This window comes from Moschus berezovskii, chromosome 6 (assembly GCF_049115385.1).
Source record: "Moschus berezovskii isolate FMDL1 chromosome 6, NW_MosBer_1.0, whole genome shotgun sequence".
NCBI lineage: Eukaryota > Metazoa > Chordata > Mammalia > Artiodactyla > Moschidae > Moschus > Moschus berezovskii.
In genome coordinates this window covers 86,612,183-87,188,898 of record NC_142465.1, presented here as the reverse complement: position 1 = coordinate 87,188,898, position 576,716 = coordinate 86,612,183, and the positions used below count along the sequence as shown (strand labels likewise).

The 576,716-nt window shown below is 40.7% G+C and overlaps 7 protein-coding genes, 1 non-coding gene and 3 pseudogenes across 18 annotated transcripts; 6 read left to right on the top strand and 5 right to left on the bottom strand.

Moving 5' to 3' along the window:
• The first annotated feature begins 5,966 nt into the window (after nt 1-5,966).
• LOC129536649 (ribosomal protein eL22-like pseudogene) lies at nt 5,967-6,501 on the top strand (annotated as a pseudogene).
• Nucleotides 6,502-60,087: 53,586 nt separating this feature from the next.
• SMCO2 (single-pass membrane protein with coiled-coil domains 2) lies at nt 60,088-95,712 on the top strand. 3 transcript variants are annotated; one of them, XM_088836727.1, is made up of 9 exons: nt 60,088-60,215; nt 63,137-63,251; nt 72,140-72,276; nt 72,994-73,143; nt 80,343-80,433; nt 85,717-85,773; nt 87,895-87,951; nt 88,901-89,070; nt 95,514-95,712. In XM_088836727.1, exons 1-9 carry the CDS (start codon nt 60,088-60,090, stop codon nt 95,710-95,712), a joined length of 1,104 nt encoding a protein of 367 aa, XP_088692853.1. The 3 variants fall into 3 exon arrangements, with proteins under 3 accessions (XP_088692853.1, XP_088692854.1, XP_088692855.1); XM_088836728.1 differs by lacking the exon at nt 85,717-85,773 and having other exon boundaries at nt 72,146-72,276; nt 80,343-80,437; nt 87,899-87,951; XM_088836729.1 differs by lacking the exon at nt 60,088-60,215 and having other exon boundaries at nt 63,159-63,251; nt 85,666-85,773.
• Nucleotides 66,580-66,683, bottom strand: LOC129537370 (U6 spliceosomal RNA). Its single transcript, XR_008682022.1, has one exon. It is a non-coding gene; the product is annotated as a U6 spliceosomal RNA (small nuclear RNA).
• Nucleotides 95,713-126,596: 30,884 nt separating the features above from the next.
• On the top strand, nt 126,597-339,880 carry PPFIBP1 (PPFIB scaffold protein 1). Of its 8 annotated transcripts, XM_055396392.2 has the most exons (32): nt 126,597-126,766; nt 132,601-132,664; nt 191,743-191,849; nt 265,618-265,716; nt 272,230-272,435; nt 287,864-287,950; nt 290,048-290,161; nt 292,002-292,133; nt 297,938-298,030; nt 299,080-299,172; nt 300,541-300,655; nt 302,973-303,005; nt 304,648-304,709; nt 308,126-308,210; nt 310,744-310,898; nt 318,165-318,280; nt 318,852-318,899; nt 320,144-320,204; nt 320,532-320,561; nt 323,082-323,253; nt 323,736-323,768; nt 325,899-326,049; nt 326,310-326,438; nt 328,520-328,670; nt 329,595-329,706; nt 329,839-329,927; nt 333,500-333,622; nt 334,696-334,821; nt 335,415-335,603; nt 336,935-337,114; nt 337,831-337,896; nt 338,023-339,880. In XM_055396392.2, exons 4-32 carry the CDS (start codon nt 265,653-265,655, stop codon nt 338,107-338,109), a joined length of 3,102 nt encoding a protein of 1,033 aa, XP_055252367.1. In that variant the 5' UTR covers nt 126,597-126,766; nt 132,601-132,664; nt 191,743-191,849; nt 265,618-265,652; the 3' UTR covers nt 338,110-339,880. The 8 variants fall into 8 exon arrangements, with proteins under 8 accessions (XP_055252367.1, XP_055252366.1, XP_055252368.1 ...); XM_055396391.2 differs by lacking the exon at nt 132,601-132,664; XM_055396393.2 differs by lacking the exons at nt 132,601-132,664; nt 323,736-323,768.
• C6H12orf71 (chromosome 6 C12orf71 homolog) lies at nt 211,019-212,448 on the bottom strand. The gene is made up of 2 exons (XM_088837258.1): nt 211,831-212,448; nt 211,019-211,321 (listed from the first exon to the last, which is right to left on the bottom strand). The coding sequence occupies exons 1-2, from the start codon at nt 212,446-212,448 to the stop codon at nt 211,019-211,021; spliced, it is 921 nt and encodes a 306-aa protein (XP_088693384.1).
• Nucleotides 339,881-340,465: 585 nt separating the features above from the next.
• Nucleotides 340,466-342,167, top strand: REP15 (RAB15 effector protein). The gene has a single exon (XM_055396400.2). The coding sequence runs from the start codon at nt 341,277-341,279 to the stop codon at nt 341,973-341,975; it is 699 nt and encodes a 232-aa protein (XP_055252375.2). The 5' UTR covers nt 340,466-341,276; the 3' UTR covers nt 341,976-342,167.
• A 7,882-nt stretch (nt 342,168-350,049) lies between these two features.
• On the top strand, nt 350,050-396,432 carry MRPS35 (mitochondrial ribosomal protein S35). Of its 2 annotated transcripts, XM_055395656.2 has the most exons (8): nt 350,050-350,205; nt 354,922-354,968; nt 357,456-357,623; nt 359,701-359,761; nt 368,472-368,611; nt 376,166-376,275; nt 376,999-377,068; nt 393,312-396,430. In XM_055395656.2, exons 1-8 carry the CDS (start codon nt 350,094-350,096, stop codon nt 393,579-393,581), a joined length of 978 nt encoding a protein of 325 aa, XP_055251631.2. In that variant the 5' UTR covers nt 350,050-350,093; the 3' UTR covers nt 393,582-396,430. The 2 variants fall into 2 exon arrangements, with proteins under 2 accessions (XP_055251631.2, XP_055251632.2); XM_055395657.2 differs by lacking the exon at nt 354,922-354,968 and having other exon boundaries at nt 350,067-350,205; nt 393,312-396,432.
• LOC129536632 (proteasome maturation protein pseudogene) lies at nt 367,539-367,966 on the bottom strand (annotated as a pseudogene).
• A 1,883-nt stretch (nt 396,433-398,315) lies between the features above and the next one.
• On the bottom strand, nt 398,316-407,375 carry MANSC4 (MANSC domain containing 4). The gene is made up of 4 exons (XM_055396387.2): nt 407,283-407,375; nt 405,328-405,875; nt 402,359-402,493; nt 398,316-398,995 (listed from the first exon to the last, which is right to left on the bottom strand). Exons 2-4 carry the CDS (start codon nt 405,554-405,556, stop codon nt 398,316-398,318), a joined length of 1,044 nt encoding a protein of 347 aa, XP_055252362.2. The 5' UTR covers nt 405,557-405,875; nt 407,283-407,375.
• Nucleotides 407,376-414,196: 6,821 nt separating this feature from the next.
• On the bottom strand, nt 414,197-414,897 carry LOC148777677 (uncharacterized; annotated as a pseudogene).
• On the top strand, nt 414,759-436,050 carry KLHL42 (kelch like family member 42). The gene is made up of 3 exons (XM_055395510.2): nt 414,759-415,770; nt 425,327-425,520; nt 430,621-436,050. Exons 1-3 carry the CDS (start codon nt 414,896-414,898, stop codon nt 431,070-431,072), a joined length of 1,521 nt encoding a protein of 506 aa, XP_055251485.1. The 5' UTR covers nt 414,759-414,895; the 3' UTR covers nt 431,073-436,050.
• Nucleotides 436,051-576,716: the final 140,666 nt, after the last annotated feature.

The following is a 576,716-nucleotide window of genomic DNA, read 5'->3' as shown; positions in this document are numbered from 1 at the left end:
TCTACATACAGAACAGTTCTCACAGAATGCCAACTGATCACTGGGAGAAAGCCTCTGAACAGATAAGACACCTGAACAGGTAAGAGAGATCTCCATGGAACTGAGTAGGATGAAAGAGAAAAAAAGGAAATGGAATGGGTTGCCATTCCCTCCTCCAGGGGATCTTCCCAACCCAGGGGTTGCACCTAGGTCTCCTGCATTGCAGGCAGATTCTTTACCATCTGAGATGCCAGAGAAGCCCTCATTCCTAATTGGAACACAAAGGAGGCAGGAACCACCACCACAGCCTCTTTCCCCATGTACCTGCTGCCACCTCTGAAGGATCCTGTGCCAGCCACCACCTTGGTGGCTCTAGGAACAGGTACCAGTGGGTTGACCACACACAGAAATCATAGCTAAGCCCCAGAGGCTGCATGACTTAGTGCACAGGGCTGAAATGTCTCCCTGTAGCTGCACAAACCATAGATTTATGGCCTCTGCTGCGAGCTTTGTAAACTCAGAGCCTGTGGAACATCTAAGTGGATATGGGTGCTTCTGCAGCTTGGATAGGTCTGGCCTTAGCAACTGTGAACTTTGTGGGCACATACACTGGGGGCTGGGCTGGGTCAAGGTCTGCACTTCCTCCTTAGCTCTCATGGGTGTCTAGATGCATGACCATGGCAATCCTGGGACCTGACTTCAGTGGATCAGTTCTGGTGGAAACAATGCCTGAGGGATACCAAAACTGATTGTCATCATTCTCACAATTGAGGTGGGGCCAAGGGCAGTGCCCACAGAGTACTTTGTGAGCCTACACAGTGGGTGGCAGGTGCCACAACAGAGCACACTCACTAGCGGCAGAGGAATACTCAGTGGCTCCTCTCCTGCTGGGAGTGCTCCAATCCCACTTACATGGGACCTCAGCTCAGAAGCACAGCTCAGAAATGGATTTGGAGTCTTCAACTCCAACAGCTATGGGGCAGACCCTACCTGTGACAGGGCTGTGACACCACTGAGCAAAAAGGAGGACCAGTTGGCTGCTGGTTACCCAACACCAGTCACTCCCTCTTATTAGGGGATAATGTCCAGGACACACTGAGGAAAGAGATGGCAGGCATGCATACTAAAATAGCCCTCATATCAAAAATATTAAACCCATGCAGGGTAAAATTGGATCCTCCCACATAAAAATAGCCCTCCAAGACTATAGTAAATAATTATTTCTCCTTAACTCACGGAGCAAGAAAAATATGAGTAAAATGAAGAAGCATAGGAACTACTTCCAGTTGAAAGATCAAGAGAACTCTCCTGAAAGGACAAACAATGAAACAGAATTCTTTAATCTGACAGACTCTGAGTTCAAAAAGGAGATAATAAAAATATTGAAGGAATTAAGAAAGACTATCAATAGAAATGTATCTTATTGTAAAAAGGTACTAGAAGCTATAAAGATGAGCCAAGAAAAATCAGAAAACTCATTTGCTGAGACAAAAAGTGAGCTACAGGCAATGAATAGCAGATTGATTAATGTGGAAGAATGAATATGTGATCTGGAAGACAGAATAATATAAATCACCCAATTAGAACAGCAGACAAAAATCCAAATTAAAAAAATTAAAGCAATAAAAGAGACATATGGGATACCATAAAGCATGCCAGATGTTCAAGCTGGTTTTAGAAAAGGCAGATGAACCAGAGATCAAATTGCCAACATCTGCTGGATCATGGAGAAAGCAAGAGAGTTCCAGAAAAACATCTATTTCTGCTTCATTGACTATGCCAAAGCCTTTGACTGTGTGGATCACAATAAAATGTGGAAAATTCTTCAAGAGATGGGAATACCAGACCACCTGACCTGCCTCTTGAGAAACCTACATGCAGGTCAGGAAGCAACAGTTAGAACTGGACATGGAATAACAGACTGGTTCCAAATAGGAAAAGGAGTACATCAAGGCTGTACATTGTCACCCTGCTTATTTAACTTATATGCAGAGTACATCATGAGGAACGCTGGGCTGGAAGAAGCACAAGCTGGAATCAAGATTGCCGGGAGAAATATCAATAACCTCAGATATCCAGATGACACCACCCTTATGGCAGAAAGTGAAGAGGAACTAAAAAGTCTCTTGCTGAAAGTGAAAGAGGAGAGTGAAAAGGTTGACTTAAAGCTCAACATTCAGAAAACTAAGATCATGGCATCTGGTCCCACCACTTCATGGGAAATAGATGGGGAAACAGTGGAAACAGTGTCAGACTTTATTCTTTTGGGCTCCAAAATCACTGCAGATGGTTATTGCAGCCATGAAATTAAAAGACATTTACTCCTTGGAAGGAAAGTTATGACCAACATAGATAGTATATTAAAAAGCAGAGACATTACTTTGCCAACAAAGGTCCATCTAGTCAAGGCCATGGTTTTTCCAGTGGTCATGTATGGATGTGAGATTTGGACTGTGAAGAAAGCTGAGTGTCGAAGGATTGATGCTTTTGAACTGTGGTGTTGGAGAAGACTCCTGAGAGTCCCTTGGACTGCAAGGAGATCCAACCAGTACATCCTAAAGGAGATCAGTCCTGGGTGTTCATTGGAAGGACTGATGCTAAAGCTGAAACTCCAATACTTTGGCCACCTCATGTGAAGAGTTGACTCATTGAAAAAGACTCTGATGCTGGGAGGGATTGGGGGCAGGAGGAGAAGGGGATGACAGAGGATGAAATGGCTGGATGGCATCACCGACTCGATGGACATGAGATTGAGTGAACTCCGGGAGTTGGTGATGGACAGGGAGGCCTGGCGTGTTGTGATTCATGGGGTCACAAAGAGTCGGACACGACTGAGTGACTGAACTGAACTGAACTGAAAGCATGCCAACCTATGCATAATAGGAATTCCAGAAGAAGAAGAAAGAGAAAAGGAGACCAAAAATTTATCTGAAGAAATTATAGCTGAAAATGTCCTACTCCTAAAGAAGGAAATATAACCATATACAGGAAGCACAGAGGGTCCCAAATAAGATGAGCCCAAACTGAACTACACCAAAACATATAATTGAAATGGCAAAAGTTAAAGAGAGGATTATCAGACATCCCTGGTGGTCCAGTGGTTAAGAATCTGCTTGCCAATGCGGGGGGAGGGGGGGGGACATAGATTCGATTCCTGGTTTGGGAGGATTCCATGGGGCAACGAAGCCTGTGCCACAACTGCTGAGCCTGTGGTCTCGAGCCCATGAGCTACAACCACTGAGCCCACGTGAGGCCCTCGAGCCTATGCTCCATAACAGGAGAAGCCACTGCACTGAGAAACCTGCACACTCAAACTAGAGAGTAGCCCCCGTTTGCCACAACTAGAGAAAGCTTGTATGCAGCAATGAAGACTCAGCACAGACAAAAATAAATAGTTTTTTAAAAAAGAAAAACACAAAAAAGAGGAATCTTAGGGTGGCAAGAGAAAAACAAAGACTTAATTACAAGTGTATCCCCATAAGGGTATCACTGATTTCTCTACAGAAATATTGTAGCCCAGAAGGGAATGTAAAGCCATATTCAAAGTCTTGAAAGGGAAAAATCTGCAACCTAGCTTACTCCACTCAGCAAGATTACAATTTAGAATAGAAGGAGAGATAAAGAGTTTCTCAGACAGGCAAAATCTGAAAGAATACAGCAATACTAAACATGTCCTAAAAGAAATATTGAAAGGTCTTCTTTAAGTGAAGAGAAACAAGAAACTATACAAAAGAGAAAATCACAGTTAGGAAGTGAATCACTTAGTAAGTCATTATACATATTTTTAAAAATCCAAAAATGTTTTTTGAGACAATGGTAACCACAACAAACAGCAAAAGGATAAACATTAAGATGTAAAAGAGGACATCAAAAATCATAAAATGTGGAGGAGGAGAGTAAAAAAATGTAGATTTTTTTCTTCTATAATGTGTTTGAACATATATGAATTTCAGTCCATAGCAAATAGATATAGGAAGGAGTTAACAATACTTGAAAAGTGAAAATCAAAAACATACAACAGATTACAAAAAATAAAAAGAACACAAGCATAATAGAAAAAGAAATCATTAAACCACAAAACGAAAAACAGAAAGGAACAAAGAAGAAAGATATAATCAACTGGAAAACAGGTTTAAACTGGTAATAAATACATATCTATCAAAAATTACCTTAAGTGTCAATGGACTAAATGTACCAATCAAAGGACAAAGTGTAAGATTGGGTAAAAAAAAGAGCCTGCAAATATGCTGCCTACAAGAGGTTCACTTTAGGGCAAAAGACATACATAGATTGAAAATGAGGGGATGGCAAAAGATATTTCACACAAACAGAAATGGCAAGAAAGTGGGGGTCACTCACAGTATCAGGCAAAATAGACTTTAAAACAAAGTCCACAAAGAAAGGTAAAGGACACTATATAGTGATAAAAAGATCAATACAAGAAGAGGATATTACACTTGTCAACATTTATGCACCCAATATAGATGCACTCAAATACATAAAATGAAGACTAACAGACATAAAGAGAGAACGTGGTGGGAATACAATAATAGCAGGAGAATTTAACATCAATGAACAGATCTTCTAGACATAATCAGTAAGGCAAAAGAGATCCTAAGTGATAAAATAGAACAATTAAATTTAATTGATATTTTCAGGACATTACACACAAAAAAACAAATATACGCATTCTTTTCAAGTGCATATGAATCATTCTCTAGGACTGATCACATACTAGAGCATAAAACAAGCCTCAACAATTTTAAGAGCATAGAAATTATTTCAAGTACATTTCAGATCATAATGGCATAAAACTGGAAATCAATCACGGAAAAATGAGGGAAAAAATGATTACATGGAAAATGAACAGCATCTTACTAAAAAACTGATGGGTTGATGAAGTCAAAGAGGAAATTAAAAAATACCTTGAGACAAATGACAATAAAAACACAACCATACAAAATCTATAGGAGGCAGCAAAAGCAGTTCTTAGAGGAAAGCTCATAATGATATAGGCCTTCCTCAAAAACCAAGAAAAATTTCAAATGAACAACCTAACCTACCATCTAAAAGAATTAGAGATGGAATAAACAAAACTGAAAGTCAGAAAAAGGAAGGGAATAATAACAATCAGAGAGGAAATAAATAAAATAGAGATTAAAAAGTAGAAAAAAATCAATTAAACCAAAAGCTGGTTCTTTGAAAGGGTAAACAAAATTGACAAATCTCTGGCCAGACTAACTAAGAAGAAAAGAGAGGGGACCTAAATAAACAATATAAAAAGTGAAAAAGAAATAACAACTGATGCCACAGAAATTTTAGAAACCATAAGAGAATACTCGGAGAAGGCAATGGCAAGCCACTCCAGTACTCTTGCCTGGAGAATCCCATGGATGGAGGAGCCTGGTAGGCTGCAGTCCATGGGGTCGCTAAGGGTCGGACATGACTGAGCGACTTCGCTTTCACTTTTTACTTTCCACTTTCACACATTGGAGAAGGAAATGGCAACCCACTCCAGTGTTCTTGCCTGGAGAATCCCAGGGACAGGGGAGCCTGGTGGGCTTCCGTCTATGGGGTCACAGAGAGTCGGACACGACTGAAGTGACTTAGCAGCAGCAGCAAGAGAATACTATGAAGAATTATTATGCCAAAAAACTCAACAATCTATGAGAAATAGTCAAGTTCCTAGAAATATACCACCCACCAAAACTGAATCAAGAAGAAATAGATAATCTGAACAGACCAAACACTAGATGTAAAACAAAACCTGTAGTTCTAAAACTCCCTACAAACAAAAGTCCAGGACCAGATGGCTTCACAACTAAGTTCTACCAAACATACAAAGAACTTTTACTGATCCTTATCAAACTCTTCCAAAAGATTGAAAAGGAGGGAACATTCCCAAAGGCATTCTATGAAGCCACCATCACCCCGATACCAAAACCAGGCAAAGACATTACCAAAAAAGAAAATTACACTCTCACTGCACGGCAAGCCTTCAAGATGGTGCCGAAAAAAGACACGAAGCCTAAGAAGTCAACCTGGAAGTTTAATTTGGATCTTACTCATCCAGTAGAAGATGGAATTTTTGATTCTGGAAATTTTGAACAGTTTCTGCGGGAGAAGGTTAAAGTGAATGGAAAAACTGGAAATCTTGGGAATGTCGTTCACATTGAACGCTTCAAGAATAAAATCATAGTCGTTTCTGAGAAACAGTTCTCTAAAAGGTATTTGAAGTACCTTACCAAGAAATACCTTAAAAAGAACAATCTTCGTGATTGGCTTCGTGTGGTTGCATCTGACAAGGAGACTTATGAGCTTCGTTACTTCCAGATTAGTCAAGATGAAGATGAATTTGAGTCTGAGGACTAGATGATGCCATCCTTCATAGGGCTTTGCTTGCTAATAAAACAAATTAAGCATACAAAAGAAAGAAACATTTTGAAATGGACCTTTAGCTTATCAGTGAATAAAAAACATTACTCTGTAAAACATTCATCTTTTATTTAAGTGTATGCTGTTTATATGGTGTTGGCTTTCCTTTAATACTTTTTTATATTTTTTTAGAGTGTAGTTGATTTACAATGTTGTGTTAGTTTCAGGTATATAGCAAAGTGAATGAGTTATACATATATATCCACTCGTTCTTTTGTCATATAGACCATTACAGAGTATTGAGTAGAGTTCCCTGTGCTATACAGCAGTTTTTTGGTTATATGTTTTATGTATGCTAAGCCGCTTCAGTTTTGTCCAACTCTTTGCAAACCCATGGACTGTAACCCACCAGTCTCTGTCCATGGGATTTTCCAAGCAAGAATACTGGAGTGGGCTGCCATTTCCTGCTCTCATCTGTTTTATGTATAGCAGTGTGTGTATGCCAGTATCAGACTCCCAGTGTATCCTTCTCCCCCGTATCCCCTGGTAATCGTAAGTTTTCTGCATCTGACTTCCGTTTTGTAAATAAGCTTTTGTCCACCCCCCCCCATACTTTGTATAAGCAATATTTAAATAGCTTACAGGTAGTGGAATTTCAGGATTTCTCTAATGTATTGGTTTTACAGATGTCCTCAAGTTAAAAGTATATAGCAAAAACAATTTTGGGTGTAACTATATAATAAAGTATTTAGATTTGAAAAAAAAAAAGAAAATTACAGGCCAATATCTTTCATGAATATGGATATGAAAGTTCTTAACTAAATATTAGCAAACTGAATAAAAAAATATGTAAAAAATCATATACCATGACCAAGCTGAATTCACTTCAGGGTCACAAGGATGGTTCAACATACACAGATCAATGTGATACACCACATCAACAACAGAAAAGACCAAAACTACATGATGATCTTAAAAGATGCAGAAAGAGTATTTGACAAAATTCAACATCCATTCATGCTAAAAACTCTTACCAAAGTGGTTATAGAGGGAACATATCTCAACATAATAAAAGTTACTTATGACAAACCCACAGCCAATATAAAACTCAACAGTTAAAAGCTGAAAGGCTTCTTACTAAAATCTGGAACAAGACAAAGATGCCCACTTTCATCACTTCTATTCAACATAGTACTGGAAGTCCTGCCCACAGCAATCAGACTAGAAAAAGAAATAAAATGTATCCAAATTGGAAGGGAAGCGGTTAAATTTTTATTAACACAGATGACATAATCCTGTATATAGAAAATCCTAAAGACTCCACACAAAAGCTACTAGAACTGATAAATTAGTTCAGCAAAACAGCAGGATATAAGATTAATATACAGAAACCAGTTTCATTTATTTACACTAACAATGAAATATCAAAAAGGGAAGGTAAAAAATAATTCCTTTTAAAATCACATATTAAAAAACTTTTAGTTGAACAAGGAGGTAAAAGACTTGTATGCTGAAAACTTTAAATGGTAATAAAGGAAATTGAAGATGATTCAAAGAAATGGAAAGATAACAATGCTCTTGGATTAGAAGAATTAATATTGTTAAAATGGCAGTATTACCCAAAGCAACCTGAAGATTTAATGTGATTCCTATCAAATTATCCATAACATTTTTAATGGAACTAGATCAAATAGTCCCCAAATTTATATACTTTATAAATATATAAAAATATTGAAGACCCAGAATTGCTAAAGCAATCCTGAAAAAAAGGAACAAAGCAGGAGGCCTAACCTTCCAAGACTTCAGACAACACTACAAAGCTACAGTATTCAAAAAGGTGTAGTACTGGCACGAAGACAGACATGTGGCTCAATGGAACTGAATAAAGAGCTGAGATATAAACGCCACACACCTATGGTCAATTAATCTTCAACAGAACACAGGAATATACAGTGGAGGAAAGATAGTCTCTTGAGCAAGTGGTGTTGGGAAAGCTGGACAGCTTGCATGCAAATCAATGAAGTTAGAACACACCCTTACACTGCACAGATAAACAAGCTCAAAATGGCTTAAAGACCCATGACATCCTAAAATTCCTAGAAAAGAACACAGGCAAGTCAATCTCTTACAATGAGAATGTTAAATAAATCATACCAATGTTTTCTTAGATCAGTCTCCCAAGACAATTGAAATAAAACCAAAAATGAACAAATGGGACCTAGTCAAACTTATAAGCTTTTGCATAGCAAGGAAACCATACACAAAATGAAAAGACACCTACAGAACGGGAGAAATTACTTGCAAATGATGCAAACAGCAAGGGCTTAATTTCCAAAATCATAAAATCATATCCAATAAAATAAAATAAAATACTTAGGAATAAACCTGAGCAAGGAAGTAAAAGACTTACATGATGAGAACTTCAAAATGGTAATAAATATCCAAATATTTACTTAATATCATTAAATAAATGATTATTAATATTAATTCTATTAATATCAATTGTTTATAATTCTTTATGCTGCTGCTGCTAAGTCACTTTAGTTGTGTGACCCCATAGACGGAAGCCCACCAGGCTCCCCCATCCCTGGGATTCTCCAGGCAAGAACACTGGAGTGGGTTGCCATTTTCTTCTCCAATAATTCTTTATAGTACTTAATATATTGCTTTTTAATGTTAATAAATACTTCTAATAATGATAATGTAAATAAATATTATTATTATTATTTAATATTCCAATTATTCATCAAAAATATACAAAAAGCTCATACAATGCAACAGGAACAACAGCAAAAACAACCTAATCAAAAAATGGGTAGGAGACCTAAATAGACATTTCTCCAAAGAAAACATTTAAACACATGAAGATGGCCAACAGACACATGAAAAGATGCTTAATGTCACTAATTATTACAGAAAGCAAATCAAAACTACAGTGAGTTGCCACCTCACACCAGTCAAAATGGCCACTATTATCATAAGTGAAACGAATCTCCAGTCCAGGTTCGATGCATGATACAGGTTGCTTGGGGCTGGTGCACTGGGATGAACCAGAGGGTTGGGATGGGGATGGAGGTGGGAGGGGGGTTCAGGATGGGGAACACATGTACACCCGGGGCAGATTCATATCAATGTATGGCAAAACAAATACAATAGTGTAAAGTAATTAGCCTCCAATTAAAATAAATAAATTAAAAAAATTTTTTTTAATTTACAAATAACAAATACTGGAGAGATTGTGGAGAAAAGGGACCCTCTTACACTGTTGGTGGGAATGTAAGTTGGTGTAGCCACTATGGAAGAGCATAGAGGTTCCTCAGAAAAATTAAAAATAGAGTTGCCATATGATCCAGCAATCTCACTCTTGGGCATGTGTGTTGTGTGTGTTAGTCGCTCAGTCGTGTCTGACTCTTTACGACCCCATGGACTGTAGCCCGCCAGGCTTCTCTGTCCATGAAATTCTCCATGCAAGAATATTGGAGTGGATTGCCAGTTCCTGCTCCATTCTTGGGCATATATCCAGACAAAACTATAACTCAAAAGAGACACATGCACCCTTATGTTCATAACAGCACTATTCACAACAGCCAAGACAAACAGAAACAACCTAAATGTCCATTGACAGATGAGTGGATAGAGAAAATGTAATACATGCATACAATGAAATACTACTCAGCCATAAAAATAATGAAATAATGCCATTTGCAGCTACATGGATGGACCTAGAGATTATCATACTAGGTGACAAAGTCAGACAGAGAAAGACAAATGAAATTACTTGTATGTAGAATCTAAAATATGACATAAATGAACTCAACTATGAAACAGAAATAGACCCACAGATGTAGAGAACAGATTCATGGTTGCCAAGAAGGTTTGGAGATGGGGAAAGAAAGCATTAGGAGTTTGGGATTAGCAGATGCAAACTATTATATACAGACTGTATAAACAACATGGTCCTGCTCTATAGTACAGGGAACTGTATTTGATGTCATGTGATAAACCATAATGGAAAATAAAATGTAAAAGAATGTATATATAACTGAATCACTTTCCTTTACAGCAGAAACTTTGTAAATTAACTGTACTTCAGTTTAAAAATGTGTAATAGTGAAAATGAAGAAAAAAGAAATACAGAGACGTGCTAAGAAAAAAAATCACCTATAATTTGCATGTGCGTGCATGCTAAGTCACTTCAGTTGTGTCCAACTCTTTACAACCCCATGGACTGTAGCCTGCCAGGCTCCTCTGTCCACAGGATTCTCCAGGCAAGAATACTGGAGAGGGTTGCCATGCCCTCCTCCAGGGATCTTCCCAACCCAGGAATCGAACCCATATCTCTTAACTCTCCTGCATTGGCAGGTGGGTTCTCTACCACTAGTGCCACCTTGGAAGCCTCTTATAATTTACTACCTAGTGAAAACCACATCTGACACTTGAATATTTCTTTTTTAGGCCTTTATATTCTGATGATTTTTTAAAATTAGAATCCTGCTGTTTAGGTAATTTTATTAGTCTTAATTTTTTTGTAGGAAAGTGAGAGATGGACATGGAACAACAGACTGGGTCCAAATAGGAAAGGGAGTACGTCAAGGCTGTATACTGTCACCCTGCTTATTTAACTTATATGCAGAGTACATCATGAGAAATGCTGGGTTGGATGAAGCACAAGCTGGAATCAAGATTGCCAGGAGAAATATCAATAACCTCAGATATGCAGATGACACCAACCTTATGACACTTTCACCCTTATGGCAGAAGGTGAAGAAGAACTAAAGAGCCTCTTGATGAAAGTGAAAGAGGAGAGTGAAAAAGTTGGCTTAAAGCTCAACATTCAGAAAACTAAGATCATGGCATCTTGTCCCATCACTTCATGGCAAATAGATGGGGAAACAGTGGCTGACTATTTTGGGGGGCTCCAAAATCACTGCAGATGGTGATTGCAGCCATGAAATTACTTGCAAGGAAAGTTATGACCATCCTAGACAGCATATTAAAAAGCAGAGACATTACTTTGTCAACAAAGGTCTGTCTAGTCAAGGCTATGGTTTTTCCAGTAGTCATATATGGATGTGAGAGGTGGACTATAAAGAAAGCTGATCGCTGAAGAATTGGTGCTTTTGAACTGTGGAGAAGACTCTTGAGAGTCCCTTGGACTGCAAGGAGATCCAACCAGTCCATTCTAAAAGAGATCAGTCCTGGGTGTTCATTGGAAGGACTGATGTTGAAGCTGAAACTCCAATATTTTGGCCACCTGATGTGAAGAGCTGACTCATTTGAAAAGCCCCTAATGCTGGGAAAGATTGGGGGCAGGAGGAGAAGGGGACAAGAGAGGATGAGATGGCTGGATGGCATCACCGAATCAATGGACATGAGTTTGGGTAAACTCCAGGAGTTGGTGATGGACAGGGAAGCCTGGAGTGCTGCGGTTCATGGGGTTGCAAAGAGTTGGACATGGCTGAGTGACTGAATTGAACTGAGGAGATGTATATCAGTTAAAAGTCAGTATTTGAAAGGCATAAAATTACCAAAAAAAAAAAAAAAGCTTGCTTATTGCTAATTCTCATTCTCCAGAACAATCACTTAAACTTTTTTTCATTGATTATGTTATTTATAGTTATATATCTAAATGTAGCTTTATTGCTACTTCTTGATTTGTCCAGGATGGGTATAGAACAGGGAACCAACAATTTATTTAAAATATTCCCCTATTATGGAACATTTAGGATGTTTGGCAAATTTTACTATTATGGGTAATAAATGTCAGTTAACATCCTTCTACACAAATACATTTATTATTTTGTTTAGAATGAATTTTTTGAAATTTAATTACAGATCAAAATTGCCCAGTTTCCATTTCCATTATGTGTGTATACAGTGTTCTTTTCAAAGTTAATTTTTACCCAGACTAAATACATTGATTTTTTTAAAAAATTTTGTTTTCTCAGAAAGAAAACTTTTGCTGTATGATACAGGGAATCCAAAGCCAGGGCTTTGTGACAACCTAGAGGGGTGGGATGGGAAGGAGGTTCAGGAGGGAGGGGGCATATGTATTACCTATGGCTGATTCATGTTGATGTATGGTAGAAACCATCACAATATTGTAACGTATTTATCTTCTAATTAAAAATAAAGAAAGAAAACTTTCCTTCCAAGATCATATAAGCACCCCTTCCAGGTGTCAGGTGCTTTCATAATTTCACTGTGAAATCTTCAATCTAGCTGAAATTTATTTTAGTTGATAATCATACAGAAGTTTATGTATTCTTTCCAAAATATTACCCACTTGCTCCATAATCATTCAGTGACTAGTCCCTTTCCCTACTGTTTTGAAATGTTACCTTTACCATCTTTTAAGTTCTCATACTGTATACTATTCGGGAACCTTCTTGGAAAAGAGGTGGTGGTGGAGGTGGTGGGGAGAAGGGAAGAGAGAGACTTCCATACTACTGAGTTAATATGTCTATTCTTTTGGCAGTACCAAACTGTTCAATTAAATGTAATAGAGTTTGATACTGATAGTGTATCACCCACTTTTCTTCCGAAAGGTCAGAACACTACTTTCCAAAACATGCTGCTTTGGCAGATTATTTTAAGTTGGAGGCACTTGAGAAATAGCAGATACAGGAAGGGCTCTGTGACTGTCTGATTCTACCTAAAAGCAGGACACGAAATTTCCCCCAAAGAAAGGTGCCATCCCTTTAAAAGGGAGAGAAGAACATTCTTATCACCAGAGACTGGAAATTGATGCTGAAATGTACCTGTCCAAACAGACCATCTAAAATAATCCCAGGGACTTCTCTGGTGGTCCAGTGGTTAAGAATCTGCCTGCCAATGAAGGAGACATGAGTTCAGTCCCTGGCCTGGGGAGATTCCACATGCGGCGGTGCAAGTAAGCCAGAACGCCGTTAACCACTGAGCCTGTACTCTAGAGCCCGTTCTTCTTAACAAGAGAAGTCTTCACAATGAGAAGCTCACACAGACCACAGGGAAGACCAAGGGCAGCCAAACAAGAAAAAAGAATCTGCCTTACAGTGTAGGGGATACAGGTTCCAGATGAGAACCCTGGTCAGGGAGCTAAGATTCCCACATGCCACAGGGCAACTAAACCCCTGCTGGGACCACAGAGCCCACACACTCTGGAGCCTGCCCGCCATAACTAGAGAGAAGCCTGTGGGCCACAGTTAAGACCAGAGGCAGCCCAAAAAACAGGTCCAGTTCCAGTTGGCAGGCAAAACATAGGTTAAGCTTAAAGTGCTACATATAAAGAGAAAAGAAATTTTAAAACATTACCCCAATCTTTCATTAGCTCCCTCCATTTAGTTCCTAGTCACTATCCCATGATATACCACCCCCAGCCCAAGCTCCTGTGTCTTGTCACGTCCCCACCATTTATCCTTCTTTGTGTAAAAATGGATATAAGCTTTTGGGCCTAAGAGCGTCTTTGGGTCTTCATTTTCCATCTGAAGACTCTCATGTACACACACAAAATTAAGTAAATTTGAATGCTTTTCTTCTGTTAATCTGTCTTTTGTCAATTGAATCCTCGGGCCCATCACAGAACCTAACAGAGTAGAAGGAAGTTTTTCCTCCCTCAACACTTCTTCATTCCTTTTTTCTGAAAAGTTTTAAAAGTTAATGTCTATTTCTATGTGTTTATAAATGTACAAAATCATGTCAATAGTAGTCTTTTCTGATCTCAACATTTCTTCCTTAATAAACCTTTAAATTTATCAGACTACAAATAGATCACTTGAGTTAATTACACTTATGTTACAACTGAGTCTTTCAGGAATGGTTTTGATATGTTTAGCATTCTTCCACACTTTTTTTATATATAGAAGACACTTATTCTTGGAACAACCATCTGTCCAGTGCTACAGCTTGCCTTCCCTTAAATTGTTGACAATCTGAAAGAAAAAGAATAAAATCTAAACTTTATTAAATTCTTACAATGGCAGGCACATTTCCTAATCCTTTTATGTGTGTGAATTTAAGCTGCCTAACAACCCTGAAGATAAATGCTGATATTGCCCCATTTTATTGAGGAAACTGAGTCTCAGAGTTAAATAACTCAACAATGTTGCTCTGCTCATAAGCTGTGGAGTTGGATCTAGACCTGATCTGCCCAGACTGGTGCATTTTGGTAAACCCTTTGATTTGCTGTAGGACTCTCAGGGTGTTTCTACCTTCTCCCAACCCCCTCCTTAATGCACCACTATTTTTCTTTTCCTTTTTCAAAAAATATCTTTTAAATTACAAAACATACAGCAAAATGTATTGTCTTAACCATTTTTAAGTGTACAGTTCAACAGGATTAACTATATTCATGTAGTTATCCAATAGACCTCTAGAACTTCTTCACTATGCAAGACTGAAACTCTATACCCATTAATCAGTTCCTTACTTCCTCCTGCTCTCAGCCTCTGATAACCACTAGTCTACTCTCTGTTTCTGTAAGTTTGACTGCTTTAAATGTCTCATATAAGTGGTGTGTGTATTCAGTCGCTCAGTAGTGTTTGACTCTTTTGGGACCCCATGGACTATAGCCCACCACACTCCTCTGCCCATGGAATTTTCCAGACAAGAATACTAGAGTGAGTTGCCATTTCCTTCTCCAGGGGATCTTCCCAACTCAGGGATCACACACACGTCTCTTGTGTCTCCTACTTTGGCAGGAGGATTCTTTACCATTTGACAGAGGAGTCTGGTGGGCAGCAGTCCATGGGGTCACAAAGAGTCAGATGAGTGACTAACACTTTCACTTTTAGCACCACCTGGAATATCTCATGTAAGTGAAGTCATACAGTATTTATTTTTTGACTGGCTTATTTCACTCAGCTTATTGTCTCCAAGTTTCATCTATGTTGTAGCATATGCCAGAATTTTATTTAAGGCTGATGGCAATGGCAAGCCACTCCAGTACTCTTGCCGAGAAAATCGCATGGACAGAGGAGCCTGGTGGGCTGCAATCCATGGGGTCGCTACTAGTTGGACACGACTGAGCGACTTCACTTTCACTTTTCACTTTCATACATTGGAGAAGGAAATGGCAACCCACTCCAATGTTCTTGCCTGGAGAATCCCAGGGACGGCAGAGCCTGGTCGGCTGCCGTCTATGGGGTCGCACAGAGTCGGACACGACTGAAGCGACTTAGCAGCAGCAGCAATATTCCATTATATGTATTTACCATGCTTTTCTTTGTTCATCCATCAATAAATATTTGTTTCTATCTCTTGCCTGGAGAATCCCAGGGACGGGGGAGCCTGGTGAGCTGCCGTCTATGGGGTTGCACAGGATTGGACACAACTGAAGCGACTTAGCAGCAACAGCTTAGCTATCATGAACAATGCTTTTATGAACATGGGTGTACAAATATCTCTTCTAGATCCCGATTTTAATTCTTTTGGTTATATACTCAGAAGTGGGATAGCTGGATCATGTTTAGTTTTTTGAAGAAATGCTGTGCTGTTTTCCGTAGCGGCTGTACTACTTTACATCCCTACCAGCAATACAGAATTCTGATTTCTCCACATCCAAATAACACTCATTATTTTGTTTTGTTTTTCTTGTAGTACTCATCCTAATGGGTGTGAGATGATAGCTCCTTGGGTTTTTAACTTTTAGAATATAGTTGATTTATCACTGTGGTTTTGATTTGCATTTCTTTAATTATTTCTGATATTGTGCATCTTTTTATATGCTTGTTAGCCATTTGTACATCTGCTTTGAAGAAATGTCAAGTCCGTTGCTCACTTTTCAATGAGGATAATTTTTGCTGTTGAGAGTTGTAGGAATTCTTTATATTTTGGATACTAACCCTTTACCAGATATATGATTTGTAAGTATTTCCTCTCATTGTGTAGGTTGCCATGTCACTGTTAATTGTTTCTTTTGAGGCACTGAAGGTTTTAAGTTGATGCAGTTTCCTTTATCTATTTTAACTTTTGTTGTCTATGTTTCTGGTGCCTATTTACATCTAAGTTGCTGAAGGATATATCCAGTCTATTTGGGAAAGAAATATATTATAAATTTTAGAGACCATAGGGACAAGAACTTTGAAAACTTTAGGAAATTTCTTGAAATAGGTAGTAAGGAAATTATATTTACAAATCATTACCTAGCAAATATGAGGAGCTAACTTACACAATTATATAGGAAGAAATGGGACAAAGAAGAACCATAGAGTTGGTTTTGCCTTTTTTTTTTTTTTTTTTTTGAACAGAGGAAAATTTATGCGTCGAACCTGGACTGGTCACTTATGATAATATACATGCTACAATTCCATTCTCTCCAATCATTCCACCTTCACCCTCTCCCACAGAGTCCCAAAGACTGTTCTAAATGCCTATGTCTCTTTTGCAGTCTCTTATACAGGGTTCAGGTTACCATTTTTCTAAATTCCATATATATGCGTTAATATACGGTATTGATGTTCTTCTTTCTGGCTTACTTCACTCTGTATAATTGGCTCCAATTTCATCCACCTCATTAAAACTGATTCAAATGCATTCTTTTTGATGGCTGAGAAATACTCCATTGTGTATATGTACCAAAGCTTTCTTATCCATTCATCTGCAGATGGACATCTAGGTTGCTTCCATGTCCTGGCTATTATAAACAGTGCTGCAATGAACATTGGAGTACATGTGTCTCTTTCAATTCTGGTTTCCTCGGTGTGTATGCCCAGGAGTGCGATCGCTGGATCATATGGCAGTTCTATTTCCAGTTTTCTGAGGAATCTCCACACTGTTCTCCATAGTGGCTGTACTAGTTTGCATTCCCACCAACAGTGTAAGAGGGTTCCCTTCTCTCCACACCCTCTCCAGCACTTATTGCATGTAGACTTTTGGATAGCAGCCATTCTGACTGGTGTGAAATGGTATCTCATTGTGGTTTTGATTTGCATTTCTCTGATGATGAGGGATGTTGAGCATTTTTTCATGTGTTTATTAGCCATCTTTATGTCTTCTTTGGAGAAATGTCTGTTTAGTTCTTTGGCCCATTTTTTGATTGGGTCACTTAGTTTTCTGGAATTAAGCTGCAGGAGCTGCTTGTATAATTTGGAGATTAATCCTTTATCAGTTGCTTCATTTGCTATTATTGTCTCCCATTCTGAAGGCTGTCTTCTCACCTTGCTTAGAGTTTCCTTTGCTGTGCAGAAGCTTTTGATTTTAATTAGGTCCCATTTGTTTATTTTTGCTTTTATTTCCAATATTCTGGGAGGTGGGTCTTGGAGGATCCTGCTGTGATTTATGTCGGAGAGTGTTTTGCCTACGTTCTCCTCTAGGAGTTTTATAGTTTCTGGTCTTACATTTAGATCTTTAATCCATTTTGAGTTTATTTTGGTGTATGGTGTTAGGAAGTGTTCTAGTTTCATTCTTTTACAAGTGGCTGACCAGTTTTCCCAGCACCACTTGTTAAAGAGACTGTCTTTTCTCCATTTTATATTCTTGCCTCCTTTGTCGAAGATAAGGTGTCCATAGGAGCGTGGGTTTATCTCTGGGCTTTCTATTTTGTTCCATTGATCTATATTTCTGTCTTTATGCCAGTACCATACTGTCTTGATGACTGTGGCTTTGTAATAGAGCCTGAAGTCCGGCAGGTTAATTCCCCCAGTTCCATTCTTCTTCCTCAAGATTGCTTTGGCTATTCGAGGTTTTTTGTATTTCCATACAAATTGTGAGATTATTTGTTCTAGTTCTGTGAAAAATATTGTTGGTAGCTTGATAGGGATTGCATTGAATGTATAAATTACTTTGGGTAGTATACTCATTTTTACAATATTTATTCTTCCAATCCACGAACACGGTATATTTCTCCATCTGTTCATGTCCTCTTTGATTACTTTCACTAGTGTTTTATAGTTTTCTATGTACAAGTCTTTTGTTTCCTTAGGTAGATATATTCCTAAGTATTTAATTGTTTTCATTGCAACAGTGAATGGAATAGTTTCCTTAATTTCTCTTTCTATTTTCTCATTATTAGTGTATAGGAATGCAAGGGATTTCTGTGTGTTGATTTTATATCCTGCAACTTTGCTGTAATCATTGATTAGCTCTAGTAGTTTTCTGGTAGAGTCTTTAGGGTTTTCTGTGTAGAGGATCATGTCATCAGCGAACAGTGAAAGCTTTACTTCTTCTTTTCCAATTTGTATTCCTTTTATGTCTTTTTCTGCTCTGATTGCTGTGGCCAAAACTTCCAGAACTATGTTGAATAGTAGTGGTGAGAGTGGGCACCCTTGTCTTGTTCCTGACTTTAGGGGAAATGTTTTCAGTTTTTCACCATTGAGGATAATGTTTGCTGTGGGTTTGTCATATATAGCTTTTATTATGTTGAGGTATGTCCCTTCAATTCCCACTTTCTGGAGAGTTTTTATCAAAAATGGATGTTGAATTTTGTCGAAGGCTTTCTCTGCATCTATTGAGATAATCATATGATTTTTATTTTTCAGTTTGTTAATGTGGTGTATTACGTTGATTGATTTGCGTATATTGAAGAATCCTTGCATTCCTGGGATAAAGCCCACTTGGTCATGATGTATGATCTTCTTAATGTGTTGTTGGATTCTGATTGCTAGAATTTTGTTAAGGATTTTTGCATCTATGTTCATCAGTGATATTGGCCGATAGTTTTCTTTTTTTGTGGGGTCTTTACCAAGTTTTGGGATTAGGGTGATGGTGGCCTCATAGAATGAGTTTGGAAGTTTCCCTTCCTCAGCTATTTTCTGGAAGAGTTTGAGTAGAATAGGTGTTAGCTCTTCTCTAAATTTTTGGTAGAATTCAGCTGTGAAGCCGTCTGGACCTGGGCTTTTGTTTGCTGGGAGATTTTGGGTTACAGTTTCAATTTCCGTGCTTGTGATGGGTTTGTTCAGATTTTCTATTTCTTCCTGGTTCAGTTTTGGAAAGTTGTACTTTTCTAGGAATTTGTCCATTTCTTCCAGGTTATTCATTTTATTGCCATATAATTGCTGATAGTATTCTCTAATAATCCTTTGTATTTCTGTGTTGTCAGTTGTGATCTCTCCATTTTCATTTCTAATTTTATTGATTTGGTTCTTCTCCCTTTGTTTGTTGATGAGTCTGGCTAGTGGTTTGTCAATTTTATTCACCTTCTCAAAGAACCAGCTTTTGGCTTTGTTGATTTTTGCTATGGTCTCTTTTGTTTCTTTTGCATTTATCTCTGCCCTAATTTTTATGATTTCTTTCCTTCTACTGACCCTGGGGTTCTTCATTTCTTCCTTTTCTAGTTGCTTTAGATGTAGAGTTAGGTTATTTAGTTGACTTTTTTCTTGTTTCTTGAGGTATGCCTGTATTGTTATGAACTTCCCCCTTAGCACTGCTTTTACAGTGTCCCAGAGGTTTTGGGTTGTTGTGTTTTCATTTTCATTCATTTCTATGCATATTTTGATGTCTCTTTTGATTTCTTCTATGATTAGTTCATTATTCAGCAGCGTGTTGTTCAGTCTCCATATGTTGGCACTTTTAACAGTTATTCTCCTGTAATTGAGATCTAATCTTACTGCATTGTGGTCAGAAAAGATGCTTGGAATGATTTCAATTCAAAAAAATGGTTTTGCCTTTTTATTGAGTCACTCACTTTATGTCTTGATTGGAGCATTTAGTCCATTGACATTTAAAGCAATTATTGATAAATATGTACTTATTATCATTTGTTACTTTATATTTGTTCTATGGTTGGTTTTGTCATTTTCTGTTCTTTTTGTTTCTTTCTTGTGGCTTAATAATTTTCTTTAGTGATATCCTTTCTTTCTCATTTTTGGATTTGTGATACCATGGGCTTCACAGATATTGAACTATATTTACCTGTTTTAAACTGGTAGTCATTTTAGTTCAAATGTGTTCTAAAGGATCTACATTTTTCACTTCCCTCCCCTAAGTTTTGTGTTTCTGATGTTGTATTTTACATCTTCCTGTTTATCCATTCACTGTTTATTGTATTTATAGTTGATTTTACAATTTTTTTTCTTTTAATCTTTTTACTAGCTTATTTAAGTGGTGGACCCACAGTCTTTACTGCATGTTTGCCTTTACTACTAGGATTTCCCTTTCCTATAGAGTCTTACTTCTTGTTAAGTTTTTTCTTTTCCACTTACAGAAGATCCTTTATCATTCCTTTTAGGGTACATTTAGTATTGATGGACTCTTAGTTTTTGCTTATCTGAGTTTTTTTAATCTCTTCTTCAATTCTGAATGACAATCTTGACAGGTAGAGTATCCTAGGTTGTAGATTTCTCCTGTTTAGGTCTTTAAATATATCATACAACTCCCTTCTGGCCTGCAAAATTTCTGCTGAAAAGTAAGCTGATAGCCTTATGGGCGTTCCTTTGCATATAACTTTGTTTTTTCCCTTGCTGGTCTTAACTTTTACCATTTTAGTTATTATGGTCTTGGTGTAGATCTGCTTGTGTTCATATTATTTGGGATTCTTTGTGCTTTCTGTGCTTCCTATACCTGTATATCTGTTTCCTTTCGCAGGTTTAGAAGTTTTCACCCATAATTTCATCAAATACATTTTGACCCCTTTCTCTCTTCTTCTTCTGGGATGCCTACAATGTGAATGTTGATATCCTTGATGTTGTCACAGAGGTCCCTTAAAATGTTCTGCTTTTACGACCCAATCAAAAAAATGGGCCAAAGAACTAAACATACATTTCTCCAAAGAAGACATACAGATGGCTAACAAACACATGAAAAGATGCTCAACATCACTCACTATCAGAGAAATGCAAATCAAAACCACAACGAGATACCATCTCACACTGGTCAGAATGGCTGCTATCAAAAAGTCTACAAACAATAAATGCTGGACAGGGTGCGGAGAAGAAGGAACCCTCTTACACTGTTGGTGGAAATGCAAACTAGTACAGCCACTATGGAGAACAGTGTGGAGATTCCTTAAAAAACTGGAAATAGAACTGCCATACGACCCAGCAATCCCACTGCTGGGCATACACACCGAGGAAACCAGAATGGAAAGAGACACATGTACCCCAATGTTCATCGTAGCACTGTTTACAATAGCCAGGACATGGAAGCAACCTATAAATCCATCAGCAGATGAATGGATAAGAAAGCTATGGTACATATACACAATGGAATATTACTCAGTTATTAAAAAGAATGCATTTGAATCAGTTCTAATGAGGTGGATGAAACTGGAGCCTATTATATAGAGTGAAGTAAGTCAGAAAGAAAAACACCAATACAGTATATTAATGCATATATATGGAATTTAGAAAGATGGTAATGATGACCCTATATGTGAGATAGCAAAAGAGACACAGATGTAAAGAAAAGACTTTTGGACTCTGGGAGAAGGAGAGGGTGGGATAATTTGAGAGAATAGCATTGAAACATGTATATTATCATATGTGAAATAGATCGCCAGTCCAGGTTCAGTGCATGAGACAGGGTGTTCAGGGCTGGTGCACTGGGATGACCCTGAGGGATGGGATGGGGAGGGAGGTGGGAGGGGTGTTCAGGATGGGGAACACATGTATACCCATGGCTGATTCATGCCGATGTGTAACAAAAACCAGTATAATATTGTAAAGTAATTAGCCTCCAATTAAAATTAATTAATTAATTTAAAAAATAAAATAAAAATATAACTCAGCCAAAAAACAAATGAATAAAATTCTTCTATATCAAAAAATAAAATGTTTTGTTTTTAAAATTTATTTTTTTTTTTTTGCTGTTCCCATTGGGTGATATCCATTATTCTATCTTCCAGATCACTTGTATTCTTCTGTATCACCTAATCTGCTTTTAATTCCTTCTAGTGTGTTTTCCATTTCAGTTATTATATTCTTCAGGGTTTTTTTTTAATATTTTCTAGTTCCTCACTAAAATTCACTGTGCTCATCTCTTTTCCCTAGTTCAGTTAGCATTCTTATTACTAATGCTTTAAACTCTGAAATTATTTATATTTTTGATTAATTAATTTCAGTGTTTTCCTTGTTCTTTCATTTTACCAATTCCTCTGTCTTCTCATTTTGCTTAGCTTTCTCTTATTCTGTGAAATTAGGGAAAACAGTTACCTATCCTGGTCTTGAAGGGGTGTCTTTGTATGGGAGTGTCCCTATACAGTCTGTGGCAGCCCAGTAACTTTGGTGAAGAGCTGGATCTGAAGTGAGTATGAACCATGTCTTCCCCCATGGTGTGCTGGTAGCAATTACCTTGGAAGATGGTGGAGCTGGAGATGAAGGGGCCAGAGACAAAACCAGGCATGAGCCAGGGCTTCTTCTCTGATTAATGACCAATACCATCCCACTAAGGGCAAGATGGGTCCCAAGTTTCTGGAGAAGTCCTGAAGATCAAATCAGAGCTGGTTGTCTCCCCTCTGAGTGTGTAGTCTTTCCTCTCTCAGCACTGGCACCTTTGCCCTAGAGGGGAGCAGTGCTGGAGCAAGGGGGGCTGGAATGGGTACCCAGTGTGAACTGGGATCCGCACGAGAGTGGTTCTGGCACACCATTTCCAAATTGCTCCTAATCTGCTGCCTCCACCTGTACCAGGATTGATTGCCCTCACCTGGTTCAGATTCTGTGCCGGGCCTGAGCTAGCATCATCCTCCACAGCTGCGCACTCTGCTTCGGCCCAGCTGCCTTTACCCTAGTGTTGAGCAATGCCATGGAGCACAAGGGGGCCAGAATGGGTGCTTGGCTGGGGCTGGGGCAGGGGTTGGGTAGTCACAGGAAACTTCCAATCCGCTTCCTCTGCCTTGTTTTGGGAGTAAGCCAGAGTGTGTACTCTTCTTGAACGAACTCTAGGTTTCTTACAGCCTCACTGTCAGTTCTACTGGTTTTCAAACCACCTAAGGAGACGCATCCTCCTAGTGTTGGACCCCAGGGCTGAATGCCCAATAAAGTGGTTTGAACTGCTTACTCCCCAGGGAGGATCTCTAAACCTGTATGATCCTCCTATTCTTTTGTTCCCCCTCCTAAGGACACAAGTTCCTAATGTGATCACTTCTCTTACCTTCCTATTCCACTCCACGTGGATCTTTCTCACAGTCTTGGTTGTAAAAGGGTCCTTCTGCCAGTTTCCCATTTGTTTTCAGTGAGACTTGCTCCATATGTAGATGTATTTTTGAAGTGTTTGTGGGGGGAAGGTGAGCTCTGGTTCCTCCTACTCTGCCATCTTGATCTCCTTCTATTTAATTTTTAATGACCAAAAAACCAAGAATTTAAAAAAAAAAGAGTATCATATCTCAAACTAGGAATGAAAATTTCAAAAATGGGAGGGGGAAAAAGTTTTAAAATACTGTCCTACTTTTAGTGATTGTCATAAACCAAAATGATACAAGAGATTGAATAAATAAAAAGGTGATATCATTATTAATAAGATATCTACCTGATATTTTGTAACAAATGAGAAACATGGCCACTCAAGCCCCTCCCTAGAGTCTGACTCTCGTTTTAACTCTAGATCTTTATGTGTTCACATAGATAAAGTTCTGGTGATTTTATTAAATGTATTAAGTTGGACCTAATCAAGGATTATAGAAAACAAACTGGTCCTTAAAAATCATAGCAGCAGTTTCTGTGAAAATGCAGGTTTGCAAAACATCTTAAAGCTTAATGTTTTTTACTTTCAGATATGTGTATGCACAGGAATATCTGTTAAAAGAACTAAATCCAGCCTTTTTCTAACAGAGAAACATACTATATGGTACAAAACCTGATAAAGAACTGACTTTTAAAACGTAATTTAACATGGAAATAGAATTCATCAAAACAAATGTAAAACTCCAAAATGGTTCTAAATAGTATATTAAAAAGCAGAGACATTACTTTGCCAACCAAGGTCCATCTAGTCAAGGCTATGGTTTTTCCCGTGGTCATGTTTGGATGTGAGAGTTGGACTGTGAAGAAAGCTGATCACTAAAGAATTGATGCTTTTGAACTGTGGTGTTGGAGAAGACTCTTGAGAGTTCTTTGTACTGCAAGGAGATCCAACCAGTCCATTCTGAAGGAGATCAATCCTGGGTGTTCATTGGAAGGACTGATGCTAAAGCTGAAACTCCAATACTTTGGCCACCTCATGCGACGAGTTGACTCACTGGAAAAGACTCTGATGCTGGGAAAGGTTGGGGGCGGGAGGAGAAGGGGACGACAGAGAATGAGATGACTGGATGGCATCACCGACTCTGTGGACATGAGTTTGAGTGTACTCCGGGAGTTGGTGATGGACAGGGAGGCCTGGCGTGCTGTGATCCATGGGGTTGCGGAGAGTCGGACGCAACTGAGCAACTGAACTGAACTGAACTGAACATCAGCATCACCTGGGAGCTTATCAGAATGCAAACTCACGGGCCTGCCCCAGGCCTGCTAGTTTAGAAACTGATTTAGGAATGAGGCCAGTCAATCTGTGCTCTACCAGACTTTCCAGGTGATTCTGATACATACTAAGGGTCAAGAATTATTACTCTACGTCACATGTGCTATTAATTTGATCTCTCTTACCTAGACTCTTGGGTTTCCCAGGTGGCACCGTGGTAAAGAATCTGCCTGCCAATGCAGGAGACATGAATTCGATCCCTGGCTTGGAATATCCCCAGGAAAAGAAAATGGCAACCAACTCCAGTTATTCTTGTCTGGGAAATCCCACAGACAGAGTTTGGTGGTCTGCAGTCCATGGGCTCACAGAAGAGTCAGACACGACTGAGCAACTAAACAACAACCTAGAGTATTTGAGGCATCTCATTCTGTGTGATCTTGATAATCATGGAATTTCCCCACACTTGAGCAAAATACAGAGGCTGTTTTCCAAATATAACATCTAATGAGCAATCAGAAATGACCCACCCTCTGTAGCAAAAGAGAGTATAGAGGTTGTCTCTGTATTTTTAGAGCACAAAAAGATTTGCTAGCATTTTCAGGAAAACAAGCCAGCTATAAAAGATCCATTCTTTTATCCTTACATTTTGATGATTAGTTTATAAATAACAAATCAAAGGGGAAAATTACAGGATAAGAGTATAGTATAGCTATGAAATTGACTAATTATCTGAGCCAGCTTGAGAAGAAAATAGTGTAGCTATTCCCCAGCTATGAAAACAATCCAAACTTGTATAAATAGAAAGAGAACATTTTAAATAGCTGAGGCTGCCTCCAAGCCTTATAAATAAGAAGGCATCTTTGCTCTAGAGATTAAAGGGACATCCCACCCCTGGGGCAGACTCAGTGACTGAGCCTCTGTAGGAGGCTGTCTGCTTTATTGAACTTGCATCTAGTACCCAGGCCAGGGTAGCTTAAAGGCTCTAGTCACAGACACAACCTTCTGAGGGGTTTTTAAAATCTAACCCCCTTTCATAGACCTGTGCATTGACCCTCAAAGTAGTGCGAATGGGGCTGAAAAACTGAGTTCCCGAACCAGGCATTTAAAAAAAATCCTGGGTAGTGTTTCCATCTCGAGAGACACTTCATAGTTTGACATTCTCTCTAGGGTAGTTTCTGTATCTTATCACTACTGAAATTTTAGGGGGGTGCTATTTCTTGCTGTGGAAGGGTGTAGGGTGCTCGGTAGCACCTCTGGCCTATACCCACTAGATACCAATAGCAACCCCTATGAGTGAATTCTAAGTCAATTCAATCATGTCCAACTCTTTGTGACCCCATGGACTATAGCCTGCCAGACTCCTCTGTCCTTGGGGTTCTCCAGGTAAGAATACTGAAGTGGGTTGCCATTTCCTCCTCCAAGGGATCTTCCCAAGCCAGAGATCGAACCCAAGTCTCTTACATCTCCTGCATTGGCAGGCAGGTTCTTTGCCACTAGTGCCACCTGGGAAGCCCAGCAACCCCTACAGTGATAACCAAAAGATGTCTCTAGACGTTGCCAATTGTCCTTTGGAGGAAGGAGCACAAAATTCCTCCTCTTTCTCCAAGTTGAGGACCACTGCTCTAGAGAGATCATTTCCCCTTTTATGTTAAAAGTGGGTAGGAAAAAAAAATTACCCTTCCTGTTCTTTATCTTCATTAAAACCACCACTACTTTGATTCCTCTTGTTTTTTTTTTTTTTCTCTTCACCCCTCATGAATCCTCCTCTCATCCTCAAAACACACCAAGTCTTTACTTCCTTTCAAATCTGGACTAGTCCTCAACATTATCATTTCAGCTACTCTTAATCAGTGGTCAGTGCCCTCAACCGATGGTCCCCAGCTCTGGATTGATTCAGCTCTCTGTTGACCCCATGTCTATCCTAGGGCTAACAAATACCACTTAAGAAAATCGTTGGTCTGAGTAAATTCATGGTCTCCCACTCGTGAGCTCAGTGAGGTAGCCTAGGGTTCTTATTTCTCTTCACCCACCTCCATCTACCTCGTCTATCCTCACCTTGAGTGGGAAGTTCATACACACATTGGAAAGGTGTTCAACATGAACAACCACAAAAAGGTTGTTTGGGTTTGGTCTTATTAATACTACAGATTGAAGAATGGAACATGTTGAGGGGTGGTAGAGAGTGTTGTATTACTGTAAGGAATGACCCACTGAATGGAACCACACTCACCCAATACAATGAGCCAGGAACAGTCCTTTCCCAGCCCTGAGCCTGAGGGGCACATTCAGGATGGATCTAACAGGGGAAGAGAGGGATAGGGAAAAAATTAGGTGGGGCTAGAGAAAGAAGCCAGAGAGAGAATGAGCTACTGGATGAGCCTCAGGCTGACTCTGTATAAGTTTGTGAGCTGACAGGCCAAATAAAGTTTTACTCCATCTATTTCACAATGTATACCTAAATCAAAATATCACATTGTATTGGAGGGACTGATGCTAAAGCTGAAACTGCAATACTTTGGCCACCTCATGCAACGAGTTGACTCACTGGAAAAGACTCTGATGCTGGGAAAGGTTGGGGGCGGGAGGAGAAGGGGACGACAGAGAATGAGATGGCTGGATGGCATCGCCAACTCTGTGGACATGAGTTTGAGTGAACTCCGGGAGTTGGTGATGGACAGGGAGGCCTGGCGTGCTGTGATTCATGGGGTCGCGGAGAGTCGGACACGACTGAGCGACTGAATTGAACTGATACCTTAAATATATACAGTTTTCATCAATCATGTGTCAAGAAAACTAGAATTATTGTAAACACTAAGAAAAAAACAAATAGAAAATCATGTTTAGAATGCTACATGTATAACAAACATTTTGTTTTAATGTAAAAAGTGTGCTTCTATTTGTTAATATCCTGAGTCAGGATCAAGGAATTTTTGACAGGGTCCATTCCCGGAGTTCTGCGGAAACCATGCCTATGATTTACCATTTGTGTTGTCCAATTTGAATTTGTTTAGGTGAAGCATTCTGAGTGGAAAAATCCAACTAGTTGTTTTTGTCCAAATATTTAAAGTTTCCTTACCCACACCTACTTTAATTAAAAAAAAAATAGAAAAGAGAAACATATTTTAATATTTTTCCCAAAGCCTAGCATTCATAAAAAGAACCATTTTAATCTCCTTCTATCACTTCACTTCATCCAGTTCAGTGAGTACAACTGACATGAACAGGTCGCAGAGGGAAGACATCCTTTGGCAGACAGTCTGTGCACAGGGCTCCTGCCACACTCTACATCCTTCCATGGAGCCCACCTATTCACCCACATGCATGGCAGTCCCACCCTATCCAAACAGAGAAGGGCTTCTCCTCTTGGTCCAAAGAGCCCCTCTCCTGGACTCCACATCTAGTCTCCCAACACTTAGAAACCTCAGTCTGTCTCCTCTTTTGTTTTTAACATCCTCCTCTATTCTACCTCTTCCCTTGGGCATTTAAACCTACTCTATTGACTCTTGTTAACAAACAGTCATCCTTAGGCCTGTGTCATCCTCTGCCCAACTCTCCATGGCTTGCCTGGAGTCCATGTTACCTGCCTTCACTCGCTCACCTCCAAAGTACTTCCTGTCTCACACACCTCGCTGAATTTTTCATCAAGGTGAGCAGCGACCTCCTTGCTGACTCCAGCGTCCCTTTCTTTTGTAATATTTGTCACCAAAGACCCTTCCCTCTCCTTTTGGAATCTGCCTTCCTCAGCTTTTGTGACACCTTACTCCTGGTTTCCCTCTCAGCTCTCTGGCCATTCAATTGTTGGAATCCCTTCAAGCTACAGCCATGAAATTAAAAGACGCTTGCTCCTTGGAAGAAAAGCTATGAACCTAAGGAAGGTAGTCACCATCTGCAGTGATTTTGGAGCCCCTAAAAATAAAGTCTCTCACTGTTTCCATTGTTTCCCCATCTATTTGCCATGAAGTGATCGGACGAGATGCCATGATCTTAGTTTTCTTAAAGTTGAGTTTTAATCCAAATTTTTCACTCTCCTTTTTCGCTTTCATCAAGAGGCTCTTTAGTTCTTCACTTTCTGCCGTAAGGGTGGTATCATCTGCATATCTGAGGTTATTGATATTTCTCCTGGCAATCTTGATTCCAGCTTGTTCTTCCTCCAGCCCGGCATTTCACATGATGTATTCTGCATAGAAGTTAAATAACAGGGTGACAATATACAGCCTTGATGCAAAGAAGTAGAGGAAAACAATAGAATGGGGGAAGACTAGAGATCTCGTCAGGAAAATTAGAGATACCAAGGGAACATTTCATGGACAGATATGGTATGGACCTAACAGAAGCAGAAGATACTTAGAAGAGGTGGCAAGAATACACAGAAGAACTATACAAAAAAAGATCTTCATGACCCAGATAACTACAATGGTGTAATCAGTTACCTAGAGCCAGACATCCTGGAATGCGAAGTAAGTGGATGTTGGGAAGCATCACTATGAACAAAGCTAGCAGAGATGATGGAATTCCACTTGAGCTAGTTCAAATCCTAAAAGATGACGCTGTGAAAGTGCTGCACTCAATATGCCAGCAAATTTGGAAAATGCAGCAGTGGCCACAGGACTGTAAAAGGTCAGTTTTCATTCCAATCCCAAAGAAAGGCAATGTCAAAGAATGTTCAAACTACCACACAATTGTACTCATCTCACATGCCAGCAAAGTAATGCTCAAAATTATACAAGCCAGGCTTCAACAGAACGTGAACCATGACCTTCCAGATGTTCAAGCTGGATTTAGAAAGAACCAGAAACCAAATTCCAACATCCATTGGGTCATCAAAAAAGTGAGAAAGTTCCAGAAAAACATTTATTTCTGCTTTATTGACTATGCCAAAACCTTTGACTGTGTGGATCACAACAAACTGTGGAAAATTCTTCAAGAGATGGGAATACCAGACCACCTGACCTGCCTCCTGAGAAATCTGTATGCAGGTCAAGAAGCAACAGTTAGAACTGGACATGGAACAACAAACTGGTTCTGACACAGGAAAGAAGTACATCAAGGCTGTATATTGTCACCCGGTTATTTAACTTCTATGCAGAATACATCATGTGAAATGCCAGGCTGGAGGAAACACAAGCTGGAATCAAGATTGCCAGGAGAAATATCAATAACCTCAGATATGCAGATGATACCAGCCTTATGGCAGAAAGGAAAGAAGAACTAAGGAACCTCTTGATAAAAATGAATGAGCAGAGTGAAAAAGTTGGCTTAAAACTCAACATTCAGAAAACTAAAATCATGGCATCTCGTCCTATCACTTCATGGCAAATAGATGGGAAAACAATGGAAACAGTGTGAGACTTTATTTTTAGGGGCTCCAAAATCACTGCAGATGGTGACTGCAGCCATGAAATCAAAAGATGCTTGGAAGAAAAGCTATGACCAACCTAGACAGCATATTAAAAAGCAGAGACATTACTTTGCCAACAAAGGGCCATCTAGTCAAGGCTATGGTTTTTTCAGTAGTCATGTATGGATGTAACAGTTGTACTATAAAGAAAGCTGAGCACCAAAGAATTGATACTTTTGAACTGTGGTGTTGGAGAAGGCTGTTGAGAGTCCCTTTAATTGCAAGGATATTCAACCAGTCCATCCTAGAGGAAATCAGTCCTGAATATTCATTGGAAGGACTGATGCTGAAGCTGCAACTCCAATACTTTGACCACCTGATGTGAATAACTGACCCCTTGGAAAAGACCCTGATGCTGGGAAAGATTGAAGGCGGGAGGAGAAGAGGACAATACAGGATGAGGTGGTTGGATGGCATCATGGACTTGATGGACATGAGTTTGACCAAGTTCTGGGAGCTGGTAATGAACAAGGAAGCCTGGCATACTGCAGTCCATGGGGTTGCAAAAAGTCAGACAGGACTGAGAAGCTGAATTGAACTGATACATTCCAGAAAGATCTTATTAATGTCAACATGTGCAAAATGTAATTCATCCCTTTGCCCTTCCTCTTCAATCAGCTTTTCCTCCACTGCCCCTTATTTTCCTATAGGCACAAGACTTACCCAATTTCCAAACCAGACAGCTAGAAGGCATCATTGACTCATTGTGCCCCTCACTTGATACATCTGATCAACCACATCATCTATCTGATAAATATTCATCTATCTATATTAATTCTATATAGGTTAGAGTTTCCAGTTTAGCAAATAAAAATATAGGACATTAATTAAATTTTAATTTTAGACAAGCAATGAATAATATTTTACTATAACCCATATGCTGTTTTGGACATACTTATAGTAAAAAATTATTTGCTGTTTATCTGAATTTCAAATATAATTGAGCATCCTATATTAATTTTAGTTCAATTTCAATGACTCATACCACTACCTTATTTTAGAATAGTACAAAGTGAAACAGAAGCCACAATTGCAAAACTGATAACTTGCAATACAAGCTATCAAGGCTCAGTTTGTTACAGCAAAAACTTGTTCAGACCCACATGTTCAGGGAACAGAGCACAAAGTGTTTTAACAGCAACTCTACAAGAACTACAGTGTTTCAACAAGACTACTTACTGTTCCAAAGTGTCTTAGCACCAGCTGCCATAGCAAAATTCTCTAGACTAGGTGGCTTGAAAAACAGAAACTTGTTTAATTTACCATTCTGAAGGCTGGGAAATCCAAGGCAGAGGTGCCAACATGGTTAGTTTCTGGTGAGAGCTCCCTTCTGGCTTGTAGACAACTGCCATCTCACTATGTCCACATATGTAGTGGGAAAAGAGAAAGAGCACGTGAGCTCCCTGGCATCTTTTCTTCAGTTCAGTTCAGTTGCTCAGTCGTGTCTAACTCTTTGGGACCCCATGGACTGCAGCACGCCAGACTTCCCTGTCCATCACAAGCTCCTGGAGCCTACTCAAACTCATGTCCTTCAAGTCCGTGATGCCATCCAACCATCACATCCTCTGTCATCCCCTTCTCTTCCTGCCTTCAATCTTTCCCAGCATAGGGTCTTTTCCAAGGAGTCAGTTATTCACATAAGGTGGTCAAAGTATTGGAGTTTCAGCTTCAGCATCAGTCCTTCCAATGAATATTTAGGACTGATTTCCTTTAGGGTGGACTGGTTGGACCTCCTTGCAGTCCAAGGGACTCTCAAGAATCTTCTCCAACACCACAGTTCAAAAGCATTAATTCTTTGGTTCTCAGCTTTCTTTATAATCCAACTCTCACATCCATACATGACTACTGGAAAAACCATAGCCTTGACTAGATGGACCTTGGTTGGCAAAGTAATGTCTCTGCTTCCTAATATGTTTTTCTTACAAGTGTGCTAATACTATTATGAGGGCCCCACCCTCATGACCTCATCTGAACCGAATTACTTCCCAAAGCCCCATCTCCAAATACCATCACAATGGGAGTTGAGGGTTCAGCTTTTAGATTTGGGGGGACACAATTCAGTTCACAACACAGAAGCTTACCTAGTTTGTAACTTGGACAAATCTGCCCAAATGTCACTTACAAATATCCACCCAGTATCTCCCCCTGGCTAACCACCATCCTAACCTCCCTGCCTTAAGACCCTACTGGAACTCTGTCAAGATAATGCTCTCCATTGCTCAACAAGGTTAATAAAATTGATGTGGGGATCAACAGCACCATCAACTCTCTGATTCCTAATTGGAAAAGGGGATGCCTTCTGTCACCCTCCCTTTCCTGCTTTCTTTCCATACTTTTCTCTCTCTAAAATCTAATGGTTCTCAAACATTAGCTGCCTCAGAATCACCAGGGGCAACAGGCTTGTTTTAACTCAGACTGCTGGGTCCACCATCAGAGTTTCTGATTCTGTAAGTCTAGGATGGAGCCTGGGAATTTGCAGTTCTGACAGGGTCCTCGGTGCTGCTGTTGCTAGTCCAAGGACCACACTTTGAGAAGTTCGGCTTAGAGATGCTCTTTAATTGCCCAGTGTGAGGACTGAGCAATGGTAGTATCCAAAGCTCCCCAGGTGATTCTCATATGCAATTGGGTTGCTAATATTGTTTTTATTTTCGTTTTCTGAAAACACTGCTCTATTGCATCTTCCACATCACAGGCAGTATGCTTTTTGGAAAGCCCAAATCCAAAAAAGGAACTCATCAGTGAAAAACACTTAGTGGCATCTCACTGTCCTCAAAATTAGACATGGCTCTTTATGATCTTCCAGGGCCACACAATGTGCTTCCAGCTGACTCCTTTGCTGTCACCTCCAGCCTCATGGCAGTCTACTTCACACTTAATTCTCATGATCCAGGCTTACTGGATCAACAGCAGTTCCCTGCAGCTGATCTCATGCTTTTTCTCCCTGAGTCTTTGCATACTCTGCATCTTTACTGGGAGGGTTCTCACCTGGCGAACACTTACCTGCCTTTGAGAACCTTACTGCTAAGAAGTGGGGTCTATGGACTAGCCGCCTCAGACGCTCCTTGGTGCTACTTAAAAATGCAGACTCTCAGGCCTCACTCCAGTCCTGTTGAATCAGAATCTATACTTTAAGGAGAGACGCCAGCTGAGGCGGCGCAGACGCGAGAGACGCCGGTGCAACCGACCACGCGCAGAAGCCTGGCAGAGAGGAGCTACCCCACGACCAAGGTAAGGTACAGCGGCTGCGCTTTGCTGGAGCAGCTGTGAAGAGATGTTCCACGACCAAGGTAAGAGAAACCCAAATAAGATGGTAGGTATTGGGAGGGGGCATCAGAGGGCAGACACACTGAAATCATAATCACAGAAAACTAGTTGATCTGATCACATGGACCACAGCCCTATCTAACTCAGTGAAGCTAAGCCATGCGGTGTGGGGCCACCCAAGATGGCCAGGTCATGGTGGAGAGGTCTGACAGAATGTGGTCCACTGGAGAAGGGAATGACAAACCACTTCAGTATACTTGCCTTGAGAACCCCATGAACAGTATCAAAAGGCAAAATGATAGGATACTGAATGAGGAATTCCCCAGGTCGGTAGGTGCCCAGTATGCTACTGGAGATCAGTGGAGAAATAACTCCAGAAAGAATGAAGGGATGGAGTCAAAGTGAAACAAATACCCAGTTGTGGATGTGACTGATGATAGAAGCAAGGTCCGATGCTGTAAAGAGCAATATCGCATAGGAACCTGGAATGTTAAGTCCATGAATCAAGGCAAATTGGAAGTGGTCAAACAGGAGATGACAAGAGTGAACATAGACATTCTAGGAATCAGTGAACTAAAATGGACTGGAATGGGTGAATTTAGATGACCGTTATATCTACTACTGTGGGCAGGAATCCCTTAGAAGAAATGGAGTAGCCATCATGGTCAACAAAAGAGTCCGAAATGCAGTACTTGGATGCAATCTTAAAAATGACAGAATGATTTCTGTTCGTTTCCAAGGCAAACCATTCAATATTACAGTAATCCAAGCCTATGCCCCAACCAGTAATGCTGAAGAAGCCGAAGTTGAACGGTTCTACGAAGACCTACAAGACCTTTTAGAACTAACACCCAAAAAAGATGTCCTTTTCATTATAGGGGACTGGAATGCAAAAGTAGGAAGTCAAGAAACACCTGGAATAACAGGCAAATTTGGCCTTGGAGCATGAAATGAAGCAGGGCAAAGGCTAATAGAGTTTTTCCAAGAGAACACACTGGTCATAGCAAACACCCTCTTCCAACAACACAAGAGAAGACTCTACACATGGACATCACCAGATGGTCAACACAGAAATCAGGTTGATTATATTCTTTGCAGCCAAAGATGGAGAAGCTCTATACAGTTAGTAAAAACAAGACCAGGAGCTGACTATGGCTCAGATCATGAACACCTTATTGTCAAATTCAGACTTAAATTGAAGAAAGTAGGGAAAACCACTAGACCATTCAGATATGACCTAAATCAAATCCCTTATGATTATACAGTGGAAGTAAGAAATAGATTTAAGGGACTAGATCTGATAAATAGAGTGCCTGATGAACTATGGACAGAGGTTCGTGACATTGTACAGGAGACAGGGACCAAGACCATCCCCATGGAAAAGAAATGCAAAAAAGCAAAATGGCTGTCTGAGGAGGCCTTACAAATAGCTGTGAAAAGAAGAGAAGCGAAAAAAAAAAAAAAGAAGAGAAGCGAAAAGCAAAGGAGAAAAGGAAAGATATAAGCATCTGAATGCAGAGTTCCAAAGAATAGCAAAGAGAGATAAGATAGCGTTCCTCAGTGATCCATGCAAAGAAATAGAGGAAAACAACAGAATAGGAAAAACAAGAGATCTCTTCAAGAAAATTAGAGATATCAAGGGAACATTTCATGCAAAGATGGGCTCAATAAAGGACAGAAATGGTATGGACCTAACAGAAGCAGAAGATATTAAGAAGAGGTGGCAAGAATACACAGAAGAACTGTACAAAAATGATCTTCACAACCAAGATAATCACAATGGTGTGATCACTCACCTGGAGCCAGACATCTTGGAATGTGAAGTCAAGTGGGCCTTAGAGAGCATCACTACGAACAAAGCTAGTGGAGGTGATGGAATTCCAATTGAGTTATTTCAAATCCTGAAAGATGATGCTGTGAAAGTGCTGCACTCAATATGCCAGCAAATTTGGAAAACTCAGCAGTGGCTACAGGACTGGAAAAGGTCAGTCTTCATTCCAATCCCAAAGAAAGGCAATGCCAAAGAATGCTCAAACTACTGCACAATTGCACTCATCTCACACGCTAGTAAAGACATGCTCAAAATTCTCCAAGCCAGGCTTCAGCAATATGTGAACCATGAACTTCCAGATGTTCAAGCAGGTTTTAGAAAAGGCAGAGGCACCAGAGATCAAATTGTCAACATCTGCTGGATCATGGAAAAAGCAAGAGAGTTCCAGAAAAACATCTATTTCTGCTTCATTGACTATGCCAAAGCCTTTGACTGTGTGGATCACAATAAACTGTGGAAAATTCTTCAAGAGATGGGAATACCAGACCACCTGACCTGCCTCTTGAGAAACCTACATGCAGGTCAGGAAGCAACAGTTAGAACTGGACATGGAACAACAGACTGGTTCCAAACAGGAAAAGGAGTACGTCAAGGTTGTATATTTTCACCCTGCTTATTTAACTTATATGCAGAGTACATCCTGAGGAACACTGGGCTGGAAGAAGCACAAGCTGGAATCAAGATTGCCAGGAGAAATATCAATAACCTCAGATATGCAGATGATACCACCCTTATGGCAGAAAGTGAAGAGGAACTAAAAAGCCTCTTGATGAAAGTGAAAGAGGAAAGTAAAAAGGTTGACTTGAAGCTCAACATTCAGAAAACAAAGATCATGGCATCTGGTTCCATCACTTCATGGGAAATAGATGGGGAAACAGTGGAAACAATGTCAGACCTTATTTTTTGGGGCTCCAAAATCACTGCGGATGCTGATTAAATTTAATTTAATTGGCATGAAATTAAAAGATGCTTAGTCCTCGGAGGTAAGTTATGACCAATCTAGATAGCATATTAAAAAGCAGAGACATTACTTTGCCAACAAAGGTCCGTCTAGTCAAGGCCATGGTTTTTCCCGTGGCCATGTATGGATGTGAGAGTTGGACTGTGAAGAAAGCTGATGGCCAAAGAATTGATGCTTTTGAACTGTGGTACTGGAGAAGATTCTCGAGAGTCCCTTGGACTGCAAGGAGATCCAACCAGTCCATTCTAAAGGAGATCAGTCCTGGGTGTTCATTGGAAGGACTGATGCTAAAGCTGAAACTCCAATACTTTGGCCACCTCATGCGAAGAGTTGACTCACTGGAAAAGACTCTGATGCTGGGAGGAATTGGGGGTAGGAGGAGAAGGGGACGATGGAGAATGAGATGGCTGGATGGCATCACTGACTTGAATGAGGTGAGTTTAAGTGAACTCCGGGAGTTGGTGATGGACAGGGAGGCCTAGCGTGCTGTGATTCATGGGGTCGCAAAGAGTCGGACACGACCGAGCGACTGAACTAAATTGAACTGAGAATGATTTGTATTTACATTAAAATTCGAGAAGCACTTTTTAAAACTCCTGTAGATATATTTTCTCTGGATCGATGCTTCTGAGCCCTAAAGACAGGCAGGTGCCTCTCCTCTGTGGCCACATGGTCATCTTCACATAACACAGTGCAACTGTGAGCACTAGCTCCCAAGGCCTGTGAGCTCCGTGGGGGTAGGATTGTATGTTTATTCACTCTTATATTCTCCGTGGTACCTGGCACAGTACCTGGTACATGGCAGATGCTCAAGAAATAAACAGTTTTGGAAACAAGTGGGGAAAGCATTAGCTTCCAGTTTAAAAAGATTTAGGCTTAAATTCCTGCTTTGCCACACACTAGAATAGGACCTTTGGAGAAGGCAATGGCAAGCCGCTCCAGTACTCTTGCCTAGAAAATCCCATGGATAGAGGAGCCTGGTAGTCCATGGGATCGCTAAGGGTCGGACACGACTGAGCGACTTCACTTTCACTTTTCACTTTCCACTTTCACACATTGGAGAAGGAAATGGCAACCCACTCCAGTGTTCTTGCCTGGAGAATCCCAGGGACAAGGGAGCCTGGTGGGCTGCCGTCTATGGGGTCACACAGAGTCGGACACGACTGAAGTGACTTAGCAGCAGCAGCAGCAGCATAGTAGGACCTTGAGCAAGTCTTTCAGAACATGTTACTCACTGGTAAAATGACAATGACATCAGTTACCCTATAGAGTTGTCAGAATTAATGATTACATAGATAAAAATCAAGAACACAAGGCCCCCTGGGTCTGTTGCACAATAAGTTAAGTCTTCTCCCTTTGTTCTCCCAAGTTGGCAGACTCAGTTTAGTAGAATACTACTCCTTTGTATGGAAAGAAGGCCATACTGAACTTAATACCATTTTTCTTTCTGTTTTTCTCCCCATTGTATAAAAGCAAAAACAAATCAGTAAAAACAAGAATTGACGTGAAATCAATGTTTTTCTCTGCTTTGTGTCAGAATGACAAAACTCAAATGTGGGCCACAAGACAAGTTGGTTTTAAGGACCTAGGCAAGGGTTCTCAGCCAGGCTCTGGGACCCCTGTGATTAAATTGTTTTAATCCTCTCTCCTCATTTTTATTCCCCAAGTCCTAAATAAAGGTAAATAAGGGAACTGTTCATAATGTATTAATAATTCAAGGTGGGGTAGCGAAGAAATGATCTTTAAGCAGAATAATCTGGGAGTGAAAACTTGCACTGAAAAAGGTCTTTTTGATAATTCACCCTGAGGTCATGCTAACATCCTCCACCCTCCAACCACTGGATGCAAATCCTTTCAATCTTCTCCTCCATAGCTTCATCTAACAGTTGTGCTAATAAGGAGAGAAGAGTAAAGTTATCAACATCAGATTCAAAGGGTTAAAAGGCTAAGGGGATTTGAAAGAGGCGAGAGAAGGCAAGGTGGGGGGATTTTCTGTCTATTGCAGACTTGACTATATGTTGGCTGTAAGGCTATCCCAATCCCGGCCACTTATGGGTTTTGCATGGGTCAGAAAACTGTATTACTTGACCTAAAGCCACTTTCTCCTGAAGTCTATTCTGAGCTTAGATAACCTGAAGACCATTTTGTTACAGATCACATTACCTCCCCCCACCCTTCCATGATCAAGAGCAGAGTATAACGCTTGAGTTACTAGAAATACCACAAATGTCTTTTTTGAAAGACTTTTAATGTGGATCATTTTTTAAAGTCTTCATTGAATTTGTTACAATATTTCTTCTGTTTTATGCTTTGGTTTTTTGGCTGTGAAGCGTGTGGGATCTTAGCTCCCTGAACTGGGATAGAACCCACACCCTCTGCATTGGAAACCGTCCCTGGTGGCTCAGATGGTAAAGTGTCTTGTTGCAATGTGGGAGACCCAGGTTCGATCCCTGAGTTGAGAAGATCCCCTGGAGAAGGAAATGGCAACCCACTCCAGTACCCTTGCCTGGAAAATCCTATGGACAGAGGAGCCTGGTAGGCTATACAGTCCATGGGGTCACAAAGAATAGGACATGATTGAGTGACTTCACTTCTTCCTGCATTGGAAGGCAAAGTCTTAACCGCTGGACTGCCAGGGAAGTCCCACCACAAATGTCATAAAGATGTTTGTTTGAACTACTCTATATAAACCAAATACTTTGCTTTGATCTTTTGTATAAACAACATTTGGATACACAAACATTTTATGTTTTAGTTATCTCTGTATGAGGGACAAAACAGTTCATCATCTGGCATTTCTGAGAAAATAATGAACAGAACAAGCTGACAAATTTTCAATTACAAATAACTCTTCTACAAAAATGAGTTATTGAAATTAACTGTGAATAATACAGGTGTAGTGGGCAATTTTGTGTGTCATCTGGACTGGCCATGGGTGCCCAGGTTAAATATGTCTTGGTGTGTCTGGAAAGGCATTTCCAGCTGAGATTAGTATCTGAATTAGTGGATTTAATAAAGCAAGTTGTTGTTTTTTAGTCACTAAGTCGTGTCCAACTCTTACAGTCCCCAGGGACCAAAGTCCACTAGGCTCCTCTGTCCATGGGATTTCCCAAGCAAGAATAATGGAACAGGTTGCCATTTTCTTCTCCATGTGGTCTTTCTGACCCAGGGATTGAACCCATGTCTCCTGCATCAGCTGGTAGATTCTTTACCACTGAACCACCAGGGGAGCCCAATAAATTAGGTGGCCCTCCTCAGTGTAACTGAGCATCATCCAGTCCATTGAGGACGTGAACAGAGCAAAAGGCAAGAAGAGGCAGGAATTTGCCCCGCTCCCTTTTCCTGACTCATTGGATTTATTATCTCTTATCCTTGGACTTAGATTCAAACCATCGGTTCCCTTAGTTCTCAGGCCTTTGGACTCAGACTGAATTACACCACTGGTTTCCTGGGGCTCTAACTTGCAGCCCAAGATTCATTTTGAGGAATTTACCCTGCAATTGTGGATGATAAGAAGCCCCAAAAGCTGCCATTTGCAAGCTGGAGCCCCAAGAAAGCCAGTGGTATAACTTAGTACATACAGAATATACACATATATACACTGTTGCTTCTGTTTCTCTGAAAACCATGAAGACAACTGGAAACTACTTCCTGAGATTGGATTAAAAGCCCGACAAAAGGGAATAATGAGGTTCCTCTCCTTGCTTTGCCTTCCTGGACACTTTCTGCAGATTTGGTTTAAACATCTATTGTGCCTTTGATTGAGTTAAATATAACACCAGAGGATTTATACAGAATTAGTTCTCATCTGGTCCTCTGAAAAGGGGGGAAAGTTAAACCCCTGATATAAACTCACTGAGTAATCCACTGCTAACGCATATATGTCTCACTCCGCTCTTTGCACGTTGTAATTCCATTTCTCTGGCTACATATTTCTATCTGTTCTACAGTAGAACCACAGCCTCTCAAGTCTTATCCTCAAAGCAAAAGAAGGGAATGACCCAGTTGGCTTGAAGAATGCCTGGCTATCTGGGTCTCAATCTCTAGCCATTCCTATAGGAGTTTCCAGACCAGAGCCGTCAGCTCCACTTTCTGCCCTTCTGTCTCTCACGCTGTCTTTCTGTGTATCTGCCAGTTTTAGCTCCTGGCTCCGACTCCAGCCTTGTCAGTAATCTCATCGGCTTCAGCAGGAAGGAATTCCATGGACCACATGCAGGGACGCAGTGCTTCCAGGACTCAGCGCCATCCTTTCAGGAGAGAAACCATGGAGGTCATTTCCCCCCATAGCCTCAGCCAGTTCTGTCCTGAGGGTCACACCTGATCACCTAAGCATATTTCCCTCAAGGCTGCTGATCCTCTCTCCACTCCTGGTTCAGGCCTTCATATCCGTTCCTTGAGTGCAAGGCAAGCGCCTCATTCCTCAGCATCGGTCACCCCCCTGCATCCCTCCCCCAGCCCCCGATCCCTGCAGATGGGGCTGTGTGTCTGACAAGTGCTGCTTGACCAAACCTCTGTTTCTTCTGTTGCCCAGTTTTCACTGAACCACTTGTGTACTCATCATAAGCGGATGTTATCTGTTAGCTGAGGCTTCTTTTTCCCTTTAAGATAGGTTTGTTAGAATCTGACACTGCTAAGTCCAGGGCTGTCACTTTGTTATAAAGTGTGTGATGGATACGTGTGTCATTTTGCATTGATCCACCCCTCCCCAACCCAGGGGTCTCGTGGGAGTTCACACTTCAGGATTCCCAAGAATCCTGGTAAATTATTAATAGCATCTGGAGTCCTCATAGAGAGGATGGTACTTTAAATCTGTATCTAAAGGTGCAGCAGAGAATTCCTTAATTGCAGAAATGTTAGAAATAATGTTCATTAATGAGGGATCATTGCTATAGGTATTTAGAAATGGCATTCCAAGCAAACTAGCCTGTCTTATTAAATAATAATGAAAATTATAGGCAAATATTAAAGTAAAATGCTCTGAATCTTTCTAGGTAGAGTCTTCTCAACCTTTTTTTTACTGCTGGCTTGGCACAGTGAATACCACAAGGTTGTGTCAGTGAACGAGGTTATCCTCTCAAGGGAGAATTTCTGTACTGGGTGACTCCTTGCAGGAAGTGAAAGAAGAATTTTAGGATCCTTATGAGGCTCAGATGGTAAAGAATCCGCCTGTGGTACGGGAGACCTGGGTTCGATCCCTGGATTGGGAAGATCCCCTGGAGGAGGGCATGGCAACCCACTCCAGTATACTTGCCTGGGGAATCTCCATGGACAAAGGAGCCTCGTGGGCTACAATCCATGGGGTCAGAAAGAGTCAGACATGACTGAGCGACTAAGCACATGAGACATTGTATAATCCAAGGAATTCCAGGCTTTGATAAACTTTACAAACTGCCATACTGAGGCTCTCATTCCTTTTCCTCAAGAGAAAAATAAAGATATAAACATGTGTCATTTATTTTACTACTACAGACAGTTATTTATTAGATGACATTTTTTCTCCTTCCAGAATTTCAGATTCCAGGCAGTTCTTGTTATTTAGTGTAGTTACTTTCTGTGGAGTTGCTGTGAACACTCTGGGTTAGTAAATACTGAACGGCTGCTCCAAGAGCAAGTGCAGGGCTAGACTTCTTCGAGCCTCTGGTCACAAGTTTTCATCGACTGACAATAACAATACATAACCTCATTTTATGTGTGTTTCTGTTTAAAGACACCATATTTAATATATATTAAGACTCATTAATATTGAAATGCCGACCAATAGCACTGTAACTCATATCTGACTGAAGCTTATCTAATGTGTTTGTTTTTTTTTTTCCTGTAGGGTACATCACAGCCTTCTTATGCAAAGGAACACCAGACAATGCTCTAGTATTCAGCTTAGGGGCTGTTTTAAACAGTGAAATCAACAAAAAACACCAAAATGTGAAAACTATGGTTTCCCAAAGGATGTTTATGGTATCAGAGCTGAATCAGGAAGGCAGTGCATCACCTTGTCAGCTGGGAACGTGTGGTCAGGACTCAAAATTTGTATTGCTCTTTATGAGTTCACAGATGACTGCAAGTGCGCCAAGAGTGTTGATTTTTAAATTTACAAATAAACTTTAGCAAGTAGGTCAGTTTGCAAATATGGAATCTTGAATAATGAGGACTGACAGTACATATTCTTGGTCCCCCAGTCACCTCTCCCACAAGTACCCTCATTCATTCTTGGTCTTTTCTTCTAGAACCCCTCTGGACCTGCTTTCCTAAGGTAAAAATAAATTCCATTACATTTAAGAGGTCATAGTTGATATGATGTTTTCTCAGGTGGCCCTAGTGATAAAGAAACATCCTGCCAATGCAGAAGACATAAGAGATGGGAGTTTGATCCCTGTATCGGGAAGATCCCCTGGAGGAGGGCATGGCAACCCACTCCAATATTCTTGCCTGAAGAATCCCATGGACAGAGGAGCCTGTCCAGCTACAGTCCATGGGGTTGCAAGGAGTCGGACATGACTGAAGCGACTTAGCATGCATGCATGCAGTTGATATGATGTATTGATACCTGTTTCAGAGATATTTATACTGTTGTAAATTAAGTTCCTTTATTATATAGAATAAAACTTAAACAAAAGGATTACAGAGTGGGAGGATGGATACTAAAGGAAATGAGGATAAAGAAGGCACATTTCTGACATCATATCATGTAAGGGGCTATCTACTTTTGGAACTTTTGGAAGAGATTTTCTTCCTAGGCCTACGGTTGTAAAATATGTCTTAGGAAGTCCAGGGTCCTAGAGTTATGTTTTTTTTAAGGTGATTAAAAAAAAAATCACTTATTTATTTGGCTATGTCAAGTCTTAGTTGCAACATGTGGGCTTCTGTTTGGTTGTGCTGTCGTGGGCTCAGTAGTTGTGGCGTGCAAACTTAGTTGCCCCGCAGCAAGTTGGATCTTAGTTCCCCAAACAAGGATAGAACCCACGTCCCCCACATTCGAAGGTGGATTCTTAACCACTGGATCACCAGGGAAGTCCTTGGAGTTCTGTTTGATGCCAGCAATCTCAAGAGCATTAGAGCCTGCAGACCACTCTTCATGAAGTCTCCATGGGTATTTCAAACTTTCACCTCAACGTCCAAGGAGAGGTATACCTGTTGATTGGCCCCAAGTTTCCAATCAGATGGGATTCTGGAGTTGAGCATCCATCATACCATAGGAGATTGTTGGCCTTGGAGTACCTCCTACAACAGCTGGCTGGCTGAGAAAGCATGTGCCATGACAGCCTTTCAAATGTGGTCCAGATTCTTAAGGGTGATTTGGCTCTGCCATCTCTTGTTTAAAGGTTTGTCATTATGAAAAGACTATTCTAACCAGAGCCTCCTGGGATAAAAGTGGCTGCCCCATCCTGTGTTGGGGAATATGAGTGTTATTTCAGTGGCTGTGTACCCAACTCTGTAAATCTATACCTTGGATTAAAGCCCAGCTAGAGAGTGGAACATCTGCTTGTACGTATTCCCTGAAAAGCAGTCACATATGCTCAGACATGAAAGAATGCCCCTGCAGCTCCCTCACATTGCAGAATTTCAGAAATGCCTATGCTCACCAAAATGAGCTGCCAGAACAAAGAGAGGTAGGAAAAGTGAAAGGAGCCTGGATGTTTGCTGGTTTCTTACCCTCTCTGCCCCTCCCCCACCAGTTTCCCTCCTTACAGATGTTTTCGCTGAACTCCTGTCAGCCTTCTCGGCTTACTCTTTGGCTCAATCCCTAGGGAGCTGTTTTCCAGCAAGTATAGCGAATGTATGAATCAAGCAGAAAGATTACCTTTTCCAAGCTAAGTAACTTTAGTTTCAGTTTGCTTTTAAAATCCCTTTTTTTCCCTAATTCTGAAAGTGTTCAGGCTCATGGCAAAAGTGTTGAAAAATGCAGATAAGCAACAAACAAAATCACAAAAATCAAGTATAATCAAATCGTTTGGATATAATCATTGTTGACATTTTTTGTTTTCTTTTAGCCTTTTTCTGTGACTCAGTATGAATAAATATTGGATTGGTCAAGGAGTATGCTTAGGTTTTTCCATAAGATGTTACAGAAAGACTCGAATGAATGTTTTGGCCAACACAAAATGTTTCTAATGGGATTGTATTGGGTACACTGTATTGTTTTTCTTGGGCTCCAAAGTCACTGCAGACGGTGACTGCAGCCATGAAATTAAAAGACACTAGCTCCTTGGAAGAAAACCTATGACAAACCTAGGCAGCATATTTAAAGAAGAGATATCACTTTGCCAACAAAGGTCCACATAGTTAAACCTATGGTTTTTCCAATAGTTATGTACAGACTTGAGAACTGACCAGAAAGAAGACTGAGCCCCAAAGAATTGATGCTTTTGAACTGTGGTGTTGGAGAAGACTCCTGAAAGTCCCTTTGGCAGCAAGGAGATCAAACCAGTCAATCCCAAAGGAAATCAACCCTGAACATTCATCAGAAGGACTGATGGTAAAGCTGAAGCTCCAATACTTTGACCACTTGATGCGAAGAGCTGACTCATTGGAAAAGACCATGATGCTGGGAAAAATTAAGGGAAGGAGGAGTAGGGGGCGACAGAAGATGAGATGGTTGGATGGCATCTCTAACTCAATGAACAAGAGTTTGAGCAAACTCCAGGAGATAGTGAAGGACAGAGAAGCCTTCAGTTCAGTTCAGTTGCTCAGTCGTGTCCGACTCTCCGTGACCCCATGAATCACAGCATGCCAGGCCTCCCTGTCCATCACCAACTCCCAGAGTTCACTCAAACTCATGTCCATCGAGTTGGTGATGCCATCCAGCCATCTCATTCTCTGCCGTCCCTGTCTCCTCCCACCCCCAATCCCTCCTAGCATCAGAGTCTTTTCCAGTGAGTCAACTTGTCACTTGAGGTGGCCAAAGTATTGGAGTTTCAGCTTTAGCATAAGTCCCTCCAATGAACACCCAGGATTGATCTCCTCCAGAATGGACTGGTTGGATCTCCCTGCAGTCCAAGGGACTCTCAAGAGTCTTCTCCAACACCACAGTTCAAAAGCATCAATTCTTCGGTGATCAGCTTTCTTCACAGTCCAGCTCTCACATCCATACATGACCACGGGAAAAACCATAGCCTTGACTAGCCGAACTTTGGTTGGCAAAGTAATGTCTCTGCTATCTAGGTTGGTCATAACTTTCCTTCCAAGGAGTAAGTGTCTTTTAATTTCATGGCTGCAGTCAGCATCTGCAGTGATTTTGGAGCCCCAAAAAATAAAGTCTGACACTGTTTCCCCATCTATTTCCCATGAAGTAATGGGACCAGATGCCATAATCTTCGTTTTCTGAATGTTGAGCTTCAAGTCAAACTTTTCACTCTCCTCTTTCACTTTCATCAAGAGGCTTTTTGGTTCCTCTTCACTTTCTGCCATAAGGGTGGTGTCATCTGCATATCTGAGGTTATTGATATTTCTTCCAGCAATCTTGATTCCAGCCTGTGCTTCTTCTAGCATGTTGCAATCCATAGGGTCTCAAAGAGTCGGACACGACTTAGCAACTGAACAGCAACAACAATACTGTTTTGTATACTGCTTCTTTCCCCACTTGGTAGTATATTAAAAATATTTTACAATGGTATTGTGTATCTTCAGACTTTCATTTTTTAAAAATAGACTTTCTTTTTAGGGTCATAAAAATTAAGTGGAAGGTATAGAAATTTCCCATATACCCCTTGCCCCCACACATATGTATCTTGCCCCATTTTCAGCATCCCTTAAACCACCATAATCTGCCAGTATTATAATTCTCTTGACCAATCCCTATTGTTGAACTTTCACAGTATATCCAGGGGTTATATGCAATATACATAGAAAGCATTTCATAGCCAGCAGGCATGGACCAACCGATCAAAATGAGCAGCCAATTCTGGAGACTTCATATTGCCAGGCATGAACTTGAGTTTAGTGTTGAAATAGACGGGATCTTCGGAGAAGGCAGAAAATCCCATGGATGGAGGAGCCTGGTAGGCTGCAGTCCATGGGGTCGCTAAGGGTCGGACACGACTGAGCGACTTCACTTTCACTTTTCACTTTCACATATTGGAGAAGGAAATGGCAACCCACTCCAGTGTTCTTGCCTGGAGAATCCCAGGGACGGGGGAGCCTGGTAGGCTTCCGTCTATGGGGTCACACAGAGTCGGACACTACTAAAGTGACTTGGCAGCAGCAGTAGCAGCAGCAGCAACACATATGGTCATGTTGGGACTTCCCTGGTGGTTTGGATGATAATAAATCTGCCTGCAATGCAGGAGACCTAAGTTCAGTCCCTGAGTCGGGAAGATCTCCTGGAGAAGGGAATGGCTACTCACTCTAGTATCCTTGCCTGGAGAATTCCAGGGACAAGGAGGCTGGCAGGCAACAGTCCATGTAGTCGCAAAGAGTTGGATGTGACTGAGTGACCAACACTTTCCACTTTATGGTTATATTAAGGCTTCCTAGCTGGTGCTCAGAAAGGAAAAGATTCAGCGTCAATGTCAGTTGTCCAGTCATGTCCAACTCTTTGCGACCCCATGGTCTGTGCATGGAATTCTCCAGGCAAGAATACTGGAGTGTGTTGCCATTCCTTTCTTCAGGGGGTCTTCCTGACCCAGGGATCAAACCCTGGTCTCCTGCATTGCAGGCAGATTCTTTACCGTCTGAGCTACCAGGGAAATCCCAATATAACCATATGGGTGGCGCTAGTGGTAAGGAATCCACCTGCCAGTGCAGGAGACATAAGACACACAGGTTAGAACCCTGGGTCCAGTATTCTTGCCTGGAGAATCTCAAGGACAGAGGACCCTGGGGCTACAGTCCATAGGGTCTAAAAGAGTCAGACATGACTAAAGCAACTTAGCATGTATTCACATATACACACATGGTTATATTGGTGCCAGTTTCCTGGATATCAGAATATTTATCAATATTGCAACTAGAACAGCAATGACACCTTTATGGAGATATCTTTGCACAGATCTCTGATTATTCCCAGTTGCACATCTGCTGAGATAAAAGATATGATAGTCGTACAGCTTTTAGTATATATTCCACACTATTTTTTCCAAAGTTAACCCAATGTATACTTTTACCAAGCTTATTATCTCAACACATTTGCCATTAAAACCTGTGTGCCATGGGGTAAGTGTTTTTGCATCTTAGATCCGCTCAATCCAGCAAGTCCTCTTATAGATTACATATCCAAGAAAAAATACTCTTGTCTGTACAAAAAGAGGCATAGACATGGGCATTCATTGTAATGTTGTTTATTATGAAAACAACAATCTTCAAAATTGAAATTAAATTAAACATTAGGGAATAGGGGGATGGATGGTTTGCAAACTTCATGGTAACCCATGGTATAAAATATTAAACAAGATCAACTTTAAAAAATGAATATGATGTATAAGACTGACATGGAATGTTCTGAGGTGCTGAGGAATAAAAGCAAGTTATAGGACAGAATACAAAGTATCAGCACAGTAATGTTACATAAAAAGTATTTGAATATGTAATATATATGTAAGAATAGATAAGTATCTGGGAGGAACACAGATCAAAATATTGATATGCATCTCTGAGAAGAGAAATGGGATTATAAGGCAAGTGCAAGTTAATCTTCATATTTTGATAGTATTTTAATTTTTATAATGTTAAACTATTCTCATTGTGTGATTTTTAGCAATACTCTTTAAAGTATAAAGTAAAAGGATTGAATGCAGTTTTTCTTCTGTCTTTTGTTGTCACCGTTACTTTTCCTAGCAGAAAAATCCTTTCCCTTCCTAAATTTTAAGTGAAATTCCAATAAATGGGGAACCTAAAATTAGTGCTGGCTTAATTACAAACCAACTTCAAGGGCCTGAGGTCACTGTGTAACATCACCCACACTTGATTTAGTGTTCTCCTGTTGCTGTCTTGAAATTCTTAATAGTTTTTAATAAAAGGCCCCATATTTTCCCGTGGTCATGTATGGATGTGAGAGTTGGACTGTGAAGAAGGCTGATCGCCGAAGAATCGATGCTTTTGAACTGTGGTGTTGGAGAAGACTCTTGAGAGTCCCTTATACTGCAAGGAGATCCAACCAGTCCATTCTACAGGAGATCAATCCTGGATGTTCATTGGAGGGACTGATGCTAAAGCTGAAACTGCAATACTTTGGCCACCTCATGCGACGAGTTGACTCACTGGAAAAGACTCTGATGCTGGGAAAGGTTGGGGGCGGGAGGAGAAGGGGACGACGGAGAATGAGATGGCTGGATGGCATCACCGACTCTGTGGACATGAGTTTGAGTGTACTCCGGGAGTTGGTGATGGACAGGGAGGCCTGGCGTGCTGTGATTCATGGGGTTGCGGAGAGTCGGACACGACTGAGCGACTGAACTGAACTGAACTGACTGATTTTCACTTTCACTGGGCCCCATAAATTTCACAGTGGGTCATGACAGTAGATTAGACACTCTTTGAGTTCCAAAAGTCTTTGGTGTGCTTTCACAATATCAGTTTAGTTCAGTCGCTCAGTCATGTCTGACTCTTTGCGACCCCATGGACTGCAGCACGCCAGGCTTCCCTATCCATCACCAACTCCCGGACCTTGCTCAAACTCATGTCTATTGAGTCGGTGATGCCATCCAACCATCTCACCCTCTGTTGTCCCCTTCTCCCCCTGCCTTCACAGTATCAGAACCACTCAATGGCCAACCAATGGTAGGAAGTTGGGGAGTTAAGGGAGTGAAGGGGAGGATGGGTGTGGGTACAGGGGATGAAGCCTTGGAAGTCAGCCTCCTCAGTCAGAGTTCTGAGCCACCCTCAGCATCCAAGTCCTGAAATCATGGCTTTAAATGACTGGGGTTTCCAGGCAAAACAATATATGGACTCAAGTCTTGGCAGTTAAAAGCGTGTCACTGCCAAATATGTCTATACCACTTTCTTTCCAAATCCCTTCCTGATTTCTATAGAAATTCCCTGAAAGGATGAATCTGCATATGACCTCAGAAATGAAAACTTCTTAACCAGAACTTTTGGTTAAAATGAAATGTAATGTATTCTTGTTACCTCACCCTGGAGGAGGTAAGGTATCTGATGTTTCAGATAGAGGAAAAGTATGAGAAAACCTGTGTTCTGTCTCCTTTTTCTTTTGCATTTAGCAGAAAATCACATAGGTTTCCACAATGATTCCATTTTTTCTCATCTTATGTCAACTGTATTGTTAAGTACTTGAGAAAAGATTTTGGTGTGCAGGAAAGACTAATTACATCTCCATTCTACAAAAGGAAGTGAAATGAGCTTCACAGGGCTTGCCTTGGAAAGCCCATCCCAGTGCCCCAAAACCACTGCTTCCTTTTCTATCAGCCTGCTTAGAAGCCACATATTCCTTTCTAAAACCTTGTCTGAAATGGTTGTGTTCCTACAGCATGACTATTTCATGTCACATCCTTCCATGGGAATCCCCACTAATTCCCAATGCCAGCAGCCTTGTCTGCCTTCCTGCCTTTCTTCCTTTCCTTTATCTTTTCTGAAATCTGTACTGTACAGAAAAATCACAAAAATGTCTACCACTCCAAAATAGACTTTTTAAATTTTGGATGAACATCCTGCAAATTATCTATGTAAAGATATAGACATGTCCATAAATAAATATTGACATAAATGCCTTCATCATTGCCTTCTTTTCTATTTAATAGGTTAAAACAAACATTAAATTATAATTGAATAAAATACAATTAAGTTTATCAGAAAAATTACATCCTCATCAAATCCTATTTAAGTTCGAACTCTTTATGTTGGCATTAAAGACAGTTCCCATTCCCTGGAAGACTTCCTTCCCTATCATCATTTCCTTGAATTCAAGTCCTATTCACTGTGTGAAACTCTTTAAGAGTATTAGAACAGCTGCCCTACCCCCATGTAAACACCCATCCAATAATCCCTTTGCTTCACAATCCTGTATTTGCCGTTCAACATATTTATCTTTTTCCAAACTGAAGGTGAAGGCTGTCTTGCATATCCTTTTATCCCCTGCCTTATTTAGCACAGTGTCCTAGATTCAATAAGCAGATGATGAATATTTGATAAGACGGATGAGGATGCTGTTACCACCAAGAAGGGGACGTCACACAGATATTGAGTCCTAAATATCTGTGGATGTGTAGGCAGTACTTTCCCTAATCTTGCTCTTTCTACAGGCTCTTTAGCAGTTTCTTTAGTTTCAACTCTGTCATCACTTTTTAATTAATTAATTTATTTATTTTTGGCTGTTCTGGATCTTCACTGCTGCACACAGGCTTTCTCTAGTTGCAGAGAATAGAGGATTCTCTTGTGGCAGAACGTGAGCTTTTGGCCCTTGGGCTTAGTAGTCATGACTTGTGGGCTCAGTATTTGTGGCTCTCAGGCTCTAGAGAGCAGGCTCAGTAGTTGTGGTTGCCCCAAGACATGTGGGATCTTCCCAGATGAGGGATCGAACCCGTGTCCCTTGCATTGGTAGGTGGATTCTTAACCACTGGACCACCAGGGAAGTCCGGACATCACTCTTGTTTAGAGTCTAATGGGGGAGTTTTGGGCTTCGTGGGTGGCTCAGACTGTAAAGAATCTGGCTGCAATGCGGGAGACCCGGATTTGATCCCTGGGTCAGAAAGATGCCCTGAAGGAGGAAATAGCAACCCACTCCAGTATTCTTGCCTGGAGAATCCCACGGACAGAGAAGCCTAGCAGGCTACAGTCCATGGAGTCACAAAGAGTAGGTCACAACTGAAGGGACTTAGCATGCAAGCATTGGGGAGTTTTGGTTTCCAAGTTCTTTCCTTAACATCATAGGACATAACACAAATTTCTTCCCTCTCCCACTAACGTACTTTTCTCTTTCAGCGCAATATCCTTCAAAGAAACAGTGACTTTACCATTTTATTGAAGGGCTGGAAGCCAGGGCTTCCCAGACACAGAATGAATAATATTCTGCTATTCCAGTGGTCAAGACTGTCACTTGAGGTTTTATGTATTCAGTTCCTTCAGGCCATCACTTCTCTTTTCTTGTGTGCCCACTGTGTTCCAGGGTTGTACCAGGCACTTTATACACAGCATTTCATTTCCTACTCACAATAAGCCCGCAAGGTCAATGTTCCTCCATTTTGCTGATGAAAAAAGGGAAGCTCAGAGATTTGAGTAACTTGTAGATATCTCTCTGCCCTGGCAAAGTTTATAAAGAGGCACTTTCAAAGCAGACTCACTGAACTAACTACTGGCTTCACAAAAATTTTAGTAAACCAAATTATTGCAGAACCCTCCAAGGAAAGGTGCTCATTAAAAGTTCCTATTCCTTTGAGAACATACACATATTTACTCATTTCTAGATTTAATTCCTGAAATTTCTGGGCCCTCACTTTTGTCAGCATAGCCAGGCTTGGGGTTTTTACAGGATCCAAAGTCCTTCTTGATACTAAGGCCACCTCTCAGAACTTACTGGACTGGGGCAGGCCAGGTGACAGGCAGTGAGGACAAACTGGGACCCTCAACTCACTGGGTGGGACAGATACTGGGGTCAGAGCTCGCTGAGCATGCGAGAAAGCCTACTTCTGAGCACCTAGCCATTATGACAGTGGACGAGAAAAAGTCCTGCAGGAAAACTGCCAAGGTTGTGAATTCCAAGATGTGACAGTGAGGATGCCCTGGGATCGTGGTCTTTGCTGTTTACAAGAGCTTCTTGTGCATATGGAGCTTCATTTCCAGTATCTATCATCTTTAAAAAGGGATTCCCAAAGGGTGGTCCGTGAAACACATTGCTGCGAGCTTAGGTGAAACTCTGGTGGAGTCAAATGACTGAGAAACAAAGTGTACTATTTCCACCTCACCAAAGAAATTGGTTATTAAAGGCTCTATAAATAGAAAAATAAGCACCAAACAAACAAAAACCTTGTAATGAAGAAGCCATACTGAAAGCATTTAGAATAAGAATACGTACTGATTGGGGGTTTCCCTGGTGGCTCAATCCGTGAAGAATCCGTCTGCAAGGCAGGAAAGCCCTATTTGATCCCTGGGTCAGGAAGAGTCCCTGGAGAAGGAAATGACAACGCAGTCCAGCATTCTTGCCTGGAGAGTCCCATGGATAGTGGAGCCTGGTGGTCTACAGTCCATAGGATCTCAAGAGTTCGACATGACTTAGTGACTAAAGGCAACTGCCATCGTGACATGAGCAACACATAGTCTCTGAAATTTTGAGAAATGTTAAAAGAACAGAGAGAAAAAAGATGGTAGTTCAAATACACAGGGTGAAGGATATTTTTCTACAAGTAGAGAAATAGGACCTGATTTGCAAAGTGATAGTACAGAGGCAGAGCTTGAAGATGTGAGAAGTATACTTGCATGTCTGCTTCCTCTAAGAAAATGTGCACTCCTTCGTGGGAGGCCTGAAGTGAATCTGGTAAAGAGTTTTGGAAATTGCGAGAGAATTGACAACTGATGGTAGAGGATCCCACCCTCCCCCATCCCTGCCACCCACAGACAAACAAGGGTCTTCAAGGGAGCCTGAAGAAAGGAGAGTGGGAAGGCGCTTTCTCTGAGCTTAGAAGGGCAGAGGGAGAGGGTGAAGGATACGTGGCGTGTTCTGAATGGAGAAGGGCTACACAGAGGAGCTGTGTGGTGGGTGGTGGGAAGATTCACATCAGGTGGCCTCCATCTGTGCAGTAGTGCAGTGGCCGGGTCACTGCTCTCAGAGAGATCCAGTGCACAGAGTGGGAAAGGAACTGAGCAAGACAGGAAGCAGCTGCTAGGGCCCACATGTTTTGGGAGACAACAAGAGATGCATAAATCTGTGCTGAGGAACAATGAGAACCCAATGGGAAGAATTGTCCTATACAGGAGTTCTTAAGGACATGGTCCCGGGAGCCAGACTAGGCAGTTTTAGGTTTGAATCCCAGATCCCTCTGTATTTGGAAAGTAGTAAGAGTTAAATTAGATCATACATGTGACACTTAGAAGAATGCCTGTCACATTAATAAAAACATTCAGTAAGTGTAAGATACTATTATTGCTGGTGCTACTGTTGTTAAGGGCTTCCCAGGGGGCGCTAGTGGTAAAGAACCTGCCTGCCAATACAGGAGACATAAGAGATGCAGGTTTGATTCCTGGATTGGGAAGATCCCCTGGAGGAGAGCATGGCAACCCACTCCAGTATTCTTGCCTGGGAAATCCTATGGACAGAAGAGCCTGGCAGGTACAGTCCATGGGGTCACAAAGAACTGGACACGACTGAGTGACTTAGCCTGCCTGGCATGCATTGCTGTTAAATTGTGGTGGAACTACTCGTAACAGTCTTCTAAAGAAACATGAAGTCACCTAGGACAACCAAAGTGAAGAGCCTAGTCATAATATCAAGCAGGAACCCAAGGCTGAAGCTGGGCCTCCCAGGCACTGTGAGAGATCTCAACGTGAGGTAGCCTGGGTTCCCAGGTAGGAAGGGAGCTTAGGGAAGTCCAGGAGGGACGTGAGACGTCTTAGATTAAGCTTCTAGCTGAGGAAACACTCAGGGTGCTGACAAGACCTAAAATGTTGCCATAAAAACCATGGCCACCAAATATGCATTCACCCCATTTCTTTGACACAATTTTGCTGAGCACCTATTATGTACCAGACCCCTTCTAGTGCTGGGGATGCAGCAGTCAACACACACAAACATCCCGTCTTCAAGGAGCCCACATTTTAGTGGGAACACTAGCAATTGTCCTGCCCGACCCCAAACTCCTTCCTCACATTATTGCCTCCATCTTGCCAGCAAACCAATTAGGCAGGTAGTCTCAGGACCATTTTTCAGACAAAAGTTTAAATTTTGCTGCAAATCAAATAGCTAATAAATGGCAAGCCCGAGTCTCCATCAACAACCTAATTCTAATGTTCATGCTTATAAAGAAAAGTTCTGTGTTTGGTCTCAATGCTGCTGAATAATTTTGGCAGGTGAAGGGGAAATCCTTAAGAGTTGAGGGGCTGAGGACCTATAATGTCAGAATGTTACGTGCTGGATTCCCCAAGAATGATGGGAGAAGATGAGATTTGGGGGGAAATGTGAACTTGGCATCGAATTCCTAGAGGAAGTGAAAGTGGGTGGTGGAGGGCAGGAAGAGGAAATGTGGACCTCAAAGCAAATAGGTGACCGAGCCACAGAGTAGGAGCAGCCCTGGTTTGCAAGTTGTTAAACTGTTTCCTCATTCCTGCTGAAGTGGGGAAGGAATAGGTAAAGTTCTGTTCTCAATCGTAGAAGGTCTTGGATGCCTTGTTTAGGCAAGGAGATGAAAGGGCAGATGTGGGAGAAGTTGAGGTTGGAAGATCACCCCAGAGTCTCCTGTCAGACCCCAGTGGATGGATGGACAGAGGGTTGAGGCCAGGGCAGGATTTCATTTCCAAAGAGTTGGCAAGAGAAGCAAGGAAGCTTGGAGACAGGCTGGAGACACAGGTAAAAGAAAAGCAGGAGAGCACTATGTACCTGGAACCTTGTGAGAGGGGGTTGAAGGGTCACATGTGCTGCATTCTAAGCGGAATGTCAAAGAGGGCAAGTCCAACTGCAAACTCACCTGCCTAGGTGTGCACCCTCATCAATGGCCTCCTCTCTGCCTTTGTTGCTGGGGAAAGGAGGACCCAGCATCACTAGAACTCTCCAGGGAAGCTTGACTGTTTCTAGCCTATCCTGCTGAACTTAGAGGTATCTGTGATCACCAGATTGGAAGGAGCAAGGATATCACCAGGTATATACAATTTCACAGCCATACCTGCTCATTATAAGCATGCCAGGGCCAAGATGACACCAAACCCCCAATTCTTAATACCATGCTATAAAATTTTTGAGATCCCAAATTGACCAGCTAGCAGGTAGGTGGTCTGGCCTGGAGAAAATGTCCAAAAAATGTAAATTAGAGATTTCATCAGCTGTTTTTTGAAACAGTTGTTCTGTTCCTCTTGACTAACACTTCTCCAAATCTGCAACTTTAAAGGTTTTGATGAAGTGTAGAGGGGGAAGGAGGAGGGATTCACTCAGTTGTACCCCAAATTCCTAGAGGCCCACAGTGTAAACATATAGGAATGAAGAGCCAAGGTGGAGGAGGGAGAAGACAGATTCTAGCTGATGAGGCCTAGAGTACAGGCACTTCCAAACTTTAACAGGATTAGGAATCCCCTGGGATCTTGTGAAAATGCAGAAGCTGATTCAGTGAGTCTAGGGTGGGATCTGAGATTCAAGCTCCCATTTGATACTAATGCTGCTGATCTACAGACCATACTTTGAGTAGCAAGGACCCACACTACATAACTACTTACAAGGTGCTTCAAAAGATGGTTTTATTTTGAGGTAAGATGGGGTCGCAAAGAGTCGGACACGACTGAGCGACTGAACTGAACTGAACTGAAGGCTGCTAACTGACTCATGAAAACATTGTTTTGCTGTTTAGTCGCTAAGTCATGTTCAACTCTTTTGCAACCCCATGGACTGTAGCCCGCTAGACTCCTCTCTCCATGGGATTTTCCAGGTAAGGATATAGGAATGGGTTACCATTTCCTTCTCCAGGGGATCTTCCATACACAGGGATTAAACCCTGTCTCCTGCATTGCAGGTGAATTCTCTAGCATGAAAACATCAGTTCAGTTCAGTCGCTCAGTCGTGTCCGACTCTTTGTGACCCCATGAATCACAGCACGCCAGGCCTCCCTGTCCATCACCAACTCCCAGAGTTCACTCAAACTCACGTCCATCGAGTCGGTGATGCCATCCAGCCATCTCATTCTCTGTCGTCCCCTTCTCCTCCCGCCCCCAATCCCTCCCAGCATCAGAGTCTTTTCCAGTGAGTCAACTCTTCGCATGAGATGGCCAAAGTATTGGAGTTTCAGCTTTAGCATCAGTCCTTCCAATGAACACCCAGGACTGATCTCCTTTAGAATGGACTAGTTGGATCTCCTTGCAGTCCAAGGGACTCTCAAGAGTCTTCTCCAACACCACAGTTCAAAAGCATCAATTCTTTAGCGATCAGCTTTCTTCACAGTCCAACTATAGTGGGCATCAAATTTACATTTAATAGTAGGATGATTGCAAAACGTGTAGCCAGAATTTATAGGTTAAAATCCTGTTTCTACCATTTTCTAGCAAAATTTTGGATAGATCATGGATCATTTGTATCAGTTTCTACTTCTAAAAAAGTAATAACATCTGCCATGGTTGACTATTACATAGGTGGAGATGAGGATTAAAGAAATAACTTAGTGAAAGTGCCTTATAAACCAAAGGTGCTGAATGTGTGTAAGCATATTATTGTTGGCCAAAGGTACCTTACAATAGCTCCCATTTCTATTTTAATTATAAATAGATAGAAACCATCCCAAGTATTTGCATCTATCTGACACTGTGTTAAGCCCCATTCTACGGATGAGGAAAGTAAGACCTAGAACCTTAAGATTATGCCCAGCTGCTATGTATTGATGCTGTGATATGAACTCAGCCTGACTCTCTAAAATCCAAAACCTTTTATTTGTATTTATTTAATTAATTTATTTTATTTTTGGCTATGCTGAGTTTTGTTGCTGCACACAGGCTTTCTCTAGTTGTGGCAAGCAGGGGCTACTCTCTAGTTGCAATGTGTGGGCTTCTCATTGCAGTGACTTCACTTTTTGCAGAGCATGGGCTCTAGAACACAAGCTCAGTAGTTATGGCGCATGGGCTTAGTTGCTCTGAGGCATGTGGAATCTTCCTGGGCTAATGATCAGACCTGTCCCCTGCACTGGCAGGCGGATTCTTAACCACTGATCACCAGGGAAGTCGTGAAGTTGTTATTCACCGCAATCAGTTGATTCATTGTAGGAAACACCCACTATCATAGAAAAAGATGGTCTAGAACAGGGGTTGGCAATTTTTTTTTCCATAAAGGGCCAGAAAGTGAATATTTTAGGCTCTACATGCCAAATTTAGGTCCTTCTTGCAACCATTCCACTCTGTCATAGTAGCACCAAAGCACTCACAGACAATACATGAAGGAATGGGTGTGGCTGTGTTAAAAAAAAAAAAAATGTTATTTACAGAAACAGAAAGCAGGATGGATTTGGCCTGCAAATGATAGTTTGTGGATCCCTGGTCCAGAAGATTCTGAGTTGTCCAATATGGTAGCCCCTTGCTCCATATGACTATTTAAATTTAAGTGTATTTCAGTTAAATCAAAATTTAATTCCTCGGTTGCATTAGCCACATCTCAGTTGCTCATAGGTAGACATAGGTGGTTGGTACTATTGAACTGAACAGTGCAGAGAACATTTCCACTATAACAAAAAGTTTTATTGGAGAGCTTGGTCTAGATTATTTTTGGTGTGGGGGAGAAATCCCTTACGAGTGGCTGTGAGGACATGGACGTTCTGGGTCCTGGCTTTGCTGTACGATTCTAAATACATTACACCATCTCCTAGAGTCACAGAAAATAGGGATAATAACTTTTAATCTTCCTGCCAATGCAGGAGCTGAAGGAGACATGAGTTTGATACCTGGGTTGCGAAAGATCCCTTGGAGGATGAAATGGCAACCCACGCCAGTATTCTTGCCTGGGAAATCCCACAGACAGAGGCGCTCAGTGGGCTACAGTCCATGGGGTCACAGAAGAGTCGGACACAACTTAGCAACCAAGCAACAGCAACAAAACCTTCTTCACTGTGCTGTTGTGGGAACTGGATAAGAAGGGCTTCCCTGGAGGCTCAGATGGTAAAGAATCTGCCTGCAATGCAGGAGACCCAGGTTCAATCCCTGGGTCGGAAAGATCCCTTGGAGAAAGGAATGGCTACTCACTCCAGAATTCTTGCCTGGAGAATCCCATGAACAGAGGAGGTTGGTGGGCTACAGTCCATGGGATGACAAAGGGTTGAACACGACTAAGTGACTAAGCATTCACACAGATTAAGAAATGTGTGAGAGGTTCTTTGTAATTTATTAGGAGCTGCACAAACATAAACCATCATTAGGACTCTGACTGTTGTTGTTTGAAATGTGTGAAAATGTTTGGGGGCAGAATTTGTGAAGCTATTTGATTTTAGAGGAAGAGATTTTCCTTTAAATCAACCAATGGAAGACATTAGGATGCCAAAGAGTTACCAAAATAAGGAAATCTTATTATTTGTAGCATATTCTAATTTTTGGACTGGAAAGAGACACAAAACTCAGCAGAACTCAGTGATCATTCATCTGTCAGAGTTTGGGGTTGCCTTGGTAACGTTTACCATCTTTAGGACACAAAACAAACTGTCCAGATGGGACCTATATGAGATTGGGCAGGTCACAGTGTCCTTTATGAAAGAGATCAAAGATTTATTCTTGTCACACTCTAGGTTCTGGCATCTTCCTGTATCTTCTCCTTCACAGGAGTCCCCTTTGCCCCACATCCACTGTGGGTCCCCACATAGGTCAAAGATGAAGTTCAGGACTTCCCTGGTGGTCCAGTGGTTAAGAATTTGTCTGCCAATGCAGGGAACATGGGCTTGATCCCTGGTCCAGGAAGATCCCACATGCCACGGGGCAACTAGGCCCATGTACCACAACTACTGAAGCCTATGTGCCTAGGGCCTGTGCTCTGCAACAAGAAACCACTGCAATAAGAAGCCCACACACTGCAAGGAAGAGTAGCCCCTGTTTCCTGCAACTAGAGAAAATCTGTGTGCAGCAATGAAGACTCAGTACAACAAAAAAATTTTTTTAAAAGATAAAGCTCAGTTTTGACACAGACTGATTGGCCAGCCCTTGGTTGCCCAGATGATTCCAGTATCTCTGTGGTTCCCAGTGCTTTTCCCTCCATCTGTTCCTAATCATAGCCATAAATCACTCTTCTAGGAAGATGCTTGCCAATCACTTCCTGTTTTGTCAGTTTACAGTCCCCTCTGTCCCTTAGGAATTCTGTCTCTCAAGGTCCTGAGGTCCAGACCACCCTCTGTGACAATTTACTATGGTCACCCATTTGAGTGCCCAGAATAGAAGATTTCTTGCTGTTTAGGGCTGGATACAATCCTCTGATCTCTGCTTGTTCTGGTGGCTCAGATGGTAAAGAAAATGCCTGCAATGCAGGAGACCCAGCTTTGATCCCTGGGTTGGGAAGAAGAGAATAGCAGAAGAGAATGGCAACCCAACCCCACTGCAGAATTCTTGCCTAGAGAATCACCATGAACAGAGGAGGCTGGCGGGCTACAGTCCATGGGGTCACAAAGAGCCAGATACGACTGAGGGACTAACACACAACCCTCTGATCTCTGCTCACTACTACCAGTTACATTTCACTTAAATACTTTCTTGTGGCTTTTCATATGAGCTTTCCAGAATCTGTATCACCCTTTCTACCTTCTTTCCTATTTCCTTTCACTATGATTTTTCTCACTACTTACATACTCTTAACAATTCAGTTCTCTGCTCTCCAGCTAACACTTGTCTGTCAGGCGGGCAGGAAGTTTCTTGTTCTCATACACAGCTACCGGACATATACTGTACAGTGGTTGAAACTTTAAGAAAGAAATTTGGGAATATTTTTCTAAATCCTTAAAAAATCAGTATATCATATTACCAGGAGTTCCCCTTCTAAGGAAGTATTCTAAGTAAGAAATAGAGATGCACTGAAAATTCCCAAACAGGGATATTCATTACTATATTGATTGTGTGTTAGTTACTCAGTCGTATCCGACTCTTTGCAACCCCATGAACTGGAGCCTGCAAGGCTCCTCTGTCCATGGAATTTCCCAGGCAAATATACTGGAGTGGATTGCCATTTCCTTCTCCAAGGGATCTTTCCAACCCAGGGATTGAGCCTGGGTCTCCTGCATTGCAGGTAGATGCTTTACTGTCTGAGCCACCAGAAAAGCCCACTATATTGTTTATAGTAGTGAAAAATGAGAAATAACTTACTTGTCCACAATATGAAAAGAGTAAAGCAAACATCAGCTTTACAAATACAAAGAAATATACCATCACTCCTGCGGTGCTGAAGAGATGGCTCTCACGAAGCTCAGTGATGAGATGGCTCTGCAGATGAAGCCAGTTGGGAAGGAGCAAGAGTTGACAGAAAAAAACAATGGCTTTTTTCAAAACATCGATGGGACTGAAGGCACAGTGCAGAAGTCAGGGCTGAGCTCCCAGGGGTCCTTTGTGCGATATTGTCTGGAGACTTCCTCAGGATGGTAGGACTAAAGGATTAGATTTCCAGGTTCAGGGTTTGGGTTGACATCCTTCTCTACAATTCTTCTAGTTTTGACCTAATGAATATCTAGTGTGGTAGTTCCAATGAGACAGTAAGGGGACCTACGGTCAGAAACTAGGCAGATACCTGTCAATAGGAATGGTCAAGATTCTAGCCTCAGTTTGTGGAAAAAGGCAATGGCAAGCCACTCCAGTACTATTACCTAGAAAATCCCATGGATGGAGGAGCCTGGTAGGCTGTAGTCCATGGGGTCGCTAAGGGTCGGACACGACTGAGCGACTTCACTTTCCCTTCTCACTTTCACACATTGGAGAAGGAAATGGCAACCCACTCCAGTGTTCTTGCCTGGAGAATCCCAGGGATGGGGGAGCCTGGTGGGCTTCCGTCTATGGGGTCACACAGAGTCGGACACGACTGAAGTGACTTAGCAGTAGCAGCATTGTACTTTATTATCTTCACCTGCTAAAGATATCAACCATTTAAAATGGTTTCTAGAGTAGAGGAAGTACAAATATTCATATAAATACATACATGCATTTGTCAATATATGATAAAATTGTATACTATAAAAATGGTTTACAACCTTTTTAAATCAAAGGAAATTTATTAAAGGAAAAGATGTCTCAGAACTTCTCATATGTCAAAAAAGCTACTACATCAAAGATGTTTTAAAATTCATTTATAACTTATTAATAATAGTAGCATATACATTTGGAAACAGTATATGTTTATGTTATATTATGTTTATATGTCAGCAGTATTTTTTTAAATCTATAGAAGTGTATATTAATTTCAGGACCACTTTCTCTGGAGGATAGGTAGAGAGGGCCCCCCCACCTCAAGGTTCAAGACCCATAGGTAAGAAACTACTGCCATAGGCCTTTATCACTTGTATATTGTGATTCATTCAAAAATATATGTGAGTATGGGTGTGTGTGTTCACAGCTACGCATATATATGCAGTCCAGCAAAATAACAATAGTCCAATAGATAATGGGTAAGGGATTATCAACTTAATTACCACAGCAAAGGAAACACAAATGCATTTTATACACACAGGCAAAGATGTTCAAACTCTCATAAAAAGAGGTTAAAACTACAGTGATAAACCAGTTTAAATTTATCAGATTGACAAAGATCAAAAACGTATCTAATACATGATTTTAGAAAAGAATGGGAAAACAGGAACTCTCATCATTTTTTTCTGGAATTTTAAATGGATTTAGCCTCCTTAAAGCATAATTTGGTAAACTCTATCAAAATTTTGGGCTTCCCAGGTAGCATAGTAATAAAGAATCTACCTGCCAATGCAGGAGACACCAGAGATTCAGGTTTGATCCCTGGGTTGGGAAAAACCCCAAGAGGAGGAAATGGCAACCCACTCTAATATCCTTGCCTAGAAAATTCCCTAGACAGAGGAGCCTGGCAGATTGCAGTCCATGAGGCAGCAAAGAGTCAGACACGACTGAGCTACTGAGCGCGCGCGCGCGCACACACACACACACACACACACACACACACACAGAGTTTTAAAGTATATGTGTCTATTGACCCAGAAATTCTATTGTAGAGCTTATTCAATAGATATTCTTGCACATATACACATAGATGTGTAGGGATATTCATTGCAGCATTGTTTGTAGTGGTAATTGATTAGAAAGAATGCATATAAACATAAATAGAGAACTGATTAGCAAACTATGATATAGCCTCAGGAGGGAATACCATATAACGATGTTTAAAATGAGGCAGCTCTATAGGTACTAATATGAAATGGACTCCAAAAGAAGTCATTAAAAAAGAAACATAAAGCACAGCGTATGTGTATCAGTCACTCAGTCGTCCAACTCTGCCACTCCGTGGACTGTAGCCCTCCAGGCTCCTCTGTCCATAGAATTCTGCAGGCAAGAATATTGAAGTGGGTGACCATCTCCTTCTCCAGGGGATTATTCTGACCCAGGGATTGAACCCTGGTCTCCTGCATTGCAGGTGGGTGCTTTACTGTCTGAACTTCTACAGAAGCCCTATAAAGTACAGTAAGTGTATGTAATATCCTCTAATTTGTGATTGGAGAGAATGGAATTGTAGCATGTATATTATCATAAGTGACCAGTCCAGGTTCGACGCATAAATTTTCCTCTGTTCATTTCTTTGCATTTGTGCTTTTTTAATAAAATTCTTTTTTAGAAATAAAAAAAAAAAAAGAAAGCATATATATATTTACATAAACATAGCTGCTTATTTATGCATAGAATCTCTGTGGAAGAATAAATAAACTAGTGAATGTTGGGAGGAGGACATCTCGGGGTCTAGAGATCATGATGGTAGCACAGACTTACTCCTTTCCTATGAACCATAGGACACTCTTCTTTGGAGTGGGGAGTGTGCCATGCTGCATGGCTTGTGGGGTCTTAGTTCCCCAAGCAGGGGTCAAACCCAGGCCTTCAGCAGTGAAATCGTGGAGTCCTAACTACTGAACTACCAGGGTTTTATCATATGATACTTTTTAACTCTACTTTTAAAAGAAGAATATTTATTATTTGTTTATTTTATACATACATTTGCACACACACAGTATGTTTGTGCAGTGGCTTTAGAATTCAAAATCTCACTGTTAAATCATCTATTAAGTCACAACAAATATTTATCCAGCCTCTCTATTTCTATCTCGAGTAATACATGGCACTAGACATTATTCGCACAGAATAAAATCAGTACAAGAGTAGCAGGTGCTTTTTGGGGCCAGAAAGATCCAGGTGTTCTTCCTCTAGAAATGTTTGGGGCAGGCCTAAATTGTAGACTGAAGACGTAATAACAACCTCTCCATCGTGTGACTTACAGTTTGCTAAGGGAATTTACCAAAATGGACCACAACTTGGACAGAACAGATGATGAAGACGTTTTCTCTGAAAACCATCAAACCGACTTCCTTCAAGATTTGGAGACTAAAAAATGGGTAAGGGATAGACTTAAACATCACGGTGGGTGAAGAGAGAAACTTCACATTTCATATCCTAAAATGGTAAGGATATATCTCAAGGTTTCCCCCTAACAGGTACAAGATGTTCAGAACTTGAAAAAGAGGGAGGTACTCTTTCTTCTGAAGGCAGCTGTTATTACACAAGGGACTTACTAGTGTTCCCATACAGAGAATTGTGCATTACATTATTTTTGTTATTGGAATTTACAAAATAACTGTCACATTTTTCACCTCAGAGCAAATTACTCTACGTAGGTTTGTTCTTGAATTGCACATTGTCTCCCAATAGGATGCATTACAGAGATCCATTACTCATTTTTCAACAAAAGTATGGTAGATTTGTGGCTTCCCAGTAGTTCAGTAATGAAGAATCCGCCTGCCAACGCAGGAGCCACAAGAGACGCAGGTTTCATCACTGGGTCAGGAAGATTCCCGGGAGGAGGAAATGGCAACCCACTCCAGTGTTCTTGCCTGGAAAACCCCATGGACAAAGGAGCCTGGTGGGCTGCAGTCCATGGGGTGGCAATGAGTCAGACTTGACTGAGCATGCACACATGACGACACATGGTTTATTTAGAATACTTATTAGTTTCAGATGTACAGCATAGTGATTCAGTATTTTTATACATTATGCTCCGGTAAAAGTTATTGTAGGATAGTGACTAATTCCTTGTGCCATTATAATATATTCTTGTGCTTATCTATTTCTTAAAATATTTCTTGGAGTAATATTTATTGGATTTACAATGTTTTGATAGCTTCAGGTCTATAGCAAAGTGAATGAGTTAAATATATTCTTTTTCAGATTCTTTTCTATATAGGTTATTATAGAATATTGAGTTGAGTTCTCTGTGCTATGCAGTAGGCTCTTATTAGTTATCTATTTTGTATATCATAATGTGTATATGTTAATCTCAACTCCTAATTTATCACTTCCCCCCAAGTTTCCCCTTTGGTAACTGTAAGTGATTTTGAGACGTTAGTCTGTTTATGTTTTGTAAATAAGTTCATTTGTATAATTTTCAGTGTATATGTGTATTGTTGCTGTTCAGTTACTCAGTCGTGTCCGACTCTGCAAACTCATGAACTGCAGCACGTGAGGCTTCCCTGTCCTTCACCATCTCCCATAGTTTTCTCAGACTCATGTCCATTAAATCAGTGATGACAACCAACCATCTCATCCTTTGTCTTTCCCTTCTCCTCCTGCCTTCAATCTTTCCCAGCATCAGGGTCTTTTCCAATAAGCCATCTCTTTGCATCAGGTGGCCAAAGGATTGGAGCTTCAGCTTCAGCATCAGTCCTTCCAATGAATATTCAGGACTAATTTCCTTTAGGATTGACTGGTTTGATCTCCTTACAGTCCAAGGGACTCTCAAGGTCTTCTCCAGCACTACAGTTCGAAGGCATCTGTTCTTCAGTACTCAGTCTTTTTTATTGTCCAGCTCTCACATCCATACACGACTACTGGAAAAACCACAGCTTTGACTCTAAGGACCTTTGTAGGCAAAATAATATCTCTGCTTTTTAATACGCTATCTGGGTTTTTTATTGCTTTTCTTCCAAGGAGCAAGCGTCTTTTAATTTCATGGCTGCAGTCCCCATCCACAGTTATTTTGGAACACAAGAAAATAAATGTGTATTAGATTCCACATATAAAGTGATATCATCTGATATTTGTCTTTCTCTGCCTGACTTACTTCACTTAGAATGATAATCTCTAGGTCCATCCATATTGCTGCAAATGGCATTATTTCATTCTTCTTTGTTGATGAGTAATAGTCTACTGTCTATTCCTTTATCTAGATTCATCTGTCACTAGACATCTAGGCTGCTTCCTTGTTTTGGCTATTGTAAATAATGCTGCAATAAACATAACGGTGCATGTATCCTTCTGACTTACAATTTTCTCCAGATATTCTTTGGAACTCTGCATTCAGATGGCTATATCTTTCCTTTTCTCCTTTGCCTTTCATTTTTCTTCTTTTCTCAGCTATTTGTAAGACCTCCTCAGACAACCATTTTACCATTTTGTTATTTCTTTTTCTCGGGGATGGTTTTGATCACCACCTCCTGTACAATGTCACGAACCTCCGTCCATAGTTCTTCAGGCACTCTGTCTATCAGATCGAATCCCTTGAATGTATTTGTCACTTCCACAGTATAATTGCAAGGGATTTGATTTAGGTCATCGTAAAGGATTTGATTTCTCCAGGTATGTGCCCAGAAGTTGGGTTGCAGGCTCATATGGTAACTTCATTTTTAGTTTTTTAAGGAACATCCTTGGACTTTCCGGGTAGCTCAAACAATAAAGAATCTGCCTGCATTGCAGGAGACCTGGGTTTGATTCTGGTCAGGAAGATCCCCTGGAAAAGGGCATGGCCACCCATTCCAGTATTCTTACCTGGAGAATTCTATGGACAGAGGAGCCATGGGGTCTCAAACAATTTACAGTGCCACCAACACTGTAAGGAGTGTTTATTTTTCTCCACACCCTCTACTGGCAGACTTTTTGAGGATGGCCATTGATTGATGTGAGATGATACCACTTTTCTGTTTAATTATGTCCCATTTGTTTACTTTTGCTTTTATTTTATTTTTTGCCTTAGGCAGATCACCAAAAAAATATTGCTGCAATTTATGTCAAAGTGTGTTCTGCCTATGTTCTCTTCTAACAATTTACCATTTCGAGTTTATTTTTGTATATGGTGTAAGGAAACATTCTAGCCTTATTGTTTTACATGTGGCTGTCCAGATTTTCCAGCACCACTTATTGAAGGGACTGTCTTTTCTCCATTGTATATTCTTGTCTTCTTTGTTAAAGACTAATTAACCATAGATGAGTGGGTTTATTTCTGGGCTCTCTATTCTGTTCCATTGGTCTATGTGCTAGTACCATGCTGTTTCAATTATTGTAGTCTTGTTGTGTAGTCTAAAGTCTGGAAGGGTGATACTTTCAGTTTGTTCTTTTTTCTCAGGATTGTTCTGGTAATTTAGGGTCTTTTTTGTGGTTCCATATAAATTTTAGTATTATTTGTTTTAGTTCTATGAAAAATGTCCTGGGTATTTTAATAGAGATTGCATTAAATCTGTAGGCTCTTTTGGGTAGTATGATCATTTTAATAATATTAATTCTTCCAATCCAAGAGCACAGAATATCATTCCATTTCTTGTATCATCTTCAATTTCCTTCATTAATTTTTTTATACTTTTCAGAGTATAGATCTTTATTCTCTTTGGTTATTTATTCCTAAGTGTCTTATTCCTTTTGAAGCAATTTTAAATGAGTTTTTTTTTAACTTTCTCAAAAAATATGGAACACTTCATAAATTTGCATGTCATCCTTTTTCTGGGGCCATGTTAATCTCTGTGTCATTCAAATATTAGTATGTATGCTGTTGAAATGAGCACTAATTTACTCTTAATTCAGTCTGAACCTCTCTCAGTCTTTGAAATTCAGTCATCTAGCTGACATGAATGGAGAAACGTGACGCTGGAATTTGTCATGGAAAGAATTTATGCTTTAATTTAGTTCAAAGCAAATGCATGGCTAAGATTCCTTTTATTATTGTTGTGCAAATCTACCCCATAGATTCCCCAGGTTATTGGCTATAGAGGAAGGTGGTTTCCAATCTGTGGAGTGGGTATTTCCTATTCTGAGGCTTATTCAACCCTCAAAGGAAGTCCATCTTTTTGTCTACTTCTCTTTTGAATACATTTTGGGCTTGGGGATAGCCAGCCAACTCTACAATCATTAGAAGGAAGAGTCCTCAAAGAACATCCCAAGATGGACTTTATTTTCAAGGACTCTGCAGTAAGGGGGGGTAAAAAAGAAGCAAAAGAAATAGAAGTGGGACTTCCCTGGTGGTCCAGTGGCTAAGACTCTGAGCTCACAATGCAGGACGCTCAGGTTAGATCCCTGGTCAGGGAACTAGATCCCACATGCTACAACTAAGAGTCTGCATGCTGCAACTGAAAGGTATCACATGCTGCAACGACAGAAGATTCTGAGTACTTTAATTAAATCTAGTACAACCAAATAAATTAAAAAAAAATAAGTACAGAGAAAAAAGAAATAGAAGAGGATAGAAGGTTGAAGGGATAGAGTTAGATGTGTGGAGTATGGATAATAATGAGGTAGACAAAAAGTGGAAAGAGACAGGTACCCATTACAAAATAATAATAATAATAAAAACTAAATTAGAAGAGGAGTTTTAAAGTGGAGAAAGAAATACGGAAAATGAGATGTGGGAGCCATGAACTTAGTGAACACATAAACTGAAGGTAAAACTCTATAAATACTGTTATCTGTTTCTTTGTGGGGTCCTTGTCACTGGAGTCCAGGGAAATGTTCCTACCATTAGTCAGTGAACAATGATACTATCACTTGTTGGCCTAGGATAGAATAAGTCTAGCTAGATAATAAAATTATTCACTCTGTAAGATTTATCAAATAGTCTATTCTGGCAGGGTATATGAAGGGTATAATGCCTTCATTATTACAGACTATTTCTTACAAACCTCAAGTTGAGCATTAAGGTTTAAGAAAATATTTTTTAAAATTTATGATTGTATTTCTTTATGTTCATTTATTTATATGGCAAATCCTTTAATTACAGAAAAATAAATCACATGCAGTCACATAATAAATGATTAGTAAATTTAGCTTTCTGCTGAAAAAAGGACAAATAAATGACTTCTTAAGGAAGAAATATTGTCCTTTTATTCTCTGAAACCAAACCAGAAGGTCTCTAATTTGCATAATCTTACATTTGTCTTTTATAAGAGAATGATTTAAAGGGCAATTTCAGAAAATGGACAAAGAGTTAAGAGGAGCAAAAAAAAAGATCAATTGTTGGTTTAATTAACAAAATAGCCTTTCTAGCTAGACTGCCAAAACTGCCATGTCTAACCGTCAAAGCCCCCTAAAACACTAAGAAATGAAGATTTTGCTCTGGCTTCCCATTTTCAGTCCCTGGCACTGCTCTCAGTTCATTTCAGTTCAGTTCAGCTGCTCAGTTGTGTCCAGTTATTTGTGACCCCATGAACCGCAGCATGCCAGGCCTCCCTGTCCATCACCAACTCCTGGAGTTCACCCAAACCCATGTCCATTGAGTTGGTGATGCCATCCAACTATCTCATCCTCTGTCGTCCCCTTCTCCTCCTGCCCTCAATCTTTCCCAGCATCAGGGTCTTTTCAAATGAGTCAGCTCTTTGCATCAGGTGGCCAAAGGATTGGAGTTTCAGTATTTCTCAACATCAGTCCTACCAATGAACACCCAGGACTGATCTCCTTTAGAATGGACTGGTTGGATCTCCTTGCAGTCCAAGGGACTCTCAGGAGTCTTCTCCAACACCACAGTTCAAAAACATCAATTCTTCGGTGCTCAGCTTTCTTTATAGTCCAACTCTCACATCCATACATGACCACTGGAAAAACCATAGCCTTGACTAGACGGACCTTTGTTGACAAAGTAAATCTCTGCTTTTCAATATGCTGTCTAGGTTGGTTATAACTTTCCTTCCAAGGAGTAAGCGTCTTTTAATTTCATGGCTGCAGTCACCTTCTGCAGTGATTTTGGAGCCCAGAAAAATAAAGTCAGTCACTGTTTCCACTGTTTCCCCATCTATTTGCCATGAAGTGATGGGACCAGATGCCATGATCTTAGTTTTCTGAATGTTGAGCTTTAAGCCAACTTTTTCACTCTCCTCTGCTATATATAGTGCCAATTTCAGATGCCAGGTCAGTGAGCAGACTTTCCTATTTCCTACTTTTGTTTGCATCTCTCACAAACAGAATGTATTTATATAACCATTTATTGTGCATTCACTATGTGCTAGGAGAAGGGGACTGCAGAGGATGAGATGGTTGGATGGCATCATCCACTCAATGACATGAGTTTGAGAAAGCGCCAGGAGATGATGGACAGAGAAGCCTGGCGTCCTACAGTCCAGGGGCTAGCAAAGATAGAGGACTGAGCGACTGAACAACAACAAATGTGCTAGGATATATATATGTGTGTGTATATATATATAAATAAAAATATAATTCTTTCCCTTCAGTGAGCTCACACACTAGGAGGGACTCAGGCAAGAACAAGGGTATGTACGAAAAAATCTACCCTAGAAGTAGCAGATGTGCTAATGAAGTACGCAGAAGGGAGGGCTTAACACTGGGGATATGACAACTGAGTTATGAAGGATGATCTAGATAGAAGAAAAGCATTTCAGAAAGAAGGTGCAGCACATCCAAAGATAAAGGAATCAAAGAGAAACAGGGTTGTGAGAGAGGAAGGGTGCAGGAAAAGGCATGACAGGCAAGCAGGCAGGCAGGATGCTGAGGTCGGGATAGAGCAGGATGCAGGCAGGAAGCCAGGACACCAATAGGACTCAGGAACTGATGAGGACTTGAGATAGGGCCCCGACTGGGATGCCACAAACAGAGATGCAGGGAGGGTTGGGGAAAAGGACACTGACTGAAAAGGTGAGTATTAGTGGATTCTGTACTAAGTGGATATGAAATGGGTAACGAGGAGGGAAAAGAATGTCTCCCATGACAATTCAAGGACTTCTTCCAGTCTTCACACAGAGACATCTGGATGAATGGGGGGCCATATACAAGAGTGGGGAACTGGGCGAGCTGAAGGGAAATATGATGAGTTCCATTTTTTACTTTCTGAGAAATATGAGCTCTTCCAAAAGCTGCACATAAATGGAAAGTAATGCCTTTAGCGTCCCTTGTGGCTCAACTGGTAAAGAATCCGCCTGCAATGCAGGAGACCTGGGTTCGATCCCTGGGTTGGGAAGATCTCCTGGAGAAGGGAAAGGCTACCCACTCCACTATTCTGGCCTGGAGAATTCCATGGACTGTGTAGTCCTCGGGGTCACAAAGAGTCAAACACGACTGAGCAACTTTCACTTTCCATGCCCTTGGTTTAGTTGCTAAGTCGTGTCCGACTCTTGTGACCCCATGAACTGTAGCCCACCAGGTTCATCTCTCCATGGGATTTTCCAGGCAAGAATACTGGGGTGGATTGCCATTTTCTTCTCCAGGGGATCAAACCTGGGTTTCCTACATTGCAGGAAGATTCTTTACGGACTGAGCTATGAGGGAAGCCTTTAGACTGTGTATTTTATGCAACATTTAGTCTGTTATTATAAAAACACACACATTTCTTTATGTGTTTAGTCCTGTAGGTTTTATTTAGTCCTATAGATTTTATTTACTTATTTTAAAAGTCCTTATTGAATTTGTTACAATATTGCCCCTGTTTTATGCTTTGGGGTTTTTTTGACCATGAGGCCTGTGGGGTCCTAACTCCCTGACCAGGGATCGAACTCATACTCTCTGCATTAGAAGGGAAAGTCCTAACCACAGGACCATCATGGAAGTCCTAGTCCCATAGATTTTTTAAAAAAACTCTTCTTATTTCTATTTCTTGCCTTTTGACTCTTTTGTGATATATTAAACACTACAGTAAAATGACTGATGAGATATGAAATGTCATCAGAGATTATTGGATGTAGAACTCTAGAGATGGTCTGGCCCAGTTTTCTTACTAGGCCAGGAAGCTGAGTGACTTGTTCAACACTCACAGCAGTAGAACTGTAGACCTCTAAGTAGATTCTCTAAGTAGACTTAGACCTCCGATTCTCTGCTTCCCAATGTGGTTGCCTTTCTCTACATCACAGTGTTTCTGCTGCTTTTGAATATCTTGGCCAAAGATTCAGTGGAAAGAAATTGAAATTGTGGATGCCTTTTATTTGCAAAGAGTTAGATAAGAGTTAGTGGAGTCACATCATACTTTGAAAATCTAGCCTTGGTTTCTTCATCTGTAAATGTGGTAATAATCCTTCATCTCTGGTGAGGCTCCACTGGGTCATGAAAGCACCAGAGGTAGGAAATAGGTATTCCTTAATCTGAACCCAAGTCCTAGATACAATGAAAAGAGCCATGGTTTGGGAATCGGAAAACCTAGTTCAAGTTTTAGTCCATATACTTACTAGCTATGTGGGTTGGTTTCTTGTGGTAGCTATAACAAATTAGACTTGGTTGTTTAAAGCCACAAAAATATGTATTCTGTCATAGTTCTGGAGGCCAACAATCCAAAATCAAGGGGTCAGCGAGACCACACTTCCTCGGAAGGCTTTCGGGGAGAATTTTTCCATTCCTCTTCTAGGTTTTGGTGACTCCAGGCATTCCTTAGTTTGTGGCTGCACAAACTTCACTGTGCCTCCATCTCCACATGAGTTTCTCTATCTACATCTTCTCCTTTTCTGATTCTCATTAGGACACTCATCATGGGATTTAGGATCCACCCAGGTAATCCAAGGTAATCTCATCTCAAGATCATTATTAATTTCATTACATCTGCAAAGACCCTTTTTTCCAAACAAGGTCACATTCTCAGGGGGCTTAGTATTAGGACATAGACATATCTTTTGGGGGATCATCACTTAACTCACTGCACCATGTGACCTTGGCCAAATCACTAAATATGAATGAATGGCCTCGGGAATTTCAATATATTTGTCCATGTCAGGGCTGTCATTTAAAGGATGATGTGCTTGAAAGCAATTTGTAGAGGTAGGTGAATGCTGTTCCTATTGACTTGGCCAATGATCTGTACAGGTATATCAATAAGAGGCTGATCTGTTCTCCCTACTCTCTACATTCCTGCCCCAGCCTTCCTCTGTCACAGATCAGGAGGGATATTAGCCTACCTCACAAATACATCAGAGGACTCCAGCTTTGGAAAGGGTAACGTGCTTGCCCCCAGAGATGAGGGCATGGGTACCATAGAGGGGCCACCACCTCTTGTGATAACCCTTCTGTTCTGCTTTGCTCCCTTCATAATCTTTATCAGGATAAGTTGAAGCTGAAGGCTGGGTGTGGCCAGGACCTGCAGAGTGAACAGGATGAGCAAGAAAGAGATCACGTTCAACAAGAAGATCCCCAAGTAGCCACATCTTTGCAATTTTCAGACGAGAACATCCTTGAACAGTAAGCCTTGGCAAATGCAAGAGGGAGCACTGAGTAGTGTTTTGTGGAGGGGAGCATGAAACTTAGCAGAGAGCTTATGGAAAGCTTAGAAGATTTAAAATCAGTACATGTCTTGAGCCACAAAGCAATCACATGCACAAGTGTAACTACCTACCTCTTCCAGCAAGAAAGACGAAGAGGGACATAGGGAGACCATGGGGTTCTCTTTGCATGCTTTTCTTTGGACCCTGGACTTATTACACATCTCATCACTCTTAGATGATTTTATTGAAATGAAATAAGATGAAAAATATTGTAATTATTATTAAAAATATGGACCTTTCCCCCATGTATTAATATAACTTCTTCTCTTTCACCCAGATGTAACCACCATTCTGAAATCAACACCTAACATAACTTCTCCTTCACCAAGATGCCACCACCTTCCTGAAATCAACACTTAACATTCATTCCATGCAAGGAAATTAAAAATATATCTACATTGTTTACTGAATGTAAAACATACTTTATTTTCTCTAGCCTTAAAAAAGTCTGTTAAAATGGGTATTAAATAAATGTCCAAACGCCTTTCTTAAAGCCTAAGTGGTTACCTAGCCTATTTTGGTGACAGAAAATAAATAAGCAGACCTATTTGATACCTATAGAAAGAGGGTTTCAGGCTTTGTGATATGTTTCCCATTTTCTACCTTAAAACTGATCATAATCATATCTCTGTAGGAGTCAGGAGAACATGTTCTTCCAGCTTAACCACTGGAATACACGGATGGGTCTACAAGTGAAAGAACTTGGAGCTGATCACATAGGCTGGATGGAGAAAATTAAAAATATTATACAAAAAATAAGCCTAACAGAAAACACAATGAAGAGGTAATTGCAGGGTACTGGGGTGGGTCAGAAAATAATGAAAAGTTTCATAGCTTCAGAAATTTACAAAACTACAGGTTTAAGGGGTAACATCTTTAGGATAAGAAGTATATGTGCTAAGTCTCTTCAGTCGTGTCTGACTCTTTGAGACCCTACGAACTGTAGCCCACCAGGCTCCTCTGTCCACGGGGTTCTCCAGGCAAGAATTCTGGAGTGGGTTGTCATTTCCTTCTCCAGGGGATCTTCCCAACCCAGGGACTGAACCTGTGTCTCTTGTCTCCTGCATTGACAGGTGCAGTCTTTACCAGTAGCGCCATCTGGGAAGACCTGGGAAGCATAAGACCTTAGAATTAAAAGTCATGTCACAGAATCTTGAAGCCTACATCAAAGTTATCTGCATCTTTGCTCTCTCTTCTCTCAAGGGAAGGACTGCCCTCAGAGATCCTCTTCTTGAAGCCACATTAACAGTTATCAAAAGGACATACTGAGGTTTCTAGTGAACCTTGAGTTTTATCCAGTATTGTCCAAAGGGATCCAACCAGTATGACATTAAAAAACTGTTAAAGTGTGCTTGAAAATGCATATCTGAATTCAAGTTAAAAGTTTCAAGATGAAACAGAAATGACAAAGTTGTTATTTATGCAGTCACTGGTATAGAAACTGGGCTTTGGAGTCAGAGGGACCCAGGTTTGAATCTTGATATTGACCTTTCTTGGATAGGTTAATCAACCTTATTTTTAAGGCTTGACTTTCCTTATCTATAAAGAAGTAATGATAGCCACCTCATTGGTTTGTTGTGGGTATTAAACAAAATACCATATGTAAAGCATTTAATACAGTGCCTGATATATAATAGCAATTAATAAATGGAAGCTATTTTAAAAAATAAATTCCTCTGGCCTTCTGAATCTTCTTACCACATTCCAAACTCTTTCCTACTGCAGGGCTACTCTTCTAGATTTTTTTTTTGCCTTTCAGTCAAACATCTTCTTTATATTCAGTTAAACATCACCATACCTTTAGCTAAACATCTCTGTATCAGTTTTCTGACTATCCTATTCAAGGTATCCCCCCTTTTTCTTCCAGAGCATGAATAATATTTGGATTTTAAAAGATTCTGTGTTTTTATTAATTCAAACGTGGCACATTAAAGTTTCTTTCCATGGGAATTCCCTGCTGGTTCAGTGGTTAGGACTCCACGTTTTCACTGCAGAGGGCATGGGTTTGATCCCTAGTTAGAAAATGAAGATCTCACAAACTGTGTGGTATGGCCAAAAACTTTTTTCTCCATTTTTAAAACTAAGTTATAATTTACATACTGTAAAATTATATCTTTTATTGTACAGTTCTGCAAGTTTTAAAAACATGCATACTATTGTTTAGCCACCACAGTGAAGATAAAGAACACTTTCATCACTCCCCACATCCCTCATACTCTTTTATAGTTAACACCTCTCCCCAGGCTGCTCGTGACCACTCATCTGTTCTCTGTGCAGTTCTGTCTATTCTAGACTAGTGGAATTACACAGCATACAGCCTTTTGAGTCTACCATCTTTCCTCGGTATAAAGAATGTAATTTGAGATTCATCCATGTTGCACACATCAATAATTTGTTCCTTTTTGTTGCTGAACAGTATTCCCTTATATAAATATGCTACAATTTATTCTTTCACTAACTGAGGCATATTTAGAGTTTTTTTTTTTTTTTTGTAGCAATCATTAATAAAGACACTGTAAACATTCACTTGGGTCTACCCTGGTGGCTCAGTGGTGAAGAATCTGCCTGCCAGTGCAGGAGATGTGGTTTCAATCTCTGGGTAGAGAGATCCCCTTTAGAGGGAACTGGCAACCCATTCCAGAAGCTTGCCTGGGTAATCCCAGGGACAGAGGAGCCTGTCCTCTCGTGGGCTACAGTTCATGGGATCTCAAAATAGTTGGATGTGACTTAAAAACTAAACAGCAACAATGCCACACTACCATGATTACTATAGCTTTATATTAAGTCTTTAAATTAGGTGGTGAGTGTTATTCAGTTTTGTTCTAATTTTCTTCTAAGTCAAATACTAATTTTTATTATCTGATTTTATTCTTTTTCTTTTTTAAATTAGAAGAATTATTTTATATTGGAGTATAGTTGGTTAACAAATGTTGTGAGTTTCAGTTCAGCTCACTTCAGTCACTCAGTCATGTCCGACTCTATGACCACATGGACTGCAGCACGCCAAGCTTCCCTGTCCATCACCAACTCCCAGAGCTTGCTCAAACTCATGTCCATCGAGTCACTGTTGCCACCCGACAATCTTATCCTCTGTTGTCCCCTTCTCCTCCTGCCTTCAATCTTTCCCAACATCAGGGTCTTTACCAGGAGTCAGTTCTTCCCACCAGGTGGCCAAAGTATTGATATTCAGCTTCAGCTTCACTACTACCGATGACTATTAAGGACTGATTTCCTTTAGGATTGACTGGTTGAATCTCCTTGCAGTCCAAGGGACTCTCAAGAGTCTTCCGCAACACCATAGTTCAAAAGCATCAATTCTTCAGTGTTCAGCTTTACTTATAGTCCAACTCTCACATCCGTACATGACTACAGGAAAAATCATAGCTTTGATTAGACAGACCTTTGTTAACAAAGTAATGTCTCTGCTTTTTAATATGTTGTCTAGGTTGGTCGTAGCTCTTCTTCCAAGGAGCAAGCGTCTTTTAATTTCATGCCTATAGTCATCACCTGCAGTGATTTTGAGCCCAAGAAAATAAAGTCTCACTGTTTCCATTGTTTCCTCATGTATTTGCCAGGGAAATGACGGGACCAGATGCCATGATCTTCGTTTTTGGAATGTTGAGTTTTAAGCCAGTTTTTTCACTCTCCTCTTTCACCTTCATCAAGAAGCTCTTTAGTTCCTCTTTACTTTCTTCCTTAAGTGTGGTATCACCTGCATATCTGAGGTTGTTGATATTTCTCCCGGCAATCTTGATTCCAGTTTATGCTTCATCCAGCCTGGCATTTCGCATCATGTACTCTGCATTTAAGTTGAATAAGCAGGGTGACAATATACAGCCTTGACGTAGTCCTTTCCCGATTTGGAACCAGTTCACTGTTCTGGGTCTGGTTCTAACTGTTGCTTCTTGACCTGTATACAGACTTCTCAAGAGGCAGGTAAGGTGGTCTGGTTATCCCATCTCGTTGAGAATTTTCCACAGTTCGTTATGATCCACACAGTCAAAGGCTTTGGCATAGTCAATAAAACAGAAGTACATGTTTTTCTGGAACTCTCTTGCTTTTTTGATGATCCAAGGATGTTGGAAATTTGATCTCTGGTTGCTGTGCCTTTTCTAAATCCAGCTTGAACATCTGGAAGGTCATGGTTCATATACTGTTGAAGCCTAGCTTGGCAATTTTTGAGTATTACTTTGCTATCGTGTGACATGAGTATAATTGTGTGGTAGTTTGAACATTCTTTGACATTGCCTTTCTTTGGGATTTGAATGAAACCTGACCTTTTCCAGTCCTGTGGCCACTGCTGCGTTTTCCAAATTTGCTGGCATATTGAGTGCAGCACTTTCACAGCATCATCTTTTAGGACTTGAACTAGGTCAACTGGAATTCGTAGTGATGCTTCCTAAGGCCCACTTGACTTCACACTTCAGGATGTCTGGCTCTAGGTGAGTGATCACACCATTGTGGTTATCTGGGTTATGAGCTTTTTTGTATTGTTCTTCTGTGTATTTTTGCCACTTCTTAATATCTTCTGCTTCTGTTAGGTCTATACCATTTATTTTCTTTATTGTGTCCATCTTTGCATGAAATGTTCCTTTGGTATCTCTAGTTTTCTTGAAGAGATCTCTAGTCTTTCCCATTCTATTGTTTTCCTCTATTGTTTGCACTGATCACTGAGGAAGGCTTTCTTATCTCTCCTTGCCTTTATTTGGAAGTATGCATTCAGATGAGCATTAACTTTCCTTTTCTCCTTTGCCTTTTGCTTCTCTTCTTTCCTCAGCTATTTGGAAGGCCTCATCAGGCAACCATTTTTCCTTTTTGCATTTCCTTTTCTTGGGTATGGTCTTGATCAGTGTCTCCTGTACAATGTCACGAACCTCTATCCGTAGTTCTTCAGGTACTCTGTCTATCAGATCTAATTCCTTAAATCTAATTGTCACTTCCATTGTATAATCATCAGGAATTTGATTTAGAACATAACTGAATGGTGTAGTGGTTTTCCCTATTTTCTTCAATTTAAGTCTAAATATGGCAATAAGGATTTCAAGATCTGATCCACAGATCTTGTTTGCTGGCTATATAGAGCTTCTCCATCTTTGGCTGCAAAGAATATAATCAATCTGATTTCGGTATTGACCATCTGGTGATGTCCATGTGTAGAGTATTCTCTTGTGTTGTTGCTATGACCAGTTCATTTTCTTGGCAAAACTCTGTTAGCCTTTTCCTTGCTTCATTTTGGACTCCAAGGCCAAACTTGCCTGTTACTCCAAATATTTCTTGACTTCCTACATTTGCATTCCAGTCCCATATGATGAAAATAACATCTTTTTTGAGTGTTAGTTGTAGGTCTTGTAGGTCTTCATACAACTGTTCAGCTTCAGCTTCTTCGGCATTTGTGGTTGGGGCATAGACTTGGATTATTTTGATATTGAATGGCTTGCCTTGAAATCAAACAGAGATCATTCTGTCGTTTTTTAGATTGCACCCAAGTACTGCATTTTGGACTCTTGTTCACTATGAGGGATACTCCATTTTGTCTAAGGAAGTGGAGTATTAGTTAGTTATTAACTATTTGCTATTAGTTAATAACTAATTATTTGCTAGTTATTATTAGTTAGGAGTATTAGTGTGTGTTAGTTTCAGGTGTGTTGCAAAGTGGTTTAGTTATACATATACATAGGGGGCTACATCAGTGGCTCAGTGGTAAAGAATCCACCTGCAATGCGGGAGGCGTGGATTCGATCCCTGAGTCGGGAAGATCCCCTGGAGGAGGAAATGGCAACCCACTCCAGTGTTCTTGCCTGGAGAATCCCATGGACAGAGGAACCTGGCCAGCTACAGCCCATAGGGTCATAAAGAGTCGGACAGGACTGAAACGACTTAGCAGGCAGGCACACATACATGTATCTATTCTTTTTCAAATTCTTTTCCCATTTAGGTTATTATAGAATATTGAGCAGAGTTCTCTGTTACAGTAGGTCATTAATTTCTGTTCTAATTTTTCAAAATCATTTTAGCTATTCTACATTTTCTTGTCTGCTTTTCCACATAGATTTTACATCAACCTGTCAATCTTGCTGTGATTTTGATTGGAACTACCATTAATTCATAGATATATTTGTGAATAATTACTATTTTAGCAATATCAACCCTTCTGATTCATTAATATAGTATTTCTCTCTATTTAGGGTCTTTGATTTCTTCCATTAGGGTTGTGTAGTGTTCGGTGTACAGCTATTTCACATTTTTTTAGATTTATATCTATTTCATGTTTTTAAATGGTATTTTAAAATTTTCAGTTTCTTATTGTTAATAGCTAGTATATAGAAATACAGCTAATGTTTTGTATTTGACTTTCCATTGTGACCTTGCTAAACTCATTTATTAGTTTTAACAGTCTTTATAGATTATTTGCAATTTTTCACATAGATAATTATGTCAACAGCAAATAGAGACAGCTTTCTATCTTCCTTTCCAATCTGTATTCCTTTTACTTTCTTTTGTTGCCTTATTATATTGGCTAGAACTTCTAGTATGGTGTTGAATAGGAGGAGTGGCAGCAGATAGCAGACATACTTACTTAGTTCTCAGTCTTACAGGAAGAGCAAGAACATTCAGTGTGATATTATCTGGGCTTTTGTTTGTTTGTTTTTAAATTGCTCTTTCTCAGATTGAGAAGATTTCTTCTATTCCTAGTTTACTGAGTTGTTTTTAAAATCAGGAATGATACTGAATTTTTTCAGTAGCTTTTGCTACAGCTGTGAATGATCATGTTTTTTGTTCATTTATAAATCTCTAGATATGGTGAATTATGATTGATTTCTGAATGCTGAACCAGACTTGAGTTCACAGAATAAATACCACCTGGTCATATTATCCTTTTTATATGTTGTTGGATTCAGCTTACTAAAATGGATCTTTAACGTGTATGTTAATGAGAGATATTGACCTGTGTTTTGCTTTCTTGTAATGTCTAGTGTTAGTATCAGAATTATGTTTGGTATCAAAAAAACTTATATTTAGTATCAAAGAGAAAATTGGGATGTTTTTGCACAGTTCTCTATTTTCTGGATGAATTTGTGTAAACCTGTCATAATTTCTTTCTTAAGTGTGTTTAGTTGAACTCACCAGTGAAGCCATTTTGCCTGGAGATTTCACTATGGCAAGATTTTAACTACAAATTTAATTTTTTTTAATGATATAGTATAGGATCACAGGGCTGCACAGGCTACCTAGGTCTTGAGTATATTTCAGTAGTAGAATATATCTTTTAAGGAACTTGCCCTTTTCATCTAAATTATCTAATTTATTGGCTTAATTATTAGTAGTATTTTCTTATTATATTTTTTATTTTGAAATAATTGCAAATTCACAGGAATTTTCAAAGAAATATATAGGATAACCCCATGGACCCTTCCCTCAACCTTCCGAATGGTAACATCTTGTCCAACTCAAAACCAATGAGTTGGTACTTTACCAATGATACCAATGATATCATTAAAACCAAGAAATGGATATTTGTGTTAATATTAATGACAGAGCTCATTCAGACCTTCCCAGTTACACGTGCATTTTACATTTCTGCTTCTATATCCAGTTAGGACTATACTTCTTTACAATTATCTAGATAACTTAGAATGTTTTTTACTTTCTTGAACTGCATTTATGACTTCCCATTCCAACACAATTACCAACATCGACTGTAGCCTACCAGGCTCCTCCCTCCATGGGATTCTCCAGGCAAGAGTACTGGAGTGGGTTGCCGTTTCCTTCTGCAGGGGAGCTTCCCGACCCAGGGATTGAACCCGGGTCTCCCACATTCCAGGCAGACGCTTTAACCTCTAAGCCACCAGGGAAGCAGGCTTATATATGAAAAGTATTTCATTTTTGAAAGGTCAGAAACGATCTTTCAAGATCAAAAAAGATTATCCATTGGGGGTCTTTCTTAAGCCTCAGGACTAAGTCCCTCTCTTGGTCTGTTTGCAGCTTATTAAGTGAGGTTATATCCCTGGAGGGCCAAATTGAAAAGCTGGAATCACACCAGGACCTTGACTCTGATCAGGGGGTAAACATGGAGGTAAGCTGAAAGCTTGCGAAAAAATAGGGGAGGTTGTGGGGACTCTGTAATCTCTTCCTACCCCATCTGTTGCTTAACACGTCATGACAGAATTAAAGGGATTTTCCTGTCAGTCCAGTGGTTAAGACTCCAAGCCTCTACTGTAGAGGAAGCAGGTTTGATCCCTGGTATGCTGGATCTGGTGGTCAGTTCTGAGCACATTTTGCCTGGGTACCACCACTTCTTCTCTCTAAAAACACACGAAAAAGCTAGACTTTTCTGTTCTACCTAGAACTCAGTCAAATGTGGCAGGTTTTCATCTCAATGCCACTTAAAATAATGAAGAGTTCCTTAAGAGAAAAGTTCTCATCTTAATATCTGTATCCCAACACCTACCAGTACAAAAAAAAATATGCAGGAAATACGTATTTGTGAAGAACTACATCCCTAGAACATAAGAGATAGATTTGTGTTTGCCTTTGATGCCTTCATGAAGAGTTCTTATGTTGGTTTTCACAATATCCAAAGCTTTCTTGTTGTTTTTGTCTCCTTGCATTTCTTAGAGATTCTTTTCTGAGAAAGGTTTCAGTTCAGTTCCCTTTTTAAGAGTCATAGAATTTCAGAAAAGTAGTGACCAACTTTGGGTAATAATTAACTTTCAGAGCGCTAGCTGGTAGTTTTTCTTCTCTAATAAACTTCAGGCATTTGAAGAACAGTCTCTAAAAATGGAAAAAAATCTGTGTCTAACTACATTTTTTTTTACTGAAATTGCCAGCTTCTGCTTTAGTTCAAGCCAAATTTAAATTAAGTAGGATTTTGAAAGAAAGAGATAAATGCCTCTTTTATGCTATGCTATGCTATGCTAAGTCACTTCAGTCGTGTCCGACTCTGTGTGACCCCATAGACGGAAGCCCACCAGGCTCCCCCGTCCCTGGGATTCTCCAGGCAAGAACACTGGAGTGGGTTGCCATTTCCTTCTCCAATGTGTGAAAGTGAAAAGTGAAAGTGAAGTCGCTCAGTCATGTCAGACCCCTAGCAACCCCATGGACTGCAGCCTACCAGGCTCCTCCATCCATGGGATTTTCCAGGCAAGAGTACTGGAGTGGCTTGCCATTGCCTTCTCCGTGCCTCTTTTATAGTAGGAAGTAATATTTGTTGAGACCTCTCACATATTAAAAGCCATGTACAGATTTTTCACCGAGGGGAGGACAGAAATGGTATGGACCTAACAGAAGCAGAAGATATTAAGAAGAGGTGGCTAGAATACACAGAACTGTACAAAAAAGATCTTCACGACCAAGATAGTCACGATAATGTGATCACTGACCTAGAGCCAAACATCCTGGAATGTGAAGTCAAGTGGGCCTTAGAAAGCATCACTACGAACAAAGCTAGTAGAGGTGATGGAATTCCAGTTGAGCTATTTCAAATCCTGAAAGATGATGCTGTGAAAGTGCTGTAGTCAATATGCCAGCAAATTTGGAAAACTCAGCAGTGGCCACAGGACTGGAAAAGGTCAGTCTTCATTCCAATCCCAAAGAAAGGCAATGCCAAAGAATGCTCAAACAACCGCACAATTGCACTCATCTCACACGCTAGTAAAGTCATGCTCAAAATTCTCCAAGCCAGGCTTCAGCAATATGTGAACCATGAGCTCCCAGATGTTCAAGCAGGCTTCAGAAAAGGCAGAGGCACCAGAGATCAAATTGCCAACATCCGCTGGATCATGAGAAAGCAAGAGAGTTCCAGAAAAACATCTATTTCTGCTTCATTGACTATGCCAAAGCCTTTGATTGTGTGGATCATAATAAACTGTGGAAAATTCTTCAAGAGATGGGAGTACCAGACCACCTGACCTGCCTCTTGACCTGTATGCAGGTCAGGAAGCAACAGTCAGAACTGTACATGGAACAACCGACTGGTTCCAAATAGGAAAAGGAGTACGTCAAGGCTGTATATTGTCACCTTGCTTATTTAACTTTTATGCAGAGTACATCATGAGGAATGCTGGGCTGGAAGAAGCACAAGCTGGAATCAAGATTGCTGGGAGAAATATCAATAACCTCAAATATGCAGATGACACCACCCTTATGGCAGAAAGTGAAGAGGAACTCAAAAACCTCTTGATGAAAGTGAAAGAGGAGAGTGAAAAGGTTGGCTTGAAGCTCAACATTCAGAAAACAAAGATCATGGCATCTGGTCCCATCACTTCATGGGAAATAGATGGAAAAACAGTGGAAACAGTGTCAGACTTTATTTTTTGGGGCTCCAAAATCACTGCAGATGCTGATTGCAGCCAGGAAATTAAGACGCTTACTCCTTGGAAGGAAAGTTATGACCAACTTTGATAGTATATTTAAAAGCAGAGACATTACTTTGCCAACCAAGGTCCGTCTAGTCAAGGCTATGGTTTTTCCCGTGGTCATGTATGGATGTGAGAGTTCGACTGTGAAGAAAGCTGATCGCCGAAGAATTGATGCTTTTGAGTTGTGGTGTTGGAGAAGACTCTTGAGAGTCCCTTGTACTGCAAGGAGATCCAACCAGTCCATTCTAAAGGAGATCAATCCTGGGTGTTCATTGGAAGGACTGATGCTAAAGCTGAAACTGCAATACTTTGGCCACCTCATTCAACGAGTTGACTCACTGGAAAAGACTCTGATGCTGGGAAAGGTTGGGGGCGGGAGGAGAAGGGGACGACAGAGAATGAGATGGCTGGATGGCATCACCGACTCTGTGGACATGAGTTTGAGTGAACTCCGGGAGTTGGTGATGGACAGGGAGGCCTGGCGTGCTGTGATTCATGGGGTCGCGGAGAGTCGGACGCGACTGAGCGACTGAACTGAACTGAACTGAGTGCAACATTTTGACGTAGCAACTTCATTTTGTGCTAGTTGGAAAGTCAGCTTTTTTTTAGAGCTTTGGAAATTGAAAACTATGAGGAAAGAGAAGAGGACAAAGGCCAAGAAACATTTTTCCCCTTAAAAAAACTTCCTCCAAAAGTCAGGAAATACAGAAATGTGGGTTCACTGGAGGAAAGACAGGGAGGGATGGATATCAAAAGAATGAAGAGAGAAACAGAGCACAGAGACAAATGACAGTGAGGTTAAAAAAACAAATCGACATGGGCTTGGATAATATGAAAAGGGAAAAGAATCCAAAAAGGAACGGATATGTATATAACTGAATCATTTTGCTGTATACCTGAAACTAACACAACATTGTAAATCAACTATACTCTAGCAAAAAATTTTAAAAAATAACTAGAAATATAAATAAATAAATTAAACAGACATATTTTGCAAATGTAAAAAAAATATGAAAAAGGAAGGCATCACGAATATGTTAACAGGATTCTCTATCCTGGAAATATACAGCTTTGTATACACTCTAAAAAAATGGGCACAGACTTGAAGGCTAGAAACAGCCCAAATATGCACCAACTGGTGAGTGGATAAACTGTGGTATGTACTAAATGATGGAATGTTATTCAGAGATTAAAAAGAGATTTCTTAATCATCCAACAACATATCTAAATCTCAAGTGCATGATGCTAAGTGAAAGAAGCCAGACTTGGAAGATTACATACTTCATGATTCCATTTCTGCATCATTCTGAAAAAGGCAAAACCATAGGAATGAAAAATAGACTAGTGGTCACTGGCTGCGGTGGGGAAAGGCTGGAGAAAGGAACACAGAGAAATTTGGGGTGTGATGGAAATATTCATATCTTGCTGTAGTGGTGACTGCATACCAGTGACAGGATGCAAAAATGTATGTCAAAATTTGTAGCACGGGGTGCTTTTAAAAGACAAGTTTTACACTATGTAAATTATACCTCAATAAACGTGACTTTAAAAATTGACAACTCTGTCCTAAGACTAAAGACTGATGGAAAAGATTGTGTAAAAACAAATGCAGTACTGGAGTGGGTTGCCATTGCCTTCTCCAATATGATAAGTAAGGGACTTTAAATACAATTGTTACACAAGCAAAGTCTTAAGAATGGCTTTAGGTTTACTCTGGTGGACGAGAAACTGAAAGTGAAGTGCAAGTCGCTCGGTTGTGTCCAACTCTTTGGGACCTATGAGATCCTCCAGGCCAGAATCCTGGAATGGGTAGCCTTTCTATTCTCCAGGGGATCTGCCCAACCCAGTGATCAAACCCAGGTCTCCCACATTGAAGGCAAATTCTTTACCAGCTAAGCCACAAGGGAAGCCCAAGCATACTGGAGTGGGTAGCCTATCTCTTCTAAAGGGGATCTTCCCGACCCAGGAACTGGACTGGGGTCTCCTGCATTGCAGGCAGATTCTTTACCAAGTGCGCTGTTGTTAGAAATAACTATAGGAAAGCAATGTGTGGGAAAGTTCAAAGAGAAGTAAATTAATAAGTAATATCACATGTATTGAACTTCCCTGTTGTTCAAGTGGTAAAGAATCTGCCTGTGATGCAGGAAACCAAGGTTCAATCCCTGGGTTGGGAAGATCCTCTGGAGAAGGGAATGGCAATCCACTCCAGTATTCTTGCCTGGAGAATTCCATGGACAGAGAAACCTGGTGGGCTACAGTTCACAGGATCTCAAAGAGTCGGACACAACAGTGACTAACACACACACATCATACGTATTGGCTCATTTATTCTCATGAGTAAATGGAATGACTCAAAGCATCAAAGGGGGAGGAGGGGGAAATTGGTGAAAGTATTTAAACACACATACATCAGAAACAAATTTATGAGAACTTTAAGCTGAAGAAAGGACTTTGAAGTAGCCTGATATTGAGTCCACAAGGCTTTCTGAAATATCTGTATGAAAATAACTTTCATCCTGAGAATGACTCCTATCTCAGTTACCTTTGGTACAATTACCTTTGATAATTACTGTGTAAAGATATTTACTAAGGGCACTGGGTAAAATATGATTATTATCTCACAGCTCCTTTTTAAATAATTGAATCACACAACTCAGGGGCTGGTAATGAATGAACTTGGGGAAAAAAAAGAAGGTGTAGATTATACATTTTCTATAGGCAGTTTGAGGGTAAACACTCTTATTGCTTGTATCCAACAAGCACAATGCCTAACTCCTTGGCCACTTACATAGGATGTGGCCAATGACTTATTTTTGATTTGATTTAATGTTGATTTTACAGATCAGCATCCAGAACAGGATTCAAGAAAACCCAGCTTCTATTAAATCTCAGACTATTTGATCATGAATGAGCATTCTTCTAAAAAATTGTCATTTGTTCTTTTTCAGTTTCACACATCATTCATTACAACTTTTGTTCTATACTCTTTTGTTTTAAAGGAGAAGATCATGGAAATTAAAAAGCGAATAGGAGAAATGGATAACAATTTTGTCAAGGTAATGATAAAATATCTTTCAGGAAGAAAAATAGTTCTGCAAAGAAATCTCAAATTTTAGTGAATGGAATCCAAAATTCAACAAAAGAGACAGAATTTTAGACCTAGAAGGGAGCTTATTATTATTTATGCCCATATTTCCACATGAAAAGAGTCTTGTGCTTGCCGTCTAAAAAATATTATAGTACTGATGAACTTATTTTCAGGGCAGGAATAGAGACACAGCCATAGAGAACAATAGACTTTTGGACACAGCAGGGGAAGAAGGAGCGAAGAATTGAGAGAGTAGCACTGAAACATACACATTGCCATATGTGTAACAGATGCCAGTGGGAAGTTGCTGTGTAATAAGGGAGCTCAACTCCTCGGTGCTCTGTGACAGCCTATGGGGTGGGATGATGGGGTGGGAGGGAAGTTCAAGAGGGAGGGGATATATGTATACTTATGTCTGATTCACATTGCTGTACTACAGAAACCAATACAACATTGTAAAGTAATTATCCTCTAATTAAATGTAAGTCTAAGACAGAATATAAAAAATATTTTTTCTTCCAACAAAAGTAATGCATGCTTATTTTAATAATTAAAAAATTATAAAAATATTGCATATAAAAAGAAAAATAAAACCACTCTCAAAAATAAACACAGTGAACATTTTAGTATATTTATATTCTTCTAAATGTTTTAATACATTTATTATAATATTGTTTTAATAAGTTAATATATATATTGTTTTCAAATTTGCTTTTTCATTTAGCATTTTTCTTCAACAACTTTCTATACCACTATATGTCCTTTTACTTTTTCACTGTTTATATGAGGCAGGATTTGATTTTTGGATTTATTAAACTTATTTTGTTAGACATTTGTGGTTTTATAATAAATTATAAACTATACCTCAAAAATCCATATCTTTTCTTGCTTTTGCAAGTAATTTTTAAGGATTAATTTCCAGAAATTGCACATCCTTGAATCACAGGACACTCTTTTTTCTGTTAAGGCTCTGCTTTTCAATATATCCTGCAAGTCTATTATGGGATGATTAATTAAAAACCTTTCTAAGCAAAGGTCTGTCTAGTCAAGGCTATGGTTTTTCCAGTGGTCATGTATGGATGTGAGCGTTGGACTGTGAAGAAAGCTGATCGCCGAAGAATTGATGCTTTTGAACTGTGGTGTTGGAGAAGACTCTTGAGAGTCCCTTGGACTGCAAGGAGATCCAACCAGTCCATTCTAAAGGAGATCAGTCCTGGGTGTTCATTGGAAGGTCTGATGCTAAAGCTGAAACTGCAATACTTTGGCCACCTCATGTGAAGAGTTGACTCACTGGAAAAGACCCTGATGCTGGGAGGGATTGGGGGCGGGAGGAGACGGGGATGACAGAGAATGAGATGGCTGGATGGCATCACCGACTCAATGGACTTGAGTTTGAGTGAACTCCGGGAGTTGGCGATGGACAGGGAGGCCTGGCGTGCTGTGATTCATGGGGTTGCAGAGTCGGACACGACTGAGTGACCGAACTGAACTGAACTGAACTGAACTGAAGCATTATTTACTCAGGACATATGTGCAACTGGCATTTGCGTCTTAGAAGAGGATGATTTGCTTTCAGCCCGTGTCTTGATCTTACTGAGATACATGGGAAGAAAAGAGGGACAAGACACTTTTTGTGGACAGCACTTTTACTAAACTCTAAGGCCCAAAGATTCAAACATAATGAAGACTTACATTTATATATTGTAAATTTTAAAATATTTAGAAAAAATATAGTTTTATTTTTTTCTCAGAAACATACTCTGTTTCTCCAACTAGTATCCTGGTAAAAGTTTAAGAAGCAAGGAGAGAGTAGTGGATAGAGAAAAAAATTATTTGTAATATGCTGCTATTGTGCAAATTTATATCTTTGAAGTATTGAAAATAATTTATTGATCTTGTGGTGATACCTTCTCTAATTTATTGTGATTGCATGATGAATTTTTTCTAAGAGGAAGGGTTTTACTGAATAAAAGTAAGTTTCAGTGAAGCCTCCCTACAACTACAACCACACTCAGAATGAGTATGGTTTTATTGTATAAACCAGAAAATGTAACTTCTATTTTACCCAAAATTGTGGGTGTCTTTTCAGGAAGGTGCTTGTGATGAAGCTCATAAATTAAAGGAAAAACTCGTTGCAAGAATAGAGGTAAGATTTCATAGTTACACAAGTTCAAATAATGATCAAATGAAATTATTTAAATCTACACACATTCTTTCCCTGGAAGTTGAGTGTATACCACACACTGGTCTCTTTCTACCCCTTTCTCCCCTCCTGAACTTCTGCTTCGGGCTGACAGAACATCTCACAGGTGTGGTGTACTTCCAAGTTCTCATACCCTGGGGCTGCTCCTACAGCTCCTCCATCTGCAGCGTATCCTCCATGTCTACATATTATCCACTCTTCAAAGCTCAACTCATATGTCCTCTCATCTCCCATACCTCTCCTAATCTCCCCTAGCCAGAAAAATGACTCCATGTGAACTTCTCGCACAAGAGTTTATACATTGGGGTAAATGTGAATGCGTGAGTACAGCAGTGAATTAATGAACCTGTCACCCATTCAGAGGTGCTTAATCATCCCACCTTTCCTAGAGATGTCCCGAAACCAAGCCTCAGCTACTGTGTCCTCACATTTTTTACTTTCTCTTTAGCATGTATTTTAGCCTATAGTATCTAATGAATATATGCATTTAGTTGTTTATTGCTTACCACCCAACCCTTATAAACACACATAAAATTCTTTGTCCCTTTTGTTAAAAAACACATGCATAAGGGAATGCCCTTGTCTTGTCTATTTTGTTACCTGCCACATCCTAGAATAGTGCCTGGTGGAGTCAGTCAATAAATAAGTTTTACATAGATGAAAAAAATTGAATAGTTGAATTCAATAAAAGAATAATTATATTTCTATCTGAACACTCTGTGAATGTGTAAGTTTCTTTCCTTGGGTGAGTACACAGTGAGTACACACGACTCACATGTGATTTGCAACACCCTTTATGTGTTCTGGAGGAAAGATACTTAGCATCATTTCCAATGAGAAGGGCAGACAATGAGAATATTTTTTTTAAAATGATTGCTCTTTTTGTTCCCAGAACTTTTGCAAGGACATGGCTCTGCTGGTTACGAAGTTGGGGATGTACCAAATGCAAGGGAATCCAGACTCTCAGAGTCCCGAAGAAATGGGCACGGATGAAAGAGAGCCCCTGCTTCCTCAGGCTTCACCACCATCACTGGAGAGCTCCCCACCCCACATTACAATGTGGTGAGTTAGAGAAAGGGACCCATGGAGGCTGACAGAGTCCCCAAAATGAATGGACAATAGTAAGATTGAATTTCGTCAAAGAATTTATTTCATTTATTTTTATTAATTATTTATCATTGTTCTTTAGAACTTTAAGTTGTAATATTTTTCTTCTTAATATTTTTAAAAATTTCAATCAGTATTTTCTTTCATTTACTGGCCACGTTCCACGGCTGGTGGGATCTTAGTTCCCCTACCAGGGATTGAACCCAGGCTATAGTAGTAAAAGCACCAAATCCTAACCACTGGACCACCAGGGAATTCCCAAGACATATATCTATTGCAATAGATATAGATAAAGATATTTCTTTCTTAGCGTTTTAGATAACTACATACCTATATATATATATATATATATATATATATATATATATATTCTTGCTTAGTCACCTAGTCATGTCCGACTCTTGGCAACCAATGGAGTGTAGCGTGCCAGTCTCCTCTGTCCATGGAATTTTCCAGACAAGAATACTGGAGTGGGTTGCCATTTCCTTCTCCAGGGGATTTTTCCAATCCAGGGAATGAAACTGCATCTCAAGCATTGGCAGGTGGATTCTTTACCACCGAGAAACCTGGGAAGCCCCAGAAAACTACATATACATAAATTTTAAAGGATGGTGTCTGCAAGCTATGATGCAGCCACCTCTATTGAAAGAACATACCTGCTAGTTCAGTTCAGTTCAGTTCAGTAGCTCAGTCGTGTCCGACTCTCTGCGACCCCATGAATCACAGCACGCCAGGCCTCCCTGGCCATCACCAACTCCCGGAGTACACTCAAACCCATGTCCACAGAGTCGGTGATGCCATCCAGCCATCTCATTCTCGGTCATCCCCTTCTCCTCCCGCCCCCAACCTTTCCCAGCATCAGAGTCTTTTCCAGTGAGTCAACTCGTCGCATGAGGTGGCCAAAGTATTGCAGTTTCAGCTTTAGCATCAGTCCTTCCAATGAAAACCCAGGATCGATCTCCCTTAGAATGGACTGGTTGGATCTCCTTGTGGTACAAGGGACTCTCAAGAGTCTTCTCCAACACCACAGTTCAAAAGCATCAATTCTTCGGCGATCAGCTTTCTTCACAGTCCAGCTCTCACATCCATACATGACCACGGAAAAAACCATAGCCTTGACTAGATGGACCTTGGTTGGCAAAGTAATGTCTCTGCTTTTTAATGTATTATCAAGGTTGGTCATAACTTTCCTTCCAAGGAGTAAGCGACTTTTAATTTCCTGGCTGCAATCAGCATCTGCAGTGATTCTGGAGCCCAAGAAAATAAAGTCTGACACTGTTTCCACTGTTTTTCCATCTATTTCCCATGAAGTGATGGGCCCAGATGCCATGATCTTTGTTTTCTGAATGTTGAGCTTCAAGCCAACCTTTTCACTCTCCTCTTTCACTTTCATCAAGAGGCTTTTGAGTTCCTCTTCACTTTCTGCCATAAGGGTGGTGTCATCTGCATATCTGAGGTTATTGATATTTCTCCCAGCAATCTTGAGTCCAGCTTGTGCTTCTTCCAGCCCAGCGTTCCTCATGATGTACTCTGCATATAAGTTAAATAAGCAAGGTGACAATATACAGCCTTGACGCACTCCTTTTCCTATTTGGAACCAGTCGGTTGTTCCATGTACAGTTCTGACTGTTGCTTCCTGACCTGCATATAAGTTTCTCAAGAGGCAGGTCAGGTGGTCTGGTATTCCCATCTCTTGAAGAATTTACCACAGTTTATTATGATCCATACAGTGAAAACCTTTGTTTGCTAGACAGGGTGACTCCCCCTTGTATGATATTGAAGACACACATACTGGCAAATTCTGACTCTGGATCTCTTTTTCTGGAGATGCCATACCATCATATATGCGTTGAGTAGTATTTTCCTCCAAGAAAGCTATTTTCTAATCTTTTTATTTTGTTTTATTCTTTTGATAGAGAAAATGTGAAAATTAAGTAGACTCTGGCTATGTTTTCACACACAAACACATACGTGCACAAATACTGTTAACTCAATTTTATAAAAATATAATGAAAATGGTATAAAAACCATTTTATCTCTTTTGTTTAAGAAAGCTCTTTTGATTCTTTATCCCCAAGCACCAACCCAAGTAGAATCTTCAGCACTCTCTTTTGTGTGTGCACATTGTACTTAGCTCATAATCCTGACATAGTGCCCACAGCATACTATTGCAGTTAAATTATTTCCAATCTGTCTTATCTTAATAATCCATGGGCTACTTGAAGGCAGGAGTCGTGATCATTTGTGGATATTAAATATAAAATATGTTCATCATGTTCAACAAATATTTAACGTATTTATTAATTAAAGTAACAGGTGAAGAGTGATGTTGATGGTGTTTAAGGACCATCAGAGAAAACTTCCTCCTCCATAAAAATCAATGAGACAGCTGGAAGAAATTGTCAGGATCAACTTTTTCACAATTCTGTAAAGTAAATATTTAGTATTCAGAAAAGATAAAGAACTCTTGAAACTCAACAACAAAAGACAAACAGCCTAATTTTAATATAAGCAAAAAACTTGAATAGACATATCTTCAAAGAAGATATACAAATGGCCAAAAATCACTTGAAAATATTTTCAGTGAAAAAGCACAATGAAAGCATTATTGATCTTTGGGGAAATGCAAATCGAAATCATGAGATACTGGGAATTCCCTGGAGATCCAGTGATTAGGGCTTGGTGTTTTCATTGCCAGGGCCCAATTCTGATCCCTGGTCAGGGAACTAAGATCCCATAAGCCAAAATAAATAAGCAAATAAATAATGAGATATCACTTTACACCTCTAGATCAGTTCAGTTCAGTTCAGCTGCTCAGTCATGTCTGACTCTTTGCGACCCCATGAACTGTGGCATGCCAGGCCTCCCTGTCCACCACCAGCTCCCAGAGTTTACACCACTAAGATAATGATGATTAAAAAGACAGATGATGACAAGCATTGGAGAGGATGTGAGAAATTAGAATCCTCAGACAGTGTTAGTGGGATTGTAAAATGGTGCAAACACTTTGGAGAATAGTTTGACAGTTCCTGAAAATGCTAAGCTACCATATGATCCATTTCTAAGTATGCACCCAAAGAACTGAAAATATATGTCCACATAAAAACCTGTATATGAATATTCACGGTAGCTAAAAAGTGGAAACAATACAAATACTCAATGGATTAAATAAGTGAACAAAATGTGGTATATCCATACAATGGAATATTATTCAGCCACGAAAAACAATAAAGTACCTATACATGCCACAACATGAATGACCCTTGAAAACATTATGCTAAGTGAAAGAAGTCAGACCCAAAAGGCCACATATTATATCATTTTATTCATATAAAGTATTAAAAATAGGAAAATCCAGGTATGCAGAAACTAGATTAGTGGCTGCCAGGGATAGTGGAAAATAGGGAATGACTGTTTTGGGGGGAATTTTGATGAAAAATTTCTGGAATTAGTCGTGATGGTTGTACAGTCTTGTGAATAAAAGCCACTTAATTGTACACTTTAAAGAGTAAGTTCTATGGTATGTGAATTATATCTCAAAAACAGACAAATAAGTGAGTAAGTGAATGCCATTTGGTGATCACTTAATTGTGTTATGGGCTTTCCTGATAGTTCAGTTGGTAAAGAATCCTCCTGCAAAGCAGGAAACCCCAGTTTTATTCCTGGCTGGGAAGATCCCCTGGAGAATGGAAAGGCTACCCACTCCAGTATTCGGCCTAGAAAATTCTATGGACAGTCCATTGGGTGGCAAAGCGTCGGACATAACTGAGTGAATTTCACTTTCACTTAATTGTGTTATACAGGCAGATAATCCAGGTTAGTTGGTCATCTTTCATCACATAATTGGCTTCAGTGATGGCTCAAGTGGTAAAGAATCTGCCTGCCAATGCATGAGGCCCAGGAGACATGGATTCAATCCCTGGGTCAGAAAGATCCTCCGGAAGAGGAAATGGCAACCCATTCCAGTATTCTTGCCTGGAGAATCCGATAGACAGATTTGCCTGGTGGGTTACAGTCCGCAGGGTCACAAATCATCAGACATAACTGAGCACGCACACACATCACAGAATTACATCCTAGTTAAGATTGTCTAAGACTTTTACGAGTCTCCTGTCAGAGAACTGGAAACATTCTGATTCCATTTAAGCATATTTATACATTATCTCTTTTCAGGAGGTTTATCTTACAAAGTCAATTATTCTGTACCGATTTTGCTGTTTTTAGCTTCAGAGGGTAGCCTCTTTCTGGTATTATCTGCAATCCCTCAGTTCTCTTATAGTTTTCTTCTATTTATTGACCACATATAATGTGAACATTTGGAAAAGATTAAAGATTTTATGCAAAGAAAGTTCTTTTTTTTTTTTTTAATTGATGTTGGGGCTTCCTTGGTGGCTCAGACAGTGAAGATATCTGCCTGCAATGCAGGAGAAACTGGTTCAAACCCTGGGTCAGGAAGATCCCCTGGAGGAGAAAACCCACTCCAGTATTCTTGCCTAGAGAATTCCATGGACAGAGGAGCCTGGTGGTGATGTAAAGAGTCATACATGACTTAGAAACTAGGCAGCAATAACTGATTATATTAGTTATAGGATTATAGTTTTTAATTTCTGTTTTCCAAGTTATCTGTAATTTAGAAAAAAACTATTTTCTCTTCAAATATTAATGTTAAAATGTGGTGTTTTTGTGGAAAATGTCCCAGTTTAGTATTTCCAAATATGATTAATTCTGGAATTTAGGAAGATAGTGTTATTTACTAGGTATGTGTTGGTAGTGAGTCATTTTTCTTTGCATAAGAAGGAACAAATCTAGATTTAGTGCTCCTGGAGGACAGGACATTTCTGCTTCACCTTGCTAGTCATCAAAGCCTCTTTCAAATAGAGTATTTTAAGATCATTGGCTCTTTAATAAATGTGTGAAGTAGAAGCAATTATTTGTGTACCTGCCAAGAGATAGCCAGTGGCAATAATGCCAAGAAACTTGGCTTAGGTTCATAGAATCCGAAGAGTTGGGTCACAAAATATATGCATAACTAGCTTTAAGTCTATGCCCTCGACTTTCTCTTCTGAAAAATATTATAGAAAGTAATTATCTCCAGGTAACTGGATTATCTGTGACATTTCTTTTGTTCTTTCTGTCTTTCTGGATTTTCCAGATCTTCTACCCTAATCATGTATTGCGTTTATAATTAGATAATAATGCAAGAACTTCAAAGCAAATAAATACAATGCAAAAAGGGCATGTCTGGTGGTTGGATAAAACTGGTGATAAAGAGAGCTGAATTCACTCCTAACATGGTATTTTGTACCCTGAGGAAAAGCTAGCTAGTTGGCTGTGCCCTTATTTCTCCCCATAGACTTCCTGTACCCAACAAGTGAAGTAAGGGTATCAGTGACCACTAGAGTGTGAGACTAGCATTTCAAAGAAAAGAGCTGTACGGTATCCAGGGTTTCATTGTCTCGAGGCTGTAGAATCTTAGAATTCCAAGGCCAGCCCTAGGATGGACTTATGTCTATCTACTCCAGGTTCCTTCTCTTGCAGACGTCAGCAGCAGTTAAGAGAAGTTCAGTTACTTACTTGAAGATGTGGAGCTACACAGATGGAGGAACCAGGAGTCACATCAGTGTGATTTTCTTCAGAATGTTCTTTTGTTTATTTACGTATCTATCTATTGATTAATTGGTTGATGTATAGCTGATTTATAATATCATATTGGTTTCAGGTAAAGGGGCTTCCAAGGTGACTCAGTGGTAAAGAATCCTCCTGTGATTGCGGGAGACGCGGGTTCAATCCCTGGAGTTGGGAAGATTCTCTGGAGGAGGAAATGGCAACCCACTCCAGTATCCTTGCCTGGGAAAGCCCATGAACAGAGGTGCCTGGTGGACTGCAGTCTATGGGGTTGCAAAAGAGTCAGACACGCTTGAACACTCTTGGACAGACTTAAACAACATAGTGATTTAATATTTTTATAGATTATCCGTTCCGTTCCGTCGCTCAGTCGTGTCCGACTCTATGCGACCCCGTGGACTGTAGCCTACCAGGCTTCTCCGTCCATGGGATTCTCTAGGCAAGAATACTGGAGTGGGTTACCGTTTCCTTCTCCAGGGGATCTTCCCGACCCAGGGATCGAACCCGGGTCTCCCGCATTGGAGGCAGACGCTTTAACCTCTGAGCCACCAGGGAAGTACTGCATTTAAATTTATTATGAAATAATAGCTATACTTCCCTGTACTATACAATATATCCTTGTTGCTTACTCATTTTGTACGTAATAGCTTGTGTCTCTTAATTTCTAGCCCTATCGTGCCCCTCCCCTCTGCCCTCTCCGCACTGGTAACCACTTGTTTGTTCTCTCCATCCTTCAGATGTTCTTAACCACAAATGTGTTTCTTTCCTTCTAGGAAACGTGCACTGAGGATTTTCATCATGTTTTATGTCCTCACCTTGACTGGACTTTCATGTTACATACTGTTTTTTGATGCTACGTTTATCTTTGAAAAGGTGCTCCCTACAATTCTTGGGCGCCGAAGGATGTGGGAACTGAGGGAGATTCTTGTACCTTTCTTGAATTTGGAAGTGGAAGACTTGCTACCCTCTTAAAAATACAGAAGTTACTGTTACCCTACTGACTTACTTCCCAATAAAATTCTGGCTGTTCTTGTATTATGATGGCTAACTTATTTTTTTTAAAAAAACACTATAGAGTAGAATATTACTCAGCTATGAAAAAAGAATGCATTTGAGTTAGTTCTACTGAGGCCGATGAACCTAGAGCCTACTATACAAAGTGAAGTAAATCAGAAAGAGAAAGATATCATATACTGACACATATACATGGAATCTAGAAAGATGGTACTGATGATCTGTTTTCGAGGCAATTTCAAAGGAGATGCAGATGTAAGCAATGTAAGACTTACAGTGGAGGAGGGAGAAAGTAAGATGACTTGAGAGAGTAGTATTGAAACATATACATTACCATATGTAAAGTAGGTAGTGGGAATTTGCTGTTTAATGCAGGGAACCCAAAGTTGGTGCTATATGATTACCTAGAGGAGTTGGTCAGGGAAAAGATAGGATGGAGGTTTAAGAGAGAGGGGACATATGTATATCCATGACTGATTCATGCTGATGTATGGCAGAAACCATCACAATGTTGTAGAGTAATTATCTTCCAATTAAAAATAAAATTCAGAAACAAAACACTAGAGCGTGTTTTGTGAAGGACATTATCGTTATGCAGAAATTGGCTGATAAAAGATAGAAAAAAATGAAAGCAGTTATCTTTACCGTCATGACTCACAGTGAATCTTGGCACACATTTTTAAAAACATTTCTTTCAAACTACTAGCCTCTTTTCTCCCACAACCTTGTGGACATTGAGACTACTAAGTATTACTTCCATGGGTGGTTGTTCCCCCCATTTTGACCTCTGATATCTCAGAGAGGAAAGTACAGAATTCTCTCCATTTTTACTTCAGTTGAATTGGGGCCTTCCAATGGTCGTCTAGGGAGGCCTTATAAGTAGCTGAGAAAAGAATAAAAGCTAAAAGCAAAGGAGAAAAGGAACGATATAACCATTTGAATGAAGAATGCCAAAGAATAGTCAGGAGAGATAAGAAAGCCTTCCTCAGTGATCAATGCAAAGAAATAGAGGAAAACAATAGAACAGGAAAGGCTAAAGATGTCTTCAAGAAAATTAGAGATACCAAGGGAACATATCATGCAAAGATGGGCACAATAAAGGACAAATGGTATGGACCTAACAGAAGTAGAAGAGATTAAGAAGAGGTGACAAGAATACACAGAAGAACTGTACAAAAAATATCTTCATGACCCAGATAATCACAATGGTGTGATCACTCACCCAGAGCCAGATATCCTGGAATGCGAAGTCAAGTGGGCCTTAGGAAGCATCACTACAAACAAAGCTAGGGGAGGTGATAGAATTCCAGTTGAATTAGTTCAAATCCTAAAAGATGATGCTGTGAAAGTGCTGCACTTAATATGCCAGAAAATTTGGAAAATGCAGCAGTGGCCCCAGGACTGAAAAAGATCAGTTTCATTCCAATCCCAAATAAAGGCAATGCCAAAGAATGTTCAAAATACCACATAATTGTATTCATCTCACACGCTAGCAAAGTTATGCTCAAGTTTCCAAGCTAGGCTTCAATAGTACATGAACTGAGAACTTCCAGATATTCAAGCTAGATTTAGAAAAGGCAGAGGAACCAGAGATCCAATTGCCAACATCCGTTGGATCATTGAAAAAGCAAGAGAGTTCCAGAAAAACATCTACCTACTTCTGCTTTATTGACTATGTCAAAGCCTTTGACTGTGTGGATCATAACGAACTGTGGAAATTTCTTAAAGAAATGAGAATACCAGACCACCTTATCTGCCTCCTGAAAAATCTGTATTCAGATCAAGAAGCAGCAGTTAGAACAGACATGGAACAACGGACTGGTTCCAAATTGGGAAAGGAGTATATTGTCACCCTGCTTATCTAACTTCTTTGCAGAGTGAAAGTGAAAAGTGAATGTCACTCAGTCATGTCTGACTCTTTGCTACCCCATGGACTACAGTCCATGGAATTCTCCAGGCCAGAATACTGAAGTGGGTAGCCTTTTCCATTTCCAGGGGATTTTCCCAAACCAGGGATCGAACCCAGGTCTCCCACATTGCAGGCAGATTCTTTACCAACTGAGCCACAATCATGTGAAATGCCAGGCTGGATGAAGCACAAATTGAAATCAAGATAGCCAGTAGAAATACCAATAACCTCAGAAATGAAGATGACACCACCCTTATGGCAGAAAGCGAAGAACTAAAGAGTCTCTTGATGAAAGTGAAAAAGGAGATTGAAAAAGCTGGCTTAAAACTGAACACTTACAAAATGAAGATCAGGCATCTGGTCCCATCACTTCATGACAAATAGATGGGGAGAAGTAGAAGCAGTAAAATAAAAGCAGATTTTATTTTCTTGGGCTCCAAAATCACTGCAGATGGTGACTGCAGCCATGAAATTAAAAGACGGTTGCTCCTTAGAAGGAAAGCTATGACAAACCTAGGCAGTGTACTCAAAAACAGAGACAACACTTCACCAGCAAAGGTCTGTCTAGTCAAAGCTATGATTTTTCCATTAGTCATGTATGGGATGTGAAGTTGGACCATACAGAAGGCTGAGCACTGAAGAATTGATGTTTTTGAATTGTGGTGCTGGATAGGACTCTTGAGAGTCCCTTGGACTGCAATGATACAAACCAGTCAATCTTAAAGGAAATCAATTCTGAATATGCATTGGAAGGATTGATGCTGAAGCTGAAGCTCCAATATTTTGGTCACCTGATGTGAAGAGACGACTCACTGGAAAAGACCCTGATGCTGGGAAAGACTGAGGGTGAAAGGGGAAGTGGGCAGCAGAGGATGAGATGGTTGGATGGTATCACTGACTCAATGGACATAAATTTGATCAAACTCTGGGAGAGAGTGGAGGACAGAAAAGCCTGGCATGATGCAGTCCATGGGATTTCAAAGAATCAGACACAACTTAGTGACTGAACAGCAACAACAATTTGATAGAATAGTTTTGAAAGCCAGACTGGGACATTTTTTTCCCAAGTTTTGTAGGTATTGTTAAGTGAACATTATTTGCAATATGAAAAATAGCTGTAATGAATTGTGCAAGATTAATAGAACCATGAAGAATAAATTGGAGTATATGAGCAGATGGAGTGTGAGAGATTTGTTAAAAGGTCGTTCAGTGGTTCAGCTGAGCTAAAGAGATGAGAGTGGAGGTGAAAAGGAGATGATGGGTGTGGTAGATACATAAGGGTGGAGTCTATGATATTTGTTTAGGTAACAGACGTGGGTTGGAGGAGTGGTGACAGGCAGGTATGGAATGCAGCCCAGTTCTCTTCACATTTGAATTGGTCTTGAAAGATGGATACTATTTTCATGACAAAGACAAGGAAAAGATATTTCAGAGAAAAAAACATTATGAGTAAAATTAGAAGCCATAATTGGAAGGCAGAATCAAGAACAGACTTTGTATGCTTGCATGTTCTTTTTTTTCTTTAATTAAATAATTTTTTAAAATACAATTTTTGAAAGTATTTTCCATTTACAATTACTACAAAGTATTGGCTGCATTCCCTGTGTTGCCTAATACATCCTTGAGCCTGTCTTATACCCTATAGTTTGTGCCTCACATTTTCCTACCATATTATTCCCGTCTTGCCACTGGTAACTACTAGTTTGTTCTCTATATCTGTCAGTCTGCTTTTTTGTTGTATTTGTAAGATTCTACATATACATGATACCATGCAGTATATTGTGTTTCTCTGACTCACTTCACTTAGCATAAGGCCCTTGCAGTCCATCCATATTGTTGCAAATGTCAAATTTTCATTCTTTTTTATGGCTGAGTAGTATTCCACTCTGTGTGTTTGTGTGTGTGTGTGTATGTGTGTGGGTGTCACATCTTCTTCATCTTTTCATCTGTTCATGGACAGTTTAGGTTGCTTCCATATCTTATCCAGTGTAAATAATGCTTCTATGAACATTGTGATGAACATCGTGATCTTTTTGAATTAGTGTTTTTGGTTTTTTAGGTATATAATCAAGAGTGGCATTGCTGGGTCACATGGTAGATGTTTTTAGTTTTTTAAGAAATTTCCACTGTTTTCCACAGTAGCTGCACCAATTTATATTTCCCTCAACAGCATAGCTTGTACTTTACTTTAAAACAGATGCTCAACCTTGTTCATTTGGTGGTCATTCTGGTCCATCTATTGGATGCATCAGATTCACTTTACATAGTAGAGATTTCCACCCCCATCACCCCCATCTCCAGTTATTTAGATTCAGCAGAGCTAATATGGGGTCCCAGAACATGATTTTTAAAAATCTGCCCAGCTGTCTTCTCTGGCGGTCCAATGGTTAACACTCTGCTATACCAATGTAGTGGTCCGGGTTCAATTCCTGGTCAGGGATCCAGATTCCACATACTGCAATTAAGATCTGGCATAGCCAAATAAATAAATATTTTTTAAAAATCTCCCCAGGTGAATCTAATATAAATCCAAATTTGGGAACCATGCCTTAGCACACTTTAGGACGATGCTGTGCACAGAGTAGGTACTCAATAAATACATGCTGAAAAAAGTTAAATTAGGTGCTCTTATCTCTGTGGCTTTCCTATCACCTCATCAAGTGCTACCTTCAATATTTATTCACAAATTTTCTTCATAGCCATCTTCCCAGTGTCCCCATCTTTTCATGCCCTTGAAGTGATCTTCAATTCTTTTGCTATCTTTTTGTTTTAACATTCCAGAAATCACCAGGCCCTTTCCATTCTTCTACAGTAAATTTTCTCAAATCAGTCCCTGTTCTTTGCATTTATAATGTTTCCATTCTGATAGGTCTTATCAAACAAATGGATTAGCACTGAAAAGAGCCAGCCCATTGTTTCCACTTCATAAACTGCTGTTATTCACATAACCGTAGAAAAGAATAGACTTGAAATGTCAGTTTTATCCTGATAGCCTCTAGCCAGCAAGCCACATCAGTAGCTGGAAATGTGAAGTTCACTTGTGAGTGGTTCTCAAGCTGTGATGTTTAATAGGATTCTACAAAGAGACTTTTAATTGCACATTTGTCTGGGGCTTCCCAGGTAGCTCAGCTGGTAAAGAATCCTCCTGAAATGCAGGAGGCCCCCATTTGGTTCCTGGGTTGGGAAGATCCCCTGGAGAAGGGAAAAGCTACCCACTCCAGTATTCTTGGGCTTCCCTGGTTGCTGAGACAGTAAAGAATCTGCCTGCAATGTGGGAAACTTGGGTTTGATCCCTGGGTTGGGAAGATCCCCTGGAGGAGGGCATGGAAACCAACTCCAGTATTCTTGCCTGGATAATTCCATGGAAAGAGGAGCCTAGCGGGCTACAGTTGTGTCATGAAGCGTAGGACATGAATGAGCAACTAAGCACACACAGAGCATCACTTCCAGAAATTCTGAATCTTTAGGTCTAGTGTGAATCTCTAATATTTTCTATGTTAATCTTTTCCCCTAGTAATTCTTGGGGCTCAAAGTTTAAGAACTACCATGCTATGCTATGGGTAATAGCTACCTGGAATTTTAATTTGACTGAGATCTCATATGAGGTTAAACAAGAGGTGAGTAAATTCACGGGGCAGGCTGGGAGTCAGGGGGATAATGAGGGAATTTCCAGGACACACAGAAAGGGAAAGAGCTAAAAGCTCTGGGAACAATGAGTAATGTATTCAAAAGGTCTTGTGATAGTGAGAATATGCTGACAAAATAAAAAAACAGTCACAGATTTGTTTATAGATAAAAAGGCTGCCCAGACCAATTTGTAGACAGAACTTGGAGTGGGTTTTTTATAAGTTCCAGGTAAACTCTCACTGCCGGGAACAGTATCAGCTGATTTATTTGTGATACCAAAATAGAAGCATCAAGTTTAGCTCAAATAAAGCTATTTATTGCAATAAGTATATAACACGAATAAAGAATTAACATAGAGGAACTAGATTCTTTTAAAGAATAAATTAATATTTTACTAACTTCCAAGATTTGTTTTATTAGGATTTTCACTAAGATGGAATCATTTTCTCTATGGGATGAAGATCCTGAAAGTAGAAATGGTGCCATTTTACATCAATTTATTTCCCATTTGTCAGCATCTCAGGCTGGAAGGTTGGATATCACAGAGTTCTCTACTGAGACAGGGAAACATTTTGTGGAGCAATGTAATATTAAGGTGATATAAATGTCTACGTGTGGTAATTCAGTTTACTGCTTTGGTTGGTGTTTTATTTCAGATCTTTAGAATGCCATATTCAATTGAGTCAACTGCTATGCTCAAGATCACTTACAAAAAATGTTAGAATCACTTTACAAATATGGCCTTGGTTTTGGATTAGGAGAAAAGAAAATGAGTGGTCTCAGATTCTCTATTTGTCATTTTTTTTTTTTTGAGTGAACACAGCTATGCTGTAGCGAAAGGAGCTTTAAACTTGGATTCCAAGTTGAGTTCAAGTCATGATCTGCTGCCAACTGTATGCCAACCTCCACCTGTCCCCCACACCCACACCCTCACTCAAATAGAACCCAAGGGCTGTTCCCCAGCTGCTCAGAGTGTTGGCTGCTAAGAGTTCACAGCTAGCAAATTCCCTGGGATTTGCCTTTGGTCAGAGAGACCTGTTTCACACCTAAGTTTCCTCTACTTTTCTCATATCCAATGACAGATCCAGGCCAGAGTACATTTCTGAAGGGCCAATCCAGACTCAGAGTTCCCATGGGATCACTTAAGTTCTCTAATGCAAATGTATGGCAGTTCAACTTCTCCCTCTTTTCAGTCCTGTTCCCATCACTCTCTTTAAATGTGATGATCTTGAGAATATTGTCCTATAAACATAAACTGGGGCTTCCCTTGTGGTTCAGCTGGTAAAGAATCTGCCTGCAACGTGGGAAACCTGGGTTTGATCCCTGGGTTGGGAAGATCCCCTAGAGAAGGAAAAGGCTACCCATTCCAGTATTCTGGCCTGGAGAATTCCAAAAACTGTATAGTCCATGGGACCGCAAAGAGTCAGACACGACTGCCTTTCACTTGCATTTCCAAATCTAAACTGAGGCCTTCATTTCAAGCTCCACTTCAGGGAAATTTGATTCAAGACACCTGTGGAAAAGAATTCTAACCAAATGAGAGCAAACAAAGGCTTATTTATTTGGAGCTTGCTAAAGGAAGGGAGTCAATCACCATTACATGTGTTTCAGCAGAGACTCAAGAAGGCAGAAGAATGGGAAAGCTTTATAGGGGGAAAAGAGGAATACTTTGATCATGCCCTAATTGAAGAGTATTGGCCTGGGGAAGCAGAGAAGTCAATGGCAACCCACTCCAGTACTCTTGCCTGGAAAATCCCATGGACAGAGGAGCCTGGTAGGCTGCAATCCATGGGGTCGCTAAGAGTCGGACATGACTGAGTGACTTCACTTTCACTTTTCACTTTCATGCATTGGAGAAGGAAATGGCAACCCACTCCAGTGTTCTTGCCTGGAGAATCCCAGGGACGGGGGAGCCTGGTGGGCTGCCGTCTATGGGGTTGCACAGAGTCGGACACTACTGAAGCAACTTAGCAGTAGCAGCAGGCCTGGGGAAGATGTTGGTGGACTAACCAGAAGCAGGGCAACCTATGTAGTGGTTGGAGGGTGCATGTTTGACTTTTTCTGGTTGGTCTGAAGTTTAAAAGGGAAATAAAAATTAGGGAGGATGTTAACCACATCTTTGTTTACACATTAATTAATTGAGGAAAATAATATCTGCCTCATGAGATAGTTGGATTAAAGGATCTGATGTTTAACTGGTTGTAGGGTGTTATTGTAATTATCATGGACAATACTTTTAAACATGTTATATTATCTAATTAAGAATTTTGGGTCTAAACTAAAAGAGAAGAAATGATTTTGACATACTATTTTCTGCAGTAAAAATGAATGAACCGCAAATTTTGACTCTTGTTCTATATTTTGCTCACAGTCTGGCAGAAAATCTTGTTGATTGTGTCTTAAAGACATATGCAGAAGTGGCAAAGCCACTTCTTGCCACCTCCCTGATACCAGCTACCTTGCAAGCTGCCATTACTGCAAATATCCACCAATTCTCTCTTTGATCCTGCATGATTCCACCCTTGCCCACATATAATTTAGCAGTTAGAGTGATATGGTAGGTCAAATCACATCACCCATCTACTCCAAAAACCTTCAGTGGCTTCCCATTTCAGTTCAGGTCAATTGCTCAGTCGTGTCTGACTCTTTGTGACCCCATTGACTGCAGCAAACCAGGCTTCCCTGTCCATCACCAACTCCTGGAGCTTGCTCTAACTCATGTCCATTAAGTCGGTGGTGAAATCCAACCATCTCATCCTCTGTCGTCCCCTTCTCCTCCTGTGTTCAGTCTTTCCCAGCATCAGGTCTTTTTCAAACCACTTCATTATTCTTGCCTTGAGAACCCCATGAACAGTATGAAAAGGTTTCCCCTTTTTTTCAGAATAAAAGCCCAGATATCTACAATGGCCTTCAATGACCTATAACCCAAAAGAACTGAAAATTTACGTACACACAAAAACCTGTATGTGAATGTTCATAGCAGCATTTAAGAACAAATAAAAATCAGAAACAATTCAAGCATCCATCAACTGATGAACAGGTAAGCAAAATGTGATATTTAGCTTGGTGCAAAAGTAATTGCAGTTTTACATAGTTGAAATTTGACGTTTGATATTAGAATACATTCTTAAATAAATGTGGTTATATTATACATCATTTTTAAATGCACATTTATCACTTTATGTTTTTGCTAATGACTTATTACTTGCTCTTTATTTTATATTTATTTTAGACTAGGGAAATGATGTCAGACAAAAAGCAAATTCAAACAATTTTCTTATTCAAGTTCAAAATGGGTGGTAAAGCAGCAGAGACAACTCAAAACATCAACAACACATGTAGCCCAGAAACTGCTAACAAATGTACAATGCAGTGGTGGTTCAAGGAGTTTTGCAAAGGAGATGAGAGTCTCAAAGATGAGGTGCACGGTGACCGGCCACTGGACATTGACAATGACTAATTGAGAGCCATCATCAAAGCTGATTATATGAAAAGTTGCCCCAGAACTCAATGTTGACCATTCTATGGTTGTTCAGCATTTGAAGCAAATTGTAAAGGTGAAAAAGCTCAATAAGTGGGTGCCTCATGAGCTGACCAAAAATTGAAAAAATTGTCATTCTGAAGTGTCTTCTCTCATTCTACACAATAAACCATTTCTCAATCGGATTGTGAGGTGCGGCAAAAAGTGGATTGTATACGACAACCAGTGATAACCAGTTCAGAGGTTGGACCGAGAAGCTCTAAAGCACTTTCCAAAGCCAAACTTGCACCAAGTAATGGTCACTGCTTAGTGATCTGCTGCCAGTCTAATCCACTATAGTTTTCTGACTCCCAGTGAAACCATTACATCTGGGAAGTATGCTCAGCAAATTGATGAGATGCATCAAAAACTGCAGCCCCTTCAGCCGACATTGGTCAACAGAAGGGGCCAAAGTCTTCTCCACGACAACACCTGACCACATGCTGTATAATCAACGCTTCAAAAGTTGAATGAATTGGGCTACAAAGTTTTGCCTCATCTGCCAGAAATGCTTCCACAATCAGCAGAAAGCAGAAAATGCTTTCCAAGAGTTCACTGAATCCTGAAATATGGATTTATATGTTAAAGGAATAAACAAACTTATTTCTCACTGGCAAAAAATGTGTTGATTGTAATAGTTCTTATTCTGATTAATAAACATCTGTTTGAATGTAGTTATAATGATTTATTTTTTGGGGCTCCAAAATCACTGCAGATGCTGATTGCAGCCATGAAATTAAAAGATGCTTACTCCTTGGAAGGAAAGTTATGACCAACCTTGATAGTATATTAAAAAGCAGAGCCATTACTTTGCCAACAAAGGTCCGTCTAGTCAAGACTATGGTTTTTCCAGTGGTCATGTATGGATGTGAGAGTTGGACTGTGAAGAAAGCTGATCACCAAAGAATTGATGCTTTTGAACTGTGGTGCTGGAGAAGACTCTTGAGAGTCCCTTGGACTGCAAGGAGATCCAACCAGTCCATTCTGAAGGAGATCAATCCTGGGTGTTCGTTGGAAAGACTGATGCTAAAGCTGAAACTCCAATACTTTGGCCACCTCATGCGAAGAGTTGACTCACTGGAAAACACTCTGATGCTGGGAAGGATTGGGGGCGGGAGGAGAAGGGGACGACAGAGAATGAGATGGCTGGATGGCATCACCGACTCGATGGACATGAGTTTGAATGAACTCCGGGAGTTGGTGATGGACAGGGAGGCCTGGCGTGCTGTGATTCATGGGGTCGCAAAGAGTCGGTCATGACTGAGCGACTGAACTAACTAATTAACTAACTGTAATGATTTAAAATTTACAGTTTGAAACTGCAATTACTTTTTAACCAACTTTTACTGTATCTGTACAATGGAGTACTATTCAACTACAAAGATACTGAAGTAGTATTACACATTATAACATGGATGACTATTTAAAAATTATGCTAATCAGAAGAAGTCAGAGACAAAAGGTCACCTATTGTACAATTCCGTTGATGTTAAATGTCCAGAACAGGCAGATTTATAGAGACAAGGTAGATGAATGGCTGAGGTTGAGGAGTGACTGCTAATGAGCACAAGATTTCTTCTAGAGTAAAGAAATGCTTTGGAATTTGATAATGATGATAGTTGCACAATCTTGTGAATCTTTTAAATAATCACTGAATTTTACACTTTAACATGGTGGATTTTATGCTAATGAATTATATCTCATTTTTTAAAATGTCATTTTCTTAATGAGACCTCTTAGGACTGTCATGTTTAAAATTGCCATCCTCTCATCCCCTCCTTGTCCCTCCCAATTGTTCTCCTCTGTTTCATTTTTTGCCATGACTTCTAACATAATATATAATTTACTCTGTTATCAGGTTTATTGTTTATCTGTCTCTTCCCACAGAAATGTAACTTCCACAAAAGGAAGAATCTAAACTGGGTCTATATAGACACCACATTATCTATATGTATAATAACAGAAATTATTTGCCCATATGACCATGGCAATACTAGAAGCATAATCACTAAGAAATATTTCCTCAGAATGATTCAGTTCAGTTCAGTTCAGTTGCTCAGTCATGTTCAACTCTTTGCGACGCTATGGACTGCAGCACGCCAGGCTTCCCCATCTGTCAACTCCCAGAGCTTGCTCAAACTCATGTCCATTGAGTTGGTGATGCCATACAACCATCTCATCCTCTGTCATCCCCTTCTCCTCCTGCCTTCAATCTTTCCCAGCATCAGTGTCTTTTCATGAGTTGACTCTTTGCATCAGGTGGCCAGAGTGTTGGAGCTTCAGTTTCAGCATCAGTCCTTCCAGTGCATATTCAGGTCTGATTTCCTTTAGGATTGACTGGTTTGATCTCCTTGCAGTCCAATGGTCTTCTTCAGCACCACAGTTCAAAAGCATCAATTCTTCAGTTCTCAGCTTTCTTTATGGTCCAACTCTCACATCCATACATGACTACTGGAAAAACCACAGCTTTGACTAGATGGACCTTTGTTGGCAAAGTAATGTCTCTGTCTTTTAATATGCTGTCTAGGTGGATCAGAGCTTTTCTTCCAAGGAACAAGCATCTTTGAATTTCATGGGTGCAGTCATGATCTGCAGTTATTTTGGAGCCCAAGAAAATAAAGTCTGTCACTGTTTCCATTGTTTCCCCGTCTATTTGCCATGAAATGATGGGACCGGACGCCATGATCTTAGTTTTCTGAATGTTGAGCCAGCTTTTTCACTCTCCTCTTTTACTTTCATCAAGCAGCTCTTTGGTTCCTCTTTGCTTTTTGCCATAAAGTTGGTGTCATCTGAGTATCTGAGGTTATTGATATTTCTCCTGGCAATCTTGATTCTAGCTTGTGCTTCATCCAGCCCAACATTTTGCATGATGTACTCTGCATATAAGTTAAATAAGCAGGGTAACAATATACAGCCTTAAAGTACTCCTTTCCCAATTTGGAATCAGTCTGTTGTTCCATGTTTGGTTCTAACTGTTGCTTCAGAATATTTAAAAGCTTAAGGGTAATTAGCTATGGATATTTGTGTGAGAGATCTGTGCTGGAGAAGACTTTTGAGAGTTCCTTGGACAGCAAGGAGATCAAACCAGTCAATCATAAAGGAAATCAACCCTGAAAATTCACTGGAAGGACTGATACTGAAGCTCCAATACTTTGGCCATCTGATGTGAACAGCTGACTCATTGGAAATGAACCTGATACTGATACAGGCTGAGGGCAAGAAGGGGGTGACAGAGGAGGAGATGGTTGAGCATCACCGACTCAACAGACATGAGTTTAAGCAAGCTCCAGGAATTGATGAAGGACAGGAAAACCTGGCATGCTGCAGTCCATGGGATCGCAAAGAGTCGGACAGGACCAAGTAACTGAACAACAGAAACATCAACAAGGGCGAGATAGTCAAAGTTTAAAATAGAGGGTAGGGCATCATGAGGGAGGAAAAAGATCTGTGAGAGGTTTGCACCTGAATAAAAGATCAAAGGGAAAAGAGGAAAACGTGCTCTGTGTATGGCAGGTGAGTTTCCCAGTTATGCTAGCTAAAGTCATTTTTACAGACCCTGAAACCATCCTAGGCTAGAGAGGAGGGAACAGATTGAGCCAACAAATGTCATAAGATGTCCAGTTCTTATTGGGTCCCAAGGAAGCAAAATTAAATTAATTGGCCAGTGAAATTTTGCCTAACATTGTACTGCTCACCTTGGTTTAGGGCTGAATAAGACAGTATCTTTGAATCAAGTGTTCCCAGGTTTATGGCCAAGCAGAACTGGAGAAAATTAGAAATTGCCCACAGGACACTTAGTTTGAAATGGGGGATGGTGTGTGTGAGGATGGACCTGTTAGTTACCTAGGAGATTAGTTGCAATTTTCGTATAGCTTCATGAAGTGTAAATCAATTAAGTTTTTGGTCTTTATGTGTTTTCTTTTTTTAATTTCAGTTTTTGAATCTCTTTTTCTATCATTCATGGTTTTTAGGAGACTGGTTATTATTCAGTGTCACAGAATAGGTACTAACAAAGTGTTACATGGTTTTTGTCTCAATTTGACTGCTTATGATGATGGTTTTTTCTTTATTTCTTTTAATTTGTAACTGATATTTTATTATTTTACTTTTGGCCATGTCACACAGCTTGTGGGATCTTAGTTCCCTGAACAAGGACTGAACCCGGCCCTTGGCAGTGAGACCATGGAGTCCTAACTACTGGGCTGCCAAGGAATTCCTGACTGATTTTATTGATACAGACTAATTTCTGAGTGATGTTGCTTAACAAACAGGGCGAAGCACAAAACACTCTAGCAGAACCTCTCCAGTCACCATTTCCCACTTCCTCCTCTTATTGCTCAGGTATCTACCCTTGGTTGATGTGACTCTGGATTAGATCCTGATTGACCAAGGCAATCATAGTGGCCCATCCCCGTGCCAGTGATTGGTTTAGATGTAAACATGTGATTCAATTCTGACCAATGAGATTTGAAGACTTATTCACTGAGGGAAGGAATGTTTCTGAACAAAAGTTTTCTTTACCTTAGAAAAAGGTGCTAAGTCACTTCAGTCATGTCAGACTCTTTGTGACCCTATGAAATGTAGCCCACCAGGCTCCTCTGTCCATGGAATTCTCCAGGCAAGAATACTGGAGTGGGTTGCTGTGGCCTCCTCCAGGGTATCTTCCCTGGAGGGATGAACCCACTGTCTTACATCTCCTGCATTGGCGGGTAGGTGCTTTACAACTAGCACCACCTGTGAAGCCTGAAGGAAGAAAACTGTGGTTTCTTTTGTTGTTATTATTTTAGGTGTCACTGTGTGAAAGTGAAATTTGGGTCTAGGTAAGTAGCTCAGGCGGAGAAGGCAATGGCAAGCCACTCCAGTACTCTTGCCTAGAAAATCCCATGGATGGAGGAGCCTGGTAGGCTGCAGTCCGTGGGGTCGCTAAGGGTTGGACATGACTGAGCGACTTCACTTTCACTTTTCACTTTCACACATTGGAGAAGGAAATGGCAACCCACTCCAGTGTTCTTGCCTGGAGAATCCCAGGGACGGGGGAGCCTGGTGGGCTTCCGTCTATGGGGTCACACAGAGTCGGACACGACTGAAGTGACTTAGCAGCAGCAGCAGCAGCAGGTAGCTCAGACAGTAAAGCGTCTGCCTGCAATACAGGAGACACGGCTTCGATGCCTGGGTCGGGAAGATCCCCTGGAGAAGGAAGTGGCAACCCACTCCAGTATTCTTGCCTGGAAAATCCCATGGACTGAGGATCCTGGTAGGCTACAGCCCATGGGGTCGCAAAGAGTCGGACATGACTGAGCGACTTCACTTCAAAGGATGAAACTAAGGGTATTTGAGTTAAGGGAGTTCTTTTAGTGCTTTTCTTGTGGCTCAGCTGGTAAAGAATCTGCCTGCAATGCAGGAGACCTGGGTTTGATCCCTGGGTTGGGAAGATCCCCTGGAGAAGGGAAAGGCTATCTACTCCAGTATTCTGGCCTGGAGAATTCCACGGATTATACAGGTCATGGGGTCACAAAGAGTTGGACACGACTGTGTGACTTCCACTTTTAGTGATTGAACTACTGCTTTACCAAATGCCTGTGTTGGAGAGATTATGGCTTATTGGAGGGAGAATACTCATGTGACTTCTGAGACCTTCACAGCCTGTGACACTCAGGCTTTCAGGTGCTTATGTGAAAGGTGTTGAGGAAGAGAGCAATGAATGCTTTTTGACTCCAGCATAAGGAGCACATGAACCCAACCCAACCTCCTTTGGTGGTCTTGCTGAAATGGCTACCTTCTGTTTTAGGGTAGATTAATTTCAGAAAAATTCTATCCTCTGTAGTGGTGGTGGTGGTGGTGATGGTTTAGTTGCTAAGTTGTGTCCAGCTCTTTCAATCACATGGACTGTAGCCCACCAGGTTCCTATGTCCATGGGCTTTCCCAGGGAAGAATACTGGAGTGGGCTGCCATTTCCTTCTCCAAGGGATCTTCCCAACCCAGGGATCAAACTCATGTCTCCTGCAATGGCAGGCAGATTCTTTACCACTGAGCCACCAGGGAAGCACATACTCTTTAACACAAGAGCACAAATGTGAGTAATTATAATATGAATAACAACAGTAACAATTATTGCTATTAATTAATAATATAGCATGAGATGCTTAGACAGCATCACTGACTCCATAGTAAAGGACAGGGAAGCCTGATTTGCTGCAGTCCGTGGGGTCGCAGAGTCAGACACAACTTAGCAACTGAACAACAACAACAATAGTATAACAATACATTTTAAAAAATGACAGTAAGAACAAGAGTCATGTTGTTTAGGAAATGGTTCCTATGATCCATGTACTGTGTTAAACACTTCACATACATTTTATTATTTAATCCTTATAAGTATTTTGTGGCCAGGTATTGTTATCATCCTCATTTTTATACAGGAGGTAACTGGGGCACAGAGAGGATAAGTAGTGTGATCACAGTCCCAAGATAAATGGTAGAGTCAGGATTTGAATCTAGATCTGTCTGGCTACAATAATCCTTTTCATGTGACACACAGCCCCTCGAAACTAGATTGTAAGCTCTGTGAGAGCTTAAAGAATCAGTGAATTAACATTTGTTGTGTCAAGCACAGCTTCCACCAGTACTGAAACTTCCACATACCAACTACCGTGTTCCCCCTCTCTGGCATCATCTCCACCATTGGTCACTACTCCCAGGAGTCATGTCGATGCAAAGGTCATTGACATAGTCTTGGAATGGCCAGAGGTCCACTCTTCACCTAGCCTGTCTGTTGGCCACAGATACCGAGCCACTCCAGGGACTACAAACTTTTCTGCTTCCTTCGCTGTCTACTGCCCACACTGAATCTTCTTCAGGAAGCCAAAGCAAGTCCAGTGACTTTGTCTAGTACTTAGGGCCTCTCTGCACCAGAGAGTAAGATTGGACCTTCCTTTCTCACTTTCTGGGCATGAAGCCACACAGTTTCTGTCTTAAATCTGGAAGCTTGTATTCTATTTAGCTTCTAGCTGGTGAACTGGCCACATGCTCAAAATTCAGATTTGGTCCCATGACTTCTTTTCCTTTGGAAGAGCTTTTGCTACATGTGATTGATAGACGAACAAAGCAAATGGTTGACTGTCTTACTTAACAGTAGAGGTTTAACAGGTGGGAGGCAATAGTATACCTAGATAATATTGGCTTAAAGAATAAAGATTTTTAAAAAATAATTTTATTTATTGGCTGTGCAAGATCTTTGTTGTTGTGCAGGCTTTTCTTTAGTTGTGGTGGGAAGGCTTTTCATTTTGGTGGCTTCTCTTATTGTGTAGCACAGGCTCTGGGGCATTTGGGCTTCAGCAGCTGCAGTTCCTGGGCTCTAGAGCACAGGCTCAGTAGTTGTCGTACACTGGTTTAGTTGCTCTGCAGCATGTGGAATCTTCCTCGACCAGGGATTGAACCCATTTCTCCTGCACTGGCAGACAGATTCTTCACCACTGAGCCACTAGGGAAGCCCAATCAGGACATTTATTACCTCATGTGATGAATTATTTGCAGCTAGGTGATTAATTAAGCAGCTCAATAATATCAGTGTTTTGAATCACCTTATCTTACATTTTCTTGACTTTCCCCTTTTGGTCTCAAGGTGGCTACTTCAAACATGTCCCCATGATACAATGCGGAACGGAAGAAAACTACAGAGGGAAAAAACATCTTTCCCAGAAATTCCCAGCAGGCTTCCTCTTGGGAACCTTTGGCCAGACTAGATCACAGGCTCTAACAAACCAATTACTAGCCCTGATCTGCCACCCTCCACACTCCCCTGTACTTGTGAGCACAACAAATACTCATCCCAGCTGTCACCAATGAATTTCCTCCAAAGAAACTCCAAATATACAAAAGGTTAATATCTCCGGCTAGAGGGATTGCAAGTGATTTTCCTTCTTCAGAAAATTTTATACAGTGAACATGTATTATTTTTTAAAAAGATTTCATCTTAAAATAATTTCAAACTTATTGAAAATTTGCTAAATGAGTAATCCCACATATCATTTACCCAATTCACCAATATTTAACATTTTGCCACTATTTGCTTTATTAATTTCTTTCTCAATAAATTTTCTGAACCATTTGAAAGCCTGCCCATATCATTCTTTTTACTCTATAATATTTGAATATATATATCTTAAAAAAATACTCTGTTCCAGAGCAGCAGTATGGTTGTAAAATTTAGGAAATCTAACATCAATGCATTACTTTAATCTACTATCCATATTCTAATCCTGTCAGCTGTCCTTTATAGAAATTCTTCTCTGGCAGGATCCAGTTCAGGATCATGTATAACTTGTCTTATTTGTTCATCTGGACGGCTTTATTTGTTTTCTGTGCCATGGACACTTTTTAAGAGTAGGCAAATTATTTTGCATTACGTCCTCAGTTTAGGTTTGTTTAATGCTTCCTCATGATTAGATTCAGATTTATGCATTGGAGGCCAGGATATTACCTAAGTGATAATGTGTCCTCAGTGCATTTTATCTCTAAGCCTACCAAGTCCAATCGGTCCTCATTGGTGATGCTAATTTTAATCAGTTGGTTAAGATGTTGTCTGGTTTTCCTGTAGATGGGGATTTGGTAGCTCAGAAGGTAAAGCGTCTGCCTACAATGCGGGAGACCCGGGTTCGATCCCTGGGTTGGGAAGATCCCCTGGAGAAGGAAATGGCAACCCACTCCAGTACTCTTGCCTGGAAAATCCCATGGACTTAGGAGCCTGGTAGGCTACAGTCCATGGGGTCACAAAGAGATGGACACGACTGAGTGATTTCACTTTACCCATAGATATAAGAATTTCTTCATATTTTTATAATTTAATAAAAATAATATGTCATTCTCTTGGCTGTACAATCTTTCAACCAGGGTAACATTCAGTATACCCTATCAACGACTGCTGAATTTGGGAAGTAGAATGGGGCTTTAAAGCATCAAGTTTCAGGGAAGAGACTAAGGTGTGAAGAGGTAAAGTAACTTGTCCAATGTTAGTCTTAGAGACCAGAGTACACTCTTGTCTGAGGTCTGCCACCCTTCCCATCCCACTTTATCTGGAAGCAAAGCACAACAAAAGCTTTCCTGGCCCACCAGTCACCGAAGAACCTTTCCTTGGAAAGGAGAAATCTGGTGGCTCCCCTCCTTGCCATTCTGTACTATAATACTCCCAGGTCTTCCGCCTAGACTCCAGATCTGTTCACATTAAAACACTATCCATGTCCAAACTACAAATGGATTTCCTGTTCTATCATTTAAATGAGTTACCTTACTTACCGGTTATCTCAGCAAACTTCTCACTGCTTACTGCTTACAGCTTGGAGCTGGTAAAAGAATGAGATAAAGAGGCTACACTCTGGCATGCTGGTTGCACTCTACAGAGGTGCCTTTGTGTGAGTGGAAGAGTAATGATTTTTTTTTTCCTGGCTCAAATGAGGGTTAACTGTGCTATTTTGAAACCTACCAAAGGCAGAGACTGTCCAAGAACCTATAATTGTAGAGAGGGACTGTCTTTTCTGGCAGTGGCGTCTGAGTGTGCAGGTTGTAAAAGGCAGGAGGGGCCCAGCAGTAGATTTGGTGCCAGGAGAGCTGAGGTTTGGACCCAATGCTATCATTATACTAATATAGCTCCTGTATCGCCATGTTGTTCAGCCAGAGCAAGTAGTGACCTTTCAGTATCTCTGATTTTCCTTCTGGTGGTAAGAAGAATCAATCTTACAGATTTATACAGGTGTAAATATTTATATGGGGCCTTCACTGGTGGCTCAGGCAGTAAATAATCTGCCTTCAATGTAGGAGAACCTGGTTCAACCCCTGAACTGGAAGATCCCCTGGAGAAGGGCATGGCAATCCACTCCAGTATTATTGCCTGGAAAATCTCATGGACAGAAGAACCTGGTAGGTTACAGTCCATGAGGTCTCAAAGAGTCCGGTGTGGCTGAGCGACTGAGCGCGTGCATACACACACACACACACACGCACGCACTCACGTATTTATACAGGTATTTGTGAAGACAAGTAGAGCAGAGTGAATGAAACAAATTTTATACCCTTCTGCAATTCAGATGCACAAGTCCTAATCATACCTCAGAATATGAGGAAATTTGCAGATAGAATATTTAGAGATATAAGTTAAAATGAGGTCATTGTGTGTGTGTGTGTGTCTGTGTCACTCAGTTGTTTCCGACTCTTTGTGACTCCATGGACTGTAGTCCACCAGGCTCTTCTGTCCATGGGATACTCCAGGCAAAAATACTGGAGTGGCTTGTCATTCCCTTCTCCAGGGGATCTTCCCCACCCATGGACAGAACCTGAGTCTCCTGCACTGTAGAAAGATTCTTTACTATCTGAGCCACCAAGGAAGCCCAAAATGAGATCATTAGGGTGGGCCTTAATTCCAAGACCGAGTGATGCTACAGAAGGCAGCCATCTACTAAACAAAAAGAAACACTTCAGAACAAACCAGTCCCCTTGATACCTTGATCTTAGACTTCTAGCCTCCAGAATTGTGAGAATTCTAGGACTAAAGCTCTCATTGAACATGAACGGTGATCAAGAAAGGTGTTCAAAGTTTGACATTAAATGTCTTGCCTGAGATGAGCTCCAGGATCAAAAGAATAGTTTGTTTTCTTTATTTATGGCCAACGAACCATCAGTCGGGGGAGCAGAGAGTGTGTATGTGTGTGTTGGGGTGGGGACAGTGGGAGGGGAAAGGGAAAGGGATATCTCAGAGCTGAGAGACTCTGCTAGGGTAAACAGTGCAGACTCCCTGATAATTTGCTTATTTATGGTCTTAGGATCTCTGCTGCAGGGCATGAAATTTCTTTCTCCTCCCTTCTCTCTCTTCCTGCTCCTGAGGAAGTATGCTCCACTGAGAGTGGCATTTGGACCCCCGGAGCTACTGAACTGCTGCCTGACTTTCTGACAAAAGTGTTATTATTTCCACACATATGACTCTTTTACTCTATAAATAAATAAAGCTTTAGAAGGCAACTGAACACAACCCTGATGCCTAAAATAGGGCAAGACAAATAAAGCTGATCCTTATAAATTTAATCCTCATTAGGAGGTAAAGAAAGTCACGGGATTCTGAGTGGCACTTTGGAAAGGGGCAGATAATTTCTTTTACATATTTATTACCTTTTGAAAGCCAGCCGGTTTGAGTGGATTAGAATAAAATGCTCAACACTAATATTTTTTCAAGCAATAATATCATACAGAAATAATTTCTGGTGCAAGACATACAATTCTTAATCTTCTGAAGTATTTCAGTAGATTTCAATTTTTGGTAAAATAACCTTTCCTAAAGCAGGGTTGAATCTAGATTCCAACACTTCTTCTTCTTAACATGATGCTGGAATCACTGATCCATAATATGCATTGATTGCCCTTTTGGTAGCAAGGCTTAGACCCTTTCAGATGAATCCTACTAGAAAACTGAGTCTGTCCTTGGAGCAGTGGTCACTCTCACAAAGATACTCAATTAAAGCAAATTGGGGTTGATTGAGAGAAGGCTTTATTTTTAAGGAAACAAGAAGATGGTAGTAAGATAAATCCTGACTTTGTTCTCATTGTAATTAGATACATCTAAAACTCCTTTAAGGCCCTAAGTGAGCTAGCTGCCGCTATGAGAGGTGGTAGAAAGATAAAGCAATATTTAAGCTCCTTTTCCTTTGGCCTTCGTTCATCGCCCCTGTAATCACGGGCTCTTCATTCTAGTTGCTTAGAGAAGGAATGAGGTAGAACAGGGTCATGTAATTAATATAATCATATTTAATTAATATGTAATGATAATTACATGTTGAAAACAAATACGTTCTGAAATTCCCACAGCATGTGGCAAAATATACCTCCAAGACAGACAGAGGCTGGCCCACCACGGTGTCAAAAAGGAACAGGATTTAGAGACAAACTGTGATCAGTCTTGATCACTAGACCACTTCTTCAGAACTTTTATCTCATTTCAGAATAAAAACACTTCACTTGTCCCATTTATTTCAGGGAAGGTAAAATGCTCTCATTTAATATCTCATTTGAAGTCATGGTATTAGCTAGCCTCTTTCAAGTGGGAAGGTATTAGAGCATGTTCAGTTTACCTCGGGTGACAGAGATTTAGTGTGAGTTCCTGTGGAATGAAGCAAAAGCCAGGGAATCACTGGACCACCAAGCCTGCCCATGGTTAAGGATTCAACAGGATCTCTACGTGTTTATCATCCTTGTAACTTTGCTTCTCTCTCAGCATAGACTCTAATGCCAAACTGGGTTGAGTCATATTACTTCCCACTATGTGACCTTTGGTGTGCAAGCATGCTAGGTCACTTCAGTCATGTCCAACTCTTTGAGACCCTGTGGACTGTAGCCCGACAGGCTCCCCTGTCCATGGGATTATCCAGGCAAGAATAACAGAGTGCATTGCCATGCCCTCCTCCAGGGATTTTCCCAACCCAGGAGAATGAACCCGAGACTCCTGCATTGGCAGGCAGGTTCTTCCCCACCAATGCCACCTGGGAAGCCTGTGACCTTGGGGAAGCTATTTAAACTCTCTGGCTTAGTTTCCACACCTGTGAAATGGAAACAGACTTAACAGGGTTGAAGTTAATATATTTACAGCCTTAAAAATAGTACCAGGCACACAGTAATTGGAATTTCCTATTATCATTATCATTTTTATTATTGTTGTTATATTTTTTATTACTTTGCAACTAATGTCCACTGCCCTCATGATGTCTACCACTTCATGTTCTGATTACTACCTTTTCTGTGTGAGACTCTTTTTCCCACTTTTTTGTGTGACTCTCAGCATCCATCCCTTTCTGCTTTACGTTTTACTTGAGTGACTTTCTTCTGACCTCATTTTCTTTACATCATGTTTCTAGTTATTCATGCTTCTGTTTATTGCCTTCATTCTGTAGGCCCCTTTGCTCTTTTCTGGTCTACTCTATCATCTAGTTTTGTTTCCTTTTTTAAGATTTATTTGCTTATTTTATTTTTCTCAGCATTGGGTCTTTGTTGCTGCATGTGGGCTTTCTCTAGTTGCCAAGGTGAGTGGGAACTACTCTTTGTTGGGTGGAGTGGGCTTCTCATTGTGGTGGCTTCTCTTGTTGCGGAGCATGGGCTCTAGGGTGTGCTGGCTCAGTAGTTGTGGCACACAGCTTGGTTGCCCTGGAGCATGCGAGATCTTCCCAGAAGTGAAGTGAAGTGAAAGTCACTCAGTTGTCTCTGACTCTTTGTGACCCCATGGACTGTAGCCTGCCAGGCTCTTCAGTCCATGGAATTCTCCAGGCAAGAATATTGGAGTGGACTGACATTCCCTTGTTCAAACCCATGTCCCCTGCATTGGCAGGCAGATTCCTAACCACTGGACTACCAGGAAACCCCTATCATCTGGTTTTCTCTGTGTCTCACATGAAATGTCTTGAGAGAGGATTTGATAGGGTCCCCTAGGAAATATTCAGTACAGAGCTCTGCAGAAGAGTCCTATGCTTGTTTGTCCCAAGCTGCTGCCTGAGATATCTTCAAATGAGATAATAAATGAGAGTTTATACAGAAGTTTTTACTGGATTGTTTTGATTTGAGTGGGCGTCTATGGTCCAACCTGTATTGTTCAAGGTGGCGAGGGTCACAGGATATTAACTGAGAATCCCGTGTGTAGGGAAACATTTTAGACTCCTCCAGAAGAAGGGTAGTCTCATTCAGAGTGTCATGGCACCACCCTGAATGTACTTTTTCTTTAGAATTATTGCTGTCACATTTATAGACGAAAAACTGAAATTCAAAAATGTCAAGTGGTCCTAGGTCTTATAACTCAGAGTACACGAAGTGCTTTATTTAATTTGCCAAATAAGAGGTGCTATTTCTTACACTTCCTTTTATTCAAGAATGGGTGATGATCTTTTTCAGAGATGGCATCTTGTAATGTTAAAGGTAGTTTTTCTGTGGCTATTCTGTTATATCTAATTCAGAATTTAAACAATGTAGGGTCATATGGAGATTATATAAGGTAAAATAAGAGGGAAGAGATTTAAAGTATTTTAAAGACGCACGCAAAAGTGATAGCTGTCATACTTCCTTTTTGCTTCCTTCATACCTTAACTAGTTTAACAAACCACAGTGCTAATTATCTGGCAATTCAGATGTTACACAATCAGCATTCATCAGTGGAAAGGCTGTTCTGGAGATAGAATCTGGAAGAGCAAGGGAAAGTAGCAGAGAAACATATTTTTTTATAGGATTTGAGCGATAAGATGCTCCAGCCTGAAGATTAGTTTATCAGCAACTTGTTTCAGCTTGCAAGAAAGCTCCTTTAATGAAAACATTTGTCTAAACCAGTTGTCCCATCCTCATCTTATATCTGTTTTAGCTAAAACTCATTCCTCTTAGTCCTTGTAGACTGAGGCTTCTGGATTGAAGTCTGACATGTCATTTTAAAATATAAATTCTAGTTAAGTAGAAGAATTCGAGTTAAAGATTAGGAGAGACTGAATAAACCAACAGTAACTTAATGATTGTCCAGGTGAAAAGGTGAGTGAGGAGGAATTAATGGGTCAGTTGGAGGCCTGGGCTTCCCTTGTGGCTCAGCTAGTAAAAAATCCTCCTGCATTGCAGGAGACCTGGGTTCGATCCTTGGGTTGGGAAGAGGCCCTGGAGGAGGGAAAGGCTACCCACTCCAGTATTCTGGCCTAGAGAGTTCCACATACTGTATAGTCCCTGGGGACGCAAAGAGTCGGACACAACTGGGCAACTTTTACTTTCTCTTGGAGGCACCGTCCAGAGAATGGGACACACCACTGTGTCAAACTAGATACATTTTGATTAGTAGTGAGCTATGATATATTATTTGAAAAATGAGCCTTAGTTATATTGTAGCAGGTGAAAAATCTAGGTGGGAGTTACTGGTTATGAGTAATGCCCTATTGTTGATTGAGCATGTTCCCAGGACCTCTAAAGAGGTCTTGCATAGCGCATGTTGGTAGGAAGAAATGGAAGTGACCTGTCACCCCAGGAAAGACCTGACAACCTACAAAAACGTTTGACTTGCTTGGGAAGAATGCTATGCAGACCGTCTGCCTGGAATGGAAAATAAGAATTGCTATTATATACTGAACGGTCCAACTCTAAATCCTGTTGACCTCTCTTTGAGTAGAGGAATCAAACACACTTTTATGAAACTGAATTAACTGTATTTGTAAATGGGATGAATTGTTTAAAGGAGTTTTAATTTGTCCAACTGAACCATTAATTGAACATTAATCAAATACTATGAAAAGAAATAGTTTCTATTTTTAGTTTAAAATTTTCCTTTTATAAATAGAATAATACAATGGGGATGCTGAATGTATTTAGATATTTGGATTTCTCTGGTGGGTAGCCAAAGAAAAGCCACCACAACCTGGGTTGCAAGGAAACAGTGATTAAGATAAGACTGCTGGGACTTCCCTGGCCATCCAGTGGTTAAGACTTGGCCTTCCAATGCAGAGACTGTGGCTTCAATCTCTTGTGGGGTGAGCTAAGCTCCCACATGACTCATGGCCAAAAAGCAAACCATAAAATAGAAACAATATTGTAACAAACTCAATAAAGACTTAAAATGTTAAAATGTTTAAAATAAAATAAGACTGCTTGGAATGAGATGTTGGGCCTATTTCTAACCTGTCCTCCTTGGGCAGGCAGGGAATGGGGAGGAGAACTGGGTTCATAAATGATGCCAGTGGTGACAGCTGAGCAGTAACTCAGTATTCAGCTGAAGGATATTAAAATGGTATCTGGGTTATCACCAACACCGTGCATAGAATCAGACAGAATAAGCGGCAATTTCCTCTAAGAAGGAATTCTAAAGCTAAGCTTGTTTCATCTGAATTTGGGTTCATGATTTATACCATGTGTTCAACCCACTCTGTGTTTGGCAATGTGACTAGGATGAGAACAATTTGAGGTACCCAGGTCCTCTAGGATCATGCTTGTTGGGTGTTTTCTTGAACTTCTAAAGACACAGCCTACAGTAGGTTAAAAGTCTTAAGCAAAAGGCAGCTTCATTCATTCATTTGGTGAATTTTTATTTAATGTCCATAGGACAATGAATGGTTCTAAATTTTTCATAAAGATGAAGCAAATTGGCATTAAGAACTGTAAGGAACTTACAGTCAGTGAGAGCCATAAGCCATATATAAAAATAATAGCACAATTGTTTTCTGTCCTAAGATAAAGGAAGATGTTTACTAATGACTCATTATGTGTCAGGCAACGTGTTCTGCTATCTTGCGTATGACATCAGATCATCACAACCACCCTGGGAGGTGGACTTTAGTAGAAATGGGCAAGGATCTTTCTTAACTGAGGAAAGATTCTTAGAGAATATGGGTGCAAAGTCATTCCTTTGCAGAGTGTGTGAGTATGAAGCAGAGAGGACAATACATTCAGAAAGGTAGGTTGGTGGCCACGATGTAAGGATGTCTGGATGCCAAGGAGGGGTTTGGGCGATTTTCATGTGTTCTGAAAGTACCAAGAGTGGTCATGACTGTGTTTGGAGAGCCGAAGATGGAATCCTATAAAGACCAGTCAGCGAAGGACATAACCTTTATGAGTGGGGTGCGCCTCTACTGGTGACTGTTTCTAAATAAACTTTGGGCCTGCACAGGCTTGGGGGTGGGAGGAACAGAAAAAGCCAGGCTGCTCTCTGCTACTCCAGAGCACAGAGATGAAAGAGAGCAGATTGTGGACAATCAGTGCTTGGAGAGATAAAGAAAAGGTGGCTTGCAGTCAAGGAGACCTTGGTTTTCATCCCAGTTCTGGATGAGCTAGAGCAATTTACTTATGTAACCATGCTGAACCTTTGATTCCTTATGTTAAAATGGGGCTAATGATACTCACCTTACAGGATGGTTGTGAGGATTAAAAGAGACACAAGACAGGTCTTTGGGAAAATAGTCAGAAATGCAGCATATGGATTTCCAGGAGAAAGAATTTCAGTGGTGGAATGTTCTCTCAGCTTGTATGCCCCTTGTTGCCAGATAAATTCAGAAGGCCACTTGTCAGGACCACAGTAGAATGGGATCTGGCATCCAATAGGTGGTTATATCAGATGACCTTTAGGGTCCATTTCAAGTTCTAGTGTTGTTATTCTCTGCTGGTTTTTCCCCCTGCTCTCACAGTGTCCCCTTCCCAACCCCACAGTCATTATCTGACAAAACTCATAGGTACTATAGGTCAGGCTGATCACGGGAATAATTTGACAGGAAATACATATCTAGACCCTCCAAGTTAATTGGTGTTGAAACCACAGGAGCTGTAAATGGACTTTTCTACTAAATAAGTTAAGATCCAGGATAATGGGTAGACTCTGGGTACTTGCTCATCGGGCATCCTATTTTGCTCCCCTCAGTGTCCTGATTCTTTGTGTCTTTCCCAAGATACACAGAGGCCAGTGGTTTCAATCTATTTATTGAAGAGTTAGATGTCTTTGCAAAATGAAGCACTATAGTGAAGCCTAAATGAATGGATGGGCTTCCCAGGTGGCGCTAGTGGTAAAGAACCTTCCTGCCAATGCAGGCGACAGGAGACGCAGGCTCCACCCCTGGGTCAGGAAGATTCCCTGGAGGAGGGCATGGCAGTCCACTCCAGTATTCTTGCCTGGAGAATCCCATCCCACGGACAGAGGAGCCTGGTGGGTTACAATCCATATAGGGTCTCAAAGAGTCAGACAAGACTGCAGTGACTTTGCATGCTTGCAAATGTATTGATAGAATAGATAAGAACTGTAACTCTAATTAAGGGGGAGGGGAGGGAGAGGTGGGGAGAAGGAGGCTGAAATCTCACCCATTGGGTTCCTTTCTCACCCACTCTGGAACCTCTGGTCAGAACACTACTGCTCCAGCCCCGGCCTGTTTGCTGTTTTCCTCTTGAATCTTCTGTTTTCTGAACACAGATGACAGCTGTTATCACTCCAGCTGCAGAGGGGATGGGAGGCAACTTCCTGTTATTCTATCCTGCCATCCCTGTGGGGGTGGGACAGTCCTTCCCCCCATCTCCTGCTGCCGGCTGTAGAATGTGAGCCAGGCAGGCTTCGTATGACTGGGCCTGGAAGAATGACGGGTAGTCATCCAGCCGCTGTTGGAGAGCATCTGGGAGAGCAAGGCAGAGCAGGCTCCAGACAAGTGTATCCCTGACTGAGGGGCAAGGAGGAATGGGTGGCTAAGAGGCAGGTTAAGTGGTTGGTGCAGAAAATGCCTGAGGCCATGAAGGGTTGCTGTATGAATAGTGGGAGAGTTAGAGGGGATTGTCGCCAAGGCATTAAGATTGAGAGAGGGAGACGGAGAGAGATAGTTAAGGTAGCTCAGCTGGTAAAGAATCCACCTGGAATGCAGGAGAGTCCTGTTTGATTCCTGAGTCGGGAAGATCCCCTGGAGAAGAGATAGGCTACCCACTGCAGTATTCTTGGGCTTCCCTGGTGGCTCAGACGGTAAAGAATTGCCCTGAAATGCGGGAGACCTAGGTTCAGCCCCTGGGTTGGGAAGATTCCTTGCAGGAGGGCACGGCAATCCACTCCAATATTCTTTCCTGGAGAATCCCCATGGACAGAGGAGCCTGGCAGGCTACTGTCCATAGGGTTGCAAAGAGCTGGACATGACTAAGTACAGCACAGTTAAGTAGTTATGGTTTCTAGCTATGAGATTGTTTGGGGTTGGGTACATTTAAGGAAGGGAGCAGGGTTAGAGGTGATCTGCTAATCCATTTTTCATCCTATATTTTTATTGAATGTTTTTCTTGAATTGGGGGTAAGGAATACAGAGGTATTAGGCATGGGCAGCCTCCTCAGAGTCTGGGAAGATAGGAAATGAATATAACTAGACATAGATAACCATACGCTAACACATCTATGCAATTTCAGTAAGGATTGTAATAGCCTTTGACGTATTATTAGTCCCATTTTATAAAAGAGGTGATTAGGTTTCTGATGGATATTTTAATGACTTGGTCTTCCCAGGTGGCGCTAGTGTTAAAGAACTCACCTGCCTACGCAGGAGATGTGAAAGATGCAGTTTCCATTCCTGGGTCAGGAAGATCTCCTGGAGTAGGAAATAGCAACCCACTCCAATATTCTTGCCTGGAGAATCCCAAGGACAGAGGAACCTGGAGAGCTATAGTCCATGGGGTTGCAAAGAGTTGAACATGACTGAAGCAACCTAGCACAGCACAGCACAAAGTTACACAGCAAGCAAGTGCAGAACTAGACAATGGACCCCTTTTTCTGTCTACTGTAGGGCACAGCAAGGACAAGGACTTAAGGCTTTGAGAGAAGGGTAGGACTTAGCACACAGAAGGGGATCAAAAGGTAAAAATTTCTACTTACAAAATAAGTAAACCATAGGGATGTAATGTACAACATGGGGACTATAGTTAATAATACAGTATTACATCTTTGAAAGTTACTAACAGAATATATCTTAAAAACTCTCAAAAACAAAACAAAATACCCCACAAAGCTCTCCCAAACAGAAGAGTAGGGATTCCAGGTAGGCCAGTAGGTGAGATGCAATCAGGAATCTGGGAGTAGACCAGTTTGCAATGAAATGTTTCCCAGGAGCGAAGTGGGAGACAAGGTGGGAAAGGTACATAGAGCCCAGATCAGAGAGTTTTAACTGGCCAGCAAAGAATTGCACGGCAAGAGGGACCTGATTTAGAAGGGGGAGATGCTGACAGCAAAACCAAACAGTATTTTAGCAAACTCATGTGGAAGTAGTGCAGAGAAGGACTTAGAGCTAGGGGAAAATGGATTCAGTAAAGTTAGGAGCTTGGAACAGTGTAGGTTTGATAAACAGCATTCAGTTTAGTTCAGTTCAGTCACTCAGTTGTGTCTGACTCCTTGTGACCCCATGAATCATAGCACGCCAGGCCTCCCTGTCCATCACCAACTTCCGGAGTTCACTCAAACTCATGTCCATCGAGTTGGTGATGCCATCCAGCCATCTCATTCTCTGTCGTCCCTTTCTCCTCCCACCTCCAATCCCTCCCAGCATCAGAGTCTTTTCCAGTGAGTCAACTCTTCGCATGAGGTGGCCAAAGTATTGGAATTTCAGCTTTAGCATCAGTCCTTCCAATGAACACCCAGGATTGATCTCCTTTAGAATGGACTGGTTGGATTTCCTTGCAGTCCAAGGGACTCTCAAGAGTCTTCTCCAACACCACAGTTCAAAAGCATCAATTCTTTGGTGATCAGCTTTCTTCACAGTCCAACTCTCACATCCATACATGACCACTGGAAAAACCATAGTCTTGACTAGACGGACCTTTGTTGGCGAAGTGATGGCTCTGCTTTTTAATATACTATCTAGGTTGGTCATAACTTTCCTTCCAAGGGCATAATGTTGATAATATAGAAATTGGACTGTGAGAGCAGTTGCTGGGGTCGGTGGATTTTTTTGTTGTTGTTGCAATATGTGTGTAGATGGTGGGCAATCACTGCTCTAGAGAGAAGAAATAGCTTCAGAATCCAATAAACCTTGGTTTCAACTGCAGTTCTGGAGCAATTTGCTTATGTAACCTTGCTGAGCCTTTCATCCCTTTATGTTGAAACGGGGCTAATGACACTCACTTTACAGAATTAACTCAGACACACTGGTGGACTCTGTGCATCCCTTCTACAATTTGTGGCAGAATGGCAAAATAAACACGTTCTCATCCATCAGAAAACAAACAATAAAAATGAAGAGAAAGTCAGTAATCAATTCATTGTAATTCCAGAAGATGATGAATAATCTATCTTTATCTCATATAAAGAGGGCCATGTTTCACAATTTACTCCTGCCTTGGGGCAGTTATTAGGCAAACTGAAAAACCCATTTCCTGAGAATCTCTCTGTTCTGTTAGCCAGGGTATAGCCTGATAGCTGCCAGGGTAAACGTTAGTTAATTCTTAATTGATAGCTCAGCCACTGCAATTGATTCCATTCAACAATAATTATTCTCCTGTGGCTTGCTGAACTCAATTGTGAGATTTCCACCCCTTTTCAGTTGTGTATAAAAACAGCAGCTCTGAGGTCTTTAAAAAAAGGTAAACAGTAATTTTTCTTACTTCAGAGGTTCAATTTTATTTGCCTGGAAGCTCGCGTGCTGTGATTTTCGTCACTAAAAGCAAAAGCAAACCGCATGGTCGATAACGCCCCAGGGTTAACAATCTAGAGCTGGGACGCAGTTTCTAGGATTGTCCTCCCTATCTTCTCGAAGACCTTTTGAAGTTCTAAATTTCCCGTTCTAAGGAAACGCCCAGCAACCCCAAGATAAAAGGGGAGCTGAGCGAGCTGGCGGCTTCCTTTATTTGTCTGACTTCAAGCTAGCCATTTTCTGCTGCACGCGCCGCCGGACTCGGACTTGCCCGTGACACACAGGCGACTGTTTTTCCTTCAAAGGGGGGCTTGGATAGGTTAGTTTCGTTTCTGACCTGGGGGATTGGGAAATGCGCCAAGAAAAGTTTAAAACACCACCCGCAAGGATCTTCCTCGTACCATGATTCTCCTTCCCTTACAGATAGCAGGAAAGGCAGCATTTTTTTCCATCAACACCCACTTCCAGCCCAGCGCCGGGCTCAGAGAGGAATGTGTAAAATTAGTGGGCTCCTCTGAGTGACAGTCCGAGGGCCCAATCAGCGCGAACCGCGGCGCGCCGACTCCCCTCCCGCGCGCTCTCTTTGGCTCTTTCCCGCGGGGAGGGAGGTGGGAGGGCGCGAGGGAGGGGAGGTACCTGGGACTGGGAGTGATGTCAGCTCCCAGCTCGGTGCCTGCCCGGATTCCTGACATGGTGTAGGGCCGAGAGGGTGGGGAAGGCGGGAGCGGGGCACGAGAGGACTCGGGGCAGCCAGCCTGCGGCGAGGCCGGAGTGCCGGCGCTTTGAACTCCGGGCGAAGGTGAAGCACAACTTTTGCAACTCGTGCTGGCGGCTTTCCTCCCCCAGGTAAGGGCGTTTGGCTCCTCTCGGGGACCGGAGGGTAGTGGCACCGTTGTGTGGTTGCAGCTGCGCCTCCTTTTCACCGTTTGATTTCTTTTTCCAGCTCACTCCAGTTTCCCAGTGGGAGCGGGCACTTTTTGGTGGGTGGGGTAAGGCTAACTCCTGGGGCTCCCAACTAGCTTTTAGGTGAAAAATACCTCCAGGATTGGACGTGTGAGATCTTGTCTGTGTCCTTAAACAACGCCCCCTCCCCAGTCTCCTAATAATACTTGAGAACCCCAGAGAAGTGTGATGTCTCTCTGTGTGTGTGTGTGTGTGTGGGGGTGTTATTTTAAAATGTCACAAAAAGTTTATGAAATCTCGACTCAAAAATTATGATGAGAGAGAACAAAAGTTTTTGTGTTTTATTGGCTCCCCTGTGGTCTATTACATTTAAATTAAAGTCTGTCATTGTTATTCATATTTTTATATCATAATATAAGAAATCCTCTTTTATAGTTCCGTCAGAACGTGAGAAATTCACTTGGAGTGTATTAATTATGAGCTTCTGGGAAAACCGGTCTCTTGGGGGCATGCTTCAACGCCGATTCTTTTTCTCTCACATCTTAGCGGAGGATCCCTTTGGTTGCCAACGTTGTCACCTGGAAAGGTTAGAAAGGCTGTTGAGAACCTTCATATCTGTTTTCTGTGGCTGTTTGAGAGAAGGATGAGGGCTGGTAGTTGTTTTCATGGATCCTTTTTAGAGAAGGGAGTTTTAACTGGGAAATGTGGCTGAAGGCGTGGCAAACAAACTCTTAATTATAGGAACATGAATTTTTCAACATGTGGGGCCAAAACAAATCCTTCCTTTCAATAAGAATTGCAGGGAGCAATAGGAGAAGAACTTGATCTCATGTCACGGTTCGGTATGTAGGGAAAGGAACTGCCTGTTGGGAGCAAAAGGATATTTAGATAAGTAGAAGTACAGAATTCTGTTTTTTTGTTTATTTCCGGTTTCAAACCCTTTAACTCTTTCTTGCTTGGTGATTTTGTGTGCCCAGGTCACTAACTGGGTATGATTGACTTTCTGGGGAAAAAATTGACCCCATACACTGATTGAAAACCCTCACTTACCAGTGCTGAAGGCTCTTTCTTTTGGGGAAGCAAAGAAAGTATTTGGGCTGGGACTCCTGGGTCAAGTTTCCCTTTCCTTTCACCAGAGTGCCTCAGCAGTGAGGATCCTTCAGTTGCCAGGTCGGGAGGAAACGGGCGTGGACTTCTTTGTGAGTCAAAAGCTGCATCCCAGGTGCCTGTACGTCAGGGCATTTCCGGGAGAGGAGGAAAGAAAGAAGCCACAATATTGGATCTAATCAACCCATGTCGGGAAGTGTGGAGACACAGGACTTTGTTGATGGGGTTCTCCGTCTTAGCCAGATACCAGTTAGGTTGCAGGGCAAAAAAGAGGTATTTTGTTTTGCTGTTGTTCATAAAACACCTAAGGGCTTCCCTGGTGGTTCAGTGGTAAAGAACCCACCTTCAGTGCAGGAACCACAAGAGATATGGGTTCAATCCCTGGGTGGGGAAGATTCCCTTGAGAAAGAAATGGCAAACCGATCCAGTATTCTTGCCTGGGAAGTTCCATGGACAGAGGAGCCTGGCAGGTTATAGTCCAAAGGGTCGCAAAAGAGTTGGACACGACTGAAGTGATTGAGCACACCCTCGTGCACACATGCATAAGACACCTGGATCTGTATTGTTCTTAAAATTTTTAATTTGCACAGGATGGATTAAGAGTAGATTTTTTGCAAAGACGAGGTGTGCTTCACTGAAAAAGCCTATATATTTTAATTTTGGTCTGTGTTTTGGACTGAGAAACAGAAATTGGCTAATGTCACTGAAATAATGGTGACCGAGTCTTTGCTATTTATGTTCTGTGAAAGTGAAAAGAGTTATTTGTTCAGTCCAGTCTGACCCTTTGCAACCCCATGGACTGTAGCCCGCCAGACTCCTCTGTCCATGGGATTCTCCAGGCAAGAATACTGGAGTGGGTAGCCATTCTCTTCTCCAGGGGATCTTCTAACCCGGGGATCAAACCCAGGTCTCCTGCATTACAGACAGATTCTTTACCATCTGAGTAGAAGTACATAAAACATACTGTATTTTCCAATTTTTCCACACTTTTTCAGCAGGAAAGTCCAGGAGGTGAGGTGCAATTCCTGTGGGCTGGTGAGAGCTCTCTGAAGCCTTGACTGATGGAGTATTCAGACTGCTGTTTGTAATACCCAAAGAAAGCTGCAAAAACCAGTCAAGTAGTATCTTTAGGATGTTATCTTGTTTTCCAAATTCAGATTTATAATTCTTTCCAAGAAATGAGTCCTTGCTTAAGGACTTGAATATAACAAAGCTTTAAATTGCATTCGCAGTCTGAGTAGCAACCTTTAAGTTTACATACTTATTTTTAACCAACATTTCTCTTTCTACATCTGTGTGTAGGAGGCAGATGTGGTATACTAAAACACAGTATGTTCAAAGGACAAAACTTGAAAGATGTTTGAGTTATTGAGAAAGGTAGAATCAGGTTTTGGTTAAATTCTTTGACCAGCTATGATACCTCCTTTAAAAAATGGGATAATCTGGCCTTTGTGGACTGATGTTGACTTGAAATTCAGGCCACACTGTTGTTACATATCAATAGCGCCTAATTTCAAGGGCATTCTAGTCATTTTTTGGAAACAAGTTCAGTGAGAGAGAGTTCATTAACTGTTTATAGGCAGTCTTTTTGTCACTCACTGTGCTTGCAGGACATAAATCAGAACAAGGTCAATTCCCACCCCCCTCAGTTACTGACTAGCTGACTGCTTTTTAAAACCTTTCATATTCATGAACTATTTGTATGTTTGTAGTTAATTTAGATTATGTTGGTAATTTGTCACATTAAAAGTAACTTTTTGAGGTTCTCATCTCCCATTTTTAAAAATACCTATATCCTCAAAAGCACATCTTTCAAACTGTTAACTGTAAGACCTCATTCATCACTCTTGTCTTTTCAGAGATATTATTACGTGTTTCTGATCTGATTTGAATTACCTTTCAAAACAGTGAATGAATGTATGAATATCCATTTACATTTGGGTCTGTGTCTTGATTCTTTACTAAAAAATGTTCCTTCAAGGTACACACATAGGCAAGAGATAGTATTCAGTTCAGTTCAGTTCAGTCGCTCAGTCGTGTCCGACTCTTTGCGACCCCATGAATCACAGCACGCCAGGCCTCCCTGTCCATCACCAACTCCCGGAGTTCACTCAAACTCATATCCATCGAGTTGGTGATGCCCTCCAGCCATCTCATTCTCTGTCGACCCCTTCTCCTCCTGCATTAGGTTGGCCAAAAAGTTTGAGTTTTTCTCTAACATGGAAAAAACCTAAACAAACTGTTTGGCCAACCCGATACATAATTATGACTTTTTTTTATTCCCAAAGATTTCCTTAGAAAGTCATATTAGTTTTGAAAGTAAGAAAAAAAATCCCAGTTGAGCATCCGATTGTGAAATCTTTCAGGAAACCATGATTTTATTGTTTTTTTTTAACCATGGTGGAACAGATGGGTTTAAGTATGAGGTCCAAAGCTGTTAAGGTTACTGACACTGGGTGTTGTTTTAGGACAAAGGAAACAAAGTGTCTGTCCTCTGGCCAGCATTTCCCTTCAACTAAAAGTTGATAATTTCACAATTAAATCAGTCATCCAGCTGCCCCCATGTTGACACTATCCAATAACTGCTCTGGGCTTATGTAGTTCCTTGAATCTGTAGTGTATTATGTCATCACTTTCTCAAATTCATCGTTGTGCATGTCAGAATGATTTTCCTAGCCAAAAGCCTACAACTTTTGTCACATATATCACCACTATAAAGACTGATGCTTCATTAAATGGAGCTAATGAATTAAAAAAACAAAGCTGAACTAACCCACCCTAGAAAATACAAAGACTCTTCTATTTCTTTTACACTCTTTATTTAAACAGTAATTATTGATGCCAGTTTGGCATTGGTTGATGTTTCAAAAAGCCAAGTGTTGAGGGTTTCTTTTACATCAATTCTTTGCCCCATGTTTAAGGATCTAAGACACCAAACAACTGGATTTTAGATGAAAAAGTGTGCCCTTCCAGGAGTTTAAAGTTTACACACTCATTAGGCAGCTTTTGAAGAAGAGGAGGGTTTGAGTGAAACCTCTACCACTTCTCTTTGGAGAGCTTCTATTTCTGAAATGTGGGTTTGGACTCTGAGGGATCCAGGTGGGTGTGTTGTCTTAGTTTGTGACTAAACTTTGGTTGCATGTCTCCATGGAACTTGGTGTGACTCACAGTTTGACTGGCCCACATTCACATCCTTGTTTTTCTTGGCAAACGTAATGAGTTCAGAATAGAAACATCAGGTGGTGGTTTCCGTGTGGTGGTGCACCTAAAAATGCCCATGACTGAAGGAATTGTGCGAACTCAGATTGTACTGAATATCAGTCATTCTGGTAAAGACTCGTTTCACTGATATGGACCATGAAGGAAGAAGATCAAATACCATAACTTTAGGGACTGGCTGTAGATTTTGTGGACATCCTTTGAACTCCAGAGTAAGGCGAGGTCTTTTCACCTCTCCTTTAACTTAGAGAAATTAAGCATTTGACAGAAAAACAAATGCAAGTTCGAGAGCTGATAGGCTGATTCCTAGTGTTGCGTGTGGGGTAGCAAAGGAAAACTTAATTTTACCTGATGAGAGAGAAACTAAAGATGCTGTTTTCAGTGACAAGTCCATTCATAAGTAAGTGGGCAAAATACACACGAGGTAGTTCTTGGGAAAAAGTAGGTAGGACCGTTGGGAACTCTTTTACTGCTTCCTTTGCATGCATGTTACTCTGAACTGTATTATTGAATATAGTTTCATGTCATCTTATATTTCCTGTGAGCCTAGGATATAGCTCACAGAAGTCCTTTTGCTGGCTTTCTGTCACCCTTCTCTCTATATATATCTTTTCACAAATATAATCTTCTCATCACAGAATTGTATGAGGTTTTTATGAGAATTGTTTGAACTTTGAAAGAAAATGTAAACAGGCTAAAGCTCTATGGCCTACTTTCTTAATACAATAACGTGAGAGTGTGGCTGTGGTTGCATAAATAATATCCCTGGAACCATTATCTTTTTGTAAAGATAATGTTTCTGATAACAACACACGGTCGAGGATTTTATTTTGCTTGAACTGAAATTTGAACACACTCTACTTTTTCTTATGAATGATGGAAGAGTCAGAGGAGCCTGTAAGCTGTCCTCTAAAGTGACTGGACAGCGAGTGAGTGGGAGGAAGGAAACAGTGACGACTCACAGGAAACACTGATTGAACCTGTGAGTCGGCCAGGACAGTTTGTGTGAAGTCACCTGGGTCTCGGTGTTTTTCCTCTGGATCAGCTGCTTGGATGCGTCTGTAAAACTTTCACATTCTTCCGACCTCCACCCCATCAGTGGGTGACTTTGCCCAATCAAGAGGGCTTTTAAACATAGACTTAAAGTTCTTTTATTGCTTTCTTCTCAAGGTACCTTGATTCTCTAGGATGACTTGCACTCTATATTACATTACCCTGTGGAGCAGACACAGCTAAGTGCGCAATCGTTTCCATCCTTCCCACTTTTTACTGGTGGTCAGATAACACATACACACACACCAAAACTTGATTTCCCAGAATCCCTTGCAGCTGGGTGGTGTCTAAGCGACATCGTCCTGGCCAATAAGATTCAGGTAGCTGGGAGGGGCTCTCCCACAGACTCTCTTGCCTGTTAGGCTGTTGCTCTTTGTGTTTTCCCTTCTTTCTTCTAGGATAATGGATGCTGTTTTCTAACCACATAAGCCGTCTTGTGACCAAATTCAAGAAGTTTGAGGGGTAAGTGGTCTGGGAAGCTGATGGCCTTCTGGAACACTGTTCTGGACTTGGTCTGCCCACCTCTTGATTTATTTTGAGAAAAATAAATCTCCATGTGATTCAACCACAGAAGTTGGGTCTGTTACTTGAAGCCAGATGGGATCCTGAGTTTAAATTTTAAAGAAGTCATAGTTCTTTTCTCTCAGAATTAAAAGGCACCATCCTGCATGATAAAAAAAAAGTCGGACTTCGGAAACCTCCTTACCCTCTTGGCTTTGCTATTCATTACAGACTAATCTTGACAAGAAATTTAACGGTTTTGGGTCTTCGTTTACCTATCTGTAAAAGGTGGTACTGGTGTTTGTCTTATGGAATTTTTGTCAGTATTGAGGTGAAGTGAAGTCGCTCAGTCGTGTCTGACTCTGTGACCCCATGGACTATAGCCCAACAGGCTCCTCCGTTCATGGGGTTTTCCAGGCAAGAGTACTGAAGTGGGTTGCCATTTCCTTCTCCAGAGGATCTTCCTGACCCAGGGATCGAACCCGGGTCTCCTGCGTTGTAGGTAGACTTTTTACCGTCTGAGCCACCAGGGAAGTTTGTCGATATTAGAAAATGTTAATAGAAATAATAATGACACATTTGGTACATAGATTTTTAATAAATGATGGCAGCTATTACTAAAGAATACCATAGTGAGGAGCCTGAAGAAGGGGAGTTAAGTAATTTAACTTTTAGTAGGTTCTCAGTAAACATAGATTGAACAACTGAATGGTGGATTAGCTTTATGTATTCTGCCACTGGCCTCCATCTACTTACCATTCATTCCAAGGCCCATCTATTTATCTTCAGCCCCATCTGCCGACACTGGAATACCCGGAACTCTTCTGTTCTCCCAACTTTGGTTGAAAAAGCAAAAGATGTTCTTATGAGAGTTTTATTACCTATAAGCAAAGAGATGAAGCGGATGTGCCCCAGAGTCAGACAAATGTAAATTAGACTCTTCTGTCCTTAACTATGTGATTTTTGTCTTCTGTGAAATGGGAATAATTGGGTATGTTATGAGAATTACATATGATAATATATATGAAGCATTAACAGTGGTTTTCCTGGCAAACAGAGAACACTGGATTAATGACAGATATTATTACTATTTTGTTAAACAGTTCTTGACCTTGGTACAAGGTCCTCTTGGAGATATAAGGGCAAATAAAACATGGTCTTTACCCTTAAGGATATTTATATAGAGAAGATAGGGGAAGAAATGGAATGATCTTCCTTACACATAACCATAGTGAAAAACAGATTTAGAAAGCTACTTAGCTGTTAGAAAGTTGGGGGAAAATATACGGATTTAAACAAATGTTTAAGATATGTATTTTAAGGAGAAAAGTCACCAAGCATGCATATAAAAGTTATATTTGTCAGTGCAGGAAAAAGTTGTGAAATGGAGTGATTTGTGGGGGATAGGATGAAGATGATGGGAAAGATGAAGGGCCGTTAATTTTTTTATGTCTGTTTTACAGCCTTATGCATTACTCTTGAAATGTAAAGAGTATTAAAGTTTAAAGAATCAGTTTGTGGGGCTTCTTGGAGGTAAGTGATAGAAGATGGTGCCATGAAATAGTAAAGGATTGGGTTTAGAGGGGTCCTACTAGAGAAGGTGGGATTTGAATGGGATGAGTAGGAAATGTTGAGACATTCGGGGACATGAACATCCTTGGGTTTGGAACAAAACTTAGAATATAGTTTTAGAGAAAGGAAGATCAGTATTGTTAATAGAGGTAAGATACTCTAAAGCCAGATCTTAGAAGGATTTAAAAAGAGTGACAAGACTATGCTTTAAAATGAGTAGTGTTTTTTTTGTAAGGTAGGGAGGGATCTAAGAACTATTCTTATTTTATAAAAATGACTCTTGAAATAATATGTTGAATGTTAGGAGGGGTATATGTGGTGAACGGAGTGAGGACAGATAGAACAACTTTAATCAAGAAAGGCACACAGCAAAAGTTGAATTTAAATAGGAAATATGATGAATTAAGATTTAAACATCTGGAAAAGAAGATTTAAACATCTAGAGTTTGCAATTCATTGTGACCCATGATAACTTACCTTCATTTTCTCATTGTCTAAATGGGTTAAATCATAGAACCTGTCTCATTAGGTTTTTAGGAGAATAACAACAACAACAGTATTAATAATAGCTAATGCCTACTCGGTGTGTACTAAGCACTGTTCTGTCTGACATATTTCAACTTATATTTAATCCCTCCATCATCCCTAAGAAAAGGTACTGTTCTTATTCTTACAAATGACAAACCTGAGGCACAGAGAGGCTAAGTGAATTTCCCAAGGTCACACAGATGTGTGTTGGACAGGGATTTAAATGCAGGTGGATACAGTCTCCAGGGTCAGTAACCTCAACTACTTCATATTACTGCCTCTGGCTTAGTTCTGTACTTGACATGTTAAAAACTGCTAAGAATTGTTAGTTATTCACGCTATTCACATCATGGTGTTAAGCACAAATTTAGACATTTAGGTTGAGAGTGTAGGCAAAACCCTTGAGTGATAGACCATCTCTGTAGGGTTGCTACCTAAAGAGCAAGAGTAGGTGAACTTGCTGAAGAAGAGAATGTAGAATAAAAAGAGAAGAAAGGACACAGCCCACAGGGAACTCTTGACATGTAGACATGGTCAGGCCAAAGAAAAGAAGTTATTAAAGGTGATAGAGCAAGAATAACCAGGGAGGTTGGAAGGGAAGAGGTTGCTGGTGGCAAGGGAATGAAGCACGCCCAACACAAGTGGACCATCCCCACCATCCAGTGCTGCAGACATCTTACAGGACAAGTCTGAGAAATGGCCCCCAGTCCAGCTGCCAGGTCATCTGTGGGCTAGGAGAGCAGTTTCAGCACAGTAGCCATGGAATCCAGAGTACAGAAGATTGAGGAAGACACGGGAGGTGATGAACCCGAGGCTGTCCTGTTAGCCCAGCCTTTCAAGGAATTGAACAGGGAGAGATGTGCTCTGACAGTGTGGGTTTGATGATGGTCCAGGCAGAGAGGGTAATATGGAAGCAGCAAACAAGAAGGGGGAAGGAAAGGGATAGTTTGAAATTAGGTGGAGAATGCGGGTTAGCTTTGAAATCCGTAAGAATGCTTCTTCAGATAGAATGAAAGAAAGGATGCGGGAAATTGAGGAAAGAAATGTGATTGGAAGAGATAAGAGCTGAGTGAGTTCACCCCAGGCAGTCTGCCTTTTTTTTTCCCCCCAGTCTAATAGGAGGCAGTGAGAGGAAATTCATAGACAAGTAACTCAGGCTCCCCAGAGCTCTCGGGATTATTGAGACAGAGGAAACATTTGAAAGAATGACAGAAGTCTCTCATCTAAACAATGCAAGCTGACACATTTGCCAGGATGTATCTCCAGGCAGGAAATTTAATTTATTGAAGTGGAAAGTAGTGGTACAAAAAAAGAAGAGGGGAATGAAATGAGACAGAGGGATACCTGACTGTGTGTGAAGGAGGAATTTTTAGACACCAGACTGAATGGTTCGCAGAACAACTTCCCAGGGGAAATCTGAGAGCTCTGAGAGATGGGAAAGCAGCCTGGGTCTGGGACCACAGGCTGGGTTTGGTTAACACTGAACCACAGAGCACCAGGGAGTACTCTGAAAGAGGAAGGTGTCCAGCAGAGAGACCTCCACATCATTACATGCGCTGGTTTAACTGGCTCTGTGGATCTTTGATGGGGGAGAGAGGGGTCTGCCCAGCTCGCCCATCCTGGGACCCTTCCTTCCCCAGAGTGTTGAAGTTAGAGATGACGTAGGAAAGATGAGGATGCCAATATTGATTGCCTTTAGAATGTAACTGAAGTGTAAACCAAACACAAGAGGTTATGAGAGGAACTCAGAAAGATCTTTGGCTGAAGGACATTGGGTTGCAGTGTTTCAGCAGATTTGTTGTTGCAGTGACGTGAGTGGTATGAGAAAAGGACTGAAGCAATCTAATAGTTAAGAGTGTGGGACTAAAACATCACCACTCCCATCAGCCATAGGTGGGTCCTTTGGGGGTTGCTTTGACTGATGTCAGTATAAATGTATCCAAGTGTGGGCAGCATATTTAGATCTGGGCATAATGTTCTTGAGTTCAGTGATTCTCAGTGGGGCCAGCTACATACTTTGTGGAGCCCAGTGTATGATGAAAATGTGTGACCCTCTTGTTCAAAAAGCAGGAAAAAGTGCTGTAAAAGGTACTAACAGGAAAAGCTTTTCTTTTTCTTCTGTAGTCTCTCTTTACTTGTCATGGTGTTTGTTTGCTTTAATGTTATTCTGAGTGAAGTGAAAATAAAAATCATCAGCGTGAATTTTATTGTTCATCTTTCTATTATGCAATGCCAGTGTGAAATGCAACTATAAGAGCATTTAACAAATAAGCAGAATTACTGAAATCACGTTTCATAGTGTTTTGTGGTTTGTAAATGCATTTGTATATTCTTTTTATCAGAATGGAGGAAACCCTGCACAAAACTGGCTACCGTTATTTCACATCTCAATTTGCACAGTCTATTAGTCTTGGCTTATGGAGGGAAAGACTGAAAGGAAAAAGAACCATGGAGTTGCTCTGTCTTTGCTTCACTGTGCTGTCATTGTCAGCTTAAGTGGTTGGTTAATACAGGGGAGTGACAGGAGTAAGAGAGGATATGAAAGGAGTGTTTGGTTGTTTTTGTTTCTTAGAAACACGCTGCCTTGTTTCTGCATGTACAGCGGATTCCGGATGGAAAGGAGAGCCTCTTGCGGCTGTCAGCACCCACCCACCTGCTCACTCAGTTGTTTGTAGCGCATTTACCTTGAACTTGCTTTACGTCCTGCTGAACTCAATGCATTGTGAGCCTGCCAAAGTTCTGTGCTTATGGAGCATTGCAAACAGTGTGTATGAATAGGGCGGCAAGGAATGGTGGCCACTCTTATTAAACAGATCTCCTCTGCTTACATGCACGCTCCACTGTGCCATCTGACCTTGTTTATAGAACACAAGTTCAAAGTTTAAATTAGGAATTTCGACCTCATTTATGAAAAAAAAATTCAAAGTTTAAATTATTAGGAATCTTGATGATGACAGCAGAGTGTTAAACCAGATATGGGGTCTTTCTGAGCATGGCGTTCTGTATGTGACTACAGGTTACAAGTTCGTGAAGATTGCCCTGGTTCTGGGAAGTTAAAGCACTCACTTTTAAGCTTGAGCTACCCTCTGATCTTGAAGTCTCAGTTTCATTATCAAAGTTTACAACGGGTCAGGTTTGTGTGGAGTGTCCCACAGACCCTTCTCCTGGCAATCAGCCCTGTCATTTTTGCCTTTCAAGTGTTTTCTGAATGACTTTTCCTTCTACCAATGCCTTGGTTTACATCCTCATCATCTCTGATACAGACCGTGCAGTTAGTCTCTTGCCTATATTCTGCACCTTGTGGCTAGACAGATCTTCCAAATAAACCTTTGGTACAAGGCCTGCCTGGTCCTTTCTCTGACCTCCTGTGGGCTCAGGCTTACAGTCGAATTCTCAGACTCGTGGGTCTGGGATGGAGACTGCCTTCAGACAGGTATGGTTTGAACTACACAGTATTTTAAGAAATTTGCGCCAGTACTGAATTTTTTTGGTGACTTCACCAATGGAAATTTACATTTAACAAAGAGAAGATCTGGCTGCTCTGGGCTCTAGTTTTCAAACAGGAGGACCACCTGTGAACTTGAGGAGGAAGGTTGACTTTTTAAAAAAAATATTTGTTTATTTGGCTGCGTTGGGTCTCAGTGGCGGCATGTGGGACCTTCATTGTAGCTCATGGACTCTCTCTAGTCATGGTGTGCGGGCTCCAGAGGGCGCAGGCCCTGTAGTTATGCTGCACAGGCTTAGTTACCCCATGGTGTATGGGGATCTTAGTATTACAACCAAGGACTGAACCCACATCCCTGCATTGCAAGGAGGATTCTGAACCACCAGACCACCAGGGAAGTCCCAAGATTGACTCTTTCCCTTCACTTTCATGATCTAGAGCATGCATTTGCCTGTTGTTCTCAAGGAATGCTGTGAAGGAATTAGAATGCTGATTCTTTAACTTGAGAAATTAAGTTCTCCAACCTCATAGTGTAAGTTAGGCGTATGCTTTGTAGCAGCCCTTGTTTTCTTTTTTGTTTTGTTTTGTATTTTAGCTCTTGATTGCTTTTTTAGGAGAAATACTTCCTAGGTCTCACCTGATCCGTGTCACCACTGTGTCACTTGTGACCTCCTCTGATCTTGATTCTTTCTCTAAGCTTCTCTCCTGTGCTCAAACCCAGGCTCTGACCCCCTGGAATGCTTTAAGTCTGCCCAGCTCTTCTACTTTTCCTATTGTTTGTCCCTGCTTAAACCCTCATCTTTCCTCTAGACCCTCTTAAAGCAGTTCATCAGGAGACCCTTGCTGAGAGCCTCAGTCTGAGCTCAGCCTACAAACTCTTGCTGGAAGCAGGTAATAAAATCTTTAGAATTTTAAATGCTAAAGGTAATGGCAACCCACTGCAGTATTCTTGCCTGGAGAAACCCATGGACAGAGGAGCTGATGGACTACAATCCATAGGGTCACAAAGAGTCAGACACAACTGAAGTGACTTAGCACTAAGTGGTCAGTGAGTTCAAGTTGTTTGTGAAGGTTCCTCCTAGCCCAGTGATTTTGAGAAGCCATAATTCTTCCAGTGCTTGTGCCTATATGTTACTATGCGTTTGGTTATTTAGTTGTTTTTTGAACTTGTGCTTTGGGATAGGAACTTTGCTTATGTCATCTCACTTAATTATGAGGGTGGCACTAGTATTATCTTCCTCTTACTGATGAGGAAACAGTTTCCTCCAAAACTGGTGTTCCAAATGGCTGATCTCTAGTTATATCTTATTTCTTCAAATAGATTATATACTTGTTGAAGGCCATGACTCTGTCTTTGTTGCCAGGCCCTACTACCCAATCAGGAATCAGTAAATGTTTTAGTGATGAGAGTAATGATTTTTTTGACTAGTGTGCATTGAGGCCTAGACAAGCCTCCATGGGAATGCTGAGGAGACTTGAGTAGTATCTTATACTGTAAGATAGACCTCCTACTGTGCATAAAGACAGGATAGGGTTTTGATCTTCGGCTGTGGATTTAGATGGACCTATGGCTGTGTCTCAGTTTCTTCATTTGTAAAATGGGGTCAATAATAGTATTTTGTAGCAGTGGTTTTAAACTGGGGTGATTTGGGCCTGTAGGAGTCATTTAGCGATGTCAGAAAACACTTCTTGTATTACAGCTGGGAGTAGAGGCAAGATTGACTTTTAGTAAGTAAAATCCAGAGATGATGCTGAACATCGCTGCAATGCACGGGCGCTTCTCCCCCATCAGTAACAAAGAAATACCCGGCCCCAAATGTCAGTAGGGCCGAGGATGAGAGACCCTTCCTTGTAGGTTCCTGAAGATGAAACAAGATAATGAATGCGATGAGTTTGGCATAGTTAACTGTCACTCTAAGAAAACCATCTCAGACTGAGAAACCAGCGTTTGTGGGTGGGGGGCAAACCCTAAATAGCCTCACTTCAGAACATCTGTGATTCTTGCCTTATGCTAAGGATTTCACGCTTTCCTGTTTAGAAGTGACAGACTCAATGGAGATTGTGTGTGTTACACTGTGTACTAACATGAGCTGGCATGGATTTATCAAAGCTGTAAAAACAATTATTAATTTTTAGGGTGTTACTGGTAAACTTCCTGCTTGCTTAACTAGAGATAATTTTGGTGTGTGAGTTTAAATCCTCTGATGGAAAATGTTTTGATTAGTGAATTTCCAAACTATGTTTTGATAAGTGGGACATGAGGAGTTTTTGTTTTCACATCAAGAAGCCTATTGTTTTCATAACCCTAAATTTAAGATGAAGCCACTTTCTCCCTGTTTACTGCCTTACCTGCTTGCTGCACAGTTTTGGCATTTGTAGGAGTGGCTTGAAGAACTTTTGGATTTCTATCTTTTTTTTCTTTAAATTTGAAGTTGAAACTTATTTAATATTTTTATAGTTATAAAATAATATATGCACTTTCTAGAAGATTTAAATAATATGGAAAAAAACATAAAGAAGATGCAGTTTAAAAAAAATAGTCTTCAGTATTCTGCCACACAAAAATACAACTACTGTTGCGGTGTTTCCTTCCTTTTTTTCCATTCATATATATTTTTTCATATTTGAAGTATTCTGAATGTGTATTTTTGTGTCCTGTTTTTACTTACATTGTTTTATTTGTTTATTTAATTTTATTTGAAAAATTTTTTCCATTGTACTGCTCAGCTTATGGGTTCTTAGTTCCCTGACCAGGGAATGAACCCTGAGCCCACAGCAGTGAAAGCACCGAGTCCTAATCACTGGACCGCCAAGGAATTCCTCTTAATGTTGTTTTATTTGCATGTCCTCACATGACTACAGTACCTCTAAATATTATTTCTAAGGACTGTAATATCTTCCATCTCTGAGTGTTTCATGGTTTATTTAACCCTATCACAGCACACACAGCCTGTTTTCAGTGTTTGCTGAGCATCTTTCGGCAGTCAGCATTTTCTGCATTTCAGATCCTTCCCATCTTTATAAGAGATGACAAGAAGCAGAATCAAAGGGTGCGGGTCACTGTGCATGGATGTCTTGGTCCATGTTGATGTCAGTTACCAAAAAACAGCAGAGTGATATTCTCATTTTAATAACGTCTGTTAACTTTCTAAGAGAAAAGATATTTTTTTTTACTTTTCTTTTTTATTTATTTGATATTTATGAGGTCAACCATGTATATGACTGTTGGCTGTATTTCCTGTTTAACTGTTCATATACTTTCCCCATTTAATCTATTGGGAATTAGTATTATTCTCATTTGTCATGAACTCTATGTATTTCATTTATTAATCCTTTCTGATAGTTATTGCAAATATTTTCACCTAGTTTTTTACCCTAATTTTTCTGATAAAATTGTTTTTGTTTTTAGTGATGTAAAAGTTTAAAAATTTTGTGTAGTCAAATCTTTTGATTATTGTTTTTCACCTGGGGTCTTCAACCTTCCTTCACCTCTACTCAGATGAACCCTTTCTGCTCTGAAAGTCACCATGCTGAGTCATCAGTGTTTAAAATTCTATCCCAAAGTAGATTCCTATCAAGTTTCCTAAGGAGGATAAAAGTGCTGAATCTAATATGGACACCCACTGTGTACCATGGAAAACCCTTCACACCAGCATGTGTGTGCTTGTGTGTGTGAGAGAGAGGTGGGTGGAGAGGGAGAGAATAAGGAAAATTGATGAGAAAGGATGAGGCTCTTGTTAGGCCCCTGCTCATTTGCTTTTGTTTTAAATTTCCTTTCCCTCAGGGTGGGAGCGATCTTGTTGCAGGCAGGGGGGCTCCTAGAGGTTCCCAAATGGCTGAGTGCCAGGGACCAGCAGCTGGCTGAGCAAACAGTGTTTGTACCTGGGCACAGAGTTGGCCCACAACGATTTGTTTATTTAGTGCAGGAGAAGGTGGACTGAGCAGAGACGGGCCCCTCCACACCTCACCGTCATGTTCCACTCTCTCAGGCTCCAGGCTGTGTGCCGCTGGGCCTTGTGGAAGTGGCTCCCTGTGCTGCGGATGGACTCATATGAGTCCACAGCCCTGTTCATCTGCGGGCCACCAGCTGTATTAGCCGAAGCCTAAAGAGAGGTAGCGATAACAACCAGTGCTCACTTGGTTGTTCTTTCTGCAAAGCCCTTTTACTTGGGCTTTTTAATGTGCTTCTCACCTCAACTTTATGAGGTTAAACACTGTTTTCATCTCCATTAACTTGGAGGAAACCACCACTCAGTGGAAACATAATTAAAATCTGGAGCTTCTGACTGCAGAGCCGATCCTCTGGCTTCTGAAACAATTCCTTCGTTGTAATTTCTGGGTGTAATTTCTCGGCAATGCCATTGTGCAGAGGGTAGCAGCAACTGTTTTAGATCTTCGAGTCAGACGTGTGTTGGATGAAATACCAAGAGTCATGTCATAACACTGTGACTTGGTTTTCTCATCTCTAAAATGGAAACAACAGTGTCTGCCTTGTAGGAGTGTTAGATTAAGTGGAGGTGGTACATGCAAGCCACCCGGCACAGCACCTGGCCCTTTTATTGTGGGAGTGCAGATGTAATGATTGTTTCCTAGTCTCAAAGCTGAAAATGCTCTTTTTTTGTTTAAAAATTTCAGAATAGCTGGTAAATCTGCTCAGACTTGTGAAATTTTAGTAAATGTTATTTATATTTAAGTGCAAGAAACATTTCTTTATCTGCCCTACTTATTTTCCTGTTCAGTAGATTTTCTCTTCTGGTGTGGCTAAGTCACTTACTTCTCTGAAATCCTTTTGCTTGGAGAATTTTGTGATGAACCCCCAGTTTAGAACTATATGCGCAGCCAAAATAAAACATACTTTGTCTATGTGTTTATGTAAAAAGCACAGACAGTTCTTTAGAGGAGCAATAACCCAGGCATTCCTTTACACATAGTTGAGAATTTTGGCATTATTCATGGTGTTGTTACTTGTCCATGAATCGTTAAACATTTAGGTAACAGAGCAGCCTTAAAAAAAGTTACAGAAAATCATAAGAAAAGACAAAGTTATTAAATAACTCAGGAGAAGAGTTGTTAAATAAATTTTTTTCATACCATATAAAAGTTGGGTTAGATCTCATCCTTAGGCTAGACCTTGTGAACCACTTAAAAAAAGAAAAAACTTTGCTAATATTATTGTTACTTCTGCCTAAAGAATTTCAACATGAGAGTTGTCTTGCCATTTGACTTCTGTTGTATGTTTATTCTGACTTTTCCATTTTAATAAATTGAGTCAAGTAATTACAAGAGTTGTTATTGTAGAATTATAACCCAACACTTTGTTTTTGTCTCTGTGGAGTTAAAGATAACACTCTTCAGGAATCTTCTTTAGAATATGCCTTGGGTCTTCTTATTTTTTTTCTGTCTCTGAAGCCATGGTTGCATATTCAACAATACATTAACCTTGTATTGGAATGGGGAAAAGTGAATGAGAATAGAGCTTTATTGGATTAATAGCTGATGTTCTTGCTACTTCTCTGAGAAATTTAGATATGTAGCCATGTAATTTTCCCATTCCCTGCCCTTGCTTTGGTAGCAATGGAGAGACAAGGATGGGAAAGCATTTTTAAAATTTAATTTATATAAATTCATAAATTAGAATTGTACTTTTATATAATTAATACAATATGTATATGCTTTACAGGAAATATGGTTAAAGTTAAGTATCAGTGATTAAGTGAAATTTACATGATTTCTCAGTTCCCTTCTATGTCAAGGATCAAAGTGAGTGCACTGTTGGCCAAATCTTTTGACTGTTGCGAACTGAGTGCAGTACATTGTAGAACGCCACACCCCATTTGAATGGTCAGGAGGCATTTGTTTTCCTAAAATTCCAGGTCCATTGTTTGATTTCTTAATAATCAGCGAAAGTGGACATTTGGGGGCAGAGGGGTTAGCGGTATTACTGGTGAAGAGAGTGGGTTAAGTGGGAAGAATAAAATTGGTGCTGACCTGACAACTGATTTACAGGATACAGAGAACTTAAGACGAGGCTTTGTGATCCTGAGATAACAATCCAGTTCAGCCCTGTGCCAATCACTTCAGTCAAAAACTGTGGCACCAGCCCTTTGATCAAAGCCTGAGAACCCAGCGAGTTTTACCAGGCATTTCTTGTTGCTGCTGCTTGGCCTGTGGAGTAGGAAGAGTAATAAGTGTTCATTAGCACGCCCGCATCTGTAATACATCCACCTGCAGCACAGAGATGCTTGCCTCTGGTCCAGAAACCGTAGCATCCCCACCTGATCTCTTCAGCCCCGGCATTTTTGTACTCAGGAACAAAATGCTGACTTGGCAACAGTAGAATCCACCAAGTGCCTCAAATAACAGTTGCAAAACCTATTGACCAGGATAGGAAGGGTTTCCTAAGAAGAATCACTGTGTCCAAGAAATTAGTGAACTGTTTAAAGCTTTTTCTTCTCTTTCCTCCTCTTGTGTATGTGACTGACATGAACCCGGATAGTCAGAGACACTGAATACTGGTCATCCAACTTGATCCCTTATAATCTTGTCAGCCATACGCCAGAGGCTGTGGTCTGTATCAACAAACAGTTTGGAGTGTTTGGAGTCACGGAGAGAGAGAGCTTTGATGGTGATTTGTGACCCTGTTCAGGACTCATTTCATTGGTGGCCTTTGTTCCCATGAAACAGAGATGTGTATATGAGGGTGGAGGCTGTGAAGACAGGAGGAGGGAAACGAGGTTTGGGGGCTTTGTACACAAGCCTGGAGAAATATGTAGATGTGCTGCAAATATTTATATAAAAGGACCCTGGGACCAAGAATCTGCCAGTCTGATCCCAACATTGATCAGCAGTGTCATCCTGGGCAAGTTACCTGTGGTGGTGGTGGTGGTTTAGTTGCTGAGTCGTGTCTGACTCTTTTGCGACCCCGTGGACGATAGCCTGCCATGCTCCTCTGTCCGTGGGATTTCTCAGGCAAGAATACTGGGATGGGTTGCCATCCCCTCACCACAGAATCTTCCTGACCTAGGGATTGAACCCGGGTCTCATGCATTGCAGGCAGATTCTTTACTGCCTTCCCTGAGCCACCAGGGAAGCCACACGTAAGTCACTTGACCTGACAGAAAGTTGAGATTATAATAACAGCCCATGCTTCATAGGAAGAGTTGTGAGGGTCAGATGAGACAGTGTGTAACAGGCTATAAAACATGAAGCAGTAGTATGGTTTAATCTTTTTTTTTTGGCTGAACTGGGTGGCATGCCAGATCTTAGTTTCCCGACCACGGATCGAACCCCTGTCCTCTGCGTTGGGAACGTGGAGAACTGGACCACCAGGGAGGTCCCTGCAGTAGTTTTAAGCTGAATGTTTCATAGGGAGTACATTATCTACATTTTTAACATTCTGAACCTGCCCCTCTGGTGATAAAATACACTGTGCAGGCACCTGCTTTTCCTCTGACTTCTACTCCTGAGACATCTCTAACCTCATCCCTGGACCCTAAGTGTCACTAGAGCCTGGATGATGACAAGGTAGTTCCTTGAGGTTTTCTGGGAGGTGGTGCTGTGCCCCCTGGGCAACATGGTAGCAGTAGCTCTTGTCCCTGCTCAGGCCTGTCTGCCATCTGTTTTCTTGGGGATACAGTAAAGAGTACAAAGTCATCAGTAATCAGTCAGCTCTAGGAATTGTTTCTTGTTCCTAAAAGTTTGGAATTTTGGGGATAAAGTGTTCAGGTCTCACTGTCCTCCTTACATATAGGCCTTTTCAGGTAGCTTTAAAGATTTCCTCGGATGTGAGGTTATCAGACAAGCGTGTCAGATGTGGGGAGGGGTACACTCCAGTGGTCAAGGGAGACGACTGCAGCTTGGCACCCCGTGCTTTGGTGTCAGTGTCCAGGGTCACGTGATGTTGTAATACACAGATCACTCACCTGGCGATGTTTCATCTCCCTGACTTGTGAAGCTGTGATGCTCCTGGGCTATTTAAACTCCTGGCCCTGTTGACTGCATTGGGCTGGTGTTCAGAAAGTGGCCTGAGCTGGTTATGAAAAATGTATAATTTTTGAACAGAATCACAGGTATTTTTCAGAGAATGTTCAGCCTTCACAGGACCTCCAATAGAAAATATCTCTCTAGGGCCTGTAACTTCCTTGGCATGATATAAGAAATAACTTTCTACACTTAGAAGACAGCTTGTCTTTGGTTGGATTGGCTGGAAGCACAGCAGAAGGTAGGTGCTGAAGGAATTTAGGGGCCAGGAAAAGAAGGTGGCAGGATTGGGCAGAGGACAAGCTGACTGGCAATGTGGGAATAACTAAAGCCCTGGACGCCCTTATGGGGAGCTCTGGAGCTGGGGTGGCCCTGCCCAGTTGTCTTCAGTTGAGGCAAAGGGCTGGACCTGTGTATTCTTGAATCAGCCAATGGTTGGCAGCTGGCTGCCCCTTCCAGGGGCATTACCTGAGGACCTTCTCTGTGAGCCAGCAGCAACTGGGGATGGGTACACTTGCCCTAAAAATGAAATTTGGCTGGAGCACAGTAGTGACCACTACCCTGTCCCAAAGAATCTAACCAACCCCTTAAGAGAGAAGCAATCAAAATACATAGCACCAAATTCCCAATAGTATGGAAAGTCCTTTTATCTGCAAAGTTAGAAAGTTTGATCCCTTAGCAAAACTGAAGGAAGAGGTCATACCCCTTTGTTACTGATAAATCAAACAGATCTCTAGCCTCTCTGAAGTTTGAGACACTTGGATAATATTTATACCTGGTTACGGTGCCAGGGCCAGCTTCTGTCCTTGTGAAGTGGCTGACCCGTAATTGAGTAATTTTTCCCAAGTGTGAATTATTTTGCATATTTGGAATATTAATCGTATGTGTATATGCATGCCGTTGTTTCTGGGATCTTTCATTCATGTTGAATGTGTAGGATCGGTGGGTCACCACCAGAAAAAGCAGGTAAGGCACAGAGACTGTAAACTCAGAACATTCCAGGGGACCCTTGGGATGGAGGGTGGACATGGGAGAGCGTCTGTTGAAATCACCTGACACAGCACTTTAGTCATGACTGAGGATAATGATTTAGGAGTCACGTTGCCGAAGGATAAGTTAGTGTGCTTTGAAAAAAATGAATCAGTTTTCTGGCATTTCCCAAAGCCAGTTGTGCTCAGCAAGCGTCTGAGACTGTCTGGCGTGGCTTGTGGTGTGAGTGGGATGAGTGAACAAGGCCAGAGTCAGTCAGTCATAATATCTTTCCAGCTGCAGATCAAGTCATCTGCAAAACTGAAAGCTGCATTTTCTTTTAGTAAGTGAAGGTGGTGGTGGGTTCTGCCCACTCATCATCTCAGTAGTTTGGTGAGTGTGGATGATCTGGGCCTGGCACCAGCAGAAGTGGTAGAGTTTGTGTGTCCTGACCCATGGACCTCACTTCCAGTGAATCCCTGTTCGCTCTGGAGTAGCCCTTGTATTCTTTACTTTAATCGCGTTATCACCTGTGCTGTGCTAAGTCACTTCAGTCATGTCTGGCTCTGTGCAACCCTGTGGACTGTAGCCTGCCATGCTTCTTTGTCCGTGGGATTCTCCAGGCAAGAATACTGGAGTGGGTTGCCATGCTCTCCTCCAAGAGGAATCTTCCCAACCCAGGGATCGAACCCATGTCTCTTAAGTCTCCTGCATTGGCAGGCGGGTTCTTTACCACTGTTGCCATCTGGGAGGCTCAATATTATCATCTGGGAACTCTGTAATGCCTAGTCACGGGAAATGTTACCAGCCTGTTTCCATTATGGATGGAGTGGAGAGAGAAATAGGTCAGTGTCCCTTATTCAGAAACTGAGCAATTCAGCTGCCTTGGCCTTAGCTTCTGTATTAAAAACACACATCTCTGAACCTCTTGGAGGAAAGCAATGATTCGATGGCTGCGTGATTTACCATCTGGCTAACTTTATTGCATAGAAATGGTAGACGGAATAAAAACTCTCCGGGTTTCCTCAGCTGAGAAGGAAATTAATGCAACATAGCTTTCCAGGTGGCTCAAGTGGTAAAAGAATCCACCTGCCAGTGAAGGAGATGCAGGTTTGATCCCTGGGTTAGAAAGAGCCCCTGGAGGAGGAAATGGCAACCCATTCCAGGTTTCTTGCCTGGAGAATTTCATGGACAGAGGAACCTGGTGCGCTACGGTCCATAGCGTCGCACAGAGTTGGACACAACTTAGCGACTGAGCACAAACTCAGTGCTCGCTGTGGAGGAAGGGCTAAAGGAGAGACTGTGGAACACGGGCACTCGAGGTGTATCTTCCTGAAACCTCCACTTGGAATGATCTTTCTCCCTGTGATCCTTGGTGTGGAGATTTGATAGTGCAAGGAGCAGACATCCTACTTGGGGCCAAGGAAAGTTATATGTCTTTCTCTGGCTTCTCCATCTTTCTAAACATGCCTGCACATGTGCATTTATCATCGGCTTTCTGGAAAGTTCAGAAGACGAATCTCCAGCTGTGCGTTTTCATTGTGACTCACATCTGCAGAGGATGAATAAAGAAGATTTTCTTGACCAAGAAGTGCAGTCCTGCTGAGAGAGAAATAATTGCTGTTTGGAGAGAAACTCTCAAAGAACCAGAAGTTTAAAAAAAAAAAACAGAAAAGAGGACATCCCCGGTGGCACAGTGGATAAGAATGTGCCTGTCAGTGCAGGGACACAGGTTCGATCCCTGGTCCGGGAGAATTCCACTTACCAAGGAGCAACTAAATCTGTGCGCCACAACTGCTAAGCCCAAACTCTAGGGCCCACGTGCCACAAATACTGAAGCCCATGTACCTAGAGCCTGTGCTCTGCCACAAGAGAAGCCACCGCAGTGAGAAGCCTGCACACCCCAATGAAGGGTAGCCCCTGCTCGCCACAACTGGAGAAAGCCCACGTGCAGCAACAAAGACCCAGTGGAACCAAAAATAATAATAAAAATAATAAATAAAACTTGAAAAGAGAGAGAGAAAAGAAAAAGATAGAGGAAGCCTATTGAAGAAAGGAAGGACCAGAGGTGAGCCACAGGGTGCTGCTTGGAGCTATGGGAAATAAATCTCGAACAAGTGAAATGGAAAAAGTCAAATGTAAAACATTGCTTGTTAGGGCTGGCTAGAGTCCAGGGCAGAGGCAGCACCACTGGGCTTGGAAACCCACTGAAGCTCATTCCACACAGAACTGCCCCACCCGACTACCCCGTCTGCCTCCATCCACCTGGAGCAGGAGGTCTGACATGCTCCTGGGAAGCATGCTCTCGGGCTGTTTGGGAGAGTCTTGCCTCCTTCTGCAGCCGATGTTCATAACCTCCTCCAGAGAAGGCGTGGTGGTTAAGGACATAGGCTTGGGGACCAGGCAGATTTCTGCACTTTATTAAGTTGTGACTTAAACACTGGGCCTTAGAAAGCAGGAATGCTGGTGAAGTCAGTTATGTTTCATAGCTTTATTGTGAAGAGTTTAGTGGAGCTTAATGAAGTAAGTGCTCCAAACTGTGTAACTGTTATTACTGAAAGAATTATAACTGGATTTGGAAAAAGCACCTTCCTGAACTCTCTGTCTCTACCGTATGGACTCTGAACCTGACCTTGGCATCTGCAGGGATTTAAACACTAGCAGAGGCCCTGTGACCCACTCCAGTACTCTTGCCTGGAAACTCCCATGGACAGAGAAGGCTGGTGGGCTGCAGTCCATGGGGTCACGAAGAGTTGGACATGGCCGAGCGACTTCACTTTCATTTTTCCCTTTCATGCATTGGAGAAGGAAATGGCAACCGACTCCAGTGTTCTTGCCTGGAGAATCCCAGGGACGGGGGAGCCTGGTGGGCTGCCGTCTATGGGGTCTCACAGAGTCGGACACGACTGAAGTGACTTAGCAGCAGCAGCAGAGGCCCTGTGTGGAGCTGGACAGTAATCCGAGGCCCTGGGCGGGTTGTTGAAAGCACCTGCATATCCTTGCACAGGGCTCTGGGTGTCCATGCATGGCCCCTCCTGAGGACTCTTGTTCTTAAAGCCCCTGACCTTTTTTGTAGGCAGTTCCTGCAGGGACATCTACACACATTAGTTTGGAATGGGTCTGGGTCCTATTTTAAAATTTCCATGGATAATGAGTTGTTCCATTAAATATACGTAAATATTGATTCACCTCCTAAGCATTGCCTATGTACAGGGCACTGAACCCATAAAGGTGCAGAGCAAAATGTATGTCGGGGTTGCCTGTTGTATGTTAGGATTTTGCATGATTATGTTATTTGTGCCTTACTGCAACCCTAAGAGAGGAAGGTAGTATCAATAGTTTTGCAGATTTAAATAGCTTGCTTAAGATTAGAGATAATGCCCGCTTTCACTGCATGTAAGACACATTTCAGTTTCAGTGAGGTTAAAATGAAAAAACGTTTATCTTTTTAATTAATGAAATGTAGTAAATAGCAGAGTCTGGTTGCTACCTCATTCCTGTCTGATTTCAAATCTTGTGGATTTTTTTTTCCCATCACAGGTAAGAGCTTATCTTCTCTGACTGGTAAAGATTTAAAGAAGCATAGAGAAGAAGACAACTAATGTGTTAGTTAGGACTTACAAGGGCAGCGGTACCATAAGAGTTGGTGTTTATTGACTGCTTATGATGTTGCAGTGCTTTTCTGCAGTGCTATAATTCACAAGATCATTTTAATCTTTACAATCGCTTTGAGGTGGATACTTTTATATTCTTTTATATAAACAAGGAAACTGAGATAAGTACTCTTATCCCCATTTTCACATGAGAAAACTGACAAAGAAAACTTCGTGAGGTCATATACCTCACACTAAAGGTGAATTCTGTAACTTGTTAGTTAAAAGTTCAAATTTATTTACAATCATGACAGGTCTGACTTAAGGTTCCAGAAGAGTGTGATCTGACGGAGGAGGGTTCATTGTCCTCTGGGAACACCTACCCCAGCCCTGGGTCAGGAAGAATTCTCAAGGGTGTGGCACCTCAGCCAGGATGGGAATGTCCATCTCTCCATTCACTGCCACTGTAATGCCAGAAATAATCATGGTTCCCCTAGGTTACAGACCTCAGCTAGTCCCATCTTTCCAAACCTGGCATTGACTAGGAGGAACTGACTTTATTTATAATTTATATCCTCTCCATGTCCAAAAGTAAGTGACATAGTTTAAAAGGAACACTGTAAATTAGGAAGTTGTTTGAGAACTAGAAGACTGGCTGCATGGAAGTTCTTGGAGTTGCCCAAATAGGAAAATAAAACCAAAACATTTGATGACATTGTGTAATTTAAGTTACCTACAGATGACCGGCCAAGTCGTCATTTGACAGCTTTCGTTTTGAGTCCTGCCTTTTCAGGCCCCAGGAGAACCCTGTCTGTGCTCACCCACCACCAACTAACCAAAGTCTCTGTAGCAACTCAACTGGTACTTGGCTTTTAATTTTTCTCCTATTCCTTTTATGGAATTAGTGATTTTTATCGCAAGTTGATGTGTTGCTAAAGAATGTGAAGATTGTGTGCCAAGCTGCCATCTAGAAATAAAGCAGAATATATTTAAATGGGTAGATTTTTCTGTCATTTAAAAATAAATTTTGACAGATTCCAGTGCATAAGTAGACAGATATTTAAAGACATTGAAAGTGCCTGTAGGACATGGAGTCCTGAATTCTGATTAGCAAACTGTATTCCAGGTTTGTTTTTGCTCCTCAGGAACCCCTGACCCCTAGTTTCCTTATCTTTAAAACAAGGGAGGTATGTTCAGTTCAGTTCAGTCACTCAGTCATGTCCGACTCTCTGCGACCCCATGAATCACAGCATGCCAGGCCTCCCTGTCCATCACCAACTCCCGGAGTTCACTCAAACTCATGTCCATTGAGTCAGTGATGCCATCCAGCCATCTCATTCTCTGTCGTCCCTATCTCCTCCGGCCCCCAATCCCTCCCAGCATCAGAGTCTTTTCCAGTGAGTCAACTCTTTGCATGAGGTGGCCAAAGTATTGGAGTTTCAACTTTGGCATCAGTCCTTCCAATGAATACCCAGGACTGATCTCCTTTAGAATGGACTGGTTGGATCTCCTTGCAGTCCAAGGGACTCTCAAGTGTCTTCTCCAGCACCACAGTTCAGAAGCATCAATTCTTCGGCGATCAGCTTTCTTCACAGTCCAACTCTCACATCCATACATGACCACTGGAAAAACCATAGCCTTGACTAGACGGACCTTGGTTGGCAAAGTAATGTCTCTGCTTTTTAATATGCTATCTAGGTTGGTCATAACTTTCCTTCCAAGGAGTAAGCATCTTTTAATTTCATGGCTGCAATCAGCATCCGCAGTGATTTTGGAGCCCCCAAAAATAAAGTCTGACACTGTTTCCACTTTGTCCCCATCTATTTCCCATGAAGTGATGGGACCAGATGCCATGATCTTAGTTTTCTGAATTAGACATCTCCAAACGTCTCAGGCTCTAAAACTTTTTGGTTCAAGCATTTCTAATAAGTTCTAACATGGCTTTTGTTTTGATTCACCAGGGTGCCTGCCTAAAACCAAAGTTGAATTTGTTCCTTTGTGAATTGTATTGTTAGTGAATTGAAATGGATACTATGTTTTCAGTTCTGATCACCTGTAGACTGCCTTTCAAAGGGAAAGTGTTGTGGACATTTTTCTTCCACATCTTTTGAATAGAGTGACTCATTGTTAATGAAGAGAATTGAGCTGCAGTAGGTTTGGAGGGGGTCGTCAAGATGCTCCTTTGCTGCAGTAATCCCTGACAGTTGACCCCAGAGCCAGTGTCTCTCTGGGCTGCCTTGAATTGTCGTCAGGAACACTGATGCTGCATTGGGTCGGCTTCAAGGAGGGGCAGGAACAGAGAACAACTGTTTGGGTAGCTTTGCCTGAGATCCAGCTGGGCAATGGCACCTGGAAGTTGGGATGAAGGGATAGATGGTGCTGAGGATGGGAGAGGAAAATGCATTCATATTCAGCTCACTGGACCAGAGTGTGATTCCAAGTACATGTCTCACTGGGGAAAGGTTCTTCTCCTTTCCTCCAGTTCAAGGCTGTTTGGTGACACTGAGCTAATATACTGTGGCGTGACCCTGGTCACTGCCCTGGGTGGGGGCAGGGCAGGGGGCGATTGAAAATAGAGATGAACTCAGGCGACGCTTCTTCACATTGGTGACTGACAAGTCTGATGGCTCCTGCGGGCTTACAACAATGCTGCCTCTATCATGGCTTAGCCCAGCTGGGTTGGGGATTGTGCTCACTAGGGCGCTGCTTGAATGCTGTTTTGTGCCCTGCTATGTTGCATTTTCCCGCGCCCTTTCTGGCTTACAGATAGCATGCCCCTACTGCTCTCTTAGCTGTCCGGAGGCTGGAGGCCTTTGGCTGCCCTGCTGGATAACCAGCCCATCTGCTATGTACGAGCAGACTTCATAAATTGCCCTGCAGAAGCCAAAGCATCTGGCATATTATGGGACATGTTGCATGATGTGTGATGGGAAAGTCCCCATGCTTGGTGAATTCTCAGTCAGCAGCCTTTGTATTATGTGGCTAACTCTCTAGGGGTCATGATTACCTATCGATTGGTGATCTGTGAATTGAATAGAAAATAGTTCTTGTCTGCAGAGTTAATCTGCAATGATATGATAAAGAAAAGATCCTTAAGAACGCTCTTTGATCACTTTGGGCCTTATACTCAGGGACTCAGCATGCACTGGGGGAGCCATTCACATCACTTATATCACTCATCCGATTTCCTTAGTAATTCTGTGTACCTTTGAGACCATTTTTGAGTGTCCTCTGTTAGAACAGGGAGATGGAACTGGCTATGCGTACTCAGTCACTCAGTCGTGTCCAACTCTTTACAACCCCATGAACTGTAGCCCTCCAGGCTCCTCTGTCCATAGAATTTTTCAGGCAAGAATACCGGAGTGGGTTCCCATGCCCTCCTCCAGGGGATCTTCCAGACCCAGGGATCAAACCTGTGTCTCTTGCATCTCCTGCATTGGCAAGCGGATTCTTTCCCACTGCACTACCTGGGAAGCCATTATCAAATGGTTCTGATCTCTGGTGGCCTCGGCCTGCAGCTGTTTGAAGCAGGGTTTCAGTTCCCACCCAGAGACTGAAGTCGGGCTGAGGCAGTGAGAGTGCTGAATCCTAACCACTAGACCACCGGAGACCAGTGGTCAGTGCCCCCTGGCCCGTCACTGTGTAGAAATGAATTTCCATCTAGAGACAGATTGTAGTGAAACAAGTAAAGTGTTTATTAGGAGGAAAATGAGTACAGTAGGTGTGGATACACACAGGAGACTCACAGAGTCGTGTCCTCATGGTGGTTTGAATCACTTTTAGGGTACATTTCTTCTGGGCTTCCTTTGGCCAGTCATCTTGCTTCGCCTGGTTCTAAGTTCGTATTTGGTATATCTCAGGGTCCTCCCATGTGTGCACATAGCCAAGATGGATTCTAGCCAAGAGATCTATGGGTAGGTTGACATCACTCACTATGAGGTAACGCCCCCTCCCTTTTGACCTCCAGGGAGCCTTTCTGTGCATGTGTAGTCAGAAAGATCTCCATAACTTCAAGAATGAGAAATATGTGGTCTCTGTTTCTTCTTTGGGCAGTGCCCAGCCCCCTCTATCATCCTGCTTTTATGGAGTTTCTGATGTTACGGGGTTTCTGTCCACAGGAAGCTGTTTAGCCTGGGGCCCTTCTATCTCCTGCCTCAGTTCCTACTGTTTTTCTCTTCTCCAGGTCTTCCAAACTGAATAGCTAGGATGCTTTCGGAATTATATGCATTATTTAAATAACTGGAGAGGCAGTTTATAAGTGCCTTGCTAGGTGCGCTGGATAAACCTGCTGTCTTACAAATGAAGGAAGACACAAAAAGGCCACTGTGGGAGATGCCAATGTTTCAACAAAGTTTATCTTGATACCCGGGCTGCTTAACAATCCCCATCTGGTTAACACTGAGTGCTTAGATGCGTGTTATGGTAAATGCATTAAAACTGGCAACTTCCAGACATTAGCTGGCCGTTCTATTGAGGCTCCGGTTAAGTTCTGGAGATAAAGCGTAGCCAAGGAAAGACAACGCCAGGACTTCCCTGGTTGTCCAGTGGTTAGGAATCTGTCTGCTAATGCAGGGGACTCGGGTTTGATCCCTGTTCAGGGAAACTAAGATCCCATGTGCCTCGGAGCCACAAAGCCCTTACGCCTCAACTACTGAACCCCTGTGCCACAACTGGAGAGTCCTTGTACCGCAATGAACACTTCCTACATGATGCAACAGAGATCCCGAGTTCCGCAACAGAGATCCCAAATTCCACAACTAAGACCCGATGCAATGGAGTAAATAAACATTTTTTTTTTCAGTGCTGGTGCTGGTGAGAGAGCTCCACACTGGGGTCAACAAAATTGTTTTTAATCAACTGTTCCTTACATGTTTGCATTCACCAGTTCTCTCAGCCTCGTGAAGCTGTTCTATTTAAAATGATTGCTTAATGAAAATTTGTATTTTCTTTGGTTTAAAAAAAAAAAAAGATGTGCATTAGGGGGAAATGACTTGGAGGTTAGCTCACCACAGCGTTCTTATTCAGCATTTTCATCATTGTTGGGAATTGTGGTTGAAACATAGCTGGGAGAGACAACTGATGACAGTCAGAATCCAGAAGATAATCTGTCCATGACATGGTAAAGTGAAGCTGGTAATATTTTATTTTTTGAGCTGGTAATATTTTAATTAACAGGGTTATATGTCATGTTGTGATTTTACATCTTAAAAAGTTAAAAGTGGTGTAACTTGGTTTGACAAGCTTCCTGGGGGTTGTTTCCAAGTGCAAAGATGGTGATGCTATGCTAACTGAAAGTTAAAAGAAGGGGACCTCACCATGTTCAGCAGGTTTCATGTCCAGTTTCTTGGAGACAATGGTCCTTTTGTGCTCCAGGTCAGAGATCCTAGTGCTGGGCTCCATATATCCCATTTTAAGAGGAATGTTGCCAAATTGGAAGGTTTGCCATGGTAGGATATAGAGACAGTGTGACCAGGGGTCTGGAAATCATGTTCTGTTAGGAGTGGTTTGGAGAACTGGGACTTGATGTCCTAGGAAGTTAAGGGAGACAGGGCTGCTATTATAAAACTTGTCTGCTTGCCAAACAGGAGAGGGAATAGGCTTGTATTGTTTGATCCCCAAGGACAGTCCTAAACTGTCAGTGAGGCTGGGTGGGGCAGGCAGGCTGACTCAGGGAAGGCAGGCCCTTCCAGTAACTGAGTAAATCTAGCCCTTTAGAGGAGGTGGTAGGATTCATCCAGATGTAATAGAAAACATTCAGGCTTTGAGTGGGAGCCTGAATGTAGATGTTGGCTCAGGTCCCCTTCAACAATAAGGTTCTATGATTTTTGTAAAATGGCCAGCTCCTCCTGGTTCTTTTCCAAAATTATTTTATTTGGAGAGCTAGCATGGTGGAAGAAAGGCATGGTGGAAGAAAGGCATCGCTTTCCTGTGGCACCGGTTATGGAAAGTACAACTGCTTGTTTCTGATGAGAGCTGAAAAAGCTCTGGAAATTTCTCTAAACATGACTTTTCTTGTTTCTTATTTTCTGCAGATCCTGTTAAGACTATATGTTCCTTATTCCTTTCTTTGGTTTTATGTTTCACTTGAGTGGGCTAAATAATAGTGATTATTATATGCAAAAAAAGGTTGCTACCGGTTTGTTTGTTTTCCTTCCTGATGTGAAAGCTAAGCCTTGTTTTCCTCTTCTTGGCAGAAAATTGTGCTTTTCTTTAGAGGAAATCATAAATCAGGATTGAAGGCAAAAAAAATTTTAACCCAACTTTCCCCCTTTCTCTAAGGAGTGACAGTCACTTGGCTATGATACAGCAGTACAAAACAGAATTAAAGCATTAAAAGCCTTTTACCTATTAGCAAGCTTGTATTTTCATTTCCTCAAAATTCCTTTTAAGGAATATTGTTTTTTGGGAAAAAAGCCCCTGTTTTATGTTAATGGTGCTGATTCTTTTTTCAAATATATTTACTTTTTTAAGTAGGCTGGGTACCATTTTACATAATGTGAATAGCTTAAATCATGGTCTTATGGTTGAAAGAGGCTATGCATTGGAGAGAAATTCCAATTATTCATTTGTCAGTGTTACTCTTTCATTCACTGTTTAAAACTTAAATTGTGAGACAAGTTTAATTATGAGAAATGAATACAGAATATTTTGAAATTAACAACTATCCTACTGAAATAAAACTACTTCCTGAGTACATCTGTTGCTTTTGGAGTATATTTTGGTATAATAACATACCAGTTTTGAGTCATCTTGTTGTGGTTGATATGCTGGTTCCAAGATCTGCTTGGAAAAATTAAAAGTTTGATGCAGGTTTTTGGTTTTCTACATGCCTAAATGTAAGAATTCTGACATACAGGTGGCTAATATGGCCATTCCTAGGGCCATTATCATTCATTTCTGTGTTTAAATGAAAAAGATATTGAAAGAAAGAGACTTGAGTCTTTATGAAGGTTTCCATTTGCCAGTGATAACATTATCACAGAGTGAAAAACCTGTTTGGGGATATCCTCACACAGAAGCTCTCATAGTAATACCCCCAGTTGGTAAAAGACTCGGTGCTGTGGGCTTAGCTTACATTACTAGTTATACAGATTTGTGAAAGCTTTGAGGTCAAGTTTGCAGGAGGTAGGAATTCAAAATGGAACCTTATGTTTGTTGTTTCTTTCTCCTGAGAGTCTGGAATGTTGTCCGCATTAGGACTGTTGTCATTTACTGAAGGAACAGGAAATGTCTGTTGTGCTTTGCTGTTGCCAGTCTGGGTTTGTCTTGATTCCGAAGAGTTTTCTTCTTGTAGGCTGCATTCAGGCAAACCCAGCCCTGACATCCAGCACTGACCAGGAGAGGGCACATTGAAAGAATGGCTCGCAGAATTGCTCATAAATCATCTAACTTCTCACTTGGAATTGTTGGAGGCTAATAAATTAATCTACACAGGCCTGCAGTTCTAAGATTATTTTACATTTGCTCAGGCATAATATTTGGAGGAAAGGGGAAAGGGATTAAGAATTTCGAAATTTCAAAGACCTCGCTTTTAGGAGTCCCCCTGAACAACAACCACCAAAAAAACCACTTTGAGACAAGGCTTACTGACTTGTCTAGGTGACCTTAGATTTTAATTTCAAAACCTGAAATTGCATTAAGTTCTCTCATTTGATAATCCCCTGCTTTGGGCTGCATATATATTTTTGGGGGGGGGAAAAAGAGGGAGTCTGCTTTATAATCTCTTAATAGCTTGAGTTATTTTTAAATTAATGAAGGAAAAAAAATTTTCTCCTCCTGCTGAACTTTTTGTTTCAAACTAAAGTTTTGAGAAGTAACATCATGGTGATAATACTTACTTTTCTATAAGAAAAGGGAATAATCTGAAAAAACTGAAATGTGTAGGTGTTTATCAAGTATCTAAAAAGTCTGTAGAATGATAGTCCATGTTGACATGGCTACGTTTACCACCTGCAAGAGCTCTGTCTTTGCTTATCAGTTTCTATACTCGTTATTTTTACAGATTGGTCAGTTCATAAAAAATTTCCGACACTGTAGATGTATTTTGTCTAAGTGCTAAATACCCCCATAATAGTTTTATATGCGAAATGAGTAATGTAGATTTATTGGGGACAAACCTGAAACTACTAGAATGTGAACTGCTTTCTTGTATTTTCAAGTATTCAGAGAAGTTATAGATTTCTTATAGATTTCTAAATAGTTTCTCTAAATTAGTTTGTTTTCTGATAATTTTGGATGCTAAGAATCACTCAGGTCTTTAAAGGTCTTTAAACTTATTTGAAGTTCTATTTCTTTATTTCTTAGAGTCACTTTGTTGCTTCCACACAGCCCCACCATTCTCCATGTGACTTTGAGTAGTTGTGTACAGTTGATACAGAAGTAATGAGTGAGTATGTTTGAGTGGAAGTTGGCTCTCAAAATATTTGGGGATAAAATTATTAGGCATTTTATATTTTAAAAATGCTTTATTAGCATGTTCACATATGCTGTTTCTCATACTTTTGCCCTTTCCCTAAAGAATTTCCCAGTCTTTCCAAGGTTATTTGGTGTTTAGAGCCTGTAATTGATTTTAAATGAAAAGGGCTACTTCCAGTAATAAGATCATCCACCCAAAAATTGAGAGTGCTTATTTTTTGTTTTATCTTTCTCTTTCTAGAATCGAAGCAGTACAGAAAAGTAGGAATATGTGTAATTATATAGGATATTTTATATTGTATATCACACACTATCCTATGTGGGTCAAGAAATGTTAGGTTGGTGCAAAAGTAATTGTAGTTTTGCATTGTTGAACTTTGCTATTTGATATTGGTATATATTCTTAAATGTGGTTATGTTATACATCATTTTAATGCACATTTCCTGCTTTTTTTCTTGGTAATGAATTTATTTTAGACTATAGAAATTCTGATGTTAGACAAAAAGCAAATTTGAGCGATTTTTTTATTTGAGTTCAAATAAATCATAAAGCAGCAGAGACAACTTGCAACATCAGCAACACATTTGGTCCAGGAACTGCTAATGATAATGTACAGTGCAGTGGTGGGTCAAGGAGTTTTGCAAAGGAGACAAGAGCCTTAAAGATGAGGAGCCCGGTGACTGACCATCGGAAGTTGACAGTGACCAATGGAGCGCTATTGCTGAAGCTGATCTTAAAACTGCATGAGAAGTTGCCTAAGAGCTCAGTGGTGACCGTTCTATGGTCATTCAGCATTTGAAGCCAGTTGGAAAGGTGAAAAATCTCCATAAGTAGGTGCCTCATGAGCTGACTGAAAATAAAAAAATAATTGTCATTTCGAAGTGTCGTCTTTTATGCTATGCAACAACGAACCATTTCTCGATTGTGTTGTGACCCAAGATGAAAAGTGGATTTTATACAGTGACAATCAGCAACAACCAGTTCAGTCATTGGACCAAGAAGAAGCTCCAAAGCACTTCCCAAACCCAAACTTGCACTAAAAAAAAGTCATGTCATTGTTTGGTGGTCAGCTGCCTGTCTGATCCACTGTAGGTTTCTGAATCCCAGTGAAACCATTACATCTGAGAAGTATGCTCAGCAAATTGATGAGATGCACTGAAAACTGCAACTCCAGCAGCTGGCACTGATCAACAGAAAAGACCCAATTCTTCTCCACAATGCCTGACCACATGTCGCACAACCAACGCTTCAAAAGTTGAATGAATTGGGCTATGAAGTTTTTCCTTATCTGCCACATTTACCTAACCTCTCAACAACCAACTACCACTTCTTCAAGCATCTTGACGACTTTTTGCAGGGAAAATGCTTCTACAACCAGCAGGAGACAGAAAATGCTTTCCAAGAGTTCATCGAATCCTAAAGCATGGATTTTTACACTACAGGAAAAAACAAACTTATTTCTCGTTGGCAAAAATGTGTTGATTGTAATGGTCCCTATTTTGACTAATAAAGGTGTGTTTGAGCCAACCAGTTCATCCTAAAGTAAATCAGTCCTGAATATTCATTGGAAGGACTGATGCTAAAGCTGAAACTCCAATACTTTGGCCACCTGATGTGAAGAACTGACTCATTTGAAAAGACTCTGAGGCTGGGAAAGATTGAGGGCAGGAGGAGAAGGGGACGACAGAGGATGAGATGGTTGGATGGCATTACTGACTCAATGGACATGAGTTTGAGTAGGCTCTGGGAGTTGGTGATGGACAGGGAGGCCTGTCGTGCTGTGGTCCATGGGGTCACAAAGAGTCAGACAAGACTGAGCGACTGAACTGAACTGAACTGAGCCTAGTTACAATGATTTAAAATTCACGATATGAAACTACAATTACTTTTTCATCAACCTAATACCTTACTCATTTCTTGAGGGCATTTGGGGAAAATAGTTTCAGTATATGCTGCTCCTCCTGCCTCTCACCTCCACACACAAAAATCACCTACACATAGACACAAACATGGTGCTTAAGCTTGAGCATGACCTTTAAATTGTATGTGTGTCTCTTCTCTCAAAATAATCATAAAGGACCATGTGTAAAGGGCACTGTACTATCTCAACTAGGAAGTTACGTTATTGCCACGTCTTACTAGCATCACTGGAGGTAACAAGGTTAAATGTACTTACCTTACCTAAACTTGCCATTAACCTGTTTTGCGGAATATAACTCATAGCCAACATAATGATTTTTTGAGCACCACAAGTATATATGAAAGTCTCATCAGTGCTGAGTAATAGTAATGGCTTTGTATTAGCTTAATTTTTTTTTTTTTATCTTTAAAGAAAAAAAAAACCTTTTCAACCATAAGATTTTCTCATTCTTCCTGAGGTTAGAGGAATGTGATGGTTCAAGGGGGAAAAAAAGCCAAGCCAGTAACACAGTACCAGAACTGTCTGTTATTTCACAATTGGATCATAGGGATACCTATGGTATTTGAGAACCTAATTATAGTTATACCTCATGGTGTAATTATAAGCTCCCTTCCTTCCAGACACGAAAATTAAATGGTGAAATTTCTGTGCACATACCCAGCACCCATGTGGAACAAACCCTGCTATTTCCCTACATGAAAAATAAATGTAATTGGGCCAAGTTTACATTTAGAGAGGACACACAGACTACGAGATGGTCAAGTTGTTTATTCCTCCCTCTCAGAAAACAAAACACTATAATTGTCATTTAAACGAGAATGTTGAATGCAAGTAGCTGTGACTTTTCTTAATGATAAAGTCTTTGTAATAATGTTCTTCATCTGTGGAGAGAATTTGTGTTGACAGCTAAAAATTACACATGGGAAACTTGACACATCTGAATGTTTTCGAAATTTGCACCCAGAAATTTGTCCTCTTGTAAAATATATTATTGCATTTTAGTCTTTGAAAATTAAAGCTTTTTCTTTTCTTCTCAAGCTGCAGTCAGTAATCCTGCATTTTAAATATAAAATTTAAATGTAAATATGAGTTGTTGGCTGTCTCAGATAAAGACTAAAGGAATAAAGGTTTACAGATTTGCCTGAGAGCTGAGTTTACCAGACCTCAGGAATGAATTAAATGTGAAATAAGTTCATTTGTTTCTGTGGTTTAGATTTGGCATCCTTTACCACAGAGCCTCATGGATTCTCTCAGTTTGGGTTTTGGAAATTAAGTTGAGCTGGACTTGTGTTATCTCTTGGATTGCACTGGTGTTCAGAGGGAGACACAGGGAGGACGCCCAGGTTAGGTTGACACATCGTCTGTATCCCACGCATGCTACAGATGACAGGCACATTTTAGCTGTTCCATACATAAAACAGACCTGGCTGAATCTGTGCTGGGCGGTGATACTAATGGATATAGGGCCCCAGGGACTTTTACTATGTGCTCAGTACTGTGCGAGTGCTTTCCTTCCATCAGAACAGCCAGAAGAGGTGGGTAATATTACTTATATTTTAAGCTAAGTGGACTAAGGTTAATACACATTGGGTAAATCGAATGGACTCGAAGTGAGCAAACCAAATTCAGTTCTCCTGATCCAGAACCCAGGAGCCTAACCACTGTTCCCAGAGCATCGCTGGTCATTCACTTCTGTTCACTTGAAAACTAACTTGACATTCTACATACCAAACCTTTTCTTTTGAATAATAAGTAAAATGGGAAAACAAAAGTTCCTAAGCTATCATCCCATTATGAAGAGGTAATTATTTCTAGATTGAGGCTTCCCTGGTGGCTCAGACAGTAAAGAAAATATCTACCTATAATGCAGAAGACCTGGGTTTGATCCCTGGGTCGTCAAGATCCCCTGGACAGGGAATGGCTACCCACTCCAGTATTCTTGCCTAGGAAATCCTGTGGACAGAGGAGCCTGGTGAGCTATATTATAATGTCCATGGTGTCACAAAGAGCAGGATATGACTGACTAACACTTTCACTTTCACCCTTAGTATTTTTGAATTTCAGCTCTTTTTAAATGCTGTTTATATATTTTATTTATTTGGCTATACCAAGTCTTAGTTGTAGCATGCTGGATCTTTAGTTTCAGCATGCAGCCTCTTAGTTGCTACATGTGGGATCTAGTTCCCTGATCAGGGATTGAACCTGGGCCCCCTGCATTGGGAACATGGAGTCTTGCCACTGAACCACCAGGGGAGTCCCTTCAGTTCTTTCTTTATGGATAAACTATATCTTTTTTCTTGTATGCACAATTCTTTGATGCCTTCTCATTTCCAAAGTCTTTAAAATGGCACGGAAGTCCTGACCTCTGACCTCTCCCCCTTCTCCTTCCCTCCTGGTTTACTTGGTTGCAGCCACAATTGCTTCCTCTCTGTTTCTCTAGTTCTCCTGCCCCAGGACACTTAGACTTGCTATTCCCTCAGCTTACTGCAAGCTTACCCCGAGAGAACCACGTGGCTCACTCATTTCCTTCGGAGCTGTGTTCTGATGTCACCATATCAGAGTCACCTTCTCTGACCAGCTCACACAGAATAACAACCCTCCTCTGTGAGTTCCCTGTTTCCTTACGCTGCTTTCTTCTCTCCATGGTATTATCACTATCTCTTATATTTTCACTTGTTTATTTGTATATTTGCTGTTTCTAGGCAGGGACTTTGTTTTGTTTATTGCTATATCCATAGAAACTAGACACATGTTGAGCACACAAGTGATGCTTCATAAATATTTATTGAATAAGATAAATGGAAAGTGTGTGAGTATGCTTACATGCGTGTGCATACATGTTTGTGCACAGTCTTGTACATGATGTTTTGTAGCCTCCTTAGTATGTTAGGGCTAGTATTCCATTGTGTGATTATTTTGTAATTTTCAAAATTGTTAGGACTTTTGGTAATGTAAATGTCTTCCATATCCTCTGGGTAGAAATTACTCAAGTTTCTTTGGACTTACATGATTTGTTAACCTCAGTTTGTCCTTCAGATGGTAGTTGGCTTTGATTTTATTTTTTCCTTCACTTTTAATTCATAGAACCTATTAGTTGCTAACTCCTATTGGATTTCCTCCGTCTCCATTTTAAGCATCACTATTCTTTATTCTCATTACTAGTAACTTAGCCATTCTTTTGTTTGAAGTCATTATTATGCCATGTTTTCAGAAATATTAGAGGAAATGGGCTCTTTAGATGCTAGCATTGGGCTTAATTCCGATTTGTCTAACTTGCAGTTCTCACTGAGGCATCAGTTCAGTTCTGTTGCTCAGTTGTGTCCGACTCTTTGCAGCCCCATGAACCGCAGCACGCCAGGCCTCCTTGTCCATCACCAGCTCCTAGAGTCACCCAAACCCATGTCCATTGAGTCAGTGATGCCATCCAACCATCTCATCCTCTGTCGTCCCCTTCTCCTGCCCTCAATCTTTCCCAGCATCAAGGTCTTTTCAAATGAGTCAGCTCTTCACATCAGGTGGCCAAAGTATTGGAGTTTCAGCTTTAGCATCAGTCCTACCAGTGAACACCCAGGACTGATCTCCTTTAGGATGGACTGGTTGGATCTCCTTGCAGTCCAAGAGACTCTCAAGAGTCTTCTCTAACACCATAGTTCAAAAGCATCAATTCTTTGGCACTCAGCTTTCTTTATAGTCCAACTCTCACATCCATACATGACCACTGGAAAAACCATAGCCTTGACTAGACGGACCTTTGTTGGCAAAGTAATGTCTCTGCTTTTTAATATGCTATCTAGGTTGGTCATAACTTTCCTTCCAAGGAGTAAGCATGTTTTAATTTCATGGCTGCAATCACCATCTGCAGTGATTTTTGGAGCCCAGAAAAATAAAGTCAGCCACTGTTTCCACTGTTTCCCCATCTATTTGCCATGAAGTGACGGGACCGGATGCCATGACCTTAGTTTTCTGAATGTTGAGCTTTAAGCCAACTTTTTAACTCTGTTCTTTCACTTTCATCAAGAGGCTCTTTAGTTCTTCTTCACTTTCTGCCATAAGGGTGGTGTCATCTGCATATCTGAGGTTATTGATATTTCTCCCGGCAATCTTGATTCCAGCTTGCATAGTTTTGTTGATTATGAAGAAGGTTATGAAAATAATTTATTTAGCAGAGTTATTTTCAGGTTTAATTGAAATAACTCAAGAGCAGTGCCAGTTTATTATTATACACTGATAAATCCAGGTGGATTGGATTACTTGTGTCATCATCTTTTTTTTTTAACCTCAGAATATAAATGAGTATGGTAGGCATAATCCTAAAGATGTCCTCCCAGGATTCCTGTCATTTGGTTGTTCAATCAGCACTAATCCAAGTACAGCTGTGAAGGAAAAGCATGCTGTAAGGTAGGGAGAGTAGCCTCAATTGTCCAGGTGGCAGAATTCAGCATTAAATAATTTTTTGTTGAAGTATATTTATTTTACAATGTTGTGTTAGTTTCAGGTGTATAGCAAAGTGATGCAGTTATACATATGTTAGTATATATTCTTTTTCAGATTCTTTTCCATAATAGGTTATTATAATTACCTCTGCTATTTCTTTTTTTTTAAATTTATTTCTTTTTTATTGGAGGCAAATTATTTTACAATATTATATTGGTTGGTTTTGCCATACGTTGACATGAATTTGCCCCAGGTATACAAAGTAGTTCTTTTGTTTCATTTTTTAAAGATTCCACCTACAAGTGTTATCAAATGATAAGTTTGTCTTTCTCTGACTCACTTCAGTTAGTGTGGTAATCTCTAGGTCCATACATGTTGCAAATAACATTATTTCATTCTTTTTTATGGCTCAGTAGTATTCCATTTGTATATGTCCCATGTCTTCTTTATCCATCATCTGTCAGTGGACATTTTTGTTGCTTCCATGTCTTGACTGTTGTAACTAGTGCAGCTGTGAACATGGGGTGTATGTATCTATTTGAATTAGAGTTTTTGTCTTTTCTGATTATATACTCAGGAGTGGGATTGCTGGATCATATGGTAGCTCTGTTTTTACTTTTTTATGAAATCTTCATACTGTTCTACATAGTAGCTACAGCAGTTTACATTCCAAGTGGGCAAACTTCAAGTAATTACTTAAGCCTTTAAAAATGGAAGACTCAGAGAGATGGGACAGAAGGAGGGAGGCAGGAGGAGAGGCGAGGCAGGAGGGCAGCTGAGACGGACTTGACCCGCCATTGCTGACTTTGTATGAGGCACCGAGCCAAGTGGTCTCTAGAAGTTGAGAACAATCCCTGGCCCATAGCCAGGAAGGAAATGGGGATCTCACTCCTACAACCACAGAATGAATTCTACCCACAGTCTGAATGAGCTCATCCACAGAGATTCCAGAGAGGAGCATAGCCTTTCCGCTATCATGATTTCTGCCTGTGAACCCTGGGTAGACACCCAGCTGAGCCACGCTGTGTCCCGACTTCTGACCCACAGAAACTGTGAGATGACAGATAGGTGTTGTTTCAGGCTGCTGAATTTGTGATTATTTGTTGTGGCAGCAGTAGAAAACTAGCATTGTGAGTTTGAGAAATAAGGCCAGTATTGGAAGGAAGTTTGGCCACAGCTGCTGTAATCTTTAGCTGTAGCATTTCTGAATGAACATTGCCTCAGCGTTTTCTCCTTCCAGAGGTTTATCTGCTGGAAAGGCTGGGAAACTTCCATGGAATCAGCGAGGGCATCCTTTCTCATGATCAATGCTGGAGATAGAAGGACACGCCATGTGTTCTAATCATCTGTTCTATTTTGTTAGCTTTATCATCATGTTACTTTCTCATGACCAGTGTACTGTGTGTTCTTGGATTAAAGTTTAAATTCTACAGTTAATGCCCACCTTTTCAGAAATAAAGTTTTGGTTTCTGGCTGAAATTTAGAAAGTGGACCTTAGGATTATTCCTGGAGATCATCTGAAATTCCTGGATTTTGTAATACCTTTACGTACTTAGCTCTCCTCCTTTCTATGTCCATTACCTTTCTTTGTCTACCCTCAATATTTTCAATCACTTTTTGAAAGTTACTGAGTTTGGGTCTATAAGAAGAGAAAAGAACTTGCATTTTGTGGATGATGGCCCTTCTGACTTTGCTCCGCAGCTTTGGGACTCTGTGTCTGGCAGCCCTTAGAATGCATGATTCTTATTCATCCTTCAATATAATCATGTGTTAGTTCATGCCTGGGCCTTAGGGGCAGCTCTTGGCAGTTAAATCCTTACCTGTCATATCTTAGTCTTTTTAATAACATGCATGCAAAAGTATTTTTACAGATGATTATTTTCATCCATGTAATACTGATTTCTGTCAGCTTTATTTTTTTACCTTAATTCTTAAAACTCTTTAAGTTACAAAAGTATTATGCGCTCATTGTAATGCAAATAATATCATAGTATTAAAAAATGGAAACCATTCCCTGTTCTTTTTTCCACCCTTTTCCCCTTCAAAATCGTCTGTAATTAACACAATTAAAGATTGTTTGAATATCCTCCTAGGCATATGCAACATTCATACACACAGATAATGCAAATCCAGAATTTTTTATTAACTTACAGAAACACTGTCATACTGTCGTTTTTCTTGGAAGCTCCCTTTTTTTTCCTTCTCCACTGTGTCATGAAACATCTTTCCATGTTTGTATACAGTTGACTGTTGAACAGCACGGGTTTGAACTGCACAGGTCCACTTACACAGGAACCACAGGAGCATTTTTCACTAAATATGTACCACACTGTTTACACGATTCCCTGTTGACTGAATTCTTGGATGCAGAACCACAGATCCCAAGGGCTGAATGTGGGTTATATGCAGATTTTTAAATGTGCAGGGAATTGGTGCCCCTAACCTTCCCACCTCCATGTTGCTCAGGAGTCAACTGTATATAGAGCTCTCTCAGGTCTGATACGGAGAAGGCAATGGCAAGCCACTCCAGTACTCTTGCCTAGAAAATCCCATGGATGGAACGGCCTGGTAGGCTGCAGTCCGTGGGGTCGCTAAGGGTCGGACACGACTGAGCGACTTCGCTTTCACTTTTCACTTTCACACATTGGAGAAGGAAATAGCAACCCACTCCAGTGTTCTTGCTTGGAGAATCCCAGGGACGGGGGAGCCTGGTGGGCTTCCATCTATGGGGTCACACAGAGTCTCTCACGACTGAAGTGACTTAGCAGCAGCAGCAGCAGCAGCAGGTCTGATAATGACTGTACAGTGTCCTATTGGAGAAGGAAATGGCAACCCACTCCAGTATTCTTCCCTGGGGAATCCCAGGGACAGAGGAGCCTTGTGGGCTATAGTCTGTGGGGTTGCAGAGTCTGACATAATTGAGTGAGCACACGTGTGTGTGCACGCGTATACACACAAAGTGTTCTGTTGGACATGTATGTGTGTGTGTGTGTGTGTGTGAGTCGCTCAGTCATGTCCGACTTTTTGCGACCCCATGGATTGTAGCCCTCCAGGCTCCTCTGTCCATGGGATTCTTCTCCAGCTATTGGACATATATGCTGTATTTTTTATATTTATGTGGTTTCTAATTATTCATTACCTCTGAAATGTTGCCTTGGGCATTTAGGTACATAGATCATTTTTTTGTAGAGTCTTATGGGTAGAGTTGAAAGCTAGTAACGTATGTGTATTTAAAGTGTTGATAGACACTGTTAAGCTTTCTTTCTATAAGGTGTATTGATTTACACACCTACTTATGATTTAGTAGACTCTTTGAAGGAGAGCTAAGAAACTTGGTAATTTTAAGAGGAACTGGTGTCTAGGGTATAGGAGAGGGATGAAAGCTCAATTTTTTTAAAAAAAAAGTTTTATTTATTTATTTTTGGCTGTGTTGGGTCTTAGTAGCAGCACACAGGCTTAGTTGCTCCAGCACGTGGGATCTTAGTTCACCAACTGGGAACTGAACTCACGTCCTCTATATTGGGAGGTAGATTCTTAACCATTGGTCACTAGGGAAGTCCTGAGACTTAACTGTTAGAACAGGTTCTTTCGTACCTTTTAAATGTTGTGCTTTGGGCACGCCATCATCTCTTCAGAGAAAAACAGCAGCGGCCACACCATTGCATTTCCTCTGGTCCCACACCTCACAGGTATTCTGCCTCACCAGTCTCTTTAGTAATATTTGAAATAAAAGATCTCATTTAAATGTATGTTTCTTTGATGATTAGAAAGGTTGATTTAGTTTCATTTCATTGAATTTTAAATAAAATTGTTTTAAGTAAGGAATACATTCTCACCATAAGAGCAAATAACCCAAACATTGAAGATAAAGCCTTAATTGCCCATCCCTGCTCCTTGGTGGTGCTGCCATGCTTGCTGTTCCCGGCAGAGCTGCTAGGTTGCCAGTTGGGGTGTAACTTTGTAGGATTAGTCTCTGCATTTAATATATCGTTTTGTTTTGTGTGTGTTTCTTTTCAACATAAAGATATGTAGGGAATATGTAGACTCCACAGGCTGAGGCACTGGGCCAGCAGGGGTAAGCACTGGGTCCCTTCCCTCTATACGTGCATGTGCTGTGGGGGACACCGAGAACTTACTGAACTTCAAACTTCTGATCTCCTTTCTTCTCGAAAACTTGAGATAATGTATACAGTCCTCTGCATATAAGAACAAAGAATGAGTGTATTTTTATCTCCAAAATCATATTTGAAAGGAAGTCAAATGTGTAGTTGGAAAAGCCTTTGACATTCACATGGCTCATTTCACAAAAATATAATTCTTTGAACTTAATTTATCATTGGTTACCAAGCTTGGTTATATTTTCACTTTTTCTAGGAGTTGAATAGCAGGGAGAAGATGTACTAAAGGTAAATTTTTGCAGAACTAACTTTTCCCTTTTGTACTAATCATATTAGCTTTTACTTTCCTCCCAAAGTCTCCCAGTTCTTCCACTTAACCTTTGATGTGTGGTCTGTCTTCTAATATTTTTATACAGATGATACTTGCAAGTTCATGCCAGAAAAATTCCAGGAAGACTCTTTTTCTTTTGACTTCCAGATCTCCTCCATCCCCCCTCCCTTCTCCTAATCCACTCTTTGTTCCCACAATTTCTCCTCTTCAGTCTCCCAGGACACCAACCCTTTTGGACTCTCCATCAAGAGCAGGTCTTCTCACTGAGGTCCCCCATCACCCCAGGACCCTTTGTCCTCCTGTCTTCTGCCACAACTGTCCTGAGGTCTCTGCTTTCTGGCTGTAGGGCACTGCCAGGCAACATGATGAATCCCTGCTCTCTTTAGCGGACCAGTAGACAACAACTCTGGTTATTCATCTCCTGTTTGACTTCCTAACCCATTTCCTTCGATGACTATTACAATGGCTTTTCACAGTTTTCAAGTCTCAGCCTAACGTCCTCACTCTCTAAGGATGACATCATCTCCTTTTTTTAATTGAAAGGACATAGGTCAGGGATCACAGACTCAACTGCCCAGAGAGGCCTTCTGAATTACTGAAATGAAAGAGGAGATGGGCAGGTGACAGCCGCGTTAGTTGTCCTGTGGAAACCTGGCCTGGTGTTGCCCATCTTTCTCTTTTTTGTAGAAAAGTCAAGAGTCTGGTTTTTCTAGGTGAAATCTCCTAGACTCTTGGAGACTGTCAAAGCACATCTGACAGCTGGTCGTCTTTACTTTCAAGCTTCGTTTTCTTTTTCTGCCTTAACATATTCTGTCTTTTTATTTGCCGCTCTCTTTTTTTTTTTTTTGTCTCCAGGGTCACTTGTTTTCTTTCTTGAGTATTCAGTTGTTTCCTCACGTCACCATTTTTTTTTTTTAAAAAGCTTTTTATATTATATTAGAATATAGCTGATTAACAATGTTGTGATAGTTTCAAGTGGACATCCAAAGGGACTCAGCCATATATATACATGTATCCATTCTCCCCCGAGCTCCCCTCCCATCCAGGCTGGCACATAACATTGAGCAGAATTCCATGTGCTATCCAGTCTGTCTTTGTTGGTTATCTATTTTAAATATAGCCATGCACACATGATCATCCCAAACTCCCTAACTATCCCTTTCCCCCATCCTTCCCCCTGGCAGCCATAAGTTCATTCTTCAAGTCTGAGTCTGTTTTTGTTTTGTCTGTAAGTTCACTTGTGTCATTTCTTTTTTGACTCCACGTATAACTCCATATCATCTCTGATCTGCATAAGGACCTTCAGAAGATCCCCCTTCTGGAAGAACAAACGATTCTTCAATGCTCTTGTCTATATCCCATCTTTTCTTTCTTCTTTTTGAGTTTATTGAACCAGTGGTGACATTCATTGCTCTTACCTCCTCACTCGCTCCTTTAACCCCTCCCATCTGTCCATTGTCTTCACGACTCCTCTGAAGCTCGTTCATTCTTTGGGTTCAACCGTCTGTACTAACCTGAGTATTCTCTAAACAATACTTCTTCATCTGTTTTCGCTAGCCCACCTTGCTACACCCTAAACATATCACCTCTCAGGTTTTCTCATTGACCCACTCTTGACGCTTCTCCTGTTGGTTCTGGTAGCCCCCAGTTTGTAACGTGCCAGTCCATCAGATTCCGCACGCTCCAGTAGGGTGTAGTATATCACTTCTCTCCCACCCCCAGCTCTTTGAACTGATTTCTATCAGTATTAATGGCACCACTGTTTTTCCCAGATATTTAGGTTCAAAACTTTGTTGCTATGTTTGAGTTCTTCTCCATCTCTTCTCTCATGTTATATTAATATTTTCTCCATACATAATATAACTGATATTTGTGTCTTCTTTCCTTTTACTTGACTAAATTAGGATAGAGGTCGTCTCCTCCTGCCTTGGCACGTCCATGTTAATTTATATAAAATGAAACTCTGACCATGCCACTCACTGGCCCAGAAAACCTGTTTTTTGCCAAATCTAGTCCAGTCTTTTGACTGCCACTTGTCAAAGGCTTTTAGAATCTAGCCACCTCTCTCACTGTCCTTTCACTCCTTCCAGTCAGAACACTGCCATTCTCTGACCCCCCCATGCTCTTGTTTTCTCAAATTCTCTGTTTCTTCTACTCCTTTCTGAGGTCTATTAAGCTTCTACACATTGTGTAAACTTTCATCCTACCCATCATCTCTTTTTTAAAAAGTGCCCTCATAACTACCCTTAACTCTAAGTTACTTGCCCCACCTTATTTTTTTCCTACCATTTTATCTGCCCCTCTCATGTTATATTACATTACGGATAATTAGTATACTTCTCCTCCCTCCTAATGGACTATAAACTTCTTTTTAAAGACTGTGCTTTACTGTTAAGTTTTCACTTCCTGCAGCACGTAGCCCAGTGGTCGGTACTGAATATATATTTTAAATGAGAACTTTGGGGTTATTACTAATTAAAACAGAGACCATTGAATGTCCCCCTCCCCATTGAAATTTAGCAGATAATTCGTGAAGTGTCTGTGCTAAATAAACATCATGCTTGACACATGATAGGCTCTTTGTGAAAGTAAACAGAAGTTGCTGCCCCTCACTTGAATGCTTCCTAGACGGGCAAGTAGATTAGTTCTGTGGCTGTTCAAGGAGAGCTGATTCTGCCTACTGTTTGCAAAATATGGAAGATACGTTATCACACAGCAGGGATAGTTTTTCAGAAGTGCTGTTTAAACAGAAATTGGCAAGAACTCAACAATTTAGAGTTGTCACTTAGTTGAGGAAGAAAAGAGGGGACACTTTAAGGTTGAGCTTTAATTTTGAGGAGGAGACTTTCACTTTAATTAGAGGTAATCATGATTTAAAAAGGGTAATAATGACAGCTTTGTTTGTTTGAGAGCTTACTGTGTACTGGCTTCTTTTTCTCAATGAACTCAAAGAATCTCCCAGAGTAGTTGTGAAGTTGTGCATGCATGCATGCATGCTCAGTCGTGTTTGACTCTTTAGCGACCCCATGGCCTGCAGCCCACTAGCCTCCTCTGTCCATGGGATTTTTCCAGGTAAGGATACTGGAGTGCATTGCCATTTCCTCCTCCAGGGCATCTTTCCCTCCCAGGGATCAAACCCGCTTGTCCTATGTCGGCAGGCAGATTATTTACTACTGAGCCACCTGGGAAGCCCAGTTATAAAGCATTATCTCCATTTTACAGGTAGGACCCTGAAGCACAGAGAAATAAGCTGGTTAAAGGCCACGCAGCTGGAGAGTGGTGGAGCTGGGATTCCAGCCCAACGGCCTGTTCTAGAGCCATGCAACCCCAGCCCCCGCCCACCTCATGCTGGTTTTCTTCATTGTACCATGTGATACCTGTATCTACCTAATTATTAACAAAGGGCAGGAAAAAATTAACCAACTTGAATATTTAAAGTGAACTGGATCATGTTAAAATTGAACTTGGGAATGTAGTGAGATTGTGGGACACTCTACAGGACAAATAACCCAGTTTCTTCAATAAATAACTTATCAGGAGAAAGAACAGAGATGAAGGAGGAAACCTATAGATTAAAAATTCTTAGGAAAGCTTCATAGGAAATGTCTGTACCTTCCCTCAATTTTGTTCCAAAACCTACAATGGCTCTTAAAAAGTAGTCTTAAAAAAAAATGCATGCCTCCCCAAATTCTTAACAAACCTATCAACCAACCACCATGGTGGACTCAGGAGTTCCTAATGCAAACAAAGAAATAGTCTTTTAAAATATGACTTCTTTGAGACAGTTGGAAATATGATTAACTGGAAATGTGGTGGTATTGAAATAGACTCTTGAGAGTCCCTTGGACTGCAAGGAGATCCAACCAGTCCATTCTAAAGGAGATCAATCCTGGGTGTTCATTGGAAGGACTGATGCTGAAGCTGAAACTCCAATACTTTGGCCACCTCATGCGAAGAGTTGACTCACTGGAAAAGAGTCTGATGCTAGGAGGGATTGGGGGTGGGAGGAGACGGGGACGACAGAGAATGAGATGGCTGGATGACATCACTGACTCTATGGATATGAGTTTGAGTGAACTCCAGGAGTTGGTGATGGACAGGGAGGCCTGGCGTTCTGTGATTCATGGGGTCGCAAAGAGTCGGACACGACTGAGTGACTGAACTGAACTGAACAATAAAAAGTATCGCTATTTTTTGGGGATATGATAGTTTCATAGTTATATTATCTTTTAGAGATGCAATAATATCCAGGACGGAATGTTAGAATTTCTGGGATTTGCTTCAAGGTAATATGGGATTAGGGCTTTCCTGGTAGCTCAGACAGTAAAGTGTCTGCCTACAATGCGGGAGACCCGGGTTTGATCCCTGGGTCGGAAAGATCCCCTGGAGAAGGAAATGGCAACCCACTCCAGTATTCTTGCCTGGAAAATCCCATGGACTGTTTTCAGTCCATGGGGTCGCAAAGAGTTGGACACGATATGGGATTATGGGTGGAAGAGAGTGTAGATAGAATGGGATTGGCTGTGGGTCATGATTGTTGAAGCTGGTAATGGGCACATGGCACTCATTGGATTCATCTGCTTATGTTTTTGTATCTTTGAAAATTTCCATAATAAAAATTGGGGGGAAGTGAGCTGGTAAATTCAACTTAAGGTATTGTTTCTAAGTCCAAGGAGTTGTTTAGCCTTCTTCAGGTTTTATCCTGACTCAGTATTCAGACCAAGTAGAATCAGACACTGATTCAAACCCAAGATAAAGTTTATATCTTTTGATCATTATGGAGAAACTCCAAATTAAAAAAAAATTAAGGGCATTGGAAAAATAGTAAAATTTGCCTTCAATCTGGCTTCTATTTCTTCTTAAGAGAGGACACTGAACAGACACAGTTGCTTCCAAAAGCTGAAGCCTATCCTCAAATCATGAAGGAGAATTGTTAGGGTCTGATGGGAAAGAGGAATCAGTTATGGCTGGTCAGGCAGCTGAGCATATGTAACAAGAGTAGGATCAGAAGTTTTTTTTTTTCCTTCATGTTTTCTGGGTCTTTGGGCTTCCCTCATAGCTCAGTTGGTAAAAAATCCGCCTGCAATGTGGGAGACCTGGGTTCGATCCCTGGGTTGGGAAGATCCCCTGGAGAAGGGAAAGACTACCCACTGCAGTATTCTGGCCTGGAGAATTCCATGGACTATACAGTCCATGGGGTTGCAAAGAGTCGAACACCACTGAGCGACTTTCACTTTCTGGGTCTTGGGCAGGTTTCATTCTTTCTCTCAGAAGCATTTCTATTAAAAATCAAGGTTTTTAAGGAAAATGTTCTTTTTCTAATAATGACATGTTGCTCAAAGTGGTTTCTGACAGCTTGATTCTGACTGTGAATTATGCTTCCTCACTCATTTCTGTAGAATATCAAGCTGCCAGCATCATGCCTTTCTTTACCGAGCTCCTCTCGTTCAGCTTTCTAACATGTTAAGGGTGAGGAGTGGTGGCCCAGGGGCCTTAGTTTGCTCTGGAAGCAGGTGTAATGCCAGGATGTTCTCTGCTCACTGATGGTGTGTGGGTTTGGTGGGTCACACAGCCACACAGCCTTTTCCCAGCAGCCTTCAGTATCCTTTGGTTCCTGGCCTCTCATTCTCATGCTTCCCTCTCCAGGACCCCTTCCTTCTCCCAGGCCCTTCCTTCCTTCCTAAGGTCTTTTTTAAAGTTTTTATTGGAGTGTAGTTGCTTTACAGTGTTGTGTTTCTGTTGTACAGCAAAGTAAATCAGCTGTATGTTTACATATGGTGGTGGTGTTTTAGCTGCTAAGTTATGTCTGACTCTTTGAGACCTCATGGACTGTGGCCTGCCAGGCTCCTCTGTCCATGGGATTTCCCAGGCAAGAATACTGGAGTGAGTTGCAATTTTCCTCCTCCAGGGAATATTTCCTACCCAGGGGTCAAACTTGCATCTCCTACGTTGGCAGGTGGATTCTTTACCACTGTACTACCTGGGAAGCCCTTGCCACTATACCCACCTTCCCGTTTCTCTCTAGTGAAAGATATGTGACCGGTAGTAGACTTTTGCAGGGTCAGTGATGAAGAGGAAGAACAAAGTACTGAAAACCATAGATGATTATCCTTCCTGATTGTTTACCCTGTGTACCTGTATATTTACAAAAATCAGTTAATGTATCATGAAGGTCCTTGGTGTCATTAACTATTGGTAACCATATCCCTCTAACCTTGGCTTGCTTAGTGTTCTGTCTAATGGATGTACTTCAGTGTAGCTATTGCTAGACAAAATTAAATTGTTGCTATTTTTCTTATTAAGATTATAAATAATATTGTGAAAATTAGATACAAAAATTTTTGCTCACTTGTTGAAACATTTAGTTTAGCATAGTTAGTATGGAGTGCTGGATCAAAGACTATTACATTTTTAAGGTTTATGATAACCATTGCCAGTTGCCAATATTCCCTAGAAAAAAGCATCTCCCAATTTGGCTCCCATTAAAATAAGGAAAGGACTGATGCTGAAGCTGAAACTCCCATACTTTGGCCACCTCATGTGAAGAGTTGACTCACTGGAAAAGACTCTGATGCTGGGAGGGATTGGGGGCAGGAGGAGAAGGGGACGACAGAGGATGAGATGGCTGGATGGCATCACTGACTCGATGGACATGAGTTTGAGTGAACTCCGGAGGGAGGTCTGGCGTGCTGTGATTGATGGGGTCGCGGAGAGTCAGACACGACTGAGCGACTGAACTGAACTGAACTGACTGAAAATGCGAAAGAGGAAAGGAAAGGAAAAGAAAGGGAACAATATTTTAATGGCATGAAGAAGACGGAAAAGTCAGGGTGTCATTTGGATGGTGTGATTTGAAAAAAGTAGGGTTGCCTTTTTGTGGACTGGAACCTCTCAAGATAGAGGTGAACTGCGTATTGTCCCTTATATTTGTTTTCTTTTTTATTGAATGTTAGGGGTACATGAGGACTGGAGCACTAACTGTTTTCTCCTATGTCCTTTTTTAGAATTGCTCTGGATTCTCTTTTGAGATTTAGAAAATTTATAGGTCGTTGTGTCTTTCTGATAATGGAAGCTGAAAATCAACTAGGTATTTTAACTGCTGTTTTTCTAAAATAATGCTAAGCTCCAAGGTGTTATCTTGGTTGACAGGAGTTTTAACAGGAGGTAACAGAGTTGGACCTATCTTAGGTAAAAAACCCTTGGCTTTGGCTATACTTGGACACATTTAATTGAAGGATAATTGCTTTACAGAATTTTGTTGTTTTCTATCAAACCTCAATATGAATCAGCCATTGGTAAAGATATATTCCCTCCCTCTTGAACCTCCCTCCCATCTCCCTCCCCATCCCATCCCTCCAGGTTGATACAGAGCCCCTGTTTGAGTTGCCTGAGCCATATAGCAAATTCCTGTTGACTGTCTATTTTATATATGGTACTGGGAGTTGGTGATGGACAGGGAGGCCTGGCGTGCTGTGATTCATGGGGTCGCAAAGAGTCGGACACGACTGAGCGACTGAACTGAACTGAACTGAATGTAAGTTTCTATGTTACTCTTTCCATACATCTCACCCTCTCCTCCCCTCTCCTCATATCCATAAGTCTATTCTCTATGTCTGTTTCTCCATTGCTAACCTGCGAGTAAGTTCTTCAGTACTGTCTTTCTAGATTCCATATATATGTGTGTTATTACACATTATTTATCTTTCTCTTTCCGACTGACTTCACTCTGTATAATAGGGTGTAGGTTCATCCACCTCATTAGAACTGACTCAGATGCTTTCCTTTTTATGGCTGAGTGATATTCTTGGAAGGAAAGTTATGACCAACCTTGGTAGTATATTAAAAAGCAGAGACATTACTTTGCCAACCAAGGTCCGTCTAGTCAAGGCTATGGTTTTTCCCGTGGTCATGTATGGATGTGAGAGTTGGACTGTGAAGAAAGCTGATCGCCGAAGAATCAATGCTTTTGAACTGTGGTGTTGGAGAAGACTCTTGAGAGTCCCTTATACTGCAAGGAGATCCAACCAGTCCATTCTAAAGGAGATCAATCCTGGATGTTCATTGGAGGGACTGATGCTAAAGCTGAAACTGCAGTACTTTGGCCACCTCATGTGACGAGTTGACTCACTGGAAAAGACTCTGATGCTGGGAAAGGTTGGGGGCGGGAGGAAAAGGGGGCGACGGAGAATGAGATGGCTGGATGGCATCACCGACTCTGTGGACATGAGTTTGAGTGAACTCCGGAAGTTGGTGATGGACAGGGAGGCCTGGCGTGCTGTGATTTATGGGGTCGCGGAGAGTCGGACACGACTGAGTGACTGAACTGAACTGAACTGATATTCCATTGTGTATATGTAGCACAACTTCTTTATCCATTTGTCTGTTAGTGGACATCTAGGTTGCTTCCATGTTCTAGCTGTTGTAAATAGTGCTGCAATGAACAATGGGGCACATGTGTCTTTTTCAGTTTTGGTTTCCTAAGGGTATATGCCTAAGAGTGGGATTGCTGGGTCATATGGTGGTTTTATTCCTAGTTTTTTAAGGAATCTCCATACCGTCTTCCATAGTGGCTTAATCAACTTACATTCCCACCAACAGTGCAAGAGCATTTCCTTTTTCTCCACACCCTCTCCAACATTAATTGTTTGTAGACTTTTAATGATGGCCATTCTGACCTGTGTGTGGTGATATCTCATTGTAGTTTTGATTTGCATTTCTCTAATAATGAGTGATGTTGAGCATCTTTTCATGTGTTTGTTAGCCATCTGTATGTCTCCTTTGGAGAAATGTCTGTTTAGGTCTTTTTCCCACTTTTTGATTGGGTTGTTTGTTTTTCTGGTATTGAGTTGTATGAGCTACTTTGTATATTTTGGAAATTAATCCTTTGTCAGTTGTTTCATTTGCTATTTTCTCCCATTCTGAGGGTTGTCTTGTCACTGAGCTTATAGTTTCCTTTGCTGTGAAAAAGCTTTTAAGTTTAATCTGGTCCCACTTGTTTACTTTTGTTTTTATTTCCATTACTCTAGGAGGTGGGTCATAGAGGATCTTGCTTTGATTTATGTCATTGAGTGTTCTGCCTGTGTTTTCCTCTAACAGTTTTATAGTTTCTGGTCTTACATTTAGGTCTTTAATCCATTTTGAGTTTATCTTTGTGTATGGTGTTAGGAAGTGTTCTAATTTCTTTTACATGTAGATCAGTTTTCCCAGTACCACTTATTGAAGAGGCTGTCTTTGCCCCATTGTATATTCTTGGCTTCTTTGTCAAAAATAAGGTACCCATAGGTGCATGGATTTATTTCTGGGCTTTCTATCTCGTTCCATTGGCCTATATTTCTGTTTTTGTGCCAGTACCATACTATCTTGATGACTGTAGCTTTGTAGTGTAATCTGAAGTCAGGAAGGTTGATTCATCCAGCTCCATTCTTCTTTCTCAATACTGCTTTGACTATTCAGGGTCTTTTGTGTTTCCATGTGAATTGTGAAAATTTTTGTTCTAGTTCTGTAAAAAAAATGCCATTGGTAATTTGATAGGGATTGTATTGAATCTGTAAATTGCATTTGGTATTACAGTCATTTTCACAATATTGATTTTTCCTAATCAGGAACATGGAATATCTCTCCATCTGTTTCTGCCATCTTTGATTTCTTTCATCAGTGTCTTATAATTTTCTGTATAGAGTTCCTTTGACTGAGCGACTGAACTGAACTGAAGTATAAATGGGTGTTGAATTTTGTCAAAGGCTTTTTTTGCATCTATTATCCTATGGTTTTTACCCTGCGCTTTGTTAATATTGTGTATCACATTGGTTGATTTGCATATATTGAAGAATCCTTGCATCCCTGGAATAAATTCAACTTAAAACATGAGTTTGAATGGACTCCGGGAGTTGGTGATGGACAGGATGGCCTGGTGTGCTGTGATTCATTGGGTCTCAAAGAGTCGAACACGACTGAGTGACTGAACTGAACTGAACTGAAATCATGGTGTATGAGCTTTTGATGTGTTGTTGAATTCTGTTTGCTGAAATTTTGTTGAGGATTTTTGCATCTATGTTCATCAGTGATGCTGGCCTGTAGTTTTCCTTTTCTGTGTTGTCTTTGTCTGGTTTTGGTGTCAGGGTGATGGTGACCTCATAGAATGAGTTTGGAAGTGTTGCTTCCTCTGCAATTTTTTGAAAGAGTTTTGGAAGGATAGGCATTAGCTCTTTAAATGTTTGATAGAATTCTCCTGGGAAGCCTTCTGGTCCTGGGCTTTTGTTTTTTGGGAGATTTTTGATCACAGCTTTGATTTCAGTGCTTGTAAGTGGGATGTTCATTAATTTCTATTTCTTCCTGGTTCAGTCTTAGAAGGTTGAACTTTTTCTAAGAATCTTTTTCTTCCAGGTTATCCGTTTTATTTCCATATAGTTGTTCATAGTAGTCTCTTATAATCCTTTGTATTTCTGCATTGTCTGTTGTAACCTCTCCTTTTTCATTTCTAATTTTGTTGATTTGATTCTTCTCTTTTTCTTGATGAATCTGGCTAAAGGTTTGTCAATTTTGTCTATCTTCTCAAAGAACCAGTTTTTAGTTTTATTACTCTTTACTATTGTTTCTTTCGTTTCTTTTTCATTTATTTCTGCTCAGATCTTTATGATTTCTTTCCTTCTGCTAATTTTGGGGGGGGGTTTGTTCTTTTTCTAGTTGTTTTAGGTGTAAAGTTAGGTTGACTATTTGATGTTTTTTTTTTTTGTTTCTTGAGGTAGGATTGTTATCGCTATAAACTTCCCTCTTAGAAATGCTTTTGCTGCGTCTCATAGGTTTTGAGTTGTCACTTTTTCATTGTCATTTGTTTCTAGGAATTTTTTGATTTCCCTTTTGATTTCTTCAATAACCTTTTCATTATTTAGAAATGTGTAATTTAATCTCCATGTGTTTGTGTTTTTTACGGTTTTTTTCTTATAATTGATAATCTAGTCTCATAGTGTTGAGGTCAAAAAAGATGCTTGATACAGTTTCAGTTTTCTTACATTTATTCAGGTTTGATTTGTAACCCAAGATGTGGTCTATCCTGGAGAATGTTCCAGGTACACTTGAGAAGAAGGGGTATCCTTCTGCATTTGGATGGAATGTCCTGGAGAGATCAGTGAGATACATCTTGTCTAATGTATGGTTTAAGGCTTGTGTTTCCGTATTAATTTTCTGTCTTGATAATCTGTCCATTGGTGTGATTGGGGTGTTAACGTCTCCTACTATTATTGTGTTACTGTCAATTTCTCCTTTTATGTCTGTTAGTGTTTATCTTATGTATTAAGGTGCTCCTATGTTGGGTGCGTAGATATTTACAATTGTTGTCTTACTCTTGGATTGATCCCTTGATCATTATGTAGTGTCCTTCCTTATCTCTTGTAATATTCTTTATTTTAAGGTCTACTTTGTCTGATACAAGGATTACTACTCCAGCTTTCTTTTGCTTCCCATTTGCATGGAATATGTTCTTCCATCCTCTCACTTTCAGTCTTTGGGTCCGAAGTGGGTTTCTTGTAGACGGCATATATATGGGTTTTGTTTTGTATCCATTCAGCCAGTCTGTGTCTTTTGGTTGGAGCATTTAATCCACTTACATGTACGGTAATTATTGACATATGTGTTCCTATTGCCATTTTCTTAATTGTTTGGGGTTTGTTTTTGTAGATCTTTTTCTTCTGCTACATTTCCTTACTATATAAGCTCCTTTAAGGTTTGTTGTAAAGCTGGTTTAGTGGTACTGAATTCTCCAAACTTCTGTGTGTCTGAAAAGTTTTTGATTTCTCTATCAATTTTGAATTTTTAAATTATATATATATTTAATATATATATTTTATACTTGATTTACAGTGTTTCAGGTGCACAGCATGGTGATTCAGTTATACAAATATACATATATTATTTTTGAAATTATTTTCTGTCATAGGTTATTATGAAATATTGACTATATTTCCCTGTGCTATACAGTAACTTTTTATTGCTTGTTGCATATCTGTTTTTAATTAGCATTCTATTCATGCTAAATCAAACAAATGAAATCAAAATGTTGTAATTTTCTTAGGCAAAAATTCATAAGATTTCTAAAATATGTTATACATATTTATATATATATATGTATAGAAAGCTTTTCTCTACTCGATAAAGGCTTGAGAAAGAACACACAAAAAAAAGAGATGGAGAAATTGGAGAATATTTAGTAACTTATGTTTCAGGAGCGTAATTCTCAGGGAGTAGGTCAGTGAAGCCATCAGTCCATTTCTTTCTAAACACAGATGATGCAGAGATTATAGTCCTAGTCTGGTAAAGCAAACATATCTATTCCTTGTGGGGCAGTTTAATGGGAAGAGCCCCTACTGCTGGATCAGCAATGATAGAGTTCATAATGGGCTAACCCACTTTTTAGAGCTATAATTACCTCACTGGGGTATGTTGGTTCACAGTTCTTTGTGATAAAGTGTTATATACCACTGAGCTCGTTATTGTTTTTATTCAAACAATCACTGTACACATTTGACACTAGTTCAAAATATTATTTCAGAATGTGATGGGATCAAAGTGGTTTGACTTTATATTTTTTGAGTGATATTTTCAGTAACACATTAAATAAAGATAGAAGTTGAAGGACTTGATCCTACAGGATTTCTTGGGTATGGCGGCTAGAGTTGTAGGGGTAGTATAGTTTTTTTTCCTACATTTTTGTAAAAGATAGAACATATTTCAGAATATTTATAAAATATTTCCCTCTGAAAACATGACTGACTATAGTCAGCAGTCTGATTTCTACCAGACTACCCCTCTGCTTCAAGAAGTGTGCAAATACAACGAAACAAACTAAAAGCAAGGTGAAAAGACAGCCTTCAGAATGGGATAAAATAATAGCAAATGAAACAGCTGACAAAGAATTAATCTCTAAAATATACAAGAAGCTCATGTAGTTCAATGCCAGAAAAATAAACTACCCAATCAAAAAGTGGGCCAAAGAACTAAACAGACGTTTCTCCAAAGAAGCCATCAGATGGCTAACAAACACAGGAAAAGATGCTCAACATCACTCATTGTCAGAGAAATGCAAATGAGAACCACAACGAGGTACCATCTCACACTGGTCAGAATGGCTGCCGTCAAAAAGTCTACAGACAATAAATGCTGGAGAGGGTGTGGAGTAAAGGAAACCCTCTTATACTGTTGGTGGGAATGAAACTAGCATAGTAACTATGGAGAATAGTGTGGAGGTCTTTTTTAAAAACTGGAAATAGAACTGCCATACGACCCAGCAGTCCCACTGCTGGGCATATACACCGAGGAAGCCAGAATTGAAATAGACACATGTACCCCAATGTTCATTACAATAGCCAGGACGTGGAAGCAACCTAGATGTCCATCAGCAGACAGATAGACAAGGAAATCGTGGTACATGTAAACAATAGAATATTATATAGCTATTAAAAAGAACGTGTTTGAGTCAGTTCTAATGAGGTGGATGAAACTGGAGCCAATTATACAGAGTGAAGTAAGTCAGAAAGAGAAACACCAATACAGTATATTAACGCATGTATATGGAATTTAGAAAGATGGTAACGATGACCCTATATGTGAGACAGCAAAAGAGACACAGATGTAAAGAACAGACTTTTGGACTATGTGGAGAAGGCATGGGTGGGATGATTTGAGAGAATAGCATTGAAACATGTGTATTACCATATGTAAAATAGATGACCAATGCAAATTTGATGCATGAAGAAGGGCACTCAAAGCTGGTGCTCTGGGACAACCCAGGGGAATGGGGTGAAGAGGGAGGTGGGAGGGGGGTTCAGGATGGGGGAACACATGTAACACCCATGGCTGATTCATGTTGACATATGGCAAAAAGCAATACAGTATTGTCAATAATTAGCCTCCAATTAGAATAAATTAATTAATTTAAAAATAAAAGAATTGTGCAAATAACGGGAACATCTACTCTAAAATTCTTGCCCCCAATTGAATTGGAACCCACTGTTTAAATATATTAGGTACATTTTACATTATAGTTCATAATGTTTTTCATATGGAATTTTAATATGTTATATAAGATTTTCACTGTGGTCCATGACATTTGTTATTTAAAAAATGAAGTTTAAATATTTGTCACAAAGGAAAATTGGTGTGTTTGGAAGCTGAGCTGTGTTCATTCTCTCATCCCCACCCCCTGCCTCATAACACCTGCAGTTGTACATAGATTTATTTTTATATAAAATTTCATGGTGGACTTTCATCACTTCAATCAGTTCAGTAAAAGTGTTCAAAGAATAACAATTTTTTGAATTCTGAAATTGCTTAAAATCTTCCTGTGGGCAGTAAAGAAAAAATTTGCCAATACTGGAAAAGCTGGGCATAAAACTTTAGAATGAGATAAGCAGCAAGCTGTTACTAAACACTACAAATATGATTGTGAAGCAACATGTTAATTTAAAAACATGTGGCCCTTATTTGATGTAACATGTCAGTAGACATTGTGACTACTACAGTTTTAGAAGCTCAAGGGAAATTTGACTATATTAAATTTGATTTTGGCATGGAAAGTGAGTTCATTGAGGACTTTGGGACATCAGAGATTATCAGATTATTCATTCACCTGGTATTTACAGCATAGTGCTTAGTACTGTGAGAAGACACAAAAAATTGTACACTTAATCTTTTTAACACTGAAAAGATTAGTTTGAAGCTGTTTGTCTAACTTCAGATTTGTGAATCGACTATAACATATAATTTCTTTAACTCTTTAATATCTGTTTATTTTTTGGCCAAGAGTCATCACTTTGTTGTACTGCTTCACTTGATCTTTACTTCTGTTAGTAACCCTAAGCCATGAGCTTTTTGACCATCCCACAAAGAAATGTTTTCAGTCTGTTCATCTGAGTTACTGGATAGACTGGAAACAAAACCGTGTTGGAATACAGATGTTTATGGTTGGCTGGGCCCCATGTAACTAGCCAAACAGCCCAAGCTTGTAATTTACATTTGCTTCTCAGCTCAACTAGCCTTACTCATCAGGGATCTTGCACCTAAAATTTGAAAATGCCAAGGGTCTCTTTGAAAGAATCTGTTCTATGACAACAAAGTCTTTCTGAGGAGGCAAAACATACTTCAGGGATATTTAAACAGTGGAAATCAATGTGTCATTAGATGCCCAAATGAATGCATGGGTTGAAACATGAAATGCTGTTGGCAGTGAGAGATGGGAAGACAACGTGGTGGCATAATATGAAAGCCTTTATTATTTGAACAAGACATGAGGACTTGAGCATGGTTAGGCAGCCACCTGATTTATTTGATTGTAATTCCTACACACCCTATTTCTGGTCAAAGGGAGCCAGGATTTTGGACCCGGGACTATCTGACTTTAAAGTTTATGATGTAAACCTTTATCCTATATGGTGACTCCTACAACTTTATATACTCAGCCAGTCTATAACGAAGGACTGAAGCTGAAGCTCCAATACTTTGGCCACCTGATGGAAAGAGCCTACTTTTCCTACATCAGGAGAAGACCCTGATGCTGAGAAAGACTGAAGGCAGGAGGAGAAGGGGGCGACAGAGGACTAAGATGGTTGGATGGCATCATCAACCCAGTGGACATGAGTTTGAACAAACTCCAGGAGATGCTGAAGGACAGAGAACACTGACATGCTGCAGTCCATGGGGTTGCAGAGTCAGACACGACTGAGCGACTGAACAACAACATCACTTCCTTCAAGGTCCACACAGTGATGGCCTCTCCCTAACATCTTTTCAGATCGCCTGATCTGGGTCCTGTACCACTTTGAACCTTTAATATACGGCTTTAGTTTAGCCTTTTATGTACTTGTTTCCCCTCCTGGATTGTGAAGATCCAACCTTCATGGGAAATACAAATTATATCCCATAATATTTAGTACAGAGGTTTGGCCTGTACCCTGGATGTGAAAGTTGGCAGAAGAGAAAAAAAAGGTAGTATGAAGTGAGTATTGCCTCAGAAGCAGGAGTAGGTAGAATGGAGCAGGATTTGACGTGAAAGAGAAAGAAAAGACCGTCCAGGTTACACGAAAGACCAAAAACAGTGAGATTGGAAAAGCAGGTAAGGGATAACATGAGTATTTGGACTTTACTCTGTAGATGTGGGAACCAATCAAAAACTAGCTTGATTAAGATGACTAAGAGCATCTCTAAGTGTGAAATTGATGATGAGTAGTTTAGCAGTATATTTTCCCCTTACTTTATTTGAATCATGTCAACCTATCATCAGTACAAAAGAGCACTGGATCACATTTGAGGTGACACATTTCCCCTAGACTTCCTGGAGATTTTCTGAAAGTGATAGATAACTCATCAAGGGAATGTCTTCCGGAGTCATGTGATGGTGGATATCTGGATAGCGCTGTCTTGCTGCCAGTGTGAAAAGTAGTTATACCAAAGTTCCTGCTAGTGCTCCCTCAGCTTTTTCCCAAATGGAAAAGAGGTGGAGGATAAGATGGCATGGGAACAAATTTGGAAGATTTAGGATCCCCTCTGAAAGTGAAAGTGCTAGTCGCTCAGTCGTGTCCAACTCTCTGCAACCCCATGGACTGTAACCCACCAGGCTCGTCTGTCCTTGGAATTTTCCAGGCAGGAGTACTGGAGTGGGTTTCCATTTCCTTTGCCAGGGCATCTTCCGGACCCAGGGGTTCAAACCCGGGTCTCCTGAATTGGCAAGCAGATTCTTTACCGTTTGATCCACCAGGGAAGCCCTAGGATCCCTCTGGTAAGTCTATCCTGAAGGCTTTCTAAAGGGCCTGAACTACCTGGAGAGGCCTTGTTTACCAAGGGAAAGATAGACTGGTCAGTTCATTTGATCCTTCATTACTTATGGTAAAAAATAAAGAGTATTGTAACTTTTATATTCCCAATATGCCAAGGTTAGCAAATCAGAAAGGTCTTTAAGTGTCTATGGCTGTGCATTTATATTGTTATTTTAGGTATCTTATCATACTAAACCATACAGGGTATACTTCATTGTACTCGCCTAACTAACAAACAATTTGAGATTTCCTTTTATTATCTGTGACTTTGATGAAATTAAAATTATTATCAATAGAGCACAGAGATTAATTATACCAGCTCAGGACCCACGTTGCCTGAGTTGTGATCCCAGTTTCTCCACTTAACAGCAGTGTGATCTTTTGTAAGTTACTTAACGCCTCTCCCTCAATTTCCTCATCTGTTTGATGGGGATAATAATTTACTTTTCTCTGTCTTTGCCAGAGTTAAATGAATGAATTTATTGTTCATTTACTGAAAGTAAAATTATTAGAATAGTATCTGGTACACAAGTTATCAGTACATATGACTTCTTATTGGGTTGTAAATGAGGGAAAGCAGCTAAAGTTGAAGTGACTCAGGTAGTTACCCAGTGAGATTACTACACTAGATTGTTGTTGTTTAGTCACTAAGTTGTGTCCAACTCTTTGCAACCCCATGGACTGTAGCCTGCCAGGCTCCTCTGTGATGGAGTTCGACCCAGTGATTGAACTGATAGAACTGATCCTCTGTGATGTGTTCGACCCAGTGATTGAACCCTGGTCTCCTGCATTGCAGGCAGACTCTTTACCATCTGAACTAGCTGGGAAGCCCCAGTCTAGGATTAGTGTTTCTCATTTCAGGATTTAGTCCACAGAAATAGCTGTTTCCTAGACCAAAGGTCAGGAAACTTTTCCTCAAAGGGCCAGATCAGATAGCAAATATTTTATAAGGTCTGTAGACCTTATTGATACTAAAGCTGAAACTCCAATACTTTGGCCACCTCATGTGACGAGTTGACTCACTGGAAAAGACTCTGATGCTGGGTAGGATTGGGGGCAGGAGGAGAAGGGGACAACAGAGAATGAGATGGCTGGATGGCATCACTGACTCGATGGACATGAGTCTGAGTGAACTCCGGGAGTTGGTGATGGATAGGGAGGCCTGGTGTGCTGTGATTCATGGGGTCGCAAAGAGTTGGACACAACTGAGTGACTGAACTGAACTGAGACCTTATTGTCTTTGTTGCATCTTCATTGTGTTATGCAAAAGCAGCCATAGACAATATGTAAATAATGGGCTTGACTGTGTTCCAATAAAATTTTATAAAAACAGGTGGCAGACCACGTTGCCCTGCACACAGACTCCTGCTTTAGATGCTTGTCTAACATGAATAGAGCTTCAAATTCCATTTAAAGTATGAAATATGGCATTATTATAATAAGCAGTAACTTCCCTTCCTAACTCCTGGAGAATTCCATGGACCATACAGTCCATGGGGTCGCAAAGAGTCGGACACAGCTGAGCGACTTTCATACTTTCACTTCCCTTCCTAACGATTATTAGTCTGACGTGTTACTTTCCGTTATGATGGTCATGCTTTACAAGATCAAAGGGATTTAGAAGATAAGCAGTAGTGATAAATGTGTTTTCAATCTCAAAGGGATGTACGGAAGTCATTTATTTAGTGGTTTGGAGAATTTTCTTGGTATTTGAAATCTGAGATTTGGGCAGGATGTTAAGGGTTTGTGTTATTAAATGGATGCAAATACACTGGGTTTTGCTTTTTTTGTTGTTGTTGTTTTTTTTTTTGTAATCTCTGAAAAGGAAAAGTTTGTGAGTCATATGAAAAGTTGTTTGTAATTATCCTTGTCATTATAGTCCGGCTTTTTCTGCTAGGAATGTAGTTTGCATGGGTTTCGATTTTTTGATGGCTTAACTTTTCAGTTTAATAATGTGTTCTTGTTTTTAAATTAAACTTGTCAGTCAGCCTCTTTGTGAGCGGCTGACTGTGTTGGTTAGTTTGTATTTATAGTTACGTCTGTTTCTGAGGAAATGACTAAAGTCTCTTGAATTTGATCAAAACTGCATCACAAAGGGTATCTTTGACTTGCTTAAACAAGGCTCTCGATGGAAACTCAAAAAATCTCATAGTTCATGTTTATAAATGTTATTATGTATTCAGTCCTGGTTGGGCCAATAATCAGAGTTCTGTGCTGAGGGAAGGCTTGAATGTTCCCAGTGCTTCTTATTTTAACATGAATTCCTCTGGAGCAAGTTCAGGCAGCACTTTCTTATAATACACTTGTAAAAAATCGTTTTCTAATTTTACATGTGACTTTGAGGTGAGTCTTATAGAACATAGCTATGTCTTCTTCTCCTTAAATTGTTTCACTATTTTTTCTCCTTCTTTATTCTTGTTCAGGTAGTCCTGACATGTAAAGCATCTAAACCTTGTACATGTAATTTCTAACAAGGACCACCCCCCAACCGCCGGTCTGCCCACTTCTGCAATATCCACGCGTCCTCCCCAGCCCAGCTTCGTGCCCTCACTGTGAATCAGTCCTCATAACAGTGGAGGGGGCCCTCATTCTGCTCTTTGTTCAGGGCAGTGGGTGGGAAGGAAGGGCAGGCCTGGCTCCTGTCGGCTCAGACACAGGCTGACCTGTGCTCTGGGACCCAGGCTGGAACCCACATTTTCCTGTAAGGGGCTCTGTTGGAGATGGTGGTTGGGATTTGGTGTGATTATGCTTCTAGATCAGCAGTGTTATGAGCTCACTGGGATTTCTGCCCTAGCTTTTAATGCAATCCTTGTTTAGTTTGAACCCTTTTGTAAGCAGCTCAAGGAACCAATTCTCCAACTTAAAATTTTGGATCAAAGTATAAAACACTTAAAAGTGCAATTACTCTGCCTGCTACCACACTTCTATTCATCTCTGCCTCAGTTCTTAGAAACACCTATTGGGTCGGGTTCCCTGACACTCACCTTAAAAATTGCTGATGAAGATTCCTGTTTACTTTTGGAGCACACAGTAGTCTTAAAATCAGGTTTGCTTATGTATGTATCATTAATTGCTTAAAATTTACCTGGAATGTGTATGTGTGGGACATATATGAAGTCAGCCTTTGGGGAGGTTGAATGGACAGAAGCTTACCTGAGCTGAGAAGTTCCTTCAAGACAGCCTCTATCCACCTTTCATGCCTAAATTCCATTGCATTTTATTTCAGTGTTAAGCACCTGCCTCTTCTGAAGCTCTTTGTTTGTTTGTTTAATGAAAATGTTCTCAAGATCCATATCCATTAAGTTGTTGGAATCTTTGAACTGATCCTATTGCTTCTTTGTTTAATTAAGCATGTGAGGTCACTGGCTCCTCAAAAGGACAGAGAGAAGGATGCAGCTTAGCTTAAAATTATTTAATAATTTTGTCTAGAACTGGTCCTGATCACATGTACATTTGAAAAGCACATGTGAGATCATGCCTCTAGCATTTGACGTGGAAATGTTCAACTTTCTCATTTGGATGGAAGTTCAGTTCAGTCGCTCAGTCGTGTCCGACTCTCCGCGACCCCATGAATCACAGCACGCCAGGCCTCCCTGTTCATCACCAACTCCCGGAGTATACTCAAATTCATGTCCACAGAGTTGGTGATGCCATCCAGCCATCTCATTCTCCGTCGCCCTCTTCTCCTCCCGCCCCCAACCTTTCCCAGCATCAGAGTCTTTTCCAGTGAGTCAACTCGTCGCATGAGGTGGCCAAAGTATTGCAGTTTCAGCTTTAGCATCAGTCCCTCCAGTGAACACCCAGGATTGATCTCCTTTAGAATGGACTGGTTGGATCTCCTTGTGGTACAAGGGACTCTCAAGAGTCTTCTCCAACACCACAGTTCAAAAGCATCCATTCTTCGGCGATCAGCTTTCTTCACAATCCAGCTCTCACATCCATACATGACCACAGGAAAAACCATAGCCTTGACTAGACGGACCTTGGTTGGCAAAGTAATGTCTCTGCTTTTTAATGGATGGAAGTAGTTATGTGATATTGGGACATTTATTATTCCTCAGTATTTCTTCATGACCAGAATATATGATACTACTCTAATGGTGAGGAGATATTCATGCCCAAATATATAGTACTCGGAATTTTTTTCTAAGTATATGCAATTTAAAAGAAATATGGGAATCAGAATCACAAGTCTAAAAAACAGTGTATATGTTTCTACATACTGTTTATGTATTATTCTTGTTGGATAAGAAAATAATAAGTGTCTTCCTTTTTTAAAACCTTGACAACTAAGCATTGGTGAACTATGATTAATTCATTTACTCAGGAAGCATAAAGCACCTAACCTATTCCTGGTACTTTGTGATATAAAAATTAATGATGGTAGTTTTCTGCTGGAATTCAGGTTTCAAGGAATATATGAAGTTGTGGCCAGTAACTGAGGAAGTGAGGAAGAATGAATGCTGGAAGCGGGGTAGGAAGAAAAGGACGGGAGCGGAAGGACAGGTGGAAGGAAATTAATTGAATCTGTTGGTCCTTAACACGTTTTATTGTTTTTATTCACTTTTAATTTTTATTTAGTTAAAACTGTATCTATTTGACTGTACTGGGTCTTAGTTGCAGCAGACGGATTCTTTGATCTCCATAGTGGCATGTCAGATCTTCAGCTGCAACATGAAAACTCTTGGTTGCAGCGTGTGGGATCTAGTTCTCTGATCAGGGATCGAACCCAAATTCCTTGCATTGGGAACACAGAGTCTTAGCCACTGGACCACCAGGGAAGTCCCACATTTTATTGTTTTTTTTAATTGCACACATGTTATCTAGTTTGATGTTCTTTGCTTATATAACACCTATAGGGTCTTTTTTATGGTGTGTCATAGTTTGAAATTGGTTTTAATTTATCTCCTTTGTATTTGTTTCTTTTCAGCATAAAAAGAACAAAAGAACTTCATGGATCAGATTGCTGACAAGTACATGGAAGATTTGAAGAGCTGAAGAAAAAAAAAATTCACTGTTAAACTTGTTTTTTAAAATGTAAGTAAAGTCTCTCCTCACATTGTTCTTCTGTGTCATCTTCATAGCCTGCAATTACCTTTCTGTACACTCAGTGTGTAAATTTTTTTCCCAGTAGTAAAGCTGCTTGTCTGCTTAGTCTACTCATAAAGTTTATGATAATTTATGACCCATTCCTCTCCTTACAATTTTTTAAATTCTAAAAGTAATATGACTAACATAGGTGGTTGTAGAACTTAGACATGTTGTGACAGTCAGTGAGTAAATCTTTCTTTGGTGTCAAGAGGGAAAATAGACCTGGTAGCATATAAAAAGCACCGCCCTTTTCTCAAATCCTTTGTTGCTCCTTACCCTATAGGTTCTTTTATGCACCATGTAAGTCAGTGAGACTTGTTGGTCAACCTGTTCATGGCCCCATAGACTTAGAGAAGTGAGGTGTTTCCATTATAAGCTTATTTATCTTTTCTTCCTTGTTTCTTTTGCTCTGTAATAGTAGTGATACTTAGCTATGTATTGAACTTCTATTAAAAGACAAGCACTCAACTGATTGAATTCAATCAATGTTTATTCAGCAAATGCTTTTTCTGAGTGCTTGTCCTGTGCCAGGCGCTGCTCTGACGCCATCGCCTTGTGCTACACTTGCGGCAGCTTGCAAAGTAGGAGCCCTTATTTTAGTGATGGTGATCCAGGTAAGTATACTGAGGTTCAGAGAGAGGTAAGGAGGCTGCAGACGGTCCCACAGCTAGGATGGGTGGGAACCTAGAGTGAACACCATGCCGTCTGACTTTTCTCATTTGCCATTTTCTAAATAATGTTGAAATCCTCATCCTGGTTCAGTTGTTGTTGAGTTCCAGGTTCAGACTGGAACCTTCTGGGTTGTGTTCTTAATAGGAATGTGGTCCTGATTCTTCTAAACCTTGGCTGTAGTCACAACAAGAAAGGAAGTTAGAGAAACATCTTCCCAAGTTTGAGAGGTCCTTTTGGTATCTGGAGGGGGAGTTAAGAGATCTAATGTCTAGACTGACCTTTCCATGAATTTCTGTGTGTCTTTGGGATACTTAACATCTACAGGAAACAGTTACTAAATTATGCCTGTTAAGGAGAGCAAACCAGATGTTCTCCAGGGTCTCTTTCAGTAGACTTTTTATTGAAGTATCTTATACACAGAACAAAGTACACAAATTGTAAGTGAATGGCTTGATGGAATGATTGTTACAAAGTGCACACATCTGTGTAACCAGTGCAAGAAAATGGAAAATTACCAGCCCTTCCAACTCTCCTCCCCTAATGCTCCCATGAGTAACCAATTTCCTGATTTCTAATGCCATTGATACAATTTTGCCTATTTTTATCATTTACATAAATAGAATCATATAGTTTATATTCTTTTGTGTCTGGCTTATTTTGCTTTATTATGTTTGAGAAATTCCTGTATGATATTGTATATAGTTAGTTTATTTCATTCTCTTTAACTGTCAGGGTATTTGGTTGTACATGTATTTTATAGTTGCTGGCTATTTCGGTAGTTTTCAGTTTGGGTGTATTACAAATAGTACTCCAGGGAATGTTTTTGTGCACATCTTTTGGTGATGATTTTATTTTGGTAAGGGACTAAATTCAAGTAATTTGAATTCAGCAGCCCTGTGGACTGATGTTGAGGTAAGCATCTTTGAAAGCAGACAAGTGATTTTAGGAAGGTAGGTGATGTGTCTGCTTCAGCATGATGTTCTGAACATTGCTAGTCAGGAATGTGGATTCCTCTTGAGGGTGTGGATGGGCAGAAGCCCTCTATGATAAGTGTGTGATGTGGTAAGGTTTGCTCTTCTGGCAGAGGAGGGCTTTGATTCGTTTCAGGAAGAAACTGTAGAGGACAGACATCAGATCCAGAAGATAGATGTGTCTGGGCTACCCTTGAAATGGTTAGGATATGTCACCCGCCAGATCAAGAATCTGGAAAAGTGATAACCCAGGGGAAGAACCAGCTTACGAGACCTGAAGAGTCTAGGCAATGAACAGAGAAATAAAAATTGATTTCACCAGACTGGCGGGAGCTCTCAAAGCATTTTTAGACAAATTTATTAAGTCTGATGAAACTGTTGGTCTCTCAATTGTGTCCGACTCTTTGCGACCCCATGGACTGTAGTCCACCAGGCTCCTCTGTTCATGGGATTCTCCAGGCAAGAATACTGAAGTGAGTAGCCACTCCTTTCTCCAGGGAATCTTCCTGACCCAGGAATTGAACCTGGGTCTCCTGCATTGCAGGCAGATTCTTTACTGTCTGAGCCACAAGGGAAGCCCTTGTTAAGTCTAACTCCTGTTTTAAGAAAGCTTTGAAAAACCATCCCTAAAGTATGAATCTTGAGTCAAGAATGAACTTAATGAAATTACCAAACTAAGAACAAATGTATTTTTCAAGTAAATACAGAATGTGAGCATGTGGACTTTGCCAGGAGACTGTTCTGTGTCAGATCACAGCTTCACTTTCTTTTCCTGTAATCTTTCCCACTAGCTTCCTGATCTGTAAAATGGGGATATTGACACACCCACCTTGTAGATTTCCTGTGACAGGGTACTTCCATAGTGCCAGGAATGTGCTGCTGGGTGCATTGCACTGGCACTAAAAATGATAACCATTATTCTTATTATTTTTTTGATTTTTACTGTGACTGATATTACGTGTTTGATTGCATTAGATACTTGGTAGAAGCTTTCAGATTTTTTTTTTTTTAAAGTATGAGATTTACACAGTTTTTTTTAAAGTGTGGAGAACACTAACAAAAATATTTTCCTACTTGCCTCGCCTTAAACTGAAACTCAGAGGAAAGCTGAAGGGAAACATTTGTCTGTGTGTCCTTGGCAGGTCCCTCCCCAGCGTGAGTCAGTAAAGACACTCTGGTTATTGCAACTGCTTTACTTGGTTGTTTCAAGGAGAGATCAGACGAACTAAGATTCACAAGAGAGCTGGGTCGTTTTGCACAAAGGAAAATCATGATTTTATTTATTTCACTCTCAACTCATATCAGGCATTTTGCAAGTAAGTGTATGTATGTAGCAGGGAGCTTTAGTGAGAGGCTCTGTGGGTGATTCACTGCAGATCGCAGCTTGTATAGGGTGTCCATTCCAACTGACTGTGGCTAGTGACGTCTTTCTCAGTTCAGTTCAGTTCAGTCGCTCAGTCGTGTCCGACTCTTTGCGACCCCATGAATCACAGCACGCCAGGCCTCCCTGTCCATCACCAGCTCCCGGAGTTCACTCAAACTCATGTCCACAGAGTCGGTGATGCCATCCAGCCATCTCATTCTCGGTCGTCCCCTTCTCCTCCCGCCCTCAACCTTTCCCAGCATCAGAGTCTTTTCCAGTGAGTCAACTCGTTGCATGAGGTGGCCAAAGTATTGCAGTTTCAGCTTTAGCATCAGTCCTTCCAATGAACACCCAGGATTGATCTCCTTTAGAATGGACTGGTTGGATCTCCTTGCAGTACAAGGGACTCTCAAGAGTCTTCTCCAACACCACAGTTCAAAAGCATCAATTCTTCGGCCATCAGCTTTCTTCACAGTCCAACTCTCACATCCATACATGACCACGGGAAAAACCATAGCCTTGACTAGACGGACCTTTGTTTGCAAAGCAATGTCTCTGCTTTTTAATATACTATCAAGGTTGGTCATAACTTTCCTTCCAAGAAGTAAGCGTCTTTTAATTTCCTGGCTGCAGTCAGCATCTGCAGTGATTTTGGAGCCCCCCAAAATAAAGTCTGACACTGTTTCCACTGTTTTTCCATCTGTTTCCCATGAAGTGATGGGACCAGATGCCATGATCTTTGTTTTCTGAATGTTGAGGTTCAAGCCAACCTTTTCACTCTCCTCTTTCACTTTCATCAAGAGGCTTTTTAGTTCCTCTTCACTACCTGTTGGTAAATTCTGGACTAACTTTTGGGGCGTCTGTTGTAGATTAAGTGTAATTTTCCCCTCAGTGAGATTATGATCTCACAAATGAATATTTGTTCTACGAAGGAAACTTTTAGAGTGAGTTGAGTCTAAGACAACATTTGACCCAAGACTCTCAAATTCTAGTTCTGACTTCTCTACAAATGATCTGTGGGACTTCAGGTATAGCATTAATCCTGGGTCTCAGTTTTCTCATCTGTAAAATTAGGAAGTTAGACTTTGAGGCAAAGGAAGATTCTGTGAATCTCTAAATTTAATAGTATCTAGTTTGGGGTGTAGTTTTATTTTTCTAAAAGCTGTATTCTTTCATGGGTTTCCCCAAGTCAGAAGGTCTCATGACAGCAGATTTTGGCACTTAACGATAGTAGAGGAAGGAACAGTTTTAAGATATGACCTAAGTTCACAAAACAGTTAATGTCCACTGCAGATAAAAAATAAGTGACCTGACTCTTGTGATTGATGTAAAGTTATTTGAGTATATATAAATTCACTTTCACACTGGCATTTACTTTAACCAGCTTTCATACACTTACTTTATTCATTAAAGGATGTTTATGTTAAACAACATAAATAAATATTCAAGACATTGTATATGGCATAACTGGATTATGGAAACTGCATTGGCTTTATCTCATGTGTATATGTAAATTCTCAGTTCTCACATTACAGCCCCACAGTTGGGTGTGTCACAAATTTGAGTTTGTTTTGTTGTTCTAAGTGTTGAAGAAATTATATGTTAAAAATGATATTTGAAAATGAAATACTGGATTCAACTGAATTAATAAAATAAGAATCCTAAATAGTGTTATCACTATTACTTTTAAATAATACTCAAAATAATTGCTTTTAGGTTTTGAGCACTATGTTCTTATACCCAAGGTTTCTTGTGTTCAGTCCAAGTCGTGTCTGACTCTTTGTGACCCCAGGGACTGCAGCAGTGAGGCTTCCCTATCCTTCACTATCTCCTGGTGTTTACTTAGACTCATATCCATTGAGTTTGTGATGTCTTCCAACCATCTCATCCTCTGTCCCCACCTTCTCTTCCTGCCTTCAATCTTTCCCAGCGTCAGGGTCTTTTCCAATGAGTCAGCTCTTCACATCAGGTGGCCAAAGTATTGGAGCTTCAGCTTCAGCATCAGTCCTTCCAGTGAATATTCAGGGTTGATTTCTTTCAGGATTAACCGGTTTGATCTCCTTGTAGCCCAAGCGACTCACAAGAGTTCTCCAGCACCACAATTTGAAAGCATCAGTTTTTGGGAACTCAACCTTCTTATGGTCCAACTCTCACATCCGTACACCCAGGCATATGCTAATAACTAATGCAGGAGGACATATAGGAAATATTTAAAGTAAACTGAGAACTTTGGAATATTTGTGCTTTGACCCATTTAGTTGTTCTGGCAACTGGCAAACAGAAGAAATACCATTTGCCTAATGTGCAGGCAACACCCTGGTCTCTCTGATGTCATCACGGGTGATGGTGGTGAAAGCTCTTTGGTTATACTAGCCTTGAGGCTGAATAGATCAAGTACAGGAATGAGGTGGGGGCTCATCGAAGCCTCTTCATCAGGCAGAGGAAAGATGTGGGAACGTGCAGGTCATTCCTCAGGCCTTCCCTGGGATCATTCTACCCGCTCGTGCAGTGGTTTCTAAGAGGCAATTTGTAGCCACTGAGACAGTGTCCTTTCCCAGAGAACTTACCCTTTTGTGCTGTCTGTCTGTACCCTTCTTCCAGTCTCTATCATTTTATTTATTTATTTTTCTTTTGCCTGTGCTGGGTCTTCGTTGCTTGTGGCAAGTGGGGGCTGCTCTGCATTGCGGTGCACGGGCTTCTCATTGCAGTGGCTCATCTTGTTGTGGAACACAGGCTCTAGGCAAGAGGGTAACTGTTGACAGAGAGAAGGAAATGTTTACATATTTAAATAACCAATATGTAGGGGGCGTGTGTGTGCAGGCTTGTGCATGCACAGGCTTTGTAACTGCAAGGTGGTATCTGTTTCTCTTAAGTCGCCATGCATATCCACAGTTAATGAGGAGGCCCTAGCATCTGTGATGGCACTCAGGTATGTAGTTTCATCAGTGTTTTAAGGAGGAAGTGGGTTGGTGGGAGTTCTCTTATTTTAGTGGATCTGTGGTTTAAAATTATGATATTTTCACTGATATATTTAAAATGGATAGCCAACAAGGACCATGGAACTTTGCTCAATTTTATGTGGCAGTCTGGATGGAAGTGGACTTTAGGGGAGAATAGATACAAGTTTATGTATTGGCTGAGTCCCTTTGCTGTTCACCTGAAACTATCACAACATTGCTAGTGGTCTCTACCCCAATACAAAATAAAAATAAATAAAATTGTGATGTTTTGGGGAAACCTGGGTTCTGGCACCAGAATTTCAGTTAGCCAAGGTCTCCATTGCTTTGAGAGTGGAGAAGTGAGATAAGTATTTTCAGTCATTCTTAAATCCATTACTTAGCAGTAGCTCAGGGCTTTATGCTGAAGTTAGAGCTCCAGTACTTTGGCCACCTGATGTGATGCACTGACTCATTGGAAAAGACCCTGATTCTGGGAAAGACTGAAGGAAAAGGAGAAGAGCGCAGCAGAGAATGAGATGGTTGGACAGCATCACTGACTCAATGGATGAGTTTGAGCAAGCTCTGGGAGATAGTGAAGGACTAGAGAGTCTGGCATGCTACAGTCCCTGGGGTTGCAAAGAGTCAGGCATGACTTAGGGGCTGAACAACAAACACAGGACTTTGTGCATCAGAATCACAGAACTGAAGTTGGATCCTTAGGATGTGTCCAGTGTTCCTTACATACTATAATGCTGGCCTCTCCCAGAGATGCCCCAACCAAGAGGTGACTTAAATTAGGGGTGTGGCTGTTCACAGCCATTGTAGCAGGATACATTTAGTCTTCAGGCAAAAAGAAAGTGTTCTATCTCCTTTTAAATATTATGGTTGCTTACAGAGTTTGAAATAGCCTTGACAGCTTCCTGTGACCATTACCTTCAACCGAGGTGTAATGCCTTGCTGATAACTGACTCCTAAGTTCAGTACAATAATTGTGTTTGTTGTCTGTGTTTTAAGTTTGTATTTCAAAATACATGTTGTTGTTGTACCATCATCTTTTCTTGTTTTTATGTTCGTCTTTACTTTATTCTCTTACCTTTGTAGTAGTAATTATGCTTGGGTTTGGATACTCGTGCCATTTGACACTGTGATATTAAGAGATTTTAAAAGAAAAGGTCATCAGCTGTCTTTCTGGGCTATTCTGGGCATTTTGTACTATATTTATTTTGGACCCAGATTTTCTTGCCCTTGGTTTCTGATTAGCTGTTCCTCCTCCTTGCTTTGGCCTCTCATCTTGCCTGGAAGCATTTCAAGAGATCTGTTTGGATGACTGTTTTGTTTAACAGATAAACACTATCTCAACCTTGGGAGAGAGTCAAGACGGCAGGATGGAGCTCTCCATTAATGCTTCTGGATCTAAGGCATGAAATCCCTGGAGCAGGGAGTCTGGCTTCTTAGTGTAGTATACTCGTGTCGGGAAATTGTTTCATTCTTTGAGATTAGCTTTTACAAGGGAAATGTGGGATTCTGGGGCATTCTCAAAAGTTTTGCATAATTTGGTGGAACTTAAAGGGTCTTACTGTTTATAAATTTTTATAAATTAAAGAATGATTATTTGACTAAAAAAGTGGGCTTTTTGGTTCTTCAGGGTCTAAATTGATCTTAGCTGAGGTCTGGCACAGACCACTCCTTTCAGGGAGCTTTCACTCAGATTATTGGGGTTCTCAAAAAACCGAGTATTGTATAAAGCAGAAAATAAATGGTCTTCAAGGAGTATCAGGCCTTTAAGCATAAGACGTCTCCCAAGAGAAAACAGTAATGCCCCCAATTCCCATTTACTTTGACCTTCTTTGAGAGACTGTCTGAGTGACTCTTCAGGGACAGAAAAAACCAACTAATTCTACTGAAGTGTTACAATACCCAGAAGGCTTCTTTTTTTCTTTTTTGTCATTTCTTTTAAAAAAAATTGAAATACAGTTGACATACAGTAATGTTCAGTTCAGTTCAGTCGCTCAGTCGTGTCCAACTCTGCAGCCCCATGAATCACAGCACGCCAGGCCTCCCTGTCCATCACCAACTTCCAGAGTCCACTCAAACTCATGTCCATCGAGTCGGTGAAGCCATCCAGCCATACCATTCTCTGTCGTCCCCTTCTCCTCCTGCCCCCAATCTCTCCCAGCATCAGAGTCTTTTCCAGTGAGTCAACTCTTCGCATGAGGTGGCCAAAGTATTGCAGTTTCAGCTTCTACATCAGTCCTTCCAATGAACACCAGGACTGATCTCCTCTAGGATGAACTGGTTGGATCCCCGCAGTCCAAGGGACTCTCAAGAGTCTTCTTCAACACTACAGTTCAAAAGCATCAATTCTTCAGTGATCAGCTTTCTTCACAGTCCAACTCTCACATCCATACATGATCACGGGAAAAACCATAGCCTTGACTAGATGGACCTTTGTTGGCAAAGTAATGTCTCTGCTTTTTAATATGCTATTTACTTTTAGATATACTTACAAGATGGTTTGACATGTGCATACATTGTGAAATGATCAATGGACATGAACTTGGGCAAACTCTGGGAGATAGTGAAGGACAGGGAAGCCTGGTGTGCTGCAGTCCATGGGGTTGCAAAGAATCAGACACAACTGAGCAGTTAAATAACAGTGAAATGATCACCATGATAAGTCTGGGAACCATCTGTCCCCAAGATTGTTATAACACTGTTGACCATAATTCCTTATGCTATGTGTTACATCCCCATGACTTACTTGTTATATAACTGGAAGTTTGTACCTCTCAATCCCCTTCACCTGTTTCATCCACCTCCACATCCTCCTTGCTCTGACAGCCAGCCATCTGTTTATCTCTGAGTCTGTTTTCATTTTGTTTGTTTTTTAGGGTCAACATATAAGTGAAATTATGTGATATTTGACTTTTTTCACTTGGCAGAAAGTGATTTCTGCTTCCTCACTTTGTGGTCTTACTGAATCCTCAGGAGGTAGAGCTGGAAAAAAAAATCAGTGTGTTATGGCTGGGTCTTTGCACTGAAAATCCAGCTGATTCTTGTTATTTGTAGTAGTTACTTTCTGTAAAGTTGCCAGAACTCTGAATTAGTGCTTACAGAGCCATTGCTCCTAGGGAATACACAGGCTTATGTTCCTGTGAGCTTCTGTCACAGTGTTTTCTCAACTGACCAATGCATAACCTTGTTTCTGTTAAAAGGAACCTTATTTCATCTTGAACTTAACATTGAACTCATGATGCACAGCACTGTAACTCATGCTTGAACTAAGCTTATCTGACACATGCATTTTCTCTACCAGGCTCATCACAGCTTTTCTTGCACTTAGAAATACTGAAGTGCTTGGGAACCATCTTAAACACTGAAATCACCAACCAAAAGCATGTGAGTGTGAAACATGACACAGGATAGATCATGGAAAGGACACTTATTTAATTTTTATTTTTGGCCACACCATGTGGTGTGTGGGATCCTAGTGCCCTGACCAGGGATCAAACCTGTGTCCCCCCCAGTGGAAGCCTGGAGTCTTAGCCACTGAACTGCCAGGGACACTTATTTGTAGTAGGAGAGCTGAGCTGAAACAAGAAGGCAGAGCATTGCCTTGTTCAGCCTCAGCTGGGATCGTGCACATGGGCACTCAGATTTTTTGCTGCTCTGTGTATGGCCATGAGTAACAGCAGAAGCACCATTGATAATAGTGTTGGGGTTACAAATAAATTTTTTTTTTTTTAGTTTTTTTTTTAAATTAGGAATCATTTAACTATCTTAAAAGGTTTAAAGAAAAACTCCAAGAACTTTTTTTGATATATGAAATTTTAAACACAATGCCTTGATATTTACAATAAATGAATTCATTCAAATGATGTATATTTAAAGGAAAGTCACGGCACTAAAATACTCATCTCTTTAAATCATCCAATACAAATAAATTTTATCTAGTGGGAAAATTAATAAACATCTACTGTATAATATAAGCAAAATAATCCCAGATATTGCAGCAGGAATCTTCTTCAGCTCAGCTTAATAGCTCATGTAGAAAGCCAGTCATTCAAGGTAAAAATGTATTTCAAGTTGGTACTATAACCAATATCCAGAACACATTTTTAAATAGCTTCATGTAAAAGTGAAAGAGTAAAAGTGTTAGTCGCTCAGTCGTGTTCATCTCTGCTTATCCCATGGACAATAGCTCACCTGACTCCTCTGTCCATGGAAATCTCCAGGCAAGAATACTGGAATGGGTTGCCATTTCCTTCTCCAGGGGATATTCCCGACTCAAGGGTCGAACCTAGGTCTCTTGCATTGCCGGCAGATTCTTTACCATCTGAGCCACCAGGTAATCCCAGCTTCAAGTAAAATGAAGCTAATCAGAGACTCCTTTTGTTGAATATAAACGACAGTTAATGCCTCTGATGCACTTTGAACATCCTGTAGAATAGGAACAACGTCTTGTGTATCCTCCTGTCCCTGGCATGAAGGGTAATAATGGCCAACACATAGTAAGTGAATGAGTACTAAATAAACAAACAAAAGAGCCAGGAGAAATCTGTTCCATGGTGCCTGGGTGCCTGAGGGCACAATAGGAATCTAATGCATCATTTCAAATTAGATACTATCCTGTCCATTGTGTTCATTAACTCATGTGAATGCTTATTAACCATCAGGAAGAGTAGTGCCTTGGATCTGGTGTAGCATGGAGGGCATCATCGCTGGGCCTGAGGATGGCACAGGAGTACCACCAACATTTTGAGAAAACTGCTGAAAAGAGCTGGAACTGCCCTGGACTTCTTGCATCTCACCATGGAGCTAGGCTGGCAGCATTTTTTCCTCTAATATTCCCGATTCCAACTTCTCTCTACTTTAACCTTACTCCCACACTGCTGTTATTAGAAACCGCTCTCTAGGACATGGATTTGATCATGTCAGTCTCTTGCTTTAAGAACTCCATTTTCCCCTAAGAACCAATCAAAGCTCCTTAGTGACCTGGCTCCATCCCTATACCTCAGACTTCAGTCTCTTACCATCGCACCCATGCTCAAGCTAAACTGGACCCATCACTGGAACCCAGCCATGCCTTTGAGGATTTACAGTCGTTGCATAGTGTTGTCTGCTCCTTCACCCAGCTCTTCCTTTCAGCCCTAGCTCAAATTACAGCCCCTCTGCTGTGTCTGGCAAGATACCAATCTCTCCCTAAGTAGACTCACATGTTAATGTTCAGTAAACATATTTGAATGAGTCAGTGCATCTAAATAGTATGTAGGACAGTGGTCCCCAACGTTCTCGAGCCAGGGACTGATTTGGTGAAAGAGAACTTTTCCAGGGAGCAGGGGGTGGGGTGAGGGGTGGTTTGGGGATAATTCAAGTATGTTACTTTTATTGTGAACTTTAATGCTTCTGCTGATCTGAAGAGAGGTACCGGTCCTCAGGCTAGAGGTTGAGAACCCCTGATCTAGAGGAAATAGGAAGGCTTGAAATGTCTTTAAAATAAAAAGGAGAGGCTATACCTCAGTATCTACTAAGACAAGTAAAAAGCTGTGGCTGCCTTTTTATTAAATAGCTTTGTCTGTTGTACAGAACTGAGCTTTTCCACTCAGGAAACGCCTACACTCAGCCACACTCCACAGCCCCCAGTATAAACATCCAGGGACTAGACTTGATTAAAGTAGAAGCAAGTGAAATTTTATGTGTGCGGAAATGACATTCAATTTCAGATATTATCTGTTTCAATTATTTCCTGCAGATTAACTATTTCAAATATTTATCATGGAGCTACTATGTATTAGAAACTGGGCCAGGGGCTTTGACGCGTGAAAAGATAAGCAGAAAGCAGGGACTTTTGTCTAGTGGGATGACAAATGTGGAAGCACGTTTCTGTAAAACAGGATAAACTGTACACTCACTGCAGGTAGTGATGGTGGCACATAAGAAGGTGAGACTTATTTTCAACCTGCTCAGTTCCGTAGAAGAGCTTGGGTTTAATGTGAGCCTTAAAGGGTGCATTTGGGAGTAGGTAGGTGGCAGTGACTGAACTGAACTGAACTGAACTGAGGTGGCAGGGTCGGAGAAGGCAATGGCAAGCCACTCCAGTACTCTTGCCTGGAAAATCCCATGGACGGAGGAGCCTGGTAGGCTGTAGTCCATGGAGTCGCTACGAGTCAGACATGACTGAGCGACTTCACTTTCACTTTTCACTTTCACACATTGGAGAAGGAATTGGCAACCCACTCCAGTGTTGTTGCCTGGAGAATCCCAGGGACGGGGGAGCCTGGTGGGCTTCCATCTATGGGGTCACACAGAGTCGGACACGACTGAAGTGACTTAGCAGCAGCAGCAGCAGGTGGCAGGGTAGACTGAAGGAAGAGCATGGTTAGAGCTGTTCCAAGAGGAGGGAAGCATGTGAACAAAGGCACTGAGGCAGGAAAGTACAGGGAGCAACAGCAGGGATAAGTACAGGGACAAGTAGTGCAGGGAACGCAGGGGAGAGGGAGGAGCATTGTTAGCTAAGACTGGGAAAGCACATCATAATCTGGTGGAAAGAAATGTAATGGCAGTTTGCTTGGACTTAATGCTGTAGTCTTTAGGAGCCATGCACAGTTTTCTTTCTTTTTTCTTTTTTTTTTTTAATTTATTTTTTAAGTTTAATTGGAGGCTAATTAATTTACAATATTGTATTGGTTTTGCCATACATTGACATGAATCTGCCCCGGGTGTACATGTGTTCCCCATCTTGAACCCCCCTCCCACCTCCCTCCCCATATCATCCCTCTGGGTCATCCCAGTGCACCAGCCCCAAGCATCCTGTATCATGCATTGAACCTGGACTGGTGATTCATTTCACATATAATATACATGTTTCAATGCCATTCTCCCAAATCATCCCACCCTCGCCCTCTCCCACAGAGTCCCAAAGACCTGTGTCTCTTTTGCTGTCTCGCATACAGGGTTATCGTTACCGTCTTTCTAAATTCCATATATATGTGTTAGTATACTGTATTGATGTTTTTCTTTCTGGCTTACTTCACTCTGTATAATAGGCTCCAGTTTCATCCACCTCATTAGAACTGATTCAAATGTATTCTTTTTAATGGCTGAGTAATACTCCGTTGTGTATATGTACCACAGCTTTCTTATCCATTTGTCTGCTGATGGACATCTAGGTTGCTTCCATGTCCTGGCTATTATAAACAGAGGAGCCATACACAGTTTTAAAACAAAGGAAATATAAGAGAGCAAGAGCAGCTGCTAAAATTTGTCAACATTTAAGTAAAAGTGTCAGGCACTTTTACTTAATCCTTACTGCAGCACTTTGAGATGAGTACTATTAGTATCACATTTCATAGATCAAATGGAAAGCCCAGAGAATTTAAGTAACTTTCCCAGGATCTACCACAAATAAGTGGTGGATCTGGGACTTGAAGCCAGCAAGTTTTATTTAAGAACTTGGTTGTGAACCTGAATGTGTAGGGTTTAGGGAGTCTCTGAACTTTCTCAATTGTTTGCAGAGTATTTAGTATATATGAATGTGTGCATTTGTTTAAGAGAACATGTAAAGCTTTAAGCATATGAAAAGTATGTTCCATAAAAGATTAATTAAGAAAGACTATGGTAGCCCTCTCTTTTGCTCTCTAAATTCCCTCAGTATGTTCAATGCATTATATGGTGACTTTAGGCTTATGTTTCTTCTTACATTGGAAGAAGCAGAGGAATATAGCACCACTCAAAGTGAAATGTCACAGCAGTTTGTAGGAATTGTTATTATAGTATTATAAGTGGCAAGCTCTTCTTGATCTGTGAGAAACATGGAAAATGCTCAAGAAGTTCTTTGGAGAGTAAAACATGAGCTATCCAGACCTTAAAATTTATGATAATTTTTAAAAGATTTTTTTGATGTGGACGATTTCTTAAAATCTTTATTGAATTTGTTACAATATTGCTTCTGCTTTATGTTGGTCTTTTGGCCATGAGGCACATGGGATCTTAGCTGGCCAACCAGGGATAGAATGCACACCCCCAGCTTTGGAAGGCAAAGTCTTAGCCACTGGACTGCCAGGGAAGTCCCAAAATTTGTGATAATTTGAAGGCAGAAAGCCTGGGTCTCCATTGGACAAACATCATTCTTACAAAAGCTAAATAAACTCCTGAAATTTGAAATGTTTTTGAAAAATGCCTAGATGCTAATCTTCTTCAATTGTTCCAGTTTGTCTTTTTACAGTTAGAGGGACTTAGGGGATGAATATTTAATAACCTATAAGACTGTAAATTCCTCGTGGCCAGTAGTGAATTCAAAGGCAGGTGTCCAGATGAATGAATCCACATTAAAGAATTGCCCAGTTTATATCACTTGAGAAATCAGACTAATACCTAAGTTTGGTTTAGAGTGAAAAATATTAATGATTTAAATATGTACATCTTTAAGATGTTACTATCACTGATAACTCAGATGGTAAAGAATCTGCCTGTAATGCAGGAGGCCTGGGGTTCGATTCCTGGGTCAGGAAGATCCTCTGGAGAAGGAAATGGCAACCCACTCCAGTATTCTTGCCTGGAGAATCCCATGGACAGAGGAGCCTGGTGGTCTACAATCCATGGGGTCACAGAGTCGGACATGACCGAGCAACTAACACATCACACAGGCACAGCAAATATGATACTTTAATAACAGAGATCTGGATTTCCTACTTACTGGAGTTTTTTAAATGTTTTTTCCCATCTTTGTTTTCACATTCTCTATTTTACACTTTTTTCCTGAACTGCTTGAAAGTGTTTAATATACAGCCCCCATTCAGATTTCTCCAATGATTAAAAAATATCTTTTATCATAGTTTTGTAGATTTGTAGGATTCAGTAAGGATGGTAAATAGCAATTGGTTGTCAGATCTCTTTTTGTCTTTTTTGAATTATCTTGTCTCCCTCCCTTTTTTGTTTTTTCTTGTTTTGTATTTCATGATGTTAACATGTTTGAAAAGTCTAAAACATTTGTCTCAAGTATGTCTTTCAATCCGGGTTCATCTGACTGTTGGTTTCCTAATGACTAGATTCAGATTCAACAGTGCTGGGAAGAATACACCGCTTCTCTTTAGAAAGTATGTGATAATGGTTAAGCTAGATTTAGTCACTGGATTAAGTTGGTGTTCGCTGGACCTCTCATTGTGCAGGTACCTAATCCCCTTAATAAGTTATCTGTGGGGTAGTTCTTCGGGACCATGTGCGTATCTGTTCCCCAACACTCAGTCATTCACCAGGTGTTTTCAACATTCATCTTGGATCATTATGTGAATCAGTGACCAGGTTGGTGGTTGCAATATGGTACTAACTGAATTTTTGAAAGTTACTTTCAGTTCAGTTCAGTTCAGTTCAGTCGCTCAGTCGTGTCCAACTCTCCGCGACCCCATGAATCACAGCACGCCAGGCCTCCCTGTCCATCACCAACTCCCGGAGTTCACTCAAACTCATGTCCACAGAATCGGTGATGCCGTCCAGCCATCTCATTCTCCGTCGTCCCCTTCTCCTCCCGCCCCCAACCTTTCCCAGCATCAGAGTCTTTTCCAGTGAGTCAACTCGTCTCATGAGGTGGCCAGAGTATTGGAGTTTCAGCTTTAGCAATTTCTCCTTTTTACCCACATCCCTGTTTGGAAAAAATCTAGACCCCAAAGACAGGTGGCAGAGGAGCCGACAAAAGTGAAACCCAGAAACAACTATCCAAACACATATTATTACTTTGAGTGTCAGAAGTGTTTTATTTTATGAGTGGATGTATAGGAAGAAAGTTCTTGGAAAGAGAGAGAGAGGTGTGTCTTTTAGTTTGGGGGATTTGCCCTTAAAATAATAAATCTTTGTTGGTGCAGATGAAGAACAGCAAAACAAATGGCCTTTCTGATTTCCTTCTAGACTGAGAGCATTCAATTAATAATGAGATGAATTTTCATTCAACAGCCACAGTCTGAAAACATATTTCATGTCTACCCTCCTATCTGAAAATATTCTTTATAAATAGTTCTTTAAAAGCATGTTAGTTGGCATCTCAACCATGAAATTCCTGTGAAAGGTAGATAGTACACAGGAATTGTTTAGGAGGGGGGATTCCTTGATCTAGGCTTAGAATTCTTTCAAGAATTATCCTAAAGCTGTTATACCTACCCTGCTCATGACCAACTCACTCAGTGACTTGGTGTTATCTGATGAGGATCTCATTTCACTTTTGAAAGCAAAGTGTTGTTCTCTTTGTTGAGGTCATAAGAGGAGGCAGGAAAAGATTGACTCTGGACATTGCAATTGAAAACCCCCCCATCCATCTTGAGATTATCGAGTACCCTGAATGCAGTATCAGTTCTCTTGTTTGCAGTTCATGATGAAAAGACCTATTTTTGAAGCTCGTTAACTATCCCTTCTGTCTAGACAAAACTATTCTTGAATATTGGTGTCATTACCAGAACTCTGTGAATTCATTTATAATTTGCTTTGTTTTTCTTTTCATTGTTTTATAAGAGGATTTTGGACATTATTTTTGTGATCAGGTAGACCTTGGACCCCTTGCTCCTTTTGAGCATTTTCATGTCATGTTCTTGAAGTTTGGAAAAGTGATTTGCCCCTATTTTGCTGGTATGGTATGATCACATACTTTTCTCTTGTTGAGATTTTGCTGAGTGAGAAATTGGTGTGGCATGAGGTGGTCTGTGAAATTTATTTTAACCAACCCTAATTCTGTGTTTGGAGACAGCTGAATACTCCTTACATTTGGTTGATAATTTCTCACCCTGCATGCTGGTTTGTATTACTGTGTTGTTACAGAGTGTAGAATGTGAATAAGGCAAAGCCTTGCTAATTCAAGCATCTGAGCTTTATCACAAGACTGAGAAGTTCACTTGAAGAAATTAGATTAGCACGTAGCCTGGCAAGCGCAGTCATTCTCCTAGAGTCTTGAGGTTTCTGCAGAGCTGGAGTCTCTCCATGACCATAAGAGTCTCTCCATGACCATGCCAAATTTGCTGCCAGTTCTCTTGCCGTGTGGTGGTCTCCTCCAGCCCCAGTCCCTTGGATATAACACAGAGCAGAGAACGTGGTCCTAGTTTGGCCTGCAACTGAGAGCTTCATAGCATATTTGACACTATAATAAATGAGGAGGTACTGAAATATTTTCTGTTCTTAAACACTTTGACTCACTTTCTAAGATGTAGCAGAACAATCTCAAAGAATATTTGGAATTACAATTTTTTATAAAGAATATTTATCATAAAGGCTTGTAAAGTACATTGAGTCATAGAGGTGGGTTCATACTTGTCAAACAGGTTTGTATAACACTGAAAAATAAACACTGATATGTTGGAAATCTTACAAATGAACAGGGCTTTTTATTAATGTGGGCAGTTTTATAGTAGTTCACTTGGGGTGAGTTTTTCTTAGAGGTTGACTTATTTAATAGAGAATTGAGCAGACAGTAAGACTGGTTACAAGTTCCATGATGGTAGGAGTTGTCATCTTTCTTTTAGGTGTATTCTAGTGTCTCATCTAAAGCAGCAATAAGGCTCCCTGTGTATTTGTTGAATTAAATTTTCAAATTAATAACAGTTGCTAAATTCTTCTGGCTTTAGTTTTTTTCAGTCTGTAGGTCACCACCTCCCCTGACCTTCTGCAGATTGCCATTGTCTTTTCTTCCTATCTCCCCCAACCCTCTTTTCCTACTCTTAACCCTGCTGACCAGTAACTTTTTGACTTAAGGAATAGCAAGTCTAAGTTATTGTGTTTCATTTTTTTAAATTATGTAGGGAAAAAAAGAGAAATAGAATATATTCACATCTTAAAATGATTGTATAGAGATAGAGCACTCTATAGCAGACTCTGTTAAGATCTTGCAGTAGAAACCAACACCTGTTGCTTGTCTTCCAGAGGTCAGAGTCTATAGGTAAAATAGTCATATTAAGAGAGCTGAAACATACAAGTCATGGTGTGAAGGTGGGGACTGGGGGACAGCTTAAGTAAAGTTGACCACGTCAATTGGAAGAATCACTTTTGGCCTCTTAGCAACTCTGGAGCAGTGTCTTTAAGGATGAATGCCTCAGGCAATGGGGGACTTGAGAAGGCATTGCAAGAATTCTCCAGAAAGTGGAGAAGGTAATTTTGTGTTTGTGTGTTGGCTCTTGTGAGAGAAGGAAGACTGTTGTTCTTTGGGGAATTTGGAGAGTGTAGATTAAACGATCTGGGAAAAGAAAAGGGCAGGCATTGTCAGTGCCTGTGGATGTGGTGGATGTGCCATGGCTTGGGAAGGAGGGGCAAAGTCTGCTCCTGGAAGGAAGTGAATGAAATTCGTGGGGTAATGAACTGAAAGTCTTGGTGAAGTCAGGGAGCAGCTGAAGGTAAAGGAGGGCATTCAGGTGAGCTAGTTGAATGGGAAATTTTCTCAGAGGTATAGATAAAGTGAGGAGTCGGCTGTGCAGAGACTCAGGTGTAACCATGGGCATAGATTGTTAAAAATGCACTATTTTTTGATTTCTTCGTTCCCATGGTACTCTCTTTCCTGTGACAACATCATGTATAACCTGCCAGGATTTCACACTTTAACTCCATACCAGTTTGTAAAGTCCTCCATTTTAGACTAACCGTATTTGTGACTCAAAGAACCTCATATATGAAACCTTTTAAAATCAACCTACCCGTGTTGAATTGGTTATTTAGTATTCAGTATGGACCATGTGCATACTCTTACTTGCCATAACCCTTTATAGTCGTGTGTTTACACGGCTTTATCTCTTGAATAATAAGTCAGCTGGAGGGCTTCCCTGGTAGCCTAGTGGTTAAGAATCCACCTTACAATACAAGGGACATTGGTTCGATCCCTAGTCTGGGAAGATCCCACATGCTGCTGGGCAACTAACCCTATGTGCCACAGATATTGAAACTGTGCCCTTAGACTCCATGAATCACAACTACTGAGCCTACACGCAGCAATTACTGAAGCCTGTGTTCCCTAGAGCCCATGCTCTGCAATAAGAGAAGCCACCACAGTGAAAAGCCCCCACTCACCACAACTATAGAAAGCCCTTGTAAAGCAATGAAGACTCAGGGCAGCCAAAAATAAATAAATAAATTCTTTAAAAGAATATATATTTTGTTTATTGGCAGAAACAACTTGTGGGGATTGTAGAATAGGGACTATCAAAACGTTTAAAAATCTGGTGGTATGGGGTGTCGTAATTCGAAGGATTCTTGAGGTTGGATTCTCTTGCTTCTGTGAGAGAATCTTTTCTTTTGTGCCAGTTCACGGGGGCGCTCAGTGGCCTTCTTGGGATCCTCTCTCCCCAAAAGTGAGGAGAGGACTTGGTGCCTTAGCCAGCGGAAGACCCACCTGAAGTTCAGACACGAGAGGGCTTCTGTGGTGGAGTGAGTGTCCTCCTCTTGTGGACCTGATAAGACTGAGGAGATCTCTGCAATATCTGTGCCTTGGCTGCCAGTTGCCTCGCTTATTATCTGCCAAGAAGACGAGTGTTAGATATTGTGTAACCTGGATGACAGTGGGGTCAGTATTTGTCCATTTAGGGAGCTCAGATCCTTTAACTGGCTTCCCTGGTGGCTCAGATGGTAAAGAATCTGCCTACAATCCAGGAGACCTGGGTTTGATCCCTGGGTCAGAAAGGGTTGAAGGGAATGGCAACCTACTACTCCAGTATTCTTACCTGAAAAATCCCATGAACAGAGGGGGTCACAAAGAGTCAGACATGACTGAATGACTAATACACAACCCAGCTATATATGCTCAGTTTCAGTACTCATTAATATTTACACACACACACACACACACCCTTATTTTGGTCATAATTGTCTTTACATTCATACCCTCCTCTCTCAGGGCTCCTCAGTATTTTGCCTTCACCTCTACTCTGTCCCTTCTGTAGTGGGGAGTAATGCTCCATGTGTTCCCACCTGGACCCTCCACCAGACCCGTCCTGTGCTTGCCTGTGAGGCACCTCTCTGCTTACCTTAGGAAGCTCCTGGTTCTGAAGTATTGGATGAATCTGTGGAAACTGGATGACATCTTCATTTTCTAGTGGGTTGAACTTGGCCAAGTCTTCACAGCTACCATGTTCTTGATGACTAACTTGAGCCATTCCTGGAAGGGAACTGCTAGGCAGCTGGGAGTCTTCCTCCTGAGCAGATTCAGGGAGCATAGAGTCATCATCTTTGTCATCATTCTGGTTCTCTAGAAATTTCTCAAGCTTTTGCACAAGACCATCCAGTTTGCTGAGAGTCATCTGTGTCTTCTCTTTGGGGTGCTTGTCTTTGTTGTCTCCACTTAGGTCACAGTTAGCGGTCGAGTCTGAATTGTTAGAGGCCACGTCAACATCCCAGGCCAGGGTGATGCTGAGTTTGCAGAACTGCTGTGGGCCATCCTGTATTTGGTCTCGTCTCGCTAGGAGCCTCCCTGGGTTTTCAGTCCACCATGACCCTTGGATCGGAGGGACAAAGTGGCTTGAAGGACCTTCAGAAGATGAGTCTTCACAGGAGAGGGTGTTTTCACAGAAGGTGTCCTCACAGGGGAAATAGCCCACAGAGAGACTCAGGTTTGATTCAGAGCTGCTGGAGAATGAGTGCACCATGGAGTTCGAAGGCTCAAATCTCAGGTCTCCCTCATCCCAGGGATCTTCAAAAGAGAAAATCTAAGTGGGATTGGGGAGAAGAGGAGGGTAATAGGTACTTACCCAATAACATTATCCATTCTTTTTTCTATTTGGAACTATCACACTCTGAGAGAAGTTCATCTGTTTTACAGTCTCCAATGAAGAACAAGAGAGGCAGCCCTCTCCCTTTAAAAACCTGCTCTATACAACCCTTTCCACTAAGCATCTTCACTGGATGCCTCGTATCATCTATTACTACAGTTGAAAAAACTTGTATCATAAAAGAAAAATGATCATGCTGTAAAATTTGAAAAATATAAAAAAATATGAAGATGAAAATAAATATGCTTGTGATTCCCCTGTCCAGAGAATAATGATAATCATCATGAAAACATTTTGGTGGATTTCCTTATAATCTTTTCTTTGTATTTATATGTACTTATGTGTATCCATATATATGTACAGTCATGTGTATATGTAGATATGAAAGTCACATCAGTTGAGACTGAGATTATTATATTTTATGGCACAACCTGAACGTGAAAGTGAAAATCGCTCAGTCCTGTTCGACTCTTTGTGACCCCGAGGACTATACAGTCCATGGAATTTTCCAGGCCAGAATACTGGAGTGAGTAGCCTTTCCCCTTTCCAGGGAATCTTCCCATCCCAGGGATTGAACCCAGGTCTCCTGCACTGCAGGCAGACTGTACTTCAAGGAGATCAAACCAGTCTATCCTAAAGGAAATCAGTCCTGAATATTCATTGGATGGACTGATGCTCCAATACTTTGGCCACATGATTCAAAGAACTGACTCATTGGAAAAGACCCTGATGCTGGGAAAAATTGAAGGCAGGAGGAGAAGGGGACGACAGAGGATGGGATGATTGGATGGCATCACCGACTCAATAGACATACATTTGAGCAAGCTCTGGGAGTTGGTAATGGACAGGGAGACCTGGCGTGCTGCAGTCCATGGAGTTGCCAAGAGTCGGACACGACTGGGCAACTGAACTGACTGAACTGATGGCACAGCCTACATTAAACGTGTATATGGCTATTCTGTCATTTTAACCACTTTCTTATTAATGACTTAGTTATTGTCTTTAATAGATACATCTGCAGTAAAACCCCTTGTTAATAAATCTTTGTGTATTCCTTTATGTATTTATAGGTGGGTTTAATCGATCAAAGACCACAAATGTATTAAAGGCTCCTAATAATTGATATCCGGAGAAGGCAATGGCAAGCCACTCCAGTACTCTTGCCTAAAAAATCCCATGGATGGAGGAGCCTGGTAGGCTGCAGTCCGTGGGGTCACTATGGGTCGGACACGACTGAGCGATTTCACTTTCACTTTTCACTTTTACACATTGGAGAAGGAAATGGCAACCCACTCCAGTGTTCTTGCCTGGAGAATCCCAGGGACGGGGGAGCCTGGTGGGCTTCTGTCTATGGGGTCACACAGAGTCGGACACGACTGAAGTGACTTAGCAGTAGCAGCAGCAGCAATAGTTGATACCAAGTTGCTTTCCAGAAAGGTTATAGGCACTTAGACACGCATCCTTCCACCATCTGATGGCACTTTTTCTATGATGTCCCATAGAAACCGGGGGTGAGGGTAGGAATACACATGCACACATGCATGCACCTGTTGTAGTCTCTGTAACGTTTTGCCCTGGTGGCTGCCCACGTGAAAGGGGTGCTGCCAACTCCCGAGCCATAAATTAGGGACATGAAAAATCCTTCAGGTCCTGAGTCTCAGTAGCTAAAAGTCCAACTGCCAGAAGTCTGTGTTCTGGGACTGTTGGTTACCATGGTAACAGAAGGACCCAAGTTATAGTCACAAGTGTGGGAAGAGAGAAGAAAGGAATTGAAAGCTACAGGAACCAGTGCCTTGCTCGCAAAATATCCCATCCCCTCATCAACTCAGCTGATGAGACTCCCTCTTGATGGTAGAAGGACAAATGCCATGACAGTTCCTTTCCTCTTGTCATGTTGGTGTCCAGGATTGTTTTTGTCTTGAGTGAATTTAGAACCTATTTGGTAAAATGGACACAAACAACCTTTTATAGGACAGAATGGTAACTGCAGCAACAGAACTTTAAAACTAATGTCATGGGAGAACAGAAGGAGGTACCTTGTGCCGCCAGGGTGGAGATCCGGGAGGGGGCATCAGGAGAAGCCTGCCAGAGGAGATTCCCTCTGATCTCAGTATTTAGTGGCGTGTGGAAGTTAGCTGAAAAGGAGGGAGTGATTGGGGGAGAGGACCTTACAAGCAGATGGGACACGTGAGCAAGGACTCCCAGGTGAGAAACAGCCAAGTGTGGGGAGGAGATCAAGCATGAGGTGGTAAACAGGGTCACTAAGATCATGGAAAGCCTTCCACCCCTGTTAGGGAACTTGGTTTTTATCCTGTGAGCACATACTCAGGTAGTGGTTTCATTTATTAGGCATTCTTCTGGTTAACTCAAAGTATATTGAATGCTCAACATGATGAAAACAAGCAAACAAAACAAAACTTCCAGTGCACTTGGCAGCATGAATGTTATTGGTTGGCTTTCACGGGATAGAATCAGTAGGTGTGCCCTGGGTTGAGAAATGGATGGGAGGAGATGAGGTGGTGACAGTGGGCCTAGACTCTACTTCATCTGGGTCTGAGTGAGAAGGTGAGGGAGGAGGCAGAGGCCAACTTAGTTTCTGCACCCACTCCCCAAATACAGAAGAGGGGCACAGTCAGTACTGGGGGACAGTTTCAAAACTTAAAAGGTTGGCTACTGCTTTTGGAGAGTAAGGGTGGGATACGTGGCATGGGCAGGGGGCTTGATTGTAATAATACTTGGTTATTTCCTGGTGTTAGAAGGAAAAAAGTGAAGATGGATGTGGACAGGTATGGAGGAATGCATTGTTGAGGACCTCTGTATTCTTTGAGCTTCCCAGCTAGGCTTCGGCCTTATTCCTGAGGTTGTCTGTATTATTTTACACCAGTTCTGTTACCTGGATCTCTGTCCTTGTTGTCCTTGTTCTCTGTATTATCTCCTTTGACAGTCTCTTCAGTAACATGAGGTGCCTTGGTTTTTTCTAGACTTGGAGCTTTGCTTTTCCTTGTCGTCCTCCTCTGCTGACATCCCTGCTGACCTCACTAGGTCTCCCACTTCCTGGTCTGCCCTCCCCTTCCCAATGGCATCATGGAATTGTGAGGGGATTGGTGAGGTCTCTGGGGGCACTTTATGGGTGGAGGCAGTAAGTCTTTCATTGTCTGCTTCCCAAATGTGCAAATTCTGAGGACAACTGTGGGTCATGCAGGATTGAAGGCAGTCAGTCAGTTGCAGAGGCTAAACAAAAATTAACCTTTCCAACTGTAGAGTCATCTTAACAAATGTAGTTACAGCAACTGCCAGCCTGGTCTAAACTTTGGGGCTGTGGGGTACTGTTTCTGGGTCAATCAGTGATTCTCAGGAAGGGAGTAGGGCTTCCACTCAGAGTTTCCAAGGCATGGAGAGCGTATGTACTTGGAAAAACTACATGTTATGTTTTTTAAAAAAATTTTTTTTCACTTAAGTATAGTTGATTTACAATGTTGAGAAAGCATGTTCCTAAATTAATATTGCTTAGAACTTTTTTTGGTCACTTTTAAAAAAAAATTAAAGTTATAAACAGCATTAAAAGAAATCATACGGTTTTTATATTCAGAAAGAAGCATAGGTTTCAACACATACACACACATACCCACACGCGCACACACACACATGAAAAGGAAAAAAGCCAAGAAACACTGGTCTGACTTAAAGAACTCGAGCTCATTGGAATCTATTAGCTGCCAAAAGATCTTTTTCAAACACTTTTCTGTCTTTATTTCCATTTAACAAGATTATATTTAACATTTGCTACGTTTGCTCAGTATCAGTACAATGCTTTTGCTGTTGTACTTGTTAAATTTCTCATGCTCTTGCTTAGTCGCTCAGTCGTGTCCAACTCTGCGACCCATAGACTGTAGCCCACCGGGCTCCTCTGTCCATGTGATTCTCCAGGCAAAAATGCTGAAGTGGGTAGCCATGCCCTCCTTCAGGGGTTCTTTCCGACCCAGGGATTGAACCCAGGTCTTCTGCATTGCCAGGTGGATTCTTTATCACTGAGCCACCTGGTCAGTCCCACTGGTTAAATTTCTAGGTTTTGTTAAGTTAGATTTTTTTCGGTCAGTCTGTTTCAGGAGTTACGATGTCCTAGTGTGAGAAATAGGCAGAATTGGAATTGGGGAGACACCATTTGTACTCTACAGAGGCCACATGGCAAGTGACCACAGACGCCACACATTCCATGAGTGTTTGGGGTTCTAGGTTAATTCTGGGGAGCTCAGGTCAGGAGCAGCCTCCTCTGCAGCATTTATTGGCCACTTACTGCATGCCAGGTCCTATTCTAAGCACTTTGTATGTGTTATTTAATCTTCACAGCTCCCCAGTCAGTTAAGCATCGTTAGTTGCCCTATTTTACAGACAAAGAACCCTAGAGAAAGTAATGGCAACCCACTCCAGTGTTCTTGCCAGGGAAATCCATGGATAGAGGAACCTGGTGGGCTACAGTCCATGGGGTCCCAAGAGTCAGACATGACTTAGCAACTACACCACCACCACCCACAGACAAAGGAACCAAGGCCTGAACAGTTACATACCCTTCCCACCTCTCCAAACCTTAAACCCTAGAACCTGGGTTCAGACTCTTACCCTCTACACACTCCTGTCTCTTGGGAGGCAGACCACCTGCCTCCTCCCTGAAAGATTGCTGGGACTTAGGCCAAAGTTAAACCTGTGTCCTGGTGCCTTGGAAGAAACTCCTTTGAGTGGAACTGTGTATTCTAAGTATGTAGTCCACAGGACTGGCCCCAAGCAATGGGCATCCACATTTGGAGCAGGCTAAAATGAGATTTAAAATAAATATTCAGCTTCCTCTTTGGCATGATGAGATCTGGATTCCTCTGCTCTGGCTTTTCATAAAAACTCTATGACTGCCTCTCAGGGCACTGGGAGCCTAGAAAAGGATTCACAAGTAGCTTTCTTTCCATGCAGCTGGAGTGAAGTTCTGGGAGAAGCGGTGTGCTATACCGTTACCCATGCAAATGGAATGCTTTGAGCTAAACATAAAAATTTAAGTGGGAAAAAATTATTTCTCAGCCTAAACTGCTAAAATATAGAATCATCCTGAAGAGAAAAGAGCTTCACACAGGGGAAGCATCAGAGAAAACTTGAAATCTTATATATTTGTACATACTGCCATTTCTCGGTATACTCTCTCTCTCAATATATATACACGTGTGTTTGTATATATATGTAAACATATATATTTCATTTTAAATGCATATGTGTACATATATATTTCATATACAGCTCAAAGTCTCTGAAACTTGCCTTCTCACCTACCCCAGAAAAAGCATAATCACTGTTAATTGCTTGTTATATATTCTCCAGGCAAGAGTACTTGAGTGGGTAGCCATTCCCTTCTCAAGGGGATCTTCCTGACCCAGGAATCAAACCTGGGTCTCCTGCATTGCAGGCAAATTCTTTACTGTCTGAGCTACCAGGGCACCCCTATATGTTACATAATTTATTTTGATATGTTTTCCTAAGCCATCATTGAAGTAACAACACATCTTTAGGATGCCATGCTGAGGAGTGTAATCAATTCTAAAAGGTGACTTAGCTTTTACTTCTGATAACAAATGAGAGAATTCAGGGTCCTCATTAACAATACCACTTATGTTCATTTCTTTCCTAGGGCCTTGGTAGGACTTGGTGACCTACCTTTCCTTGGATCACAGGTATATTATCTAAATAGTATAGCTGGCTCATTACCTTTTCTCTTGAAGCAGAATCATCTATAATAAAGCTCTCGAGGTTTTAAAAATGATAGTATGTGGTAAATTTACAATGTTTTAGAACTGAAGCCAATAATAATGACAAGTTTAAAAATTGGAATGCTTCCTCAAATCCATTTGACTTGATGGGATTTAGAGCCTAAATATATAAAGTGGAAAGTTTCTGACTTAGAAATTAAGCTACTATTATGGTTAATTTTATGTGTTGACTTGACTTGGCCACAGGGTACCCAGATATTTGGTTCAGCATTATCCTGGGTGTGTCTGTGAGGGTGCTTCCAGATGAGATTAACATTGGGATCAGTAGACTCAGTAAGGCAGATAGCCCCTGCTTGTGTGGGTTGGCCTCCAATTCTTTGAATCCTTAATAAAACAGAAAACTAAGGAAGGGAGAATTTGCTCTCTCTGCCTGACTGTCTTTGAGCTAGGACATTGGTTTTCTCCTACCTTTGGACTCAAACTGGAACTTACATCATCAGTTCTCCTGATACTCAGGCCATTGGACTTGGACTGGAACTGCACTATTGTCTCTTCTGGGTCGCCAGCTTGCAGAGGGCACACCTTGGGACTTTTCAACTTCCCTAACTTGCTTGGAAAATTCTGAAAGAGATGGGAATACCAGACCGCCTGACCTGCCTCTTGAGAAACCTGTATGCAGGTCAGGAAGCAACAGTTAGAACTGTACATGGAACAACCGACTGGTTCCAAATAGGAAAAGGAGTACGTCAAGGCTGTATATTGTCACCTTGCTTATTTAACTTATATGCAGAGTATATCATGAGGAACGCTGGGCTGGAAGAAGCACAAGCTGGAATCAAGATTGCTGGGAGAAATATCAATAATCTCAGATATGCAGATGACACTACCCTTAAGGCAGAAAGTGAAGAGGAACTCAAAAGCCTCTTGATGAAAGTGAAAGAGGAGAGTGAAAAGGTTGGCTTGAAGCTCAACATTCAGAAAACAAAGATCATGGCATCTGGTCCCATCACTTCATGGGAAATAAATGGAAAAACAGTGGAAACAGTATCAGACTTTATTTTCTTGGGCTCCAAAATCACTGCAGATGCTGATTGCAGCCATGAAATTAAAAGACGCTTGCTCCTTGGAAGGAAAATTATGACCAACCTTGATAATATATTAAAAAGCAGAGACATTATTTTGCCAACAAAGGTCTGTCTAGTCAAGGCTATTGTTTTTCCCATGGTCATGTATGGATGTGAGAGTTGGACTGTGAAGAAAGCTGATCGCCGAAGAATTGATGCTTTTGATCTGTGGTGTTGGAGAAGACTCTTGAGAGTCCCTTGTACTGCAAGGAGATCCAACCAGTCCATTCTAAGGGAGATCGATCCTGGTTGTTCATTGGAAGGACTGATGCTAAAGCTGAAACTGCAATACTTTGGCCACCTCATGCGACGAGTTGACTCACTGGAAAAGACTGTGATGCTGGGAAAGGTTGGGGGCGGGAGGAGAAGGGGACGACCGAGAATGAGATGGCTGGATGGCATCACCGACTCTGTGGACATGAGTTTGAGTGAACTCCGGGAGTTGGTGATGGATAGGGAGGCCTGGCGTTCTGTGATTCATGGGGTCGCGGAGAGTCAGACACGACTGAGCGACTGAACTGAACTGAACTGAACTTGCATGAGCCAATTCCTTATAATAAGCCTCTTTTGTCGTTCATATGTGTGTGTGTATGTGTTGATATATATACACATTCATATGTGTACTATTGGTTTTGTTTCTCTGGAGAACCAAGGCTAACATAGCTACTGATTTTTCATCTTGTGAAATTATGAAATATTTTGACAGTATAAAAAGATATCACAAACCTGTGATATGGTACACTAAGGACACAGCGTCATTTTTGTGGTAGTCTTACCCATAATGTGTAATCACAGCCTAATAATGAGACATTATCAGACACACTCCATTTTTGAGACACTCAACAAAATAACGAGTGTCAAGGCCATAAAAGGCAAGGAAAGACTGAGAAACTGCAGAAGACTAGAGAGAAATAACTAGATGGAATTATCAGAATGGGAAAAGGACATGCCAGGGAGACTTCATTGTGTTTTTAATTTTAGTTAATGGTGTTGTCCCGAAGTTAAATTTCTGGTCTGATTATTGTACTATGGTTGCATAAGATGTTAACATTAAGGGAAATGCAGTGAAGCTACATGGATACTGTATTTGCAACTTCTCTGTACATCTAAAATTAGGTCAAAATAAATTTTTGAAAAATAATAGATAATATTATAGTCAATGATTTAATACCTATAATACTTACAACTAAGTTTGGTCAAGTCAACATTTTGGCATATTTGACCCTTTGTTTTTGTGAAAAGGAATGAAATGTTGGAGATGAAACTTAAGTCCCTTTGTATTCCTTCCCTGATCCTCATCTTTCTCCACATCTCCCAGGATCACTGTCCTGAATTTGCTTTATCTTGTGCTGCTATAATGTGGTTTTACGTATTAATGTATTATTTTACCTTCGGAGAAAAAACCAACATAAATATAGATTTACTTGGACTACATAAATATAACTTAAATGGACTACAGATGATGCTCTTTAGAAAAGAAGAACTCCCCACGGTTTATTTTGCTTATAAGAACTATTGCGACAAGGATATCCTTTTTCCAGATTGAATTCTTAGCTGAAATTACTTGAGGGATTAGGGAGAGAATGGGTATAATTTCCTACGTTCTATTTATATGTCCATTCCCAAACAGATGAAGCCTTATCAAAGCTCACGTACTTAATTAAAGAAGGATGGTGGTGAAAATAGCATTTTGGTGTTAGCAAAGGTCAGTGGTGCTTTCACAGGTGTGGTCATTTAATTTTCATGACAATCCTCTGAGCTGTGTATTTTCATCCCAGTCTTAGCTTTTGCAGTTTATATTACCCAGGTCTGCCTCCGAAGTCCGGAGGCCCCCTAGAGCCAGGCTGCTGCTACTGGGTACCAACTTCAAGGAATCTGTTTATACATCATAAATATTGAATATTTTTAGTCGACAATAACAGTGGTGAGAACTATAGGTCTCCTGTCCCACAACTTCACCAACCAATATTGCCATGAAAGCAACTCATAGATTGAATTTCTGCCACAGATACAAGTGTTTAATGGCAGGCACAAAAACATCATACAGTCTTGTTTTGTAAGCCCCAGAATTGTGCTGTGCAACAGGGTAGCCACATGTGACTATTAAAATTAAACTTATAAAAATGCTTCTTCCATCATTCTCATCACATTTCAAGTGCTCAGTGACTACCTGTAACTAACAATAGCAATGAGAACTGTAGGTCCCCTTATTGCTACCTATAGCAAACTCACATGCTAGCAAAGTAATGCTCAAAATTCTCCAAATGAGGCTTCAACAGTATGTGAACCGAGAAGTTTCAGATATTCAGGCTGGATTTAGAAAATGCAGAGGAACCAGAGATCAAATTGCCAACATCTTGTTGGATCATAGAAAAAGCAAGAGAATTCCAGAAAAAAACATCTACTTCTGCTTCATTGACTATACTAAAGCCTTTGACTGTGTGGATCAAAATAAACTATGGAAAATTCTTAAAGAGATGGGAATGCCAGACCACCTTACCTGCCTCCTGAGAAATCTGTTTGCAGGTCAAGAAGCAACAGTGAAAACTGACATGAAACAACAGACTGGTTCAATATTGGGAAAGGAGTATGTCAAAACTGTATATTGTCATCTTGCTTATTTAACTTATATGCAGAGTACATCATGTGAAATGCTGGGCTGAGTGAAGCACAAGTCAGAATCAAGATTGCCAGGAGAAATATCAGTAACCTCAGATATGCAGATGACACCACCCTTATGGCAGAAAGTGAAGAGGAGCTAAAGAGTCTCTTGATGAAAGTGAAAGAGGAGAGTGAAAAAGTTGGCTTAAAATTCAACTTTCAGAAAATGAAGATCTTGGCATCCGGTCTCATCACTTCATAGCAAATAGATGGGGAAACAATGGAAACAGTGACAGACTATTTTCTCGGGCTCCAAAATCATTACAGATGGTCACTGCAATCATGAAATTAAAAGACGCTAGCTGGAAATGGCAACCCACTCTAATGTTCTTGCCTGGAGAATCCCAGGGACGGCGGAGCCCGGTGGGCTGCTGTCTATGGGGTCGCACAGAGTTGGACATGACTGACGTGACTTAGCAGCAGCAGCAGCTCCTTTGGAAGAAAACCTATGACCAACCTAGACAGCATACTGAAAAGTAGAGACAATACTTTGCCAACAAAGGTCCATCTAGTCAAGGCTATGTTTTTTCCAGGAGTCATATATGAATGTGAGAGTTGGACCATGAGGAAAGGTGAGCACCAAAGAATTGATGCTTTTGAACTGTGATGTTGGAGAAGACTCTTGAGAGCCCTTTGGACGAGGAGATCAAATCAGTCAATCCTAAAGGAAATCAGTCCTGAATATTCATTGGAAGGACTGATGCTGAAACTGAAACTCCAATACTTTGGCCACCTGATGCAAAGAACTGACTCATTGGAAAAGACCCTGTTGCTGGGAAAGATTGAAGGCAGGAGGAGAAGGGGAGAATAGAGGATGAAGTGATTGGATGGCATCACCAACTCGATGGACATGAGTTTGAGCAAGCTCCGGGAGTTGGTGAGGGACAGGGAAGCCTGGTGTGCTGTAGTCCATGGGGTTGCAAAGAGTCGGACATACTGAGCGGCTAAACTGAAATGAATCTTAGTAGCTTGCGGGCTACCTTATTGTGCTGAGCAAAAAAAAAAAAATTCTTACATCGTAGAAAGTTCTTTTGGACAGAGCTACTCTGGAAGATCCTGTGGTCTGTCCTCTTGTTCATTTGGATAACACTCTGAAAGAAAGTTTTGTTAGAACCAGATGGAACAATATTCTAGCTAATCTATTGGGATTTAGTTAACTTTCTTGTTAGGATTGAGTGGCAAAATTTTCCTTCAAAGTGTCTAGAAACAGAACTAGTGGGAATCTTTAGATGAGGACACTGTTTTGCTTTTTTTAAAAAAATAATTTATGTATTTAGGCTGTGCTGGGTCTTAATTGCTGTGTGGGCTTCTCACTGGGGTGGCTTTTTTTGTTTTGGAGCACAGACCCTAGAGCACTTGGCCTTCAGTGGTTGTGGCAAGGGTGCTCAGTAGTTGTGGTTCCTGGGCTCTAGAGCAGAGGCTCAGTTTTTGTGATGCATGGGTTTAATTGCTCTGAGACATGTGGGATCTTCCCAGACCAGGGATTGAATCGGTGTCTCCTGCATTGGCAGGCAGATTCTTTACCAGTGAACCACCAGGGAAGCCCACCCAGGGCACTGTTTTGAAAGGTTTAGACAACTGGTTTGCATAGAGTCTTACATTCAGTTTATGCAAGAGTGGGAGTGTCTGTACAGTAGTTAGAGTCCATCATGAAGATCATTTGATTGATGAAAAATCATGTGCAACATCCATTATGCTAAATAAAAACCCTGTAGTTTTCATCAAAGAGAACTATAGTTGACTTTATAGTCAACTATATGAGCTTTAATCAAAATATCAAAATTAAACCCATCGGTTATTTGAAAGACACTACTAACAGAATAAAAGGAGAAACTACAAACTGAGAGAAAATATTTGCAGAGCACATAACTGATGAAGGACTTGTGTCTAAAATACATAAAGAACACTGAAAATTCAGTAATAAGAAAATAAACAATCCAGTGAAAGAAGGAAAAGATTTGAACAGACACTTCGTCAAAGAAGATACACAGATGTCATATAAATACAAGAAAAGATACTCAACATCATTAGTCATTGTGAAGATGCAAATTAAAATCACAATGAGATGCCATTACACATCTATTAGAATTACTAAAATCAAAGACTGACCACTCCTGGTCTTGGTAAGTACGTGGAGGCCTCTCATATACTATTGGTGGGAATGTCAAGTAGTCCAGCCACCAGGAAAACATTTTAGAAAGATACTACAACAAGTTCAAAGGAGAATCCAAAGTATCACACAGTTATAAGTATAGACAAGAGATGCTAAAATACTACAGCTAGATGCAAAACCAGTTAAAAGCCACAAGACATTGGTGGTGGTGGTGGTTTAGTTGCTAAGTTGTGTCCAACTTTTTGCAACCCCATAGACTATAGCCCACCAGGCTCCTCTGTCCATGGGATTTTCCAGGGAGGAATACTGAAGACCGTTGCCATTTCCTTCTCCAGGGGATCTTCCCGACACAGGGATTGAACCTGTGTCTCCTGCATCACAGGTAGATGCTTCACCGCTGAGCCACTAGGGATTCCCCCACAAGGTACTAATCACTTGCATTTCACTGGAGTGAATTTGCATTTCATGGGCAAGACTTATTTGTATTACTCTCAGTTTTCTACAAGTTGCGGAGTTGTGACATGGCTCAAAGACAATGGAAGGTGAACACAATCCAGATGCATGAGCTACCAGTTAAATAATTCTTTGATGGTTGCTCATTCTTATCTGTATAAGTGTCATGATTTTACCTCTTACAAAATTACCCTTTAATAGGAAACTTGAAAAATGTCTAACTAATAAGAAATACTCAATAAATAATAGTTTTTATAACATTAATTTTGTTATTGTTCAGTCACTCAGTCATGTCCAATTCTTTGAACTGCAGCACATCAGGCATCCCTGTCCTTCATTATGTCCCAGAGTCTGCTCAAACCCACGTCCATTGAGTTGGTGATGCAATCCAACCATCTCATCCTGTCATCCCCTTCTCCTTAATAATTAATAATTTAAAATATTAATGCTTAAATATAAATAAACATTAATTTTATTAATAAAAAAATTGCCAACATCCACTGGATTATGGAGAAAGCAAGAGAGTTCCAGAAAAACATCTATTTCTGTTTCATTGACTATGCCAAGGCCTTTGACTGTGTGGATCACAATAAACTGTGGAAAATTCTGAAAGAGATGGGAATACCAGACCACCTGACCTGCCTCTTGAGAAACCTGTATGCAGGTCAGGAAGCAACAGTTAGAACTGGACATGGAACAACAGACTGGTTCCAAGTAGGAAAAGGAGTACGTCAAGGTTGTATATTGTCACCCTGCTTATTTAACTTATATGCAGAGTACATCATGAGGAACACTGGGCTGGAAGAAGCACAAGCTGAAATCAAGATTGCCGGGAGAAATATCAATAACCTCAGATATGCAGATGACACCACCCTTATGGCAGAAAGTGAAGAGGAACTCAAAGGCCTCTTGATGAAAGTGAAAGAGGAGAGTGAAAAGGTTGGCTTGAAGCTCAACATTCAGAAAACGAAGATCATGGCATCTGGTCCTATTAGTTCATGGGAAATAGATGGGGAAACAGTGGAAACCGTGTCAGACTTTATTTTTTTGGGCTCCAAAATCACTGCAGATGCTGATTGCAGCCATGAAATTAAAAGACGCTTACTCCTTGGAAGGAAAGTTATGACCAGCCTAGATAGCATATTAAAAAGCAGAGACATTACTTTGCCAACCAAGGTCTAGTCAAGGCTATGGTTTTTCCCGTGGTCATGTATGGATGTGAGAGTTGGACTGTGAAGAAAGCTGATCGCCGAAGAATGTGGTGCTGGAGAAGACTCTTGAGAGTCCCTTGGACTGCAGGGAGATCCAACCAGTCCATTCTGGAGGAGATCAATCCTGGGTGTTCATTGGAGGGACTGATGCTAAAGCTGAAACTGCAGTACTTTGGCCACCTCATGCGACGAGTTGACTCACTGGAAAAGACTCTGATGCTGGGAGCTATTGGGGGTAGGAGGAGACGGGGACGACAGAGAATGAGGTGGCTGGATGGCATCACCAACTCGATGGACATGAGTTTGAGTGAACTCCGGGAGTTGGTGATGGACAGGGAGGCCTTTCGTGTTGTGGTTCATGGGGTCGCTAAGAGTCGGACACGACTGAGCAACTGAACTGAACTGATATGAGCTTTTGATTAGTTCTTCAAATGCCAACTGCCCTAGAGTACAGGTTAAAAATAATCATTAGCTTTGCTAACTTGTTCACGTTGAAGTATTTTGAAACACTGCAGACAGTATGAACAGTTTGTGTACAGATTGTCTCATTCAGTCTTTACAGCATCCCTTTCTAGTAGGCATTGCAGTTATTAACCCCATTCATGGCTTGAATTCCCCAACGTCCTGTGGCCAGGCTGTTATATGATAGCATCATATATGACAGCTTTTTTATTTCTTGAGTGAAAACTCAGTGCAAATTGTTTGTACAGTTGCCAAACATAAATGTGTACTTTTCTTGATTTATTCCTTAACATCAAGGCTCATACCTACTTCAGGCCAAAACTGATAGTGCCTTGTGTAACACCAAATACAGAGAACCTATAGTCCTTTCCTACCTTTCTGTTAAAATATGTCCTCTATTGTTTCAATATTTTGAAAATAAACAACTGTGTACATTTCCAGTTGAGAGCCTACCAAGTTCCAGGCCACTTCTAGCAGCATCTAAGTTATTTTTAACCTAGCTTTGCTTCATCCGTAAACTAGAGATAATAATATCTTCCTTGCAGAGTTTTTATAATGATTACAGATTATATATAATGGGATGCATGGCAGATGGTTATTTTCATTCCATAATTGAGGAACCTGAAACATCTTCCTCTTTCATTGGCATTGCCCCTATGGGCAAAATGTTTTGGTTTTATTTTAAAATTTCAAAAATAAACCCATTGCCCATTCTAATTGTATATTAAAATCATGTGTGCATTTAATAGCCATACTTGGTTTTCTGAATGTCTCCCCCAAGTGAACTGGAGCCTCCAGGAGAACAAGGAAGGTCCCTGTTTGTCATTCTGGGTAGTGTCTGCATCTGCCAGCATGGTGGCAGATCTTTGAACCCCTCTGGGATTCTGGTGGTCATGGGTAATCCTCCTTTCTCAGGGTGTCACTAACATAGGAGCCACCCTGAAGACTTTTCCATTTCTAGTGCATTCTCCAGTTGGGGTGGAAATACACAGAAGGATCTTTTGGGACTAAGCACTGGTAAAATGAGTGTCATCTGCTCTAGATGGGTAGAGTCCCTTTGGTGGAAATTTCCACAAGAAATCTGTGGGGGAAAAGTGGGAAGATAGAATCTCTGCAGGTGCTCTTCTTATTTATTTTTTTGACCGCACCACACAGCTTGTGGGATCTTAGTTCTCCAACCAGTGATTGAACCTGTTCCATTGGTAAAGAATCTGCCAGCAAAGCAGAAGACCTGGGTTCAATCCCTGGGTTGGGGATTGAAGGAAATGGCAACCCAATCCAGTATTCTTGCCTGGAGAACTCCATGGGCAGAGGAGCCTGACAGGCTACAGTCCTTGGGATCACAAAGAGTTGGACACAGCTTAGCAACTAGACAACAACAACAACATGGCAGTGAAAGTAGAGTCCTAACCAGTGGACCACCAGGGAATTCCCCACAGGTGCTTTTAATTATCTCAGAGGAAAAAAGAAACCCCAGCTCAAAGAACCTAGTTAGCATTTTACTGCTGCTGCTGCTGCTGCTGAGTCACTTCAGTCGTGTCCGACTCTGTGTGACCCCATAGACGGAAGCCCACCAGGCTCCCCCATCCCTGGGATTCTCCAGGCAAGAACACTGGAGTGGGTTGCCATTTCCTTCTCCAATGTGTGAAAGTGAAAAGTGAAAGTGAAATCGCTCAGTTGTGTCCAACCCTTAGTGACCCCACGGACTGCAGCCTACCAGGCTCCTCCATCCATGGGGTTTTCTAGGCAAGAGTACTGGAGTGGCTTGCCATTGCCTTCTCCGTCATATTCTCTAGAAGATTGCAAAGGAAAAGAGTAGAGGTGGGAGCCAGGGGTAGAAGTCTAAGGAGATGTGCCTAAGGTTGATTATCCAGAAGGACCCAAAGAGTGCAGAAGCAGATAGACTGGCAGTCTAAGTAACTCAGTGGGAGAAAAAATGGATAGGAGCTCATCTACAGTGTTGTTCTTATATTCTGGAAAATCAGCAAGATGGAGTACAGTGTCTGAAGAAGGAATGAATCATGAATGTGAATAGGAGCAGGAAATGTGAAAACCTGCTATAAATACTAATTGACTTCAGCTTAATTTGAAGGGAATCAGAAGAAAAGCAGAATGGGAACAGTTGAGAATGGGAACAGTGGGGTCTGGGGTGGGTTGTGGACTGGATGTCTCGCTACATCTCTTTGGCCATTATCATCAGCCACTGCAGAGTTCCCACCGGTAGATACTCCCTGTAGCCCCCACTTCCTGTCTCTGTTCCTCCTCCCACCGGTAAATGATTTACCCGTTCAGTGCCCTTACATTTTTGTCCAGTCTTTTCTTAGCACAGATAAGGCTCTCTCTCCACTTCCCTGAGGCTGAATACAGTTATGCTATGGGAGGTTCTACACCTCTGGCTCAGATCTCCTGCAGCATCTATGAATGGATGCTGTTGTGTGTCTGCACAATGGTCTCCATTCAGTTATGAACCACTTCTGCACATCTCCTTCTGGAAGACGGTTTGTTACCCAGAATGCATTTGTGGTGGCCTACTGGCTTTGGAACTGGCTAATGAAAAGGATATTGGTTAATGAAAATTATAGGGAATTATCAGGTAAGACTTTTTCAATTCTTTTAATGTTAAAGTAGTTTTTTTTTTGTTTGTTTGTTTTTTACAGTTCTAAAAACAGCATGAGATAATTATGGAGAAACACAAGAAGGAAATTTGGCATTGACCAAAAAGTTCATTCTGGTTTTTCTATTAGGAAAAAACATGAATCAACTTTTTGACCAACCCATTGTTTTTATTTTTATTTTATTGGAGGCAAGTTACTTTACATTAATATATTGGTTGGTTTTGCCATACATTGACACGAATACGCCCCGGGTGTACATGTGTTCCCTTTCTTGAACCCCTCTCCCACTCCCTCTTCCCCATATCCTCCCTCTGGGTCATCCCCGTGCACTAGCCCCAAGCATCCTGTATCATGCGTTGAGCCTGGACTGGTGATTCATTTCACATATGACAACATACATGTTTCAATGCCATTCTCCCAAATCATCCCACCCTCACCCTCTCCCTCAGAGTCCCAAAGACTGTTCTATACACCTGTGTCTCTTTTGCAGTCTTGTGTACAGGGTTAAGGTTACCATCTTTCTAAATTCCATATATATGCGTTAATATACTGTATTGATGTTTTTCTTTCTGGCTTACTTCACTCTGTATCAGTTCAGTTCAGTTCAGTCGCTCAGTCGTGTCCGACTCTCTGCGACCCCATGAACTACAGCACGCCAGGCCTCCCTGTCCATCATCAACTCCTGGAGTTCACCCAAACTCATGTCCATCGAGTCGGTGATGCCATCCAGCCATCTCATTCTCTGTCATCCCTGTCTCCTCTTACCCCCAATCCCCCCTAGCATCAGACTCTTTTCCAGTGAGTCAACTCGTCACATGAGGTGGCCAAAGTCACTCTGTATAATACGCTCCAATTTCATCCACCTCATTAGAACTGATTCAAATGCATTCTTTTTGATGGCTGAAAAATACTCCATTGTGTATATGTACCAAAGCTTTCTTACCATTCATCTGCAGATGGACATCTAGGTTGCTTCCATGTCCTGGCTATTATAAACAGTGCTGCAATGAACATTGGAGTACATGTGTCTCTTTCAATTCTGGTTTCCTCGGTGTGTATGCCCAGGAGTGCGATTGCTGGATCATATAGCAGTTCTATTTCCAGTTTTTTGAGGAATCTCCACACTGTTCTCCATAGTGGCTGTACTAGTTTGCATTCCCACCAACAGTGTAAGAGGGTTCCCTTTTCTCCACACCCTCTCCAGCATTTATTGCATGTAGACTTTTGGATAGCAGCCATTCTGACTGGTGTGAAATGGTATCTCATTGTGGTTTTGATTTGCATTTCTCTGATTATGAGGGATGTTGAGCATTTTTTCATGTGTTTGTTAGCCATCTTTATGTCTTCTTTGGAGAAATGTCTGTTTAGTTCTTTGGCCCATTTTTTGATTGGGTCGTTTATTTTTCTGGAATTGAGCTGCAGGAGCTGCTTGTATATTTTGGAGATTAATCCTTTATCAGTTGCTTCATTTGCTATTATTTACTCCCATTCTGAAGGCTGTCTTTTCACCTTGCTTATAGTTTCCTTTGCTGTGCAGAAGCTTTTGATTTTAATTAGGTCCCATTTGTTTATTTTTGCTTTTATTTCCAATATTCTGGGAGGTGGGTCTTGGAGGATCCTGCTGTGATTTATGTCGGAGAGTGTTTTGCCTACGTTCTCCTCTAGGAGTTTTATAGAATCTGGTCTTACATTTAGCTCTCTAATCCATTTTGAGTTTATTTTTGTGTATGGTGTTAGGAAGTGTTCTAGTTTCATTCTTTTACAAGTGGCTGACCAGTTTTCCCAGCACCACTTGTTAAAGAGACTGTCTTTTCTCCATTTTATATTCTTGCCTCCTTTGTCAAAGATAAGGTGTCCATAGGTGCGTGGATTTATCTCTGGGCTTTCTATTTTGTTCCATTGATCTATATTTCTGTCTTTATGCCAGTACCATACTGTCTTGATGACTGTGGCTTTGTAGTAGAGCCTGAAGTCCGGCAGGTTAATTCCCCCAGTTCCATTCTTCTTCCTCAAGATTGCTTTGGCTATTCGAGGTTTTTTGTATTTCCAGACAAATTGTGAGATTATTTGTTCTAGTTCTGTGAAAAATATCGTTGGCAGCTTGATAGGGATTGTGTTGAATGTATAAATTACTTTGGATAGTATACTCATTTTTACAATATTTGTTCTTCCAATCCATGAACACGGTATATTTCTCCATCTATTAGTGTCCTCTTTGATTACTTTCACTAGTGTTTTATAGTTTTCTATGTACAAGTCTTTTGTTTGCTTAGGTAGATATATTCCTAAGTATTTAATTCTTTTCATTGCAACAGTGAATGGAATAGTTTCCTTAATTTCTCTTTCTATTTTCTCATTATTAGTGTATAGGAATGCAAGGGATTTCTGTGTGTTGATTTTATATCCTGCAACTTTACTGTAATCATTGATTAGCTCTAGTAGTTTTCTGGTAGAGTCTTTAGGGTTTTCTGTGTAGAGGATCATGTCATCAGCAAATAGTGAAAGTTTTACTTCTTCTTTTCCAATTTGTATTCCTTTTATGTCTTTTTCTGCTCTGATTGCTGTAGCCAAAATTTCCAGAACTATGTTGAATAGTAGTGGTGAGAGTGGGCACCCTTGTCTTGTTCCTGACTTTAGGGGAAATGCTTTCAGTTTTTCACCATTGAGGATAATGTTTGCTGTGGGTTTGTCATATATAGCTTTTATTATGTTGAGGTATGTCCCTTCTATTCCCACTTTCTGGAGGGTTTTTATCATAAATGGATGTTGTATTTTGTCAAAGGCTTTCTCTGCATCTATTGAGATAATCATATGATTTTTATTTTTCAGTTTGTTAATGTGGCGTATTACGTTGACTGATCTGCAGATATTGAAGAATCTTTGCATGCCCACTTGGTCATGATGTATGATCTTCTTAATGTGTTGTTGGATTCTGATTGCTAGAATTTTGTTAAGGATTTTTGCATCTATGTTCATCAGTGATATTGGCCTATAGTTTTCTTTTTTTGTGGGATCTTTACCAGGTTTTGGGATTAGTGTGATGGTGGCCTCATAGAATGAGTTTGGAAGTTTCCCTTCCTCAGCAATTTTCTAGAAGAGTTTGAGTAGAATAGGTGTTAGCTCTTCTCTAAATTTTTGGTAGAATTCAGCTGTGAAGCTGATGACCAACCCATTGTTTTTAAAAGCAAAACTTTAGGGATGGAAATCAGTCATTATTAGGAGCCAGGAAAGTGGAAATGGTATGTGTTGTAAGGAGACCAAGGGCATTCTTTGGGGAACAGATATAATCTATTACTGTATCAGCATTGTCCAATAAAAATGTGATTTGAGCCACAAATGCTAGCCAGTTACTTTTAACTTTTAATTTTCTTATAAGTACATTTAAAATGGGGGAAAAGGTAGAATTAAACTGTATTATATTTAACCCAGTATATGAAAAATATTATAATTTCACCATATATTAATAAGATATATGCATTTGCATTTTTAAAAACCAAGTATTTGAAGTCTTATATTTTATGTCTCTGATTTTGGGCCAGCTATGTTTCAAGGGCTCACTAGAGCTCCTGTGGCAACTGCACCAGGCAACAGAGATCAATACTGTTTTGGTGGTAGTTACACAACTGCATGCATGTATCAAAACTCATTGAATTGCAAAAAGATGCATGCACCCTAGTGTTCGTAGTAGCACTATGTACAGGAGCCAAGGCATGGAAACAACCTAAATGTCCACGCACAGAGGAATGGCTAAAGAAGACATGGTATATATGCAATGGAATATTATTTAACCATGAAAGAGAATGAAAATTCCATTTGCAGCAACAAAATAGACCTAAAGATTATCATATGAAGTGAAGTAAGTCAGAGAAAGACAAATAATCATATGATGTCACTTATATGTGGACTCTTAAAAAAAAGATACAAAGGAACTTATTTACAAAACAGAAATAGACTCATCGACATAGAAAACCAATTTACGATTACCAAAGGGGAAAGAGGGTGGGGGAGGGATAAATTAAGAGTTAGGGATTAACAGATACACACTGCTATATATAAAATAAATAAACAATAAAAGACCTACTGTTTAGCACAGGAAACTATATTCAATATCTTGTAATAACCTATAATGGAAAAGAATTTGAAAAAGAAAACACATAACAGTCACTTTGCTGTATATCTTAAACATTGTAAGTCAACTATATTTCAATAAAAATTAAGAAAATTAATGATTGTGAATATTTAAATAACCCATTGAGTTGTGTACCTGAAAGGATTCAGTTCAGTTCAGTTCAGTCACTCAGTCGTGTCCGACTCTTTGCGACCCCATGAATCTCAGTACGCCAGGCCTCCCTGTCCATCACCAACTCCTGGAGTTCACTCAAACCCATGTCCATCCAGTCGGTGATGCCATCCAGCCATCTCATCCTCTGTCGTCCCCTTCTCCTCCTGCCCCCAATCCCTTCCAGCGTCAGAGTCTTTTCCAGTGAGTCACCTCTTCGCGTGAAGTGGCCAAAGTATTGGAGTTTCAGCTTTAGCATCAGTCCTTCCAATGAACACCCAGGATTGATCTCCTTTAGAATGGAATGGTTGGATCTCTTTTACTTTATTTAAATTGTGTATCAATTAAAAAAAGAAACATTTTCCTGCTAGCCAGAATGAGCCAAAATAGGTTCCGTCCATGAACAACTATTAAAATTCTTTTAAAATACATCTCAGAAATGGAATTTGACAGTTTTTTAAAAATAAATGTTAACATACATCAGAACCCCCAAAGCTATTAATTTTTGTAGGTTTCAGATGTGTATGTGTCTGTTTTCCACTTCATACCTCAGTTTAGAAAGGGATAGTGAAAATTGAATTAGTATAGTTTAAAAGCACAGGATTTGCGTGTGTTTGACAAAATAAAGATGAACACAAATTGTTTTAAGAAAGACTGTTTCATAGCTACTTCTCTTACAATGCTATTAAAAATCACGTGTCTTTTCCTTCTGCTTCTGTTATATAACGTGCTCTGTAGCAACTGTTTTGACCATGGATTTGTCAGTCTGCAGGCATTTTGGGGGTGTAGGGAAGATCAAGGGTGAAGCTCATGTACCCACTTGATAGGAGGGAGTGGTGGGGCAGTTGGTTGTGGGGGACTAAGTTTAACTTTCATAACTGAAGCTAGGAAATATTTTTGGCTATGGGAAGATGTGTCACTAGTTATAAATAATGTCATTTGCCTCTTGACAGCCATTTTGGTATTTTCTTTTTACACTTAAAATTCCATGTTTACATTCTTTTGAAGCTTACATTAGCAATTTACAAATGAATACTTCTAAGAGAAATAGATGAAAAAGATATTTTCTAAGTGGTCTTAAAACCCTGGTATCTGGACCAACAATTAAAAAATAAAATTCATTAGGACTAAAAAGTCAGTTCCATAAGTCTAGGCTGGGGAAGAGATCCTGGTAAGAAGTTATTCCACAATATTTGTTGAGGATAAAGTGTGATTATCATTGTTTTAAAACTTTACAGTTTGAAGAATACATTTACGGTGTGGACCACAGGTTAGGAACAAGATAATCTCTTGTCATTTCATTTCATTTTAGTTCAGGGATTAAGTGTTCTGGCTTCCCTGGTGGCTCAGAGGTTAAAGCGTCTGCCTCCATTGCGGGAGACCCGGGTTCGATCCCTGGGTCGGGAAGATCCCCTGGAGAAGGAAAGGGTAACCCACTCCAGTATTCTTGCCTGGAGAATCCCACGGACAGAGAAGCCTGGTAGGCTACAGTCCACAGGGTCACAAATAGTCGGACACGACTGAGCGACGGAACAGAACGGAACTCAAGAAGCAGTTCTTCTAAGCCTGTAGTTAACAAGTTGAATCTCTTCTACAGCAGGGGCAATGGAATTTCAGTGTGCACTGAAGGTGCAGACCCCGGTGTGCAGAAGTTGCTGGTTTAATAGACTAGAAATGGGGCTGATACCCTGTCCTCTCAACCAACATAAACTTGCCAGTAGACTCCACCTTGAGAATCATTGATCCGTAACAACCATTTAGATTTGATTAGGTTTTCTCTTTATGTCAGACACTATGCTGAATTCAAATAAAAGGCAGGATCCCAGTAGGAAGGTGCTAACGTGGTGTGTAATACAAGGCAACATTCCGAGTGGTCCAGCTGGAATGAAGTGAGAGAGCTCAGAGCAGGAGGGCAGTGCCGCCAACAGTGGACTTGAGGATGCAGGTAGGGTTCAGGTTAGTGGAGGCAAACTGGGTGTCTGGACACCTTGAGGGAGATAGTGTGGGACCCAAAAGGGAGATGGCCTCACCTGGAGAAGCAGTCTTACTTAGATGTTGACTATAATTTAGGAAGACTGAGGAAATTGTAGCACGAAATAGAATTATGAAACTTAGGAAGCAAACAGTTGTAGGAAATCTGATTGGTTTTTGTCAGTGGTTCTTAAACTTGAATGTGCGTTAGAATCACCTGGAGGACTGGTTAAAGTATAGATTGTTCAGGTTCACCTTCAGTGTTTCTGATTTCGTGGGTCAGGGCTGGGGCCTGAGAATTTTCATTTCTGTTCCCAAGTTTTGCTGATGCTGCCTGGGCTGGGAACCATACCTTGAGACTCACTGTTCTTCATGAATTTGGTGTCTTGATTTATCAGTAATCCACAGATGAGGACTGGAACAAGTTGTGGAGGCAAGATAGAGAAGGGGATAGCCATTAGCGTGTTATGTGACCTGGAATGCCTACAAGTGGGCTGTCTTTCTCCCTTTTTCTTCAGAGATTTCTTTACCCTCAGAGCAAGTGGTCAAACTGAAAATACCCTGGGGTGGGGTCAGGAATGCGGTCATAGACCAGAATTTGAGAACTATAACCATATATTCAGCCCAGAATACTTCCAAAACCCTGGTTGAAACTCTCTTTCTCAGATTTTATTTCAAACACATGTAAGTATCTTATTTGAAGACTAGCATTTACTAGAATATTCACCCACTGCTTTATGGAAATCTCTAAAACTGAACCTATGACCATAACCACTCAAACTTACTCCTCCTACAGTGTTCTTTATATATGACATCCATCATCTGCCCAGTTTTTTGCACATCATCCAGGACATTGTTCCTTCTCTCTCATACTTTCAGCCTCCATCTAATCATTCCCAAAATCCTGTCAATTCAGTCTCCCGGTAGAGTTTGTCCGATTCTCTATCATCACTTGATCCATCCACCAGTTCTCACCTGGACCTTCCCACACCCTCTCTGGCTCCCTGTGGAGCAAGAGAGAAATTTGTTTTAGAAACACAAATCATATCAGGTCACCCCCATGCTTAAGACCATTTAGTATCATCCCTCTGATGTAGGATAATCTTTAAATTCTCAATATGGCCCACATGACTTGCAGGTCATGGCCCAGGCCAACACCTCCTCATTTTGCATGTGTGCATGCTAAGTTGCTTCAGTCATGTCCAGCTCTTTGTAACTCTGTTGATCATAACCCGCCAGGCTTCTCTGTCCATGGGATTCCCTGGACAAGAATACTAGAGTGGGTTGCCATGCCCTCCTCTAGGCGATCTTCCCAACCCAGGGATGGAACCCGGGTCTCATGCATTGGCAGGCAGGTTCTTTACCACTAGTGCTCCCTGCCTCTGCTTTTTATTCTCGAAATTCCAGGCACACTGACTACGTCACTTCCTGAACTAAGTATGTTTAAAACCACTGCTTTTCACTGCAGTGATTCTAGACTTATACCCAAGGGTACCCATGCAGAAGGTGAATGTGGCACTGGTCTTAGAGAGCTTTTGTGCAGTTAGAGAATGGCTGTCCTCCAGGCAGATGTCCACCTGGGCTGGAACAGGTGGGGTTCAGCCTCTACTCACTGGGGCAGGGAACCCTGTACAGGATACAACCTGCACAGCCAGAAGGGTGGCCCTGACTTGAAGATGTAAGTTGGTTTATCTCAAAATTAAAATAAGTCTCTTTGTCCTATTTAGAAGCAGAAAATTGGACAACTTCTGGACATCCCTGATAACCCAGTGACTTAGTAATAATTTTAAATGTTAAAAGGCTTTTTTTACCACAAAGCTGTAGAAATTGTTCTTTGCATAATCAGGATGACATGTATGTATCTTTTCAAGCCAACTTGGTTCCATCTGTGCTGCCTGATTGGAGCCTTGTCTCATAGTTGAAGCTCAGGAGGGACTTTCAATCTAGAATGTAGCTATCTGCTAGCATCTAAGTTTGGAAGTGAACCTGTGATGACCCGGACTACTGTGGTTTTTCCTCTTTGGAGGAAGGCCTCCAACCTGGTGGAGAGGCACAGCATTCCTTCATACGATGTGTTGGCTCTTGTGAAAGTGACTTGAAGTAATTGAGAGTTGGCTGGCAGCAGAAGAGATGGGAGGGGACCTAATTCTTGCTGGGCATGAGTCATCTTATTATACCTTTAAATTGATGATTTTATTAAGCAGTTTCATTGTTGGTACAAAACTATTCCTCAATCCTAGATTGCTTTGATGTACGTGTTATGTATCCACATGTTCTCTGTCAGGATTCTAGCATAGACCTCTTCCTGAACAAACACTGAAAACATATTATTACCATAATTTTGCCTTTGATTTGAGGGGCAGTTTTGTTTCTCTGTTTAAAGTCAGTGTTGAATATTCAGGGGAGGTGGTTGTGCATCTTTTTTCAGATTTATGGGAATGCCTAAATCTTACTTGGGGAGGAGTATAAGAAAGTATAAGAAAAACAACCACGTATACTTGATACTTTTGTAATTTCAAAAGATTTATGGAGGTTCCCTGCAGATTGTTGCTGGGTCTCTCAGGAGGAATTGAGTTTGAATCTGAGAGCAAGCGATTGCTCTGTAAATGTTTGTTACGATACTGCAATTGCTGAGTATGCTGTATCTAACTGAATTAGTGTATCATTACTGGGTCATTACTGGATCATAAAGACTGTTGTTGAATGTTGTCACAGAAAAGAGCAGAACGTGGCCAGCACCTCGCGGCCTTAGAAAACTCACTCACATACAGAGCTGTCGCTGGATTCTTCAGGCCAGCTGCATTCTAAACTCTGCCTACTAGGAGCCCTGTACCTTTGTAATTCTGTGTCTGCTTACCCTGGCCGTTGGTCAGTGGCTTCTACCACAGTTCAGCATCTCATGCTAGGTCTCATCACTTGAGATAGTTGGCTAAGGCTGCTGGGATACAGTAAGCCAACCAGACTGGGTGGCTTCAGCAACAAATATTCATTTTCACAGTTCTGCAGGCTGAAAGTCCAAAATGAGAATGTGGGCAGAGAGGAGTCCTCTGAGCATGGGATCTATTCCAGGCTTCTCTCCTTGACCTATAGATGACTGTCTTCTTGTGTTTTCACATCACCTGACATTATGCGTGTCTTTCTGTGCAAATTGCCCCTTTTTATGAAGATGCCAGTCAGAATGGAATTGAACCCACCTGAGTGATCCCATTTACCTTCATTATCTCCATAAAGACCTTCTCTCCAAATGAGGTCAGATTCTGAGGTGCTGGGGGCTAGGACTTCAACATAGGAATTTGGGGGAGAAACACTTCAATCCATCCCACCAGTTATAGCTGATCTTTGATATAGGTGAGCCTCAGAAATCAAGCTATACTTACTTTGGAATCCTCTTTAAATCACCAAAGGAAATTTGTAAATCAGCTGAATTAGTGTCAGTGGTGTTGTGTCTGCAGTTAATTCTCTCAGTCATTTCATGAGTCATGAGGTCAAAAAGTGTTGGATAAATTAAAACAAATATGAGAGCAGCGCTTTTTAGGAGGGGACTTCTGATACACCCCTTTCACCCAAGTCCACCACCTGTAAACTGTCTAACCCATTCCACATTTGGAATATTTAAAGTCCTGTAACATATTGATCTGTTGTGTGTTTTTACCTGACACTTGCCTTGGCTACATTGCTCGTGCATAGCCTTTATTTTCCCCATTAGCCTTGTTTAGCTGAGTGGTTTTGACACTCAAAGCTCTCCAGTCCTTTGGACTGACTGTGTATTCCAGGAATTTATGGCGGAATTTTCTGGCAGATCATTGTGATACACTGTGATACATTGTGCAGTCTGCTAATAAAACTACCCATCCCTGCAGGAAGCAGAATTCAGAGCTGGTTAGGGCTTCACTGTTTCCCCATCTATTTCCCATGAAGTGTTGGGACCAGATGCCATGATCTTAGTTTTCTGAATGTTGAGCTTCAAGCCAACTTTTTCACTCTCCTCTTTCACTTTCATCACGAGGCTTTTTAGTTCCTCTTCACTTTCTGCCATAAGGGTGGTGTCATCTGCATATCTGAGGTTATTGATACTTCTCCCAGCAATCTTGATTCCAGCTTGTGCTTCTTCCAGCCCAGCGTTCCTCACTGCAGATGCTGATTGCAGCCATGAAATTAAAAGATGCTTGCTTCTTGGAAGGAAAGTTATGACCAACCTAGATAGCATATTAAAAAGCAGAGACATTACTTTGCCAGCAAAGGTCCATCTAGTCAAGGCTGTGGTTTTTCCAGTGGTCACGTATGGTTGTGAGAGTTGGACTGTGAAGAAAGCTGATCACCGAAGAATTGATGCTTTTAAACTGTGGTGTTGAAGAAGACTCTTGAGAGTCCCTTGGACTGCACGGAGATCCAACCAGTCCACCCTAAAGGAGATCAGTCCTGGGTGTTCATTGGAAGGACTGATGCTGAAGCTGAAGCTCCAATACTTTGGCCACCTCATGCGACGAGTTGACCCACTGGAAAAGACTCTGATGCTGGGAGGGATTGGGGGCAGGAGGAGAAGGGGACGACAGAGAATGAGATGGCTGGATGGAATCACCGACTCGATGGAGGTGAGTTTGAGTGAACTCCGGGAGTTGGTGATGGACAGGGAGGCCTGGCGTGCTGTGATTCATGGGGTCGCTAAGAGTCGGACACGACTGAGCGACTGAACTGAACTGAACTGAGGGCTTCCCTGGTAGCTCAGTTGGGAAAGAATCTGCCTGCAATGCAGGAGACCCTGGTTCTATTCCTGAATCAGGGATATCCCTTGGAGAAGGGATAGGTTACCCACTCCAGTATTCTTGGGCTTCCCTGGTGGCTCAGATGGTAAAGAATCCACCTGCAATGCAGGAGACTTGGGTTCAATCCCTGGGTTGGGAAGATCCCCTGGAGGAGGACATGGCAGCCCATTCCAGTATTCTTGCCTGGAGAATCTCCATGGGGGGCTGCACTCCAGTTTAGTTCAGTTCAGTTGCTCAGTCGTGTCTGACTCTTTGTGACCCCATTTACTGCAGCATGCCAGGCCTCCCTGTCCATCACCAACTCCCAGAGTTTACTCAAACTCATGTCCATTGAGTTGGTGATGCCATCCAACCATCTCATCCTCTGTCATCCCCTTCTCCTCCCACCTTCAATCTTTCCCAGCATCAGGATCTTTTTAAATGAGTCAGTTCTTTGTGTCAGGTGGTGAAAGTATTGGAGTTTCAGCTTCAACATCAGTCCTTCCAATGAATATTCAGGACTGATTTCCTTTAGGATGGACTGGTTGGATCTCCTTGCAGTCCAAGGGACTCTCAAGAGTCTTCTCCAACACCACAGTTCAAAAGCATCAATTCTTCAGTGCTCAGCTTTCTTTATAGTCCAACTCTCACATCCATACATGACTACTGGGAAAACCATAGCCTTGACTAGATGGTCCTTTGTTGGCAAAGTAATTTCTTTGCTCTTTAATATGCTGTCTGGGTTGGTCATAACTTTTCTTCCAAGGAGGACGCGTCTTTTAATTTCATGGCTGCAGTCATCATCTGACTTTTGGAGCCCCCCAAAATAAAGTCAGCCACTGTTTCCCCATCTATTTGCCATGAAGTGATGGGACCAGATGCCATGATCTTAGTTTTCTGAATGTTGAGCTTTAAGCCAACTTTTTCACTTTCCTCTTTCACTTTCATCAAGAGGCTCTTTAGTTGTTCTTCGCTTTCTGCCATTAGGGTGGTGTCATCTGCATATCTGAGATATTTCTCAGATTGATATTTGATATTTCTCCCGGCAGTCTTGATTCCAGCTTGTGCTTCATCCAGCCCAGCATTTCTCATGATGTACTCTGCATGTAAGTTAAATAAGCATGGTGACAGTATACATCCCTGATGTACTCCCTTTTCCTATTTGGAACCAGTCTGTTGTTCCATGTCCAGTTCTAACTGTTACTTCCTAACCTGCATACCGATTTCTCAAAAGGCAGGTCAGGTGGTCTGGTATTCCCATCTCTTTCAGAATTTTCCACAGTTTTTGGTGATCCACGCAGTCAAAGGCTTTGGCATATTCAATAAAGCAGAAATAGATGTTTTTCTGGAACTCTCTTGCTTTTTTGATGATCCAGTGGATGTTGGCAATTTGATCTGTGTTTCCTCTGCCTTTTCTAAATCTAGCTTGAACATCTGGAAGTTCACAGTTCACGTATTGTTGAAGCCTGTCTTGGAGAATTTTGAGCATTACTTTGCTAGCATGTGAGATGAGTGCTGTTGTGCAGAAGAGAAGCGAAAGCAAAGGAGAAAAGGAAAGATATACCATTTGAATGCAGAGTTCCAAAAAATCAAGGAGAGATAAGAAAGCCTTCCTCAGTGGTCAGTGCAAAGAAATAGAGGAAAACAATAGAATGGGATAGACTAGAGTACTCTTCAGGAAAATTAGAGATACCGAGGGAACATCTCATGCAAAGATGGACTCAATAAGGGACAGAAATGGTATGGACCTAACAGAAGCAGAAGATATTAAGAAGAGGTGGTAATAATACACACAAGAACTATACAAAAAAGATCTTCACGACCCAGATAATCACGATGTTGTGATCACTCATCTAGAACTAGACATCCTGGAATGTGAAGTCAAGTGGGCCTTAGGCAGCATCACTATGAACAAAGCTAGTGGAGGTGATAAAATTCCAGTTGAGCTATTTCAAATCTTAATAGACTATGCTGTGAAAGTACTGCACTCACTATGCCAGCAAATTCAGAAAACAGAGCAGTGGTCACAGGACTGGAAAAGGTCGGTTTTCATTCCAGTCCCTGAAAAAGGCTACAGTCCATGGGGTTACAAAGAATCGGACACAACTGTGTGACAAAGCACAGCAAAGCACAGATACTGCATGGCATCATCATCTCTAGCAACGTGGAAGGACACCAGGGTCAACAGTCTTTTCTGACTTTATGTGAAAGGCCCAAGTAATCTTTACTACTAAGATGAAGTAGAATATTATAAAATTTCTACTAAATAAGAAATATATATATATATTAGTAAAGATATCAGCCATCTTAGCTCTCATTTACAGTGGTCCCCAACCTCTTTGGCACCAGGATCAGGTTTTGTGGAAGACAGTTTTTCCACGGACCGGGGGAGTTGGGGGATGGTTTCAGGATGATTGAAGTGCATTACATTTATTGTGTACTTTATTATTGTTATTACATCAGGTCCACTTCAGATCATCAGACATTAGATCCTGGAGGTTTGGGACCCCTGCTTTAAAAACAGGTTTCTGCCCCAGAAGTTCTGTATCTAGCTGGTTTCTTTTTATTTACAGAAACTTGAGCTATTGACTTATCCCCAAGGAGAGAAAGGCCTGGGACAGTTGTGAAGAGTCAGAGCTAGATCTGTAGCTTCTGAAGGATAGGGAAGAATTTGAGAGTTGTTTTTTGAGTGCTGTTTTTAGGTCTAGAAGGTTTTTTAAATGTTTATTGGTTGAGCAGAAGGAAACAGATGAATGCAAAAGACTGAAGATATGAGGGAGTGAGGGAGTGAATGTGAAAAGGTTGGAATGTCACTGAGATCACGGTGGAGAGTTTTCCCATGACAGAAGGAAACAGGCAAATGGGAGTACATAGAAAAATCAGATAGAGGAGAGTGCCCTGGGATTCTCAGCAAGGTAGGATATGAGGAAATCTACTGAGATTAAGGGTAGAGAGGAATAGGAATAGATTAGGGGAGAGTTTGGTAGGAATTTGGAGAGACAGCCATTATGAGAAATGTGATAGGGCAGGAAATAGTGATGAATAAAGGATCATTGAGTAACATTAAGTGCCCTGCCGAGATTAGATAGCAGGCATTTGAAGTGAAGCCAACCTAGCTTCCTCTAACAGATCAGTAGAATGAAATCAGGACACAGCTGGGCATTTCATAAGGAGAAATACATTATTAATGCTCTATCACTATTTGGCTAAAGGCAGGACTTGAAGACATCCTGAGATTAAGACATTCAATACACATGATTTAAACAGCAAAAATGTAAAAAGTATATTTTTACATATTAAAAAAATAGTTTAATACTTAACCAAATATACAAACACTATATATTTTATATTATGTAAAATAGTATATTTTGTTGAATACATAGTAAAAAAGTATATTTTTATTTTTATAAAAGTATATTATTCCTTTGCTTTGTTTTTAAGCTCAGGCAGTCACTGTGTTAATTGGGATTGCCTCTTGAAAATAAGACCAGTGCTGCAGTTGGCTAAGGAAAATGTATGTGTCTGGCAGGTGGGTTCACCTAACCAGGTGCATGAGATGGACTTTACTGGAAAGCAAAGGTAGCAGTTGGGGATGGTCACTGGAATGAAAGTTCCTTAGTGCCTAGGAATGACCAGTATCGTTTGAATAAGTGTATATATCTGTGTATGAATGAATGGATGGATTAGCCATGTCATTTTGAAGCCATGTCATTTTGCTTCAAAATGGAGAATCTTGATTATATTGCTTATTTGGTAGCCCTTCAGTTCAGTTCAGTCGCTCAGTCGTGCCCTACCCTAGGCATTCAACTTACAGCTAAACTGAAAGCAAACTTTCAGATTCCTGTTAAGACAGTTCAACATATTTTATTTGTTCCACTTTTCTTCTCTATCTCTCCATTCCCTCTCTCCTGAAAGCTGTTGGATTTCCAGAACTTTTATTAAAATGAAAACAAAAGTCTGGGTTGACTGTGATAATCTTGAGGGGTGAGATGGGTAGGGGGCGAGTGGAAGGGAGGTTCAAGAGAGAGGGGACATATGTATAGTCATGGCTGATTCATGTTGTTGTATGGCAGAAACCAACACAGTATTGTAAAGCAATTATCCTCCAATTAAAAGTAAATTTTAAAAAACTGTGCTGATGATCTAAAACATATTGCAGGCCAATTCTTTACAATGAGCCACCAGGGAAGCCAGAGTGAAGAAGAGCTCATCAAATCTTAAAAGCCCTAAGCTTGTCCTGAAAGCCATAGGGACCCATTGCAAGCCTCTGAGCTGTTTATCATACAGTCCCACCCTTGTTAGTGGTTGGCCAAACAAGTCCATTAATGTACTTTTCTTTAATATGCAATACTCTATAGCACATTTGGTGGTGATTAATGAATAATTTTGTGTTGATGGATGTTTGATAGCGAATAGTTGTTCAGCTATTTATCAAACCCTTTACTGAATACAGGGCTTCCCTGTGGCTCAACTGGTAAAGAATCTGCCTGCAGTGCGGGGACCTGGTTCAATCCCTGGGTTGGGAAGATCCCCTGGAGAGGGGAAAAGCTACCCACTCCAGTATTCTGGCCTGGAGAATTCCATGAACTGTATAGTCCATGAGGTCTCAAAGAGTCAGACACAACTGAGTGACTTTCACTCACTTCACTTTCACTTTTGTTGAAGACATGATCTGAGCTAAGCTTGGTATAGAAGCTTATTATTAAGAGTAGGACCTTAATTCTTTTAAAAATATCATTTTATTTATTCATTGGCCATACTGTGCAGCATGCAGGATCTTAATTCCCTGGTCAGGGATCAGACCCCTCCCTGTCCCCTGCAAGAAGAAGCATGAAGTCTTAACTACTAGACCTCCAAGTAAGTCCCAGGACCTTAATTTTTAAAAAATTCAGTCTGGCAGAAACAGCATTTCATGGACCTAATCAAGTGAACCCAACTATCAAAGACATCTTTTTTTTTTTTTTTTAGCCAAGTGCAGTGTCTGTCAAGATAACCAGTGGTCCATATGGTAGTGGTTATAGAGGTTTAAAAACAAAAGAGTGTTATGGGAGTGCTTGATGCTGAGGTGTGGGTTTTCCTTGGGTAATTTGCCATGATGCTCAGCTTTCATATACAAGATCTGGCTATTTCATTAGGCTTTAGTGTAAAGGATGGTGGGGATGACTCTCCATGGATGATCATTTTATAGTTCTTGCTTCCTTCCTTTAGTAGATGGAAGGACTGCTTGTCATGCTCGGTTTGGGAGCAAGTGGTTCACCTCAGTAAATGGCCATCCATCTCTCTATGGATTAGGCCACCAACTTGGATCCTTTATTTTTCCTAAACACTCATCAAATTCTATTAGCTTCCATCAAAATAAACACAAGATGTTAGGAAAGTTGTTACCTTGTTAGAGTGTGTGTTACCTTGGTGTGTACACTCCTTCAGTTCAGTTCAGTTCAGTTGCTCAGTTGTGTCCGACTCTTAGCAACCCCATGAATCATAGCACGCCAGGCCTCCTGTCCATCACCAACTCCCGGAGTTCACTCAAACTCATGTCCATTGAGTCGGTGATGCCATCCAGCCATCTTACTCTCTGTTGTCCCCTTCTCCTCCCGCCCCCAGTCTTTCCAGCATCAGAGTCTTTTCCAGTGAGTCAACTCTTCGCATGAGGTGGCCAAAGTATTGGAGTTTCAGCTTTAGCATCAGTCCTTCCAATGAACACCCAGGATTGATCTCCTTTAGAATGGACTGGTTGGATCTCCTTGCAGTCCAAGGGACTCTCAGGAGTCTTCTCCAACACCACAGTTCAAAAGCATCAATTCTTCGGCGATCAACTTTCTTCACAATCCAACTCTCACATCCATACATGACCACTGGAAAAACCATAGCCTTGACTAGACGGACCTTTGTTGGCAGAGTAATGTCTCTGCTTTTTAATATACTATCTAGTTTGGTCATAACTTTCCTTCCAAGGAGTAAGCGTCTTTTAATTTCATGGCTGCAATCAGCATCCGCAGTGATTTTGGAGCCCAAAAAAATAAAGTCTGACACTGTTTCCACTGTTTTTCCATCTATTTCCCATGAAGTGATCGGACCAGATGCCATGATCTTTGTTTTCTGAATGTTGAGCTTCAAGCCAAACTTTTCACTCTCCTCTTTCACTTTCATCAAGAGGCTTTTGAGTTCCTCTTCACTCTCTGCCATAAGGGTGGTGTCATTTGCATATCTGAGGTTATTGATATTTCTCCCAGCAGTCTTGATTCCAGCTTGTGCTTCTTCCAGCCCAGTGTTCCTCTTGATGTACTCTGAATATAAGTTAAATAAGCAGAGTGACAATATACAACCTTGACGTACTCCTTTTCCTGTTTGGAACCAGTCTGTTGTTCCATGTCCAGTTCTAACTGTTGCTTCCTGACCTGCATACAGGTTTCTCAAGAGGCAGGTCAGGTGGTCTGGTATTCCCATCTCTTGAAGAATTTTCCACAGCTTATTGTGATCCACACAGTCAAAGGCTTTTGCTTAGTCAATGAAGCAGAAATAGATGTTTTTCTGAAACTCTCTTGCTTTCTCCATGATCCAGCAGATGTTGGCAATTTGATCTCTGGTGCCTCTGCCTTTTCTAAAACCTGCTTGAACATCTGGGAGTTCACGGTTCATATATTGCTGAAGCCTGGCTTAGAGAATTTTGAGCATGACTTTACTAGCGTGTGAGATGAGTGCAATTGTGCGGTAGTTTGAGCATTTTTTGGCATTGCCTTTCTTTGGGATTGGAATGAAGACTGACCTCTTCCAGTCCTGTGGCCACTGCTGAGTTTTCCAAATCTGCTGGCATATTGAGTGCAGCACTTTCACAGCATCATAAAATATGATTTGAAATAGCTCAACTGGAATTCCATCACCTCCACTAGCTTTGTTCGTAGTGATGCTTTCTAAGGACCACATGACTTCACATTCCAAGATGTCTGGCTCTAGTTCAGTGATCACGCCATCGTGATTATCTTGGTCGTGAAGATCTTTTTTGTACAGTTCTTCTGTGTATTCTTGCCACCTCTTCTTAATATCTTCTGCTTCTGTTAGGTCCATACCATTTCTGTCCTTTATCGAGCCCATCTTTGCATGAAATGTTCCCTTGGAATCTCTAATTTTCTTGAAGAGATCTCTTGTTTTTCCTATTCTGTTGTTTTCCTCTATTTCTTTGCATTGATCGCTGAGGAAGGCTTTCTTATCTCTCCTTGCTATTCTTTGGAACTCTGCATTCAGATGCTTATATCTTTCCTTTTCTCCTTTGCTTTTTGCTTCTCTTCTTTTCACAGCTATTTGTAAGGTCTCCTCACACAGCCATTTTGCTTTTTTGCATTTCTTTTCCATGGGGATGGTCTTGGTCCCTGTCTCCTGTACAATGTCACGAACCTCCGTCCAGAGTTCATCAGGCACTCTATCTATCAGATCTAGTCCCTTAAATCTATTTCTCACTTCCACTATATAATCATAAGGGATTTGATTTAGGTCATATCTGTATGGCCTAATGGTTTTCCCTACTTTCTTCAATTTCAGTCTGAATTTGGCAATAAGGAGTTCATGATCTGAGCCACAGTCAGCTCCTGGTCTTGTTTTTGCTAACTGTATACAGCTTCTCCATCTTTGGCTGAAAAGAATATAATCAATCTGATTTCGGTGTTGACCATCTGGTGATGTCCATGTGTAGAGACTTCTATGTGTTGTTGGAAGAGGGTGTTTGCTATGACCAGTGCATTCTCTTGACAAAACTCTATTAGCCTTTGCCCTGCTTCATTCCGTGCTCCAAGGCCAAATTTGCCTGTTACTCCAGGTGTTTCTTGACTTCCTACTTTTGCATTCCAGTCCCCTATAATGAAAAGGACATCTTTTTTGGGTGTTAGTTCTAAACGATCTTGTAGGTCTTCATAGAACCGTTCAACTTTGGCTTCTTCAGCATTACTGGTTGGGGCATAGACTTGGATTACTGAAATATTGAATGGTTTGCCTTGGAAACAAACAGAAATCATTCTGTCGTTTTTAAGATTGCATCCAAGTACTGCATTTCGGACTCTTTTGTTGACCATGATGGCTACTCCATTTCTTCTAAGTGATTCCTGCCAACAGTAGTAGATATAATGGTCATCTGAGCTAAATTCACCCATTCAAGTCCATTTTAGTTCACTGATTCCTAGCATATCTATGTTCACTCTTGCCATCTCCTGTTTGACCACTTCCAATTTGCCTTGATTCATGGACCTAACATTCCAGGTTCCTATGCAATATTGCTCTTTACAGCACCAGACCTTGCTTCTATCACCAGTCACATCCATAACTGAGTATTGGTTTTGCTTTGCCTCCATCCCTTCATTCCTTCTGGAGTTATTTCTCCACTGGTCTCCAGTAGCATACTGGGCACCTACCGACCTGGGGAATTCCTCAATTAGTATCCTATCATTTTGCCTTTTGATACTGTTCATGGGGTTCTCAAGGCAAGTATACTGAAGTGGTTTGCCATCCCCTTCTCCAGTGGACCACATTCGGCTGTGGTCCATGTGATCAGATCGACTAGTTTCCTGTGATTATGATTTCAGTTTGTCTGCCCTCTGATGCCCCCTCACAATACCTACCGTCTTATTTGGGTTTCTCTTACCTTGGTCGTGGTATATCTCTTCACAGCTGCTCCAGTTAGAACTCATCAAACTATGTAGTTAAGCCCTGTGCCTTTCACTCTATGTAAATTGCCCTTTGGGCTTCCCTAGTGGCTCGGTGGTGAAGAACCTGCCTGCCAGTTAAGGAGACACAGGTTTGATCCCTGGGTTGGGAAGATTCCCTGGAGAAGGAAATGCCAACCCACTCCAGTATTCTTGTCTTGGAAATCTCTTGGACAGAGGAGCCTGGGGGGCTACTGTCCATGGGGTCACACAAGATTTGGACATGACTTAGTGACTAAACAACAACAACAAAATTCCCCCTCTCGGTTCCCCTCTCCCCACCTGGGCCTCAGATACCAAATACATGAAACTCTCCTTCCTCAGGGCCTTCACACTGGCTGTTGTTTCAACCTAGAAGTTCTTCCTATATATTCACATGAATTTCTCTTTCACTTCTTCAGGGCTTGGTTCAGTATCATTTCGTCAGTGGGGTCTTCCCTGATTATCATATTAAAATGGTAGCTTCCTCTCAGTCTCTTTCTGCACAAAGAGCCAGCAGAATGTACAATTAAGATCATGGGCTCTGGTTTCAAATCTGTTTTCTAGCTCTATGACTCAGGTACCGATTCTGTGCCTCAGTTTTACCACCTGTAACATAGAGATGAGGGACCTCCCTGGTTGTCCAGAGGTTAAGAATCTGCGTCTCAGTGCAGGGTATGGAGTTTCAATCCCTGATCGGGGAACTAAGATCCCACATGCCACGGTGCAACTAAGCCCACATACCACAACTAGAGAAGCCTATATGCTGCAGCTATAAAAAGCACTCATATTGCAGTGAAGACCCAGCACAGCGAAACAAAAAAAAAGATGAATATAATGTCAGTAGGGTTGTGAAAGATTAATGTATTCATACATTAAAAGCATGTAAAATAGTTCCTGATATGTTGTAAGCTAATGTGATCCTACCTGCTTTGTCTTACCCATATTTTTTATCATCATATGAGTTACTACAGAGTTCAACTACTTATTTGTTGATAGTTTCTTACCATTAGAATATGTGCCTCATCAGAGCACCAATGTTTTATTTACTTTCTTTCTTTCTCCCTTTTATTTCTTTTTCTTTACTGCTATACCCTCCTCCCTTAGAATCAGTTCGGTTCAGTTCAGTCGCTCAGTCGTGTCCGACTCTTTGCAACCCTGTGAATCACAGCACGCCAGGCCTCCCTGTCCATCATCAACTCCCGAAGTTCACTCAAACTCACCTCCATCGAGTTGGTGATGCCATCCAGCCATCTCATTCTCTGTCGTCCTTGTCTCCTCCTGCCCCCAATCCCTCCCAGCATCAGTCTTTTCCAGTGAGTCACCTCTTCACATGAGGTGGCCAAAGTATTGGAGTTTCAGCTTTAGCATCAGTCCTTCCAATGAATACCCAGGATTGATCTCCTTTAGAATGGACTGGTTGGATCTCCTTGCAGTCCAAGGGACTCTCAAGAGTTTTCTCCAACACCACAGTTCAAAAGCATCAATTCTTCGGCGATCAGCTTTCTTCACAGTCCAACTCTCACATCCATACATGACCACTGGAAAAACCATTGCCTTGACTAGACGGACCTTGGTTGGCAAAGTAATGTCTCTGCTTTTTAATATACTATCTAGGTTGGTCATAACTTTCCTTCCAAGGAGTAAGCGTCTTTTAATTTCATGGCTGCAGTCAGCATCCGCAGTGATTTTGGAGCCCAAATAAATAAAGTCTGACACTGTTTCCCCATCTATTTCCCATGATGTGATGGAACCAGATGCCATGATCTTTGTTTTCTGAATGTTGAGCTTTAAGCCAACCTTTTCACTCTCCTCTTTCACTTTCATCCAGGGGCTTTTTAGTTCCTCTTCACTTTCTGCCATAAGGGTGGTGTCATCTGCATATCTGAGGTTATTGAGTGCCTGATATATAATGCTTGTGTGAGTGCACAGTCGTGTCTGACTCTTTGAAACCCCTGGACTGTAACCCACCAGACTGCTCTGTCCGTGGGATTCTCCAAGGCAAGAATGCTATAGTGGGTTACCATTTCCCACTCCAAGGGATCTTCCCGACCCAGGGATCAAACCCTCATCTCCTGTATCTCCTTCATTGGCAGGTAGATTCTTTACCACTGAGCCACCTGGAAAGCCCTCTGATATATTATATGTTTTCAGTAAATATTGTTCTGTCAATGAGAAAATGTGCAAATAGGAAAGGGATTGGGGCAGAGGTCCGCTCACTTTTCCTGTAAAAAGGCCAGATGGTAAATATTTTAGGCTTTGTGTTTATAGCTGTTCAAATCTGCTGTTGTAGCATGAAAGCGGCCTAGAGGATTACAGAAACGAATGAGTGTGACTGTTTTCAGGGAAACTTTATTTACAAAAGCAGGCAGAGGGCCAGATTTGGCTTATGGGCTATAGTTTGCTAACCCGTGGGCTGGGAAATAAATTTTGGCTTTGCTTTTATTTATTATCTATCTATCTGCCCTGGGTCTTAGTTGCAGCACATGGGATCTTTATTTGTGGCATGTGGAGTCTAGTTCCCCCACCAGAGATGAAACCTGGGCCCCCTGCATTGGGAGTGTTGCTTTCCTCATTTTCATCATCCCTCCCTTAAGCAAATCTCCCACGGCAGCAATTAGTGCTAGTCACCCAAACCTGAAGTATTAATACTTTGAAAAGCATTATATTACCTCTTATTACTTGGCTCAGTTCAGTCCAGTTGCTCAGTCATGTCCAGCTCTTTGTGACCCCATGTACTGCAGCACACCAGGCTTCCCTGTTCATCACCAGTGCCTGGAGCTGGCTCAAACTCCTGTCCATCGAGTCGGTGATGCCATTCAACTGTCTCATCCTCAGTCGTCCCCTTCTTGTACCTTCAATCTTCGATCAATTACTTGGCTCAGTCTTCATGAATTGTACACAGTTTCCATATGTCTTATTTTTTTTTAAACTTTTAATTTTGTATTGGGGGTAATCTCTTAACAGTGAATAACAGTGTTAAGAATATATTTTACACTTTCAACTGTATAATTTCAGGGCTCTGGTTTTCAGTTTTTTTTCTACAACAGCTGGAGACATATCTGTACTGCTGATTATGGCCAGAGGCGTGAACACTATAAAAGAAAAAAATGATAACATTCTATTTATCATACAGCTAAGAATGTAACTGCCACTCAGTTGAAATAGAAAAGCAACAGAAATTACCTATTAGACAAACAGTTTAGTTTTTAAAATTATTACAGTCTTGTTTCTGTGTGAAACTATTCCCTAGCCCACAATTTTTACCACTCTTCCTGGTATGCTGGCAAGATTCTTCCAGCTTAAAATTTAAAAAAAATTTTTTTGAGCCGTGTTGTATGAAATGACAGTCTGTGAAATTTTAGTGAAAATATATAATAGCTTTTATTGCTTTATTAAAACAGAGATGATCGGTATACATTCTTTGTGGCTGTGATGCTTTGTAATTAGACATGTAAGTGGTTCCTTACAGGTGTACATTGGAGATAACTGTGAGTTCAGTTCCAAACCACTGCATTAGAGCAAATATCGAAATAAAGTGAGTCACAGGAATTTTTTTGTCTCCCAGTGCATATGAAAATTATGTTTACACTACACTGTAGTGTAGTAGACTATAGTCTAAGTGTGCAGGAGCGTTTTGTCTAAATAAAAAACAATGTACATACATGAAGAAAGCATTGCTAGCAATGCTGTCTTCTGAGCCTTCCAGCCAATCATCATGTTTGCACTGGTGGAGGGTCTTGCCTCAGTGAGATGTTGATGGGTGCTGACTGATCAGGTGGTGGATGGGAAAGGTCGGGATGGCTGTGGCAATTTCTTAAAATAAGACAACAGCGAAGTTTGCCTCATCAGTTGTCTCTTCCTTCCATAAATGGTTTATCTGTACCACGCAGTGCTGTTTGATAGCATGTTAACCTCAGTAGAACCCTTTTTGAAATTGAAGTCAATCCTCTCAAACCCTGCCATTGCTTTATCATCTGAGTTTATGTAATATTCTCAATACTTTGTTGTCACTTCAACAGTATCCACAGTAGCTCCAGCAGGAGCAGATTCTATCTCAAAAAGCCACTTATTTGCTCATCTTTAAGAAGCAGCTCCTTATCTCTCCATGTTTTATCATGAGATTGCAGCAATTTAATCATATCTTCAGGTTCCACTTCTGATTCTAGTTCTCTTGCTGTTTCCACCACATCTGCAGTGACTTCCTGCACTAAGTCTTGAATCCCTCAAAGTCATCCAGGAGGATTGGAATTAGCTTCTTCCAAACTCTTCTGAATGTTGATGTTTTGACCTCTTTCCATGAATTACGAATATTCTTAATGGCATCTAGAATGGTGAATATCTCCAGAAGGTTTTCAATTTAATTTGCCCAGATCCATCCCAGAAATCACTGTCTGTGGCAGCTTTAATCTTATGAAATGTGTTTCTTAAATAATAAGACTTGAAAGTCAAAATGACTCCTTGATGCGTGGGCTGCAGAATGGATGCTGTGTTATGGAAGCAACATTAACTTCATTGTACATCTCCATCAGAATTCTTGGGTGACCAGGTGCTCTGTCAATGAATAGTAATATTTTGAAAGGAATCTTTTTCTCGAGAATAGGCTGAAGAATGAATCTCAAGAATGGGCTTAGAATATTCAGTGCAACATGCCGTAAATAAATGTGCTGTCATCTAGACTTTGTTGTTCTACTGATAAAGCACAGGCAGAGCTGATTTAGCATAATTCTGAAGGACCCTAGGATTTTCAGAATGGTAAATGAACATTAGTCTCCACTTATATTTACCAACTACTTTAGCTCCTAGAAGGGACTCCCTTGGTGGCTCAGATGGTAAAAGCATCTGCCTACAATGCAGGAGACCTGGGTTCGATCCCTGGGTTGGGAAGATCCGCTGGAGAAGGAAATAGTAACCCACTCCAGTATTCTTGCCTGGAAAATCCCATAGACGGAGGAGCCTGGCAGGCTACAGTCCATGGGGTCGCAAAGAGTCAGACACGACTGAGCGACTTCACTTCACTTAGCTCCTAGAAAGAAAATCTTCAAAGAAGCTTTGAAGCCAGGCGTTGGCTGCTTTTCTCTATCTATGAAAATCTTAAATGCCATCTTTTTCTAATAGAAAGCTGTTTCATCTTCATTAGTGTTGTGTAGTATAGCCACTTTCATTAATGATCAGAGCTGGATCTTCTGGATAAAACTTGCTGCGGCTTCTACATCATCAGCACTTGCTGCTTCACCGTGCACTGGTATGTTATAGAGAGGGCTTCTTTCCTTCAACCTCTGCTAGCTTCAGACTGAAATTCTGCAGCTTCCTCACCTCTCTCAGCCTTCATAGAACTGAAGAGAGTTAGGATCTTGCTCTGGATCAGGCTTTGGCTTAAAGAAATGTGGCTGGTTTGATCTTCTATCCAGACCACTGCAGCTCCCTCCATATCAGTCAGCAATAGGGCTCTTTCACTTTCTTATCATTCATGTGTACACTGAAGTAGCACTTTTAATTTCCTTCAGGAAGTTTTCCTTTGCATTCACAACTTGGCTGTTTGTCACAAGAGGCTTCGCTTCCAGCTTATCTTGGCTCTCAACATGCCTTTCTCACTGAGCTTAATCATTTCTTGCCTTTGACTTAAAGTGAGAGACATGCGACTCTTCTTTTTGTGAACATTTAGAGGTCACTGTAGTTATTAACTGGCCTGATTCCAGTATTGTTGTGTCTTAGGAAATAGGGAGGCTCAAGGAGGAGAGAGAGATGGGGGAAAGGCCAGTCGGTGGAGCAGTCAGAATACACACAGCATTTGTCAATTAAGTTTTCCATGTTACACGGATGCTGTTCATGGTGCCCCAAAGCAAGTCTGATGGTAACATCGCAGGTCACTGTGAAAAGATTTGAAATATTGCTAGAACTACCAGAATGTTACACAGAGTAATGAAATGAGCAAATGCTGTTGGAAAAATTGTGCTGATAGACTTGCTCTTCACAGAGGTGCCACAGACCTTCAGTTTGTAAAAAAACACAAAGCTGTTGCTCTCTGTGAAGCACAATAAAAGGGAAGCAAATTAAAGAGGCATGCCTGTGCATGACTGCCATTGATGTTACTTTAACACAAATGTGGTTTTTGTTTCACTTCTTCTGAATTTAGCCATATAGCATCATTGTCAGTGCTAACACTTTTCTACTTTCCATTCAGTTATTTTAACCATTTGACATGTATGGAAAGGGAACAAACCTGAACTATTCTCCCTTCTTGTTGGAGTCCTCTTGCAAATGCGTCACTCCTGTCTGTGCTCTGCGGCTACAGTTCTTGTTTAAAGTCCTGTGTGCACCTGTTCCCCAGACCCCCACCCAGTGTGTCCTTCATAGCAGTGCTTCTCCAGCCATCTCTGGTGAAGATGAAGGTTATTTCCAGTCCATCATGGATTGATTCTTTTTTTTTAAATTCAATTTGAAATTAATTGGGCAGCAAAGTTATCATGAAATTGGGTATCACAATAAGATCACGTTGCTATAAAATTTCTGAATTTCTGTACTTATAATAGACCAGTAACAGTTGGTGAATTAGCAGCAGTTCATAGACCATGTTTTAAATTGCCCCACTTAAGAGGAAGAGGGGCTTCTCAGAAGGTAAAGAATCTGCCTGCAAAGAGAAAGAAGTAATTTTCGAATGTTTTTGACCCAGTGTAAGATATACTATGATGCAGTACATATACATGTGTGTTCACACACACACACACACACACACACACAGAAACCAGTGGAATGTCAGTTCCCTAAAGGCAGAGTGATTTTTCTTTTTGCTTCTCTTTCCCACTATTCTGTTACTAGGCCATGCACATAGTAGGCCTTCCATCATTTGTTACATTTGTATTTGTTACAGGCAGGTATATATATAAAATGAAATCAAAAGTTTCACAAAATTATACTTTTACTTCTTGTGAGACATTTTGATGTCTTCTGTTTTATTGAAATAAATGATGATAAGACTAAACTTTTTCACAACCTTTTAATCTGAGGGTTTATAACACACTTCTTCAGAGCCTGCTCGCATATAGGCACTTTGTCCATTCCCTTCCTTTCAGAGCTTTGAGTAGCTGTTACCCATCCCTACCCTCCTCAGGAGTATGAGTCTGGGTCTCATGTACCCCAGAGCTGCTTTCCTCTGAGCCAGCTGAGGCTGGGTTGGTAGACCTGGGTGGGAAAATAGGAGAGAGATGAGTCACCAGGTTATAAGACCTAAAATGAAGAGATTAGAGTGGGTGAAAAAATTAGAAGTTGAAACCTGCTCAGGCCCCAAATAGTTCTCCATCATACGGGGAACAAAGTTTATAGATGTAAAGGAGTAACATCATTCCACAGTAGCACAGTAAACTTGGTTCATCTACCTCCTAAAAAGCATGAACATTCATTTTGTGAGATTGTAGTTAACAAGGGTGATAGTAGTGATCAAATTTATCAAGATTTATCTTAAAAGTTAAAGTGAAAAGATAGTTTTTTGGCCTATGCAGCTCAGAAGAAGCTCACACTATTCCCCAAACCAGGGAGCATCAGAGCAAGACTAGTTATGACATGACAGTGTGCATGTTTGAGGGGCCCCTGGGCATGAACATTTGTGCTGCAAGCGTTTGATGTCCATCACTTGAAACACTGGGGATGCAGAGATCAGGAATACAGTCTCTGTAATCAGGGAGCTCACAGTGCAGTCACAGAGACAGATACTGTAAAATCAGGGCTCTTGTGAAGTCATCCTGGTAGGACGTTCCTGGTGGGCTCAAGAAGGCCTTGGAGGAAAGGACGCCTGAGCGTCTTGAAAGTATGTGCCCTGGGGTTTAGAAGGGGTGGTGCAAGGAGAGAGGTGACAATACAGAGGTAAGAGAGCAGGGTGTGTCCAGAGCACGGTATGTTGTGCAGAGAGGCAGGCAGGAGTGGGTGTCCTGGAGGTGGTATATAATGTGGACTAGAAGCGAATGATAGGTCAAGGTTGGTGATCCTGATCAAAGCTGGTGGTCCTAGTCGGGGCATAATAGCTATCTGATAAGCACCTGTTGAATGAATGAGAAGTATACTTGGATTTTGGACTTAAATCTCTCTTCTTGAGTGACATTGGGCAAATCCATAATTTTGTGCAGTCATCATATAATGGTAAAGTGATGAGATGGTTAGATAGCATCGTCAACTCAGTGGACACAAATTTGAGCAAACTCCAGAAGATAGTGGAGGACAGAGGAGTCTGGCGGGCTCCAGTCCATGGGTTGGAAAGAGTCAGACATGACTGAGTGACTGAACAGCAGCAGCAGCAGAGAGAAATAGGGCATTCTTTCAGTTTATCACAAGATCTTCAGATTTACTGACATCTAATACACATTAGTTTTTCAAATAGCAGCAACATCCTTTTATGCAAGAAGTAAAAGATCTTGGCTTATTGTAATGAACTTTTGAAATTATCTGCCTTCTTGTTATCGTTCCTAAATATTGATAGCAAAGAGCCGAAACATTCTTTTCCTTTTATTTTGTCCTGTTTTCCTTACTGCTTTGTTTATTTGAAAACATAACCATTTTTCATGGCTCTTCTTTTGAGTGAGTAAGAGAGTGATTTTTTTTCTAACACAGTCATTAACATGCCCTCTTTTGTGCTTTGCCTTACATCTCTCCGTGAGAGGCTGTTCCATTTTCTGAGCGTGTGTTTGTGTTTATGCAGGTGGTTAACATAACATGTACTTTCTTATTTGATTTGTAAATATTTGGTGAGCTCTTGGTATGCTTGAGGTTATGCTAGAAAAATAAAATATTTAAGCCAATTATATCAGGGTCGAAGGTGTTTGAAAATCCTATTGTCTGAAGACATGGGTGGAAAAGTTTAAATATTTTATTATGGAAAGTGTCAAGTATATGAAAATGTAGATAAAATAGTATAGTGTTACCCTATGTACTTATCACCCATCTTCAACAATTATCAAATCATGACTAATCTTGTGTCATCTATATCTTTACCCTTTATTCCCTTCTTTTTACTTTATTTATTTTAGTTTTATCTTAATTTTTTGGTCGTGCTATGCAGCATATAGGATCTTAGTTCCCCAACGAGGGATCAAACCCATACCCCCTGCATTGGGAGTACAGAGTCCTATCTTGGACCACCAAAGAATTGTCCTGCTTCATTATTTTAAAGCAAATTCCAGATGTCATATCATTTCATCCATGAATATTTGGTCATCCCTAATATGCCATAAACACTAAAATAATTCCTTAATATCACCAAATACACAGTGTTCATATTTCCAGTTCTCTCATCATTATACTTACTTTTACAGTTTGACCAGACTTTTTACATGTGTGTTGTAACGTTGACATCAGCCCCACTGCCAACATTTCCGCTGTTTTCAGCACTTTTCCTGCCCCTCAACCCCCACTTCTTACCGTGCTGCCCTTTTCAGTTGATTCTGAATTCATTTTCTAGGAATGTTAGAGAAGACTGGAGGTGAAAGGATTTGGACTCATAATACAGTGTCGAGGAGGAAATATGTGATGATGTATACATAGCAGAGAACCAGAAAACGAGGATTCTGTAAGAATCTTGAAAGTTGTAGGCATAACAACTTAGTAGTTGAAGTTTAAAGGCAGAGATTTTACTGGTTAAAACCTGAATTGCCTCTTCAGAGCTGTTATTTTTTAAATCAAAAGTAGAAGCAGGAGGTGGGGAGAGGAACTCTGCCCTTGTTTACCTTGGTAGCCTGTTCCCAACCCCTGTGGGTGGGGCTTGGTGTTCCAGGAGGAAAGAGGACTCCCTCTGCTCTAGCACAGTGACTGAGTGGGCATAAGAATCACGTGGCAGCTCATACAAACCTTGCTCCTAGAATTCGGATTCAGTAGATCTTGGCCAAGGATTTACATCTGAACCAGCTCACGGGTGATGCTGTGCCACTGCTGGGCAGGCCCCACACTTTGAGAACCACTCAGCAGTCCTTCCTAATCCAATTTTTAAGATATTTCTTTGCTAAGATTGTATTGCTGCCTGCGTGGGAAATCATCTTGTAATTGATTGACATCCCTCGTGAGCATCTTGGGGGAAAAAATTGATGAGAGATCTTGGGTAATTTACATGAAACTGTATTGTTTTCATAATGGCCACATAATAACATGGTGCTCCACCAGCCTAGTTGAATGTATGTAAACATTCTCTTATTCACTGAAGGGATTTCTTCTTTTAAGTGTCCTTAGTATCTGTCTCTGGGCACGGAATTCAAAGTTCTCTTTCAAACTTAAAACATTTTACCTAAGGAAAGTTGAGGAAGTTAGGACAAATGTCATTCTCACCAAAGTTTAGAAACAGATTCTATAGTTTTCTTACAGTCTTGCTTTCATACTTCACGGAGAAACTGGGCAGCTCTTCCAACCTAAAACATCAGTTAGTCAACAACCCTGTAAAAGTTGTGGTTTTCTGCCAACCTTTAAGCCACCACACCCATTGCTGGAACTTTCCCTGATATTTTACCTTACTCAAATCTGCTCTAAATGGATCCTGACCAAGCTTGAAATACATCCAACATATATCTTCGTTGGTATTCCTTTACCATTACTATAAAATATGAATGTTACTTCCAGGAGCTTGCTTTTCCAAGACTTTTAACTTCTTTTCATTAAACCGTTAGAATAGGAAACCACGAGACTGAGGACTCCTTAAAGCAGAACTGATCTCTGTTTACATCACCCAATAGTAAGGGCTTTCTCCAGTTTGAACTATGACCTTGAACCCAAACCACACTCTTTTGTTGTTGGTAGTTGTATTTTCTGGTGCCTTTTCCTTCAACAAGTCATTCAAATAAGTGTGTATTAGCTATTTAGAATCCAGAAATAATTTTGGTATTGTGTGGGAATTATTAGATGTTAAAGTTTTTATTTTCTAAGTGGTTTTGTGCATCCAAAAGATGAAGTTGTAATCAACAGGTTTCTGGGTAAGGAAAGAGTCCGAACATAGGAAGCTGGATATTCTGAGTTTAATTTTAGACCTTAGGTGCATATAATTGGATTATTCATTATTCTTTATTCATGATATAGTATCATATAAGGCCTACATATCCTACTTACATTCATTCATTTATTTGGTTCATTTAAAAATATTGTTTCAAAAAAATAAAAGTATTGTTTCATTTCTAATTTCTAACAGCTGTCTTCAACCCTCACTTTAAAAATTTGAGGTGAAGCTTACATACAGTGAAATGAACACATCTTAAATGTACAGTTTGATGAGTTTTGACAAATGTATAAGCTTGTATATATCCATCAAGATATTGAACAGAAAGTCCCCAGAATTTCCTTGAATCATTCACCACTTCCTGCAAGTAATTATTGTTCTACTTTCTATCACCATAGATTACCTATTTTTGAATTTTACATAAAAGGAATCACACAATACGTAGTCATTTATGTCTGACTTCTTTTGCTCCAGGTAATGTTATATTTATTAGTCTTTTTCACTGTGGAGGAATATTCCATTGTACTGGAGTAATATTCCATTGTATTAAGTATTTGAAGATGCCCAGGGGAATCTTCCTCTCAGAAATGTTTCTGAGAATATAGAAAAATCTTGATATAGCATGAGATTTTCTGAGGCCTTTTATTTAAGTTTTCTATTTTTTAAAATACTTTGACTCAGGCATAAAAATTGACATAACCTTATTAACACAGATGCTCATGAAGTTAGGTGGCCACTAAAATAGCTCAAGCATGGACAAGTCAGACTTTTAATAAATATGGAAGCTCTGTTCTTAACATTAGTACATTACCACTTCCGGTTGCTGTTCTTTTACTCTTCTGTATAATCCTTTAATCGGAGAAGGCAATGGCAAGCCACTCCAGTACTATTGCCTAGAAAATCCCATGGATGGAGGAGCCTGGTAGGCTGCAGTCCGTGGGGTTGCTAAGGGTCGGACACGACTGAGCGACTTCACTTTCACTTTTCACTTTCCACTTTCACACATTGGAGAAGGAAATGGCAACCCACTCCAGTGTTCTTGCCTGGAGAATCCCAGGGACGGGGGAGCCTGGTGGGCTTCCGTCTATGGGGTCACACAGAGTCGGACACGACTGAAGTGACTTAGCAGCAGCAGCAGCAGCATAATCCTTTAATGCCCATTTGGAATTTATTGAGACTTATTTTGTGGCCTTGCATACACGCATGGCCTGACCTAATGTGTATAACATGTTGGTTGAAAAGAATATGTTCTGCATTTGGATGTTTTGTTCTATAAATTGAATTAGGTCAATACAGGTGATAGTATTGCTAAAGTCTGTATTATTACCTGATTTGTTTTCCTACCTTGTCTGTCATTCCAAAAGAAGGTTGAAAAGGAGGAACAAATGAAAGATGGGATAAACAGAAAAAAATGGCAGGACAGTAGATTTAAATCCAGTTATATCGACTATTAAATATAAATGGACTGAATTTGTGTAATTTTCGCTTAGTTATGTCAGTTTTTTCCTCATGTTATTTGAAGCTCTGTTATTAGTTGCAGAAATATTTGTGATGAATTGACTCTTATCATTATAAAATATCCCTTTTTCTAGTAATACTTGATTGAAAGTCACTTTTCACATATTAATATGGCCAATCCTCCTTCCCCAGGCTTATTTACTGTGTGCGTAATATCTTATTTTTCATTCTTATATTTTATATGTCTTTACATTTAACCAGTCTGATAATCTTGGGCTTTTATTAAAAGTTTATTCCATTTACATTTAATGTAATGGTAAATTATATGATTGAGTTTAAGTTTATCAGTTGCCATTTGACTTCTTTTTCTCCCATCAGTTCATTGTTTCACCTTTACTTCCTTCTTTTGGATTAATTGAGGATTTTATTAGTATTCTATCTCATCAACTCGACTGGCTTTTTACTTTGTCTTTGTACAGTTTGGATAAATTATGTTATGTATTCTTATCACAACCTGCTGTGAATTGGTATTGAACATCTTTGTGCATAATGTAAGAACTTTACCCTCTTCTATCCGGTGAGCCAGTAAGATTGTGATTTCCTTCATAAGCCCTAATCACTCTGCATCATGTGGACAGGGGAGTGCCCACAAGTGAAAAGATGTATGAATGTGAACCTCACTCATTATGTATGGTTACCTTTACTCAAGAGCTAAATTCCCCATAGTTTCTACCTGTTTTGGTTTTCATTTTAGCCCATTTTGCGTTCCCATTACCATTCCATAAGAGAGTCTGTGAATTCACATCCTTGTACAGTACTAAGTAGTGTCCATTTTTTTGCCAGCTGACTGAATATAAAATGATATCACATTGCTATCTTAAAATCTTTGAGTATTAATGACATTAAGCATCTCTTCATATTTTATATTGGTGAAAGTGTTTCCCTTTTGTTATATGTCTGTTCATGTCTTTACCTCTCCCATTTTTTAAATCGATTTGTAGTAATTTTACGCTTGGAAAGCACTGAACTACCACCTATATTTAACTAAATTTAAAGAAGTCTTTGATCTTTGAATTGTCATTCTTCCTGACAACTCGATTTAATTTGTGCATGTGTGTGTGTGCTCTGTTGTTAAGTCATGTTGGATTCTTTGAGACTCTGTGGACTGTAGCCTGCCAGGCTCCTTTGTCCATGGAATTTTCCAGACAAGAGTACTGGTGTGGGTTGCCATTTCCTCCTCCAGGGAATCTTCCTGAGCCAGGGATAGAACCTGTGTCTCTTGTTTCTCCTGCATTGGGAGGCAGGTTCCTTTACCACTGAGCCATCAGGGACCTGTCCAAATTCCTGACCCCTTGACTCCCTGAGGATAACTGCTCAAATTTCCTCCCTTAGCACCTACCACCTTTGCCATATTATGTACATATTTATTAATTGTGTTCACTGTCTTGTCTTCTCCTTATTATTACATGTAGGCTGCTGTGTGATAGGTACAGAGATTGAGAGTCAACGTCTATAAACCTCTGTAACACTTCAATGTTTACATCGTATTATATTAAACAAAGACTTGGTCTCTAATAAGCTGGAAATTTTTTTAAAAAATTGGTTCTTCTCCACCATTTTGAAAAGTGTTGCCTAGGTTCCATACCTCCATGTCTTAGCATTTGAAAGTTTCATTGGAACAGAGAAGAAATAGATAACTACCTGTCTTTCTTGAAAAAGTGTTCTTGCTCTACACAAATTACAGTTACCCACAAAGATTTAGTGGGGTGATGAGAGCTTTTCTAACGTGAACATTATTTTATTTTATTGGTATTCCCCATGTTTATAGCTGAGCCTGGCATGTGTCTGTCTGTCTCTCTTATTTATAAACGCACACACACACAAATATAGATAGATAGATAGCATCTATCTAGAGCACTTTGAAGTTCAACTTTAAAATGAAAGGAAATGTAGGCCACTTAATTATGTGAAATTCAAGGGCCATACACTCTTTGGCTTAATCCTTCATGTTTCTTGAGTATTTAAGCCTGAAGTGTGATCATTAAGTTTCTGCCCTACCTCTCTGGACTGTGCACTAGCTAAAATGTGCTAATAGATTTTTGAGAACGCCTAGGTTTATAACCTATTAACACCTTGATTTCTGGGTGACTGTAAATGCATGCCTTGGGTGTTTTTGTGCTGTAGTATTTCTACATAAAATGGTAGTGATATTTTATACCTTCTGAAGGAAGTAAATTCTGGGAAATTCTTTGTTATTGTTCAGTCACCAAGTCACGTCCAACTCTTTGCAACCTCATGGATCGTACCATACCAGGCTCCTCTGTCCTCCACTGTCTCCTGGAGTTTGCTTAAATTCATGTCCATTGAGTTGGTGATACTAGCTAACCATCTCATCCTCTGCCACCCTCTTCTCCTTTTGCCTTCAATCTTTCCTAGCCTCAGAGTCTTTTCCAATGTGTTGACTCTGCATCAGGTGGCCAAAGTACTGGAGCTTCAGCTTCAATATCAGTCCTTCCAATGAATATTCAGAGTTGATTTCCTTTAGGATTGACTGGTTTGATCTTCTTGCTGTACAAGGGACTCTCAAGGGTCTTCTCCAGGAACACAGTTCGAAAGCATCGGTTCTTCAGTGCTCAGCTGTCTTTGTGGTCCAGCTCTCACATCCATACATGACTACTGGAGAAACCATAGCTTTGACTATGTAAAACTTTGTTAGCAAGGTGATGTCTCTGCTTTTTAATACTCTGTCTGGGTTTGTCATAGCTTTTCTTCCAAGGAGCAAGCATCTTTTAATTTCAAGGCTGCAATCACTGTCCACAGTGAGTTTGGAACCTTAAAAAAAAAATAAAATCTCCCACTGTTTCTACTTTTTGCTCTTCTATTTGTCATGAAGTGATGGGACCGGATGTCATGATCTTCATTTTTTTTAAGTGTTGATTTTTAAGTCAGTTTTTTACTTTCCTCTTTCACCCTCATAAAGAGGCTCTTGAGTTCCTCTTTAATTTCTGCCATTAAAGTGGTATATCTGTATATCTGGGGTTGTTGATATTTCTTCCACCAATCTTGATTCCAGCTTGTGATTCATTCACCCCAGCATTTCAGATGATGTACTCTGCATAGAAGTTAAATAAGCAGAGTGACAATATACAACCTTGTCATACTCCTTTCCCAATTTTGAACCAGTCAGTTGTTTCATGTCCAGTTCTAACTGTTGTTGCTTGATCCACATACAGGTTTCTCAGGAGACAAGTAAGGTGGTCTGGTAGTCCCATTTCTCTAAGAATTTTCCAGTTTGTTGTGATCCACATAGCCAGAGACTTTAACCTTTGAAATTCTTAGATGAAATATATGAAAACTGTCCAATCAGAGTAAGATCTCACAATGATTAATGGCATTTTATGAGAGTGAACGCATAATAGAGAATTGATCTAAGCAGCTGTTTATCAGAACTGTAAATATGTTTGTAAAAATAAAGTGGTAAGACCTAGGTTGCTTGGAAACAGAGGGCAAAGTTTTCTGTTAAGCAGCATATGCTTTATTTCCCAGGTGTTTGGTCCACCACAGTAACTGCTAAGTATCAGGAGCTGTATTAGAGTGTGTTGGGAGAATTTATTTGGATGATTAGCTGGTATTTTAAATACTTTAATTAATATTGAAAATCACATAATTTTTCTTTTTTCAAAACTGTTAATGGCCAAATTTTTTGCAAGAATAATTTTAATTTATTTTTTTTAGCTGGTAAAAGAGTGAGTAGATTGTTACACAATTTCAGCCTGACTCTATTTCTCAGATAGGATCAGAGAAACAAAAATTTAATATTACAGTGGAAATCAGATAGACCTAGTTCAAAAACTGGTCTTTGTAAACTTGTTTTTGTTATATTTACTTGCAGTCTTTATAGGCAAAGGTCATTATAAAATGAAGAGGGATTTATGCATTTAATAGAGTTCCTCTCGTGACTAAGGATTATGGGTAATTTATATTAATGTGTGGGACTCAATACAGGATATACACTCATAGGCACTCAATACATGATAGCCATTGTTACAGTGCAAAATGCCAGTAGTTGTGTGTGTGCTTGTTATGCATGTTCCTGAATCATTTTCGTAGACAAATCTCATGGTAATTCCTTATTGAGGAAAAAAATAAAAATAAAGGCAAAATTGACAGAGCAGAGATTGGGTGGAGCCAGTGCAGCTAGAACCGAGTCTCATCTATCTAGCATCCCTCATGGCCCTGAGCAGGGTTCCACAGCCACCTCTGGTGCCCTCACCGAGACCTAGAGCTCTCCAGAGTATAGCATGGAAACCATCCTACTGGAGTTTAAACACTGTGGGTGGAAGAACTGAATCGTACTTACTTTATTAACTGATCAGGCATAACGTGAGATCCAGCGTTAGAGCAGGCACAGAGTGACTGGTCATAGTTTATTAAATGATTCATGTAATTCAGCTCTGATACTTCACATATTCTCTGAATGTCACTGCTAGGTGGAGTTATAGTTTCATGTTGAATTATCAAACCTGCCAGGAAGCATATATCATTTGAAGGGTGTAACGATAGACATCATTATTTTTTCAGATCTAGGTTGGAATTTGCCCTTGACAAATAACAAGATGATGAGTGATGCAAGTGACATGTTGGCTGCAGCGCTGGAGCAGATGGATGGGATTATAGCAGGTAATCTGCATCCTCTAAAAGACGTAGTCATGGCATTTACTTGGCTCTCTTGGCTTTTTTTATTGCAACTCTTTTATTACCTCTCCACTTTGATATTTGCATTTATTGGCTTTCTCCAGTGCCTTTAGGTTCCCCATGGTTTCAATCTTTGTCCTTCTTCCCCAATTTCTGCCAGAATTATTCTTAAATTTTGTTTTAAAATATCAAAAAATTCTGGTACATTTCTGGGCTTCTGATCCAGAGTAAAGGTGACTCTGGTCCAGGTGGTCTGTGGACTGCCCTTGGAGGGAGGGATTACTGTTCTACCCAATATTTAAGAATATTCTCATCTTTTCCCTTAAATCCAACATTCATTTTCCCACCAGTGATGCTCACATCTATTTATTTTTCCAATTCTTTGCTCAGTTTCAGGTCCTTATCTCTACCAGCCAACCAGATACACCCCCTGCAATGTCTTTTTTTTGTTTTAATTTTATTTTATTTTTTATTTTTTGGTAATTAATTTATTTTTTATTGGAGGCAAATTATTTTACAATATTATATTGGTTGGTTTTGCCATACATTGACATGAATTCGCCCTGGGTTTACATAAGTTCCCCCTCCTGAACCCCCCTCCCACCTCCCTCCTCCCTTTATCCTCCCTCTGGGTCATCCCTGCATGCCAGCCCCGAGCATCCTATAACATGCATTGACCCTGAACTAGTGATTCGTTTCACATATGACAACATACGTGTTTCAATGCCATTCTCCCAAATCATCCCACCCTCACCCTCTCCCATAGAGTCCCAAAGACTGTTCTATACATCTGTGTCTCTTTTGCTGTCTCGTATACAGGGTTATCATTTGCATCTTTCTAAATTCCATATATATGCGTTAGTATACTGTATTGGTGTTTTTCTTTCTGGCTTACTTCACTCTGTATAATAGGCTCCAGTTTCATCCACCTCATTAGAACTGATTCAAATGTATTCTTTTTAATGGCTGAATAATACTCCATTGTGTATATGTACCAAAGCTTTCTTATCCATTCGTCTGCAGATGGACATCTATGTTGCTTCCATGTCCTGGCTATTATAAACAGTGCTGCAATGAACATTGGAGTACATGTGTCTCTTTCAATTCTGGTTTCCTTGGTGTGTATGCCCAGGAGTGTGATTGCTGGATCATATGGCAGTTCTATTTCCAGTTTTTTGAGGAATCTCCACACTGTTCTCCATAGTGGCTGTACTAGTTTGCATTCCCACCAACAGTGTAAGAGGGTTCCTTTCTCTCCACATCCTCTCCAGCATTTATTGCATGTAGACTTTTGGATAGCAGCCATTCTGACTGGTGTGAAATGGTATCTCATTGTGGTTTTGATTTGCATCTCTCTGATTATGAGGGATGTTGAGCATTTTTTCATGTGTTTGTTAGCCATCTTTATGTCTTCTTTGGAGAAATGTCTGTTTAGTTCTTTGGCCCATTTTTTGATTGGGTCATTTATTTTTCTGGAATTGAGCTGCAGGAACTGCTTGTATATTTTGGAGATTAATCCTTTATCCGTTGCTTCATTTGCTATTATTTTCTCCCATTCTGAAGGCTGTCTTTTCACCTTACTTATAGTTTCCTTTGCTGTGCAGAAGCTTTTGATTTTAATTAGGTCCCATTTGTTTATTTTTGCTTTTATTTCCAATATTCTGGGAGGTGGGTCATGGAGGATCCTGCTGTGATTTATGTCGGAGAGTGTTTTGCCTACGTTCTCCTCTAGGAGTTTTATAGTTTCTGGTCTTACATTTAGCTCTCTAATCCATTTTGAATTTATTTTTGTGTATGGTGTTAGGAAGTGTTCTAGTTTCATTCTTTTACAGGTGGCTGACCAGTTTCCCCAGCACCACTTGTTAAAGAGACTGTCTTTTCTCCATTGTATATTCTTGCCTCCTTTGTCAAAGATGAGGTGTCCATAGGTGCATGGATTTATCTCTGGGCTTTCTATTTTGTTCCATTGATCTATATTTCTGTCTTTATGCCAGTACCATACTGTCTTGATGACTGTGGCTTTGTAGTAGAGCCTGAAGTCCGGCAGGTTAATTCCCCCAGTTCCATTTTTCTTCCTCAAGATTGCTTTGGCTATTCGAGGTTTTTTGTATTTCCATATAAATTATGAGATTATTTGTTCTAGTTCTGTGAAGCAATGTCTTATTATAGACGCATCAGTATCATCATTTAAAACATGGAGCTCACCATCTTTTCTCAGAAGCCCCTCTAGTTGTCCTTTTTTAAAAAATTTATTTATTTTAATTGGAGGCTAATTACTTTACAATATTGTAGTGGTTTTTGCCATACATTGACATGAATCAGCCATGGGTGTACATGTGTTCCCTATCCTGAGCCCCCTCCCACTTCCCTTCCCATCCCATCCCTGAGGGTCATCCCAGTGCACCAGCCCTGAGCACCCTGTCTCATGCATTGAACCTGGACTGGCGATCTATTTCACATATGGTGTCTTTATCTTGGCTAATCTTATTGTCCTCCCACTATACACTTTCACAAAGCAGTTTACGTCATTCTAGACACAACTCGTATGTTCCCCCACTTAGTCAAATTCTGTCACTTCTGCCTCCTACCAAATTCTCCCAGTCCCTTTTTTCCTCTCTAAAATCTATTGTGTCTGTGCTACCGTTGTCCTGCTCTATCTAAATAGCCCTCCCACTTGATGTCCTCGGTGCGCTTGCTTTCCTGCTCTAGTCCATCCTTTTTTCCAGACCACCAGAACCTTTTTCTCTGAAATGCCAGTCTCGGCAATGGAGACGCAGACATAAAGAACGGACTTGTGAACACAAGGAGGGAAGGAGAGGGTGGGATGAATCGAAAGAGTAGCACTGAAACATATGCTTTATCATATGGAAAACAGATAGCCAGTGGGAATTTGCTGAATGGCTAATTCTTTCAATCTGGTGCTCAAATCTGGTGCTCTGTGATAACCTAGAGGGGTGGGAGGTGGAAAGGAGGTTCAAGAGGGAGAGGACATATGTATACCTATGATTCATGTTGGCGTATGGCAGAAACCAACACAGTATTGTAAAGTAATTATCCTCCAATTAAAAATAAATTAAAAAATAAATAAAATGCCAGTCTGATCATCCTCCTTACGAATGTTCAGCAATTCTCTGTTACAGAAGCTGAGCAAAAGAAGTGGAATATTATCTCCTTGTTTTCTCATCATGGTGAGGGGACTGACTAGTAGATGAGCCCCTTCACCCGCTGGCAGATCCCCCAGGAGTAGTGCTACCTAAGCTGTTTTGTCTTCCATGGGCTTCCCTGGTAGCTCAGTAGGTAAAGATTCTGCTTACAATGCAGGAGATCCGGGTTCGATCCCTGGGTTAGGAAGATCATCTGGAGAAGGAAATGACAACCCACTCCAGTATTCTTGCCTGGAAAATCCCATGGACAGAGGAGCCTGGCAGGCTACAGTCCATGGGGTTGCAAGAGTCAGATATGACTTAGTGACTAAACCACCACCAAACCAAGCTCTTCTGTCACATTTTGTGTCTTGTCTCAAGAGAAGGACTTTTCATGTATTTGGGAACGAACCAATTACAAGGAGGAGATGTCTGAATGGGTTGGCCTGCATGCACCTGGTGGTCAGGGTCCTGTTACAGTTGGCCTTGACCAGTGACCAGGGTCAGGATATAGTTGTCCTGGCCCCAGCTGCTTCTCTTTTCTGGTCACAGATTGGACCCTACTCGACTTTGGTGGTTTGGAGAAACCAAGGGTGTTTTCCTCTTCAGAAGGTTCTTCTCTTCAAGGAAGTGACCTGCGTGGTCTCTATTATACTTCTATGTCTTGGAGACCTTCTTTCAATCTGACCTCCTTTGTAGATTAGACCACATTTTGAACACTGTATTCAGTTCTTAGACTATTATTTTCACAGTGTCATTGGCACGCTAAAACTTACCTAGAGAAGGTAAGCATGAAGGTGAAGAGTTTAACAAACTAAGGAACTGGTTATGTTTAATCTAGGAAAGTGTATTCTTGCTTGGGGAATGATATTCACTTTTATCTTTTTAATTCTTAAAAAATTGTTTTAACTGCCATTTTGAAAATTGAAATATAGTTGATTTACAGTGGTATGTTAGTTTCAGGTATACAATGAAGTAATTCAGTTACATGTACATATACTTTCTTTTTCAGATTCGTTTTCATTATAGGTTTTTATAAGATATTGATTATAGTTCCTTGTGCTCTACAGTGGGTCCTTGTGTTTGTTTTCTATAATGTGTGTGTGCTTAGTCACTCAGTCGTGTCCAGCTCTTCTGGGAACCAGGGACTGTAGCCCACCAGTCTCCTTGTCCATGGAATTTTCCAAGCAAGAATACTGGAGTGGGTTGCCATTTCCTTCTCCAGGGGATCTCCCCAACCCAGAGATTGAAGCCGCATCTCTTGCATCTCCTGCATTGCAGGCGAATTTTTAACCACTGAGCCATCAGGGAAGCCCCATTTTCTATGATATATGCTTTTAAATAGTTTAAGTACTGTTATATGAGAAAGAGAATGGATTTACTCTGTCACAATTTCAGAAAATATAACAACTAGAACCAATTTTAGGTTCTTTCCAGGGATTATATACAACCTTTCCTCTCATCAAGGGAAGTGATATTTCTGAGGGCTTACATGTTACACATTCCACTAGATTGTGCCCTTGTTCCTCAGTGCCAGCAGGGCCTCAGGAGCAATACTAGAGTCATTAAGACAACGAGATTCCCCAGCTCTCACCTCACACTCAGTCAGTCGGAGCTTTGTGGGTAGGATCTGGATTTATATTTTCAAATTACCGTCAGTAATTCTCCAACTGAGGTAAGAGGAAGAAGAGGAGAACTGACAACAAACATTTGGGAGTTTTTCTAAATACACACCTCTCCCCTCTTCCCACTTTGTTTTGTGTTGAAGACTGAACAGAACAGAGGGTTACCGTGGGCTCACATGTTTTTTAAATCATTGCATTGTATGATCCTAATACTTAAAGCTGCTGGAATATAGGACGTTACAATGTCTGGGTTTTGCTGCTTTTCTGTTCTTCCCTCCTCCTGACTTGCTCACCTCTTTTTTTTTTTTTCTGAGTTCTCATCTCATTTGTGCAGGGTTTCCTGAGGGGGCTGATTTAGATGGTTATGTGGCTCCATTAGCATTCATCACTATGCATATCAGTGGTTACCATTATCACAGTTTGGTAGATGTTTGATCCAAATCTTGTGGTCCACTAATCAGGGACATCAATGCAATGAAACAGCTGAAAGAGAATTCCTTTCCCCATTGTTAGAACTGATCAAGCCCTGTGGCCAACTGGAGAGAGAACTTAAACGTTGGCTCACAGTTCTCATCCAGCTGTAAGACCTTTAGATTTGTGAGAAATGAAGTGAAAGTCGCTCAGTCATGTCCAATTCTTTGTGACCCCATGGACTATAGAATTCTCCAGGCCAGAATACTGGAGTGGGTAGCCTTTCCCTTCTCCAGTGGATCTTCCCAACCGAGGGATCGAACCCAGGTCTCCCGCATTGCAGGCAGATTCTTTACCAGCTGAACCATAAGGGAAGCCCGGATTTGTGAGGTGATGGCCTAAATATCATAGTTACTGAAATTTAAGTGTAAAGTTAATATGTATATTTAATGGTATGTTTGATCGACCAGAAAATAAAAATCAAAGAGATGTAGAAGTATCTATGGGTGCTTTCAGAATGCACTGAGTCAGTGTATGTATTTAAGTAGTAGAGTGTTCTGTAAAGGTAATAGAAAACAAAAATGGCTTTAAAACTATGTTTTGAAGCTAACATTACCGAGAGCATTTGATGCTAGGCTGCAAACAAAATTGTGGGGGAAAGTGTTTATCCACACATGCTTCCTTGTTACGTATACAATGTGCATGTGTAAGTTATTGAACTTCAGACATTAAATTCTAGGCAATTAACTGAGAGCTGGCTCTCTTACCGTTGAAATTATGCTATGCAATTTCCACCTCAATATGCAACTTCTTTCTAGGGGGATTTAAAAACTTTATGCTTTCTAAATTTTTATTTTGGGGAATACATGGCTCCACCCAAACTGATCTGCTGTCTTCTTAGCCTGTGTTTCTTGAGGTCAGCACATCTTATATCAAGACTCATCCTACTCTTACTATGCCACACAGCTGGCCTCCCTGTTAGGTATTTGACCACTGATATTTAGGAAATGGCAACCCACTCCAGTTTTCTTGCCTGGAAAATCCCTTGACGAGAGGAGCTTGGCGGGCTACAGTCCACAGGGTCTCAAAGAGCTGGACACAATGACTAAGCAACAACAATCTCTCATCAATTATATAGTTTTTGTTTTTTCACCAAATGACTATCCCTTGGAGAGGTTTACGTGATTGAATTCTCTTTTCCCTACTCCTTGTTTGGTCATTCCTCACTGTGACTAGACTTGCTTTCACCTTCAGCTTTGGTATATTATCCAGCATAAATCCCATTGCTCTCTATGATTTTTTTATTTTTCTAAACCTAGGTTCTAAGGCCCTGGAATATTCCAATGGGATTTTCGATTGCCAGTCCCCCACCTCCCCGTTCATGGGAAGCTTGCGAGCCCTGCACCTTGTGGAAGACCTACGTGGGTTGCTGGAGATGATGGAAGCTGACGAGAAGGAGGGCTTGAGGTGCCAGATCCCAGACTCTACCGCGGAAATGCTCATCGAGTGGCTCCAGAGTCAAATGGTAGATATCCGCTTCTTACCAGCCCCACACCGTGCATCTTCTGCTGCTTAGTCCAAAACTTAGAACATAAAGTAGCTGATCAGAACAGGAAAAAAACAGCTACAGGGTGACAAGTTTGCCCCGACTTTATCCATTAAGAGATTCTGATTTCCTTTTGACTCTAAAGATTTTTTTTTTAATTGCTGTTAGTATACATTTCCTGTGTGCCAGCTGGTCACCTGATTTTGCCCATAAAGGTGGACTAACATTTGAACTGTGCTTGAATGACCTGCTGTGGCTTAAAACAGTCCTGTGAGGGAAAGAGTTTTACACTTAATAGATGCTTTACTGGTAATACTGGGAAGTTTATTTGAAAAGACTCAGTCACGATTCAAAATAGGGAGTACAGTGAATGTTGTTGTTCAGTTGCTCAGTCGTGTCCGACTCTGCGACCCCATGGACTGCAGCAGGAGATACTTCCAATCGTGAGGGAGGTTGGTAGCAGCATGTGGTGTCAAGTGCCATCTAGTGGTTGTGACAGTCATTTTGATTCAAGTACATGAATTAATCTGTGGATTGGGCGCTGAATGGTGTTCTTAGTCACTGAACAATGAGCCTCTTTCTAGGCATCCTTCTCGAAAACTGATGGCATGGCAGATCTGCCCTTTCCCTGAAAACAATGGTGAATGCTATGTTTTAGTATGTGTTAAACACATAAAATCCACAGAATGTCACAAAAATATTCGAAAGAGAAGCTAGAAAAAATGTTTATTTTGTAAGTATTTAATGGATATTCAGTTTTTCAGGAAAATGCATGAATAAGCTTATAAGTTAATTGTTTTTATATAAAAGTTAATGAAAATTGTATGAAAGAATGAATTTTTGGTCTGTGGTGGCAATGTCAGCTCTTTGCTTTGGGAACCTTAATAGTATCAGTACTTTGCACCTAAAGCATTTTCATGTAATGTGATACAAACACTAATGCTCCTACCTGTTCCAGCAAGTGTACATCCCCAGTTCAAGTACAAGCGGTATGGTCCATCTTTTAGCACATCTCTGCAACCTTGATCAGGGTAAAATACACATAAATATTTTACTTTGTATATCTTACTTTGAGATAGTTTACTTTGTATAACAGTATTTTAGATATTTCATTTTGTATATTTTACTTTGTATAATAGATATATTTTACTTTGTATAATACACAGTACCTATTCTTGAACCTTTAGTTTTTCTGCAAGTTTCTCCTCTAGAGATTTAAGTACCCAGGTCTGCTGATTTCTTTGGGGAATTGCTTCATGCTCTGAAACCAGAGATTTCCTGGCATATTTCTCAGGCTTTCTACCTCCTCCCTTGCCCCTTCTTTACACTTGTTTTCCTGACCATTCAGCACACTTTGGGAAGGGAACTTAGAGGAACCCATTCCCACCTTGCATTTAGAGGCAGCCAATGCAGCTGTAACATGAGGGCACTGTGGTTAAGTGTTTCACTTGTGTCCAAAATATCTCCATTAATAGGTGCTCGGTCTGTTAAAGTGTTTCTGGAAAAGATTGAAAGTGATGTGATGGTTCCTGAAACATAAATCATGTCATCCGTGCTTTTTTGAGAAACCTACAGTGGTAGTCACATGTGACTTAGAGATAGAAACCACAGTGCTTGCTGGACTGCAAGGCCTTTAGTTTAGTACTTGCTCCTTGTTGCCTTCTGACCTCAAGTCTCACTGCCGTCTTTTGCTCCACTTCAGGCACGTGGGATTCCTCACTGATTCTCAAACATGTTGGTGAAACTGGGCCTCAGGGCCTTTGTACTGGCTGTTTACTCTGCCTGGAAAGTTGTTTTCTCAGATTATCTGGATGACTAGCTTTGTTGCATTTACTTAAAAGTTGTGCTCTCCGTGAGGCCTTTCCTGCCCACCTGATCTAAAATTTCACATAGTTATTCTTCATAGTACATCTCCCTACTTTTATTTATTTTACTAAGAATGCACCACTTATGTACTATGTATTTGCCATATTTATATGTATTTTTTTCTGTCTCCAACTGGAATGGAAGTATCATTGAGACTTTTGGCTATATATAAAACGAATCAAAACAAAACCACTGCATCGATGGTCCCCAGAACAATGCTTGGCATGCAATAGGTGGTCAGTAATTATGTTTGTGATGAATGTTGCTCCGTGAATGATAAAATGGTATATATATTTGAATGAACTTGATTCAACATTTATTAAAATAGCATTTATTTATTGTGTTAAATTTATTCATTTGATGGATAATGTCTTGTTAATTTGTGGTTTTGGTTGCTCTTTGTGTTAATATCTAACATTTTAAAGTTAAGTATCCACAAAATGGACAAATACTTTACACACCTTACAAAGATTCAGTTTTTATCCAAAAAAATGACAGTTAAAAAACTAACTAAATGTTAACTCCAGAGAGGTAAGTTTTCTTGGGTTAAACTTATTTATATCTGTACAACCTGATTTATATCTGTCCCTTCATGTGGAATCCAGTCCTTCCAAATTACATGTATTTTTGCAAGCATGTAGATAATGAAATAAAAAAAAAAGAAAAAGATTGATAAAGGGCAAAGCCCAAAGCAAGAAGAGGAGAGTGGGAGTGAGTGTTTGGAATAATGAAGGCATAGGTGTGCGACCTTGTTGTTTATCCTTCTGTATATACCAGTTTACATCTGCTAATCCTGGAGGATTATCTGCTGATACTAGAGGACAGAGGAGCCTGGTGTGCTTCAGTCCATGGGATCACAGAGTTGGTCACGTCTTAGTGACTGAATACCAAAAACAGTCCCAGCTATCATAAACACAGGGAACTATATTCAGTATCCTGTGATAATCAATAATGGAAAAGAATATAAAAAATAATTTGTGTGTATATATGTGTATAACTGAGTCACCTTGCTATACTATAGCAATTAACGCTGCATTGTAATTCAATTATGCTTCAATAAAAAATAAACAAAAAGGCATAGGTATGACATGAATAGTCAGAGCTTAGCTTATCATAGACTTTAATTTTAGAACCAAAGGGAATTGAGGCAGTATTAAGACTCCAACAGGTAGAAGGTCTTATGCTTGCAATTTAATGATTTGATGATAGTATAGCCTTCTCCCATTTGATATCTCAGAAGCTGTGATGTGTTCCATGATCTTAAAAATGGTATCTGTACATGTTTTAGACTTCCCTGGTGGCTCGGAAGGTAAAGAATCTGCCTGCAGTGCAGGATACCCGAGTTTGATCCCTGGGTTAGGAAGATCCCCTGGAGAAGGGAATGGCAACAAACTCCTGTATTCTTGCCCGGGAAATCCCATGTCAGAGAGGTTCCTGGCAGGCTGTAGTCCATAGGGGTCACAAAGAGTCAGACATGACTGAGCATGCATGCAGATACCTAGAGGAGACAAATAAATTCATAGAGAGAAAATAGAATAGTGGTTGCCATTGGCGGGGGAAAGGGTGGGATGTGGAGTTAATATTTAATGGATACAGAGCTTGAGTTTTGCAGTATGAAAAGAGTTCTGTAGATGGATGATGGTGATGATTCCACAGACCTGTGAATGTGCTTATTGCCACTGAACTGTACATATAAAAATGGTAAATTTTTATGTGTTTTACCCTAATCAAAAAATTTTTAAATAGTAATTTGATAAAGTTTGGTGGCATCTTAGAATTGAAGGAACACAGAATTCTCCCGATTGTGTCTTAAGCTGTTTGTCTGTTTCCTCATCTGTAAAATGGGAATGGTGGTTTCTGCCACACAGGATTGTGAAGATCCTATTAGCTAATGTATGTTGAGTGCTTGTCAGTGAGCCTGGCAGAGGATTAGTTGAAAAGGTCATAGTGAAGAGTGGATTGTAGAGAGTAGAGGGAAACATTTAGCAGGACCTTTTGAAATGAAGGAAAGAAAGGGTTGAGGCTGGTTATGGGGCGGGGTGACGGTTACCAATTATTTATACAGTTTACTTCTTTGACAGAAGAGTGCAGACATTTCTCCGACTATGGGGAAGCTTCCACAATGTTTTAGAAAAACTTATTAATGATATGAGTTACATAATTAATATTTCATTCATGCTTAATGATGGCCAACCTGAAAGTCCATTTACTTAAGACTGACTGATGCTAAGCTTCAAATTAGTGCAACTGGGCCTTTGCATTTCTGATTATAATTTTACCCAGACCAGGAAGATGCCCTGGTTTCCTGTAGTTCAGTTCAGTTCAGTTCAGTCGCTCAGTCGTGTCCGACTCTCCGCGACCCCATGAATCACAGCACGCCAGGCCTCCCTGTCCATCACCAACTCCCGGAGTACACTCAAACTCATGTCCACAGAGTCGGTGATGCCATCCAGCCATCTCATTCTCCGTCGTCCCCTTCTCCTCCCGCCCCCAACCTTTCCCAGCATCAGAGTCTTTTCCAGTGAGTCAACTCGTCGCATGAGGTGGCCAAAGTATTGCAGTTTCAGCTTTAGCATCAGTCCCTCCAATGAACACCCAGGATTGATCTCCTTTAGAATGGACTGGTTGGATCTCCTTGCAGTATAAGGGACTCTCAAGAGTCTTCTCCAACACCACAGTTCAAAAGCATTGATTCTTCGGCGATCAGCCTTCTTCACAGTCCAACTCTCACATCCATACATGACCACGGGAAAAACCATTGCCTTGACCAGACGGACCTTGGTTGGCAAAGTAATGTCTCTGCTTTTTAATATACTATCAAGGTTGGTCATAACTTTCCTTCCAAGGAGTAAGCGTCTTTTAATTTCATGGCTGCAATCAGCATCTGCAGTGATTTTGGAGCCCAAAAATACAAAGTCTGACACTGTTTCCACTGTTTTTCCATCTATTTCCCATGAAGTGATGGGACCAGATGCCATGATCTTTGTTTTCTGAATGTTGAGCTTCAAACCAACCTTTTCACTCTCCTCTTTCACTTTCATCAAGAGGCTTTTGAGTTCCTCTTCACTTTCTGCCATAAGGGTAGTGTCATCTGCATATCTGAGGTTATTGATATTTCTCCCAGCAATCTTGATTCCAGCTTGTGCTTCTTCCAGCCCAGCGTTCCTCATGATGTACTCTGCATATAAGTTAAATAAGCAAGGTGACAATATACAACCTTGACGTACACCTTTTCCTATTTGGAACCAGTCTGTTGTTCCATGTCCAGTTCTAACTGTTGCTTCCTGACCTGCATACAGGTTTCTCAAGAGGCAGGTCAGGTGGTCTGGGATTCCCATCTCTTTCAGAATGTTCCACAATTTATTGTGATCCACACAGTCAAAGGCTTTGGCATAGTCAATGAAGCAGAAATAGATGTTTTTCTGAAACTCTCTTGCTTTCTCCATGATCCAGCGGATGTTGGCAATTTGATCTCTGGTGCCTCTGCCTTTTCTAAAACCTGCTTGAACATCTGGGAGTTCACGGTTTACATATTGCTGAAGCCTGGCTTGGAGAATTTTGAGCATGACTTTGCTAGCGTGTGAGATGAGTGCAATTGTGCGGTAGTTTGAGCATTCTTTGGCATTGCCTTTCTTTGGGATTGGAATGAAGACTGACCTCTTCCAGTCCTGTGGCCACTGCTGAGTTTTCCAAATCTGCTGGCATATTGAGTGCAGCACTTTCACAGCATCATCTTTCAAGACTTGTAATAGCTCAACTGGAATTCCATCACCTCCACTAGCTTTGTTCGTAGTGATGCTTTCTAAGGCCCACTTGACTTCACATTCCAAGATGTCTGGCTCTAGGTCAGTGATCACGTTATCGTGACTATCTTGGTCGGGAAGATCTTTTTTGTACAGTTCTTCTGTGTATTCTTGCCACCTCTTCTTAATATCTTCTGCTTCTGTTAGGTCCATACCATTTCTGTCCTTTATCGAGCCCATCTTTGCATGAAATGTTCCCTTGGAATCTCTAATTTTCTTGAAGAGGTCTCTTGTTTTTCCTATTCTGTTGTTTTCCTCTATTTCTTTGCATTGATCACTGAGGAAGTCTTTCTTATCTCTCCTTGCTATTCTTTGGAACTCTGCATTCAGATGCTTATATCAGGTAGCAGGTTATTCCTTCGCTACTAATTTCTGCTGCCTTCTTAATTGTTTTAGATGATCAGAAGCTGGATAAGAAAATGGAAAATAGACTGTTACAGTGAAGTGAAGTTAAACCTATAAAAATGAATTTGTTTTAATTAGGTAGCTAAACATGTAGCCTTCTAGGAATGAGTAAGTTTCTTTGAAGACTTGAAAGTTTGTCTCCTGTGGTAAAACAACAGCAGCAACAAATCAATTGAATATGACATATTTGTTCAATTACTGAGGTATAATTCTCTGTTTTAATTGTGAAATGTATGTTAACACAAATATTAATAACAGAGAATTATGTCCTTTATCAAGCTCAAAGTTTAAGAGGGCAATAGAAAAAAAGTCTTAATTTTTTGAGCCTAGCAAGTAGTTTTTGTTTACTCTAGATCTAACTTGATGCACTGCCCTAGAACATTCTTATGACGCTTTCTCCAGTAGATGGACGCAAGGTTCGTGACCTTGACAGGATCCTGAAATCCCAAAGCGTCTGGTTGTTTGGCAGCTTTAATTATGACACGATCTCAAAGTCAGCAGAAATTACAGAAAAAGACAGTTTGGGGGACTTGCCTGGTGGTCCAGTGGTTAATAATCCACCTTGCAATGCAGGGGACGCAGGTTCAATCCCTGGTCGGGGAACTAAGATCCCATCTGCTGTGGTGCAGCTAAACCCATGTGCCACAATTAGAGAATCCGTGCACACAGCACAGGATCCAGCATGTCGCAGCTAAGACCTGACACAGTCAAATAAATTAATTTAAAAAAGAATCCCCTTAAAAAAAAAAGTTTTCTGCAAAGTGAATTAAAATACTCATGGTAAAAACTGCACATCAGGCATGATAACCCAGTAGTATATCAGTGGGGGAAATGAAGTGCTCTTGACTGACTTCTGACCTGTTAAATCATTATAATGCATTTCTATCTTTACTCTATGTTGAAAAAGATAATATTAATCCTAAATGTCCCTTGGGTTAAGTGTTTCCTAAAAATAATAATACTCATAATTTATTTAAAGAGTTCAGACACGGGGCGTGTTCTCTCCAGGGCTTCTAGCTGTTCTCCCCGAGTCCTTGACCCCCAGCCGCACACTCCATCCCCACCCGGCCACCCTCTGATCCCCGCTGGTCTCTGGCCAGCTTCTTTCTCTTTTCCTGTGTACCTCCAGGGAATGTTTTTCCAAGCCTTGGCAAACAAGATACATCTTAAGGTTGAATCCCGTATGTGGTCACAATTATATGAGCTGTGCCTCATCTGTCACTGAGACATCCTAGCTGAAGTTAAACCTGTTTTTCCCTTATGCTTCTGGAAAACTCCCAGGAAAGCACATGGACCGAGTCAGCACAGTTCTCCATCAAAAGATGCCAGTGTGTGAACAGTGGGAGAGGTGCTTTCAGTGGAATCCCAGGCTGCCAGTAGTGGTTGGGATTGAATAGAAAGATTCCTCTATTCTTTTACAAAAGTAAGTTAAAAAAGAATAGTGCTGGTCACTCAGTTGTGTCTGACTCTTTCCACCCCATGGACTGTAGCCCACCAGGCTCCTCTGTCCATAGAATCCTCCAGGCAAGAATACTGGAGTGGGTTGCCATCCCTTCCTCCAGGGGATCCTTGAAAGAGTAAGTGGCAAGAAAAGTAGACACAGCATTTTTCCTTGATCTCAAGTTCTCCTTCCCAAAGTAAAAGATATTCTTCTGCTAGCTCTGCAGCCTGTCACATGGCTGGGTTTTTTAAAAATAAGCTTTCATTGGAGTATAGTTGCTTTACAGAGTTGTGTTAGATTCTGCTATACAGCAAAATGAATCAGCCATACATATACACATATTATCTCCCTTGTGGACTTCCTTCAGGTCACCACAGTGCGTTAAGTAGAGTTCCCTGTGCTATATTGTAGGTTCTCATTAGTTATCTATTTTATACATAGTATCAATAGTGTATATATGTTAATCCCAGTCTCCCAATTTATCCCACCATCCCTTAACCCCTTGATATCCACATATTTGTTCTCTATGTCTGTGTCTTGGATTTTTATAAATACTCAATACGGAAATGAACAATGGTTGAATGAATGAGTATGTTTTATCCCTAGAATAGGAGCTGGCTTTAGGTTTTGGGGGTTTCTGTTTTCCATCCATCTGGAACTCAGGGAACTTTGGAGCATACCTGTGACTGGGATAATGTTGCAGTCTCAGTGTGTACTCCTCTCCCCACTACAGAAGCTTTGGGAGCATCGTGATATGCCTGAAAATAAGTTGAGGAAAGGGTAAAGCCCATCTTCCCTTCTCAAGGGTCTAAAAGAACTCTTTAGGAGACACTGAAGCAGTCTGCTTATTTAACTTATATGCAGAGTACATCATGAGGAACGCTGGGCTGGAAGAAGCACAAGCTGGAATCAAGATTGCCGGCAGAAATATCAATAACCTCAGATATGCAGATGACACCACCCTTATGGCAGAAAGTGAAGAGGAACTGAAAAACCTCTTGATGAAAGTGAAAGAGGAGAGTGAAAAAGTTGGCTTGAAGGTCAACATTCAGAAAACTAAGATCATGGCATCTGGTCCTATCACTTCATGGGAAATAGATGGAGAAACAGTGGAAACAGTGTCGGACATTATTTTGGGGGGTTCCAAAATCACTGTGGATGCTGATTACAGCCATGAAATTAAAAGATGCTTACTCTTGGAAGGAAAGTTATGACCAACCTAGATAGCATATTAAAAAGCAGAGACATTACTTTGCCAACCAAGGTCCATCTAGTCAAGGCTATGGTTTTTCCCGTGGTCATGTATGGATGTGAGAGTTGAACTGTGAAGAAGGCTGATCGCCGAAGAATTGATGCTTTTGATCTGTGGTGTTGGAGAAGACTCTTGAGAGTCCCTTGGACTGCAAGGAGATCCAACCAATCCATTCTAGAGGAGATCAATCCTGGGTGTACATTGGAAGGACTGATGCTAAAGCTGAAACTCCAATACTTTGGCCACCTCATGTGAAGAGTTGACTCATTGGAAAAGACTCTGATGCTGGGAGGGATTGGGGGCTGAAGGAGAAGGGGACGACAGAGAATGGATGGCATCACCGACTCGATGGACATGAGTCTGAGTGAACTCTGGGAGTTGGTGATGGACAGGGAGGCCTGGAGTGCTGTGATTCATGGGGTCGCAAAGAGTCGGACACGACTGAGCGACTGCACTGGACTGAACAGAAGCAGTCTGTCTCTTCACTGGTGCTGGCCGTGGATGCACAGAGGAGGAGATGCAGGTGTGCCCTGGCCATGTAACAGGACAGCCTCTGCTCGTGGCCGTGAATAGTTTAATGTGGCACAGATGCTCCGAGGGAAGCACTCTCATGATACTTCTGAAAAGATTGTCAGATGAAAGCCCTTGGCATTTGCTGTTCTCACCAGCATTTCAGATATAGTTACATTTTTGGAGTAGTGAGTCTTAGAGGCTGACCTGCTACTGTGGTTTTTCTTGCTCCAGAGCACTTGTTTTTGCTCCAGTTGACTGTTTAGTTAAGAAGATGCCTTCTGTCTCTGGGAAACAAGCACAGTGAAAATTAAAACCCAGAAAAACAAAATCCCAAAGCCATAGCCTGATTCTGACCATGTGTGTAATCTTGACTTGGAAAGTACAGCATATATTCAGGATCACTCTGAGTTTCAGTCTTTGATGTGCTTTCTGACAACATTGAATAAACTGATATCTTTCTAGGAGAGGGTTGTGATTGAGTTTTGGGGGTATGATAAAATGTGTGTGAGATTTATTTCCCTTTTTGGGTTTCTTAGCAAATGATGAGATGATGAGATTTTGGAATAAGTAGAGGGCTTCCTAAAGAGGCTGTTCTTTTGAATTTCAGTAGAAATTTAGGAGGAAAATATAAGTGGGGTGTTTGCAAGATGGACCTAGAGTCAGAGGTACCATAGTACAAAGGGTGGAGGGGCTGCTCTGGTGGCCCTGCATGGTAGCAGTGTTGCTCTGAGATGATTGTTTACAGCCCAGGATCAGGCCTCTCCATCCTAATCACACTACATCGAGTGTGAGGCCCAGACAGCAGAGCACTGCTCCTGCCTGGTGGATTGATTTCCAACATTGTTGGTGTTGTGTTTGACTCTTTGTACAAAAGAGTGTGAGATGCTGTCTTGTGTGTTGGACCCAAATGAAATGTGACTGTGATGTTTGTGGCTGAAAGATTCAAGTCTTATTTCAGTCTTTCCTCTAGTGGAAAGCAGGCAATGGATGTTTGCATGCAGTGGTAGAAATATTAATACTGTGATTAAGACATGAACGACCCTGTATTAGATATATCATTTGGTAGCTAAAGATAACATTTAATTAAATGAGCTTTAGTTTAACATACCTTCCTTTTTATTTCTTTCTTTTTGGGACCATACCATGTGGCTTGTGGTGGGAGGGTTAGGGTTTAGGGCTTAGGGTTAGGGATCTCAGGTCCCTGACCAGGGACTGAACCTGAGTCACGCCAGTGCAAGTCAAGTGTTCTAACCAATAGGCCACCAGGGAACTCCCGACTTTCCTTTCTTGATATTGAATTTTAAGAAATAGAATCATGAAATCATAAGTGTATGGCAGTTTTAAAAGCTGGTATATTTATGGGATTTCCCTGGCAGTCCAGTGGTTAAGACTCCACCTTCCAATGCAGGGAGGGGTGTGGGTTCAGTTCCTGGTCAAGGAACTAAGAGTCCACATGCCACATAGTGTGGCCAAAAGATTAGACAAAAAAAAAAAAAAGAAAGGCTAGTATATTTTCTGGGTGGGGAGAGAGCATGAATGAGAAGAGTGTGAGTGAGAGAGACAGATGGTGCTAGTCCAACTCTTTTTAAACATTTGTTGTCTATAAAGTTGGACTGATTTTCCTTTCCCCATTTTAATTCTGTTACCATTCTGATATGGGAATGCTATATTCAAAGGAGTTCTATATTATAAGATAAATAAGTTTAATCATAGCAAATCACTACTGGTATATTGATTTTGGATTTTTACAGTAAAACAGAGCTCAGGAAAGAACAACAAACCAAAACTGAAGGTTGGGGAGAAAAGAGAGCCAGGTGTAGGCCAATGCAAATCAATAAAACTAAGAAAATCAGAGGGAAACACAGCATGGTACTTTCTACAAAAAGAACAGAAGACTCCCACCTGTCATGAAGCTGAAACTGGGTGATGAGTACAAAGGGTCTCGTCATTGTCGTCTTTATTTTTATATATATTTGAAGCTTTCTGTAATAAAACATTTTAAAGAAGAGACTCATATAATGTAAAATGTTAACATTTGTAACACCTCTTGCTTGATTGTGTATTTATATTTGATGATTAAAGGGAAATTAATATAAAAAGAAGAACTTCTCTTTAGTTGGTGAAGGGTAAAGTAGATGGTGTGTGTAGCACCTGCCCTGTGAGTTCAGGAAATTCACCTTCTCGGGTGTGGTTTCAGCCTAGCCTTAGGATTTTATAATTCTATGAGGAATAAAGCTTTTTAGACATATCCCTCCAGACCCATTATGTCAGGAAAATCTGGCAAACTCCATAAGTCCCTTAATTAGTATCACTATTATAGTCCAGCTGCCTCTCCTGCCCTGCCCTCCCTGGTGTATTACAGTCCCACCCCTCCACACCTCCAGTTAGTTGAAGATTGCATTGTTAAAATCCTCACATTGATTCTAGTTTTGACCTAAACTCTCAGTTGGATTGAATGTGGTCAATAAAGGGTTGCATTGTGAGTGTTACTAGAAAGAGTTCTTTTGAAGGCATCTCTGGCATTTTGAGTAAAATAATTTGGGCTGGTCTTCAATGCATTGGATGTTAAATTCACCCAATAAGAGTTTATACCAAATATGTTTTTAATTATAGGCTTAGAATTTCATAAGCATTGTGGGAGAATCAAAATAAATGTAATAAAGTTTCCATTAGCACTGAAAGGCTATTAGGAAGAATAAATGATTGACGCATAAAATCACTTGTAAGCCCTCCCTGGCAGAATATGCTGAAAAGCTAATCATGAAGTTCAAGGCAAGACGTGGAGGAGAATTCAGTAGAGTAGAAGAGAATGACATGATATGAGAAAGAGGAGGTGGGAAGCAGCTGTGAAAGGTGGATTTCTATAGGCAGAGAGAAGTGGGAGCTGGTACAGAGGTGGGCACGGAGTTAGATCTTGGAAAGGAGAATGAAAGTTCATTGAGAGAAAGAAATTGATGAGATAAGGATGGAGGTGATAAGTGTAGGTCAGTTCACAGGGAAGACAGGAAAACAAGATTCCAAAGTAGAAGAATGGTAAGCTTGTAAGAAGAAGGTAAGACTCAGTTCTCCCGAGACTGGTAGGAAGAAAGACAGGGAAGATGTAGAAAGCAGTATGTAATACTCTGTGTTGAAGAAGGAAGTACATGAGGGAGTTTGTGCAAGAGGGCCTCAATTACTGACCATTGAAATGGTTCTGGAGGGAATTCTCTGGAGGGCTAATGGTTACAGCTCTGCACTCTGACTGCCAAGGGCCCAGCTTCAGTCTGTGGTCAGGAAACAGATCCCACAAGCCATGCAGCACGGATGGGAGTTGGGGGGGAAGGCTATGAAGTCACCTCTTAAATGTGATAGGAAGAGGATAGGCTTGAGGGGAAAGGAACTAGTGATCATGGTGTGTGCATACCAGATAGTAGAGGAAATGCGAATAAATGTCTTGCTCAGAAGGAAGAAGGCCAGGATAAAACCAAACATTCATTCATCTTTTATTTGCCTGATGTTTATTGGACATCTATCAGTGTTCCTTCATTCAGCAGTCGGTTAGCACCCACTGTGCATCAGATTGAAAGAGGACTGTACAGAGAATTCAGAGTGTCGGTAGAGTCGTGTATGTAGTCAAGTCTAGCCTAGTCCGTTCAGTGTATGCCTGCTGCAGCAAAGGGTCATCTGGGTGTGGTTAACTAGCACATGAGTGAACAGGCAACTCACGGAAGACATTCCAGACCAAGCCCCCGTTGAGGAATGAGGTGGAACAAGGAGGGAAAGAGTTGGAGATACAGTCCGTGCAGAAGGAGTAGCATTGGTGTTTGAGAGAGCATGCCAGGTTTGGGGAGGCGTGGAGTGATCTGGGAGGTAGGGCACAGGAGATGGAGGAAGAATAGAGACAGTAGGGTATTTGCCTAATGGAATGTACCTCTTGCTAGCATTTTTGAGGCAAAGGTAACAAAAATTAGCAGAAACTAACATGTGAACAGAACAGACCTTTATCTACTTGAATATACCAACAGAATACTTCAGAAGTACATAACTATTCCAGCAGTGGCTCATTTGTCTTTTATTACTAAAGTTATTTTAATGTTTAAAAATAAACTACTCACGAGTGTTACGGCTGCTTGTAAATATCAGTACAGTGTTGAGAAACATGAGCATGCTCATTGTGGTCAATTTTTAGTATTTTTTAAATGGATCATTTTGTAGAACTGGTTTGGGGACAGCTTATTTTCATATCATAGGCAGTAGCTTCAAAAAACACTTCTAGAACTTGCTCTAGAAACAGTTCTGATCTTGCTATAGTCTCCTTCAGTCAGGAGAAAGAGGACTTTTGCTTTTTTGTCCTCACTAAGCAGAAAGCTTTTTTTTTTTTTCCTACCGAGGAAAACGTGTCTGTTTATAAAACATTGCTTGTGTAATTTTAAAAGCAGATGCCTACTAATGTCCATGATCAAAACGAGATATTTGAAGTCGTGTAGGGCAAGTCTCAGCACTTTCTCAGATTGAGAACATGCATTACACATCCCACTTCTTTCCCCAAAAACAGTTTATTTTTTAACCTCTTTCAAGAGGTTAAAGGTAAATTTCATTTTCCTGGTAAGCCTCAGGGATGGAAGTCATCCTAGCTGCTCCATCAGTCTCCTTCTAATACTTGTAATTTAATACTGGCTATGATTATTGTGCAGGTATGTGGTCAAACAGCTGATGTTAAAAATTGTACCCACATAGTGTGTGCTTACTAACTAGTTTCAGATTCTCTTGTGGCCTTGTGGGATGTATATATTTTTAGAAGAAACACCCTGCAGTTTTCTTTTTCATTAATTCTCCATTTTTGTTTGTTTTTTGTTTCCTTCCCAATACATAGCTTTTGGTATTTCCAGAATTTATACTAGAAAATGCATTAATTGGAAAGGTAGAATGATAAAAGCAGTTGATCCTGGAAAAATAATAACTGTCACATCAGCTATGTCCTGGGCAGTAAGGATGTACAGTGTGTGTTTTCTCTGATTCTAAGTCTGGGGTGGTTTATTTGCTTTTTCAGTTGAACACTGGTTGGCCCCATTTAACCATTTTGGACTCCACTGGTTTGTATTTCTGTTGTATTTGAATGAGTAATCAGAAAATTCTATTGGGATTACACATTATGTGATTATGAACTATTTAAATGAGATACCAAGGGACACATCACATATACTACTGTGTTTCAAAATGACATTTTTATGTTGTCTGCACTCTGTAAGCCTTTTTAACGTGTCTCCTTAATCACTTGCACATATAAGATGGCTGAGAAAAAAAAAATCTATACTTCCACTCCCAATCTTTATTTCCTTTGGCATTTGTACCATCTGTAAACATACCCAAATCTGATTAAAAAAAAAAAGTGGGGGTGGGCAGAAGGGAGGAGAAAAAAAGAGTGAGCACTAGTCTAAGCAGAGCTCTGGGCTGGAAGCTGTGGAGGTTACAAGATAACATGAGTTTACAGACTGCCTGGAAGCTTAGCGTAATAGTAGGTGAACAAGCAAACTCAGAAGTTGTTGATGAATTCAGAACATGATAAATCGTCAGCGAGCTTGGCTCGTGCTGCTAGTGGAGGACATTGTGGACACAGTGCTTAAGGTCTTGAAAAGAAAAACAGAGAAAGGCTTCAGGGAGAAAGGGAACATTTGTTCCCTGCAAATGCAGGGATCTGAATTTGCCATCCTGCAGAAGAAGCCTGCACTTTTGCATTTAGAGGCCAGCATTTGCAGCCCTGGATTTGGGACTGTGAGAGGAGAGGGGATGATTGGAAGGCCCTCTCAGTACATTCCCACTGATCACGGCATTCAGGAGAAAGAGGAATTTTGTGCCCAACCACACTCTCACAAAGCTTTGCATGTCTCAGGTGGGTATTCACTGTCAGCGACTCTCAGTGGTCACTGTCCCTTTTGGGTCATGATTTTCTGCTTGATGAGAAGTGCTTTTTTGTTGTTGTTGCTGTTTTTTATGAACTATGTTGCATTCTAATATTTTGTATTAATAGTAACAGCTGTGCTGAATTTGATTCAGGTTCCTTGGATTAAAAACATATGCAATTTTAATTTTCCCACAGTAGTTCAGTGTTAAAGAGGGTCAGGCTTACACGTATCACTTCCTTTTTCAGACAAATGGACACCTCCCTGGGAATGGAGATGTGTATCAAGAAAGACTGGCCCGTTTAGAAAATGATAAAGAATCCCTTGTTCTTCAGGCAAGTGATTTTTAAATGCTTTTTTCCGCTCATGACTTAACTTATAGACACCATTGTTAATTGGGATGGCAAATTCAGTTGCTTACAGGAGCCAGACTGCTAATATAAATAAGTATGAGGCCATCTATACACATTAGGGACCCGTGAGGACTGTGATGGGACAAGGGTATGCATACCCAGTCTCGAGTGAGCAGCCCTTAGCTTCTGCTCTTCAAGGGCCAGTTTGGTGATAGGCACAATGTCATCTGATTTTCTGATAAATGATCTTTTTAAAAACAAATATATATAGCAGAAATTCTGACTTTGTAACTATATATGTATATATATGTGTGTCTACATAGTCATATATCTGTTTCGTAAATATGAATAAGAATTTCTGAATCTGAATATATATTTAATTTTTTCAACTTGAAAAATGATGCCATGGACCAAACAACACAAAGTGGGTAGTGGAGTCCTGTTTGTAGGTTAAATTTGAGTTTTCCTCTCCTGCACAGTCATTTAAATCCTTGACAAATAGTTTTACTTCGGGATTTTGATCTAAAAGAACTGAAGCATAGGGAATCCCCTGGTGGTTCAGTGGTAGGATTCTACACTTTCACTGCTGTGGCTGGGTTTGATCCCTGGTCAGGGAACTAAGATCCCACAAGCTGCATGGTGGGGGGGGGGGGGGGAACAAGCATATTTACTAGGCTGGTGGTCATTGGAAGGAAAGCTCAGAGATTCGCAATAAACACTGAGGATGAAAGACCAACCCAGTGGCTCCTCTTGGGCCTTTGAGCTACATCTTGGCTTTTGAATACATTTGTGGACAGTGGGATCATGAAAGATCTCACAGAATTTGGATTCCCAGGATTCTTTTCTGTATTCTGTGTCAAGTATCAAAATTGAATAGTCCTTGGTGTGTGGCAGCCCTGAATGAGAAGGGAGTTTGCAGGAGAATGTATACATGTATTAACACATGTATGGCTGGGTCCCTCTGCTGTTCACCTGAAACTGTCACAGCGTTGTTAATACACCCCAATACAAAACAAAGTTTAAATTAAAAAGAAGAAAAAGGAGATGTGGTATATAGTATATATATTTACAGTGGAATACTACTCCATCATAAAAAAAGGGAATCTTCCCATTTGTGACAATGTGAATGGACCTTGAGGGTATTATGCTAAATGAAATGTCAAGACAGAGAAAGGCGGATACCACTTGTTTTCTCTTATATGCGGAATCTAAAAGACAAAACAAATGGAAAAAAACCTCAGTGATACAGAGAACAGATTGATGGTTACCAGAGAAAAAAGGTACTAGAGGATAGTTGAAATGAGTGAAGGGAGTCAACTGTATGGTGGTGGGGATGGTGACTAGACTTGTTATGATCACTTTGTAGTGTGTACAAGTATCAAATTATTGCATTGTATACCTAAAACTAATATAATGTTATAATATTTTACTTCAGTAAATAAATGATACAGACCACTTTCAGTCAGTAGTGAAAGTCGCTCAGTCATATCCGACTCTTTGCGACCCCATGTCCATCGAATTCTCCAGGCCAGGATACTGGAGTGGGTAGCTTTTCCCTTCTTCAGGGGATCTTCCCAAACCAGGAATTGAACCCAGGCCTCCTGCATTGCAAGCAGATTCTTTACCAACTGAGCCATCAGGGAAGCCCTCCACAGACCGCTTTGGGGGGAAAAAATAACAAAACTAAATAGTCCTTGAGGACTTCTGTTTCTAATATTAACTCCATTTCCTCTCTTAATCTCTAATACTGTCTCCCATCCTCACCGGACCCTCCAAAAAAGATAATTTGTATACATGCTCTTTCTCCTCTGAAGAGTTGCAATGTTTTATCCTATAAAGTGTTGCACGTCCCCAATTCAGCCCTAACTTTCTTAAAAATTGAAGACGAATCCTCAAACCAATACGTATGATATGAATAAGCGTGTGAAGGGCTGGTTTCTTATTAATTCTTAGGTTCCTTTTTTTTTTTACAACCAAATTGGTAACATCATCCCAGTTTTTGTTCTCTGTAGACAAATAAAGTTGGTAGTGGAACCCAAATTTTTCCTAATCAATGACAGTATTTTGCTCTGTATACAGGTAAGTGTGTTGACAGACCAGGTAGAGGCTCAGGGAGAGAAGATTCGCGATTTGGAGTTTTGCCTTGAAGAGCACAGAGAGAAGTTGAATGCCACAGAAGAAATGCTGCAGCAGGTATGTTCAGAGGTGGGGATTCCCTGCTGAACTGTTTGAGATGCTACATTTATACGTTGTGTTTGCTCTGATACAGTGGTGAATTTTATGATTCACTTAGACTGGCTTATTTGAAGCAAAAACATAGAGTTGTGGGTTTCCAGACACATACACACAATAGAGTATTCATTGCAGTTAGTATCTGGAATAAAATATAAATAAGATTGTACATGATTTCAGTTTTCTTCTTTATGCTTCCATATGGTTGCCTCATTTCCAGCCATGAATGTATATTTTAGAATTAGGAAAAAGGGCTTCCCTGGTGGTTCAGATGGTAAAGAATCTGCCTGCATTACAGAAGACCCCGGTTCGATCCCTGGCTTGGGAAGATTCCCTTGGAGAAGGGAAAGGCTACTCATTCCAGTATTCTTGCCTGTAAAATCCCATGGACAGAGGAACCTGGGGGACTAGAGTCCACAGGGTTGCAAAGAGTCCGACACAACTGAGTGACTAACACACAAGAACCTTATATGACTCTTAGTGGAAAAAATTTATAACGTATATGGGCACACACACATGTATGATGCTTGTCCAGTAGAGGACCTATAGTACGGTAGGTAGACTACACACTGCAGCAGGACTGTTTAGGTTGAGTCCGTGCTTTGCCATTTCTTTGCTGTAATGACTTTCTGCAAGTTCTCAACCTCTCTGTTCCTTAGCTTCCTCAACTGTTCAGTTGCTCGGTTGCGTCCATTTCCCCGTGACCCATGGACTGCAGCATGCCAGGCTTCCCTGTCCTTCACTATCTCCCGGAGTTTGCTCAAGCTCATGTCCACTGAGTCAGTGATGCCATCCATCCAACTCATCCGACCCCTTCTCCTCCTGCCTCCAATCTTTCCCAGCATCAGGGTCTTTTCCAGTGAGTCAGTTCTTTGCATCAGGTAGCCAAAGTGTTGGAGTTTCAGCTTCAACATCAGTCCTTCCAATGAATATTCGGGACTGATTTCCTTTAGGATTGACTGGTTGGATCTCCTTGCAGTCCAAGGGACTCTCAAGAGTCTTCTTCAATACCACAGTTCAAAAGCATCAATTCTTCAGCACTCAGCTTTCTTTATAGTCCAACTCTCACATGCATACGTGACAACTGGAAGAACCATAGCTTTGACTAGACAGACCTTTGTTGGCAAAGTAATGTTTCTGCTTTTTAATTTGCTGTCTAGGTTGGTCATAGCTTTTCTTCCAAGGAGCAAGTGTCTTTTGATTTCATGGCTGCAGTCACCATCTGCAGTGATTTTGGAGCCCAAGAAAATAAAGTCTCTCACTATTTCCATTGTTTCCCCATCTATTTGCCATGAAGTGATGGAACCAGATGCCATGATCTTAGTTTTTGAATGTTAAGTTTTAAGCCAACTTTTTCACTTTCCTCTTTCACCTTCATCAAGAGGCTTAACCTTTGAACAAGGATAATTCATGGGTTATCCTAATGAGTTTCTATCTCATAAGGTTGTTTTGAGGATTGAACCACTTAATACATGTAAGAACAGTACCTTTCACATAGCAAACATAATATCATCATCAGTGTTATCATAGGCTTAAGAATATATAAGTTTATATATGTGTTTGTCAATAGAACATATGTCTCCCCAAAAAGCAAACATGTGCTGCTTATTGAACACTAGCTTGAAGGTTCACACTCAATGAAGGTTAACTAAAGCAAATAATTTTTCCAGATGTATCTGTTTAGAATTAATCTTCACATGCTTTACTTAATAATATTGTTTTACAGTCATAAGAAAGACACTCCCATATGTGACTGTTTATAATAAAGCAACTTTTGCATGTATCTCTTCAATTCTAATAGGAGCTTCTGAGTAGGACATCCTTAGAAACTCAGAAGTTGGACCTGATGGCTGAAATATCTAACTTAAAGTTAAAACTGACTGCTGTAGAGAAGGACAGATTGGATTATGAAGATAGATTCAGAGACACGGAGGTAAGTGGTGCCCTTTCTCTCGCTTTACATACATACACATATACATACACACACCCCTGGAGAAGGTAATGGCAACCCACTCCAGTACTCTTGCCTGGAGAATCCCATGGACAGAGAAGTCTGGTGGGTTACAGTCCATGGGGCCGCAAAGGGTTCAACACGAATGAAGCAACTTAACCACGTGTATATATATATATATATATATATATATACACACATACATATTTATTTAGATACAGGGCTTCCCTGGTGACTCAGACAGTTTAAAAATCTGCCTGCAATGCAGGAGACCCAGATTCAATCCCCAGCTTGGGAAAATCCCTGGAGAAGGGAATGGCTACTCACTCCGGTATTCTTGCCTGGAAAATCCCATGGACAGAGAAACCTGGTGGATTACAATCCATAGGGAGATCTCCTGCAAAGCAGGAGACTGTTCCTGGGTCAACAAGATCCCCTGCAGTAGGGAATGGCCACCCACTCAAGTATTCTTGCCTGGAGAATTTCATAGACAAGAGGAGCCTGGCGGACTATAGTCCATGGGGTCACAAATAGTCAGACATGACTGAGCGACCAACGTTTTCATTTTAATTTATATATATGCATACTTATATATCTCAGTTCAGTTCAGTTCAGTTCAGTCGCTCAGTCGTGTCCGACTCTCCGTGACCCCATGAATAACAGCACGCCAGGCCTCCCTGTCCATCACCAACTCCCGGAGTACACTCAAACTCATGTCCACAGAGTCGGTGATGCCATCCAGCCATCTCATTCTCCGTCGTCCCCTTCTCCTCCCGCCCCCAACCTTTCCCAGCATCAGAGTCTTTTCCAGTGAGTCAACTCGTCGCATGAGGTGGCCAAAGTATTGCAGTTTCAGCTTTAGCATCAGTCCCTCCAATGAACATCCAGGATTGATCTCCTTTAGAATGGACTGGTTGGATCTCCTTGCAGTATAAGGGACTCTCAAGAGTCTTCTCCAACACCACAGTTCAAAAGCATTGATTCTTCGGCGATCAGCTTTCTTCACGGTCCAACTCTCACATCCATACATGACCACGGGAAAAACCATTGCCTTGACCAGACGGACCTTGGTTGGCAAAGTAATGTCTCTGCTTTTTAATATACTGTCAAGGTTGGTCATAACTTTCCTTCCAAAGAGCAAGAGTCTTTTAATTTCCTGGCTGCAATCAGCATCTGCAGTGATTTTGGAGCCCAAAAAAACAAAGTCTGACACTGTTTCCACTGTTTTTCCATCTATTTCCCATGAAGTGATGGGACCAGATGCCATGATCTTTGTTTTCTGAATGTTGAGCTTCAAGCCAACCTTTTCACTCTCCTCTTTCACTTTCATCAAGAGGCTTTTGAGTTCCTCTTCACTTTCTGCCATAAGGGTAGTGTCATCTGCATATCTGAGGTTATTGATATTTCTCCCAGCAATCTTGATTCCAGCTTGTGCTTCTTCCAGCCCAGCGTTCCTCATGATGTACTCTGCATATAAGTTAAATAAGCAACACGTATATTTCTAGAACAAGTTGAAATTCCTTAGAGTTGTAAAGGAGAGACAGTTAATTACTATATGCCCTCATTATCCATACTTCTTTTTAAGAATAAGCTTAAATTGATGCTGGGAAGGATTGGGGGTGGGAGGAGAAGGGGACGACTGAGAATGAGATGGCTGGATGGCATCACCGACTCAAGGGACATGAGTTTGACTGAACTCTGGGAGTTGGTGATGGACAGGGAGGCCTGGCGTGCTGTGATTCATGGGGTCGCAAAGAGTCGGACACGACTGAGCGACTGAACTGAACTGAACTGAAATTGATTTTTTATCACTAAATGACAATAGTAACTTTTATTTTGAGACTTTTGATATGAAATATTAATCCTTTCACTCGCCTTTAAAAATACTTTGACTTTAGGACATTTGGAGCTTCTGTCTGTCTGCCATTCATGTATCCATCTGTCTGTCCATTCATCTGTTCATCCATACTGATTCTCTTCATTGTGGAAATAATGGATTCAAGTGCATGACTTTACTAATAGTTCTTATTTAGGCACATCCATTATTCACTATATAATAAGTAGATTTTTAAATAGGTGTAGCAAACATGCTTTCATTATGTACTCATTAAATCACAGATTTTAGAGGTCATTTAATTTGGACTTTTACTTTTGGTCTATTCCACATGTTAGTCATTCCAGTTAATAAATACAGCTCATTATACTTTTGTGAAATTCAGGGTAGATTTTACAACTTGAAGTACCCCTTTTCATTTCTAAACATGCTTTCTTGTTTGTTCAACTTAGTTTATTGTTACTCTAGGTCTTCTAGTTTGTTAACTGCTTTTTGTCAGGAGGTGCAGTGCTGAGCATATCCATATGAAATCTACTCATTAGAAAAGAAATATAAAGAGCTGTAGAAATTTTTTTCTCTCCTAGGGCCATCTCTTCATTTTTCTTTATTTTGTTTACTTGGTTGGGTATGGAGAAGTGTCATACTTAGCTACAAAATTGGCACCAAGAAGGAGAGAAGAGAAATCATTTACTTATGCTTCCCCTCTGTTTTCATTTCAGATATTTATTTTATGCTGACTGCATGCCATCATGATATGAGCTATATTACATATGTTTTCCACTGTATGAAAGTCCTTCATAGATCTGAATTTAATAAGGTTTATACTCTAAGTTGCAAAGAGTCGGACGTGACTTAGTGGCTGAACAGCAACAACAAATACTCCATTGCTATTTTTAAAGTTAAATTTCCAGTCAAATATATAACTGTACTGGAAAGTCTTGGTATATGTATTACTTCCTCAGTGACATGTGAAGTGAAGTCGCTCAGTCGTGTCCGACTCTTTGCGACCCCATGGACTGTAGCCTACCACGCTCCTCGGTCCATGGAGTTTTCCAGGTTGCCATTTCCTCCTGTAAAAGGAAATCCCAACTTAGCTCACGTTTTAATCTTAAAGCTCTTTATCAGTCACCTATGTTAGTATGTTTTTCATTTAACTGAGACTGGAGCTCTTAAAACTTAGAAAACTACTTAGTTTCTTTAAAATTCTTGCTTTCATGCTTTCTTTAAAAATCTGTTTGGATATTTCTTCTTTTCCCCTTTTTGTCCTTCCCTGACTCCATAGTTGCTCTATAAAATGGTGATAGAATTCAGTCAACATATAGATAAGGTGGCAGTGGAGCTAATTCTGGTGTCAGGAAAGAAGTTAGCAGTTTTGAATCATTAAGGGGTGGGCTTACTATACATACAAAGTTTAGGGAAAGTCTTAACCCATACAACTGTGGTTAATTTGGATACAAGATGTTAACCAACCATTAGGACTAAGTTGAAGTAGCTAGCTGTTTTATGGGTTTTTTTGGTAAGATCCCAGAGCAATATTTGTATTTCTTGAGTTTGTCTGCATTTTTTGTAAAAGCTTTTTTTGGTGTTTTCTTCCTTCATTTATGCATTGCCTCAATCATATGCAAGGTGATCTTGTCACCAAACCTCTAGTAAACTTCAGTCCCTGATAACGTTCTAATAAACATTCAGCACTATTGGTAAGATGTAGCATGCGTTTTAGAGATTAAAGATTATGGGATATTATAAACTGCTTTTATATATGAAAATAATTGAAGTAGTCTTTAAGATTAAAACTAAAAAAATTAAAATTGAATATGCTCATTTTCCTACCTTTCCCCTTAATTGAAATGTTTCTCTGGCTATTTCATGAATCCAAAATTCTTTAACTTTGTCTTAAGACTTTAGGTTATCTGGAGATGAATTGCTAAGAAAACAGTGGAGTGTGGGGAAGAAGTAGAAGTAGAGGCACTTCCAAAAGATTAGGGGTAGAATTCTTGAAACCTTGGAAGACAGGGCTTGCCTAGCCCAGGAATAGCTGATAGGTGGTTAGCATCATTCAACAGTGCCCCCTTCTGGTAAGAATACAGATATCAGAAATGAGTTTCTGTAGAGCCCTAGTTTTCTGTGAAGGAAAAGGGAAAAATAACAAGGATTTTCACTTTTAAAAGTACTGAACTTCTGATAAGAAATTACTTTGAAATTGTATTACATTTTTAAAACTTTCATATTTAGGAGCTACTTCCAGATTTTCTATCTTGAAAATTATCACGGAAATTATCGTGGAAAGATAGGGCTTCTTTCAGATTAAAAATTTATGTTTATACTTACAGTATTGCCTCAAGGGGTAATTGGGTAGTTCTTTTTTAATAGAAAAATGACCTCAGTTTATAATTCTGTTTTCTTCTTTTGTTTCTTCTTTACAAATTGCCACTATTTCTAAAGAAAATGGTAAAATACAACAATCCAAATAGAATTCAAAGCTGAGGAATTCCAACAATCAACAATTCAACAACAGAATTGAAACAATCCAAATAGAATTCCAATACAAATAGAATTCACTTTTAATAATAAGTGGGAAAATATATCTGTGGAAGACCAGATTGATTAAAGAAGATTACTAAGAACTTGTATTATGCAAGAGTGGTTAATAAATGGTAGATAAATGAATGGGAGAAACTGACTTTTTCCTTTTACTTGAATTTTGAACTTACAGGTAAACTAAATCACAACTTAATCACAATTAAAATGTTATTAAATGATGTCAAACAGTTATTTATATCATTCATAAACAGAAAATAGCTTCTTATTGAAACATATTAATCGTTATAATATTTATAAGTATTATGTAATACTAGGTAGTACTTTTCCCCATTTTACAAGTAACTACAATTTAAAAACCTGTAGGTTTTCTGAGAAGTATATTTCACTAGAGCATCCTTTTCCTGGCCTCTGTGAGGTTGAATCATTACACTTTAATAGCATTGTTCTGTTTGTTTATTATAGCATTCTTATGTAATTCTTTTCTGTTACCTGTGAATCTGTGGCTCAGGAATAAATGTCTTGAGAGGAACAAAAACACGTTAACCATTGGTGGAAGTTTCATACCTTGTTGTTAGAGAAAAGGCATCTTCACAGACTATTTGAACCCTTCTGGATGACTTAGTATTGTTTTGCATTCTAATTTATTTTTCCTACTCTCTGGCCTGTGGACAAAAATATGTCACTATTGCTCAGAATATTTAGACAATGTTTACAAACGAATTAGATTTTTGAAAATAAAAGTAGAAAAGGTGTATGATTTGTATTTGTATTATGAAAACATTAGGGTTACTTTCTTTTGCATTTTTCCAAACATAAAAATTATATTACGATGCTGAATATATTTGTACATGACAGGGCTCTCATCTACCCTCAAATTTAGAATCCTTGGTTTAATGTGTTTAAATTTCATTCGTTTCTCCCAGATTGGATTGAGGAACAATATATATTTTGTAGACAAATTAAGAAATTAGAAAAATATTTTTATAAATATCCATATATCACTGAAAAGGCCCTAAAAGTAAATGACTTTACTAAAGAAAATTTCTCTGGATTATTTTAAAAAGACAAAGTCCATATAGTGATTTTTAATCTAAAAATATTTGCTCAATGATAACAAGTGATCAGTTACCTTTCTTAAAAATTAGTCACTTTTCATTTCCATAATCAGTGCTATCGTTTTAGGGTGGAGGAAATGTTTTCAATGGAAAAATTCAATGGATCTTTCAATGGATCCATGGAAAGATTCAGTGAAAAGATTCTCAAGGAGACGCATTCATTCTCATTTGTCTAATTTCATTCATCCAGCTGTAACCCAAGAGCCATTGACTGAGGATTTCCAAACTGCTATTTTGGTAGGTAAAATAGGTGTTTACTGCTTTCCTAATGTATTTCCTTGTTTCTTTTTGGACAGGGGCTAATGCAGGAGATCAATGATTTGAGGTTAAGAGTCAGTGAAATGGAAAATGAAAGACTTCAGTATGAGAAAAAGCTGAAATCTACCAAGGTAAGTTTTCACAATGGCGAAAAATTTTATATAAGTGGCTCTACTACTTATCCATGATCAATAATATAGGTAAAATACATTTTCTACTTAGAATGTGATAAAGAAGACATTTTAAGGCATTTTACAAGTGAACAAAGTTTTTCCCCAAGCTGGAGACCATCTAGAATTTAAACACTATTGTTCTGAATAAGGGCTTCCCTGGTGGCTCAGTTGGTAAAGAATCCGCCTGCAATGCAGAAGACCCTGGTTTGATTCCTGGGTCGGGAAGATCTGCTGGAGAAAGGATAGGCTACCCACTCCAGTATTCTTGGGCTTTTCTTGTTGCTCAGCTGGTGAAGAATCCACCCTCAGTGTGGGAGACCTGGGTTTGATCCCTGGGTTGGGAAGATCCCCTGGAGAAGGGAAAGGCTACCCACTCCAGTATTCTGGCCTGGAAAATTCCATGGACTGTATAGTCCATGAAATTGCAAAGAGCTGGACACAACTGAGCGATTTTCACATTCTGAATAAGTAGAGAAGGGAATGGCACCCCACTCCAGTATTCTTGCCTGGAAAACTCCATGGACAGAGGACCTTGGCAGGCTGCAGGTCCATGGGGTCCCTAAAGAGTTGGACACAACTCAGTGACTGAACAGCAACAATTTTGTATAAGAATCGGGGTTTAACTAATTTGATAGAACATGAAACTCCAATACTTTGGCCACCTCATGCAACGAGTTGACTCACTGGAAAAGACTCTGATGCTGGGAGGGATTGGGGGGCGGGAGGAGAAGGGGATGACAGAGAATGAGATGGCTGGATGGCATCACCGACTTGATGGACATGAGTTTGAGTGAACTCCGGGAGTTGGTGATGGACAGGGAGGCCTGGCGTGCTGTGATTCATGGGGTCGCAAAGAGTTGGACACAACTGAGCAACTAACTGAACTGAACTGAACTTGTCATTTCTCTCAGTTATCTAACCTCCTTTATAAACTGGTACTGTGTTCTTGGTTACTTAGCTTGTCTTTTTCTATCTGTAGTTTTCTTTCACTTCTGTCTCTCTACCAGTCTTTAATGGCCAAACTTTCTAGCATGAAAATCAAGGTGGGTCAGATGCAGTATGAAAAGCAGCGGATGGAACAAAAGTGGGAATCACTGAAGGTGTAGTAGACCTTGGGTAATGGGTCCATGGCCTGTTGCTTTCTGGCTTGTATTGTTTTGCTGTGATGGTGTTTTTAGTGATGTGTGCATTCATTTTTTTGTGTGTGTCCCCTGTTTTTTTTTTAATATGTGTAAAGCTAATTAAAGGGACATTGCAATCCCTAATATTGTTTTCAGAAGCATATGAAACAGCAAAAAGTAGTAAACTTGTAAAATAAAAGTATTTGTTTATAAATTAAATCTCATTATCTTAGAATGAGATCCAAGCATGATAAAGTAATTGCAAAAGTTCACCTGGGAAAGACTTCTCTTTGGTATCAGTAATAAACAGTCTTACTCTTTCAAGACTTTCTCAAAGGTAAATGCGTACAGAGTTAACTACCATGGCAGTGAGTAGATGTTACTGCTTAGAAGCATAGTAAGCTCATGGCAGCACTTCTTGACAGTGCTACTGAAAATTCCTTATATTTGGAGTCCATTCCCACCATAAGTAAAAACTATAATAGGCCAACTTCTTAGCTGCTTTGGAAAGCTACATCTTCTCATAATGCTAAACGTAATAGGTATCTTTACCAACTGAAAATAAAATGTTATATTGAAAATAAAGGCACACTTATTAGCATTGCATAGCTTTATTACCTATGTTAAATATAACCAGCAAAACTTAAGTTTGCTAAAGCTAGTACTTCTTTACCAAAATGAAACTGAAACAAACTTCAGTAAATAGAACACTGGATTTAAGGTCTTAAATAGTTGTGTAGTTTTTTTTTTTTTTTTTTTAGATTAAAGAATCTCTTTTTTCCCCATTGTTGTAGGAGATTCTATTCTTTTACCTTAGTGATGAGAAGGAATTATTTAGTCCAATGACTCAAAGTTGTTTATTGCCTGCTGCCTTATCCACTAATTAAGTTCTGTCTTGTCCAGGGAACATGAGTACCATCTTGAAATGCTGAATAAATGTCAAGCAAGTCTAATATATTTTTTCAAATTTGTATTTTGTTTTGCTTTTATGACACTAAGCATCTAATTTGATTATATTCTTTGATTAACTTGGTCAGATGTTTTACTTAATGTAAGATTTAAACCTTAGGGCTGTCCTAGTCCTGATTACACATTAAAAGATTCATTTTTAATTTGGTCACAAAGAAACTTGAAATAATTATACTGCAGTTATTATAAATTGGACTTTTATTAATTCTCTTGCTTCCTGCTTATCATTGCCACTGATTTCTGAAGTTTGTGTTTAAATTCTTGTAGTTTTTTTGTTACATTCATGAAAACTAATTATTGACTCAAGAGTTAACAGACTCTCTGAATATTCCCTTTTAGTCATAATCTACTGTTTTTGAATGACTTTATCATTTGTAGGAGGAGCTGGCATCTCTGAAAGATCAACTGGAAGAGAAAGAATCTGAAGTGAGAAGACTACAAGAAAAATTGGTTTGCCAGATGAAAGGAGAAGGGATTGAAATTCTTGATCGAGGTAAGAATATGTATTAAACATTTGTTTTCTCCTTTTGTTAAAACCATCACAATCTATAAAAGATTTGATGTTAGATGATGTATAACATTAGCATCAAAGAGAGAGAGGAGCAGCAGAAGCCATCTGAGCCCGGGACCCCAGGGACTCCTCTGAGACTTCACCATGCTTGGGCATCTGTTAACTTCCTCTTGAGCAGCTAGAGGAGGGCACCTCTATACTTTTGTGGATGTTTATTTTAGATTAAGCCTAATCATTGGTCTTAATGTTAGTTGCTCAGTTGTGGCAACTCTTTTGCAACCCCATGGACTGTAGCCCACCAGTCTCCTTTGTTCGTGAGATTTTCCAGGCAAGAATACTGGAGTGGGTAGCCATTCTCTTCTCAAGGGGATCATCCTGACCCAGGGATCAAACCCAGGTCTCCTGCATTGCAGGCAGATTCTTCACTGTCTGAACCACCAGGGAAGTCTACATGGTTAATTATTACTTGGTAAATTCTCATCATGAGAGAGTTCTTGTTCAAATTGCAATTGTCTATACAGTGAGGGACTTGAATTAGATTACCTCCATAGAGTGAAAAGGTTGGCTTGAAGCTCAACATTCAGAAAACAAAGATCATGGCATCTGGTCTCATCACTTCATGGGAAATAGATGGGAAAACAGTGGAAACAGTGTCAGACTTTATTTTTTTGGGCTCCAAAATCACTGTGGATGCTGATTGCAGCCATGAAATTAAAAAACGCTTACTCCTTGGAAGGAAAGTTATGACCAACCTAGATAGCATATTAAAAAGCAGAGACATTACTTTGCCAACCAAGGTCCGTCTAGTCAAGGCTATGGTTTTTCCCGTGGTCATGTATGGATGTGAGAGTTGGACTGTGAAGAAAGCTGATCGTCGAAGAATTGATGCTTTTGAACTGTGGTGCTGGAGAAGACTCTTGAGAGTCCCTTGGACCGCAAGGAGATCCAACCAGTCCATTCTAAAGGAGATCAATCCTGGGTATTCATTGGAAGGACTGATGCTAAAGCTGAAACTCCAATACTTTGGCCACCTCATGTGACGAGTTGACTCACTGGAAAAGACTCTGATGCTGGGAAGGATTGGGGGCGGGAGGAGAAGGGGACGACAGAGAATGAGATGGCTGGATGGCATCACCACTCATGATGGACATGAGTTTGAGTGAACTCCGGTAGTTGGTGATGGACAGGGAGGCCTAGTGTGCTGTGATTCATGGGGTCGCAGAGTTGGACACGACTGAGCGACTGAACTGAACTGAACTGATAGTCTTCTTGGCTCTAGATTGTCCTGGCTTTATTTATCTGCAGGTTTCGTAACTCCCTATCCATCTGAAAATTCAGTTCGTCCAACATTGAGGGAAATGGATCTTTCGTCTCTGTTTTCGCATATATAGAACGTACTTTCTTTGGGGACATTCACAGGCAGGTTATGCTTTCAAGAGTCTTAAGAGAAAAATGGATTCATAGGACTTGTGAGCTATAGAGGCTGCGTTAGAGTAGTGCTACCCACAATCAGATCTGAGGACTAGCACTGGTCTGTGATTAGGGTAAGACAGAGGATGAGATGGTTGTATGGCATTACCGACTCGATGGATGTTAGTTTGAGCAAGCTCGGGGAGTTGGTGATGGACAGGGAAGCCTGCAGTCCATGGGATCCTTGGGATCGCAAGGAGTCAGACATGACTGAGTGACTGGACTGAACGGAACTGGTCTGTGAACCACTTGTTAGCAGTACCCAGCCAGACAGGTACAGGCAATAAGAGCTAGTGTTTAGAAACTTCATGGAACCTGATGCTGACATAACATCTAACTGCGTGATCAGTGGACTCATCTTGTTGAACAGGAGATGGATCATTTCAGTGCTGTTGAACTTGAATGGTGAGATGGAGATGATATAAGCGGTGTCCTCATCATGTTCACAAGGATCATAGATCAGACTGTAATGGAAATATAAAAAGCAACTGATGCAGCATTAGCTGGTTTATCATCACAGTGTTTAAGAAGCACTTGTACCTATAAGGCCCAGTTTTAATATGAGAAAATCAAGTTTCAGAAAGATGAAGTAACAGAGGTGGTAACTCAGATTTACGCCTTCTAATTAATTACATGAGGTTCTAACCTCACAGAAAGCATTATGGTATTATAGTGCCAGTCCTAAAGTCATAAAATAATGCTTCCTATTCAGTCTTTATGAGATTAAAGTCTCTTTGTTTTAGGTAAAAAGAGACCAAATTATAGTGCTTTTAAAATATTATCATTGTAATATATGCTAACTTCCAATTCAATGGGTTTTCCTGCACAGATGAAAATTTTAAAAAGAAGCTCAAAGACAAAAGTAAGGTTTTTGGTGTATTTCCATCAGCCTTCACATTCACCCAAAGTAAACTTGGACTGTTCTTTGCATGTGTTTTAAAACATTTCTCTCACCAAAGATGTAAAATTGCTTCATCAATAAGCTCCTCATTTCTTCAGAATGTACCAAATAGAGGGTAACTAACAGATGATAGAAGCAAGAGTAAAGACCATTTTGCAGATTGTACCTGAGTCAGCCCCTTTGCTCTGCAGGTTTCAGCAGAGCCCCCAGACTGGTAGAGGCGAGGAAGCATTTTCTCTGTGGCCTGAGATACAGGGTCAGAGGAGAAAACAATGTTTATACTCCAGTGAAAATCTGCTTTAAAAAAAATAAATGTATTTATTTATTTTTGACTGCACTGAATCTTTGTTACTGCATGCAGGCTTTCTCTGTTGCAGTGCGTGGGCTTGAGGGCATGGGCTCAGCAGTTGTGCACAGAGTTAGTTGGCCCTCAGCATGTAGGATCTTACCAGACCAGGGATCAAACCCGTGTCCTCTGAATTGGCAGGTGGGTTCTTCACCACTGGACCACCAGGAAAGTCAAAACCTACTGTTTTTAAAATTTACCACAGTTAACAATCATTTTGAACTTGCTTTTGCTTTTCAGTGTTTTGTAGCCCACTTTTTCACTGAGATCTATATTAGGAGTTTCTATAAACATACCCTCTTGTGTCACAAAAGAAATTGTACCCAGGCTGACTAACAGAGCCTAGATTATATAATGCAGGATAAAGATAAACCCTTAGTGGGCTTTCCTCCAGATGTTAAATTCTTCAGGAAATTTGCCATTTAAAAAATAATAATAAAAGCAGTTCCTACAGAGTATACTGTAATTGAAAGTATTATATCTCTGCTGGATGATGCATCATTGCGTTAAAATTCACCTTCAGTAGTATTTTTTGCTCTTGGAAGCAGACAACTTTAGCTGAACTTTTTTCTCTGTTTTAATTTTTTTAATGTGTGTTCTCATTTTGGATTGACTTTTCGTATTTAAAATATTTGCTTTTATGATTAAAGTAGCATGCTTTTCTATTTGAATATCAGGTTTTAAGGAGAATCACTTACTTTGGCCCTTATATTTTAAGATAGTATTGGAAATGAAGTTTATAGATGAAGCAAGGTACTTATTATCCTTCTGTATGGAATCTACAGCTAGCTTCTTAGCATGACACTCATGTAAATATCACATTCCATCAGGCTGTTACCATTTGTGTCTGTCTCAGTTATAACTGAACAGTTTCTCTGCTTTTGTCATATATATGCCATTCATCACTTTCACCTGCTTTATTATAAGTTTCTTCTTTTAAAACTCCATGTTTTTATTGTTATGGCACTGAAATTTCATCTTCAGCGTTCTTATCAGGATTTTGTTCTTGCTTTGAGAGAGGGCAGTTGTTTTTTTTCTAGAATGATGACTATTAAAGTGAGCTATAATAGAAAGTGTTCATTTTTCAGATTTTCCCTAAAAGAGAATATAAATGGTAAATGTTCCTTAAAAAAAAAAACAAGCAGAATAAATTAACATTTTTACCTTAAAATATTTCAACATGAAAAGTCAGTAGTTTCTTGTTATTTTCACACATTTAAAAAAACACATTTCTGATTTGATGTTGTGATATTTCAGATATTGAAGTACAAAAAATGAAAAAGGCTGTGGAGTCTTTGATGGCAGCAAATGAAGAAAAGGTATGTAGGTGAAATTTAACTGTTTATTTGGATATGTTACATCATCATTTTGATCATTCCATGCATTTTCATCAGATACCCTAGTTTGAAAGAACATCCCCTAAACAGCTGACATTAAGGGGAAGCATTCTCCCTTCCTGCCCAAGTGGACCTGCTCTCAGCGGGTCAGTGACACACTTGGGCTGTGTAGATAGCACAAGTACAGCCAGCAGCTCTGGCTCTACTGAGAATCCATCCCTCCAGCCCACCATCTTGAATTTAGAAAGTGTTCAAGCTAGCAGATCAGCTTTTTACATTCAAGTGACAAGTGAGAGAAAGGACATAGTCCATAGTACATCTTTTCTGTGGTCCCTGGAAATTCTGGGCCACCATATGAACTCTGAAGGAGGTAGCCATGGCAATTTTAGCTTCACCATCATGTTGACTTTAATCTCTATGAACATGTTGCTTCCTTCACACTGCTGGCCTCTTTCACATCTGGGATTGTCTCTGCTCTCCTGCATGGTGAGATGCCAGGAAACAGGCACAGGCACCATAATCAAGATGGCACTAGGCTTTGTTTGAGATGCACTGGCCTAATGCCAACATCTCCAGGAGGGCTTCTCCTCCAGCTGTTGCTTCTTCTCACTGCATTCTGCTCAGAGCAGGGATGCGGGGCCTTAATAAAGTAACGTGTCTCTTCATGGCTTCCCTGACCAACCACATACCCAGCAGGCAGGTTCGGATCCTGTCACCAGAACTGTCCCCCCCTCGTGTCCCTTAATGAGTAAAACAAGGAGACATTTTCCCACAAAAAGAGTAACTTCAGGGAAATAAAAATCAAGCCAATGCTAAAGAACTTTGTCTTGATCTTTTTCTCATCATAAGCTTCCTTCTCTTCCTTGCCTAACCCTGTTTATTACCTTTCATTCTTTTTGTTCTTTATTCAATGGAAATAAACTCATTCTACCACCCACCCATATATAGGTTTATTTGTGCTAGTCCTCCCCACATCAAATAAAAAAGTCATTAGCAAGCTGTGCACATAGATTGAATTTGAAAAAAAAAAACACACTAAAATTCGTTTTGTTTTCATTTCTCTCCCTCAAAAAATAACAATAACAAGCAAAGCTCCCAATGTTGAATGAGGGCTTATTAGATGCTCAGACTTCTCTAAGAGCACCAAGAGTGACCTAACTTCTTGGTGGTTCCAAGAAGCCTTCAAAGAGGACATATTTGGGCAAATCCTGAGTGAGAGCAAGAGTCATTCATCAGGAAAATGAAATGTTCTGGGCAAAAGATCCATGAGCAAAAACACGAGTCAAAACCAAGTCTTGAAACAGCCACTGCATACTGGGAAAGTTCTGGAGCCATGAGATACAGGTGGAGGACGGTGTATGGGGGCTGCTATAGTGACGCTGATGATTTAACGATTTGGGGTCTCAGCTTTAGACCTGGAACAGGGACATCATTAAATTGCCATGTTAAAAAGCTGATTCTGGTGGCAGAATAGAATCAAGGATAAAAGAAAGAGAATGAAGACAACAATTAAGAGGGTGTTAAAATAGGTGAGAAATGAAGATGTGGAAACAAGGCAGTGGCAGTGAAGTGATAAGGGGGGGTTGGTTTAGAGAAATTCACTGGTTACCAAGATTTTTAAATCTTTGGATTTGGGGAAAATTTTCTGGTTTGCGGCAGTGGGTTGAATGAGGGTACCATTAAAAGAGTTAAGGGAATCCAAGCAGAGACTCAAGTACTCGGGGCGAATAATAAGCTTCATTTTAGATGTATTCAATGTGTGATGTGTTTGTGGGACATTAAAAGGAGATTTCTCTTAGAAAGTTGGAAAATGAATCTACATTTTGGGATTAGTGTAGGATTATTAGTTGGTAGGCAGTGAACCCTGTCAATTTTGGGAGAAATATAGAGTTGAAATATGTAGATTGGTGGGGACAAAACTATAGTTGATGTATCAGTTTGCTTTTGCTCCATATAAATCATATTTGTTAATTCTCATACTTCTGTAGATTGGCTAGATTGTTCTAGTCTGGGCTGACTTTGCTGATCCTCTATCATTTGCTGGTGACCGGGATGGGGCTATATAGTTTAAGATGGTGTAATTCACATGTCTGGTGATTGACAGATTGGGTTGTGTCTTCCCAAATGATCTCCCTACCTCCATTAGGCTAACCTACGCTTCTTCAAGTAGTGGCCTCAGAGTTCCTAGGACAGCAAGAAAGGGCACGCCCCAGTGTGCAACTACTTTTCAAGCCTTTGCTTTGAACCACATTTGTTATATATCATTAGCCTAAGTAGGTCATATGGTCTTGCCCCAAATCCATGTTGGAGGGAGCTAGGGAGCCCATGTTTGTAATCTACCACCCTGAGGGCTTGGGAGAAGAGAAGAGGGTAAAGGATAAAACCTTGAAGCTCTAACATTTCATATTCTGGGTTAGGATGATAGTGTGGGGTGGAGTGGGGGGTAATGGAGGTAGAATATTCATCAGCTCAAGGATTTTTTTTTTTCACTTTACAATATTGCATTGGTTTTGCCATACATTGACATGAATCCGCCATGGGTGTACATGTGTTCCCCCTCCCACCTCCCTCATCCCATCCCTCTGGGTCATCCCAGTGCACCAGCCCCTGCTCAAGGATTAACAAATCAAGACAGAAGAAAAGAAAGAGTGGAGAGGAAAGTGAAAGAAGGAAAGTGGGGGTCAGTCAAGTGCCACCTGGTGATCAAATTCAGAAAAGGATGAAAAGTGTCCATTGTTTTTAGTAAAGAGAAGGTCATGTGCGTGTGCTCAGTGTGTCCGACACTGCAACCACATGGGCTGTAGCCCACCAGGCTCCTCTGTCCATGAGATTTCCCAGGGAAGAATACTAGAGTGGGTTGCCATTTCCTACTCCAGGGAATCTTCCCAACCTAGGGACCGAACCTGTGTCTCCTGGGGCTCCTGCATTGGCAGGAGAGTTTTTACCACTGCACTACCTGAGAAGCTCGGAAGAGAAAGGTCCCTGATGATTAATTGAAGCAACTTTGATGGAGTGTTTTAAGAAGGGAAAAACCAGATGGAGGTTGATGGTGGCTGATGAAGATAACAAGTACAGATCTTTCTTTCCAGCTCTGACTTATGTTAGAGAGGAGAGTAATTAAAGTTGATTTTTTTCTCGGTTTCTTTTTGTATCTTATTACCTTGTTTTGTTTTTGTTTTTTAAAGATGGCAGCTGAAGGATAGGATCTCTAAATTTAGAGGTACTTTTTCTATATCTCTGATGTATGTAGGAAAAATATTCTAGACATTAGCGGTTTTATTAAAGTTTAGAACTATTCTTTGAATAATGTAAATAATTCACGTCTGCTCATTCTTTGTGTCACAATTACTCTTATTGTTTTAAAATCACAATATTAAGAATTATTATTTTATTAATAGGATCGGAAAATAGAAGATCTTCGACAGTGCCTGAACAGGTACAAGAAAATGCAAGAAACAGTGGTTTTGGCTCCAGGTAAAAAAGGTGTGTAGCTCTAAGAGCTTTTCTACCTGAGTTGATTTTACATGGCTGTAAACTTTTTACATTTGGCCTCAATTGCTATTATTTCAAATTAGGTGGCTCATCCATTCATTCAGCAATGTTATTAGGCATCTGTCCTCTGCCAGAAAAAGTGTAGTTTGCTGAGTGCAGTGTTGTTTGGTTGTTCAGACAGAGCCATCCCCATGTATAGGGGACATTCTAGAGAGAGAGAGAGTCACAGCATGTGCAAGAGCCTCGGTGGAAAAGGACCTCAGTGTGTGTACATAGAGCTGATTCACTTCATTGTACAGCAAACTAACATAACATTGTAAAGCAATTATACTCCAGTTAAAAAAAAGGAGATGCATGTGCCTGAAAGGTAGTGGGCAGAGGGGAGAGTGAGACCGATGAGATAATAGAAGAGACACAGCCAGATCATGCAAGGGGAGGAGTTTAGCTCTCATCCCAGCCCTGAAGATCCACTGAAGGGTCTTAACAAGTCAGTGACATGACAAATGGAGCATCATGGACTATGGACCACTGGGGCTATTCCAGTAGTGTTGGAAGGAAGGGAAACCAATCAAGAGAACCTTGCAGTATTACAGTGGGAAGATTTGATAGTGCTGATTGGAAATCTATTCTGGTGTTACCCTTGACTTAATAGTATGATGAGTTAGATTAGCAAAGTGAAGAAGAAGCAAGCATCAGGAAAAATGAACATTTCTGGCTAAAGCAACTAGCAGAGGATGGCTCCACTTACCAAGAGGGGGAAACCTAGAAGAGTAACATTGCATGGGTTGAGGGGGATTGTGTTCAGCTTTAAACACATTTTTTTAAAAGTCTGTAAAACATCTAAGTAAAAATAGCCTGTATTTTGTTGTATTTATTATTATTTTATCTGCTGATGGGCCAGTTGGCCATCCTCAAATACAGCAAAGCTTTGGGGATCATTCAAAATAAGCAAAAATGTTAAGAGCTTTGAAGTTCTTTTGTTCATTAGCACTGCATAGGTGGGGCTATTTACTTTAAAAGTAAGTGGTGAAAATAAATCTTTGGGAAGGTATTTGTGGAACACTTGGGATTTTGAAATTTTAATTTTGATGGGTTCACAAAGAAAGAAAATCCTCTGGACCAGGATCTTTGAACAAAATGGATCTTCATCTTTTTGTCCATAAGGCCTGGCACGTATTAAGACTTTATAGTTATCTGAATGAGCAAATAAACCTCTAATTATCATGACAGTTCTCATCACTCAGCATTTTCTATGCTTTCACAAGAGTCTCTTTTAAGGAATATTACAGATTCTGTAATTAATTTTTACATAAAATTATTATGTAAATATTTTACATAGTATTTTTGCATAGTCATAGTATTTGTAACATTGTTTGATTTTATAGAATCTCAATACTATAATGTTTCAAAATAAAAGAAGAGCAGATTAATTTCTGCAATTAGACTATATTGTAAAACATTTTGAAAATAGAGAAAAGGGGTAAAAATTACTCATAATTGTACTGGCATGATCACTACTGGCATTTTCATGTAATTCTTTCTTCCTTTTTAATCTATGTGTATAAAAGTCTATTTAAAAATACAGAAGGATTTTTATAAACCATTGGAAATTATGTCCTGTTCTAATGAAGAGCTTCATCAACAGTGCTTTCTCAGTAGGATTTATGTTTATTTAGAAAATCCTCAGGCAATTCTAAGAATACCTCAATTCTAATAAAATTAGAGTAAAAATCTAATAAAACCTAAATTAAAAAGCTGTGTCTAGTTAGTATCTTTAAACAAGTAAATGATTTGCCATTCTGTGTTATTTAAAGGCTAGTTGGAAGGACCATTCTGTTTTTAAAAAAGAATGTCTGGCACTGTTGTTCAGCACTTAATCCTTTTAATTTCTAGACACATTTAAAAAAATTCTCAGAGTTGCTACTTTGCTGGTTATGTGATTGCTTTTTTCCATTAGGTCATTATTCCTTCTGCTTTAAAATGAAATGAGTGGCATAAAAAACCCTCTTAAGAGGGACCAAGAGTCATCGTCTTTTCTCCTTTTCCTTTTTGCTTTGCACATTTTTTTTCAAGAGCATAGTGGTGATGGAAATGGAGTTAAGTGTGACTCTGTTGCTGTTTAGAATCACTTCTGTTATACTACTGGAATTCCTCCACAGGTTATTTCTGAAGTGAAATATTTAAAGCCTCAAATGCTGACACAAAATTATAGAAGGGTTGTCAGACTAAGTTGGCTTTAATGCCAATGCTGTGAGTCCGTAGTTATGTCTGTTAAACCACTGTTGATTAATTGATTACCTCTGTTAATACCAGTGCTGGATATTCATGTGGCCCAAGAACCCCTGGGCCTTTGGTGCTCCCAGTTTAAGGTGCTGTTCCTAGGGCCCATGTTGTTGTTCTTAGGGATGACAGAAGTTGACTCTGATTTTTAAGGATCAGAAAACTCTTTATGTTCAAGATCACTGGGATTCTTCTTCCAAAAGTGAAAAGCTGTTGGTGCCCACTCTGCTTTGTTGTTTCCTAGGCCAAGATGGCGACTTTGAAGACCTGCTTCCTTCCAGCTCCTTCTCTACCCTGCTGGACGCGCAGGGCTTTAGTGATCTGGAAAAAAACCTATCGCTGACGCCAGTAAGGGGATCTCCCAGTCATGACCCATTTAACACAAGTGCTCCAGAAGAGGTATTTACAGACTTATTGTTTCTTCATGTTAAAGAGACTCTAATGTCATTGAAAGTTAAAGTGCTATTGACAGTATCAAAGACATGGGTTCTTTTCTCAGTTGGATCATGGACTTGCTTTGTCTTGGCAGTCATTATTACCTCTGGGTCTTTATTTGAAACATTTTTTTCCTCTCTCTTTAATAAATAAAGGTTTGGGCCATTTGCAGCAACATGGATGGACCTAGAGAGTGTCATACTGAGTGAAGTAAGTCAGACAGAGAAGGAAAAATATCACATGACATCCCTTATGTGTGGAATCCAAAAAGAAATGATACAAATGATCTTACTTACAAAACAGAAACAGACTCACAGACTTGGAGAACAAGCTTATGGTTGCCAGGGTAAAAGATCAGGGAAAGGATAATTAGGGAGTTTGGAATGGACATGTACACACTGTTATACTTAAAATGGATAACCAGCAAAGACCTGCAGTATAGCATGGAACTCTGCTCAGTGTTGTGTGGCAGCCTGGATGGGAGGGGAGTTTGAGGGAGAACGGATACATGTATGTGTATGGTTGAGTCCCTTTGCTGTTCACTGGAAACTATCAACATTGTTAATTCGGTATACCGCATTACAAAATAAAAAGTTTAAAAAGGAAATAAAGACTTGGGCAATGTCAAAATCACTTATATAATTCAGGAAAGACATATGAATCCTTTGGAGATAGACATGGTTTTCAAAAGAAGATTATAGTCTATCTACTTACTAAAAAATAAGTAGGCAGTGAATAAAGTGGGGGCAAAGTGAGATTATATAAGTTTCAGTCACTTGTGATGGTAACATGGAAAGGTGGTGGACTTCAGTTAACAAGCTGGGTATTGTGGAGCCATGTATTGCATGGAGGTACCCAAACTGGAGGTCAGCAAATGAATTATATATAAGCATAGTATGGCAAAACAATAAGAAGCAAATTGCCTTGACAGATTACACATCAATTGCTTGATCACTTGATAAATATGGTATCATCTGCATGGAGGATCTGCTTCATGGGATCTGTAGTATTGGAAAATGCTTTAAAGCAGCAGACACCTTCCTCCAGCCCTGCAAATTATCTTCACAAGGTGGAATGAAGAGAAAGACCACCTATTTTGTAGAAGGTGGAGATGCTGGCAGTACAGTAGACCAGATCAACAGGTCTTTTGAACTAGGGTGTCTGTCATGATTATTTTTTGTAATCTGATCAGTTAATAAATAGTGACTACTTTCAAATTAAAAAAGAAAAAGAGGAAAATTTCCCCTTCAATTTGTTAAACTTGAAAAAAGCAGCTAGAGAGGAATGAACAGTCTTAAACTCACTTATATTACTTTCACTTCAAAGTGGCACCAAAATCTCTTACAGTTATCTGTTGCACACCACCCCCAAAACTTTGTGGCTTGAACCACAATATTGGTTTTGCTGATGAATTTGCAGTTTGGGCAGGGCTTGGCAGGAACACCTTGTCTTTGCTCCCCTGGACATCAGCTGGAATGGTGAGAAACCTAGGGGCTTGAGTCATCTGAAGGCTGCTCTGTTCACGTGGTGGTAGAGGCAGACTGTTGACTAGGACCTCGGCTGAGGCTCAGACTGGAACCACTGCGTGTGATTGCTTAGCTTCCTCTCAGTGTGGTGGTGGGTCGCAAGGATGAGCGTCCCAAGGAGAGGACTGCGCAGATTCTACCATCTTTTGTGATGTATCTCAGAAGTCATGTCGAATCTCTTCTCTTGTAGTCATGGCTCCATCCAGATTCAAGGAGTGGGAACATAGACTCTGCCTCTTGATGAACAAGTGCCAATATCATAAGAATACATGGGATGGGATAAATTGGGGCAACCACATTTGGCTGTCTGGCTCCAACAATTTACATCCCTCTCCCATGGAAAATAACGTTCATCCCCTCTTCAAAGACCCCTCAGCCTCATTCCAGTTTGGCATCAGTATCCCCGGATCTTGTCATACAGATCAGGTCAAGTTATAGATGAAGCTTTTCGGGTACATTTCCTTGGGCACAGCTTTGTGAATACCATTCTATTCTATTTAAGGAACCTGGAACTTAAAGGACAAGCTGTCTGTCCCCCACACACCCAGCATACAGTGGTGGGATAGACATAATGTAGCTGCTATAGGCACTCCCACTGAAAAATAGAGAAATACAAGGCACATGTGTGTCACTAGTCCATAGCCATTCCATGGAGCCTAGTCCTCTAGGCTCTTGGCTTCCTTTTGAGCCATCCTTCTTTTTAATAAGAAGCCTGTATTTGCAGATGAGTAGTTTTCTGTTGAGTGTCCATTTAGGTCACAAAGCCTTCATTTCTTCTCATTTTCTGCTAACTATATTCCTTTCAGTCTAAAATGACAGAATATTTAAAACATTTGGAATTTCTTATGAATCAGTGTATAAATCACTCCATTAGATAAAATCATATCCACAAATATCTTCACAAAAAACCCTTCATTACCTTAGGTTCCCTGTGAGGCCACTATGAGATATCCCCTTATCTTTAGAGTTTTTTGACCTGTTTGAAAGGTTCAAGGAGAGCACCACCTCAAATTTTCCTCTCTTAACAAAGCCACACCTGTGGCTTCATCTTAAGGCTGTTTTCCTGACAACACCCGTGCTTGACCTCTGCCTTGAAACCATTTCTTAATTTTAATATGTAGTGTTCCATCTAGGGAAACTAGGAATGAGAAACAGTTTGATTTTTCAGTTAAATCTTGGCTCCTTTATATTTAACAGATCCTTCTTTGGATACCTCTCTTCTAACATTTTATTATAGGAAATTGTGAGAAGGAATCAAATAGCATCTTTACTTTTTAATATATGCTGCTCATAATTATATAATGCAAATATGAAATTTTAACTGAGAAAGAGTTTAATGAGAAAGCAACACTTCTCTAAGATGAAATGTGTCATTAAAAAGGTATTAATGAGAAGGGGAATTGCATGAAGGTAGTCAAAAAGTACAAAGGCTATTAGTAAATACTAGGAATCTGATGTAGAACATGATGACTACAGTTAACACTGTGTATTGTGTATTTGAAAGTTGCTAAGAGAGTATATCCTAGAAGTTCTCATCGTGAGGGAAAAGCTTTTTCTTCACCTGTCTATATGAGGTGAAGTGAAGTGAAGTGAAGTCGCTCAGTCGTGTCCGACTCTTTGTGACCCCATGGACTGTAGCCCATCAGGCTCCTCAGTCCAGGGGATTTTCCAGGCATGAATACAGGAATGGGTTGCCATTTCCTTCTCCAGGGGATCTTCCCAACCCAGGGATCGAACCTAGGTCTCCCACATTGTAGGCAGATGCTTTACTGTCTGAGCTACCAGGGAAGCCCTCTATATGAGGTAATAAATGTTAGTTTAATTAAACTGAACTATGGCAATCATATAAAGTGTATGTAAGTCAAGTCATCATACTGTACACTTAAAACTTTCACAGTGGCTCTATGTCAGTTGTTCAGTTGCCAAGTCGTGTCCAAGACTTTTCAGTCCTGTGACTTGCAGCACGCCAGGCTTCCCTGTCCTTCACTATCTCCCAGAGTTTGCTCAAACTCGTGTCCATTGAGTCGATGATGCCATCCAACTGTCTCATCCTCTGCTGCTCCCTTCTCCTCCCACCCTCAATCTTTCCCAGCATCAGGGTCTTTTCCAGTGAGTTGGCTCATCACATCAGGTGGCCAAAGTATTGGAGCATCAGCTTCAGCATCAGTCCTTCAGTGAATATTCAGGGTTGATTTCATTTAGGATTTACTGGTTTGGTCTCCTTGCAGTCCAAGGGACTCTCAAGAGACTTCTCCAGCATCACAGTTCAAAAGCATCAATTCTTTGGCACTCAGCCTTTTTTCTAGTCCAGATCTCACATCTGTACGTGACTCCTGGAAAAACCATAGCTTTGACTATCTAGACCTTTGTTGGTGAAGTGATATCTCTGCTTTTTAATACACTGTCTAGGTGTGTCATAGATTTTTTTCAATAAAACTGAAAGGAAAAAGACCTAAGGAATTAGTTAAGGATTAAGAATTATTTTAGAGGGAAAAATTCTCTAGCTGTTAAATATTTATACTAAAAAAATACTGTATGACGGCCACGGCATGTGTTCCATTTGTTGAAAGCAGCTGCTGTTCCATATGGGACATACCCAGATAACCTCATATCTTTACAAAAAAAAAAAGTCTTCACTATGTGAATTGCAGTTTAATGACAGATACTAAATTTGGAACAAGAATGATTTTAGGATGATTGAAAATGTTCAGCCACATTTTTAAAGAAAAGTCAGGAGGGCAGTTTGAGGTTGAAGTGAAAGCCCTAAATTTTGAAAGGAAATCTAGAAAATGGGTCAGTTTGCTAGTGTAGCTATTTTTCCCAAGGAAGGAACCCAAGGAAGTGAATGCACATCAGAAAATTGTATGGTGGTTAAATAAATTTCCTGGAATGAATCATAACGATTCAGACTGAAAAAGTGATAGTGAAGTAATCTATTTTATAATAATATGACTTGTTAACAAACAAAATTCAGCTCGGTAAATTTTAAAGATCTGTTGGCTTTATTCAGTGATTCATGAATCCAGCATCATCCCATCAACTGTTATAGGCAGAGTGGAGCAGAAAAGGGAAGTCTTACTTGACCTGTGCTGATCGGTTATTCCCTTACATAGACTAGAGGTCTTGGGCCCCAGCCAGGTAACTTGTGCTGAACAGGAAGTGCTGACTGGTTGACCTAGTCCTTCCTTTTTTTGAAAATGTAGTTATGTCTTCCTTTTCTGAGCATAGGAAATGTAGTTACGTCCAGGCTTGCTAATATAGGGCTTAGCATGAGTGACTCCATCTTGTGCCCAATCTTTAACAGACTTCACACTTTATAACTTTTTCTAGTATCACAGGATGAGACTGCCACTCAGTAACAAACAAATCTCACTGTTTTTATTACTTATTTAATAAGTGAGTTTGTTGGTTGGTCAAGGACATTTTGGACTTTCAGTGGCAGGAGTGAGCTGGCATCAGTTGTGTGTGGTTGTGAAGGTGAGGCTGTTGTTGACTGGTTGGCACTCAGAAGTGTGTTCCTGATGTGGGTCCCTACCTGACTAACTTACTCCCAGAAGCCAAGAGCTGTCTTGGATTGGTTGACTTTCAAAAGTGAGCTCATTGAGGCAAGTTTTTTTCATTTTATACTGGAATTTTTTTTTTAAGTGCTTCATTTATTACTTCATGGTGTGGCTCACAATCTATCTGCTCTCTGGTTTTCAGAAATGACTGAAAACCAGTGTTTAGAAAGCCTTTCACAAAATCCATCCTTAGGATATACAAAGCATTTTGGGGGGGAGAATGTATTATGCTTTTTGTTGTTTTTGCTATAATATTGGTACTACTAAGCTTCATGTTTTAAGTAGTGTAGCCACAAAATCTATTATAATTTGTTTTAATGACACTTTTCATCATTTCTGTTAACTGAAGTTAGTTAACCTGTGCACATATAGAATAATTAACTACTATATTAGACTAAGGGAGAAGGCAATGGCAAGCCACTCCAATACTCTTGCCTAGAAAACCCCATGGATGGAGGAGCCTGGTAGGCTGCAGTCCGTGGGGTTGCTAAGGGTCGGACATGACTGAGTGACTTCACTTTCCACTTTCACACATTGGAGAAGGAAATGGCAACCCACTCCAGTGTTCTTGCCTGGAGAATCCCAGGGACAGTGGAGCCTGGTCAGCTGCCGTCTGTGGGGTCACTGAAGTGACTTAGCAGCAGCAGTAGCAGCATATTAGACTAACGGAAGAAATTAAAGTGAAAATAGTGCTTTGTTTACAAAACTCTTTAACCAAATTTCATCTACAATCATTACAACCCTGTAAGGTAGGCATTGACATTGTCATTTTACAGGGGAGAAAATGAATGCAGAGTTAAGTGCCTAAGGTCAAGTTCGCTTAGTCAAGTGTGTCAGGGCCAAGATGTCAATCAGGGCTTAATGTGGTTCAGTTCAGTTCAGTCGCTCAGTCGTGTCCGACTCTTTGCGACCCCATGAATCACAGCACGCCAGGCCTCCCTGTCCATCACCAACTCCCGGCGTTCACTCAAACTCATGTCCATCTAGCCGGTGATGCCATACAGCCATCTCATTCTCTGTCGTCCCCTTCTCCTCCCGCCCCCAATCCCTCCCAGCATCAGAGTCTTTTCCAGTGAGTCAACTCGTCGCATGAGGTGGCCAAAGTATTGGAGTTTCAGCTTTAGCATCAGTCCTTCCAATGAACACCCAGGACTGATCTCCTTTAGAATGGACTGGTTGGATATCCTTGCAGTCCAAGGGACTCTCAAGAATCTTCTCCAGCACCAAAAGTTCAAAAGCATCAATTCTTTGGTGCTCAGATTTCTTTATAGTCCAACTCTCACATCCATACATGACCATGGGAAAAACCATAGCCTTGACTAGATGGACCTTTGTTGGCAAAGTAATGTCTCTGCTTTTCAATATGCTGTCTAGGTTGGTCATAACTTTCCTTCCAAGGAGTAAGCGTCTTTTAATTTCATGGTTGCAATCAGCATCCGCAGTGATTTTGGAGCCCCCAAAAATAAAGTCTGACACTGTTTCCACTGTTTCCCCATCTATTTCCCATGAAGTGATGGGACCAGATGCCATGATCTTAGTTTTCTGAATGTTGAGCTTTAAGCCAACTTTTTCACTCTCCTCTTTCACTTTCATCAAGAGGCTTTTCAGTTCCTCTTCACCTTCTGCCATAAGGGTGGTGTCATCTGCATATCTGAGGTTATTGATATTTCTCCCAGCAATCTTGATTCCAGCTTGTGCTTCTTCCAGCCCAGCGTTCCTCATGCTGTACTCTGCATATAAGTTAAATAAGTAGGGTGACAATATACAACCTTGACATACTCCTTTTCCTATTTGGAACCAGTCTGTTGTTCCATGTCCAGTTCTACCTGTTGCTTCCTGACCTGCATTAGGATTTACTGTTAACTTTCTTAATGGTATTTATCATGTCTTCTTCTCAATATTCAGTGTCTTCTTCAAAAGTGCATTCAAAAATTACGTTCTTCTGAATGTTTCCTCTGATTACTACGTCTGGATGTTTATGTCCTAAAACCATTTTATCAATATAAGGATAGAGTTCTAAACACAGGTGTATGAAATTTTAGCAGTAGACCACTTAATCGTCTTATTTATCTCTTTGTTACTCTGTGGCTTATGTTTTGTTTGTTTGATGGATTGATTTGGGGTTTTTTATTATTTCATTACAGTTCCACACCAGCATCTTGCAAGTTTCAATCCCTTCATTATTGCCAGCATCTAAAGGCTTGGAAACTTCTGAAAAAGCAAAATTGCCTTCTAAGCCAGAGACTCCGTTTGAGGAGAGGTATGTCATTTATGACCTAACACTGCAATATGAATACTCAGAAAAGTAGATCCACCAAAAGCAGGAGTGGGCTGCATTTATTTATAGACATAATCGTTTACACAGAGAAGCGAGAAACAGCAAGACACGGGCCAGGGAGCACCACAGCAGTTCTGTATTATTAAAATAAGAGGTGTGAAGCAGGAAGTAACTAGAGGTTCGGCTGGGGAGGTATGCTGATCAGGTTAGAGAGGGAACTTGGCTTGTATATCCTAGGTCCCAGGTGGTCATCAAAGGACTGCAAGGAGAATAGCAACAGTCATGTTCCTAAGGCTGTTTGGAAGATGTTGTCAAGGAGCCAAGACAAGGATCCGATAGTCTCCCCCTAGGCAAATGAAATGTGGGGGGAACGTGTTCCCAAATTAATTGCCTAATCTTCCAATTAGATTAAATAAAATTAAGTAGAATATCAAAAGAGAGAGCAGTAACTGTGTTTGCACAATTTTTTGTTATTGACAGTTTTGTTCACTTGGAATATATATAGTCTTTTTTTTTTTCATGAAACTCATCAATTTTTTTTACAAAATTTTAGTGATGGAATTGGTTCTGCTGCTGAAACTCAACTGTGTGATAGTCTTGCGTAAGTTCTGTTTTATCAAATGTGAAAAATATGATTGCTGCTTGGCACACAAAAAGTGTCTGTTACACTAACAATGACTAGTATTAGAAGCAGGTGACCCTGAGGCCTGCATGAGTGAATGCAGCCATAATGACCGGAGTGGGTGGGGGTGGGGGTTGTAAATAAATACTTGCTCTTTTACCATTATTTCCTGCCAGCTTTCTGCTGATCTTGAGGCTTCCTTCATCAGTTTTCATGTGAAGTTCAGTGCTTTAAATTTCATTTTTGTACTGACCTATATTTTGAGTATGTCTGTCAGAAAAGCATTCCAGCAGCTGGTAAGGCTGCCATGGTATTTTGTACTTTCAGCTTAATAAGCTGACCTAATGGCTACATTTATCCAAGTTAAAGTCTGGATGAAATTAGGAAAATATTTTCAGAGCTATACTCAAAGTTGAGATCTTTTTTCTCCATTATCTTTTTCTTTATTTGGTAGTTGGCATTTCTAGCAACTTATTTACACATAAATACATGAGAAATGCCTTTTAAAAGTTTGTTAGTATATTCCTTTATTCTGTATCTTAGAACAAAGTTATTTATTCTGTCTTGTTTTTAAACTGGTCAGATAGTCCTGCCTTCAGTTTCTGAGTAACAGCAGCTGCGTATAATTGAATGCAACTTATGAGACGAGCAAGACTTTCCCAGGTGCTCACACTGTCACTGTGCCTTCACTAAGGTTTTAAACGAGTTATTATCGCAACAGGGATTCCTCTGTTATGCTTGATTAGGACTGTAAAATAAAGTGCTTTGCCAGACTCAGAAAACTGATTCCTTTGTGAACTGAAAAGTAATACTTTTTCATTCTTTATTTTCATTAGAAGGATTAATATAAAAAATACACGACCATTTTAAAAGTTCCTGGTGTAAATGTGTATATGCAAAGGATGCACCACTAGCCTGTGGAAAACACTGGTTTATTTTCGAATATTGACATCACAGAATAGTCCTAAGTGTTTTTCCAGCCATTCTAACATGCGCAGGACAGTTAGAGTTATTGGCGGGACAGTTAACCACCCCTGCTTTTAAAAGAACTAAACATTATAATTTAGTTAAGCACATAAATGACTGTCTGAATCCAGATTTTCTTTTATTACCAGGACTCGATTCACATGCAATTTTAGTTTCTTTCCAAGGCATTCTACTTAGAAGCAGTGGCACCAGAGCCACTTACTATTAATCATAATTATTATTGTTGTTATTTTTAGAACTTCAAGTTTGCAGAAGTCTAGCAGCCTGGGCAATCTGAAGAAAGAGTCATCAGATGGGGTTGGTCCTGTGTTTTTTCTGTCTGTTACCCTGAGGCGAAATATTTAGGGATCTTCATCTTGTCCCATTTGTGGTTTCAATAATGGAAAAGTATTAGGTACTGCAGTTAATGATAAATATTAAGGAATATGAGTGTAAAGGATTGAAAGTAGTACATAAAGTCAAATGTGGAGACTTTAATAAAGTATTGTAGAAAGTAAGTAAAGATGAGATTTTGTCGCCCTGAAATAGATGCAAATTTATTTTAATTTGTTGAATTTTATGTGAGAAATTCTAAATAGATTAATTCCTATAACAATATTTAACTACTGTTGTTGTTTTGAACAGGAAAAGGAGTCTCTTCCAAAGCCTTCAGAAGTAAGTTTTATGTCCAGATTACAATATAGAAATGTTTGAGAGTTCTAATACATGCATCAGACTTCTTAATACATAATACATAAGATTGCTTAATATATGAAACATAAGACTACTTAAATGTGTCCAATAAAGCAAAATTCTCAGAACCTGCAAAACATGCCAAATGAATGAAGCTCAACACAAAAGGTCACATATTATATGATCCCATTTATGTAAAATACCAGAATAAGTAAATCCATAGAGATAGAACACAAATTGGTGGTTGCCAGGGGTGGAGGAGAGAGGATGGGGAGAAACTGCGTAGTGAATAAGGGGTTTTACTTTAGAATGATGGAAATGTTTTAAAACTAGGTAGAGGTGTTGGTTCCACAACACTACAAATGTGCCAAATGCCACTGCATTGCTCACTTTAAAATAGTTACTTTTAACTTCGCTGGTCCAGTGATTGAGACTCTGCACTTTCCAATGTATACAGGACTCATGGGTTTGATCCCTGGTTGGGGAAGCAAGATCCCACAAGCCATGTGGCACAGCCAAAAATTAAAATAGTTACTTTTATGTTATATGACTTTCACGTCAATAAGAACAAAATAAAAGTGGAGCTCTGAACTCTTGGTTATGCTACTTGATGACAGTTAACAACCAAACCTGGGTTTCCTTACACTTAACTAAAAGCCCTTCTTAGAAAAATCACCAGCTGTTTATATTATATAACCAGTGTCTATCCACAGCAGACATTCTGGTATTTTAAAGGCATTGTCAACATGGGTTCTGGCTCTTCTTTCTTCTGTTTTTCAAATGTTAACCTTGCACAGGTCACAGTCTGGTAAGCACACTCTCCAGATGCAGTCTCTCGACTGTTGGCTTTTACTGCCTTGAGTCATGAGTAGGTGTAACTAATAAAGCACAGAAAGTAGATCCAGTCACAACTCAAGTCATTGTTCTTTTTGTCTTGCTAATTCAGTAAGTAGTGTGAAATGATTTTGACATAGAGCATTGAGACATAGATAACAGAATCACTGAATTGTGGCATCTGTACATGTTTAGTTACTATGAATGGTAGAAATGTAGAGAAAAATGTCCACCTTAAAAGCTTGTTTCTCCTTGCTCTTCTCTCTATTTCTGCAGAAAAGAGAGAGAGGACAAGAGATGTTCAAGAAATGAGAACATGCAGACAAAAGAATCCTTGGATAATACTAAAACAGTATAATTACCAATTTAAATAACCAGAAAGCTCAAAATTAAGCTACAGGCAGACCTCGGAGATATTATAGGTTCAGGCCCAGGCCACCACAATAAAGCAAATATTGCAGTAAAGTGAGTCACACAAGCGTTTTGGTTTCCCAGTGCATATAAAAGCTATATTTACACTATACTACCATAATCTATTACATCTGCAGTAGCATGATATGAACAAAAACCATGTACATACCTTCATTAAAAGGTGCTGGAAAATGCTAACCATGATTTAAATCTTCAGCAGGCTGTCACCTTTTTACAATAGTAATATCAAAGGTCACTGATCACAGATTTCCCTAACAAATATAATATTAATGGAAAAGTTTGAAAGATTGTGAGAATTACCAAAATGTGTCATGGGGACACAAAGTGAGTACATGCTGTTGGAAAAATAGCACTAATGCAGGGCTGCCACACACTTGCAGTTTGTTAAAAACACAGTATCGGCAAGGCACAATAAAGGGAGATGCAATAAAATAAGGTATACCTGTATTTAAGGTCACAGTTAAAATTCTTGATAAGGATTTTGAAATATTGTGAGGATCTGAAGTGGCTTCTGAATCAATCAAGATAAATTTCATTTCAGTGTATTTAGTTTTAATGGTTAATCATATTTGAATGTATCACAGCCATTGAAAACTGGTGATCCATGTTTGGTAACTTGCAGGTGAGATATGAATATAACCCAGAATCCCATTTTAAAATTACTTATCTTAAATAGTTGCTGATTGTGCTTTCATTTTATCATTAATTCTTTGACAGGAAATGTTTAAAATAACTGGAGTAGAAAGTTCTTATACTGCTGGTATAGAAAGTCAGGACTAATGTCTGCTTTTTAGAATAATTACATTATATTGGGACTTGATTTTATTGTAATTATAAAAACTGTGAACTATCTCATAACCAGGTCTTTGTCATGATTGTTAGGAAAGTAGGAAATCTACTGCTACTCCAGTGATGTAATGTTTTATCTCTGTGTCTTTGAGAGAATGAGGCAAATAAAATTAAAATAAAATTTGAGAACGTCTATATCTATCCTAAATACTTAAAGCCCTAAACACATGGATTAAGATTGGTGATAACTATGTTTTTGTTGTTGTTCCTTAAGTAAAAATTAGATTTGACTTTTTAAACTTCTAACAGGACATTTGACATTCATAATGAATGTGTTCAGTTATCCTTTTTTAACTAAAATCACGTGTGTAACGTATTTAGTACTGCCATGCACCAGTAATTATGCATGTTCATGATGTGTTACATTCATCACTACTTCTCTCTCAGGATAAAGCTCCGGTAGAGACTAGTCCCTTTGGGACCCTCCCTCCCAAAGCTCCAGGACATGATGCCTCTGGGGATGACAATCCCTTTGGCACTCGGAAAGCCAGATCTTCCTTTGGTCGTGGTTTTTTCAAAATCAAAAGTAACAAGAGGACAGCAAGCGCACCAAACTTGGGTATGTGTGGCCAAAATGCCATTTCCTTAATTCTTCCAGAGTCAGGAAAAGATCAATCTCTTCCCTTATTCATCTATCTGTACATTTATTTTTCTCAGAAATGAAGGTGAATGACTTGGGGGGAAAAGTTAACAAAAAATGCTTCCACTGGCTTAATTCATAGGTAAAGATAGCTTGGTGTGGACTCTCTCACTCTGCTCCCTGTTCTGGGTGTAAACTTAGAGGAAAAACCAAAACCCATGGCTCTCTCTGACATCATTACAAACAGCTTCCCATCTACTCTGAAAGCGGATAAATTCACCCCATATTGACACTGCTAATAGAGTCTGTGTGTAGCATCGGAAGTACAGTGTGGCACCCACCCTCCCTCTCACTGTGTGCATTTTGTGAGTAGGAGTTTGATCTGTGTTTCATTTTGTCATTCCCCTGTGTTTTCTCCATTGGGCTGCGTGTGATTGTGTGCGTTGTTGGGATTTCTGAAGATCGTAAACGAAGTGCCAGTGCACCCACCTTAGGTACCGTACCCCTGCATGCCTGCCTTTGCCAGTGCTGTGCTCCCAGCCGAGCTAATCCTTGCTCTTGGCATCTTGATCTCTAGACAGCAAGCTGGCAGCATCAGAAAATGGGGTCCTCTACTCCAGAGTGTTCCTTCCACTTCCGCTCACCAGGACTCTGTAGAGTCTCCGCTTTTAAGCCTAAATGCTGCTGTAACCCATGCTAATAGCACCTTGCAAGCAGCTCTGTGAGGACCTAAATGTGCCCAGCCGCCGGCAAAGTGCAGGGCAGGAGTGTCCTGGCGTCATAAATCCAGCTCCTTCACCCCAAAGTACATCACATCACACTAACTCCCAGGGCCTTGCAGCTCCTCCTCGATGGTAACATTCCCCAGACTCCAGAAAGAAATGTTTTTAGCTGAACAGGTCTGTGGAAGACACCGAAAACGATCATTTTCGACTTATTTCTCTTAGAGAAACATTCTTCTGACATATAGCTTTGAAGATGGAGGTAACATTTAGTTACAGCAATATTTGAGGAGTCACCCCCAAAGTGATTTTAGGGGAGGGAAAGCTCAGTTTTCCTTTTTAAAGAATACAGTGGTAGGGAGGTTATCCTCAAAATAAATAAAAACAGGATGCTTTTAAAATGAGGGAGAGCTGGGCAGCATTTTCAGAGACCCCAGTACCTCTATCATGGCTGTAGGGTTTGAATAGATAGATTCCTTTGGATTTTCCCAATAGGTCCTATTACCTTGTATAGGTATTTACATGTTAATACGGGTCAACAAAAGTGACTTCTCTCTCTTCATGGCCTTAAATGTCCAGCATATACACAGGATGAATGAAAATGATCTATCCAGACAACTGTTCTCAAATGTGTTTGCATCTTTCTTAGGAGAAATGTATTGTTGATGCTGAGAGACCAATCAATGCTGCTTACCATAACCTGTAATCACAGCTCTGCTTCATAGACAAGTCAGCCTCTGCAACTTTTAGATCTTGCTGAAACACTGTCCCTGTGATTTTTGTACAACTTTTACTTTGCTCTGTAAAAGTGCATATTCTCACATCGAGGAATCAGCATCCTTGTATTTGCTAGTGTGAGATCGACAGCTAAACAAATGAGGAGAGTTGATGCTGGGAAATCTGAGGATAGCAGATTTAGGTGTTATTCTTTTAAAGCAAAATCAACAGATACTAGTTTCATATCAAAAGAAAAAAATGTTTAATAAAAAGAAAAATTTATGGCTATCCAGTTCATTCTTTTCTTAGTTCCTGGAACATAACAGGTTATAATTAAGAATAAACTTTTTAAATAAAGGATTCCAAGAACTTGGTAACCAATTTGATGTAAATGCCAAAGGGGAAGGGAATGAAAAGAAAATGACAAAGAGGTTAGACTGGAGTAACAGGGAGAAAATTACCTGGTATTAATGAAATATGAAATAAGAAAATGTAAAAGAAGACTCTCAGGAAAATTGGATGGATTTGTTAAGTCCCAGGTACTCTTGGCACATCAAATTGGGAATATCCACTGAGATTCAGATACTGAAGCTGGGGAGAGAGATTATTAGGCTCAGAGATTCTGATAAAATTAGATTATTAGGCTCAGAGATTCTGAGCAAAGCCATCATTTCATGCTGAGCATAGAGTGAGTGAGTCTGTCAAAATATCCTGTAGAAGGAACCCAGGAGAGACTCTTGGAGTGAAAGAGGAAGAGAAAACAGTGCTACAGCAAAGAAACTTAGATGACAGATCTAGGAGTGTGTCGTGCCAGGAAGCTAAAGGAGATGATGGCTTTGTAGGAAGTAGTCAGCAGTACCAAGTGCTGCAGTAATTTTGAGAATGATTTCATTATGGGTTCAAATCAGTCAAGGAAAGAGTATGGTAATACCATTTTACCTTTGATCTCAAAGAGGATGTAATTTCCAAGTTAATAAACTTGATACACAACAAAGTAGATGGTAGAGTAGGATGTAGATTTGTGTTCCATTTTTAATATTTGCAGGGTGCTCTTTCTAAGTCACTGGTTTATAGATCAACAGAAGAAGAATTCTTAACAGTTGCTTAAACTGAGGAGGTTAACATGTAGGCATGTTCATCCCATATTTTAAAATTCATCAAGTGTGTATTCTGTTCTTGGAATAGCTGAAACGGAGAAGGAGACACCGGAGCACCTAGATCTGGCTGGTGTGTCTTCTCGGCCGAAAAATTCACAGGGAAGTAGTCCCTTCCAGATGTCACCACCATCTCCAGATTCCAAAAAGAAATCCCGGGGTATTATGAGACTCTTCGGAAAGTAAGTAACAGAGCTTTGTCTTATATGTGGCTCAAATGTAGGGATGATTGGAAAACTGGCTAAAAATGGTTACAAAAGTTTAGGGCTTTTGTGATCCTTTTACAGAGGGAAGATTGTGACTTGGGATTCATTAACTCATTGAGTCTCAAAGTTTAAATCCAAATGTCTTTTCTAACCATACATACATAAGCATCAGTTTAAAATGTTCAAATTAAAGTCAGAGGCATCTTTAGGTCTAATGTGCTGTGTCTTCTTTACAGACTTAGGAGAAGTCAGTCCACTACATTCAACCCAGATGACATGTCTGAGTCTGAATTCAAAAGAGGAGGGACAAGGGCAACTGCGGGGCCCCGATTGGGTTGGTCCCGTGATTTGGGACAGTCTAACAGGTAGGAGCAGCCACATGAATGGACATTTGCATCACCTCCCAAGCATCAAGGTCTTGTGAGCATCGCAGTGTTGTTATTGACCCTGGATTAGACAGCTGAATCCATTGCTTACTGCTGTGCCTATGGAAGCCTCTGTCATCTTTAGAGCAGTGCCGTTTGGCTGCAGTTAATGAGGAACTATACAGAAGGTGAGGGCTCTGTGAGCTAGGCGAGTAACCTGAGCTGAAATGTCAGCAACATCTGTACTAGAATGGCTCTTGGATTTAAGTTTTACATAAAAAATAATTATAGGAACTCTAAAGTGTAGCTCTGGAAAGATAAGAATAGGTTCTACAGACTTGTGGTTGCCAAGGGCAAGAGGAGACTTAGCGGATGCAAACTATTATATATATGATAGATAAGCAACAAGGTTCTACGGTGTAGCACAAGGAACCATATTCAAAAGCCTATAATAAACTGTAATGGGAATGACTATGAAAAAGAATATATATATATATATTTTATATTTATATATCTGAATTACTTAACTTCACACAGCATTCTAACTCAACTATAATTAAGGGGGAAAAAAAAAGAGAATAGTTTCTAGAGATTGGACCTGATTTCTGACTTCACCAATTCTTGTAAGCTGAGTGACCTTAACCAATTACTTTCATGCTGTCTGCCTCTGTTTCCCATAGTATGAATTAGTACTTACCCCAAAAAGATGATTGTGATGACTGAATGAGTTAATCTGCTTTAAGTATCTGGCAAAAAAATAACTGTTCAGTATACGTTAAGTATATATTCAGTAACTTTAAGTTAAGTATACATTCAGTAACATTAAATAACTGTTCAGTATACACCAGGGCTTTCCTGGTGGCTTAGTCGGTAAAGAATCTGCCTGCAATGCAGAAGACCACCTGTGGCACAGGAGACCTGGGTTTGATCTCTGGGTCAGGAAGATCCTGTGGAGAAGGAAATGACAACCCACTCCAATATGCTTACCTGGGGAATTCCATAGATAGAGGAGCCTGGCGGGCTATAGTCTGTGGGGTTGCAAGAGTCGGGAACAACTTAGCAACTAAACCACCAAACATTAACAGTTAATAGATTCTGTGAAAGCACCTAAAAGACATAACATTCTATCGGAATTCAGTTTTTCAGGACTGTGTAATATTTTATCTGTTAAGACTCTAAGAACTTTTCCTTACACCTTTATTCCAGTTTAGAGCTCGTTTGGAACTGTTCCACAGACTTGCTAAACATCAAAGGGTGTGGTTGGCAAACATATAGCACAAGTCATTGATACTAAATCTTTAAAAAGAGAATTGGCTGGAAACCTTTCACATATGGTCCCTCCCACCCAGGCAGAACACTGGGCACCGGTTTGATCAAGGAGGAAACTCTCCTTGGCCTTCTTCAAACTCTGAACAGTCTCGTTTGCCATATGTTCTATTGTACACTGTAGAGGAACTCTTTGTGCTGTTCTAAAAAGACATTTTCTTGTTCATTGCTACATTGTTTTTTTCCCCAAACAAAAATGCTATTTGTAAAAATAGCATAAGAAGCTAATACAATATTGTAAATCACCTAGATCCCAGATTAAAAATTAACTTAAAAATAGCCAAAGAAAGCAAAAATTTACTTTGATTGCACTTTCTCTTACTCAGGAATGACATATTGCCCTCTTCTCATTGAATACCATGTGGAGAGAAATTGTAGTTCTGCTAAAGTTAATTCAATTTAGACTTGAATTTCCTTCAGTCTGATCTAGTGTTCTCTGAAGATTCAACCTCTAAACAACATTGGTTGATACCAGTATAATACCTTGATCTGTGCGTTTAACTCAGTCTTCTTCCATAGAACATGGTCTTGTTAAAACATGTTGAATCTTTTGTGGCTTTGTTTGACACAAGGGAGCATTCATCTCCCTTGTGAGGAAGTATCATTTCCTTCACCAAATACATCCTAAAAATTAGACTTTTCATAGTCAGATGGGAATCTCTGTATGTATTAAACATGCAGTTGTTCCGCCCTCATGATAAGTTACAGGATTGGCTTTGAATTGTTTTTTCATATGATTGTTCATTTTCCTATAGTGACTTGGATATGCCATTTGCCAAGTGGACCAAGGATCAGGTTTGCAGTTGGCTGGTGGAACAAGGTTTGGGGTCCTACCTGAATTCTGGCAAGAACTGGATTGCATCTGGCCAGACACTTTTGCAGGCTTCTCAACAAGACCTAGAGAAGGTGAATGCCTCTGTTTTGTTTATGCAGTGGAAACAGAGAGAAAATGTGAACATAGGCTTGTTTTATTTTCCAGAAAGGGAAGTGAGTAGGCTAGTAAGTACTCTGCAAAAAGCTTGAGTTCCCTGCTTTGTGTTTATTTTATCTCATGGACTTAAAAAGGGAGGACCTGGTCTTAATGATTCCTTTGAGACACTTAAGCCACTGGGCATTTTAATGAATAATTATAGAGCCATAATCATAAAGTTTCAGTTCATGTTCTCAAAATCATTCTGTGGCTTTATCATTGGTCCATCTTCTCAATGTAATATGTGCAATTCAATTGCACTTTGCACAAGGGAGAAAAGCCCTACATTTTATGTCCAGTTATTTAATATTTCTTCCCAATTATTTAACATCTGGTACAAAATAAGAGTGGGCTTCCCAGGTGGCATTAGTGGTAAAGAACCCGTCTTTTAATGCATGTTAGATATAAGAGATGTGCGTTTGATCCCTGGATTGGGAAGATGCCCTGGAGGAGGGCATGGCAACCCACTCCAGCGTCCTTGCCTGGAGAATCCCATGGACAGAGGACCCTAGTGGGCTATAGACCATAGGATCACAAAGAGTCGGACACAACTGAAGCGGCTTAGCACACACGCCCCAAATGAGAGTAGAATTGGTGTAATGTATCCTACAGTTCCAGTCTTGCAAAGCAAGGAACCTAGTGGGAATATCTAACATACCACTAAATCAACCGCAGTGGTCTTGGCTGTCCAGGAGCCTTTTATTCAGCAACATTTTATAGCTTGGGTTAGTATTCTGATTTAATGTAATTATTGAGTCTTCAATACTAGCTTGATTTTGGAGGTACTGGCGTCCTTTGCCAATGGCCGCCAGCCTATGTTAACAGAGCTGTAATGCCAGTGTTTCTGTTTACTATTTCAGGAGCTTGGAATCAAGCATTCCCTTCATCGAAAGAAGCTCCAACTGGCACTGCAAGCCCTGGGATCTGAAGAAGAAACCAATCATGGAAAACTGGATTTCAACTGGGTGACTAGTAAGAGGTTTTCAATTCATGAATGAGTGTGTATAAAATTATACACACACCCACACATACAGCTGCTCTTTCTTTTTCATCACAAGAACCAATGTTCTGTGGCTCCTTAACGGAACTCATTTCTATCCATAGGATGGTTGGATGATATTGGTCTCCCCCAGTACAAGACCCAGTTTGATGAAGGACGGGTAGATGGTCGAATGCTTCACTACATGACTGTTGTAAGTGGCTCACTCCTGGGGTTTAGAGAGGCTAAAGTTGCTTTTCTCTGAAAAACACAGAAATCGAGTAAGCAAAATACAGTGTTTTCTCAATGGTTCTGCCAGATTTTGAAGGTATTGCTTTAACTTGCGCAGAGGGGCAGGCAGAGTTTTCTAAGATGGTGTTGTGGGATTTGCTGATTGTAATGGGCTTGGGAAATTTTGAAACCCTGACTTAAGCTACATGAAACTTTATATATATTCAGCAATGTAGACATTGACGTGTACACTTCTGAATGGGCACATTTTATGATATAGAAGATCATCCCATGAAAAGATTTAAAACTGAAAGTAGAGTTTTGCAGCCCTGGCAGTTTCTACGTGCTGCACTCCTGTTAGTAGTGACCCTAGAAAGGCTGCCCTTCTGATGGTTCTGCTGGAACTAGCTTTCCCCTTCCCTTCCACTTTTGAGAACTATTTCCTGAAACCCCCTAGCCCTTCTCACTTCAGCCCAGTTCTGCTTGAATGAAGAGGAGACAGGGAAAGGTAGGCTTCATTTGGATTCCTTCCTTGCTGTTGTGTATTTCTAGCCTTCTGTCCAATGGATAGAAAAACTTTTCCCTACTTATAACAGCAGGGAGAGATGGGTTGCAGGAGAACTTGTTCTAGACTTCATGGTACTAGGAATGTCCTGCCTAAGATACTTTTTTTTTTAAATGGCTTTTTTGTGGTCTAGGATATGGATCCAGCTACCACAAGTATCTTTTTTTTTTAAAACAGTGGAAACTGTTAAATTAATTTTATTGACTTGGACCTTGCTGTTTATTTAGTGAAAACTGTTAAAAATTGCTCTAATTACTTTTGAACAAAATTTTAAAATTAAATATGAAAGTCCTGTAGTATATTTTTCTCTTAATTTGTATAAGAATCGTATACCCATATTAACTTTCCATTATTTTTATATAATAGCTTTGTTTTTTTAATTGGAATATAATTGCTTTACAATGTTGTAAAGTTTCTACTGTATAGTTTCTACTGTATAACACTGTGAATCAGCTGTAAGTGTACAGGTGTTCCCTCTGTCTTGAACCTCCCTCTCCCACCCCCATCCTACCCCTCTAGGTCATCACTGAGCATTATTGAGCTGAGCTCCCTGTATTATATAGCAGCTTCCTGCTAGCTTTCTATTTTACACATTGCAGTGTATATTTATCAATGATATTCTCTCAATTCACACAAGTATCTTTTTAAAATAAGTGGAAAGTTTCAAAGAGCTGATTTATTTAGGAATTTCTCAACATCAAAGAAAGTTAGGGTCCAGCTCATTTTCTTCTCCATCACTGAAACAAAAGTTTGAACCATGGTGGGTACATCACGTAAGATACAGGTAAAATAACACCAGCGTGTGGCATGTTGCACACTTACTATGTGCCAGGCACTCTTTTAAACGCTTTACTCATAATTAATGCTCAGGTCTCAGCAGTACTCGAGGTAGCACTCTGTTATCCCCAGCTTTTAGATGAGGGTTTGAAACATAAGAACTGAAAAATCGGGTAACTTAACCATGTTGCCACTGTTAGAAAGTAGAAGAAAGTCAGAGTGCATTTGTGGCTGTTGGCCTGCCTATTTAGGTATGAGGATGTTCATACTGAGAACAGTGAATGTGAGCTGTGAGAATTTGCTCACCTGAGAGTGTGACCAAATTCAGACTGAAAATCACAAAAGATAAACGTAATTTTCATGTCTATGAAAGAATAAATTGCCTTAGAAGATTTGACCCCAGAAATCCTAAGTCATAAAAAAATCTGTTTGTATGTAGTGTCCTGTATTGAATCCTGCGTCAGAAAAAGGGACTAGTAGAAAAACTGGAGAAGTCTGAGTAAAGCCTGGGTTTAATTGAATTTCATTATTGTCTGTGTTAATTTCTTAGTTTTGCTGACTATCATGGTTATATAGAGCAGGACATATAGAGTTAACATTAGAGCAAGCTGAGCAAAGGGTGTGTGGGACTCTGTACTATCTTTGGCAACTTTTCTGTAAATCTAAAATCACTTAAAAATAAAGGATTTTTTAAAAATCCTCCCGTCAAAAAAGTGTGTTTTGATTTAAAAGAAAAATGGTCCTTACTTTTAAAATCCCTTAAACTAAAATAATTAACATTTTATTTACACTGTAAACATTATGCATTTCGATTTTTCTCTTCAATCTGACAGACTTCTGGTGGTTGAGAATAGCCCATGTGGAAATGTTTTATAATAGGTGTCTCACTCTTAGATTAAAATATGGTAAATGCCCTTTCTAACTTATCCAGCACTGCTTTTAAGAAGTCAGTCTAACAACACAAAGATATAAATCAACTATACTCCAATATAAAATAAAAGTTACATTAAAAAAAAAATAACTTAATCTAAAAGAAAAGCTCAGGGAATTATTTTTGCTTGAGTTTAAAATGTCTTATCATTTTATTTTTAAAATATCTCTGTAATAGGTTAATTTTTCCCATATAGGAAATGTGTTCTTGAAGTTATGGTTGCTGGGGGGAAGGATGAGGGGAAGGGGCATGTACACACTGCTATATTTAAAATGGATAACCAACAAAGACCTACTATATAGCACATGGAATTCTGCTCAATGTTATGTGGTGGCCGGGATAGGAGAGGAGTTCGGGGGAGAATGGATACATGCAGATGTATGGCTGAGTCCCTTTGCTGTCAACCTGAAATTATCACAACATTGTTAATCAGCTATACCCCAATACAAAATAAAAGTTTTTTTTAAAAAAAGAAATGTGTTTTCTGTAAGGTATGCTAAAGTGGAGATTTTCCTTATTTATTTTCTGGGGGTGTTTGGAAGTAGACTGGTACTTACCTTGACACCGCCTCACTCCACGACCTTCTTGTAAAATACTTTGTTTTGGTGTGTTTGAGAAGTTCCCTATAGCCACAGACTGGTGAAAGTTATTCCTTAGAGGAATTACTTGGTGATATATGTTGGTGCTTATTACGTCTTCATTTCTCTTCTCTACCTCTCACCAAAAGCTTTGCATTGATTAAGATAACTTTTCCCAGGCTGTTCACATTATCTGCTGGATAAAGCACAGTAATCTGGAACCAGAGATTTCTTGAGGCTGGGGGATGGTATAACAGGAGCAGTCTTCTGGTTTCCCTCCAAACTGTGATGTGCCTCAACTCAGAGAACCAGCTCTCAGTCATCAGTGAAGATCACTTGGACTCAGTTATCTGCTTTATCAAATCACGTCAAAGCGGGTCACTTTTCCTAGTGGTTTAGCTACTGCTTTTCACACTGCGTGTTTCAGAGCTGTTTGGGCCTAACATCTTACCTCAGTAGAAGAGATAAACAGGTAGAAGTCAGTTTCAGTTGGAACAATGTGAATTTTGGTTCTCTTCTATTAGTATGTTGGGGTCCTGGAGAAAATTTTGTTCAGAATGGGAAAAAGCGTTCTGTTATCAAATAAAAACTGAAAAACCTGAGGAGCCCTCAAGGCCTATTGAGGGGCCCTTCTGCTTTTACTTGAGTTTTCTGAGATCTTCCTGAGAAGGTGCTCCTGCCATTTTTTTGTTTTGTTTTTGCAGGATGACTTACTGTCTTTGAAGGTCGTGAGTGTGCTCCACCATCTCAGTATCAAAAGGGCCATCCAGGTCCTAAGGATCAATAACTTTGAACCAAACTGTCTACGGAGGCGACCCTCTGACGAGGTAGCACCTGAGGCTGAGGTTTCCGCAGCCCGTCATTTCCATATGTGTGACAGCCCGGGTGGAGAAACTAAGACCCATTTTTTCCTTCTCGGTGCCTACACAGAAGGGAAACTCCTGGCTCCCTCAGAGCCTCAAATCCAGCCTCATTTACTTCTCAGGCTTTGTGTTTCTGTATTCCTTCTTTTGGGCTTCTCTGGTGGCTCAGTCAGTAAAGAATCTTCCTGCAGTGCAGGAGACCCAGGTTCATCCCTGGGTTGGGAAGATCCTCTAGAGGAGGAAATGGCAACCCACTCCAGTATTCTTGCCTGGAGAATTCCATGGACAGAGGGGCCTGGTGGGCCACTGTTCATGGGGTCGCCAAGAGCTGGACAACTGAGCACACACGCCTTCCTTCCTTTTCCCTACGATGGTTCTACCTGTGTAACTAAACTGTGTTTTAGTTGTATTTCCTCCTTTCTTGGGTACATTTTATATTTCTGCCTCCTTAAGCCACAAAGTTAAGTATCACTGTAAAGACTTCCTTTCTTAGAACAGTGCTTTACTAGTCTGTAAAAAACTTAAAACTCTGGGACATACTTTCATTAAAAGAGAGTTCAAGTTAGCAAACAGCCTTTTTATCTTTACACTAAACTCCTCTCCATGAGGCAGGTTCTTTACTTTTTTTTTTGCTTTATTAAAATACTGAGTTTATTTCACATTATATCTCCCCACCATTTCCATTTGTCTGACCATCAGTACTACCATATCCTATCATAACATGGCATACATACTTAAAACCTGGAGTTCCATCTTTTCAAAGTAAATTGGTATTTTGGATAACACATTGTTGGCAATGGAACCTAGACAACATTTATCAGATACAACAGAGAAAGTTCTCACCCTTATAAAAAGGACAGCTGATATCAGCTGCTGCAAAAATGAAATAAGATGGAAAATTTTAACAAAATGTTTAAACTATTTTCTTAAAGACACTTCCTCTCCTGAGGCAGGCTCTTTAGAATTGGCAGGCAAGTTTAATATTTGGAACCCTGTAGTTAGTGACTGAAGCTCTGGATGGTTGTTTGTCCCAATAGAACAGCATCACCCCATCAGAAGTTCAGCAGTGGACCAATCATCGAGTGATGGAGTGGCTGCGCTCTGTGGACCTGGCGGAATATGCCCCCAACCTCAGAGGCAGTGGTGTCCATGGTGGGCTCATGGTAAAACTCTACTTTCATTTAAAATTGACTCCTTATCATTTTGTTTCCATTAGTCTACTGAGTGGGAGATTATCAGTTGCTTGTCATAATCCTGAAGTCATCTAACTGAACCTTTCTGCACCATTTCTAGTGAATCTTTACTTTCAGAGTATTCTTCCCCATATTTTAAAATTAATATCATCATATAATTTAGATTGAATTTAAACTGATTTCTCTTTTATTGTCTTCACTAATGTTGGATAATATCTGGCCATTGGCTTGCATATGATCATGTTTTAAAACCTCTGGAGGGATACTGCATTGCTGCACCTTGATGTTGCATAAGGAGTTGGTTCCCAAAGGTGCCACTTCAGAGGTAGAAGCCCAAACTTTCTAATGCTTGGGTGTCAGGACCAGCCCTGCTTCTCACTAGCTTAGGCAAAACAAAGAAAAGATACTTAAATTGAAGATCAAAGTCCACAGTTTGTTTATCCTCACCAGGCTGTCAAGAGAGTCATTGGAGATAACTAAATGAAAGAGCTTTGCAGACTATAAAGCACGATCCAGGCATGTGTGATCCATGGTGCCTTCAACAATCTTAATTTTTCCTGTAGGTTCTAGAACCTCGTTTTAATGTAGAAACAATGGCTCAGTTACTGAACATCCCACCAAGTAAGACCCTGTTGCGAAGGCATCTGGCCACTCACTTCAACCTTCTGATCGGTGCAGAGGCCCAGCACCAGAAGCGGGACGCCATGGAGTTACCAGATTATGTGCTTCTAACCGCGACCGCCAAAGTGAAGGTTGGTTCAAGCTCCTACCATTTCATAATTGCCTATAGCAAAGACTCAGTCTGGGCTGTTACCTGGCTATCCCATTTTCTTAGGTTTTTTAAGTTTTGTGGATGGGTTGAAGGTAAATGATTCTTTAAGAGTAGTTAGGAAAATGCATTTTTGAAGGCTTCCTTCTGGAGGGATCTTTGCTCAAATCATTTATTTTATTAGAGTTAACAGGAGTAAAGAACATGTTGGTGTCTACCATTGATTTTTTTGCCAATGCGGAAAGTCCATGTCTTGGGCCCAGTTTTGATTGCCATTATCCTATGCATAAATCAAGCATAAGAGGATGATTTTTTTTTATCATAAATAACCAGACTTGCAAGTTAGGAAAGGATACTCAAGCAATGATTCAAGGTAGGCCAGCACAGAGTAGATATCTTCAGATTTACTTGGATTCATGGATCATACCAAGTTCAGATCACTTTTTATTTTTTAAATCACTCTTCTGTGAACTCTTCTGAGTCTGTTATATCAATTAATGTGAAGATAGGGCTTATCAGTCCCTCCACAAATGTGGCTCCTCCACAAACCCCTTTTAAAAGAAAAGAAAAAAAAACACTCCCCCTACCCACTCAATACTTTCTCTTTAGCTCCCTTTCTCCCTTAAAAAAATGTGTCAGATTTGAAACCTCTGAAAGAGTCTGTTCTATATAAATTCTCAACATCAGCATTTCCTTTAAATACAGTCTCAGGTACTATCCAGTGAAAAGATAGATTTTTTTCTTCTCAAAGTTTTCTCCCTGAAAATGAGGGCTTCTTTTAGCAGTTACTGATATCGGTAATCATTCCGTTCCGTTCAGTCGCTCAGTCGTGTCCGACTCTTTGCAACCCCATGGACTGTAGCCTACCAGGCTTCTCTGTCCATGGGATTCTCCAGGCAAGGATACTGGAGTGGGTTACCATCTCCTTCTCCAGGGGATCATAGCCTCACTCAAAAAGAAAATACAGTAATGGCTCTTTCCTCTTTTTGACCTTGGAAAATTGGATTCAGTCCTGAGAAATCGCATTGCATTAAGGTCAGTCACAATTAAGGCTCTTGGCTTTTCACAGTGACTACCCAACTAGTGATGTGAATAAGGAGAACAAGCTTAATTTTCTGAGATTCATAATGAGGATCATTTATCATATTTGGGTGTTAATCATATGCCTGAGATGTCTTTGTTTTTCTTATACCCATTCAGTCATCGAATTGCTTTTCTTGGTAGTGTGAATCCTTAAATTATATGTGTTACTGGTCCTTTGTCATGTGAATTTTATCAAGTCCTTGGTTGTTTTTGTTTGTTTTTCTTTTAAAGCCAAAGAAGCTTACCTTCAGCAATTTTGGGAACCTGAGAAAGAAGAAACAGGAGGATGGGGAGGAATATGTTTGCCCAATGGAGTTGGGACAGGCGTCGGGAGGGACATCTAAGAAAGGATTTAAGCCTGGTTTGGATGTACGCCTGTATGATGAGGATGACCTGGACCGATTAGAGCAGGTAAACGTAACACCATAGGCCTGTTTCAAAGTTCTATCACTATTAAAACACTAAATGAAAACTTCATGTGCTGTCTATTAACTAAAGATGTTTTCCTCAAATACCTAATAATAAAGATAATAGTAAGATAATAGCAAGCACTTACAGATTGTTTGCTACATCCCAGGTACTATCCTAAGCACATAACATGTATTAATGTTCAGGGTATCCTAAAACATAGGGAGCATTGTTATTCCCATTTTAGAGGTAAGGAAACTGAAGCCCAGAATGGTTAAGTAACTTAAGATAGAAGAGCTGGTCGAGTTGCTGGGATTCCAGCCTGCGAGGCTGGCTTCAAAGCTTGTACTATTTACCTATGTTGTGCCTATCTCAGTATTAAGGAAATCTACGTACTAAAACAAGTCAGGAATGGACACCTGATACTCCTTAGCCTTGTCAGTATCAGGTCATGGATCTGAGTATTGCTTACAAATGAATATTCTTTGGTGCCATTGTCAACATCAGAGCTTTGGGCTCAACATGCCAGCAAAGTGTTTTTCTTCTCGTTTTTAATGGCCCGTTGCAGTCGTAGGAGGAGATGGCATCGGAAGTACTCTCTTGCTTCCACCCCATTCAGTGCCACTTGCACTGTTTCTTCTTAGACTTGTGTGCACTTTGCTGCATTTATCTTGAAATTGTGCAAATGAGTCTGTCATGTCGTGGTGTGTTCATTGCAGATGGAAGACTCAGAAGGGACAGTGAGACAGATAGGTGCATTCTCTGAGGGCATCAACAACCTAACTGTAAGTTGTAAAGTGAATTTCAAATGTTCTCAAAATAAGCTTGACAGTCACCCCAAAGGGGACTGCCTGTGTAGTAGAGAGCTCAAGGTGCCTGGTGTGTGTGACTCCCTCCTCCTTGTCTTCCAGCACATGTTAAAGGAAGATGACATGTTTAAAGATTTCGCTGCCCGTTCCCCCAGTGCCAGCATCACCGATGAAGACTCGAACGTCTGACCGTAGCACCTGGATGAGAGCAGGGAGCCCTTCAACTTTGTTCCACTTTATGCCTCGGACACTCACAGTGTCTACAGCAAGCCACAGACTATGTATTGTTTATCGTTCCCACTTCTTATGTGGAAGTGGAGATGGAAAGCAGGGACTAGGTGCTGATTCTAAAGTTGCCATGACAATTGAGACACTGGTGAATGAGAGTATAATTGTTTCTCCTCTATTTAATGTAAAAAAAAAAATCTGTGATATATTATATTTAAAGTGTTGCATTTAATATGAGTATTTTACCATAGTCTTTCCACCCACATTCACAGCATGGAGGATTTGGGAAGCAGTGACCAGTATGTGAATGATTTTGTCACGTCGATGTGACAGCACTGCGGCCCTCGAAGCAGGATGTTACATGCTTTTGAAATAAAATTGTGGAATTTCTTAGGCATTCAGTGTGCCCACTATATGCCAGCCACACCTCCACTTGCCTCTTATTGTCCTATTTTTATATATTTTTCTAAATATATGTATATACTTAGTACATAGAAAATAGAACTTTTATTTTGTAACATAAGGAAGATGGTAAAAAGATCACGTTAAAAAAATAGAATGATCAAAATTTTTGTATACCAGCTGTTTCTGGAGAGATCCAAATGATCTTTCTTTCCCCAAAACTGAATTCTAATGATGTTGATCATTCAGACTAAATTAACATATGTGAAATACCCCTTCTTTGATGACACCTCACAAAATTGTTGAATAGCTTTTTAAGAATTTCAGCCTTAGTCTTGGATCCTCTTAACTCATAAGGAAGAAACTGAGGGACATTTTAAGTGCTATTAACATGTATGCATTCAAGAAACTCCCCCAAAATTTGTAGAAATAATTCCTGAAGAAACCAAAACAAAACCCTTTACAGTATTAAGCTTCTTATCTTCCTCTTTGCTAAACATATCATTGCATCAAAATACTAACAGTCTGCGTAATGTTATTAATTGCACATTTCTCAGACTATCAGCAAATGGATTTTTTTTAAAAAGTTGAATACTTGTCTGAACATTTTGTCTCAGATTTCAGTAACTCAAAGACTGCAAAATTAGTTTCATAATGGCTATAGTGTGATGATAAAATGCAGTTCATGTTTCTCCGTAACACAGGGCCCAAATATTCTTTATCAAGAAAATTGAAAGCTGCAATAAAAACCGTTATTGTGTTTATTATTTTCTAGAGGTATCAGAAAGATATCCAATTTTTTGTTCACTACTATCTCATTACTTATGATAGTCAGTGGTGGTAAGGACAGGTTTTCAAAAATAAGCTTAGGGTGGGCAGTTCAATATATGTCCGAAGACTTGCCTAATAAACTATATTTGAATGTCAGTGGTATGACTTTTCAAGTTAGCAAGTTTCCAAGTTTCTTATCAAGGAACCCTGTGATACTAAATTACTATTTATTCATAATTAAAACGACTCAATGCCAATAATATTTTTGCTCCCTATCATGCACTATTTGGTAACTGTATCGGACTCTTTCTGTATTGGTGTTTTATTTCAATGTGAACATATGTCACCATTTGAAAAACCATTTGTTATTCAGTCCTGGTTAAAAATACCAGGAGACTGTTACAGATGCCAAATATTCCTTATTCAGGACAGTGTAACATCACTGATGATATGTGATAAGGTTAAATTTTTTTGATGATATATATTCTTTTTACAAGATATTTACACTGCTGGTATTACCATATGAAAAGAAATAAAGTCAATTGATAACTGCCTCATATTTGTATTGTGTGTTACTTTGTTTTCCTTTACTGGGAATAACCAAGTTGCCTTTATTTTGGATTTAAAGAATAGTAACACCAACCAAGGTCCGTCTAGTCAAGGCAATGGTTTTTCCCGTGGTCATGTATGGATGTGAGAGTTGGACTGTGAAGAAAGCTGATCGCCGAAGAATCGATGCTTTTGAACTGTGGTGTTGGAGAAGACTCTTGAGAGTCCCTTATACTGCAAGGAGATCCAACCAGTCCATTCTAAAGGAGATCAATCCTGGGTGTTCACTGGAGGGACTGATGCTAAAGCTGAAACTGCAATACTTTGGCCACCTCATGCGACGAGTTGACTCACTGGAAAAGACTCTGATGCTGGGAAAGGTTGGGGGCGGGAGGAGAAGGGGATGACGGAGAATGAGATGGCTGGATGGCATCACCGACTCTGTGGACATGAGTTTGAGTGAACTCCGGGAGTTGGTGATGGACAGGGAGGCCTGGCGTGCTGTGATTCATGGGGTCACGGAGAGTCGGACACGACTGAGCGACTGAACTGCACTGAACTGAACTGAACACCAACTCTTTACAGCTCACAAACTCTCAGAAATTTGTTTGAGGCGGGGGTCTATAACCTGTATCAGGGCTTCCCCGTGGCTCAGCAGTAAAGAACCACCTGCAAAGCAGGAAAGGTAAGAGACATGGGTTCGATCCCTGAGTCGGGAAGATCCCCTGGAGGAGGGCACAGAAACCCACTCCAGTACTGTTGCCTGGAGAATCCTATGGACAGAGGAGCCTGGAAGGCTACAGTCCATAGGGTTGAAAAGAGTCAGACATGACTGAAGCCACTGAGCATGCATAGCCTGTATCAACAGTTGAAAATTTAAGGCCTTTGCTTCAGAAACTTTCTCATGAAAGGAAACACAGGCAGCTGAGCTTGGGGGATAAGGAATCATGGCAAAGGGGTATCGGAAAAGGAAACGGAAATGACTTGCCTACAAGTTTGAAGAAGTTAGTTGTAGAAAGAAGTTGGTTATATACATATGTTTCTTTCTTTAAAGAACTAAATAGTATTTTTTAATAAACTAAAAACTTGAAAAAAGGAAACTTGTCTCAGAAGAGGTTACCGAATATTTAAAGTTAGGTGAATATAACTAGAAGACAGATGATTTTTTGTGAAAGTTAGTATCTCTGACTTAATAAACCAGCAGGACTCAATATGAGTACAACACACCCAGTTGGCAAACAGGAACACCTCACATGTTTGTTTAGCTGTGTGTATATATGCTTACTTGTAGAGTTTGAAAACTGGGACCACATTCACAGATGTGACTTCACTGCAAAATTTTTACTCTGAAAAAGAGCAGTTCACGTGCTCAATATCTAGAAGTAGTGTTCAGCGTGTGCAGGGAAATGGGGCAGAAACCATCACAACAGCTGGCTCCAAAGGACAAAGAGGTTCTCAGCGTCTGTGAGGTGGTCAGTGGAGCTATCGTCCACGCAGCTCAGAAACTGAAGGCCTATCTTGGATTTGAAGACACACTGAGCAATCTGTGCCCAGATGCAAATACTCTCAATGAGATCTTCTTAATCCACTTTGTCACTTTCTGCCAAGAGAAAGGAGCTGACAAGTGGCTCTCCACCACCAAGATGACCAAGCACCAAGCCTTCCTGTTCGGGGCAGATTGGGTTTGGACCTTCTGGGGATCCGATAAGCAAATACAGCTTCAGCTGGCTGTGCAGACACTGCAGATGGCTTCTCTTCCTCCTGTGGAATCTGACCCCTCCAACCCAGATTCCAAGGCAAAGAAGTCTTCCAGCAAGAAAAGTAGGTTCGACAAGCTGGAAGAATTCTGTAACCTGATAGGAGAGGACTGTCTTGGCCTGTGTATCATCTTTGGTGTGCCAGGAAACCCTAAAGACATCCGAGGAGTTGTCCTGGACAGTGTCAAGAGAGAGACAATGAAGGGTCATCTGCTGGGAGGGACAGCTGTGGCACGATTCATCCTGGAAACGGAAGATTGTATCTCCATCAGGGAGCTGCTTGGAAACTGTCTGAGTAAGAAAGATGGGCTTAGAGAGGTGGGCAAGGTTTATATTAGCATCCTTTGAACTGGCCGTGTGAGATGAGACTGGCCTGTAAGATAAAAAGAAAACAAAAATATTTTCTTCTAATAAGCAAGTTTGTCCTCTCAAGGGATTTTTTTTCTCCCCTTCCCACCACCCCACATTGAATGAAAACCATCTCCTGGGTCAAAACATCCTAGTGTCATGATTATGGACAGAAAAAAAAGCCTACCTATATTTCAGGGAAAATGGAAAAATTTAGCTTAATCTTTTATTTATTATTCAACAATAAAAGTGGGAGGAAAGGATAATAAAGTCACCCTTAAAGTTCAATGAAAACAAATTGTGTTTGATAAGAGTAAGTCTAGCATTTAAAAGTGGGTTTTGACTGCTATGGGTGGGAGGTGGGGAGGGCAAGGGGGTGCATAAGACTACAGAACAGTTGTATTTATTAATACCAAACCAGTTTCAATTCAGGACACATAAGCAAAACTGAGCCTGGCTCTCTTCCTCTCTACCAAGGCTCCCCCCTCATCCCAAGCTGCCTGCTCTCGGCAGAGAGGCCCTTGGTGGAATCCCTTTGGGACTTGCTTGAGTGTTAGCTTTACCTATGATTTTAACCCATATCACAATCCCTTGTAATAATGATTAACATCTATTTAGCATTTGCAGTAAGGAAAGTATATTCATATATAAAAACTATATTTACTTAAAAGCTGGGGTGAATTAAAACAGCTAGGGAAGGAATAATAATTTTTCCTCTATGCTTCTAGAGGACAGAAGCAAAAAGAATACTTAAAAGTGTAAAGGGAAGCTTGATTCATTCACACATGATTGTTAAATGCCTGTTACTTGAAAGGCCCTGTTCTATGCCTTGCCAGTCCAGCAGTAAAATGAACAAAGTCCCTACTCTTAGGGAGTTTCCCTCTTAATGGTGAAAGATGGCAATAAATAAATACCTGCATATATTTTAAATGCACGTCAGGGGTAGTGTAAAGGAAAAGGAGATACTATTTTATATGAGGTGGTTAAGGAAGGCCTCAGAGAGAAGGGGCAATTTACCGGAAATGTGAATGGAGAGAGATCATCAAATGCAGGTATCTGGAAAAGAGTGTTCTAGACATAGGAATCTGCAGATGCCTGACCTGGGAATGGAGTTGATGTGTTCGAGACCTAGTAACAGAGGCAGAGTGAGCGGGGAGAAGACTGACAGGAGACAGTCAGGGAAGGAGCCAGCAGACAGGAGAAGCAGATCACACTGGTAAGGACTCTGGATTTTATTCTGAGTGATATGGGGACAGATATGCCTTGATCTGACTTAGACACTAAAACCCTCACTCAGTTCCTGGGTGGAGACTAGACTGTAGGGAGGAAAGAGTAGCAGCAGAGCCCAGGGGGCAGCTCGGAAACTTATAATAACTCAAGTGGGAAAAAAGATTTGGGGCTTCCCAAGTAGCTCAGTGGTAAGGAAACGTAGGTTCAATTCCTGGATCAGGAAGATCCCTTGGAGAAGGAAATTACAACCCACTCCAGTATTCTTGCCTGGGAAATCCATGGACAGAGGAACCTGGTCGGCTACAGTCCATGGGGTCACAAAGAGTTGGACACAACAGAGCACGCATGCATGCTCACACACACAGTCACATACACATGTGAGAGAAAAGAGTGTTCTCGAGCAAAGTGGCAGAAGAGAAGGGGTGAAGAGGTCAGATTAGGAACTGCTGCTGCTGCTAAGTCACTTCAGTCGTGTCCGACTCTGTGCGACTTCATAGACGGCAGCCCAACAGGCTCCCCCGTCCCTGGGATTCTCCAGGCAAGAACACTGGAGTGGGTTGCCATTTCCTTCTCCAATGTGTGAAAGTGAAGTTGCTCAGTCATGTCTGACTCGTACCGACCCCATGGACTGCAGCCTACCAGGCTCCTCCATCCATGGGATTTTCCAGGCAAGAGTACTGGAGTGGCTTGCCATTGCCTTCCCCGCAGGTTAGGAACAGTTGATGGTAAAGCATACATCATTTGCTGATGATTGGATGCAATATATCACAATTAGAACATTTATTTCCAAACTTCTTAAATATGACATTCCTTCATTCCAGGAAACCAAAAGTTCAAGGAAAACATTTTAGCCTTCTGTCTTCAATAAGTAGGTACAAATAGGCATGAGAGGCATCTCTTCGTGTTGTTAAGCAATAATTATTCCTACTTGGAATATACCTGGAAGGTTATACTACTCAGTCAACTTCTGTTTCCTTGTATAGAGTGACCCCTGTCTGCATCAGTGCTGTGTAGGGCAAGCTATCAAGGAGGTGGTATAATAGAGTAAAAAAGAGTATGAAACTTGGACTCAGATGTGGGTTTGAGTCTCAGTTCTTTTTAAAAGTAGAATCTAGTGATTTAACTCTGTTTTCTTAATCTGTGAAAGGGGAATGACTTCAGCTAATTCAAAGGAGACAATGCTTATAACAACACTTTTCTATTTTATTGAAGGGTAAGCTTACCAAAATTTTGATGTGTCTAGTACAAATTGTAAGTATTCATGTGATAAAGAGCTGGAAGATATAAATCAAAGACTCACCATGAAAATAAATGAAAATAAATACGTGAAGCTTTTACTGATTTTAAAAATACTGTATTCTCATTTTTTTTAAATCAGCATTTTTGTGTAAAGATTTAAGTACAGAAGAATAGAAAGTTACTTCTTCATGAGTCTTACACTGACCCCTGTACCAGTTTATTGTTTACCATTCCAGAACTTGTATTGTGTATTAAACATATTTTACACAAGTATAATCATATGATCTACAAATAACTTATAACCTGCATTTAAAAAAAAACTTTACAATATTGTGGACAATTTTCCATGTTAATACAATTATATTCACTTTCCTCTTTTCTGGGCTGACATCAATGGTTCTGTTCTCAACCCTGCATGCATATTAGATTCACTTGGGAAACTTAAAAGCAAAAAAAAAAAAAAAAAACGCCAAGGCTGCACACACACCTAGATCAACTGGTCAGTATCTCAGAGAGAGGGAACCGAGACAGATTTTGTTTCAATCTCCTAAAGTAATTATAATGTTCAACTAGGATTAAGATATGTCTAAGTAGTCCTCTCTGTTGTATGTATACACCATGATATATTTAATGTGTACTGTCTGGATGGATATTTGGGTTCCAAAGTCCATCCACATACCTGGATATATTTACATATTGTTTATCTAACATGCTTGTGAATCAACAACTTCGCTAGCTTTTTTTGGTAAGTGTGTATTTATTTTTGAGTTCATTTTTCCAGCTTTACGGAGATATAACTGGCATGCAGCACAGGATAAATCTAAGTGTACATCATCATAATCTGACTTAATACATTATGAAATGATTATCACAATAAGTTTAGTCAATGTCCATCTCTTATAGATACAAGAAAAAAGAAAAAAAATTTTTCCATGTGACAAGAACTCTCAGGATCTCTTCTCTTCACAACTTTCAATTTTATCATACAGCAGTGTTAATCATAATCATCATGTTGTGCATTACATCATTAGTACTTTATCCTATAACTGGAAATTTGGTTCACTCACTTTTTATGTTTTTTTTTTTTTTAACTAAAAACAGTTCCCTAACAGTCATTGGATTAATGCAGATTTCAAATATAGCAAAAATCAATTGTAAAAAAAAAAATCAATATTTAAAATTGATCTACATATGTAGACTTGGCTACATAATTTGTGGGACCAAATACAAACTGAAAATACAGAGCCCTTTGTAAAAAATTTCAAGACAGAGACAACAAATATTAAGCCAAGCACAGGGCTCTTCTATGTGTAAGTCACAAGCCCACGAAACTGACCTGACTTCTATATTTTGTTGGATTATTTGGTCATGAAGGCTTAAAAAAAGATTTTTATCATGATTGAGTGATTATCCCTCTAACATCTTTTCTAACTGAAAAGTTTTGTTATTCTTACTAACTTCTATGTACATGACAGTACATGCTTTACTCTTTATACTGCATGAACAGCATTATTGCCCATTTATAGCATTACAAGTAACATTTTAACTTTTAATATAGAACAAATTTCATAGTATTTGCTATCAGAGAAAACAATAAGAATTTTCCGGCTCTTCTAACTCCAAAAGAATTGATCTACTTTATACTGATCTACTTTAGTCTTAGGGAGAGAGTAAAACAAAAGGAAGAAATCACAAGCAGTTTGAACGAGGAACTGAATCTCTTAACATGTTGCTCAGAAATTGAGAAGTCTCTGGATATGAACTAATTCTCTAAGGATTCATTCTCATTTGTCCCTAAATGTCTATGGGATAGGCCTTGCACTTTATTCTACTAAAATATACAAAATTGAGAGGAAAAGTGGTCGCTGCATTGACCCTAAGCTTAATTTGAATGGCCACCTTTTATATTATGGCTTTGAAAACATTACTCACCTAATCACAGTGGTTTTCAGGAAGATGATACTGTTCCCATTTTCTATGAAACTGAAGCTCAGAGAGTTTAGGTGGACTTGCCCAAGATCACAAAGAAACAGAACCTGGATTCAAATCCCACACCCATGACTTAAAGGCCATGCTTTAAATCTTAAAAATGGAGGATGGGAGAATACCATGTGAAGACGGAGACAGAGATTAGAGTCATGTGTCTACAAACCAAAGTATGCCAGAAACTGCCAGCAACTGTCAGAAACTAGGAGAGGGACAGACAGGCATAAACATTCTCCATTAGACCCTCCAGAAGGAACCACCTCTTGCCAACACCTGGATTTTGGACTTCTAGTTTCAGAACTGTGAGAGAATAAATGTCTGTTGTTTTAAGTCACCCAGTTTCTGGTTCTTTGTTATAGCAGCCCTAGGAAACAAACACATCTAACACACCATACTTCCACTTTGGAACAATAATGGGATGATAAAGAGGCCAGAAAAGATGAGGAAGGTGATTACTACTAATACTTGTTATTATAATGCTGCATGCTTATTGATGCCCATAGCACACTGAATGTTCACAGGTAGAATACTCTAGGACACCTGCACACCTGCTCTACCTGGTATGCTTAACAAGGCTCAGTTCTGTTTATTTCCAGTTGTTCTTATTATAATCATGTACTTAAGTATTATACATATCGATTGAAAAAAACAGGATAATTTTCATAAGGGTTGTATGTTAATCCATCCTAGGGTAGAAAATAAGAGAGCTCTTCTAAGGATTACCATCATTTTCTAGGTCCTGATGAGTTCTGCCTTATTGTAATTCTAACCTGATCTACAAACAAGTTAACAGAATCATTGATTATAGTTAAAGCCTATAGGAGCTCTCTTAGTGGTTCAGACCATAAAGAATCTGCCTTCAGTGCAGGAGACCCAGGTTCAATCCAAACACCCTCTTCCAACAACACAAGAGAAGACTCTACACATGGACATCACCGAAATCAGACTGATTATATTCTTTGCAGCCTAAGATGGAGAAGCTCTATACAGTCAGAAAAAACAAGACTGGGATCTGATTGAGACTCATCATGAACTCCTTATTGCCAAATTCAGACTTATATTGAAGAAAGTAGGGAAAACCACTAGACCATTCAGGTATGACCTAAGTCAATTCCTTTATGATTATACAGTGGAAGTGAGAAATAGATTTAAGGGACTAGATCTGATAGAGTGCCTGAAGAACTATGAATGGAGGTCTGTGACACTATACAGAAGGCAGTGATCAAGACCATCCCCAAGAAAAACAAATGCAAAAAGGCAAAACGGTGTCTGAGGAGGCCTTACACATATATATGAAAAAAAAAAAAAGTGAAACGAAAATGAGAAAAGGAAAGATAAACCCATTTGAATGCAGAGTTCCAAAAAATAGCAAGGAGAGAGAAGAAAGCCTTCCTCAGTGACCAATGCAAAGAAACAGAGGAAAACAATAGAATGGGAAAGACTACAGATCTCTTCAAGAAAATTAGAGATACCAAGGGAACTTTTCACGCAAAGACGAGCACAATAAAGGACAGAAATGGTGTGGACCTAACAAGCAGAGGATATTAAGAAGAGGCAGCAAGAATACACAGAAGAACTATACAGAAAAGATCTTCATGACCCAGATAATCACGATGGTGTAAACACTCACCTTGAGCCAGACATCCTGGAATGCAAAATCAAGTGGGCCTTAGGAAGCATCACTACGAACAAAGCTAGTGGAGGTGATGGAATTCCAGTAGAGCTATTTCAAATGCTAAAAGATGCTGTGAAGGCACTGCACTCAATATGTCAGCTAATTTGGAAAACTCAGCAGTGACCACAGGACTGAAAGAGGTCAGTTTTCATTCCAATCCCAAAGAAAGGCAATGCCAAAGAATGCTTAAACCACCAAACCATTGCACTCATCTCAAATGCTAGAAAAGTAATGCTCAAAATTCTTCAAGCAAAACTCTTCAACAGTATGTGAACTGTGAATTTCCAGATGTTCAAGCTGGATTTAGAAAAGGCAGAGAAACCAGAGATCAAATTGCCAACATCCTCTGGATCATTGAAAAAGAGAGTTCCAGAAAAACATCTACTTCTGCTTTATTGACTATGCCAAAGCCTTTAACTCCGTGGATAACAACAAACTGTGGAAAATTCTGAAAGAGATGGGAATACCAGACCCCGTGACCTACCTCCTGAGAAATCTGTATGCAGGTCAAGAAGCAACAGTTAGAATTGGACATGGAACAACAGACTGGTTCCAAGTCTGGAAAGGAGCACGTCAAGACTGTATATTGTCACCCTGCTTATTTAACTTATCTGCAGAGTACATCATGAGAAATGCTGGACTGGATGAAGCACAAGCTGGAATCAAGATTGCAGGGAGAAATATCGATAATCTCAGATATGCAGATGACACCACTCTGATGGCAGAAGGTGAAGAAGAACTTAAGAGCCTCTTGATGAAAGTGAAAGAGGAGAGTGAAAAAGTTGGGTTAAAACTCAACATTCAAAAAATTAAGATCCTGGCATCTGGTCCCATCACTTCAAGGCAAATAGATAGGGAAACAGTGGAAAACAGTGAGAGACTTTATTTTTTGGGCCTCCAAAATCACTGCAGATGGTGACTGCAGCCACGAAATTAAAAGATCCTTGCTCCTTGGAAGAAAAGTTATGACCAACCTAGACAGCATATTAAAAATCAGAGACATTACTTTGCCAACAAAGGTCTGTCTAGTCAAAGCTATGTTTTTTCCAGTAGTCATGTATGGGATGTGAGAGTTGGACTGTAAAGAAAAGTGAGCACTGAAGAATTGCTGCTTTTGAACTGGTGTTGGGGAAGACTCTTGAGAAAATCTCTTGGACTGCAAGGCGATCCAACCAGTCTATCCTAAAGGAAATCAGTCCCTAATAGGCATTGGAAAGACTGATGCTGAAGCTGAAACTACAATTCTTTGGCCACCCGACACAAAGAACTGACTCATTTGAAAAGACCCTGATGCTGGGAAAGATTGAGGGCAGGAGGAGAAGGGGAGGACACTGAATGAGATGGTTGGACGGCATCACCCACTCAATAGACATGATTTTGAGTAAACTCCGGGAGCTGGTGATGGACAGGGAAGCCTGGCATGCTACAGCCCACGGGGTCGCAAAGAATTGGACACAAGGGAGAGACTGAACTGAACTCAACTAGTCTGGCTGAAAAGGCCATCCTCTTACTTATTATTGGATACTGCCTCTCTCCTTAAAGCGCATCACTTGCACTAGCTGAAGACTTTAATTCAAGAAAGTGCAGAAAATCAGCAACTGCAAAGAAGCAGGGCCTTAGGGTAGACTGCCAGACTCCCAGACCATCTGAGATTCCTTCCTCACCTGCCCTCCAATAAGCCACATTTCTCCCATCCTTTATGGTCCTTCTTCTCCCATCCTTTATGGTCCTTCTTTGCAACTGTCTTTGGGCTGACAGCTTTGATTGTTTTACAAAATCTTTTTGTTCTCTTTCCATTCCTTTTTCTACGTGGAGAGTATTTTCTAGCATAGCTAGTTGCCTCTGGCTCTGCTTTCCGAGGCCCGCGTGCTTCCCGTTTCTCCCTCCCCGGGGACGGGGCCAGGCTCGCCGCCTGCGCAGTGGGGCCTGAAGCCCGCCCCTTGACCCGGAGCCGCGCTTGTCCCCTCTCGCTTGCCGTCCTGGCTGACATGGCGGCCCCCGCGCTCCCTGCGTGGCTGGCTCTGCAGACGCGAGCCAGGACCCTTCGTGCCTTTTCTACCGCTGTGGCTCCTGTCACTGGCGCTCCGAGACTAAGCCCGCGTAAGTGTCTGCCGCGTCGCCTCCGGACTTTGGGGGCTGTAAGCGGGCGGAATACGGGTGCATGATGGCGGCTGCGGTGGCGGAGCCAGAGCCACCCTGAGGATGCCAGTGCGTCCTCCGTAGCCGGTCACTGGCCCTTCTAGTAGGGAAACCGCGGACCTAGGTGTACCCCCTGCGCTGAGTGTCGCCTTGTTCCTGGCGGTCAGTTTCTCTTTCTGGTCCTCGGGGCGCCGCGGGCTTGCTCCCCCACCTTCTCCGTGACCTGCGCTTTCTGGCAGTCTCTCCCAAGGCCAGCGGCACAAGTCTCTCTCTGGTTGCTGGTTCTTGTAATATTTGTTGGGTGATGCTGAACCACAGATTTTCCCGAAATTTAAGAGAGGCACACAAATGGCCTGGAACACGGTACAGCTCTGAATTCCAGGGCTAGCTCTGTCACCAAAGGGAGTTGACCTTCATTCAATAGGCGTTACTGAGGTGACCTTCATTCAAGAGAGAGCTTAGGGCTGCCCGATACCGTTCTTGCCTTGCAGGAATCTAGTGGAAAAGTCTAGTTGTGGGTAGACTAGGTAGGAGTACTGTGCAGTGTTCGGTGCTGTTAATAGAAGCGTGAATATAGTAAGGGGGTGGGAACACCGAGCAGGAACCCTCAAGAGTCAAAAAAGCTCTGTCGAGGGAGCGTTGCCAGCCATTCGGCTTGTCTTATCCGTGCTATTTTCTGTAGTGTTTCTAATATTCATACTTCTCACTGTCCAGTTTCGTTCGTTCGTTCCGTCGCTCAGTCGTGTCCGACTCTTTGCGACCCCGTGGACTGTAGCCTACCAGGCTTCTCCATCCATGGGATTCTCCAGGCAAGAATACTGGAGTGGGTTACCGTTTCCTTCTCCAGGGGATCGGGATCAAACCCGGCTCTCCCGCATTGGAGGCAGACGCTTTAACCTCTGAGCCACCAGGGAAGCCCAGTTGGCCACCATATCTCTCTTCTCCTGTAGGTTCTTTGCTGGTCTCTATTTCTACTCTTGATCTCCTACATTGGATTTTCACAACAGCCAGAGTGAAGTGTGCAAAAAGGGACTCTTAACTTGCCACTCCCATGTTCAAAATATACAAAAGATTTTTCATTGCTTTGAGATAAGCGGTAAATTCCTTAATGCATCATCATAGCACTTAATAGTCTTAACACTTTTTAGTCATTCGTTCATCTATTCATTCTGCAAATACTTAACTCCTACTGTGTGCTAGGTAGCGTTCTAGATACTGGAATATAGCAGGGCCCTTCAGACTTCTTGGTGGCCCATTGGTTAAGAATCCACCTACCAATGCGGGACAAAAGGGTTAGATCCCTGGTCAGGGAAGATCGCACATGCAGCAGAGCAAGTAAACCAGTGCACCAGTGCACAACTACTGAGCCTGTACTCTAGAGTCCGGGAGTCCCAACTACTGAGCCCAGGTGCTGCAGCTACTGAAACCCGAAGACCACAGAGCCTGTGCTCCACAACAGCAGAAGCCACCGCAATGAGAAGCCTTCGTTCGCTCCAACTAGAGAAAAGCCTGCCCAACGCTGAAGACCCAGCGCAGCCAAAAGTAAATAAATAAATGAATAATAATAATAAAAACAGGTCCTTCATCTCATGAAGTTTACATTCTTGGTAGGAAATCAGATTATAAATAGGTAAACAATGTCAGATGCTATGAAGAAAAATAAAATAGGGTCTTGAGAATAATAGACTGGGGGAGTAGAGGCTGTAGGTCAAGACAAGATTGGATAGTCAGGAAAGAACTCCCTGAGGAAGTGATGTTTGAGCATCTGTGGGAAGAGCCTTGTTGGTATAGGGAGCTGAAAGTACAGAAGCTCAAAAGTAGAACGAGGTTATGGGTGTGACCAAGAAACAGAAGACCAATGTGGCTGGAGCTAAAGTGCGTAAAGAGGAGAAGTAAAAGATGTCAGAAAGATACGTAATGACCTGATCTGGTAAAGGCTTGTAGGCATTTGGCTTGGATTTTATTATAAGTTTGGGATCCCATTGGTAGGTTTTGAACAGGAAGTGATGTAATGTGATTTATACTTTTGAAAGATCACTGACTGCTGTTTGGCGTGCTTGACGTCAGAGTGGGAGCCAGGAGACCAGTTTGAAAGCTGTTGTAGTGCTCCAAATGAGATGGTAGTGACTTGGATTGACCTAACAGTGGAGATGCTGGTGTGGTTGGATTTGGGATATATTTTGAAGGTAACGCTAACAAGACTCCCTGATGGATTTGATATGGGGCCTTGAGCAGAAGTCTCAAGGAAGCGTGTTAGATTTTTGAGCAGTTGGATGATTGGTGATAACTGTTTACAGGAACTGAGGAGACTGAACAAAGAAATCAAGAGCTCTGTCTGTGATGTGTTTTAGGTGAGATGCCTATTGAATGTATCTCTGACCTTTTATTTAAAATTTTTTAAAATTTATTTATCTAGCTGTGCTGGGTCTTAGTTGAGGCATGCTAGATCTAGTTCCCTGACCAGGGCTGGAACACAGGCCCCCTGCGTTGGGAGTGCAGAATCTTAGCAACTGGACCATCAGGAAAGTCCCTGTCTCTGACCTATTAAATACCACTTTTCTGGGTGCTCTTTATGCCCCACTCTTAAATTTCAGCCATTGTGGACTTGTTTACTTTGATTTTCCATCTTCTCTTCCACTAACACTTTTTCTCACTTGCCTGTTCCCATGGCTACCTCCCGCTCATCTTTAAGGTTTTAGCTTAAAGTACACTTCAGGGATATTTTCCCCAATCAACTGACTAAGTTGGATCCCTTGCTATATGTTTACATTAATATTTATCACTATTTATTGAAATTTCTTGCTAAATAGTTACCTTATTTGACCGACTGCATTCAGTAAGAGCAAGGACTATATGTCTGTTGTTCATTGCTGCCTTTTGAGTTCCTGATACACAGTGTCACTCAAACAGTTTTTTAATGAATCAGTGAATTACTGTTGAGGGGTGAATAAGAATTTATCAGATCAAGGAATGAGGCAGAGAGAGAGTAAAGGACAGAAGCCAGGCAGATGAAAGGAAGACACATTCCAGGCAGAGAGAACAGAAAGTTCAGAGAAAAACTCAGGGGCCTGGTACTGAAAGTCCAGTGTAGCCTAGGGCTTTGTGGAAGGAAGTGAAACTGGAAACAGTAGTTCAAGTGTGAAGTCTTTTGTGCTGAGCTGTCATCATCCTAACTCCTTGTCTTTAGTTTTTTTGGCTAAATGACCTCTAAATAAGGATAATATATTTAGTGCTTGTAGTTACTGTGAAGAATAAGATTAAATAAGATAATGAAAAGCATTTAGCTCAGTGTCTGGATGTGTGAAAATACTGAATATAGTTATTTCATATTAGTATAGCAAAACATTAGAGAGACATAATACTTTAAAAGATACTGTATGTAAGTAATGTATCTTGTACAGTTATGTGATTTATTAGGAATAACTATGATTTTTGTTATTGTTGATGCTATTATAGCATTGACAGTTGTAGTTAACAATAGAAACGGAAAACTGAAGGTTATTTTGTGTGTGTGCGTAAAGAACAGAATAATACCAGATATGACCAAATACATGTTCAGTTCAGTTCAGTTCAGGCTCTCAGTCATGTCCGACTCTCCGTGACCCCATGAATCACAGCACGCCAGGCCTCCCTGTCCATCACCAACTCCCGGAGTTCACTCAAACTCATGTCCACAGAGTCGGTGATGCCATCCAGCCATCTCATTCTCTGTCGTCCCCTTCTCCTCCCGCTCCCAACCTTTCCCAGCATCAGAGTCTTTTCCAGTGAGTCAACTTGTCACATGAGGTGGCCAAAGTATTGCAGTTTCAGCTTCAGCATCAGTCCTCCAATGAACACCCAGGATTGATCTCCTTTAGAATGGACTGGTTGGATCTCCTTGCAATACAAGGGACTCTCAAGAGTGTTCTCCAGCACCACAGTTCAAAAGCATCAATTCTTTGGCGATCAGCTTTCTTCACAGTCCAACTCTCACATCCATACGTGACCACGGGAAAAACCATAGCCTTGACTAGACGGACCTTTGTTGGCATAGTAATGTCTCTGCTTTTTAATATACTATCTAGGTTGGTCATAACTTTCCTTCCAAGGAGTATATATGTTAGAACATTTCAAACCAGCTGTCTTTAAAGCTGCAAAATACTTAATTTCTAACTAGATATTTCAGCTTGGGGAAGTGAGTTTATTTGACAACCTTAAAAGTTATTAAAAATATATCTTTAGTTGATGAGGTAACTATATCTCATCATCCTGGTGGCTCAGTCTGTAAAGAATCCACCCACAAGGCGGGAGACCTGGGTTCAGTCCCTGGATTGGGAAGATCCCCTGGAGAAGGGAATCGCAGCCCTCTCCAGTGTTCTTGCCTGGAGAATCCCCATGGACAGAGGAGCCAAGAGGGCTGCAGTCCATGGGGTCGCAAAGAGTCCGACACTGCTGAGCAACTAAGCACATGTATTGTCAATCACAGTGTATTTTCAAGTATCTCTTGAATTGTCTTCCCTATTTCTGACTTTTCATTTCCATTAAAATGATTTAGTCTCTGAACTTACAGAAAATGGATTATTGTCTCATTTTTATATTACTAAATACTTTAAATTATGTGAGAATTGTGGGATCATGAACAATGTGGGACAACTCTGTACTAATAAAATTCTCTGGAACTGTTGTGTTGTCTTTTAGCTACAACAGAAAGAACCTCCAAACATGAAAGGCCGCCGAGAAGAAAGGTAAGCAGTTAACGTGCTCTGGTGTAGACTGTTGTGTGGGTTTCTGATCTAAAGTAAGGTGGATCCTCATTATGAGGTGGAGGGTGCCACGTGAGCAGGCTTCAAAAGGGCATGGGCACTGGATGACCCCTGAAGCCTGGCTCTATCTAGTCTTTGATTGGTTTTCCCAAGTCCCTGAGAATGGAACATCTTTTGAGAGGCAGACTCACTCACTTACTCCCAGGAAATAGGTATATAAACCAGAATAAAAAATTGTTTTTGACAATGCCTTGAACAGTCAGGCAGCCTAGGATGTATTCGTTCATCTAACCAGTTTGGTCTCACCCTGTGGGCATCTTCGTGGAGGAATCCAGATTATAAGGTCCCGTCATAAGTGTGGATTCAGAACAAAGGCACATTAGTTGGAAGTTAACTGGCACCAAATTTGGAAAACTCAGCAGTGGCCACAGGACTGGAAAAGGCCAGTTTTCATTCCAATCCCAAAGAAAGGCAATCCCAAAGAATGCTCAAACTACTGCACAGTTGCACTCATCTCACATGCGAGTAAAGTCATACTCAAAATTCTCCAAGCCAGGCTTCAGCAATACGTGAACCGTGAACTTTCAGATGTTCAAGCTGGTTTTAGAAAAGGCAGAAGAACCGGAGATCAAATTGCCAACATCTGCTGGATCATGGAAAAAGCAAGAGAGTTCCAGAAAAACATCTATTTCTGCTTTATTGACTATGCCAAAGCCTTTGACTTATGTGGATCACAACAAACTGTGGAAAATTCTGAAAGAGATGGGAATCCCAGACCACCTGACCTGCCTCCTGAGAAACCTGTATGCAGGTCAGGAAGCAACAGTTAGAACTGGACATGAAACAACAGACTGGTTCCAAATAGGAAAAGGAGTACGTCAAGACTGTATATTGTCACCTTGCTTATTTAACTTATATGCAGAGTATATCATGAGAAATGCTGGGCTGGAAGAAGCACAAGCTGGAATCAAGATTGCCGGGAGAAATATCAATAACCAGTATGATATGCAGATGACACCACCCTTATGGCAGAAAGTGAAGAGGAACTCAAAAGCCTCTTGATGAAAGTGAAAGAGGAGAGTGAAAGAGTTGGATTAAAACTCAGCATTCAGAAACCTAAGATCATGACATCTGGTCCCAACACTTCATGGGAAATAGATAGGGAAACAGTGGGAACAGTGGCTGACTTTATTTCACTGCAGATGGTGATTGCAGCCATGAAATTAAAAGACACTTGTTCCTTGGAAGGAAAGTTATGACCAACCTAGATAGCATATTAAAAAGCAGAGACATTACTTTACCAAGAAAGGTCACTCTAGTCAAGGCTGTGGTTTTTCCAGTAGTCATGTATGGATGTGAGAGTTGGACTGTAAAGAAAGCTGAGCACTGAAGAATTGATGCTTTTGAACTGTGGTGCTGGAGAAGACTCTTGAGAGTCCCTGGACAGCAAGGAGATCCAACCAGTCCATCCTAAAGGAGATTGGTCCTGATTGTTCATTGGAGGGACTGATGTTGAAGCTGAAACTCTAATACTTTGGCCACCTGATGCTAAGGGCTGACTCATTTGAAAAGACCCTGATGCTAGGAAGGATTGAGGGCAAGAGGAGAAGGTGACAATAGAGGATGAGATGGTTGTATGGCACATCACCGATTCAATGGAGATGAGTTTGAGTAAACTCCGGGAGTTGGGGATGGACAGGGAGGCCTGGCGTGCTCCAGTACATGGGGTCGCAAAGAGTCGGACACGACTGAGTGATTGAACTGAACTAAAGTGGCACCATTTATAATCATATAGAGTACTCATTTTCATAGGAGTACTAACTGCTTCCAGGACATACGGTACACTGATCTGTTGCTTAGAAGGATGTTGCCTAGTTTTGCATCTTCGAACCTTCCTTTTGGGTTTAAAGGGAATGCTGGCCATCCCCATCTGTCAAATACAGTTTAAAAAATAAATGTTAATGTGATTGACTAAGTTATCACGTAACTATTCTCTGGGAATGGAAGACATTTCTCATTATGTGTCTATTCAGTTAGTTTAATCTTAATTTATTTCTGAATTCTTATTCTTTATTTTTCTTATTTCTTGTTTTCCTTATTTCAAATTCTCATTGTCATCTCATGTACTGACTTTCATTGAAGTTTTACAAATTATTCAAAATATACCATTACTGACCCCTTCATAAACAATATGAAGAAAGTTTGCTAAAAAGACTCAGTAAGAGAAATTTTTTTTTGTAAAGGAAATGTGCTATTAAAGGGTTCCTTTCCACAGGGTTTGAGGAAACTGCAAGGATATTTAGGTAGGTTTGTTTTCTGGGTTTCTTTTTATTTCAACGGCAGCAGTTATGGGACGTCAGATTTTATGTAGGTTGCAAGTCCTTGTGTTTCTCTTAATTGTACCTTTTTTCCTTTAAAATTAAAGTTCGTGTTTGTATTTAAAATATTAAATTATTTTACATTCTTCAGGCACTACCTCCCAGGACAGAGAAAATGTCTGTTGACCAGGACTGGCCTAGTGTTTACCCTGTTGCAGCTCCATTTAAACCCTCTGCAGTACCTCTTCCTGTTCGAATGGGTTATCCAGTAAAAAGGGGAGTGCCCATGGCTAAGGAGGGAAATCTGGAACTTTTAAAGGTAGGATAAGTTGCTGGTTCATTGGCTGAAACTTATATTTAAATAAATGTTGATTTCCCTCTGACACCTACCCCCCTGCCCTCACTTCCCCCACCCCCAACACTTCAAGGTTCAGTGTATAGCAGCTTACTGTATTTTAATTCAGTTGTTTTCCAGGTAATAATGGATACTGTGTTTTACTTATCCCTGATAAAGATGGCTTAAAGAATTCTAGGCATTTAAGAATGGGTGATTAATTGGTCTTGTGGCTTCCTTTTGCCTTTTTCTTTTCTGTTGTATCTTTTCTATATTGTGTTTTTCAAGCAGAAGTAAATGAAATAACCTAATTTGAGAGTGAGAATTGGTGGGGGGCGGGTGAGGTTTTTACTTTTAAAAAAGAGATTTTAAAACTTTCCAGAAAATTAGTATTATTGTTATAGTCCTTAAACTTCTTTATTTCATGAAGCAAAACAGGTTATGTTAAATGCTTCAGTTAAATGCATCTATAATGAGTTGATAGCACCTTTTGTGATTTATGAAAAGTAGACTTTGTAAAATATAAATGTCCATTACCAGGGAATGCATGTCTTAGATGGTTTCCTTTTACCTATAATGAAATTATCATCAAGAAATTGTATTTTCTACTAAATGAGAGAAACTGTATTTTCTACTTCATGAAAAACAAAAATATGCTAAAAGTTGATGGTAAAAAAATGAGATAGTAAATAAATTTTTTTTTTTAATGAGAGAGTAACCTGGAGAGGGGATCATCTGCTGCTGGGGACAGGCAGATGAAATTTGGACAAGGGAACATTTCAAGAGATAAAGCGAACACTTGTAAAACTAATCTTTTCTTCAAATGGAAGAGAAGAATTCAACTTAGTTTAAACAAAAAAAAACTTTGGAAAATATCACTGTGAGAGAGAGTAACAATATGTTTATAATGTTGTAATGGTGGTCATGAGTGGAATTTTAATAAATATAAAAATCTGAACATTTAATGCATGCTGTCTCTTTCAAGAATCACCTATATGCTTAGTCCAGTGATATGATTTGTTCCCAGTATGTGCCATATGGATAAGCTTGTAAACTGAGGTAATATATGCAGAGTTCATAAAGCAGTGCCAATATAAATCCTGTGTAAGCATTCACTATTATTTTTTTCCTTTTATGACTTGTAAGTCACGTTTCAAGAATAGAAGTATAGAAAATGAAGTCACCCGCCCCCATAATCCTACCTTTTGGTGTCTGTTTTCTCTTGTTTAAAGTAACCATTTTCTGATTGGTACTTAAGATTCCAGACATAATGTTTGGAGGAACTTTATGCTTATTCAGATTTTCTTTCAAAATAAGTTTCTTTAAACTAAATTTTCTCTTTGGATGCTTATCATTATTTTTAGAATATCCTAGGAAGTGTTAATTATTTATTTGAAGGAATCAAATCGCTGACCTTAACCTAAGTTTTCATTGGCCCTATAAATAGAGAACCTTTCAATGTATTATAAACATATTCCCAAGTTCTTTTAATTATTCATTTAAGATTTGCTTGCTTTGTTTATTCATTCCATTTAATTCATAAAATGTCTGTTAAGGATAAAACAGAAAATGTCTTTTAGTCTATGTGTTCCAGGGGGATTAAGATTATTAAACAATGGTCTGTGTCTTTGTTTTTAGTTTTATAAGGGAAATATGTACACCTGTAGATTTGTGGCAGGAATAACACTATAAAAATAACAGTTTTTTCTCTGCCATTATTCTTATAAGATACTTGGTACTGAATCTTTATTTCAGGAAATTCATTTCTTAAATTTACAACATCTGTGACATGGAATCAGTATTGTTAAAAAAAAAAGATTTTATTTATTACAAGGTTTGTGAGGCTTATGATTTAATTTTATGAGAAAATTGTGTTTCGTGTTTTTAAGAGACTTAGGAATTCCCTGGCCATCCAGTGATTAGGGCCTGGTGTTATTACTGCTGTGGCCTTGTTCAGTCTCTTGTTGGGGAACTAAGATCCCACTCTGCATGGCATGGCCAAAAAAACAAACAAAAAACAAAGACAGTTAGCTAATTTATCCTTTAAAATTCTCTATTTTAGATTCCCAATTTTCTGCATTTGACTCCTGTAGCAATTAAAAAGCACTGTGAGGCTCTTAAAGGTATGTGGTTGTTTTATAATATGAACTTAATATTTTATTAATTTAACAGGAATCTCATTTCTAATGATAAAGGGGTCAGTTTATCAAAAGGATACAGTATTAATAAATATTTGGGACCAAAAATTGGAGCATTTAATATACAGAAAATATTTACAGAATTGAAGGAAGAAATAGAAAGCAATACAATTATAGTAGGGGGCTTCAGTACTTCACTTTCAACAATGGGTAGATCATCCAGATGGAAAATCAGTAAGGAGACATTGGATTTAAGCTTACACATTAGACAAAATGAATTTAACAGACATTTACAGAACATTCCATCCAACAGCAGTAGAATACACATTCTTCTCAAGTACACATGAAACATGATTTCAAGATAGATCATATGTTAGACCATAAAATAAGTCTTAATAAAATTTAAGAAGATTGAAATCATATCAAACATTTTTTCCAGCCACAATTATTTGAAACTAGAAATGTATTGAAAATTCACGAACATCTGGAGATTAAATAGCATGCACCTAAACACATACTGATTCAAAGAAGCAATCAAAGAGACATCCAAAAAATATCTTGAGATATGGGATGTCTCAAAAGCAGTTCCAGGAAGTAATTTTATAGCAATAACAGCCTCTATAAGAATAAAGAAAAATATCAACTAAGCCACCTAACTTGGAACTAGAAAAAGAAGAGCAAACTTAGCCCAGAGTTAGTAGAAGGAAGGAAGTGTAATGATTGGAATGGGAATAAATTAAGACAGGACAACAGAAAAGATAAATAAGAACTTATTTTTTGAAAAGATAAACAATATAAACCTTTATCTAGCAAGAAAAAGAGAGGCTTGAAAATTAAAAATGAAATAGATGTTGCAACTGATATCACAGAAATGCAAAGGATCTAAGAGACTACTGTGAACATCTTTATGTCAACAAATTAGGCAACCTAGAAATATATAAATATTTACAGTCCTACAAATATATAATGTACCAAGACTGAAGCATGCATAGAAAATCTGAATGGACCAGTTACTAGTAAGGAGATTGAATCACTCCAGATGACTTCATTGGTGATTTTTTTTTTTAATTGAATCATAGTTGATTTACAATGTTTCCTTAATTTCAGCAGTACATCAAAGTGATTCAATTAAACATATGTATAAATCTATGTATACTTTTATAGATTATTTTCCCTTATAGGTTATTTAAAAATACTGAGTATAGTTCTCTGTGCTATACAGTAGGTCTTTGTTACTTATTTATATATAATCATGTGTATATGTTAATCCCAAATTCCAAATTCACTGGTTTGTTCTACTAAACATTTAAAGAATTAATATCAATCCTTCTCAAACTTCCAAAAAAGTAAAAGAGAAGAGAACACCCAAAGTCATAAACTTACCATTATCCTGATTCCAAAACCAGACAAAGGCAAATAACACAGGCCAACATCCCTGATGAACGCAGATACAAAACTCCTCAACAAAATATTAGCAAACCAAATTCAACAGTACATTAAAAGGATCGTACACCATGATCAAGGATTTATTTCAGGGATGCAAGGTGGTGCAGCGCCTGCAAGTAAATCAGTGTGACATAGCACGTTAACAAAATGAAAGCTAAAAATCATTGGATCTTCTCAATAGATGCAGAAAAGGCATTCGATAGAATTCAGCATCCTTTCATGAGAAAACTCAACACAGTGTGTATAGAGGGAACAAACTTCAACATATTATAGGCCACATATAATAAGCTCAAAGCTAATATCATAGTACAGCAATGAAAAGCTAAAAGCTTTTCTTCTATGATCAGGACAAGACAGGGATGCCCACTTTCACCACTTTTATTCTAGTAGAACTCTAGAAGTTCTAGCCAGAGCAGCTAGGCAAGAAGAAGAAACAAAAGGCATAGGAAAGGAGGAAGGAAAATTGTCGGTTCTTGCTAATGACATTATTTTATGTATATAAACTCCTAATGACTCCAGAAAAACTTAATAAGTGGATTCAGTAAAGTTGCAGGATACAGTATACAAAAATCAGTTGCATTTTCTGCAGTGAAGTTGGGAGTTCAGAAGGAGATTCAGAAAGAGAAGTTAAGAAAATCGTTTACAATAGCACCAAAAAGAATAAAGTACTGGGTTGGGGGAGGAACAATTGAATGAAGGCAGTCAGAAGATACAGACTTCGAGTTACAAGGTAACTGAATACTAAGGATGTAATGTATGATGTGATAAATACAATTAATTAATACTACTACGTGTTATCTATGAAAGTTTTAAGAGAAGAAATCCTAAGAGTTCTTATCACAAGGGAGAAGTTTTTTTTCTATTTATTTTATTTTGTATTTATGTGAGACGATGGATAGTCATTAAATTTATTGTGATAATCATTTCATAATTTATTTAATTCAAATTATTATGCCCTATACCAGGAGTTGGTGATTGACAGGGAGGCCTGGCGTGCTGTGATTCATGGGGTCACAAAGAGTCGGACACGACTGAGCGACTGAACTAACTAATACCTTAAATTGTACAGTTGTTATTGTTCAGTCCCTTTGCCGTATATGACTCTTTGTGACCCCATGGGCTATAGCACACCAGGCCTCCCTGTCCCTCACTATCTCCTGAAGTTTCCCCAAGTTCTTGTCCATGGAGTTAGTAGTGCTATCCAACCATCTCATCATCTTTCACGCCCTTCTCCTTTTGCCTTTCATCTTTCCCAGCGTCTTTTCTGTTGAGTCAGCTGTTCGCATCAGGTGGCCAAAGTGTTGGAGCTTCAGCTTCAGCATCAATCCTTCCAATGAGTAACCAGGGTTGATTTCCTTTACAATTGACTGGTTTGATCTCCTTGCTGTCCAAGGGACTCTCAAGAGTCTTCTCCAGCACTACAATTCAAAAGCGTCAGTTCTTTGGTGCTCAGCCTTCTTCATGGTTCAATTCTGAAAGACCATTGCTTTGACTCTAGGGACCTTTGTCAGCAAAGTGATGTCTTTGCTTTTTAATACACTGTCTGGGTTTGTCATAAGTTTCCTTCTAAGAAGCAAAGTGTCTTCTAAGTTCATAGCTGCAGTCACCATCCACAGTGATTTTGGAGCCCCAAAAGAGGAAATCTATCACTGCTTCCACTTTTTCCCCTCCTATTTGCCATAAAGTGATGAGACTAGATGCCATGATCTTAGTTTTTTTAATGTTGGGTTTTAAGCCAGCTTTTTTAAAAAGCAGTTAAAACTTACACTGTGCTATATGCCAATTATATCTCAAAACTGGAAGAAATAAAAGTAAAATATATATGAACATAATAAAAATAAGAATAAAGTACTTAGGAATATATTTAAGCAAGGGAGTGAAAAATCTGTATGTTTCATCAATATCAACTAATATTGATGAAAGAAATTGAAGAAGACACCAATAAGTGTTAAGATATGGATTGGAAGAATTAATAATGTTAAAATACCCATAAAACCGAAACCAATATACAGATTCAATGCAATCTCTGTCAAAATTCCAAAGGTATTTTTCCCAGACATGGGATAAACTCCTCTAAAATTTGTACAGAACTCAAATAGCCAAAGACCTCAGATAGCCAAAGCAGTTTTGAGAAAGAACAAAGCTGGAGCCATCACACATCCTGATTTCAAACTATATTACAAAGCAATCGTAGTAATCAAAACGGTATGGTATTGTCATAAAAGCAGACACATAGATCAGTGGGACAGAACAGAATTCCAAAATAAAGTCTTGTATTTGTTTAGTTAATTTGTGACAAAAGAACCAAAAATACTTAATCAAGAAAGGATAGTTTCTTCAGTAAATGTTGTTGGGAAAACTGGGCAGCCACATGTAAAAGAATGAAACTTGACCACATTCTTATACTATATACAAAAATGAATATGAATTAAAAACTTGAACATAAGACCTGAAACCATAAAACTCCTAGAGAAAAATATTGTGTGTAAGCTCCTTGACATTGGTCTTGGCAATGATTTTTAGGAATTTGACACCTAAAGCAAAGGCAAGAAAAGCAAAAATAAACAAGTGGGACTACATCAGACTAAAAAGCTTCTGCACAGCAAAGGAAACCATCAGTGAAGTGAAAAGGCAATCTGTAGAATGGTAGAAAACATTTGCAAGTCATGTATTTGGTAAGGGGTTAATAGCCAAAATATGTAAAGAACTCATACAACTCAATAGTTAAAAACAACTGATTTTAAATGTGCAGAGCTAAACAGACATCAGTTTTCCAAAGAAGATTTACAGATGGCCAATAAGTACATGAAAAGATGCTCAACTTCACTAATCATTGGGAAAAAAATTCAAAATCACTGCACCAAAGTGACTATCGGGAAGGTAACGTGTTGATGAGGATGTGGAGAAGAGGACCCTTGTGCATGGTTGATGGGAATGCAAATTGGTGCAGCCACTGTGGAAAACAGCATGGAGAGTCCTCAAGAAGAAGAAAATTAGAACACTATATAATCCAGCGATCCTATTTCTTGATATATATTCAAAGGAAATGAAGATGGAGTATTGAGATACATGGACTCCCATGTTCATCTGAAAGTGATGTCTACTTGCTCAGTATAGTTATCAAGGCTTTCCAGAAGAGGAAATGAAACCAGAAACTCCACCTGTAGCCTGATTATGCTAATAGGAGAAATAAATTAGTAAACATGATTATGATGAAATTTGAGCTTCTGTAAGGGCCTTCCAGTTGAAAATTAAAAGGAAGAAGAAAAAATGAAAAGATCGTAAAAAGAGGTCTAAAAACAGGAATAATAACCTTACGCTTGAAATGAGGGAAGAAGAATCTTATTTTCATTAAGTTATGTTGTCTTCTGTTTTGAGACATTAGGATGAACTTCTGTCCCTTTAGACTGTATGTTTCTTGATGCTAAAGCTGAAACTGCAATACTTTGGCCACCTCATGTGACGAGTTGACTCACTGGAAAAGACTGATGCTAGGAAAGATTGGGGGCGGGAGGAGAAGGGGACCACGGAGAATGAGATGGCTGGATGGCATCACCGACTCTGTGGACATGAGTTTGAGTGTACTCCGGGAGTTGGTGATGGACATGGAGGCCTGGCGTGCTGTGATTCATGGGGTCGCGGAGAGTCGGACATGACTGAGTGACTGAACTAAGCTGAACTGAACTGAATGTTAGACTGATAGAGATCACTGGTGCATATTTGTGCCCCATGTGACACAAATCATATGTAATTTTTTGATCCTTTGCAAAGCCAGTTAACAAATGCATTGTTGTTCAATCATCCATTCGTGTCCAACTCTTTGTGACCCTATGGATTGCAGCACACCGGCCTCCCTGTCCCTCACCATCTCCCGAAGTTTGCCCAAGTTTATGTCCATTGCATCGGTGATGCCACCCAGCCATCTTATTCTCTGATACTCTCTTCTCCTTCTACTCTGAATCTTTCCCATCATCGAGGACTTTTCCAGTGAGTCGGCTTTTTACATCAGACCAAAATGCTGGAGCTTCAGCATCAGTCTTCCCAATGGTTTTCAGAGCTGATTTCCCTTAAGATTGACTGGTTTGATCTCCTTGCTGTCCAAGGGACTTTCAGGAGTCTTCTCTAGCACCACAGGTTGAAGGCAGCAATTCTTTGGCACTCTGCCTTCTTTACACCCAAAAGTAAAAAAGTGAAAGTTGCTCAGTCGTGTCCAACTCTCTGTGACCCCAGGAACTGCAACCTGCCATGCTCCTCTGTCCATGGATTTCTCCAGGCCAGAATACTGGAGGGGATTGCCATTCCCTTCTCCAGAAGATCTTCCCAACCCAGGGGTCGAACCCAGGTCTCCTGCATTGCAGGCAGATTCTTTACTGTCTGAGCCACCAAGGAAGCCCTCTTTACACCCAAAGATGGGCACAATAAAGGACAGAAACAGTAGAGACCTAGTAGATGCTGAAGAGATCAAGATGAAATGGAAAGAATTCACAGAAGAACAAATATATTACCCTGTGATAAATTCCACTCTTTTTGTTTTTTAAACATTATTTTTAAATGTGCATTAATAATTTAGAAACTGGTAATGAGATAGTTTGAAAATACTTGATAGGTTTTAAATGAAAGGGTTTTATACAGTATATTTAGAAGACTAGCATTATATTTTATAATATTTAAGTGAATGTTTTAATCTTTCCTTAATTTTGCCTTTATACTTTTGCCAGCTTCTAGATTTAGATCATATCTTCCAAGTAACTCAAACGGCTTTTCAAGTATTTCTTCTCAGTTTTCTTTCATAGTAGGTCAGTTCAGATTTTGTATCTGACTTGCAAATGGAAAATTTGAAGCACAGGAAAGTTAGGTAATTTACCAAAACTTTAATAATCAGTGGCAGAAGTTAAGTAAAAACCAAGGTCTTCCAAATTCTAGTCTGTTTCTCTACCTATCTGACGAATAAAAGGTTGAGAGCGGTCTATTATGTACTTTCCAGTTGGCTGGGGTTTTTTGAACATATAATTGGGCAATTTAATTTAAAAACTGTAATTATCATCTGGTGATTGAAATGACTTATCCAAAGTTTTTTTTTTTAAAAAAGGTCAGTATACACTCAGTAACTCATAAAATTCCCCAAACTAGTCTGCCTAATAAAGTGCCTGGCACTGTTGCATCTTATAGTACAGGATACTGGGATTAGTCCATAATGGGAATGCAGTTTAACCCCAGGAATTTTGCTCTGTTCATTTTATTTAAATGTCAAAATGTTCTTAATGGCAAAGCTATTTCTCTCCCCTCAGAGTGTCTGGGTATTGATCTCTTAAACACAGTATTTAGGGAATGGTGTGAGCTATACTTAATTTGCTAACATATATTTAGTCCCAGATCTTGGAAGGTCTCTGTAATCTGGAGTGACATTTTGCAGACTGATTTTAAAGTCTAACCGGGAGCTAAATATAGTGTCTACTATAAGAAAGTCGTTAGCTTGGGGAAAACGTTGGAGAAAGCATGGATCCATGGGATCTCATGCGCTTGATCTAAGAAACCTATTACTTTTAGCTCTTCTTAGGAAGAGGTTGTTTAGGAAATGGGATTTCTGTTAAGGGGAACCTGATAATCTCAGTTTTCATCCCAGACTGGGAGCCCTCTACTGTACTAACTTGATAGGCTAGGGCAAAATGAAATCAGTTGCCCACCTAGGGAGTGCCTCGGTATTGTACCGATAGCTACAGGAGGCTGGGATATGTACCGATAGCTACATTTCCTTGAAAGATTGTTTTTTTTCCATTTGAGGCCTGAGTTTGCACCTCTATGCTATGAGCAGTGTTCTCCGGGCTTAGAACTTCTGGTTGTAGCCCAGATCTCAGATGTAGACCCACTCTCTCCAGACTGGCTGTATTGCGTGAATATGTGGACAAGTCTGTTCTTTCCATTTAGTGCCAGGAGCTCAGAAGTCAAAAGAAACATGAATTCAGGATCATTTAAAGGTGACTGAGGCTTTATAGTTAGAGGCCCTATTGACTCAATTTCTGAAAGAAGATTGACAGCATCTCAGTTCTCTGGTAGAACTTGCACACATGGCTTGGTGGATGTTAGTTCCCTGACCAGTAATTGAACCTGGTCCATGACAATGAGAGCACCGAGTCCTATCCACTGGACCACCTGGGAATTCCCTCTTAGAGCTCTTCAGAGCTTCTTTCACTTCCCAACAACTGATTTTTTTTTTTTTCATGTGTCAGTGCTTTTAATGTTGTGCACATCAAATTATAGGAAAAAGACAACTATAAACAAGATGCAGCCCCTCTACTTCCATGGACAGCACACGGCATTACAGCAAGCCAAGTTTATATTCAACCATCAAATGTGGTTCTCCTATTATTTCACTTTATGATGGGTCATTAAGAATGTCTTCAAATCCAATAGTCTCATCGTTACCCCTCAAAATATCCAGTGAAAGGTTTGAGCTTGGAAGAAATGGAAGACGCTGAACTTGCTGCCCTGCCTTGAATTCCATCTGCAGTTTTAGTGGCGCAGATAGACCCTGGATGTTTCTTGGTGTGTAGAAGTTCATCTTATCTTGGTTGAGCTGGTAATTTTTTTCTGATAATTCAAGAGGATGACTGGGCAGAAGTTCATTTTTCACACAAGAAAAACCTTTTCGAAGAAGATCATGACTTTCAAAAGGTCCACTTGCTGACAGCTCAGTAGCTGGAGTACTGTCCTTTGGCTGAGATCCAAGTTCTCTGGCATTCATGTTCAACTTGTTCAATGCACAAACCCTTACTCTGTTATGGTCAGCTGGCCGTGCCACTCACTTCCGTTTCCCCTTCACCTGATTTTTAATAACCTTCATTTGGATGTGAATTCATATTACCTATTGCCATTTCAAAAACAATAATGCTCCAGGCTCTATGAAATTTTCTGCATTTAGTTGGTCAGGAATTAACACTGTCTCATAACAGATATGTGTAAAGCTATAATAAGCTTCCATCAGGTCATAGTTCCCTTTTAACTTACTGCTCCCTACCAAACCTGAACTAGCCAAATCATTCCCTTAATTAAATCCCCTAATTAGGATTCACCTAGGAAGAAAAGTGATGCATGTGGGATGATGATGTGTATAAAGTGCAGAAGAGAATCTGTTCTTTCATTTCATGTATCCTGAAAGGTGACCTCCCTCAATAATTTGATTTTGTCTGGTGATATATATTACAATGAGAATTATAAAACTACAGATGATTAAATTTATTTTAATTCTCAGATTTTTGCACTGAGTGGCCAGCTGCATTAGACAGTGATGAGAAATGTGAGAAGCATTTTCCAATTGAAATTGACACAGCTGATTATGTTTCATCAGGACCATCTATTCGAAATCCCAAAGCACGAGTAGTGACCTTAAGGGTAAGAGTTATTTTTTAAAAAATAAGAATTATTATAACACTTTATTTTATAGTAGTATTTTGTATGTGTGACTATAAAACTGATGCATTTAGGCTTTCTAACAGTTTTCTTTATTAGAAAAATATAATGAATATTCTTAGAAATTAATATTTATATATATATTTCTGATTATGTTCCTCAGATAACTTACTAAAATGAGAAGTCAGGTCAAAGGATATAGATCTTTTAAGGATTTTTTATATATATAGTGATAGTTTTTTGATTATATAAAATTCCTCCAAATACAGTACCAGCAGATTGTGAGAAAGCCTGTATTTTCCTGTACTCTTACCAGATTAGATATTATTATTACCTATTAGTTTGATAGGTAAAAATTTTATTTGAAATATGTGTGTCTTTGAATTCAAATGAGGGTGAAAGTTTATTCCTTTGTAAAATTTTTTTTTTCTTTTTGCTCCTTTGCCCATTTTGATGCTGTATTGATTTCTTAAAAACTTATATTTTCTTTTTAATAGCAGCTTTATTGAGATAATTCACATACTATAGAATTTGTTGTTTTAAAGTTGACAGCTCAGTGGTTTTTAGCATAGTCACAGAGATGTGCAACCATCACCACTACTTAACTCCAGAAATTTTCATCACCATGGAAAGGAAATCACATACCCGTTATCAGTCACTCCCTTTTCTCCAGTGTTCTTTACTTCCCCCGAGCTCCTATGAACTACTAATCTTACTTTCTTTCTTTGTGGATTTGCCTATTCTTGACATTTCATGTAAAGGAATCATATAACATGTATGCTTTTGCGTAGTATAATGCTTTCAGTGTTTCATCTGTTATAGCGTGTATCAGTTCTTCATTTCTTTCTATTGCCAAATAATATTTCATTTTATGGATATACCACATTTTTTTTTAATCCACTTGGGCTTCCCTGGTGGCTCAGATAAAGATTCCACCTGTAATACTAGGAGAACTGGGTTTGATCCCTGGGTCAGGAAGATCCCCTGGAGAAGGAAATGGCAACCCACTCTAGTGTTCTTGCCTGGAGAATCCCATGGACAGAGGAGTCCATGGGGTTGCAAAGAATCAGACATAACTGAGCAGTTAACACTTTCACTTCACTTGTATTTATCCACTTAACAGTCAGTAGACATTTGAGTTTTTTAAACCAGGATCCAGTCAAACACAGTTGCATTTGCCTGTGATGTTATTTACGTCTTTTTAAATCTAGAACAGTAAAGGACCTGGCAACTCCTTTTCCCACTCCCCGACCTGCCACCCCCACCATGATGTAGACAAGTTAAAGAGACAGGCATTTTATTCTGCAGCATTCCCTACCTTCTGCATTTGTCAATGCATCCTGATGTCATTTATCTTATTTTTCTGTATTTCATATAAACTGGAAGTTAGATTTAAGGGGCTGATTACAGTTAACTGTGACAACAGTATTTGAGAGATGTTGCTATGTATTTTATATTGCATTCCATGAGAAGGCATGTAAAGTCTGGTTACTATATTTTTAGTATGCTGAGATTGATCATGTGGTTAAGAGACTGACGACACAATCTTTCTCTAATGTGAGGTTATATATTTTCCATTTCCCTTGAACAGGTAAGTGTGGATAGGTATGTTCAGCAAATTTTAATCATATAAAATCATATTCTTTTTGATATTCGAAGTGTGTCCAAATTTTGGCCAGTAGGAGTCTAAGCTGATTCTTATATCCTTTTTTTTTACAATCCCATTAGCATTTGGAAATTTCCTTGCCTTCTGATACAAGATGGCCCAGGCTCCTTTTATAGTGTGTTTCATTTCTCAGACCTGTTCTCCAGAGCTCTGATACATTTTAGTGAACATTGATGTTTGGAGACCAAAATCTGAATGCTAGGACTTTTCAGTTGATTCTTTGGGTCATTTCTCAAGAAATAAATGATAATTAATGGTAGTTTTCATTTTTAACATCTTATTTTTTGTTTTCTTTTGCATTAGTTTCTAAAATGTTTATGTAGTCCCTTGTGCTGCTCTAAAATGTGTGTGCCTCTAGTGTTTAGCCTTTAACTCTGAAATGGACCCCAATTTGAGACAGTAGTCCCTATTATGTTAACGATGTATCCTGTTCCTAGTTTCCCTAGTATTTTTGGAATGATCTCCTTTGAATTTTTTAAAGTAATGAATTATATTTCTAGATTTTCAATTACTGAATCATTCCTGAGTCCTGATCAGTTTATGGTACATTATTCTTTTACTTTACCACTGACTGATTTGCTATTTTAAATATTTAGGACCATTTGTCTTTGTCTCATGTTGCTTTGGAAGAACATCGAAGCCCTGCTTCACTCACCAGGAACATGCCACATGCCAGTGCAGTTCCACGTGTGGCCTAGTAACTCCTAAGTTAGTACTGGAAACCCTTGTTTCTTGATGCACATAGATGTATCTTTCTCACATAGCAGTCACAGACAGTTTTTTTTTAAAATTAAACTTTTAAAATAGATTTACAGAGAGGTTTCAAGGATAGTACAGTTTGCTGTATGTCTTACCAAATATCTCCTGTTGTTAATATCTTATGTTACTTTGATACATTTGTTACAACTAATGAATGAATCACTATTGATACACTTTTAATTAAAAGTTCATACTTTATTCAGATTTCCTTAGTTTTTATCTAAGGTTCTTTTTTTTTTTTTCCAGAATCCCATCCAGGGTACCACATTGCATTAGTCATCTTGTCTCCTTAGGCTCTTCTTGACTGATTATTTCTCAGAATTTCTATGTTTTTGATGACTTTGACAGTTTTTAGAAGTACCAGTTATATATTTTGTGGAATGTCCTTCAGTTTCAGTTTGTTCGAATTTGTTTGATGTTTTTCTCATGGTTAGACTGTTCTGCCTTTTGGGGAAAAAAGCCTCAAGCAAAGTGGCATTCTCATAGTGTCAGAGCAAGGGTGTAGGTTGCTCACTTGATTTATCATTGGTGATGCAGCTAAGATCTTTCTCCACTTTAAAATTACTTTTTTTTTCTTCCTTTCCATAGTATACCCTTTAGAAGGAAGTCGCTCTGCGTAGCCCACATTTATGGAAGTCATACTCCACCACCTTGAGGGAGAAGGATCACACAGATTATTTGGAATTCTTCTGTGTGGGGAATTTGTCCGTTCTCCTCCATTTGTTTAATCGGTCATGTATTTATATCAGTGTGGACTCAGGGCTATTTATCTTGGATTTTGGTCCAGTAATACTTCATTGTGTTGCTCAAATTGTTTTGGTTTTGGCAGTTGGACACTTATTCACTTGGCCCCTCTGTTCCTTGGCCATGCCCCATCATTTGTATTTTAAACACATCTTCATTTTTTGACACCACAAAGTGCTCCTAATTCATTTGAGATACTCCTGTCCCATTCCTAGAATCAGCCCTTTGTCCAGAGATCCCTTACTAATGTACTTTTGATTCACCTATTCTGGGGAGTGACTGCCCACCTTTTAGAGGGGCTTTCCAGTACAAAAAGTTTCTTTTTGTACTCCATGTAATCTGTATTTTAAATTGGAAGACTCCAGTTTACTGCAAAAATACTGAAAATCTGTGCAACCATCTTTACATCGTATGCAAACAAATAGACAAACTTTAATTTTTAGAAATTTTTTCAGTGTTATAGCCATAACTAACTTGTAATTTTCTTTCTTTGAGTTTCAGTGTCAGGGTTATGAAATGAATTTTTGAAGCTTTTCAGCATTTAAAAAAAAAATTCCATAGGACAGTTTAAGTGTCTAGCAATATAATTATGTATTTAGAGATACTGAAAATATAAAAATTACAAAAGATTTATTATATACATTTTATGAAACACAGATTGACAAAGGAAAACAGGAGAAGAACTTAAAATTCTGCTTTGCTGATACCGTTCCATGGGTTAACAGAGTATCTATTATAGACTAATAATACCTCATACATTTTTAAGAACTTAATAAATGTTACTTCTTTTAATAATAATGATAACAACAAAACACTGTTTGAGTTCTGTGTTTTATGGTAAAATCTCTGAACCCAGAGAAACCTAGATTCTTTTTCTCTGGCCGTACCATGGGGCTTATGGGATCTTAGTTCCCCAACAGGAGATTGAACCTGGACCCACAGCAGTCGGTGGAGTCCACACCTCTGGACCGCCAGGGAATTTCCAGGAAACTTAGATTCTAATTCATGTTTTGGGGTTTGATTTTTGTGGGCCTTAGTCTTAAGTACTAGAGTATACATATAAGGTCCCTTATACATATAAGGTTCTAAATCTGCTGATTTTGTTTCACATAAAAATAATCAGTGCTTTATTTATTTATTTATTTATTTTTGAACAGAGGAAAATTTATGCGTCGAACCTGGACTGGTCACTTATGATAATATACATGTTACAATTCCATTCTCTCCAATCATTCCACCTTCACCCTCTCCCACAGAGTCCCAAAGACTGTTCTAAATGCCTATGTCTCTTTTGCAGTCTCTTATACAGGGTTCAGGTTACCATTTTTCTAAATTCCATATATATGCGTTAATATACGGTATTGATGTTCTTCTTTCTGGCTTACTTCACTCTGTATAATTGGCTCCAATTTCATCCACCTCATTAAAACTGATTCAAATGCATTCTTTTTGATGGCTGAGAAATACTCCATTGTGTATATGTACCAAAGCTTTCTTATCCATTCATCTGCAGATGGACATCTAGGTTGCTTCCATGTCCTGGCTATTATAAACAGTGCTGCAATGAACATTGGAGTACATGTGTCTCTATTTAAAGTATGCCCGCCGATACCACTTACTGTATCCTGTGGCCATCCCTGTCGATCTGCTTCTTGTCTCATGCCACCACAACACACCTTCCTCCATCCCTTATAGCCCCTGCCTGACTCCTGGCTGCTCTTCTGAACTATTTTCACTCCATCTGCTGATAGTTGAGGCTCAGAGGTAGTGTCCAGACTGGTATTGTGGTTCAAGGGTAGAAGCAGGTGAAACAGTGAGACTAAAATGTAGACCAGCATGATTTAATGCAATATTGTGAAGATAATCAACTACTGTAAAATATTTAGAGATGCTCAGATTTTTAAATTCAGGGGAGGAAAAGTTGGTATCATGTTTTGTGATAAAGTCATAGAAGTAGTTCAGAATTTAAAGTAACATATTTTTGTAGGATTTTACTTTAAAAGTGCTTTCTTCTATTTGATCTCACTGACTCCTGACAAAACTTCTGTGAATCCTTTCTGTTTTATAAATGAGGAAACAGACAGGAAGATCACCTGATTTGTTTAAAGTCACTTATCTGATAAGTAGACATCTAGACATGAAGTCCAGTTCTTGGCTTATGTGTTAATGCCATTGTTCTTTAACTAATTGCATATTCTTGTAAACAGAGAAAATACTTCACACATTTAGGCCTCTTTCAATGTATGTCATTCTAAGTGACACATTTGAAGATACACACCCATTACTGCAACCACCTCTGATTTGAAATGTCAACATTGTTTGGAGCATAATGTTAACAGGTTAATACTGACCCTTTAAAATATAGTAACTTGTAAAAAAATGTCTAAGGATTCTTTTGAATTTTGGAAAAAGAATGACAAATAAATGTCACTCAACTTCAAAGTGAGAGTTTTAGTCCAGGTTAAAGAGTACAATTTTGCAGTGCCTTTGTGTGCTAGTAGGTGGCGGGAGTGTACCACACAGCTGCTTCTGCAGTATTTATGAGTTTCTGGCATAAGACCCTATATAACTTTTGACCATTAAAATGTTAATGTGAACATGAGTTTTAAAGCAGTTATCACAGTAATGATCAGCATTGCTGCCAATTTTTGTTTTTGACTTTCTCACATAAGAAACTAGAAACACAAATTTTTTTAAATGGTAAATTTTAAAAATTATTGTTAAATATCTTGATTTTTTTAAAATGAGTTTTAAAAGGGAAAAATCACTACGTTCTCAGTAGCTGAATGTAAAATCTGTTTCTTTCTCTGTACTATGTCTTTATGTATGCATATATGCATATATTTTCATAATAATAATCACAATGTAGGTATAGTTTTGGTTTTCTTATAGGTAATTCTTCATAATGCTAGCAATCAGAGTCATCATAAAACTAATATTTTATCCCTCAGACTAATAAACTGATTGTTGATATAAATTCTTTTTAGAAGACTAGTAATTTCGCATTGCCTACACCATATGATCATCCTCTGGGATTAATATTTGTTATTATTCTTACTAACGGTCTTTGCATTCATATTTATTTATTTCCTATTTTCTCTAGTCCAAATTAAAAAAAATCCACTGTGCTTAAAAAAGAAACAACATATCCTCCCTTTTTAAAATGTGTGATTTCGTTTAGCTGATAATACGTTGCATGCTTTTTAGGTGCTAGGTCATTGCCAGGAACAAGACAGATATTGTTCTTACTCTCAGGGGTTTGTGGTCTAGTGGGAAAAATGGGAAAATAAATAAGCTCTTATGCTACAGTTGTCTTGAGAGAGATGCTGGGTTATTGAAGCTAGAAAGAAGAAATATGTGGGATTTCAAAATCTTATTTAGCCTTTTACTTCATATAGTTTTAATTCTTGCATATTCTTAATGCTGTCCATGGAAAGATAATCTTTCGTTTACCTCACTTGACTGTATTCTGCCTTGTAACCTGTTTTCCTGGATCAAGCCTGTTTATCTCTGGATAATACCTTTCAGCCAAGGCCATAATTCTCTGCAAATTAAAAAGTATGCTCATTTAGCCCAGCATTTCCCAAAATATGTTTTAAGGAAGACTAAGTTCGTGAATTATCCATTGAAAAGTTGAATAAATTAGAAAATTATTGCATTACCATCCAGCGTCTTGAAATTTCAGAATGCTCTTTCACATTTTGCTTTGTCTAAGAAATCCTGCCGTGAAGAACCCAATTTAATTCAGCATTTCCTGAATAGATTCAATAGAGAGAGCCTTTTTAAAGAAGTAAATTCTTTTTAGCAGCTTGCGGGACTAATATTATCATTTTGAGAGATGTTGAACGGAATCATTTCAAATATTTTGACCCTTCATGGTGCTGTATTCTGGCTTCCTTGAGATACTGCAGCTCTTAAAATAAATGCCCCTAAACTGTTGCAGTGGTACTCATACTTGCATGGTAGGAGTCCTTAAAGCCTATATGTTTCATCTGTTTATTTTTATTTTTTTATTAAAAGAATTTTTTTAGTCCATTTATTTTTAAAAACAGCTTTACTAACACTTATTGAGTTGAATTCTTCTAGTTACTGCTACTCATAAGTACTGTAATTTCATCCAAGAGACATATTGTTGATTCTTTTGGGAAAAGTACTTATGCCCAGAACTTTCAAAGAACTCCCAGTTTGCTCCCATTTTTTTTTTCCCCCTGTGAATAAGATCGGGCTTCATGATATTTGTGAATTGATAACTGTATACAAAGGAGTTTGGAAAGGTTTCTTTTTTAATGTTAGTATGAATAATATTGCCACTGTTTTTTCATTTAAAGTATATAATTTTTTTCAATTTTTTTTCATGTATTTTTAAGGTTAAACTTTCCAGTTTGAATTTAGATGATCATGCAAAGAAGAAACTTATTAAACTAGTGGGAGATCGATACTGCAAGAGCACAGATGTGCTTACCATCAAGACAGACAGGTAAAGAAAAGTTCAGTGTATTCATCACATGTTTATGTTTTACCGTTAACAACTATATAGAAGACTATTAAACCAAATATAGAATAAACAGTACAATTAAAGTCAACTGTCATGATATTTTTATTTTATATTGAAAGAAATTAGAAGTAATTACTTCCGTTTCTCTATTACTTTTGTAGCCTAAAAGCTAATGCCAGCTCATTCATGTAGAAGTTTATCTAATATTGGGCCATTAGTTCCGTTTTAAATATGACAGCATAAAAATATGGCATTGTGTAGTGTAGCTCATTTTTAAAAGAATCAGCTCTGGGGAGATCAGGATGAACTTCTAGATTACCATCTGTCTCTCTGTATTCTTTAAAGAAACACAGCAGATATGTTCCTGTCATTGCAGACTCTCAGCCCTGAGATCATGAAAGGCGCTTGGGTTAGACACAGTCATAGTAAAAATAGTGTAAAGCTATTATCATGTGTAAAAAACTTTTTTAGTAAAGAAAGTGAAGAGATCCTCTAAATAAAAGTAAAAATAGCATCAGTTTTCAATGCCCTCAAGTCATAAAGTGTATAGATAATTCTTATTCCAAGGACAGAATTTTCTTAAGGCAGATAGGGAATTCCTGAATATAAGTTATCCTTTGTATTTAGTATTTGTATACTTTGCAAATTATTCCGTATACTGAACTTTTAGCATTTTGACTTCTTTCCTCTCTCTGTCTTTTAAAGGTGCCCTTTAAAGAGACAGAATTATGATTATGCAATGTATCTACTAACAGTTTTATACCATGAATCTTGGGTAAGTGACTGTAGGATAAATGTTTAATAATTTTTTCATTGTAATTTGAGAGATCTTAGCCTTTCAAAACAGTCTGTGTATCCAGCACTCAGTTGAGAGTTTAATGAACTGCTATTTAAGGTAAGGACATGTAAAATGTGTTAAGGTAACTTCTACTTATATTGAAAGTGAGGATCTTGAAATATATTATGCAGTCCGTCTCAGGACCCTCAGAAATCAGATGACTAAAATGCCTTTAAAGTTCAGGTTCTGCTGCTGCTGCTGAGTCTCTTCAGTCGTGTCTGACTCTGTGTGACCCCATAGACAGCAGCCCACCAGGCTCCCCCGTCCCTGGGTTTCTCCAGGCAAGAACACTGGAGTGGGTTGGCTTAGGCTAAAAAAATACAAAATTTTTTATTTATTTTTTTATTTGTATGACTTTGGGTGAAAGTTATCAAAGTTATGGAAGGAAGATCACCATCTATATTACTTGAAACTACATAATTCATCCTGTTATTCAAGTAAACTACAAAACAAAGCTCTAAAACTTTATAGAAAGTATTAAATATTTATTAAAATTTTAGTTAATGTGTAGTCTTTCATGTGAACTTTTCACTGGTATACATTAGGGGCAATTAGGGCAATTAATTATTTAAACTATAAAAACAGTCTTGAATCTGAGTTTATTGAGTTGTGTAAGTATACACATAAGGAAGATTTTGCTGTGTGTGAGCATCAACTCGTTTAAAGTTGGTAACTAATATATTTAGGTAACTCACAGTTTTATATGTTTTTAAATTAAAATAATTTTAGATACGCACATAAATTTAATTTTTTGAAACCTGCCCAACATAGACATGGGACTTAATAGCATTTCATGTTAGGAACATTTGAAAGAATGGAAGTAGGTGGAGAAAGTCACTCTCTTTAGATGTTCAAAGGACTTCATATTGAAAAAAAGAGATCTGTTTTTCATGACTTTTAAGGATACAACAAAGTAAAAACGATAGTGATTTATTTACTGACTGAAAGCTCTGCACAGGATTCATCTGAAGATGAAGTGGACTGCTTTAATAGGTAGAAACTGTTTCATCCATTGGTTGCTTACTGTGGGTGTGGGTGTGGGTGTGTGGGTGTCACTCGGTTATGTTGAACTCTGCAAACTGTAGCCCACCAGGCTCCTCTGTCTGTGGGATTTTTCAGGCAAGAATATTGGAGTGGGTTGCCGTTCTCTTCTCCAGGAGTGGTTGCTTAGTGGGGATACAGTAAAAGGAGCATACTCTTCAGATGTTAGTTACATTAAATGGTCTTTGGAGTCTCCTTTCATCTCTGTGTAATTCTGTGAACATATACAGCTAATTTTATTGCAGATTCAGTTGATAATAAAACAGCACAAGAGGGTGAGTGAAAAATTTAAAAATAAAATAAAACTTTGTTGCAAGTTTAGTAAAAGGACAAAAAGTAACTGGTAGCTCTTTGCTTTTGAGCTGTTCTAATTACAGTTTATCTGCTTTTCTAGTTCCTGACTTCAGGAACATTATAATAGCAGTTAAATCTGTTTCCTGTCAACTGATTTTATAAATGCCTTTGGCTTGGGGTAATTAAGTTCCCTTTTGAACCAACAACACGGCTGAATTAGCTTCAGCACTATGGCTACCACTTAAAGAGTTAATACCAAACAATAAAAGCTGACCAGTTTTGAGTCTCTTATTTTGCTGGCAGTCTGTAAAATGAATTTGCCCCAAAGGAAATGACAGGCATAAATAAATTCAGTTAAAGTTGACTTACTGGATTCTTTCTGTGGTTCCATGACATAAAATCCAAACAAATTTGTATTCTGGATTCACGCAAGGAGCTTTTGATCTTAATGCTAATTACTTTGATGGCAGAATAACTACCCACATACAACTGTCCTAAACAGATATAATTAAATAATTCCTATATTAAACTTGGCTCTTGATTCTTTCTAAACAAGTACCATCAGTGAAGAAGCTTTAAGAGAATGCAGATGAGCCATGAAATTTTACAGAGCTGGTGGAACAGAATTTTTATTGAATAGAAACCCTTTTTTCCTTCACCAGCATGGAATTCATACTTGAAATTGATGTTCAGTTCAGTTCAGTTCAGTCGCTCAGTCGTGTCCGACTCTTTGCGACCCCATGAATCACAGCACGCCAGGCCTCCCTGTCCATCACCAACTCCCGGAGTTCACTCAAACTCATGTCCATCGAGTCGGTGATGCCATCCAGCCATCTCATTCTCTGTTGTCCCCTTCTCCTCCCACCCCCAATCCTTCCCAGCATCAGACTCTTTTCCAGTGAGTCAACTTGTCGCGTGAGGTGGCCAAAGTATTGGAGTTTCAGCTTTAGCATCAGTCCTTCCAATGAACACCCAGGATTGATCTCCTTTAGAATGGACTGGTTGGATCTCCTTGCAGTCCAAGGGACTCTCAAGAGTCTTCTCCAGCACCACAGTTCAAAAGCATCAATTCTTCGACGATCAACTTTCTTCACAGTCCAACTCTCACATCCATACATGACCACGGGAAAAACCATAGCCTTGACTAGATGGACCTTTGTTGGCAAAGTAATGTCACTGCTTTTTAATATACTATCTAGGTTGGTCATAACTTTCCTTCCAAGGAGTAAGTGTCTTTTAATTTCATGGCTGCAATCAGCATCCGCAGTGATTTTGGGGCCCAAAAAAAGTCTGACAGTGTTTCCACTGTTTCCCCATCTATTTTCCATGAAGTGATGGGACCAGATGCCATAATCTTGGTTTTCTGAATGTTGAGCTTCAATGAGCCAACCTTTTCACTCTCCTTTTTCACTTTCATCAAGAGGCTTTTTAGTTCGTCTTCACTTTCTGCCATAAGGGTGGTGTCATCTGCATATCTGATGTTATTGATATTTCTCCCAGCAGTCTTGATTCTAGCTTGTGCTTCTTCCAGCCCAGCGTTCCTCATGATGTACTCTGCATATAAGTTAAATAAGCAGGGTGACAATATACAACCTTGACATATTCCTTTTCCTATTTGGAACCAATCTGTTGTTCCATGTACAGTTCTGACTATTGCTTCCTGACCTGCATACAGGTTCCTCAGGAGGCAGGTCAGGTGGTCTTATATTCTCATCTCTTTCAGAATTTTCCTCAGTTTACTGTGATCCACACAGTCAAAGGCTTTGGCATAGTCAATGAAGCAGAAATAGATGTTTTTCTGGAACTCTCTTGCTTTCTCCATGATCCAGTGGATGTTGGCAATTTGATCTCTGGTGCCTCTGCCTTTTCTAAAACCTGCTTGAACATCTGTTACCACCTGGTATTTAATCAAATATTTAGAGAGCCCCTTTTAATCCATTCCTTTATTTTTAAGGCTAGTTTCACAGCATTTAATGCCTAAAAGCTAAGCTCCGTGGAGGTCACCTCTAAGTAGCATTGAGAGAAAGTAGTTGGTACTTTTATGTAACATGGTACCGAGACTTCTCCAAAAAGGTATCTGTCTAGACTTCAGTAAAAGGAAGTTACTGTTGTGTGCTATTCAAAACAGTTAACTGTATAGAAGTATCGAAGAACTTGTTGACCTAAAACAATAAAATGGGTTTATTCGGGAACAGCGCAGAATTGCAGTTTGGGAAATGTAATCTATGGTGAACCATAGGTAAGTCCAAGGGGCTTCCCAGGTGGTGGTAGTGATAAAGAACCCGCCTACCAGTGCAGGAGACTTAAGAGACATGGATTCAATCCCTGGGTTGGGAAGATCCCCTGGAGAAGGAAATGGCAACCCACTCCAGTAATCTTGCCTGGAGAATTCCATGGACAGAGGAGCCTGGTGGTTCATAGGGTCACAAAGAGTTGGACATGACTGAAGTGACTTCACGCACACATACACACACACGGGTAAGTCCAAAGACAAAGGGAGCATGCTTTTAAAGGGAAAAGGAGAGTTGAGAGGGGCTGTTCTAAATGAAAGTCCAAGGAAGGAAAGTAGGAGTTTAGGGTGGCGGTGACTTTTCATTTATGGAGGTGAGAGGTTTCTCATTGCCTGGACTCTTGCTGAGAAATTCTTCCTTTGAACTGTAAAGTTGTTGCACTTTCTGTTTGGGAGTACAGAGTGCTGCTTCCTGTGCAGCCTGTCAGTGAAGGTCACTGCATGCAAATAATGGAGTGTGAGAACTCCCTCTACAGGCCATTCCCGACTAATTTTAATTGAGGTTTTCTGTATTAATTTTTGTATTCAAAAAGCATAGACTTCAGGCACAGTCTTAGTAATGCTTCAAAGAATGATTATTGCATTCTAAGAAGGTGATGAGAAACAGAAATACGTTAAACCATTTATCCTTAAGCAGTTCAAAGAAGCAAAGAGACTTGTAGAAATTTGGGTTAATATTACACATTATTAGCATAGAAGTGAATTAAGTTTTAATCTTTGGAACCATTCATGTTTGGCTTTGAATCTCATTTCTTGTTACCTGACTCAGCGGGTAAAGAATCCATCTGCGATACAGGAGACTCGAGTTCAATTCCTGAGTTGGGAATATCCCTTGGAGGAGGGCACGGCAACCCACTCCAGTATTCTTGCCAGGAGAATCCCATGGACAAAAGGTGCCTGGTGGGTTACCGTTCATGGGGTTAAAAAGAGTCAGACACAGCTGAAGCAACTGAGCACACACTCACGAACCTGTTACATGTGTAGTCTTGGCCAGCCATTTAATGTCAGGCTCAGATTTCTTCGAGGGGCTTTTGGATGGATCAGGGAGAATTTATGTGAAATGTCTGGCGAATAGTGGGTGCTCATTAAATGGTGGCTATTAATATTGCTGTTAACTATTAAAATGAAGGAAGATGTATCTTAGAATTTCAGATTCATTCATTCCCAGTTTCTGTGTATAGCTCACATTTAACTTGACAAAGACTTTATACAGATGAAGTCAGATCTGTGTCCTATTGTATTTGAATATTTAGAACTTGTATCTGACTCACATTCTGACACAACTGATAATAATAAAAGCTTCCTAAATGTTAACTTTGTTGCATGTTGTTCTTTAGACCTTCCACAAGTGATTTGGTTAAGAGATGATTGAATGAAGCATTTTACAAAGTGACTTGCACAAAAGATAGACTAAAATACAGACAGAGGGGGAAAGAAAGTAAACACTTGCTCCAGAAAATGTAGAGATCTAAAACTAGATTGAAAGGGTTCTTGAATGATTTTGATACTTAATTACTTAAGGTTGCCTTTTAAAATTTGAATTTTGGACTGTCTTATTTGAACTGCATGATAGCCTTGTTGCCAGTCAGAAATATGTCTAGGTTTGTGACAAAGTGGTTCTGAAAAGTCACATAACAAAATGGATAAAAGGGATAATTTGACAGAGTGTATTTTTAAAGAGGACTTTATTGTAAGTATTTCTGGTAAAAATAATGAATCCTTTTGCAGAGTGATAATTGCCATTTAATCTGGTGGTTGATGAATTCATTGTGATCTTTCATGTGTTTTCACGTACATATACATTTCCAGGTTATATTAGAGAGAATGCTTGAACAGTATCTGTTTGCTTTTCCTAGCATTCATCAATGATTTTGTTCTTGTTTAAAAGTGGTGGGTATCAGTCAGATGATCAAAATGAATGAGCCTCTGCTTTTAAGTAGCTTTATTTCTGGAAAGATTTAGTGGTTAGTATAGTCTGTTTAAGGGAGGTTGGCACATAGCGCTGTGAGAAGTGCAGACAAAGATTAACTCTCCCTTGAAGCTTCACAGAAGTGGTGACTGGTTTTGGAAGATGAGTAGGAGTGTGCTGTGAAGTGGGTGAAGGACTCTCTAGGTCTGGTGGGTTTAGAGAGCAGGCAGAAGTTTGGTGTGGCCAGGGTGTATGACCAACAGGCAGAGGTAGGAGATGAGACTGAAAAATCATTCTGAGCCAGGCTGTGTGCAAGTCATAGGGCTTATTTAATGAGTGTAGGTTTGTATCCAGAGGGCAGTAATGACTGATGTAGTAGCATTGGTGAGGGTGGGGGCGGGCGAGACCCTTCCCAGGTAACTCGGTGGTAAAGAATCCACTTGCCAAGCAGGAGACGTGGGTTTACTCCCTGGGTCAGGAAGATCCCCTGGAGGAGGGCATGGCAACCGACTCCAGTATTCTTGCGTGGAGAATTCCATGGACAGAGGAGCCTGGTGGGCTACAGTACACGGGGTCAGAAAGAGTCAGACACAATTGAGTGTGAGCATGCACCGTAGCGTTTTACTTGATGTTTGAAAAGGCTCCTCTTTCACTGTTGTAGTGTTTATGAAAGAGTAAACCATTTTCATGGCAAATATTAAGCGTGCTTTCAGTAAAATGAACTGTTTATTATTGATGGGCACATCAATTAATGGTGCCCATCAATTTACTAGTTGCCTGTATGCTTAGTGTTGTTGGATATGGAGATTAATACCTAAGGAGAAAACACTCTCCTATTGAGGAATACTAGTGGAAGCAAGTTGGTTTAGTAATAAATACTGTAATATTTAGCAATATTATAAAAGTGTTATAAAGGTTATATAAATTACTGTTAATTTTTTATTTTTCTCTACTTATTTACTGTATATCCTTCAGGGCTTTGATGCTTGCCCAAGCAATATGTCAACTTCCACCACCGTACATAGTTAATAAACATTTTTTTCTTGTGGTGAGAAACCTTTAAGATCTACTCTCCTGGCAACTTTCAGGTCTTAACTGTGGTCACCAGCAGGCTGAACATTATATTCCTGTGATGTATTTATTTTATAACTGGAAGTTTGTACTTTTGGATCACCTTCAATCATTTTGCCCACCCTGAGCCTCTGGCGTCCAGCAGTTATTCTCTGCTTCTGTGAGATTTTTCTTGTTGTTGTTATTTTAGATTCCCACACATAAGTGAGATCTTACAGTATTTGTCTTTCTCTGACTTAATTTCTCTTAGCATAATGCCCATAGGGTTCATCCCTGTTGTCACAAATGGCAGAATTCCCTTCTTTTTATGGCTAAATGGTAGTCCATTGCATCTCTACACACCATTTACGGCTCAGATAGTAAAGAATCTGCCTGTAATGTAGGAAACCCAAGCTCAATCCAAGGAGAAGGAAATGGCAACTCACTCCAGTATTCTTGCCTGGAGAATCCCACGGACAGAGGAGCCTGGTGGGCTACAGTCCATGGGATTGCAAAGAGTTGGACAGGACTGAGCAACTGTGACTGACTGACTATTCTTTATCCTTCATCCATTCATGGACACTTAGGTTGTTTCCATGCCTTGGCTATTAAAATAATCCTGCAGTGAACAGGTGCAAATACCTTTTTGAGTTAGAGTTTTCATTTCCTTCAGCTAAATACCCAGAAGTGGAACTGTTAGATCATATGATAGTCTGTTTTTAGTTTTTTGAGGAATCTCCCTGCTGTTTTCCATAGTGACCACACCAGTTTACATTCTCACCTACACTTGTTATTGTCTCTTTGGTAATAGCCACTCTGACAGGTTCGTGAGGTGGTACCATTGATTAGTGACGTTAAGCACCTTTTCAGGTGCCTGTTGGCCATCTGTATGTCTCTCTGGGGAAAATGTCTGTTCAGATCCTCTGCCTATTTTTTAATCAGATTGTTTCTTTTTTTGCTGTTGGGTTGCATGAGTTCTTTATATATTTTGGCAATTAATTCTTTTCAGATATCTTTGTGCCTCTTATTTGTCTGACTACATTGCATAGACAGCAAGTTACGCTATCTTGTTGTCTTGAGTACAAGTTGTCTTAGTCCATGCTCCATGGATTGACAGCTATTGAAACATTGTGTATTTTTTTGGATATCCAAAAACAGACATTTGAAGTAGGTTTTCAGCTTAAAAAAGTGACAAAGTTACAAACAAATTCATTTTCAGTAATATAAAATGTAGCATACTTATTAGATGTTAGCAATAATTTTTTACTGGTATAACTTTTTAATGATATATTAATAAGATTGTTAATAATCAACAATCAATAATTATGCCCAAAGTTTAAGAAATGTCTTTGCAACAGTTTGAGGTACTTAATTTTCATGGATGTATGATTTGGGCTATATGTTGATCAGGTTTGTTTTTCATTTGACTGTGTTTTTTCCAAATATTTAAAGGAAACGTGTTCTAATTCTATATTATTTTAGAAGTTATCTACAAATCTTTGCTTCTGTGAGTTTTAAATCATGATGCTAATTTTGTATTTGACAATGTTCAGTTCAGTTCAGTTGCTCAGTCGTGTCTGACTCTTTGCGACCCCATGAATCACAGCACGCCAGGCCTCCCTGTCCATCACCAACTCCCGGAGTTCATTCAAACTCATGTCCATCGAGTCAGTGATGCCATCCAGCCATCTCACTCTCTGTCGTCCCCTTCTCCTCCCGCCCCCAATCTTTCCCAGCATCAGAGTCTTTTCCAGTGAGTCAACTCTTCACATGAGGTGGCCAAAGTATTGGAGTTTCAGCTTTAGCATCAGTCCTTCCAATGAACACCCAGGATTGATCTCCTTTAGAATGAACTGGTTGGATCTCCTTGCAGTCCAAGGGACAATGTTAATAGAATGTTAATTTATCTATTACAACCTCTTCATTATATAACCTTTATAATCTCTTCATTCCCCTGAGAAATTAAGACTTAAGGGAGAGATCAAGTATTTTGCCCAAGGCCACAGAGTTTGTGAACCCAAGAAACTGAGACTTTAACTGCAGCTTCAGAGTTTCACATTCTTTTCATGGTGTCATATTACTTAGTTTTATTCAACTTCCATGGTAAAATATTAGGAAACAAAAGAGTTGAAGTCAAACCTGAACTTTAGCTGCTCGTTCTTAAAACTTAACTTTTAATTGAAAATTTATCTGTCTCCATAACTGATTTTCAGCTGGGATTCTCATCAAACTCACCTGTCAAGCTTTTCTAAGTTACAGTCAAAATCTCCAGAGGACAGACCCAGATGTATTTTATTCTACAGGCTCTGTTGCTGAGCTCTTGATTGTGAATAATTTCCCCAGTCTGAATTTTGTTAATAAAGAAACTGATTAGAAGGTTTGATATATCTCTTCTAAGACAGTTTTTGGGGACTTCCAGGTGGTCCAGTGTTAAGACTTTGCCTTCCAATGCAGGAGATGTGGTTCAATCCGTGGTCAGGAAGCTAAGATCACAGGTGCCTTGTGGCCAAAAAACCAAAACAAGAAATAGAAGCAATATTGTAACAAACCCAATAGAGATTTTTAAAGTGATACTCTGGCCACCTGATGGTGAAGAACTGACTCATTTGAAAAGACCCTGATGCTGGGAAAGATTGAAGGCAGGAGGAGAAGGGGACAATAGAGGATGAGATGGTTGGATGACATCACCGACTCAATGGACATGAGTTTGAGTAAACTCTGGGAGTTGGTGATGGACAGGGAAGCCTGACATGCTGCAATCCATGGGTCGCAAAGAGTTGGACACGACTGAGCGACTGAACTGAACCACTTCATTGGGCTTCCCTCATGGCTCAAATGGTAAAGAATCTGGCCTGCAATTCAGGAGACCTGGGTTCAGTCTCTGAGTGGGGAAGATCCCCTGGAGAAGGGAATGGCAACCCACTCCAGTATTCTTGCCTGAGGAATTCCATGGACAGAGGTGCCTAGTAGGCTACAGTCCTTAGGGTCACAAAGAGTCAGACACAGACTAAGCGACCAACCACACACGCACCACGTCATTACCAGCTGCTCAGGAAATGTAGGTTGTATACCCTATAACTTAATGAACAGAATGTGTTCTTCCATAACTTTGCATGTACTGTTCTCTTTGCTCATAATACCTTTTCAAATTGATCAGCCTTGCTACTTCATCTGAGTCCTGTAGTAATCCTCACTTGTGACCTCTCTTAGATGTCTCCTCACTTCCTTTTCCCTGCCTGCTTCTGCCAGTTAGCCTTCCTTTCATTGTGTTTATGGTTGTTGCCTGTACGCGTGTCTGCCAAGCTCTGTTAGACTGTGCGGTCACTGAGGACAGGACCGTGTATTTCATTCATCTTTATATTCCCAGCATCTAGTACAGTGTCTGTCTGGCATATTAGCTTTCAGTACATTTTTTTAAAAACTGATGTGATTTGAATTGAATTCTTTGACATAACTCAGTTAAAAGTTTAGGTTTGGTAACTAAAATAGTTGTCAGTAACTTTTTAATCCATTACAGATATTTAACCTCTTCCTATTTTTTATGATTTTTTAGTAACTTGGATTTTTTTTTTTAATAGTAAAACTGTTTTCCGTTCTTTAGCACAATGCCTTACTTGTAATCATGAGAAGTGGAATATTACAGTGATTCATGTCTTAGGCAAAGGGAGTTATAAATAAGATGGTAGAAGGTGACATATTTGTGTGTTTAGTGAAACAGATGCTTCATTGCCTTCTGTTACATTGGAATTCACTGACCATTGCATGAAGTAGCTATTGTGTTTTTCTTTGTATTGAATTCCCGCTTACAATGAGAAGAAAGATGATAGATTGAAATTAAATTATTCTTTTGTGTTTTTTTACTGTGTTTCTATGTTCCTTGCAACATGTTCTACCACTGAGAAGCAGTATGATTTGAGACAGATTATTTAGCTGCTCTGGGCTTCAATTTCCCGTTCTGTAAAACAGATATGACTAATACTACCTCACAGGGTTGCTGTGAAAGTTAAATGAAGTAGTACATGTAAGGTGCTTTCTCATCCCATGCCACTTTCCTCACCTTGGCCTTCATTCAGCCCTGAACGTACTAAGCTCGTTTCTGCCTCCAGCCTTTATGGATACTCTTTCCTCTACTGGGATCACAGCCTTCATCTGACAGCTCCCACTCAGCTCAACAGTCCATATACTAGACTGGCAGTTCCAGGAAAGCACAGTGCCTGGGACAGTAGTTGTACAACAAATATGTACTGAGTGAGTGAATAATAGAGCTGACTGTGGACAACAGAACAGGATCATGTGGAATGGAGGTTGCTTCCTCTGGAAATGTAATCAGAGCAGGTTCCCTTGTAGTAGGCAAGGAAGAACAGAGACCATATATATGTATATGTATTGTATACATACCTAAGTCAGATGGTGAAATGGTAAATGTTTAGTACTTGAGGTATTAAAATTGAAGTCTGCAGACTAATCAGACTCTGCCTAAATGATGATCAGTTTGAGCTTACATTGGTTATTTTTAAGTGCCCTCCCCCAACAGTTTGAATATTTGTTGTTTATGCTTTAAAACTAATACATGCCAACTACTCTTCAAAAAAAAAAGAAATTCTTTGCAATTGCCCACTTCAATCCTGGGTGTAATTTCAGAAGCAATAAAAATTTGGCAGTGAATTACAGCTCAGGGTACAAAATTATATATGAAACGTAATCATAGCTTTGCTTTTAAAAATGAATTTAGAAGGACATGCACCAGCTATCAACAGTATTGATTGATTTTCTTCAAATGTCTGAAGTGTTTAGTAATTTGCATGACAGATACTATGTGTGAAAGACCTGTGCTGTGCTTAGTCGCTCAGTCGTGTCCCACTCTTTGAGACCCCATGGACTGTAGGCCACCAGTCTCCTCAATCCCTAGGGATTCTCCAGGCAAGAATACTGGAGTGGGTTGCCATGCCTTCCTCCAGGGAGTCTTCCCAACCCAGGGATCGAATCCATGTCTCCTGCATTGCATGAGGATTCTTTACCATATGATGTCATCCATCAGAAAGAATTGCCTCTTTTTTTCTCTTAGGCAGAGATGATCACTGGCTTATCATTTTAATCCAATCATAATTGAGCTGGAGCAGGGCTGGGTTACAGTTTTTTAAGATTTTGTTCACCTTTGTCTCTTTCTCAGGCATTTTGTTTAGGAACTTGGTGAATCTGCTTCCACATCTCAAAGCCTGCTTAAGAGTCACTTGTGCCTTTGAGAAGTTTTGAGCTTAACTTGATAACCTCTAGCCCTTGCAGCAGAATCTAGCAGATGTCTTGAGAGGGAGACTGGTTGTGTGTTTGAAACAGGGCTTCCCTCTAGTAGGACTTTGCCTCCTAACCACTACAAGATTACAAGAGATTTGCTTTTTAGAAGCCTGATTCAGCCTCCCCAGTTTTCCAGAAGTAGTCCCAGAACTAAAACTAGTCATGTTTGGGACTCTTCAATTCCAGTCTGTCACACAAACCCTGGATGACAGCTCAAAACCTCATTTCTTTTCTCTTTTCCCAAGTAGAGTCCTTCCACATGGGCCAGGTGTCAGTCTCATACAGAATTGGAAAATGGTCTCAGGGAAGAAAATGGGTAGGGGTTTTCAGAAGTATCCTTCCATATCCTTGCAGCCTGGAATTCACATTCCTCTAGTCGTTATTGATTATGGAACTCTCTGGTATCTTTACTGCCTGTCTTTTTTTCCGGTTGAAGCCAAAGCAGAGGCAGGCTGTGACCTGTTACATCCTATTTGAAAGTAGAAATCATAATGTAAAATTAAAAAAAAAAAATGGAGTTTTTTTCCCCTCAAGGATTTTATATCTATACCTCTTTAAGTGAAAAATATTCTGAAGTGACAAGCATTATGTAAAATATTATTGCTTTTTTATCATTTACAAAGACTAGAAGATTAGTTTGGAACTGCTTTTTTGTTTTTCTTCATTTTCAGGATATTTTATTAAGGAGACATTTTACAAAGGTTCAGTAACAAAAACGAGTAAGGGTGCCCTTCTCAAGGGTGGCGAGAGTAGGGTGCCATCACACCCCATATATGAAGGGGGAAGAGGGAAGTGCTGCGAGCTGTGGGGGATGGGCCACCTGACGGGGCTGGGGGGCGTGGTCTCCGTAAGGGGGAGAGTTGGGAAGATAGCTGTGACCTCACTCCTTCATTCTCTAGGTCTCCTGCTGGTTCCTCCCATTAGCCAAACCCAGCCAGGAGCCAGAATTCAAGGGATTCCAGGCAGGGGTCCATTGGGATTACTTTCTTTTTTCTTAATTTAGTAATTTTTGGCTGTGCTGCATCTTCATTGCTGCGTGTGGGCATTCTCTCGTTGCGGTGTGTGGTCTTCTCATTGTCGTGGCTTCTCTTGTTGCCAGAGCACAGGCAACACAGAGTGTGAGCTCAGTAGTTGTGGCTCGCCAGCTTAGTTGTACCATGGCATTTAGGGTTTTTCTAGAAGCTTTGGAAATCACTAGTCTTTTCATGACTTATTGGGTGGCAAAATGAGATCTGAATGGATGAGAAGCTGTTTATAGCCTTTGTTTATCCCATTTAATGTGAATATTCATGCCTGTTTGCTAGAAAAGTAGTAATCTGTTTGATTAGGGGTTGCCACTGTCACCTTCTTTGGAGCGGTTACATAATTTATGGTATATGTGCCACTCTGAACCATTCCCAGGTGACTGTAACCCTATGTTTAACTTTTGTAATATTTAGTTTTCTTATCTGTAGAGATGTTAAAATCTAATCTAGTAGGTCTTAATACAAATTATGTTAATTACTATACACATGTAAGTATTGAAGTACCGGGTATATAGTAAGTATTCAAATTTGGGAGATTGTTAGTATTATTATCTTGGAAGTTATATTGAGCTGGGCAGAGTTTCTATCCTGAAGCTAGAATATATGGGAAAACAAGAGTTTTGTTAACCTTGCAGCTAACAGTGACTATTTCGAACAGCAGTACGTGTGTGCATGCTGAGTTGCTTTAATTGTGCCCGACTCTCTGCAAGCCTATGGACTGTAGCCTGCCAGTCTCCTCTGTCCATGAGATTCTCCAGGCAAGAATACTGGAGCAGGTTGCCATTTCCTACTTCAGGAGATCTTCATATCCCAAAGATCGAACCCAGATCTCTTATGTCTCCTGCATTGACAGGCAGGTTCTTTATCACTAGAGCCACCTGGGAATCTCAGTGTTTTTCATGTCACTGCACACATAGAAAATTCTCTCCTGAGATAAATGAAGGAGGGGGATGCTTGTGGGTGTCCCTGCTACTCCAGGCTCACTGGGCACTTTGAGTGCCTAGGAATTAATATCATGGCACAACTGTAAACACATCTTATAAACCAATGTAGAATTGTATATACCAAATATAAGGGGAAGATTAAAAATGTTGGAAATTGTTAGTGGGCTTAATGTAGTTAGCTCCTCTGTTTAAGCGCCTGCTGCTAAGTCACTTCAATCGTGTCCGACTCTGTGTGACCCCATAGATGGAAGTCCACCAGGCTCCCCTGTCCCTGGGATTCTCCAGGCAAGAACACTGGAGTGGGTTGCCATTTCCTTCTCCAATGTGTGAAAGTGAAAAGTGAAAGTGAAGTCGCTCAGTCGTGTCCGACCCCTGACCCCTAGCGACCCCATGGACTGCAGCCCACCAGGCTCCTCCATCCATGGGATTTTCCAGGCAAGAGTACTAGAGTGGCTTGCCATTGCCTTCTCCGGTTTAAGCACCTATTTCAAGTCAATTAAGAAAATCCAGATAAACCTAGGTGAAACAATTTTTTAAACAGTTAAGTTTCTTAATTGCTTACTTTCTAACAGTTCAGAATGAGATAGAGTGACTGTTTTACTTAATGCTTTATAAAAGGTGTTCGTTGAGCTCAGTTTATTTCACTTGTAAGTTAGAATTATGAAGAAACTCTGACACTGTCTTGAACATTTAAAGCATTGGCAAGAGTAGATAGACCCAGTAATGTATTTAATTTAGGGCCTTTACTTTGTTAAGGGGCTGACATTTATTCCTCTCTCATATATTACAGTGAAAGCTAGGCAGGATAGTGTCATTTTGTCAATTATATTTTTTTAAATGTACAGACTTAGAGTTTGGCTGTTAGAAGTCATTTGCAACAAAGTTGTGGGGACAGGGCACAAGAAGAAGTTATTTCATATTCTCCCTGCCCCTCTGCCAAGCCTAAAACATCCCTTACCAGGCAGTAGGGGGCACAGAGTTGATTCTCAGCTGGATAAGATGTTTCTAGAACTTAAGTTGGAACATTGTCCTCAGCCATAGATTCAGCATAAGGTGGGGCAGACACAGGGGAGCTGCAAGCACAGAGACCCCGCTTCGGCTGAGGAATTTGGGAGCTGAGGAAACACTCTGTGTCTCTTTGTTTCTCTTGAAGAAGAGAGTCCACAGTTTGAAGGATTAAAGGAGGGTTTCTTCTTCTTGTGGGTCTCTGTGGTGGGGGAGCTTCTTCCCGGGGCTTTAGTGATCCAAGTGGGGTTTGCTGAGTCAGTGGCATCCCCAGTGGCTTGTTTGCCTTTGGCGGGGCTCCTCTGCATCCTTTGAGGGATGACAGATTGCTCTGCTTTTCTCTTCTCGGGAGCTCTTGGGGCGGGAGTGGGGATGGGAGAGTGGCATGGCTGGAAACTGCCTCCTTCTTGCTAAAACTCATTTGGTTCCGAGGCGCCTTGGAGCTCTTGTCTGCTCAAGCTGTGGTCTATTTCAAGAGGAAGTTTCAAAGTTAGAATGTGATTTCTGACAGCCTTACAAACCTGCCTTCACTTTTAATACTTTAAAGACTATAATTTGGGGGGTTTACCACCTTCAAATGTTGTAAGACTAGTGGCTCATTCCATAATAGCCTGTGGCTCACAATACTGTTATGTGTTAATTTGGAAAGAATGTGGCTGGTATTCAGCACGTCTCTGAACCAGGGTGTATTACATATGAGCTGTGTTGCTTGATTTTTTTTTTCACAGAATGTTACATCTTCATATAAGTAATAAATCTGAATTATATTAATCTACAGTGTTCCCTAAAATAACACGGTAATACTTTCTGTAAGAAAAAATAAGTAGTATTGAAAACTATTTCCATTTTAGGAACAGAAAGTAACGATAATAACAAAACAAAATTCCAGAATATATAGTCATTATAACTAAAAATCATACAAACTTTATATTTTAATTTTTATTATAATAATTGGTCTTCCCCTTGTCGTCCCCACAGGCATGTTACAAAGATAAATACAGTCTCCTTTCAGCTCTCATAGTTTTAACCTCAAAAATGTTTGCTGTGTTAGAGTTTAGAAAGCTACAAGGAGTGAGTTTTCTGTGTCTTTTGGGAAGTAGTCTTGCTTTGTAAGTGCCATTTATAGGGAAGATAAAGTATAAATTCTGTGGATAGAATTAGTGAGTGGTAACGAAGTATTCATGTAATAAGAGTGTGCAGCCCACAGCTGTTGGTGCAGGTAGGCAGCTGTGCTGGATAAGGGAGGTGAATCAAAGTGAACATGCAAAATGTTGAGCAGACTTTGAGTAATAATTCTCAAAATCAAAGATTTTTTTTTTTTTCTTTTCAGAAAACTGAAGAGTGGGAGAAAAAGAAGACTGAAGCAGATATGGAAGAGTATGTATGGAAAGATAGCTCCTCAGAAAAAAACATTCTGGAAACCCTTTTCCAAATTAAAGCTGCTGAGAAAAATCCAGAATTAAGTAAAGAAGAGCTCCTTAGTACTAAAGAAGTTGAAGATTACAAAAATTCTGTTGTTAGTCTTAAGAATGAGGGGGATAATGAAAATACCCTTTCTCAGTACAAAGAATCAGTGAAGAGACTATTACATTTGACGTGAATTATATAGAAAAATTTCCTTGATTTACTAATTTTATGATACATATGTAATCATTAATTTGATATAAAGTTGAAAATGTTTTTTTAAAAAAAGCCATTGTTTTACTGCATTAGAGTTAAAATCATTCCTTTCATCCTAAGATACAGGGCAATGATTATTCAAAAGTTTTCTTATATACTGGGGCAGTCAGACTAATTTGATTCTGATTTCTTCTGGTCCTAAAGTGTTTGAATTTTATTTCTACCATCACCCCTTTAGTATTCATATATATATATATACACACACACACACACACACAATATTGTTCATCACCTGCTCTATTTCTTTCCCTACAAATCAGTACTTACTGGTTGCTTTTGAATGGTGATTTTGGTCATTTAGGAAGTTCGGCTCAGAACCCTGTCCACTGACTGCAGTTTAGGGTTTTGTCTACATAACTGCTACCTGCCTAGTGAGGTTTTTGCAGATGCTGATTCTGATTAGAAACAGGTTATTGGCAGTATTTTCTAACCTAAGAAGTTTGTTCCATCACTCTGTTCTGGGATTTTTTTATGTTGATTCTGTTTAGCATCCTGTTTCCATTTTCTTTGGCTTATTTCTTCAAGCCCAAACTTGCAGAAAAGTGGAAGTGGAGGTTGACCGATATTCACCTCTCTGGAAGCCCCAGCTAGAATTTCCACAGCTCAGGAAAGATAAGATACAAAGACCGTAAATTTAATTGGAATAAATGACAGTGATCACTGCCCTAAGAAACATTTCATTCCATTTAGCTGTCAATTGACTACTTTTAAGTATATCTGTGAGTCATTTCTTACCACTTCTAAAGTTGTCAACAAGTAATTTAAAATTGAAATAAAGGAATTGTGGAGGTTGTTATTTGCTTAAAACTTATTTCGCTTAACAGAATTTGAGAATATAACATGTTAAAAGGAATTTCAGAACAGTTTCTCAAAAGATGTATGTAAATTGAAGGTACGATTTGGTATTAGCAAGACCAAGAGTCCATAGGTTATGAAGGATAACAGTAGAGCTTCAAGTTCCATCCTCCATTGGATGGAGATAGCTAATAAAAAACAAAATAGATAAACTGAACTTCTTGATCTGTTTTAAAGCATATGTAAATGTATCGAAATGTTACATTTCTTAGAGACTCAAAAGAGTTAAGGAAAACTCAGATGCTGAAACAGGATTGAAGAAGGAAACATGACAACAGCAGAAGCTCAGGAGAGGTGGTTATTTGGAAACGTGAAGAGGTGGCGATTAGGGTCCTCCGTCCTGGAGTAATAGTACAGTGCAGATGGACGCAGCCGGAGTAGTGATGTGTAAGAAAGAATTTGACTTTCCCAAAGAGAGAGAGTTGGACTGTGAAGAAAGCTGATTGCCGAAGAATTGATGCTTTTGAACTGTGGTGCTGGAGAAGACTCTTGAGAGTCCCTTGTACTGCAAGGAGATCCAACCAGTCCATTCTAAAGGAGATCAGTCCTGGGTGTTCATTGGAAGGACTGATGCTAAAGCTGAAACTCCAATACTTTGGCCCCCTCATGCGACAAGTTGACTCACTGGAAAAGACTCTGATGCTGGGAGGGATTGCGGGCAGGAGGAGAAGGGGACGACAGAGAATGAGATGGCTGGATGGCATCACCGACTCAATGGACATGAGTTTGAGTGAACTCTGGGAGTTGGTGATGGACAGGGAGACCTGGCGTGCTGTGATTCATGGGGTTGCAAAGAGTCGGACACGACTGAACGACTGAACTGAACTGAAAGAGATTCTGGCCTCTTCTGTCACCTTCTGGGAGGTAGTCTGTCATAGCTCATGGAAATGTCTTTGTTTAGGGCAGGAATTGGTCACAATGGATTTTAGAGTGGGGCTAGCTACACCTGATAGTCTTATGCATGCTGGAAAAACCAACCATGTGTTTTAGGGTTGGGGGTGCTTTGAGTCTCTCAGCAAATCAGTCCACCTACCAGCTGAGATCAACTGCCCAGGTAATTGATCAGTCAGGCGTATCTGTGTAACAGAGCTTCGACAAAAATGTAGACCACTGAGACTCCAGTAAGCTTCACTGGTTGACAATACTCTGGACGTATCGTCACACACTGGTGCTGGGAGAGTCATGCATCCTGCTTCCACGGGGAGAAGACAATGTGACAAAAAGTCGTGAGTGTGGAACCCCCTTGAAATTCATCCTAGGTACTTCTTGCCTTGGCTGATGTTAATCCATATCCTTTCCCTATAATAAACTGTGGCTTCCCTGGTGGCTCAGATGGTAAAGAATCTGCCTGTAATGCAGAAGACCTGGGTTTGATCCCTGGGTTGGAAAGATCCTCTGGAGAAGGAAATGGCAACCAATTCCAGCATTCTTGCCTGGAGAATCCCATGCACAGAGGAAGCTGGCAGGCTTCCATGGGGTCGCAAAGAGACAGGACTGAGCACTTAACACTTTTGCACTTTTTAAACCATAAGTATAACAGCTTTCATTGAGTTCTGTAAGTTCCTCTAATGAAGTACGGAACCTGAGAGTGGTTTTGGGACTTGCCATCCCCCAAACTTATAGTTGGTGTCACAAGTAAGGGAGGTCTTGTAGAAGACTGTGCCCTTTTAACCTTTGCAGTTTGACTAACTGAGCAACTGACTTGAAGACTCTTAGGCTGTGGCATTGACATCTAATGGCAATATCATAGGGCTGTAAGATTAACACTACAAAACTGCTGTCATTATATTGTTAGCAATAATTAAGCAGCACTATTTGTCATTATTTAGATTCTTGCCCTTTAAGCTATTAATTGATCTAATATCACAATGAACATAATGCATATCCTTCTAATGAGGTTTCTAAGGGACACTTTTTGCTATATTTATACTCGATCACTTCTGACTTCAAACTTAAATTCCATGGCTCAGAAGTTGCTCATACATGTAGGCAACTAAGAAATAGAACAAACCTGTTTTCTTAATTGCAGGGAGCCTTAGTTTTTTCTTTGCATATTTTCTTTCCAAATTGGTAAATATATCACACAATATTGGACTTACTATAGACTTTTCCCCCAAAGGTCTTGGCCAGTTTCAGTATCAGAAAGATTTTGATAATCGTTATTTCTTAAATGTGTGTAACAACCTTAGCCTTCGTTGTTGACTAAGCCCTGAAATCTTTGTTTCTTGAAAGTTTTAAATTCTATTCAGAAGTTCTCTTCTGTCCCTCTGATTCCAGTAAGAACGTGATTTCAGGTCCATTTGTTTTTGCTTCTTGGACAGCCTTTTGGGTCACCTCTGCAGTTTGTTTACTCAGTTTATCTGATGGTCAAAGGTAGAGACTGAAGAAGAGGGGTAAGAGTTTGTTTTCTTACAAAGTAAGTATGTTTTTCTCAATTGTGGTCATTTTTTATAAAAACAGCAGTGATAGGGAACAAATAAAATTCTGAAGAAATCTCAAGGAGGAAGAAAAATTATTTTTTAGTAACCCTAGTTTGTTGGGAAACCTTCAGACAATTTGTATATATTTGAAAGAAAAGTAAGTAACCCTTTAAAAGAATGTGTATACAAATAATTTTTAAAGATAGTTTCCCAGATAACTGGGAAATCTTGATATTCCCTTTAAATTGCATGTTTTTTTTTTTGTTTGTTTTTTACTAGTGTATTAAGAAATATATATGAGGAGGAAATGCAACCCACTCCAACCCATTTTCTTCCCTGGAAAATCCCATGGACAGAGGAGAGTGGCAGGGTTCATGGGGTTGAAAAGAATGGACACAACTGAGCGACTGAACACACACACACATACTTACTACAAATAGCTGTTTAATGTCTGTTCTCCCACTAAAACATATTTTCAAGGATGAGGCTAAGGATCTACAGTGTAAGATCATTAGAGACGGTAATTCAGTTTTCTACACTTAAAGAGTCGGAATATAAAACCTAGGGGGTGAGTCTGGTGCACGGAGTGGACAGAGCTTGAAATACCTAGAGCTGACATTTGCCCTGGGAGAACAATGTATACAACCGAGGAACAGAAACAACACTCCCAACGTTTATTCAACAGAAAACTCAGAAATCTCTGCCATAATTATTGGGAGGCATGTTTTAGAAAATGAAGAGGATGGATTAGGATTGAGAAAGATTAATCAATTGAACATAGAAAATTATATATAAGATCAAGAAGCTCTTTTGTTCAAACCACTAAAAGATTTCATTAACATATGTGACAGTAATATGACCTTAACAGGAGAAAAATATTATGGTGTTTCCCTCCTGTATCTTTTTTCCATACTCACTAGGAAAGTGGAGACTTGTAGTCCAGCAGGGATTTCAAGCGTGGACTTTTGAACCATATTGCCTATGGAATCTGGCTTTGCTACATACTAGCTGTGTGACTTTCAGCAATATACTTAGCTTTTTTTCTCCTGTTTCCTCACCTGTAAAATAGCAGTATGATGGTTAATGAAAACACAGAGTTCTAAATATTCAAGTCAATACACATACAGCACTTAGAACTGTATCTCTAATGTGCTGAGTAACTGCAGGGGTCAGAATTGTGAAGCCTGGCAAAGGGTACACTATTCAAGAAATGGAAATAATCACAAAAAGCAGTTATGTTTATCAAACATCGGCCGCCTTTAGATAGTGGTATGAATGGGCATCCATGCTTTTTGTTTTTCCTTTATTTTAACCAAATTGCTCATCTTAAGAAAACTAAAACTTATACTCTTGAAAACTTAAAATGCTTTCATCTTTCATCAGTAAGAGAACTCCTTCTGATGGGCACATTTTTTCATTTGCCTGGGTCCTGACTTTCTCTGCCCTGGTTTATACTGGCCGTACTGCTTTCGACAGCATCCAGATGCCAGGATGATTATACAAGAGCAAAGAAAGATGACAGAGGTGCAGAGGGCCACAGGAACCAGCCACGTCTTTGCACCAGTCACAGGTGCCCCATCAGGTGTTGAGTCTTCATTCTCAGATGTATGGTTTCTGCTGTTGTACCCTTTGGTTTTGTTTAGTAATTGTTTACTGCTGCTGAGTTGGGAGGGACTAGGCATATGAGAAATTTTTGTGTCTATGGGCACAAAGAAAGGAGAAACAGTCTTGTTATCTGGATTGTTGATGAAGTCAGTACTGGCTGACACAGTATTTATCTTTGTGGTAACGGAGTCATTCAGGGCAATGAATCTTGCCCAAGGGTCTGTGGTCCATTCCTTGGAGTACCTAGTATTTTTTGTGGTTGCCAACAAATCTTGATGTGCGGTTGGTGACGGAGCCTCTATTGAGGGCAGCATTTGGTTTATCATGGTGGTTTGTTGTTTATCTAAATACATAGCTTTTAGAATCCTTAGTCTCTCCCATGGATCAGATGAAGAACGGGTATTTAGATATGTGGGCAGTGATTGTTCAAAAACCAGCAAATCAGGATCTATACCTGAAAGATAAGTAAGGCATCATTTGTTTCTGGTTTAGCAGAGAGGGCCCTAAAGTACAGTTTCGTGAAGTCCTGGATTTTGCCTCTCCGAGTTATGCCGCTGCCGCCGCTGAGTCACTTCAGTCGTGTCCGACTCTGTGCGACCCCCTAGACGGAAGCCCACCAGGCTCCCCCATCCCTGGGATTCTCCAGGCAAGAACTAAGCTAATTGAAAGTTCCCCGAGTGCACATTTCTCAAAGGCTTTGAGACAGACTGACCACATTTGGATTCTTAACTTTCTAAGACATCTTCTGTTGCGAATAAACTTGGCTACATCATAGAGAAAACTTTGTATCTGCCAGGGCTTTGAGGCAACAATAGCAGTGTGTGAGGGCAAGAACTTCAGAAACAGTAACCATTTGATATGAGTAACGTTTTAGAGTTAAAGAAAATGAGGCCTGAGAAGTGTAGCTATTCAAAATTATTAGCAGAGCCCTCAATCTCATCCCTTCCCAGCGCCTCCCGTCTTCAGTGTGTGTTCTCTCTCCTCTCATAAAATCCTGTGCGGCTGGCTTCAGAACTCAACAGCTTTCCAGTCGTCACAGTTTCCCTTTCAGCCTCTCTTGTTCCCTCTCTCTCTCAACACACCAACATCCACTTCCTTCCTTTCCTTTCTGACTTTGTCTTGTGCTTTCTGTCATGTTTCCATCCTCTATTCTGCCAAAATTCTGCTGCTAGAGTGGTCAGTACCTTCCCTCTTTCCTGACTGCTGGGTGTCACTGTTTTGGCTTTTCTCTTGTCCTTGACTCTGATGGCCACCTCTCCTTGAATTCTTCTTCCCTGACTCCCTGCACTGGGAGAAAAGTTATGACCAACCTGCTGCTGCTGCTAAGTCACTTCAGTCGTGTCCGACTCTGTGTGACCCCATAGACGGCAGCCCACCAGGCTCCCCCGTCCCTGGGATTCTCCAGGCAAGAACACTGGAGTGGGTTGCCATTTCCTTCTCCAATGTGTGAAAGTGAAAGTGAAGTTGCTCAGTCGTGTCCGACCCTTAGCGACCCCACGGACTGCAGCCTACCAGGCTCCTCCATCCATGGGATTTTCTAGGCAAGAGTACTGGAGTGGCTTGCCATTGCCTTCTCCGATGACCAACCTAGACAACATATTTAAAAGCAGAGACATTACTTTGCCAACAAAGGTCTGTCTAGTCAAGGCAATGGTTTTTCCGGTAGTCATGTATGGATGTGAGAGTTGGACTATAAAGAAAGCTGAGCGCTGAAGAACTGATGCTTTCGAACTGTGGTGTTGGAGAAGACTCTTGAGAGTCCCTTGGACTGCAAGGAGATCCAACCAGTCCATCCTAAAGGAAATCAGCCCTGAATATTCATGGGAAGGACTGATGCTAAAGCTGAAACTTCAGTACTTTGGCTACCTGATGCGAAGAATTGACTCATTGGAAAAGACCCTGATGCTGGGAAAGACTGAAGGCAGGAGGAGAAGGAGACGACAGAGGAAGAGATGGTTGGATGGCACCACCGACTCAATGGCCATAACTCTGGGAGTTGGTGATGGACAGGGAGGCCTGGCGTGCTGCAGTCCATGGGGTTGCAAAGAGTTGGACACAACTGAGTGACTGATCTGAACTGACTCCCTGCACCCAGATTCCTTTGGCACTTTATCTCAGGCTGCCTGCGTCCCTTTTTTTCCTTCCTCTGTTGGTTCTCTTCTTGGTCTTAACTTTTTGCGTGATTTCTACAGTCTTTACTCCTTGGTTTTCTGTGGTATTTCTCTGCATTCCATATAACCTCCGCCCCTGACCACACCCCCACCTCCCCACCCACCCCGCTGCTGCCAAAAATATTATCCTCATTGTCACTACTACATTGATGGCCCTGAAATCCATGTGCTCAATTTTTCCCCTTTCTTGAACTCTGATCTCATTTCTCCTGTGCTCTACTGGATGTTCCCACCTAAACATCTCACATCACCACTGACATTTTCAGAACCATCATCTTATCTACCTGCTTGTCTTGTTCAGGGGCATCATCGTTCTTCCATCACCCATGATGGACTCTGCACTGCTAAGGGATTTTTGACTCCTCTGTTCTCTCTCTCTTTTTTGGGGGGGTGGGGGGGCGAGGGGGCTTCAGGGATCTTACTTCCCAGAGCAGAGATCAAACCTGTGCCCCTGCAGCAGAAGCACGGAGTCAACCACTGGACCACAGGGTTAAGACTTCTCTATCCAAAAACTAAGTGCTATCCAATCCCTTCCCGATATGCTGGTAACTATCCCTCTCCTTTGTTGCAAGTAAAATCACCTTGCTCTAGCCTGCATCCTGCTTATAATTTTCCTGGACTAAGATAACCAGACACATAACTCTAATGATAGCGTTTTCTCATTAAATACCTTTGTTGTTTCCATATTTCTGACAAAGTCAAACCAACACTCTACTCTGTTCTTTTGTTACCTGGCCTACCCTATCCTATGCATATTTCCATTGCAGCCCCAAATGTGCCCATACTGTAGCGACATCAGTGTTCTTACTTTCCTGGGGAGTGACATAGACTCCTTACCTCTACCTGCCCTCTTCCATGAAGCCTCCCCTGAATAATCGAGCTTTCTTTAGCCACCCACCCCCAACCTTTTGAGCCTTTGTACTTGAGGCAGTATCACTTGTTTTTAATTGAATTGTATGTCTTTAACTGTGAGACTTCTTTCCTTAGCTAGATTAGAAGGAACTTGAGGGCAGAGACACAGCTGCAGTGATAAACACAGCTTGTGGTCAACGAGCACAGATCAATGAAGATATTTACCTCCTTTGTATTGTGATGGCAAAAGTCGATCTTTGATGTTTACTAATCTGTACCCTGATATTATATACATGGGCAAAAGACACTTAAATAATGTGCTTTTCTAAAGTAAAACATACTGGTTATCTTGGGACCAGAAATTAATATGTGGCAGTAAGTGTATTTCCCATCCCCGAATCAATCTTTGTAGAATCCTTGTATATAGTGTCAGCAAACCTCAAAAGTGACATTTAGCATATTGTTTACTTCCTGGTTGTATTATTAACGACTATAGTAGAAATACCTATTTTGGCTCCTGTTGAAGGCTCTTGGGATAAATGAAATACAGTGTTCTTGTTCAGTCACATATGATTTGTTATCTGGGACAAAGTCATCCTTGCTGAACATGCCAAATTAATGAGAATTTCCTTTTACTTTCTGCCTTGGAAGCCCCAAACTTTTCCAGACAGTTCACTGGAAAATAATTATTTAGAGATTCATACATGGCTTTTTACAGTCAGTTTCTAGGTTATTTGCCTCTACTAAAATATTAGACATTCTTAGAACTACATACAAAGTACATAAATCATTACCATCTGTTATGTTATATAAAATGGCACTGGTTCCAGGCTCCAATATGCAGCTCTCCAGGGTTGGGCAGTGAACATGGAGGCAGTTGACACTGTCATGAATAGGATCGTGGAAGAAGACAGCCAGGTTACAGGACACTGAAAAGGAAGCAGGCAAAGTATGTCTGCTTGATTTCTGCAGCTTGATAACCTCTGAGTAGCTTATGTTTCCCACTCCAGTACTCTTGCCTGGAAAATCCCATGGATGGAGGAGCCTGGGAGGCTGCAGTCCGTGGGGTCACTAAGGGTCGGACACGACTAAGCGACTTCACTTTCACTTTTCACTTTCACACATTGGAGAAGGAAATGGCAACCCACTCCAGTGTTCTTGCCTGGAGAATCCCAGGGACAGGGGAGCCTGGTGGGCTTCCGTCTATGGGGTCACACAGAGTCGGACACGACTGAAGTGACTTAGCAGCAGCAGCAGCAGCAGCTTATGTTTCTTTCACAAACACTGGATTAACAGTTCATTGCAGGGCTGTTCAGACATCTTACTATGAACTGAGAGCAGCTATTTCTGTGAAGATGGGGAAATGCCTCTTCAAAAGAAAGCACTGATTTTTCTTTCAGTAATCTTTATACATTCCCATGATACATAGGATTACCTGGAATTATTTTGCAATCCCAGTATTTCATGTTCAGGAAAACTCAATTGACTACAAAAACTTCTTCCCAGAGGGGAGATTTATAATATCATAATATTCTAATCTGATGTTTACAATATGAAATTTCCAGGTGTAATACCCTCTTGGAATGCTAAGGAGTTCACCAGAGAAAGAAATAGGAAAATAAATGGGCAAATGCTATAACAGAAAGGGGAGTGACGGGAAGAACCAAAACAGCACTGACTGTTGCTGGAAGAGCTCAGGTGGTGTAGAGGCAGCAGTGTGTGTAAACATCACCGTGACCCCGACTGCAGGAGTGTGCGAACCCTATGCTGCTAAGCTATGTCCAGTGAAAAGCTAATCAGTGTCAAAGAGGAAGGGGGTAGACCGACAGGGTGGCTAGCGTTTGGAATTGTAGCGGGGGGATTGCTCTCCCCAGCTCCTTTTTTCTAAGGAGATTTGCTCCTTAAAAGATACCATATTATTTCTGGGTAACTTTTAAGTCAGATTTGTTGAGTGCAGACCTTCAGTCTTGTCATCCCTGTGGTGCAGCACAGATTTTCCTCCTGCTGCTGTATAGTAGGAACCATGTGATGGGGAATATTCATTGACCCAAAGTTACCAGCTTGTTTAATAAAATGAGATTACAGAGGGACAGTGTACTGTTACCAGACCTCAGAGTGTACCTGCAGCTGCTGCGGAACTGTTGGCAGGACCTGCTCTGCTTCTGTGTAAGGCTAACTGTGGGGATTACCTTTCCCCTGTTACTTCTGGGACACCCCATGTTTCTGCTCTCTTTATTTTTCCAGGAGGAAGAATAAGAGAAAAGTCAATAATTCATTGCTAATGCATTATAGATTACCAAGACATTTCCCCTGAGGACTGTGCTGTAAAGTTTAAGGAAAAGGAAGAAAGAATGTCATTCCAATTTAGACATCTGAATTTCTGATAAGAAAGCAGTGGATCCTGTAGGGACTAATTTTTTATGATCTTTTACATTCTTCACGTGTATTTCAGGGTCCCAGCTCTGAGTAGATTAGCTACTGCAGGATGGTAGCATTTTGAAATTCTGGCTTCCAGGTAAAAATGGATGTGTGTTCGTGCCTTTTCTTCTTCTGGAGAAGGAAAACCACAACCCCACAAGACTCTAAAATCCTGAAATTCCAAATGGATGCTTTTAGTATCCCTGAAAGTCCATAGGCCACAGTTTCCCTGGTGTAGAGAATCAGGTAAATTCATGGCATGGGAAAAATGGGGAAAAATTATCACCCCTCCCTCATCTGCTCTCAGTGAATGTTTCTGGGGTTATAAGCATCTGGAAGCTGAATATTTGCTACCCTTTTCAAAATTTCCCTTTAATAAATTAATTGCTCTCTTTTGTGCCTGATAAAATTTGAGGGCTTAGTCTGTGACAGCTTCTTACACTGTGGTCTCTTAACAGACAGTTTAGATTCTCCAAGGAGCTCCAATTTGCATCCTAGAAATCTTAGATGGATAATTGGGTAAGAGGCAATTAATGTCAGTATGAGACCACAGGAAGAAAGTGTGGAACAAGAGAATTATTTTAAAGTGCTGTGTCACTTTTGTTCCTTAGTTTTCAAATCTTGGAAAAATGAAATAAATGAAGTCAAATGTAACTTGAAATTCTGCAACAATGAAGCATTTTTCTAATTACAGGCCTTGATTGTATTATATGAATGATATTTAACCCTGATTCCACATCTCATACCCAAAAAAAATTCTGTCAGGGTATTTTGTAGATTTCTTTCTTCCTCCCTCCCTCCCCTGCTTCTTTCTCCCGTCCTTCCTTCCTTTCTTTTCCTTTCTTCCTTTTTCTAGTTGATATATATCTCCCTATTTCTTTCAAAACATGAATCACAATCTAGATCCTATTCAATACATTCCCACATTTGGTCAGCCCAAGCGAGCACATTTCAAAAGTGTGATATGATACTAATATCACCGAAAGAACTTTGAAAAGGAAATTATTATAAATACTTTTCAAATTACATATGCTATATTCTGGGCTATAGAAATATTGTTAGTTAGCCCTCAAGGAAGTATTTTCATTTAGCACTTCAGTGAAGAGAAGAGGTTCTCTGTTACCAGCTGGTTCACAGCCTCCTGGGTCACTGCTAGATTTATAAACCAAGCTGGCACTGACCTCAACTGCAAAGTCAGTCTCTCCCTCTCTGCCCATTTCCTCCTTCAGGGCATCTTCCCTAGTCTGGGTTAGCTGTTCACTGGACCCTCTGCCAAGCGCTCCTTCCTCAGGCCCTCATTTAAGAAGTTTGCCCCAATTTTCTCAGGTCTATCACGGACACTTACCATCCTTCCTAAGACAGCAGTTCCGACTGCACTTCTGACCGGTGTTTTCAGAGTAATACCTCAGGAACTGGGCCCCCAGCTTCTGAGACTCCTCCAGGTCAATCAGAAGACCTGGGAAGCGACGGATCCAGCAGTCTCTGTAAAACACGGTGGGTGAGCAGAGAGAGTCTAAGGTCCCTCCCATGCTCAGGAGCAGTATCACATCCACTGCTACCACGGCCGCACGCATTTCCCTGGAATGAAGACTCGGCAATAAGTCTGGTGACCAGACAGATGCTGGAGCTGACCATCAGGGTTCAGAACAGCTGGGATTTCAGGGCTACTGTGAAGGAAGAGCTTCCTTGGAACTTTGTGAAGAGTCACTTTCTAGAAAAATGAAGCGGCTCTTTGACTGCACGTTGAGTTTTCTTTTGTTTCTTCCCAGCTGCACCCCACACCTGGGACTTGGTGACTTGCTGGTGTTAATTCTGAACACTTTCCAGGCCATTTCAGTACTCTGTCCTTTAGCCTGGTAGATGTAGATTCTCTCCTCTGCTTTTCTTCTTTCTCTGAAAGGGAAGTCACAGACACCTTTTACCAAGTAAATATAAAGACAATTCAAAATCCTAGCCAAGAGTCTTTCTGAGTAAAACAACAGTTCAGTCACTTGACGTCAGATAAAGGAAGGATCCATTTCACCAGGAAACAAGACATCATTTTGTCAGCATACTTCTGTCAGTTTCTTTAAGAAACTTGTGACTGCAGGTTTTTTTTTCAGTGATATTTTTTCTTTGAATTGAAGTTCTAATATTCAGAATCACTGGAAAAAAATAAAAAGTAAATGAAAAGTGAAAATGAAAAATGAAAAAAATTTTAACTTTGCAGCGATTTTGAAAACACTGAATATGAATCCTGGTCACTTCTGGAGTCAGGCATTTTTTGCAAAGGCCAGCCACATGCTTTTTGAAAAGATAAAAGATCCAGCCAAGAATATTCTAATAACGTAGATGGAATACAACACCCATTAAAGTGTATTTTGTTCAATCAAGAGTTAAAAGCATAGTAGAAAATTGTGAAGAAGTTCAATTTGGGGGTTTTCTGCTATTTATGTTTTCAAGTTACAAAGAAAACTTTGTGAAGCACATACATAAAGGCATCTCTGAAGCAGATGTAGTTACAGGAAATGTGCATTAGGGAAATAGTTTTAAATTTCTAAATATTAATAAAGTTACTTCCATTGCAATGCCAAAACATTTGAAAAAATATTAAAGGCCGTGAAAATGGCCTCTTTTGTGAAGATTGTGTTCCATATTCCACAATATCCAAGATGAAATTGGTTCAAAGCATAGAACTGTTGCTTTTTTATATCCATTTTTATACAAAGCACTAGTGGTAATTAGTTTGGGGTATAAAGTACTGTGAGTGCTTAGTCGCTTCAGTCGTGTCTGACAAGAGTCATGCAATGTCATGGACTGTAGCCTGCCAAGCTCCTCTGTCAATGGGATTCTCCAGGCAAGAATATTAGAGTGGATTGCCATTTCCTTCTCCAGGGGATCTTCTCGACCTAGGGATCAAACCCATGCCTCCTGCATCTCCTGCATTGCAGGCGGATTCTTTACCACTGAGCCACTGGGGAAGCCCAAAAAGTACTGTACTGCTTTTTAAAAAATGAAAAAAGGTGAAAAATTTCCCTCCTGTGATCTGTTTATCATACACTTTGAACTTTCATCTCTCCACCTGTCTACTAATAATAGCGTAATTATATCTTTTGATTTTTAGAAAGATATAATACATACAATATTAGTAATTAATAATAAAGAGGATGACAGTGAAAAGGCTGATTAACTCAAAAAATTTTCTTCTGAGCAAAAATTAGAATAAGTCTTAACCTTGCATAAGCCAGACAAAATATACTAAAAATAATAAATATTTTATTCTAATAAACTTCTTTTAGAAAACAAGTTTCAGTTGCTTACCTGCGAACAGGCTTTCATCTGTTCAGAGGAAAGAGGGAAGAAAGGCTTCCTAAAGGCAAAAGCAGGAGACGGATGAGGAACAAAGGAGCGCTCCCGTTTTTCCCTGAGATTCCAGTAGCTGTCTGCATTAGTGCAAACGCTGGGGACATAAACTGGAAAGTCAACTTTCTAACCTCCACATCTTGCAGTCACGTTAAACCGGGCTTCTTTTGTGTGATATATAATTCCTTGAAGTGCTCGTGTTTCTGGCAGGGGTAAGGGAACAATCCACAGTTGTTTAATCGTGTTGCTCTCAGATGATGTTCACGGGGAGATCAAGGTTGCATTTTAAAGAATCTACAAGTTCCCATGTAAAAGCAGGCTTTAAATTTTTAAAAACAAATTTTGGGGTGATTGTTAAACATTGAGTCTGGAAACAGATAACTTCTTGGAGCCAGCTATTTTGAAAAGAAGAGATTAAAAACAGGACAGCGGAGGGGCAGAGGGAGGAAACTACAATGATCTGAGATAGGGCCTGGAACCATCCTCCCAAGAGACTGATTCAGTAGCTCTTATATGGGAACCAGGGTTCTAATCTTTATATGAAGTATCTCAGGTGATTTCCTAAGAAGTCTGGAAAACACTGAAATAAAGTGAAAGTTTCGGCTACATGAAGATGCTCAGCCCAAATTAAATACAGCCATTTTAAGAACTGTTCTACTTTAAACATTTAAATTGCCCCCATGCTTTAATGAAAGCAAGAAATTTCAGTCTTATTAAAAAAACAAAAAGGAAACAACTGTTTTAGAAATACTGGAGGGACTAAAAAATAGATATAAACAATTTTTAAGTGGCAGTGAGGTAACAGCAGACACTAAATTCAAAAGATGTTTAAAAAACAGTCAATATTTCATCTTTTTTAAAAGATAGTAAATGTAGTATTTACTTAACATTTTCATTTCACCAGTTCATAAAATTGATGGAAATCATTTTTTAAAATGGGGCCTGAGAAATTGGAATATATTGTTAATTTTTCTTAAAATGTTTTGTTTTTGTTAAATGGATATACAAATGGCAATCCACTCCAGTGTTCTTACTGGGATGATTATCCCAGTGGACAGAGGAGCCTGGTGGGCTACAGTCCATGGGGTCACAGAGAGTCACACACAACTGAGTGACTGGGCATGAGCAAGCACTTTAAAAACCTAAATCATACAGAAAAGTACCAAAAGAAATAATAATCATTCAAGATCTTACAATCTTAAATCTTTTGGTAAACATCCTTCCAGACATCTCCATAAAAAAATACACATGTACAATTTTACAAAAAATGGATTCATACAGTTTCAGAAACTGTTTTTAAAATATCCAATGTAAAATCATATGTTCAATGTCTCTAAAGAAAGCTCTGCATCCAAAGTTGTAACAGTTCTATGGTATTCATTCTGCTCATATACCAAAATGTACACCTCAATTTCCTCAGCTGTAGAAGAGTATTAAAATAGATTGCAATCCATGTAAAGCACTTACAACACATAATAAACATTCAATAAATGTTAGCTATTGCTATTGTTATATGTTGTTTTTCAATCTTTTATTATTCAAAGCCACATTGTGATAAACATCTTGTACTTTGATTTTTATTCTAGGTCAAAAGGTATATTTTCCATAAATTCTTTATTTTTCTTTTAAAATCTTTTTCTTATTTTTGGCTGTGCCAAGCAACTTAGTTCCTTGAAGAGAGAAAAAGTGAACGTTGCTCAGTCGTGTCTGACTCTTTGCAACCCCATGGACTGTAGCCCACCAGGTTCCTCTCCCCATGAAATTCTCCAGGCAAGAATACTGGAGTAGGTAGCCATTCTCTTCTCCAGGGGATCTTCCCAACACAGATCAAAACCGGTCTCCTGAATTGCAGGCAGATTCTTTACTGTCTGAGCAACCAGGGAAGTCCATTAGTTCCCTGACCAGGGATCAAACCTGTGTCCCCTGCAGTGGAAGCCCAGAGACTTAACCACCAGGAAAGTCTGTCCATAAATTCTTAAAGAAATAGTCTAACTTTGTGTTTGACCCTTACTTTAGATTTTAGCAAAACAGATTGTTATGTGTTTGAAGTGAATCATGGTGCCACAAAGGTCAGTCAATAACAGATCAATCAATAACAGATCTATAGAAGTGCATCTCCCTATCAAGCTACCAACAATATTTTTCACAGAACTAGAACAAATAATCTCACAATTTGTATGGAAATACAAAAAACCTCGAATAGCCAAAGCAATCTTGAGGAAGAAGAATGGAATTGGGGGAATTAACCTGCCGGACTTTAGGCTCTATTACAAAGCCACAGTCATCAAGACAGTATGGTACTGGCATAAAGACAGAAATATAGATCAATGGAACAAAATAGAAAGCCCAGAGATAAATCCACGCTCCTATGGACACCTTATCTTCGACAAAGGAGGCAAGAATATAAAATGGAGAAAAGACAGTCTCTTTAACAAGTGGTGCTGGGAAAACTGGTCAGCCACTTGTAAAAGAATGAAACTAGAACACTTCCTAACACCATACACCAAAATAAACTCAAAATGGATTAAAGATCTAAATGTAAGACCAGAAACTATAAAACTCCTAGAGGAGAACGTAGGCAAAACACTCTCCGACATAAATCACAGCAGGATCCTCCAAGACCCACCTCCCAGAATATTGGAAATAAAAGCAAAAATAAACAAATGGGACCTAATTAAAATCAAAAGCTTCTGCACAGCAAAGGAAACTCTAAGCAAGGTGAGAAGACAGCCTTCAGAATGGGAGAAAATAATAGCAAATGAAGCAACTGATAAAGGATTAATCTCCAAATTATACAAGCAGCTCCTGCAGCTTAATTCCAGAAAACTAAGTGACCCAATCAAAAAATGGGCCAAAGAACTAAACAGACATTTCTCCAAAGAAGACATAAAGATGGCTAATAAACACATGAAAAAATGCTCAACATCCCTCATCATCAGAGAAATGCAAATCAAAACCACAATGAGATACCATTTCACACCAGTCAGAATGGCTGCTATCCAAAAGTCTACATGCAATAAGTGCTGGAGAGGGTGTGGAGAGAAGGGAACCCTCTTACACTGTTGGTGGGAATGCAAACTAGTACAGCCACTATGGAGAACAGTGTGGAGATTCCTCAGAAAAATGGAAATAGAACTGCCATATGATCCAGCGATCGCACTCCTGGGCATACACACCGAGGAAACCAGAATTGAAAGAGACACATGTACTCCAATGTTCATTGCAGCACTGTTTATAATAGCCAGGACATGGAAGCAACCTAGTTGTCCATCTGCAGATGAATGGATAAGAAAGCTTTGGTACATATACACAATGGAGTATTTCTCAGCCATCAAAAAGAATGCATTTGAATCAGTTTTAATGAGGTGGATGAAATTGGAGCCAATTATACAGAGTGAAGTAAGCCAGAAAGAAGAACATCAATACCGTATATTAACGCATATATATGGAATTTAGAAAAATGGTAACCTGAACCCTGTATAAGAGACTGCAAAAGAGTCATAGGCATTTAGAACAGTCTTTGGGACTCTGTGGGAGAGGGTGAAGGTGGAATGATTGGGGAGAATGGAATTGTAGCATGTATATTATCATAAGTGACCAGTCCAGGTTCGACGCATAAATTTTCCTCTGTTCATTTCTTTGCATTTGTGCTTTTTTAATAAAATTCTTTTAAAAAATTAAAAAAAAAAGAATAAAAAATAAAATAAAATAAAATAAAATGCCAGTCCTTCCCAACTTTATTTATAGACTCAACATAATTTCAATCAAAATCCCAGAAAGCTCTCTTGTAGATCTTGATAAACTGATTCTAAAGTTTACACAGAAAAGCAAAAGATCTTGCATGACCAACACAATATAGAAGAACAAAGCTGAAAGACTCACGTTATCTAATTACCAAATTTACTATAACGCTATAGTAATCAAAACAAGATGTGAACAGTGAACGAAGAGACACATAGATCCATAAAACAGAAGAGATCCACACAAATGTAGATAACTGATCTTTGACAAAAAAGCAAAGGCAACTTAACTGACCAGGAAGAAATCCACACAAATGTAGATAACTGATCTTTGACAAAAAAGCAAAGGCAACTTAACTGAAAATGGATAGTCTTGTCAACAAATGATGCTGTAACAACTGGATTGCAACTACACATACACACACACACACAATCCAGGTAGAAATAGACTTTACACCTCACGTGAAAAGTCAAAATTGATCACAGACTTATATTTAAAATGTGAAACTATAAAACTTCTTGTTGAAAACACAATAGAAAAATCTCCATGAACTTGGGTTTACTGGTGAGTTTTAAAATATGACATCAATAGCAAAAGTTTTGAAAAGCACAGATATTTGAAAGGAAAACAATTGCTAAGTTGAACTTTCTTCCATTTAAAAATTTGTGATCCATGAAAGAAAACCCCCAGATTGCTTGTCTTTCTCCCAATGTCTCCTCAGACAAAGGAGAAAATACTTGCAAAACATGTTTCTGAGGACGGACTAATAATATCAAATAATAACTTGTCACACCAATACTTCTTATGTCTATATAATTTTTTTTTATTTTGCTTTGCTGGGTCTTCATTTCTGTGAAGGAAAAAAAAAAAAAAAGAAGTGCATCTCTAGTTATAGAGAAGCAACATTTTCATGAAGCTTAATAGTAATTTTAGGTTCTTGGTAAATAAAGTTTATACTGTTTTGACTGCATTTCCAGCTTAACAGAAAACTTACTTCATGAGTTAGTAAAATAATTTGATCTTTAAGAGACTTTCAACTCTAAATGACGTTACTATCACGTCAGGGGCCAATACAGGATCAGCACCTAGCACTGTCAAACTGACACCTTAGATTACCTGCCCAAGATCTGCTCTGATAATATTATTGGGCGTGAATTACATTCTAATGCATGTGCTTCTTTGAGTATGATTTTTTTTTCCTTTGGTCCATTTTTAAAAAGCAAGAAAACACCAGTCTAAGGCATATCTATGACACCTGGGAAACAAAAGCATCCACCGGTGAAAGATTCTAAAGGGACTGAGGAGAGACTAAGAGCCTGTTCTAGGCTGACCCACTGAATCTGGCATTGTTGCTGATGGAGGCACAAATTCCAGGTTCAAGAGTCTTTGACACAGGGGCACCTCCTGGCCGGTTTCCCAGGCTAACACTGGAAGTGAATCATTGTCTTTCCAAACAGGATGCTACTGTCATGATCACGCACCCACAAAGAACCTTAGATGTCTCCACTACTTGCTCACTGAGAACAGAAGTGTGAGAGGTCCCATGTGAGACCGGAGTTTTATCAGTAATGATCTAAAGCCCACGTGAAACAAAGGGAACGCTAGAAGTTTTCCCCAAAATCCAAGAAAATACCTTAAAAGAGACAAGTCATAGGTCCATCTTTGTTTCCTTCACTTTTCCCAGGGAGGCCAGAATCTACTAGAATTTTCTTCCTGGTCTTTACATTTTTAGTTCCTTCTTCATAGTGTAGTATAAAGAAAATAAGGGATGACAATATCTCATGATGAAGCTGCTAAATTACACAGTGTGTGTGCTCAGTCATGTCCGACTTTGTGACCCACGGACTGAAGGCTGCCAGTCTCCTCTATCCATGGGATTTTCCAGGCAAGAATACTGGAATGGGTTGCCATTTCCTTCTCCAGGGGATCATCCTGACCCAAGGATCGAACCCGTGTCTCCTGCATTGGTAGGTGGATCCTTTACTACTGCACCAGGTGCGCCACCTGGGAAGCCCTAAATCACACAGAAAGAAGCACCATGTAACTGAACAATGTGTTGAAATGATTTCATGTTTTAGGATATGACTTCCTTCTCTGGTTTTTAACCTTTCCCCTCCTTAACATAATCGCTTCCCTGGTGGATCTGTGGTAAAGAATCCACCTGCCAATGGAGGAGATGCAGGAGATCCCTGGGTTGGGAAGATACCCTAGAGAAGGAAATGTCAACCCACTCCAGTATTCCTGTTCAGATAAACCCCATGGACAGAGCAACCTGGTGGGCTACAGTCTGTGGGGTCGCAAAGAGTCTGAAATGATTCAGTAGCTGAACAAACAACAACTTCCTAACAGAAGATGTTAGTCAGCACTGTAGGAGGTTATCTTTTGTTTGAAATATGGGGCATTGTACTCATGAAGAAGTTACTATTTTACACTTTGTCATTCATAAAGAAAGATGAAGCTTGTTAAAAAAATCCAAGGACATATTTTCCCCAGGTTGAGGACTACTATATTTGGCTCTCAATTTCTGGTCAAAGAAAGTTTCCAAGGGGCTTTTGTTAAGAGTGAACACACACACAAACACTATTCCCTCCCAATCCTAACCCTTCTTCTACTCAAAGGTAACCTAATAATTACCACCTACTCCCCCTTTCTAGGATTAATTCTCCTCTTATGAGCAACACAAGATCCTTATATGAGGTGCGCTTTCTACTTGCAGTGTTCAGTGGGAGAAGATGGGGAAGCAGTAGTCTTGCTTAAGTGGTCCTCAGTTGGTGGGGGTCAGGGGTCAGGGAGGGGTAAGAGGGTGGCCAGAAAAACCACCTCTGTAGGAAAATACGAGCAAAAGCCTCCAGACCTTTCGCCCAGAGATAACATTCCAGGGTGACTAGTCCCACCAAAATGAAACAGGGAATGCAATGGCTGTTAGAAAATATTTTGAAAGAAGGCAGCTGATCTACGTTTATTGAGTCGTATTTCTTTCTTTTAATAGCACAAAGAGCACAGGCCCTAGCAGCGCGCACATGCTCCTCTGTTCGCAGCCCGGCACAACCTGCGGCCATCCAGCAGGCCCTTCTTCCTGCAAGATGGCTCCTCCACGATGACCCTTCCGAGGAATCAGCGCGAGGTGCCACCTACGCGTCCAGAGGCGGCCCGCGGGCCTCGGTCCCCACCCCAGCCCCGAGGCCGGACTCGGTCGGATGCGCGACCGCACGCGTGATGTCTTTTTGACTCCCCAGACCTCGGCTCCTTTCGCGCCCTTCCTCCCACGCCCCTTTGTCCTGCGTTTCCTTCCCGCTGGTAAAGCGCGGTGGAAGGCAAGGCTTCCTCCCGTCCCCCGCGCGCGGCGAGCGGCGCTGCAGCCCCGGCGGGCGGCAGGGTCACGGCGCCCGGCGTGCGGGGGAGGACGCGGGGAGGCGCCTTCCCGGCTCCCTGAAAGCCGGAGCGCGGCGGCGGCGGCGGCGGCGGCGGGGGTCCCGCGGGCGGAAGTGAGAAGCCGGGCGTGGGAGGAGGCTGCGGCGGGGGCTGGCATCCCCTCCCGGCTGGCGGCCCGGGACGATCCGAGCGGGCAGAGCGCGCCGCCCCGGCCTTTTTTGGCGCGGACGGAGGCCGGAGGGGCCGGGGGGGCGCCGTAGAGGCCGAGCCACCGCCCCCGGGACCGGGAGGAGGGGCCGCCTCGGCCCGGAGAGGCTGGGCCGGCGCGGGCGGCCCCGCACCGCCGCCGCCTCCTCCCCGCGCTCCGCGGCCAGCCCGGAGCCCGGCGAGCGCTCGCGGGGGCGGGAGGCGAGCGCGCAGAGCTGGCGGGAGCCCCAGCCGCCCCCGGTTCCCCGGCCATGTCGGCCGACGAGATGGTGCAGATTCGCCTGGAGGACCGCTGCTACCCGGTGAGCAAGCGAAAGCTCATCGAGCAGAGCGACTACTTCCGCGCCCTCTACCGCTCCGGCATGCGCGAGGCCCTGAGCCCGGAGGCCGGCGGCCCCGAGGTGCAGCAGCTGCGCGGCCTCAGCGCCCCGGGCCTGCGCCTGGTGCTGGACTTTATCAACGCGGGCGGTGCCCGCGAGGGCTGGCTGCTGGGCCGGCGCGGGGAGCCGGGCGGCGGGGCCGAGGAGGAGGAGGAGGAGGACATGGACGAGGCGAGCCTGCTGTCTGAGCTGGTGGAGGCGGCCTCCTTCCTGCAGGTCACGTCCCTGCTGCAGCTGCTGCTGTCCCAGGTGCGGCTCACCAACTGCCTGGAGCTGTACCGCCTGGCGCAGGTGTACGGGCTGCCCGACCTGCAGGAGGCCTGCGTGCGCTTCATGGCCATCCACTTCCACGAGGTGCTGTGCAAGCCCCAGTTCCACCTCCTGGGCTCTTCTCCGGCCCCCGGGGATGTCAGCCTGAAGCAGAGGCTGAGAGAGGCCCGGATGACCGGGACTCCGGTCCTCGTGGCCCTGGGGGACTTTTTGGGGGGACCCCTGGCCCCTCACCCCTACCAAGGGGAGCCCCCGTCCATGCTCAGGTACGAGGAGATGACGGAGCGCTGGTTCCCGCTGGCCAACAACCTTCCTCCCGACCTGGAGAATGTCAGGGGGTACGGGGCTGCCATCCTGGACAACTACCTCTTCATCGTGGGCGGGTACAGGATCACCAGCCAGGAGATCTCCGCGGCGCATTCGTACAACCCCAGCACCAACGAGTGGCTCCAGGTGGCCTCCATGAACCAGAAGAGGTAAGCACCCAGCCAGCTACTGCGTTCCCGCGCATCCACCTGTTCCTGAAGCCATACGCCTCAGGTTGACTCCACTGAAGTCAACAGCAGTCACTGGAGGTTGTTTTGAGATGGGAATGGCTTGCTCGGGAGTGTTGTTGGCCTTGACTCAGGCAAAGTTCCCGATGAACTAAGAAATTGCAGAGAAACAGAGGCCCCCCAAGGAGGTCCGCCCGCTGAGTGGTTTTCCTAGCAAGTATTTTGCCTTCAGACGAATTGCCTTTTTTCGGTTTTCCTAGAAGGATACTTCCAAAGAAAGCTTTATTTAATTTTGCTTTTATTTTCTTTTAGGAACTAATCCTGATTGTAATGACACACGGGGCAGTAACCTGTAACACTGACTTTGGATGTTCTTGTTGATGACTTTGAAGCTTACCAATCTGTGATCAGAAAATAATCATTAGACTTCTACTAATATTAGCTATCCAGGATTACCTTCCTTGTTTTTTATTGTCTTTTGCATCTCACTTTTCTTCCCAGACAGTCTTCATCATGGACCCAAGACTTGAGCCTGGCATTGGTCACCTGCAGGATTAGAACATGATCATCCACCCCAACCTTCTCCCTTCCCATCCTGCAAATCCCTCTCAACATGCACTTGGGTGACTTGAAGAAAGGAAAAGGAAGAAATCAGGGGCAGGAAGAGGGAACAGAGTCAGGGATGGAATAGGAAGACAAGGGCAAAGAGCATTACAGAAAGAAGTGGTAGGAAAAAAACAAAACAAAATGATGGCAGAGCCCAAGATGGCCCAGAGCCATTCAGCAGTGGGGAGAAGAATCAATGTAACCCAAGAAAGGACAGGCATGCCCTTTCTTCTGGCCCATCTGTGTCCATCTCAAGCCCCTCCCCCCTCCCACCATGTTTCCTGCCCTGAAGTGTGGAACAAGGAGTTGGGGGACTCACAACTGCATAAAGAAAGTCTTAACAAGAATGAGAAGGTCATTACACAGATTTACTTGACTTAAGGTGCCCCTCTAGGCTGAGTGGGGGAGGGTACACTGGCTTTATTTCTACTATAATATAAAATTCAATTTGGAACATGTTGTTTGTTTTCTCATGGTAAAAAATGCATAGTTGTTCTAGAAAGCATGGTAACAGGGCAAAGAATGAAGAAGCAGAAAGACTTGTCACTTTTCTCATCCAAGTGCTAACCAGGCCTGACCCTGCTTAGCTTCCAAGATCAGACACATTCAGGGTAGTATGGCCGTAGACAGAAAGATCATTATTACTGCTTCCTCCTTGCGGGAGGTGATAACCATCTACAACAGGTTGGCGTATTTTCTTCTACCCTCTCTCTAGTGCATTATTTACACTGCTGTATTGAAAATCTGATATCGCAGTGTTACTTTTAAATGGATTCTAAGAGTTGTTGAAGCAAACAAGAAACATGCTTCGGTGATAGAAGATGCCGAGATCAGGGGTGGAAGGCCCAGCACGTTGGCACCTCTGCTCCCATGTCTCCTGCTATACATTTGGTGCTCAGCACACAAACCCAGCTCCACAACTCTTAACACAGCACCTCACATGATTCTTTTTTCTCTCCAAATCTCTGGTAGTCCTTCCCTGCCACCCCTGAAGGAACTCCTTACTGTCCTCTTTAGGGAGGAAAAAAAAAAGTATTCCAGTAATGCATGAATACATGCTTAGAAAAATTGAAACTGACATTGAAAAACCACGGAGTAAAAAATATGTGTATCTATAGACATATTAATGTAAATATATAAATACATAATATACATCACAAATGTATATTTATAAATACAGTAATGGTGGTTTACAGGGGGAAATATATATGTATGCATTTACATGTTGGGGTATATATGCATCTTATACATATTTTTACTGCAAAATTGTTTAGCTTATGCAGATTATTATGTCTCTGAGTTTTTTTCTGTGTCAGCAAATGTAGACCCCCCCCACTCTTGTTAATGGCTGTGTAGTATTCCAGCCTATGGATGCACAGTACTGTAATCAGTTCTTCCCTTATCATGAGCATTTAGGTCACTTTCATTTGCCATTATAAAAATCCCATATTGAACGTCTTTGAATATGTGTGCCTATCTTTGTTGGTATATGTTAGCTCTATATAGCAAACGCCTGGAATCCCTGGATAGGTGGAGCAAAGTATACATGCATTTTAAAGCTTGGTAGCTCCTGCCAAATTTCTCATCAAAAATTGATCTAATTGCCTCTCTTAGCAACAGTGTTTCAGCTTGCCAGTTTCCTAAATTATTGCCAAGATAAGACATTATGAACATTTTTTATCTTTACCATTATAATGGACAAAAACACTGGTGTGTATGTCTCTGCTTGGAAGAGAGATCGTTTGTTTCATATGTTTATTGCCCGTGTGTATATCTTTTTTAAATGGCCTTTCCCAGTTTTTAAAAATTGGCTTATCTTTTTTGTATTCATCTTAGAAATTCTTTTCTTGTATATAGATAATAACTCTTATCTATTAGATAATGTTGCACATGTTTTTCGTCTGCCTTTTTTTTTTTTTTAATCATAAAGGTCAAAAATGAAATGCCAGAAGTGACCAGGCGGATAGAGCCAGTGAGTAGAGGGGTTTGGAAGGGTTATGATGAACCGGAGAGTTACCAACCCACCGCAAGAGGGCGCCACATCGCGACCACAGCTGTTAATGCCATAGGCGTGAGGAATGGGGTTGCCAGGCATCGCAATTTTTAAATGTTGGCACCGTACGTCATTTAAAAAACAAGCAAGTCGACAACAACAAGAACTGGCCTTGTGAGCCTCCAGTTTGGGGCTTCATGTTTATAGGGTATTTTTATAGGAAAGGGAACTTCCCTGGTGGCTCAGCTGGTAAAGCGTCTGCCTACAATGCGGGAGACTCGGGTTCAATCCCTGGGTCGGGACGATCTCCTGGAGAAGGAAATGGCAACCCACTCCAGTATTCTTGCCTGGAGAATCCCATGGACGGAGGAGCCTGGAAGGTTACAGTCCGTGGGGTTGCAAAGATTCGGTCACGACTGAGCAACTTCACTTTCTTTTATAGGAAAAGCGTTTCAATATTTCGTAGTCAGTTTTGTCGTCTGGGTCCTATGAGCTTTTTATTTTGCTTAGGAAAGGCTTTCTACAAAGAAGGCTTTTACTAGGAGAGCCTGCATCTGTCTCGTGCTCTGTTACTTGTATCCGTCCGTCCGTCCTGTCGCTCAGTCGTGTCCGACTCTATGCGACCCCGTGGACTGTAGCCTATCAGGCTTCTCCATCCATGGGATTCTCCAGCAAGAATACTGAAGTGGGCCGTTTCCTTCTCCAGGGGATCTTCCCGACCCAGGGATCGAACCTAGGTCTCCCGCATTGGAGACCGACGCTTTAACCTCTGAGCCACCAGGGAAGAGGTTATAACATGTTTCCTGAATGTTCAGTAGTCCTAGTTCTTCACTGTGATTTGCTAAACCAGTTATCCCATGCTAATTTCCCTGTTTCCCAGTGGGCAGTTTAGCAATTCCGATATTAATAATGCATTTTTAAATTTTTGTAGCTTGGGAACCTATTTTATTGTCTTATAGCACAGAGACCCATTTGTTCTGTTTTATTTTAATTCTCTTGGTTATTCTTGATACATTTTCTCCTTCAGATATACTTTAGAATCTTCTTGTCAAGTCCTGTTAGAATTTTAACTGGAATTACATTGTATCATAGGTTAATTTGAAGGAGGATTCATAGTTCTCTGATACTTTGCAGATGGAAAAATGGTTTTTTTTTCCACGTATTGTGGGGAGGTTTTGGTCTTCAGGAAAGGTTTCTTTTGTTACCTTTGTCTGGTCTGTTTTTTTTTTTGGTTGTTGTTATAATTATTCTTAGGTATTTTCAAGTTATTGTTGTTCTTTCTACACAGATACCTTTTTTTCATTATATTTTTAGAATTGGGTGCCATATTGGAATTTTAACCTTCTTTTCTCCTTCATACTTTGACTGAGATCTGACAATCTCAACCAGGATTCCATCCCCGAACCCTCAACTGGACCAAATGATGAAATACCATGCTTTCTTTTCTAGCATACTCCTCACCCTGAATTGAAATTTTCTGTTTTTGTTTTTTTCTTTCTCTTCTGATTGGGACCTATTGCTTATTCAATGCTTATGTATATTCATACTGCTAACATGGTGAGCAATAAATGCTTTAAATGCATGGCTTTTTTGAACTGTGGAATATATTTTACATTATTGTAATAAAAGTGAATGTATGTTTTTGTTCTTTTAAAAATGTAACATTACAGTGAATATTTTTATTTTGTAAGTCATTGTAGTCATTTTAGTTACATAGAATCACTGAAAAATAATCGTAAGTAACATTTAATTGAACACTTACTCTGTACTAGGTACTGTCCCTACTGCTTTGCATGTATTGTCTCACTTATTCTTCTCAAGGATTATATTAGATCCCCGTTTTATGGAGGCAGAGGCTGAGGCACAGAAAGTAAATTCCTCAAGGTGTGTAAAAAGTGGAGTAGTGAGAGTGTCAGTGCTCAGTCATGCCTGACTCCTTGCGACCCTGTGGGCTGTAGCCCTCCAGGCTTCTCTGAGCATGGGATTTTTCAGGCAAGAATATTGGAGTGGGTTGCCATTTCCTTCTTCATGGCATCTTCCCAACCCAGGGATTGAACCTGGGTCTCCTACTTTGCAGGCGGATTCTTTACTATCTGAGCCACCAGGGAAGCCCTACTTGGAGCTTGGTTACTCTACTTTTTAAAAAATTGGTCAAGGTGTGTAAAAAGTAGAGCAACCAAAATTTAAATATTCATTGACTCAATATAACTGTTTGGAGCATTTGCATGTTTTGGCTTAATGACTGATAGTGACTGTCTTCATGAAAACCTTTAACTTTTCCTTTTAAAAATTATTTTCTTCCAAGAAGTCGAGCTCAGATATTTCACGATCCTGTGTTGCTTCTCAGAATTTCATCGCGTGTGTCTCAGCCCTCACGACAGCCTCTGTGCCAGCCTTGTTCTAGTCACTGTTGAATAAACCACAGTGATGATGTGGCTCTGCCCTGAAGGAGTTTAGAGTTGAATTTAGATGATGAGACAAATAAAAGTGAAACCTAGAATGGAATTATTGCTGGATAATGTGTCCAACACAGGCTCCGGAAACACTGGAAGAAACTTAGGAGACTGGAAGAAACCTTGAGTTGCAAGGGCAGATTTTGACCCCTGGTTACACAGCGTTACACATTTACCCCATTCACTTGCCTTTGCCGGGGTAACTGGACCATTGACAAAGGGATCAAAGACAGAGCAGCCTACTTTCCACAGGGACTGAACAGTAAAATGATCCCATAATCTTAAATAACAAGGGACAGGTGGAACTTAGACTCCCCTGGAACTGGGAGATTTATAAAGCCCTTTACACCCTGGAGAAAATGATGCTAAATGAACAGTGAAAGAAAGTAAAATTGCTCAGTCATGTCCGACTCTCTGCGACCCCATGGACTGTAACCTACCAGGCTCCTCCATCCATGGGATTTTCCAGGCAAGAATACTGGATTGGGTTGCCATTTCCTTCTCCAGGAGATCTTCCCCACCCAGGGATTGAACCCGGGTCTCCTGCATTGTAGACACACGCTTTACCATCTGAGCCACCAGGTGAACCAAAAAAGAAAAACATTTAGGATTGTGCCTTCTACTTGAAAACGGCAGTGAGTACACAGCACTGCTGGAGAGGCTGCTTTGAAGTCCAAGCACACAGTACTGCCCAGTGGTCTGAACGTGGATTTGACCTCTGGGGTTGTCAGGATGTAACTCTGCATGTGTAGAAGTTGTGTGCCCACAAACTTGCTTGCTTCCCTTCCTCGCTTTAATTTGTGATAACTTGCAGGAACTGGCACTGTTGCAGTCATCAGTTTGTTAACTTCTCTATTTCTAGAGTTGTCTCTAGTCTCTTCTGTTGCCCTGTACCCTTGCTCTGAAATCAGAGTAGGGTTGTTCCGCATGTGAGTACAGCAAGGCTGGGAGAGAAACCTACCAAACAAGTCCTTGGCCTGGAAGGAATTACACTTGTCCGCTTTGGCTGTCCTCTTTCCTCTGAGCCAAAGTTTATTTTAGAACTTTTCTAGAGTAATGGAACCTTTGAGAGATTTTGTCCTCTGTGCTGAATTGCAGTGGAGCCTCTGGATAGCATGAAGAAAAGTGTGTTAGTCACTCAGTCTTGTTCAACTCTGAGACCCCATGGAATTCTCCAGGCAGGAATACTGGAGTGGGTTGCCATTCCCTTTTCCAGAAGATCATCCTAACCCAGGGATTGAATCCAGGTCTCCCACATTGCAGGCAGATTCTTCACTATCTGAGTCACCAGGAAAGCCCCATGAAGTAAAGAAAACCATATGTCTATTCACCTCCTCCCCGCACCCAATATAATTTTGACCAACAGTTTAAATTGCTTTGTGTGTTAGGTTTTCTCAGAGATGGTTGGTAGTAGGGAGCAGGCATGACTACTTCTGTCTCCTAACCTTTCCTTCTCCCCTCACTGGACCCCAGGGCACCCTACTATGTGGGGAAGTCGCATAGGGGAAGGAGGAGACTGAAGGCCCTAGTGGTCCACAGACTGTGCCATCTTTCTCAGAGAGCTTGGGAAAGGATGGGAGAAAGGAGCGAGCTTTTCGCTCCCAAGTTTTACCCTAATGGTAACAGCTTTTCTAAGCAGCAAGGCCTGATGGTGGTTTACAGTTCTTGAGCTCTTACTCAGGGCTGCATGTTGTGGTCACTGCTTTAGATGTCCTCCAGGGTCTCTGTAAGGTGGGCCTTACTATTGGCTCCATTTTCCCCAAAAGGAAACGGAGGCACAGTGAGTTTCATTGAATGGCACTGTCAGCCTCTCAGACCCCAGTCATCCCGTGAAGCTACTACAGCTACAATGGCTGTAGAGGCTCTTGTTAGTCTTTGACACCCGTGTGCTGGTGGTTAGCATGCTTCACGTTCCTTAACTTTGAAGGAGGATTTCAAGAGCTTTTAATTTCTTCTAAGTGAAGTAGAAACTAGATCATCATCTAATTTTTCTCACTTTCATTTCTACCCACTGTTTAAGTCAAGTATGTAGCTACAGCAAATGATTATTTGATTTTAAAATCCTTTTTGCTTTCTGAATGGAGGCTGTCAGGGATCAATATTAGGAAAAACCCTATAAAAGTGATAATTAAAATAATTGCTATCTTGGAGTCATACCTTTACCCTGCAGGATGTGAAGAATGGAGGACTTACTTGCAGAAAATGGGAAAAGGCAAGAATTTATGGACATGAGAGTGCTTTGTACAGAAATCCAGCACTTTGTACTTTGCAGCCAGTGACAGCTGCAGTTGCCCGACAAGAAACTAATCCTCCTGAGGTTAAGGACATGCAGGCAGTGATCTCTTTCTGTAGATTACTCTTCTTAACTCTTAACAACATGCTTTTCTTTCCCCCACTTCACAAGTGGGGAAACTGAGACTCAACTGAGATTCAATGCCTTGTTCAAGGTCACAGAGATGTTTAGCAGGGGAGCTGAGACTTCCCCATACAAGCCTGGGTTCATAATCCTTGGCCGTCTGCCTCTTCATCAAGTGGCCTGTGTTTGGGTGGCAATTTCACCATAAATTCAATATTGAAAACTGTTTCTCTTTTCAAGTGAATTTGAGCATATTGGGGTCTGGAGAGATGGAGTTGTTTACTTTTAACTGCCTGTTCGTTCAGCCTCAGAAAGAAGTCCCTTACATATTGCACAGGACAAGTGATTATGCTGGAGGAATATCAAACACTGTTTTGATCTTACAAAATTTACTATCTGTGTACCTTTGGGGAACAAAAACAAATTGTGGGCTGGTAAAATTTAGTGCTTATTTACAAGCTTTATTTCCTTTGGTTCCCCAAATTTGCACACACAGAGAGGGCATCACGGTCAGATTTTAAGGACCACTGGCAGCAGGAAAGGTAAGCACCATTAACCAGGGACCCCCCAGTAACTGCCACCCCAGTGAAGTCTGTTGGCATGAAAAACTGAATGGCCGGTTGGGTTTAATGGACAGTATGAGGTTCTTGATGAAGAGTACTCTGTTTACTCTGTGATTTGAAAAACACAACTAAGCTAAAACTCATTTAAATGTAAACATTACAGGAACCGTTGAAAAAATCCTGATTTTTTAGTAGGTGGCTATTACGAACATACGTTCTATATCATAACGTATCATTGTTTATTAAACATCCGTCCAGCATGGCTACTTGTTCATTACTGCTTTTTAATCTACCCTCTTACATGCCTTTTTCCATTTCAACATTTAGAGCCTCTGCACCCCCATTCTTTAATAGGACATTGTTACTTTCGACAAAATCACCGTGTTGGTACTTTCTGATATGCTGTGTGCTGTGGTGGTCTCCACCGCCCTGGGATGCGTGTGGTTTACACACTTGAGACGAAGGTCAGATAGCTGGTTATCGCCAGAGCAGGTCCAGAGCCAGATCTGCAGCTCTGTGCTGCTGCTCGTATAAGTGTAAAGTTGAGATCGTTGCTTGTATCACAGTCAACTGACCCAGCACTTCCAAATGCTTATCCTTCCTAGCCTTCAAGGAGTCCATTAATCCCTGTACTACAGTGAAAGAAATTAATCTTTTCTTTTCTATCCAAAAGTCATGAAACTTTTATTTAGTGTCTGAAGCCAATAAGCAACTTATTTGTATTACTGAATATGAATCTTAAAAGCAATACATTTCTCTTTTTAAAATTGTTTACTCTTGTGACAGGTGAGCATTTGTTGATATCTGTTATTAGTTGAGTTAACATGTATGAATACTCTTACAATGCCAGATCAAAATATTTCTATTTAGTTCAGTGCTTACCTCCCTCTACTTTGTATGTTGCAAAGCAATGTAGAAGATGCCTTCATATGAGGGGGATGGGTGAGCCATCTGCTTGAGTGAACTCTTGGTAAATGGGTGTTTGGACCACCCTGTAGAAAACATTGCATGTGCTTGTCTGTGTAGGCAGTGCTGATGTATGCCTAGGATGGAGCCTACCCCCTAGGAGTAGAGACTGGCAAGGGAGTGGAGTGGGTACTTGCTCCTACTCTTGAGAGAGGATTGAGTTTATTTTTTAATCAATCTACTTATTATTGAAGTATAGTTGATTTACAGTGTTGTGAGTTTTTTCTTTCTGAGTGAAGTGTTTTTTACAACAATCTTTATTATTTTTTTTACTGGATACAGAGGTCTTAAGTTTAGCATATACAAAGTGTCTTTGATTCTTGGTTTAAACTAAGCAAGGTTAGTCCTTGTTACATTGAATTGCTTACCTTCAACACTTAAAGTTTGGAGAATGCACCATTCTTGTGGCTTCTTGGGGATGGGTGAAATCTTGGATGCTATTCCATCGTTCCTCTGTCCCTAGGCACAATAACACCCCACTTGGAGAGCTCATTTCCTTCAAATACCCAGAAGATTCCACACACAGCTTTAGCAGATTGTGCCATGGTCTTCAGAGTGATCAGAAGAACTGACTTTGTGGGACTTTGTTTCTCTTTTGCAGGTCTAACTTCAAGCTCGTGGCTGTTAATTTCAAACTCTACGCCATTGGTGGGCAGGCCGTTTCTAATGTTGAGTGTTACAACCCTGAGCAGGATGCCTGGAATTTCGTGGCACCCTTACCAAACCCTCTGGCTGAGTTTTCTGCATGCGAGTGTAAGGGGAAAATTTATGTCATTGGAGGATACACTACCAGAGGTAAGTGAAGGCCTGGAACGTGGTCCTCCTCCATGTGAGCTTTGGCAACCTGGGGGAGGACGGGAGGGGCTGGCGGAAGCCCTCTAGTGCATACCAGCCTGATATTATGTATTACTTACTGTATATTTGCATATCTGGAAAAAAGAGCATCCTGTGGGATGTCAAAGAGGGATCTTTGATGTCTTTGTATGAGCATGAAAATTGCATGGTGTGGGAGGAGCTGTGAAGAAAACATATATTTTCTTCCTGCTCTGGAAATCCCACCCTGTAGTCAGCCATCCTGTGACTTCGCTGGATAATTCCTACCTTTTTCTCAAATGTACACTGAACCTGCCTCGTCTAACACTAGAATTTAGTGCCAATGCATCCTTGCAGGTCCTTCTTTTCACTTTCTCCCTTGTGTTTGGGCAAAAACATATGGGATACAGATTCCAGAAATTCAGCTCCAGGCTGTTCACATATCATAGGAGTAACAAGAGCATGAAGAGCGTTCTTTCTTGACCAGCAGTGGGAGGTGGTTGTGCTGTTTATTAAACCATAAATATGTGTTTTCTGGGCTTTACTGGTGGCTCAGATGGTAAAGAATCTGCCTGCAATGGGGGAGACCTGGGTTCAATCCCTGGCTGGGGAAGATAGCCTGGAGAAGGGAATGGCAAGCCACTCTAGTATTCTTGCCTGGAGAATTCCATGGACATAGGAGTCTGGCAGGCTACAGTCCATGGGGCTGCAAAGAGTTGGACACGACTGAGTGACTAATGGGCTTCCCAGATGGTTCTAGTAGTAAAGAACCCACCTGCAAATGCAAGAGACTTAAGAGACATAGGTTTGATTCCTGGACCAGGAAGATCCCCTGAAGGAGGGCATGGCAATCCACTCCAGTATTCTCACCTGGAGAATCCCATGGACAGAGGAACCTGGCAGGCTACAGTCCATACGATTGTAAAGAGTCAGACACAACTGAAGTGACAGCATTCAGTACGCACATGTGTTTTCTACTTTGTTTGGTGGACATTTTATAGTTAATGATTTGAAAATAACAAGCTTCTCCTGCAGGTTTTATACTCCTAGTCTTGGTAGGGAGTATCTCACAGCTTGTAAAATATTTTTTTTATTGGAGTATAATTGCCTGATAGCTCAGTTGGTAAAGAATCCGCCTACCATGCAGGAGACCCCAGTTCGATTCCTGGGTCGGAAGATCTCTTGGAGAAGGGATGGGCTACCCACTCCAGTATTCTCAAGCTCCCCTGGTGGCTCAGCTGGTAAAGAATCAGCCTGCAATGCAGGAGACCTGGGTTCAATCCTTGGGTTGGGAAGATCCCCTGGAGAAGGGAAAGGCTACCCACTCCAGGATTCTGGCCTTTAGACTTGCATGGACTGTATAGTCCATGGAGTTGGACACGACTGAGCGACTTTCACTTTCATGAGTTGCCTTACAATGTTGTGTTAGTTTCTCCTGTACAGCAAAGTGAATCAGCTGTATGTTCACATATATTCCCTCTTTTTCAGATTTCCTTCCCATTTAGGTTACCATAGAGCACAGAGTAGAGTTCCCTGTGCTATACAGTATGTTCTCATTAAACTATTTTATACGTAGTATCAATAGTGTATATATGTCAATCTTAATCTCCCAATTCATCCCACCCCTTCTTCCCCGCTTGGTGTCCACATGTTCCTTTCTTATGTCTATGTCTCTATTTCTGTTTTGCGGAGAGGTTCATCTGTACCATTTTGTCTAGATCCCCTATATGTTAGCATGTGATGTTTTCCTGTTTCTGGTTTACTTCACTCTCATCTCTGCAATGGCATGATTTCATTGCTTTTTATGGCTGAGTAATATTCCATTGCGTATATGTACCGCATCTTCTTTATCCATTCATCTACTGATGGATATTTAGGTTGCGTCCATGTCTTGGCTGTTGTAAATACTACTGCAGTAAACATTGGGGTGCATGTATCTTTTGGAATTATGGTTTTCTCTGGGCATACACCTAGAAGTGGGATTACTTGTTCATATGGTAGTTCTACTTTTAGTTTTTTAAGAAAGCTCCATACTGTTCTCCATAGTGGCTGTATCAATTTACGTTCCCACCAACAGTATAAGAGGTTTCCTTTTCTCCACACCCTCTCCATAGATTTTTCATAGATTTTTCTGATGATGGTCATTCTGACCCGTGTGAGGTGATATTATATTGTAGTTTTGATTGGCGTTTCTCTAACAGTGATGTTGAGTGTCTTTTCATGTGCCTCTTGGCCAACTGTTTGTCTTCTTTGGATCCTCTTCTGTCTCTTACAAGGACACACTTCTCCTTGGATTTAGAGTCGCCTGGGTTATCCAGAGGATGGTCTCTTCTTTAGATCCTTAAGTAAGATTATATCTGTAGAGATCCTTTTCCCAAAAAAAGTGGCATTCAAAGGTTCTGGGGGTTAGAAGATGAACATATCTATCCAGGGGCCACCATTCAACCTTCTATGGGTGGTGTTTTTATTTATACATTCAAGGATGCTGACGTGGGAAGAGAAGTGCATGGGGAGCAGTGAGGTTTTTCTTTTTCACACAAATTTTTCATCACTTGTCCCTAGTGACTCTCCACTGATGATAAGATATCCGTCCACTTTTCCTCTACAAATAATTGAAAGAAAATGAAACCTAGCAGTCACTTCTTTCACTTCAGCACTGGTGTTCAGGTTATAGTGGTCAACTTTATAGACTTAACTAAACCGTAGACCCCAGAGAAATCCTGTGTGTACATATGTACCTCTGTGTGTATCTGTGTGTCTTCTCTCCTAGGAAAGTAAATACAGTTATTTACTTTTGTGCATTTCTAAGAATTCTGATTCCTCCCTAGATTTAGTGACACAGAATGTGCCCTGTGGGCTGACCCAATGCACACACAGCCCTTGGTTTCTCTTCTACCCCAGAGTCGGGAAGCCCTGACAGGCAGCACTGTAACTCAAAGAGGACTCTGCTGGCAGATTTCCTAGTTTTTCCATGGCCCTGGCTGAGCAAATGCTCTTTAGATTTGACCTGGAAAACCCTTGCTTGTGTGTTTTCTAGTTTCACAGGCCACTACGAATGTGCCTTCTTCACTTGGGCCACCCACTGTGATCCCTGACCCGGCTTCCCTGAGCCAAATCCCCATGACGGGATGGTTGGGTGACGTGGATGGATGGCTGTTTGTGGAAGGGCTGAAAATGAGTTTTCTACGATGAGAGGGCAGGCAGCTCCTTGTCCTCTGAAGCCCCCTCCTCCTCTGCTTGGGCTCATCCCAGCACTTCCTAATAGTTCCTTGTCTTTAAAATAAGACATCATAATTGCCATGAAAAAAAAAAAAAAAATCAGGAACTGAAGTTGGGTTTTTAACCTACTCACTTAAGTCAGGTGATACTTTTAAAATTTAGTAAGGGATAATTCATCATTTTAATGATAACTGTTTGATTATTTTAATTCTTTGGCCAGCACTGAAGAAATGAAGTTCAATAGATAGTAGTAGTAACCACTAAAGGGAAGGGGGGTGATTTGTTAAATGTCAGAGTCAACTCTCAGTGTAAATGCAAAAAGATCATTCCACCAACTCAAACCTCATCATGGCCTGAGCCCTTGTTAGGTGAGGTGAGAAAACATTTACAGAAGACCTGGAAGGACCTTCAAACTTGGACCTGAGAAATAAATACACTGACGCTTGGCCAGAATAAGTCCTTTATTCGTAGGATGGGGAACCAGGTTACTCAGGAGTACTTGTTGGTAGATTAGTAACTAGACTCCCTAGTGCTGTCTCCTAGAATGTCCCCTTTTCCCCTGTGCCCTCCTCAAGGCACTTGACTTGTAGCAGAGAGCACGGTGGAGCTTTAATTACAGCCCTCTGTGGGTGGGTCCTTCTGTCTCAGGAGGAAGTACTGCTCCCAGTTTCTGCAGCGATCAAAAGGCTGCGGCTTTCGTTGAACGTCAGTTCCCAAGCTGACCTGTCTCTTTACACTGATGTTGTTTAAAAAACAACAGACAGAAAGTTCATTCGGATAATTCAGAGCATTTTTAATTTTTTTTTTTTTTTTTGCTGAGGCTAAAATATTTCATTTATTCTTCCCTTGAGGAAAGAAAGAATAAAAGAACAATTTTTTAAAAAAAGAAAAAGGAAACTAGATATTTTCAATTTCATAAGCATTTTTCAAAGGGACTAGGCAACAATTTTCCTTGAAACAGGTATAAATTGAAAATGATGTTAGAGTGGTGTTTCATCTACCATCCGATTATATCCACACAATAATTAACCATCTCAGGACTTCCTGGTGGTCCAGTGATTAAGACTTCTCATTCCAGCATAGGGGGTGTGGGTGCAATCCCATATGCCTCGGGGCCAAAAAATCACAAAACATAAAATAGAAATAATATTGTAACGAGTTCAATAAAGACTTTAAAAAATGGTCCATGTTAAAAGCAAATATATATATATATATATATATATATATGTAACCATCTCTTGTGAAATGGGCAAGGGGAGGGGAAAGAGCCGTTCTCAACGCATCTCTGGTGTTACAGTTGGGAAACAGAATTGCCCAGCGATTCTGGCTTGAAGGCCAGAGGTAAGATTTATTTTCTTGCATCTCTCTGACTTGCAGCTCTGCCTCCTTTCCGTCAGACGGCCCCAGATATCCCGCTCAGCTCACTTGGCGTGTTTCATAGAATCTGTTGTCAAGAATAGATCCTCTTGGGCTCAGCCTGTCATTTGCGTTAGGCAGCCACTCGTTCTGTTAGGTACTGATGAGGGCTCTCTGAGGCTCGATTCTTCCTACACTGGCCTGGTGGTTCTCCAGGGTGCAGGGGTCCCAGGGAGGAGCGGCTGCTCCGTCACAGCGGCTCACCTCCCTGGCCCGAGCGGCTCTGAGAGCCAGCCCGGGAAGGACGTGCCCGAATGCCAGCCCAGTGGGGAGGATTCTACACGTATCTCCTCCCAGCCATTTCCCAAACTACTTTCCCAACTTTCCGGACGCAGTCTGGCCTCTGTGGGAGGCAGTCATTCAAGCGGAGGCAGGCGCGCACGTGCAGCCGCGGGCTGCCGGCGCCCCCCGGGGGGTGTCCTCACGCGGCTCCTCTCTGCCTTTCAGACCGGAACCTGAACATCCTGCAGTACTGCCCCTCCGCCGACCTCTGGACTCTCTTCGAGACGTGCGACGTCCACATCCGCAAGCAGCAGATGGTGTCGGTGGAGGAGACCATCTACATCGTGGGGGGCTGTCTGCACGAGCTGGGGCCCACGCGAAGGGGCAGCCAGAGCGAGGACATGCTCACCGTGCAGTCCTACAACACCGCCACCCGCCAGTGGCTCTACCTCAAGGAGAACACATCCAAGTCGGGCCTTAACCTGACGTGCGCGCTGCACAACGACGGCATCTACATCATGAGCAGAGACGTGACGCTGTCCACCAGCCTGGAGCACCGAGTTTTCCTCAAGTACAATATCTTTTCAGATAGCTGGGAAGCCTTCAGGCGTTTCCCAGCTTTTGGACACAATTTGCTGGTCTCTTCTCTTTATCTGCCCAATAAAACAGAAACCTGACTGAATTGACCTAGAATTGAAAGAGAAACCTGGTTCAAGACCAAAAAACACAGCTGTCCAATTTCCAGAGAGACTGATTTTTAAAGGGAAAATGTGAGTTTTAGGTCATTTATACAGAAGCTGTAAATAAGCTTACTTGAACTAATTACTTGAAAACTTGTGGGGAAAAAAGAGAGACCAACTTTATTTTTCTTTAATTATTGATTTTTAAATTATGGGAGCAAATCCATGATAATGTTTTTTGTACAAATGTGATACCCTTGGGCCAATGTCTGAAACTGATCTTCAGAAAGAAGATTCATTGTGCCTGTTTAGTAAAGGGCCAAAGTCAAAATTGGTAAGAATGCTAAAGATGATTTTTAAATCTGTTTTATTTAGGTCACTTGAAATATCATCGATACCTTAAGTGAAAGGTTTTTTTTGTTGTTGTTATTAATGTACTTGACAAACATGAATATTAATGCTTTCTCCCCTGGTCACACCCACCTATGTTGCAGTGTGTTTAAACTAGGGTTCTGTGTTCATTTATTTTATTTGCACATGACTTTCCAGGAAACTTACACCAGTGGAACCCAACACCCAGTCCTCCCCCAAACCTGTGTAACAACATTCTCAGCTATTTTTCAAGTCTTTTTTTTTTAACAGTAATGAATGCTGAGTAAATAGGCCGGTATAACCTCTTATTTCATTTATGTAGCAGATTGCAGATTTGTGTGGTCAGATAGGTTATATTGCTAGGCATTCTGTATTTCTTAAAAAAGAGGATATATTGTTTAAAAGAATGGATCTCTATATTTTTTAAACCGAGTCTTAAATAGGAAGGGAAGGAAGCGCCAAATAAGAGGAAAAAAATGCCTTTGAAAGTTACTTTTACCGAATGTATTTGACCTAGTTCTTTAAGTTTGAAAGTGTAACTTTGTACTTAGGTCAGACACCTTTCAGATTTAATCTTGGCTTTTTAATTCATGCTTTGCTTTTGTGGGGTAAGGTGAGGCTAGCTTTGAAACATTTGTGCTAGAGAGAGGGAAAGAAGCCCCTAGAGATGGAGTAGCATCTTCTGGGACTTCTGAAATTTGGTAAGGTGCTCTATTTGCCTATTTGGAACCCAGTTCAAGCAGTTGTTTGTTTACAGTAAGTAGTTAACAATGAATAAAATTTTCTGCCAGTCATAGATCAGCATTTCTTTAAAAATATACGGGCATCTCTTGGATATACTGCAGTTCAGTACCAGACCACTGCAATAAAGCAAATTGAAAGGATTTTTGGGTTTCCCAGTGCATGTAATGGTTATGTTTACACTATACTATATAGTCCATTAAGTGTGCAATAGTATTATGTCTTAAAAAAAGTCCGTACCTTAATTTTAAAAATACTATTATTATTAAATACTGCTAACCATTATACCTGACAAAGTGGGGTTGCCACAAATCTTCAATTTGTAAACAGCATATTAATCTGCAAAGTATAGTAAAGTGAAGCACCATGAAATGAGTTGTGCCTGTATATACACATGGAAAGCAATTTTATTTCCATTGAAAAACATTTTTTGAAGTCCTCTTGATTTTTTTGCTTGGACTAACTTTAAACTGTGAGCTGGATCCTGTCGTTTTGTCCTAACATTCCAGTTTCAGCGTGCCTCACTTTAAGAAGGTCCTGTAGATAAACAAAAACTGTTAGGGCAAATTCATGCATTCAGCATGCTTACCGATGCCTCCAGTATGCATTCAATGGGCAGGTGGACACAGAGGAGTGATGACCTTAACAGGCTTCAGTTTATGCAAGGAGCCACTACAGGGTTTCTTCACAACTATGACCTCCTAGTATATTTAAAATAAGGGTCTGGTTGTAAAAAATTCTAGTTGCACAACTTTTCAGGAATACTTCTGTTAGGTAAAATGAGGTAAGAATTGTGGACATGGAGATAGATCTTTGTGTCTTGTTACCAAATAATCTTATCAGTACTCTCCTTACAACAATATTGAAGGGTTTCTAAGCCATATCCATTTATTCTGAAATACTTAGCCTTCTTTTTCTTTTTTTAAAAGAACAAACTCTGAACTGAAATTTTATTGGGAATAGTACTTTAATAATAGATTTATATTAATTTATATTCATTATAGAATTGAATTTCCAGTGACCAATAATTTCATTACATATATTTAAAAATCTAATTTATTTTAGATAGTGTTAACTTGTGTTACTATAGATCTTAGCATCTTTAAAGCTTAACCTTATATATTCCGAAGATTATAGCCAGTTGAATTAATTCTGGACAAACAGTTGGCGATTAGCTCGTAAATACCCACATTATAAGAAATACAAAATTATTCCTGCCAACCAGTTCTCTTCTTGATTACATTCTTTGGATCTATTTTCCTCATGCCAACAATTAGCTTCTTTGACCAAGTGAAGGCATACTCTCATCCACAAGGCTCTTTTTATAAACCAAGTTTAATGTGTGTGTGCATCTGTGTGTGTGTGTAACAAGTGTGCATGCACACACACAGGCATCTGGCATATTAAGCTCTAAGATACGCAGACTCTAACAAGACTTCCTCGGGGCTGCCAGCAGTGCTTAGGCAAAACAGAAAGTGCGGTAGGAGAGATCTGTGGATTTGGGACTTCCTTCCTGCTGTACACATTAGCTGTGTTGATGTTTTGAGGGTAATTTTAATTTAGCTTCATGCTCTCACCGGTGCCAATGTTGTACTGAAGACTGTACCTGTGATGAAGGCAATGTTGCTTGAAAGTCTCCCTTTATTGCCTCTCTTTCTCCAACTGCGTTTTCATTTTCAGAGATGCTTCTGAGGGGTTCTGCCCTCCCACTGTGGAGAGGGGAGTTACTGGGAAGACCTGAACGCTGGCCACCTTGCCAGAAGCACCCTATTTCACTGAGTATGGTCTGAGTGTGAATTGTTAGAGGGAAGTTATTGGTTCTCCCTGTCATTCCTTCTGGCTTCCTTTTCTCAATCCTTCGTTTCTGAGGCCCCTCCCTTTAAACATTTGTCTGATGAATGTATAGGAGTTGATTATTTCAACTATATTTGTTAAATCTTAACAGTGAAGTACTGAGAAGGTTGTGGATACTAGTAAGAAACAAGTAGATTAGGATTAAGCATGAATACCAAAGAGAATTTAACTCTGCCATTTTTTTTAAAAAAACAAAATCCTAAGTAATTCCAAATGCCTTAGATATCAATTAAAATTGTTCTGAGATGGACAAAACTCTCTACCGGGAGAGTAATCAAGTACATGCCTGTTCTCTTTTGATAAACCATTACTCATTGAGCATTGTGAATGCCGTGTTTTCAGATTTCTAGGTAAAGTCATGACTCTATTTTGGCTGCACAGGTAAATCGAGTGTGAAGGCTTTGCTGTCCTGGTCGACCAGCACTTAATAAGCAGGGGCTTAATGCAGAACACTTGAGAGACAACATAGCAACAGAAAGGGAATATGGGTGAGTCCTTCACTGGATGCCTTTCTCCTAGACTAGGGCTGGGGAAGATGAAACACCGTGCCACCATTCTTTCAAGGTGGCATTACGAGTAAGCAGCACTTTTTGCCTCTGTGGCAGAAATTGGTCTTAAAAATCCATGTCTTTAATGCTTCCAGGCATCTATTACCAGCCCATCAGAGTGAGATGAGGTCTCTTTGTCATCCCTGCCTTAGGCAGAGGAGTGAATGAATTACATGAGTAGACACCACCCAGAATGGCTGTGAAAGCAGTGAGCTGATTCAGCTGTTTTCTGGTTTCCCAAAATACGTATTAAATCTCTATCATGTGCAAGAAAGTGCTAAGAAGTGGGGAGACAGACGTAAGTAAACCACCATCCCTAGCCTTGAAGACCTTGCAGCCTTGTGAAAATGTTTGCTGTGACCGTCTTAATCTTGTCTGGAAGATGCCCGCTTTCGTCAGGTGCACTGGCGTGTGTTGCATTCCTGCGTCTTCAGTCCTGGCCCCAGTCTGTCCCTTACCTTACGGTTGACTAACGATCATCATACTAGCTGATTCATACCGGCTACACACTTGATTTAAACATCCTATCCTATGGGTTTTCTTTTTCTTTTTCACTGTATGCTCTTTTCTCACTACTTTCCATAGTCTTCTCTGTACTTCATTTTCCTGAGAAGGATGATATGAGATTGGCTTTATTTAAAAATACTTAGTAGGCACCATGGCTTATGGAGCTGAGAGCTCAGCAGCTTGACCCCGTGAGAATGATGAGCAAAGCCAGGGAGGCAGGTATTGGGAGAGAAGCCAGCTGTTCACGTGTGTGTTTATACCTATGCCTTTAACACACTTTGATTAAAAAAAATTAATAAATGGACATCTAGATACTAGTCCTGACTGAGAGTTAGTTGATTTCTGCCTTTGTGATAACTATTAAAAGGTATATTTCATTCACATAAGGGTATTTTTTTTCCATTTGCTGGTGTTAACTTAGGAACACAATATAAAATACACACCAATTGACACAGACTGATTTTAGCACTTAACATAACTATTTTTATCCATTCATTCCTGTAGGAGACAGATTAAATGTAAAAGATGGTCAATTTTGAGTTGCAAAAGGGTGCTGAAATGATTTTGATGGGGTTGGCTGGTGCTTTGTCAAGTGGATGTCAGAGTTTATTACTAGTAAAGAAAAGGAAAATGTAATTTGCATTATTATGCCGTTTTTCTAAAAAAACTTAATAAGGACTCTTTAGATGTCTCTACAATGTTTTCATATCTAGTGGTCATTTTAGAAAAAAATGGTAATCTATAGAATGAATAGTTATGTTTTGTTATGATTGATACTTTCTTGGTTAAAATGGTTGTATTGTGTCTTCAATTTCCAGTGTGGCTTAAAATGTAAACATTCACATGATTCATTTAAATACAATGATGCCTATGAAGCACTCACTCAAACAGCATTCCTTTTGTGTTTAGAAATACAGAAGAAAATCTCTTCAAATAAAATAGTTCTAAATCGGTGTTTGTTGTCCATTAAGTACCAGCTGTGTACTCAGGGCTGACCAGGGCTGGAGGGGGTGCTGACCAGGTGTCTGTTGGTGGGAGCTCCTGATTGACTGGAAGGCCAGATTAACCTGTGAGCCAGTTAGTGGAGGAAGAACCACGTGGAGTGTCTTATGAAAACTGTTAATGTTTGAAGAAGATGGATCTGGGAGGAGGAGTTCTGAATCCTTACAGTTCTGAATAAAAGAATGAAGTCAAAATCCCATAGCTTACCAATTATGGCCCCGCACGATCTGTTCCTCCCTGTGTTTTCTACCATTTCCCACTGTTTTAAACACCTCTTACTCTAGGAAAGCTAAAACACATGGTTCCGTTTTTACTGTGTTAGCTATGACACTCTCTGTGAGGCTGAGAAAGGGCTGGGGGTAACTGTTGAAAAATAGAGTTCAGTTACTGGATGATATCTATCCATGGATGTCCATCTTCCTCTTTTTGTTCTTTTGGCTGCACTGCAAGGCAGGTGAGATGTTAGTTCTCTGACAAGGGATCGAACTATGGGAGCCCTGCAGTGGAATCATGGAGCCCTAACCACGAGACCACCAGGGATGTCCCCTGTGTCCAGCTTCTTCTATCCTTTGGTTGCTTGACCTGTGAGAACAGGTCTTCTCATACAGTTTTAAGAGTGATCCAACTTGAAATATACTACTACCCCCATTAAAAACCAAAGACACACCCATCTTTTCCCTAACAGAAACAAAGATCAGATCTAGCTACTGCATCCAAGGTGACATCCCAGTTCACGGAGTCCCAAGTCCAGGGTCGTCAGGGGTTATCTATCTCTCTGAAGCCCATGGGTGACCACCCAGCTCTGACAGTCTAACAGCTAATGAACTTATTTCATACATACCCAACACTAATAGAGCACTTACTCTAGGAACTCTAGGCATTTAAAAATTTAGCTTATTTAGGCCTCACAGCTGACAAAGGTCCATATAGTCAAAACTATGGTTTTTCTGGTAGTAATGTACGGATGTGAGAGATGGACTATAAAGGAGGCTGAGCACCAAAGATTTGATGCTTTCAAATTTTGGTGCTGGAGAATAACTGAGAGACCCTTGAACAGTAAGGAGTCAATCCTAAAGGAAATCAATCCTGAATATTCATTGGAAGGACTGAAGCTGAAGCTGCAATACTTCGGTCACCTGATGCAAAGAGCTGACTCATTGGAAAAGACCATGATGCTGGGAAAGATTGAAAGAAGGAGGAGGAGACAACAGAAGATGAGATGGTTGGATGGCATCACTGACTCAATGGACATGAGTTTGAGCAAACTCCAGGAGCTAATGGAGGACAGAGAAACCTGGCCTCCTGCAGTCCATGGGGTTGCAAAGAGTTGGACATAACTTCAGTTCAGTTCAGTTCAGTCACTCAGTTGTGTTCGACTCTCTGCGACCCCATGAATCACAGCACGCCAGGCCTCCCTGTCCATCACCAACTCCCGGAGTTCACTCAAACTCATGTCCATAGAGTCGGTGATGCCATCCAGCCATCTCATTCTCTGTTGTCCCCTTCTCCTCCCGCCCCCAACCTTTCCCAGCATCGGAGTCTTTTCCAGTGAGTCAACTCGTCGCATGTGGTGGCCAAAGTATTGCAGTTTCAGCTTTAGCATCAGTCCTTCCAATGAACACCCAGGACTGATCTCCTTTAGAATGGACTGGTTGGATCTCCTTGCAGTTCAAGGGACTCTCAAGAGTCTTCTCCAGCACCACAGTTCAAAAGCATCAATTCTTTGGCGATCAGCTTTCTTCACAGTCCAACTCAGGGACAAAACAAAAGGCCTCACAGCAATCCAAGGTGATAAACATGAGTCCCCCTTTAGTTGAAGAAACTGAGGCAATGCAGGTCACAAACTGCCATTTGGGAAAAGGGAGAAGGGGAAATCGTATGCAGAAGTCAGTCATCCAAATGGTGTACATTTTCCTGCTGGTAGCAACTGGCAACAGAGAAGGCAAGGGCACCCCACTCCAGTACTCTTGCCTGGAAAATCCCATGGATGGAGGAGCCTGGTAGGCTGCAGTCCATGAGGTCGCTAAGAGTCAGACACAACTGAGTGACTTCACTTTCACTGTTCACTTTCATGCATTGGAGAAGGAAATGGCAACCCACTCCAGTGTTCTTGCCTGGAGAATCCCAGGGACGGGGGAGGCCGTCTCTGGGGTCACACAGAGTTGGACACGACTGAAGTGACTTAGCAGCAGAAGCAGCAACTGGCAAGGGCTTCCCACCCTGATGGTAAAGTGGGTTCTAGCCAGTCAATCTGAGAGCCCTTGGTTCTGCTCTGCAGCAGATGTTCCATGGCCATTCCTGATTGTGTGCGCCAGGTGGCGGCCGTCTTCCTGTTGACCAGGTTAGGGGGAGTGGTGGGAGGAAAGCCAGGGATTCTATAGACACCATGGAATCCCAGGCCCCTGTGTGGGGACCATAAACATTTCTTTGACAACAAAACCTTTAAAAAACCCCAGTTAGATGCTGCTAGATCTGATCTATGGTAACTCTGTGGGCCAGTTCCTTGAACTTGGAACCCATCTTTGTGATGTCTGTCTCTTGGCTTCAGAGTTCCTGCCTTCACCCTTCATCCTTAGTGTGATGGCTCCAGTCTCTTAATCAACTTTGAGACAACCTGAAACAGTAGGGTTCTGCCCTTGCCAGACTACCTCCCAGGGAAGGCTGCTTTATAGACACAATTGCCTCTATGTGTTGGGAGGGGTTTGGGGGTGAAATTCCCACTTGATTTCCTTGCTTCCTTCAAGAACCTAGTCCTACTGTATTTTCCAGACTGTTCATGCACCTTTGGTTGAAACAGACTCTGGCTCGTGCAGCTCTGCAAGGCATGTATTATCTGACCCTCTGCCATTGCTGGGTTGCAGGCAGAAGGTTTGAAAGTATGAGCTGCAGAGCAAGATTGATGGAGTCTGCTTCCCAGTCCTGCCACTTTCTAGCCATATAGCCTTCGTCAAGTTACTGCACCTTGCTCAGTGTCTGTCTGTGAAGTAAGGGAAATAAAGTGGTATCCACTCTATGGGATTATTGTGGGAACTGAATAAGGAAATCCATTACTCAGGGGGGTGGAATATCCACATCTACATGTATTTGGAAGGCATGCTGGAATGAAGGGAACCAGAGTAAATGAGACTGTCCTATGTTTCCTGGGATTGTCGGTCTGTGCCATTGTTGAGTGAAGCTTCAGATACGAACACCAAGCTGTCCTGTAATGGAGTTGCCATGCCCCTGGTACAAATGCCAGTTGTGGACAGGAGATGATAGCTACCACCTCTGGGCTGGTGGTCACTGACCAGCCTCCGCAATGGGGGTGATTCATGCAGAGTGATTCTGTGCCACTGAAACCTAAAGAAAAGGCATGTCTGTGTCTGTTCCCAGCTCTGTTTTCTGAGAGGTGAATAGGTGTTTTCTAGTAGTGCTGATGTTTATTTGTTCTGAAGTCTTTTCTGCTCTGTTGTGGGTCTTGAAAGTCACCAGTCTTCAAAGACAGCTTTGTCAAGTGGGGTTTCAGTGTCACATACTCGTGGATTTGTTGCATGGCTTCAAAATATTTCCCATCACGGTGCCTGCCCAGGGGTCTGTGTCAAGCATCGTGATTGTTTCTTCGATACAATTACCCTCCTGTTTCCTTCTAAGCTTTGAAGTTATTCAAGCTCTACTGTATAAGGAGTGGGGTCAGTGTTACTAAGACGAGGCTGGAATGAAACAGCAGCTGCTGTGAATACTGCATGAAGTAGATCCTGGGCCCATACACCCACTGTCCTGCTTAGAGATGGAAACATCAATATAGAGAAAATTCCAAGTGAAAAACATTTCAAAGTTGAAAGAAAGCCAGAGAAAATTACCATGGGATTAGGTGTATTTACATGGGACAGAGAGCCCTAACGTTACAGTGCCTTCAATACAATAGAAGTTAATTTTCTCTGATGAAACAGAAGCCTGGTGGCAGGTAGCATGGAGCTGGTACAGCCAGTGGGGTGCTGGGTTGGCTTGTTCCAGCTCCTGAGAACCAGCTGTAAGCATCTCTGTATGTTCACATCGATAACTCAAAACTGGCCATAGTGGAGTATTTACATCACAAAAATTGGCAAGTGCTACAAGTCAGGGTTTTGCTCTCCATAGAGCCTATTTTTTTTTAACACTTAACAGCACACCTCTGGGTATAGGTTTCTACAGAATTAGGGACCTAGGCTTTTTCTATCATCCTGCTCTATCATTCTTGTATGCGGCTCCCATTCTTATGTTCATTCATGTCCAAAATTGCTGCGAAAGTTCCAGACATTGGATTATACTTTCCAGGTGGCAAGAAAAATATCCAAAAAGAAGGGGACAAATATAAATAAGATACCAGCAGGATCTTACAGAGGTTTCTGGGAAGCTGCTCTACATTCCTTTGGCCAGCATGGAGACATGGCTGTACATAGCTGTAAGGGAGCCTGGGAGATGTAGTCTGTATTTGGGGATACATTTGTCAAGTTAAAAGGCAGGGGCCTGTGGTAGACAGAGCTCTAAGATGTTCCTCTGCTCTATGTTGTTCAGTCACCAAGTCATGTCTGACTCTTACCCTTGTGTAATCACTTCCCCGTGAATATTAACGTGCAAATATGATGAGATATCACTCCTGTGATTATTTGTTCTTGTTCGGTCTCTATATCATGTCTGACTCTTTTGTGACTTCATGGAGTGCAGCACGCCAGTCTTCCCTGTCCTTCACCATCTCCCAGAGTGTGTTCAGATTCACGTCCATTGAGTCAGTAATGCTCGATCACATCCTTTGCCACCCACTTCTGCCTTTGCCTTCAGTCTTTCCCAGCATCAGGATCTTTTCCAGTGAGTTGGCTCTTCCCATCAGGTGGCTAAAGTGTTGGAGCTTCAGGTTCAGCATCAGTCCTTTCAATGAATATTCAGGGTTGATTTCCTTTAAGATGGACTGGTTTGATCTCCTTGCAGTCCAAGAGACTCTCAGGAGTGTTCTTCTGCATCAGTTTGAAAGCATCATTTCTTCAGTGTTCAGCCTTCTTTATGGACAAACTCACACATCTGTACATGACTGTTGGAAAAACCATAGCTTTGACTATATGGACCTTTATCAGTAAAGTGATGTCTCTGCTTTTTAAAACACTGTCTAGGTTTGTCATAGCTTTTCTTCCAAGGAGAAAATGTCTTTGAATTTCAAGCCTGCAGTCACCATCCACAGTGATTTTGGAGCCCAAGAAAGTAAAATCCATCACTGTTTCCACTTTTTCCCCATCTGTTTGCCATGAAGTGATGGGACTGGATGCCATGATCTTCATTGTTTGAATGTTGAGTTTCAAGCCAGCTTTTCAACACTCATCTCTCACCATCATTAAGAGGCTCTTTAGATCCTCTTCACTTTCTGCCATTAGAGTGGTATCATATGCATATCTGAGGTTGTTGATATTTCTCCCAGCAATCTTGATTCTAGTCTGTGATTCATCCATCCTGGCATTTTGCATGATGTGCTCTGCATAGAAGTTAAATAAGCAGAGTAACAATATACAACCTTGTCATACTCCTTTCCTAATCTTGAATCAGTCAATTGTTCTATCAGTTCAGTTGCTTTGTAACCCCATGAACTGCAGCACACCAGGCTTCCATGTCCATCACCAACTCCTGGAACTTGCTCAAACTCATGTGCATCAAGTTGGTGATGCCGTCCAACCATCTCATCCTCTGTTGGCCCCTTCTCCTCCCGCCTTCAGTCTTTCCTAGCATCAGGGTCTTTTACAATGAGTCAGTTCTTTGCATCAGGTGGCAAAAGTATTAGAACTTCAGCATCAGTCCTTCCAGTGAATTTTCAGGACTGATTTCCTTTAGGGTTGACTGATTTGATCTTGCTGTCCAAGGGACAATCAAGTGTCTTCTCCAACACCACTGTTCAAAAGCATCAATTCTTTGGCACTCAGCCTTCTTCATGGTCCAACTCTCCTATCCATGCATGACTACTGGAAAAACCATAGCTTTGACTACAATATGGACCTTTATTGCCAAAGTAATTTTTATATGCTGTTTAGGTTTGTCATAGCTTTTCTTCCAAGGAGCACATGTATTTTAATTTCATGTTCCATGTCTTTTAATATTGTTGTTCCATGTCCAGTTCTAACTGTTGCTTCTTGACCCTCATACAGGTTTTTCAGGAGACAGGGAAGTGGTCTGGTAGTCCCATTTCTTTAAGAATTTTCCAAAGTTTGTTGTGATTCCACAGCCCAAGGCTTTCATGTAGTCAATGAAGCAGAAGTAGATATTTTTCTGGAATTTCCTTGCTTTCTCTATGATCCAATGAATGTTGACAAATTGATGTCTGGTTCCTCTGTCTTTTCTAAACCCATGTTTGTACATCTGTAAATTTTCAGTTCAAGTACTGCTGAAGACTAACCTGTGATTATGCTGTGTCCCAAATTGATTTAGGATAGGGAGATTTTCTGTGTTGTTGCTGTTCAGTTGCTCAGTCATGTCTGACTCTTTATGACCCCATGGACTGCCACACACCAGGCTTCCCTGTCCTTTAACATTTCCTGGAGCTTGCTCAAACTCATGTCCACAATCCTTCCAGTGCATATTCAGGATTGATTTCCTTTAGGATGGTCTGCTTTGATCTCCTTGCAGTCCAAGGGACTCTCAAAAGTCTTCTCCAACACCACACTTCAAAAGCATCAATTCTTCAGCACTCAGCCTCGTTTATGGTCCAACTCTCACATCCATACATGACTACTGGAAAAAACATAGCTTTGACTATACGGATTTTTGTTGCCAAGGTAATGTCTCTGCTTTTTAATATGCTGTCTAGGTTGGTTATAGCTTTTTTCCAAGAAGCAAGTGTCTTTTACTTTCATGGCTGCAGTCACCATCTGCAGTGATTTTGGAGCCCAAGAAAATAAAGTCTGTCACTATTTCCATTGTTTCCCCATCTATTTGCCATGAAGTGATGGGACCAGATGCCATGATCTTGCTTTTTTGAATGCTGCATTTTAAGCTAGCTTTTTCACTCTCCACCTTCACTTTCATCAAGAGGCTCTTTAATTCCTCTTTGCTTTCTAACCAAACTGATCACATGGATCACAGCCTTGTTTAACAATGAAACTATAAGCCATGCCACGTAGGGCCATCCAAGATGGACAAGTCATGGTGGAGAGTTCTGACAAAACATGGTCCACTGGAGAAAGGAATGGCAAACCACTTCAGCATTCTTGCCTTGAGAACCCCATGATCATCATGAAGTGGCAAAAAAAAGTTTTCTGTGTTTGCCTGACCTAATCACAAAGTGCTTTAAATCCAAGTCTAAAGGTCAGAGAAGGAGAAGAAAGGTAGAGAATAGAAGCATGAGAAAGCTTCAGCGTGCCATTGCTGGCTTGAAGATAGAGGTGGCCAGTGGCAAGGAATGCAGGAGACCTCCAGGAGCTGAAAGTGAGCCCCTGCTGACATCCAGCAAGAAAAAGAGGATCTCAGTCCCACAGCCTCAAGGGACTGAATTCTGTCAGTGTGGTGAAGAAATGGGGCTTCCCATGTGGCACTAATGGTAAAGAATCTGCCTGCCAATGCGGGAAACAGGAGACACGGGATTGATCTCTGGGTCCGGAAGATCTCCCTGGAGGTGGGCATGGCAACCCACCTGGTATTCTTGCCTGGAGAATCCAATGGACAGAGGAACCTGGAAGGCTACAGCCCATAAAGTCTCAAAGAGTCAGACATGACTGAAGCAACTTAGCATTCACACATGGTGAAGAAATTGGCTCTTTTCCGCTTTTTCACTTATGTGTTCTAAACGTGTCAGAGTCCTAGATTTTAGCATAGTTTGTGCTAACTTGAACTTGGTAAATCCTTAACAGATGTTTATTAAGCAATGATACAAGCATGGATACCACTGGAATACAAAATAAGTAAAAACTTTATGTTGTAACAGTAGGTTGACATCTATCTAGTTCAGGGATAGACATACATCAATTCGATTAGAGAAAAGAGAGTACTCGTACAGTCACATTATATACTGACCCACAAATGAGTGCAGTAGAGCCTAGAACAGTTTGTTAGTTGTAGGCTGCTGGCTGAATTTACCAGGATGGTTTGGACTGTGAACAAAAGAAAATTCCAAGTGATCTGGCCTAAAAAAATAAAGGGAATTATTAGATAGAAGATACAAGAGAAATTAAAGGATAGCACAGATTTTAGTTAAGATTTTATCCAGCAGGTTGACTATATCACCAAGTATGAGGTTTCCTCATTGTCCTCATGAGGTTGTCTAGTCTTGTGGTTTCAAGAGCATTCAGTGAGGAAAAGATCATCTTTGTCACAGCATTTCCTGTGTTAGTTCTGAGACTCACTTTTATTGGACTGGCTTAAGTAATACTGAACTGACACTGTGTTTGGGGGAACTGAGTATGGAATGAGACAGTTGCTGTAGCAAAGGTCACTGCTCTCCCCCTGAAGGCTAGAGTGGAAATTGGCTTTCCTGGATCCTCATATGAGAGAGAATATACAGATGAGTGTGTGTGTGCTTGTGTGTGTCTGTGTGTATGTGTGTGTGTAGCTGGGGGACAGGGACAGGAAGAGCACTTGTTGGGAAGACAAAAGGAACTAGAAAGTGGGTGATAACTACAAAGGACCACTACACTACATCAGCAGTGAGTGTGAAATAGTTAAGAAAAGGAGAGGTTATTTGGAGATGATACAATTATTTTTCATTTTCCCAGTGGAGTGGTATGTGTAATTGATTAAGGTGTAGTGAAGTGGAGACAGGAAGATCAATTAGCAGGCAATTGAAGTGAAATACACAGGAGGTTCTGAAGTCCTGAAACAGGGTGATAACAGTGGAAATGGATGATTCTTGGAAACATTATGGGAGAAGATTTCCAGGATTTGGTGCAGGGTGAAAGTTAGGAAAATCAATTATTATTTCATGATTTTGATTCTCAAAGATTGAAATTACTACAGTGCAACTAACAGAAAAGGAGGGTCTGAGGGGGGAAACTGGTCTGTGGGACAGGGAGCAAAGGAACAGTGGGTTTCAGTCATTTCAAGTGTAGAGTAGCTATGGAAGATCAAAAAGAACTGGGTAAATGTAGCTAGAGAAAAAGCATTGGGTCAAGGAGTAAACCTCTGGCACATGTCGAGAAGAGGAGAAGTTGAAAGAAACAAGGACAGTGCAATGTTAACAAAGTTAAGAAAGGAATTTATGAGGGAAGTGGTGTGGAAGAAGATGGAACTTCACAGAAGATCTCTGTGAATTTAAGTTGCAGGCCTACAGATTAGGCATAAGAAAAATAATAAAACATGGAAGAAGGCAAAAAATGTGGTTTCTACACAAAAGAAATGAAATTTAAAATCTTGATTGATATAGCATAAACTCTTTGTTACCTCACCATATACGTTTCTTAGTTTTCCATTGCTATGTTAGTTATCTATTGCTGTATAACAAATTGCCACAAACATTGTGGTTTTAATAAGTAAATAATGGAGTTTCCCTGGTGGTTCAGATGGTGAAGAATCTGCCTGCAATGCATGAGACCCAGGTTTGACCCCTGGGTCAGGAAGATCCCCTGGAGGAGGACACGACAACCCACTGCAGTATTCTTGCCTGGGAAATTCCACTGTAGATCAAGAGTCTGGATATAACTTACCTGGATCTTTTGTTTAGGGTCTCATAAAGCTCCAGTCACCGTGTTATCTGAGCTACATTCTTATCTGGAGACCTGAGTGGGGAAGAACTTGCTTCTATGGTTACTCAAGTTGCTAACAGAATTCATTTCCTTATGGTTGTAGAACTGAGACTCCTGGCTTCTTGCTAGCTCAGCTCTTAGAGGCCATCCATCCACAGCTCCTTGTCATGTGGCCCTCACAACATGGCCACATGTTTCTTCAAAGTCAGCTAGGGATACTAGAGTCTGTAGAATGAGTCTTAGTAAGCAAGAATTGTAACATAATCATGGAAGTGGCATTCCATTTTTGGACATGTTCTGTTGGCTAGAAGTAAGTCACAGGCCCCACCCACACTGAAGGAAAATGAATTAAAAAATATTTATTTATTTTTGAGTTTTCATAGGCATGTAGGCTTTCTCTAGTTGTGGTGGGCAGGGGCTACTCTTCATTGTGGTGTTTGGGCTTCTCATTGTGGTGGCTTCTCTTGTTGCAGAGCATGGGCTCTAAGTGCTCAGGCTGTGATGTACAGGTTTACTTTCTCTGCTGCATGTGAGATCTTCTTGGACCAGGGATTGAACCCATGTCCCCTGCATTAGCAGGTAGATTCTTATCCACTGGACCACCAGGGAAGTCCCAGGAGAATAAATTAAACAAGAGTGTGAATACCAGAAGGTGGGGTCAGCCTAGAGTCTGTTTGTCATACTCGACATCAATTTTGTTTGGGAGTCTCCATGTATTTAGTTCTAGATTGCAGTTCTAAGCTAACTGTGATTCTGTTTCCTGCTTTTCTAATCTCCCTTCCTGTTAGGAGTGGTCATGAATCAGGTGTGGCAGTAGCAACTAAGCAAAAGTCTTCTGGGAGGTTCTGGGAAATCTTTTGGGCTCGCTCCCCTGATAAATGGGAATGATGATAGATGGCACCACACTTTTTCCTTTTCCATATCTCAGATGAGTATATGAAAACTGGAACTATAGCAGCACAGGACTTTGATGGGGAGGCCAAGTGACTCATAGAACTATCAGTAAAGTTAGTTTGACCACTTCTCATTCCGATTATATTATATTTCTTTGTTGTTAGCCAATAGTGAAAACATCAGTGGGAGACTAAGTTTAGGGGAAAAAGATGATAAATGTGATTTGCCACATGAATTTGTGGGGTATAACACAACATAGATGTGTCTCATCCTAAAGTAAAATTGATGTCTGTATTAGATGCTCAGATCTGTATGACCTGGTGTGTAGATTTGGAATCAGCTGTATAGAGATTTTGACTGAATCTTTACCAGTGGATATATTTACCAAGGATGAGGATCAGAGTGAGAAAATAGGGCAACAGGGGACATTTGGAACACCTAGATTCAAGAAGAAGACAGGAGAAGAGGGCACTTGAAGGGAAATCTGAGCAGTCAAGAGCCATCAGTCCTTAGAACAGAAACACCTACTAATTTTCAAATCCTCAGTCTAGCATTTCTGCAGGACATATATTTGGTCTTCTGCTCTCCTTTTGGCTCTTAGGTTCTAAAAAATTTGCTATATCAATGTCTCAACCCTATTACACTCAGCACTCTCTTTTTATTGTATTTTATTTTTTAAAACCATTTTTATTTTTATTTGGCTGCACTGGGTCTTATTTGCAACATGCAGGATATTTGATTGTGGAATGTGAGGTCTTTACTTGAGGCATGCAAACTTTTAGTTGCAGCATGTAGAACCGAGTTCCCTAGCCAGGGATCAAACCCAGGCCCCCTGCATTGGAGTCTTTTAACCACTGTACCACCAGGGAAGTCCCTTATTGTATTTTTTAGTATTCCCTCTTCTATTTTGATATATAGGTTATAAATAAATGTAACCTCCCTACACCCTTCATTACAAATCAATATGATGTCCTGGTGATGAGAGAATGGAGAAATAAAAGGAAAACAATCTATAAATAAATAATATGTTTACCAATATGTACATGTTTGGCCACAATTATACTAAAAGAGATAATGAAGAAGACAGACACCTGTACCTCCACGGAATCATTGTGCATTTCACAGCTATAGATGAAGACTTATGAAGGTATGTTTTGCCAGGGACTCAAGTAACTGTCATGGCCTTGCCATTGGTATGTGGATTTCCACAATAGTAAGCAACCCTTTGCAAAATTTGGAGGGCAAAAAAAAGACAAGCATCTGTTGATTTAAACAGTAGTTGTGTTTCTGGAAAATTCAGTGTATAGTCATACTATGCAAAAAAATATTTGATGCTTGTATATAAAATGGACTTTGGTTCTAGGTAACAAAATCATAAGTAGACATTTTAACCTATGAATGTCCTTGGGCCACATTAAAGTTGCATGGGATGTTGGATAATTCATTGCATAGGATTGTTCCATTTATTGCAGACTATATAACGTTAGAAATATTGTACACCGAATGTAGGAAATATAACCACCAAAATGCCAGGTCAGTTTCCAAAATGCCCCACAGGGGGCAGTTCTAACTCCAGGAGGAACTCCAGTTCTACTTGGACCTCAGTGGTTTTGTGGTAAAAAGGAAGTGGAACTAGGATTGGATGGCATTAACCATGGCGTTTAGACACCTCCCAATTTCTAGGGAACTTGGGGCACATGGATCTGCAGGTCAGCTGGAAGAGAAGAATGGGCAAAGGATTGTAGCTTGGAAGGTGGTTTGCTCCTTCAAAAGTTGAGTCTTTGGTGGCAACCTCGAGGACTTGATTTAAAAGACATTCTTTAAAACATTTAAGATAATAAAATTATTAAAAGGAAGAGACATTACTTTGCCAACAAAGTTCCGTCTAGTCAAAGCTATGATTTTTCCAGTAATCATGTATGGATGTGAGAGTTGGACTGTGAAGAAAGCTGAGCGCCAAAGAATTGATGCTTTTGAACTGTGGTGTTGGAGAAGACTCTTGAGAGTCCCCTGGACAGCAAGGAGATCCAACTAGTCCATCCTAAATCAACCCTGAATAATCTTTGGAAGGACTGATGCTGAAGCTGAAACTCCAATACTTAGGGCACCTGATGTGAAGAACTGACTCATTTGAAAAGACCCTGATGCTAGGAAAGATTGAAGGCAGGAGGAGAAGGGGACAACAGAGGACGAGTTGGTTGGATGGCATCACTGATTCAATGGACATGAGTTTGAGTAAACTCCGGGAGTTGGTGATGGACAGGGAGGCCTGCTGTGCTGCAGTCCATGGGATTGCAAAGAGTTGGACACGACTGAGCAACTGAACTGAACTGAAGATAATAACAATGCAAGCTTTTTGTTTAAAATCCAACCACACACACACACACACACACACACACACACAATCAAGATGTCTCTCATCCACTTAATTTCTTTTCCTTCCTTGAACAAGAATTGAGAATATCAAAAACATATGTCTCATTCCTGTCATTAACTTTCCTATGTATATTTAAAAAATGTAAAGACAGAGCATCAGACAGGAATTCCAGAGAGATGCTCCCTCAACAAGGTGTTCAAGACCCCCAGACTGCTTATCCTTAACGTAAGGAAGGCTGGAATTAGCTTCAGATTCCCTTTCACTTCACCCCTTTTCAGTTGTGTCCAGCTCCCTGGCCCCATGGACTGTAGCCCTCCAGGCTCCTGTGTCCAGGGGATTCTCCAGGCAAGAATACTGGAGTGGGTTGCCATGTCCTCCTCCAAAGGATCTTCCCAACCCAGAGATTGAACCCATGTCTCCTGCATTGGCAGGCAGATTCTTTACCACTAGCACCACCTGGGAAGCCCACCCCTTCTTTCTCACCGTTTAATTCCCTGTGATTCCTTCCTATCTCCTGAAGTTTAAAACTGTCAGCCCCGGGACTTTCCTGGTCATCCAGCGATGAAGACTTCTGCTCCCAATGTGGGGGGCCCAGGTTACTAGATTCCACACGCCGTTACTAAGAGTTCACATGTTGTCATTAAAGATCCTGTATGTCACAACTAAGACCTGGCATAACCACATAAATAAATACATAAACATTAAAAACAAAAAATGGTCAGCCCCAACTTGCAGCAGCTTTGGAGACAGGGCAGCAGGAGCTGGCATGGCAGCAGCTGTAACTTCTTCCAAATCACCGCCTTCTCACAAACACATCATTCCACAGCTGCTAGAAATGCTCATTGCTTCTTGGCACCTAAAGAATGCATTTGTGTGCTCCTCAGTTTCAATTAACTCTCAAATATTAAAGCAGTTTTCAGAGGATACTGATGAGAAAGAACCTGGAGCCTAGGTGACTTTCTCCAATGCCCATCCTCACATGTCACATTTTCAGATTTAAGCATGGGGTGCCTATGAGAGACCTTCACAGAAACAAATGCCACTCATGGTACATGATTAGTTATGGATGGCTCCTGCTTCATGTAATGGATCTAAAAAGGGGAGACAGTTGAATAAGTCTGACTAGAAGTCTTTGAAGAGAGGTAAACTGCTAAAATGTAGTATTCTGTCCATAAGATCAAATATTTGAGGAAATACTTCTTGTCTTCTTTTTAAATATTTACTCTTTATTTGGCTGCACCAGGTCTCAGTAGCTGCATGCAGGATCTAGTTCCCCGATGAGAGATCGAACTTGGTTCCCGGCATTGGGAGAGTGGACCACATGGAATTCCAACACTTGTTGCTTTCTGCTATAAATATTATGCCTTCAGGAATTCCCTGGTGGTCCAGTGGTTAGGACTCCACACTTCCACTACTGAGGGCATAGGTTCAATCCCTGGTAGGGGAACTAAGATCTCACAAACTGCATGGCACGGCCAAAAAGAATTATGCTTTTATTTGCATTGGGGCAAAGACGCAGGTTTGATCCCTGGGTCAGAAAGATCCCCTGGAGAAGAAAAGGGCAACCCACTCCAGTATTCTTGCCCAGGAAATCTCATGGAGAGGGGAGCCTGGTGGGCTACAGTCCATGAGGTTGCAAATGCTACTGAAAACAATAAACAACAAGGAGATTTGCCTTATCCCCAAGACCTGGAGAGGAGAAAACAGCCTTACCTTCATTACTTACTACTCTCTGTGGAGAAGTGTGATTCCTTTTTAGTGCACTAGGAACATTTCATTAGTGACACCTTTTAGATTCCTAAATTGGCACTCCTGGGTCCTTGATTAACTTCTGGCCTTGTCCCCACACAGTCACTTCTAATGTCTAACTCCTTCATCATGTGATCATCTTCCTATTCAGATGCGTTGTGAAGGGTGGTACTTCTAAAAGGTGATGTGTGTACAGTTCACCTGGGCATCTTACAAAAAATTGCAGACTCTCAACAAGGACCTACCATATAGCACAGGGAATTCTGCTCAATATTCTGTAATTGCCTACATGGAAAAGAATCTGAAAAACAGAATATATATGTTCAGTTGAGTCACTTTGCTGTACACCTGAAATTGACACAACATTGTAGCCAACTTTGCATGCATGCTTAATTGCTTCAGTCATGTCTGACTCTTTGTGATATTGTGGACCATAGCCTGCTAGGCTCCTCTGTCCATGGGATTCTCCAGGCAAGAATACTGGAGTGGGTTGTCATGCCCTCCTCCAGGGAAGTCAACTATACTCTAGTATGAAATAAAAAATTTTTTTAAAGTACAATAACATGCAGATTTGCTTTACAATCCACCCAGGCAGCTTTAAAAAATGCAGATACTGATCCAATAAGTTGAGATTGAGTCCAAGGTTCTGTTTTTCTCACAAGCTCCTAGTAAATGCAGATGTTGCTGATCAGAGAACCATGCTCTTGAGTAGAAAGACAGAATGAAGGAATGACAAGTGAGGCCTAAAGGGAACATTACCTTTCAGAGACCCACAAACCACCTGGGAAAGTAAGCTACAGGAAGTGGTGAGAAGAGATGTGTATATGTGATTACATATTTATGTATATGGATATATAAGATTTATACAAACATATAAACTCTGTTTAAAAATGGCATTATTCAGACACCAAGTGGGAGAGGAGAGGTGGGATGAATTAGGAGATTGGGATTGACATATATACACTACTATACATAAAACAATCACTAATGAGCACCGACTGTATAACACAGGGAACTTTATTCAGTGCTCTGTGGGAAGGAAATCCCAAAAGAGGGGAAACATATATATATATATAAGAGATAGATACACACACGCACACATACAGCTGATTCACTTTGCTGTAAAATAAATTCATGTTATTTACTCTAATAAAAATTTTAAAAATAGACATTTTTCAAAAACATTTTAAAAGGAGGTATGGAGCTATTTCAGTTCAGTTCAGTTTAGTTGCTCAGTCGTGTCCGATTCTTTGCGACCCCATGAATCACAGCACGCCAGGCCTCCCTGTCCATCACCAACTCCCGGAGTTCACTCAAACTCATGTCCATCGAGTTGGTGATACCATCCATCCATCTCATTCTCTGTCATCCCAGTCTCCTCCCGCCCCCAATCCCTCCCAGCATCAGAGTCTTTTCCAGTGAGTAAACTCGTCTCATGAGGTGGCCAAATGGAGCTATTTAGAAGAGTTTTATAGATAATCTTTAATATTTAACGTGTTAGCTTACAATGAGTTAAAATGTATAAAATACTTATACAGTGATTGGTATATTTTAAGAACAATATAACCATTAACTATGATTTTTAATATTAGTATCATTATTATAGTTTATGATGATTTTAGGATTCAAAGTTCTGGGAATTAGAATAGAAAAGATTTGCTTGGAGAAATAGATCATTCCCATAAGGAACAGTGATGGAGGTGGTCACCAGGAAACGGAACAAATCACCTACATCTTCCTTAAGTCTTGTGTGAAAACTGTAAGACAGGAGGGTCTGGGAAGTAAGATCCTCTGAGGAGTTTTTACAATATGGATTAGCTGCAACATGAGAAGTTATATTAACTTCTAACTTAAGTTGTATTTGCACACAGAGTCTCCTGACAACTGAGGCTCCACATATGGGAAAAAAATTTAAAGCTGTCTTCTTAAAAATAGAAAAAGTAAAGCTGAAATTAGATTTAGCAATAATCAACAGTAATTGAATTTTAGTGAGAAAAGCATCAAATTATAGCAATTTGAAGAAGACTTCCCCCCGCCATCAGGTTAATTAGATTCTCGGGCTTATTTAAGAGAGAGGTTATTTTTATAAAATGACATAATTAAGTGGGATTTGGTATTATAGAGGAGAATTTTTTTTATACCACGTGGTTTTATTGTTCTCTCACCCCTTTAAAATATTGTTTTTCAGTGGAGCTCATTGTCTTTAATTAAAGCTGGTATAACTAACTTTATAAAGTTAAATGTTTACCAGGTTCCGGGGAAAACTTACCACCAAAGCCATTAATAAGTTAATACACAAAGCATTCCCATCCACCTAGTGGTAAAAGTCTAAATTGCAAGCATCTTACTTATGTTGAGAGGCTTCAAACTGCTTTTGAGGGGCTAAACATACAAACCCCAACCTCTGTAATCACAGGGCCCTGTGTGGTCAGCTGTGATTCTGTCATTCCTGGGGGTTCAGTGGACCCTCAAAAGTATGGGAGACTTATGCACTGCCTTTGAGACTGGAGCTAATACCTCCTGAAAAATTTCACTGCTTATTTCCTTCTTAAGAATTTACTAATACCTGTTAGACCCCTTGGTATACAAGAGAAAAATAGGTAATACTCTAATTATCATGATTGTAAACAAAGTTGAGTAGCACTTTTCCAAGTTGATTAATAGAATTAAAGAAATGAAATAAGTATATGAAAGCTATGTTACTATTGATAGAGCTTATTGAATTGGAAGTGACAAAGATCAAGGTCAAAATTATTAGTAGGAGACTTACAGAATGTTTTATGCCATTTAAATTCTTGCTTATTATTGTGAGGCAGTGTAATATAATAGAAAGCGCACTGGTAAGGCACAAACTTGGTTGGGGGGCATTGGCAAGTTCTTGGAGCCTCAGCTTCTCCATCTTTAAAATGGGATGTACTTTGGACCATACACTGTTATGAGATTAAATAACTCATGTACAGTGTGATCGTAGAGCCTAGTTTAGGGAGTACTTGAGAGGTCATAAGTTTTTCCTTGGTTTCCAGATGTTTGCGAGGAATTCAGCACCTCCAGAAACACAGAACCCCCATCACCACCTGGGCTCATGAGTTCAGCATTGAGTCAGAGGAAAGGAGGTAGCTTTCTGATTCATGGTTCCACTTCCTGAGGTTCCTTAGTCATCTGAACTGGTCCAGACTGCCCCTACTGAGAAATGTTCATGCCGTGTTTTGAGTCAAAGGACATTATTTACTGATAGTCTTGGCTAGATGGGTAGGGTGTTTGTGTATTGGAGCATGATGTGGCCAAGGTAACACATATGTTCTTCCAAAGTTGGCTTTTATTTCTTTGGAGAAAGTTATGAATAGCCGCAGAGAACTGGAAACTGTCTTCCAGCTCAGAGGCGCAGCGGAAGTTGGCCTGAGGTGGAGCAGGGGTTGACTAACTTGCCGGGTGACCTCTGGGGAGGCTTTCCAGAACCTCTGGGTTGGCCACCTGTATGTGAAAGCCATGATCATGGGGTTGCTGCTCTGCTGCTGGGAACGGCTCTCTTTCAGAGATGGTTCCAAGCCCTTTGATTAAATATTAGCATTGCAATCATAATGATTGTCACACCAATGGCTGTCAGCACTCTGGGACTGCGGTGGTGAATAATTTGAATTATGCAAGCTTTGACTTGTGATTCCAAGGAAAAAAATGTATATCCACAAGAGTCAGAACTAGGAGTGTCTTTGTTTTAAAAAATGATGCACGACAGAGGCATCTACTTATAAACATACTCCTGGCTCAGGATAGAAAGAACATTTGTATGTGTAGAGCTTAATGAAAGCTGTCACCCTAGTTAGGGCATATGCCCCCATGAGTACTAGTGCACCCAGGACAGACCCAGTCCAACTAGTACCTCCCTTCATTCTCAAAAATGTTCCACTGGGACAATAGCTGAAGTAGTCACTCTATTCTACTGCTCTCTCCCAGAAACCAAATACCATGCACATGTTGGTTCGTGTCTTTATCTTTTTATTTTTGGCTCTGCTGGGTCTTTGAAGTGATGTGTGGTCTCCTGTAGTTGCCTCACAGCTTTAATTATCCAACCAGGGATCGAACCTGTGTCCCTGCATTAGAAGGCAGATTACTAACCACTGTACCACCGGGGAAGTTCCTAGTTGGTGTCTTTAGAATCTTTTGTCCAACAGTAGGATCACAGCAGAGTGACGAAGAGCCTGTGTCCTGGGGTCCCTGATAAACTGGCTCTGGATTTCCTGAGTAGCCTACCAGCTCTTTAAGTTTAAGCAAATGTTTTTTTTTTTGACCTCCCCCCACAACCGGCATACTCAGTTGTGTCTGCCTCTTTGTGACCCCATGGACTATAGCCTACCAGGTTCCACTTTCCATGGGATTTCCCAGGCAAGAATACTGGAGTTGGGTTACCACTTCCTCCTCCAGGGAATCTTCCCAACCCAGGGATTGTCACTTAAAATGTATCAAATAATAAAAGTGGTAAATAATTCCAAGAGTAGAAAAGAGTACAAGATTCCTTCCACCTCACCTCTACCTTCCTCCCCAGAGGCAGTCGTCTTCAGTAGGATCAGTGCCTCCACTTTCTTACACCTCAGTCTCTCATCTGTGAAATGGGCATGATAAATTCATCTCATGTCCATTCATCTTTATGGACCTGATGTGCAGGGTACAGGTCCGGATGTATAATAAATGCTCACAAATGATTACTAATATTATGTTTCCTGGCCTGCTTTTTTGTAGGCTGCTCATTTTCACTTAGCAAGTATACAGAATATGGTTTCTGAACCTCATTGGTAATAAACAAAAATCCCCCAGTAAATATGGAAATGTGAATTTTCTGAGGAGTCTCTATTCAAATGTTGTTCTTAAGCAAATATTACCAGGCTCAGTAAGCATAGAAATGGAACCATCATCTCTCTGCTTGAAACTGGTCCTTCCAGGTGGGGCTTGGGGCAGTCTGGGTGTGTGGGAGGCAGCGGGCTGGAACATTTACACTGCTGTTTGTGGTGTACCTGTTCAGTCATAAACAGAGAGCTTCAGTTTCCATCTGGCTTCTCTCACTGGCACTCAACTCACATGAAAAAGAAAGAGAGAGAGGGTAATGAAAGAGAAAGACATCTGAACGGCTCCATGGAGAGGGTCAAAAACAAATTTGGTCCGACGATCCCAGGGCCTCATGTGGTCAGAAGGAGGCAGAGATGGAGGTTTCTGAAATAAGAGAACCCAAGGAGGTGTGTTTTGACATGTAGAAGATTAGCTGCTGTCAGTTCTCAGTGACGAGTGCTACTCTGTAGTCAAAACATGCCGCTGAAACTGGGGATGACTGTCAAGAATGTCCTCCCTTTCCTGTTGCTTTATTTAGTGACAGCCAGTTCCAGCTTGTTTTGTCACAGTCAGGCACTGGGGAGATGCCTCAGTTATCCTCAATAGGATGGAAACTTTGGTTACCAGGACTGACTCTTTTTAGGCTCTTCCAGCCCCCTGTCTCTCCTCTCCCAGGCTCCACCCGGACTGTCTGTCACACTGGCTTTGAAAACCCTTTCCTGAGGGTGGGTGGGGATCCAGAGTTTTTGCTGTGGTAATTAGAATACCCAGCCCCTGCTTTCACCCACGCCTATGTCTTCTGGAGCCCTTTAAGTGGATTAAAATCCAACCCCTTTCATCCCCCCATGTTGAGGGCATGCAGAATGATAAACACTGGCATTTTTTCTAATAATTGAGCTGTTCTGACACCAAATATCTATCAATAGGAGTTTATTCAGAAGACATTCTTAACACATTGGTAAGAGCAAAGGATTTTACCGATCTGAAGACTCACGGGTTACAGGTCTGTGCTCCTATCTCCAGAGATGACACCTTGACTCTAGAAAGCATTTCGGTATGTTCATGTTCTTTCCATATGTAGTGACATATATATAATAAGTGCGTCTTATTACATTCCATGTCTTTTAGCAAAATGCATCTTTAAGTAATTAGACTTTTTAACCACACAGACATTGTACTTTTTTATGCAATAATTAAAAAATTATTTTATGGAAGTATAGTTGATGTACAATGTTGCCTTAATTTCTGTCATATAACAAGGTGATTTGTTTATATACATATATGTATATATGGCTTCCCAGGTGGTGCTAGTGGTAAAAAACCTGCCTGCCAATTCAGGAGACCTAAGAGATGAGGAGATCCAACCAGTCCATTCTAAAGCAGATCAATCCTGGGTGTTCATTGGAAGGACTGATGCTAAAGCTGAAACTGCAATACTTTGGCCACCACATGCGACGAGTTGACTCACTGGAAAAGACTCTGATGCTGGGAAAGGTTGGGGGCGGGAGGAGAAGGGGACGACAAAGAATGAGATGGCTGGATGGCCTCACCGACTCTGTGGACGTGAGTTTGAGTGAACTCCGGGAGTTGGTGATGGACAAGGAGGCCTGGCGTGCTGTGATTCATGGGGTCGTGGAGAGTCGGACATGACTGAACGACTGAACTGAACTGAACTGAAGAGATGAGGATTTGATCCCTGGGTTGGGAAAATCCCTTGTAAGTGGGCACGGAAACCCACTCCAGAATTCTTGCCTGGAGAATCCCATGGCCAGAGAAGCCTGGTGGGCTACATTCCATAGGGTTGCAAAGAGTTGGGACACCATTTAGCATGCACACATACATTCAGGGTAACAGAACATATTTTTTCTTTTGGAGGGCTCTTCAGGTGGTGTTAGTGGTGAAGAATCCACCTGCCAATGCAGTAGATGCAAGAGATACCAGTTCAATCCCTGGGTTGGGAAGATTCCTTGGAGGAGGAAATGGCACCCCACTCTAGTCTTCCTGCCTGAAAAATTCCATGGTGGGCTTCAGTCCATGTAGCTGCAAAGAGTAGGACATACAGAGAGACTGAGCACACACATATATATGGTGGTTTAGTTGCTAAGTCGTGTCCGACTCTTGTAGCCTGCCAGGCTCCTCTATCCACAGGATTCTCCAGGCGATAATACTGGAGTGGGTTGCCATTTCCTTCTCCAGGAGATCTTCCTGACCCAGGTTCAATTCCTACATTGCAGGCAGATTCTTTACCAACTGAGCAACAAGGGAAGCGTCACACACCCACACATATATATAATCCTTTTTCATAGTCTTTTCCATTATGGTTTATCACAGAGTATTGACTATATTTCCCTGTGCTATACAGTGTTATTTCTGTGTACATTCTATATATAATAGTTTCCATCTGCTAATCCCAAACTCCCAATTCATCCTTCATCTACTTGTCCTCCCCCTTCACAACCACAAGTCTGTCCTCTATGTCTAGGAGTCTATTTCTATTTTGTAGATAAGTTCATTTTTTTCATATTTTAGATTTCACATATAAGCAATAACATATGATATTTGTCTTTCATGACTTCACTTAGTATGATAATCTCTAGGTCCATCCACGTTGCTGCAAATGGCATTTCCTTCTTTGTTTATGGCTGAGTAGTATTCCATTGTACATATGTACCACATCTTTATTTATTTGTTGATGGATATTTAGGTTTCCACCTTTGTTGGCTTTAATCACGTTTAATACAGAAATTTTCTGTGTTCACTTTCTATGAAAGTGAAAGTGATTCGTTATCTATTGCTGGGTAAGAATTACTCCAGAATGGTTTAAATGTTTATTATTCACATACCTTCTGAGGTTCAGGAATCCAGGAGCAACTTAGCTGAGTAATTTTAACTCAGAATTTCTCATGTGGTTTCCATCGTGATGTTATCTGGGGCTGCAGTTGTCTTTGAGAACTTGACTGGGACTTCCAAGCTCATTCACATGGCTGTTGCCTGGAGGCTTCAGTTTTTTACCATGTGGGCATCTCCACAGAGCTGCTCACAACAGGGTAGTTGGCTTTCCCCAGAGTGAGGTATCCAAAAGAGAGAGAGAACAAGATAGAGGCCACAGTGTCCTTTATAACCTAATTTCAGAAGTGATCTAACACCATTTCTGTGCTGTGCTGTGCTTAGTTGCTCAGTCGTGTCTGACTCTGTGGACTGTAGCCTGCCAGGCTCCTCTGTCCATGGGGCTTCTCCAGGCAAGCATACTGCAGTGGGTTGCCTTGCCCTCTTCCAGAGGATCTTCCCAACCCAGGTCTCCCAAGTCTCCCACATTGCAGGCAGATTCTTTGCCATCTGAGCCACCACAGTCTATTACCCAGACCAATTCTGGTGCAATGTAGAAGGGAGTGTGTGAAAGATAGGGTGCCATCTTGGAAGCTGCAGTTCATTCTCTGGGTCCTAATGATTCATCTCCCTTCCACCTGCAAAATACACTCATCCCTTTCTCAAGGGGCCCCAAATCTCATCCCCTTAGACCATCATCTCAAAGGCCAGAATACTGTCTTCTAAATCAGGTCTAGGGGCAGATGACACTTGCCAGGGGTAGTTTCCTAGATTATGGCTCCTCTCTGTGTGTAGACCCGTTGACAAAACAAACAAACAAACAAACAAATACAAAAAACACTGACACTCAACAGGCAATGTTTAGACAGGCATGAGATAATCATCATAGAGACTTCTGCTCAAAAATGGGGAAAGTAAGAGGCACACGGGACTCCTTAGCTGTTTGGAACTCCAACTGGTCAAATATAGAAGTTCCTTGATTAGGACTCAGTCATACTCCTGACCAGGAGTTACTCTGCATCATTCTTGGCTGTGGACTCTTGCTTCTGTGCTCTGAGTCATCCTTCTTCTTTCATGAAGATTAGCATGTGTTTGCTAATGGACTTTCCAGGTGATGCTAGTGATAAAGAATCTGCCTGCTAGTGCAGGAGACACAAAAGATGTGGGTTCAATCCCTGGGTTGGGAAGATCCCCTGGAGTAGGAAATGGCAACCCACTCCAATATTCTTGCCTGGGAACTTCCATGGACAAAGAAATCTGGTAGGCTTCAATCCACAGGGTCACAAAGAGTCGGACACAATGAGCACAGCATGTGTTCACAGCTGAGTATTTTTCTTGACCTGCTTCTTGTCAGTAGAGTTTGGGGGCCCCAAAACTCTATGGTCTATTTTTCATTTTATCCTTTTCTCTGTAACTTTCAATCAAAACTGAAATAATTCTTTAAAAATGTTATGGGCTTTCTGTGAATCCTCTTGGAGTTTATGCCATTAGGTAAAGCCCCATAAATCTCTTTGAGAAAGGCCTTCCAAAAGGCCTAAGATTCTACTGATGAACAGTGTCCCTAATCATCTTAAAAGTCCTGTTGTTTGGATGTGAATCAAACTCTTAAAATCTTTACAGGGCCTTAATGTGAATGAATAGTACTCTGAGGGACACTGTTTTCCTGGAAGCAGCCTCTATTTGATCTTTGCTTGAAAGCCCTTTTTAAAATTTATCATTGTTTGTCATCTGGAAGGGCTGAGAATGTTCAAAACCATTGTTTATCGTGGTTTTAATGGTTTCCTAGCATGCTCATTTTAACAGTTTTTCATATGACAGTCTTACTTTCTATAAGCTGAGAAGAAACCAGGTACCACTTTAAAAGTCTGGCTAGAAATATCATCAGCTGGATGACCGAATCCATTGGATGCACTTTCTCCTTTTTCCTATGGCTCCAGGTGATGGCGTTGTTAAACTCTCTGCCACTTCATAACAAGGATATCCTTTCATCTAGTTTCCAATGTGATTTTCCTTAATTTCCTTTAAATCCTCACTATCAGTTTCCTCAAAGTTCAAAATTATATAAATAATGTATTCAAGGCACTTTAAAATTTCACTAATACTCTCCTCAAAATCCGTACAGCTTTTACACTTTCTACTCATTGCTTGGTTCCAAAGCTGTTCTCACATTTTGGGTTTTTGCTACAAATACTCTACTTCTAGGTAACAAAATCTTTACAAGAATTATTCCAGATGAACAGATTATTCCTAATTCCAGATTGGGATGTGAAATCTCATGGTTATGACTAGCTCAAGGTCACACAGCCAGTATGTGGATGAATTATGACTCAAATTTAAGAATAATCAAAGTGGATCACCCTTCCTCACCACACACACACAATACCACACTCTCTCTGGGGGAAGAAAGGCAAGCGAAATTTATAAATAATTTGGAATTGCTGAAGTCTTGACAGGAACTTCAAATTATACAGTTCTAGGTGAAGAGTCAGACACTACTGAGCACCTTCACTTTCACTTTTCCCTGTCAAGCATTGGAGAAGGACATGGCAACCCACTCCAGTGTTCTTGCCTGGAGAATTCCAGGGATGGGGGAGCCTGGTGGGCTGTCGTCTATGGGGTTGCACAGAGTCGGACATGACTGAAGTGACTTAGCAGCAGCAGGTGATAGAATGGGACTAACTATATGCTCCTACATCTATGTACTTGGGGTTCCTCAACCACAAGAAATGGGAGACAGTGGGTTTCCCATAGGAATATTGCCGTGACTGAATGAGGCAATGCATTAAAGCTTAGCAATACCTGGGCCACTGTAAGCTTTCAATGCCTGGGTGCTCAGTTGTGTCCGACTTTTTTGCGACCCCATAGACTGTAGCCTGCCAGGCTCCACTGTCCATGGGATTCTTCAGGCAAGAATACTGGAGGGGGTTGCCATTTCCTCTTCCAGAAACTTTACATAAGCATCCTCATATGGTCAGTACTCAAGAGCTTTGCATTCTAGCCCTTGTATGCCTGATCACCTCAACTTCTCCAGGCCCTGCTTCAGGTCTGCTTCAAAACAAAGGTAGAAATGACCCACTCGGGATGTTACTACGACTTGATGAGGAAAAGTGAAATGAATTACGTGACCAGCACTGAGTTCCATGGCAGAAAGTTATTCCAGAAGTCTGGCCTTCTGTACCATCTCCGAGGGCATGAAAGAACCCCATTCTGAGTCGGTAATGTCCCTTTGGCTCCAGCCTGGAGCCGGCGCTTCATTAAAAACTGTGAGCTGTGCCAATTTGTCTGGGTCTTTGTGAGGCAGATGAAAGGGGGCCTCGGAAGAGACTATCGGTTCCACCGTGGCTCAGGCTGGGTGTTTGCCCCCTGACTTGTGTGGTGAGATGAAGGCCGCCCTCAAGGGCCAGGGCATTGATCTTGTCCCCAGGGGTTGGAATGTGGCTCCAGCCTTCTCCCCAGGCCTCTTGAGGCTCCGCAGTGGGCCCCACACTTTCCCGGGTTTATTCCTAGTGGCAACTGGTCTCACAAGGTAGGAAAGTATGAATTTGGAGCTTTGCAGTCATTTTTATGTAACAATGTTTTAATACATAAGATGTTAGAGTCAAGCTTTCTATGCTTTCCAAACGGTGTCTGTATTTTGATTTTTTTAATGTGCTCCTGAACAAGGCTGTCTGCCAACACAGGCCAAATCTGGTTAAGAAGGGCTCCCGTACCTGGAAAGGGTCCCTTGAGAAAGCACTTCAAGTCATTTATCCAGCGTTGGCTGGTTTTGCTCTTCTTGGCTTGAAGACTGTCAACTTTCCACCAGACCTGCCGCATAGTAGGGCACATCCTCTCGGAGAGGACGAGAGAGCCAGGAGGGAGCAGGTTGCAGGAATGATGGCTATAAAGCAGATGTTATTAGTGGGCACTGGGTGAGGTTGGGAGGCTGAGTACAGTAGCTTTATTTCAGTCTCCAAGGTGGGCCGCAAGACTGTGGTCGAGAAGGAAAGCTGCTCCCATTTGGCCGAGCCTGGCATCCTGAGAATCCCCAGGCGAAGAAACACTTCTGCCCGGTGTGTAAATTCAGAGCTCGGGTCTGGAAGGAGCGATGTTGATGAAATACAACATTTGGGGCACAGGCTTGAGTGCTCTAAAAAAGACGCCAATTGAGAACCAGGAGCAAGGAGTTTAAATATCTCATGACCACCCAGTTTTTATTTTGTTTTGATTATTTTTAAAGTATTAAGCCTGATGAACAATAATTTTTAAAAAAGAAAGAAAGAAAAGAAGAAAAAAGACAAGTGAAAATCAGATTTCGTGGATACTGGTTTTCCATCACGAAATGGCTCAGTTGTCTGAATTATGCATGTAGCTGGATCTGGGGCTGAGAGGCTGATATATAATTTAGGTTAGGATACATGTGCCACATTTAGTATATGGGACTCTAGGTCTTCTTCCTGCCACTCTGATGTCTTCATCCTGAAAGGGAATCTGGATAATTCCATGTCCCCATGACCCCTTTAGGGTCTAGAGAGACTCCCTTGGCAGATGGTGATAGCATTGAACTTCCTATAGGATAGCTCAACACTTGCCTAGTAGTTTGTGTTTGAATTTCTTTTCTTTTTCTCTCCCACAGAATTGAAATAAGGATAATTCTTTGACTCTGAATTTGCCCAGCTTTAGATAACTGTACCCCATACCATCAGGGAGTCTGCAGTTCTTCTGAGTGTTTCCTGACCAAGCCCCTGGGTTAAATGCCTTTCCTGACGCTTCGCCTTATCACGGTCTCCCTCCCAACCCTCATATTCACATATTCCCTTAGGAAGATTTTAGTAAAATGTTCTGGTGATCATCTCTGGAACTGGAAATAATAAAAGAGAATGATTTAAGTAGAGGCCAGATTTATCTCACTGAGCTGTGTTTGAGCATTTCAAAGTGTGAAAGTGAAAGTGTCAGTCACTCAGTTGTGTCTGACTCTTTGTGGCCCCAGACTGTAGCCTGCCAGGCTCCTCTGTCCATGGGATTCTCCAGGCAAGAATGCTGGAGTGGGTTGCCATGCCCTTCTCCATTTAAGCATTTCAAGTTCAAGTTATATGACTGAGTGTGCATAACGAACAACCACCCAGATGATCCCCAGAGGGATGTAGGAGCATCACAGATAGAGATGCTGTTCCTCACAGATTTGTCTGCTGTACAAAATTACCTTTACAGCAATTCATCATACTTACGATTTTTTTTGCCACCCTTTTGACCTAATGGAAATTACGACCACTTCACGAGGCTCCTTTCTGTCTTTAAGGCCAGTGCGTAGATGTGTACTCTTTGCGGAGGTGTAACTTATTTGGTTGGACTGAATGTTTAAAGTGGAGAGGGTTAAAAGGAAACACTGCCCAATTTCCATAGCTCTTCAAGGAGGAGTACAACTATTGTGTGCCAAAGCCTAAATATTTGAAACAGAAAGCACTGAGACAGACTGGAAGCTTGGGCATATCCAGGAAAAGTATTTTTAACTTCCCAGGTTTCAAGCGTGCAGTCAAACCGTTAATTCATTGCTCTGCGCATTCATTCATTCTGTAGTCCTTTCCTTTCCTACTCAGCCTTGTCAGTTTCTGTATTCAGACTGGTTTTGCTTTCCTGTTGTGATTTGTAAAGCAATCTCATTAACTTCAGGGTTTGGTTGGTTCAGTATTAGAAGTGGCTAGTGGATCCTTCCAAATACAGACTGGACAGCAATCTAGAACTGAGAATTAATGCAGAGAGAAGCACTGAACTAAGAAAGTTAGAGAGAAAGTTGGGCCCACAACAAAACCTGAGAGGCAGGAGAGATGTCCTTTGGTCTCTTGATCCTTGCGCTCTACATTATTTTTCTCACATTGAGAGCAGCGTTGTGCTCCATCTTTGTCCTGCTATCACCTGAAACAAAAGTCCATACTAACACTATGGTAATTGGAGATGCCTTTTTCTCCAGGGGCTTCAGAGGTAGAAATAGTATTGAACACAGAGGACGGCGCTTAACACCAGAAGTGAATATCTAATGGTGGACTTTGATTTTTGTGTCATTTGATGAACATAGGTTGTCTGAAAGCAGACTTCTACAGTGACCCATATAATCCACTAGAGAGTTGTCCACTCAGATCATTCTTCTGCCATCCCACTCAAAGAGCTTCATAGATGTTAATCTTCAGTATGACATACAGGCAGAGAATAGGTTGACAAGTTCTTGACTGTTTAACATAAAGAAAACTGAGAAACAGAGAGGTTAGGGAGACTGAGGGAAGAGACTAGAAACCATCAGTAGTTTTTAAGCTAATCTCTTTGTGCTCTGTAACCTCATTATATACTTGACGATTTTCAGGAAATAGGCCTCAGACCCTCTTGGATGAAAATTTTTAGTGATACAGTGGCAAATTAATACAGAGTGATTGCTAGTAAAACCATGTCTCTGCATTCCTTCATGGTTACAAAAATTTTGAATTACTGAATTACTGCTTTCCCTAAGTAATTTTGATCAGATAGTAACCATACATTCCTTTCTCCAAAATGTATATTTATTCAGAGAATTTCTAATTGCATTGGATATTTATATCTGATACAAACTGATATAACTTGGCAGTTTAAAAAAGTACTGTATTATTGATGAAGATAAATAGTTCAACATTTTTTTATAAACTGAAAATCAGTGTATAGAACAGTTAGAATTTTCTTCCTACTAGGGATAGTATTATCAATTTTCAGTATTCCAGTAGTCTGGCATACTATTCTATTTTTAACTACCAAATCATCACATTTTACTTGGTATATAATCCCAGGGACGGGGGAGCCTGGTGGGCTTCCGTCTATGGGGTCACGCAGAGTTGGACACGACTGAAGTGACTTAGCAGCAGCAGCAGCAGCAGTACTGTTATTATTTTAAATGTCTGAAACCTGAGTCAATTAATTATGTCTCAAGATTAAGAGCAATAACTCAAATTTTCAACTGGAATGAAAAGACAATGTGATGTGCAGGCTACAAGTCTGGACAGATCTACAATGTGTAAGATACAAAAAAGCAACTGGATTGTGCTATGCCAAGCTTCTAATGCAAAAATTGAGCTTCCTAGGTGGCACAGTGGTAAAGAATCTGCCTGCTAGTGCAGGAGATACAAGAGATGAGAGTTTGATCCCTGGGTAAGGAAGATCCCCTGGAGGAGGAAATGGCAACCTGCTCCAGCATTCTTGCCTGGAAAATTCCATAGACAGAGGAGCCTGGCAGACTATAGTCTATGGGGTCGTACAGAGTCGGACACGACTAGGCTACTAAGCACATACATATTGCAAGAATATTTCTTAATTTTGTTCAAAGTTTTTTCAAACCAGAAGAATATGAACATGATAGTATTGAACTCTAAATATGGTAATGAAGATGAAATAAGTCATAAATGCATTCTTTGAAACAAAAACTACAGGATACTATCAATAAAAGAGAGCTTTTGAAATAAAAAGTTCACAAAAGCCTCCTTAAAATTATTAACAAAGAGATGATATTATTTGACAATACAAGAACCAAAGGGAAATATTTGAAGTTGGCTCATAAGTATCTCCTCAGTAGTTCAGTAGTCTTCAGACTGTTAGAGTCAGAAAAAGCTTTCGTCAACAGCTGGAAAATTTCTAAAAATTTATGTGTTATTTAAAAATGACACATTGCTTTTTTTTAAGGCAACATTTTAAAATATTAAGTAATATTTCCTATTAACCTTTTTCCATTCCTTACATATTTTCCCTTTCATGTCAGCAACTTGATTTTTTTAGTATTTATTTTTATTAAAATTATTTGCAAGTATTTTATTTTAGGATGACAATGTGTATTTAATGTTTACTTTTTTTTTAAAAAAATTCATTGTTAAATCTGTCAAAAAAAAAATGTTTACATTTATATAAATAAATTTTTCCTAGAGATGATTTTAGCTTGTAAATGTTGTATTGGAATGTATGACAATCTGAGTTGCACTGACATTTCATATGAAATAAATTAAATTTTAAAATTCAAAATACTTTGTGTTAGGTGAAATACATAACAAATATGGCATTGTCATTTTGTACTGTATTGCGGCTGGAGAAGGGCATAGCAACTCATTCCAGTATTCTTGCTCAGAGAATCCCATCGACAGAGGAGCCTGGCCAGCGACAGTCCATGGAGTTGCAGAGTCAGATACAACTGAAGTGACTTAACATGCTGGCACATGCTGTATTGCAGTCATCAATGTTTTCTACTCAGAAATATGCTAATTTTAGTTTTTAAAGGGCTTTGGACTCGTAAAGTATTTCATGCCTAATTCACTACTCAATTTAAATTCAAAGTTTAAAAAGATATATGTTAGTACAATATTTTCAAAGGTTATTTACAATCACCATACTACAGACATGCAAACTGAGAGATGTGGGCTATGTCTCTGATACTGATGGCCACATTTATATAGTTATTGGTATTATTTAACAATTACAGATGCAGCTTTATAAAAATTCATTAATGTTAATGACACTATTAATCTTCCAACTAGTTCTAGTGGATTGAAAAAGTTAAATTGTTTATCAGAGTTAAAAAAAATTAAATTGTTTACCTGCAATAATCTAAAAACCAAATAATGTTGAATGGCTTGTGACAAAACAGTAGTTACCTGTTTTTCATCTCTATTTCTGTCCTGATTCCCAGAAGTAGTAATTTTGAACACTTTTATATGTATTTTTTGGTGTTTACCTTCTAATATTTTGATTTATCAAATTTTTATATTTATTGACTTCTTCCAGGACTGTCATCAATTTCTGCTCAAATACAATACTGAATCTTTTTATTGTTGATAGTTGTTCACTACCAAGGAGTATGCTATTGTATATTTTTCTTTCTGTACTATGTTTTCCTTCTACCTGGAGGTAATGTTACTATAGTGACTTCAGGGCTTCCCAGTTGGTCCTAGTGGTAAAGAACTCACATATCAATGCAAGTAGACTTAAGAAATGCAGATTCAATCCCTGGGTTGGAAAGATCCCCTGAAGGAGGGCATGGCAACCCACTCCAGTATTCTTGCCTGGAGAATTCCATGGCCAGAGCAGCCTGGTGGGCTACAGTTCACAGGGTTGCAAACAGTCAGACATGACTGAAGCAACTTAGCACAGCACATAGTGACTTCATTTCTTCATCTTGTTTAGTTCTCTGATGGAACCTGTGGTGGCTCAGTTGGTAAAGAATCTGCCTGCAAAGCAAGAAACCAGGTTCAATCCCTGGGTTGGGAAGATCGTCTGGAGAAGGAAATAGCAACCCACCCCAGTATTCTTGCCTGGAGAATTCTATGGACAGAGGAGCCTGGTGGGCTACAGACCATGGGGTTGCAAAGAATTGGACACAACTGAGCAACTAACAGATTTCTAAGAAAAGGTGATAAAGCCTTCCCATACCTTCCAACAGCTTCATAACAAGTTTACTAATACATTGGGCTGCACAGTTAAAGCTGTTATGTAGTTTCTTACTTCCATTCCTCCCACATCCACCTTTGGGGAAGGGAAAGATCTGAAGGCATCGTTTGTTTACAGTGTGGAGCATTACCATTGCCTTTCTCTGTGCTTCGTGTCTAGAGTCTCCCTGACTCAATTGCCAGAGTGAAAACCTTTGTCTCCTATGGTGGGGGAGGACAGGGAGTGACAGTGTAGGGTGGGAGTGGGACTCAGAGCCCAAGAATTCCTCCTACAGACTTTGAGGCAGGTCTTCTCTTTTCAGTGCCTTGGCCTCATCTCTAACAGCCACCATGAATTCTGGAGTTTTCCAGGGTTTGCTTCTCAAAGCTGTATCTCCCATCAAGTCCTCCCACCACCCCTTAACATTTCAGATATTGAATTTAGCTTTCCTCCTCTCAACTAAGTAATTCACAGTTCTACTGTTAACCTTTGCCATTTTGATTCAGGGCTGTAAATGATTTGATTTTCATAAAAAATATATAATATGGTATGTTTCCTATTTTTCTTGTCTTGAGAAGATGTTTGAGAGGGGATTGGACCTATCTTTGCTCTTCCAACTTAAAACTGGATGTGTTTTATGGATTTTTAAAGAAGGCTTTCTTTTTATCTTCTGGCTAGCAGTCTGTGGTATGATGATCCAGTGGTCTTAAAAATTCATAGGGATTCATAGAGTTCCTTTATATATGTTTTGGTTTAGGGTTCTTTGGTAGCAAACAACAGAGTCCACGTCTGGTTAACTTAAACTCACAAAATCCAAGGACAGGCTGAGTGGCTAGGTCGTGGCCAGGATAGAGCCCGGGAAGCACTAAGCATGTAAGTTAACAGGAACTAATGGGCAGTCTCTCCACTGGGCTATTTTGAGAGGATTGTACCTCACCATTCCTGTTCTTTCATCACTTCACTTGAGAGTCAAATTCCAAGAAGAAAAATATGATTGTCCAAACTGGGATCACATGCCTACTTTTTAAGAATTCTTAGCCAAAAGAAAGGGGAAGGGATGTTGGCAGGCAAAACAAAGCAAATAAATAAATAGATGTCCACCCAGGCGATAATTTTATAGGGTTGGAGAGGTTAATGGAAGCTGGCTCTGCTTTTCTGAGATCTTTCAGGCAAAATTCTCCTTGGGATGTGCCAGTAGTACTGGCAGGTCACTTTTTATTACATTGTGTCTGGCTGGTACAAGCTGTCCACTTAGGAGAGACAGAGTGCACTTGCCACCTAGAATCCACCTGAATTCTCTTCAGGAGGACTCTCTTGAAATGCTTTCTATAGGATGTTTCGGGCTAGAATTCTTTGGCATGGAATTCAGGCATCTTTCTAGGAAGTGAGTGATTTATTTATTTTTTTCACTCAAGTCCAAACAGTTTCTCTCTAGGAAGAGTCCCTGATGTAATCATGCAGTTTTCAGCGGGGAGGAAGTTTAGTTCTTTACTTTAGTTCCTATGAGGATATAGGGTCATACGTCTCAGATTTGCAGGGCAGTCAGCAGAGTGATTTATGACCCATAGTTTCACGAGTCAGCTTCGCTCAAGCATTTGAGAAAGAAAGAACAATCAAGTATGTTCTCCTATGTTCTTGTCTTTACAGATCAAATGGTAATCTTTGTAGCCAAGCACCCATCTAAAATAACATCAATATTTCACTCTCAAGGGGCAAGCCAGTCTCAAAAGTTTGTGAATTGTCAACATAATTAAACCAAGACTCTGGCATAGCCCAAAGACATTTCCCAGAAACTTTAGGCCCCAGAGAAGAGTTATGTTAAACAGATAGAATAGTTTCAGATTTCTTGAGAAAAGGAAAATTACAGTAATATTTATAAGGGGAATCTGTACAAATCCAATGTTTTCCTAAAGTCATCAGTTCTCAGACTTCAGGATGAGAGTGCTTTTGAATAAATAATCTGGAGTTAGTGTGAATTTTTGGAGTTTGGAAAATTTAATAGCAAAGTTAGCCTCAGGAACATTGCCCTCTTCTGGAAGTACTATTAAATATCTTTTCTTCAGGGAAGTGTAACAATACAATACAAATTTAATGAGAAACATACAGGTAACAGGTCTTTTTTCTAAACTTTGCCAATCAGGTGAACATGTTTCAGCTAACCAGAAGTTGCAATATGAATAGATATATCACATAATATTGAAATGCTAACAAAGTTAGAGCCTGAGAATTGTGATACACATTGGCTAGTGTAGCTAGTTTAGTTTCAAAAGACTTGGCTGTTAGCAAATGGATGTAAAACATCATTTGTCTCAGTGCAAGTCATCCATGGATTCATCCTGATTTTCCAGATAAAGAAGCTGAACCCGCAAGGGAGAGTGAGAGACAAGTATTGACTCTAAGGAAGGGATGAGACAGACACCCAAATACCTTCTGTTTGTTGTTTCAATGAATGTCCAAGTGGGGCCTTACAAGACAGAGATGGCTAAAGTTAATGTGGCCTGGAAGCAGCAGACTGAATGTAGCAAAGCCCAAAAGTAAGTTGATCATTGGGGAGATGACTCAGCAAATTTTAAGCCTCACAGTTATAACAAAGATAAGAAGTGATTTTGGGGGGACTTCTCTGGTGGTCCAGTGGCTAAGACTCTGCTCTCCAGTGCAGGGGCCTTGGGTTCAATCCCTGACTGGAGAAGTTGATCCCACATGCCACAGCTGAGAGTTTGCATGCTGCAGCTACAGATGCCACATGCCATAGCAGAGATCGGAGACCCCACATGCTGCAACTAAGACCTGGTGGAGCCAAATGAATAAACATGTTTCAAAAAGTGATTTTTTTTCTTGCTGGACTTAAAAAGACAATGACATTGAAAGAGGGTTTGGTCAATCTTGTCGGCTAATGGCCCAAAAAGAGAGCACATAATACCTGTGGATTATAACCAGCTGGAACAAAGTACCTTGCCCTGCTGTTAAGTCACTTCAGTCGTGTCCAACTCTGTGTGACCCCAAAGACGGCAGTCCACCAGGCTCCCCCGTCCCTGGGATTCTCCAGGCAAGAACACTGGAGTGGGTTGCCATTAGGAACTAACAAATACCTAAGCAAGGTATTTGTTCTTTTCTGATGGTAGCCTCAACAATTCCATGATGATAGGATGAAGCCTGAAAACTTCTGGATTAAAAACAAATTCAAATGAAATTTCACCCCAACAGTTTTGTGTTTGTATGTTTAACACGCCCCGACTCAATTCAATGAATATTTTTTGAGCACCTACAATTTTTTATTTTATTTTTTTTACTAATCCTAGTGTTAATATCAATGCTTTTAGAATATTTATAAGAATGAATTTCTTGTGAAACATAGCAAGTTGGTCATTAATCCCTTTAAAGTACAATTTAATGCAATGCTTCATGACAGGAAGTGAGAAGGATAATAAAAACCTTTACTACCTAAAACCACGTTTAATATTTTTATGGCCTAGTTGGCCTGACAAAATATTCTCTGTGAGTCATCACTTCAAAGTGAGGTCCTGGGGACTTATTAAAGATACAACAGCAGGCTTCATGTCCTTGTATAAGGCCCCCCAAATTTAACTGCTTAGGCAAGAGCATCGAAGTTAAGAGGGACCCTGCAGAATGTCTTGGTGTGCCTCATGAACTAGTAGACCATGGGCCCAGGTGCCCTTCTTTTAAATCTTAAAATCAGATTCCCGACATCTTAACCTTGTATAGTTTTACATTTACTTAACGTGGGCCAATTATGACTACTAAAGAGTCATTAAGTCTTACATGATCCTATCTAGCTCATTTAGTGTTGAAATAGCTCTGTCAACGGGGGAGCCTGGTGGGCTGCTGTCTATGGGGTCACACAGAGTCGGACACGACTGAAGTGACTCAGCAGCAGCAGCAGCTCTGTCAAGCTTATTAAGATACAGATTTAACTTGGAGCCATTTGCAAAGTATAGGCTGAGGAGAGGAGCAATTTGCAATTTGCCAGCGATTATACCAGTCTTCGGAGAAGGCAATGGCAAGCCACTCCAGTTCTCTTGCCTGGAAAATCCCATGGACGGAGGAGCCTGGTAGGTTGCAGTCCGTGGGGTTGCTAAGGACACGACTGAGCGACTTCACTTTCACTTTTCACTTTCACACATTGGAGAAGGAAATGGCAACCCACTCTAGTGTTCTTGCCTGGAGAATCCCAGGGATGGGGGAGCCTGGTGGGCTTCCATCTATGGTGTCACACAGAGTAGGACACGACTGAAGTGACTTAGCAGCAGCAGCAGCAGCAGCATACCAGTCTTGGGCTTCCCAGGTGGTGCAGTGGTAAAGAATCTGCCTACCAGACACAAGAGACCTGGGTTCGATCCCTGGGTTGGGAAGACCCCTGGAGTAGGAAATGGCAACCTGCTCCAGTATTGTTGCCTAGAAAATTCCTTGCACAGAAGTGCCTGGTGGGCTGCAGTCCATGGAGTCGCAAAGAATCAGACACGATTGAGCATGAGTGAGCATGCTCTAGTCTTGGTCGATAGTCAGGAAGCCCTAGCATCACTTTTAAACCAAGTAAGAGCCAAGAAGGGAATGTAGACGTCTCTTTTGGTAGTATGTAGAACTTTCTAACCTTACTGCCACTCTCATTAACACTTTTTATTTTTTTAAATTCTTTTTTTTTTGTTTAACTTTGGCTTTGCTGGGTTCATTGTGGTGCCTGGGCTTTCTCAAGTTGTGGCATTCTCTTCTTGCAGGACATGGGCTCTAGAGCATGTGGGATCAGTAGCTGCTGTGTGTGGGCCTCTCTAGTTGCAGTGTGTGGGCTTTGTTGCCCTGTGGCAGGTGGGATCTTAGTTCCCTGACCAGGTATCAAGCCCACAACCCCTGCATTGGAAGGCAGATTCTCAGTCACTGGACCACCAGGGAAGTCCCATCTGTAATATTTCAGATAGTCTTTTTTTCTTACAAAGTTCTAGGAGTTAGAAATCCCACAGCCTAATCCTTGATAATGTTTCAAAGTGTTCATCGTCAGAAGTATTTTCTAAATCTTACAATTTGAAAACCGTTTCCCTCTTTCTTTAGGTTTCAAAGGAAATGGATTCACTCATAATTTAAAACATTTTTTTTTTGAGCATGCTTCATGCACCAGACACTGCTTTAGACTCAGAGAATTCAGGGATGAATAGCTCCTGCCCTCATTACCTTCTGGGGAGTGCTATCTGATGTGGTGTCTTCTTTCTCACCCATCAATATAACCAGCTGGCAGCCTCTATTGTCCATCTGCAACCTTCCAAGCTCCTCAGAGGAAACAATTCATTAAACCTGAATGATTATCATCTGGCTTTCATCTATCTTAATGTGTACACTGCCTCTTATTTTTCAGTTTTCAAATACCCTAAAAAAGAAAAGAAAGTAGAAGGTAAACAAATACGAAAAGTATACAGAAGAGATGCTGAGGAGTGCTGTGATCCATCCCATCTCTTTAGGAACAGAAGCAGTTTGAAAGCAGGAGCTAGGCTTACTTTCAAATAGACCTTTCTGGGTTCAGTCCTTCATTCCCTCATTCATCCAGTAAGCATTTCAACTTTATTGTTTGTAGAAATTTCTAAGCTAGAAAAAATTTTCTAATTTCCTAGAAAAAATTTTTCTAAAAATTTTCTAGAAAAATACAAGGAGCAAATACCACTCACTCTTACTCCCACCTCTCAGAATTAGCCACAGTTAACATCTTGGCATGACTGCTTCCAATCTTGTGAACATTTAACGTGGAGTATAAGAACAACCCTAAACCTAATAGTAAGTGCCAACCCTGTTCTATAGACCTTCGCTCAAGAACAGTAACATTTAGGTACTTAATCATATTCATTTACTAAGAAGCAGAAGGAATGGTTTTCGTGGAGGTTTCTAAACCCATTTCTTGAGATGCAGTGGAATGACTTGCTATAGCTCTTACTGCATAGTCCCCACAGCCTGAGTCCCACTTCAGGGTCCTCACCGTACGGCCACAAAGCTTGTCTGTGTACATACAAGCATCACCAGCAATGGTTCTTCTGTTATCTACAAAATATTTGGGTGTGGGTTTGGCGGTTGGACTCTACTGAACTCAAAGGCTCTTGTGAACACAGACTTAACCGCAAATGATCAAACACACACACACACACATACACACATACACACTCCATTGGCTAAAATAATTACAAAATGTTTAAAATAAATCGTCTTTGACAGTGATTGCTCCTGGGGGAGGGGTAGCAAGTTACACTGGGAACTGCCCCAATTCATGTATCCACTGGCTGGAAGGAATTTCCCAGCAAGCCTCGCCCACCCGTTTGATTCCCTGGCAGCATTTTCTCAGGAATTGAGTGTGTCTGAGTTTAGTCCTGATAAGTGACACAGAGGGAAAGGATTTCAGCGCTGGGAAAGGATCTCTTTCTGTCTGGGTTGGGGTGGCGGTGGGTGTTAAGAAGAGCAGATTAATCCTGACTCCCTGCCTTTCCTTCTCTCCTCAGCCCTGACCCAAGGATGAGACCAGACATGTTGGTTGGCCCGGCCCCCGCCCTAGTGGGAGACGGCGGTGGCGGGGCTGATGGGCGGATGGCAGTGGGAATCCTGATCCCAAGCCCTCTTTTGACTGCAGGCCAAGCATTTCAAACAGCAGGCCTTTCATAGCTGGGAAAACCCCTGCTAGACCTGCTGGACATGCCACACAACCACATACAGCTCAGCTCATGTCAACAGAACTGATAACCAAGGGGGCTCCTTGGCATCCTGTCCCAGGCAGCTTTGCCAACCCACTTACCCTCCAGGTCCCAATTAACACGCGGCTGCACTAGAGCCCGAGGTGGGAGCTGAGGGTTTGTTTACCACATAGTTAACAGGCAAACACAACTTAATCACAAGGAAAACAGCTTTTATGAGAAGCATCTTGAGGTCCTTCATCGGCCCTAGTAAACCATCTAGGAAGCCAAAACCTAGAGTTCCCTTCGATTTCATTACTGTTGGAGAGGAGGCCAGTATGGTCTTGCTATTTGAACATTTGCAGCTGCCAGGCTAAGCGATGTCTCTCCTGATTCTGAAGGCCTCTCTGAGTCATCGCCCTAGGTGATCCTTCTGTGATCCGCTGCACTTGGGAAAGAAATGGACTTTGAAAAGAGATACAAGATTGGGGAAAAAAATCTGTCTTTTAATCAGAGCCTCTCAAACACCAGACCGTTTTCACACACTTCACCATTCTCATTCCATCACTGGGTAGAGGACCCCTCCCCTTACAGAGAAAACCAAGATTCTAGAGGTAAGTCACTTCTAAAGGTTGCACAGTGTAAATCCCAAACTGGGATATGCACTCAGCTCTGATGTACTCCAAACCCCATTTCTTTCCATTCTGTCTCTTATTTCATCAGAAAATTTGGATTCTAGATTTGGACCTGGTAGTTATTAGTCATGGAATACTAGGCAGATCTCTCAACAGTGTGGTGTCAATTTCTTCAGTAACTTTTGGAAACAGAAATATTTTGATAATGTAAACTTACTTAGGTAGGCACTGAGGTAGGAGACTGTGGGTCTGGTATCTGTTAGTTCAGTTCAGTTCAGTTCAGTTGCTCAGTCGTGTCCAACTCTTTGTGACCCCATGAACCACAGCACGCCAGGCCTCCCTGTCCATCACCAACTCCCGGAGTCCACCCAAACCCATGTCCATTAAGTCGGTGATGCCATCCAACCATCTCATCCTCTGTCGTCCCTTTCTCCTCCTGCCCTCAATCTTTCCCAACATCAGGGTCTTTTCAAATGAGTCAGCTCTTTGCATTAGGTGGCCAAAGTACTGGAGTTTTAGCTTCAACATCAGTCCTTCCGATGAACACCCAGGACTGATTTCCTTTAGGATGGACTGGTTGGATCTCCTTGCAGTCCAAGGGACTCTCAAGAGTCTTCTCCAACACCACAGTTCAAAAGCATCAATTCTTCGGCACTCAGCTTTCTTTATAGCCCAATTCTCACATCCATACATGACCATTGGAAAAACCATAGCCTTGACTAGACAGACCTTTGTTGACAAAGTAATGTCTCTGCTTTTTAATATGCTGTCTGGGTTGGTCATAACTTTCCTTCCAAAGAGTAAGTGTCTTTTAATTTCATGGCTGCAATCACCATCTGCAGTGATTTTGGAGCCCAGAAAAATAAATTCAGCCACTGTTTACACTGTTTCCCCATCTATTTGCCATGAAGTGATGGGACCAGATGCCATGATCTTAGTTTTCTGAATGTTGAGCTTCAAGTCAACTTTTTCACTCTCCTCTTTCACTTTCATCAAGAGACTCTTTAGTTCTTCTTCACTTTCTGGCATAAGGGTGGTATCATCTGCATATCGGAGCCTGGTAGGCTACAGTCCATGGGGTCACGAAGAGTTGGACACAACTGAGTGACTTCACTTTCACTTTTCACTTTTCACTTTCATGCATTGGAGAAGGAAGTGGCAACCCACTCAAGTATTCTTGCCTGGAGAATCCCAGGGACGGAGGAGCCTGGTGGGCTGCCTTCTCTGGGGTTGTACAGAGTCAGACACGACTGAAGCGACTTAGCAGCAGCAGCATCTGCATATCTGAGGTTATTGATATTTCTCCTGGCAATATTGATTCCAACTTGTGCTTCCTCCAGCCCAACGTTTCCCATGATGTACTCTGCATATAAGTTAAATAAGCAGGTTGACAGTATACAGCCTTGACATACTCCTTTTCCTATTTGGAACCAGTCTGTTGTTCCACGTCCAGTTCTAACTGTTGCTTCCTGACCTGCATACAGGTTTCTCAAGAGGCAGGTCAGGTGGTGTGGGATTCCCATCTCTTTCAGAATTTTTTATTGTGATCTACATAGTCAAAGGCTTTGGCATAGTCAATAAAGCAGAAATAGATGTTTTTCTGGAACTCTTGCTTTTTCGATAATCCAACGGATGTTGGCAATTTGATCTCTGGTTCCTCTGCCTTTTCTAAAACCTGCTTGAACATCTGGGAGTTCACGGTTCTCATATTGCTGAAGCCTGGATTGGAGAATTTTGAGCATCACTTTACTAGCGTGTGAGATGACTGCAATTGTTTGGTAGTTTGAGCATTCTTTGGCATTGCCTTTCTTTGGGATTGGAATGAAAACTGGCCTTTTCCAGTCCTGTGGCCACTGCTGAGTTTTCCACATTGTTGGAGTAAAATTGAAACTTTGTTCTTACCCACACTTTTCAAGGACAAAGCTAGGGGTAAAAGTTGGGCTCTACTAAAGCAAAGAGATAAAGTGCCTGCTCCTGAGGTCAAGGAAGACTTCCCTGTCGGCACATGCACAGGAAGGTTTCTTGGGAGTCAAAAAGGGAGGGGGCTGCACTCCGTAATAAGTGTGAACGTGTACCCATAGGTCTCTACAGTGCAATCCATCTTAGGAAAAAGTTGCACATGCATCTTGGGGAGGATCCATGGACCAGTCGGGGTGAAGAAAGAAACATGATAATTGGCCAAGAATAAACAAAGACCTGGAAGGACTGTCCTATATAGTGATTTATGTCACCTTTGCACTGAGCTACTCCTCACTCAGGACACCCGCACTCTTCTCCGTGTGTGTCTCTGCCCAGTGTCTGACTTACTGCCCTCCTCATTAGAGAGGATGCCATACCCTTTCTCTCTGGGTGTGTATCTCTGCCCTGCTTCTGAGTTGGAGAAAGAAACTATTTTCCTGTGTGCTCTCCCATACATTGTGCTGTGTCTCTAATAATAAACTTTGTACCTGTGTTTTTCAGCTTTTACCTCCTTGAAACATTCTTGCTTTCAAACAGGGGCAAGAGTCAGGACCACTTTGTTTCTAGCCTCTAACCCTTTGTGATCTAGTGGCTAGGAGTCGGTTTTCATCCAGGTTGCTGCTGCTGCTAAGTCACTTCAGTCATGTCCGACTCTGTGTGACCCCATAGATGGAAGCCCACCAGGCTCCCCCGTCCCTGGGATTCTCCAGGCAAGAACACTGGAGTGGGTTGCCATTTCCTTCTCCAATGTGTGAAAGTGAAGTCGCTCAGTCGTGTCCGACCCTTAGCAACCCCACGGACTGCAGCCTACCAGGCTCCTTCATCCATGGGATTTTCCAGGCAAGAGTACTGGAGTGGCTTGCCATTGCCTTCTCCATCATCCAGGTTACCCCAGTTTAATTCCTGGGCAGGGAACTAAAATCTCTCTTCAGGACTGCTCACTGCTCTCCCTCCAAGATCAGCATTATTCCATGACCACAAGTATCACTAACATTAAAGAAAGGAGCACTCCATTGCTGGGCAGTGGCCTCTCAGAGTCACAATTTATTACTGCAAGGCTTGTTGGTTATGGGAGTGTATTGTATAGCATAGGGAATATGGTCAATAATATTGTGATAACTTTGTGGTGACAGAGGGAACTAACTAGACTTATGGTGGTGATTATTTCACAATGTATGGAAATACAGAATCACCATACTCTTCACTGGAAACTAACATAATACTGTAAAGTGAAAAGGGCTTTCCTGGTGGCTCAGACTGTAAACAATCTGTCTGTAATATTAAAGATCCAGGTTTAACCCCCTGGGTCAGGAAGATCTCCTGGAGAAGGGAATGGCAACCCAGTATTCTTGCTGGAGAATTCCATGGTCAGAGGAGCCTGGTGGGCTATAGTCCATGGGGTTGCAAAGAGTCAGACATGACTGAGGAACTAACTTTCACTTTTTTTTCCCACTTCTGGTGGTAATCGTTTCATAATGTATAGAAATAATAAATCATTGTGTTGTCTACTGGAAACTAATACAATACTGTATGTCCATTATAATTTAATAAAAAATAAGGAATAGATTTTTATTTGAAATTCTGATTTTTTAAAAAATTGTAAGAGTTTGGGTGAACTCCGGGAGTTGGTGATGGACAGGGAGGCCTGGCGTGCTGTGATTCATGGGGTCGCAAAGAGTCGGACATGACTGAGCGACTGAACTGAACCGAACTGAAGCCTTTCATTAAACATTAAGAATGTTTTAAGACATAGACTACTTTTGAATGGAAATAATGTCTTTTTAAAATTATTTATTTATTTATTTGGCTGGAGAGGTTTTAGCTGCAGTCCTCAGGATCTTCTGTCTTCATTGTGGCATGTGAGATCTTTCGTTGTCCATGAAGACTCCTAGTTATGGCATGTGGGATCTAGTTCTATGACCAGGGATCAAACCTGGGCCCCCTGCATTGGGAGCTCAGAGTGTTAGCCACTGGACCACCAGGGAAGTCCCAAAATAATGTATATATTTTGGATTTGTATTCTAATCTATAGAAACTCAGATGTAAGTGTTCAAAAGAATCAATCATGTTGATGGGGTGGGGAGGGTTTGAAGACATTCCTAGTAACTCACTCAGCATCCATCCCCCTCTTTCTCTTTCCAAATAGGACCTAAATATGTTCATTTATCATCTCATCTGTGTATTGACCCCATCCTTAGGTTCAGATTTAAAGGTAATGTGAACGGATGTTTGCTGAGGCTTCTGGGAAACTCCTTCTGGGAGAACTGGAAAGTCAGCCCAGGCAGGAAGACTCCATTATCTCCTAAAGTGTGTGATCTATACCTGCTGAAGTTGTGCATATAGATTTAAATCATCTTCCCATGTGGATATTTTTCTCTCTCCTCTCCATGTGTATGAAAAGAATGGTATTAATTCTGTCATTTATTTAAGCTAATTTTTAACATTGTCGACACATGAGAAAACCAGGAAGTCACAATCTGGCAATTCGATTTTTTCATCTTAATGTGATGATAACATGCATAACCTCAAAGCTGAATAACCCCACAGTGCTGAGGGTCTATGCGATTCAGGGGGATGGGTGGCACTAGAGTTTATTACTGCAGTTCTAAAATGAGAGAGGGTGGCAAGAGTTGGGGAAGAAGAAAAGAAGTCTTAATTGCAATCTTGAAGGTTGATTAGATTTGTACAGGTGAAGAAGTGAGGAAGGTCTTTTCAGAAAGGGGAAAGAAAACAGCTTAAGTAACAGGAACACAGATAAAGATAGGAACAAATAAGGCATTTCTGGTCAAGAGAGTGGATTCTTTATTTGTGAGGATTGGTTCCATAGCACCTTGAATACTGCATTAAGGACTGTGGATTTTAATCTCTGACAATGGGGAGCCTTTGAAAGTTACTGAATGGGGAGTTACATAATGAAACTATTGCTTTAGGGAAAATAACCTGAGGATATGGGGCATTAATAGTCCCCCTAAGTATATCAGCGCTATGGGCTGTGATGAATTACCTACATAATAATTTCTTTCAGGGTCAAGGCAATTTTTTTCCAGGTCACTTGGGCTTTTGGAGCTGTGTTAATACACCGTGTGCTGGCTGAGTCTAGTGCTCATTTGCTGGTTGCAGTTTCTTACTTTCTCTTATTTGATTTGTCTCTTCTTCTGTCCGTATTTATGGCACATCCACCAAATACCTACGCCTACACATACATACACACAAGTATCCCTCTCCCCTATCTCCTCAGTGTCCACTGAACATATTTGCTTCTTTCTGTTTCCATTCATACCCTGCATCCTTGATTCATCATTTTCCTGGTCAGTTCTTTTTTAAAAGATTATAAGAAAACCCTGCAATAAATTTACCTTTTTAATATTTCATTTATTGAGAGCCTACTATGTGCCAGGTACTGTGGTAGCTTCTGGGAACACCCAAGTTAAGAGGTGGTACCTGTCCTTTAGTATCAGTCTAGTGGAGAAGATGAACATCTGTTATTAAAGTACAATATGATGAGAGCTCCATTTAACAGTATGAAGAAGAAGTACAAATACTTCATCATGTTGATGATCCCAAGGGGGCAGGATCCTTGCCTGTCTAATTCTTTCAAGGAACCAGGATACAGGGATGGACCTAGGTTTATCTAGTTGGAAACCTCTTCTCAGGACCTGAGATCTTGGTCTTGTGAAGCAAAGAAACTAGGAAGGAAGAAATTCATTCTGGGCAAAATCATTGCAATGTTAAGAACGTCAGTGGCAGCATCCAGTGGCCAGTGCTGGGGTGGCTACTGTACCACTATCTTCATTATCAGACTGGTCCTGTCTGGTAATTTTGGCTGATTCTGGCTTTCTTGGTTACTGGGTTACTTGGTTCCTAAATTACTAAATTGGTTCTCAAGACCCTCCAGCAATTCTGGGAGCAACCTCTTATCTCTAAATACATTCTATTTTTGGCTGTAATCAGAGTTGCTTTCTGCTGCTTACAATGAAGCACCCTGGCTAACAGTGCAAAGAGAGGCCACACAAGTGTGAAGGAAATCACACTGTGAGGGGGATTTGGGTCTTGTTGGACTAAAAACACTGAAAAATCCAGCAATATTTAAGAGACAGCAAGCTGTGGCTCATGAAATACAACAAAGAAATAACTCAGTGATGGTTTATAAAAGTGTGCATGGAAGGTCACTGCCATAGACCAGGATAAAGGGCATGAGAAATTCAACAGCCATGGGGTTAGAGGGCCACTTATAGCATCCTTGAACAGCCTCAAGAAGGAGACTGTGAAGTTCAAGACCCTACATTATTGGCTTTAATTCAGTGAGTTTCAGGGAATTTCTATGATTATATTAAAATAATCCAGGCCTAAAATTCAGGGAATTTCTAAGATTGTGTTAAAATAATTCATCATCTCTTTCAGCCACAGAGCTGAGATCACTACAAACTAAACAGAGTTGAATCTGGGCATTGCCAAATTACAACAGCTGAATTTGCAACTTTACCAGGTCTTTTATTTAATAATAAAGATGTACTTTGGGAAAGAATGACATCCAGAGAATTGAAAGGAGAATTCAGGGAGCATTGAATATTCAACCCTAAGTAAATTCCATTTGCTCATTGTGATAGATAGAATAATTCCAAATTTCCATGTCCTCATCTCTGGAACACATGAACATGTTACTTTATAGAGCAAAAAAGATTTTGCAGATGTGGTTAAGGTTAATGACCTTGAAATGGAGGGATTATTGTGGATTATCTGGGTGGGTGCAATCAAATCACAGGAACGCTTAAAAGTGAAGAACTTTTCCCGGTAGTCAGAAGAAGACATGACTGTGAAAGGAAGGTAGAGCTGACCTTGCACGTGAAAGAAGGGGACCACAAACTAAAGAATGCAGGTAACCTTTGGAACCTGAAAAAAGCAAGAAAACAATTTTATCCCTAGAGTCACCAGAGGAAAATTCCACGCTGCTGACACCTTGATTTTAGCTCAGTGAGACCTATGTCAAACTTCTGTCCTAGAGAACTATGAGATAATACATTTGTTTTGTATTAAGTCACTAAGTTTTTGATGATTTGTTATAGTGACAATAGAAACTGTACCACGCAAAGAAGTGCCTTCTCCATCTTCTGATAAGGCTCCTGTTTTTAGATCACGTGACTTTTTCACTTAAGGGATTAACATGCAAGAAGACACTGTTCATTCTTGTGTACCCCTCACTCACCACTCATTTGCTTTAGACATATGAGCAAAGTTAGATCCCAACCTGGCAAAATATAAGCTCACACTTGTGAGGAGAGTGTTACACATCAATAAAGTAAGGTTGAAAAATTATACTAGCAAAAATCTGTAAAGTATGTGTGGGCATGAATTCTAAAGGGGCTACATCAAGGAGAAAAGGCCTAATTTTAAACTGGCCTAAAATTTTGAAGGTGATGTAATTCCCAAGGAGTCAAAATTCAACTGACCAGCTTGAAGAGCTGGGTAAATTCTTATTCACTATTTTCTTGGGTGACTAAAAGTCAATGTCCTATTTTGGATAAAAATGGAGATGTCATGAATTCTTTGGTATAACAAAGTGGAGGGAATCCTAGGAAGAGAGAGAAAGTTGGGTTGGGTTTATCATACATGACTGATCTCTTATAAGAGAACCCAGAAGGTGCTTTATCTGCCAAGGCCTTAGTAAATACAGTATCCTTTTTGCTTTGAAAGGTGCTTTAGGACTTCCTTGGTGGTCAGTAGTTAAGAATCCTCCTGCCAATGCACGGGACACGGGATTGATCCCTGGACCAGGACAATCCCAAGTGCCATGGGGCAACTAAGCCTGTACACTGCAACTCCTGAGCTTGTGTGCAGCAACTATTGAAGCCCCCACGCCTAGAGTTACTCAGCAAGTAGAGAAGCCACCACAATGAGAAGCCCACACACCGCACCTAGAGAGTAGCCCCCACTTGCTGCAACTAGAAAAAGGCTGCTCGCAACAACAAAAAATTCATGTGCCACAAGAAGACCCGGTGCAGCCAAAACTAACTAACTAACTAAATAAAAATACAATGAACTCCTGGGTTTCATTGAGAATGCGGGGAGCTCAAGATAGCAGAGGCCAAGTCAAAGCACTTACTGCAGATGGTGTGATCTCCAGAATGCTCCTCAGGCCCTAATGATCAGATGGTCCTTAGGCCTTAGATAGATGGGCTGCTTGATTTGTATGACAAAGAACTCAACTCTTCTTGAGGCACATGGACCCTAGGACACATGGGCTGCAGTAGTTGCGGCAGGCAAGCTCTACAGCATGAGTTTGGTAGTCGTGACTCATGGACCGAGTTGCCTTGTGGCATGTGGAATCTCCCTGTACCAGTGATCAAAGCCATCCTCCCTTGTATTGACAGGTGGATTCCCAATCCCTGGACCATTAGGGAAGTCCTGAGGAAGGATTTTTGATGAAAGACAGAGGGATATCACAAGCTTATGGCGATGGTGACTTCAATTATGGTTGCTGTAACAGGTGATGTCTCTCTTCTGGATAATGCAATCCTTAACACCTGTCACACCATTATTAAGAGGTCCAATGCTTACTTCTGGATTCCAATAAGCAGACAACATCAGAGAGAACTTGTTTTCCTCTGGTTGCTTCCAGGTACAACAGCTCTGGCTCTGGGGTACAATTTAATCCTCAGGGATCTTCAGCACCTCAGCAGCCTTCAACATCTATTGGTTTGCTATTGTATTGGCCAAAAATTTTGTTCGGGTTTTCCCCACACCAGCTTATGGAAAAACCCAAACTTTTTGGCCAACCCAATACACTAATTACACCACTTGGATTTGGACTTACTTTCACTACCTATCATGTTTCTGGTACCATCCCTGAATTTACTGAATGTCTTAGACACTTTTTTGTTATCGATCCATGAGCACATATCCAAAAGCACATGACATTGCTTTTGACCAAGAAACCTGCTTTTCAGTGAGAGAGGGAAGACTTGGATCACTGTTTTATTATGGAGCCAGTCACCCACAGAGAAGCTTGGACACAATATCTTGTAGGTTTGGTGGCTCAGTCAGTAAAGAATTGCCTGCAATGTAGGAGACCACCTGCAGGGATGCAGTTTCGATCCCTGAGTTGGGAAGATCCCCTGGAGAAGGAAATGGCAACCCACTCCAATGTTCTTGCCTGGAAAATTCCATGAACAGAGGATCCTGGTGGGCTACAGTCCATTGGGTTGCAAGAGTCAGACATGACTTAGCGACTAAACTGCCACCACCATTCACAAGCTGCAGTATATGTCTTGAGCCAGGTGGGTCAGTCTTGGAGTTCAAAACATGACAAGAGTGACAACTGAAACTCATTCTGAGGGAATGTTCACTTTGGCTCACCATGGTACCAGCTAATAAGCAATGGATTCAAAAGGTATGAATAAAATCAAGTGCATGGGTGAATGAAGCAGCTCCTTGAGGAAGGGGCCACATCAGCACTCATAAGAGACAGCTGTGCTACCACGTACGAATTCCTTGCTGCTCCATAGTCACCACTGTCCATGTTTGATTTCTTGTAACCCCAACAGGTCTTCTGCAGGCTTCAGTTCAGTTCAGTTCAGTCGCTCAGTCGTGTCCGACTCTCCGCGACCCCATGAATCACAGCACGCCAGGCTTCCCTGTCCATCACCAACCCCCGGAGTACACTCAAACCCATGTCCACAGAGTCGGTGATGCCATCCAGCCATCTCATTCTCGGTCGTCCCCCTCTCCTCCCGCCCCCAACCTTTCCCAGCATCAGAGTCTTTTCCAGTGAGTCAACCCGTCGCATGAGGTGGCCAAAGTATTGCAGATTCAGCCCTAGCATCAGTCCCTCCAATGAACATCCAGGATTGATCTCCTTTAGAATGGACTGGTTGGATCTCCTTGCAGTATAAGGGACTCTCAAGAGTCTTCTCCAACACCACAGTTCAAAAGCATCGATTCTTCGGCGATCAGCCTTCTTCACAGTCCAACTCTCACATCCATACATGACCACAGGAAAAACCATTGCCTTGACTAGATGGACCTTGGTTGGCAAAGTAATGTCTCTGCTTTTTAATATACTATCAAGGTTGGTCATACCTTTCCTTCCAAGGAGCAAGCGTCTTTTAATTTCCTGGCTGCAATCAGCATCTGCAGTGATTTTGGAGCCCCCAAAAATAAAGTCTGACACTGTTTCCACTGTTTTTCCATCTATTTCCCATGAAGTGATGGGACCAGATGCCATGATCTTTGTTTTCTGAATGTTGAGCTTCAAGCCAACCTTTTCACTCTCCTCTTTCACTTTCATCAAGAGTCTTAGTCATGGCATATCACACAGTAATCTATGTCATGAGCTGTTTACCCCATAGCTTGAAGACACACAGGTCAGAACACAGATGGAATTGGTTTGGTGCTTTCCATTCTTATACCTAATGGCCAACTTCTCACCATTGAATCTGTTGATTTTGCTGGTTTAGTTTTGTCCCATGAGAAAGGAATGTGTCTATCAAGGTTAGGCAGATTGAACATGGCACACTCAATGGACCATCTATCTCTCTATCTATCTATATATGTTTAATTTTGGCTAAGCTGGGTCTTCATTGAGTCACAGAGGCTTTCTCTGGTTGCATCACATGGGGCTTCTCTAGTTGTGGAGTATGGGCCCTACAGCTCTTGGGCTCAGTAGCTTTTACATGTGGGCTCTCTAATTGTGATCCATGGGCTCTAGAGTGTACAGGCTCAGTAGTTGCAACACAAGGGTTTCTCTAGTTGTGGCATGGGCTTAGTTGCTTTGTGGCATATGAGGTCTTATTTCTTTGACCAAGGATTGAATCCACATCCCCTGCTTTGGAAGGTGGATTCTTAATGGCTGGCCACCAGGGAAGTCCCTGATGTATCAATATTAGATTCAATACTAATGTGGCTTTGGGTTGTCTCCCTTTGCAGAGAGCCTGAATATATACATGGAAATGGTTGAATTATTTTAAGTAGAAACATTATTTTTGTTTACAAATGGAAAGAAAGGCCTATTTCATGAACAGTTGTCACTTTTTAGCACCTGCCTATCTTATACATATATTTTTTTTTTCTCATGAACTTGATGGGGAGCTCGGTCTGCCCCCCACTTAAAAGGTGGAGAAAGTCCTACTTGTTGCTGTGGTCCCTCCAGAAATCAAGGTCCTGCAATGTGACCTCACATGGCAGCCAATAAGTCACACTCACTCACAGGATATTAAAATTGGACCAAGTGATGCAAGTGAAAAAGGTGGTAAAGAATTTATTCTGGAGGCATGGCGATGCAGTAACATCCAGCTGCAGGGAGAGATGGTGTAGAGGAACCAGTAGGGCCTACTGCCCACAGTTGTCTTGATACCGGTTACATTGTCTAATATTTGGTGGAAGAGGTAGCTGTTCTCCCTGGACTGGCATGGTAGGATGGCTTTGGCTGTGGTTCTTGTTGACTGGCCTCCTTTTGTTCCTGCTTGCCTTCTAAGCTGGGTTCTCCAACCTTCCCAGAGCTCCCCTCTGTTTTCTGAGTAAATTATTTTGCTTCTTAAATCATCTAGAGCTGGTTTATGTTATGTGTATTTAAGAACATGTATTTTGAATGGAGTGCAGAGAGAAAAAGATGAAACTAGAGAGGTAGATTCGGAGAAGGCAATGGCAAGCCACTCCAGTACTCTTGCCTAGAAAATCCCATGGATGGAGGAGCCTGGTAGGCTGCAGTCTGTGGGGTCGCTAAGGGTCGGAGACGACTGAGCAACTTCACTTTCACTTTTCACTTTCACACATTGGAGAAGGAAATGGCAACCCACTCCAGTGTTCTTGCCTGGAGAATCCCAGGGATGGGGGAGCCTGGTGGGCTTCCGTCTATGGGGTCACACAGAGTCGGACACGACTGAAGTGACTTAGCAGCAGCAGCAGCAGCAGAGAGGTAGATTAGAATCAGATTGTCAGGTGCTTTGCATGATTATTAAGAAGTTTGGGCTGTGTCCTGAAGGCAAAGAAAACTCACTGAAAGATTTTAAAGAGGGATAAATGTAATCAGATGAGGTTTTTAAAATTACTTTTTTGACAGATTGGAGAAAATTATGGTGGGGGCAGTGAGGAGAGTGTTGTAATAATTCAGGTGACAAATGCTGGTGACATACAACCATCACAGTTGTACAGGAGCTGGAGAGAGTAGGATGGATCAAGAGACACTTTAAAAACTGTTTAGGGCTTGACGCCTCGATCTGTAGGGACCAAGAGGATGGAGATTCAAGGTAACTTCAAAGTTTCCAACTGAACAGATGTATAGTGGTGCCTTAGACTGAGTTAGAAGGACAAGAAGAGAAATAGGTCTTTGGGAGAAGAGAATTTAAGGCATGTTGAGTTTGAGATGCCCTTCTCCAGGTGGAGATGCCCATTAAACAGCTAGAAACCTGGAACAAGAATTCAGCAGAGCCATATAGACTGTAGAAGCAGACTTGGGAGTCATTGCTGTAGTGTTTCCCAGGTGGTGCTAATGGTAAAGAACCTGCATGCCAATGCAGGAGACATATGAGACATGGGTTCAATCCCTGGGTCAGGAAGATCCCCTGGAGGAGGGCATGGCAACCTACTCCAGTATTCTTGCCTGAAGAATCCCATGAACAGAGGAGCCTGGCGGGTTACAGTCCATAGGATTGCACTGAGTTGGACATGACTGAAGCAACTGAGCATGCACACATGTTGTAGTGTTAGTTGAAGCCAAGTAAATAGAGGAGAATCTTAAGAAGAGAGAAAAAATATGAACTTTTAAATAAATTTAAAAATCCTAAATTGATAAGAACCACTTTTTGGATACACGCTTCCCAGGTGGCACAGTGGCTAAAAAAAAAAAAAAAAAAAAATCCACCTGCCGATGCAGGAGACACAGGAAACATGGGTTTGATCCCTAGGTCAGGAAGATCCCCCGGAGAAGGAAATGGCAAGCTACTCCAGTATCCCATGGACAGAGGAGCCTGGCGGGCTACAGTCCATGTGGTTGCAGAGAGTTGGACACAACTGAGCCCATGTACATATCCTATATCCATTTTGGTTACGACTCTGTACATGATGATGTAAGTGTCCACAGGGCCTTACCACGACTTTTGTGGCAGTCCTAGCTGCCTCTGGGTGCCCATCCCCCACCCGTCCCCAGCACTCACTAGTCCAGTGCACCCCACCCACAAGCACCCGTGCCTCTGCCTCTCAGTCCTGGACAAGGAGGCCCAGAAGCGGCAGAGGGTTACTGTCTCCAAGGGCAGCTGCGTGAAGGATGACCGTTGGAAGCCAAACATCCCAGGTCCCTCACACCTTCTGTGGAGAAAGACTGGGAGGCATATTCCAGCCCATGTCCCAGAGTTACCCAGCAGCGCCCACCCCCAGCTGCCCACAGGTGGTAAACGACTTGATTATGAACTGAATGTTGACTTTGGGCCCTTCCCTGGCCTCTTCCCATTCCCCACGGGTACTTTTTAGGATCACCTCCAAAATAAACTACTTGCTTTCAAATCCCTGTCTCAGGATCTGCTTCTGGGAGAATCCAAATGGAGACAGCTTTCTGTTCTTTCTGGTCTTCTGAGTGGGGACCATTACATTTGAACCATATAAGCTGCTGCTTTCCTTAATCTACTGCCGTATTTTTCATCTTAACCTCCACCATCTCCCCCAGTGCTATAGTCTCTCAAAACACAGGGACTTCAACCCAGTGCTCTGTAACAACCTAGAGGGATGGGATGGGGTATGGAACGGAAAGGGGGTTCAGGAGGGAGGGGATATATACATACCCATGGCTGATTCATGTTGATGTATGGCAGAGGCCAACACAGTATTATAAAGCAATTGTGTGCATGTGCTAAGTCGCTTCAGTCGTATTCAACTCTTTATGACCCCATGGACTGTAGCCCACCAGGCTCCTCTGTCCATGGGATTCTCCAGGCAAGAATACTGGAGTGGATTGTCGTGTGCTCCTCCGGGGGACCTTCCCAACCCAGGGATTGGACCACATCTCCTGCACTGCAGGCAAATTCTTTACTGGTGTGCCACCTGAGAAGCACTGTAAAGCAATTATTCTCCAATTAAAAAATAAAGAGATTAAAAAAAAGAAGACATGGATTATAAATGAACCTCCTTGACCCAGAACACACGAAAAGATAATAGTCACCTGACTAGAAAGTCCCTCATCTATTCTAGGAAACAGGTGCAATGATAAACCTACTTTGTATTTACTGAAACATTTCCTTCCAAAGAGTTCAAAGTGTTCCTTGTGTATTCCCCGTGGGTAGGAGTGGGGCTGGCTTCTCACACAGCTGTAAATTATGTGAAGTGTAAATGATATGAAATTGGACTTGAGAAACTGTACTACGTCCGCTTCCAGCAGCTTTCTCTTTCCTCCTTGCCACGCTGGCACCCAGGCCCCTTCCATCTCTCCTGTTTCTGTTTTCTCCTGCACCTCATTTCTCACCATGGTGGCTTACTCTTAACCATCTTTCAATCAGTCTTGGCTTAAGGGGTGATTATTAATATTATCAATATGGCATTATTTTCCTCATAAATATTTGCATTTTAATAGGACACATTTACACACTGAAAAATCTAAACAAATAAACTTGAATAGCAGGGTAATAAGCAAGTAAGAGCTTTTGGTGAAGGTATTAATCCATTTGGTAATCTATATGAATTCAAATTGATTGGTGGGTAACTTTTAAGAGGGAAAATATCAGTTCATGGAGCGCCAGTCATTTCTGATGCAGAGACAGTTTTGTGTGTTTTTTTTTTAAAGGGAACCTAAAGCAATGACACGGAGAAGGCAATGGCAAGCCACTCCAGTACTCTTGCTTAGAAAATCCCATGGACGGAGGAGCCTGGTAGGCTGCAGTCCATGGGGTCGCTACGAGTCAGACATAACTGAGCTACTTCACTTTCCCTTTTCACTTTCACACATTGGAGAAGGAAATGGCAACCCACTCCAGTGTTCTTGCCTGGAGAATCCCAGGGACGGGGGAGCCTGATGGGCTGCCGTCTATGGGGTCACACAGAGTCGGACACGACTGAAGTGACTTAGCAGCAGCAGCAGCAGCAAAGCAATGACAAGACTCTTGGTAAAATGTTCTGTACCTTTGATTACCCAGAGTGAGCTGAACATGTATTTTAGGCTAAGCTTTATTGAATATTTCCTGTGTGCCAGGCACTCATGGAAGCAGAGGGAGGAGAATGTACAAGAGTTAATATGTTTGCTGTCTTGTCTCCGTGGAGCTTACCTGTGACACCTCTTTAGTTCGGGGTTGAAGATGAAGATTTCAGCTCTCAAAATGGACTCCAAAAAGTGGCCTGCAGAACATGGGAGACCTCAGATCTGATTGGAATCCAGAACATCTGCCTGAGTTCAAGAAAATATTGTATTTTCAATTAGGAGGGTTTTCAAAGCATCTCCTTTTCCCTAAGCCCCACACACAGGAAGAAAGAGTACTTATAGAGCATAAAAAACCACTTCTTTCTGCAACTTCTTTTCAAAACTAATGGGGCTTCCCTGGTGGCTCAGTCAAGAATCTGCCTGTAGTGCAGGAAACCTAGATTCGATCCCTAGGTTGGGAAGATCCCCTGCAGAAGGAAATGGCTACCTTCTCTAGTATCCTTGCCTGGAAAATCCCATGGACAGAGGAGCCTAGCAGGCTACAGTCCATGGGGTCACAAACAGTTGGGCACCACTGAGGGACTAACAGTTTTCCACAACTTCTTTTCAAAATGAATGGGGTGAAAAGATAGAGCATCTACCTTAAAAAGATGTGCTCCACCAAAGAAAGATACTGATTGAAAAATAAGGCAAATACATTGTTCTTCTCTCTCACCTCCCAGATATGAAACATTGTCTCCAGGAAAAGAAAATATTATGCCAGCAGTTTAGCAACACTAATAACTAACTTCAAACCCAAGAGGAATTTCCCTGCCTAGGGGAGGAGAGCTTGCTCTTTGCTGGAGAGAGGAGGCCTTCCATTTCAAGACAACTTTTAAACACTGCCTCTCAGGACTGTGGCACAAATGTCCTTGAATGTACTCAGAAGAAAGTTTCTTTTCTTCATTTTTTAAAAATTACTTTTTATTGGAGTATAGTTGCTGTACTATGTTGTAGAAAGTTTCTTTTCAAAGTGTTTAAGACTGGAGGAGCAGCCGTCCTGTGTTTGGGCTTCCTACACCACCCCCAGACCTTCAAAGTGTTTAAGACTGGAGGAGCAGCCATCCTGTGTTTGGGCTTCCTACACCACCCCCAGACCTTCCCTGACCAAATCTATTCAAACTTGGTGAAAAAGATATATAATTTTTTCCTGGTGACCATAACAACTGTTTCCATAAAGAAGTCCAGATGTTTAATTTTTCCAAAAGAAATTTTAACAAAAACAAAATAAAAGTAACTGAGGAAGGATCATTTTTCCATTGACTTCTTAACTCCAATGGGACTGGTTATGCCAGTCAAAACCACAGATTCAGTTCCCTCAAGCCCTCGCCCTTCCCTACTGCTCTGGATCTCAGCACAGGTGCCTTCTCAGAATGCCTCTGGTCAGGCGATTGCAGCCACTGTATTTAATTTCAAGAAGCTATTTTTCAAAGACCAGCTGTGGACAGCATAGGTTGTCACACTGTCTCTCCAACGCCCTGGGCCTAATAATAAGTAGATCATGGTTTCATCAGCTTGAGCTACATTTTCCTAAGTCAGTTAGGAAATCCCCTCATCCAATGGCCTGCAAAAACAAATACTGATTCAGAAAGAACTGGTTTTTCTAATAGGCCTTGACCCATCCGTATCTCCCGTCGGCAAGAAGGGTTGGTCTGGGGAGTTGAGAATTAACTGGGTTAACTGCCCCAAGTGGGAAGCAGTCGTTTGAAATAGCATCATACCCAACCATAAAAGTCATGCTTTGGGAATTTCTCTCTCTCTCCCCAATGGTTTTAATGTCTGAATCTAGAAGAAGTTTCTCTTCCTGAAGATTCTAAACTTTCTTTAGTTTTTTGTTAAGATCAGTTTCTGTGGGGACACTGAAGGATGCTGGCCTCTCTGTGAGCAGTAGGATACCTGGAAATCTACCTGGACCTTCCTGCCATCCAGCACCATAAAAATAAGAGATGCTTGTGGGAGTCCCATAGCTTGTTTGGTTAATGCAATGGTTCATAACTAAAATGCCAGTTTAACCACCAGTTTGTTTTGCTGGTGTTTGGTTTATACATAAACATGAGTGGGAAGGGACCAACTTTTTTTTTTAAGTATGAATTTTATTTTTATTACTGCTGCTTTGTTTTTTGTTTCAAAGGGATGGCATAGACTCAGGGTACAGCAGCTGTACTCAGCCCAGCTGGAAGGCCCCAGATTTTAAACTTCTATTTCTTAAAAAGGGGTTATGTGTTGCACATTCATGTGCTACTAACCATCTCTATTTTATTTGCCCTCTAGCTCTTGTAGGGCAGAATCCAAGACCACCTCCAGCTCAGAGAGATGGAAAGGGTTGGGGCTGAGGAACCAGGAAATGCAATTTAGACCACAGCATCCCAAGAGGAGCTGGGCTGCTACCTTCCAAGCCCTTCTTTCAGGCTCTTCTTGCAGGCCCTTATTATTCAAGGGCACATTGACATTTTCTGTCTTTGGGTCTCTCCTGTCTTTCCTCTAACTCATAGATTTCATCCCTGAGGAATATATTTCTATTCCACTCTGGCTCATTGTCTTAATATCCATCAGAGGTTAACATAGAGCAATCTGGGACTATAATCCACACAAAGTAGATGCCAAAGAGTTGATGCTTTTGAATTGTGATAGTAGAGAAGACTCTTGAGAGTACCATGGATGGCATGAAGATAAAACCAGTCAATCCTAAAGGAAATCAACTGAATATTCACTGGAAGGACTGATGCTGAAACTGAAGTTTCAATACTTTGGCCACCTGATACGAAGAGGCAACTGGTTGGAAAAGACTTTGATGCTGGGAAAGATTGAGGGCATGAGGAGAAGGGGATGACAGAGGATGAGATGATTGGATGGCATCACTGATTCAATGACCATGAATTTGAGCAGACTCTGGGAGAGAGTGAAGGACAGGGAAGCCTGGTGTGCTGCAGTTCCTGGGTTGCAAAGAGTTGGATACAACTTAGCGACTGGACAACAGCAAAGACATCCAACAAGTACTGACTGACTTACGTGCTGAGTCACAAAGTGGTTTGAATGATGGATGAGTCTTCCCAGGGGAAAAAACCCAACTTAATCTTTCTGTTATTTCCCAAGGCCACTCCATATTTCTTAGAAAATCAGACACCCTGATCAAAATCTAATCTCCAAGGTAGACCTGGGACAAAATGTGTTTGGGGGGCATTGAATTCTCTTCCTTGTTCTATATTCACTTAAAAATTTTTTTCTGATTGTAAGTACTCTTTCGTCTAATTAAAATCCTGAATGTGGTGATAGTGGTGATTCAATGATAAAACATGGTTTATGAGGATAAGTTTGAACATAAATGAAATAATTTAGTGGCATTTTATAAGATTAATTTTTCCAAATGATCTGATCATTCCTCCTAGACAAGAGGGAATCAAGGTTCCTGTGGTTCAGGATGGGTTCCTACAGAAGATTCTACTGAGCACAGATTATTTCTGGACCATAGGGCATCCCAGGAGAAGGCAATGGCACCCCACTCCAGTACTCTTGCCTGGAAAATCTCATGGACGGAGGAGCCTGGCAGGCTGCAGCCCATGGGGTCTCTAAGAGTCGGACACGACTGAGCGACTTCACTTTCACTTTTCACTTTCACACTTTGGAGAAGGAAATGGCAGCCCACTCCAGTGTTCTTGCCTGGAGAATCCCAGGGATGGGGAAGCCTGGTGTGCTGCCGTCTATGGGGTCACACAGAGTCAGACACGACTGAAGTGACTAAGCAGCAGCAGCAGGGCATCCCAGGTTGTGTTAGTGGTAAAGAACCTGCCTGCCAATGTAGGAGACATAAGAGACACAGTTCAATCTCTGGGTCAGGAAGATCTCCTAGAAGATGTCATGGCAACCCACTCCAGTATTCTTGCCTGGAGAATCCCATGGACAGAGAAGCCTGGTGGGCTATAATCCATAGGGTCACAAAGAGTCAGACATGACTGCACGCAAGCATGCACAGGGTGTATACATAGGGCCAAGGGGATTAATCGAAGATGCAGAATCTAAGAAGACTTTCCAAATGAATTGTCCATTTGAAGGGTCTGGGAGGTTAGGGAAAAATCTGTGCCCACATTAATAATGGATGGCATCATCAACTTAATGGACATGAATTTGGGTAAACTCCAGGAGTTGGTGATGGACAGGGAGGCCTGGCGTGCTGTGGTTCATGGGGTTACAAAGAGTTGGACACGACTGAGCAACTGAACTGAACTGAACATTAATAATGAGATGAATCCCAGGGAGATTAAGCTAGAATGAAAGTCTAAAGCAAAGACTAAGTGGTAAAGTTAAGAAATAACCTGAATGGTTTAAAGGTGATGGCAGCAATTTTTATGGATTTGTGTGTGTGTGTGTGTGTATGGTTTGGAGTGTGGCTCAGGAGAGTCATTAAACACTGTCACTTGGTGTGAACACTCCTTATATTGGTTTCTAGGAAAAGCAGATTGGAAAATCAATTAACTAAGAATTATGGGGAAATGAAAACAATGGGCGGGATCAAAAGAGCAATGAAAATAAAAATGGTACAGTTGAAAGGTGGCTCATTCCAATGCAGTAAGGACATCTCATAGTACGTGAGTGATTTTGTCTGAGTACAGTTGAGCTTCCAGAATAAATAATTTCTGATCTCCTACTAGTGTGGACAGATGCAAGGCATGAAAGCAGTGTTAGTGGCTCAGTCATGTCCAACTATTTGCTACCCTGTGGACTGTAGCCCACCAGTCTTCTCTGTCCATGGAATTCTTTAGGCGAGAATACTGGAGTGGGTTGCCCTGCCCTTCTTCAGGGATCATCCTGACCCAGGAATTGAACCTGCGTCTCCTGCATTTCAGGCAGATTCTTCACCATTTGAGCCACCAGAGGTGCAAGGCATAACCTTGGGCTATTTGTAAGAAGTAGCAGTATCAGCAGCCGGAAGATAAATCAATGCCCTAGAGGGAAAAGACTTCAATTTTTATTTTACTTTTATTTTTATGGAGCTCTTTACTAAGTTGCTGCTGCTGCTGCTACTGCTGCTAAGTCACTTCAGTCGTGTCCGACTCTGTGTGACCCCATAGACGAAAGCCCACCAGGCTCCCCCATCCCTGGGATTCTCCAGGCAAGAACACTGGAGTGGGTTGCCTTACTAAGGAAAAACTCTACTCAACACACTGACCACAACAGGTGTAGACCTAAATGTCATGTGACCTGATTTGAGGACCTAGAAATATGTTGCTTTATGGTTTTTATGATATAAATTTTTATATTTATAGTGTTTTTTCATTCTGATATAAACAGTTTATTAATTTAAAGTGATCCTATTCACCAGTACTTTTAAAAATTAATAAGTAATTAAACATTTTTTATGCATTTGGAAGAAAGAAAAGGGTATTATGATAGAGAATAATTTAGGAGGAGGAATCAGAGAACATCTCCCTGAGGACATGACATTTAAGTTAAGAGTTATGATAGATAGATCTTACAGAGGCAGAGTGAAGGGAGGGCAGTGGGGGCAGTCCCCAGTACATTTAATATGAGTGTAATTCTCTGCCTTAAAAACAATATTTTACCTTACTCTGTTTCAATAGATATTTATTTAAATTTGGATGAAGATCTATTTATTTTTTCTGATTCAGAAAGAAATATACAAGCCCATTAAAAGATAATACAAAGGTGTATACATTTAAGGGTTTCCCAAGTGGCATTAGTGGTAAAGAATCCGCCTGTGAATGCAGGAGACATCAGAGATGTGGGTTCGATCCCTGGGTCAGGAAGATCCCCCGGAGGAGGGCATGGAAACTCACTCTAGTGTTCTTGCCTGGTGAATCCCATGGACAGAAGAGTCCGATGGGCTACAATCCATAGGGTCTCAAAGAGTCAGACATCACTGAAGTGACTTAGCATGCATGCATACACGTATACATTTAAAAGTTTTCACTATTCACCACCACCCCAGATGACAATTGTTACCATTTAGGTCAGTAAATACCCATTTACTCCTACTACCTGTTAGACTGTGGGTTAAGGTGGGATAAAACAATGACTAGGAAATAGCTGCTGCCCTCAAGAAGTCACCACTCAGGGGCTTCCCTGGTGGTCCAGTGGTTAAGAATCTGCCTTGCAATGCAGGGGACGTGGGTTTGGTCCCTGGTCCAGGAAGATCCCACATGCAGCGGGCCAAGTGAGCCCGTGTGCCACAACTCCTGGGCCTGTGCTCTAGAGCCTGTGTTCCATGATTAGAGAAACCACTGCAGTGGGAATCATGAGCACCAGAGCTAGTGAAAGCCCATGTGCAACAGTGAAGACCCAGCACAGCTGGGGAAAAAAAGTCACCACTCAGAACTAGTTTTCTGAATGGGGATTCATGCTGGAGTCACTTAGGGTTTGTTTAAAATGCAAATAACGCTGACTCCCTAGAAATACTGATAAGACTTCTCAGTGAGTGCACCAGGTTAAGAATTATTCAGCTCTGGAGTGCCAAGAACCATTAAGTAAGAGATCACTTTTCCTTTCTTGTCAAATTTCACTTATGTGAGTGGTTTCTTGTACCCTAGGAAGTTTGCAACTCTTATACCAATGGCTGTTAAAAAGGCTTGGGGTGATATTATTCGGCATGTGCAAATGGGAAGGAATCAAAAATAGTAACATCATGATTCCAGGTAGGTTGCAATGTCTCCATGTCTTATTGTTGATGTATGTAAGCAGTAATCAGCAATGGTGTTATGTATAGGAAGAAAAATTTGTACAGATTATACCCGTATACAAGTTAAAGTGCTTAATAATAATTATATGACTACTATGAATATATTACCAACTCATTGGGCTACATAATGAGCTCTAACATGCTTAAAGAGTAAATTATTCATCTTTACTGGGAATATGTACTTTATGGCTTCCTAGGTGGCACGGTGGTAGGGAATATGCCACTAATGCAGGAGACACAAGAGACTCAGATTCGGTCCCTGGGTGGGGAAGATCCCCTGGAGAAGGAAACTGCAACCCACTCCAGTATTCTTTCCTGGAAAATTCCATGGACAGAGAAGTGTGGCAGGATACAGTCCATGGGGTTGCAGAGGCAGACACAGACTGATTGACTGAGCACACACATTTACTTTATAGGTTATTAACTATCTATAGTATTATAGAATAGTTTGGGACATTTTACTATGCTACTTTAGATTCTCATTTATTTATTTATCCACTCATTCAATATGCTTTTGCATGCACCATGTCCCAGGTATTGTCTGAGCTGCTGAAAAAACAGTGGCATAAAAGATAGTCATGCTTTCTGCCTTCCAAAGGAGCAGACAGACAATGAAACAAGGTATACTGGCAAAGTGTGATGAAATAGCAAGGTACAAGAAATCTTTCAGCAGGAATCCCTGTCTGGTCTAGGATGGTGGGGAGAAAATATCCATGAGAGAATAACTTTTAAGAGGTCTTAAAAGGACAAAGGTCCAGTGATCCCATTCCTCAGCATCTATCCAGAGAAAACCATAATTGGAAAAGACACAAGCACCCCAGTGTTCATAGCAGCACTATTCACAGTAGCCAAGATATGGAAACAGCCTGAATGTCCATCAACAGATAAATAGATAAAAAACATGTGGTACATATATACAATGGACTATTACTTAGCCATGGAAAAGAATGAAATAATACCATTTGCATCAATGTGGCTGGACCTAGAGATTATCATTCTAAGTTAAGTAAGTCAGACAGAGAAAGAAAAATATATGATATGGCTTATATGTGAAATCTAAAAAATTAATCTAGACTAGATCTGGTAGACAGAGTGCCTGATGAACTATGGATGGAGGTTCATGACATTGTACAGGAGACAGGAATCAATACCATCCCCAAGAAAAAGAAATACAAAAAAGCAAAATGACTGTCTGAGGAGGGCTTCCAAATAGCTGTGAAAAGAAGGGAAGAGAAAAGCAAAGGAGAATAGAAAAGATATACCCATTTGAATGCAGAGTTCCAAAGAATAGCAAGGAGAGATAAGAAAGTCTTCCTCAGTGATCAATGCAAAGAAACAGAGGAAATCAATAGAATGGGAAAGATTAGAGATCTCTTCAAGAAAATTAGAGATACCAAGGGAACATTTCATGCAAAGATGGGCTCAATAAAGGACAGAAATGGTAGGGACCTAACAGAAGCAGAAGATGTTAAGAAGAGGTGGCAAGAATACACAGAAGAACTGAACAAAAAAGGTTTCATGACCCAGATAATCATGATGGTGTGATCACTCATCTAGAGCCAGACATCCTGGAATGTGAAGTCAAGTGGTCCTTAGGAAGCATCACTATGAACAAAGTAGTGAAGGTGATGGAATTCCAGTTGAGCTATTTCAAATCCTGAAAGACGATGCTGTGAAAGTGTTGCACTCAGTATGCCAGCAAATTTGGAAAACTCAACAGTGGCCACAGGACTGGAAAAGGTCAGTCTTCATCCCAATCCCAAAGAAAGGCAATGCCAAAGAATGCTCAAACGACTGCACAATTTCACTCATCTCACGTGCTAGTAAAGTCATGCTCAAAATTCTCCAAGCCAGGCTTCAGCAATACACGAACCATGAACTTCCAGATGTTCAAGCAATTTTAGAAAAGGCAGAGGAACCAGAGATCAAATTGCCAACATCCGCTGGATCATGGAGAAAGCAAGAGAGTTCCAGAAAAACATCTATTTCTGCTTTATTGACTATGCCAAAGCCTTTGACTGTGTGGATCAGAGTAAACTGTGGAAAATTCTGAAAGAGATGGGAATACCACACCACCTGACCTGCCTCTTGAGAAACCTGTATGCAGGTCAGGAAGCAACAGTTAGAACTGGACATGGAACAACAGACTGGTTCCAAATAGGAAAAGGAGAATGTCAAGGCTGTATATTGTCACCCTGCTTATTTAACTTATATGCAGAGTACATCATGAGAAATGCTGTTCTGGAAGAAGCACAAGCTGGAATCAAGATTGCTGGGAGAAATATCAATAACCTCAGATATGCAGATGACACCACCCTTATGGCAGAAAGTGAAGAAGAACTAAAGAGCCTCTTGATGAAAGTGAAAGAGAAGAGTGAAAAAGTTGGCTTAAAGCTCAACATTCAGAAAATTAAGATCAGGCATTTGGTTCCATCCCTTCATGGGAAATAGATGGGGAAACAGTGGAAACAGTGGCTGACCTTATTTTTCTGGGCTCCAAAATCACTGCAGATGGTGCTTGCAGTCATGAAATTAAAAGACGCTTACTCCTTGGAAGGAAAGTTATGACCAATCTAGACAGCATATTGAAAAGCAGAGACATTACTTTGTCAACAAAGGCCTGTCTGGTCAAGGCTATGGTTTTTCCCGTGGTCATGTATGGATGTGAGAGTTGGACTGTAAAGAAAGCTGAGCACTGAGGAATTGATGCTTTTGAACTGTGGTGCTGGAGAAGACTCTTGAGAGTCCCTTGGACTGCAAGGAGATGCAAACAGTCTATCCTAAAGGAGATCAGTCCTGGGTGTTCACTGGAAGGACTGATGTTGAAGCTAAAACTCCAATACTTTGACCACCTGATGTGAAGAGCTGACTCATTTGAAAAGGCCTTGATGCTGGGAAAGATTGAGGTCAGGAGGAGGAGGGAATGACAGAGGATGAGGTGGTTGGATGGCATCGCTGACTCAATGGACATGGGTTTGGGTGGACTCCGGGAGTTGGTGATGGACAGGGAGGCCTGGCATGCTGCGATTCATGGGGTCGCAAAGAGTAGGACACAACTGAGCGACTGAACTGAACTGAAAAAAATAATACAAATGAACTTATTTACAGAATAAAAGTAGACACAGAGGCATAGGAAATGAATTTATAGTTACCAAAGGGAAAGGGAGGGAGGGATAAATTAGGAGTTTGGGACTACAATATACATATTCAGTTCAGTTCAGTTCAGTTCAGTCGCTCAGTCGTGTCCGACTCTCCGCGACCCCATGAATCACAGCACGCCAGGCCTCCCTGTCCATCACCAACTCCCAGAGTTCACTCAAACTCATGTCCACAGAGTCGGTGATGCCATCCAGCCATCTCATTCTCCGTCGTCCCCTTCTCCTCCCGCCCCCAACCTTTCCCAGCATCAGAGTCTTTTCCAGTGAGTCAACTCGTCGCATGAGGTGGCCAAAGTATTGCAGCTTCAGCTTTAGCATCAGTCCCTCCAATGAACATCCAGGATTGATCTCCTCTAGAATGGACTGGTTGGATGTCCTTGCAGTATGAGGGACTCTCAAGAGTCTTCTCCAACACCACAGTTCAAAAGCATCGATTCTTTGGCTATCAGCTTTCTTCACAGTCCAAGTCTCACATATTAGTATATATAAAATAGGTAACCAACAAGAGCCTACTATATAGCACAGGGAACTCTGTCAATATCTTGTAATAACCTACCATGGAAAAGAATCTAAGAAAGAAAAAAACTGTATCACTTTACTAAACACCTGAAACTAACACAATATTGTAAATTAACTGTATTCAATAAAATTTTAAAAAAGGACAAAGGACACAACGAATGTTGCACTCAGAAAGGAAACAGCCTGCATGCGGACCCAGAGGCAAGAGCAGCTTGATGTGCATTTCAGGTACAGAAACAAATACAGAGGTTCAGTGGGCTTGGGGCACAGAGTGTGAAGAGGTGGACAGGCCTCGTTCTGTTGTGCTCACTGGGCATGTTAAAGACTTTCACTTATATTTTAAAGGAAATGGGAAGCTGAGAGTTTAACATTGAGTGACTCACTCATATTTATGTTTTTGGAAAGATCTTTGACTTCAGGGTAGAAAATGGGTCAGAGAGTGAAACTGGGCATGAGAGCCTAGTTAGAAGTGTTGTCACAGTCATTTAGATGAGAGATGTCCAGCCTGTGGGCCACCTCTGGCTCACCGCCCATTCATTTGCCTAGTTCTATGGCTCAGTCTGCTCTACAGCAGTGGAGTTGAGTAGTTGCAGCAGAGGCAGCTTGGCTCACAAAGCCTCAAATATTTACTCTCTGGCCCTTTAGAGAAAGAGTTTGTACACCCCTGAAACATCCAAGGGCAGTGGCAGCACAGAGGGTCTCGAGAAATGATGGCTGTTTAGCAGGTACACTCAGCGGAAGGTGATGAGCGAGTGGGTGTGACTTGCACAGTTGGATGGATAAGAGTGCTACTTTCTGTGGTGGGTGTTGTGTTGTGGGATTGGAGTGGTGTGTCCCTGCATTTGATTGTGTGTGCACATGCTTGTGTGTGTGTGTGTGTGGCAGCTCCGTCTTTATGAGGCAAATTAGATTCACTATGTACTTTTGCTGAAAAATGCCATTAGTGAGCCCCTGTGTGTGACTCCTAGGAACCCAAACACCTGGAGGTCATGTTCAGTATTTCTTCATAGCTTTAGAAAGTATAAAGCTTGCATTTTTTTACCCATATCTGTGAAGTAAGGAACATATAGGGAAGAGGGTTTTGATTCTGCTTGTATGAGCTCAGTCTGAATATCCAATCTGTCTAGCGTACTTCCTATGTGATCCCAGAGGACTTGTTAGAGGAAGAAGACATTTAAATAAAACCAAAGCTCTGTTCCTCTATCTCCTCTGAAACCAACCGAGAGATGGTTTCCTGTACTGGGAAGAATCTCACTCTCCAACTTGGTGATTTATGATTCTCTTAGTTGCATCTGTTTATTTTGCTTGCAGCCAATTCATGTTGGTTTTAAAAGAAATATAAGTGCAGCAAGAGAGGAAACATTGAAAAGACAGAGCAAGGAAGACTTTGGGAAATGGTAAGGGTGAGAAAAATTTAGGAAAACAGAATCTTGTCTGGATCCGAGGGCTGGGAGTCGGGGTGGGGAGTACGGGGTAGGATGTGAGAAATATAGAGACCAGACAGGCAAAGAAATAAGAGGAGAGGGACAAGCTGTGCACAATCTTGTTGAACCAGGCCTGAGTCCAGTCCAGACTGGACCCCTGGTCTCATCCAAGCTCTGTCCAGCCCCTTTACAGTTTGTAAGACGTGATGTAACCGCAGGCCAGAGTGGTGTGGCTGGAGGCCATGGACCTGGGGCAGCGTCTTGCCAGTGGGCTGATGTGGGAAGATGAGTGCCAAGCTGGCCAGACGCTGGTCTCTAATGCTGTGTGATGAAGGTTAAGTGACAGACGGATATCCACTTAACTGCTGATTCCGTCTCTCCACACCCTGTTATCATCCTTCGGTCGCTTTGTAGGAGGCACATTTTGCCAGAAAACATGTTTTAGGTTACTTGATTTTTTTTTTGGGGGGGGGGTGGTTCTCCGTCATTAAACAACTTCCTTTTCCCCCTTGGCTGATGTCAAGGGAAAAGTTTGAGATGATGCCATTCCATAGCTGTCAGCCTAGTCATCCCCCTAGAGGGTTCAGATGGCCTGCAGGGAAACTGCCAACACAGGGTATTGACTCTAAAGACAAGGAGGCAATTTCTGCTTAGTGAGCCCTCTGAAGCCCAATGGCTTTTGTGGACTCTGTGTGTGTGTGTGGGGGTGTGTGTGTGTGTGTGTGTGTGACATTGCAGAGGCATTGGACTCCAATGCCTTATCTGTATAATCACTTGTCTCTACTTGTGAGTAAGCTAGCATTGCACTGGTTGCATCAGTTTGGCTTCTGTGTTTTTGCTTATGGGAGCTCAATAAATCCTCAGCCATTGGGGTTTAGGATTAGAGGGTTCTAAGAAATACAGGGAGCAATTATTAACCAAGAGGCTAAAAATTAGAGATAAGTGCCTTCTCATGAACTCTCACTCATATAGAAATAAGGATCTCTCTTCCTGAAAAACAAAACAGAAAACTTCCCCTTTGGGTTATTTATTCCTTAATTATGACCATTAAGAACTTTGTCTAATCAGGTAAACACAATCAAACTCAGAGAGGACTCTAGAAATTAAAAGCCAAGATGTGCAGTCTACAGACAGTTGCAAATAAATAAATGGGAGGTGACTTGATGCTGTGCAGGAAGAAACAGACCTAGACAACACCCTGAGAGCAAGAGCCTGAATGGATGGTGGGTGCTCCCAAAGGCCCGCAGGCTTATTTGCCATTATAGTGAAATAAGACACCCATTTCAGTAAGGAGGGTGTGGATCCCTCTTCAAGTGAAGGCAAGTGATGAAGGTACTTTTCTAATGAATAAAGAAGCTTCATTTGCCACCACGTTGAGCTCATTCCCCTCTCATCCTTTGTTCTTTGCCCTTTCCTCTGCTCTACTGTCTCATTCTCTTTATTATTTCAGGAAAGGGTCATTAAGTTTCTATCCTGAGTCCAACCTGAGTGGGTACAAGGAATACAGCTGTGAATCAGGCAGACGCACCTTTATGGAACTATCTACACTCTTGGGAAATTTTTCTTACATTCTTAGTCCTTAAAAATGCACTATATATAAGCTGTCCTAATTTGATTACTTGTTCTTTTTTTTTTTTTTGATTGGGGTATAGTTGCTTTACAATGTTATGTTAGTTTCTTCTGTACAGCAAAATGAATCAGCTATACATATACATATATTCCCCCTTTTAGGATTTTTTTTTCCCATTTAAGTCATCACAGAGCATTGAGTAGAGTTCCCTGTGCTATACAGGAAGTTCTCATTAGTTATCTCTTTTATAAATGTTAGTGTATATATTTCAAGGACTATTATTCTTTTTTTGGTGCAGAGTGTACCCAAAATAAATGTTACCAAAAACAATAACTTGCATAATAATGTCAATACTTCTTATCTTATGCAAATTTAAGCTCTATGAGAAGTTCATTAAAAATGTGAGTTGCTTTCACGTCAAGTCAAAAAGGAAATTTTTATGTAATAGTATACCCAAAATTGCCTTCTTTTTCAGCAGACATGCTTTGAGCAGATCCCAAAATCCTTGGAAAGCTGTCCAAGGTGTTTTGTTTGTTTGAGTTTGTCTTTCAGGGGTTCTAACAACAAAGGTTGTTATCTCAAAGGGAAGCTTTCCAAGAAGAGTCCTCCATCTTGGAGAAAGGAACGCATAATTCTTGGGTGACACCCTGTCTATTTTAAATCATTGGAGAGGGGGAAAATATTTGTCTCCAAGACAGTAATTTTCCAGATGATGCCATATTGTTGCACAGTTGCCATACCATGAGAAAGAGCATTCTTGTGGTTTCTGTACTGAAAATCCTGTAGGAATGCTGTTTCTGGCATCTTTTCATCATGAAGCCAGGGGAGTATGGGGAACAGACAGGCCAACCAGATACAGTTTGTGGTCTTTTGGCATTTTAGAAAAGTCCCTTCATCACAGCATTTTTCATGGGATTTCTCAGTGTATGAGGTGTTGAGTGGGATGCATGATGAGGGGTAGGAAGTGGAAATATTAGTCCAGGTCAAATCCCAAAGCAGCAGTCTGGTCAGACATCTGGACTTGCATGTGATTATTGTCTCATAAAAATAATCTTGACCCTTCAATTTTGTCTCTTAGTACAGGGTATAAATATCTCTTTCCAAAATTAAATTTTGATAAGTATGCATTCTAATAAAACTAAAGTAACTAAAGTAAAAGAAAAATAGATGGATATCCCATGGTAGTTTTTCAGATGGAATTTGGTTCCTGTGAAAAGCTAATTTCTGAGTCTGAGCTGAATGTCATAGTTAAGGTTAAAAAATTATATAGAATTCTTTTTTTGAAATGTGAAAATCAGAATAACTTTTAAAACCCTGGCAACATATTGCCCAGGTAACATTTTTTTTCTTTAACTTAGAAAGTTACCTTTTCATACCACCTTTGAATAGCAGCTTGCAGAAAAACTTCCAAATTGTCTGCAGTCTTTCTCATTTGAGGTGAAGATGATAATAAAGAAAATGCATGACTCTTAAAAGGCTATTTAACACCTATGTGTATAAATTAGTTTGAGGATACTATTAGAATGAAGATATATTTCCTGGGCATATCTGACATCAGCTTGTGGAACTGAATTGATCTAACCCAATAACTGAATTACAAAGAAGTTAACAGTCATTCATATTCCTTTTTGCCAACTGAAAAAGCTGGCTTAAAACTCAGCATTCAAAGAACTAAGATCATGGTATCTGGTCCCATCACTTCATGGCAAATAGGTATTAAAAAGTGGAAATAGTGGCAGTTTTTATTTTCTTGGGCTCCAAAGTCACTGTGGACAGTGACTGCAGCCACAAAATTAAAAGATGCTTGCTCTTTGGAAGAAAAGCTATGACAAAACTAGATAGTCTTTTGAAAAGCAGAGACATCACTTTGCTGACAAAGATCTATATAGCCAAAGTGAAAGTTGCTCAGTTGTGTCTGACTCTTTGCAACCCCGTGGACTATACAGTCCATGGAATTCTCTAGGCCAGAATACTGGGGTGGGTAGCCATTCTCTTCTCCAGGGGATCTTCCCAACTCAGGGATCAAACCTAGGTCTCCCGTATTGCAGGCAGATTATTAGCTGAGCCACAAGGGAAGCCCAAGAATACTGGAGTGGGTAGCCTATCATTTCTCCAGCAGATCTTCCTGACCCAGGAATCGAACCAGGGTCTCCTGCATTGCAGGTGGATTCTTTACCAATTGAACTATGAGGGAAGCCCTGGTATTCCTGGTATAGTCAAAGCTATGTTTTTTTTCAGTAGTCATGTACTGGATGTGAGAGTTGGACCATAAAGAAGGCTGAGGGTCAAAGAATTGATGCTTTCAAATTGTGGTGCTCTCAAGAGTCAATAAGACTCTTGAGAGTCCCTTGGACAGCAAGGAGATCAAACCAGTCAATCCTAAAAGAAATCAACTCTGAATACTCATTGGAAGGATTGATGCAGAAGATGAAACTTCAATACTTTGGCTACCTGATGTGAAAAGCTGACTCATTAGAATAGACCTTGGTACTGGGAAACATTGAAGGCAGGAAGAGAAGGGGCAACAGAGGATGAAATGGCTGAAATGGCATCATCAACTCAGTGGACATGAGTTTAAGCAAACTCTGGGAGATAATGAAGGACAGGGAAGTTTGTCATGCTGCCGTCCATGGGGTTGCAAAGAGTTGGACATGACTTAGAAATTGTGGACTGAACCACAATTTCAAATACAACTTCTTTCTTCTCTTTCTCTCTCTCTTCTCTCTGTGTGATCTCTTTCCCCCGCTCTCTGTATCTTTCTCCCCATTTCCTCTTTTTTTCTCCTCCCCTCCTCCCCCACTTTTAGATGGTAACTGAATAATAGAAAAGTAGGAGCAGCTTAAGCTCAGGGCCCTGGCTTACTGTTCCTCTCCTTCCTTCTTTGTGCTGCTGTGGGTAGGTTGGGGAGATAATAGGCTTGTCCCCAAGGGGAGGGTGTGGAGGTACCATATGGTTTCTCTGGCAGTTACTATGAGCAGTGTTGACAGGCTTGGGAGGAAGCCAAGGTTCAAGTCTTGTGAGCCAGCAGGAGGACAGCAGTGACTGACACATAGCTCTGGACGGCAGGAGGGAAGGAGGGAGCTTTGGAGGCCCAAGGCTTTGTAAGTTCTTGGTCTAATGCCTAGTTAAGATACTCAAGAAAATAACCTTTAAATGGAAAAATCCCTCTCTTCTTCTAGGGAAGGTGGTCTCTATCTTTTAGACTATTATTTGCAAAAAACAAAACTGTTCATTGCTTTATTAGTAGCATGAATGTAAAACTAAGGAATTTTAAATGGTAGACTACGAGGAGATCCTTGTTGAATCCTAGCTTTTATTAGGTTGTTGGAAGAGAAAGGATGTGTACAGCTAGATTCTGGTTGTCGTTTGAAAAAACTGGACTTTTAAAAGAGAAGTGGAAAGTATTTCTGAAAACTTCTATACCTATGGAAAGAAAGATGGTAAATGAAATATAGGTGTTAAGAAAGTTGGGGAGATATAGGTTGGGGCTGTCCTTTCCAGTTTTCTTTAATAAATTATGAAAGAAGCAACTGTTTTTGAGAAGTGGTTAGTGGCTATGCATTTACAAGAAGAGGGATCTTCTAGTCAAGTTCCACCCTGAGGATCCTGGCTCAGCTGCTGGTCTGCTATATGCCAACTGGAGAAGAGTCTGTCAGCAGCTGAGTTTCCTTCAGAAAGAAAGTGGCTTTTAGGGTGTCCCTAAGTAAGTTATAAGACTGTCCTTTGGTGAAGCCATTGTTGCTGAACCAAAATTGGGTCTGCTCACTGCATGCAGTAAAGCCAATCTACTGATACCGGGCTGCGGTGAAGGAAAGTGCAGAATGTATCACAGGGTGCCAAGCAAGTAGTTCAGGCAGTTAGTGTTCAAAACACGCAGACTCCCTGATGGGTTTCAGGAAAGCATTTTTTAAAGGCCAAAAGAGGGAGGGAGTGTCCCAGGATATTTGGTCAACTTGTGCACGATTCTCTGACTGGTTGATGGTGAAGTAACAGGGCGGTATCATAGGGGTTAGCATCATCAATCCTTAGTCTCCAGTAGGTCCTGGGGCTGAATGCTCATGGTCGTCAAGTACTTAATTTCTTCCATTTGGCGGGGATTTTAGCATCTGTAAAACAACACAAGATATGTGCCCCAGATACTATTATCTAGGTATTTCCTGTGCTGTGCTTAGTCACTCAGTTGTGTCCGACTCTTTGAGACATGATGGATGCTGTTCATGCAGATTCTCCAGGCAAGAATACTGAAGTGAGTTGACATGCCCTTCTCCTGGGGATCTTCCCAACCCAGGGATCGAATCCAGGTCTCCCTCATTGCAGGTAAATTCTTTACAATCTGAGCCACCAGGGAAGCCCAAGAATACTGGAATGGGTAGTCTATCCCTTCTCCAGGGCATCTTCCTGACCCAGGAATCAAACTAGGGTGTCCTGCATTGCAGGTGGATTCTTTACCAGCGGAACTACCAGGGAAGTCATCTAAGTACTTTGGAGAGGAGCTAAATCAGAGGGTATGGGGAAGGGGTCTGTCCTAGAAAGTCCCCATAGGGTCCTGTTCCATGACACCATCATGCTGTAGCCCAGCTCCTGGCACTAGAGAGCCAGTGGAAGAAGAGGTAGAACCGAGGGGATTTGCATGGGAAAATTTTGGCCTCCTTAAGGGCGAATCAGGGTCACATACCACAGTCTATTAGCTCAATGGGCCACCAAAGATAATTTGCTCTTTTCTGTTTTCACTGTGTCACATACTCTGCCTGTTCTGCTTCTTTCTTGGGTTCTAATAAACCTAGAAGACAGATTCTTGCAGAAACCTGAGAGAAAGACAGCAAGAACAGAGACAGACATTATTGTGTTTAGAATCCTGGTCAGATTCCTTTAAGCCTCTGCCTGATTTCCTTTTGGGTTGGCCTGTTTCCTTTAATATCCTGGACAATATAATTATTTGTGTGTCTGGTCAGGAAGAAATGGCAGACTTCAACAAAAGTACCATTTCAATTAAAATCACAGGAAGAAATAAGAGGCTATCACAATCCTATCATCTATTTGCCAGCTGGGAGTGTATACTGTGCTATCTCTGGCCATCCGAAGGGTTTTCAAGGATTAACAAGAAGAGTTAGTGAGGAGATCTGTGGTCACACAGGAATTTGCTACATATCTTGTGGGCATTTCTGGAACTAGATTTGTTTTAGGGGAAAATGCGAGACTGGATTAATGCCCACTTGTGGAATCTTGATACCTTGATCTCAGCTACATCTACAGGCCTGAGTTTAAACCTATGCCGGATTGGAAGGCACTTCTGATGACAGCTAGACCAAAATGTTATGAAATAATGGAAGAAAAGGTACAACTTAATGATAGAGAATTAGCCTCCGAGTTTCTGGTTCACCCCTCAAAATGGAAAAACTAAGTACAATAGTTGATGATCTTTTTGTAGCTTGTGGGAGCAAAATTGCAAATGCGTTTTCACTCATTGCAATCCTTGATGCAAAAATTTAAAAGTTTTAAACAGCAGACAACTAAAACTGTATAGATTTACAGACAGTCTTTGGTTCCTAGAATTGTATAACATTTTCTTGAAACTGCTAAATAACCCTCCAGGTAAGAATCATCTCTTTCTGGGAAGGCCTTGCTCTACACAATGTGGGTTTTGACAAGGGTAGATCAGTCTGTTAAGGCTTAATAACTTCTGCTCCTTCAATAAGTTGGGACAAACACAAGAAAGAGCAAATTATGGGGAGTTTTCACTACGACAAATTATGAGAGTTAAAAAGCAGTCCCCTTTTTGCAGCTATTATCTTTGTTTAATGAATTCTTGTTGGATATAAGGACTATTTTGCACTTTGTGGTTATGTTCACTATTTACAGATTCCCCCATCACTGTCTCTGATCTTAAGTTTCAGAGACTAATTTTTTCCCCTGTATCAAAGAATGAAAATGGTTAATATTACTAGCTCGATTGATACCATATATTTTCTATGTTTTCTTGAAAATTATTTTTCCAATTGCTAATATCAAATTTCATAAATTATTTTTGTATTTGTATATCACTTACTTATTTGTATATCACATTAAAAGAATCACAAAATTTGAAGAAAAAAAAAGCAGTCCCCCTTTGTACCAGGACGTTGATTTTTTTCTTTGTGGGACTGATATGCTTGTTTCCAAACAAACAAACAAAAAAAACCAATTTGATTCATTTTCTTAATTAAAAAAAAAAAGAAAAATCCTCCAGCACTCAAAATTCAGCTTCCTCATGTGACCTTTCACAAACTGAAGAATATGCAAGGACTTAATTATAATGAACTAGGGGAAATCAAACCCTTTCTCTGTTATGGTATAATTAAGGACCTGTCAAACTCAGGCAACCCTTAATTTTCCTTGAGTGAAAGCGGTTGATGAACTTAAAAACTAATCCTGCCCTTAAGGCTTGCTTTGTGAAAGCCCTATAATTAGAAATAGAGGTTTGTCCAAACTTAAAAGGTTGTTTTTTTTTTTCCTTTTTCTTGAAACATTTTTACTTTGGCCAAAGGTATAAAAGTTTGTTCTTGGTGTTGGGTAGAGCATCACAAATTATAACCAGCATCGAAGAGCAGGTGTGTGTGGAGCTGTGATTGCAGAGATGGGAAGGGTTGCATGTCATGGGCCATTGTTATCCATGATCCTGATGCTCAAAGTGTGGTCCAGGGACTGGCATTATCTGCCTCCCCTGAGTGCTTGTCAGGAAAGCAGAACAGGTCCTGCCCTGGATCCACTGAATCAGCAAATTGATAAGAACCCCAGATGCACTGAATGCACATGTATGCTAAAGATACACTGGTTTATCATGCTGACTAGTTGTGGGAAAGGTGAACTTTAAAGTAAATGGACTGTTTTTAGGGGAAGAAAAGTTGAAAAGTTAAAGAGCAGTCCATTTTATTTGTTGAATCGTAAAATCTAGACAGTCAATGTTGCCAAAAGAATTTTTTGAAGCTCGTACTTACCTCTAGGGGATCCTATAAGAAATGGCTTTTGCTTTAGAATCTGGAATATCTCTTATTGTTTCCAGAGCCTGGCATGGAGTGAACTCTCTGGTCCACAGGGTAGATCTGGCTCTCGGTTACTTTTCTCACAGGAAAATGTAATTTCCATGCAGGAGCATCTGACTGAAAGTAGTTGCTCAGTAAGTATTTTTTGAATGAATCAGTGATATATTTTTCATTCAATATGCTTAGGTTAATTTAGTCCCCAGGTGGTGGATTGGTAAAGAATCTTCCTGCCAATGAAGGAGACACAAGAGACATGGGTTCAATCCCTGAATCAGGAAGATGCCCTGGAGTAGGAAATGGCAACCCACTCCAATACTATTGCCTGGGAAATTCTATGGACATAGGAGCCTGGTGGGCTACAGTCCATGGGATTGAGGGGAGTCGGACATGACTGAGTGACTAAACTCACACAGATGGGAATTTTAATTTTTTGAGGAATCTTCACCCTGTTTTTCATAGCAGCTTAACCATTTTACATTTTCACTAGCTGTGTACAAATGTTTCAATTTTTCTACATTCTTCCGATTGCTGTCATTTTCTATTTTGATATTAATTGTCCTAGTGGATGTGAGGTGGTATCTCACTGTGGTTTTGATTTGCATTTCCCTAATGACTATTTTGGAGAAGGAGATGGTAACCCACTCCAGTATTCTTGCCTGGAGAATCCCATGGGTGGAGAAGCCTGGTGGGCTGTGGTCCATGGGGTTGCATAGAATCGGACAGGACTGAGCGACGGAACGGAACGGAATGACTATTTATGTTGAGCATCTTTTCATGTGCCTATTGACCATTTAGGGTTTCCCTGGTGGCTCAGTTGGTAAAGAATCTGCCTGCAATGCAGGAGACCCAGGTTAGATCTCTGGGTCAGGAAGATCCCCTGGAGAAGGGACTAGCAACCCACTCCTATATTCTTGCCTGGAGAATTCCATGGATAAAGGGGGCTACTGGTGGGATTACACCATGGTGGGCTACTTCCATGTGGTCACAAAGAGTCGGACATGACTGAGCAACTAAAACATACTATAGCTTCTTTGAAGTCATGTCTGTTCAAGTCTTTTGCTCAACTTATTTTATTTTTTGACTGCACTGGGTCTTCGATGAGGTATGCAGGGGTCTTTATTGTGGTGTATGGGCTTTCTCTAGTTGTGGTGTGTGGGATCTTAGTTCCTTGACTAGTGATGGAACATGTGTCCCTGTAGTGGAAGGCAGATTCCTGACCACTGGACCCCCAGGAAGATCCCAGTTTGCTTGTTTTAAAATCAGGTTATTTGTTGTTTGTGTCATTGAGTTACAGGCATTTAAAAAATATATTCTGGATATTAATCCCTTTTGAGATACATGATTTTTACATATTTTCTCTTATTCCATCAGTTGCCTTTACACTCTGTTGTTAGTTTTATTTGATGCACAGAAGTTTTTATTCTGATGTATTCTAATTTTTCTTTTTTTTGCCTGAGTATTTGGTGTCATATCCAAGATATCATCATCAAATCTAATATCCTGAAGATTTTCCCTTATGTTTTCTTCTGAGAGTTTTGTGTCTTATGTGTCTTTGATCCATTTTGACTTAGTTTTCAGAGTATATATTTTAGCTTAATTTTTGGTGTAAGGTGTAAGGTAAGGGTCCAGTTTTATTCTTTTGTATGTACATATCCAGGTTTCCTAGCACAATTTGTTGGAAAGATTACCTTTCCAATTGGATGGTCTTTGTACCCTTCCTTGTCAAAAATCATTTGACCATATATGTGAGGGTTTATTTTAGGGAATCTCTATTTTATTCCTTTGGTTTATATATCTATTTGTATGCCTGTACCATACTGTTTTGATTGCTATAGCTTTGTAGCAAGTTTTAAAAATAGGAAGCGTGAGTTCTCTAATTTTGTTTTTCTTAAGATTGTTTTGGCTGTTTGGAATCCCTTGAAATTCCAGAGAAATTTTATGATGGATTTTTTCCCATTTCTTCAAGAAATCAGTGGAGTTTTGATAGGTCAACGATGTTTGTTAAATGCATGAATGAATAAACAAATGAAAGAATGAATTTTGTTTATTTTTATTTTGAAAATCACTCATTAACATTAAATGAATTTCTATAATGTGGCTTCAAGCTACCAGGACACAAACTGCACCCTGCTGAAGAATTTGGACCTCATGATGACAGGCTTGCTTTGGGAGCTTTCTCTCCCTCAGAACTTTGTAGTAGCCCAATCAAACCACTTCAATGATAGGAGCAGCTCCAGTCTTGTTCCTGGCAGCATATACCTATGTCTTCAGCATTCAGTCAAAACTCCAATACTTTGGTCACTTGATGCAAAGAGCTGCCTCATTGGAAAAGACCCTGATGCTGGGAAAGATTGAAAGCAGGAAAAGAAGGTTGCAAAGTATTGGATGGTTGGATGGCATCACCGATTCAATGGACATGAACTTGGGTGAACTCCAGGAGATAGTGAGGGACTGGAAGGCCTGGCTGCAGTCCATGGTGTCACAGAGTCTGACACAACTTGGTGACTAAACAACTACAGTATACCTGTGTCTGTTCACCCACACAGGATGACAGTTGGGCAGAAGCTCTGGCTCATCTTTAAGTGGAAATGCCTCATGTCAACTTTCCCAAATTATCCTGTACTGATGCATGTTACCAGCATTACCCCTATTTCTTAGATGCTTCCAGTATTTGCTGGTGTGGCTGTGGCTTATATGGCCCCTAAGTTTCTCAGCCTTCCTTAGTCTGGATGGCATGTTGGCAGCTGAAACAAAAGAGCAAGAGTGAATTTTAAAAGGCAGTTTATGACTATAGTTAATGGAAAGCACGTTAGTTATAAAAATCTTTTGCAACAATGTCCTAAATATGGGATATTTCTCCATAAAAGAGATACATTTTTCTTTACAAGTAAAATTTTATTTGAATTTACCCATTTATCTTCCTATTTCTATTTTTCAAAAGGAGTTTATATGAGTCACAATAAAAAGAATTTCCAAAGGAATAAAAGTCAAGCAATTTAAAAAATGGTAGAAGAAAGACTAAGAATTTAGGTGGGAAGGGACAGTCTCTCTCTTTTATGCATTAAGCTTGGCTTCAAGTTTTCTGGCAACTGAGCAAAGGGGGAAACATAACAAGACAATGGTATCTCAACACCAAATAAGAGCAAATAGTCTCTTTTATATCGAGAGGGAAACTGTGAGCATCTGCCTTGCACCTCTGCCTCCTCCTGTGCCAGATCTGGTAGTCAGGTCTGCTGAGCTCCTTGTAGACTTGATCTGTTACCAATACTGAGAAAAGGCCCCCTCTTCCGAGAGCAATGGGATTTCAGAGTGGGAATACGTGAGTTATCTGAAACCACACTCTGATAATTACCACTGTTTAAAAGCAGACATTTTTTCAGTGTTTACCATGGCCCCAGCACTTTCCTCCTTACAGCATCTCTGTTGGATGGGTATTGAATCATGTTTTTTATGTTTCCAACCAAGGATGTGGCACCCAGTACTGAGCATGGGGGTTCTGAGTCCCCATGCACTTGGTGGTGGCCTCTCTCAGTACTTGAATTGCCATGTCTGAACCCCATCTCAGTATTAAGATTGCCCTTCTGCCTTGCCCTTTCTTTCTGAGTTCCTATTTTGGTACCCTGGATACTCTTTCAAATTCAAGTCTATCTTCAGCCCAGGCCCTGCCTTGTTTCTGCTCTCTCTTACTCTGAGCCTGCAACCCAGTTCCAGAATTCTCACACTTGGTGGACCCTACTAGTGTTGGGCTGACATTGCCTATGGATTTCTGCTCCATATTTGTCACCACTGTGACATATCATTTCATAGGTATCTTTATATTCTTGGCCCTTATGTTGACCATTTGCCTGAACCACGAGAGGTACTAGGTCTCTTTCCAGGAACACTCCTGCCAGAGTTGGTCCTCTGCCTTGCCCTTGTCTGTCTTGCCTTACCTTGAGAAGATTCTCATGGTTCGTCAGTGAGTTACAAAAAAAATGATGAGTGTTTTTGGCCCTTTCATACACTGGGCATTGATGAAAACCAAGGAAAAATGCTGAGTGGATACCTGGTGACACAGTTTGAGTTCTCAAGGATGCTGACTCTGAAGACAGCATATGGTATTTTGTTGCTATTGTTGTTTTAATTAATTAGTTTATCTCCCTCTTCTATCAGTCATGAGATGTGGGCTGCTCCTGTAAAAAATGTGATGATGAGCCAGTCTGGAGCCGAGGCAGTCACTCAAATAGTTGATAACTGGATGCTCTCTGCTGATGGTACTCCCAGGAGCTGAATAGAAAGACCTTCCTTGAAGGAGTAGTTAGTGTACATCTCCATGTCTACCTTGCTTTGGAAGTAGCTGGGACCATATTATCTAGGTAAGATAATGTTTACTGATTAAACTGACTCAGGGATGGGGTTTAATTAAAGGGATGTCCTTTAATACTCCAGAAAATAATCTCAGAGAAACTCTTGACTGAGGCTGGACAACAAAAAATTAGAGACTGAACTTGTCATGGAGTACCAAAAAAGAGATTTTTCATGATGAATACAAAGGTGTTTCATATGTTTACATATCAGGCATATAGGTGAAGGAGTTAATGGTTACCTATAAACTTCAGAATTTTGGTTTTATGCAGACTTGAATTTGTTGCCCAGGTTTGGAAACAATTCAACTTTTGCAAGGTGTGCTTGTATCAATATTTGAGGCCAAGAATGCTTTTGTTGTTTTTGTTTTTTAAATCACAAATTATCTGTATGTCTACATTTGGACAAGTACTTCCTTGAGCCCAGAGTATCGGATTGTTACACAAGGAAAATTAAATGTTGGTGAGAAAAACAGTGAATATAGGAATTACTGCCTTGCTCATAAATTAGCCTAAAATGGCTCATGTGAAGTTTTGCATCTCAAATGTAAAACGAATTGCCAGTCCAAGTTTGATGCATGATACATGATGCCTGGGGCTGGTGCACTGGGATGACTCAGAGGGATGGCATGGGGAGGGAGGTGGGAGAAGTTCAAGACGGGAAACACATGTACACCCAGGGAGGATTCATGTCAATGTATGGCAAAACCAACACAATATTATAAAGTAGGAAAAAATCAAAAAATAAAAAAAGAAAGATGATTTAGTGGCAATATATAAATGTTAAACAACAACAACAAAATCCTTAAATTAGTAGGTGCCCAGTATGCTACTGGAGATCAGTGGAGAAATAACTCCAGAAAGAATGAAGGGATGGAGTCAAAGCAAAACAAATACCCAGTTGTGGATCTGACTGGTGATAGAAGTAAGGTGAAACTCCAATGCTGGGAGGGATTGGGGCGGGAGGAGACGGGGATGACAGAGAATGAGATGGATGGATGGCATCACCAACTCGATGGACATGAGTTTGAGTGAACTCCGGGAGCTGGTGATGGACAGGGAGGCCTGGCATGCTGTGATTCATGGGGTCGCAAAGAGTCGGACACGACTGAGCGACTGAACTGAACTGAACTGATCTTGAAACTGAAACATACCTGAAAACAACGATGATTTTGAATGCAAAGGACATTCAGTGTTCTTTTGTAGAAAAGTTAGATCCTGCAAAAAAAAAGTAAGATCCACTTCTTTTCTTCATATATTTAACAGCAGATTCACAGAAGCTAAGTGGTAGAAAGAACAACTGGCCCAGAGGGGTAAAGGTAAAACACTACTTTCCCCTCTTGATTTCCACACATTTCTGTAGTAGTTGTTCTTAACATTGTTTGATGTATCCTTCCAGAATTTTTTTGTGAATGTAAAAGTATATATATATATATACACACACACACACACACACCCAGGTGGCGCTAGTGGTAAAGAACCTACCTTCCAATGTAGGTTCACATCTAAGAGATGTGGTCGATTCTGGGGTCAGAAAGATTCCCCTGGAGGAAGGCATGGCAACCCACTCCAGTATTCTTGCCTAGAGAATCCCATGGACAGAGGAGGCTGGCGGGATAACAGTCCATAGGGTCGTACAGAGTCGGACATGACTGAAGCGACTTAGCATGCAAGCAAGCATGCATATTCATTCACTATGGATAATACTACATACATTATTCTCTGTTTATACAGATAATGCATAATTGGACATCTTTGTATATAACCATATATATCAGTTCAGTTCAGTCGCTCAGTCGTGTCCGACTCTTTGTGACCCCATGAATCGCAGCAGCCAGGCCTCCCTGTCCATCACCAACTCCTGGAGTTCACCCAAACTCATGTGCATCGAGTTGGTGATGCCATCCAGCCATCTCATCCTCTGTCGTCCCCTTCTCCTCCTGCCCCCAATCCCTCCCAGCATCAGGGTCTTTTCCAATGAGTCAACTCTTCGCATGAGGTGGCCAAAGTATTGGAGTTTCAACCTTAGCATCAGTCCTGTCAATGAACACCCAGGACTGGTCTCCTTTAGGTTGGATCTTCTTGCAGTCCAAGGGACTCGCAAGAGTCTTCTCCAGCACCACAGTTCAAAAGCATCAATTCTTCGGTGCTCAGCTTTCTTCATAGTCCAGCTTTCACATCCATACATGACCACTGGAAAAACCATATATATAGGTACCCTTAAAATTTTAAAAGGTATAAAATATTTTATTTTATGGGCATATTATTTAACCAGTAATATTCATTTTGAGTTTTTGTTCTTACAGTTTCTCTATGAACATCTTTGCACATATATTTTTAAGCTTTTGTACAACAGCTGCCTTAAGGTAAATTCCTAGAATTAGGATTGCTGAATCATAGAATATATGTATATAACATTTATATATATATTGCCAAACTACCCTCTAAAACAATGTACCACTTATACCTAATCAGTAGTGCAATGGAAATGTCAGTTTTTCCAATCTGTTGCCAACATGGGGTATTATCAAATGTTCAATCTTTGCCAATCTGTTGTATAAAAACCCAGTACTTAATTATTTTAGTTTTTATCTTGCAATTGTGATTATTTTTTGCATTTTTGGGCATTTTTTGCTGTATTTGTTGGTCCTTTCGTTTATTTCCTAGTGAACTGTCTGGCCATTTATTTGCCCATTTTTCTATTAGGTTGTTTGCCTTCTGATTTTTGGTTCAGAAGAGCTATTGATACATAAAGGATACAATTATCAATGTTGTCATAAATGAATACAACTATTTCCTCCAGTTAATAGTTTACTTTTGGTTACATTTACCATATTTTTTATATGATATGGTAAATTTTAAATTTTTAGGCATTAAAATTTATCACTCTTTTTTTCTTTTTTTAACTTAAAAAATTGAAGTATAGTTAATTTACGGTGCAGTGTTAGCTTCGAGTGTATAGCAAAGTGATTCTGATATATATATATATATGTATATACATATATTCTTTTTAGGATTCTTTTCCATTATAGGTGATTACAGGACATTCAATATGTTACACAGTAAGTCCTCGTTTATCTATTTTCTGCATAGCAGTGTAGATATGTTACTCCCAAACTACTAATTTACCACTCTTTTTTAATGGCTTTTGAAATTTGTTATGTGCTTATTTTATTGAAGACCTATTTAGTCATGGTTTTATCTAAAACTTTATGGCTTTAATATTTATATTTAAATTGTTATCTATAAAATGGGGGTTGTATTAGAATCTGAATGCTTTTGAATTGTGGTGTTGGAGATGACTCTTGAGAGTTCCTTGGATTGCAAGGAGATCAAACCTGTCATTCCTAAAGGAAATCAACACTAAATATTCATTGGAAGGACTGATGCTAAAGCTGAAGCTCTGGTACTTTGGCCACCTGACACAAAGAACAGACTCATTGGAAAAGACCCTGATGCTGGGAAAGATTGAAGGCAAAAGGAGAAAAGGGTAGCAGAAGATGAGATGGTTAAATAGCATCACCGACTCAATAAGCATAAATTTGAGCAAACTTGGGGAGATAGTGGAGGACAGATGAGCCTGGCATGCTGTAGTCCATGGGGTCTTAAAGAGTTGGACACGACTTTGTGACTGAACAACAACAACAATTGGAATCTAGGTTATAAGATTGCAGGAGAATCAGTGGAACAGGGAGAAGAAAAATTTTATCTGATATATTCTGGTTTATTTAAACACTTTTAAAAGGAGAATGTATTCTGTAAAATAAGTAGATAGAAAATATATTAATAAATTTACATATTACTATACATTAAATTTATAGTTGGCACAAAACTCTTACTAAATTATGTCCTAATTTCTAATAAATTTTGAGTTCCTCTTTTGTTTTTTCTAAATTTAGAGTCGTGTTATTTTCAAATAATGATAATTTATCCCTCTTATCTTTTAAGTTGAATGGTTAATACTATTTAGTAAACAGCAGTAAATAATAATTATGATAGGCATGATTTCATTTGATTTGTTGTTGTTGTTCAGTTGCTAAGTCAAATGCAGCACGCCAGGCTTCCCTGTCCTCCACTATCTCCCGCAGTTTGCTCAAACTCACATCTGTTGAGTCAATGATGCCATCCAACCATCTCATCCTCTGTCTACTCTTCTACTCTTGCCCCTCAGTCTTTCCCAGCATCAGGGTCTTTTCCAATGAGTGGGCTCTTTGCATCAGGTCAAAGTATTGAAACTTCAACTTCAACATCAGTCCTTCCAATGGATATTCAGGACTAATATCCTTTAGGATTAACTGGTTTGACCTCCTTGCTGTCCAAGGGACTCTCAAGGGTCTTCTCCAGTACCACTGTTCGAAAGCATCAATTCTTCAGTCCTCAGTCTTTTTTATGGTCCAACTCTCATATCCATACATGACTACTGGAAAAACCATAGCTCTGACTATATGGACCTTTGTTAGCAAAGTGATATCTCTGCTTTTTTAATATGCTATCTAGGTTTGTCATAGCATTTCTTCCAAGGAGTAAGTTTCTTTTAATTTCATGGCTGCAGTCACCATCTGCAGTGATTTTGAAACCGAAATAAAATAAAGTCTGTCACTGCTTCTATTTTTCCCCATCTATTTGTCATGAAATGATGGTACCAGTTGCCATGATCTTAATGTTTTGAATGTTGAGTTTTAAGCCAAAATTTCACTCTCCTTTTCCACCTTCATTAAGAGGCTCTTTAGTTCCTCTTTGCTTTCTGTAATTGGGATGGTATTATCTTCATATCTGAGGTTACTGATATTTCTCCTGGCAATCTAGATTCCAGCTTGTGATTCATCCATCCTGGCATTTCTCATGATGTACTCTACATATAAGTTAAATAAGCAGGGGGACAATATACAGCCTTGATGCACTCCTTTCCCAATTTTGAACCAGTGCGCTGTTCCGTGTTTGGTTCTAACTGTTGCTTCTTGACCTGCATACAGATTTCTCAGGTTTCACTTGATACTAAAGCAAAATTCTGACTCTTGATTTGAACCACACCTATATGCATACAATTTTTCCTGTAACAGTTTTTGAAAAGTTAATACATGACAACGGTACAGAAAAACAAAAGGGTAAATAGTGAAAAGTAATGCTTTTTCATACTTCTTTCCCTTATCAATGTAGTTTTCCTTTGGGAGGCAGCCATTGTTAGAGACAGACAGATTTTTCATATTGCCTCAGAGTCATGATAGACATCTATAAATACATATATAAATATATTCTAAATATAGTAGAATTTCTTTTTGGCCACCTCGTGTGACTTGTGGGATCTTAGTTCCCCAACCAGGGATTATACCCAGGTTCATGGCAGTGAAAATACTGAGTCTTAATCACTGGACCACCAGGGAATTCCCCATATATTAGAGTTCTTATTCAAACAGATCTGTTCTTTCTGCTACATTGTGGTCTACAGAGACGATAAGGCATTTATTCAAATGTCAATTAAAAGAAAGATATGATATTTTTTCTGTGTAATGATTTTTTAGAACATAATTCTTTATATTTTATCAATTGGTCTCAGTCGTGTGGTTGTCATTGTACCATCAGCATACACTTTTTTTTTTTTTTGGTCTGGCAGAGACTGTAGCCACACATGTGTGCCCTTTCCTTGGTCACATATATTCCAGCCTAATATGTCCTGGTTTTTTGCTGTCCCTGCTATACAACATTCACTTTGGGATTTACCTTCACTGTCATTCTAGAGGTTTCCTTTGCCTTTTCAGAATAGGTTCTTCTGTTTCTATGCTTCATGTATTTCTTTTCTTTGTTAATTTTGGTAACATCAGATCAGATCAGATCAGTCGCTCAGTCGTGTCCGACTCTCCGCGACCCCATGAATCACAGCACGCCAGGCCTCCCTGTCCATCACCAACTCCCGGAGCTCACTCAAACTCGTGTCCACAGAGTCGGTGATGCCATCCAGCCATCTCATTCTCCGTCGTCCCCCTCTCCTCCCACCCCCAACCTTTCCCAGCATCAGAGTCTTTTCCAGTGAGTCAACTCGTCGCATGAGGTGGCCAAAGTATTGCAGCTTCAGCCTCAGCATCAGTCCCTCCAATGAATATCCAGGATTGATCTCCTTTAGAATGGACTGGTTGGATCTCCTTGCAGTATAAGGGACTCTCAAGAGTCTTCTCCAACACCACAGTTCAAAAGCATCAATTCTTCGCTGATCAGCTTTCTTCACAGTCCAACTCGCACATCCATACATGACCACGGGAAAAACCATTGCCTTGACTAGATGGACCTTGGTTGGCAAAGTAATATCTCTGCTTTTTAATATACTATCAAGGTTGGTCATAACTTTCCTTCCAAGGAGCAAGCGTCTTTTAATTTCATGGTAACATACAATTCTTAAAACCATCATGAAAAAGTTTATGAGTAAAAGTAAAATTTTTGAGTTCTGGCATCAGAAAATATTCTTTACTCCATGCTTCCATTTGATTGATAGTTCAGCTGGGTATAGTGGTATGATAATTCAACTGGGGATAGCGGCATGGGCTAAGATTATTTTTCTTCAGAATTTTGGAGGTCTTACTCCAGTGTCTTATGGTATCAGTGTTGTTAGAAATTCAAAGCCATTTTGATATTTTATTCATTGTAGGTGATCTTTATTTTTTTTTAATCTATGAATCTTTTAGAAATTTCTTTTTGTCCTCAATATTCAGAAAATTTACCACACTGTGCCTTGGTGTCAATCTATTTTGCCCACTCCATTGGGCATTTAATAAATTCATTTAATCTGCAAATGTCCACCTCATCTGGGAAATTTTCTCTATTTTATTGTATTTTCATCTCACCTAATTTCTCTGTTTATTTACCTTCTGAATATTCTTTTTAAAAAATTATCCTGTTCATTCATTATGGATGCAAAATCATTTATTTCTCTGGTGATAATAATGATATATTTTTGAATATTAAAAAATGTTGGTCTCTTTTTTCCAACTTATTATTTTTTTTCTTTTCTTGGTTTTTATTTTCAAAGTTAGAAGTCAGATGTATTTCACAATAGTTGCCTGTCTACTCATGATTAAGAGTGAGGGATTAAAAAGGGTGGAGTTTATTGACACTGAGTTTTACTATTAGGGTAGTCAGCCCATTGTTGAGGAACTTGGGTGTTATCTTGGGCTATTCAGGTTTGCCAGGGAAGAATCTTTTAATCTCCTGCCTGGAAGGCAGAGGATTGGCTGCAAACCTCCTTGAAACCAAATTAAGATTATGCTAGGGGCCAGCAGTGTCAGTATTTTGCATTCAATATACTTATAGTATATAAGTATATATACTGTATACAGTATCGAACCCAGGTGTCAGAGTCATAAAGAATCCACTTGCCAATGCAGGAGACACAAGAGACTTGGGCTCAGTCCCTGGGTTGGGAAGTTCCCTGGAGAAGGAAATGGCAACCTACTCCTATATCCTTGCCTGGTAAATCCCATAGACAGAGGAACCTGGTGGGCTAAAGTCCATGGGGTTGCAAAGAGTCAGACACAATTGAGTATGTAGCATTTTAAGTATAGTTGCCCATTGTTCAACTGTTCTCCCCAGGTGAGAAACCCTTTATTTTACCCTCTTCAGAGATTAAATCTCAAGACTTCTTTTAAGGATGGGACACTCACTTAGCAGCTTAGAATGGAAGAGGGAATTTAAGAATTTAATTGCTTTTCAAAGAAAGAATTTTCACTCAATTCTCCTTGCTGCTCCAGCTTTCCCATCATTAACTTTCAATCCAGCTCCAAGAGGAATGGGCAATATTAGTTCTTGAGCTTTTAAAGAACAGCTGTGTTGTAAATAAAACTATTTCTCAGAGTTTCTCCCTTGATGACAGCAAGAAAGGTGATGGGGTGGCCAGGAAAATCACTCTGGGAAGGAGGTGGACTTTGCCTACATCCCTCCTAGGTGTCTCAGGGTATCAGTTTGTCCCAGTGGTTTGGTTATTCAGCTTCCCATACTTTCCACTAAGGGTTTGGCTATCTTTAGTCTGTTAAGTGCGATACCATTGATCTATTTGGTTTCCAAACTCTAACTTATTTTTATCCTTTTTTAATTGTTTCTATTGTACCAATTTATGTATCTCCTTAGAGTTGTTCATCTCTACCTACCTCCTAGACTTCATCCATTACTCAGCAGGAGCCCTTGTGGCTGTCACTGCCACCTTGTCTCCTAACACTGCCATCTATCTAAGCCTGCCCTGGGATGAAGGCTGGTTTTGACACAATTGCCATTGTCCCTGCTGATGCTGAGCCACAGTAGTTCTTATTCCTCCAGATTTGGAAGAGACATAGTGCTGCACTGTAGGATCTCACTCCGTCAGCAGCTGTTGTTCCACCAATGCTGGGTAACAGAGCCTAGAAATGTGGGTGGGGGTGGGGGTGGGAGAGGGAACATTAACACGTTAATGCTCTTGTGGCTAACTTGGACCAAGTGAGAGACGTAAGATGAAAGAGATGAGCTCTTCCCAGGAACAATAGTGCCCTCAGGCTTCTCTGGATATGTCCTATGTGGTGATGCAATGGGTTGTGCTTTCTTGTGAAGCTGTGAAGTTTGGCAATGCACCATCCTGTATTTACTTGCCCATTCCCTGCCTTGCTTACTCCTGTGACTTAAGAATTATATCCCTCAATAATGTGCTAGTAAGCTTTGCCCTGGGCTCTGTTTTCTAAAGATCACTGATTCAGACATCATACTGGTGGTTTATGTAAAGCACAAAGCAAGAACAAGAAAACTTTTCATGAAGGAGCAAAATGAAGTATGCTAATTCTGCAATCTTAAAATTAAGGCTCTGAGATATATATACATATATATATGTGTGTGTGTGTGTGTGTGTGTGTATTTGGTTCACTTGAGTCATTTTTAAAAAATATTTTTAAAGTTATTTTTTCAGTGAATTTTGAATTTTATTAATATTGTTATGGCAGATTTTAGGAGTAATTTTTTCACTATTGAATTATAGAAATAGATTACTTGACACTCATCTATCTTTGTAGTCCTGGGATAAAGCTTTCTTGGTAACATACAGCACTTTATTTAGGATTTGTAACATTTTTAAATGGTACTGTGCTAAATTTTTCTTTTTTATGAATATTATTTTGTGAAGATTTAGTATTATTTTATGTTGCTTTTCTTTCAGTTTTTAATTAATAAAAAATATAATAAACATCTATGAATCCACTCTCAATATGAGATAAAGAATATTAAAAATAACTTATATCCTATGAAGTTACAATCTACTTGTTCCATGCTTATTCTGCCTCTGGTAACAACCATATGAATTTTGTTTTTATTATCGCTTCTGTGTGCTTTGCGATGTGCCCACAGACATGCATATGGTTTTTCACACACATATATTTATTTTCAGTTGTTTTAGCTCTATAAAATGATTTATTTAGGAATTTGCTTTTAAGTATTATTTTTGCCATGATTCATCTATGTTCACTCAATATTCAACAATAATTTACTAGGGACCTAATAAAAGCTGGGAATCATTTAGGTAGACCAATCAAAAATTTACTGTCCTACATTCTAGTTTGGGGAATAGACAATAAAGAAGATAAAGTAAAAACAATATGACATAATGATAAATGCCGAGGAGAAAAAATAAAGGAAGGAAGATACAAACTGTTAACAATGGAAAGGGAGGTTTGAATTTGTATCTGGGGAGATGGGGAGGGTTTTTGAAGAAGCTGACTTTGAGAAAAGTCCTTGAAGTCATGAGGGAGGTAGCCACAGTGATGTCTGCTGCTGCTGCTGTGTCACTTCAGTCGTGTCCGACTCTGTGCGACCCCATAGACGGAAGCCCACCAGTCTCCCCTGTCCCTGGGATTCTCCAGGCAAGAACACTGGAGTGGGTTGCCATTTCCTTCTCCAATGTGTGAAAGTGAAAAGTGAAAGTGAAGTCGCTCAGTCGTGTCCGACCCTTAGCGACCCCACGGACTGCAGCCTACCAGGCTCCTCCGTCCATGGGATTTTCTAGGCAGGAGTACTGGAGTGGCTTGCCATTGCCTTCTCCGACAGTGATGTCTAGCAGGAGAATTTCAGGCAACTGCAACAGCAGATGTAAGGGTGTTGAACTGGAAGTTTGCTTGAGTCTCCTCCTGTCTGAGGAGCAGCAAGAAGCCCAGAGTGGTTGGAGCAAAACAAAACAACACTGTCAATAACTATTTATTATTTTCTATAATTGTTTTTTATAGTTTGTTAATATGAGGATTGAAATAAGGTTCATATCTTGTAATTAGCTGATATGATCTTAAGTCTCTAAATAGATCTCTTTTAATAAATAGGTTTCCTTCCATCTTTTTTTTGGAGATTTATATCTTGAAAAAAAATTCATTGATCCAGTATATTATCTCACATTCTGAATTTTGGTGAGAGAGTGTTTAACAGGTTCCGATGTTCTTCATATTTCCTGTGAACTGGCAGTTGGATAGAGAGGCTTTATCAGAATCAATTTTATTGGCAAGAATACTTCATAGGTAGCTGTATCTTTCTTCCATTAGGAGATACATGTCTGATCGTAACTCTTTATGAAGTTTGTTGCTTTGATGCTGAATATTTAAACCCATGAATTCATCAGGGGTTATGAGATGGTGATTACTAATGTTTCCTTTTCTCTTCATTCATTAGCTAGAATACTTCCTTAAGAAGAATCCTACTTTCATCAACTATTTCATTATCTAGTAGTATAATTCTTAGAGAAAAAGGAGGATAAATGCTTAGTTATTTTGCCTTATTTACCAGTTTCCAAAATTAGTGTGGACTCCCTAGAATTTTCCAAAAGTGACTGATAAAAATATGCAGATTCTGTGGATTCTCTACCCAGATCTGTTCCCTGAGATGATGCACCCAACTCTGGCTGCTGGGAGTTGTGCTAACTGGACACACCTTCTTTTTCTGGATAATTGCCCTTCTGCCTGGCTTGAAAGGTTACACTTCTTCCACACCAGAGGCAGCCTCCAGATAATGGCTATGGGTGCTATAGATGGAATGGTCTGTACCCCTCAAATTCAAATGTTAAATCCTAAGGCCCAGTGTGACAGTATTTGGAGGCAGGTAGAGGAACGCTGGGCTGGAAGAAGCACAAGCTGGAATCAAGATTGCTGGGAGAAATATCAATAACCTCAGATATGCAGATGACACTACCCTTATGGCAGAAAGTGAAGAGGAACTCAAAAGCCTCTTGATGAAAGTGAAAGAGGAGAGTGAAAAGGTTGGCTTGAAGCTCAACATTCAGAAAACAAAGATCATGGCATCTGGTCCCATCACTTCATGGGAAATAGATGGAAAAACAGTGGAAACAGTGTCAGACTTTATTTTTTTGGGCTCCAAAATCACTGCAGATGCTGATTGCAGCCATGAAATTAAAAGACGCTTGCTCCTTGGAAGGAAAGTTATGACCAACCTTGATAGTATATTAAAAAGCAGAGACATTACTTTGCCAACCAAGGTCCGTCTAGTCAAGGCAATGGTTTTTCCCGTGGTCATGTATGGATGTGAGAGTTGGACTGTGAAGAAGGCTGATCGCCGAAGAATCAATGCTTTTGAACTGTGGTGCTGGAGAAGACTCTTGAGAGTCCCTTATACTGCAAGGAGATCCAACCAGTCCATTCTAGAGGAGATCAATCCTGGATGTTCATTGGAGGGACTGATGCTAAAGCTGAAACTGCAATACTTTGGCCACCTCATGCGACGAGTTGACTCACTGGAAAAGACTCTGATGCTGGGAAAGGTTGGGGGCGGGAGGAGAAGGGGACGACGGAGAATGAGATGGCTGGATGGCATCACCGACTCTGTGGACATGAGTTTGAATGTACTCCGGGAGTTGGTGATGGATAGGGAAGCCTGGCGTGCTGTGATTCATGGGGTCACGGAGAGTCGGACACGACTGAGCGACTGAACTGAACTGAACTGAACTGAGATCATGAGGGCAGAGTTCCTACAAATGGGATTGATTAGTGCCCTTTAAATAAGACCCCTGAGAGCTCCTTCACTCCCTTCTGCCATGTGGTAGGGTAATCACTAAGTCGTGTCTGACTCTTGCAACCCCATAGACTATAGCCCACCAGGATTTCCCAGGCAAAGAATACTGGAGTGGGTTGCTGTTTTTGCCATGTGAGGACACAACAAAAAGATGGCTCGAAATGGACTCTCATCAGAACACAGACCATGCTGGTGTCTTGATCATGGACTTCCTAGACTGTGAGAAATAAGTTTCTGTTTTTATAAGTCATCCAGTTTGTGGAATTCCATTATAGCAGCTTGAATAGAGAGAATAAGACTGACTTAAGTGAGGTTTCATAAGGCTTTCACCCAAGCCTTAATGTTGCAGGGAGGAAGGTGGCACTCTTCATGTTCAAAGGCTTTCCAAGGGAAAGGCTGACATTAACTCCTATTTGAGGGGCACTGGCATTGTTGAGATGCTTAGTGGTCACTGAACTCCGAGAGTTGGGCTGATGATAAGAGATGCTACTCTCTACTAACAATGGGGTGATAGGGTCTCAACAGAAGGCAAGTGGCTGCACTTAATTTTCAGAAAGAAATGGGAGTGAAGAGGGGAGGAATAAATTAGGAGTTTGGGATTGATGTATACACACTGCTACATCTAAAATAGAAAACCAAGAATCTACTGTATAGCATAGGGAACTCTGCTCAGTAATCTATAATATTCTAAATGGGAAAAAGCATTTTAAAAAGAATAGATTGCTTCTTGGAAGAAAAGCTATGACAAACTTAGACAGCATATTAAAAAACAGAGACTTTAGGTCTGTATAGTCAAAGCTAAGGTTTTTCCAGTAGTCATGTATGGATATGAGAATTGGACCTTAAAGAAGGCTGAATGCTGAAGAATTGATGCTTTTGAACTGTGATGTTGGAGAAGACTCTTGAGAGTCCCTTGGACAGCAAGGAGATCAAACCAGTCAATTCTAAAGGAAATCAATTCTGAATATTCATTGGAAGGACTGATGCAGAAGCTGAAACTCCAGTACTCTGGCCACCTGATGTGAAGAGCTGACTCATTAGAAAAGACCCCGATGCTGGAGAAGATTAAAGGCAGGAGAAGAAGGAGACGACAGAGGATGAGATGATTGGATGGCATCACCAACTCAATGGACATGAGTTTGAGCAAACTTCGGGAGAAAGTGAAGGAAAGGGAAGCCTGGTGTGCTGCAGTCCATGGGGTCACAAAGAGTCAGACTTGACTGAGTGACTGAACAACAACAATAATATATATAATTTAATCACTTTGCCGTACACTTCAAGCTAACACAGCAGTATAAATCAAATATACTCTGACATTAAATGAAAATTTAAAAAGTAAAGGTTAAAAAAAGAGAAACAAATGGGAATGGTGGCCATAATGAACAGCAAGCATTGAATGACAACCAAGAGGGCTGGTTCGAAAGAATCTTAGGGATCATAAGGATTGCAATATGGTATTTCTTATTGTGTAGCCAAGAAGGGTATTGCTTATTATACATGCATAATCAAAAGAAATCAAGAAATGATGAACAGAAAGCTGAAGCCTTCCTCTCCAATGGACAGCCATGATTCTTTGTCCCATTTCTATACCTAGTCAGTATGCAAACCCAGAGGGCTTCCCAAGTGGCTCAGTTGCAAAGAATCTGCCTGCCAATGCATGAGACACAAGAGACGTGGGTTGGTCAAGAAGATCCCTTGGAGGTAGAAATGGCTGCCTAGTCCAGTATTCTTGTCTGGAGAATCCCATGGACAGAGGAGCCTGGAAGGCTACTGTCCATGGGGTCACAAAGAGTCTGACACACCTGAGCAACTGAGCATGCACACACACATGCATGCAAACCAAAAATCCTTTGACAAAAGGAGGGGCTGGATTACTATGAGGATGGTCCAATGCAATTACTTCAGTGATACACAGCACTGACTCCTGCAGTGGGAAAGAAGAATACCTACCCACATCTTTCATTCAAGTTGACATGGATAGCTGGGTACCATCTCCATCATGGGAACCCCCTACTCCCCCACCATAAAAAAGTGAAAACCAGAGTGCAGTTTCAAAGACATGGCCCATTGAGGAGACGACAGGCCAGTGAATCAGAAGACCGGGTGGGTCAAAGCTGAAAGCTCTCAGCAGTGTAATATTGGGAAGTGACCTCTTTTAGCTTCAGTTTCTTTATCTATAGAATGAAGTTAATGATTCCTGCCTGGCCCATTTCACAGAATTTTTGAAACATCAAATGACACAATTAAGGTGAAAGTGTAACTGGCAAGTGCGACCCAGATGGAAGTAGTTTTTATCACTACCTCCCATTATGTTATCTGTCCTGGATATACAACTGAAGACTTTCTTGTTGTTGTTCTATCTAGTTAATGCTATTTAATCTGACAGTTTTAGGAGTCGTCAAGAAATAGTTAAGTCAAACCTTACACTCCATCCTCAATTTTAAAGTACCAACCATCTAATGCACTTTTTAAAGAAAATTTGTATGTGGCTGTTGGCAGAATTCTTCTCCAGTGTTTAAACTGGTATAAGATTTCTAATAAGCCCTTTTGGAAATATGTATCAAAATTGAAAATGTGTGTAACATTTGGACTAGGAATCTGTCTTCTAGGAAATTGTATGCCAAAAGATGCTCATGTAAAGATGTTAATTGGAACATTATTTTAATAGCAAAAAAATTGAAAAGAAACTAAAAATTCTGCAATAAAAACAATCAAGCTGATTCTTATAAATTATATAAAATAGCTACAGTGAAATACTCTGCAGTGTTAAATATTAAAGATCTATATTTATTGACCTCAAAAAATGTCCCAAACATACTACATGGAAATTGCAAGTTATAAAGAGTGTGATCTCCTATATGTATTTAGAGAGAACTATCTAGAAAGATGTTTACTAAGAGGTTAGCTCTGGGTATTAATATATCAGATGTTGATCCCTTTTGTATCTTTCTGTATGGTTTAATTTTTTTGAAATGAGAAACATTTAAACAACATTTCCTTATTTATTGTTTAGGTTGTCTACATTTTATTCTTTACTTTTGACCATTTCAAAACTCCTTATCATTTAAAATGTGGTTTTCCTATTGGTTATTTTTGTTGCTTTATTAAAAAGTTTATTTGGGGAAATTTTACTAAAGGAAAACCTTCAGAATGTCTCCAGTTTCCAATATTTTGTGCTATCTCAACCCTTCTCTATGAAAAATTGATTGTTGGTTAAATTTTTGTTCTTCTTGAAGTTATTTTTAAAACCTGAGGACCTCAGGTATAGGGTTTCAACACAGAACTTATTTACTTTGCAGTTGTTTATTTGCAAATTCTATTGTATACGTTCAGTTCAGTTCAGTTCAGTCGCTCAGTCGTGTCCGACTCTCCGCGACCCCATGAATCACAGCACGCCAGGCCTCCCTGTCCATCACCAACTCCCGGAGTTCACTCAAACTCATGTCCATCGAGTCGGTGATGCCATCCAGCCATCTCATTCTCCGTCGTCCCCTTCTCCTCCCGCCCCCAACCTTTCCCAGCATCAGAGTCTTTTCCAGTGAGTCAACTCGTCGCATGAGGTGGCCAAAGTATTGCAGTTTCAGCTTTAGCATCAGTCCCTCCAATGAACATCCAGGATTGATCTCCTCTAGAATGGACTGGTTGGATCTCCTTGCAGTATAAGGGACTCTCAAGAGTCTTCTCCAACACCACAGTTCAAAAGCATCGATTCTTCGGCGATCAGCCTTCTTCACAGTCCAACTCCCACATCCATACATGACCACGGGAAAAACCATTGCCTCGACTAGACGGACCTTGGTTGGCAAAGTAATGTCTCTGCTTTTTAATATACTATCAAGGTTGGTCATAACTTTCCTTCCAAGGAGCAAGCGTCTTTTAATTTCATGGCTGCAATCAGCATCTGCAGTGATTTTGGAGCCCAAAAAAACGAAGTCTGACACTGTTTCCACTGTTTCTCCATCTATTTCCCATGAAGTGACGGGACCAGATGCCATGATCTTTGTTTTCTGAATGTTGAGCTTCAAGCCAACCTTTTCACTCTCCTCTTTCACTTTCATCAAGAGGCTTTTGAGTTCCTCTTCACTTTCTGCCATAAGGGTAGTGTCATCTGTAGTTAATTTATAATATTGTGTTTTAGGAGTACAGCTTCAGATTCATTTCCATTATAGGTTATTGCAAGATATTGAATATAGCTCCCTGTAGTATACACTAAATTCTTGTTGTTTATCTATTTTATATATAATGGTGTGTATCTGTTAATTCCATACTCCTAATTTATCCCTTCCCTTGCCCTTTCCCTTGTGGTAATCAGAAGCTTGTTTTCTATGTCTGTGAGTCTGTTTCTATTTTATAAATAAGTTCATTTGTGTCATATTTTAGATTCCACCTGAGTGATATCATATGACATTTGTTTTTCTCTGACTTACTTCACTTAATGTGATAATCTCTACGTTCATCCACGCTGCTGCAAATGGCATCATTTCATTCTTTTTCATGGTTGAGTAATATTCCACTGCATGTATGCACTACATCTTCTTTATCCATTCCTCTGTTGATGGACATTTATGTTGCCTCCATGTCTTGACAACTGTGAATAGTGCTGCTATGAACATTGGGGTGAATGTATCTTTTGAAATTAGAGTAGAGGAAACTTCTTTTTAAAAGTAAGTTGTTGTTTTTTTTTTTACTTTTGTTCTATTTTTATTTATTTTTAAAAATTATTTATTTTAATTGGAGGCTAATTACTTTACATTATTGTATTGGTTTTGCCATACGTCGACATGAATCTGCCCCGGGTGTACATGCTATATTGAGATATAGTTGTGAATTCTTTGTTTTTCCTCTAAGAGTTTTCTGTGGAGCCCTCACTGGTAAAAATGAAGATAAACAGTGGTAAAGAGGGATAGGTAGGCATTCTATGAGGCCTGAGAGATAGTCAGCCCAATATTGCCAGTGTTTGCATCATAAATGGTGAATATAAAAGGTACAAAAATATAATGAAAACTCAGAGTACTCTGCCAGGCATTTGATGTGACTGTATTCAACTTGTATAGCAATCTTGTGAGAGATTTATTATCTGCATTTTTCAGATAAAATTCAATATCTGTATCATACAACTGTAAATAGTGTGGCCTAGATGTTTGAAAAAATAAGATCTTCCATTTTTACTCAGAGGCCCTCCCAGATGCTAAAGCTGTAAAATTGAAAAATATTAAAAAAAAAAAAAGACTATATGTTTATTGACTTCCCTGATAGCTCAGTTCGTAGAGACTCCACCTTCAATGTGGGAGACCTGGATTTGATCCCTGAGTTGGGAAGATCCCCTGGAGAAGGGTATGGCTACCCACTCCAGTATTCTGGCCTGGAGAAGTCCATGGACTGTACAGTCCATGGGGTCACAAATAGTCAGACACGACTGAGTGACTTTGACTTTCACTTTCATATGGCTATTACTGAACTCTTAAAAAAATGTTCTTTGTGTCTTGTTCACTGAACTTGCCTCCAGGGTTGGGGCTAAATTAAGTAGTACATCCCGATTTGGCTGTACTATCAAGTTAGGAATACATTTGAGTGTATTCATGAGCAAAAGTTACGTATATATATACGTATATATCTGGGTTTCCTAGGTGGCTCTATGGGAAAGAATCCACCTGCCAGTGCAGGAAACGCAGGAGACATGGGTTCAATCCTTGTGTCGCGCAGATCCCTTGGAGGGGGAAATGGCAACTTGCTCCAGTATTCTTGCCAGGAAAATTCCATGGACAGAGGAGCCTGGTGGGCTACAGTCCATAGGGTTGCAAAGAGTTGGACACAACTGAACACACATGCACACACTTACATATGTGTACAGTTGACCCTTGAACAACAGGGTGTTAGAAGCATCAGTCCCCACTTCCTGTATTCAGCTAACCACAAAAAATCCACATATAAGTGAACTTATGCAGTTCAAACTCATGTTGTCCTTGTTGTTTAAGGGTCAAGAGTATATATACATATATATATAAATAACTATATATATAACTATATATATATAACTATAAATATAACTATATATAACTATATATTATATATAAATATAATATAGTTTATATTTATAGTTATATATATATTTATATATATATATAGTTAAATATATATAGTAATTTTAATTTTCTTTTGAGGAGGGGTATGCTTCAAGAGATCACTCAAAGTAAAAGTGTTTTCATTTCTGCAGCCAGTGACTGACACTTGTTCAGTTGCTAAGTTGTATCCAACTCTTTGTGACCCCATGGACTGCAGCACACTAGGCTTCTCTGTCCTTTACCATCTCCCAGAGTTTGCTCAGACTCATGTATGTTGATGCCATCCAACCATCTCATCCCCTGTTGCTCCCTTCTCCTTCTGCCTTCAGTCTTTCCCAGCATCAGGGTCTTTTCTAGTGAGTTGGCTCTTTGCATCAGGTGGCCAAAGAACTGGAGCTTGAGCTTCAGCATCAGTTCTTCCAATGAATATTCAGGATTGATTTTCTTTAGGATTGACTGGTTTGAGCTCCTTGCTGTCCAAGGGACTCTCAAGAGTCTTTTCTAGCACCACAATTCAAAATCATCAATTCTTTGGTGCTCAGCCTTCTTTATGGTCCAACTCTCATGTCCGTATATGACTACTTAGAGTTTTGCAAATGTGTAATTTCCCTTAAGGTCAAAGGAAAGGCCTTGAAAGAGCTGGGGATTTTCCCTTTCAACTGTCAGCAAGCTCTTTTTTTTTTTTTTTTTTTTAGTTCACAACATCATTTATGACAAGAATCAAATAGAACAATACACACAAAAGCACTATGACCTGTAAATGCTTCTACACATATAAACAATTATTGGATCAAGTTCTTCATAAAAACTGATGATTAATTCTGCTCTGCTGTTCCCTCGTGGAACCCTGGGGTTCTCTGCTCATTTTCTCTTTTTCTGGTCATCGTCTTTCATTCTTTTCTTGGACCATGAAATTATGTTCTTCCTATGTAACCCCTATTTCCATAGATGTGATCATTTGATTTTTTATGAAAACAAGTATATGCTTTCTTTTCTTCAAATTAGTGAACATGTTATTTCTCCTTTTTTCTTATGAGTTTTCTAGTGTTGGAACAACTGAAACTGGTGACTTAAAAAAATTCATACGTGCTATGTCTTTTTTAAATAACATTTCAGTTCAGTTCAGTTCAGTTCAGTCGCTCAGTCGTGTCCGACTCTCCGCGACCCCATGAATCACAGCACGCCAGGCCTCCCTGTCCATCACCAACTCCCGGAGTACACTCAAACTCATGTCCACAGAGTCGGTGATGCCATCCAGCCATCTCATTCTCTGTCGTCCCCTTCTCCTCCCGCCCCCAACCTTTCCCAGCATCAGAGTCTTTTCCAGTGAGTCAACTCGTCGCATGAGGTGGCCAAAGTATTGCAGCTTCAGCTTTAGCATTTATTCACTCTTAAATCAGTAAGACAATATTTTGTCTACAGTTCAGTTCAGTAACTCAGTCGTGTCCGACTCTCTGCAGCCCCATGGACTGCAGCACACCAGGCCTCCCTGACCATCACCAACTCCCGGAGTTTACTCAAACTCATGTCCATTGAGTCTACAGTGGGGCATTAAAAAGTTGGCTTTTATATTATTAGTAAAATTCTGGTGTGATATTTTAGCACTATTTCATACATGCTGCAAAATTTTAAGTAACTTGTTTACTGGAATATACAGTCTACTCTCCTATTTTAAAGGAAAAGAAAATTAGATCTCTTTACATTAAGTTATTACTCATAACTTAATGGGTGAGTTATGACAAGGAATGAAGTGTATGAAATGAGAATGGGACAATATCTGAGTCAAACCTGAATGAGAGTTCCTAGTATTTTGTGCTATCAGCTAATTTCCTGATATTGTAAATTTTATACGTTTTAGCCACGTTTTGCAAGTGAAGAGATTTATGCACTGAGGCTTCTTAACAGACCTGTTGGTACTATTAGCCTAAGGGAAAATTTAGAAATTGAAAAATATAAAAACTAGTTTAAAAGTTGGCAACAAAGTCAGAGTTATAATCCTCCAACCCTAAAGTTTGAATCTTTGCCATGAAAACATTTTAATGTTTTCAACTGTTCCAGGATCACAGAACTTCAAGTCAGGAGAAGTTTAAGAGATCACTCAGCTCGATGTCTTCATGTTGTAATAGAATTTAGGCTCAAAGAAAGTTTGCGTGATTTTTCTAAGGCAGAGCAAAGTTAAGGCTGAAATACATTTTTCCGTGAACACATTTCTCCAGATGGGTGTTCTGTCCTCTGGTCCACTGTCCCTGAGATATTCTAAATTAAATAGTAAAATGCATTAGATAAAATGAGCAGTTGAGGTAAAAATCCATACATATTAGTGTGAAATAATTTCCCCCAGAGTTTAATACCCTATTTCCAGTGGAAAAATTTCTTTTAAAAAATGTCTTAAAATCCAATTAAAGCATGGACTTCAGTTAATATGTCAGCATCTGTTCACGAGTTGTGACAAAGGAATTATATATAAGATCTAAACAACAGGGCAACTAGGCCCAGAATCTAAAGAAATCCTCTATACTGTCTGCAACTTTTCTGTAAATCTAAAACTATTCTAAAATTAAGAGTTTATTTAAATAAATTTTATACTTTATTAGAAGTGTTTATTTTTTCTTTAGGAACTTTCTGAGGAAGCACTTTAGATGAGTGTGAAGATGACCAGTAATGGGAGGCTAAGTAGGCAAATATTGAAAGTGTTAATTTTTCTTTTCTCCTCTCAAAGTGTGCAGTCACATGAGGTCTAAGCAATAATGACAGAAATGATTAAAAAATGTTACAGCAAGAGAGAGCCTTTAAAACCTACATCAAATAGGTTTTATGCAGTAAACGCAGTGTTGACGTTTTTTTAAACTTTATTTTAATTGAACTGTAGTTAATTTGCAATGTTATATCATTTTCAGGCATATAATATAGTGATTCAATATTTTTATAGATTACACTGCACAGCTTTATAACAAAGCTGTTATAAAACACTGGCTATACTACCTGTGCTGTACAATATATCCTTTCAGATTGTTTACTTTATACATAGTAGTTTGTACCTCTTAATGTTGACCATTTTTAATCTTTTCATAGTGTGTGTTAGTCGCTCAGTTGTGTTCAACTCTGCCAGCCAGACTGCTCTCCATGGAATTCTCCAGGCAAGAGTATGGGAGTGGGTAGCCATTCCCTTCTCCAGAGGATCTTCCCAAACCAGGGACTGAACCCAGGTCTTCCATATTGCATCACCGACTCAATGGACTTGAGTTTGAGCAAAGTCCCAGAGACAGTGAAGGACAGGGAAGCCTGGCGGGCTGCGGTCCATGGGGTCACAAAGAGTCAGACACAACTTAGCAAATGAACAACAACTCTGACGTTGCAAGCAGATTCTTTACCATTTGAGCTACGAGAAAGCCCTGTTGACATTAAATTGACATTATTTTCCAGTGGACAACATGATTTAATATTTGTGTGTGCATGTGTGCTAAGTCACTTCAGTTGTGTCTGACTCTTTGTAACTCTATGGCATGTAGCCCGTCAGGCTCCTCTGTCCATGTGATCTCCAAGAATACCAGAGTGGTTTGCTGTGTATATATTTTGAAATGATCACCACAATAAGTCTAGTTAACGACAGAGAATGAGGTGGCTGGATGGCATCACCGTCTCAATGGACATGAGTTTGAGTGAACTCCGGGAGTTGGTGATGGACAGGGAGGCCTGGCGTGCTGTGGTTCATGGGGTCGCTAAGAGTCGGACACGACTGAGCGACTAAACTGAACTGACTGAACTGAACTTGCTAACTGTAGTCACCATTCTATCCCCAGGACTTATTTATTTTATAACTAGAAGTTTGTACATTTTGATCCTCTTTGTGCATTTTGCCCACTCCCACCCCTTCCCCTGCCCCCAGGCCTCACTCATCGCTCTGGCAACCACCAATCTGTTTTCTGAATCTATGAGTTCGGGTTTTGTTAGTTTAGTTGGTTTGTTTTTTGTTTTGTTTTTTTCTGATTCCATGTATAAGGGAGATAATGCAGCATTTGTTTTTCTCTAATTTCACTTAGCATAATGCTCTCAAGGTCCATCCATGCTGTCACAAATGACAAGATTTCTGTCTTTTTATGGCTAAATAACATCCCTTTGTGTGCGCTTATGTGTGTGTATTTCACGTTTTCTTTATCCATTCATCTGCTGATGACCACTTAGGTATCTTCCATGCTTTGGCTATTGTAAATAATGCTATAACGAACATAGGGGTGCATCTAACTTTTTGATTTGGTGTTTTCATTTCCTATGGGTAAATACTCAGAAGTGGGATTGTTGGATCATATAGTAGTTCTAATTTTAATTTTTTGAGCAACCACCATACAATTTTCCACTATGGCTGCACTAATTTGCATTGACACTAACAGTGCACAGGGTTTGCTTTTCCTCCACATCCTCGCCAACATTTGTTACTTGTAGACTTTTTGATGATAGCCATTCTAATGGATGTGAAGTGACAGCTCATTTTGGTTTTGATTTGCATTTGCCAGATGATTAGTGATGTTGACAAAATTTTCAGGTGCCTGTTGGCCATCTATATGTCTTCCTTGGAAGAATCCTCTTTGTATCCTCTGCCCATTTTTAAGTTGATTCGTTTATTTTTGTTATTACGTTGTATGAGTTTTTAAAAATATATTTTGGATGTTAACCTTTGAAAATATTTTTCTCAATGGGTTACCTTTTCATTCTGTTTAATGTTATTTCCATTGCCATGAAGAAGCTTTTCAGTTTGATGATGTCCCACTTATTTATTTTTGCTTTTGCTGCCTTGGCTTTCGGTGTCAAATCCAAAAAAATGATCAAGACCTTTGTCAAGGAGATACTGCCTATGTTTCCTTCTAGGAGTTCTATGGTTTCAGGTCTTATGTTCAAGGGTTTTTATCCATTTGTAGTAAATTTTTGTTGTGTATGGTGTCAGATAGTGATCCAGTTTCATTCTTTTGCATTTATTATGTCTTATCTTTAAGGCATAGAAAGTGGGAATATTCAAAGATATGCTTTCTCCTGTAACAGTTGTTTGCTTGCAGAGATTACATTGATGAAGATCCTGGTAGTTGATTTATAGTTGATAAAATCTAAAATTTTATTTTTTCAATTTTCCTCCCTGTAAAATTTAGCAAGAGTCCTTCCTGTACTTTGAGACTTTCTGATGGCTCTGGTGATGCGAGGAAGTGGTTAGGTTGACAGAGACAGTACCCCCTCCCGGAGTCGCTGATGTCTGGGCTAGGACCTTACCAGGAAGTATGATCCACTTACAAGATCAGTTGTCATGTTCTCCACATTTATCTCCACCCTTGTTTCTTCTTTTACTCTATGTAAAACTTTAAAAACATGTTAAATCTTGGATTAACAGATATGTAGAATTCAAATACATCTCAAAGTAAGCATAGGTTCCTTCGTGGAGGGCTTTGCTTTTAACTGGTTCAGGTCCCTGACTGTGCCAAGTAGTAAAACTATCCCCACTGGGTATCTTCTTGGGTGATGTTTTCACTCCATGACCGCAAAGCGAGCTATAGCATTACACGGTGTTGTTTTTTCATGGGAAACTGTCTGTCAGCGTTGACTCCGAAGTCAGCAGCGAATTCCCCCTTCATGTTCTAGCAAAGGAAAATGTGAGCTGAGTGGGCTTGAATTTTCAGCCGCTTGCTCAGATGTCGTAACCATGATGACTCTTCCTCCACACATGTTACGGCTTGAGAGACTGAAAACACAACCCAGCCATTGTCCACACTGTAAGCCAAGTGTGTGTATGTGTGGTGTTTGAAGGATTCATCATCTGCCTCTTGATACAGCCCTGGATCCAAACACTGCTTTCTAATTTCAGTTACCCAACTCTCAGAATTACTGGAATAGACCTTATTTTCAGACTAAATCTTAAACTTAAGTTAAATAAGAAATGATAAATAATTTACCTACCATATGTATTGTGGAAAAGGTAGGGTTTGTATCTAAATGGACCAGAATCTGATCACAGAATAATTTATTTAACCATTTAAAAAGATTTCTTGAGCAGTCGCCAAATGCTAGATACTGTCATAAGCACTAAATTAATGACTGAGCTTGGTCATTTAACATTGTAGTTTCACAGATATGAATTTATGCTGATACCTCCTATATGCTCCTCCACCTCCTTACCCTGGTCTGAGCCCTGGGAGGCTGAATCCTATAGGGCTTTTTCATTCTCTGGCCTTCCATTGTGCTAGCCAATGAAATATACTGACTGGAGGCTGGGGAGACCCAAGAGGAGAATTAGGGTGCTCAGTCGCTCAGTCATGTCCGATTCTTTGTGACCCCATGGACTGCAGCCCATCAGGCTCCTCTGTCCATGGAATTTTCCAGGCAAGAATACTAGAGTGGGTTGTCATTTCCTACTGCAGAGGAGAGTGAGGCTGGGTGTTTATTCCCAGGAATTGCAGCTCCTGCAAGTCATTCTCCCTCACACAGTCTTACTTCTGTGGGTTCTTTGAGGCTTAGGACTCAGGGGTAACAACAGTCTCAAGGCGCTGCACAGTCCCCCATGCTTTCCCTACACCTTGCCTTATTGCCTTTGTAAAAAGTCTTTTTATTGGACTTTCTTAATTGCCCCTCTGATTCTTGCCAGAACCCTGCAAAAAGTCTGATGATAATGGTGATCATAATGAATGCTAATGTATTAATAATAACTAATTCTGAGCGTAGACCATGCACTAGGCAATATATGCCTTTCACATGTGTTATTTGGCTATTTCCAAAACCCAAACAAGATCAGTGCTATTCCCTTCACTTTGGTAAATAAAGAAATTGAATTTTGGAAAGATTTGGCAGTTTCCCCAAGTCCATCCAGTGTGTGAAAGGCAGACTCGAGTTCATGTTGTGAACTGTCTCTTTCGTGCCTCTGTCTGTGTGCTGTGGCTTTTCCATCCTTATCCCAGACCAACAGCCAGAGAGGGCTGCTGGCATTAGAAACTCTCGTAAATTCCATTCCGCTATGATATGGAAGTAAGAACATAATATAGTTACTTTTGTTAAGTATCATGGTTTCTGGATTTTAAGCCCTGGGACAAGACTATAGAAGGCATTGTAGGTCATTATGATAGATTCAATTACATAACAAATCAGTAGATATAACGGCTTGTCCTCCCATTAAATCAGCAATGCCAGAAGAAGAGATGACCTAACAATAACCACTCTGGTAAATAGCATGGGGATGTTCCTTTGTGTCTTTTGTGCTAGTGGGCATGGCCTCCAGGGACAATCTGTGACCACAGCAAAGGACACTGTCCCCTCCGTCAATAGAGAATCCTCCAGTGTCAATTTTCTCACTTAATCTTTCCCAGTATTATTCTGTTTGGTTTCTATATAGATATTATAGATGCTCATAGCATAGAAACAAATTAAACTCCTTGTGGAAATACAAACACACTAAGAAAGAAAGTAAAGGTCGTTTGTCACGTGTTGGTGAGGCTTTGGCTGTTACTAGAACATTCGCAGAATTTAAAATGGTTCAGTATTTAGAGTTGAAATCATGTAACCACACGTACCTCTAATTTTTACCCTTACGAGTGTGCATTCCAGTTGTTTTTCTCCTCTAATTTCTCCTTTCTCCTTCTCTTCGTCTCCTGTTTTGTGCTTCAGCCCTGGGCTAAGATTTCCTGAGAAAGGTCTTCATCGCATTTCAGGAGTCTAGGGGTGCAAGCCACTCCAGTACTCTTGCCTAGAAAATCCCATGGATGGAGCAGCCTGGTGGGCTGCAGTCCGTGGGGTCGCTAAGGGTCGGACACGACTGAGCGACTTCACTTTCACTTTTCACTTTCACACATTGGAGAAGGAAATAGCAACCCACTCCAGTGTTCTTGCCTGGAGAATCCCAGGGAGAGGGGAGCCTGGTGGGCTTCCGTCTATGGGGTCACACAGAGTCGGACACGACTGAAGTGACTTAGCAGCAGCAGGGGTGTGAGCTCAGAGACTTGACTTTCCACATCTTTCAAATAGTTCTCTCTGTGCTTAATGAGTCACCAGTCATCTTTTAAGTCTCTACTGGAGGCATAAGGGAAAATAGAAAACAAAAGAATAAGGAGGTCAGAACCTTGACTTTAAAAATGGATTTCATCTATGAAGGACTACAGGTGATGTTTATTGAAAATGAATGCTCTCTGGGTACCCAGGAATCTGTCAGCTTTCTATATTTTCTTTTTTTAAATTTCTTTTTACGATTTAATTGGCTGTGCCTGATCTTAGTTGTGGCGTGCGAGACCTTTTAGCTGTGGCATGTGGAATCTAGCTCTCTGACCCGGGATTAAATGCGGGTCCCCTGTATTGGGAGGATGGAGTCTTAACCACTGGACCACCGGGGAAATCCCTCGTGACTTGGTTAAAATGCTGATACCTTCTATGAGATTGATGCTAGTGGAAATTTCAAACAGTGAGTTTGGTAGGAGAGAGAGAAGTATGTGGGAAGGCGGGCCAGTCACTGAAAAGGTGGGGATATCTCTCTGTTCCTTTGCAGAGCCCACCTTCATCTTTCTTCTTTAAAAGATAATGATAGTCATCAACAGCCTTCTATCTCTGGTTAAGAGCCCCTTCTATAGGATCTTACTCTCTCCCCACTTCTATTCATTATGTTTCTCCATGTGTCTGATTGATAGCTCAGCTTTCCTTCCTCGCATCTTAATGAAGAATGAATGAGAGAAAAATACTGTAGCGACTGGCTATTCTTGACTACCTTGTACTCTTTTTTTTTTCTTTTTACTGTTTGCTACTTTTGAGTGTTACAGCCTCCAAGTTTATAAATCCATTTCACAGTAGGAGGCAATTACTAAATAATATCAACATTAGATCTTTGACTTTGCAATTAGTTATTTTCCATATTTGCTGGTGCTTTCCCCTTTGCCTGCCTGTCTTCCTGTACAGTGTAGGTTTGATTTCTAAGGTTCATATTGGAAGTTAATCCTTTGGTTTTTACCCTTGGCATTTTCAAAGGCAGGAAAGAATTTCTCACCTCTGAAGTTCTACTCTGCTGCAGGTAAAGAATTTAACAGCTGTGGGGGTGATAATTAGGGCCAGTAATAATTTGACTGACCTATTCTAGGCACTAAATTGTACAGTAGATCTCTCTTCCATGTTGTAAGATGGTTTATTGACTCTCTACATAAACAGTTTAAGAGAACCACACTACCTCAAAATCACTGATAAGGTAATTTAGCCAAAGGCATGCAAGAGAATGTTGCCCATAGGGATTTATGAAGGCAAGTTTCAAAAATCATTTTGAAATAATTTAAAAATATTTTTCTGGGACTTCCCTGCTGATCCAGTGATTAAGAGTCTGCTTGCCAATGCAGGGGATGTGGATTCGATCCATGGTCCGGGAAGATCCCACATGTTGTGGCTCGGTAGTTGGGGCGCACAGGTATAGTTGCCCTGCAACATGGGGAATCTCCAGACAAATCTCCTCGGAGATACCTTCCTAAGAATTTGAAAAAGAATATCTCTCCCTCTATCTATATCTGAATTACTTTGCCATACAGCAGAAATTAGCACAACTTTGTAAATCAACTGTGCTTCAATAAAAAAGAATTTTTTACGTGTAAATTAAAGTATATAGATAAATAGATGGTAACCTGTAAAACTAACAAAACTTTTTATTCATTTATGTGAATTATTTAATTAAATTAATCATTTACTCATTTCATAGTGGAGAAATAAAATTCATAAAAATATTAATAATTTTTATGGTCAGAACACAAATCTTTGGAAGAATACCACAGCTGACACCATAAGATCTGTTTTGAAGTATGATCATAGTTGTTGTTTTTTTTTTAATAGTTGTTTTCCCAGATTAAAAAAGAAAAAAAAAAGTCCCTTCCTCTGTACCAAGGAGCAAATGAAAACTCTTTAGTCCTGACAGGGCCCATGTTTCCTCTATCCAGTGAGGCGTGTCTCACAGCCCTGTCTCTAGCTTCTCACTCCTCTCTCCTGTGCTCCTGGCTTTCCCATTTTTCCTGGAATGCTCTTTCCTCTTTCTGGCTAATTCTCCTTCAGCCTTCCAGTCTGGGTGGGTGCCACACCCCTCAACACCTACCACACTGTGGCGATGGCCCCATGGCCTGTCGCTCCAGGGAACATCGTCTCGCTTATGGTGTCCTCCAGCGTTCAGCCCACAGCCTGGTCCACACCAGGGGCTCAGCACCGCTTTGTTACATGAAAGAACAAGGAGAACAGTAAGAAGGAAACAAGGATAATATAGGCAGCGTGACACTCCCCAAACAGTCCTCTCCCAGCTGCTTTTCTCACAAGATCCTTGGGCTCTGGCTCTGTGTCTTATCTTACTTGTCACATGCTAGCCCTGAAGGTTTGTCTGATTCTGAAGGCAACTTGCGTCTGCTTCCTGGTTCTCCTTTCACTTCTATGTGAGAGGCACCGTTTCACTTCTCTGGCATTCAGGAACGAATCTCCTAGATGCGTCACTTCATCTATGATCAAAAGCTTCCTCTTTCTCAGGAGGTTTGGTTTTCCCTCTCATACTCCTGGGAGCTGCGACAGGAAGAGCATGCTCCCTGTGCTGCTGCCCTTTCAGCTGGGCCTCTACATGAAGGCAGCCTAAAGAGACCAGTCCCCAACCACAACCTGAATCAGAAAGGTAGATGTCTGGTATTAAGGCCACTGGGGTATTTGGGGCTGTTTGTTTCCTGGCAGTATTGTAGCAAAGGATGGCTAATGTAACATCAGCAATAGAGGGAGCAATGGGCTGCCTTTGATCCCAAAGTAACACATACTTAGGAAATAAAAGCTGTGAATTGCCTCACTCAGAGTCCATTCCAATCTCATTCTAGTATTGTAGAGGCTAGGGAATCTATCAATTACATTTTCTAGATTCTCTGGCAGTTAAGGTTTCAAATGCACTTTGGGTTCTGTCAACCAGATGAAGTTATGTGAAACTTGAATTTAGATCTGAGTTCAGCAAGGTATCCATTTTTGCTGGTACAGATCATGGTAGACCACATTAGAAACTTCCAGACTTGGTGACTCTTTGCATAGGAAATGGCAGTATTGCCTGTTATGGTAGAGGTCTTGTGGTTCTGGGAGTTTTACTCAAATTCTCTGTCCAGGCTACTCTTCCACCCCTTCCAATGTTTTTGTGAACTGCTTGATATTGTAGTATAAATTTCATTCCACTTACATGAGTTTGAGTGGTTTCGGTTTCAGCTACCAAATTCTAACTAATAAAAATCATACAGTAGGAATCTCAAAGTATAAACTCATAAAAACCATACAGTAAGACTTTCAAACTAAAACCTGGAGGCTGGGACTTCCTGGTGGTCCAGTGGTTAAGAATCTGCCTGCCATTGCAGGGGCCACAGGTTCGGTTCCTGCTTCAGGAAGATCCCACAGCTGTGGAGCAACTAAGCCCGTGTACCACAAGTACTGAAGCCTGTGTGCCCCAGAGCCTGCATACAGCAAGAGTAGCCACAACGAGAAGCCTGTGCACCACAATGAAGAGTGGCCCCTGCTTGCTGCAACTAGAGAGTCTGTGGGCAGGAATGAAGACCCAGTACAACCAAAAATAAAATAAATACATTTTAAAAGACTCTACAAAATAAATAAAAATCAGAGGCTAATCCATTACAGGCTCTTAATCACCGTTGGGAAAAAGTCCAAACTGAACCTGATATATGAGTTCCTTCACAATTACAGCTCAAACTACTTTTCCAAACTCTTTCTTGTTTGCTGTTATAAACACTAATCATATTGAGCCCCTAGGTGTTCCCAAACCACAACATACCTTTTCTGTGTTTTGGACATGCTGTTCTCTCTACCTTCAATTACTTTTTTTTTTTTTTTAACACATTGGTTCATGTATTCAGCAAATGCTTACTGACCGTCTACAGTGTGCCAGGCCCTATGTTAAGGAAAACCAGTGCATACGTAAACCCTGTATGTAGGCCCCTGTATGTAAGAGCTTATACTCCTATAGAAGAGATTAACATATAGATAACTAACTCTGACAAATCCTGCTAAGTGCTAGAGTGTGAACTTTAAAGAGTTCTGGGACAGTGGAAGAAAAGAGAAACTTGTTTACTTGAAGACTTCGTGAACTCTTTCCAGAAAAGGTGATCTGAAGCTGAATGTCATAATGTGAGTAGTGTGGAAAACTGACCCATTGCAGCACATTTTAGAAAATGATGAGGCTCAGGCTTCTAGAGCAGGAGAATAAAACAAAATGAGGTTGGATTCCAGTGGCAAGTCCCTTTTAAAGCAATACTATAGATTCCAATCTATTTGATTACTATAGAATACAATCGCGAGTCTGTGGAGGTTTTTCTATAAGGAAGTAATGTGATTAAGTTACACTCTCAGGCTAAGTCTGGTCCATGCAACATGGACCAGAATGGAGGAGACGAATGAGCAGGGTAAAATTTAGGAGGTGATTGCAACACAATGAGACTTTGAACTAATTCAGTAGTGGTAGGGGGTAGAGAAAAAGGGGTCAGTTGTTAGAATTGTGCTTCTGAGAGAGAATGGGAGGAACTGATGAAGAGTTGGATCTGGGGAATAAGAGGAGAGAGGAGCTGGGATGCCTAAAGTTTTTGGCTTTGATTATAAGGACTTGGTAGCTCTCAATGCAGATTCATTAACAAAATGACTGCAATTGGTTCCACTCCCCAAGATGGAGAAGACGAAAAAGGATCAAGGAGGACTGTGTGTGTGTGTGTGTGTCCATGTGTGTGTGTTGGAATTGGGAAGGAAAATTTGATGTTTTAAAACGTTTCCAATAGGAAGAGCTCTAGGGAGAGAACAGAACTAGAGATGTGTATTGTATTTGGGAGATGAGAGTTGATAAATTTGCCCATAGATAGATAGTGTGTAGAGTGGGAAGGAAAATAGTGTGGGGATGAATGGGAATACCAAGAGACAGAAGGAGAGCAAAGCTCTCAAAGAATATCCACTGTATATTCTTGCTTTCTTTGTCATAGATTAGGTGTCTACAGGTGTGTGGGTTTATCTCTGGGCCTTCTATCCTGTACCATTGATCTATATTTCTGTTTTTGTGCCAGTATCATAGTTTTGATTACTGTAGCTTTATAATATAGTTTCAATTTAAGTCTGAATTTGGCAATAAGGATTTCATGATCTGAGCCACAGTCAACTCCCAGTCTTGTTTTTGCTGATTGTATAGAGCTTCTCCATCTTTGGCTGCAAAGAATATAATTAATCTGATTTTGGTATTGACCATCTGGTGATGTCCATGTGTAGAGTCATCTCTTGTGTTGTTGGAAGAGGGTGTTTGCTATTACCAGCGCATTCTCTGGGCAAAACTCTATTAGCCTTTGCCCTACTTCATTCTGTACTCTAAGACCAAATTTGCCTGTTACTCCAGGGATCTCTTGACTTCCTACTTTTGCATTCCAGTACCCTATAAAGAAAAAGACATCTTTTTGGGGTGTTAATTCTAGACGGTCTCGGAGGTCTTCATAGAACTGTTGAGCTTCAGCTTCTTCAGCATTACTGGTCGGGGCATAGACTTGAATTACTGTGGTATTGAATGGCTTGCCTTGGAAATGAACAGAGATCATTCTGGTGTTTTTGAGATTGCATCCAAGTACTGCATTTTGGACTCTTTGGTTGACTATGATGGCTACTCCATTTCTTCTAAGGGATTTTTGCCCACAGTAGTAGATATAATGGTCATCTGAGTTAAATTCACCCATTCCAGTCCATTTTAGTTCATTGATTCCTAAAATGTCAATGTTCACTCTTGTCATCTCCTGTTTGACCACTTCCAATTTGCCTTGATTCATGGACCTAACATTCCAGGTTGTAAAGAGCAATATTGCTCTTTACAGCATCGGACTCTGCTTCTATCACCAGTCACATCCACAACTGGGTGTTGTTTTTGCTTTGGTTCCGTCTCTTCATTCTTTCTGGAATTATTTCTCCATTGATCTCCAGTAGCATATTGGGCACCTACCAACCTGGGGAGTTCATCTTTTAGTGTCCTATCTTTTTGCCTTTTCATATTGTTTATGGGCATGAACAACTGGACATGGAACAACAGCCTGGTTCCAAATAGGGAAAGAAGTATGTCAAGGCTGTATATTGTCACCCTGCTTATTTAACTTATATGCAGAGTACATCATGAGACACCCTGGGCTGGATGAACCACAAGCTGGAATCAAGATTGCCGGAAGAAATATCAATAACCTCAGATATGCAGATGACACCACCCTTATGGCAGAAAGTGAAGAAGAACTAAAGAGCCTCTTGATGAAAGTGAAAGAGGAGAGTGAAAAAGTTGGCTTAAAACACAACATTCAGAAAACGAAGATCATGGAATCTGGTCTCATCACTTCAAGGCAAATAGATGGGGAAACAGTGGAAACAGTGACAGACTTTATTGATTTGGGCTCCAAAATTGCTGCAGATGGTGGCTGCAGGCATAAAATTAAAAGATGCTTACTCCTTGGAAGGAAAGTTATGACCAACCTAGACAGCATATTAAAAAGCAGAGACTTTATTTGCCTACAAGGGTCCACCTAGTCAAATCTATGGTTTTTCCAGTAGACATGTGTGGATGTGAGAGTTGGACTATAAAGAGAGGTGAGTGCCAAAGAATTGATGCTTTTGAACTGTGGTATTGGAGAATACTCTTGAGAGTCCCTTGGGCAGCAAGGAGATCCAACCAGTCCATCCTAAAGGAAATCAGTCCTGAATATCCATTGGAAGAACTGATGCTGAAGCTGAATCTCCAATACTTTGGCCAACTTATGCGAAGAAATTTCTCATTTGAAAAGACCCTGATGCTGGGAAAGATTGAAGGTGGGAGGAGAAGGGGACGACAGAGGATGAGATGGTTGGATGGCATCACCAACTCAATGGACATGAGTTTGAGTAAACTCTGGGAGTTGGTGATGGACAGGGAGGCCTGGCATGCTGCAGTCCATGGGGTTGCAAAGAGTCGGACACGACTGAGAGCCTGAACTGATAGTATAGTTTGAAGTCAGGAAGCCTGATTCCCCCTGCTCCATTTTTTTTCCTCAAGATTACTTTGGCTATTCTTTTTGTGTTTCCACATTTGTTTTTAAATGCACAAGGGGATATTTCTAGAATAATATGTCTTTAAAATATTCTTTTGTTTTATTTTGATGTATAGTTGATTTACAATGTTGTGTTAGTCTTAGGTGTATAGCTAAATGATTCAGTTATATATATATATATATATATATAGACATATATCTACTGTTTTTCAGATTCTTCTCCTATACAGGTTATTATAGAATATGAATAGAGTTCTTTGTGCTATACAGTAAGTCCTTGTTGATTATCTATTTTAGACATCGCAAACTCCTAATTTATCCCTCCCCCTGAAGTTTTTCGCTTTGGTAACTATAAGTTTGTTTTCTATGTCTGTGAGTCTGTTTCATTTTGTAAATAAGTTCATTTGTATCACTGTTTTAAGATTTCATGTATAAGTGATATGATATTTTTCTTTGTCTGATTTACTTCACTTGGTATGATATTCTCTAGGTCAATCCATGTTGCTGTTTATGAGACATTTCTGAGAATTGATTGATTAGTTTGTAGCATTTCACAATAGTATTTTGGAGGCATTCAATTGTAGTTCCCAGTTATGAAAATGAATATTGGTCTTTTTTTAAGTAGCAAATATTTTTATCATAGGTATTATAATCTTAAAGATAATTATAACTTTAATCTTCAATTGGCTCAGTTGATACAGAATCCACCTGGGATGTAGGAGACCTAGGTTCAATCCCAAGTTTAGGAAGATCCCCTGGAGAAGGGTATGGCTACCCACTCCAGTATTCTGGCCTGGAGAATTCCATGGACTGTAGAGTACATGGGGTGATGAAAAGTCAGACACAACTGAGCGACTTTCACTTTCATGATATAGTAATTTTCAGAGCCTCCCACTTTTATTATAGTCTTAATGTTCTCACCCTCTGACTTGGCTGGAGTGACTTTCCTATAACATCCATGTAAACTGTACCATGGGAAGATCAGTGCCTTTCCAGAGGTTCCTCAGAATGCCCCAGGTAGCGAGTTGGGGATATGGTACCCAATCCCACCTCTAAGGGAATGAGTGGCCCCTAATCCCTACTCTATGTGAATATTCAACCTCTGCTTGTTGCTTTGCCTCTGTGGCAGCTTTTGTCTGCTCACACAGTGTAGCAATGCTGCTGAGAACTGTGGAACACAGATAGGGATCACTGCAGAGCATTTGTGTGTTGACTTTTACTTGGACCTCTTTGCTTCCATTTCAGTCAGGCACGCTTACTCTACCCAGATCATCTTCCCATCCCCCCTATTGGATTTGAAGTCCCAGGTCTTCATCCACTCTCCCTGAGGTGCCATCTGAAAACGTTAAGTCCCTCTTACCATACAACAGGGAATTTAGCCATGGCCCTCTCACTTGGTTCTAGGCCAAACTTTATGTATATCTTAAAAGGTCTGTTAGCAAGCTCCTCTAAAGATAAATACATAGAATTGATAGATTTGGAAAATTTTTTGGCAGTATTCCTCTAATGGAGGTCAAACCTAATTCATATGTAGGGTTACCCATACCCACTGCACCCACCCTCCTTCTTGTTGCTGCCAAGAATTTCTCCAGGGAGAAGTCTTGGTTTATTTTTCTTTTATGTTAAAATGACACTAATGATATTAGCATCATGGTATTATCAGTAACCTGAAAAATAGAAAAATCTTGTGAGAAAAATCACTGACTTCAAATGTTGAAATTAAAAATAGAAAATAATTTTCTTCCATCATATGAATAATTATTAATATAATTAATTAGGATTAATAATGTTATTTAAAATAATAATGTGGGGTCTTAGTGACTCAAATGGTAAAGAATCTGCCTGCAGTGCAGGAGATATGAGTTCGATCCCTGGGTTGGGAAGATCCCCTGGAGAAGGGAATGGAAACCCATTCCAGTATTCTTGCCTAAAGAATTTCATGGACAGAGGAGCCTGGCAGGCTACAGTCCTTGGGGTGACAAAAAGTCGGACAAGACTGAGTGACTAACACTTTTATTTCACTTTTCCATATTGAGTCTGCAAATTTCTGCTAGAGGGCATGGTACTTCTGATACATGGTAGCAGGGCTTCTCAAATCTTTTTGATATTATATCTCTGTTTCTTATTAATAAATAAAAAAAATTGAAATAAGTTAAATTGTAAACCATAAGCATGGAAATAGAAATGAAATGCACGATTTCGTAGGACACTTACAATGGAGAAGGAGAAAAGGAGAGAATATAAATATTAAAGCTTATTCTTTAGCCTTCAGGAGAGAAATCTGTCAGGGACATTAGAGAGAAAGAGTGTATTTGATCAACCATGTCCTTTGAGTGAAAAAGATTTGGGTGCCAGTATCAGATCCATCTTCCTTTATAAAATAAGGATTAGAATGCTTCCACCTAAGATTTATAGTGAATATTAAATATACTGGGAATGTGTCTGGTATGTGGTATGTGACGATAAATGCCATAAATGCCAATGTTCTTCTGTTCTCACTCCCTCTATTCTACCATCTAAGATGGGGGTTGCAGCAGGGCAAAGCCATAAAGTTCTATAAATTAGAAATTCTTATAATTAGGATGAGCAAATTTTTTATAAAAAGCAGTATATATATACATATATAAACAGAGGATAAACTAATTAAAATCTTTTCACCCTTAAGGAATGGAAGAAAATATAATGGAGGAAAAAGAAATGGAAACCAGGCTTCTTTGAATATCTTCGTTTATTTGACTTTGAAATATTTGTAAAAATATTTTATATAATTATAAAACAAAATTAAGTTTAAAAGAAATCCCAGGACAGTGAAGAGTAAATGAAACAAAATTCATCTCACGGTGAATTCAGTTGTTGGCAGAAAACAACTTTACTAAGCCTAGTAATTGTATGGTACATCCCTAGTAGTATATATGATAAGCACTGTGCTGTGCAAAGTTGCTCAATTGGGTCCGACTTTTTGTGACTCCATGGACGGTAGCCCACCAGGCTCCTCTGCCCATGGGATTCTCCAGGCAAGAATACTGGAGTGGGTTGCCATTCCCTCCTTCAGGGGATCTTCCCAACCCATGGATTGAACCCAGGTCTCTTGCATTGCAGGCAGCTTCTTTACTGAGCCATCAGGGAAAGTCAATCATAAGCACAGGGGAGAACAAAAACCTTTTTATAAAGAATTTTCAAGAGTCACATGTTTACCTGAGACTGTTGTATGTGTATTGTAAGACAAAGCAAATGTGTGATTATATGATGTTCTAAATGAAATTCTAGGATTCTTAGCTTGAGAGATATAAGACAGTACATAAAAATACTCCCAAATTTGAATTAGAAATATCAGTTGAATTCTTGAGGAATTTTATGTTAAAAATTTTCCCCAGTTTTGTCCACCTAAAAGGTCCAGTATCAGTAGCTAACCCATTAACAAGGAACCGTCTTCATGTCCAGATAGTGGTTTCTAAATACTATTTCCCACTAAAAGGAATTTCAGACTCTTTTAAAAATGTCAGAATCCAAGTCTGGGGTAGGTAATATATGAACCTAGACCATCTTGTCATGTAAGAAAGAAAATAAGGAGCCATGGTATAAATTATATATTTCTACTTATATTTATTTGGACTTTGTCCCCAGTTTCTGGCACAGATCTTTGCAATTTCCTGAGTGATCAGAGTGTGTTTTGTTTTTCATATAAACTCCTTTCGATGATATCTGAGTTTATGCTAATAAAATGATTCTTGGTGGCCCTTAGGATGGTTACAGAGGAATGAAGCACATGATTCGAGGGTTTGAACTTTGAGCTTCACTTTCTTTTAAACTCCAGAGAGAGAAAAGTGGCTGGAGATCAAGTTCATTCACTAACACCTAATGACTTAATCAATCATGCTCAGTTAATGAAACTTAGATAACAGCTGAGAAAGAATGAGGCCCAAGAAGCTTCCAGGTTGGGAGGATGGCAAGTCCCAAGAGGGCATGGAGATTCTGCACTTCTCCCCTCTTGCCCTGTTCACATCTGATTGTTCATTTGTATCCTTAATGACATTAGGAAACAAACAGAAATTTGAATGCTCCAGCAGGTGTGGTTCTCTGGAAAGTAGCCTCTGAGACAAAGCCTAGCCACAGGGGATTGGTTTGGGAGTGCTGCTCCTGGGATCAAAACCCGCAGAGAAGGGAAAGCTGCAGGGGTGGACAGAGGGAGAAGCTAGGCTCAGAAGTAGTTACAGCAAAGCCTCTGCCAAGCCCACAGGGAGCACTACAGGTGATGGCTCCTCAGAGCAGGACGAGTTGGGGCAGGCGTGTGGGCCTTTAAGCCTGCATTGATCCAATCACGGGTGTTGGCAGCCCCAGGGAAGTGTGAGCAACTTTGAGGGAAAAGGGTAAAAAGCCGAGTGCTGTCAGCTGTCAGCACCCAAAGCAGCAGGAGGAATAAAGCCTGTGATCCTGAAGGAAGAGCTGGGTAGCACGTCACAGTGTCCACTACAGATACTGTCTAGAGGGTTGTTGTTTTTTTTTTTTTTCCGCTGAGCTGAGCAGCATGCGGGATCTTAGTTCTCTGACCAGGGATCAAACCTTTGGCCCCTGAAGTGGAAGTGTGGAGTCACCACTGGACAGCCAGGGATGTCCCCTGGCTGTAGTTTTGATAAAATTAAAAAATGATTTTTAATCTTCTTTTAGGTGTGATTATTTTTGTTATGATTATGTTTTAAAAATGAGTTCTTGTCTTTTAGAAATGAAAGTAAAATATTTCCTAATGAAAAAATATCACAGGATTTACTCCAAAATAATACTGGGGAGTGGGATGAGGGGTTGTGGGAGTATAAATGAACCATGAGATGATAATTGTTGAAGCCGATGTTGGGTCTTTGGCCATCATTATACTCTTCCCTCCATTTTTGTGTATTTTGACTTTTTCCATAATTAAAAGAAGTAGAAAACATGTAATAAAATTAAAAAGCCATTTGTAAAACAAATAAGTTAGTTCATATGGCATAACAGATGATATTTCTGTGAACATGATTAATGTTTCAGTTCAGTTCAGTTCCTTGGTGGCTCAGAGGTTAAAGTGTCCGTCTCCAATGCGGGAGACCTGGGTTTGATCCCTGGGTCGGGAAGATTCCCTGGAGAGGGAAATGGCAACCCACTCCAGTATTCTTGCCTGGAGAATCCCATGGACGGATGAGCCTGGTGGGCCACAGTCCACGGGGTTGCAAAGAGTCGGACACGACTGAGCACTTTCACTTCACTTCAGTTCAGTCGCTCAGTCGTGTCCGACTCTTTGCGACCCCGTGAACCACAGCATGCCAGGCCTCCCTGTCCATCACCAACTCCCGGAGTTCACTCAAACTCATGTCCATTGAGTCGGTGATGCCATCCAGCCATCTCATTCTCTGTCATCCCCGTCTCCTCCTGTCCCCAGTCCCTCCCAGCATCAGAGTCCTTTCCAGTGAGTCAACTGGTCGCATGAGATGGCCAAAATATTGGAGTTTCAGCTTTAGCCTCAGTCCTTCCAATGAACACCCAGGATTGATCTCCCCCAGAATGGACTGGTTGGATCTCCTTGCAGTCCAAAGGACTCTCAAGAGTCTTCTCCAGCACCACAGTTCAAAAGCATCAATTCTTTAGCGATCAGCTTTCTTCACAGTCCAACTCTCACATCCATACATGACCACAGGAAAAACCATAGCCTTGACTAGACGGACCTTTGTTGGCAAAGTAATGTCTCTGCTTTTTAATATACTATCAAGGTTGATCATAACTTTCCTTCCAAGGAGCAAGCGTCTTTTAATTTCATGGCTGCAATCAGCATCTGCAGTGATTTTGGAGCCCCAAAAAATGAAGTCTGACACTGTTTCCACTGTTTCCCCATCTATTTCCCATGAATGCAATTCTTCCTTTATACATAAAATGTTCATAAGTAGATGGAGATGTCTATTATGTGTGGGCTTTTGTCTGTTTTTTATAAATCACAAACATTTAATTCTCACAGTTCTAGAGGCTGTGAATCCAAGATCAGGCTGCCAGCAACCTTCTTCCGGGTTGCAGTTTACTGACTTCTCACTCTTAACACACAGCAGAAAGGGTGAAGGCTCCCTCTGGGGTCTCCTGCATAAGGATGCTTATGCAGGTGAGGGCTCTACCTTCATGACTTAATCACCTCCAGAAGGCCCATATCTCCTAATGCTATTCCCCTTGGGCATTACAATTTCAATATATGGGTTTGGGAGTTTGGGGTCTGTTTTAATTTCATAGAGAAGATAGTAAGAAAAAATAATAGAAGGATGAATTTATGTTTGAATGAAGAAAAAATGCCTTAAGAAATAAAAAAGTTATTAAATTTCAGATTACTGGAAAAGCGTGGGCATCTTAAGAGCAGAACAGACATGCATCTTTCTCAGAAGTGTCATGTGATATCTGACTGAAAGCATCAGCGGCATTGCAGCCCTCTGACCATCTTTCATGCTGTAGAATGTAGCTGTATATTTTTTTCCCCTTTTAACACATGGTAATTATTTCTCCCCATCAAAGGGAAAATTGGCCTTTATGTGTGTCATGAACACAAGATAATTTTTGTTCTTGGTAATGAAACATTTGTACATCTAGTTTAAGAACTCATGATAAATAAAGCTAGGTTAAAAATAACAAAGTGAATGTTATTTTTTTTTAATGAAAATTCTTTCATATAGCACATTTCCTGACTGGGCTGTTTCTAATTTCTGTTTTAGTTCCTGCATTCATTGTTAGAAGAAGTGGGTCAGACTAGCTGCAGATAGTGTAACCTTGAGCTCTGTTCTATAATTATGATTCAGCAGGAAGTCTTTGCCTGCGTGTGTGTGTGTGTGTGTGAGAGAGAGAGAGAGACTGAAAGCATTTGGGGGAACAAAGCTTAAATTACACTATAACCTACATGACTATTTCAATGGCATGATAAGGTGGGTTTGTGGATACATGTACATTAACAACTGGAAAATATACCGTATTGCCCATGCTTCATGCCATTCCATGTGGGGGACTTGTCCTTACACTAAAAGGATAAAAGAACATCTGTTCCTTGGCAGCTTCAGCCTCCCTGGGGCCCAATTTGGCCCTCTCTGTTTGGACCAGATTCCCAGCAAAATGGGATGTGGGCCCTGCATCCTCTAATTAATCTTGCCGTATTTCTTGCTCTTCGCATGGCTACTCTTCTTCTAAACTTCACTTTGGACCCTGGTCTCAGATGTTTTGCCAGGATAAGTGGAGAGAAGCTATTGGTGGGCCAGAAGAAAATCCAAAGTTCTCCTGGGTTTTCTGAAACATTAAGGTTTTAGACAGTGCTAAGTAGAGTAAAAGCAGAATATTAATGCTCATGCTCTAGAAATCTCCCCTGAATCCAGCATCACTAATGTTTCACTGCCATTATTACAAATACCTGAGTCATTCGTTAATGGGGAGATCTGTTCTCCTCATGGCCCATATATGAAAGAGTCCAAATTCCCAAAAGCAGCTCCTCACCCAGACTCTGGTTGAGAGGTTCTGAGTGAACAGGCACTCTCTGGTTCTTGCTGGTGATCATACTGTTCCCATCCGTCTTTTTTTTTTTTTTTTCCAATTTAGTTCTTTGCTCCTCTTTCTACCATTTTGCTCTTTCACAATTCTTCCTGTACCCACTCTCTCATTAAGTGATTCTTTTCCCCACATGACTCACCTACAAGGCTGCCCAGAGCTGAAGCATGAAGTCAGAGGATTCATCTTGGGGTCCCTTTCTTTCTTTCTTTTAATCCATACCCTCCCCACTGTCAACAACACCTTCCTTACCTTACCCTCCCTCTCATCACAGATCCCCGGCAGGGGAGAAGCTGCTCTCCCCCAGTGAGACTGGTATTTTAATAGTTGCCCCGTCTTCACATTGCTACCATCTTCACACTTCACTCTCCTTAATGCTTTCTTCTCATTTTTGCTTACAACATGGTGAAGTGAAATGAAGTGATCGCAGGGGGCCAGCCAATCTCCGTCTTCGATTGCTCTCTGCTCAAGATGCAAATGCCAGAGAAAGAGGACAGTGGGTCAAGCTGGGTCACAGGCTCTCCCTGCCACTGGTGAGAGGTTGGGGAGGTGGCAAGGGGGTGTTTAAGTTCCTGAAGAAAACCCAAGCTGTAGGGATTCAGAAGCAGCTTGGAGATCAAGGCAAGACTATGGTGCCAAGTTCAAAAGAAGAGAATGCTAAGCACATACTACCCACCGTGGCCAGCAGAGTTGAGAAATAAACAGATTCAAGTGGGAACAAGTAGATTCAATCTTTTTATTAAAGAATCATTATCTGTCTGTTAAGAGTAGCACCCCCACATCTTTTTTAAATACAGAAAGCCAAGATACTTGTTAGAGTTCAAGGTCAGGCTGTCAAGAGGATTCATTAAGAACAGTAAACATGTATCCCTATGAGTCAGTATGGGGCTTCCCTGGTGGCTCAGTCAGTAAAGAATCTGCCTGTAATGCAGGAAACCTGGGTTTGATCCCTGGGCTGGAGAAGGAAATGGCAACCCACTCCAGTATTCTTGTTTGGAGAATCCCATGGACAGAGGAGCCTGGTGGATTACAGTCCATGGGGTTGCAAAGAGTCGGACGTTGATTCAGCAACTAGACCACCACCACCACCACAAATCAGTATATGCTAAGTACTTTCCATATAGTAACGAATTTAGTTCCCACAACAGCCCAAAGAAGAGGGCATTCTTATCAATCCCATTTTATGAAGGAGGAAATTGAGACCCAGGGAAGTTAAGTAACTTACACAAGATTACATAGCTGGTACCATTTGCAGCAGAGTAAGGATTCAAGTCCAGGCAGTGGGGGTCAGTCTGTGCTCTTATCCACCATTCTGTCTACCTCAGAATCTTCCTATAACTACATATAATTTTATAACAAAATACTTCAAGAAAATGTGCAGCTCTGATCATCTTTCCTGTGTTGGATGGAAGGAGCAACAGGGACAGAGACATTTTAAGTGACAGTTAATAATCCCTCCCACATGGGGCCAAGTTGGGGATTTAATTAATAAACACCTGTTTCCATTCAAATATAACACACCAGGACCGAAGTCACTGGAAGACACACACACACACACACACACACACACACACACACACACCCTGGGAAGTCGGCTACATGGTTTTATTTCCTAAGGGCAGTTATTCGAAAGTACGGGTCATTTTATTTTTAGTTTCTTTCAGACTCTACCCCAAAGCACATCTCTTCACTGTCTCTCCCAGATACTCCTCTGCTGTTCAAAAAGAGAAACACTGAACCTTCTCTCCTCTACACTAAAAGGCCTTTGTCTGAAACCACACATGTCGATTTTAAACAGAAAATAATATTACAGCACAGTGCTTCCTTTATGTGCCTCGCGCAGCTTTCCGAGTCCCTGTGTCCCTGGATTTATGATGTGCTCTACACTTTCCACATTCTCAGTGCCGTTTTCCCACATTTGAAGGAGAAATGATCAAGAGATTTGTGCTGGAGTAAATTTATTCTGTCTTGAGCTGGGGGAAGGTTCCAAGTTCACCACAGCATGGAAAATATAAATGCTGTAAGCATCGCACTTCCTTCCCAGACGCTGCCGGCGGCAAATACTGGGCCCGGGGCAGCAATGAACGTGGCATTCTTGTCATCACGCCTCTGCTCAGAGCTGTTTGGCTTTTCTGAATTGTGTGACAGAAACCCGACCAGATTTCATGACCCTACCAGTTGGTTTTGCGTGGAGGGAGAAAAGTCTCCAGGGCCCTTTTCAGCTCGCTTGCTCTTGAGAGAGAGGAGGGAACTGTGAGCTTTGGGGGCTGTGTGCTGAGCTGAGGATGTGCCCTTGGTCTCAGGACAAGACATTGGGGGGAGCAACAGAAGGACATGTAAAATGGAAGCTCATTCTCGCCGTTCAAGAAATGACACTGTTGACTCTCAGTCATCCTAGAGGTGTATGTCCTTCTTCTGAAGAATAAGAAGCCTAGGCAGGGAGCAGAAACTTGGAAATAATAGTTTGCTGGGTGGGATTTTCTCCCAATGGCTCAGGATGCTTCAGCCTCCATTTCTGTTTCCTCCACTATGGAACCTGCTGTCCATCTGCTCCTGCCCCGACACATCGAGAAGACTTCCTTCGGTAGTTCAGCCCCTCGGTAAGAGGTGGTCAGTCACAGTCAAGGGGTTGTGGGGGGACATCATCAGACAGAACCATCTGTGAGGCTGGCGAGGGGACTGGCCACCTCCTCGCTGATAGCTAAGTCAGGCAGTGTGCCGTCATTAAGCTTCTTTACCATGTGAATTTGGTTTGGTCAGACACTCCCTGTTTTTCAGCCCTTCATGCTGTGCTGCTTCTCTTCTTATCCCTTTACCATTAAAAAAATCACTTATTCCATAGTTTCTTTCAGTGTCTTCATTGGTAAGATGGCAGGGCAAGAGCAGACAATGTTTTGCCTTTTGGTGACCAGCTGGGTAAGACCAAGGATATCTTTCATCTAAAGGTAGAGATAATCAGGGACTTCCCTGGTGGCTTAATAGTAAAGAACCTGCCTACCAATGCAGGGGACATGGGTTCAATCCCTGGTTCAGGAAGATTCCACATGCCCCAATACAACAAAGCCCAGGCACCTAGAACCTGTGCTCTGCAACAAGAGAAGCCGCCACAATGAGAAGCCCAAGCACCACAATTAGAGAGTAGGTCCTGTTCGCCACAACAGGAGAGGCCCTGCCTGCAGCAACAAAGATCCAATTTAGCCGTAAATAAATAAATAAATTAGAGACAAACAGAATTATTGGCATGGAGAACAGACCAGTGGTTGCCAAGGGGGAGGAGGATGGGGTGGAATAGAGTGGGAAGTTGGGTTGGCAGAGGTAAACTTTTATATATATAATGGATAAATAACAAGCTCCTATGGTATAGTGCAGAGAACTATATTCAATATCTGATTATAAACCATAATGGAAAAAGATACAAAAAAGAATGTACATATATGTATAACTGAATCACTCTGCCGTACAGCAGAAATTAATACAATACTGTAAATCACCTATACTTCAAATTAAAAAAAAGAATGGAAAGGAAAAAAAGTAGAGACAAAAGATAGGATAGCATTAACAGTCAATACTAGGAAGACATGGATTAATCAGTAAGGGAAGCTTGTGGAAAAAATAACATTAGACCTTTGCTTATTATCATATTAGAAATCTCAATTTCAGGTTTACTAAGACTCAAATGGAAAAAACCAAAACTTTAAACCTTTTAAATAAAATAAACCATTCTGTTCAGAAGACTTTCTTTAAAAGGGATACACACACACAAAACTGCACACCGAAATGGAAAAGTTGATAAATCTGACTATCGATATCTGACAATCTGATAAATTAAACTTAAAATTTCTGTGAAACAAAGACACGAAACTAATTGAAAAGATAAACGATAGACTGGGGACAGATCTTTGCAATAGACACACACACACAAATAGATAAAAAATAAAAGCAGAGACATTTCCGTTCTTCCCTGGCCTGGATTCTGTGTCCCTCCCCCCAAGTTCTTGTTTCCAGTCAGAGTAGCCTCCTTGCCGTTCCTAGAAGCCCCATCAGCACTTCCGACCTCAGGACCTCTGCTCGGCTGTTCCCACCGTCTGGGATTCTCCTGCCACACTTGGTATCCACTTGGCTGATATCCTCGCTCTGGTCAATTCTTTGTCCACTTTCTCACTGAGGGTCACTCTTAAGCTCCTGTTTCTCTCAGCAGCTGCCCTGTCCGTCCGCCTCCCAGGGCCCTCGCTTGCTCTTTTGTTCTCTTTATGCCACTTCACAGCTATAGAACCTATTCATGTATTATGCTTGCTTGTGTGCTAAGTTGCTTCAGTCATGTCCAACTCTGTGTGACCCTATGGACTGTACCCTGCCAGGCTACTCTGTCCTGGGATTCCCCAGGTACGAATACTGGAGTGGGTTGTCATGCCCTTCTCCAGGGGATCTTCCTGACCCAGGGATTGAACCCGTGTCTCTTACGTCTCCTGCACTGGCGCCACCTGGGAAGCTTTTATTATGCTTAATGCATGTATATTGTTGTTCCCTTTCAGTGGAATCAAAGCTCATGGGGCCAGGGATCTTTGGTTCACTGACATATCCCAAGCTCTTCGAACAGCAACTGGCACAATCATGGAAAACAGTCAAAGGAACTCAAAAAAACTTGAATGAGTGAATGAGTGACCCTCATTGGAAGACAGTGCTTACCAATGTACCACCAATGGGTTGCAGATGTGCTGCGATACTGACACCTCAGCCCTGAGGCAGCTGGCCAGGGTCTGGGACAGCAGAGGACCTGGACAATTATGCTCAGTTATGCTGTAACCAGCCTACCCTGGGGTCCTTTATAGTATTGCCAGTCTCTAGGTGTGCCAGGCGGAGAAGGCAATGGCACCCCACTCCAGTCCTCTTGCCTAGAAAATCCCATGGATGGAGCAGCCTGGTGGGCTGCAGTCCGTGGGGTCGCTAAGGGTCGGACATGACTGAGCGACTTCACTTTCACTTTTCACTTTAACACATTGGAGAAGGAAATGGCAACCCACTCCAGTGTTCTTGCCTGGAGAATCCCAGGGACGGGGGAGCCTGGTGGGCTTCCGTCTATGGGGTCACACAGAGTCGGACACGACTGAAGTGTCTTAGCAGCAGCAGCAGCAAGTGTGCCAGGAAATTAACATTTTAGGAAGCCCTGCAGTAGCTAAGCTGTGCATTGTCAGGTAAAAATGGATGTAGCATGCACTTTTCACCTTGTTGTGTGTCCATCCCTGGAAGTGCCCCTGTATCTTGACATCTGTATTCTCCAAACTCAATCAAACATTGATTCAGTAACAATTTCTGGTATTGATCCTTGAACTGTTCTTTTAAACAAATGATTTTGTGACATAAATTGCATGTTTTAGAACAGAAAGAATGTATGTTGAATGAATTAAAATTAATGAATATGTAACGAGAGAGGGAGAAATGTTTAAAATGTTAAAATTCTTGGCAGTGGCTGTGGAGAGTGGTGGTGAGAAAATTGGGAGGTCTGCAAGATGGTGCTAATGAATTTAGTCCTAAATTTTTCTTCCTGTTTGCTCTAAAATGAAAGTTCCTTTAAGAGGGAGGGTTGGTAGGAAGCCTTCCCTACAAAGATCCCAAAGTCTGGGGACCTGGTCACCAAATACTTCTCCTGGACCCCTTGTTTAATACAAAGAGAACTCTTAACATTGCTCTAGTTTAATCCTCACCTGGGTATGTATAATAAGGAAGGCCATAGTGCTACATCTATTAGTACTAGATTTCTTGAACAAGATTTCTTAATAAATATCATTGTGGGGCATATGCAAGGTCTCACTGCTGGGTGAGCAAGGACTAAACCAGAGCTTTACAGGACTAAGATGCAGTGAGCCAGAGATCGAGGATCAAGACCAGAAGAGCCAGAGGAAGCCTGGAAAGAAAGCTCAGGGCCAGACAAGGCAGTTGGCTGGATTTGGGAGTGCCCGGAATCTGGCAAGCACGAGAGATCCTGGTGCCAGGAGTTAGGCAGAAGCCAGGAAACTCTGGGTTCATGAGGTGAAGGCTGAGTGCTGTTGGGAGAGAGAGTGAGGAGCAAGGCAGCAGGAACCAGCATCATGGATGTCTTGAAACCAAGACAACTGCCTCTGCCAAGAGGCCTCCTATATTCCTCTTGACAGGAAAAAATACTGCATGTAGGACAGTGTGCCCAGGCATGCAGGTGGGAGCAGGGTGAAGAGGCTGACATGGTTCAATGGCCAGGATGGAGTTACAGCCAAGGAAAGTTCCTGGCATTCAGCTTCTCTCTCTGAGAAGGCAATCTTTCCCCGTCCCCTCTTTCTAGACCTTATGCAGTATCGAAGGATGAGAGTGTTTGCTGAGACCCCCTTCAACTGTGGGGTTATGGCCAGAGGAGCCACAACTGTCCACTTTGAGGACTCGGGGAAAGGTTGATAATGTCTGCATGAGGGGAGTTCAGGATGGGTCGCGTCTAGGCTCTGACCATCACACAAAGGAACAGGGTTCCATATTTTAAGAGTTAGTGCTCATCCACTGATGTATGAACATTGTTTCTTTCTTCAATTTATTTAATATTTATTGTGCTGGGTGCTCAGTCACTTCAGTCATATCTGATTCTTTGCGACCCCATGGACTTGAGCGCTCCAGGCTCCTCTGTCCATGGGACTGTCCCGGCAAGAATACTGGAGTGGGTTGCCGTTTCCTCCTCCAGGGGACCTTCCAAACCCAGGGATCAAATCTGTGTCTCCTGCATCTCCAGCATTGGCAGTAGGGTTCTTTACCACCAAGCCACCTTGGGAAGCCCCATGGGAGTCATAACAGCATAGTTATGGGAGAGAACACAGACTTTGAAGTCACAGAGACATGAGTTCAGATACCAGCTCTGACACTGTATAAGCCTGACCAAATTACTTAACTTTTTGACCCTTAGTTTCTTCATCTCTGATATAAATATAAGGATGCCTACCTCACAGTGAGACTTATTTTGAAGATTAAATTATCAAGGTCATGTGTTTAAAGAGGACAAGTCCTTTGGTTGTGATACAAAACAGGTGCTTAATAAATGGTAGGTAATAATAAGAGTTAGTGTTGGGCTTCCCTGATGGCTCAGAGGTAAAGAATCTGCTTGCCAGTGCAGGAGATGCAGGTTTGATCTCTGATCCAAGAAGATTCTCTGGAGAAGAAAATGGTGACCCACTCCAGTATTCTTGCCTGGGAAATCCAATGGGCAGAGGAGCCTGGTGGGTTACAGTCCATGGGGTGGCAGAGTTGGACATGACGTAGCAACTGAGCAATAACAATAAGAGTAGCTGCATGTATTGAGTGCTTATAAAATGCTAGGCTCTGTAGTTGGAACAGTAATGTTTTCTCATTTAATGTCACCTGAAGCGTAAGAATTACCCCCATCTTACACTCACATAATTAATAAGAAAAGTGGCCTTGATAATAAGGAAAGGGAAGCGAGTGAATATTTATGGAACACCTACTGTGTACCAAGCACTGTACTAATCACAAGCATTAACTCATTGAATTATAATAATTCTAAAAGACAGGTGTTACTATCTAATTAAAAGAAAGTAGCAATTTTCCTAAGATCGTACAGATGCTTATAGGTGAAGAATCAGGACTCCAGTCCAGATTCCCAAAGTTTATAATGTTTTTATCTTGAAAGGAGGGAGGGAAGTTAGGGTTCTGGTTTTGCTTATTATGAGATTTTTTTTTTTTTTAATGACTGATTTCAGGAATGGAGAACAAATTTTTACCTTGGTTTTAAAACTTCTAAATATTTTGAGATCCAGACATCCTCTGATTGTTTTCTTTGTTCTGCTTCTATTCTCAGTCACCCCAGTTGTACTCCAGTAAAAATAGAATCTACCTGATCCCTTTTCTGGGAGATTAAACTTTGTCAACATTCCTGATGCCTGGTCATTTAGAGAATCATTGTCCCTGGCTTGTGTTGTCCAGGTCAATGTATTAAATCAGGGCAGAGGGTCTCCAGACCTGGACACAAGACCAAATTTTAAGAATGGTAGGGAAAACACTTACCTTGAGAAACTGAGAATATTGCTTTTTTGAAAAAAAAATTTAAAAAGTCAAAGTAAAAAGAGGGAAACTCAAGTCTGATGATGTCACTTGGTCTGCCAAGCTGCCAGATTAGCTCAGGGCTTCTCTGGTGGCTCAGACAGTAAAGAATCTGCCTGCAATGCAGGAGACCTGTGTTCCATCCCTAGGTTGGCAATATCCCCTGGAGAAGGGAATGGCAACCCAGTTCAGTATTCTCATATGGAGAATTCCATGGACAGAGGAGCCTGGCGGGGTACAGTTCATGGGGTTGCAATGAGTCAGACATGACTGAGTGACTAACACTTTTCTTTTCACTTTCATTCTCAGGATGGTTCAATCCTGATTGAGAATCTTCTAGGGTATGGCCATAGGCATGGAGACATTACTGCTAAGGAAAGCAGGAAGGGAAAGCAATGTCCTCCACCATGTATGCTGTGACAAAAAAGCAGGAGCGTGAAGAAAATGGAAGAAAAACAAACACAGTCCTCTTGGAAAGTGTCACAAATTAAATTCCCTTTATCTTCACAATGACAGCAATGGGTTGACTGGTATGCTTAGAGGAAGGGGCTCCTACACACTAGCACTGTGCTGGGACTTTATTTTCACTTGTTCAGCATTCAATAAATACTTGAGTTCCTGCTATGGGCTGGATAGGATATAGTGGTGAGGAACTGGTCACTGCCCAGCTGGGTCTTAAAGTCTAATCGGAGGGGGCATGTATAGACAGCTAACCAAACTAACTAACTAATATAGAGTATTTTATATGATGATAATTTTCATGGAGAAAAATAAAAGTGAGTTAAAACATCAGTATTGGGATAGTTTGGGAGTTTGGAATTGACATGTACACACTTCCATATTTAAAATGGATAACGTACTGTATAGCACAGGGAACTTTGCTCAATATTATGTAACAACCTAATTGGAAAAGAATTTGAAAAGGAATAGACACATGTATATGCAAAACTGAAACACTTTGCTGTACACCCAAGACTAACACAACATTATTAATCAACAATGATCCAATGTGAAATAAAAAGTTAAAAAAGTGAGGATTGGGAGTGCTGATAATAGTCACTCTGAGAGAAAGGTGCTCTTATTATATTACTTTTTCAAGTGAAAAACTGAAGCCAAGAGGAGTTAATTTCCTGAAGTCACACTGCTGAGTGATAGAGCGTCTGCTGTAATCCAGGCTTATTTGGACAAAGTTCATTCTCCCTCTCTCTTCTTTTAAAGTGCCAACTTTTCATTTTAGAGTAAAGGACAAAACAAACAAACAAGCACCTACCGTCTGTTCTACTATCGTTCCTAAGTTAATGATTAGAAATCTTTAACTTTGTATCGCCCATTCTCTTCTTTATTGCCTTAGCTGTACATTGAAACAAAGGAAATTAGGAAAATACAAGACAGTCTGTTACTTAGGAGTCTTTTTAAATTGCCCAGTGGGCAGTGACAGAATTCTTTAGCATGTGGTGATGGGGAATTTATGTAGATTATATGGTTAAGAAATGCTCTTTCTCCTGTTAAGAGCAAAGATGTTTTTGAGGTCAGCTTTTCAGCCTTAGAGCAGAAGATGAGCTAGAATGAAAATTCAAAAAATTCATTTTAAGAAAATAATTTGTATTTCCATTGTGTGCAAACCCATGGGAGAGCTTACATTATGTTCTGAATTTTGCTGTTGACAAGTATTGTTACCCATCGGCAGCCCATTTCCAGCATTGTGGTAATCATTTGATCTTTTATTAAAGAACATTTTTCCAAAAATATTAATTTAAAAATTAATGTCAACACTCTCTGACATTCCATCCCTGAATGCTGAAGAAGAAAAAAGTTTTAGAGTTTTTTAATAATCTTGGTAAATATTATTTGAACTTTACTTCAAGCCAAAACAAGTTTCATGGGGAAAAAAAAATCCTTTCTTCAGCCATGGGCAATAAATTTGGCTAGGAGGGCCTGGAAGCAAGAAACCGAACATGTGAAATATTAAGTGAGCATTCATACCCGCGGACTCCATGATTTTCAGAGACATTGATTTTTATTCTCTTAAAATAAGAAATGTTTTCAGGAAAATCCTCAGTTTTTTCCCATCATCACTTTATCTACTGAGTGGGTGTGTGGATACACCTTAATAGCTTCTTCTTTTTTATTTTAATATTCAGTGGTTAATAATAATTAAAAAAAAAGAAGGCCACTGACTGGACACATTATACAGTGTTCATGTTTGGTGGAAAGAAGAAAAAATGGGAGGCTAATGATTCACTCAAAATCCAAACATCTCTCTCCAAGATCAAGGTTTTTAAGGATTAAAGGATGTGTGTGCGTGTGCCTTTGGGCACATATGTGTGTTTGTAGTGACTGGTGTGTCAGCTAAGCTTTCCCTCCTTTCCTGTAAATAGAGATTTTTGCTTTTCTTTTCACTGTGGCTTCTTCAGATGGTATCTCAAGGGCTTGAAATGGAAGAAAGGAGTCCAAGTGGTTCTTTCCCACCAATAAAGTGTGTTTAATTTCTCTTATTTAGTAGTTGCTTGAGCCAGTGGAGAAGGGACACAGAAAAACAAAAGCAAAGAAAGTGGGAAAGAGAGTGCAAGGGGGAAAGAAAAAGCAGTGCAGTGTTTGGGGGGGCTCTGAACTGGCTCAGAAGAGGTGGAGATGAATGAACACTACTGGGAACTGGACTGTAATCTCTCAACCCCAGGCTCCAGAGAAACCTGATCCAAGAAAATAGGGTATAGATGAGGAAATGAATTGAGCCCATTACTTGGTAAAGAGGGGTTTCCCTTGTGGCTCAACTGGTAAAGAATCTGCCTGCAATGCAGGAGACCTGGGTTCGATCCCTGGGTTGGGAAGATCCCCTGGAGAAGGGAAAGGCTACCCACTCCAGTATTCTGGCCTGGAGAATTCCATGGACTGTAGGCCATGGGGTGACAAAGTCAGACATGACTGAGCAACTTTCACTTTCACTTTGGTAAAGAAGAAAACAAGCAACTTTTGTTTTCCCTGTAACAGAAGTTAGATCTATTCACGGTAATGCTTGGGAGAAGAAGCCATTTAACCTGGCTTCATTCTGATTCTGCTGTTCTCTAGCTGGTGACCTTGGCCAAGCCACTAAAAATCCTCCAACTATAGCATGCTGACAGGAATATTCCTTTTTGTTCCTAACTCACAGTGCTGCCTGGAGGATCAGATGAAATAATTTATACATAAATTCTTTTATTCAACAAGATTTGTTGAGTATCTACTATAAGAAATGTACAAACTCTTACCACATGGAGCTTGCACTCTATGTATATTCTAAATATATTTCAGTACATATTGTAATGTTTTCCTGGTGGCTCACTTGGTAAAGAATCCACCTGCAATGTGGGAGAACTGGGTTTGATCCCTAGGTTGGGAAGTTCCCCTGGAGGAGGCGTGGCAACCCATTCCAGTACTCTTGCCTGGCGAATCCCCATGGACAGAGGAGCCTACTGAGCTATAGTCCATGGGGTTGAAAAGAGCTGGACATGACTGAGTGACTAAGCACAGCACATATATTGTAATAAGGCTTCCCTGGTGGCTCAGTTGGTAAAGAATCTGCCTGCAATGCAGGAGACCCAAGTTCTATCCCTGGGTGGGAAAGATCACCTGAGGAAGGAAATGGCTACTTACTTCAGTATTCTTGCCTAGAAAATCCCATGGACAGAGGAGCCTGGCAGACTACCGTCCATGGGGTCACAAAGAGTTGGACATGACCTAGTGACTCAACCACCATATATTGTAATACATAAAATATGCATATACATACACACACACACACACCATTCTCTATTATAATATGCAGAAACATATTTATTTATTAAAGACAGTTATTGTGTTACTTTCATATGTGGTAGAAGTTCATAAGAGCAACTTCTGGTGGGTCACATGCTACATATGTTTGTGTGTAGATGTGTGAATTAAAAATTTAATTGAGCACATTTGTGAATGACTGGCTTGTCTCCTCCCTGACAGTTGGCTGCATCTACCTTATCTCTACTCATTTAGGTTTTCCAACACGTAACTTGTGCTGCCAGAAAAAGAACACCTTAAAAATAGAGCAGGGACTTCAGCAAGTGACCCAAGCAAAGATACTAACCGCTTCAGTCAGTTTGGACAGAACATTCACACCCACCTAGACTCACTACTCTCAGACTCACAGAGTGGGAGGCTGTGGACAACTTCTCTTTGGCTGGAATACTACTACACCTTCCTCAAAGGTCAGAAAACCATTGCTACAATTGTTAATATCTGATTAAATGGTACTCAGATTTACCCTTGCTTAGAATAGCAGTTTCTGGAAAAGGATCAAGATTCTTTTTCAGCCTTTTTGCCTGCCATCCTTTCCTAGTTCAGTTTTGCTCAGATAGTTTATCACAGGGTGGAGGTAGCCAAGGTCAGGGGTCATAAAATTTCATCTATCTCCAAGATTAATCACCCTGGACCCTAACTGGTCCCAGCTGTTGGGAGTGATGAGCCTGAGAATGGGAGAGATGAGAGAATCAGGGTTGGAGATTTAGCAAATGGAAAACAGGTCTGTAAATTATTACTACTTCTCTTTTATAAAAAGGAAGATGAAAGTCCTGGTTCAAAATATTAGAGAGGTGATTGCCAAGAGATAATGGTCTTATAATAATAATTAGCATTTTTTCTGCTGTTCCTGGGAGTCGTGGTGTGGCTCCGTGGTGCAATACTTGTTGCATGACTTTGTAAGTTTGCTCTCTGAAAGTACTTTCTATGCATCCCATTTCCACTACCACATCTCTCTCTGGACTCCAAAGAGAGAAAATCAACATGTAAAACTGTAGAAATGGAATGAATAGAATGACGAAAGCATTGATTATATTTCATTCCATCTGCGTCACTACTACTAATTGTGATAATAGCTTGTAATTTAGTGGATCACTGTATACATACTTAACACATGTTATTTTAATTAGTTCACCCAATAACCTCATGAGCTAGATTTGATTATTAGTGCCATTCTACAACTGAGGGAACAAGCCTAAAGAATTGAGTAGCTTGTCCAAGTCACCCAGCTAGAATGCACTGAAAGCCATGATTTGAAATCATGAGTTCATTCCATGTTTCAATCCCTCTCCTTGCCTTAGACTTTCTCTTAACCTCTTTCCTGGCTTTCCATGACTCATCATTTTTTCTCCTTCTTCCCCATTCCCCACCTCCCATCCTTCACTCTCAACAGGTAATTAAAGAAACAAAACGGTAACATTTTAAAACAACAACTAAAAAAAAAAGTAAACTGTAAGAACATTCAGTCAGTTCAGTTCAGTCGCTCAGTCGTGTCCGACTCTCCGCGACCCCATGAATCACAGCACGCCAGGCCTCCCTGTCCATCACCAACTCCCGGAGCTCACTCAAACTCATGTCCACAGAGTCGGTGATGCCATCCAGCCATCTCATTCTCGGTCGTCCCCTTCTCCTCCCGCCCCCAATCCTTCCCAGCATCAGAGTCTTTTCCAGTGAGTACAAACAAATACAGAACATTATTATTTTTCCTCATTCTTCTGGGTTTGGATACATATGCTGGTTTCCTTGTTAATTTTCTGTTTTGATGATCTGTCCATTGGTGTGAGTGGGGTTTTAAAGTCTCCTACTATTATTGTGTTACTATCAATTTCTCCTTTTATGTCTGTTAGTGTTTGTTTTATGTACTGAGGTGCTCCTATGTTGGGTGCATAGATATTTACAATTGTTTTGTTTTCCTCTTGGATTGATCCCTTGATCATTATGTAGTATCCTTCCTTATCTCTTGTAATATTCTTTAAGGTCTATTTTGTCTGATATGAGGATTGCTACTCCAGCTTTCTTTTGCTTTCCATTTGCTTGGGATATATTTTTCCATCCTCTCACTTTCAGTCTATATGTGTCTTGAGGTCTAAAGTGGATTTCTTGTAGGCAGCATATATATGAGTCTTGTTTTTGTATCCATTCAGCCAGTCTGTGTCTTTTGTTTGGAGCATTTAATTCATTTACGTTTAAAGTAATTATTGATCTATATGTTCCTATTGCCATTTTCTTAATTGTTTGGGGTTGATTTTGTAGATCTTTTTTCTTCTCTTGTATTTCTTGACTATGTAAGTCTCTTTAACATTTGTTGTAAAGGTGGTTTGATGGTACTGAATTCTCTTAACTTTTGCTTGCCTGAAAATTGTACCCACTGAGTTGACTCACTGGAAAAGACTCTGATGCTGGGAGGGATTGGGGGGCAGGAGGAGACGGGGACAACAGAGAATGAGATGGCTGAATGGCATCACTGACTCGATGGACATGAGTTTGAGTGAACTCCGGGAGTTGGTGATGGACAGGGAGGCCTGGCGTGCTGTGACTCACGGGGTCACAAAGAGTCGGATATGACTGAGCGGCTGAGAAACTGAACTGAACTGAACTGAAGGGTTAATTCTCTGGTAGTCTAGGGTCTTAGAGTCAGTGCTTCCATTCCAAAAGCTCAGTGCTTGATCTCTGGTCAGGAATGAAGATTTCACACATGGTTTGTTATGGCATTAAGTGAGATTAAAACAAACATCCAAAAACAAGAAACCAAAGATGAACCTCAGACAAATGGCAGTTACAAAATCAGGCAAATAATAATTAAAATAATAGAATATATACATGTACATATACACCCATGAGCAAAGTCAAAACAGTCCAATAAAAATAAAGTACAATAGATTGACCTGGTGAAAGAGGAAATCAAAAATTATATTTACCAGTTAAGAACAAAACTAACTAAAGCACAAGCTGGGAAACAAAACTAAAGCAAAGTACCAAATGGGGAATAAAAAATGAAAACAAAACTAACAAATATGTTGAGAGGAAAGGAAAGAAAGTACAGATAGGCAAAGTTAAATAAAGATAGATGAAAATTTATATATAGTAAAGATTAACTGCAAGGGGAAAAGAACAGTAGGAAACGCAAACAAAGGAATACATGTAGGAAAAATATAATAGTATTAAAAATTAAAAGTTAAGATTATAAAAAAGAGAAAAGATAAAAAAAAAAAGAAGGAAAAAAAGGAGGTAGAAAGGAAAACTCCAAAGAACTGCAAAAGCCCAACATAGATGCAGAGGTTTATAACAACAATAAAAAGTGTGGCTGCATATAAACACACACATATATATATACCTGTAAGCAAAATCAAAACAGTCCAACAAAAATAAAGTACAATAGCTTGACCTGGCGAACAAAGGAAACCTAAAAGTATACCTACCAGAACAAAACTAACTAAAGCACAAACTGTAAAACAAAACTAAAGCAAGGTGCCAATTGGGGTATAAACCAATGAAAATAAAACTAACAAATATGTTGAGAGGAAAGGAAAGAAAGAAAAGAAAGAAAGAACAGATATTCAAAGTTACATAGAAGTTCAGTTCAGTTCAGTTCAGTCACTCAGTCGTATCCGACTCTCCGCGACCCCATGAATCACAGCACACGGCCTCCCTGTTGTAGATAAGAAAATTTATGTATATATTAAAGATTAACTGCAAGGGGAAAAGAACAGTAGGAAAAGCAAACAAAAGAATAAATGTAGAAAAAAAATAATATGTTTAAAAAATTAAAATTAAAAAAAGAGGGAAAAAAAAAAAACACCTCTCCAGAACTGCAAAAGCCTGATATAGAGGCAGAGGTTTTTAACAACAATAAAAAATGTGACAGAAAAAAAAAAAGAAAAAAAGCTCAAAAGTTTAGTTAGATTTTATAGGGCCAATAAAATCAACAATTACAACAGAGGGGGAGAAAAAGGAAAAAAAAAGGAAAAAATCCAAAGGAATCTACAGAACATGTCAAAACATAAGAATAATAAATGTTTTTCTTGACTCACTGCTGTCAGAGTCCTTTCCCGAGCTGGGAGTCACAGTCCACTTCACCTTCCTGGGATGCCCTCTAACACTGTGCTGATCTCTGGACCTGCTGTGAAGTCAGCTCAGATTCTAATCTGCTCCTATTTCTCTGTGTTCTTGCCTCCAATGTCCACAGCTATCAGAACTAGTGCATTTTCTTTTGTGGGAGCTCTCAGTGACTATTTATATATTCCACAGAGACTGCCTAGTTGATTGTGTGGATTTAATCTGCAGCTTATATAGCTGGTGGGAGGGTTTTGGGTCTTCTTCCTTGGTTACACTGCCCCTGGGTTTCAATTGTGGTTTTCTTTCCACCTCTGGATATGGGTCATATACTGGGGTTTGCTCCTGAGGCTGCCCTGGAGGACTTGGGTTTGCCCCTGTGAGGGCCAGGTGTGGAGGTGGTACAGTTGCTTGAGTCACAGGGGTTCTTGGAGCAGCAGGTACTCAGGGGAGTTGGCAGCTAGGGCAGCAGGAACTATACTGCTCTAGAAGGGTGTGGCAACCAGTATTGGCCAATACGCTCCAGTATTCTTGCCTGGAGACACCCCCGCCTCCCCGACAAAGAAGCCTGGCAGGCCACAGTCCACAGAGTCGCAACAAGTTGGACACTATCGAAGGGACCCTGGGCACATAGGCACAAGACTTTTTTTTGCCTGTGGCAGCTCTGCTCCAGGGACAGTTGAGCATGAAGCTAGCGCAGCTGCTTGGCTTCAGGGGGCCCTGGCAGCACCAAGTGTGCAGGGACACGGACTGCCTCCGCCACAGGAGTTATGGCCCTATCAGAGTCTTTTTTTCAGCCTCTCGTAGCTGGCCATCAGAAGGCCTCTTCGACCAGTCTTTCACTGTAGCTCCACCCATTCAGGCACTTAGAGGGCTTCCTTGCCTGGGGTCCTTCTCTGTTGTTCAGTGCATCAGGTACATAGAGAGGCCCCCTACCTGGGGTCCTACTCTGAAGATCCGCTTGTCAGGCACTTAAAGGGGCACCTTGGGTGGGGTCCTACTCTGCAGTTCAGTGAATCAGGCTTTTGATGGGCCAGCCTCTCTGTTGTTCAGCTGCCAATCATGGCATGTTGTGGGAGAGAGGCTATGGTGATGGCTCCACCCACTACGCGTGACTCAGCACTATCACCTTGCTTCCAGGGCTGACTGGCTTTCCTCCACAGGCATTTCCCACCACAGTCTCCTCCCTTACATCTGCTTGATCTGTCTCTCCACAGTCAACAGCAGCCCTTGCCCTGGGATTGCTCCACAATCCCTAAACTCCAGCTCCCAGCCACTGCACTGTCTAGGGTATGCATGGCTGTGGCAAAGACTGTCTGATTCTCATCCCATTTAGGCTGCCACAAATCAGCTGTTTCCCTCTCAGCCGTTTCTCCTCTGACTCAGATAACTGCCCCAGTGTGGGGTTCAGACCCCTGATTCAGTACCCTTCCCCCAACCAGGGCAGGTCCAGTCCTACTAACACCCCTACTTTCCCCCTAGTTCCTTCATCCTACCGAGTTTTGTGTGGGTCTTTATATTCTTTTCTGCTTTTCAGGTACTCCTGTCCACTCTCAGCTGGTGTTCTGCACTCACTCCTATGTCTGAAGGTGTATTCTTGATGTATCCATGGAGAGAGATATATTCCACGTCCACTTACTCCTCCTCCATCTTGTTCTTCCTTGGAAATACATGCTGGTTTCATGATGGCTTGGGAGCAGAGGCAGTCTTTTCCTTCGGGTAGTCTGCGCCAAGTCTTAGGGTGGTCTACATGATAGCATTTCTTGGGCATCTTCAAAGCAGATTTTGGTCATGACAGAGAACTTGCATTTTGTTAGAGGACTGGCTTTTAAAGGCTTTGCCCTTGCCAAGAACAGCACTCAGACAACTACAGGCCGTTGGTGGTCTGTGGCAATCAATGTGACAGGGTTCTCTTTGCCCCCAAGAAAGAAGGCAGCAAGTATCTGAAGACTTCCATGAAAAGAAATTCAAACTCGATTAAATGAAGTAGAAAACAAAGAAGTGAGTGATACTTCTAGAAAGGTTTACAAAAATAAAAGGGACAAATACAAATAACTCTGAAAGACAGGAATAAAGTACCCTAGAGAAAACGATCCGCACTGATTATGAATAGTACATTTTTAAAGCAGCGGTTCCATTTGGTTGGAGTGCTTCAGCTTGTTTCATTGGGATTGGGGTGGTCCAAGAAAAGGAAGGGCCTCTGCATTTCAAAGCTGGATAGGGGTGTAAGGAGCATGGCTCCAGTTGAGGGAACAAGCAAAAACAACATGGATTTACAATGCGCTAATCCTACATATAGACCCTACCCAGATGCCGTGCCTGAATTAAATTAGGGTGGAAATTTTTGGTCTGCTCCATTCACTGCAACTCATCTGTGTGAGGCATTTAAAGTATATGTCTGGCAGATGTGTTGGGACTATTATTAAGTTATTTGATGAATATATAAAATCTGTTTATAAAATACTAAACTTAATATTTTTGCCAGTAATTCACATATCGTCCACTAAACTGGAGTGGAGACATGGTATTGTATCCTTTATAAGCTCTTTCCCCTAGAGGCTCCATGGGAGCCTCCAGGCTCCACAGTATGAATCTGCTCCTTCTCACCTGCATAGTGCTTTTGCCAACCTGTTTCAGATCCTTGTCTTACTCTCCACCTTGGTGTTGATGCTATGGATTTTCTCTTGCCTTCTGCACCATCTTCACTTAGAGAAAACATTTCAGTTACCATTTTCTCTGCTCCTTGCAGCTAAAGGTCAATTTTGTCCTAAGATCAGTCAAAATCCCACAGATCCAGATTTAAAGCATAAACTTGGCCACTCAAACAGGGGAAGATGCTGCATCATTACACACTGCTTAAAATAGGCAGTTTGTATGAAACTTATGTGTTCTGATATTTGCCCAGTTTTCATCTTTTTCACCTACAAATTTGGGGTGGGTGGGTGCAAGAATCCCCTTACTCCCTGAAATCAGAGTTCTTTCTTGTCCATCATCTCTCCTTTTTATTCCCATTGCATTGCAATTTCATTAGCCTGGATCCCCTCTGAGGAGATGTCTGATATTGTGTCTTGGTTTTGAGAAGCAGAAAAAGAGGCATGAGAAACAGTTTCTCTCAAATGTAGCCCTCTTGTGGTTTACTTTCCACACCAAAGGCAGATTCCTCTCCAGGTATGAGCATGTGAACCAGAATAACATCTTCCCACGACTGAGTGTTGAAGTATTTTTGTAACTTACTGAGTCATCATTGGTAATTTCACAGCATATGTGATGTTCTTACTTAAGGACACAGAGATGCTGAAGATCGTTGCCAACTAGCTTCTGAGCACTTAGCTCTTTTTGTCATACTCAACGGAAGGCATCCTGCAAGTATTCAAAAAATGTTGACCCCCCACCCTTTGTGTCTTCCATTTATATTTTTCTTATTTTCTCATTTCTTTTGCTGCCTGGAAAAAATATATGGTCTTATAATAACAATTATATTATTGTTATTTTCATTTGCACAAGTTTTCATCTTTTATCCTTTCTTTCCCATGTCCCTTCTTCCTCTAGTGTCTCTCTGGCTTGAAGAGATTCCTTCTATACAGACCTGTGTTGTTCAGAATGGCAGCCACAGGCACCATGGAACTACGAACACTGGACACATGGTGAGTTCACTTTGAGGTAAGCTGTCAGTGTGAAATGTGCACTAGACTTCAAAGATTTAGTGGGAAAAAGAGTGATAACTATCTCACTAATAATTTTTATATTGATTATGCATTGAAATGATAATATTTGAGATGTGTTGGATTAAATAATATATATTAAAATTAATTTTGTCTATTTCTGCTTACTGTTTGGGCTTCCCAGTTGGCGCTAGTGGTAAAGAACTTACCTGCCAGTTCAGGAGACATAAGAGAGGTGGGTTCGATCCCTGGGTCGGGAAGATCCGCTGCAGGAGGGCACAGCAACCCACTCCAGTATTTTTGCCTGGAGAATCCCATGGATGGAGGAGCCTGAAAGGCTACATATAGTACATGGGGTTGCAAAGAGTCAGACACGACTGAAGCAACTTAGCATGCTTCCTGTTTAAAAAATTTCTATAGAGTTGGACTGTGAAGAAAGCTGATCGCTGAAGAATTGATGATTTTGAACTGTGGTGCTGGAGAAGACTCTTGAGAGTCCCTTGGACTGCAAGGAGATCCAACCAGTCCATTCTAAAGGAGATCAATCCTGGGTGTTCATTGGAAGGACTGATGCTAAAGCTGAAACTCCAATACTTTGGCCACCTCATGTGATGAGTTGACTCACTGGAAAAGAGTCTGATGCTGGGAGGGATTGGGGGTGGGAGGAGACGGGGACGACAGAGAATGAGATGGCTGGATGGCATCACCGACTCAATGGACTTGAGTTTGAGTGAACTCCGGGAGTTGGTGATGGACAGGGAGGCCTGGCGTGCTGTGATTCGTGGGGTCGCAGAGAGTCGGACACGACTGAGTGACTGAGCTGATATGTGCCTAAGATTTCATTTCTACTATAAAGTGCTGGTTTAGACTGTGTGTAGGTAGTCTTTTTGGCACTAGGAGAAAGATCTACATACTTAGAAGGCAAAAGGTTGTGTTGTGTTGCCCAGCCACTGGCAAATGTCATAAATTTACATAACTTTGGTTTTGGCTGATATAGACCTAGACCTGAAAAAGATGCAACATTATTCATTAAAATGTGGTCTTCACTATTATTTTCTGAGAGAGGGTAAATATGTCTACATTCAAAAAATGAATGTTCTTTCTATTCTATCTTTGGTGTGTTCTCCCTCACTGAAGATTTTGTTGATCTTTGCTAACTGTATTATGTATTAGGAGAACAATAAAAATATTACTTATCTGAAACAGCGTATGTCTTCTCACCACTTTGAGTCATCATGTTGTCCATTCTTTGGGAATACTGCTCCTGAGGTAAAACTAAAACAGCGACTAGACACAGTCATGGAGAAGGAAATGGCAGCCCACTCCAGTGTTCCTGCCTGGAGAATCCCAGGGACGGCGGAGCCTGGTGGGCTGCCGTCTATGGGGTTGCACAGAGTTGGACACAACTGAAGCGACTTAGCAACAGCAGCAGCAGTTACAATCAAGAGCTTGCAGCTTTTTGTAAGCTACAGTTACTTAGAGTTACAGTCAAAGAGTATCGAAGTTTAAATCTGTGGGGAGATAAGCTAGT

What these genes read in the sequence shown, in the direction of transcription:
- SMCO2 (XM_088836727.1), top strand. Translation starts at nt 60,088, where the DNA reads ATGGCTCTCACGAAGCTCAGTGATGAGATGGCTCTGCAGATGAAGCCA. An exon ending in ACTGAAGGCACAGTGCAGAA is followed by an intron (nt 60,216 to 63,136) that starts GTCAGGGCTGAG and finishes TGTGACTTACAG; the next exon opens with TTTGCTAAGGGAATTTACCA. An exon ending in ATCAGGGGGTAAACATGGAG is followed by an intron (nt 80,434 to 85,716) that starts GTAAGCTGAAAG and finishes TTTGTTTTAAAG; the next exon opens with GAGAAGATCATGGAAATTAA.
- C6H12orf71 (XM_088837258.1), bottom strand. Translation starts at nt 212,448, where the DNA reads ATGGTGCACTCATTCTCCAGCAGCTCTGAATCAAACCTGAGTCTCTCT. An exon ending in AGAACCAGGAGCTTCCTAAG is followed by an intron (nt 211,322 to 211,830) that starts GTAAGCAGAGAG and finishes TCTTCTTGGCAG; the next exon opens with ATAATAAGCGAGGCAACTGG.
- PPFIBP1 (XM_055396391.2), top strand. Translation starts at nt 265,653, where the DNA reads ATGATGAGTGATGCAAGTGACATGTTGGCTGCAGCGCTGGAGCAGATG. An exon ending in GATGGATGGGATTATAGCAG is followed by an intron (nt 265,717 to 272,229) that starts GTAATCTGCATC and finishes TTCTAAACCTAG; the next exon opens with GTTCTAAGGCCCTGGAATAT. An exon ending in GATTTGGGACAGTCTAACAG is followed by an intron (nt 326,439 to 328,519) that starts GTAGGAGCAGCC and finishes ATTTTCCTATAG; the next exon opens with TGACTTGGATATGCCATTTG.
- REP15 (XM_055396400.2), top strand. Translation starts at nt 341,277, where the DNA reads ATGGGGCAGAAACCATCACAACAGCTGGCTCCAAAGGACAAAGAGGTT.
- MRPS35 (XM_055395656.2), top strand. Translation starts at nt 350,094, where the DNA reads ATGGCGGCCCCCGCGCTCCCTGCGTGGCTGGCTCTGCAGACGCGAGCC. An exon ending in GAAATCTGGAACTTTTAAAG is followed by an intron (nt 357,624 to 359,700) that starts GTAGGATAAGTT and finishes TCTCTATTTTAG; the next exon opens with ATTCCCAATTTTCTGCATTT. An exon ending in TTTTATACCATGAATCTTGG is followed by an intron (nt 377,069 to 393,311) that starts GTAAGTGACTGT and finishes TTTTCTTTTCAG; the next exon opens with AAAACTGAAGAGTGGGAGAA.
- MANSC4 (XM_055396387.2), bottom strand. Translation starts at nt 405,556, where the DNA reads ATGCGTGCGGCCGTGGTAGCAGTGGATGTGATACTGCTCCTGAGCATG. An exon ending in CTGCTGTCTTAGGAAGGATG is followed by an intron (nt 402,494 to 405,327) that starts GTAAGTGTCCGT and finishes CTTCCTTTTCAG; the next exon opens with TGTCCTGTAACCTGGCTGTC. An exon ending in TTTATATAACATAACAGATG is followed by an intron (nt 398,996 to 402,358) that starts GTAATGATTTAT and finishes CTTATCTTTCAG; the next exon opens with GTATAGATCCTGATTTGCTG.
- KLHL42 (XM_055395510.2), top strand. Translation starts at nt 414,896, where the DNA reads ATGTCGGCCGACGAGATGGTGCAGATTCGCCTGGAGGACCGCTGCTAC. An exon ending in GCCTCCATGAACCAGAAGAG is followed by an intron (nt 415,771 to 425,326) that starts GTAAGCACCCAG and finishes TCTCTTTTGCAG; the next exon opens with GTCTAACTTCAAGCTCGTGG. An exon ending in TGGAGGATACACTACCAGAG is followed by an intron (nt 425,521 to 430,620) that starts GTAAGTGAAGGC and finishes TCTGCCTTTCAG; the next exon opens with ACCGGAACCTGAACATCCTG.